The sequence below is a fragment of the Panulirus ornatus genome, chromosome 5 (assembly GCF_036320965.1).
Source record: "Panulirus ornatus isolate Po-2019 chromosome 5, ASM3632096v1, whole genome shotgun sequence".
NCBI classification, from domain to species: domain Eukaryota; kingdom Metazoa; phylum Arthropoda; class Malacostraca; order Decapoda; family Palinuridae; genus Panulirus; species Panulirus ornatus.
In genome coordinates, this window is record NC_092228.1 from 28427649 (window position 1) to 28969461 (window position 541813).

Below are 541813 nucleotides of genomic sequence, written 5' to 3' on the forward strand. Positions count from 1 at the left end.
GTGTGTGATGTCTCCATGGTTGTTTAATTTGTTTATGGATGGGGTTGTTAGGGAGGTAAATGCAAGAGTTTTGGAAAGAGGGGCAAGTATGAAGTCTGTTGGGGATGAGAGAGCTTGGGAAGTGAGTCAGTTGTTGTTCGCTGATGATACAGCGCTGGTGGCTGATTCATGTGTGAAACTGCAGAAGCTGGTGACTGAGTTTGGTAAAGTGTGTGGAAGAAGAAAGTTAAGAGTAAATGTGAATAAGAGCAAGGTTATTAGGTACAGTAGGGTTGAGGGTCAAGTCAATTGGGAGGTAAGTTTGAATGGAGAAAAACTGGAGGAAGTGAAGTGTTTTAGATATCTGGGAGTGGATCTGGCAGCGGATGGAACCATGGAAGCGGAAGTGGATCATAGGGTGGGGGAGGGGGCAAAAATTCTGGGGGCCTTGGAGAATGTGTGGAAGTCGAGAACATTATCTCGGAAAGCAAAAATGGGTATGTTTGAAGGAATAGTGGTTCCAACAATGTTGTATGGTTGCGAGGCGTGGGCTATGGATAGAGTTGTGCGCAGGAGGATGGATGTGCTGGAAATGAGATGTTTGAGGACAATGTGTGGTGTGAGGTGGTTTGATCGAGTGAGTAACGTAAGGGTAAGAGAGATGTGTGGAAATAAAAAGAGCGTGGTTGAGAGAGCAGAAGAGGGTGTTTTGAAGTGGTTTGGGCACATGGAGAGGATGAGTGAGGAAAGATTGACCAAGAGGATATATGTGTCGGAGGTGGAGGGAACAAGGAGAAGAGGGAGACCAAATTGGAGGTGGAAAGATGAAGTGAAAAAGATTTTGTGTGATCGGGGCCTGAACATGCAGGAGGGAGAAAGGAGGGCAAGGAATAGAGTGAATTGGAGCGATGTGGTATACCGGGGTTGACGTGCTGTCAGTGGATTGAATCAAGGCATGTGAAGCGTCTGGGGTAAACCATGGAAAGCTGTGTAGGTATGTATATTTGCGTGTGTGGACGTATGTATATACATGTGTATGGGGGGGGTTGGGCCATTTCTTTCGTCTGTTTCCTTGCGCTACCTCGCAAACGCGGGAGACAGCGACAAAGTATAAAAAAAAAAAAAATATTTAACATATTAACAAAATATTTGTTGATATCTGTATTTAGATTGGCTGAGCCAAATCTTCATCAGATGATAATATTTTGATTCTCTCTCTCTCTCTCTCTCTCTCTCTCTCTCTCTCTCTCTCTCTCTCTCTCTCTCTCTCTCTCTCTCTCTCTCTCTCTCTCTCTCTCTCTCTCTCTCTCAGAGGTTAACTCATGTCATAACGACAACTGCAGATTAGTTATCAGTAAATAAATTATGCCAATTTAACTCTGAAACAAATACAATCAGCCATGATTACTGTGTGAGTGTGTGTTCGTGTGTGTGTGTTTGTGTTCGTGTGTGTGTGTGTGTGTGTTTGTGTGTGTGTTTGTGTGTGCGTTTCCCAAACTGGCAGGCAGCATCCCCCTGGAAAAAGTTTGTGCAGCCATTATTTGTGCTGTCAATATCGTATACTGATTTCATGCTTACAAACGTAAAAGATATAGGATATATAACAATAATACTTTTCAGAACAGTATATAACTGCAAAGAACTAAAGTCTGAAGTTAGTTATCGTTCGTCTGACAGGTGTGTGCGACCAGCTGATCAGATGTAAACATCCTCTGCGGCGCCAAGTTCGAGCCACACAAAAGATTTGTTTCTATTATCAAGTTTATTTTCTCATAGTCAAGTCAATATTCTATTTCCTGCACATGTAGAGATGAGGTGAGGAAAATGGTGGTATTTTCCTTCATTTTGGATCATTGTTGTGTAGTGGAAATGTGGAAAACATCAGGAAAGAGACGGTGAGGCTTGGGGGGGGGGCTGGTAGTATGGTGTATACACTCCGTGTGGCCAACAATTCCTGGAGTCCTATAATACAAATCTTTGCTCAATGGTTTCTTGATCATATATAGCAGTGTAGCAGCTTACTTATAAACAATTAAGTAGGAAATATTATAAAAAAAAAGTATCTTAATCAGTCTTGTGTTACGCCAATGTACGAGAGTTGATCATGTGTAGCTTCTGGTGTTGAAATTATACATATAATGTCACCTTGATCCACTAATTATAAATATCATTGAATTTATAGACCTGACAGACGATCCATTACCCAATAAAGAAGTTGAGATTTAGTAAATCAAAGTAATTGCTGCTCAGAGCATTTGCTGTTGAGAACAAGAACAAAACTGAAGGAAACAAAAGGTAAAGTAAATGTGTGTTTACAACTCATTGATTCAAGTGATGTCTGTTGTTGTTGTTGTTGTTGTTGTTATCTTCTTTAGCATGTATATTTTGAACTTGATTGCATTACTGAACACTATCTTTTCCCTGAACTTCACAGGCCTCTCCATGATTGGATTATTTAACGTAATAGGATGAAAAAAATAAAGGATCCCAGTCATACTTTCCCCAGTCTTTACCAGTTAACCTCACAAGATATGATGATAAGGATTTTAGAACATTTCGCAGCAAATAGGATCTTATGGCAATAAAGTAAACCTTTACTGAAGTCTCCTGCTTTTAGAAATATAAACACATAGCAAGAGGTTACATGAAAATCCTTGCTTGGTGTAACTCATAAAACCAAGCTCATGTGAGATCTTTTGATGCAGATTTTGATTAGGCCCGTGAGTTAGACAGGTTAGGTTTTTAAGATTAGGAGGTAAGTTATGTCCTAGGTTTAGTTCGAGTAGCTCCTGAATTACATTAGGTTCCTGAACTAAGTCTTTGGTTTAGTTTGTAGGATAGGTTAGGGTTTTGAAGTTAAGCGTAAGCTTTGGATTAGGCACTGGTTTTGATTAAGAGCATACGTTGAATTAGAACTTAGCCCCTATTTAGACTTAGGTTTTAAGGTTAAGTCATTAGGTTATATGAGATCGAAGGTTAATGTGATAGTTTATATCTAGTTAAGTGGGTTGTGTTGTTTGTTATTTTCTTGAATAAGGTTTAAGGTTAGGTCACCAAACACAACCCAGGATCTTAACCCAAAATGCAACCTGAATGCTTATAACAGGATTTTGGTGTGAAGTCAGCTGTACTGGTTTAAGAGCTTAGAAAAATATGGGACAGATACCTGTTCTGGAGACTATTTCTTTGTTTATTCTGTGACCATAAACAAAACAATAATGGTGAGGGCTGATGATTAATGGAAATATGGGGTTAGAAGATGTAAAATTAGATGAAATGTATTTTGAAATAATGGTGGTATGGAGAAAATGAAGTGACTTTCAAGACATTACAATGACTTCCTCATCAAAAAATTGCTGTTTTCCCTCTTGCCTATCACAATTTGAAGTGAACTCCACAAAGTAGGAATGTCTTTGATGGTTAGGGAAAATTTAGTGTTGATTATAAGGATTTTGATACAAATATGAGAACCAGCTGAACTTGACCAAGCCTCTCCTATTGTATCTGAGGGAAGGCATAGTTTTGCTTAGAGTAAATGAACATTTGTTATCTTATTTAGATGAGGAGAGGACTATGACAACAAGCAAAAACTTACTTAAGGAAATTCTATTAAGAGTAGCAATTTACGATTCTGTTTCTTTTTTCTTTTTATCATGATGATACCAAAATGATTTTATGGTAGACACACTTTTTCTCACATGTAGGATAATTTTATTTATTTATTTATTTTGCTTTGGCGCTGTCTCCCTCGTTAGCGAGGTAGCGCAAGGAAACAGACGAAAGAATGGCCCAAACCCACCCACATACATATGTATATACATACACGTCCACACATGCAAATATACATACCTGTACATTTCAATGTATACTTATATATACACACACAGACATATACATATATGCACATATACATAATTCATACTGTCTGCCTTTATTCATTCCCATTGCCACCTCGCCACACATGAAATAACAACCCCCTACCCCCTCATGTGTGCGAGGTAGCGCAAGGAAAAGACAACAAAGGCCCCATTCGTTCACACTCAGTCTCTAGCTGTCATGTAATAATGCACTGAAACCACAGCTCCCTTTCCACATCCAGGCCCCACAAAACTTTCCATGGTTTACCCCAGATGCTTCACATGCCCTTGTTCAATCCATTGACAGGACGTCGACTCCGGTATACCACATCGTTCCAATTCACTCTATTCCTTGCACGCCTTTCACCCTCCTGCATGTTCAGGCCCCGATCACTCAAAATCTTTTTCACTCCATCTTTTCACTTCCAATTTGGTCTCCCACTTCTCCTCGTTCCCTCCACCTCTGACACATATATTCTCTTTGTAAATCTTTCCTCATTCATTCTCTCCATGTGACCAAATCATTTCAAAACACCCTCTTCTGCTCTCTCAACCACACTCTTTTTATTACCACACATCTCTCTTACCCTATTATTACTTACTCGATCAAACCACCTCACACCACATATTGTCCTCAAACATCTCATTTCCAGCACATCCACCCTCTTGCGCACAACTCTATCCATAGCCAACACCTTGCAACCATACAACATTGTTGGAACCACTATTCCTTTAAACATACCCATTTTTGCTTTCCGAGATAATGTTCTCGACTTCCACACATTCTTCAAGGCTCCCAGAATTTTCGCCCCTTCCCCCACCCTGTGATTCACTTCTGCTTCCATGGTTCTATCCGCTGCCAAATCCACTCCCAGATATCTAAAACACTTCACTTCCTCCAGTTTTTCTCCATTCAAACTTACCTCCTAATTGACTTAATCCTCAACCCTACTGTACCTAAGAACCTTGCTCTTATTCACATTTACTCTCAACTTTCCTCCTTCACACACTTTACCAATAATAATTTTTATTTATTTATTTTATTTATTTGCTTTGTCACTGTCTCCTGCATTAGCGAGGTAGCGCAAGGAAACAGACCAAAGAATGGCCCAACCCACCCACATGCACATGTATATACATACACGTCCACACGCAAATATACATACCTATACATCTCAACGTATACATATATATATACACACAGACATATACATATATACACATGTACATAATTCATACTGTCTGCCTTTATTCATTCCCATCGCCACCTCGCAACATATGAAATAACAACCCCCTCTACCCTCATGTGTGCGAGGTAGTGCAAGGAAAAGACAACAAAGCCCCCTTTCGTTCACACTCAGTCTCTAGTTGTCATGTAATAATGCACTGAAACCACAGCTCCCTTTCCACATCCAGGCCCCACAGAACTTTCCATGGTTTACCCCAGACGCTTCACATGCCCTGGTTCAATCCACTGACAGCACATTGACCCCAGTATACCACATCGTTCCAATTCACTCTATTCCTTACATGCCATTCACCCTCCTGCATGTTCAGGCCCTGATCACTCAAAATCTTTTTCACTCCATCTTTCCACGTCCAATTTGGTCTCCCACTTCTCCTTGTTCCCTCCACCTCTGACACATATATTCTCTTTGTCAATCTTTCCTCATTCATTCTCTCCATGTGACCAAATCATTTCAAAACACCCTCTTCTGCTCTCTCAACCACACTCTTTTTATTACCACACATCTCTCTTACCCTATTATTACTTACTCGATCAAACCACCTCACACCACATATTGTTCTCAAACATCTCATTTCCAGCACATCCACCCTCTTGCGCACAACTCTATCCATAGCCAACACCTCGCAACCATACAACATTGTTGGAACCACTATTCCTTTAAACATACCCATTTTTGCTTTCCGAGATAATGTTCTCGACTTCCACACATTCTTCAAGGCTCCCAGAATTTTCGCCCCTTCCCCCACCCTGTGATTCACTTCTGCTTCCATGGTTCCATTCGCTGCCAAATCCACTCCCAGATATCTAAAACACTTCACTTCCTCCAGTTTTTCTCCATTCAAACTTACCTCCTAATTGACTTAATCCTCAACCCTACTGTACCTAAGAACCTTGCTCTTATTCACATTTACTCTCAACTTTCCTCCTTCACACACTTTACCAATAATAATTTTTATTGATTTATTTTATTTATTTGCTTTGTCACTGTCTCCTGCATTAGCGAGGTAGCGTAAGGAAACAGACCAAAGAATGGCCCAACCCACCCACATGCACATGTATATACATACACGTCCACACGCAAATATACATACCTATACATCTCAACGTATACATATATATATACACACACAGACATATACATATATACACATGTACATAATTCATACTGTCTGCCTTTATTCATTCCCATCGCCACCTCGCAACATATGAAATAACAACCCCCTCTACTCTCATGTGTGCGAGGTAGTGCAAGGAAAAGACAACAAAGCCCCATTTCGTTCACACTCAGTCTCTAGTTGTCATGTAATAATGCACTGAAACCACAGCTCCCTTTCCACATCCAGGCCCCACAGAACTTTTCATGGTTTACCCCAGACGCTTCACATGCCCTGGTTCAATCCACTGACAGCACATTGACCCCAGTATACCACATCGTTCCAATTCACTCTATTCCTTACATGCCATTCACCCTCCTGCATGTTCAGGCCCTGATCACTCAAAATCTTTTTCACTCCATCTTTCCACGTCCAATTTGGTCTCCCACTTCTCCTTGTTCCCTCCACCTCTGACACATATATTCTCTTTGTCAATCTTTCCTCATTCATTCTCTCCATGTGACCAAATCATTTCAAAACACCCTCTTCTGCTCTCTCAACCACACTCTTTTTATTACCACACATCTCTCTTACCCTATTATTACTTACTCGATCAAACCACCTCACACCACATATTGTTCTCAAACATCTCATTTCCAGCACATCCACCCTCTTGCGCACAACTCTATCCATAGCCAACACCTCGCAACCATACAACATTGTTGGAACCACTATTCCTTTAAACATACCCATTTTTGCTTTCCGAGATAATGTTCTCGACTTCCACACGTTCTTCAAGGCTCCCAGAATTTTCGCCCCTTCCCCCACCCTGTGATTCACTTCTGCTTCCATGGTTCCATCCGCTGCCAAATCCACTCCCAGATATCTAAAACACTTCACTTCCTCCAGTTTTTCTCCATTCAAACTTACCTCCTAATTGACTTAATCCTCAACCCTACTGTACCTAAGAACCTTGCTCTTATTCACATTTACTCTCAACTTTCCTCCTTCACACACTTTACCAATAATAATTTTTATTTATTTATTTTATTTATTTGCTTTGTCACTGTCTCCCGCATTAGCGAGGTACCGCAAGGAAACAGACCAAAGAATGGCCCAACCCACCCACATACACATGTATATACATACACGTCCACACGCAAATATACATACCTATACATCTCAACGTATACATATATATATACACACACAGACATATACATATATACACATGTACATAATTCATACTGTCTGCCTTTATTCATTCCCATCGCCACCTCGCAACATATGAAATAACAACCCCCTCTACCCTCATGTGTGCGAGGTAGTGCAAGGAAAAGACAACAAAGCCCCCTTTCGTTCACACTCAGTCTCTAGTTGTCATGTAATAATGCACTGAAACCACAGCTCCCTTTCCACATCCAGGCCCCACAGAACTTTCCATGGTTTACTCCAGACGCTTCACATGCCCTGGTTCAATCCACTGACAGCACATTGACCCCAGTATACCACATCGTTCCAATTCACTCTATTCCTTGCATGCCATTCACCCTCCTGCATGTTCAGGCCCTGATCACTCAAAATCTTTTTCACTCCATCTTTCCACGTCCAATTTGGTCTCCCACTTCTCCTCGTTCCCTCCACCTCTGACACATATATTCTCTTTGTCAATCTTTCCTCATTCATTCTCTCCATGTGACCAAATCATTTCAAAACACCCTCTTCTGCTCTCTCAACCACACTCTTTTTATTACCACACATCTCTCTTACCCTATTATTACTTACTCGATCAAACCACCTCACACCACATATTGTTCTCAAACATCTCATTTCCAGCACATCCACCCTCTTGCGCACAACTCTATCCATAGCCAACACCTCGCAACCATACAACATTGTTGGAACCACTATTCCTTTAAACATACCCATTTTTGCTTTCCGAGATAATGTTCTCGACTTCCACACATTCTTCAAGGCTCCCAGAATTTTCGCCCCTTCCCCCACCCTGTGATTCACTTCTGCTTCCATGGTTCCATCCGCTGCCAAATCCACTCCCAGATATCTAAAACACTTCACTTCCTCCAGTTTTTCTCCATTCAAACTTACCTCCTAATTGACTTAATCCTCAACCCTACTGTACCTAAGAACCTTGCTCTTATTCACATTTACTCTCAACTTTCCTCCTTCACACACTTTACCAATAATAATTTTTATTTATTTATTTTATTTATTTGCTTTGTCACTGTCTCCCGCATTAGCGAGGTACCGCAAGGAAACAGACCAAAGAATGGCCCAACCCACCCACATACACATGTATATACATACACGTCCACACACAAATATGCATACCTATACATCTCAACGTATACATATATATATACACACACAGACATATACATATATACTCATGTACATAATTCATACTGTCTGCCTTTATTCATTCCCATCGCCACCTCGCAACATATGAAATAACAACCCCCTCTACCCTCATGTGTGCGAGGTAGTGCAAGGAAAAGACAACAAAGCCCCCTTTCGTTCACACTCAGTCTCTAGTTGTCATGTAATAATGCACTGAAACCACAGCTCCCTTTCCACATCCAGGCCCCACAGAACTTTCCATGGTTTACCCCAGACGCTTCACATGCCCTGGTTCAATCCATTGACAGCACATTGACCCCAGTATACCAAATCGTTCCAATTCACTCTATTCCTTGCATGCCATTCACCCTCCTGCATGTTCAGGCCCCGATCACTCAAAATCTTTTTCACTCCATCTTTCCACGTCCAATTTGGTCTCCCGCTTCTCCTCGTTCCCTCCACCTCTGACACATATATTCTCTTTGTCAATCTTTCCACATTTATTCTCTCCATGTGACCAAACCATTTCAAAACACCCTTTTCTGCTCTCTCAACCACACTCTTTTTATTACCACACATCTCTCTTACCCTATTATTACTTACTCGATCAAACCACCTCACACCACATATTGTCCTCAAACATCTAATTTTCAGCACATCCACCCTCCTGCGCACAACTCTATCCATGGCCCATGCCTTACAACCATACAACATTGTTGGAACCACTATTCCTTCAAACATATGATAAAAATTCCTGACAGTGATCATGTGAAATATTGATGGATGATAATTCAAAGTGGTGTGCAATCCACAACGCAAGTATATGCATAGCCTGAGTGAGGTCAGAGAGCCTTGCTCCCTCAAGGAACAACTGTTTTTCCTTGTTTAATGTCACAGTACTTTTGTATAGATAATTTGTACTTATTTCTTTCTTTTAACTTTGCTATTTCCTTCACATATAATACACGTATAATACACCGAAACCAGAGTCCCTTGTCCCTAGCCAAGCCTCACAGACATTTCTGTGGTTTCTCCTGACCACCTCATATTCTCTGGTTCAGCCCACTAACAGCATGTTACCTCTAACTCCTATATACCATAGCGCTGCTATGCTTTATCCCTGACATACTTCACACCATCTTTTATGTTCAGGCTTTGATTAAGTAAGCCTCTTTCACTCCATCCTTCTATCTCCAATTCAGTCTTCCCCTTCTCCTTGTCCCTTTGACTTCTGCTGTATATACCCTCTTAGCCAGCCTCTCTTCATCTATCCTCGCCTTATGAACACACCAAATCAGCACACTCTCTTCAGCTTTCTCAACCATGCTCTTTTTGCTATTGCATATCTCTTACCCTATCATTTCTTACTTAATCAACCCTCCTCACACCACATAGTTTCTTCAAGCAGTTTATTTCCAGTGCATCTACATTCTTCCGTACTTTTTATTCTGCGGCCCATTCTTTGCATCCCCACTGAAAATTACTAAAATCACGTATTGTTTTGCAAAATTTACCTTGAATGTATTTACGCAGTGTGTGGACTGTATACTTAGAAGTATGTATGAATGTGGAAAACACTCTCGCCCCTTTTTTTACTTGTAACCATGCTTCACCAAAAGATGAAAATAAAAAATCTGGCTACTTTTAAGGATGTGAGTCTCTGTTTTTGTTCTTGAGGCTGTGAAGGGAGAGGTAAACTACCACAACTGAAATGATTCATGCATAATGTAATCAGTAATCTATTGAATACTTTATTTTAAACATATTTTCCATCAAGAGAATGTAAGAACAAATCTAGAATTTTAAAGATGGATAAAAAGCAAGTTATTTTTTTTTTTTTTTATTATACTTTGTCGCTGTCTCCCGCGTTTGCGAGGTAGCGCAAGGAAACAGACGAAAGAAATGGCCCAACCCCCCCCATACACATGTATATACATACGTCCACACACGCAAATATACATACCTACACAGCTTTCCATGGTTTACCCCAGACGCTTGACATGCCTTGATTCAATCCACTGACAGCACGTCAACCCTGGTATACCACATCGCTCCAATTCACTCTATTCCTTGCCCTCCTTTCACCCTCCTGCATGTTCAGGCCCCGATCACACAAAATCTTTTTCACTCCATCTTTCCACCTCCAATTTGGTCTCCCTCTTCTCCTCGTTCCCTCCACCTCCGACACATATATCCTCTTGGTCAATCTTTCCTCACTCATTCTCTCCATGTGCCCAAACCACTTCAAAACACCCTCTTCTGCTCTCTCAACCACGCTCTTTTTATTTCCACACATCTCTCTTACCCTTACGTTACTCACTCGATCAAACCACCTCACACCACACATTGTCCTCAAACATCTCATTTCCAGCACATCCATCCTCCTGCGCACAACTCTATCCATAGCCCACGCCTCGCAACCATACAACATTGTTGGAACCACTATTCCTTCAAACATACCCATTTTTGCTTTCCGAGATAATGTTCTCGACTTCCACACATTCTTCAAGGCCCCCAGAATTTTCACCCCCTCCCCCACCCTATGATCCACTTCCGCTTCCATGGTTCCATCCGCTGCCAGATCCACTCCCAGATATCTAAAACACTTCACTTCCTCCAGTTTTTCTCCATTCAAACTCACCTCCCAATTGACTTGACCCTCAACCCTACTGTACCTAATAACCTTGCTCTTATTCACATTTACTCTTAACTTTCTTCTTCCACACACTTTACCAAACTCAGTCACCAGCTTCTGCAGTTTCTCACATGAATCAGCCACCAGCGCTGTATCATCAGCGAACAACAACTGACTCACTTCCCAAGCTCTCTCATCCCCAACAGACTTCATACTTGCCCCTCTTTCCAAAACTCTTGCATTTACCTCCCTAACAACCCCATCCATAAACAAATTAAACAACCATGGAGACATCACACACCCCTGCCGCAAACCTACATTCACTGAGAACCAATCACTTTCCTCTCTTCCTACACGTACACATGCCTTACATCCTCGATAAAAACTTTTCACTGCTTCTAACAACTTGCCTCCCACACCATATATTCTTAATACCTTCCACAGAGCATCTCTATCAACTCTATCATATGCCTTCTCCAGATCCATAAATGCTACATACAAATCCATTTGCTTTTCTAAGTATTTCTCACATACATTCTTCAAAGCAAACACCTGATCCACACATCCTCTACCACTTCTGAAACCACACTGCTCTTCCCCAATCTGATGCTCTGTACATGCCTTCACCCTCTCAATCAATACCCTCCCATATAATTTACCAGGAATACTCAACAAACTTATACCTCTGTAATTTGAGCACTCACTCTTATCCCCTTTGCCTTTGTACAATGGCACTATGCACGCATTCCGCCAATCCTCAGGCACCTCACCATGAATCATACATACATTAAATAACCTTACCAACCAGTCAACAATACAGTCACCCCCTTTTTTAATAAATTCCACTGCAGTACCATCCAAACCTACTGCCTTGCCGGCTTTCATCTTCCGCAAAGCTTTCACTACCTCTTCTCTGTTTACCAAATCATTTTCCCTAACCCTCTCACTTTGCACACCACCTCGACCAAAACACCCTATATCTGCCACTCTATCACCAAACACATTCAACAAACTTTCAAAATACTCACTCCATCTCCTTCTCACATCACCACTACTTGTTATCACCTCCCCATTTGCGCCCTTCACTGAAGTTCCCATTTGCTCCCTTGTCTTACGCACTTTATTTACCTCCTTCCAGAACATCTTTTTATTCTCCCTAAAATTTAATGATACTCTCTCACCCCAACTCTCATTTGCCCTTTTTTTCACCTCTTGCACCTTTCTCTTGACCTCCTGTCTCTTTCTTTTATACATCTCCCACTCAATTGCATTTTTTCCCTGCAAAAATCGTCCAAATGCCTCTCTCTTCTCTTTCACTAATACTCTTACTTCTTCATCCCACCACTCACTACCCTTTCTAATCAACCCACCTCCCACTCTTCTCATGCCACAAGCATCTTTTGCGCAATCCATCACTGATTCCCTAAATACATCCCATTCCTCCCCCACTCCCTTTACTTCCATTGTTCTCACCTTTTTCCATTCTGTACTCAGTCTCTCCTGGTACTTCCTCACACAAGTCTCCTTCCTAAGCTCACTTACTCTCACCACCCTCTTCACCCCAACATTCACTCTTCTTTTCTGAAAACCCATACAAATCTTCACCTTAGCCTCCACAAGATAATGATCAGACATCCCTCCAGTTGCACCTCTCAGCACATTAACATCCAAAAGTCTCTCTTTCGCACGCCTGTCAATTAACACGTAATCTAATAACGCTCTCTGGCCATCTCTCCTACTTACATAAGTATACTTATGTATATCTCGCTTTTTAAACCAGGTATTCCCAATCAACAAATCACCAGTCATTTTTAGCACACAAATCCAGAAGCTCTTTGCCATTTCCATTCAGAGCACTGAATATCCCATGCACACCTATTATATCCTCAACTGCCACATTACTCACCTTCGCATTCAAATCACCCATCACTAATACCCGGTCTTGTGCATCAAATCTGCTGACACTCACTCAGCTGCTCCAAAAACACTTCACTTTCATGATCATTCTTCTCCTGACCAGGTGTATAGGCACCAATGATTACCCATTTCTTGCCATCCACTTTCAGTTTTACCCAGTTCAACCTAGCACTTACTTCCTTACACTCTATCACACACTCCCTCAACTCCTGCTTCAGGAGTATTGCTACTCCTTCCTTTGCTCTTGTTCTCTTACCAACTCCTGGTTATACTCCTTAGACAATTCCAAACCATTCTTTCCCTTTACTCTTGAATTTTGTTTCACTCAAAGCCAGAACATCCAGGTTTCTTTCCTCAAACATACAACCTATCTCTCCTTTCCTCTCATCTTGTTTACATCCACGCACATTCAAACACCCCAGCCTGAGCCTTCAAGGAGTGTGAGCACTCCCGCTTGTCTCCTTCTGTTTCCTCTTTTAGAAATTGAAATACAAGAATGGGAGGGTTTCCAGCCCCCTGCTGCCGCCTCCTTTAGTTGCCTTCTACAACACGAGGGGAATACCTCTACATGTGTATAGGTCCATTTCCTGATTAAAGGGTTTGCACACTGAATGGATTGACTTCCTTCTAGGCTCTTCATTTTGAAAATTGGTAACGCTTTGTTCTTTTCACTTTTTGCCCATTATTGCCTCTTAAGATTTCTACTGGGTATTCTTACATTTGTTAGGCTTGTTTTTTTTATATATTTTTTTCTATCTCTTTCTACCTTCATTACTCCATTCCCAGGCTTGTGGAGTTGAATAGGTACATATACCCTCTGAACTCACACACAGATCCTAAGCCTGTAGCCAGTGTGTTTAATTTAACAATGGACCTCTACTCCTATAAACATACCTTTTACATTTTCACTTTATGTACTAAGTTCATTCATCAAGTAAGACCAAAATACACAGACATGAAATAACACCATTGAATCCAGTTCCTTATCATTCAAGTAGCATCTTTATGTGAAATGCCCCTAGCCCTAATCAGTTGGGTTTTGAATTTCAGAATGAAAATTTGGAGGAATCCCAGTAATTGCAACAGCTCTTGTTTAGAATAAGTCTACAAATTCACAAATAGATTGGCAGAGGGAACTTACATTATTACTGGAAAAAACTGGAGGGAGAGCTATGAGCCAGGACTCCAAAAAACATGATGGGATGGATCGTCCATCACAGGTTAGTAAGAGTGCCAATCATATCTCACACAGATCTTCGTTCCCTCTTAGAACATAAAGTGGGTTTCTGCACGTGGTGCACAGGGAAGTTCTATCTAATATTTTCCACAGGTCACAGCCAAATCCAAGGGCACTGAAGGAACTATGTTTGTGTTGCCCAGATCTGCAGAACCGATACCTGAACCATCTGTGCATTTAAGGGAAGTGCAGAATTATGCTCAAGAATCAGGTGATATAATGTACCCCACTATAAGAGGGGATATAGCATGGGAACAGCACATACTGGTGAGCTCAGTGTGCCAGTTTAACAATTTCTGTTTCTGAAAGTATTTTGCTATTGCTCCAGCATCAGTAAAGATTATTGATATCTACAGAGGTATAAGCTTGTTGATTGAACTTGGCATGTTGCATGGGAGAGTTGTGACTGAGAGGGTGAAGGCATGTAGAGAGCATCAGAACAGCTTGTGGAGCTGTGTGCCAAAAAGGGGATAGTGATTGAGAATACCTGGTTCAAAAAGAGGGATGGAAACAAGTATACGTATGTGAGTAGGAGAGATGATCAGCAGGCATTATTGGATAGTGCCTGAGGATTAGAGGAATGCGAGATGTAGGTGCATTCAGAGGGTACAAGATGAATGGGGAAAGAGTCAGTGACAAATTATAGGAGGTAAATGGTTGGTTCATGGTGAAAAAGGGAGTTGATTGGGGAGAAGCTTCATGTAACTTAAGAGGAAGTTGAACAAGGTATTATGGAGAAGCAAGACAATGCGTAACATAGGAAGAGGGAAAAGGAGGATGATAGATGTAGAAATGAAGATGTTGCTTTGAGATGTATGTGAAGGAATACTTGAAAGATGATTAGTAGTTTATGATCTGGAAGGCTGATGGTGAAGAGATGCTTGGAAGGGTATTGATATTTGGGGTGGGAAGGATTTAAAACATATTGAAGTTTTATGAGGAGTGGTTTAGTTAAGGGAAGGCAGGAAGAGCAAAATGAATAGGTGGCTATTGCAATTGAGTTTATTAGGAAGGGGTGTGTTGTTGTTCATGGTTGTTAAGATTTTGGTTTATGGATGGGGTGTAAGTGAGCTGAATTGGGAATGATATTGTACCTGGATAAAGGCAAGGTGAAGTCTGTTGGAACTGAGAGGCTTAAGGATGTGAGCATATGATATGTTCATGGATGTATTAATGAGAGAGTGGCTGTACATGATGATTGAAGACAGCAGTTGGTGGTGATTGATAGGGTTTGATTGAGGAATGAATGGAAATTTAGAGAAATGGATAAGTAGATTTAGTTGTGGCATAGGGGTAGGGAAGTCAATTAGGTAAGTAGAAGTTTGATGGAGTGAAAAACTGGGGGAAGTAAGTTTTAGAAATCTGGGAAGTGATCATCAGCGGTGGTAACCATGAAGGTGAAGGAAAATAGGGTAGGGGATGAGCTGAAGATTCTGTGGAGAGTTGAAATCGTGTGGAAGTGGAACACTTTTCGGAAAGCGAATAATGGGGTATGTTTGAAGTGAGATTTGGATTAACGAGTGTGGTTGCGAGGCGTGGGCTATGGATAGAGATGTGCGCAGGAGGATGGATGTGCTGGAAATGAGATGTTTGAGGACAATGTGTGGTGTGAGGTGGTTTGATCGAGTAAGTAACGTAAGGGTAAGAGAGATGTGTGGAAATAAAAAGAGCGTGGTTGAGAGAGCAGAAGAGGGTGTTTTGAAATGGTTTGGGCACATGGAGAGAATGAGTGAGGAGAGATTGACCAAGAGGATATATGTGTCGGAGGTGGAGGGAACGAGGAGAAGAGGGAGACCAAATTGGAGGTGGAAAGATGGAGTGAAAAAGATTTTGTGTGATCGGGGCCTGAACATGCAGGAGGGTGAAAGGAGGGCAAGAAATAGAGTGAATTGGAGTCATGTGGTATACAGGGGTTGACGTGCTGTCAGTGGATTGAAGCAAGGCATGTGAAGCGTCTGGGGTAAACCATGGAAAGCTGTGTAGGTATGTATATTTGCGTGTGTGGACGTGTGTATGTACATGTGTATGGGGGGGGGGTTGGGCCATTTCTTTCGTCTGTTTCCTTGCGCTACCTCGCAAACGCGGGAGACAGCGACAAAGTATAAAAAAAAAAAAAAAAAAAAAAAAAACATTAATAATTGATAGGAGTGTAAAAGGTAGGTTTGTGGATGTAGGTGTGCAGAGGGAGAGAGAGAGAGGCAGCTGCTGGGATGTCTGGTTACTATCTTGTGGAGGTGAAGGTGAGGATTTATACAGGTTTTCGAAAAAGAAGAAACTGTCAGAAAAGAGTAAGTGAGCTTGGAAAAGAGACTTGTGCAAAGAAATACTCAGAGAGATTGAGTGTAAAACAGAAAAAGGTGAGAGTGAATGAAGCAAGGGGAGTGGGTGAGGACTGGGAGGTATTTAGAGAAGCAGTGATGGCATATGCAAGAGATGCATGTAACATACGAAAGGTGGGTTGTGGGCAGATTAGAAAGGGTAGTGAGTGGTGGGATGAAGAACTAAAGTTGCTAGAGAAAGAGAGAAGAGAGATGTTGAGGTGACACTTACAGGAGGGAGTACAAATGATTGGGAGATGTACAAGAGAAAATATTAGGAGGTCAAGAGGATGGTGCAAGGGTTGAAAAGAGGGCAGTTGAAAGTTGGGGTGAGCAAGCTTCAGTAAACTTAAGAGAGAAGATGTTTTGGAACAAGGTAAATTACATGTGAGAAGCAAGAGAACAAATGCGAACATCAGTGAAGAGGGCAAAAGGGGAAATGATAAGAGATAGTGGAGAAATGAGAAGATGGAGTTTTGTGAAGGACTGTTAGATGTGTTTCATGACGATGGCAGACGTAGGGTGCTTGGGTTTGGAAGGTATGCATATTGAGTCAAGGAGAGTGGTTTAGTTAAGAGAGAAAAGGCAGTGGAAGCCATGCATAGAATGAAATAAGGATGGTATTGCATTTGATTTTATTTAGAAAGGGGGTGACTGTGTTGTTGATTGGTTGGTAAGGATTTTGAGTGTACATATGGATCGTCGTGATGTGCCTGAGCATTGGCGGAATGCATGTATTGTACCACTGTATAAAGACAAAGGTGATAAATGTGAATGCTCAAACTACAGAGGCATAAGTTTGTTGAGCATACCTGATAAGTTGTATGGAATGGTATTAATTGAGAGAGTGAAAGCATGTACAGAGCATCAGATTGAAGAGGAACAGTGTGGTAGAGGATGAGTTGATAAGGTGTTTGCATTGAAGAATTTGTATGGGAAATATTTAGAGAAATGGATAGATTTAGTATGTGGCACTTATGGAGTAGGAGAAAGCATATGATAAGGTTAATAAAAATGTCTTGTGGAGTGTCTTAAGAACATACAGTGTGGGAGGTAAGCTTGTAGAAGCAGAGCGAAGTTTTCATCAAGGGTATAATGTATGTGTATGAGTAGGAAAAGAGGCAGGTAAATGATTCCAAATGAAGGTTGGTCTGTGGCAGAGGTATGTATCGTCACGTAGTTGTTCACTTTGTTTATGGATGGGATGTTGGGGTAGGTAAATATGAGAGTCTTGGATAGAGGGGGTGGGTATGCAGTCTGTTAGGGGATAAGATGGCCTGGGAAGTGAGTCAGTTGTTGTTTGCTGATTATACAACGCTGGTGGCTAAATTGAGTGTGAGACTTTAGAAATTGGTGTCTGTGTTTGAAAGGGTGTGTGACAGAAGGAATTTGAGAGTAAATGTGAATAAAAGCAAGGTTATTAGTTTTAGCAGAGTTGAGGAACAGGTTGTTAAGGTGTGAGTTTGCATGGAGAAAAATTAGAGGAAGTAAAGTGTTTTAGATGTCTGGGAGGGGATAGGCAACAAATGGGAGCATAAGTGAACAAGGATGGGTGAGGGGGTAAAGGTTGTGTAAGTACTGAAGAATGTGTGGAAAGAGAAAACATTATCTGGGTGGGCAAAAATGCATATGTTTGAAAGTATAGTAATTCTAGTGTTATTATTTGGATGCGAGATATGGGTTATAGATAAGACTGCCAGGAGGAGATTGAGTGTGTTGGATACAAAATGTTTAAGGACAATATGTGATGTAATGGAGTTTGATAGAATAAATAATGAAAGGATAGGATAGTTTGATAGAATAAATAATGAAAGGATAAGAGAGAGGTGTAACAAAAAGAGTGTGATTGAGAGAGCAGAATAGAGTGTGCTGAAATGTTTTGGACATATAGAGAGTAAGTAGGAGAGATGGCCAGAGAGCGTTATTGGATTACGTGTTAATTGACAGGCGTGCGAAAGAGAGACTTTTGGATGTTAATGTGCTGAGAGGTGCAACTAGAGGGATGTCTGATCATTATCTTGTGGAGACTAAGGTGAAGATTTGTATGGGTTTTCAGAAAAGAAGAGTGAATGTTGGGGTGAAGAGGATGGTGAGAGTAAGTGAGCTTGGGAAGGAGACCTGTGTGAGGAAGTACCAGGAGAGACTGAGTACAGAATGGAAAAAGGTGAGAACAATGGAAGTAAGGGGAGTGGGGGAGGAATGGGATGTATTTAGGGAATCAGTGATGGATTGCGCAAAAGATGCTTGTGGCATGAGAAGAGTGGGAGGTGGGTTGATTAGAAAGGGTAGTGAGTGGTGGGATGAAGAAGTAAGAGTATTAGTGAAAGAGAAGAGAGAGGCATTTGGACGATTTTTGCAGGGAAAAAATGCAATTGAGTGGGAGATGTATAAAAGAAAGAGACAGGAGGTCAAGAGAAAGGTGCAAGAGGTGAAAAAAAGGGCAAATGAGAGTTGGGGTGAGAGAGTATCATTAAATTTTAGGGAGAATAAAAAGTTGTTCTGGAAGGAGGTAAATAAAGTGCGTAAGACAAGGGAGCAAATGGGAACTTCAGTGAAGGGCGCAAATGGGAAGGTGATAACAAGTAGTGGTGATGTGAGAAGGAGATGGAGTGAGTATTTTGAAGGTTTGTTGAATGTGTTTGATGATAGAGTGGCAGATATAGGGTGTTTTGGTCGAGGTGGTGTGCAAAGTGAGAGGGTTAGGGAAAATGATTTGGTAAACAGAGAAGAGGTAGTGAAAGCTTTGTGGAAGATGAAAGCCGGCAAGGCAGCAGGTTTGGATGGTATTGCAGTGGAATTTATTAAAAAAGGGGGTGACTGTATTGTTGACTGGTTGGTAAGGTTATTTAATGTATGTATGACTCATGGTGAGGTGCCTGAGGATTGGCGGAATGCGTGCATAGTGCCATTGTACAAAGGCAAAGGGGATAAGAGTGAGTGCTCAAATTACAGAGGTATAAGTTTGTTGAGTATTCCTGGTAAATTATATGGGAGGGTATTGATTGAGAGGATGAAGGCATGTACAGAGCATCAGATTGGGGAAGAGCAGTGTGGTTTCAGAAGTGGTAGAGGATGTGTGGATCAGGTGTTTGCTTTGAAGAATGTATGTGAGAAATACTTAGAAAAGCAAATGGATTTGTATGTAGCATTTATGGATCTGGAGAAGGCATATGATAGAGTTGATAGAGATGCTCTGTGGAAGGTATTAAGAATATATGGTGTGGGAGGAAAGTTGTTAGAAGCAGTGAAAAGTTTTTATCGAGGATGTAAGGCATGTGTACGTGTAGGAAGAGAGGAAAGTGATTGGTTCTCAGTGAATGTAGGTTTGCGGCAGGGGTGTGTGATGTCTCCATGGTTGTTTAATTTGTTTATGGATGGGGTTGTTAGGGAGGTAAATGCAAGAGTTTTGGAAAGAGGGGCAAGTATGAAGTCTGTTGGGGATGAGAGAGCTTGGGAAGTGAGTCAGTTGTTGTTCGCTGATGATACAGCGCTGTTGCCTGATTCATGTGAGAAACTGCAGAAGCTGGTGACTGAGTTTGGTAAAGTGTGTGGAAGAAGAAAGTTAAGAGTAAATGTGAATAAGAGCAAGGTTATTAGGTACAGTAGGGTTGAGGGTCAAGTCAATTGGGAGGTGAGTTTGAATGGAGAAAAACTGGAGGAAGTGAAGTGTTTTAGATATCTGGGAGTGGATCTGGCAGCGGATGGAACCATGGAAGCGGAAGTGGATCATAGGGTGGGGGAGGGGGTGAAAATTCTGGGGGCCTTGAAGAATGTGTGGAAGTCGAGAACATTATCTTGGAAAGCAAAAATGGGTATGTTTGAAGGAATAGTGGTTCCAACAATGTTGTATGGTTGCGAGGCGTGGGCTATGGATAGAGTTGTGCGCAGGAGGATGGATGTGCTGGAAATGAGATGTTTGAGGACAATGTGTGGTGTGAGGTGGTTTGATCGAGTGAGTAATGTAAGGGTAAGAGAGATGTGTGGAAATAAAAAGAGCGTGGTTGAGAGAGCAGAAGAGGGTGTTTTGAAGTGGTTTGGGCACATGGAGAGAATGAGTGAGGAAAGATTGACCAAGAGGATATATGTGTCGGAGGTGGAGGGAACGAGGAGAAGAGGGAGACCAAATTGGAGGTGGAAAGATGGAGTGAAAAAGATTTTGTGTGATCGGGGCCTGAACATGCAGGAGGGTGAAAGGAGGGCAAGGAATAGAGTTAATTGGAGCGATGTGGTATACCGGGGTTGACGTGCTGTCAGTGGATTGAATCAAGGCATGTGAAGCGTCTGGGGTAAACCATGGAAAGCTGTGTAGGTATGTATATTTGCGTGTGTGGACGTATGTATATACATGTGTATGGGGGGGGGTTGGGCCATTTCTTTCATCTGTTTCCTTGCGCTACCTCGCAAACGCGGGAGACAGTGACAAAGTATAATAAATAAAAAATATATAGAGAGAATGATTGAGGAAAGCTTGACGAGGAGGATATATGTTTCAGAAATAGAGAGAACAAGAACGGGAGACCAGATTAGAAATGGAAGGATGGAATGAATATGATTTTGAACTATTGAGGTGTGAAACATGCAGGTGGATGAAAGGTGTACAGGGGATAGAGTGAATTGGAATGATGTGGTATACAGGGGTCGACATGCTGTCATTGTACTGAACCAGGGTATGCAAGGTGTCCATGGTAAACCATGGAAAGGTTTGTGGTGTCTGGATGTGGATAGGAAGCTGTGGTTTTGGCACATTGTACATGACAGCTGGAGAAGGGATATAAGCTGATGTGGCCTTTCTTTGTCTGTTCTTGATGCTACCTTGCTAACATCGGAAGTGGTGATTAAGTAGGTAAGAAAGAATGATGTGTTATCAGTGGACTGAACCAGGGCATGTGAAGCATCTGGGATAAACTATGGGAAGGTCTGTGGGGCCTGGATGTGGATAGGGAGCTGTGGTTTTGGTGCATCACACATGACCATTGCATAATGGATGTGATGGATGCAGCTTTTCTTCATCTGTTCCTTGTGCGTCCTCACTAACGTGGGGAAACAGCAATCAAGTATGAAAATTGAATATATTTCATAATTGATTGGTGTTTCCTGCACTAGCAAGGTAGCACCAGGAACAGTTAAGGAAAGGCTGTATTCTAACACAATCATACTTTAGCTGTCATATACTGCAACCAAAGCCCCCTACCTACATCCAGGCCCCACAGAACTTTCCGTGGTTTTCCCTGACCACTTCATATGCCTTGGTTCAGTCCATTGACAGCACATCAATTCCTGTACATCACATGGTTCCAATTCACCCAATCCTGTACATGCCTTTCACCCTCCTGAATATTTAGGCTTCAGTCACTCAAAATCTTTTTCACTCCATCTTTCCATCTCCATTTGGTCTTCTCCTTGTCTCCTCCATTTCTGACACATATATACCCTCTTTGTCAACCTTTCCTTACTCATTCTTGCCATATTTCCAAGCTATTTCAGCACTCCCTCTTCAGCTCACTCAGCCACATGCTTTTTAATACCACACATCTCTCTTATCCTTTTATTACTTACTTGATCAAACCACCTGACACCACATGTTGTCCTCTAACATTTAATTTCCAACACTTCCACCAGTGTCTGCACATCCTTATCGAAAGCTCATGCCTTGCATCCATATAACATTTTTGAGACTAATATACCTTCAGACATTCCCGTTTTTGTCCTCCCTGACAATGACCTCTCCATACATTCACTATTCTATTCTATTATACTTTGTCGCTGTCTCCCGCGTTAGCGAGGTAGCGCAAGGAAACAGACAAAAGAATGGCCCAAACCACCCACATACACATGTATATACATACATGTCCACACACACACATATTCATACCTATACATCTCAACATATACATATATATACACACACATACGTATACATATATACACATGTACATAAGTCATACTGTCTGCCCTTATTCATTCCTGTCGCCACCCCGCCACACATGAAATGATAACCCCCCCCCACATGTGCGTGAGGTAGCACTAGGAAAAGACAGCAAAGGCCAATTCGTTCACACTCAGTCTCTAGCTGTCATGCATAATGCACTGAATCACAGATCCCTTTCCACATCCAGGCCCCACAGAACCTTCCATGGTTTACCCCAGACGCTTCACATGCCCTGGTTCAATCCATTGACAGCACGTCGACCCCAGTATACCACATCGTTCCAATTCACTCTATTCCTTGCACGCCTTTCACCCTCCTGCATGTTCAGGCCTCGATCACTCAAAATCTTTTTCATTCCATCTTTCCACCTCCAATTTGGTCTCCCACTTCTCCTCGTTCCCTCCACCTCTGAGACATATATCCTCTTGGTCAATCTTTCCTCACTCATTCTCTCCATGTGACCAAACCATTTCAAAACACCCTCTTCCGCTCTCTCAACCACACTCTTTTTATTACCACACATCTCTCTTACCCTTTTATTACTTACTCGATCAAACCACCTCACACCACATATTGTCCTCAAACATCTCATTTCCAACACATCCACCCTCCTCCACACAACTCTAACTATAGCCCACGCCTCGCAACCATATAACATTGTCGGAACCACTATTCCTTCAAACATACCCATTTTTGCTTTCCGAGGTAATGTTCTCACCTTCCACACATTTTTCAACGCTCCCAGAACTTTGGCCCCCTCACCCACCCTATGACTCACTTCCGCTTCCATGGTTCCATCCGCTGCCAAATCCACTCCCAGATATCTAAAACACTTCACTTCCTTCAGTTTTTCTCCATTCAAACGTACCTCCCAATTGACTTGTCCCTCAACCCTACTGTACCTAATAACCTTGCTCTTATTCTTATTTACTCTCAGCTTTCTTCTTTCACACACTTTGCTTAACTCAGTCACCAGTTTCTGTAGTTTCTCACCCAAATCATCCACCAGCACTGTATCATCAGCGAACAACAACTGACTCACTTCCCAAGCTCTCTCATCCACAACAGACTTCATACTTGCCCCTCTTTCCAAAACTCTTGCATTCACCTCCCTTACAACCCATCCATAAACAAATTAAACAACCATGGAGACATCACACACCCCTGCGCAAACTGACATTCACTGAGAACCAATCACTTTCTTCTCTTCCTACTCATACACATGCCTTACGTTCTCGATAAAAACTTTTCACTGCTTCTAACAACTTTCCTCCCACACCATATATTCTTAATGCCTTCCACAGAGCATCTCTATCAACTCTATCATATGCCTTCTCCAGATCCATAAATGCTACATACAAATCCATTTGTTTTTCTAAGTATTTCTCACATACATTCTTCAAAGCAAACACCTGATCCACACATCCTCTACCACTTCTGAAACCACACTGCTCTTACCCAATCTGATGCTCTGTATATGCCTTCACCCTCTCAATCAATACCCTCCTGTATAATTTCCCAGGAATACTCAACAAACTTATGTCTCTGTAATTTGAGCACTCACTTTTATCCCCTTTGACTTTGTACAATGGCACTATGCAAGCATTCTGCCAAGTCTCAGGCTCCTCACCATGAGTCATACATACATTAAATAACCTTACCAACCAGTCAACAACACAGTCACCCCCTTTTTTAATAAATTCCACTGCAATACATCCAAACCTGCTGCCTTACTGGCTTTCATCTTACGCAAAGCTTTTACTGCCTCTTCTATGTTTACCAAATCATTCTCCCTAACCCTCTCACTTTGCACACCACCTTGACCAAATACCCTATATCTGCCACTCTATCATCAAACACATTCAACAAACCTTCAAAATACTCACGCCATCTCCTTCTCACCTCACCACTACTTTTTATCACCTCCCCATTAGCCCCCTTCACTGATGTTCCCATTTGCTCCCTTTTCTTACACACTTTATTTACCTCCTTCCAAAATATCTTTTTTCTTTCTTTCTTTCATACTATTCGCCATTTCACGCATTAGCGAGGTTGCGTTAAGAACAGAGGACTGGACCTTTGAGGGAATATCCTCACCTGGCCCCCTTCTCTGTCCCTTCTTTTGGAAAATTAAAAAAAACGAGAGGGGAGGATTTCCAGCCCCCCCCCGCTCCCTTCCCTTTTAGTCGCCCTCTACGACACGCAGGGAATACGTGGGAAGTATTCTTTCTCCCCTATCCCCAGGGATAAAATATCTTTATTCTCCCTAAAATTTAATGATACTCTCTCACCTCAACTCTCATTTGCCCTCTTCTTCACCTCTTGCACCTTTCTCTTGACCTCTTGCCTCTTTCTTTTATACATCTCCCAGTCATTTGCATTATTTCCCTGCAAAAATCGTCCAAATTCCTGTCTCTTCTCTTTCACTAGTAATCTTACTTCTTCATCCCATCACTTACTACCCTTTCTAATCTGCCCACCTTCCACACTTCTCATGCCACAGGCATCTTTTGCGCAAGCCATCACAATTTCCTTAAATACATCCCATTCCTCCCCCACTCCCCTTATGTCCTTTGTTCTCACCTTTTTCCATTCTGTACTCAGTCTCTCTTGGTACTTCTTCACACAAGTCTCCTTCCCAAGCTCACTTACTCTCACCACTCTCTTCACCCCAACATTCTCTCTTCTTTTCTGAAAATCTCTACAAATCTTCATCTTCGCCTCCACAAGATAATGATCTGACATCCCTCCAATTGCACCTCTCAGCACATTAACATCCAGAAGTCTCTCTTTTGCGCGCCTATCAATTAACACGTAATCCAATAATCCAATAATGTTCTCTGGCCATCTCTCCTACTTACATATGTATACTTATGTATATCTCTCTTTTTAAACCAGGTATTCCCAATCACCAGTCCTTTTTCAGCACACAAATCTACAAGCTCTTCACCATTTCCATTTACAACACTGAACACCCATGTACACCAATTATTTCCTCAACTGCCACATTACTCACCTTTGCATTCAAATCACCCATCACTATAACCCTGTCTCGTGCATCACATCACTCACTCAGCTGCTTCCAAAACACTTGCCTCTCATGATCTTGACCTCTCCATACATTCACACATTTTTTAATTCTTCCAGAACCTTCGCCCCCTCACCCTCCCTATGACTCATGTCTACTTCCATGGTCCCATTTGCTGCCATGTCCACTTCCAGATATCTAAAACACTTCGCTTCCTCCATGTTTTTCCCATTCAGATTCACACCCCAGCTAGCCTGTACCTCTACCCAACTATGCTTTACTCACATTTAATCTCAGCTTCCTCCTTTCACCCACTCTTCCAACCTTTGCCAGCAACTTCTGCAGTTTCTCAGTCAAATTTGCCACCAGTGCTGTGTCAGCAACAAACAACTACCTCACTTCTCAGGCCCACTTCATCCACTATAAACTGCACATAAGTCCCTCTCTCCCAGACTCTTGCATTTGCCTCCCTCACCACCCCATCCATACACAGATTTAATAGCCATGGTGACTTCACACCCCCCCTGCCACAGACCACCTTTACTTGGAGCCACTCACTCTTTTCTCTTCCTACTTATAAACATAACTTACTTCCTTGATAAAAACTTTTTACTACTTCTAGCAGCTTTTCTCCTACACCATATATTCTTAAGACCTTACGCAAGGTATTTCTATCAGCACTGTCATATGCTTTTTCCAGATCCATAAATGCTAGATCCACTCATCCTCTACTACTTCTGAAACCATGTTGTTCCTCCTCAATCTGATGCTATATATCATGCTTTCTCCTTATCAGTCACTACTCTCCTGTGCAATATATCAAATATACTCATTGAACTTATACCTCTGTAGTTTGAACACTCACCTTTGTCCTCCTTGCCACTATACAGTAGAACTATATGTACTAGTACTCAGGCACCTAACCATGATCCATACATAGACTGTAAATCTTCATCAAGCAATCAACAACACAGTTACCCCTTTTCTTCAGAAATTCAAGTGTAATACCATCCACTACAACCTCCTGGCCGCATTACATCCTACACAAGGCTTTCACCCCCTCTTCTCTCTTCATGACTCCCACTTTGCATACCACCACAGCCCAAGCACCCTACATCTGCCACAGTCATCAGACACATTCAACAATCTTTCAAAATACTCACACTATCTCCTCCTCACTTCATCACAACCTGTGACCACTTTCTCATTTACCCTCTTGTTTTTTGCCGCTATTAACCTCCTACCAAAACATCTTATTCTCTTTGAAGTTTACTGATACTCGCTCACCCCAACTCTCATTTGCCCTCTTTTTCAATCCATGTACTTTTCTCTTGACCTCATGGTGCTTTCTGTCATACATCTCCCAATCATTTGCACTCCATCCCTGTAAGTACTGCTCTTATATCTCTCTTTTCTTTCTTAATAACAACGTTAGTTCTTCATCCCACCACTTAGTACCCCTTTGTAAACTGCCCACCCGCCACCTTACACATTTCATATGCATCACTTGCTTGGTCCAGCACTGCTTCCCCAAATACCCCCCATTTTCTCACCCACTTTACTAACTTTGTTTTCTCACCTCTTGCCATTCTGCTCTCTATCTCTTCGGGCATTTTTTAACACAAGTTCCTCATCCAAGCTCATGCACTCTTACTACTCATCTTACCCTCTTTTGCAGAAAGTTCCACAGATTTTCACCCAAGCCTCTAGAAGGTAATGATCAGATATCCCACAGCTGCCCCTCTCAGCACATTCACATCCAAAAGTCTGTTTTTTTGCGCGCTTATCAATCACTATATTATCCAGTAATGCATGCAGACCATCCATCCCACTTACATACATATACTTTTGATTGTCCCTCTTTTTAAACCATGTATTCCTACTCACTAGTCCTTTATTGCTACACAGCTCCATAAGCTTTTGACCATTTTCATCTACATTACTGAATACCCCATTCCCCCCCCCAGATATATCTTCAACTGCCACATTAGTCACCATCGCATTCAAATCACCCATCACTAATACCTGGTCTCATGCATCAAAATTGATGATACACTCACTCAGCTTTACCCAAAATATGAGCCTTTTATGATCTTTCTTCTCATGGCCAGGTGCATAATCACTAATGATCACCCATCTGTTGCCATCCATTTTCATTTTTACCCGCATCAGCCCGGAGCTCACTTCATTACACTCTTTCTGATACCCCCACAACTCTTGCTTCAGCAGTAGTGCTACCCCTTCCATAGCTATTGCCATCAAAACATCCCCTGACTTTATTCCTAAGATATTTCCAAACCAATCTTCACCTTTACCCTTAAGCTTTGTTTCACTCAGAGCCAGAGCATCAGAGTTCCTTTCCCATAATATTCCACATATATCTCTCCTTTTTTCTCACCTTGGTTGCATCCACACGCATTCAGACACCCCAGCCTGAGCTTTCAAGGATGATGAGCACTCCCCGCTTGGTACCTTCTGTTCCATCTTTCAGAAATGAAATATAGAAGTTGGGTTTCCAACCTACTGCTCCCACCCTGTGTAGTTGCCTACTACAACACACAATGAATATGGAAGTAGAGTTCTCTGACACCCATTCTCTCTGGGAACTCCCATCAAGGGGATGGTCATGATGTGCTGTCTTTACATACCTCTCTCGCATACACTGTTCCATGCATTCATCCACCAAATCTCTCTCCAGGGGTAAGCTTTTAGAAATGGATACATATATAAAAGAATGGAAGTGCCTGGATGTAGTCTTTCTTCATCTGTTTTTGGCACTGTGTTGCTCATGCAGGAGGCAGTGATCAAGGATGATAGAAAGAAGGAAAATTATATATAACCCTGGGGATGGGGAGAAAGCATACTTCCCATGTATTCCCTGTGTGTCGTAGAAGGCAACTAAAGGGGGCCGGAGTGGGGGGCTGGAAACCCTCCCCTCTTTGTATTTTACTTTTTAAAAGGGGAAATAGAAGAAGGAGTCAAGTGGGGAGTGCTCATCCTCCTTGAAGGCTTAGATTGGGATGTCTGAATGTGTGTAAATGTAACCAAGCTGAGAAGAAAGGAGAGATAGGTAGAAACTTGGATATTCTGGCTCTGAGTGAAACAAAGCTCAAGGTTAAGAGGAAGAATGGTTTGAAAAAGTCTTGGGAGTAAACTCAGGTGTTGGTGTGAGGACAAGAGCTGAGGAAGGAGTAGCACTACTGAAACAGGAGTTGTGGGAGTGTGTGATAAAGTGTAAGAAAGCAAATTCTATATTGCATTGGGTAAAACTGAAAGTGGTTGAGAGTGATAGGTGATTATTGGTGCTTATGCATCGTTTTCAGGAGAAGAAAGATCTTGAGGGGCAAGTGTTTTTGGAGCAGCTGAGTGAGTGTGTCAGCAGCATTGTTGCACGAGACTGGGTATTAGTGATGGGTGATTGAAAGGTGAAGGTGAGTAATGTGGCAGTTGAGGGTATAATTCATGCACATGGGGTACTCATTGTTGTGAATGGAAATGGTGAAGAGCTTGTGCATATGTGTGCTTAAAAAAGACTGGTGATTAAGAATACTTGGTTCATAAACAGAGATATACATAAGTATATATATATGAGTAGGAGAGATGGTCAAAGGGCATGATTAGATTACATGTAATTGATAGGCATTTGAAAGAGAGACATGGATGTTAATGTGCTGAGAGGGGATGTCTGATCACTATCATGTGGTGGTAAAAGTGAAGATTTGTAGAGGTTTTCAAAAAAGAGAGAGAATGTTGAGGGGAAGTGAGTGGTGAGAGTAAGTGAGCCTGGAAAGGAGACTTGTGTAAGGAAGTGCCAGGAGAGATTCACTGTAGAATGGCAAAAGGTGAGAGCAAATGACATGAGGGGAGTGGGCGAGGAATGGGAGGTATTTCAGGAAGCAGTAATGGCATGTGCAAAAGATGCAAGTGGCATGAGAAGGGTGGGAGGTGGGCAGACTAGAAAGGGTAGTGAGTGGTGGGATGATGCAGTAAGGTTGTTAATGAAAGAGAAAAGAGAGGTATTTGAATGATACTTACAAGGAAGGAGTGCAGATGACTGGGAGATGTATAAAAGAAAGCAGCAGGAGGTCAAGAGAAAGGTGCAAGAATTTAAAAAGAGGGCAAATGAGAGTTGAGATGAGAGAGTATCATTAAACTTTAGGGAGAATAAAAAGATGTATCGGGAGGAGGTAAGTAATGTGTGTAAGATAAGAGAATAAATGGGAATATCAGTGAAGGGGGCATGGGGGGGGGATATAATAACTGTAAGTGATGAAGTGAAAAGGAGATGGAGTTACCATTTTGAAGGTTTGTTGAATGTGTTTGATGATAAAGTGGCAGATGTAGGGTGTTTTGGTCAGGGTGGAGTGCAGAGTGAGAGGGGTCAGGGAGAATGGTTTGGTTAAGTGAGAAGTGGTTGTGAAAACTTTGTGGAAGATGAAATCCTACAAGGTGGCAGGTTTGGATGGTATTGTAGTGGAATTTATTAAAAAAGGGGGTGACTGTGTTGTTGAATGGTTGGTAAGGATATTCATTGTATGTAAGGATCATGGTGAAGTGCCTGAGGATTGGCGGAATGCATGCATAGTACCATTGTACAGTACAAAGGCTAAGAAGACAAAGGTGAATGTTCAGACTACAGAGGCATAAGATTTTTGAGTATTCTTGGGAAATTATATGGGAGGGTATTGATTGAGAAGGTGAGGGCATGTACATAGCATCAGATTGGGGAAGAGCAGTGTGGTTTCAGAAGTGGTAGAAGATGTGTGGATCAGGTGTTTGCTTTGAAAAATGTGTGTGAGAAATACTTAGAAAAACAGGTGGAATTGTATGTAGCATTTATGGATCTGGAGAAGGCATATGATAAAGATGCTTAGTGAAAGGTGTGGAGGGTAAGTTGCTAGAAGCAGTGAAAAGTTTTTACCAAGGATGTAAGGTATGTGTATGAGTAGGAAGAGTGGAGAGTGATTGGTTCCCAATAAATGTCGGTCTGCGGCAGGGGTGTGTGATTTCCCCTTGGTTGTTTGATTTGTTTATGGGTGGGGTGGTTAGGGAGGTAAGTGCAAGAGTTTTGGAAATAGGGGCTAGTATGCAGTCTGTTGGGACGAGAGGGCTTAGGGAGTGAATCAGTTGTTGTTCACCAATGATATAGCTCTAGTGGCTAATTTGAGTGAGCAACTGCAGAAGTTGGCGACTAAGTTTGGAAAAGTGTGTGAAAGGAGGAAGTTGAGAGTAAATGTGAATAAGAGCAAGGTTATTAGGTTCAGGAGGGTGGAAGGACAAGTTAATTGGGATGTAAGTTTGAATGGAGAAAAACTGGAGGAAGTGAAGAGTTTTAGATATCTGGGAGTGGACTTAGCAGTGAATGGAACCATGGAAGTGGAAGTGAGTCACAGGGTAGGGAGGGAGTGAAGGTTCTGGGAGCTATGAAGAATGTTTGGAAGGAGAGAACATTATCTTGGACAGCAAAAATGGGTATGTTTGAAGGATTAATTCCAACAATATTATATTTTTGTGAGGCATGGGCTATAGATAGGGTTGTACAGAGGAGGGTGGATGTGTTAGAAATGAAATGTTTGAAGACAGTATATGATTTGAGGTGGTTTGATTGAGTTAAGTAATGAAAGGTTAAGAGATATGTGAAGAAATAAAAAGTGTGTGATTGAGAAAGCAGAAGAGGGTGTGTTGAAATAGTTTGGAAATATAGAGAAAATGAGTGAGGAGAGATTGACAAAGAGGATAAATGTGTCAGAGGTGGAGGGAACAAGGAGAAGCAGGAGACCAAGTTGGAGGTGGAAGGATGGCAGGAAAAAGATTTTGAGTGATTGGGGCCTGATCATACAGGTGGATGGGAGGCATACAAGGAATAGAGTGAGTTGGAACGATGTGCTGTCAATGGACTGAACCGGGACCTGTGAGACTTCTCAGGTAAACCATGGAAAGGTCTGGGGAACCTGGATAGGGATAGGGAGCTGTGATTTCAGTGCATTACACAAAGCTAGAGACTGAGTTTGAACAAATTTGGCTTTTTTGTCTGTTTTCCTGGAGCTACTTCGCTGAAGCAGGGGTAGCGATGCTGTTTCCTGTAGCGTGGTGTGGTGGCAGAAATGGTTGAAGTTGAGCAATTATGAATATCTACATACGTATATATATTCCCCTACGTCAGCGAGGTAGCACCAGAAAACAAAGAAAGGCCATGTCTGCTGCAAGCCATACAGTCTTTATGTTATGAATAACAGATGAGGCATAGTTGGAAAGCTTTGTGGCTTTCTTTGTATTTTTGCAGAAAGGTGTGTGATGAGGTAGTGAATGTAGGAGCATGGAAGTACTATTTTGCTGAATTTCTGAAATGAGCATTTTTAGAAGGAATGATCCATTCTTTTTTATCACTAACAGAGAGGTTTAAGAAGTCTGAGGCAAAGGGAATGCAAATGATAGGAAATCCAGCAGCATGGAGATACGCATCATTGTAATTTTGCAGTTCTGGTTTGAAATAAACAAACCCAAGATCAGGTGTCTTCACCAAGAAAGTCTAAGCCACAAAAAATTTGTCATTTATGTCATGGTAAACGTGGTTTGAATAATTGTAAGTTTCGAAAGCTTTTGCAAAGGAAGGCCTGGGAATGGTGTGCAAGGCATTGCTGTATTTAAACAGTGTGACTGGTTCAAATCATCATTAACAAAACCCTTGGAAACGGGTTATGTCTTATTTCCAAAGATGCTAGATAATGTATTCAAAGTGACTACATCAAGAGATCCAGTCAACTATTCAAACTTGTTTGAGGGACGGCAGCTGAACATCCTAAAATGAAAATTAAGAGGTACATGATAAAGTTATGCACAAGGGCCTTTGATTCATGAGCAAGTCCATGCAAATAGCTCCTCTTTATCATAGTTAAGTTTATAGAGGCAAGGATGTAAGTAAGTGGGTAAGGACATACAGTAAACTTTTGATTTGACAGACTAACAGGGGGAGGGGATGTCCATTAATGCCAAAAGTCTGTTGAATTGAATGTAACCTATGGGCCATTCATTAATACAATATACAGTTCACAAGCTTTCTTTTAACTGCTCTGTCATTTAATGCCATTGTGAATTGTAAGGATTGCAAAATTGTTTAATAATAAAGTCACAATTCTCTGTATACAACCTGACCGCACAATAGCTTGAGGCAGACTGAGGCCGAAACAAAGTGAGTATACCCCATGCTACCGAAAACAAGTGTGATATGAAATGTGCATGGCATGGTGTTTTGAGATTTTTTAATTATTTCATTTCTTTAGATTATTATTAATTAATGTATTATTATTTGCCCAGTCCATTGAATACAAAATCCATTATATTGGGGTTCGTTAAATTGAGGGTTTACTGTATGTTCTTTTGGATTCAGTAAATCACAAAACTTTTGCTCTAAAGCCTTTCTGGATCAGTTTAGCTTGGAAAACCCTAGAACAATCTTTTAGTAGCTATAGAGATTACCATCTTAGAGGACAGGAAGACTGTGTTATGTGCCATTTATATCTGATCTGTCTGGATTATTGAGTAACAGGATCACTGCTGAGATGGGATTACAATCATTAGGAAGATGGTTAGCTAGAGATTCTGAGCTACCTCGTTGCTCTGAAGGAAAAGAGGTCTTTCGCCAAAGAAATACTTTAAGCCAGTTTTGGAAGAGGAAATGGTCAAACTTTTAGTCCTGAGGGGCATGGTATATTCCAAAAATATCTAGAAAAAACCTACATTGTAATTATATAGTTGAGTATGGAGGAATCTCACTAGATAAGAGGAGGCACTTTACTAGATATAAGTAAATTCTAAGTGCCAGACATGGTAAGTTAATAGGTAGATGTACTTAAGTGGTTCAGTCAGCATGATATTGATATATTTTAGCAGGGAACATGGAAGCAGAGTTCTGCAAAGTCAAAGTGATTCCACAAGAACAAATCCTTTCAGGTTTTTGTAGTGTTTGCCTGCAAATACTATTTGAAGCCCAGTAGTGAATTGGATGGCTTTATATTTCTTTGTGAATTTAGAATTTCAGTTATGTGACTATAGTTCTTTATTGAATAGCTTGTTATTGTGGTAGTAGATTTTATCCAGGACCCTTACAGTGATTGTGACAAAAAGTTTTTCTGCTGATATTTTTCTGAAATCTATGGAGATAAGGCTTTGGTACTGAATTTGCCAACCAAGTGTTTTGATCATCAAAAAAGATGGGTTATACCAGATGGGTAAGTAATAGCAGCAGGGTGTTAGACTTTACTCCAGTTAATGACAGCCTGAGAACAAAAATCTGAATCACAATCAAGATTGTCTTCCAATCGTGTGTGTTCTTTAGGTTGATTGGTGTGTTGGAGTTACTAGACTTCCTCTTTGTGTGGTTATGCTGTAGGTGAAATGCCACCTTTGATGAGGTTATATCATTAGTGGAACTTATATCATTGAAGAGCTTCATACTTCAGAGAAGTCCATCATTTCCCTGCTTCTAGATGTAGTGCAGCCTTAAAGTTACAGAGTCCCATAAAAGGGGCTCTGGGGTCATGCCTGTTTATCTGTTAACATAATTTTATATCTGATGCCCACTTTTAACCAAACAGGGGGATGACCATCAAGGGGAGTGGCCATGGCAAAAGAGTCTCCATTTATTCCTGCCCTTACATACTCTCTCGCATACACCATTACTTGCGTTCTTCTATCATGTCTCTCTCTGTAGTACTCTTCCAATTTATTTACCCATGTAACAGGTGCTCTTCCTCTCAAAGCATCTCTATCATCCTTATCAAGCCTTCTCCAGATCCATAAATGCCACGTACAAATCCATCTTTTTTTCTAAATATTTCTCAGACACATTGTTTAAAGCAAACACCTGATCTACACATCTTCTACTGGTTCTGAAACCACGCGGCTTCTTTCCAATCTGATGCTCTATACACGCCTTCACCCTCTTAATCAATACCCTCCCAGACAACTCATCAGTTATACTCAACAACCTTATACCTCTGTAATGTGAACACTCACCTTTATTCCCATTGCCTTTATACAGCTGCACTTTACATGCATCTGCCAATCCCTAAGCATTTCAGCATGATCCATACTTGCATTGAATATCCTTACTAACCAGTCAACAACACAGTCAGCCCCTTTCTTGATAAATTTAAGAGCAATAATATCCACTCCAGCCGCATTGCTGCATTTCATATTCCGCAAGGTTTTCACCACCTCTCCCTTATTCACTAAGCCACCCTCCATGAGTCTATCATTTTGCATACCACCCCGACCCAAGCACCTTACACTGCCTTTTTTCATCAAACACATTCAACAATCATTCAAAATGCTCACTCCATCGCCTCCTTACTTCATCACTTACTGTTATCACTTTCCCTTTTTCCCCTTCATCGATGTTCTCATTTGTTCTATTGTTTTTTTGCACATCATTTACCTCCTTCCTAAACGTCTTTGATCCTCCCTAAAATTCACTGATACTCTCTCACCTCAACTCGCATTCACCGACTTTTTTAACCCCTTCCTCTTAACTTCCTTCTGCTTTCTCTTATACATAACCTAATTACTTGCACTCCTTCCCTGTAAGTATGGCCCAGATGCCTTTCTTTTCTCTCTTACTAGCCACTTTATTTCTTCTTCCCTCCACTCACTATCCTTTCTAATGTGCCCACCTCCCACCTTTCCCTTTTTCCCCTTCACCGATGTTCTCATTTGTTCTATTGTTTTTTTGCACATCATTTACCTCCTTCCTAAACGTCTTTGATCCTCCCTAAAATTCACTGATACTCTCTCACCTCAACTCGCATTCACCGACTTTTTTAACCCCTTCCTCTTAACTTCCTTCTGCTTTCTCTTATACATAACCTAATTACTTGCACTCCTTCCCTGTAAGTATGGCCCAGATGCCTTTCTTTTCTCTCTTACTAGCCACTTTCTTTCTTCTTCCCTCCACTCACTATCCTTTCTAATGTGCCCACCTCCCACCTTTTGCATAGCACATGCCATCACTGCTTCCATGATCACCACATTCCATTCCTCACCCACTCTCCTCTTCATTTATTCTCACCTTTTGCCATTCAACTTTCAGTCTCTTATGGTATTTCTTAACACAAGTCTCCTTTGCAAGGTCACATACTCTTACCACTTTCTTCTCCCTGACATTGTCTCTTCTTTTTCGAAAACTATAAATCTTCACCCTTGCCTCCACAAGACATTGATCCCACCAGCTGCCCTTCTCTTCTCATTTACATCCAAGAGTCTCTCTTTTACATACCTGGCAATTGATATATTTGTTTCTTTTTATTATACTTAATCGCTGATTCCCATTTCAAGTGAGGTAGCGCCAGGAAACAGATGAAAGTGGCCCATCCACTCATATACACATATATATACATAAATGCCCATACGTGCACATATACATACATATACATTTCAACATACACACACACACACACACATACACATGTATACATATGTACGTATTCATACTTGCTTGCCTCCATCCATTTCCGGCACTACCCCGCTCCACAGGAAACAGCATTGCTATCCTCTTCTTCAGCGAGGTAGTGCCAGGGAAACAGACAAAAAAAGGCCACATTTGTTCACACTCAGTCTCTACCTGTCATGTATAACGCACTGAAACCACAGCTCCCTATCCACATCCAGGCCCCACAGACCTTTCCATGGTTTACCCCAGACATTTCACATGCCTGGTTCAGTCCATTGACAGCGCATCAACCCCAGTATACCACATCATTCCAATGCACTCTATTTTTTGTACACCTCTCACCCTCCTGTATGTCCAGGCCCCGATTGCTGAAAATCTTTTTCACTCCATCCTGTCACCTCTAATTTGGTTTCCCCACTTCTCCTTGTTCCCTCCACCTCTGACACATATATCCTCTTTGCCAATCTTTCCTCAATCATTCTCTTCATATGTCCAAACCATTTCAACACACCCATTTTGCTCACTCATCCACCCTCTTTTTATTTCCACATATCCCTCTTACTGTTTAATTACTTACTCGATCACACCACCTCACACCACATATTGTCCTCAGACGTTTCATTTCCAACCCATCCACCCTCCTCCGTACAACCTTATCTATAGCCCATGCCTCACAACTATATGATATTATTGGAACTACTATTCCTTCAAGCATACCCATTTTTGCTCTCTGAGATAATGTTCTCTTTCCACACATTCTTCATCACTCCGTAAACCTTCACTCCCTCTCCACCCTGTGACTCACTTCCACTTCGCTTCCATAGTTCTATTCACTGCTAAGTCCACTTCCAGTTGTCTAAAACACTTCACTTCCTCCAATTTTTCTCCGTTCAAACTTATATCCTAATTAACTTGTCCCTTAACCCCACTGAATCTGATAACCTTACTCTTATTCACATTTACTCTCAACTTTCTCCTTTTATGCAATTTTCCAAACTCAGTCACCAACTTCTGCAGTTTCTCACTCAAATCAGCCACCAGCACTGTATCATTGGTGAACAACAACTGACTTGCTTCCCAGGCCCTCTCATCCCCAACAGACTGCATACTTGCCCCTCTCTCCAAAACTTTTGCATTTACCTCCCTACCACCCCCATCCATAAACAAATTGAATAACCAAGTGGACATCACACACCCCTGCCACAGACCGACATTTACTGGGAACCAATCACTCTACTCTTCCTACTCATACACATGCCTTACATCCTTGATAAAACTTTTCACTGCTTCTAGCATCTAACCACCCACAACACATACTCTTAAAACCTTCCACAAAGCATCTCTATCACCCTATCATATGCCTTCTCCAGATCCATAAATACTACACACAAAAGCATCCGTTTTTCTAAGTGTTTCTTACACACATTCTTCAAAGCAAACACCTGATTCACATATCCTGTACCACTTCTGAAACCACACTGCTCTTCCCCAATCTGATGCTCTGTACATACCTTCACCCTCTCAATCAATACCCTTTCATACAATTTTCCTGGAATACTCAGCAAACTTATGCCTCTGTAATTTGAACACACAGTCATCCCCTTTGCCTTTTTGCATTGGCATTATGCTTGTATTCTGCCAATCCTCAGGCACTTTACCATGATCCATATATACAGTGAATATCCTTACCAACCAGTCAACAACACAGTCACCCCCTTTCTTAATAAATTCCACTGCAGTACTATCCAAACCCACCGCCTTGCCGGCTTTCATTTTCCGCAAAGCTTTCACCCTCTCTTCTCTCTTAACCAGACTGTTTTTCTTAACCCTCTCACTTCATAGACCACCCCAACCAAGACACCCTTCATCTGCCACTGTATCATCAAACACATTCAACAAACCTTCAAAATACTCCATCCCCTTCTCATTTCATCACTACCTGTTATCAATTCCCCCTCTCCATCTTCACCAATGTTCCCCTTTGTTCTCTTGTCTCACACACGTTATTTACCTCCTTCCAAAACATCTCTTGATTCTCCCTAAAGTATAATGATACTTTCTCTCACCAACTCTCATTTGCCCTCTTTTTCAAACCGTGCACCTTTCTCTTAACCTCCTGCCACTTTCTTTTATACATCTCCCAGTCATTTGCACACATTCCTTGTAAGTATTGTCTAAATGCCTATCTTTTCTCTTTTATATACAACCTTACTTCTTCATCCCATCACTCATTATCCTTTCTAATCTGCCCACCTCCCACCTTTCTCATGCCACATGCATCTTTTGCACATGCCACCACTGCTTCCCTAAATACATCCTGTTCCTCACCCACTCCCCTCACGTCATTTGCTCTCACCTTTTGTCATTTTACACTCAATCTCTCCTGGTACTTCCTTACAGAAGTCTCCTTTCCAAGCTCACTTACTCTCACCACTCACTTCCCCTCAACATTTTCTCTTATTTTTTGAAAACCTCCATAAATCTTCACCTTCACCTCCATAAGATAGTGATCAGACATCCCTTCAGCTGCCTCTCTCAGCACATTAACATCCAAAAGTCTCTCTTTTACACACCTGTCAATTAAAATGTGATGCAATAATGCCCTTTGGCCATCTCTCCTACTCACATATGTATACTTATGAATATTTCTCTTTTTAATCAGGTATTTCGAGTCACTAATCTTTTTTCAGCGCACAAATCCACAAGTTCTTCACCATATCCATTCACAACATTGAATACCCCATGTACACCAAGTATACCCTCAACTGTCACGCTACTCACCTTTGCATTTAAATCACCCATCACCAGTACCCGTCTCATGCACCAGTGCTACTGACACACTCACTCATCTGCTTCCAATACACTTGCTTTTCATGATCATTCTTCTCATGATCAGATGCATAAGTACCAAAAATCACCCATCTCTCTCCATCCACTTTCAGTTTTACCCACATCAATCTATAATTTACTTTCTTGCACTCCATCACACACTCCCACAGCTCCTGCTTCAGGAGTAGTGCTACTCCTTCCTTATCTCTTGTCATCTCACCAACCCCTGACTTTACTCCCAAGACTTTTCCAAACCATTCTTTCCCTTCACCCTTAAGTCTCGCTTCACATAGAGCCAGAATGTTCAGGTTTCTTTTCTCAAACATACTACCTATCTCTCCTTTCTTCTCATTTGGTTACATCCACACACATTCATACACCCCAGTCTGAGCCTTCAAGGAGGATGTGTACTCCCCACTTGAATCTTTCTTTTGTTTTGTCTTTTATGAAGGTTATATAAAAAAAGAAAAGCAGAATGTTCAGCATGATAGATATGTAACTGAATTGAAGTGCAGGAAAGAATAGTAGAGAAAGAGTTCTTAGTATTGTTCCTGTCTGTGGTATGTGCCTATGACCCATGTTGGTTAAGGGAGAAAGATTACTGGACTCCCTTTTAATCTGGTTGTCATATGAAGCAACTGATAGGAGCATGATTGGGGTGCTGGAAATCATTCCTTCCTTATGTTATCACGTTCAGAACAAGAATGGAAGAAACCTTCATTTCTTTGTAACATCGCCTTACTGAGGTGAGACAGGCAGTTAGTTATAGCAGAAAGAACATTCTGAAGTTTTAGAAAGTCTTTCAGGTGTGTAGGTCATCCTGAGGATGAGATGGCAAAAGTGAAAGAAACCTCAAAGATGGAAGAACTAGATGACAGCACTGCCAAGGTCAGAGAGCTTTGAACTTCAGTGTTGCATAATGGAAAAGTCTTTGGATCAGGTAAAGGCATTTCAACTGCACCATTTTTGTAACATGGCAGAGGATGTATAGAGCACAATTCATATCATAGAGAAATGGGTTTAGAAGGTAAAATTTGCTGTGGAAATTTTATTAGCTATTCAAGATTAGCTTCTATTACATCCATGATGGTTCTCAAACTGGAGCTGTCAATAGCAGTATAGTATTGGAAGTTAAAGTATCCAGTATGCTATGCCAAGGACTGTAGTTAGGGCCACAAGAATCAGTATTTTGGGCTGACGGCATGATAATACTGCAGTACATCAGAACCAGACTAAAAAGTTTCCGGAACTTGTAGCTAGAAGAGCTGTAATTATTCATGACTGTTTACCATGGCTCTGTAGATTTATTAATGTGAAAACCAATCTAGCAGATAAGATGTCGAGGGTTAAATTATGACAAAATGATTTCTAATAAGGAATAGAAGTGGGCCTGAAATTTTTCTTAATCAATGGAAAGAATTGGTTTGTCTGCTGGTGAAAGGTCAGAGTTGGAAAATGAGGGTTGTTAAATGAGGATCTCGGCGACATGCTTTGGTGTCAGATGATCTAAATGGCTGACTGTATGAATTGGTTGTTTGAGAGGTACACATGCTGGTTTGGTCTTAGGGAAGTCTTGATATTAATATTTACGTTGTAGTTGTCTCATCAGCAGTTTACATAATGTGAAAGCACAAATGAAATCTAAGAGTCAGAATTTTTTCTTTACCAAGTGCCTCTAAAATATTTGTCTGACAAGATAAAACTGAACTTTTAGCATCTCACCTAAAAGAAAAATATCTGCTCAAGAAGGATGCTTGTATAACTTATTTTCACATTAATGAATTGAAGAACATTTTTTGAGATATGTGAACACCTTTTGAGATATGTTAATGAAAACTTCAGCTCTCTAGGTGTTACTCTTATGGGAAAAGTCTAGGAGAGACAGATAAGAACTTTATCTATGGTATCAAGATCTGCATCTTGTTACAGAGTCTTGTGAAGATACGTCATATCTCTTTGTCTCAGATAATCCAAATGATTTCGAGGCATTTGCTCTGAATTACTTTTTGTTGCAGTTCCAAGGACTTTTAGGACTGCATGTGGGGTATTCTGGAGATAATGTGTATGGAAGACATTGGAAACATGTTCAATATGTGATGGACTAGCTTCGGAAATTGATTGAGATCATTTCGCTCTCTTGTTTTTGTGTCAGAAACAGTTTGAGCTCAGATGGAACATTCAGATAAGGGATTTGCTATTATGGATGAAAATACATTATGAAGAGTTGTCTCCTTAGGTGTGCCAATATATCATTCCCTGAGAAAGTTGGCCTGGAAAGGTTAGTTGAAATAATTACTGGGTTGGGTTTTGTTTTTAGACCTGTACATAAGTTTTGTTGTTTTAGAAATCTGATTAATTGAAGATGGAAGGTTTCAGTGACTAGTCTTTAAGCTTAAATAAACCTTCTGGCCGTGCAATTTGCTTTGCTTCATTAACCTCTGAGCATGTCAGAGTATATCATTGTGTTACCCCAGGACCTCTTCTTCAGGGGTCCCTGCAGCTTTAAAGCTGATTTAAAGTCTATAGCAGGGAAAGGATGGACTCTTTAATGTATTATGATAAAACAATCTTCATTGAAGGTGACTTTTCCATCACAGCATAACTGCAAGCAAACAGAGTCCATTATTACTTAGAAAGTATGTATGATTGTACATGCAATTTATGTTTCCTTTAAGCTATACCAAAACACAGTTAAGATATGACTTCCTGTATGGCAACCAAGACCATACAAAATTAGAATAAGATTTTCCAGAATTCTCTACACTCTCAGACCTTTCAGATCATCATCCATTGGTGTAAAGTTATGTCTCCTAAGTTTCATAAGGCAGTCTATATTATCCCTGTTATTGGCACAGTTTGCCTGCCACCGTACATTGTCCATGGCTGTTACACTTAACTGTGCCACCCAGTTGCAGGACAGAGTGCTACTGGGGGTCAGTTATTGTAAAGGTGTCATTACCACTTCCCTATTCCTTAGTATCATTGGTGCTTCTTAGGGATCTGTCTCATCTACTGCGTTATTTATGTTTGTCAGTTACGCCTTTTCTTTAGTAGGTAACCAGTTGCCCTCATATGTTGTTAAGACTGTATTTCTCCACTTCTGTCAAATCTGCTCCATCTTCTCCTGCTTGATCTACCTTTTGTCTCATCACAAATGCCTCAATAAATCCAGGTTTCAACTGGATTTCTCAGCATAGGTGTTTGAACCAAGTTATGGATAATGCCTCTAATGCCAAATTTTCTTCTAAGTACCATTTTAAAGCCCCTCACAAGTTTCTCATATTCTTTCGTGGTTCCATAATTCTGCCATTCAACACAGAAAACACTCTCAGTATCACATAACATCAAATTTCTCTCAGAAATCCAATAATATACAAATATCTGGATTTCCTTCTCGAAATTGGGAGCACAGGTCAGATGCTGAGAATTTTGCTTTGTACATTTGCTTTGATAATAGAAAGAATTATTTCATTCTTGTGTGGGTCTCTTCCCTCACACATAGGAAAGTTCTATCTTTCTATACATGCTAAAGTCCATAGCGGTCTAACTCATCAACTTTCCCATTTTGAATTTGAGTTATAAGCTGGACCACACAATTACTTTATGGACACTGGTAACTTAAGGATAAGCCATTTATTCATCTGTCTCTTTCCCTGTAACTTTAAACTGTGCTTTGACATGTCTTTCCTCACAGCCATGACCTAACCCATTATAAGGCCATTGTGTTTGCACGCTGTCATGTGATTTTTTTTTTTACAATCAAAACTCTGACCCTGGAGAGGACTTTGGTTTGTGAGGAACAGAAAAAAAAATTGAACGTTCTGTTCTTGTTCTTAGTGTTACAGTTATGTAAAATCTATGTCCTATAATGGGTGATGTACATAGGTAATAAGTGCCAGTTTCTTATCAATATATTCTTGTTATAGTTCATACAACAGCAATATGATGACATGAAGCAGTTTTGTTTGCTTACAGAAACATTTTTATGTAAAGTGTTTGTAGTTAGGATGTTTGTAGTGTATAGATAGATTTAATAATATTAGTATCTGAACCTTAATTGTGTCAGGAAGTGGTGGAAGAAAATCAAAATGTAGTCATTATGCCATTGGTTTCCTGCGCCTCCAAAGGCCTTTCCTCATTCACTACTACTGTTTCTGAGGTCTTTTAGACCTGCTCTATATTGTATTCTGGAAATGGAGAATATATCTGCTAAAATGAATGACTTCCAAATGGTTGGAAAAATGGGTTTCTGTTGTATGGGTAATACATAGGACATGTAAGGGTCTAGCTCTCCAGTCATTATTCTGGCCACATATGTCATCTTAGAAACAACAATTAGGTATTTGATTATTCTTATAAGTTATGAGACATATTGGAAATTCCTTTTAATAAAGTGCGAAAAAAGAAAAAAAAAACAATCGTTAAACATTCGTCTATAGTCAAAAAAATTTACTTGAAAAATGATTTAGTTCTAAAAAAAAATAAATTCTGAGATTTGTGGGGAAAAAAAGAAAAAAAAAGTGTCAAGGTTAAAAGTGATTTAGGGTTGGAAGTTTGTAAGGTTTGTTGACATGAGCCAGACTAATATAGAAAAAAATGTCTTTATAACGACCAATATCACTATTTCTACTTTTAATCACGTACGGTTAAATAAAAAAATTGAATATTTCCCCAATATCTTGATTTTTCATGAAAGTTTTAATAATTAAATGTGAGATATGTAAGATGAGTTTGAGTAGCCCGCCAGACTTGAGCAAGATGTATGCCCTTCCTGCCATGAGACGCCGTAATGAATATCGATTAATTTTTAGATCATTTAAATAGAGCGAACGCTAAGACCTCTACCCCATCCTGATCCGGAGATAACCTAGATACGGGCAATAATAATTTGTGTCTTGTTGAGAGTATATGGGTGGGAGGTGAGTGTGGCCGAGGTTGGCTTAGCTCGTCATGGTGGTCAGTGTGGACCAATGGGAGGCTGGGGCGGCCGTGACAAGTTGTTGTCTCAGATGTTGTGCCACTAACACTCGCCTTCACACCTTCCGCACACAAAATGAATGCTCTGAGAACTGGGTGATCCCGTGGAAGTGTTCGCATTTGGTTCAGGTGTGACGTTGCGTGATGGTGCACCTCACTGGATGAGACGTCAGTGATGAGACTGACCCCAGAGCAGCAGTGCCAAGTGGAACGTTTGCTTTCCAGAATCTCTCGGGCCCAAGTTCCAGATTAGATCGGGCCCACGGTCAAGACTCGGGTCGTTGTGTAGTCAGACGATGTGATACGGGTCCAGTGTGGTTAGGTCAGTGTGTGTAGCGAGGTGACCTGCCCTAGTGAGGGTAAGACTCGGGTCTGGTCAGGCGGGAGAGCAGTGTGTGTGTGTGTGTGTGTGCAGGGCAAACGTTGCTCAAGGTTCATGTAGTTACTACCTGCGCCTCACCACTCCTCAACCCCTGGAGCTACGTGGGCCTGACGACTCCTAACCCCTGCAGCTGACCACCAGTGGATGTGTCAGGTGAGTGTCAGGCCACACCACTGCCCCCGCCTCCCCCCCCTAGTGTAGTGATGATGACTTGATCCCTGTGGCTGACCACCAGTGGATGTGTCAGGCCACACTACTGCCCCCCCCCCCCCTAGTGTAAGGATGGGTACCTGACCTCTGTTGCTGAGCTTCAGTGGATGTGTCGGGTGAGTGGAAGGCTTGTCGTGCCTCAGGACTGTTATCCTCGGTGTAGTGAAGAGGTGCCCAGTGGAGTGATCCAGGGATCTGTAACGTGTCTTGGTCTGTGTGATTTACTTACCTGAAGGTATGAACTCTCTCTTGGATATGTTCGCAGAGGACTCAAAAGTCACGAGGGAAGTAAAAAGCGAGGAGGAAAGCTTCAGCTAACATGGCATCTTAAACAGGTTCTAAAGTTGGTCGGATACAGCAACCAGACAGGCTGTCGGGGCTAAGAGGGCTGCAGCTTCCAATAGCTTGGTCGACCTGTGACCCAGTCTAGCAGCCAGGGCGGAGCCTGAACCGTGGGAGTAAAGACCCCAAAAGACTCCACTTGGAGGTATCACCGAGGTATAAAATTCAGCTCAAGCAAAAGTTAAGAAATGTGGATGGGACGAAGTGAAAGAAGGCCACAGTACGATTATAATCAAGATTAAAACAAACTACAGGATTGTGAGTGTGAGAAGGATGAAAGGAGTCGACTTCGTCCCTAACCTGTTGCCGAGTCCACTATTATAATTTTAAAAGACAAAATGTCTTTGGTGAATATCAGAATAGCTTTTGAGTATACGGATAAGGAAATACTTAGTGAGCTGTTCTTACTTTGCATAGATCTTAAGATTATGCTTCTCAGTTTTGTTCATTTCGCCTTAAGAAGCACACCGAGGAGTACCGAAGTAGGGCAACTAAGTTGGTACCAGAAGCAAGAGAGCTAAGTTACAGACGTACAGATTTTTTGAATGTGGAAGATAGAAGGATAAGGGATGGCATAATTACAAGCTTTTAAGATAAATGTACGACTTGGACAGTGAACATTTCTTTGAGAGATGTAGAGATAGAGTAGCTAGAGGACATACCATGAAATTAAGCAAGAAACAGTGGAAAAAAAAGTGTAGAAGACGTTCTAACTATTCGAATAATGGATGAATGGAGTAGAATGATTAGGGACATGGTTAATGAAGATATTTAAAAAGTTGTCTGATATTAGAGAATGTTCAATAGATGAGGCCCCACGAGTGTGAAATTCTACCCCAAACATTGAAGATAGGTAATTGTCAGTGAATGAAAGGCTTGTTATGCCCCAATACTGTCCTCACTCGAGTAGTGATAGGGTAATGAGTGCCAAAGCTGAGCACCAGTGAATGTGTCAGGTGAATGAAAGGATTGTCATGTGTCACTACTAATGTGGAGCTGACTTGGAACATCAGTGGATGTGTCAGGTAAATGGAATGCTCATTATACCTGAATACTGCCTTCTTTAGTGTAATATTGTAGGCCTAACCCCTATTAGTTGAGCCCCAGTGGAAATTTTGGGTGAGCGAAATGTTTTTATGCCTCAAAAATCTTCTCTGCAGTGTACTGATGGGAACCTGACCCCTGAAGCTGAGGACCAGTGAACGAGTCAAGCGAATGAAAGGTTTATCATGCCCCATTACTGCTCTCTCTAGTGTGGCGACTCATGTAACTGAGAACCATCGGATGTATCGGATGAGTGGATAGTTTGCCATGCCCTAGGACAACCCTCTTTAGTGATGCTTGTTGTTGCCCCTTTTTTTGTGGTAATGTGACTATTTGGTTAATGCAATTGGGATTTTCTTCCATAAATGCTTAAGTTTTTTGCTAAATTAAGAAGGTTTAGTAATGGAGGAATGTCCCATTTGCTCCGTCCATACTTCTTTCGAGCGATATTTTGCAAAACAGATGGAAGTGTATTCACTGGATTCTTGTACAGTGGAAACATTGTTGTTGAAGATACTAGCATAAGAGATCTAGGCAAGGAAATACTTGTTCATGAATCAGAAGTGGTTACATTCATTTCAGAGGAAGTAAACTCACAACATTTCATTTAAGATTGATTTTCTTTTTACTAGAGACAGCCATTTTTTTATTCTTTTTTCATATTTGTTGTTTTTCCACATCAGCAAGATAGCATCAGGAGCAGAGAAGCTGCATTTGGTCGTATCTATTCTGTAGCTGTCTCGTGTAATGCACTGAAACCCAGCACTCTATCCACAACCAGACTTCATAAATCTTTCTGTAGTTTTCCCTGGTTGCTTCATATTCCCCGGGTCAGTCTCTTGACAGCACATTGTCCCCGCATATGCCATTACTCCAGTTCACTCAAGCCCTATCATAACTTTCACCCTCCAGCATGTTCATGTCCCAACCTCTCAAAATCTTTTTTACTCTTTCCATCTCCAATTTGGTCTCTCCTTTCTTTTCCCCTTCATAAATCTATTCAACCATTCCTCATTCGTATTCTTTGTATATCATAACCATTTCAGCATGTCCTCTTCGGCTCTCACAACCACTCTGTTTATTATTACACTTCTCTCTAAACCTTATAACCTTATATTACTTATTCCATCAAACTGTTTTATACCACATTGTTCTTTAACATTTCATATCCAACACATCCACCCTTCTCCAAATTTGAACTCTCACCTGTGTCCCCTTTGCCTTTATACTTACAATGGCTCTCTACATATGTTATTTTGCCAATCCTTATGCACCAAACCATGATCTATTGAGAATTGTAAGTAGCCAGTCGACAACACAATGATCCTCTTTCTTAAGATTCAGCCATAGTGCCATCTATTCCAGCTATCTTGCCTCATTTAACATTACACATGGCTTTCACTACTTCTCGCTTCACCAAACCACTTTTCATGACTTTTTCTCTTCATATGCGTCCTTGACCCGAATATCCTACATTTGCCACTCTTGCCATGAAAATATAGCCACCATGATGATATAGCCAACTGATGATATAGTCACGAGGGTAATATGATCACAGTAGAGAAACTGACAGTATTGTCAGTTGTGTTGGGCATAGTTGCTGCATCTCCTCGTTGCCTCATCACCTCCTGTTAATACTCCCCTATTTGCTGCCTTTACCTATGATACCAATTTTTTTCTTGTTAATCTCTCACTATTAACCTTGTTCCATTGTTTTTTTTTGCGTATCACACTATTAACCTCCATCCATTTGTTTTCTTGTTTATCTCACACTATTAACCTCCATCCAAAACACCCTGTTCTCAGAAGTTTATTTATACTTGTTCACCCCAATAGTCATGTATGATGAAAACATTGTAGATGGATTTGTAATTCTTTTAAGTCAGGCCCGCCACTCTGTTTCATTATGGGATTGGCTAAAACTGGTAACATATTCTTTACACCATAGAAATGATTTGCTTACTTGTGTCATTTGTCTCATTTTTGGCTAGATGTTTATTTTACAAAAATAGAATAAGTATTAGAGGTTTCGGCTGATAAGATTAGGGAAATTATGAGGGTAAATAACAAAACAGAAGTTGAAACACATGTAGATATCAATAGGCTGTGCTTTTATAAATCAGCAACCCATGAAAACCCCCCAAAAATTTTTCATAGCAGCTGAGATTTATCTTAATTTTCAGTGTTATAGGAAGTATCGGACCAATTGGCATAAAATATAAACACTTGACAGCTGACAGTGCCACTGCCTAGTTTCCCTTGAAGTGGTCCTCGATAGCTGAACACATGATGTTGATGTTTCTGATATCAATCTTGGCTGCCCGCTTGTGGGTAGGGAGCTAGAGAATGGCTTTGAATAAAAAAGGCTGTATGTTCTGTTCCTGGTACTACCTGGCTCACATGGGAATAATCAAACAAATTGAAAAAAAATCCACTTTTTTCCTGATCTTTGTAACTCTTCTCCCTCATATTTGGAAAAAAAATTCATTCCTTGGATATCTGGACCAGTTTGATTGGTTGGAAATGTATTAGGTGGCACCACAGATATATATCGTAGGAATGAGTTTCCTGTAGCTAAACGTGGCATGTAAATCAGTTCCAAACTCTGCCAAATAAACAGCTATACTGAAAGAGAAAAATGACCTTTGGTGAAACTATATGATGTCGGTGGACAAAAAGGAGAGCTTTCTTGTAAAGCAGTTTCTCACTACATAGTTGTCCTTCCTTTCTCTCTTCTTGATTAGATCATAGCCTTAAAACTGTAGGAGCCTCAGAGAAGGGGTCATGGGATTTTCAATAAATGGGACAAGTAAGGAACATTGTCAAAGGAATTTTAGATAGGAACCGTTGGAAAGAATCTGTTCAAGACGATTTGGAACATAAAGTGGTATAATGAAAATAGATAGAGGTGTAGGATATTATACACGTGGAAAGAATATGCCGAAGGATATTATTGTAGCTAGAGTAATGCTACATTGGAAAAGTGCTGGGATCTGAATGAACAAGTTTTGAGGAGGGTGATAAAAGATGTAAGAGGTGTTGTGCGAAGGAAAAAGATATAGTATATTTGGTCATTATCTACAGGAATGTAATGTACTGTCTCGGTTTAGAATAATGGGACATACTATGGTAAGCAAAGCCACTTAGGTATCTGTAAATTGATATAGGTGTTGTATATATGTAATTACCAATTTGTACTATAGGGGAGGGAGTTTTACCCTAGTGGGACCCCATCTCTTGAACATTCTCTCCTGTCGTACAACTTGACTTTTTGTATTGTCACAATATTTTTAGTTGCTTGATGACATTGATAACATTTTAGAGAGGCTGGAATACCGAAAAATACTGATGTAGTATAAACAAACTCTATAAAAAGCCTTTGATAAGTGTGCAATATGGGAAGGTGGATACTGAGCTTCTTGACTGACAGATCACAACACAAAGGTATAAAACTTCTGCCTTTATTGTTTCTCATTTTCATATCTGACATTGATGGAAATACAAGCCATGATTCCTTATCATCCTCTGTTGATGACATTAGAATAGGTATGAAAATTGCCTCTTAAAAAGATGGTGAGAAATTACATGTATAAATAAGCCAAGTCTTCAGGTAGATCTCTGAAAGTATCTTGGTTTTGAATGATGAAGAGTTCCAGCTACATTATACAAAGCATACAGAAAACCATCATACCTCCAAAGAACAAAGTGGAAGACCTTGGAACGCTTTTAATGGTCTTACTAGCATTGAGCACAGCTGAGCAACAGCTACTTCTTCCAAAAAGAGGGCATTGGATTTTACAGACCTTCAAGGCAGAGCAGGAAAAGTCAGTGATTATACTTCAAAGCACCAGTAAAACAGTGCTGCAGCTGTGTGTGAGCTTCCTTTCAGGACAGGCAAAATTGCAAGATAAGAAGTTTGCAGAGATCGTTAACAGTCTTCATAGATTCTGTCAAAGGCTTGAACTAATGGGAATACAGAGTGCAGATTGTAGAGTTTTATACTTTACTTTTTGAAAATGCTGGAAGCCAGAATTCCCAGTTTACACAATTAAAAAAAAAGTTCCTTATTGGCTCAACAGGTTTGGAAGACTCATCAAAATTTCTGCAAAAACCAAACAGTAAGAGACAACCCTTCAAGTATCTGGGGCACAAGACTCTCACCCTTTTGCCATGAATTTTGACTAAATTTGCGATATACATAATACACAGCATTCCTTCTCACTGCGAAATATGAGTTTAGTCCACACGTCAAAACAACTTGTCTCTTTCAATCATTTTGCAGGCCCCCCATCCAGAAAATGGTGCCAGGGTCTTGTAAGGTGCTGCTTTCATATGATGGCTGATTGAAGCCTTATGTAAAAACAATAACTCATTCATCTGACAACCGCCACCCATATAGTGTTCCCCCTGTGACTTCTATGTTTTGCTTGTTTTCAGCAGTAGTTAGGTATTTTATTGACATTGTATTGTCAACCTGTGTTGGGTTATGTTTTGTACTAAAATGTGTTTTGATGGCATAGCGAGACTGGGCTGCTTAGCATCACCCTAAGATCTTGTGCTTTAATTTCTGTTCATACCTTCAAGTTGTTAGAAGCAGTGAAAAGTTTTTATCAAGGATGTAAGGCATGTGTACGTGTAGGAAGAGAGGAAAGTGATTGGTTCTCAGTGAATGTAGGTTTGCAGCAGGGGTGTGTGATGTCTCCATGGTTGTATAATTTGTTTATGGATGGGGTTGTTAGGGAGGTGAATGCAAGAGTTTTGGAAAGGGGCAAGTATGCAGTCTGTTGTGGATGAAAGAGCTTGGGAAGTGAGTCAGTTGTTGTTCACTGATGATACAGTGCTGGTTGCTGATTCATATGAGAAACTGCAGAAGGTGGTGACTGAGTTTGGTAAAGTGTGTGAAAGAAGAAAGCTGCAAGTAAATGTGAATAAGAGTAAGGTTATTAGGTACAGTAGGGTTGAGGGACAAGTCAGTTGGGAGGTAAGTTTGAATGGAGAAAAACTGGAGGAAGTGAAGTGTTTTAGATATCCGGGGATGGATTTGGCAGCAGATGGAACCATGGAAGCGGAAGTGAATCATAGGCTGGGGGAGGGGGCGAAAGTTCTGGGAGTGTTGAAGAATGTTTGGAAGTTGAGAACATTATCTCGGAAAGCAAAAATGGGTATGTTTGAAGGAATAGTAGTTCCAACAGTGTTATATGGTTGTGAGGCTTGGGCTATGGATAGAGTTGTGCGGAGGAGGGTGGATGTGCTGGAAATGAGATGTTTGAGGACAATACGTGGTGCGAGGTGGTTTGATCGAGTAAGTAATATTAGGGTAAGAGAGAAGTGTGGTAATAAAAAGAGTATGGTTGAGAGAGCGGAAGAGGGTGTTTTGAAATGGTTTGGTCACATGGAGAGAATGAGTGAGGAAAGATTGACCAAGAGGATATATGTGTCAGAGGTGGAGGGAACGAGGAGAAGTGGGAGACCAAATTGGAGGTGGAAAGATGGAGTGAAAAAGATTTTGAGTGATCGGGGCCTGAACATGCAGGAGGGAGAAAGACATGCAAGGAATAGAGTGAATTGGAGCGATGTGGTATACCGGGGTCGACGTGCTGTCAATGGATTGAACCAGGGCATGTGAAGCGTCTGGGGTAAACCATGAAAATTTCTGTGGGGCCTGGATGTGAAAGGGAGCTGTGGTTTCGGTGCATTATTACATGACAGCTAGAGACTGAGTGTGAACGAATGTGGCCTTTGTTGTCTTTTCCTGGCGCTACCTCCCGCACATGAGGGGGGAGGGGGTTGCTATTTCATGTGTGGTGGGTTGGCGATGGGAATGAATAAAGGCAGACTATGAATTATGTACATGTGTATATATGTATATGTCTGTGTGTATATATATATGTTGAGATGTATAGGTATGTACATTTGCATGTATGGACATGTATGTATATACATGTGTATGTGGGTGGGTTGGGTCATTCATTCATCTGTTTCCTTGCGCTACCTCACTAACGTGGGAGACAGTGACAAAAGCAAAATAAATGAATTAAATATAAGTGCAAAGTGAGAGGGTTAGGGAAAATGATTTGGTAAACAGAGAAGAGGTAGTAAAAGCTTTGCGAAAGATGAAAGCCGGCAAGGCAGCAGGTTTGGATGGTATTGCAGTGGAATTTATTAAAAAAGGGGGTGACTGTATTGTTGACTGGTTGGTAAGGTTATTTAATGTATGTATGACTCATGGTGAGGTGCCTGAGGATTGGCGGAATGCGTGCATAGTGCCATTGTACAAAGACAAAGGGGATAAGAGTGAGTGCTCAAATTACAGAGGTATTAGTTTGTTGAGTATTCCTGGTAAATTATATGGGAGGGTATTGATTGAGAGGGTTAAGGCATGTACAGAGCATCAGATTGGGGAAGAGCAGTGTGGTTTCAGAAGTGGTAGAGGATGTGTGGATCAGGTGTTTGCTTTGAAGAATTTTTTTTTTTTTTTATACCTCGTTGCTGTCTCCCGCGTTTGCGAGGTAGCGCAAGGAAACAGACGAAAGAAATGGCCCAACCCCCCCATACACATGTACATACACACGTCCACACACGCAAATATACATACCTACACAGCTTTCCATGGTTTACCCCGGACGCTTCACATGCCTTGATTCAATCCACTGACAGCACGTCAACCCCTGTATACCACATCGCTCCAATTCACTCTATTCCTTGCCCTCCTTTCACCCTCCTGCATGTTCAGGCCCCGATCACACAAAATCCTTTTCACTCCATCTTTCCACCTCCAATTTGGTCTCCCTCTTCTCCTTGTTCCCTCCACCTCCGACACATATATCCTCTTGGTCAATCTTTCCTCACTCATTCTCTCCATGTGCCCAAACCATTTCAAAACACCCTCTTCTGCTCTCTCAACCACGCTCTTTTTATTTCCACACATCTCTCTTACCCTTACGTTTGAAGAATGTATGTGAGAAATACTTAGAAAAGCAAATGGATATGTATGTAGCATTTATGGATCTGGAGAAGGCATATGATAGAGTTGATAGAGATGCTCTGTGGAAGGTATTAAGAATATATGGTGTGGGAGGCAAGTTGTTAGAAGCAGTGAAAAGTTTTTATTGAGGATGTAAGGCATGTGTACGTGTAGGAAGAGAGGAAAGTGATTGGTTTTCAGTGAATGTAGGTTTGCGGCAGGGGTGTGTGATGTCTCCATGGTTGTTTAATTTGTTTATGGATGGGGTTGTTAGGGAGGTGAATGCAAGAGTTTTGGAAAGAGGGGCAAGTATGAAGTCTGTTGGGGATGAGAGAGCTTGGGAAGTGAGTCAGTTGTTGTTCGCTGATGATACAGCGCTGGTGGCTGATTCATGTGAGAAACTGCAGAAGCTGGTGACTGAGTTTGGTAAAGTGTGTGAAAGAAGAAAGTTAAGAGTAAATGTGAATAAGAGCAAGGTTATTAGGTACAGTAGGGTTGAGGGTCAAGTCAATTGGGAGGTGAGTTTGAATGGAGCAAAACTGGAGGAAGTAAAGTGTTTTAGATATCTGGGAGTGGATCTGGCAGCGGATGGAACCATGGAAGCGGAAGTGGATCATAGGGTGGGGGAGGGGGCGAAAATTCTGGGAGCCTTGAAGAATGTGTGGAAGTCGAGAACATTATCTCGGAAAGCAAAAATGTGTATGTTTGAAGGAATAGTGGTTCCAACTATGTTGTATGGTTGCGAGGCGTGGGCTATGGATAGAGTGGTGCGCAGGAGGATGGATGTGCTGGAAATGAGATGTTTGAGGACAATGTGTGGTGTGAGGTGGTTTGATCGAGTAAGTAACATAAGGGTAAGAGAGATGTGTGGAAATAAAAAGAGCGTGGTTGAGAGAGCAGAAGAGGGTGTTTTGAAATGGTTTGGGCACATGGAGAGAATGAGTGAGGAAAGATTGCCCAAGAGGATATATGTGTCGGAGGTGGAGGGAACGAGGAGAAGAGGGAGACCAAATTGGAGGTGGAAAGATGGAGTGAAAAAGATTTTGTGTGATCGGGGCCTGAACATGCAGGAGGGTGAAAGGAGGGCAAGGAATAGAGTGAATTGGAGCGATGTGGTATACCGGGGTTGACGTGCTGTCAGTGGATTGAATCAGGGCATGTGAAGCGTCTGGGGTAAACCATGGAAAGCTGTGTAGGTATGTATATTTGCGTGTGTGGACGTATGTATATACATGTGTATGGGGGTGGGTTGGGCCATTTCTTTCGTCTGTTTCCTTGCACTACCTCGCAAATGCGGGAGACAGCAACAAAGCAAAAAAAAAAAAAAAATAGATAAATAATCTTTTATCATTTTGAGTTTGTATTATAATGCATAAATAGAAATTACTGTACAGTGATAAAAAATCCTTTGATGAGTGCTTATGAGTTGGAATTGTTACTGTGTAGTGTCCCTTTATACAAGGCTATTTTTCTTTCCCATTTCACTTTGTTTATCATTATGAGTGTAAGGAGCAAGAAATGTTTGTTCCTTCCTGTACATATTAATCATATATTTATTGTTTTCGTTCTTATTCTTCCCCCACCAACCCTATTATCTTATGGTATTAAGAAATATTGATGCTAGATTTGGAAATTTTATGAGTTTGCCTAAATAAAAAAAAAAGTGGTAAAAAAGACTAATTATCGTTTTCATATTTCACTGATATGTTGAATATTTTTGGGAATATAGCTGGAAATTCACCACATGTAAAGATCAGAAATACCATGCAGTACATATTGTCTTTCTGCATATGTTTTTCTGTCTATTGTGTTTCTGTCTGTATGGACATACATTTTAAGGCAATATTTCAGGATTATTTGTACACCATAGGTAACCTCAGTGAAGGTAAGACAATTTTTTTTTCTTTTTTTTGGGGGGAGGGAACCTGCCAAGTGTATTGATGCATATAGATTATAGATTTGGCAGCGGATGGAACCATGGAAGCGGAAGTGAATCGTAGGGTGGGGGCGAAAATTCTGGGAGCATTGAAGAATGTGTGGAAGTCGAGAACATTATCTCGGAAAGCAAAAATGCGGTATGTTATATGGTTGCGAGGTGTGGGCTATAGATAGAGTTGTGTGGAGGAGGGTGGATGTGCTGGAAATGAGATGTTTGAGGACAGTATATGGTGTGAGGTGGTTTGATCGAATAAGTAATAATAGAGCAAGAGAGATGTATGGCAATAAAAAGAGTGTGGTTGAGAGAGCAGAAGAGGGTGTTTTGAAATGGTTTAGTCACAAATTTTGGAGGGGAAAAGAGTGGGGGGAAAGATTTGACCAAGAAAGGGTAAAAATCCCCCCAGAGAAAAAGGAGGGAAAAGGGTGAAGTGGGGAAAACCCCCAAAAGGGGGGTGGGAAAAAATTTTGGGGTGAAAAAGATTTTTTTAAATGATTTGGGGCCCCCAACCCTGCAGGAGGGGGAAAAGGGGTGCAAGGGAAAAAAAGTGGGGAAATTTGGGAAAAATGTGGGGATACCCCCGGGGGCCCCCCCCCTCTTTTTTTCCCAAAGGGGGTTTTTAACCAAAGGGCCCAAAAGGGAAGCGTTCCCGGGGTTTAAACCCCTGGAAAAAAAATTCCCCGTGGGGCCCCCCGGATTTTGGAAAAAGGGAAACGTTTTTTCATGCATTAAATTAAAAATACAGCTTGAGATGAAATGTGGGAAAAAGAATGTGGGGCCCCCTTTTTTGTCCCCTTTTTTTCCCCCCGCTTAAAACCCCCGCACAAAATGCGGGGGGGGGGGTTGTTTTTTTTTTTTTTGTGGGGGCGGGTGGCCCAAAAGGGGAAAAAGAAAGGAAAAAGGGAAAACCAAATAAAAAAAATTAAAGTTTTCATGTGGGAAAAAAATTTGGGGGTAAAGTCCCGTGTGGGGGTATTAAAAAATTATACGGAGATTTAAAAAAGGGATTATTTTTTGCCCGGGGGGTGGCCCTGTTTAAATAAAATGGGGGTTTAAAAGTGGGGGTTGGGTTTTTGGGCCCCTTCCCCTTTCCCTCTTTTTTTCCCCCGGGGCCCCAAACCTTTGCAAAAGCGGGAAAACACCAAAAAAGCAAAAAAAAAAAAAAAAAAAAAAAAAAAAAAAAAAAAAAAAAAAAAAAAAAAAAAAAAAAAAAAATTTGATAAAAATCTTTTATTTTTTTAGTTTTTAAAAATTTTAAAAACAAAAAAAAATTATTTTTTTTCCCGGAAAAAAAAATCCTTTTAAAGGGGGTGCCCTTTTTTTTGGAAGGGGGAAAAAATTGTTAAACTGTTAAAAGGCCCTTTATACAAAAGGGTAAAATTTTTTTTCCCCAAAAATTTCCCTTTTTTTTTTTTTATCCCCTTAATGAAAAATTTTTAAGGAGCAAGAAATGTTTTTTCCCCCTTTCCTTGGGGGAAAAATTTTCCCCCAAATTTTTTTTGTTTTTCGGGTTCTTATTTCTTTCCCCCAAAAAAACCCAACCCATTATTTATTTTGTTAAAAAATTTTTTTAAACTTTTTTGGAAATTTTATGGAAAAATTTTTTAAATTAAAAAAAAAAAGTGGGGGGAAAAAAGACTTTAAAATTATGGGTTTTTAAATTTCAATGATTAAAAGTTTGGGGGGTTAAATTTTTGGGGGAAAAATGGTTTTTTTTCCAAATTTAAAGAAAAATTAAAATGGAAAACCCTATTTGGGGCTTTTTGTTTTTTTTTTTAAAAATTGGGGTTTCCCTTCCCTTTGGAAAGGGGGCATAAAACCAATTTTAAAAAAAATTTTTTTTTTAGGAATTTGCCCCCATTTTTGGTTTAAAATTTTTTGGTGGAAGGTAAGAAAATTTTTTTTTTCTTTTTTTTTGGGGGGGAGGGAACCCTTTGGGCCCGGGGGTTTGGAAAATTTTTTTTTTATAGAATTTTTTTTAGGGGTTTTAAAAGGGATTGGGAAATGGAAGGGAAGTGAAAAAGAGGGTGGGGGCGGGAAAATTTTGGGAGGGTTTTTAAGAATGGGTGGGAAGGGGGGAGAAAAATTAAAAAATGGGGAAAGGCAAAAATTTGGGATGAATGGTTGGGGGTTGGGGCAAAAAGAAGGGGGGTTTTTGGAAGGGAAAAGGGTTTTTTGGGGGTTTCTGGAAAAGAGATTTTTGGGGACAAAATGGGGGGGGTGTTGAAAAAAGGGGGTTTTAAAAAACGGAAAAAAAAAGTAATTTTTTAATTAAACAAAAAAAAAAAAGGGGGAATTTTTTGGAAATAAAAAGGGGTTTTTTGGTTTTGGAAAGGGGGGGAGGGGAAAAAAAAAAGGAGGGTGGTTTTTTGGGAAATGGTTTTTTGGGGAATTTGGAAAAAAAAATTTTTTTGTTGGGAAAGAAAAATTTTTAAAAGGGGGAAAAATTGGGGTCAAAAATGGGGGAAAAAAGGGAAAAGGGGGGAAAGGGGGGGAAAAATTTTGGAAGGTTTTTGGGGGGAAAGGGTGGAGGGGGGAAAAAAGATTTTGGGAAAAATGAAAAAAAGGGCCTGGGGAAAAAGGGCCCGGAAAGGGGGGAAAAAGGGCCCAAGGAATAAAGTGAATTGGAGGAATTTTGGGTTTTTAAAAAAAAAGGGTTTACGTTTTTTTTGTTATTTGGATTTTGGGGTTTTTAGGGGTTAAAAAAGGGGGGGGGGTAAACCCCCTGGGAAAGGTTTGGGGGAGTAATTTGGGGGGGGGGAATGTATGGGTTTTTTTTTTGGTTTTGGGGGTTTTTTGGGGTTTGGGCCAAATTTTTTTTTTTTTTTCCTTTGCCCCTACCCCCCCAAAGCGGGAGCCAAAAAGAAAAAAAAAAAAAAAAAAAAAAAAAAAAAACAAAAAAAACAAAAAAAAATGGGGCCCCCAATTGGGGGAAGTTTGTAAAAAGGAAGAAAAAATTATTTAAAAAAGGAAAGAAAAAACTTTTATAAAACATCAGAATTTTTTCCCTAGAAAACAAGGGGGGGTGGGGCCCCCTTTTGAAGTGGGTTTTGAAAAAATTTTGGGATTAGGCAACTGCCCATGAAGAATTTGTGGTTGGGGAAGGGACTTTTTTCCCCAAAAAAGAAAAGATTTTTATTGTAGCCCTTTTTTGGGGCCAAAGGAAGGAAAAGGGATAAAAAAAATAGGGGGGTTTAAAAATAGAAAAGCCCCCTTTTTTTGGGGGGTCCCTTTTTGAATTTATTTGGGGTAGGAAGAAAAAACTAAAAGAGAAAATTAGAAGTTTTTTTTTTCAATGGTGTAAGGCCAAAAATGCAGAAATAGGTTTGAGAAAGGGGATTTAAAAGGTTCTATTGGTTTTGGGGGTAGGGAAAGTGTGAAAAATCCAAAACCCTTTGGTTTTTTTTAATTTTTGGTTTGTGGATGGGAAAAGGTGAGGGAGGTTTTTTTTGCCCAAAAAGGGTTTTTTTGGGGAGAAGGGGGGAAAAATAAAGCCCCGTCCCCCGGGAGGGGAAAGAGAGGGTTTTCCCCCGGGAAAATGAAATCAGTTGTTTTTATGAAAAAAAACTGCAGAAGTTTTTTTTTACTGAAATTTGGGGAAAAAATTTTTTGGGAAAAAAGGAAAATTTAATTTTTGAGTAAAGGTGAATAAAAAAACAAAAGGTTTTTTAGGGGTTTTGTAGGGGTTTTTTTAAAGGGGGGGGTTTTTTGTTTTTGGGGTTTTGGGGGTTTTTTTAATGGGGAAAAACTTTTTAAAAAACAAGTGTTTTTTTTGATACCTTTTTTAATTTTTAAAAAGGAAAAAGGAAAAGGGAAACCAATTGGGGGAAACAGGAAAAAGACCCCCCCCTTAGGGAAAGGGTGGGGGGGCCAAAAAAGGTTTTTTTTGGGGGAAAAGCCCCGAAGAAAAAGGGGGGGGAAAGGGAAAATGTTTTTTTCTGGGAGAAATACAAGTGGGGGGAAAGTTTTTTACCCAAAAAAGTAAATCCCATCCCTATTTTAAAGGGATTCCCGAGCAAGAGCTTAATTTTATATGGGCCCCGTGGGGAAGAAAGTGGGGGGCAAAATTTTTCCAAAAAAAAATTTTTTAAAGGGCCCAAAAAATTTTTTTTGAGGGGGGGGTTTTTTATGGGGTAAAACAAAAAGAAAAAAGGGGAAGAGATGTGTTGGGAAAAAGAGGGGTGGTTTTTTTTTGAGAAACAAAAAAATTTGGTTTTTTCTGAAAAAAGGGTTTTTTGACATGTTGGGAAAAAGAATGAGTAAGGAAAAGGGCGACCCCAAAAAATATATATGGTTTGGGGCAAAGTGGGGGGGGGAAAAAAGGAGAAAAAGGAAGAAACAAATTGGGGGGATTTGGGAATTTAAAAAAAAATTTTTTTAAAATAAAGGGGGGCCCGAACAAAAGCATGTTTGGAAAAGAAAAAGGGAAAAGCCCCCCGAGATTTTAAAGGGGAATTTTTTATGATTTTTTTGTAAAAATGGGGTTTTTAATTTTTCCTTTTTCAAAATTTTAAAATGAAAACCCCGCCAAAGGGAAAAACCCTTTTTAAAAGGGCCCTTTTTGGGGGGCCCAACCTTTTTTGGGTAGGGATCTGTTTGGTTTTTCCAAATTTCATTACAAAAAGCAGCTGCCCGAAAAAGAAAAAGGAAGCCAAAAAAGAAAAACGATTTTTTTTGTCTTTTTTCCCCGAAAAGCCCCGTCTTTTCTATTTTCAGGAAAATTTAAAAACCCTTTTTTATTAAAAAAAAAAAGTGGGGAAAAAGAATAAAAGACCCCAAAAATGGTTTTTTTCTTTTTTTTTTTGTATATATATGTAATGTATGTATGGGGGCCAGGTGAGGATGTTCCCTCAAAGGCCCATTCCTCTGTTCTTAACGCTACCTCGCTGACGTGGGAAATGGCGAATAGTACGAAAGAAAAAGAAAGTATGTATATACATGTGTATGTGGGTGGTTTAGGCCATTCTTTCGTCTGTTTCCTTGCGCTAGCTCGCTAAGGCAGGAGACAGCGACAAAGTATAATAGATATAAATATGAAATCCTGGGAGCCTTGAAGAATGTGTGGAGGTCGAGAACATTGTCTCGGAAAGCAAAAATGGGTGTGTTTGAAGGAATGGTGGTTCCAACAATGTTGTATGGTTGCGAGGCCTGGGCTATGGATAGAGTTGTGCGCAGGAGGGTGGATGTGCTGGAGGTGAGATGTTTGAGGACAATGTGTGGTGTAGGGTGGTTTGATCGAGTAAGTAATGTAAGGGTAAGAGAGATGTGTGGAAATAAAAAGAGCGTGGTTGAGAGAGCAGAAGAGGGTGTTTTGAAATGGTTTGGGCACATGGAGAGAATGAGTGAGGAAAGATTGACCAAGAGGATATATGTGTCAGAGGTGGAGGGAATGAGGAGAAGTGGGAGACCATATTGGAGATGGAAAGATGGAGTGAAAAAGATTTTGAGTGATCGGGGCCTGAACATGCAAGAGGGTGAAAGGCGGGCAAGGAATAGAGTGAATTGGATCGATGTGGTATACCGGGGTTGACGTGCTGACAGTGGATTGAATCAGGGCATGTGAAGATTTTGAGTGATCGGGGCCTGAACATGCAAGAGGGTGAAAGGCGGGCAAGGAATAGAGTGAATTGGATCGATGTGGTATACCGGGGTTGACGTGCTGTCTGTGGATTGAATCAGGGCATGTGAAGCGTCTGGGGTAAACCATGGAAAGTTGTGTGGGGCCTGGATATGGAAAGGGAGCTGTGGTTTCGGGCATTATTGCATGACAGCTAGAGACTGAGTGTGAACGAATGAGGCCTTTGTTGTCTTTTCCTAGCGCTACCCCGCACACATGAGGGGGGAGGGGGATGGTATTCCATGTGTGGCGAGGTGGCGATGGGAATGAATAAAGGCAGACAGTGTGAATTGTGTGCATGGGTATATATGTATGTGTATATATATGTGTACATTGAGATGTATAGGTATGTATATTTGTGTGTGTGGACGTGTGTGTATGTACATGTGTATGGGGGTGGGTTGGGCCATTTCTTTCGTCTGTTTCCTTGCGCTACCTTGCAAACGCGGGAGACAGCGACAAAGCAAAATAGATAAGTATATAAAATATGAATATAACGTAATAAGTGATAGAGACATTAGGCAGTACAAGCACCTCTTCTCTGATATTTCAAACTAACATATTTGGAAAATGGTTATTACAAGAAAAGTTGCTTTGTAGATATTTGCAAGAAAAATAAGCTTCATCTTAGATGTGGGAAAATCTTTGACTTTAAGCTCAGAAGTCACTTTCCTGAAATTAACTGTTTTTCCTGAACAAGTTTGCCTTGTTTTCAGTATTCAAGGCTACAGCTTTTTGTGCAGTTACTGCTGCCTTGTCATGTCAGAGACTGTCATCTCATTGTTAGCCAGAACATCTGGGAAAATTAAATTTTGGAGGGTTTTTCTGTAATATAACAAAGTTAAACGAGAAACATTCCACCTCTTTGAAGTCTTTGGCAATTAGTTATTTTGTTGCCAATAAATGCTTTTGTTTGTGAGTAGAACCTTAAGAAGAATGAGTTTGAGAGGGTGTTTTACTGCTTTGCTGTAAGTGCTTTCTAGAATAAGAAATGTGTGATTTAAGATATTGTGTTAGAAATAGGGATCTCTTTTGACAAAGAGCCCAGGGTCTTATTTGCACGTTGTTGATTGCAATGCGTTATGTGATGTAATCTGCCACCCTGGCTTTGGTTGTATTGTCGTAGAGGTGCGTGAATTTTTATAATGAATTTTTTGTTATGAATCGGTATCACCTCAAAAATTCTTGGGTAACTTTACTGTTTTTGCTGTTTTGACTTATCACTATGTATGGTTAGTTATCAATACATTTTGAGATTAAGCATAGCCAAACAAGCTTTGAGGACAGGCATTAGCTCATAGAAAAAGATGTTTCTAATAATTAATTCTTTGTTTTTCTTTGTCTTTACAGAGAATGGATATTCCTGAAGGAGCGGTTGTACAGCAATACAAGAAAAGGGTGAATTTTTATGTATTGTTCATGTAGTCAGATAATTTAAAGACATTTATGGTTTTACAAAATAGGCTTTACAGAAAAAAGAATTTCTTGAAATTTCTTGTTAAAAACCTCTCTCAGTATGATATCTTGAATAAAGAGTGTGTTTTTGTGGTTTATTACTTATTTTGGAGGATATCATGTCAGCATGCAGTCAAGTTTAAGTGCTTTTATTTACCTACATATGTGTAAGGTGCATGGTACAAGTCTGAAAATGACAGCTACATAGTGAATTACAAAAATTTAATGGGGAAAAAATTTCATTTAAATTTTACATATATATTATTATTTTATTATTATTATTATTAGCTATTATGTTTTGATTTTTTCATAACTGATTGCTGTTTCATGCTTTAGCGAGATAGTGCCAGGAACAGATGAACAAAGGGCACATCCTCTCACATACATCCACTAGCTGTCATCCACTCCCAATTGACTTGACCCTCAACCCTTCTGTACCTAATAACCTTTGCTCTTATTCACATTTACTCTCAACTTTCTTCTTTCACACACTTTACCGAACTCAGTCACCAGCTTCTGCAGTTTCTCACACAAATCAGCCACCAGTGCTGTATCATCAGCGAACAACAACTGACTCACTTCCCAAGCTCTCTCATCCACAACAGACTGCATACTTGCCCCTCTTTCCAAAACTCTTGCATTCACCTCCCTAACAACCCCATCCATAAACAAATTAAACAACCATGGAGACATCACACACCCCTGCCACAAACCTACATTCACTGAGAACCAATCACTTTCCTCTCTTCCTACACGTACACATACCTTACATCCTCGATAAAATTTTTTTACTGCTTCTAACAACTTGCCTCCCACACCATATATTCTTAATACCTTCCACAGAGCATCTCTATCATATGCCTTCTTCAGATCCATAAATGCTACATACGAATCCATTTGCTTTTCTTAGTATTTCTCACATACATTCTTCAAAGCAAACACCTGATCCACACATCCTCTACCACTTCTGAAACCACACTGCTCTTCCCCAATCTGATGCTCTGTACATGCCTTCACCCTCTCAATCAATACCCTCCCATATAATTTACCAGGAATACTCAACAAACTAATACCTCTGTAATTTGAGCACTCACTTTTATCCCCTTTGCCTTTGTACAATGGCACTATGCATGCATTCTGCCAATCCTCAGGCACCTCACCATGAGTCATACATACATTAAATAACCTTACCAACCAGTCAACAATACATTCACCCCCTTTTTTAATAAATTCCACTGCAATACCATCCAAACCCACTGCCTTGCTGGCTTTCATCTTCTGCAAAGCTGTTTCTACCTCTTTTCTTTTTACCAAATCATCCTCCCTAACCCTCTCACTTTGCACACCACTTCGACCAAAGCACCCTATATCTGCCACTCTATCATCAAACACATTTAACAAACCTTCAAGATACTCATTCCATCTCCTCACATCACCACTACTTGTTATCACCTCCCCATTAGCCCCCTTCACTGAAGTTCCCATTGATTCCCTTGTCTTACACACATTATTTACCTCCTTCCTAAACATGTTTTTATTCTCCCAAAAATTTAATGATACTCTCTCACCCCAACTCTCATTTGCCCTCTTTTTCACCTCTTGCACCTTTCTCTTGACCTCCCACCTCTTTCTCTTATACATCTCCCACTCATTTGCATTATTTCCCTGCAAAAATCGTGTGAATTAAATGTCTTATATTCATTTTTACAATTTTATTGAAATAAATGAGATGTTTCAGGCACACAAATACTGGTCATCAGCAAAATTGCTTAGAAATGATATATCATCGTATATAATAAGTAGTATGGTTGGTAGGGGTCAGACTCGGTCTGTCAGTTGTTAGGGTGGGATTGCCTCAGATCTCTACACCTGGGAGTTGTTAGGGTGGGATTGCCTCAGATCTCTGCACCTGGGGGAGTCATATAGAGTTGAGAGTGTGGTCACTTTTGGTGTAGTTGAAAATTAATGTTAGGCCCCTGCGTGGTATGCATTTTGATGAATTATGAAGTGATTGTATCCCTAGAAGGTATGGTTATCAACCTGCATTTGGAAATAACATTCTAGGGTCATAGAAGAATATGTGAAATATTACCTTTGAAATCCAGAGGTGCAATTTGCACAAGAAAGACAGAACACCTAAAACATCTGGGGCCCAAAGTCTTCACCACCTTGCCACTCCCATCAGAAACAGCATGGGTTGCACGATGAAGTTCTAGAGTGTACTGGACAAGTGCCTGTATAGTGTACCAGACCAGCCAGGCTGTGGAGGTTATGTGGGTCTGAGGGCTAAAGGTCCCAACAGCTTGGTTAACCAAAGACTCAGTGCAGCAGCTTGGGCCCAGCCCAGGCTGTGGGAGTGAAGACCCCCCAAAGACTTCATCAGGTTTTCACCAGGTATTATGTACATAGCTTCTGTTGTCTAGTCTTTTAGAGTCTTGGGCAATGTTTCAGTATTGTTGTGTTTTCAATAAGATGCCGGTAAGTGAGATATATAGTATGTTGTGGCCATGAACAAAAGTTAAGCAAAAATGCAGTTAAAAAGGATTTTAGGCAGTGCTGGTTTAGTCTTAGGGTTTTGGGTGGTTGAAATAAATTAACCAAAGGTTTAAGAGGCTATTTGATGGTTAGAGAGTTCAGGGGAGGGGGCCCTCACAAGTGTAGAACTTACTCCCAACGCTGTACAAATAGATAACTGATAATTGATAACAAGTTCCATTGACCCATTAAAAACAAAAGGATTGCATATACACAGATGATTACTTGGAGATGAGTAAGGTACTAAAACACTGTACAAATCAATGTCCATAGAGCCAAAAGTCACCTTAAAGATAAACAACCCAGCCATCTTCTTCCTAAACAGCAGTCTCCATATTACACATTACTGATGTCACTACCACATCACAGGACTTCAAGAGGACCATTAAGAACATTCTCATATATTCTGCCCCAATACCAAAAAAGGAAAAAAAAATGCGGAGATGCTGCTTGATTGAGCACTGAACTGTGTCAGTACGAAAAGTCTGGGCTCTTGCTTCATCCTTGTAAGTTTGAAACTGGCTCACATTGCTCCATTCCACAAAGGAGGAAGCAAAGCAGTTTCCAAAAGAAATATTAACCAGGAGCACTGACGTCACATATTATCAAAGATGTAAGTCATGAGTCATAAATTAACTGACAGTGAAATTAAATAATGTATGTGACCAAGGTTTTCGTTGTAGGAAGATCATGGTTCTTATGTGCTTCATTGCTACAACAGAGTTATAAAGGAATTGGAGAATGAACAGAATGGTGGGGTGATCGTAGTTTTTGCAAAGCTGTTGATAAATATGACCACTCGGTCATGGCACACAAAATGCATCAGATTTTTTTTCTTTTTAAGGCTTCAGTCATAGACAAAAGTCCATGTCCACATCAAGGCTGGGCTTTACCTGAAATAAGAGAGAATTTTGAAACAGAAAAAGATGAGGTGAAGTATTTACAATGGGAGTAACCAGAAAAATTGGGAGACGGATGTACAGCTTGTGGATAACAGATCAAAACATGTTCATCAGGCTATAGAAGTATTTTGAATATTTACAAGGTGTACCAGATCAGCTTGGCTGTTTATCTGTTTAAGTGAGCTTGCGGGCAGTGGCTTTGAACAACCTGCTCAACCAGCCTGAGCTGTTGTAGTAGAACTCCAAAGCCTGTGTAAGTAAATCCCAGATATTTCCAGAGCCTCCACAGTAAAAAAGCTGTTTCCCAAGGGTTTGTACTGGCACCCCTTCGATTCCTCATTTTTTTGTTTGTTAGTGACGTAGATATGAATCATAGTTTTATTTCATCCTTTGCAGATGATACTATGTAATTAGTATGAAATTATCATCAGCAGGAGACTCCAAAATCTACAAGCAGACTACCAAAAACAACATACTCTTCAATGGAGAAAGTTCCAGCTCCTCCAGTATGGGGAGCATTAAGAAAAAAAAAAAGAACAGCACAGAATTCCAGACAAATACAGACACCACCACATTATGACTGAACAATGTAATAAACATTTGGGTAATAGTGAGTGAGGACCTTAATTTCAGTAATGAAATAAGGCGACAGTTGTCTCTTCCAGACTGTGGTGGGTTAGATCTTGTGGACGTTCAAGACAAAGGAGGAGAAACCAAAGATTAAGCTTTTTCTGGCACTGATGCTCCTAGAGTAGAGAACTGCTGTGTGCTAACATCTCCTTTTAGGGCAAGTGAATTTACATCACTTGAAATTATCACTTATATATCTCTGATGCCTATTCCCAACTGGAACTCCCTCGTGGGGATGGCCACGGCAATCAATTCTCCATAACTAGTGAACTCCAGTGCTGCTTCTTAGCCTTAGTGCCTCACCTTTAACATGCCTCTGGCAGAAGACCATGTTTGCAAAGGCTCCTACCTAATGTTCCTATTGACTACATCAACCTAATGCTCCTTCTTAATGTTCTTACTCACTTCCTGATGCTTCAACCCAGGGCTCCTGCTTAAATGTCCCTACCTACAAGTACTATCTCTTGCTTCTACCATTTTGCAAAAGGCAGGGCTAGCACATAGTGCTCACTGCTGGAAAATCTAGGTACGTTGGATGAATTTAAGAATGCCCAGGGTTAGTGCACCAGGCCAACCAAGCTTTGGTGGTTCTGTGGCCTTCAGTAACCCAGGTCTGCAGCTTAGACTCAGAGCAAGGTATGAGGGTGTGAGACCTCCAAAGTTACTTCTCTCTCTCTCTCTCTCTCTCTCTCTCTCTCTCTCTCTCTCTCTCTCTCTCTCTCTCTCTCTCCCCCCCAGTCATGGACAAAAATCCACTTCAAATACAGAGAGAATTATGAAATGGAAAAAGAAAAGACAAGGGAAAGAATTTACAAATTTTGGAAAAAGTGAAAAAAGCTGTTTTTTGAAATGTGCCTGGGAAAGACATGAAAGATGGAGAGTTATAAAGCTTCAGCATGTAGAGAAAGAATTAGGTATCAAAACAGCCAACCCATACATGTCTGATAGCCACACAATAATCATGTGATGCAGCAGTTTGCAAAGTTTTGAGTGGTATAGCTAGTGGTGTAGGCACACAAGCAGCCAGCTCTTGGGAGCAAAAACTAAAGTAATACCTATAGAAGAAGGAAAGTGAACCAACATTGCAGCATAGGGCTAGGGAGTCGAATTTGGAAGTTAGCTTGTGACAGTTTATAAGTCAGACTGCTTTCAACTCAACTCAGTCAAGTAAGGATGCAGAGCTAGAACCACCCCAAATGTTAGAGCAGTACTCCATGTAAGGACGTATCAGTCCCTTGTATAAATGGGGTAACTGTATAGAAGAGAAGTTTTGACATCTAAACAGGACATCCAGCTTCTAAGAGGCAGACTTTGCTATTCCTGTACTATGGGGTTTCCAAGAAAGAGTGGCTCTTACAGTAATATTAAGTATGTTCATTGAGTCAAGAGGTGGATATACAGAACCATCAAAGGAGAGACGAGAGTTGTGAGGATTTTTCGATAGAGAGATGGGTAGAAACTGGTTGTTGGGGGGCATTAAACTTAACAAGATTTTGTGTACCCCAAGTCTGAGTTTATTGAGGAAGCTGTGTCAAGATGAGATGCAGATCGAGTGAGAGAAGAGGGAGCAGAATTGAAGGATGTGGAGAAATGCAGTGTTGAGTTGTCAGTGTATGAGTGCATTTGGTTATTTGTGAAGAGGATATCGTTGAAAAAAGGATAAAAAGTGTAGGGGACAGGACAGAACTTTGAGGGACATTGCTGCTTATGGAGAAAAGGGAAGAGGCTGATTTATCCACAACCACTGAGATGAATCAGCCAGAGAGGAAGCTAGATATGGTGGAGCAAAGTTTAGGAGGGGAGCTTAGAGATGAGACCCTGATGCCACACCCTGTCAAAAGCCTTAGATATATCGAGGGCAACTATACATGAGCCCAAAATCTTTCAGGGATAATGACCAGACATTACTATGGTAGGAAAGAATATCACCAGTGGATCTCACCTTACAGAAGCCATACTAGTGATCAGAGAGAAAACTGTGATTTTTCGAGGTTCTTAAAAGATATGGGAGTTGAGGACGGATTTAAAGACTGGAAATGGTAGATGTCAAAGCAATAGGACGATAGTCAGAGGTGTCAGAATGGTCACCCTTCATTGGGGTGGGATGTATCTAAGCATGCTTCCAAGGAGAAAAAAAGTTTTGGTTTTTAAACAAACGGAACAGACGAGCAAGCACAGGTGCAAGTTCAGAGGCACACTCTATCAGTATATGGGGAGGGATACCATGAGGACCATAAGCCTTACTTGTGGTCTTGAGAAAGAAGCTCTTTTTGAAGTCAGAAAAGAGATTATGGGAAGGAGCACAGGATTATTAAGAGAAGCATTAGGGGGTAAAGGAATGTTAGCTATCCAAGTTGGAGTTAGAGGAGAAACAGGGACCAAAGAGAGTTGCTTTTTCTGTGGAATGGACAGCTTTAATACTATTAGAGTAAAGTGTAGGGAAGGTAGAGCAACAGTGGTTAGATATGCCCTTAGCTAAAGGGCTAAAGACCAGAAAGATATATCAGTGGATGATGAGAGGTTATTTCACTTCCTATGAATAAAGGAATGCTTTGCCTCAGGTAATGTACTTGCAACAATTACAGGCAGTAATAAGAGCTGAATAGGAACTAGAGGAAGGAGAGTTTTCCAAGCCTGATACCTGAAGAGGATATATTAAGATATATAAGCAAATGATGTTGAGGTCTTTCTTGATTTCCGCATTAGACTCGCCCATAGTGAGCCTCTTGCAAAACTCCATCATCATTTTGAGGCATAAAACATTTCATTTTCTCTTTGTGAAAGATATAGATGGTTTTGAGGAGTTGTCAGGCAATTGCTGATGATGCTTGAAAGGGACCATTGTCCACTGGTAATCCAGGGCGAACAAAATATGCAAATGCTCATTACCAATTTACAACACAGCACCAGAAAACATGTGGGAGATGGTGATGAGTACACTAATCGCTGCGAGGTGATGTGTACAAGATTTGGAATATTTTTTATTTCCTATTTCTTTATTTTTAGGGTGATAGAGGGTTGCCAACCAAAATTGAAGAAAACACATTGTTTTGAACATTTTGTTGGCTCAAATTATGGATAACAGAGGTTGTAACCAGTTGGTACTAATGACCATTGTGAGGTTTTGTACTGCTAGTCAGCCAGTTTCCTGACTGATGAAGTACATCCCCATCTATACCATGTGACTTAACTTTAGTAAGTAACCTTTGTTATCGAATGCTTTTTGAAAGTCTTGAGTAGATGACATCAACTACTTTACTTTCATCTTACTTGGTTATTTCATATAAAGAAATTGAGCAGATTTGTTTAATGATTAATTCTGTCAAATACCTTGCTGAAGACCGTTTAATATAAAGTGGTCGTCCTCTAATTGTTTTGCAATCTAATTAGGATTGATGGTTTCCATTAGTTTACTCACTACACACATTACTTGCCTGGCTGCTGTTTATTACCTTTTTTGAATATTGTTGTTACTTTGGTAAGTTTCTATTTCTCAGGAACATTTCCTGTTGTGGGCAACTTATTGAAAAGAGTAGCTAAAAGCTTAAATATCTCATTTTGGCATCTTTCAGTGCCCTCGGATAACACTTATCTGGGCCTGCTGTTTTATTTCTTCTCATTCCACTCGGTGCTGATTGTACAACTTTTTCTTTTACTTCAGTCTGTTTCAGAAGGTTTTCCCTTATATCAGTGAAGCTAGGTTTGCGACGTGAGTTGTATCTTCTGTTGTAAATACAGATGCTAGATAATAATTAGAATCTTTGTTATGGCTTTGTTGTTTTGAATCATTACCTTTTTCTGTAAATTTGTGGCTCAGTTGATTGGGTAATTACTCTTGTAGTTCTAACATAACTATAAGACTCTTCAGGTATCTTCTGCTATTTTCAGTAATACACACTTCTTACTGACACATACGACTTTTTGTTTCTCAGTGCAGATTTATATAGTTTAATGTCTTGGTTGTTTGAGTCTCAGAGTTTCTTATGTGTTACTTTCTAAGACAGCAAGCATTTCCTTATATCATTGATCCACCACTTTAGCTTTGTTTTGAAACACGATGTTATATGCTTTGGCACTTTAAAAGGATTATTGAATCTTTATTGTGTCTTTATCATAATCATTAACAAAATCATCACAAGTTTATCATTCAAGACCATGTTTTTTTTTTTTCTAGCATTATAAGCCATACTGAAATTTGCCACAAAAGTGATTTGCCAGTGATCACTTGTACCAAACATTTCTCCCCAGTTCATCATTATGGACAAGATCCTCATTTGTAGCTAAGAGTAAAGCTGATATGTTCTTATTGAGTGTAGGTTTCTCAGGTAATCATGTTAAGGCACTCTCAAGCTAATTCAGGTAAAGCCCAAGCCCCATGCTACTGGTGATGGATTCTCCCCACTTGGATACTGGTATCTGAAAATCTCTCATTAATCATATTTGAGTCTTGGTCATTACATATCTGCCAATTGATCATAAAGTCTCATCCACCTCTGTTGGCTGTGTAGGAGATCTCTAATGTTACTGATATTTTCTTTTGAAGTCTATTTTTTACTCCACCAAAAATAGGGTTTATTTTATTAGTTGGTAAAACAATTTTGTATGAGATGAAGATTAGGTTTCACAAAGAGCAAGACACCCTCTTGGATAAACAGAGTTTACCCAGGATATGTTGATCAGCTGTCTGCTTTAAAGAATGTGTGTGAGAAACAGAAAGATTTGTAAGTGGCATTTATGGATCTGAAAAGAGTGCATAAGAGGGTTGATAGAGTTGCCCTGTGGAAGGTCTAAAGGATATATGTTGTGGGAGGAAAGCTTTTAGAAACTGTGTGAAGTGTTTATCAAAGGTGTAAAGCATATGTACGAGTGGGTTGCTCCAAATGAAGGTTGGCCTGCGGCAGTAGTGTGTGATGTCTCCATGGCTGTTTGACCTTTTTATGGATCGGGTGATAAGGGAGTTAAATGCGAGAGGCTTGGTGAGGGGGATGAGTTTGCAGTCAAGAGAACAAGGGCTTGAGAAGTGTCATTTATTGTTTGGTGGTGGTACATCACTGGTGGCAGATTTGGGTGCATTACACATGACAGCAAGAGAATTGATGTGAGCAAATGTGGCCTTTCTTGTCTGTTCCTGGCACTAGCTCACTAATGTGAGGAAGAGCGATCAAGTATGAAAAAATTATATATGTTGAAAGAGAGTTTTAAGGTACCTAGTTTTGAAGAAAATTGAGTCTACATTCTCAGTTATCCTTTTGAAGTCCAGTGGTATTGTGATGGAGTTTGTTACTAGTAGCATGGGGGATGGGTGTATAGAAAAAAGTTTTATGGCTTATACATCTATATTGTGATTTTCTGCTCGCTAAAATCTGTACTTCAAATTGGAACTCTATTCCTCATATTACTTTTTTTGTTTTTGTATATCAGTCGTTTCCGTGCTATCGTCCATGTGGGTGCCCTCCCCTGTTCATAGTTGGCCAGTTAAACTTGTTGTCCTTGAATTGTTTGGCATATGAATGAAAGCACCTTTTTTTGTCGCCAACAGCTCATGAATGTGTTTCTGTAGTCTCGTGATATTTTGGGATTGTTGGTCTGTGTGTTTCAATTTTTTGTCTGGTTTACTTTCCTTTGCTGAATTCTATAGGAATGCAACACACTTCTGTTTCCTATAGAGGGGACCTCTACCTTTGTTTGTCTGGACCTCGTACCCCTTTTTCTCACCAATATGTGTCTGCCAAAACCCTAGTCATGCCCAAGTGCTCTTGGATAGTCCTGATACCTCCATGGGAAATTCCAGCTTCATTGATAATTTCATTGACTATGATATGAACCTGATCAGGTTCTCAGACATTAGATGCCTCATGTGATATCTAAGGCTGTCCTAATGTAATTATCCACAAGACTCACATAACCATTCTTAAACTTTTTGATTTATTTTTTCTGTGTCACATGAAGGGACCACCGCCGAACGTGATCAGCACACACTGTTGTGTCTCGTACTGATACCATTTAGGGTACAAAGTCAGTGAGTCTCCAGTGCTCAAGTTTGTAACTATCCATTATTTTCTCAGATGCTGAAATTCAGGATGTCACTTTGAAACAATAGATGATTAACCTTGTCTGTTATTCAAAGGTTCACCATGTTATTTTAGAAATATAACTCTGCCATATTGTGTTATCCCCATGCCATATTATGTTAAACCTGGTTTGAAATTTTTTTGAGCTGTCCCTTGTGACACATATCACCAAAGAAGTGAATTCAGCAATTTCAATTTCATCATTAAGCTATATGCAGTGCATTTGTGAATCAGTACTAGGTGGCAGAACACTAGAGGAATGTATGAAACAAGAAATATAAGACTGCTGGATCACTCTAAAAGATACCGCACACACATTCTAGATATGAAAAAGGAAAAGGTCCAGTGGACTAGAAAAAGAAAGACACATCCTAAACAGGGGGTGGAACTCAACAAAAAAAAAAAAAAAAAGCAGTCCTGTTGAAAGAATAAGACATACCATAAAATCAAAGTTTATTAGAGAAAAACCCAGGATGTTACTGTATGTGCACAATATACAAATCAAGGACTTTGAACATTATCATTTGGGCCACAATGGTAAAGGGCATGTGGAAAGAGATGATAGAGGAAACCTTATTAAGATGGGGAGATAAAGTTGTGGAAATTACACAGCTTAACAGTATCTTTTGAGAACACTTACTGGGAATGGAATCCTTAGCCAGAATATGGAACATTGATATAGATGTTGGATATCTTTGACTGTGAATAGATAAGGAGGGTTAGAAAAGAAGTAGGTATGGTTTGAAATTTTTTTTTGTAGCAGCAGGAGTGCATACGGATATACTGTGGGGGAAGAAACATGTGGCATAACAACGAAACAGCTTCTGAAAAATGAAAGAAGATGAAGAATGAATTTTACATGGTAGGGACTGTGGGGTAAAGAAACTTTGAAGATATATTGAGGATGAAGCATTGAAATTTTCGAGATTGTTCCATAAATCTTACACATGCAATTTGCTCTTAAGATAGGAGCTCTTGGGATTTGGATTGTTGATAGAGTGCAGCATCTCACACCCCTAATTTATAACCTTTGAATGTGTCATGGTGTATTTTGTTATATTGCTTACTGTGATTTTAAATTTTCTGCATTTTTGTGTTTGTAACTGTTGTTCAGCTTGATTTTTGTGTAATTTTATATGTTGGATGAGCTTGTAAACTTTCTGTTGTGAATCTAAACCAACTCCAGAAATGTTTGCTGGAATATAACTAAGCCTATAACTGAAAGATACATCATATGACCTCGTGAGTTACTGTTCGTAGTAGTGTGACAATTTTTTTTTCCTGCACATCACCAAAACACCTTCACAAATTTCATACTCTTTATTTCAAGTGACAAGAAAAGTTACTCAGCTCCTGTTGAGAGATTTGCGTTTTTTATGGAATTCATGGCTGAGCCCTTGTGATATCTGATTTTTTATGATTTGTAAATTAACTTTTAAATTTGTTAATGTTGATTTGTTTGAATCATATGAGTTACTTCCTCATGTACTGTAACACCTTTGTAACTTTTTTTGCAAATGATTATAATTTTATACTTATCAATGAAAATTGAAGGAATGCGCTGTAACTTTTATTGGGTTTGATCATCAACTCTGAAAATTGAATCTTACTTTTTACTTCAGATTTTGTATTAATTCTCAGTACAGTGAACTTCAGCTCTGTTACGATCGCAAGGAGAACACGATTTCTTCACAAACATAATTTGCAGCTTGCTGGGCAGGGTCACAACCATTAGGTTGTGTGTGGTCTTGCACCCTCGTTGAGATGTGGTTGCCACAGGTAATTGAATTATTACAAGTTTAGCTTTTCCCACCAGGATATGCACATCTGCACTCAATATTCCAAGGTGACTTTCAACACGGCACTATTTTGTGATTGATCAGATATATTTGTCACGCAGTATCTGATTTTTTGTAATTGAGACAGTAAATACTGCAGAACTTGACAACCACATGCCAATAAAGATACTGTTTTAGATGCTACTTTTCTTTAAGATCTCTGCAGTAGTTATACACTTCATATAGAAATTTAAGTTATATTGATTGACAGAAGTTTTAAATTTATGCCTTGTACACTTTCTTTTTTTTCAGCCTGAGGATCCCCCCTTTCTGACTGTAGGAACTGAGGTATCGGCCAAATACAAGGGTGCCTTTTGCGAGGCCAAGGTCCATAAGGTTGTTAAAGTTGTCAAGGTTAAGGTAAGAAAAGTTATCCTTTTGGACTGCTAAGAGTGTGTTGAATGTGAAATGTTAGTGTAAACAGATAGGCTAGCACACTTTTGTATAGCTACAGTTTCCACAGTCATGAGAAGTCATGATATTTCACAGTTTGTTTTGTGGGTCAAGAAGAATGTGGGAATTTTGAAAAATGACCTTTTGGTCTTAGAAATATCCTAAAATTTGAAATTTTTTTGAAAATACATTAAACCCGTTATCTGAAATGCTCTGGATATTGGCCTTTTCAGATACAAAAATTTGCGGTTATTTAAGGTTTCAATATATTAGATTATCCAGAAATTGTAATACAGCCATCCCTTGCACCATACAACCTGTTGTCCTGGCTGGTGACTGTGACTGGCATCTTGAGCAATGAAGAAAGGGGCTTCCAAGGCAGGAAGGTAGGTAGGCTGGAGGAATGTAGCCTCCTCCATCAGCCCTTCACGTTTGTCCTCTGCAGTGCACAGGATTTTTTTTTTCCAGGAATTTTATTATCTCATCTTCCTGCCTTAGTCCTCTCAACGTTAGGGCTTCCAGAGCACTTGAGAAATCAGCCATGTCCACATGATGGGACCACAGGTCAAAAAGTGCAGTGATGTGTGTGTGTTTTTCAAATTTGAGTCGGGGTTAGATAAAGTGCAGCTGTTCAATATCTGCAAAGTAGCATTTGCATCTTGAGCTTGTAGGATCTGATGTTGAATTTATGTGTGTAATGTTTGAGAGATAGGTGATGTTCAGAAGTTAGTGGAGAAAATTTAACTCATATGTGCCTGGAGAGTGTAGGTTCCGATGTGTATATGGGGAAAGGAAGTATGTTATGACTAGGGTAGGAGGGTGATTATTTTGTCCTTATTGAACAAATACAGTGAATATGATTTGTCAGTGTTGTACTTTTAGAGGATTGAATCATTGTGTATTGGTTGGTAAAGTGAGAGACAGGGGTTAGCTTTTCATTTCTGCTTGCTGGTTGTTTCTTAAAGGATTTTAGTGGCAAAGGTCTAGAGCTGCTGCAAAGAAATAAGAGACTGAGCTTGTTGAAGTGGGATTGTACTGAAAGATTATTTTTTTTAGTTGAGCACTGTGTTTGTTAAGCAGTTGATTGTTCTGGTTGTATGGTATGTATTTTTTGTTTTTGTGTCTAGGTTGGATAACATTACAGGTGAAGTGTGGTATTTGTATAGGTTATATTTTTTCCTAGTCTGTTAATGTTGGCAGTCAGTATTCTGAAGGTATATAGGTTGTTTATAGCCTTTATGTTAATGCTTTGTGGAGAGTTAATGTCCCTGTTTGTTACTTGTGGTGCCTAGCATGGTTGACATTTTCATAATTGGAAGTGGTTAGTCTGTTAGGGTTATGGGAGGATGCATGTTGCATTTTTTCTGTTAAGGGTTGATTTCTTGAGGAATGTAGACATTCTACTTTGAGTGAGCCATTGTTCTAGTTTTGTGATGTAGTGTTGCATTTTTATTGCTGCTTGTGTGGTGTTACAGTCTTGTGAAGTAATTGTAAGGTTGTTTGAATATGAGAGGATTTTCTGACTGGTTTACAGAGGATGAGGTGAGGGTGTGTAGGAAAAGATTGAAGATGGTTAGAGATGGGCCAGCTCACTAGGAACTCCACTGGAGTACTTATGGATTATGAAGGTAAACCCGTTTTGACAGACATTGGCTTAGTGACCTGTCATTAAGATGGATAACTACTTTTTGTAAGTTTTTTTTATGTTGGTGTTAGTTACATTGTGTGTAAGGATATGCTGGGGATTATGTTAAATGCTATGCTGGTGTCTTTTGCAACTAGTTTCTTGCAGGTGGGTGGTTGTAGTTGGCTGGAGCCATCGTGGATGTTTTGCTTGAGGTTTTGTACGTGATATCTAGATAGGAGTACCAACAGTGAAATTTTATCCTAGACAGGGCTTGTGCGTGTTTGTCTTCCCACCTGAATAGCTTGAAGTTCCAAGATGATACTATATTCTACCAGATACTATATTCTACCACCTGTCTGATTTGATATTTCACATTGTTGCTTTCTCTGGCGAAGCATCTATGGTAATCCTCTATTTTTGGTTGGTTAGGTATTCTTGATTACTGTTTTTCAAGCTTCTTTATGAAGGTTTCTGTTCAGACTCCTGATAGATTCTGGAATTCATTGGATCGGCTTATTCCTTATTTTTTTTTTCCTTGTTTCATTATGTCATATTTTACTTTGTGAATCGATTTTCCATTGTTTTATTATCCTTTGAGTCATATGCAGGCTGTTTGTTATTTCTTTTGTTTTATTTTAAACCTTTTTTTTAATGTGACCACAGTTATTTGATATTTTTGCATCAGTTGTTAGCAAGTTGGCATATTTATTTATTTTACTTTTGATGTTAGATACTTTTACTCCTTAATCATTGCTTTTATATTTTGTTTGTGTAGTTTGTTTTTATTCATCGGAACTGAATAGAGGTCAACAAGGCGCTGCACAAAGTTAGCTTTCAAGATTTACATTATCACAACAAGCCCTAAGATGTTGAGGGAATAAACAGCCATGTCCACATTAAGGCCCCACAGACCAGTTGTAGTTTTTCCTGGCTCTCTTGCATGCCTTAATTCCATCCATTGGCAGTAGGTCACCTCCTGTACACCAGACTGCTGCAGATTACTCCATCCTGTGCATTCCTTTCAACCTCCTGCATGTTCAGGCCCCGGCCACTCAAAATATTTTTCATTCCATCCTTCCATCTCCGGTTTGGTCTACCCCTTCTCCTTTTCCTCTCCTTTTTCTGTCACTCCATCATTCCATCTACATTTTGGTCTACCCTTTCTCCTTTTCCCCTCTACTTCTGAGATGTATGTTCTCTTTGTCAACCTCTCCTCACTCACTCTGTCCACATGTCTAGACCATTTCAGTAACACTCTTCAGCTCTCTGTCACATCGCATCTCTGTTCCCCTTTTACTTAATCAGTCATGCCACCTCATACCATACATTTTCCTTAAACATTTCATTTCTAACACATCCTCCTTCTCTGCACATTTTCATCTATAGATCATGCCTCACATCCAGACAGCAATGTTAGGACTCCTGCACCTTCAACCCTACCCATTTTCACTCTCCCAGATAATATTTTCTCTTTCCAATCTTTCCTTGGTGCTCTCAGAATACCTTAGCCTGAGCTTCTGGTTAGAGATGTCATTTCCCTCTGCAGTTGGCCCTAGGAAAGGAAAAGTATATGTTTTCTCTGGAGAGTATTGTCTTTGCTCAAGGTGTGAAAAGTACTTTTATATTTTGGAAGAGGTCTTGCTTTATTGTTACAGAGGAAGCAGACTCTTGTAGTTCACTTACTGGGAAATGTTCAGTTTTCATTTTTGGTATCTCAAGCACTGCATTAGACTTGCCGTATGCCAGTAGCCTGTTAAGGGTGAGGCACTAAAGGCTAAGAAGTGGCACTTGAGTTCACCAGTTATGGAAACTATTGCCTTGGCCACCCCCTTGAGAGAGTTTCTGTTGGGAACAGGTGTCAGAAACAGAGATAGATTGAAAAATTAAGGGAGAGGCTATGTTAAATGTTTTAAAAAGAAAGAGACAACAGAAGCAGCAGTATATATTGTATCATACTTTGTTGCTGTTTCCTGTGTTTGTGAGGTAGTGCAAGAAACAGACGAAAGAATGGCCCAACCCACCCACATATACATTTATATACATACACGTCCATACATGCACATATACACACCTATACATGTCAATGTATACATATATATACACACACAGACATATACATATATACACATGTACATAATTCATACTGTCTGCCTTTATTCATTCCTGTCGCCATCCCGCCACACATGAAATGACAACCCCCACCCCCTGCATGTGCGTGAGATAGCGCTAGGAAAAGACAACAAAGGCCACATTCGTTCACACTCAAGTCTCTAGCTGTCATGTATAATGCACCGAAACCACAGCTCCCTTTCCACATCCAGGCCCCACAAAACTTTCCATGGTTTACCCCAGACGCTTCACATGCCCTGGTTCAATCCATTGACAGCACATCGACCCCGGTATACCACGTCGTTCCAATTCACTCTATTCCTTGCACGCCTTTCACCCTCTTGCATGTTCAGGCCCCAATCACTCAAAATCTTTTTCACTCCATCTTTCCACCTCCAATTTGGTCTCCCACTTCTCCTTGTTCCCTCCACCTCTGACACATATATTCTCTTTGTCAATCTTTCCTCATTCATTCTCTCCATGTGACCAAATCATTTCAAAACACCCTCTTCTGCTCTCTCAACTACACTTTCTTTATTACCACACATCTCTCTTACCCTTTCATTACTTACTTGATCAAACCACCTCGCACCACATATTGTCCTCAAACATCTCATTTCCAGCACATCCACCCTCCTTCGCACAACTCTATCTATAGCCCATGCCTCCTAGCCATATAACATTGTTGGAACCACTATTCCTTCAAACATACCCAATTTTGCTTTCCAAGATATTGTTCTCACCTTCCTCACATTTTTCAACGCTCCCAGAACTTTCGCTCCCTCCCCCAGTATACCTGGTTAAAGAAAGGTACAGGATCTATATCTGCTTAACTGAATTTTTGGGGAAATAGTAGGGTGTTAGAAAGATCCATGATATACAGACTTACTTAAAAAAGATTCTTTAACTAAATTTCAGACACAACCCCTCTATATGGTTTTCTAAGTTTATATCCAAAACAATCCAATAATTTATTAGGGAGTTTTGGGAGGATGACAGGAACCTCTTCAAAAATCATTGTTCAACTTTTTTCTGCTCTAGTTTGAGAGTTGATCAAGATCCTCCTTTGGGTGAATTCGCATTTCTTTTAGATACTGACTGAATCCTGTTTGGTTGAAAATATAAGTTCTGAACTTCTGGAAAGATACTGCTTCCTACAAGGGAGGCTAGTGAGTATCTATGTATCTATATGTATATCTGATGCCTCTTTCCTTTGGGAACTCCTTGGAGAGGATGACCACAGCAAAAGAGGCTCCATAACTGGTGAACTACAGTGCTGCTTCGTAGCCTTTAGTACTTCACCCTTAACAGGCCAGTGGCAAAGAGCACCTCAAGTGCAGTGTTTTCAAAGGCTCCTACCTAATGCTCCTACTGACTACATCTACTTAATGTGCATACCAGATGTTTCACTGTACTGCTTCTACTTAATGCTTCCTTGTTTCCTTCTCCACATCATTGTCTTTTTCCTCCCTAAGTATACTTTGGGGTTTTTCTTGGGAATGAAATTTATGCTTTTGTCTGGATACATTGCAACTTTGGATTAATGATATAGATGTTTGGCAATAGGGGAGGCTGTGGTGTTAGTGGCTTTTACAATTGTTGGGTAAACCACAGAAGATTTTTAGGATATTGCCATGTAATTATTACACAGTGTATGGCATGCTCTCATTTCTCTTGCTCACTAGTGGGCCTACCCAGTAGGAATAATTAGGTTTCTATAAGTTCACTGTTCATTTTTAGGTTAGAAACGAAGTTTGTATAAATTATTGATTTTTTCATAGTACAAACTGAATGAATCTGCAAAGGATTTTGCATTGAATATCCAGTAGTATGAGAAATTATGCTTTAATGGAATTTTGAGTGACAGTTTGATAATGGAGATTTTTGGATGTAAGTCCTGGATCTGTTGTTCATATCACATCTCCCTTTTGTTTAAGTACATGTATTCATAAATATCTTTTAATGGAGATTCTTACTTGCAGGTGACGTTTAAACTAGGTTTGGGATCCACAGTGGTATCTGATGATCTGGTGAAAGGTGTTCTTAAAATTGGAGCGCAAGTCAAAGCCAACCATCCAGATAAAAATCAATACGTGGATGCCATTGTTAACAAAATTCAGGATTGTAGTCAGTACACAGTTGGTAAGTTTTATGGCTCTTACATATTTCAATATATATGTTTGTAGATTCAAGCATTTTAGTTTCAAAACTAAAGAAAAAATGAACTCTTTAGTGTCTCCTTTTTGCATTTATGTGTGGCACTGAAATTAGTAATTAATTCGGCAAGATGCAGTATATGACCTCAGAGTTTATGCTCCTCTTTCCATGAGACAGACAAAACTGGTACTTCCAGTAAAAAATTTTAAGGATGTCAACCAAATTATCTTCACGGAGACAGAAATAACACAGTTCTCAGTTCTGTGAATTTTAGTTAATTGCTCGTTAATTCAAATACAGGGTTAAGGACTGGAGGCTCTTAAAACAGATCCGACAATTTTCTTTGAGTTTCATTAACCAATAAGATACACCTAGAAAGATTTTAACAAGTGAATGATAATGATGAACAGCTTTTGGAGTTGTGTGCTGATTGTGCTGAAAAAGGACCAGTGATTGGGAATATCTGGTTGGAAAAGAGATATATACGTAAGTATACGTATGTAAGTAGGAGAGATGGCCAGAGAGCATTATTGGATTATGTGTTAATTGATAGGCACGTGAAAGAGAGACTTTTGGATGTTAATGAGCTGAGAGGTGCAACTGGAGGGATTTCTGATCATTATCTTGTGGAGGCGAAGGTGAAGATTTGTAGAGGTTTTCAGAAAAGAAGAGAGAATGTTGGGGTGAAGAGAGTGGTGAGAGTAAGTGAACTTGGGAAGGAGACTTGTGTGAGGAGAGACTGAGTACAGAATGGAAAAAAGTGAGAACAAAGGAGTAAGGGGAGTGGGTAAGGAATTGGAGTTATTTAGGGAAGCAGTGTGTAAGAGATGCATGTGATGTGCATAAGTTGGGAGGTTGTCTGATTAGAAAGGATAGAGAGTGATGGGATGAAGTAAAGTTGCTTGTGAAAGAGGAAAGAGAAACATTTGGGTGATACTTACAGGGAAGGAGTGCAAATAATCGGGAGTTGTGTAATAGAGAGCAGCAGGAGGTCAAGAGGAGGGTGCAATGGTTAAAAAAATTGCAGTTGGCATGAGAGAGTATCAGTAAACTTTGGGGAGAATAAGATGTTTTGGATGGAGGTTAGTTGTTTGCGAAAAACGAGAACTACAGGAACATTGAGGAACAGGGAAAAAGAGGAAGTGGTAATAGGTTGTGATGAAGAGAGGAGATGGAGTGAGTATTTTGAAGGACTGATGAATTCATTTGATGATAGGATGGCAGATGAAGAGTGTTTGGCTCGAGGTGATATGCAAAATGAGAGAATCATGGAGAGTGGTTTGTTGAAAAGAGATGTGGTGGTGAAAACCTTATGTAAAATGAATTGCAGCAAGGGTCCTAGAGTGGAAGGTATTGCAATGGAATTTCGTAAGAAAGAAGGTGACTTGTGTTGTTGATTGGTTGGTAAGGATTTTAATTTTCTGTGTGTGTATGGATCACGGTAATGTGCCTGAGGACTGACAGAATGGATGTATAATGCTGCTGTATAAAGGCGAGAGGGATAAAGGTAAATGTTCACAATATAGAGGTTTAGATTTATGTTGAGTGTACCTAGCAAATTATATAGGAGGTAGTGATGTAGAGGGTGGAGGCATATACAGATCATCTGATCTGGGAGTAGTGTGGTTTCAGAAGTGGTAGAGGATTCTGGATCTGATGTTTGCATTAAATAAAGTGTGTGAGAAATACTTGGAAAATAGATGAAATTGTTTGCGGTATTTCTAGTTTTGGAGAAAACATATGATAGGATTGATAGAGATTCCTTGTGGAAGGTCTTAAGAATATATGGTGTGAGGAAAGCTGCTAAAAGCAGTGAGAAGTTTTATCAGGGATGTAAGGCATGTGTATGAGTAGGAAGAGAGTAGAGTGATTGGTTCCAAGTGAAGGTTAGTCACTAGGAGAGGCGTGTGATGTCACCACGATGGTTTAATTTGGTTATGGATGGGGTGGTGAGGGAGGTAAATGTGATAGTCTTGGAGAGAGGGTTGAGTATGCAGTCTGTAAGGGATGAGGGGGGTATGGAAAGCGAGTCTCTTTGCTGTTTATACAGCAGTGTTGGCAGATTTGAGTGAGAAGCTGCAGAAGTTGGTAACTGAGTTTAGGAGAGTGTATGGAAGAAGGGAGTTGAGAGCAAATGTGAGTAAGAGCAATGAAATTAGGTTTAGCAGAGTTGAGGGACAGGATAGTTGGGGTATAAGTTTGAATAGAGAAAATTTGGAGGAAGTAAAGTGTTTTAGATATCTTGGAGTGGATATGGCGGTGAATGAAAGAATTTTATCTGGTAGGGCAAAAACATCCCTAGGGATAGGGGAGAAAGAATACTTCCCACGCATTCCTCATGTGTCATAGAAGATGACTAAAAGGGACGGGAGTGGGGTGCTGGAAACCCTCCCCTCCTTGTATTTTAACTTTCTAAAAGGGGAAACAGAAGAAAGAGTCATGTGGGGAGTGCTCATCCTCCTCAAAGGCTCCAATTGGGGTGTCTAAATGTGTGTGGATGAGAGAGCTTGGGAAGTGAGTCAGTTGTTGTTCACTGATGATACAGTGCTGATGGCTGATTCGTGTGAGAAACTGCAGAAGCTGGTGACAGATTTTAGTAGTGTGTGAAAGAAGAAAGCTGAGAGTAAATGTGAATAAGAGCAAGGTCATTAGGTACAGTAGGGGTGAGGGTCAAGTCAATTGGGAGGGAAGTTTGAATGGAGAAAAACTGGAGGAAGTAAAGTGTTTTAGATATCTGGGAGTGGATTTGGCAGTGGATGGAACCATGGAAGTGGAAGTGAATCATAGGGTGGGGGAGGGGGTGAAAGTTTTGGGAGCGTTGAAGAATGTGTGGAAGTCGAGAACATTATCTTGGAAAGCAAAAATGGGTATGTTTGAAGGAATAGTGGTTCCAACAATGTTGTATGGTTGCGAGGCGTGGGCTATGGATAGAGATGTGCGCAGGAGGATGGATGTGCTGGAAATGAGATGTTTGAGGAAAATGTGTGGTTTGAGGTGGTTTGATCAAGTAAGTAATGTAAGGGTAAGAGAGATGTGTGGAAATAAAAAGAGCGTGGTTGAGAGAGCAGAAGAGGGTGTTTTGAAGTGGTTTGGGCACATGGAGAGAAATGAGTGAGGAAAGATTGACCAAGAGGATATATGTGTCGGAGGTGGAGGGAACGAGGAGAAGAGGGAGACCAAATTGGAGGTGGAAAGATGGAGTGAAAAAGATTTTGTGTGATCGGGGCCTGAACATGCAGGAGGGTGAAAGGCGTGCAAGGAATAGAGTGAAATGGAACGATGTGGTATATCGGGGTTGACATGCTGTCAATGGATTGTACCAGAGCATGTGAAGCGTCTGGGGTAAACCATGGAAAGCTGTGTAGGTATGTATATTTGCGTGTGTGGACGTGTGTATGTACATGTGTATATATGTATATGTTGAGATGTATAGGTATGTATATTTGCGTGTGTGGACGTGTGTATGTACATGTGTATATATGTATATGTTGAGATGTATAGGTATGTGTATTTGCGTGTGTGGACGTGTGTATGTACATGTGTATATATGTATATGTTGAGATGTATAGGTATGTGTATTTGCGTGTGTGGACGTGTGTATGTACATGTGTATATATGTATATGTTGAGATGTATAGGTATGTGTATTTGCGTGTGTGGACGTGTGTATGTACATGTGTATATATGTATATGTTGAGATGTATAGGTATGTGTATTTGCGTGTGTGGACGTGTGTATGTACATGTGTATATATGTATATGTTGAGATGTATAGGTATGTATATTTGCGTGTGTGGACGTGTGTATGTACATGTGTATATATGTATATGTTGAGATGTATAGGTATGTGTATTTGCGTGTGTGGACGTGTGTATGTACATGTGTATGGGGGGGGGGGTTGGGCCATTCTTTTGTCTGTTTCCTTGCGCTACCTTGCGAACTCGAGAGACAGCGACAAAGTATAAAAAAAAAAAAAATATATATATATAAATTGAGGATTGGCGGAATGCTTGCATAGTGCCATTGTACAAAGGCAAAGGGGATAAAGGTAAGTGCTCAAATGACAGAGGTATAAGTTTGTTGAGTATTCCTGGGAAATTATATGGGAGGGTATTGATTGGGAGAGTGAAGGCATGTACAGAGCATCAGACTGGGGAAGAGCAGCATGGTTTCAGAAGTGGTAGAGGATGTGTGGATCAGGTGTTTGCTCTGAAGAATGTATGTTAGAAATACTTAGAAAAGCAAATGGTTTTGTATGTAGCATTTATGGACCTGGTGAAGGCATATGATAGAGTTCATAGAGATGCTCTGTGGAAGGTATTAAGAATGTATAGTGTGGGAGGCAAGTTGTTAGAAGCAGTGAAAAGTTTTTATCGAGGATGTAAGGCATGTGTACGTGTAGGAAGAGAGGAAAGTGATTGGTTCTCAGTGAATGTAGGTTTGTGGCAGGGGTGGATGATGTCTCCATGGTTGTTTAATTTGTTTATGGATGGGGTTGTTAGGGAGGTGAATGCAAGAGTTTTGGAAAGAGGGGCAAGTATGCAGTCTGTTGTGGATGAGAGAGCTTGGGAAGTGAGTCAGTTGTTGTTCACTGATGATACAGTGCTGATGGCTGATTCGTGTGAGAAACTGCAGAAGCTGGTGACAGATTTTAGTAGTGTGTGAAAGAAGAAAGCTGAGAGTAAATGTGAATAAGAGCAAGGTCATTAGGTACAGTAGGGTTGAGGGACAAGTCAATTGGGAGGGAAGTTTGAATGGAGAAAAACTGGAGGAAGTAAAGTGTTTTAGATATCTGGGAGTGGATTTGGCAGTGGATGGAACCATGGAAGTGGAAGTGAATCATAGGGTGGGGGAGGGGGTGAAAGTTTTGGGAGCGTTGAAGAATGTGTGGAAGTCGAGAACATTATCTTGGAAAGCAAAAATGGGTATGTTTGAAGAAATAGTGGTTCCAACAGTGTTATATGGTTGCGAGGCATGGGCTATAGATAGAGTTGTGCGGAGGAGGGTGGATGTGCTGGAAATGAGATGTTTGAGGACAATATGTGGTGTGAGGTGGTTTGATCAAGTAAGTAATGTAAGGGTAAGAGAGATGTATGGTAATAAAAAGAGTGTGGCTGAGAGAGCGGAAGAGGGTGTTTTGAAATGGTTTGGTCACATGGAGAGAAAGAGTGAGGAAAGATTGACCAAGAGGATATATGTGTCAGAGGTGGAGGGAACAAGGAGAAGTGGGAGACCAAATTGGAGGTGGAAAGATGGTGTGAAAAAGATTTTGAGTGATCGGGGCCTGAACATGCAGGAGGGTGAAAGGCGTGCAAGGAATAGAGTGAATTTGATCGATGTGGTATACCGGGGTCAACGTGCTGTCACTGGATTGAACCAGGGCATGTGAAGCGTCTGGGGTAAACCATGGAAAGTTTTGTGGGGCCTGGATGTGGAAAGGGAGCTGCGGTTTCGGTGCATTGTCACATGACAGCTAGACTGATTGTGAACGAATGTGGCCTTTCTTGTCTTTTCCTAGCGCTACTTTGTGCACATACGGGGGAAGGGGGTTGTTATTTCATCTGTGGTGGGGTGGTGATGGGAATGAATAAAGGCAGACAGTATGAATTATGTACATGTGTATATATGTATATGTCTGTGTGTGTATATATTTATGTATACATTGAGATGTATAGGTATGTGTATTTGCGTGTGTGGACGTGTATGTATATACATGTGTATGTGGGTGGGTTGGGCCATTCTTTCGTCTGTTTCCTTGCGCTACCTTGCGAACTCGAGAGACAGCGACAAAGCAAAATGATAATAATAAAAAAGTACTTTTGATAAAAGTGTAAGAAGTAAGAGTTAGTTTGTATAGCATTGATGAAGAAAAGATATGTGAACATGTAATGAATTAAAATTAAGTGTTAGTAAGTGTTTTTTGTGGTTGACCAAAAATTATGACCAAAGCTGATATTTGGATTTTGTTCCAAACCATTGAATGACCTTGCATTTCATGTCAGAAATGATGCTGTGATTGCATTTTTGAACAAGGTTGCCATTGTATCATGAGTAAAGAGCTTGAGAATTGCATATGATTGTTAAAGAAACTTTTCCACTGATATAGATTCATGGTGATATTTTCATTGATAGGTAATAGATATCCAATATTTACAGTTTTTGATGATGGTGACATCACAACGCTACGTCGAACATCTCTTTGTTTGAAAAGTGGTCGTCACTTTGCGGAGAGTGAAACTCTGGATCAACTACCTCTAACACACCCAGAACACTTTGGTACACCAGTTGGGGGAGCCAGACGAGGACGTCGATCTAGACAACACCCGTAAGTTACGAAAGTGCTTTAAACACGATAAGTTTTATTACAAATGTTAGTTGAGAATGGAGTTGATAAAGTTATCAAATAGGTTGCTGCAGAATTATTTTAGAGCTGAAAATGAACAAGTGAAGTACATTTCCATGTTTGTTATGCTGTGATTCATGTCATGAGATTGATGTAGAATGATATTTTTGCAGAAAACTAACAAATTCAATTACATTTCCTTGTTTATTATGCTGTGATCCATGCTCTATTGTATTTGAATGTTACTGCTGCTACATATCAATGCTTATACTGTACCTTCTAGTCCATTCTTTGTTATCCACTTCTTGTCCATTTTTGTTGTCCTTTTGTGGACCTTCTCTTTTAGCTCTTTGTGCTTCCATAGGTTTTTTTTTAAAGTGTGCGCCACTTCCGTTGTTCATTACTGATTTTTGTTTAATCAGTCCTGCTTCGTCTCTGCATATCTCTCTCTGTCTCTCTCTCTCTCTCTCTCTCTCTCTCTCTCTCTCTCTCTCTCTCTCTCTCTCTCTCTCTCTCTCTCGGATGCTTCTTTAATTTAGGAAGTCTCACTATGTTTGTATGGAACATTTTTTCCTTTTACAACTTTTTTCATTTTAAAACACTGTCATGTCGACTGTTTCTTCCATTCACTATTCTTACCCTGTTCCTGTACGCCATACCTCCAGTCCTTCTGAGGATCTACTTTGCTTGACAGCCCCTTTGTATTTCTCTGTTTTCTCATTTATTTTTTCTTTTTCTTTAATGCACTGACATCACAGCCCCTTATTCACAACCATGTCCCACAGACCTTCCTTTGGTTTCCCCAGTCCAGTCCACTAACAGCACGTTGCTACCCTAAATACCACATCACTTTAGTTCACTGTATCTTGAGTATACCTTTCACCTTCCTATTTATTCAGGCTCGAAGCTCTCAATATCTCATTCAATTCATCCTTTCATCTCCAATTTAGTTTTGCCCCTTCTTCATCCCTCTTCTTGTGACTCATATATCCTCTTTGTCAAACTCTTTTCACTCATTTGTGCAATATATCCAAACCATTTCAGCATACCTTCATATCTATATACCTCTTTTATCTTTTCATACTGGACATCCTTTCCAGCATTAGCAAGATATTACCAGGAACAGACAAATATAGGCCAGAATCACTCACATCCATTCTCTGGCTGTCACGTGTAATGCACTGAAGTCACAGCTTCCTATCCACATCCAGGCCCACAGCATTTCCCATAGTTTAACTGTCTAATTATCTGTCTATATATCTCTGATGCCCATTCCCTTTAGGAACTCCCTCTAGGGGGTGGCCACAGCAAAAGAGTCTCCATTACTTGTGACTCCAGTGCATCTACTCCAGTGCATCGTCTTTGCCTTTTAGTGCCTTACCGTTAACAGGCCACTGGCAGAGGACGTCTGTAGTGCAGTGTAGTCAGAAGCTCATATCTAAAGTTCCTTTTGACTACTTCTGCCTAATGTTCCAACTTAATATTCCAACCTAATGCTGACAGCTAAGTGTTCCTACCTATGACTTCCACCTCATGCTCTAGTCTGATGTCCCAATCTACTACTACTGTCTGTTGCCCTACCATTTTGCCAAAAGGCATGGCAAACACAGAGCACTCACTGCGGGAAACCTTGAGTTATGAAGTATGAGTTGTGTGAGTTAAGTGTTGTCAAGTGCCATGTGTTACAAGGAGAGATTGTATGTTTGTGGATGATATTTCAGCTGTACACTTGTGGGTGAGACAGAAAGAAAAGACGGCTACCTGGGTCAGAGGAGTGCAACTTTGACAACCACTGAAGTGCTGGCATACTATGCAGCTATGGCTAACCCTCCTGATATCCAGGCAGATATTACTGGTAATATACCTCCCTGGTCGATGGCTGCCTACAGCATGCCTTTATATCTGTTTATCCATCTAGCTATATCTCTGATGCCTGTTCCCTTCAGGAACTCCCTCAGAGGGATGGCCATGGCAATAGAGTGCCTCACCCTTAACAGACCACTGGCAGAGGACAAGTCTAGAGCTGTGTTTGCAGGGGCTCCTTCCTAATGCTCCTACTGACTACTTCCACCTAATGCTCCTGCCAAATGTTCCTATATACTACTTCTGCCTAATGTTTCTACCTATTGCTCTTGCCTAAATGTTCCCCTGGAAAATCTAGACTCTTGAAGGATGAGCTGTTAAGTGTTATGTGTGAAAAGGAGAGATTGTATGTTTGTGGACAGAAAGAAAGTAGTCCATGTGAGAATGTCAGTCGTCCATGTGTAGGTAAGGCAGAAAGAAATGACAACTACCTGGGTTAGATGAGTGCAACTTGACAACCACTGAAGTGCTGGCTCACTAAGCCAGCATTGCAGTGCTTGAGTAGTATTTCTACTTCCTTATCTCTTGCCCTCACACCATCCTCTGACTTTACCTCTTAGACATTTCCAAACCACTTTCCCCCTTTACCCTTGAGCTTTGTTTAGTCAGATCCAGAAGATCCAGGTTTCTTTCTTTAAATATACTGCTGATTTTTTCATCTCATCATGATTACAGTCACGCACATTGAGATACCTCAATCTAATCCTTCGAATGTGATGAGTACTCCTTGTTATGATCCTTCTGTTCCATCTTTTACAAATTGAAATACTAGGAGGCTGGTACCAGCCCCTCCTCCCACCCCTCTTAGACACCTTTTACACATAAACTCAGGGAATTTGGAGGCAGAATATTTTTTTACTTTCCGACCCTAGGGAAATGGCCCTTGAATTATTTAATAGATTTTATGTATGTGTTTTAAGGTTGAATCATCATCCTGATTTTACCTTACTGAGTTAGGAAATGCTGGGGAAAAAAAATTGATGTAGCTAGAGAGTGAAGGAGAGCAAATGAGGCTATTTTATTTGTTCCTGGTGCTACTTTGCTGAGCCGAGAAATTGCAAACAATTGTGAAAAAATCCTATCTACTCCCACCTAGGTGAGTTATCCATTTATTGACCAGCTTTGGGGGTTGGATGAACTCCTGGGTTAGGTGCAGGATGACTGTCACACCTAGGATTCTAATTTATGGAGGCCCAACCCAAGATAGATATGATTATTCATATTGAAGTGTGAAGGGATTTTACTCTTGTAGGGTCACATCCCTTGAACATTTTTGACTTATCATACAACTTCATAGAATTTATGTATGGTGTTTTCCTTTCATCTACCACTCTTATACTAAGGAAGTACTAATTTACACCTTTTGTAACATGTTCCTGTATGGCTCATAATGGTTATTAATGCTGTACTGAGCACCTCAGAGGCCATGCAGGGTGATGTAAAAGGTGCACACAAACAACAGCTTTTTTCTGCAGATCTACTCTTGTGTATGATGTACAGAATTTATATACTCTATTTCCAGGTGCTTGTGGCCTGGCAGAAGAATATAAACTTAAGTGAATGAGTAAATGAGAATGGAAGTTATCTTAAGGATGTTCTTGCTGAGAGGGGTTTATTCCTTGCAAACACCATTTTTAGCACAAGATGATTCCCAGATGATGGAAGAGAAGAGCTAAAGGCTTGGATTGATTATGTGGCAGTGAATTAAAGATTGAGAAAGGCTGGGCTAGATGCTAAAGTTGAAAGGGAATTCTTTGGAGAGACTGACCATTTCATAGTTCTTGTGAGGATGAGCATCAGAGGGAAGTGGAGGTATGGTGTAAACAAGAATGGAGAGGTAAAAGTGTTAGCGAGCAAGAAGATGAATCAGAAAATATGCAGGGAGGAGTATGAAAGGAAGATAACTGAAAGCTTGGATGGAAGTTCAACAAATGTAGGGATACAGTGAATGAATTGTTTTGAAATGTTTAGAGAAATACTGTTAAAGGTTGCGGAATTAGTAGTTGGATACAAGGGTGTGAGATACAGGAATAAAAAGGACAGTGCATGGTGGAAAGAAGAGATTAGATATGCTGTGGAGGAGAAGAAGAAGGGATATGTTGGATTGCTTGAAAGGAATGTACCAGTGGAAGTTCAATGAGGGATCAGGATAGAATATAGAATACAGAAGTGGAATGTGAAGAAGGTAGTAGAGGAAAGCAAGGAGAGAATAGATGAAGATTTTGGAAGAATGTTTTTTAGATAATAAGAAACTGTACTGGAAGGAGGTGAAAAAGGAAAGAGGTGGATGTAAGGGTGGAAATGTTAATGTGAGAAGTAAGGAAGGGGAGTTGCTGAATGTAAAGGAGGAAGTGAAAGGAAGATGGAAAGAGTATTTTGAAAAACTAATGAATTTGGGAGAAGGGGAGGCAGCAGTTGTTACATGCTTGGGTATGGAGGAGGGAAGGAAGAGTATACAAGTGAAGGGGCCTAGAGCAAAAAGGGAGGAAAGAAGGGCAATAAAGAGGCTGAGGGTAGAAAGACACCAGTAGTGGGTGGGATTACGGCTGAAATGCTGTAGTATGGAGGAGAAAGTGTGATAGAGTGGATGCATCTTATATGTAATTTAGCACGGAAACAGAAGGTTGTGCCTGAGGATTGGGTGAAAGCTGTCATCATTCCTTTATTCAAGGGGTAAGGTGCTAGGGATGTATGTAGCAATTATAGGGGAATAATGCTGTTAAGTGTACCAGGAAAACTGTATACAAGAATGTTGATTAATAGAGTGATGGAAGTGACTGAACGCAGAATAAGTGAAGAGCAAGGGGGTTTTACGAAAGGTAAGGGTTGTGTGGATCAGATTTTTGTCTTAAAGATTCAAAAGGTAAGAAGTTTTATGGGATGCGTTAAGGATATATGGGGTAGGGGGACAACTTTTGGATGGTGAGAAATCCTTCTATGGAGGAGCAAATGTGTCTAAAAGTGGATGGAGAGTTGAGCGAAAGTTTTGGGATACATGTAGGTGTGAGGCAGGGCTGTGTGATGTCACAGTGGCTTTTTGATATTTTTATTATTATTATTATTATTATTATTTTTTTTATACTTTGTCACTGTTTCCCGCTTTAGCAAGTTAGCGCAAGGAAACAGACGAAAGAATGGCCCAACCCATCCCCATACACATGTATGTACATACACGTCCACACATGCACATATACATACCTATACATCTCAACATATACATATATATACACACACAGACATATATACACATGTACATAATTCATACTTGCTGTCTTTATTCATTCCTGTCGCCACCCCGCCACACATGAAATGACAACCCCCTCCCCCTGCATGTGTGCGAAGTAGCGTTAGGAAAAGACAACAAAGGCCACATTCGTTCACACTCAGTCTCTAGCTGTCATGTCTAATGCACCGAAACCACAGCTCCCTTTCCACATCCAGGCCCCACAGAACTTTCCATGGTTTATCCCAGACGCTTCACATGCCCTGGTTCAATCCATTGACAGCACGTCGACCCCAGTATACCACATCGTTCCAGTTCACTCTATTTCTTGCACGCCTTTCACCCTCCTGCATGTTCAGGCCCCGATCACTGAAAATCTTTTTCATTCCATCTTTCCACCTCCAATTTGGTCTCCCACGTCTCATTCCCTCTACCTCTGACACATATATCCTCTTGGTCAATCTTTCCTCACTTTCCACAATCTTTCTTCACCATTTCAAAACACCCTCTTCTGCTCTCTCAACCACACTTTTTATTATCACACATCTCTCTTACCCTTTCATTACTTGCTTAATCAAACCACCTTACACCACATATTGTCCTCAAACATCTCATTTCCAGAACATCCATCCTCCTCTACACAACTCTATCTATAGCCCATGCCTCGCAACCATATAACACTGTTGGAACCACTATTCCTTCAAACATACCCATTTTTGCTTTCCAAGATAAAGTTCTCAACTTCCACACATTCTTCAACGCTCCTAGAACTTTCGCCCCCTTCCCCAACTTATGATTCACTTCCGCTTCCATGGCTCTATCCGCTGCCAAATCCACTCTCAGTATCTAAAGCACTTCACTTCCTCCAGTTTTTCTCCATTCAAACTTACCTCCCAATTGACTTGTCCCTTAACCCTAATAACCTTGCTCTTATTCATATTTACTCTCAGCTTTCTTCTTTCACACACTTTACCAAACTCAGTCACCAGCTTCTGCAGTGTCTCACCTGAATCAGCCACCAGGGCTGTATCATCAGCGAACAACAACTGACTCGCTTCCCGAGCTCTCTCATCCACAACAGACTGCATACTTGCCCCTCTTTCCAAAACTCTTGCATTCACCTTCCTAACAACCCCATCCATAAACAAATTAAACAACCATGGAGACATCACACACCCCTGCCACAAACCAACATTTACTAAGAACCAGTGATACTCTCTCACCCCAACTCTCATTTGCCCTCTTTTTCACCTCTTGCACCTTTCTCTTGACCTCCTGCCTCTTTCTTTTATACATCTCCCACTCATTTGCATTATTTCCCTGCAAAAATTGCCCAAATGCCTCTCTCTTCTCTTTCACTACTAATCTTACTTCTTCATCCCACTACTCGCTACCCTTTCTAATCTGCCCACCTTCCACGCTTCTCATACCACAAGCATCTTTTGCGCAAGCCATCACTGCTTCCCTAAATACATCCCATTTCTCCCCCACTCCCCTTATGTCCTATCTCACCTTTTTCCATTCTGTAGTCAGTCTCTCCTGGTACTTCCTCACACAAGTCTCCTTCCCAAGCTCACTTACTCTCACCACTCTCTTCACCCCAACATACTCTCTTCTTTTCTGAAAACCTCTACAATTCTTCACCTTCACCTCCACAAGATAATGATCAGACATCCCTCCAGTTGCACCTCTCAGCACATTAACATCCAAAAGTCTTTCTTTCGCGCGCCTATCAATTAATACCTAATCCAATAATGCTCTCTGGCCATCTCTCCTACTTACAACGTATACTTATGAATATCTCTCTTTTTAAACCAGGTATTCCCAATCACCAGTCCTTTTTCAGCACATAAATCTACAAGCTCTTCACCATTTCCATTTACAACACTGAACACCCCATGTACACCAATTATTCCCTCAACTGCCACATTACTCACCTTTGCATTCAAATCTCCCATCACTTTAACCCGGTCTCATGCATCAAGACTACTAACACACTCACTCAGCTGCTCTCAAATCACTTGCCTCTCATGATCTTTCTTCTCATGCCCAGGTGCATATGCACCGAACCTAATAACCTTGCTCTTATTCACATATACTATCAGCTTTCTTCTTTCACACACTTTATCAAGCTCAGTCACCAGTGATAAAGGTGATGAAAGCAAAGCTGGGGAAAAGGGGTGCAGAGATGGAGTGTGGTGGAGAGATATGGTGGCTAGCAGCAAGCTTGTTTGTGGATGATGCTGTGTTGTTTGCTGAGAGTGTGTATGTGTTGCAGAAGGTTGTAAGTGTGTTTTATGATGTTTATAAGTATGGGTGATTGAAGGTAAATACAAGTAAAAGTAAAGTAATGGTGTTTTAAAGGAAACAGAGTGAAAGTATAGATTTTGTAACACCATATAGAGTGAAAGAAGAAAGCATACAAAATTGTGTCTTGGTTATGGTTGGAGAAAGACTGGAAGAGGTGAGACAAATTAAATATTCAAGAGATGCCTTGGGTAAGTTTAGTAATATGGAAGGAGAGATAAGGGAGAGAACAGTACAGAGTAGAAGAGTCATTGGGTCCCTTCGTTGAATAATTAAGGGTAGAGGTGTAAGTATGGAAGTGAAGAGAAGATTAAGGAACAGCATAATCCTCGTAACCTTGACCTGTGCAGCCATAACATGGACATTGAATGAGTCACGTAGGTCAAGAATCCAGGCTGTGGGAATGAGCTATTTGAGAAGAGCATGTGGTGTGACTAGATGGAATGAAAAAATGAATAAAGGGGTGTATTGACAGATGTGGTATGACAGGGAATGCAAAGGAAATGAGTTGTGGAGTGGTAGATTGGGTGAAACGTTAAACTTGGAGGTGGTTGGGGCTTGTGGAAAGAATGCAAGACTGGAAATTTACAGGGAGAGTGTATGATAGCACATCAAAAGGGGTTAGTGTTAGAGGAAGACCACATGTGACATGGGCAGATAGGGTAGAGGAATACTGGAACGATGTATACAAGGGAGGCATGTAAGGACATGGATAAATGTAGACTCTTTTGCTGTGAGCATCTCTTGATGGGAACAGGCATCAGAGATACAGATAGAGCAGATAGAAAAATACATCAGTTGTATTCCTATAACTGATGGAGAGAGCTTGGAATATAACACCAGGTACTGAGTCTAAGCTATTCTTAACAGCCATATTTATATGTGTGGTTTACGCATTTTGTATTTAATCCATTGTGTGGATGTATTGTATGTTTATGGGATAGGATGAGTAAAGTGACAAAAAAAGGTCACCAGTATGTTGTATTTTCTTACATAGTTTTCTTGACACATGAAACTTTGTCCATTTTGTACTTAGTAATCAACTTGCTATTTTCTAGTTTGTGCTGTTAGTATTATTTCTTATGTGATACTACTTTTAGTGAACAAATATTTATTTTTTAGGGAAGGTGATGAGTCTGGTGACGATGACGATGATGTACATAAGCGGCATCGTTCTCGTCGAGAAGAGTGGGAATCTGACATTGGAAAGGTTGTGTGTGTTGAACTTGGGGACAAGAAAAAACAGAAGGATAATTGGTTCCCGGGACTAGTTGTTGCCCCTACATCACAAGACTCTGTCAAGATTGAAACTAAAAAAGATTATCTTGTTAGATCTTTTCAGGATGGCAGATAGTAAGTAATGTCAAAGTTTTTGGTTCGTAATGAAACTGTACCCTCTAACATTCAGGGCAGAATGTTTACCAACTTTCTATGCACAGCTTGATAAGCGGATGCACGCAACTATCAGCAAGGCTGAGTATCAGATTGTCTGGTAACTATTTTAAGCTTTCTTTTTTGTCATTTACCTTTCACTCTGCTTTGATCAAGTGCATATTGCACAACATCTTGATACCATAGTTTATCTTCCTGTTTCTGGAGCTCATCGTGCTGAAGAAGGCCAATCACATGCACCAGGTAGGAATATAGGTCAAGGAGTTCGGTGTTTTATTTATATTTGTGTGAGGTGTGCAAGATAATTGAGGTGTAAATGTTTAATGTCTTCTGTATGGTAGTTACATCCGATTCATAAGAATCTTGTAATATAGTAGTTACATCCGAGCAATATGAATCTTGTAATATGGTAGTTACATCCGAGCCATAAGAATCTTGTAATATGCCATATTGATGCTTGTAATGCTGTAGTGCTGAGTAATGTCCACACTGTAGATGGGAAGGTGTAACTTGCATATTTCTGGGGAATATAGTTTCAGATGGCTATGTGTCTGGTGGAGTAGTGCTTAAGACTGGGTTGGGAGGGCAGTTGATTATTGCTTATCAGTTCATTTTATCGTGAATATGTGAGTACAGTGTGAATACAGCTGAACTCTTGAACTCATCCAGTGATGTAGTAGAAGCTTTCATTTTCAAGGTTGAAAACTCAAACCTGATTATTTCATTGATATATAGACCATCAAATACAAGACCTCAAGAATTTATGGAACAAATAAGAAACTTAGAATCGTATCTTGACCTCAGAAACCCAATTCCCAAATATACTTGTCTTAGGAGACTTCACCCTGCCCCACACTTAATGGCGACAGACAGGAAATAACATCATAGCCGAAAATGCTGACTCTGGAAGCAGTTCAGATATTCATCTGGAAAAGGAGATTTATTCAAACAATGTAAAAAGTTCTCTAGCCATCTAGTAACAAAACCAATCAGAAGAAATAACTTACTGGACTTATTCTTTGCAGAGAATGTGGACCTTAGATGTTTTATTACCATCTCAAACATCCTATACTCTGATCACAACCTGTTTGAAGGAAAACAAGCTTTGATTCCAAACCACTAAATTGGAACATATAATAGTGGACATGTTTTCAGTTGTTTCAATGTTAATAGTATACAGATAAACTGGCACAAAAGTACACACCAAGGTTGGGCCTTAATTGAAATATAGAGAGGTTAATGGAAGGGAAAAGAAGAGACAAGAGAAAGTATTTGTAAATTCTATAGGAAGAGAAAAATGTCATAGTTAATGGGAAAGTTATGAGAGGGTAGAGAGTTCCAAAGCTTCGATGTGTTGGGAAAAAAGTAGTCATCAAAATGACCCACCCTTGAGTTGCCAATAGCCACACAGTAATCATGTGATGCAGGTACTTCTGAGATGTGCGAGTAGCCAGCTCTTGGGAGCAAAAGGCAAAGTAATACCTGTAGAAGAGGGGAAAGTCAACCTACATAGCAGTGTAGGGCAAGTAGGCCAAATTTTTGAAGGTATCCTCGGAGAGTCAGACCACTTTTGACTCAGCTCTTTTATCTAAGGATTTAGAGTTAGAACCATCCCAGAAGTGAGAGCAGTACACCGTACAAGGATGGATCAGTCTGCTGTATAAACAGAGCAAATGTGTGGAAGAAAAGAAATTTTGACATCTGTACAGGACTATCAGTATCTAAGAGGTAGACTTAGCTATTTCTGTACTGTTGGGTTTCCAGATAAAGTGGATGTTACCATGAATCAAGTATGTTCATTGAGTTCGTTGTGGAATTACAGAACCATTAAAGGAGATAGGAAAGTTGTAAGGAATTTTCATTGGAGGGATGGGCAGAAACTGGGTCTTGGAAGACATTCATACTAACCAGATTTTTTCTACCCTATTGATATATCCTGTCCAAGTCTGAGTTTATCGAGGAAGTTCTGTGTAGACAAGATGTAGATAGAGAGAGAGGAGAAGGAGCAGAATTTAAGATTTGAAAGAATCAGTGTTATCAGCATATGAGTGCACTTGGCTATTTGTTGAAGAAAGGAAATCGTGGATGAATAGGAGAAAAAGTGTAGGGGTCATTGATGAATAGGAGAAAAAGTGTAGGGGTCATTGATGAATAGGAGAAAAAGTGTAGGGAATAGGACGGAATTTTCAGCAACATTGCTATTGATTATTATATGGGAGGGTATTGATTGAGAGGGTGAAGGCATGTACAGAGCATCAGATTGGGGAAGAGCAGTGTGGTTTCAGAAGTGGTAGAGGATGTGTGGATCAGGTGTTTGCTTTGAAGAATGTATGTGAGAAATACTTAGAAAAGCAAATGGATTTGTATGTAGCATTTATGGATCTGGAGAAGGCATATGATAGAGTTGATAGAGATGCTCTGTGGAAGGTATTAAGAATATATGGTGTGGGAGGAAAGTTGTTAGAAGCAGTGAAAAGTTTTTATCGAGGATGTAAGGCATGTGTACGTGTAGGAAGAGAGGAAAGTGATTGGTTCTCAGTGAATGTAGGTTTGCGGCAGGGGTGTGTGATGTCTCCATGGTTGTTTAATTTGTTTATGGATGGGGTTGTTAGGGAGGTAAATGCAAGAGTTTTGGAAAGAGGGGCAAGTATGAAGTCTGTTGGGGATGAGAGAGCTTGGGAAGTGAGTCAGTTGTTGTTCGCTGATGATACAGCGCTGGTGGCTGATTCATGTGAGAAACTCCAGAAGCTGGTGACTGAGTTTGGTAAAGTGTGTGGCAGAAGAAAGTTAAGAGTAAATGTGAATAAGAGCAAGGTTATTAGGTACAGTAGGGTTGAGGGTCAAGTCAATTGGGAGGTGAGTTTGAATGGAGAAAAACTGGAGGAAGTGAAGTGTTTTAGATATCTGGGAGTGGATCTGGCAGCGGATGGAACCATGGAAGCGGAAGTGGATCATAGGGTGGGGGAGGGGGCGAAAATTCTGGGGGCCTTGAAGAATGTGTGGAAGTCGAGAACATTATCTCGGAAAGCAAAAATGGGTATGTTTGAAGGAATAGTGGTTCCAACAATGTTGTATGGTTGCGAGGCGTGGGCTATGGATAGAGTTGTGCGCAGGAGGATGGATGTGCTGGAAATGAGATGTTTGAGGACAATGTGTGGTGTGAGGTGGTTTGATCGAGTGAGTAACGTAAGGGTAAGAGAGATGTGTGGAAATAAAAAGAGCGTGGTTGAGAGAGCAGAAGAGGGTGTTTTGAAGTGGTTTGGGCACATGGAGAGAATGAGTGAGGAAAGATTGACCAAGAGGATATATGTGTCGGAGGTGGAGTGAACAGGAGAAGAGGGAGACCAAATTGAAGGTGGAAAGATGGAGTGAAAAAGATTTTGTGTGATCGGGGCCTGAACATGCAGGAGGGTGAAAGGAGGGCAAGGAATAGAGTGAATTGGATCGATGTGGTATACCGGGGTTGACGTGCTGTCAGTGGATTGAATCAAGGCATGTGAAGCGTCTGGGGTAAACCATGGAAAGCTGTGTAGGTATGTATATTTGCGTGTATGGACGTATGTATATACATCATGTGTATGGGGGGGGTTGGGCCATTTCTTTCGTCTGTTTCCTTGCGCTACCTCGCAAACGCGGGAGACAGCGACAAAGTATAAGAAAAAAAGAAGAAGAAGATTGCTATTGATGGAGAAAGTTAGGGAGGCTGACCCATCAACAACCACAGAGATAGATCAGCTAGAGAGGGAGGTAGATATGAAGGAGCAAAGTGAGAGGGGGAAGCCAAAAGAGGGAAGATTAGAGATGAGACCCCAGTATCACACCCAGTAAAAAGCTTTGGACATGTCAAGGGCAACTATGCATGACTACAAAATCTTTCAGGGATGAAGATCAGACATTAGTAAGATAGAAAAGATTATCTTTAGTGGATCTCATTTTGCTGAAGCCATACTAATGATCAGAGAGAAGGCTGTGATTTTTGAGGTGTTGTAGGATACGGGAGCTCATGAGGGATTCAAAGACTTTGGAAATGGTAGATGTCAAAGCAATAGGACGATAGTTAGAACAGTCACCCTCCTTATGGATGGGATGCATCAGTGCATGCTTCCAAGGAGAAGGAAAAGTTTTAATTTTTAAACAAACGGAATAAGTGAGCAAGCACAGGTGCGAGTTCAGAGGCACACTCTTTCAGTACACGGAGATGGATGCCATCGGACCATAATCCGTGCTTGTGTCCAGTGAGAGAGGTGCTTTTCGGATGGTCCAAAAAGAGATTTCAGATAGGGGCATAGGATTAGTAAGAGTCATCATAGGATCAGTTAGAGTCATCCAAGGTAGAGTTAGAGGAGAAATGAGAACCAGAGTTGCTTTATCAGGGGTAGAGACAGCTATAGTACCGTCAGAACAGAAAGTGAAGGGAAGGTAGAGCAACAGAAGTTTTTAGAAACGTGAGGTGCCTGAGGATTGGCGGAATGCGTGCATAGTGCCATTGTACAAAGGCAAAGGGGATAAGAGTGAGTGCTCAAATTACAGAGGTATAAGTTTGTGGAGTATTCCTGGTAAATTATATGGGAGGGTATTGATTGAGAGGGTGAAGGCATGTACAGAGCATCAGATTGGGGAAGAGCAGTGTGGTTTCAGAAGTGGTAGAGGATGTGTGGATCAGGTGTTTGCTTTGAAGAATGTATGTGAGAAATACTTAGAAAAGCAAATGGATTTGTATGTAGCATTTATGGATCTGGAGAAGGCATATGATAGAGTTGATAGAGATGCTCTGTGGAAGGTATTAAGAATATATGGTGTGGGAGGAAAGTTGTTAGAAGCAGTGAAAAGTTTTTATTGAGGATGTAAGGCATGTGTACGTGTAGGAAGAGAGGAAAGTGATTGGTTCTCAGTGAATGTAGGTTTGCGGCAGGGGTGTGTGATGTCTCCATGGTTGTTTAATTTGTTTATGGATGGGGTTGTTAGGGAGGTAAATGCAAGAGTTTTGGAAAGAGGGGCAAGTATGAAGTCTGTTGGGGGTGAGAGAGCTTGGGAAGTGAGTCAGTTGTTGTTCGCTGACGACACAGCGCTGGTGGCTGATTCATGTGTGAAACTGCAGAAGCTGGTGACTGAGTTTTGTAAAGTGTGTGGAAGAAGAAAGTTAAGAGTAAATGTGAATAAGAGCAAGGTTATTAGGTACAGTAGGGTTGAGGGTCAATTCAATTGGGAGGTGAGTTTGAATGGAGAAAAACTGGAGGAAGTGAAGTGTTTTAGATATCTGGGAGTGGATCTGGCAGCAGATGGAACCATGGAAGCGGAAGTGGACCATAGGGTGGGGGAGGGGGCGAAAATTCTGGGGGCCTTGAAGAATGTGTGGAAGTCGAGAACATTATCTCGGAAAGCAAAAATGGGTATGTTTGAAGGAATAGTGGTTCCAACAATGTTGTATGGTTGCGAGGCGTGGGCTATGGATAGAGTTGTGCGCAGGAGGATGGATGTGCTGGAAATGAGATGTTTGAGGACAATGTGTGGTGTGAGGTGGTTTGATCGAGTGAGTAACGTAAGGGTAAGAGAGATGTGTGGAAATAAAAAGAGCGTGGTTGAGAGAGCAGAAGAGGGTGTTTTGAAGTGGTTTGGGCACATGGAGAGAATGAGTGAGGAAAGATTGACCAAGAGGATATATGTGTCGGAGGTGGAGGGAACAAGGAGAAGAGGGAGACCAAATTGAAGGTGGAAAGATGGAGTGAAAAAGATTTTGTGTGATTGGGGCCTGAACATGCAGGAGGGTGAAAGGAGGGCAAGGAACAGAGTGAATTGGATCGATGTGGTATACCGGGGCTGACGTGCTGTCAGTGGATTGAATCAAGGCATGTGAAGCGTCTGGGGTAAACCATGGAAAGCTGTGTAGGTATGTATATTTGCGTGTGTGGACGTATGTATATACATGTGTATGGGGGGGGTTGGGCCATTTCTTTCGTCTGTTTCCTTGCGCTACCTCGCAAACATGGGAGACAGCGACAAAGTATAAAAAAAAAAAAAAAATTAGCTAAAGACCAGAGAGACCTATCAGTGGATGATGAGGAGAGTATTGCGCTTCCTTTGAATAAAGGAATGTTTTGCCTCATGGATAACGTACTTGCAGTGATTATGGGCAGTGATAAAAGGTGATTGGGAGTCAGAGGAATGAGAGTTTTCCAAGCATGATATGCCTTATCCCTTGCCTGAATGGCTTCAGAACAGGAATGGTTGAACAAGGGATTGGATGAAGAGATCGTCATGGAGGAAGTGTATATGAAAGTGTGTGTTAAGGAGAGTTATGAAGACTTTTAAGATAATAGAAGTAAGAGCAAGGGAACGCTGGGCAGGGACATTAGGTAGAAATATCAGTAGGAACATTAGGAAACACTGTGTTTGAGCTGCTTTCTGCCTGTGGCCTGTTAAGTGTGAGGCTCTAAGAGCTAAGAAATGGTACTGGAGGTCACCAGTTATGGAGACTTTTTTGCCATGGCCACCCCCTGAATTTAGTTCCTGGAGGTTGATAGATAGATAGAGCATTGGGGCAAAGTACAAGGGTTGGAATGGTCTTTTTTTTTTATGTACTTCACCAAGGCATGCTTCTAAGAAGAATGGAAACTTTGGATTTATTAACTTCCTTTTTTTCATGTTTCATGAGGTTTTTCTTTAAGCCACTAGCCTTGTTATCCTGGATATGCTTTTATATATTGATAAGGCTCTGCATGTGGGTAAGAAGTGAAGAAATGTAGGTTTCAGCGGATGAAGAGCTGTTTCTCTACTATAGGCAGTGCCCTTTGGATATATTATTCTTCCTTGTATTCTTTCATAGCCAAACTCATATGATGTATGATGATATAAGAGGTAGATTTTTATAGGTACACCCAATTTTTTGGATTAGAATGTTGTTTTAACCCTCTAGCAAGAAAGTGCCATATCAAATGCACATAGACCTCCCCCTTCTTGAAAAGAGAAATGTTTTCATTTTTTTATACTTTCTACTTTCGCTTTGAATACATGTCCTTCACTTTATGTATTTATTTTGCTTTGTCGCTGTCTCCTGCATTAGCGAGGTAGCGCAGGGAAACAGATGAAAGAATGGCCCAACCCACCCACATACATATGTATATACATACATGTCCACACACGCAAATATACATACCTATACTTCTCAATGTATACATATATATATACACACAAACATATACATATATACACTTGTACATAATTCATACTATCTGCCTTTATTCATTCCCATAGCCACCCCGCCACACATGAAATAACAAACCCCTCCCCCCAAATGTGTGCAAGGTAGCGCTAGGAAAAGACAACAAAGGCCACTTTCGTTCACACTCAGTCTCTAGCTGTCATGTAATAATGCACCGAAACCACAGCTCCCTTTCCACATCCAGGCCCCACAGAACTTTCCTTGGTTTACCGCAGATGCTTCACATGCCCTGGTTCAGTCCATTGACAGCATGTTGACCCCGGTATACCACATTGTTCCAATTCACTCTATTCCTTGCACGCCTTTTCACCCTCCAGTATGTTCAGGCCCCGATCACTCAAAATCTTTCTCACTCCATCTTTCCACCTCCAATTTGGTCTCCCACTTCTTGTTCCCTCCACCTCTGACACATATATCCTCTTTGTCAATCTTTCCTCACTCATTCTCTCCATGACCAAAGCATTTCAAAACAGCCTCTTCCGCTCTCTCAACCACACTCTTTTTATTACCACACATCTCTCTTATCCTATTATTACTAACTCGATCGAACCACCTTACACCACATATTGTCCTCAAACAACTCATTTCCAGTACATCTACCCTCCTCCGCACAACTCTATTCATAGCCCACGCCTCGCAACCATATAACATTGTTGGAACCACTGTTCCTTCAAACATACCCATTTTTGCTTTTCGAGATAATGTTCTCGACTTCCACACATTCTTCAATGCTCCCAGAACTTTTCCCCCCTCCCCCACCATATGATTCACTTCTGCTTCCATGGTACCCTCCGCTGCCAAATCCACTCCCAGATATCTAAAACACTTCACTTCTTCCAGTTTTTCTCCATTCAAACTTACCTCCCAATTGACTTGTCCCTCGACCCTACTGTACCTAATAACCTTGTTCTTATTCACATTTACTCTAAGCTTTCTTTTTTCACCCACTTTACCAAATTCAGTCACCACCTTCTGCAGTTTCTCACACGAATCAGCCACCAGCGCTGTGTCATCAGCAAACAACAACTGACCCACTTCCCAAGCTCTCTCATCCACAACAGACTGCATACTTGCCCCTCTTTCCAAATCTCTTGCATTCACCTCCCTAACAACCCCATCCATTAACAAATTAAACAACCATGGAGACATCACACACCCCTGCTGCAAACATACATTCACTGAGAACCAATCACTTTCCTCTCTTCCTACACGTACGCATGCCTTACATCCTAAATAAAAACTTTTCACTGCTTCCAACAACTTGCCTTCCACACCATATATTCTTAACACCTTCCACAGAGCATCTCTGTCAACTCTTATCATATGCCTTCTCCAGATCCATAAATGCTGCATACAAATCCATTTCCTTTTCTAAGTATTTCTCACACACATTCTTCAAAGCAAACACCTGATCCACACATCCTCTACCACTTCTGAAACCACACTGCTCTTCCCCAATCTGATGCTCTGTATATGCCTTCACCCTCTCAATCAATACCCTCCCATATAATTTCCCAGGAATACTCAACATACTTTTTTTTTTTTTTTTTTCTGTCTCCCACGTTTGCTAGGTAGCACAAGGAAACAGACGAAAGAAATGGCCCAACCCACCCCCATACACATGTATATACATACGTCCACACACGCAAATATACATACCTACACAGCTTTTTCATGGTTTACCCCAGACGCTTCACATGCCCTGATTCAATCCACTGACAGCACGTCAACCCCGGTATACCACATCGATCCAATTCACTCTATTCCTTGCCCGCCTTTCATCCTCCTGCATGTTCAGGCTCCGATCACACAAAATCTTTTTCACTCCATCTTTCCACCTCCAATTTGGTCTCCCATTTCTCCTCGTTCCCTCCACCTCCGACACATATATTCTCTTGGTCAATCTTTCCTCACTCATTCTCTCCATGTGCCCAAACCATTTCAAAACACCCTCCTCTGCTCTCTCAACCACGCTCTTTTTATTTCCACACATCTTTCTTACCCTTACGTTACTTACTTGATCAAACCACCTCACACCACACATTGTCCTCAAACATCTCATTTCCAGCACATCCATCCTCCTGCGCACAACTCAATCCATAGCCCACGCCTCGCAACCATACAACATCGTTGGAACCACTATTCCTTCAAACATACCCATTTTTGCTTTCCGAGATAATGTTCTCGACTTCAACAAACTTTTTTTTTTTTTTTTTTTTTTGCTTTGTCGCTGTCTCCCGCGTTTGCGAGGTAGCACAAGGAAACAGACGAAAGAAATGGCCCAACCCACCCCCATACACATGCCTTGATTCAATCCACTGACAGCACGTCAACCCCGGTATACCACATCGCTCCAATTCACTCTATTCTTTGCCCTCCTTTCACCCTCCTGCATGTTCAGGCCCCGATCACACAAAATCTTTTTCACTCCATCTTTCCACCTCCAATTTGGTCTCCCTCTTCTCCTCGTTCCCTCCACCTCCGACACATATATCCTCTTGGTCAATCTTTCCTCACTCATTCTCTCCATGTGACCAAACCATTTCAAAACACCCTCTTCTGCTCTCTCAACCACGCTCTTTTTATTTCCACACCTCTCTCTTACCCTTACGTTACTTACTCAATCAAACCACCTCACACCACACATTGTCCTCAAACATCTCATTTCCAGCACATCCATCCTCCTGCGCACAACTCTATCCATAGTCCACGCCTCGCAACCATACAACATTGTTGGAACCACTATTCCTTCAAACATGCCCATTTTTGCTTTCCGAGATAATGTTCTCGACTTCCACACATTCTTCAAGGCTCCCAGAATTTTCGCCCCCTCCCCCACCCTATGATCCACTTCCGCTTCCATGGTTCCATCCGCTGCCAGATCCACTCCCAGATATCTAAAACACTTCACTTCCTCCAGTTTTTCTCCATTCAAACTCACCTCCCAATTGAATTGACCCTCAACCCTACTGTACCTAATAACCTTGCTCTTATTCACATTTACTCTTAACTTTCTTCTTCCACACACTTTACCAAACTCAGTCACCAGCTTCTGCAGTTTCTTACATGACTCAGCCACCAGCGCTGTATCATCAGCGAACAACAACTGACTCACTTCCCAAGCTCTCTCATCCCCAACAGACTTCATACTTGCCCCTCTTTCCAAAACTCTTGCATTCACCTCTCTAACAACCCCATCCATAAACAAATTAAACAACCATGGAGACATCACACACCCCTGCCGCAAACCTACATTCACTGAGAACCAATCACTTTCCTCTCTTCCTACACGTACACATGCCTTACATCCTCGATAAAAACTTTTCACTGCTTCTAACAACTTGCCTCCCACACCATATATTCTTAATACCTTCCACAGAGCATCTCTATCAACTCTATCATATGCCTTCTCCAGATCCATAAATGCTACATACAAATCCATTTGCTTTTCTAAGTATTTCTCACATACATTCTTCAAAGCAAACACCTGATCCACACATCCTCTACCACTTCTGAAACCACACTGCTCTTCCCCAATCTGATGCTCTGTACATGCCTTCACCCTCTCAATCAATACCCTCCCATATGATTTGCCAGGAATACTCAACAAACTTATACCTCTGTAATTTGAGCACTCACTCTTATCCCCTTTGCCTTTGTACAATGGCACTATGCACGCATTCCGCCAATCCTCAGGCACCTCACCATGAGTCATACATACATTAAATAACCTTACCAACAAGTCAACAATACAGTCACCCCCTTTTTTAATAAATTCCACTGCAATACCATCCAAACCTGCTGCCTTGCCGGCTTTCATCGTCCGCAAAGCTTTTACTACCTCTTCGTTGTTTACCAACTCATTTTCCCTAACCCTCGCACTTTGCACACCACCTCGACCAAAACACCCTATATCTGCCACTCTATCATCAAACACATTCAACGAACCTTCAAAATACTCACTCCATCTCCTTCTCACATCACCACTACTTGTTATCACCTCCCCTTTTGTGCCCTTCACTGAAGTTCCCATTTGCTCCCTTGTCTTACGCACTTTATTTACCTCCTTCCAGAACATCTTTTTATTCTCCCTAAAATTTAATGATACTCTCTCACCCCAACTCTCATTTGCCCTTTTTTTCACCTCTTGCACCTTTCTCTTGACCTCCTGTCTCTTTCTTTTATACGTCTCCCACTCAACAAACTTATACCTCTTTAATTTGAACACTCTCCTTTATCCCCTTTGCCTTTGTACAATGGCACTATGCAAGCATTCCGCCAATCCTCAGGCACCTCACCATGAGTCATACATACATTAAATAACCTTACCAACCAGTCAACAATACAGTCACCCCCTTTTTTAATAAATTCCACTGCAATACCATCCAAACCCTGCTGCCATGCTGGCTTTCATCTTCCGCAAAGCTTTTACTACCTTTTCCCTGTTTACGAAAGCATTCTCCCTAACCCTCTTACTTTGCACACCACCTCAACCAAAACACCCTATATCTGCCACTCAAATCATCAAACTTATTCAACAAACCTTCAAAATACTCACTCCATCTCCTTCTCACATCACCACTACTTATTATCACCTCCGCATTAACCCCCTTCACTGAAGTTGCCATTGATTCCCTTGCCTTATGCACTTTATTTACCTCCTTCCAAAACATCTTTTTTTTTTTTTATTATTTTGCTTTGTCACTGTCTCACGCGTTTGTGAGGTAGCGCAAGGAAACAGACGAAAGAAATGGCCCAACCCACCCCGACACACATGTATATGCATACACGTCCACACACACAAATATACATACCTATACATCTCAATGTACACATATATATACACACAGACATATACATATATACCCATGCACACAATTCACACTGTCTGCCTTTATTCATTCCCATCGCCACCTCGCCACACATGGAATACCATCCCCCTCCCCCCTCATGTGTGCGAGGTAGCGCTAGGAAAAGACAACAAAGGCCCCATTCGTTCAGACTCAGTCTCTAGCTGTCAAGCTCCCTTTCCACATCCAGGCCCCAGACAACTTTCCATGGTTTACCCCAGACGCTTCACATGCCCTGATTCAATCCACTGACAGCACGTCAACCCTGGTATACCACATCGATCCAATTCACTCTATTCCTTGCCCGCCTTTCACCCTCCTGCATGTTCAGGCCCCGATCACACAAAATCTTTTTCACTCCCATCTTTCCACCTCCAATTTGGTCTCCTACTTCTCCTCGTTCCCTCCAACTCCGACACATATATCCTCTTGGTCAATCTTTCCTCACTCATTCTCTCCATGTGCCCAAACCATTTCAAAACACCCTCTTCTGCTCTCTCAACCACGCTCTTTTTATTTCCACACATCTCTCTTACCCTTACGTTACTTACTCGATCAAACCTCCTCACACCACACATTGTCCTCAAACATCTCATTTCCAGCACATCCATCCTCCTGCGCACAACTCTATCCATAGCCCACGCCTCGCAACCATACAACATTTTTGGAACCACTATTCCTTCAAACATACCCATTTTTGCTTTCCGAGATAATGTTCTCGACTTCCACACATTCTTTAAGGCTCCCAGGATTTTCGCCCCCTCCCCCACCCTATGATCCACTTCCGCTTCCATGGTTCCATCCGCTGCCAGGTCCACTCCCAGATATCTAAAACACTTTACTTCCTCCAGTTTTGCTCCATTCAAACTTACCTCCCAATTGACTTGACCCTCAACCCTACTGTACCTAATTACCTTGCTCTTATTCACATTTACTCTTAACTTTCTTCTTTCACACACTTTACCAAACTCAGTCACCAGCTTCTGCAGTTTCTCACATGAATCAGCCACCAGCGCTGTATCATCAGTGAACAACAACTGACTCACTTCCCAAGCTCTCTCATCCCCAACAGACTTCATACTTGCCCCTCTTTCCAAAACTCTTGCATTCACCTCCCTAACAACCCCATCCATAAACAAACTTATACCTCTTATACTTATACCTCTGTAATTTGAGCACTCACTCTTATCCCCCTTGCCTTTGTACAATGGCACTATGCACGCATTCCGCCAATCCTCAGTCACCTCACCATGAGTCATACATACATTAAATAACCTTACCAACAAGTCAATAATACAGTCACCCTCTTTTTTGATAAATTCCACTGCAATACCATCCAAACCTGCTGCCTTGCCGGCTTTCATCTTCCGCAAAGCTTTTACTACCTCTTCTCTGTTTACCAAATCATTTTCCCTAACCCCCTCACTTTGCACACCACCTCGACCAAAACACCCTATATCTGCCACTCGATCATCAAACACATTCAACAAACCTTCAAAATACTCACTCCATCTCCTTCTCACATCACCACTACTTGTTATCACCTCCCCATTTGCGCCCTTCACTGAAGTTCCCATTTGCTCCCTTGTCTTACACACTTTATTTACCTCCTTCCAGAACATCTTTTTATTCTCCCTAAAATTTAATGATACTCTCTCACCCCAACTCTCATTTGCCCTCTTTTTCACCTCTTGCACCTTTCTCTTGACCTCCTGTCTCTTTCTTTTATACATCTCCCACTCAATTGCATTTTTTCCCTGCAAAAATCATTTTACATTTTTCTTTACTTAATTATTTGTTTATTGATAATTATTATGATTTCCAACAGTTACACAGTTCCGAAGAAGGAAGCATCTCCCTTCAATCGTGAAGTTGGCAGTAAGGTTTCCCAGAGTGCTCTCAAGATAGCAGTAGAAAAGGCTCTTCTCTTCATGACAAATGATGAACTTCCACCTCATTGGGATCGTGACCTGCTCTTTGGCATGGATGTGTCTGATGACGATTCAGAGAGAGATGGGTCAGATTCTGATGTAAGTATCATGTTGATTTTTATTGCAAATGAAAGTAGTACTTCTAAAGAATGCATGCATGTGAACAAATTTATATATTTTTTCCACATTTGTTTGCTGTTTCCTACATTAGTGCCAGGAATAGATGAAGATGTGGCCTCCTTTGCTCATATGCACTCTTTAATTGCCATGTGTAATACAGAAAAACCACAGACCTATATCCGCAACCTGGGACCACAGACCTTTCTCTGGTTTTTCCTGACTACTTCATATACCCTTGTCCATTCTACTAACAGCACATTGCCTCTTGTTTACCACATCACTCAAGTCTATTATGTTCCATATATACCTTACACCCTCCTGCTTGTTCATGCCTTAAGCATTCACATCCTTTTTCACACCATTCTACTGTATCCAGTTTGACCTCTTCCCTCTCCTTGTCCTCTATATTTCTGACATGTACACCCTCTTTTTAAGCCTCAGTTCACCCACTTTTTTCATATGTCTAAACCATTTCAGCACGCTCACTCCAGCTCTCACAACCGTACTTGAGCAATACGTACACTGACAGACCTGACTGTCACCCCATTTTTTCAGAAATTCAGTTGCAATTCCACACTTCAGCTGCCTTTGCCACACTCCATCTTACATAAAGCATTCACCTCTTCTCTTTTCACCAAACCATGTGCCAAGAGCCTCATTTTGATTGCCATCACACACATTTAACAGTTATTCAACATACTCACTGCATCTCCTCTGATTGCCATAACACACATTTAACAGTTATTCAACATACTCACTGCATCTCCTCTTCAGTTTTTTACCTGTTACCACTTCCCCATCTACTCCCTTCACTGAGACTTCCATTTCCTCTTTCGTTCTCATTATGCTGTTCACTCTCTTTCAAACATATCTTGCTTTTCCTGAAGTTTGCTGATACTCTCTCCCCCAAACTTATTTGCTCTCTTTTTCAGCCCATTCACCTTCCTCATGGACTTCCTGCTTCTTGTACATCACCTAATTACTCACACTCCTGTGCACCATTTTGCTTTTCAGTAACAACTTTTTTTCTCAGTCCATCACGCATTGCTCTTTAGTCACACACCAATATCCCACCATCTACATGGTACATGTTTCTCTTGCACATGTCAACACTGCTTCTGTAAATGTCTCCGATTCCCTCCAGACCTCCCTCCCCCTCTACGTTTGTTTACTCACATCTTTTTGCTATTCTTTACACCCAGTCTCTTTTGGTACCTCATCGCACAAGCATGGAATAAATCCTTCTAAGCACACATATCCACATGATAACTTCCATTCTCATTTACTCCAGGCAATTCCCATTCACCAACTATTTCATCACATCCCACTTTCACATTCATGTCACTTAATATGACCACATTTCTCTAATTTTAGAACTGTTGATGTATTCATTCAAATTTCTCCAGAAAAGCTTCATTTCATCCTTACCTTGTACAGTCTTCATATTCACAGGTGCATATACACATACCCATGCATACTTCACAATCCCAATCTTTCCTTTCACTCACACTGTTCTTGATCCATTCCATCCATGCTCTTTAACACCCTCCCTCACTCGTAGTGATAGCAGAATTACACATCCTTCTTTTCCTCTTCCCAAATAATTTTCATTCATTTCTGTCCATGCCACACCTCCTTCCATGCCCTCCCAAAACATGCATTCATCATTTCCGCTTTCACTCCACAAACCCTGCCAGAGGATATGGGTTTCCCCAGTCCCTAGCACATCCATGCTAAAACTTGAAAACTTTTAAAACTTCACAAACTTCCTCCTTTTACTCTCACCAGTCATCCCATTCACATTCAGCACCATCACCCTCAATCACTTGTAACTTTTAATCCTAGGCATAACTGTAGACTCCAGTCCCGATTCTTATCCTTTTGTGCCTTAACCTTGACAGATCACTGGCAGAGGGCAACTCTAGCACAGTGTTCCAGAGGCAGCGAGGCTCCAAAATTGTCAAAAGAAAAAAAAAGTGAAAGCACACCTCAGGTGTGTGTCTAAATTTAAAAGTATTTTCCTGATGTAGTTGGGCAACGCCTCCCCTTTTAGTTCCACCCCTAAGTTGTGTAATAACAAGGTCACCATAAGAAGGTGGGTTGAGACTTGGATACTCCAGTAAAGCTAGAGTATCCTTTTGGTACTGAAACTTAATTACTTTTCCTAATGTTTAAGCTTCTTTTTCACTTTTCACATTAACAGCACCTCCTACTTTATTGGTTATGATACTGCCAATGTGCAAAGTTCCTTCTTTCTCTAAGTACTTCTCACACAAATTCTTTGAAGCATACACCTTGTTCTCCCATTTCTTTACCTCTCCTGAACTGAAGTGACACTGCTCCCCCCCAGTTAGATGTTCTAAGCATACCTCCATCCATTCTGTCTCCACTCACCCATTTAGGTGAATAGTGTCTATTTTTTCTAATACAGTGATTATTATTCTGCAGAGTTCAGATGATGAACCAAGAGAAGAAAAGGATCACTTTGTTGCACAGCTATATAAGTTTATGGAGGAATGTGGGGCACCAATCAATATTGGACCAACCGTAGGCAATAAGGATCTCGACCTCTATAAATTATTTAAGGTAATATGCTGTTCAGTAGTATGCTTTAAGGCAGTATACCTATGATTGATAAAGGGGTTTTCACTTGCAGAAAAGGAAGAAGGGCATATCTAGTTGATGAAAGTTAAGGTGACTGAAGAGAATTAGTGGAAACCATGACAAGAAATTTGGGTATGAATTTTTATAGTAATCTTTTCTGTATATTGTATGTATGTGGGCATTATTTTTTTTTGTATGACTTTAATAATCTTCTTGTTATGTTATGGAATGGCAAAGTTTTCTTCTTTGTAAATAATTCTTATCCACGCTCAAACTGTAGCATCCATTGACTGGGTGTTTTAAGGTTTAAGAGCAGTGATACTGTCATCCCCTTCAAGGTGTAGGTTTTGCTGTACAATAGTTATGGAAGAAGTGTCTCATTTAGCAAAGTACCTGAAGAGACTTCCCTATTTAATGCAGAGCTATATGGTATTAATGCTTCACTAAAATTAATTGAGCGGTTTTGTTAGCGGTAATGAAATAGCAGATGCAATTTATACACTAGTTTATTTACATTTATAGTACTTGATTGCCAATTTCTGCTTTAGCAAGGTAGTGCCAGGAAAGAAACGAAGAAAGACACACCGAATCATATACACACATTTATTTATTTATTATACTTAATTGCCGTCTCCCATGTTAGCGAGGTACTGCAAGGAAACAGACGAAGAATGGCCCAACCCACTCACATACACATGTATATATGTAAATGCCCACACACGCACATATACATACATATACATTTCACATTATCTCGGAAAGCAAAAATGGGTATGTTTGAAGGAATAGTGGTTCCAACAATGTTATATGGTTGGGAGGCATGGGCTGTAGATAGAGTTGTGCGGAGGAGGGTGGATGTGCTGGAAATGAGATGTTTTAGGACAATATGTATGTTCTGGAAGGAGGTAAATAAAGTGCGTAAGACAAGGGAGCAAATGGGAACTTCAGTGAAGGGCGCAAATGGGGAGGTGATAACAAGTAGTGGTGATGTGAGAAGGAGATGGAGTGAGTATTTTGAAGGTTTCTTGAATGTGTTTGATGATAGAGTGGCAGATATAGGGTGTTTTGGTCGAGGTGGTGTGCAAAGTGAGAGGGTTAGGGAAAATGATTTGGTAAACAGAGAAGAGGTAGTAAAAGCTTTGCGGAAGATGAAAGCCGGCAAGGCAGCAGGTTTGGATGGTATTGCAGTGGAATTTATTAAAAAAGGGGGTGACTGTATTGTTGACTTGTTGGTAAGGTTATTTAATGTATGTATGACTCATGGTGAGGTGCCTGAGGATTGGCGGAATGCGTGCATAGTGCCATTGTACAAAGGCAAAGGGGATAAGAGTGAGTGCTCAAATTACAGAGGTATAAGTTTGTTGAGTATTCCTGGTAAATTATATGGGAGGGTATTGATTGAGAGGGTGAAGGCATGTACAGAGCATCAGATTGGGGAAGAGCAGTGTGGTTTCAGAAGTGGTAGAGGATGTGTGGATCAGGTGTTTGCTTTGAAGAATGTATGTGAGAAATACTTAGAAAAGCAAATGGATTTGTATGTAGCATTTATGGATCTGGAGAAGGCATATGATAGAGTTGATAGAGATGCTCTGTGGAAGGTATTAAGAATATATGGTGTGGGAGGAAAGTTGTTAGAAGCAGTGAAAAGTTTTTATCGAGGATGTAAGGCATGTGTACGTGTAGGAAGAGAGGAAAGTGATTGGTTCTCAGTGAATGTAGGTTTGCGGCAGGGGTGTGTGATGTCTCCATGGTTGTTTAATTTGTTTATGGATGGGGTTGTTAGGGAGGTAAATGCAAGAGTTTTGGAAAGAGGGGCAAGTATGAAGTCTGTTGGGGATGAGAGAGCTTGGGAAGTGAGTCAGTTGTTGTTCGCTGATGATACAGCGCTGGTGGCTGATTCATGTGAGAAACTGCAGAAGCTGGTGACTGAGTTTGGTAAAGTGTGTGGAAGAAGAAAGTTAAGAGTAAATGTGAATAAGAGCAAGGTTATTAGGTACAGTAGGGTTGAGGGTCAAGTCAATTGGGAGGTGAGTTTGAATGGAGAAAAACTGGAGGAAGTGAAGTGTTTTAGATATCTGGGAGTGGATCTGGCAGCGGATGGAACCATGGAAGCGGAAGTGGATCATAGGGTGGGGAGGGGGCGAAAATTCTGGGGGCCTTGAAGAATGTGTGGAAGTCGAGAACATTATCTCGGAAAGCAAAAATGGGTATGTTTGAAGGAATAGTGGTTCCAACAATGTTGTATGGTTGCAAGGCGTGGGCTATGGATAGAGTTGTGCGCAGGAGGATGGATGTGCTGGAAATGAGATGTTTGAGGACAATGTGTGGTGTGAGGTGGTTTGATCGAGTGAGTAACGTAAGGGTAAGAGAGATGTGTGGAAATAAAAAGAGCGTGGTTGAGAGAGCAGAAGAGGGTGTTTTGAAGTGGTTTGGGCACATGGAGAGGATGAGTGAGGAAAGATTGACCAAGAGGATATATGTGTCGGAGGTGGAGGGAGCAAGGAGAAGAGGGAGACCAAATCGGAGGTGGAAAGATGGAGTGAAAAAGATTTTGTGTGATCGGGGCCTGAACATGCAGGAGGGTGAAAGGAGGGCAAGGAATAGAGTGAATTGGAGCAATGTGGTATACCGGGGTTGACGTGCTGTCAGTGGATTGAATCAAGGCATGTGAAGCGTCTGGGGTAAACCATGGAAAGCTGTGTAGGTATGCATATTTGCGTGTGTGGATGTATGTATATACATGTGTATGGGGGGGGATTGGGCCATTTCTTTCGTCTGTTTCCTTGCGCTACCTCGCAAACACGGGAGACAGCGACAAAGTATAAAAAAAAAAAAAAAAAAAAATGTATGTGAGGTGGTTTGATCGAGTAAGCAATAATAGGATGAGAGAGATGTGTGGTAATAAAAAGAGTGTGGTTGAGAGAGCAGAAGAGCGTGTTTTGAAATGGTTTGGTCACATGTAGAGAATGAGTGAGGAAAGATTGACAAAGAGGATATATGTGTCAGAGGTGGAGGGAACAAGAAGTTGGAGACCAAATTGGAGGTGGAAAATGGAGTGAAAAAGATTTTGCGTGATCGGGGCCTGAACATGCGGAAGGGTGAAAGGCGTGCAAGGAATAGAGTGAATTGGAATGATGTGATATACCGGAGTCAACGTGCTGTCAATGGATTGAACCAGGGCATGTGATGTGTCTGGGGTAAACCATGGAAAGTTGTGTGGGGCCTGGATGTGGAAAGGGAGCTGTGGTTTCGGTGCATTGTACATGACAGGTAGAGACTGAGTGTGAACGAATATGGTCTTTGTTGTCTTTTCCTAGCGTTACCTCGCACACATGAGGGGGGAGGGGGTTGTTATGTGTGGCAGGGGTGGCGATGGGAATGAATAAAGGCAGACTAATTATGTACTTGTGTATATATGTATATGTCTTTGTGTGTATATTTATGTATAGGTATGTATAGGTATGTATATTTGCATGTGTGGATGTGTAGGTATATACGTGTGTATGTGGGTGGGTTGGGCCATTCTTTTGTCTGTTTCCTTGCGCTACCTCGCTAACGCGGGAGACAGCGACAAAGTAAAATGAAATAACATTTCACCGTATACATATACATATATACACATGTACATATTCATACTTGCTGCCTTTATCCATTCTCACTGCCACCCCACCACACAAGAAATAGCATCCCCCTCCAGCGAGGTAGTGCTAGGAACAAACAAAAAAGGCCACATTCATTCGTACTTAGTCTCTAGCTGTCATGTGCAATGGGATAGAGGAGAAAGAATACTTCCCATGTATTCCTTGCATGTCGTAGAAGGCAACTAAAGGGGGCGGGAGTGGGGGGCTGGAAATCCTCCCCTCGTATTTAACTTTCTAAAAGGGGAAACAGAAGATATACACACACATCTCAATAATTGTCAGGGCAGAAAAGATGATTATATTAGATGTTAATGGCAAGCTACAGGGGGCTTATAAGTCCCCTTTTAGTCACCTTTTATGACATGCAGGGAAGATGTGGGAAGTATTATCTCTCCCCTATCCCCAGGGATAATATATATTGTTTTATTTCAAAAATTTTGTTATAGTTAATCTTTAGAAGCTATTTATTTATTATTTATTTTGCTTTGTCGCTGTCACCCGTGTTAGCGAGGTAGCGCAAGGAAACAGATGAAAGATTGGCCCAACCCACCCACATACACATGTATATACATACACGTCCACACATGCAAATATACATACCTATACATCTCAATGTACACATATATGTACACACACAGACATATACATATATACACATGCACATAATTCATGTCTTGGGAGTAAAGTCAGGGGTTAGTGAGAGGACAAGAGCAAGGGAAGGAGTAGCAGTACTCCTGAAACAGGAGTTGTGGGAGTATGTGATAGAATGTAAGAAAATAAATTCTCGATTAATATGGGTAAAACTTAAAGTTGATGGAGAGAGATGGGTGATTATTGGTGCATATGCACCTGGGCATGAGAAGAAAGATCATGAGAGGCAAGTGTTTTGGGAGCAGCTGAATGAGTGTGTTAGTGGTTTTGATGCACGAGACTGGGTTATAGAGATGGGTGATTTGAATGCAAAGGTAGGTAATGTGGCAGTTGAGGGAATAATTGGTATACATGGGGTGTTCAGTGTTGTAAATGGAAATGGTGAAGAGCTTGTAGATTTATGTGCTGAAAAAGGACTGGTGATTGGGAATACCTGGTTTAAAAAGCGAGATGTACATAAGTATACGTATGTAAGTAGGAGAGATGGCCAGAGAGCGTTATTGGATTACGTGTTAATTGACAGGCGGCGCGAAAGAGAGACTTTTGGATGTTAATGTGCTGAGAGGTGCAACTGGAGGGATGTCTGATCATTATCTTGTGGAGGCTAAGGTGAAGATTTGTATGGGTTCTCAGAAAAGAAGAGTGAATGTTGGGGTGAAGAGGGTGGTGAGAGTAAGTGAGCTTGGGAAGGAGACTTGTGTGAGGAAGTACCAGGAGAGACTGAGTACAGAATGGAAAAAGGTGAGAACAATGGAGGTAAGGGGAGTGGGGGAGGAATGGGATGTATTTAGGGAATCAGTGATGGATTGCACAGAAGATGCTTGTGGCATGAGAAGAGTGGGTGGTGGGTTGATTAGAAAGAGTAGTGAGTGGTGGGATGAAGAAGTAAGATTATTAGTGAAAGAGAAGAGAGAGGCATTTGGACGATTTTTGCAGGGAAAAAATGCAAATGAGTGGGAGATGTATAAAAGAAAGAGACAGGAAGTCAAGAGAAAGGTGCAAGAGGTGAAAAAGAGGGCAAATGAGAGTTGGGGTGAGAGAGTATCATTAATTTTAGGGAGAATAAAGAGATGTTCTGGAAGGAGGTAAATAAAGTGCGTAAGACAAGGGAGCAAATGGGAACTTCAGTGAAGGGTGCAAATGGGGAGGTGATAACAAGTAGTGGTGATGTGAGAAGGAGATGGAGTGAGTATTTTGAAGGTTTGTTGAATGTGTTTGATGATAGAGTGGCAGATATAGGGTGTTTTGGTCGAAGTGGTGTGCAAAGTGAGAGGGTTAGGGAAAATGATTTGGTAAACAGAGAAGAGGTAGTAAAAGCTTTGCGGAAGATGAAAGCCGGCAAGGCAGCAGGTTTGGATGGTATTGCAGTAGAATTTATTAAAAAAGGGGGTGACTGTATTATTGACTGGTTGGTAAGGTTATTTAATGTATGTATGACTCATGGTGAGGTGCCTGAGGATTGGCGGAATGCGTGCATAGTGCCATTGTACAAAGGCAAAGGGGATAAGAGTGAGTGCTCAAATTACAGAGGTATAAGTTTGTTGAGTATTCCTGGTAAATTATATGGGAGGGTATTGATTGAGAGGGTGAAGGCATGTACAGAGCATCAGATTGGGGAAGAGCAGTGTGGTTTCAGAAGTGGTATAAGATGTGTGGATCAGGTGTTTGCTTTGAAGAATGTATGTGAGAAATACTTAGAAAAGCAAATGGATTTGTATGTAGCATTTATGGATCTGGAGAAGGCATATGATAGAGTTGATAGAGATGCTCTTTGGAACGTACTAAGAATATATGGTGTGGGAGGCAAGTTGTTAGAAGCAGTGAAAAGTTTTTATCGAGGATGTAAGGCATGTGTACGTGTAGGAAGAGAGGAAAGTGATTGGTTCTCAGTGAATGTAGGTTTGCGGCAGGGGTGTGTGATGTCTCCATGGTTGTTTAATTTGTTTATGGATGGGGTTGTTAGGGAGGTAAATGCAAGAGTTTTGGAAAGAGGGGCAAGTATGCAGTCTGTTGTGGATGAGAGAGCTTGGGAAGTGAGTCAGTTGTTGTTTGCTGATGATACAGCACTGGTGGCTGATTCATGTGAGAAACTGCAGAAGCTGGTGACTGAGTTTGGTAAAGTGTGTGAAAGAAGAAAGTTAAGAGTAAATGTGAATAAGAGCAAGGTTATTAGGTACAGTAGGGTTGAGGGTCAAGTCAATTTCGAGGTAAGTTTGAATAGAGAAAAACTGGAGGAAGTAAAGTGTTTTAGATATGTGGGAGTGGATCTGGCAGCGGATGGAACCATGAAAGCGGAAGTGGATCATAGGGTGGGGGAGGGGGCGAAAATCCTGGGAGCCTTGAAGAATGTGTGGAAGTCGAGAACATTATCTCGGAAAGCAAAAATGGGTATGTTTGAAGGAATAGTGGTTCCAACAATGTTGTATGGTTGCGAGGCGTGGGCTATGGATAAAGTTGTGCGCAGGAGGGTGGATGTGCTGGAAATGAGATGTTTGAGGACAATGTGTGGTGTGAGGTGGTTTGATCGAGTAAGTAACGTAAGGGTAAGAGAAATGTGGAAATAAAAAGAGCGTGGTTGAGAGAGCAGAAGAGGGTGTTTTGAAATGGTTTGGGCACATGGAGAGAATGAGTGAGGAAAGATTGACCAAGAGGATATATGTGTCGGAGGTGGAGGGAACGAGGAGAAGTGGGAGACCAAATTGGAGGTGGAAAGATGGAGTGAAAAAGATTTTGTGTGATCGGGGCCTGAACATGCAGGAGGGTGAAAGGAGGGTAAGGAATAGAGTGAATTGGATTGATGTGGTATACCGGGGTTGACATGCTGTCAGTGGATTGAATCAGGGCATGTGAAGCGTCTGTGGTAAACCATGGAAAGCTGTGTAGGTATGCATATTTGCGTGTGTGGACGTATGTATATACATGTGTATGAGGGTGGGTTGGGCCATTTCTTTCTTCTGTTTCCTTGCGCTACCTCGCAAACGCGGGAGACAGCAAAAAAAAAAAAAAAACAATTCATACTGACTGCCTTTATTTGTTCCCATCGCCACCTCGCCACACATGGAATAACAACCCCCTCCCCCCTCATGTGTGCAAGGTAGCGCTAGGAAAAGACACCAAAGGCCCCATTTGTTCACACTCAGTCTCTAGCTGTCATGTAATAATGCACCGAAACCATAGCTCCCTTTCCACATCCAGGCCCCACAGAACTTTCCATGGTTTACCCCAGACGCTTCACATGCCCTGGTTCAATCCATTGACAGCACGTCGACCCCGGTATACCACATCGTTCCAATTCACTCCATTCCTTGCATTTCCTTTCACCCTCCTGCATGTTCAGGCCCCAATCACTCAAAATCTTTTTCACTCCAGCTTTCCACCTCCAATTTGGTCTCCCACTTCTCCTCGTTCCCTCCACCTCTGACACATATAACCTCTTGGTCAATCTTTCCTCACTCATTCTCTCCATGTGACCAAACCATTTCAAAACACCCTCTTCTGCTCTCTCAACCACACTCTTTTTATTTCCACACATCTCTCTTACCCTTACATTACTTACTCGATCAAACCACCTCACACCACATATTGTCCTCAAACATCTCATTTCCAGCACATCCACCCTCCTGCGCACAACTCTATCCATAGCCCACGCCTCGCAACCATACAACATTGTTGGGACCACTATTCCTTCAAACATAGCCATTTTTGCTTTTGGAGATAATGTTCTCGACTTCCAAACATTCTTCAAGGCTCCCAGAACTTTCGCCCCCTCCCCCACCCTATGATTCACCTCTGCTTCCATGGTTCCATCCGCTGCCAGATCCACTCCCAGATATCTAAAACACTTTACTTCCTCCAGTTTTTCTCCATTCAAACTTACCTCCCAATTGACTTGACCCTCAACCCTACTGTACCTAATAACCTTGCTCTTATTCACATTTACTCTTATCTTTCTTCTTTCACACACTTTACCAAACTCAGTCACCAGCTTCTGCAGTTTCATACATGAATCAGCCACCAGCGCTGTATCATCAGCGAACAACAACTGACTCACTTCCCAAGCTCTCTCATCCACAACAGACTGCATACTTGCCCCTCTTTCCAAAACTCTTGCATTCACCTCCCTAACAACCCCATCCATAAACAAATTAAACAACCATGGAGACATCACACACCCCTGCTGCAAACCTACATTCACTGAGAACCAATCACTTTCCTCTCTTCCTACACGTACACATGCCTTACATCCTCAATAAAAACTTTTCACTGCTTCTAACAACTTGCCTCCCACACCATATATTCTTAAAACTTTCCACAGAGCATCTCTATCAACTCTATCATATGCCTTCTCCAGATCCATAAATGCTACATACAAATCCATTTGTTTTTCTAAGTATTTCTCACATGCATTCTTCAAAGCAAACACCTGATCCACACATCTTCTACCACTTCTGAAACCACACTGCTCTTCCCCAATCTGATGCTCTGTACATGCCTTCACCCTCTCAATCAATACTCTCCCATATAATTTCCCAGGAATACTCAACAAACTTATACCTCTGTAATTTGAGCACTCACTTTTATCCCCTTTGCGTTTGTACAATGGCACTATGCACGCATTCCGCCAATCCTCAGGCACCTCACCATGAATCATACATACATTAAATAACCTTACCAACCAGTCAACAATACAGTCACCCCCTTTTTTAATAAATTCCACTGCAATACAATCCAAACCTGCTGCCTTGCCGGCTTTCATCTTCCATAAAGCTTTAACTACCTCTTCTCTATTTACCAAATAATTTTCCCTAACCCTCTCACTTTGCACACCACTTCGACCAAAACACCCTATATCTGCTACTCTATCATCAAACACATTCAACAAACCTTCAAAATACTCACTCCATCTCCTTCTCACATCACCACTACTTGTTATCACCTCCCCATTAGCCCCCTTCACTGAAGTTCCCATTTGCTCCCTTGTCTTACGCACTTTATTTACCTCCTTCCAAAACATCTTTTTATTCTCCCTGAAATTTAATGATACTCTCTCACCCCAACTCTCATTTGCCCTCTTTTTCACCTCTTGCACCTTTCTCTTGACCTCCTGCCTCTTTCTTTTATACCTCTCCCACTCAATTGCATTTTTTCCCTGCAAAAATCGTCCAAATGCCTCTCTTTCTCTTTCACTAATAATCTTACTTCTTCATCCCACCACTCGCTACCTTTTCTAATCAACCCACCTCCCACACTTCTCATGCCACAAGCATCTTTTGCACAATCCATCACTGCTTCCCTAAATACATCCCATTCCTCCCCCACTCCCTTACCTCCTTTCTTCTCACCTTTTTCCATTCTGTACTCAGTCTCTCCTGGTACTTCCTCACACAAGTCTCCTTCCCAAGCTCACTTACTCTCACCACTCTCTTCACCCCAACATTCTCTCTTCTTTTCTGAAAACCCCCACAAATCTTCACCTTCGCCTCCACAAGATAATGATCAGACATCCCTCCAGTTGCAACTCTCAGCACATTAACATCCAAAAGTCTCTTTCGTGCGTCTTATCAATTAACACGTAATCCAATAACGCTCTCTGGCCATCTCTCCTACTTACATACGTATACTTATCTTTAGAAGTAAGTTATGGAATTTTTTTTTAGAGTGCATGAATATCCATTGCACAGAATAAACAGTGGATATAAAGACTGCTGCAGTGAAAGGATTAAATGCTGCAGTCACTCCTTGTGAGCTTCTTATTTCTTTTAGTATTGAATTGATTTTATTAAAATCATTGGGGCAAGTGAACAGGTTAGAAACTACATAAAGGTCTGTGGGGTCTGATTGTTGCTTAGGGGACTTTGGTTTCGTTTCATTCTTCATGATAGCTAGAGAATGGATGTGAGTGTACGAGGTTGTTTCTTCTTTAGATCTTGGCGCTACTTTGCTGACAGGAAATGGCAAACATATTTGAAAAAATCTTTTTGGTAAGAGAGATGTAGCAGTAAACATGTATGATTAAGAGAGCTAACGTATGGTGTACTGAAATCGCTTGGACATGTAGAAAGGATAAGTGAAGAAAGGTTGACTATGAAGATCTATTTTTTCAAAGGTGAGGGAACAGTGAAGAGGAGGAAATAAATGGATGTAGTGAAAGAAGTTTTGTGGTATTGGGATCTGATCACTCAGTAGGTTGAAATATATGTGAGAGATAAAATGAATTACATCAGTTTGGTATATGGGAGGCAGTGTTCTGATAGGCTATGTCTGATGCATTATACATGATGGCTATGGAGTGGATGCATATAAGTGAGACCATTGTTTATCTTTTTCTGATGTCACTTCATGAAGATGAAGTATTTGTGAATAAAACACTTCAGTTTATTTAACATGATGATATGTAAAAAGATTTAAGTAGTGAGGTGGTGGTGTTTGATAATTTATAACACACAGTAACAGGATCTTTGTAACTTATTGGAACTATCTACAGTAGAAATCATTTTCTCTTCACAGGTAGTACAAAAACTTGGAGGATATAACCGTGTGATGAACCAAAACCAGTGGAAAGTAGTATCCAATAAGATGCAGTTACAAAGTCTTGGCTCTCAGGGTCCTAATCACATCAAGGCAGCATATAAAAGGTCAGACAATTGTTTTGAAATCACTTCAAAAACTATATCATCCGCTTCTCATGTTGGTGTTAGAGATACTAACCTGTGTTACAATTTGTGTCTTGTCCCCCCCTGCTCTCAGAGCAAGGTGGCGCCATGATATTCCTAAGACTTATGCAGCTGATCATTTCCTTATCATTAAGTTTTGGAAGACTTGTATTGATGCTTGAAACTATAATGATATCACACACCCTCTCTATGGAGATGTCATGTCAAGAAGGCTTATATAAGATCAGCATCTTGATATAGTTTGTGAAGCTGTGACACTTACAGGGTGGTGGAGTGATGAAAAATTAGTCATCTTATTTCTGAAGGACTCATCCTCCTCTCCATCCTCTTGCACACATCCCTTACACTCTTGATGTAAACTTCTTGTAGCTTTCCTCTTACACTGAATATTCATAAGACATACCTCAAGAGATCTCTGTTAACAGTCATATGCTTTTTCCAGATTCGTAAATGCCACATAAAAATCACCCTGTTTCTCCAGGTACATTGGGTCATGTTGTAGCATAAGATAGGTTCCCAAAAAAATTCATGTGGTGGTGGATCTTGCTATATCGTGACATCCATTTCCATGTTAATAAAGTATGAAGGACTGTAGACCAAAGGAAAAAAAGATAAAAAAAGATACAGAATGTACTCAAAATGTTTTGTAAATAATGGAACTAATGTATCAAATAACACTCAAATTGTTATTTAAGCTGTGAAAATAACACACTGCACATACAGAAAATGATAAAAAAGTAATTGCAATTTTGTCACACTGGCATTTCTTTTGGGCTTTAGGATAGGCATGGTCAGGTTTTGCCATATAGTCTGTCTGAATATGTGATGATTATTAGTTTATGCCTTAGACAAGAACCTACTGAAGAGATTTATACAGAAAAAGTACATGTAGAGTATAAATGAAATAATATACCATATTATTCACTGAATAGGATGAATGTTTTTTATTGGAATATGATCACTTGTCTTGCAACTATCTATTTATATATTTATCTATGTCTCTAATGCCTGTTCCCTCTGGGCACTCCCTTGAAGTTGATAGCCTCGGCAAAAGAATCTCCACTTATCGTTGTCCTTACATATCTCTCTCACATATACCATGCCATACATTTCCCCCTCATTTTTCCTTCCACTAGTATTCTTTCAGTCTTGTTTCCCCATTTCACAGGTGGTCCTCCATTTGCACCATTTAGTAAGATGGAACATTAGGTAGACCCATTTGGTAATAGTAGTAGTTGGGAGTAGAAAATAAACATATTAAGCAAAAGTAAGCGGTGAGAACATCAGGCAGGAGCATGTGAAAACACTGCGCTAGAGTTGTCCTCTGCTAGTGGTTTGTTGAAGGTAAGGCATTAAAGGCTTCGTAGCAGCACTGGAGTTCACCAGTTATAGAGAGACTTTTGCTGTGGCCACCCCCTCAAGGGAGTTCCCAAAGGGAAGGGGCTTCAGATAGATAGATAGACTAATATTAGCCAGACTGTATCGCTGTGGTAATAGCTATGATGTTTTTTCTTTTTCTTTTTTCAAAATGAAGTGTGTTGATAAAACGGGAATCATAATGAGGAAAGCTAAACATAACAGAGAAGACTTAAGAAATCATGCTGGCTGGCTGTTAGTGTAACATACAGTTGTGATCCCACACTACACATGTTAGTGTGACATGCAGTTGTGATCCCACACTACACATGTTAGTGTGACATACAGTTGTGATCCCACACTACGCATGTTAGTGTGACATACAGTTGTGATCCCACACTACACATGTTAGTGTGACATACAGTTGTGATCCCACACTACACATGTTAGTGTGACATACAGTTGTGATCCCACACTACACATGATATTTCTCAAAATTATTACATTCGGTTCTGTGAATAAGATACTTTTGTATGAATCATAATTCGAAAAACTCAGGGTGATATATGTAAGTGAATGTATTATCTAATTTCATATAGAGCTGTACAAAACTGTTGAAAGGTAATGTTTTCTTTGTGACAAGCATATATCTAGCAGTTGAACATGGCTGTGTAGCAGAATTTGCTGAATTACTTAATATTTATTTTTGTAAATATACAGTTAGGCATGAGCCAAACATATCCCTGTATATGTTTTCTACATTCTAGTAACAATTTTCAATGTTTTAAGCAGAAGAATTCTTTAATCTTCAGAATCTTAAATTTTTAGGTTAGGGAGAAAATTTTTTCATGGATATTAAAGGGTGAAATGGAAAGACATCCAACATCTTCCCATGTCTGTGCCCTGAGATGCATTGCAGTCTTCAAAATGAATGGCTGAGAAAAAACTTTCTTGATAGATTGCATATTTTCCCTTTCTTCTTTGATTTACTTCATAAAGGCAGACAATTGCTGAAGCAGTAGACCTACACAAAAATTTGGTCAGTATCTTGAATAGGCTCACTTGTCATAGGAGTGCTTGCTGGATGCTTAGGTTTATCAGTGACTGGTTCAAATGGGTAGAAGTGTAGAAATTTGCAAGTGGCAAACAATGCATCCTTTCTCTGTGAATGCTTGCAAAGAACTGAGGCACTGGGCATCAAGGCATGTGAAGCATTGACGCTGTCTGGTGCATGACCAACGAAGGTCACTTTATGCTACATCCTGTGTTATGATGAGAATAAGGGGTAAATTAGGTGTCTGCATTATATAGAAATCGGTATATGGAGCCACATTTTAATGTGACCCCTGCTATATTTTTCACACACATTCTCTAAGGTAAACAACTAATCCTCATGTCCTTTACCACTTCTGAACCACATTGTTCTTTTAGAATGCCTTCACCCTCTCAGTTACCTCTTCCCCATACAACTTACCAGTTACACTCAATAGACTTTCACCTCTGTAGTTTGAACACTCACACTTGCTCCCACTTGCCCATGTATGTTGGCACTATACAAGCATTCTGCCAATCCTTAGGGACCTAACCATGATCCATCCATACACTGAAAATTCTATCTAATGAGGCAACAACACAGTCGCCCCCTTTCTTAAGAAATTCAAGTGCAGTATCATCCACTCCAGCAGCCTTGCCGCATATTATCTATGCAAGTTTTTCTCCACCTCTTCTCTCTTCCCCAAACCACTTTTATATTTTTCATGACTCAATCAGTGATGAATGTTTATCACTACATTTACTTTTGTAGTGATATGTGATGGTACCACTGAAATGCATAACATTTCAATAATGAACAGATAATTCAAGTCATTAAAATAGATCAAGAGGAGGACTGATTTGAGAACTGAACCCTGTGGCATGTCATTAGTAGATGTTACTGTTTTTGCCTGCTTAATTTTGCAATATGAACAAAAAGTCACCTTTGCCAGTGCTGTTTCATCGTCAGTTGACGAAACATGATAGTCTTGTCAAAGAACTTTTCAGTTGAAAGGAATCCATCCCATCTCTGCTACTAGTTTAGCCCTTCCGTGGAGCTGCTAGATGACCAGGGACAAGTGTGCTGGGTAACTCTAGGACCCTTTTGGAAAGGAGTAACTCCACTAGCGACCTCCTATTTCAAGAAGGCTCCTCTGACATGCATCCATTTTTCCCTTCCATTTGGACACTTTATTTTACATTGAAGCAATCTTCCCTTATTGCTCTCTGGAGATTCAGTTTCTTTACTGATTTCCCTCATGGCACAGTGTCAGATATTTTCTGTTAGTCTGTCCAGATACTGTGCAGATAATTCGCCTAGCCCTTTCCTATGTTTGAAATGAAGATAACATTCGCATAGAAGCCTAAGAAGTTTGTTACACATGACCTCCCTTCCCAACCATGCGTTCTTTCACTTTAGTGTAATTCATTTTCCCTCTTCCATAGGTATTACTTTGGATTTTGCTCCTGAGAACTGGATGCTTGTGTGCCCCCACCACTAGCTAGACCACGCAAAACTCGGCAAGCTGCTGCGTCACATGAATACTGTGTGGCCATTGGCAACTCAAGGGTGGGCTGTTTTGATACCTGTTTCTTGCCCTACACCTTGAAACTTTGGATCTCTCTACCCTCTCATATCTTTCCTAATAACTATAACATGGCACATTTTGAAAGACAGGTTTTTCATTCCTCCATAATTTGTAAATACTTTCTCTTGTTTCTTCTTTCCATTTATTAACCTCTCCATATTTCCATTAAGGCCTGGCCTTGGTGTGTACTTTTGTCTGTGGCTGGAGCCTTCAATGTAAAAAAAAAAAAAGTTTGTAATTATCCATTTGTACTCTATGGGTAGGGAGTTTTACACTTGTGGGGCCTTTCTCTTGAACATTCTCTGTTGTCATATATCTTTTTAAATATCTATGTGGTGTGTGTGTGTGTGTGTGTGTGTGTGTGTGTGTGTGTGTGTGTGTCTGTCTGTCTGTCTGTCTGTCTGTCTGTCTGTCTGTTTTTGGGTGACTCAGATGTCCATCCTCAAGCATTTCCAAATTACACTTATGATTACCACATATTTTCTTTACATTTTCTTAGATGCCACCGCTGAAGACAGGCTATGGTATTTTTACCCCAGGGCTTTCTGTATATGAAATGGAAGTATTGCCAGTTGGTTTTTCAGATGCTCCACAAATTTGACTCTTTTAGATAAAATTTTTCAGAGGGATGTGTATGAATTAGCCAAGAAATGAATAAGCAAGGTTTTACTGTGTATGCTAGTCTGTGGATATGAATAAGCAAGGTTTCACGGTATATGCTGGTCTGGGATTATGTTCTTCTAATGTATACTATTTGTACTAAATTATTTCTGTAAATATTCAGGTACTTGCAGAGTTTTGAGGAGTTCTATCGAAAACTAGGATGCACCATGGTTAGTAATCCTCGCGGGTCTCGCACCAGACATCGTTCTGGACGAAGCTTAATCAGAGATTGTGACCGAACTCCTCGGACATCCAAGAAGAAAGAAAATGATAGTTGTGATTCAACAGAGGATGAAACAGAGAAAAAAGAAGAGGAGGAGGATACAAAAAAGCCAGAGAGAAGAAAAGGTGAGAAGGATGATACTAAAAAGGTTGAGGAGAAGAAGGAAACAGAAAAGAAGGAACCAGATAAAAAGGAAGTTGATAAGAAAGAGGTTGAAAAGAAAAAAGAAGAAGTAAAAGGTGGAAAGTAAGTATTGCACGTAAAAATTATATCTACATTTTTTCATTTTTTGCTGAGTGCTTTGAATTTTGGGTAATAGCAAAAGGATTTGTAACCATATTTGTATTAGTCTTTTTCAACTTCCACCATTCATATTTTAAGTGTTAAAGTGGTTGCAGATTTGATATTTACGAGGTGGGGCACTCCTTTATCCTAAGCTATTTGGATAAGATCTTCCTTCATTGATTTATCTTTCTCTTCTCTGACCAGATACATATTGTGATATGCCTTTCCATTTCATCTCCATGCTGATGAAGTCACATTTCTTTCTCCTGCTGTGAAGGCCACTTTTTTTAGCCTATTTTTTTTAATTTTTATAATAATGTACGTGTAGGAAGAGAGGAAAGTGATTGGTTCTCAGTGAATGTAGGTTTGCGGCACGGGTGTGTGATGTCTCCATGGTTGTTTAATTTGTTTATGGATGGGGTTGTTAGGGAGGTGAATGCAAGAGTTTTGGAAAGAGGGGCAAGTATGCAGTCTGTTGTGGATGAGAGAGCTTGGGAAGTGAGTCAGTTGTTGTTTGCTGATGATACAGCGCTGGTGGCTGATTCATGTAAGAAACTGCAGAAGCTGGTGACTGAGTTTGGTAAAGTGTGTGAAAGAAGAAAGTTAAGAGTAAATGTGAATAAGAGCAAGGCTATTAGGTACAGTAGGGTTGAGGGTCAAGTCAATTGGGAGGTAAGTTTGAATGGAGAAAAACTGGAGGAAGTAAAGTGTTTTAGATATGTGGGAGTGGATCTGGCAGCGGATGGAACCATGGAAGCGGAAGTGAATCATAGGGTGGGGGAGGGGGCGAAAATCCTGGGAGCCTTGAAGAATGTGTGGAAGTCGAGAACATTATCTCGGAAAGCAAAAATGGGTATGTTTGAAGGAATAGTGGTTCCAACGATGTTGTATGGTTGTGAGGCGTGGGCTATGGATAGAGTTGTGTGCAGGAGGGTGGATGTGCTGGAAATGAGATGTTTGAGGACAATGTGTGGTGTGAGGTGGTTTGATCGAGTAAGTAATGTAAGGGTAAGAGAGATGTGTGGAAATAAAAAGAGCGTGGTTGAGAGAGCAGAAGAGGGTGTTTTGAAATGGTTTGGGCACATGGAGAGAATGAGTGAGGAAAGATTGACCAAGAGGATATATGTGTCGGAGGTGGAGGGAACGAGGAGAAGTGGGAGACCAAATTGGAGGTGGAAAGATGGAGTGAAAAAGATTTTGTGTGATCGGGGCCTGAACATGCAGGAGGGTGAAAGGAGGGCAAGGAATAGAGTGAATTGGATCGATGTGGTATACCAGGGTTGACGTGCTGTCAGTGGATTGAATCAGGGCATGTGAAGCGTCTGGGGTGGGCCATGGAAAGCTGTGTGGGGCCTGGATGTGGAAAGGGAGCTGTGGTTTCGGGCATTATTGCATGACGCATGACAGCTAGAGACTGAGTGTGAACGAATGAGGCCTTTGTTGTCTTTTCCTAGCGCTACCTCGCACACATGAGGGGGGAGGGGGATGGTATTCCATGTGTGGCGAGGTGGCGATGGGAATGAATAAAGGCAGACAGTGTGAATTGTGTGCATGGGTATATATGTATGTGTCTGTGTGTGTATATATATGTGTACATTGAGATGTATAGGTATGTATATTTGCGTGTATGGATGTGTGTGTATATACATGTGTATGGGGGTGGGTTGGGCCATTTCTTTCGTTTGTTTCCTTGCGCTACCTCGCAAACGCGGGAGACAGCGACAAAGCAAAATGAATAAATAAATAATTTTTTTTTTTTTTTTTTTTTTATACTTTGTCGCTGTCTCCCGCGTATTGCGAGGTAGCGCAAGGAAACAGACGAAAGAAATGGCCCAACCCCCCCCATACACATGTATATACACACGTCCACACACACAAATATACATACCTACACAGCTTTCCATGGTTTACCCCGGACGCTTCACATGCCTTGATTCAATCCACTGACAGCACGTCAACCCCTGTATACCACATCGCTCCAATTCACTCTATTCCTTGCCCTCCTTTCACCCTCCTGCATGTTCAGGCCCCGATCACACAAAATCTTTTTCACTCCATCTTTCCACCTCCAATTTGGTCTCCCTCTTCTCCTCGTTCCCTCCACCTCCGACACATATATCCTCTTGGTCAATCTTTCCTCACTCATTCTCTCCATGTGCCCAAACCATTTTAAAACACTCTCTTCTGCTCTCTCAACCACGCTCTTTTTATTTCCACACATCTCTCTTACCCTTACGTTACTTACTCGATCAAACCACCTCACACCACACATTGTCCTCAAACATCTCATTTCCAGCACATCCATCCTCCTGCGCACAACTCTATCCATAGCCCACGCCTCGCAACCATACAACATTGTTGGAACTACTATTCCTTCAAACATACCCATTTTTGCTTTCCAGGGATAATGTTCTCGACTTCCACACATTTTTCAAGGCTCCCAAAATTTTCGCCCCCTCCCCCACCCTATGATCCACTTCCGCTTCCATGGTTCCATCCGCTGACAGATCCACTCCCAGATATCTAAAACACTTCACTTCCTCCAGTTTTTCTCCATTCAAACTCACCTCCCAATTGACTTGACCCTCAGCCCTACTGTACCTAATAACCTTGCTCTTATTCACATTTACTCTTAACTTTCTTCTTCCACACACTTTACCAAACTCCGTCACCAGCTTCTGCAGTTTCTCACATGAATCCGCCACCAGCGCTGTATCATCAGCGAACAACAACTGACTCACTTCCCAAGCTCTCTCATCCCCAACAGACTTCATACTTGCCCCTCTTTCCAAGACTCTTGCATTTACCTCCCTAACAACCCCATCCATAAACAAATTAAACAACCATGGAGACATCACACACCCCTGCCGCAAACCTACATTCACTGAGAACCAATCACTTTCCTCTCTTCCTACACGTACACATGCCTTACATCCTAGATAAAAACTTTTCACTGCTTCTAACAACTTGCCTCCCACACCATATATTCTTAATACCTTCCACAGAGCATCTCTATCAACTCTATCATATGCCTTCTCCAGATCCATAAATGCTACATACAAATCCATTTGCTTTTCTAAGTATTTCTCACATACATTCTTCAAAGCAAACACCTGATCCACACATCCTCTACCACTTCTGAAACCACACTGCTCTTCCCCAATCTGATGCTCTGTACATGCCTTCACCCTCTCAATCAATACCCTCCCATATAATTTACCAGGAATACTCAACAAACTTATACCTCTGTAATTTGAGCACTCACTCTTATCCCCTTTGCCTTTGTACAATGGCACTATGCACGCATTCCGCCAATCCTCAGGCACCTCACCATGAGTCATACATACATTAAATAACCTTACCAACCAGTCAACAATACAGTCACCCCCTTTTTTAATAAATTCCACTGCAATACCATCCAAACCTGCTGCCTTGCCGGCTTTCATCTTCCGCAAAGCTTTTACTACCTCTTCTCTGTTTACCAAATCATTTTCCCTAACCCTCTCACTTTGCACACCACCTCGACCCAAACACCCTATATCTGCCACTCTGTCATCAGACACATTCAACAAACCTTCAAAATACTCATTCCATCTCCTTCTCACATCACCACTACTTGTTATCACCTCCCCATTTACGCCCTTCACTGAAGTTCCCATTTGCTCCCTTGTCTTACGTACCCTATTTACCTCCTTCCAGAACATCTTTTTATTCTCCCTAAAATTTACTGATAGTCTCTCACCCCAACTCTCATTTGCCCTTTTTTTCACCTCTTGCACCTTTCTCTTGACCTCCTGTCTCTTTCTTTTATACTTCTCCCACTCAATTGCATTTTTTCCCTGCAAAAATCGTCCAAATGCCTCTCTCTTCTCTTTCACTAATACTCTTACTTCTTCATCCCACCACTCACTACCCTTTCTAAACAGCCCACCTCCCACTCTTCTCATGCCACAAGCATCTTTTGCGCAATCCATCACTGATTCCCTAAATACATCCCATTCCTCCCCCACTCCCCTTACTTCCATTGTTCTCACCTTTTTCCATTCTGTACACAGTCTCTCCTGATACTTCTTCACACAGGTCTCCTTCCCAAGCTCACTTACTCTCACCACCTTCTTCACCCCAACATTAACTCTAATAAATAATAAATAAATATAATAATTCCAAATTGGAATAGGTAGGCAGCCACCGACCAGTGCATTAATAATCTTTACTACCTGCCTGGGTATCAGGAGGGTTAGGACAGCTGTGTAGTAAGCCATCACTTCAGTGATTGTCAAATTGCACTCCTGTGACCCAGGTAGCTGTCTGTTCTTTTGACCTCACCCATACATGGACTCATGATATTCTGTCCTCAAGCATACAGTCCCTCTTTGTCACACATAACACTTGGCAGCTCATTTCTTTTTAACTGTAGATTTTCTTGTGAGTGTTATGCACTAGCCCTGCCCTTTGGCATTATGGTAGGAGCAATAGATAGGAGTAGTAAGTAGGAACATTATATAGGCATATTAGATAGTAACCTTAGATAGAAGTAGAGGTAGGAACATTAGGTGGGAGCATTAGTTAGAAGTAGTGGGCTGGAACATTAGATAGACACAATAGGTAGAAGTAGTTGGTAGGAACTTTAGATAGGAGTCTTTAAAAGCACAGTGCTAGTGGCCAGTGGCCTGGAAAGGGTGAGGCACTAATGGCAAAGAAATGGCTTTGGAGTTTGTCTGTTATGGAGACTTTGTCCATGGCTTCCTCCTTGAGTTAGTTCCCTAATGGAATGTATGTCAGAGATAGAGATAGATAGGTAGAATTCCAAATTGGAGAGTTCCATTGTTCCCTTACTATATGATTATTCTCTTACTGATTATATAGTATATCTCCTCCTATAATGTCTTGTTACACCTTCCAAAAAGTTCTCTCTTTTGGTGCAGTCAAAATGTACGATGCCGATGGCATCCCTTCTTGGGTTTTAAAAAGTGCATATCAAAAGTTGCACCTGTATTTGCAAGTCTGTTACTTTTTCCTAACCCTTCAATAGCAGTGTTGGGTGCAGCTTCTGTCTGCATATGTGCAATATGAAAAAAGGAAAGAATATTGTAAAATACCGGATTGGCATTTAGAAGTAAACAGCATATCTTACCCAACCATCATGCCAAGGTGGCATTCAGAAGTAGATGGTATATCTTACCCAACCATCGTGCCTAGGATTACCTTTTATGGAGTTCCCTTAGCACTCAGGAAGCTGTCCACATCCACCAGGCAGGACCTTAGGTCATGAATTGTGATGATTTGTTTCTGTTGTTGTGGGATGAGTGCTGGGTATTTAAGAAGTACTTTCAGTCTGGAAGATACCTGAATACCTTTGTGATGGCCAAGTACACTGCTGAGTGAGGGCAAAGTTTGGTGTAGTTGGTAAATGTAACAGCTCTTAAGTAGAGAATATAAAAGGGGCCTTCTCCTTATTTTGTCCTGTCTGTCAGTAGACATGCTGAGGAAGTTGCCAGGTGCATGACGACTAACCACATACACAGTTGCCAACATTTCATCCATTTCCTTGGCAGGATAGAAATTGCTGGAGGTTGGAGTGATATATGATTGGGAAAACATCATATTGCTGAATGGAATGGTTGTGCCGCCAGTATAGGAAGGATATATATATGTATTTTTTTTAAGGCTCCAGCCAATGACAAAAGTCCATATCAAGGCTGGGTCTCAATTGAAATAAAGAGAATTATGAAAGGAAAAAAGAAAAAGACAAGGGAAAGTATTTATGAATTTTGGAGGAAGTGAAAAACCTTTAGAAATGTGCTAGGTCATAGATATTGTCTTTGAGTTGCTGATGGCCACCACACAGTAATGATGTGATGCAGCAGCTTGCCGAGTATTGCGTGGTCTACCAAGTGGTGGGGCACACAAGCAGCCAGTTCTCAGGAGCAAAGACCAAAGTAATACTTACAAAAGTGGAAAGTGAACCAACATTATGATGTTGTGTAAGAGAGTCAAGTTTGGAAGTTAGCCTGGGACAGTTTATAAATCAGACTTCTTTCGACTCAACTCTGTCTAATAAGGATGCAGAGCTAGAACCATCCCTGATATGAAAGCAGTAGTCCATATAAGAACGAATCACTCCTTTGTATAAAATGAGAAACTGTTCTGAAGAAAGAAGTTTCAACATTTAAACAGGACCCCCAGTTTCTTAGAGGGAGAGACTTGTTCCTGTAAAGTGGGGTTTCCCAAAAAAGGGAAGAAGGAGCAGAATTGAAGGATCTGGAAGAATGCAATTCAGAGTCTTTAGCATATGAGTGCTTTTGATTATATGTGGAGGAGGGATCATTGAAAAAAAGGAGAAAAAGTGTAGGGGACAGGACAGAACCTTGAGGTACCCAGCTGTTGATGGAATAAAGGGGGTTGGCTGATCCATCAGTTACCACAGAGATAGATTGACTACAGAGGAAGCTACTAGATATGAAGAAGCAAAGTGAGGGAGGGAAACCAAAAGAGGGAAGCTTAGAGATGAAATCCCGATACCACACCCAGTAAATGCTTTAGATATGTCAAAGGCAACTATTCATGACTCCCCAAAATGTCTCAGGGATGATGACCATACATGAGTAAGATAGGAAAGAATAACACTAATGGATCTCGTGTTATGGGAGCCATTCTGGTGATCAGAGAGAAGATTGTAATTTTTGAAGTGTTATGGATATGGGAGTTGAGGAGAGATTCAGACTTTGAAAATTGTAGATATCACAGTGATAGAACAGTAGTTAGAGGGGTCAGAAAGGTCTCCCTACTTTAAATGGAATGTTTCAAAGCATGCATCTAAGAAGGAAAAATTTTGGTTTTTAAACAGAAACGGAATAGACAAGCAAGAACATATGGAAGTTCAGAGGCATACTGTTTCAGTCAGGACCATAAACCTTGCATGTGTCCAGTGAGAGAAGCGCCTTTCGGGCAATCCGGAAAGAGCCTCAGGGGATGAAGGAATGTTTAAGTCATCCAAGGTGAAGTTAGAGGAGAAACGGGAACCAGAAAGTTGCTTTGACTACAGCAGACACAGTTGTAGTAGTCAGAATGGAAAAGTGAAGGAAAGGTAGAGCAACAGAAGTTGTTAGAGATACCCATAGCTAAAGACCAGAAAGACATATCAGTGGATGACTAGGAGAGGTTATCGCTCTTCCTTTGAATAAAGGAACACTTTGCCACAGGGATAACATGCTTGCAGTGATTATTATTTTATTTTTATTTTGCTTTGTCGCTGTCTCCCGCGTTTGCGAGGTAGCGCAAGGAAACAGACAAAAGAAATGGCCCAACCCACCCCCATACACAATGTATATACATACACGTCCACACACGCAAATATACATACCTATGCATCTCAATGTACACATATGTATACACACACAGACACATACATATATACCCATGCACACAATTCACACTGTCTGCCTTTATTCATTCCCATCGCCACCTCGCCACACAGAATACCATCCCCCTCCCCCCTCATGTGTGCGAGGTAGCACTAGGAAAAGACAACAAAGGCCCCATTCGTTCACACTCAGTCTCTAGCTGTCATACAATAATGCCCGAAACCACAGCTCCCTTTCTACATCCAGGCCCCACACAACTTTCCATGATTTACCCCAGACGCTTCACATTACCTGATTCAATCCACTGACAGCACGTCAACCCCGGTATACCACATCGATCCAATTCACTCTATTCCTTGCCCTCCTTTCACCCTCCTGCATGTTCAGGCCTCGATCACACAAAATCTTTTTCACTCCATCTTTCCACCTCCAATTTGGTCTCCCACTTCTCCTCGTTCCCTCCACCTCCGACACATATATCCTCTTGGTCAATCTTTCCTCACTCATTCTCTCCATGTGCCCAAACCATTTCAAAACACCCTCTTCTGCTCTCTCAACCACGCTCTTTTTATTTCCATACATCTCTCTTACCCTTACATTACTTACTCGATCAAACCACCTCACACCACACATTGTCCTCAAACATCTCATTTCCAGCACATCCACCCTCCTGTGCACAACTCTATCCATAGCCCACGCCTCGCAACCATACAGCATTGTTGGAACTACTGTTCCTTCAAACATACCCATTTTTGCTTTCCGAGATAATGTTCTCGACTTCCACACATTCTTCAAGGCTCTCAGGATTTTCGCCCCCTCCTCCACCCTATGATTCACTTCCGCTTCCATGGTTCCATCTGCTGCCAGATCCACTCCCAGATATCGAAAACACTTTACTTCCTCCAGTTTTTCTCCATTCAAACTTACCTCGAAATTGACTTGACCCTCAACCCTACTGTACCTAATAACCTTGCTCTTATTCACATTTACTCTTAACTTTCTTCTTTCACACACTTTACGTAACTCAGTCACCAGCTTCTGCAGTTTCTCACACGAATCAGCCACCAGCGCTGTATCATCAGCGAACAACAACTGACTCACTTCCCAAGCTCTCTCATCCTCAATGGACTTCATACTTGCCCCTCTTTCCAAAACTCTTGCATTCACCTCCCTAACAACCGCATCCATAAACAAATTAAACAACCATGGAGGCATCATACACCCCTGCCGCAAACCTACATTCACTGAGAACCAATCACTTTCCTCTCTTCCTACACGAACACATGCCTTACATCCTCGATAAAAACTTTTCACTGCTTCTGACAGTGATTATGGGCAGTGATAAAAGCTGAAAGGGAGCCTGAGGGAGGAGAGTTTTTCCAAGCCCAGTATGCCTGATCCCTTGCTTGAATGGCCTCAGAAGAGGAACGGTCGAAACATGGATTGGATGAAGAGGTCATTTTGGAGAAAGAGGTTATAAATGCTTCCATTCCTGTGACAATAACATGCTATGCATTTGGTGGAGACAAAAGCATTATTGCATAAGAGACTATTTAAGTCAAGAAAAGTCAGAAAAGAAGTTATGTAAATTATTCGAATCAGCTTTATCGAGTTGTCAATATTTACGCTTAGAAGGAGCTGCTGGAGAGGGAGGTACTGTTAGAATAGATACATTTATGAGAGTGTGATCAGGTGAAACAATTGGTGGTGATTTTGTACTTAGAGCATGATGAACTAGAGGTGAAAAGCAGATACAGAATATTAGGAATGTAGTCATAGTGTTCAGGAATATTGGTAGGGTAGGAGCAAATTTGCTCACACTCACTAAGAATGGAAAACATAAGGGCTTCAATCCCTCCTCCATCCATATGGGAGGAATTCAACCAATCTCTATGGTGAACATTGAAATCCCTGAAGTTGAGGATCGTGGCTTTCGGGTGAAAGGATATTATAGTCTCATGTTAGGAGTTTAGATAGTTGAAGAAAGATATGAAATTTGTAGAATTAGGGTAGACATAGGAGAAACAGAGGAAAAGTGAAGTAGTTAGGAGACAGACCTTGAGCCACACAACATCAGGGTTTGGAGACTCAAGGTCCTTGAGGCATGCAACAGGTTTGTTGATGTTGGAATAAGCACAAACACTACCTTTGAACCAGAATCATGAATGGAGATTATAGTTGGATGTGCTGGAAATGAGATGTTTGAGGATAATATGTGGTGTGAGGTGGTTTGATCGAGTAAGTAATGTAAGGGCAAGAGAAATGTGTGGAAATAAAAAGAGTATGGTTGAGAGAGCAAAAGAGGGTGTTTTGAAATGGTTTGGGCACATGGAGAGAATGAGTGAGGAAAGATTGAGCAAGAGGATATATGTGTTGGAGGTGGAGGGAACGAGGAGAAGTGGGAGACCAAATTGGAGGTGGAAAGATGGAGTGAAAAAGATTTTGTGTGATCGGGGCCTGAACATGCAGGAGGATGAAAGGCGGGCAAGGAATAGAGTGAATTGGATCGATGTGGCATAATGGGTTCGATGTGCTGTCAGTGGATTGAATCAGGGCATGTAAAGCATCTGTGGTAAACCATGGAAAGCTATGTGGGGCCTGTATGTGGAAAGGGAGCTGTGGTTTTGGGCATTATTGCATGACAGCTAGAGACTGAGTGTGAATGAATGTGGCCTTTGTTGTCTTTTCCTAGCGATACCTCGCACACATGAGGGGGGAGGGGGATGTTATTTTCCATGTGTGGTGAGGTGGTGATGGGAATGAATAAAGGCAGACAGTGTGAATTGTGTGCATGGGTATATATGTATGTGTCTGTGTGTGTATATATATGTGTACATTGAGATGTATGGGTATGTATATTTGCGTGTGTGGATGTGTATGTATATACATGTGTATGGGGATGGGTTGGGCCATTTCTTTCGTCTGTTTCCTTGCGCTACCTCACAAACACGGGAGACAGCAACAAAGCAAAATAAATATAAAATTAAATATATATATGGATCTCAGTGAATGTCAGTTTGCAGCAGGGGTGTGTGATGTCTCCATGGGTGTTTAATTTGTTTATGGATGGTGTTGTTAGGGAGGTGAATGCAAGAGTTTTGGAGAGAGGGGCAAGTCTGCAGTCTGTTGTGGATGAGAGAGCTTGGGAAGTGAGTCAGTTGTTGTTTGCTGATGATACAGCGGTGGTGGCTGATTCGGATGAGAACCTACAGAAGCTGGTAACTGAGTTTGGTAAAGTGTGTGAAAGAAGAAAGCTGAGAGTGATTGTGAATAAGAGCAAGGTTATTAGGTACAGTAGGGTTGAGGGACAATTCAGTTGGGAGGTAAGTTTGAATAGAGAAAAACTGGAGGAAGTAAAGTGTTTTAGATATCTGGGAGTGGATTTGGCAGCGGATGGAACCATGGAAGCGGAAGTGAGTCACATGGTGGGGGAGGGGGCGAAAGTTCTGCAAGCATTGAAAAATGTGTGGAAGGCGAGAACATTATCTCGGAAAGCAAAAATGGGTATATTTGAAGGAATAGTGGTTCCAACAATGTTATGTGGTTGCAAGGTGTGGGCTATAGATAGAGTTGTGCGGAGGAGGGTGGATGTGTTGGAAATGAGATGTTTGAGGACAGTATGTGGTGTGAGGTGGTTTGATCGAGTAAGTAATGAAAGGGCAAGAGAGATGTGTGGTAATAAATAGAATGTGGTTGAGAGAGCAGAAGAGGGTGTTTTGAAATGGTTTGGTCACTTGGAGAGAATGAGTGAATAAAGATTGACAAGGAGGATATATGTGTCAGAGGTGGAGGGAACGAGAAGTAGGAGACCAAATTGGAGGTGGAAAGTTGGAGTGAAAAAGATTTTGAGTGATCGGGGCCTGAATATGAAGGAGGGTGAAAGGCATGCAAGGAATATAGTGAATTGGAACGATGTGGTATACCGGGGGTCGAAGTGCTGTCAGTGGATTGAACCAGGGCATGTGAAGTGTCTGGGGTAAACCATGGAAAGTTTTGTGGGGCCTAGATGTGGAAAGGGAGCTGTGGTTTCGGTGCATTTTACATGACAGCCAGAGACTGAGTGTGAACGAATGTGGCCTTTGTTGTCCTTTCCTAGTGGTACCTCGCACGCATGCGGGGGAGGGGGTTGCCATTTCATGTGTGGCTGGGTGGCGACGGAAATGAATAAAAGCAGCAAGTATGAATTATGTATATGTGTGTATATGTATATGTCTGTGTGTGTATATATATGTATACATTGAAATGTATAGGTATGTATATGTGCGTGTGTGGATGTGTATGTATATACATGTGTATGTGCTTGGGTTGGGCCATTCTTTCGTCTGTTTCCTTGCGCTACCTCGCTACCGCGGGAGACAGCGACAAAGTATAATCAATCAATCATGAAGAGAAAACTAGTGAAAACAGCTTTAGACATCTGTGTCATTGAGAGAAGTAAGATATTAGGAGAGGTACTAGACAGATGGTGTTCAACAGAGGAGATGTTACTAGAAAGACCACAAATGTTGGTATAGTGAACAGAAAAGAGGAAGGTTGAAGAGAGAGTGAAAAGTTGTGGGAGGGGCTGGTACTACTACTTCCAGAGCCCTCCCTCTCGTTGGCAGTAGAGTCAGGCAGAAACTCAGATAGTCTTAGCACCCCATGATGCCAGGGACTAGGGGCCATAGCTTTGTTGGACTCTGTCTTGATAATTCTTATAGAATTTTGAGTGGAATGGAGTTGGCAAGAGTACTTATGTGAAAAAAAAGCAAGGTTTGAATAGGTGTATGGTGCATGTAAGGAGATGGCAGGACTAGTCCAGTAGTCCCATGGGAGTAAGTAGTTATACCACTGAAGAAAGCCATTCTTCTGTTCAAGGTGTGAAGACAAGGAAGGGAGAGAATGGTGGTGGTGAGGCAAGGTGTAGCTCTGCCTCCACCTCTGTATTTATCATGAGTGGAATCAAAAGCCTCTGTCTCATGTATTCCTCAAGCATCACTTCCATCTAGCCTGCCACCTCAGTTTACCATGATGTTGTTGCTCTTTCCCAGTTCATCAGGAATCATTTTGGCTACTAAAATCATTACCTGTCTTCAATTGTGCCTACCACTAAGACTTGGACACATGAGTGGCTTTTAGCCTCTGTTTAACCATAGTTTCTCGGTGGAGGCCAGCCACATAAGGCTTGAGTATTATGATACCACCACCACCTTCCAGTGAGCAGTGAAGCTACAGAACTCTGTTCCTTCATGTGTTGTACTTATAGGCTTATTACAGTTGAGAATCTGGTGTAAAAGCATCTGAGGAGTTATGATAGATTTATACATTCTTTTTCTTACCCTATTTTCCTTTAAAAAAAAAGATGGCTATTGTTAGGGTTATGTTCTCCCCATGCCATGTCAGTCTTAAAGAGAATACAAAAGAGAAGAGGAAGAAGAAACAGTAGTAGTATATGCTACTTAGGCAAAATCTCATCATAGGTACTGGTAGGTTGGAAGTTACTATGTTTCAAGCAATTGCACTCATGAGAAACATAAACTGAGGACTTAATTGCAAATAACAAGTAATGAAGGCCATCATGGACTTTTTTGTGGTAGTCCTACACAGACATGATTGCTAGCCGGACGTTTCACATGCCCTTGATCAGTCCATTGACAGCACATTGTTCCAGTTACTTTATTCCTTGCACACCTTTCACCCTCCTGCATGTTCAGGCCTCGATCACACAAAATCTTTTTCGCGCCATCCCTCCATCTCCAATTTGGTCTCCCAATTCTCCTCGTTCCCTCCACTTCTGACACATGTATCCTCTTTGTCAACCTTCCTCACTCACTCCCCTTTTGTTCAGACTATTTTGTCACATTCTCATGTGCTCTCTTAACCACACTGTGTTTATTACCCCACCTTTCTCTTACCCTTTCATTACTTACTGTATCAAACCACCTCACACCACATGGTGTCCTTGTATACTTCATTTCCAACACATCCACTCTCCTCGTCACAATGCTATCAGTAGCCCATGCCTCACTGTCTTATTTTTGGAACTACTATTCCTTCAAACATACCCATTTTTGCTCCAAGATATCTTTCTCTCCACACATTCTTCATAACTCCCAGAACCTTTGCCCCTTCCCCCACACATCTTCTTCCATGGTTCAATTCGCTGCTGAGTCCACTCCATATGTCCAAATCATTTCATAACACCCTCTTGTGCTTTCTTAACCACACACTTTTTATTACCATACATCTCTCTTACCCTTTCATTACTTATAATATCAAACCATGGCACACCTCATATTGTTGTCAAGCATTTCATTTCCAACACATCCACTCTCCTTCGCACAGCCTTATCTATAGCCCATGCCTCACACCATATGATATTGTTAGGACTAATGTAAATGATAATGATACTAATGATAATAAGTGATAATGATAATTGATTTTTTATATTCAAATGATATCAATAAATCCTTTTCATCTCTTTATTTTGTGAGCTGTCTCATAATCACTGCAGTCATATATGATTAGCTTATATCTGTTCTTCTAAATGATCTTTTTGTATTAGTGTTTCTAAATGCCCTGTTAATAGTTTTTAAATGTATTTTAAATGTATGTCATTATAACTGTTGAGCAAATGATTGCATTATGGTTCCATTTTAGAAAATAAACAAAAGATTAATTGATTTTGATTAATTGTTGATATTTTAGGAATGCTAAGCAAGATTTGCACAAGTCTCCTGAGCGAGAACCAGCGGTAACAAGAGAAAGATCCCGGGAGCCAACCATGACAAGGGAACGTTCTCGAGAGCCTTCCTCAATGAGAGAGCGATCCCGTGAACCAACAACATCAAGAGAAAGGTCCAGGGAACCATCAGTAAATAAGGATAGAAATCGAGAAAGAGCTAGTGCGAAAGATGTGTCTGGAGAGAGTGTAACACCAAAAGAAAGGTTAAGGGAACCAAGGACTCCCAGGTCTGAGGGAAAGACTAGAGCCGCTGCAGCTAAAACTGAAGCTGTTGAAGTGAAGACCCGATCTTGTGCCAAAGAGGAAAAAACAGATGGGTTAGAAGTAAAAACGAGATCAAGTACAAGGGAGGAGAAGAAAGATGAAAAAAAAGATAAAAAAGAAGATGTAGAAGAGGGAGGTGCTGAAGAGGAAGAGGTGGAAATGGTAAGAAATGAAAACGAAGTTAGCAGTTTTCCATGGTAGGCACTATAGTGTAGGAGCAACACCTCATTCACTCCTCAAGTGATTAGTTTGGACGTGGTATTAGTAATGGTTGTCATGATGTTATCTGGTGTAGAAAGGCTAATAAATACTTGTTCCCTTTAGTATTGTGAATAAGCTATGTTGTTCTGAAATGATGCCACCCAGCTTAATGGAAGAAAACATGAAGAGTATCAATTTCATATTATGTAAGGGAGTTGAAGGAATTATGAACAATAAGTTAAATGCAGTATTCGTGCTTGGCATAGAGAATTTGCTGGTATTCTTTTTTAGGATTTAAAAAATTGCATAATGAATTTTGTTTACATTTGAAAAGTTTTGTGCATACATGAATAAGTGTTCACCACCTGTTTTTTTAAACATTATTCGTAATTGGTCTTTAATGCTTAAGTTTCTTATCTCTTAAGGTAGATCCTAGTTCCCTTTAGGAGTTAGGGAAAGGAGCGTTCATTGTCTGAAAGGGCAAAAGTTTGTGTATTTGAGGGTGTAGTTGTCCCACTGGTGTTGCATAGTTGCAGTTAGAGAATCCTGAATGTTAGAGAATGGAAGAGTGTGGATATGGTGATAATGAAATTTCTGATGACATTGTGTAGAGTGAGGAGGGTTGGTCATTTAATGAATGATAGTAATTACCTTTTTGTAATTTCCTGTTTGTACTGTATGGAAAGAGAATTTTATGCTCAGGGGGCTCTATCTTATGAAAATTTTTTGTCATAGATCTGAGACTTATATATGATGTCTGCATTAACCATGTCATTTTCATTTTATTCCATTCATCACTTACTCATGTACTATATAAGTACCCATTTACACCTTTATTAACAAGTTTCTTTCTTAATTTCATTTTATGTCATCTGGTTACTCTGTTTCTACATCTTTCCAAGTACTGTTCACTGTGTAGGAGAATGTGTGGTAAACTGAGTATGGTTGGGAGATCTGATCTGAGTATGCTAAGATGGATATGGAGATAATAGGCATAGAGGATATATTTGTCAGAAGTTGAGGGAGCATGGTGGACTGAGAGACCAAGGAGGAGATGAGATGATGGAGCAAAAGATGTTTTGAGTCATTGGGGCCTGAACATTTAGAATGGTAAGACGTATATTGAATTGGAGCATTGTGGTATACAGTGTGATGTTCTGTCTTTAATTTGATCTAGGACATATGAAGTGATCAAAGGAAACCTCTGAACAGTTAGTGAATAGTGGCTTTAATTTTGATGCTTTATTCTTGACTGCTTGACAGTGGGTGTGAGCAACTTTGGTAATATTGTGTCTGTTCTTGGCACTTGAGTATCTACAAAGCCTCTAATTACATGTACTGCTCTAGTAAGGAAATGTCAGGAACTGAAGAACAGAGGTCTCACATGCACCAATCCACTTAAGGTTTGTCATATATAATGTTCAGAAACCAGAGTCAACTATTCACAGACAAGCCCCACATGATACTCCCTGGTGACCTAGATTGTTCCTATTCCCTGGTGCTGCATATTGATAGCAATTAATGACTGTTTCACGTACCACTTTGCTCCAGTGTTTACAAAATGCCTCTCCCTCTCCTAAATGATCAGACCCCACTACCCAAAAGCCTCTTTCACTCTATTTTTCCATCTTCTTGGTCTGACCCTCTCCTTGCTCCCTGCACTTCCAATACAATATATCTTCTCAAACTCATCATCAGTAAATTCCAGAGTGAATATATGTAATACCTTAAGGAACGTCGACTAGAATGATGATAGTTTAACTCGGTCATATTAGGGCTGAGTAATGATGAATGTAAGAATAAACATTGGTAGGTATTTTAATTTCTAAAGGTGGAAACAGAAGAAGGAGTTATGTGGGGAGTGCCCATCCTCCTCGAAGGCTCAGGCTTGGGTGTCTGAATGTGTGTGGATGTTACCGAGATGAGAAGAAAGGAGAGAGAGAGTATGTTTGAGGAAAAGGGGAAGAATGGTTTGGAAAAGTTTAGGGAGTAAAGTTGGGGGTTGGTGAGAGGACAAGAGCTAAGGAAGGAGTAGCACTACTCCTGAAGTAGGAGTTGTGGGAGTGCATGAAAGAGTGTAAGAAAGTTAATTCTAGATTGATGTGGGTAAAACTGAACATAGATGGAGAGAGTTAGGTGATTATTGGTGCTTATGCACCTGGTCATGATAAGAAAGATCATGAGAGGCAAGTGTTTTGGGAGCAGCTGAGAGAGTGTGTGAGCAGCTTTGATGCACGAGACCAGGTTATAGCGATGGGTGATTTAAATGTGAAGGTGAGTATAATTGGTGTACATGGGGTATTCGGTGTTGTAAATGGAAATGGTGAAGAACTTGTTGATTTGTGTGCTGAAAAAAGACTGGTGATTGGGAGTTTAAAAAGAGAGATGTACATAGATATACGTGTGTGAGAAGGAGAGATGGTCAGAGGGCATTATTGGATTATGTATTGATTGATAGGAGTGTGAAAGAGAGACTTTTGGATGTTAATGTGCTGAGAGGGGCAGCTGGAGGGATGTCTGATCACTATCTTGTAAAGGTGAAGGTGAAGATTTGTAGAGGTTTTCAAAAAAGAAGAGAGAATATTGGGAAGAAGAGAGTCGTGAGAGTAAGTGAGCTTGGAAAGGAGACTTGTGTGAGGAAGTGTCTGGAGAGATTGAGTGTAGAATTGCAAAAGGTGAGTGAAAATGATGTGAGGGGAGTAGGTGAGGAACGGGATGTATTTAGGGAAGGAGTGATGGCTTGTGCAAAAGATACATGTGGCATGAGAAAGGTGGGAGACGGGCAGATTAGAAAGGGTAGTGATTGGTGGGATGAAGAAGTAGGGTTGTATTTGAAAGAGAAGAGAGGTGTTTGGACGATATTTGCAGGGAAGTAGTGCAAATGACAGGGTTGTGTATAAAAGAAAGTGGCAAGTATCAAGAGAAAGGTGCAAGAGGTGAAAAAGAGGACAAATGAGAGTTTGGGTGAGAGAGTATCAATAAATTTTGAGTAGAATGAAAAGATGTTTTGGAAGGAGGTAAATAACTTGTGTAAGACAAGAGAACAAGTGAAAACATCAGTGAAGTGGGGAAGTTATAACAGGTAGTGATGGAGTAAGAAGGAGATGAAGTGAGTATTTTGAAGGTTTGTCAAATGTGTTTGATGTTAGAGTGTTAGATATAGCGTGTTTTGGTCTGGGTAATGTGCGAAGTGAGAGTGTCAGGGAAAATGTTTTGGTGAAAAGAGAAGAGGTAGTGAAAACTTTGCATAAGTTGAAAACCAGCAAGGCGGTTTGGATGGTATTGCCATGGAATTTATTAGAAAAGGGGTTGACTGTGTTGTTGACTGGTTGGTAAGGATATTCAGTGTATGTGTGGACCATGTTGAAGTGCCTGAGGATTGGCGGAATGCATGCATAGTGCCATGTACAAAGGGGATAAAGGGAAGTGTTCATACTACAGCGGCATAAGTTTGTTGACTATTCCTGGGAAATTATATGGGAGGGTATTGATTGAGAGGGAACATCAGATTAGGGAAGAGCAATGTGGTTTCAGAAGTGTTAGACGATGTGTGGATCAGGTGTTTGCTTTGAAGAATGTATGTGAGAAATACTTAGAAGAACAGATGGATTTGTGTGTAGCATTTATAGATCTGGAGAAGGCATATAATAGAGTTGATAAAGATGCTTTGTGGAAGGTCTTTAGAGTATATGGTGTGGGAGGTAAGTTGCTAACGGCAGTGAAAAGTTTTTACCAAGGATGTAGGGCATGTGTACGAGTAGGAAGAGAGGAGAGAGTGATTAGTTCCCAGTGAATGTCAGTTTGTGACAGGCGTGTGTGATGACCCCTTGGTTGTTTAATTTGTTTATGGATGTTGCAAACGGAAGAGTTTTGGAGAGAGGGGTAAGTATGCAGTATGTTTGGGATGGGAGGGATTGTTATTGTTGTTGTATGCTGATGATACGCTCTGGTGTCCGATTCAAGGGAAAAACTGCAGAAGTTGGTGACTGAGTTTGGAAAAGTGTGTGAAAGGAGAAAGTTGAGAGTGAATGTGAATAAGAGCAAGGTTATTAGTATTTTTGATTAGGTTCAGTAGGGTTGAGAGACAAGTTGATTGGGAGGTAAGTTTGAATGGAAAAAAACTGGAGGAAGTAAAGTGTTTTAGATATCTGGGAGTGGACTTAGCAGCGAATGGAACCAGGGAAGTGGAAGTGAGTCACGGGGTGCGAGAGGGGCCGAAGGTTTTGGGAACAATGAATAATGTTTGGAAGGCAAGAACGTTAGAGAGCAAAAATGGGTATGTTTTAAGGAATAGTAGTTCTGACAATATTGTATGGTTGCAAGGCAAGTCCTATAGATAGGGTTGTACAGAGGAAGGTGGATGTGTTGGAAATGAAATGTTTGAGGACAGTATGTGGTGTGAGGTGGTTTGATCGAGTAAGAAATGAAAGGGTAAGAGAGATGTGAGATAATAAAAAGAAGTGTGGTTGAGAGAGCAGAAGAGGATGTGTTGAAATGGTTTGGACATATGGAGAGAATGAGTGAGAAAAGGTTGGCAAAGAGGATGTATGTGTCAGAGGTGGAGGGAACAAGGAGAAATGGGAGACCAAATTGGAGGTGGAAGGATGGAGTGAGAAAGATTTTGAGCAATTGGGGCCTGAACATACAGGAGGGTGAGAGGCGTGCAAGGAATAAAGTGAATTGGAATGATGTGGCATACCAGGGTCGACATGCTGTCAACGGACTGAACCATGACATGTGAAATGTCGGGTAAACCATGGAAAGGTCTGTGGGGCCTGGATGTAGATAGGGAGCTGTGGTTTCAGTGCATTACACATGACAGCTAGAGACTGAGTATGAATGAATGTGACCTTTTTTGTGTTTTTCTGGCACTGCTATGCTGAAACAGGGTAGTGATGCTGTTTCCTGTGTGATGGGCTAGCGACAGGAATGCATGAAGGCAAGCATGAATACGTTTATGTGTTTATGTCTGTGTAAGTGTATGTATATGTTTATACATGTATATATGTTGATATGTATATTTAGTGAAGAGGTAACAATAGTGTTGTGGAAGATGAAAGCCATCAAGGCAGCAGGTTTGGATGGTATTGCAGTAGAATTTATTAAAAAAGGGGGTGACTGCTGTTGACTGGTTGGTAAGAATATTCAGTGTATGTATGGTTCATGGTGAAGTGCCTGAGGATTGGCGGAATGCATTCATAGTGCCATTGTATAAAGGCAAAGGGGATTAAGGGGAGAGTTTAAATTACAGAGGTATAAGTTTGTTAAGTATTCCTGGGAAATTATATGGGAGGGTATTGATTGAGAGAGTAAAGGCATGTACAGAGCATCAGATTAGGGAAGAGCAGTGTGGCTTCAGAAGTGGTAGAGGATGTGTGGATCACTTGTTTGCTTTGAAGAATGTATGTGAGAGATACTTAAAAAAGCAGATGGATTTGTATGTAGCATTTATGGATCTGGAGAAGGCATATGACAGGGTTGATGGAGATGCTTTGTGGAAGGTACTAAGAGTATATGGTGTGGGAGTTAAGTTGCTAGAAGCAGTGAAAAGTTTTTATTGAGGATGTAAGGCATGTGTACGAGTAGGAAGAGAGGAGAGAGTGATTAGTTCCCAGTGAATGTCGGTTTGCAGTAGGGGTGCGTGATGGTTGTTTAATTTGTTTATGGATGGGGTTGTTAGGGAGGTGAATGCAAGACTTTCCGAGAGAGGGGCAAGTATGCAGTCTGTTGTGGATGAGAGGGCTTGAGAAGTGAGTCAGTTGTTGTTCACTGATGATACAGCGCTGGTGGCTGATTCGGGTGAGAAACTGCAGAAGTTGGTGACTGAATTTGGTAAAGTGTGTGAAAGAAGAAAGCTGAGAGTAAATGTGAATAAGAGCAAGGTTATTAGGTTCAGGAGGGTTGAGGGACAAGTTAATTGGGAGGTAAGTTTGAATGGAGAAAAACTTGAGGAAGTGAAGTGTTTTAGATATCTGGGAGTGGATTTAGCAGCAGATGGAACCATGGAAGCGGAAGTGCGTCACAATGTGGGGGAGGGGCGAAGGTTCTGGGAGTATTGAAGAACGTGTGGAAGGAGAGAACATTATCTTGGAGAGCAAAAATGGGTATGTTTGAAGGAATAGTGGTTCCAACAATGTTATATGGTTGTGAGGTGTGGGCTATACATAGGGTTGTGTGGAGGAGAGTGGATGTGTTGGAAATGAAATGTTTGAGGACAATGTAAGTAATGAAAGGGTAAGAGAGATGTGTGGTAATAGAAAGAGTGTGGTTGAGAGAGCAGAAGAGGGTGTATTGAAATGGTTTGGTCACATGGAGAGAATGAGTGAGGAAAGATTGACAAAGAGGATAAATGTGTCAGAGGTGGAGGAGAAGTAGGAGACCAAATTGGAAGTGGAATGATGGAGTGAAAAAGATTTTGAGCATTTGGGGCCTGAACATACAGGAAGATGAAAGGCATGCAAGGAATAGAGTGAATTGGAGTGATGTGGTATAACGGGGTTGACATGCTGTCAGTGGATTGAACCAGGGCATGTGAAGCGTCTGGGGTAAATCATGGAAAGTCTTGTGGGGCCTTGATGTGGAAAGGGAGCTGTGGTTTTGATGCATTACACATGACAGCTAGAGACTGAGTGTGAACGAATGTGGCCTTTGTTGTCTTTACCTGGTGCTACCTCGCATAGGGGGAAGGGGGTGCCATTTCATTTATGGCGGGGTGGCAGTGGGAATAGATGAAGGCAGCAAGTGTGGATGTGTTCTTGTGTTTATATGTATATATCTGTGTATGTTTAGGTATGTATGCTTTGAAATGTATAGGTACTAACGTGTGTATGTGGGCGTTTATGTATATATGTGGGTATTTGGGTGGGTTGAGCCATTTTTTTGTCTGTTTCTTGTGCTACCTCACTAATGTGGGAGACAGCAACTGACTGTAATAGGAAAAAATAAATGTATATGTATGTATATGAGTGTGGATGGGTCTTTATGTACATATATGTGTATATGAGTGGATAGGTCATTCTTCATCAGATTTCTGGTGCTACCTCGCTAATGCGGGAAATGGTGATCAGGTATAATGATAATAATGATGATAATAGATACTGGTAGGTTTTCTGCATATGCTAAACTTAAACATGTTTCTATCCCTATGTATCATTCCATCTAAATATGGTAACAAATGATTATGTTCCACATCCACATCCTCTTCAGCTCTCTTGTACTTACACCTCTTACTACCACAACTTTCTCTTACCATATAATTTTCAGTTCAAACAACCCATCTCATACTCTTATTGTCCTCAAACATTTAATCTCCATCACAGTCAGCCCTCCTGTGGCTCCATTCACTGTTGTACCCACTCCCTGGTATCTGGACTATTCACTTCCTTCAGGTTTTCTTCATTCAAACCCTCATTTCTTATAACCCCTCTATTTACTGGTAAATTTGATAATGATACTTTTATTCAGTTATTCTCAACTTTTTTCTTGCACTCACTCTTTCAAACTCAGTCACCAGGTTCTGCAGTTTGTCCCTTGAATACATGGAAATGCTGTTCTGAAAAAATAAAGATTTCAGGAGTACAATACAAAAATGCCTCTGATTTCTCAGTGTATGCTGCTCATTCTTAATATTTGTTTTCTCTTTTTAGGCTCAGACTCGATCATCATCTAAGCATCGTGAAGAAAGCCGTGAAAAAGAGGAATCCACAAAGAAGACTGGGACCCCAACAAGAAAAGCCAAAGGGGAACGATCTGCCTCTACTACTACCGCTATTACTACTGCTGCTGCTGTTATTGCTTCTTCAGCAGCTGTTTCTAATACTGTTGCTGTTTCTTCTTTGTCTCCAACACCCACGTCTACTCCTACTGTTACACCAACCCCTGACAATGAAGATAATGTTGATGAAGATGATGATTGTACATCTAATACATCTACTCCTATCTCTGCATCCACCTCCAGTGCCACCACTTCTGTAACTGCTAGTCCTGCCAATGATAAAAAGACAAAAAAAAACAAAGTTGTGAAAGCAGGCCTTGGACAAACATCAGTCCCAGTACCAGCAGAAGACTCCCCTGGTGCTAAGAAACGGGGTCGCAAGAAGAAAGTAGAAGGTGAACTGGAACCTCCTGTGTAAGTATAAGCTGTATTTGAACTATCATAAGATTGTAACTGGAGATGGATCTGTGCATGATTCTAGAGATAAGACTGTAAAGATTCCCTGAACTACTATAAATAACTATTATTGGGTTATAGATTTATTAGTATTCGCCACCCATAGAAGAAGTATGTGAATGGCTTTTCATTCTCACCACATTCTGGAACCCAATATAAGGTCTGTGATATATTTTCAAAGCCATGAGTTTCGATGATTTCACCCTTTCTTAATCAAAGTTGACAAAGTCATAAACCTTCATGATGAGAGCAGAAAATGTGTACAGTATTTTTCCAATCCTTGGGGATAGAGTAGAGAAAGTACAACCTTTGCATTCTCTGTATATTGTAGAATGTGACTTAAAGTGTGAGAGCTAGGGGCTGGAAATCCTCCCCTCTGTGCATTTTAGTTTCTGTAAGTGAAAATAGATGGAAAGAAAACAAATGAAAGTTCATCCTCCTCCAAGACTCAGGCTGGAGTGTTTGAATGTTTTTGAATGGAAGCAGGATGAGAAGAAGGGAGAGAGACAGGTATTATATTTGGGAAGAGGAACCTGGCTGAGTCAAGGCAGAATTGTGGGAAGCCCCAGACTGATTTGGGTGAAAAAGAAAGTGGATGATGTGAGGTGGGTGATTGTGCATATACACCTGTAGCAAGAGAATATTGAAAGAGTTTTGGGGGAGCTGAGTCAGTGTCAGTATTTTTGATATAAGTTGTACAAAGGCAAAGGGGATGAAGGTGAATGTTCAAATTACAGAGGTATAAGTTTTTTGAGTATTCCTGGGAATTTGTATGGGAGGGGAGTGATTGAAAGGGTGAAGGCATGTACAGAGTATCAGATTGGGGAGGAGTAAGGTGGTTTCAGAAGTGGTAGAGGATGTATGGATCACCTGTTTGCTTTGAAGAATGTATGTGAGAAATACTTAGAAAAACTAATGGAGCTGTATGTAGCATTTATGGATCTGGAGAAGGCATATGATAGAATTGATAGAGATGCTCTGTAGAAGGTATTAAGAATATATGGTGTGGTAGGCAAGTTGCTAGAAGCAGTTAAAAGTTTTTAACGCGGATGTTGTTAGGCATGTATACGAGTAGGAAGAGAGGAAAGTGATTGGTTCCCAGTGAATGTCGGTTTGCGGCAGGGGTGTGATGTCTCCATGGTTGTTTAATTTGTTAATGGATGGGGTTGTTAGGGAGGTGAATGCAAGAGATAGGGGCAAGTATGCAGTCTGCTGTGGATGAGAGGGCTTGCTAAGTGAGTCAGTTTTTTTTCGCTGATGATACAGCGCTGGTGGCTGATTCAGGTGAGAAAGTGCATAAGTTGGTGACTGAATTTGGTAAAGTGTGGGAAAGAAGAAAGCTGAGAGTAAATGTGAATAAGATCAAGGTTATTAGGTACAGTAGGGTTGAGGGACAAGTCAATTGGGAGGTAAGTTTGAATGGAGGAAAATGGAGGAAGTGAAATGTTTTAGATATCTGGGAGTAGATTTGGCAGTGGATGGAACCATGGAAGTGGAAGTGAGTCATAGGGTGGGGGAGGGGGCGAAGGTTCTTGGAGTGTTGGGAGTGTTGAAGAATGTGTGGAAGGCGAGAACATTATCTTGGAAAGCAAAAATGGGTTTGTTTGAAGGAATAGTGGTTCCAACAATGTTATATGGTTGTGAGGCGTGGGCTATAGATAGGGGTGTGTGGAGGATGATGGATATGCTGGAAGTGAAGTGAGATGTTTAAGGACAATATGAGGTGTGAGGTGTTTTGATCGAGTAAGTAAGGAAAGGGTAAGAGAGATGTGTGGTAATAAAAAGAGTGTGGTTGAGAAAGCAGAAGAGGGTGTATTGAAATGGTTTGGTCATATGGAGAGAATGAGTGAGGAAAGATTGACAAAGAGGATATACGTGTCAGTGGTGGAGGGAATGAAGAGAAGTGGGAGACCAAATTGGAGGTGGAAGGATGGAGTGAAAAAAATTTCAAGCGATTGGGGCCTGAACATGCAGGAGGGTGAAAGGCGTTCTAGGAATAGAGTGAATTGGAACAATGTGGGATACCGGGGTCGACGTGCTGTCAATGGATTGAACCAGGGCATGTGAAGCGTCTGGAATAAGCCATGGAAAGTTTTGTGGGGCCTGGATGTGGTAAGGGAGCTGTAGTTTCAGTGCATTATACATGACAGCTAGAGACTGAGTGTGAATGAATGTGGCCTTTGTTGTCTTTTCCTAGTGCTACTTTGTGCGCATGTGGGGGAAGGGGTTGTCATTTCATGTGTGGCGGGGTGGCGATGGGAATGAATAAAGGCAGCAAGTATGAATTATGTACATGTGTATATATGTAAATATGTATATGTCTTTGTATGTATGTGTTTGATGATAGAGTGGCAGATATAGGGTGTTTTGGTCGAGGTGGTGTGCAAAGTGAGAGGGTTAGGGAAAATGATTTGGTAAACAGAGAAGAGGTAGTAAAAGCTTTGCGGAAGATGAAAGCCGGCAAGGCAGCAGGTTTGGATGGTATTGCAGTGGAATTTATTAAAAAAGGGGGTGACTGTATTATTGACTGGTTGGTAAGGTTATTTAATGTATGTATGACTCATGGTGAGGTGCCTGAGGATTGGCGGAATGCATGCATAGTGCCATTGTACAAAGGGAAAGGGGATAAGAGTGAGTGCTCAAATTTCAGAGGTATAAGTTTGTTGAGTATTCCTGGTAAATTATATGGGAGGGTATTGATTGAGAGGGTGAAGGCATGTACAGAGCATCAGATTGGGGAAGAGCAGTGTGGTTTCAGAAGTGGTAGAGGATGTGTGGATCAGGTGTTTGCTTTGAAGAATGTATGTGAGAAATACTTAGAAAAGCAAATGGATTTGTATGTAGCATTTATGGATCTGGAGAAGGCATATGATAGAGTTGATAGAGATGCTCTGTGGAAGGTATTAAGAATATATGGTGTGGGAGGCAAGTTGTTAGAAGCAGTGAAAAGTTTTTATTTAGGATGTAAGGCATGTGTACGTGTAGGAATAGAGGAAAGTGATTGGTTCTCAGTGAATGTAGGTTTGCGGCAGGGGTGTGTGATGTCTCCATGGTTGTTTAATTTGTTTATGGATGGGGTTGTTAGGGAGGTAAATGCAAGAGTTTTGGAAAGAGGGGCAAGTATGAAGTCTGTTGTGGATGAGAGAGCTTGGGAAGTGAGTCAGTTGTTGTTTGCTGATGATACAGCGCTGGTGGCTGATTCATGTGAGAAACTGCAGAAGCTGGTGACTGAGTTTGGTAAAGTGTGTGAAAGAAGAAAGTTAAGAATAAATGTGAATAAGAGCAAGGTTATTAGGTACAGTAGGGTTGAGGGTCAAGTCAATTGGGAGGTAAGTTTGAATGGAGCAAAACTGGAGGAAGTAAAGTGTTTTAGATATGTGGGAGTGGATCTGGCAGCAGATGGAACCATGGAAGCGGAAGTGGATCATAGGGTGGGGGAGGGGGCGAAAATCCTGGGAGCCTTGAAGAATGTGTGGAAGTCGAGAACATTATCTCGGAAAGCAAAAATGGGTATGTTTGAAGGAATAGTGGTTCCAACAATGTTGTATGGTTGCGAGCGTGGGCTATGGATAGAGTTGTGCGCAGGAGGGTGGATGTGCTGGAAATGAGATGTTTGAGGACAATGTGTGGTGTGAGGTGGTTTGATCGAGTAAGTAACGTAAGGGTAAGAGAGATGTGTAGAAATAAAAAGAGCGTGGTTGAGAGAGCAGAAGAGGGTGTTTTGAAATGGTTTGGGCACATGGAGAGAATGAGTGAGGAAAGATTGACCAAGAGGATATATGTGTCGGAGGTGGAGGGAACGAGGAGAAGTGGGAGACCAAATTGGAGGTGGAAAGATGGGAGTGAAAAAGATTTTGTGTGATCGGGGCCTGAACATGCAGGAGGGTGAAAGGACGGCAAGGAATAGAGTGAATTGGATTGATGTGGTATACCGGGGTTGACGTGCTGTCAGTGGATTGAATCAGGGCATGTGAAGCGTCTGGGGTAAACCATGGAAAGCTGTGTAGGTATGTATATTTGCGTGTGTGGACGTATGTATATACATGTGTATGAGGGTGGGTTGGGCCATTTCTTTCGTCTGTTTCCCTGCGCTACCTCGCAAACGCGGGAGACAGCGACAAAGCAAAAAAAAAAATGTATATATATGTATACGTTGAAATGTATAGGTATGTATATTTGCGTGTGTGGACGTGTAAGTATATACAAGTGTATGTGGGTGTGTTGGGCCATTCTTTCATCTGTTTCTTTGCACTACCTCGCTAACGTGGGAGACAGCGACAAAGTATGATAAATATAAATGAATATCATGAATATCATGGGTGATTATTGGTGCATATGCACCTGGGCATGAGAAGAAAGAACATGAGAGGCAAGTGTTTTGGGAGCAGCTGAATGAGTGTGTTAGTGGTTTTGATGCACGAGACCGGGTTATAGTGATGGGTGATTTGAATGCAAAGGTGATTAATGTGGCAGTTGAGGGAATAATTGGTATACATGGGGTGTTCAGTGTTGTAAATGGAAATGGTGAAGAGCTTGTAGATTTATGTGCTGAAAAAGGACTGATGATTGGGAATACCTGGTTTAAATAGCGAGATATACGTAAGTATACTTATGTAAGTAGGAGAGATGGCCAGAGAGCGTTATTGGATTACGTGTTAATTGACAGGCGCGCGAAAGAGAGACTTTTGGATGTTAATGTGCTGAGAGGTGCAACTGGAGGGATGTCTGATCATTATCTTGTGGAGGCTAAGGTGAAGATTTGTATGGGTTTTCAGAAAAAAAGAGTGAATGTTGGGGTGAAGAGGGTGGTGAGAGTAAGTGAACTTGGGAAGGAGACTTGTGTGAGGAAGTACCAGGAGAGACTGAGTACAGAATGGAAAAAGGTGAGAACAATGGAAGTAAGGGGAGTGGGGGAGGAATGGGATGTATTTAGGGAATCAGTGATGGATTGCGCAAAAGATGCTTGTGGCATGAGAAGAGTGGGAGGTGGGTTGATTAGAAAGGGTAGTGAGTGGTGGGATGAAGAAGTAAGAGTATTAGTGAAAGAGAAGAGAGAGGCATTTGGACGATTTTTGCAGGGAAAAAATGCAGTTGAGTGGGAGACGTATAAAAGAAAGAGACAGGAGGTCAAGAGAAAGGTGCAAGAGGTGAAAAAAGGGCAAATGAGAGTTGGGGTGAGAGAGTATCATTAAATTTTAGGGAGAATAAAAAGATGTTCTGGAAGGAGGTAAATAAAGTGCGTAAGACAAGGGAGCAAATGGGAACTAGTGAAGGGGGCTAATGGGGAGGTGATAACAAGTAGTGGTGATGTGAGAAGGAGATGGAGTGAGTATTTTGAAGGTTTGTTGAATGTGTTTGATGATAGAGTGGCAGATATAGGGTGTTTTGGTCGAGGTGGTGTGCAAAGTGAGAGGGGGTAGGGAAAATGATTTGGTAAACAGAGAAGAGGTAGTAAAAGCTTTGCGGAAGATGAAAGCCGGCAAGGCAGCAGGTTTGGATGGTATTGCAGTGGAATTTATTAAAAAAGGGGGTGACTGTATTGTTGACTGGTTGGTAAGGTTATTTAATGTATGTATGACTCACGGTGAGGTGCCTGAGGATTGGCGGAATAGGTGCATAGTGCCATTGTACAAAGGCAAAGGGGATAAGAGTGATTGCTCAAGTTTGAATGGAGCAAAACTGGAGGAAGTAAAGTGTTTTAGATATCTGGGAGTGGATCTGGCAGCGGATGGAACCATGGAAGCGTAAGTGGATCATAGGGTGGGGGAGGGGGCGAAAATTCTGGGAGCCTTGAAGAATGTGTGGAAGTCGAGAACATTATCTCGGAAAGCAAAAATGGGTATGTTTGAAGGAATAGCGGTTCCAACAATGTTGTATGGTTGCGAGGCATGGGCTATGGATAGAGTTGTGCGCAGGAGGATGGATGTGCTGGAAATGAGATGTTTGAGGACAATGTGTGGTGTGAGGTGGTTTGATCGAGTAAGTAACATAAGGGTGAGAGAGATGTGTGGAAATAAAAAGAGCGTGGTTGAGAGAGCAGAAGAGGGTGTTTTGAAATGGTTTGGGCACATAGAGAGAATGAGTGAGGAAAGATTGACCAAGAGGATATATGTGTCGGAGGTGGAGGGAACGAGGAGAAGAGGGAGACCAAATTGGAGGTGGAAAGATGGAGTGAAAAAGATTTTGTGTGATCGGGGCCTGAACATGCAGGAGGGTGAAAGGAGGGCAAGGAATAGAGTGAATTGGAGCGATGTGGTATACCGGGGTTGACGTGCTGTCAGTGGATTGAATCGGGGCATGTGAAGCGTCTGGGGTAAACCATGGAAAGCTGTGTAGGTATGTATATTTGCGTGTGTGGACGTATGTATATACATGTGTATGGGGGGGGGGGTTGGGCCATTTCTTTCGTCTGTTTCCTTGCACTACCTCGCAAACGCGGGAGACAGCGACAAAGCAAAAGAAAAAAAAAAAAAAAAACATGCATATGAGTGGATGGACCATTCTTCATCTGTTTCCTGGTGCTACCTTGCTGATGCAGGAAACAGCAATTAAGTATAATAAAGTAATAGATAATAGTATATGTATGTATGTAGCAGTTTTTGATTAATGAGGGGACATATTGCAAGAGGTTGGTGGTAAATATTTCATGTAGAGTATTCCATCTTACAGCTTATTTTATGACCTAAGTACTTACACTTTTTATTTTGGATGATTAATGTACTAATTCCCAACCAGGGGGAAGGCACTTATACCTGCGCATGTTCCTGTGAATGTTGGCGATAAGCTTCGGGTTCTGTATGGACCTAGTGCAAAAGAATCCAAGGTTACATACGAAGCAAAGGTAAAGACTATTTTAAGGTTATCCTTTTTTCATAACTTTGTATATTTCTCTTGTACTGTTTGTTAATTTTGCCATTATCTTGTTTTCCTTAGATTCTTCTTAATCAGGTTTGACTGAAAGCTTTACTAGTGTTCATTTGAGTGAAAGATTTTGAGACAAGAAGAATGGGTTGAAAGTGCTTGATAATGATAAGGGAAGGAGCACTAGAATTAGATATCCATATGAAACAGTGGTTTCCCGAGGAGGGCTCTCAGAACAGATTGAGATAATTTAGATTCATGCGTAGAATCCAACACTGGGGTGAAATGAAAGTTTATCTTTCCTTTTAAGAATGCATTTTCGCAGTTCTGTAACAGGGAATCAAAGTAACAGATAGTTAATGTGAAATAGGATCATGGAGTATGAGACAGTCATTCTTAACATATCAACATAAGCACATATTATTAGCTAGGAAGCATGAAATGTTTATTCACAATTTTGATTAGAGCAGTTGTTGCTGTTACATGCAAGCCTGACCTAAACTCACCCATAGCTTACAGTCTCCATCATTTATTCCTCTTTCATACATTACTGTAAGTAATACATTTGTATGACCCATAATTGTTTCAGTCTGTTGTCACCGTAAAAGTTAATGATATGCGGAAAATAAGATAAATAGGAAAGTTGATAAAGGGATAATAGATGTAAATGGAGGAAGGATTGAGTGAGTATTTTTGAACTAATGTTGAATGTATTTAATGATGGGGTGACAGATGTTGGGTGTTTTAGTCGGTGGTATGCAAAATAAGAGAGTTATGGAGGGTGATTTTGTGAAGAGAGAAGAGGTGGTGAAACTTTATGTAAGATGAAATGTTGGGACTAATATACTTTAAAAGATGCCAATGTTTGCCCTTTCAGATATAATTTTTTGGTGGTCCCACAAGCTTTGCTCCCTTACCCACCCTATAACTCACTTCTTCCGTGGTTCCGTTCTCTGCCATGCACGTTCCTAGGCATCAAAACACTTCACTTCCCACAAGTTTCCTCCATTCATACTTGGACCCCAACTAACCTGACCCTCAACCCTGGTAAACCTAATTACCTTGCTTTTATTCACATTTAATCTCTATTTCCTACTTTCACATATTCTTCCAACTCAGTCATCAACTTTTGCAGTATCTCACTTTAATCTGCCCCCAGTGCTGTATCATCAGCAAACAATAACTGACTCATTTTCTAGACCCTTTATTCCCCACAGACTTCATGCTCACCTCTCTCCCCAAGACCCTTACATTTACCTCCCTCATCAACACACTCCTAGCCAGTGTTGGGCATCAGTAACTGAATAGTTAACTTTGACAGAGATAATCTGATTACCTCAATTTCTAAGTCTGATGTCAATAATCAAACAATTTTTAATACCTAGTTATCATAAGTCAATGATAATCTGATAACGATAGCATTTTAATAAGATTTTAAAAAACAAGGAAAAAGCTTCAAAACCCATAGAAAATGCTTTTTGCTTAATAATTTTGAAAGTTTTTATTAAGAATATAATGTTTTGAAACCTTTGTAACCAAACCAATACAGTGAACTTAATTTTGATTTACCAGATAATGATTAAGGCAGGAACTGAAAGGTGACTTTGAAATTTAAGTACATTTATTAAATTTTTTTTTTTTTTTTGCTGTCTCCCGTGTTTGCGAGGTAGCGCAAGGAAACAGACGAAAGAAATGGCCCAAACACAAACATACCCATTTTTGCTTTCCGAGATAATGTTCTCGGCTTCCACACATTCTTCAAGGCTCCCAGGATTTTTGCCCCCTCCCCCACCCTATGATTCACTTCCGCTTCCATAGTGCTGTCAGTAGACTGAATCAGGGCATATGAAATGTTTGGGGTAAACCTTGGAAAAGTCTGTGGGGCCTGAATGTGAATAGGGAGCTATGGTTTCGATGCATTACACATGGCAGCTAGAGACTGAGTGTGAATGAATGTGGCCTTTTTTTTGTCTTTTTCTGGCTCTGCCTTGCTGACATGGGGTGGCGATGCTGTTTCCTGTGGTGCGCGGTGGCGCCAGAAATGGATGAAGGCAAGCAAGTATAAATATGTACATGTGTGTATATGTATATGTTGATATGTATATGTATGTATATGTACATGGATATGCATGTATGTATATATGTGTGTATGTGAGTGGATGGATCTTTCTTCATCTCTTTCCTGATGCTGCCTCGCTGACATGGGAAACGGCAATCGAGTACAATAATGATAATCATTAAACTGTTAAGCATACTGTACAGTATTTATATACAAAGTCAGAATTAGCAATTAATCAACTCAAAATGTAAAAAAAGATTTATTTTTGTTATAATTGTACTTAATCGCTGTTTCCCGCTTCAGTGAGGTAGCACCAGGAAATAGACGAAGAATGGTCCATCAACTCACACACACACACACATATATATATATTTATTATATTATATTTTATTATACTTAACTGCCGTCTCTCACGTTAGCGAGTTAGCGCAAGGAAACAGACAAGGAATGGCCCAACCCACCCACATACACATGTATATACATAAACGCCCACACACACATTATTATTTTTTTTTTTATACTTTGTCACTGTCTCCCGCGTTAGTGAGGTAGCACAAGGAAACAGATGAAAGAATGGCCCAACCCACCCACATACACATGTATATACATAAATGCCCACACATGCACATATACATACATATACATTTCAATGTATACATAAATATACATATACAGACGTATACATATATACACATGTACATATCCACACTTGCTGCCTTCATCCATTCCCATTGCCACCCTGCCACACACAAAATAGCCAGGGAAAAAAAAAAGAAAAAAGAAAAAAAAAAAAGCCACATTCGTTCACAGTCTCTAGCTGTCATGTGTAATGCACAGAAACCACAGCTCCCTTTCCATGTCCAGGCCCCACAGACCTTTCAATGGCTTACCCCAGACACTTCACATGCCCTGGTTCAGTCCATTGACAGCATGTCAGAAGCAGTTACTAATTACTGACAACTTAGAATTATATAATAATTGCATTATGACAAAGAGTCTTTTTAGAGTCTATGAGTCCCACACTCACACTGTGTGCTGGTTGCCTGAAGCTTCAGGAAGATCAACTTCTCAAAGTTAAACCCTGCTGACAGCCTTGACCTCTTAGGCCTTGGGATGTCCTTGCTGAGACAGAAAAGCTGTTCCATTGTGGCACAGGACAGAATGGGTGTGTTTCCATGGACCATGGTCCCTTGTAGTTTTGACTCTTGTAAGTTAACTTGTAGAGACCAGACCAAAGAGAGAAGTTAGAGAACTGAACGCTGTCAAGTTGATGATGATACTAAACAGTGTTACCAGCTGCTGCCGATACGGCCGAATCCACAGTGTGTGACAGGATTGCTAGGTCTGTCCTTTTGTAAATCTGGTTTTCCTATTTATTTTGAGAAAAAAAGAACAGCCTATATCTGCCCTTTTTATAGTATTTTATTTCTTTCTTTCTTTCAAACTATTCGCCATTTCCTGCATTAGCAAGGTAGTGTTAAGAATAGAGGACTGGGCCTCTGAGGGAATATCCTCACCTGGCCCCCTTCTCTGTTCCTTCTTTTGAAAAATTAAAAAAAGAAACGAGGGGAGGATTTCCAGCTCCACGCTCCTTCCCCTTTTAGATGCCTTCTACGACACGCAGGGAATACGTGGGAAGTATTCTTTCTCCCCGTCCCCAGGGATAAGTATTTTATTTAGCTTTTTTTTTTTTTTTTTATCCCTGGGGATAGAGGGGAAAGAATACTTCCCAAGTATTCCCTGCGTGTCATAGAAGGCGACTAAAAGGGAAGGGGGGGGGTTAGAAATCCTCCCCTCTTTTTTTTTTTTTAATTTTCCAAAAGAAGGAACAAACAAAGGGGCCAGGTGAGGATATTCCCTCAAAGGTCCAGTCCTCTGTTCTTGACGCTACCTCGCTAACGCGGGAAATGGCAAATAGTATGAAACAAAAAAGAAAATTTAGCTTTTTACATGATAATTACAAAGTTCATGAATCTTAATAGAATTCTTTCCCTGCCAGATAATTGGCATCTGTCAGCCAACAAGATCCATGGACATGTCTGCTTCTGCTTGTAACCTTGCACTGTACCTGTATGGTACAGGAACAGTTTAGGGGAGGGAGGGGAAGGGGGACTGGAGGAGTTAGAACTGGGGTCTGGGAGGGAGTCAGTAATGGCATGTTTGGTGGCTGGGCTATTACTAACATAATGTGTAAGGGAAAGACTAATCTGTTTTTGATATTTGTTGGAAATGAGATATTTGAGGACAATATGTGGTGTGAGGTGGTTTAATTGAGTAGGTAATGAAAGGGCAAGAGAGATGGTGTGGTAATAAAAAGAGTGTGGTTGAGAGAGCAGAAGAGGGTGTGTTGAAATGGTTTAGTCACATGGAGAGAATGAGTGAGGAAAGATTGACAAAGAACATATATGTGTTGGAGGTGGAGGGAACGAGAAGTGGGAGACCAAATTGGAAGTGGAAGGATGGAGTGAAAATGATTTTGAGTGTTGGGCCTGAACATACAGGAGGGTAAAAGGCGAGCAAGGAGTAGAGTAAATTGGAACGATGTGGTATACCAGGGTGGATGTGCTGTCAATGGATTGAACCAGGGCATGTGAAGTGTCTTGGGTAAACCATGGGAAGTTTTGTGGGGCCTGGATGTGGAAAGGGAGCTGTGGTTTTGGTGCATTACACATGACATAGAGACTGAGTGTGAACGAATGAGGCCTTTGTTGTCTTTTCCTACCGCTACCTCACGTGCAAGGGAGGGGGGTTGTCATTTCATGTGACGGGGTGGCGACGAGAGTAGATGAAGGCAGCAAGTATGAGTATGTACATGCATATATATGTATATGTCTGTGTATCTTTATGTATGTATACGTTGAATTGTATAGGTATGTATAAATGCGTGTGTGGGCAGTATGTTTATACGTGGTTATGTGGGTGGGTTGGGCTGTTCTTTCATCTGTTTCCTTGCGCTACCTTGCTAACGCGGGAGATAGCAACAAAATATATTGATAATGATAATAATGATAATGATAATATAATTTTTATCACTATACAAAAAGAATTGATTATTGCCTGGTTATGTTGGACATTATTATTATTATTATTATTATACTTTGTCGCTGTCTCCCGCGTTTGCGAGGTAGCGCAAGGAAACAGACGAAAGGAATGGCCCAACCCCCCCCCATACACATGTATATACATACGTCCACACACGCAAAATATACATACCTACACAGCTTTCCATGGTTTACCCCAGACGCTTCACATGCCTTGATTCAATCCACTGACAGCACGTCAACCCCGGTATAACACATCGCTCCAATTCACTCTATTCCTTGCCCACCTTTCACCCTCGTGCATATTCAGGCCCTGATCACACAAAATCTTTTTCACTCCATCTTTCCACCTCCAATTTGGTCTCCCTCTTCTCCTCGTTCCCTCCACCTCCGACACATATATCCTCTTGGTCAATCTTTCCTCACTCATTCTCTCCATGTGCCCAAACCACTTCAAAACACCCTCTTCTGCTCTCTCAACCACGCTCTTTTTATTTCCACACATCTCTCTTACCCTTACGTTACTCACTCGATCAAACCACCTCACACTACACATTGTCCTCAAACATCTCATTTCCAGCACATCCATCCTCCTGTGCACAACTCTATCCATAGCCCACGCCTCGCAACCATACAACATTGTTGGACATATGAAACAAATATACAGAAGAAGGAGTCACGCGGAGAGTGCTCATCCTCATCGAAGGCTCAGATTGGGGTGTCTAGATGTGTGTGGATGTAACCAAGATGAGAAAAAAGGAGATAGGTAGTATGTTTGATGAAAGGAAACTGGATATTTTGGCTCTGAGTGAAGTAAAGCTCAAGGGTAAAAGGGAAGAGTTGTTTGGTAATGTCTTGGGAGTAAAGTCAGAGGTTAGTGAGAAGACAAGAGCAAGGGAAGGAGTAGCACTACTCCTGAAACAGGAGTGGTGGGAGTATGTGATAGAGTGTAAGAAAGTAAACTCTAGATTGGTATGGGTAAAACTGAAAGTTGATGGAGAGAGATGGGTGATTATTGTTGCATATGCACCTGGGCATGAGAAGAAAGATCATGAGAGGCAAGTGTTTTGGGAGCAGCTGAGTGAGTGTGTTAGTAGTTTTAATGCACGAGACCGGGCTATAGTGATGGGTGATTTGAATGCAAAGGTGAGTAATGTGGCAGTTGAGGGAATAATTGGTGTACATGGGGTGTTCAGTGTTGTAAATGGAAATGGTGAAGAGCTTGTAGATTTATGTGCTGAAAAAGGACTGGTGATTGGGAATACCTGGTTTAAAAAGAGAGATATACATAAGTATACGTATGTAGTAGGAGAAATGGCCAGAGAGCATTATTGGATTGCGTGTTAATTGATAGGCATGCTAAAGAGAGACTTTTGGATGTTACTGTGCTGAGAGGTGCACCTGGAGGGATGTCTGATCATTATCTTGTAGAGGCAAAGGTGAAGATTTGTAGAGGTTTTCAGAAAAGAAGAGAGAATGTTGGGGTGAAGAGAGTGGTGAGAGTAAGTGAGCTTGGGAAGGATACTTGTGTGAGGAAGTACCGGGAAAGACTGAGTACAGAAAGGAAAAATTTGAGAACAAAGGACTTAAGGGGAGTGGGAGAGGAATGGGATGTAGTTAGGGAAGCAATGATGACTTGTGCAAAAGATGCTTGTGGCATGAGCAGTGTGGGAGATGGGCAGATTAGAAAGGGTAGTGAGTGGTGGGATGAAGAAGTAAGATTATTAGTGAAAGAGAGGAGAGGGGCATTTGGACAATTTTAGCAGAGAAATAATACAAATGAGTGGGAGATGTATAAAAGAAAGAGAGTGGTGAGAGTAAGTGAGCTTGGGAAGGATACTTGTGTGAGGAAGTACCAGGAAAGACTGAGTACAGAAAGGAAAAATTTGAGAACAAAGGACTTAAGGGGAGTGGGAGAGGAATGGGATGTAGTTAGGGAAGCAATGATGACTTGTGCAAAAGATGCTTGTGGCATGAGCAGTGTGGGAGATGGGCAGATTAGAAAGGGTAGTGAGTGGTGGGATGAAGAAGTAAGATTATTAGTGAAAGAGGAGAGGGGCATTTGGACAATTTTTGCAGAGAAATAATACAAATGAGTGGGAGATGTATAAAAGAAAGAGGCAAGAGGTCAAGAGAAAGGTGCAAGAGGTGAAAAAGAGAGCAAATGAGAGTTGGGGTGAGAGAGTATCATTGAATTTTAGGGAGAATAAAAAGATGTTCTGGAAGGAGGTAAATAAAGTGCATAAGACAAGGGAACAAATGGGAACATCAGTGAAGGGGGCTAATGGGGAGGTGATAACAAGTAGTGGTGATGTGAGATGGAGTGAGTATTTTGAAGGTTTGGTGAATGTGTTTGATGATAGAGTGGCAGATATAGGGTGTTTTGGTCGAGGTAGTGTGCAAAGTGAGAGGGTTAGGGAGAATGATTTGGTAAACAGAGAAGAGGTAGTAAAAGCTTTACGGAAGATGAAAGCTGGCAAGGCAGCAGGTTTGGGTGATATTGCAATGGAATTTATTAAAAGAGGGGGTGACTGTATTGTTGACTGGTTGGTAAGGTTATTTAATGTATGTATGTCTCATGGTGAGGTGCCTGAGGATTGGCGGAATGCTTGCATAATGCCATTGTACAAAGGCAAAGGGGATAAAGGTGAGTGCTCAAATTACAGAGGTATTAGTTTGTTGAGTATTCCTGGTAAATTATATGGGAAGGTATTGATTGGGAGGGTGAAGGCATGTACAGAGCATCAGATTGGGGAAGAGCAGTGTGGTTTCAGAAGTGGTAGAGGATGTGTGGATCAGGTGTTTGCTTTGAAGAATGTATGTGAGAAATACTTAGAAAAGCAAATGGATTTGTATGTAGCATTTGTGGATCTGGAGAAGGTATATGATAGAGTTGATAGAGATGCTCTGTGGAAGGTATTAAGAATATATGGTGTGGGTGGCAAGTTGTTAGAAGCAGTGAAAAGTTTTTATCGAGGATGTAAGGCATGTGTACATGTAGGAAGAGAGGAAAGTGATTGGTTGTCAGTGAATGTTGGTTTGTGGCAGGGGTGTGTGATTTCTCCGTCGTTGATTAATTTGTTTATGGATGGAATTGTCAGGGAGGTGAATGCAAGAGTTTTGGAAAGAGGGGCAAGTATTCAGTCTGTTGTGGATGAGAGAGCTTGGAAAGTGAGTCAGTTGTTGTTCGCTGATGATACAGCACTGGTGGCTGATTCGAGTGAGAACCTACAGAAGCTGGTGACTGAGTTTGGTAAAGTGTGTGAAAGAAGAAAGTTGAGAGTAGATGTGAATAAGAGCAAGGTTATTATGTACAGTAGGTTTGAGGGTCAAGCCAATTGGGAGGTAAGTTTGAATGGAGAAAAACTAGAGGAAGTGAAGTGTTTTCGATATCTGGGAGTGGATTTGGCAGCGGATGGACCCATGGAAGCAGAAGTGAATCATAGGGTGGGGGAGGGTGTGAAAGTTCTGGGAGCGTTGAGGAATATATGGAAGTTGAGAACGTTATCTTGGAAAGCAAAAATGGGTATGTTTGAAGGAATAGTGGTTCCAACAATGTTATATGGTTGCGAGGATGGGTTATAGATAGAGTTGTGCGGAGGAGAGTGGATGTGCTGGAAATGAAATGTTTGAGGACAATATGTGGTGTGAGGTGGTTTGATCGAGTAAGTAATGAAAGGGTAAGAGATATGTGTGGTGATAGATAGAGTGTGGTTGAGAGAGCAGAAGAGGGTGTTTTGAAATGGTTTGGTCACATGGAGAGAATGAGTGAGGAAAGATTTACCAAGAGGATATATGTGTCAGAGGTGGAGGGAACGAGGAGAAGTTGGAGACCAAATTGGAGGTGGAAAGATGGAGTAAAAAAGATTTTGAGTGATCGGGGCCTGAACATGCAGGAGGGTGAAAGGTGTGCAAGGAACAGAGTGAATTGGAACGATGTGGTATACTGGGGTCGACGTGCTGTCAATGGATTGAACCAGGGCATGTGAAGCATCTGGGGTAAACCGTGGAAAGTTTTGTGGGTCGTGGATGTGGAAAGGGAGCTGAGGTTTCGGTGCATTATACAAGACAGCTAGAGACTGATTGTGAACGAATGTGGCCTTTGTTGTCTTTTCCTAGCGCTACCTCCATAGAAAGAGGCAGGAGGTCAAGAGAAAGGTGCATGAGGTGAAAAAGAGGGCAAATGAGAGTTGGGGTGAGAGAGTATCATTAAGTTTTAGGGAGAATAAAAAGATGTTCTGGAAGAAGGTAAATAAAGTGCGTGAGACAAGGGAGCAAATGGGAACTTCAGTGAAGGGGGCTAATGGGGAGGTGATAACAAGTGGTGGTGATGTGAGGAGATGGAGTGAGTATTTTGAAGGTTTGTTGAATGCGTTTGATGATAGAGTGGCAGATATAGTGTGTTTTGGTCGAGGTGGTGTGCAAAGTGAGAGGTTTAGGGAAAATGATTTGGTAAACAGAGGTAGTAAAAGCTTAGTGGAAGATGAAAGCCGGCAAGGCAGCAGGTTTGGATGGTATTGCAGTGGAATTTATTAAAAAAGGGGGTGACTGTATTGTTGACTGGTTGGTAAGGTTATTTAATGTATGTATGATTCATGGTGAGGTGCCTGAGGATTGGCGGAATGCTTGCATAGTGCCATTGTACAAAGGCAAAGGGGATAAGAGTGAGTGCTCAAATTACAGAGGTATAAGTTTGTTGAGTGTTCCTGGTAAATTATATGGGAGGGTATTGATTGAGAGGGTGAAGGCATGTACAGAGCATCAGATTGGGGAAGAGCAGTGTGGTTTCAGAAGTGGTAGAGGATGTGTGTATCAGGTGTTTGCTTTGAAGAATGAATGTGAGAAATACTTAGAAAAACAAATGGATTTGTATGTAGCATTTGTGGATCTGGAGAAGGCATATGATAAAGTTGATAGAGATGCTCTGTGGAAGGTTTTAAGAATATATGGTGTGGGAGGCAAGTTGTTAGAAGCAGTGAAAAGTTTTTATCGAGGATGTAAGGCATGTGTACGTGTAGGAAGAGAGGAAAGTGATTGGTTCTCAGTAAATGTAGGTTTTTGGCAGGGGTGTGTGATGTCTCCATCGTTGTTTAATTTGTTTATGGATGGGGTTGTTAGGGAGGTGAATGCAAGAGTTTTAGAAAGAGGGGCAAGTATGAAGTCCGTTGTGGATGAGAGAGCTTGGGAAGTGAGTCAGTTGTTGTTCGCTGATGATACAGCGCTGGTGGCTGATTCATGTAAGAAACTGCAGAAGCTGGTGACTGAGTTTGGTGGAGTGTGTGAAAGAAGAAAGTTAAGAGTATATGTGAATGGGAGCAAGGTTATTAGGTACAGTAGGGTTGAGGGTCAAGTCAATTGGGAGCTAAGTTTGAATGGAGAAAAACTGGAGGAAGTAAAGTGTTTTAGATATGTGGGAGTGGATCTGTCAGCGGATGGAACCATGGAAGCGGAAGTGAATCATAGGGTGGGGGAGGGGGCGAAAATCCTGGGAGCCTTGAAGAATGTTTGGAAGTCGAGAACATTATCTTGGAAAGCAAAAATGGGTATGTTTGAAGGAATAGTGGTTCCAACAATGTTGTATGGTTGCGAGGCGTGGGCTATGGATAGAGTTGTGCGCAGGAGGGTGGATGTGCTGGAAATGAGATATTTGAGAACAACATGTGGTGTGAGGTGGTTTGATCGAGTAAGTAATGTAAGGGTAAGAGAGATGTGTGGAAATAAAAAGAGTGTGGTTGAGAGAGCAGAAGAGGGTGTTTTGAAATGGTTTGGTCGCATGGAGAGAATGAGTGAGAAAAGATTGACCAAGAGGATATATGTGTCGGAGGTGGAGGGAACGAGGAGAAGTGGGAGACCAAATTGGAGGTGGAAAGATGGAGTGAAAAAGATTTTGAGTGATCGGGGCCTGAACATGCAGGAGGGTGAAAGGCGTGCAAGGAATAGAGTAAATTGGAATGATGTGGTATACCGGGGTCGACGTGCTGTCAATGGATTGAACCAGGGCATGTGAAGCGTCTAGGGTAAACCATGGAAAGTTGTGTGGGGCCTGGATGTGGCAAGGGAGCTGTGGTTTCGATGCATTATTACATGACAGCTAGAGACTGGGTGTGAACGAATGGGGCCTTTGGTGTCTTTTCCTGGCGCTACCTCGCACACATGAGGGGGGAGGGGGTTGTTATTCCATGTGTGGCGGGGTGGCGATGGGAACAAATAAAGGCATGTACATGTGTATATATGTATATGTCTGTGTGTATATATATATGTGTACATTGAGATGTATAGGTATGTATATTTGCATGTGTGGACGTGTATGTATATACATGTGTATGTGGGCGGGTAGGGCCATTCTTTCGTCTGTTTCCTTGCGCTACCTCGCTACGCGGGAGACAGCGACAAAGCAAAATATTATTTTTTTTTATTATACTTTGTCACTGTCTCCCGCGTTTGCGAGGTAGCGCAAGGAAACAGACGAAAGAAATGGCCCAACCCCCCCCCCCCATACACATGTATATACATACGTCCACACACGCAAATATACATACCTACACAGCTTTCCATGGTTTACCCCAGACGCTTCACATGCCTTGATTCAATCCACTGATAGCACGTCAACCCCGGTATACCACATTGCTCCAATTCACTCTATTCCTTGCCCTCCTTTCACCCTCCTGCATGTTCAGGCCCCGATCACACAAAATCTTTTTCACTCCATCTTTCCACCTCCAATTTGGTCTCCCTCTTCTCCTCGTTCCCTCCACCTCCGACACATATATCCTCTTGGTCAATCTTTCCTCCCTCATCCTCTCCATGTGCCCAAACCACTTCAAAACACCCTCTTCTGCTCTCTCAACCACGCTCTTTTTATTTCCACACATCTCTCTTACCCTTACGTTACTCACTCGATCAAACCACCTCACACCACACATTGTCCTCAAACATCTCATTTCCAGCACATCCATCCTCCTGCGCACAACTCTATCCATAGCCCACGCCTCGCAACCATACAACATTGTTGGAACCACTATTCCTTCAAACATACCCATTTTTGCTTTCGAGATAATGTTCTCGACTTCCACACATTCTTCAAGGCCCCCAGAATTTTCGCCCCCTCCCCCACCCTATGATCCACTTCCGCTTCCATGGTTCCATCCGCTGCCAGATCCACTCCCAGATATCTAAAACACTTCACTTCCTCCAGTTTTTCTCCATTCAAACTCACCTCCCAATTGACTTGACCCTCAACCCTACTGTACCTAATAACCTTGCTCTTATTCACATTTACTCTTAACTTTCTTCTTCCACACACTTTACCAAACTCAGTCACCAGCTTCTGCAGTTTCTCACATGAATCAGCCACCAGCGCTGTATCAACAACTGACTCACTTCCCAAGCTCTCTCATCGCCAACAGACTTCATACTTGCCCCTCTTTCCAAAACTCTTGCATTTACCTCCCTAAGAACCCCATCCATAAACAAATTAAACAACCATGGAGACATCACACACCCCTGCCGCTAACCTTCATTCACTGAGAACCAATCACTTTCCTCTCTTCCTACACGTACACATGCCTTACATCCTCGATAAAAACTTTTCACTGCTTCTAACAACTTTCCTCCCACACCATATATTCTTAATACCTTCCACAGAGCATCTCTATCAACTCTATCATATGCCTTCTTCAGATCCATAAATGCTACATACAAATCCATTTGCTTTTCTAAGTATTTCTCAATAATAATAATAATAATAATAATAATAAATAATACATCATCTGCATATTTAGTGACACTACATTTGCTCATAGCATATGCAGTAAGTGCTGTAAAGTGTGTGACATGATTTTTTATAACTGATTTTCCCATAAACATAGCTTATTGTAGAATCCTTTGATGTGATCAACAAGATATGTAACTAGCTCATATTTTTCTTTAAACTTGATGTTTATTTCATTGAGGTGAGCTGTTAAATCCACTAAAATGGCTTCTTAAAAAAAGGCAGTTAATGCTAGATAATTCTTGTATTGGCCTTCCTTGCATATCCATGAACATTCTTACCTCATCAAGAAAGTCATAAAATCTTAGTACTTTCCTTCTGCTTATCCATTGTGCTTTGCAGTGATTGAAAGATTCTGTAAATTGCCTGTGAAGAAGAGCATGTGCTGTACAACATTAAGTTGACACTATAAATAACAAGTGGCATCATGTGATTCACTTCGATTCATTTGATGCACAACTTTTCTTGGTGAATAAAGGAGTGCAAAACAACACTGGTAGAGTTCCATCATTCTGTCTTTTGTTCAGCTGGAAGTCTCATAGCATCCCCTTTAGGTCACTAGTATTTTGACCTTGGTGGGAAAGGCATCTATCTGAGATGGATGTAGTTTTTCTTAAGAGGTTAATGGTGTCTGTTTCATTAAAGGTCCCACGTGTCACAAACTGAGAACATGGATGCCTTGTCATGAGTGTCAGATGTGTAGGTTAGGTGTTTAAACGGTGTCTCCCAAGTGGGGGGAGTGCAGTGGATGGAAGATCACATTGTAAATGATGGAGGCAGTTTGCTGCGGGTGATTTGTTGGCATAACCTTCACCCATAGCTCCTCACCCTCTGGTACATTAACTGTCAGCTGGGCTGAACGTAGCTCTTTGTGGAAAGAGTGCCACAGTTTCATGCATGAAGGTGGCAGGAGAAAAATTCGGCCTTCATGGTACATGTTTCAGGAGTAATCTGTCAGGCCTTTATTGTTGCTATGATGCAGTGATGGTTAGTTCCTCCAGTTTGTTGGGCATGGAGGTGACATTTGATAGGAGAAGGGTTGGAGGGTTGTATCACTTTCTAGAACTTTAAAATTGTTTAAGGGTTTAATTCTAGCTTTAGCTGGTTTACTTCACCTTTTCTTGGTAATTAATGTTTCATTTACTTTTGTTTTTTTAACATTGGAGGCTCCAATCATGGATAAAAGTCAATATCAAGGCCAGGCCTTAATTGAAATATAAAGAGGCAGTTTCCTGTGTGGTAGGGTGGTGATGGGAATGGATGAAGGCAGCAAGTATGAATATGTACACAGACATATTTTTTTTTTTTTTTTTTTTTTTTTTTTATACTTTGTCGCTGTCTCCCGCGTTTGCGAGGTAGCGCAAGGAAACAGATGAAAGAAATGGCCCAACCCCCCCCCCCCTACACATGTACATACACACGTCCACACATGCAAATATACATACCTACACAGCTTTCCATGGTTTACCCCGGACGCTTCACATGCCCTGATTCAATCCACTGACAGCACGTCAACCCCTGTATACCACATCGCTCCAATTCACTCTATTCCTTGCCCTCCTTTCACCCTCCTGCATGTTCAGGCCCCGATCACACAAAATCCTTTTCACTCCATCTTTCCACCTCCAATTTGGTCTCCCTCTTCTCCTCGTTCCCTCCACCTCCGACACATATATCCTCTTGGTCAATCTTTCCTCACTCATTCTCTCCATGTGCCCAAACCATTTCAAAACACCCTCTTCTGCTCTCTCAACCACGCTCTTTTTATTTCCACACATCTCTCTTACCCTTACGTTACTTACTCGATCAAACCACCTCACACCACACATTGTCCTCAAACATCTCATTTCCAGCACATCCACCCTTCTGCGCACAACTCTATCCATAGCCCACGCCTCGCAACCATACAACATTGTTGGAACCACTATTCCTTCAAACATACCCATTTTTGCTTTCCGAGATAATGTTCTCGACTTCCAAACATTCTTCAAGGCTCCCAGGATTTTTGCCCCCTCCCCCACCCTATGATTCACTTCCGCTTCCATGGTTCCATCCGCTGCCAGATCCACTCCCACATATCTAAAACACTTTACTTCCTCCAGTTTTTCTCCATTCATATTTACATGTATGAATATGTCTGTGTATGTATATGTATGTATACGTTGAAATGTTTACGTATGTATATGTACTTGTATGGGTTTCTATGTATATGCATGTGTATGTGGGTGGTTGGGCCGTTCTTTGTCTGTTTCTTTGCGCTACCTTGCTGTTGTGGGAAACAGCGGCTAAGTCTAATGGATATATGAATATAAGTTTTCACCGTCACTGGTTTCAGGATAACCATTACCCATTTTTTTTATGGTAGAGCTTAGTGCTGGCGTATATCAGGGTCATGGTGTTTACACTGGATGACTGCAGGCCAAACCCTGTAACCATAGACACCATTGGAGATATTGTCAGTAAGTCACTGTTCTCTGGTTAAGGTAGCTAATATATCTCTTACTATGGAATTCATTGGAATTTGACAAGCTTGTGTGAAGACAGAGGTCTGGTCAGTCATAATCCTGTTGGGGAGTTCAGGTCGTCAGTTTACACTTGGATGCTTTAGAGCACCACAAACACACGTCCATCCCCATTAAGGGTTGTAGAGTGTGTGTGTATACTAACTTCTAAGTGTTTGTTGATGTAATAAGTAAATGTTTTTTCAGATGACTTGTGATAGTAATCATATAGCACATATACTCTCAGTTTAAGTTCTGGATAATGTTTTGCCATTAGAATAGTATGCTGCAGACCTGTTTACAGTACATGTCTTCACCCATAATTATCTTCTGAAATTAACTCTTAATTTCAGGTTTTAGAGGTTGAGGAGGAGGGAAATGCGCCAATGTACTATGTTCACTATCTTGGCTGGAATACGAGGTATGATGAATGGATTAGAAGACCGCGCATTGCAGAAAACGTCACTTGGTCACAAAATAGAGCAAGGAAAGGCAGGGCTGCTGCTACTAAAGAACTGAAAGAAAAGAAGGAGAAAGAAAAAGACTCAAAAAAAGAGGACAAAGAACCGGTAAGAATATGCTTAACCGTTCACCTTGGTATTTGCAAAGGTGCTTTTTTTTATCACAACTTTTCTTTCCTTTATTGTATGTAGTAGAATGAAGATATTGAAATATTTTGAAATTCTTGAGGATTGGAAATTATGAAATATGCAAAAGGCATATTTGAAAGCTGCTGCTTCGGTTATGTCAAGAATAACAGGAATAGAAATTAACCTTTGCATCATTAGTGGAAGGGAGATGACAACTGTAGTTAAAACTTAAGGCCCGAGAAAGATGGGAAGGAAGTTTCTGGAAAATCATTTGATGACAGTGGTAACATAATGTGGCCATGTTGAATATTTGGTGGAGGATGGCATCATTCAAGACTGATTTTGATGGAAAGTATAATAGGGTAGGGTAACATGTGTAAGAAATAAATGGAGGCAGTGAATTAGTCGCACATGTTTATAGTTATTTAAGTAGATATTGTAAAAAGATTAGTGGAAACCAAATATGGAAGCATAGTGCATATGAATAATAAGTTTGACATCAGAGGTAGCAGGTGGACTCCCATCAAATGGAAGCCAGAAAAGCAAACTCATAGACTGTCCACTCCAGTGTGCCTATTTGCCAAAGTTTCTTCATCAGACTTTATGTCTTCTATCACTTGATGTCATTTTGAATTGTTAAGATTGCAAAATTGTGTAGTAAATTCACAATTCTGTGTGTACAAACTGGCTGCACGGTAACTTGAGACAGACTGAGGTCAAAACAAAGCAAGTATACTCCACACTCCCAAAAACAAGTGGGACATGAAATGTACATGGTGCGGCGTTTGAGTTTTATATTTTTCTTTAGGATTATTATTAATTAATGTATTATTATTTGCTCGGTCCATTGAATCTGAAATTCATTAAATTGGGGCTTGTTAGATTGAAGGTGTACTGTATGTTTTTCTTTCATTATTTCATCCTAACAAAGCATTGTAAAATTTATTGTATTCCTTGAAAGTTATGTAGAGAAGTGAATTTCAAGCTCTTATTGTGTGGACAACCAGTCTGCTCATAAAGAGCCCAGTGCATAGCTGTAATTGTGCTGGTTGCTGAAATATTTGTTTCTCATTGCAAAATGTTAATTATCTCTGTATTTGTACTCGTAACCAATAAGCAGCTTAGTAACCACTTTTTTCGTTGGTCTGTGATTTGAATTAAATTTTATTAATTTCTTTTTAGGCTCAAGGTACTGCTTCACTAAAGACGAGCATTGGTAAACGTGGACGACCACCTGGGAGTATGCGTGAGAGGCGTGAGAGTGAACGCAGTGAAAAAAGCGACCCTGGGTGCTCAAGCACTGGATCAGGACCAAGCACGAGAGCTGCAAGAGAGAGGGTAAATTTGCAGCCAGATAGTCCATCATCTATTGAGCAGAGAAGCATTAAACAGTCCCTTGCAGGTAAGAAAACTGGTAAAAGTCATTGTTCGTTTGTTCTTTTTGCTGCCTCATTAGGGCAGGAAAGGCATTTGTGATTAGGAGATACTTCTACCTTACCTTACTGTACATTCCAGAAGTCCCTTCTGTGGAGCTCATAGTGCTTAGGGAGCCATGGGTCATAAAATGTAATGATGCATGTATGTTGCTGTGGGTGAGTATGGAGCAGTTGAGAAGTGTTCAGTTATTCTGTGTGGAAGTTTCATATTGTGCATTATGGGTTTTTTGATAGGGTGAAACTGTTTGTATTGTTGTAGAGATGATTGATGTCCAGAACACAAACAGTAAAATGCAACTGTACAGGTCTGGGGAGTGTTCTGTCAAATAGGTATGTCTGATAAGGTTGAGTTTAAGATTTGGTTTGTTGGGCAGATGTTTAGTGTTGTTAAGTCATTTTACCATGTATTAAGTTTTGTCATTCTTGTGTTTATAAAGAGAAAGGGTTGTTTTGGTATAGGCTGTTGAAATGTGAACTGTCACTTTTTTTTTAATAAAACTGAGGGGTTGATGTTGGTTATGGAGTGCTTTAGGGTCTAGTTCTGTTGCAGAGAACTCAATGCTAAGCATATTGAGGTAGGATTGTATTGGAAATATTTTTGTGCCATAATGCAGGTGCTGAATTTTGTAGATACTAGACAGCCTGTGATTGCTTGATTGCTCTCTCTTTTTTGTGGTTGGAAGTTTTGTTGTATTTGCTTTTGACAGGATGAATGACCAGGCAGGACACTTGAAATTTAGGGTGGGATGCATGAAATGCTTTTACTGTAAAGAATACTAAGGGATTATTTTTTCATCCAAATCTGGTACTAGTAAGTGTTCTGAGGGTCTTAAGGATGTTTTTAGATTTTGTGGTGTTAGGAGGGAATGCTCTGTTGTATGTGATACTTAGTGTTTGGAGTTTTGTTTGGTGAATGTGGTTGACCATTCATATTGACAGCAAGGTGTAGATTGGATTTAATTCTGTTAGGGGTTGAGAGGGTAATAGTAGACTTGTATGGTGATGCAGGCATACTGTTTTGGGGGAGCCAGTGTTTTAACTCTGTGACATATGTTGTATGATTCTTAATGCTTTGGTAGTGTTAGGGTGCTGTGATGCAGTTGTGAGGTCATTTGCACGTAAAAGGTTTTCATACTGTGGTTTGCAGTTGATGGAAAGTCACGTAGTTAGAGATTTAGGAGGGTTGGAGAAAAACCTGCTCCTTTGCGAACTCTGTTGTAGAGCTTAAAGATTTTGGAGGTGAAGCCTTTATGAGTGATTCAGACTAAATGGCTGATGCTGAATTTGGCTAAAACTTAGCTTCATGAACAAGTAACTAGTGGCCTCATTTGCACACATCTGCTCTCTGTATTTTATGTATAATACACAGAAACCAGAGCCTACAATTCACAGCCAAGCCCTATAGGCTAGTGACTGGTTCATATGCCCTGATTCATCACATTGTCAGCATATCTACACGTGTACACATTGTTAAATGTAGGAGAATTAGTGGTTGGATATAGAATTTGTGAGATATAAGACTAAAAGGGGAAATGTGTAGTGGATAAATGAGGTTACAAATGCTGTGAAAGAGAAGAAAAGTTTAAGGAAAATATGAATTTTTGTAGTAAGAAGGTAAAAATGGAGAGGTAGTGTGGAAGAGGAATTGTTGAATGAAAAGGGGGAAGTGAAAGGGAGATGGAAAGAGTATTTTTAAGAACTGATGAATTGAGGCAGCAGTTGTTACATGCATAGGTGTGGAGGATGGAAGGAAAAGGATACAAGTTTGGGGACTAAAGCAAGAAGGGAGGTAAAAAGTTTGATTATGAAGTTGAAGGTATGGGGAGAGTGTGATAGAGTGGATGCATTTAATATGTAATTTCTCATGGAAGCAGAAGGTTGTGTGAGGATTGGAAGAAAGCTATTTTGTTCCTGTAACCAAAGGAAATTGTGCTAAGGATATGTTTTTTATTATACTTGATTGCTGTCTCCCGCATTAGTGAGGTAGCATAAGGAAAGAGACGAAAGAATGGCCCAACCCACCCCCATACACAAGTCTATACATAAACGTCCACACATGCACATATACATATCTACACATATACATACACACATAAATATACTTATATATACACATACATTTCAACATATATACTTGCATATATGTACACATAAACATATATACACATTTGCTTTGTTTATTTTGCTTTGTCGCTGTCTCCTGCGTTTGCGAGGTAGCGCAAGGAAACAGACGAAAGAAATGGCCCAACCCACCCCCATACACAATGTATATACATACACGTCCACACAAGCAAATATACATACCTATACATCTCAATGTACACATATATATACACACACAGACACATACATATATACCCATGCACACAATTCACACTGTCTGCCTTTATTCATTCCCATCGCCACCTCGCCACACATGGAATACCATCCCCCACCCCCTCATGTGTGCGAGGTAGCGCTAGTAAAAGACAACAAAGGCCCCATTCGTTCACACTCAGTCTCTAGCTGTCATGCAGTAATGCCCGAAACCACAGCTCCCTTTCCACATCCAGGCCCCACACAACTTTCCATGGTTTACCCCAGACGCTTCACATGCCCTTATTCAATCCACTGACAGCACGTCAACCCTGGTATACCACATCAATCCAATTCACTCTATTCCTTGCCCTCCTTTCACCCTCCTGCATGTTCAGGCCCCGATCACACAAAATCTTTTTCACTCCATTTTTCCACCTCCAATTTGGTCTCCCACTTCTCGTTCCCTCCACCTCCGACACATATATCCTCTTGGTCAATCTTTCCTCACTCATTATCTCCATGTGCCCAAACCATTTCAAAACACCCTCTTCTGCTCTCTCAACCACGCTCTTTTTATGTCCACACATCTCTCTTACCCTTACATTACTTACTCGATCAAACCACCTCACACCACACATTGTCCTCAAACATCTCATTTCCAGCACATCCACCCTCCTGCGCACAACTCTATCCATAGCCCACGCCTCGCAACCATACAACTTTGTTGGAACCACTATTCCTTCAAACATAGCCATTTTTGCTTTCCGAGATAATGTTCTCGACTTCCACACATTCTTCAAGGCTCCCAGGATTTTCGCCCCCTCCCCCACCCTATGATTCACTTCCACTTCCATGGTTCCATCCGCTGCCAGATCCACTCCCAGATATCTAAAACACCTTACTTCCTCCAGTTTTTCTCCATTCAAACTTACCTCCCAATTGACTTGACCCTCAACCCTACTGTACCTAATAACCTTGCTCTTATTCACATTTACTCTTAACTTTCTTCTTTCACACACTTTACCAAACTCAGTCACCAGCTTCTGCAGTTTCTCACATGAATCAGCCACCAGCGCTGTATCATCAGCGAACAACAACTGACTCACTTCCCAAGCTCTCTCATCCACAACAGACATCATACTTGCCCCTCTTTCCAAAACTCTTGCATTCACCTCCCTAACAACCCCATCCATAAACAAATTAAACAACCATGGAGACATCACACACCCCTGCCGCAAACCTACATTCACTGAGAACCAATCACTTTCCTCTCTTCCTACACGTACACATGCCTTACATCCTCAATAAAAACTTTTCACTGCTTCTAACAACTTGCCTCCCACACCATATATTCTTAATACCTTCCACAGAGCATCTCTATCAACTCTATCATATGCCTTCTCCAGATCCATAAATGCTACATACAAATCCATTTGCTTTTCTAAGTATTTCTCACATACATTCTTCAAAGCAAACACTTGATCCACACATCCTCTACCACTTCTGAAACCACACTGCTCTTCCCCAATCTGATGCTCTGTACATGCCTTAACCCTCTCAATCAATACCCTCCCATATAATTTACCAGGAACACTCAACAAACTTATACCTCTGTAATTTGAGCACTCACTCTTATCCCCTTTGCCTTTGTACAATGGCACTATGCACGCATTCCGCCAATCCTCAGGCACCTCACCATGAGTCATACATACATTAAATAACCTTACCAACCAGTCAACAATACAGTCACCCCCTTTTTTAATAAATTCCACTGCAATACAATCCAAACCTGCTGCCTTGCCGGCTTTCATCTTCCGCAAAGCTTTTACTACCTCTTCTCTGTTTACCAAATCATTTTCCCTAACCCTCTCACTTTGCACAACACCTCGACCAAAACACCCTATATCTGTCACTCTTATCATCAAACACATTCAACAAACCTTCAAAATACTCACTCCATCTCCTTCTCACATCACCACTACTTGTTATCACCTCCCCATTTGCGCCCTTCACTGAAGTTCCCATTTGCTCCCTTGTCTTACGCACTTTATTTACCTCCTTCCAGAACATCTTTTTATTCTCCCTAAAATTTAATGATACTCTCTCACCCAACTCTCATTTGCCCTCTTTTTCACCTCTTGCACCTTTCTCTTGACCTCCTGTCTCTTTCTTTTATACATCTCCCACTCAATTGCATTTTTTCCCTGCAAAAATCGGCCAAATGCCTCTCTCTTCTCTTTCACTAATAATCTTACTTCTTCATCCCACCACTCACTACCCTTTCTAATCAACCCACCTCCCACTCTTCTCATGCCACAAGCATCTTTTGCGCAATCCATCACTGATTCCCTAAATACATCCCATTCCTCCCCCACTCCCCTTACTTCCATTGTTCTCACCTTTTTCCATTCCGTACTCAGTCTCTCCTGGTACTTCCTCACACAAGTCTCCTTCCCAAGCTCACTTACTCTCACCACCCTCTTCACCCCAACATTCACTCTTCTTTTCTGAGAACCCATACAAATCTTCACCTTAGCCTCCACAAGATAATGATCAGACATCCCTCCAGTTGCACCTCTCAGCACATTAACATCCAAAAGTCTCTCTTTTGCATGCCTGTCAATTAACACGTAATCCAATAACGCTCTCTGGCCATCTCTCCTACTTACATACGTATACTTATGTATATCTCGCTTTTTAAACCAGGTATTCCCAATCACCAGTCCTTTTTCAGCACATAAATCTACAAGCTCTTCACCATTTCCATTTACAACACTGAACACCCCATGTATACCAATTATTCCCTCAACTGCCACATTACTCACCTTTGCATTCAAATCACCCATCACTATAACCTATTCTCGTGCATCAAAACCACTAACAAACTCATTCAGCTGCTCCCAAAAACTTGCCTCTCATGATCTTTCTTCTCATGCCCAGGTGCATATGCACCAATAATCACCCATCTCTCTCTATCAACTTTCAGTTTTACCCATATTAATCGAGAATTTACTTTCTTACATTCTATCACATACTCCCACAACTCCTGTTTCAGGAGTACTGCTACTCCTTCCCTTGCTCTTGTCCTCTCACTAACCCCTGACTTTACTCCCAAGACATTCCCAAACCACTCTTCCCCTTTGCCCTTGAGCTTCATTTCACTCAGAGCCAAAACATCCAGGTTCCTTTCCTCAAACATACTACCTGTCTCTCCTTTTTTCACATCTTGGTTACATCCATATACATTTAGACACTCCAGTCTGAGCCTTCGAGGAGGATGAGCACTCCCCGCGTGACTCCTTCTTCTGTTTCCCATTTTAGAAAGTTAAAAATACAAGGAGGGGAGGATTTCTGGCCCCCCACTCCCGTCCCCTCTAGTCGCCTTCTACGACTAATTATATTTATGATTATATTTGCTGGCCTTCATCCATTATCAAGGCCACCCTGCCTCACAGGAAGCAGCTTTGCCATCCCCTGCATCAGTGAGGTAGTGTCAAGAAACAGACAAAAAGGGCCATATTCACTCACACCCATTCTCTAGCTATCATGTGTAATGTACTGAAACCATAGCTCCCTATCCACATCTAGGCCCCACAGACCTTTCCACGGTTTACCCCAGACATTTCACATACAAATCCGTTTGCTTTTCTAAGTATTTCTCACATACATTCTTTAAAGCAAACACCTGATCCACACATCCTCTGCCACTGGGGATAGGGGAGAAAGAATACTTCCCACGTATTCCCAGCATGTTGTAGAATGCGACTAAAAGGGAAGGGAGCAGGGGACTGGAAATCCTCCCCCCTTTTTCTTTTTTTAATATTCCAAAAGAAGGAACAGAGAAGGGGGCCAGGTGAGGATATTCCCTCAAAAGTCCAGTCCTCTGTTCTTAGCGCTACCTCGCTAATGCAGGAAATGGCGAATAGTATGAAAGAAAGAAAGAAAGAATATATCAACATATATACTTGCATATATGTACACATAAACATACATACACATATGCATAATTATATTTGCTAGCCTTCATCCATTATCAAGGCCACCCAGCCAAACAGGAAACAGCTTTGCCATCCCCAGCATCAGTGAGGTAGTGTCAAGAAACAGACAAAAAGGGCCACATTTGCTCACACCCATTCTCTAGCTATCATGTGTAATGTACTGAAACCATAGCTCCCTATCCACATCTAGGCCCCACACATGGTTTACCCCAGACATTTCACATGCCCTGGTTCAGTTCATTGACAGCATGTTGGCCCCAGTGTACCACATTGTTCCAATTCACTGTGTTCCATGCATGCCTTTTACTCTCCTACATGTTCATTTCCTGATCGCTCAAAATCTTTTTCACTCCGTCCTTCCACCTCCAGTTTGGTCTACTGCTTCTCCTTGTTCCCTCCACCTCTGACACATATATCCTCTTTATCACCCTTTCCTCAGTCATTCTCTCAATATGTTCAAACCATTTCAAAACACCTTCTCTCTCAGCCACACTCTTTTTATTGCCACACCTCTCTCTTACCCTTTCATTACTTACTAGATCAAACCACCTCACATTACATATTTTCCTCAAACATTTCATTTCCAGCACATCCACCCTCCTCTGTACAACTCTATGTATAGCCCATGCTTTGCAACCATGTAATATTGTTGGAACTGCTATTCCTTCAAACATACCCATTTTTGCTCTCCAAGATAACATTCTTTCCACACATTCTTCATTGATCTCAGAACCTTCATCCTTCCCCAACCTTGTGACTCACCTCCACTTTCATGGTTCCATTTACTTCCATGTCCTCTCCCACATATGTAAAACACTTCACTTCCTCCAATTTTTCTCCATTCAAACTTACATCCTAAGTAATTCGTCCCTCAACCCTGCTGAACCACATAACCTTTCTTTTATTCACATTCACTCTCAACTTTCTCCTTTCTTATATTTTTCCAAACTCAGTACCATCTGCATTGTCATCCTCAGGGCTTTCTCATGAGCTCTTTTTGCTTTTTTAGGTGCCGAGAGCTTGGTAAGTATTTCCTTAACCGAAGGCTATTCTGGTTTTGATCTCCCCATCTATTCTCTTAATATGGGACTCTGGCATCACAGTAGGGATGATGGTGACTCCCAAGACCCTCCCACACAGAATCTTGAAACTTACTTTCTGCTGAATGATAATTGTATTGGGGCTGTCTTTTGCTTTTTCCCATCCTCAGTACTTTACATATGCTTGAGTTGAGTATCATAACCATGTTTCAGGCCATCTTTGGGGTCTATTTAGGTCCTTTCATAAGTTGATTCAATCCTTCTCACTTTTCACTTCTCTCATAACCTTTGCATCATTTGGAAACATTCAAGTAGGATTCCATACCTTCAGGCAAGTCATTAACAGAGATCATGAAGGGAAGTTTTCCCATAACTGAAATGTATGGCACTCCATTAGTCACCTCAACCCTTTTGGAAAGAGCTTCTCTAATGTGTGTTCATTGTTCCCCTCCATTGAGATAATCTTTTATCTGTCGAAGGAGCCTTTGCCTTTATACCTATCTGGTGATCTAGCTTTTCAATCAACCTCCCATGTAGTCATTGTCAAATGCTTTCTAGCAGTCCAGACCCAGGCAGCCCACCCGGCCCTTCATTTCGTCCAGAACTAAACTCAATCTCTCATAGAACTCTTAAGAGGTCAGTTATACATGACCTCCTTTCTCGAGAACCATGCTGTCTTTCACTTCAGAAGTTTCTCCCCTGTAGAAAGCCATTCCATCTGCTGCCATACACATTCTGTAGTTATCTGTCCTGGGTTTGTCTGGAACTGACTTCATTAGCATAGTAAGTTTTCTTTTAAATGTGTCCATAGTTGTTTGCTTCTTTCCAGTTCTCTTAGCAGCACCCTGGATAGTCGTCTCATCTTTCTTGCAGGGAACTCTTGTATTTTTATGTAATATTTTTTTATTTTCTGTTTTTATTCTATATCTTTTTACCTTATCTCAGGGTTGAGAGGCTTTCAAGTTCATGATAATGTCACAGCAAATGAGCTGTTGATGTATTTTTTCATACCTGTTCGCTATCACCACATTAGCATGGTAGTGTCAGGAAAAACGAAGGAATGACATCTTTTGCTCACATCCACATACACGCTGTCATGTATAATATGCTGAAACCAGAGCCCCTCCTTCCACCACCATACCCCACAGACCTTTCTGACATTCCCCTTGACCACTTCATATGCCCTAGTTCATCCTCTTGACATCGCTTCATCCTGTGTATACCACATTGCTCCAGTTCACTGTATCCCTTGCAGGCTTTGAATCCCACTGCATGTTTAGGCTGTGAACCTTCAAAGCATCTTACCCTCCATCTTTCCACTTCATCTTTGGTTCCCCCATTTTCTTGTTCTTTTCACTACTTTCTTTTATATCCTCATAGTTATCCTCTCCTCAGTCAATCTTTTTCATGTGCCCAAGCCATTTTATCACACCGTGTTAAGCCTTATCATATATACTTTCCTTAGTGCCACACGTTTCACTAATCCTTTCCTTTCTTATTTGATCATCTTTCCTCACACTTCATTTTTTTTTTTTTTTTTTTTTTTTTGCTTTGTCGCTGTCTCCCGCGTTTGCGAGGTAGCGCAAGGAAACAGACGAAAGAAATGGCCCAACCCACCCCAATACACATGTATATACATACACGTCCACACACGCAAATATACATACCTACACAGCTTTCCATGGTTTACCCCAGACGCTTCACATGCCCTGATTCAATCCACTGACAGCACGTCAACCCCGGTATACCACATCGATCCAATTCACTCTATTCCTTGCCCTCCTTTCACCCTCCTGCATGTTCAGGCCCCGATCACACAAAATCTTTTTTCACTCCATCTTTCCACCTCCAATTTGGTCTCCCACTTCTCCTCTTTCCCTCCACCTCCGACACATATATCCTCTTGGTCAATCTTTCCTCACTCATTCTCTCCATGTGCCCAAACCATTTCAAAACACCCTCTTCTGCTCTCTCAACCACGCTCTTTTTATTTCCACACATCTCTCTTACCCTTACGTTACTTACTCGATCAAACCACCTCACATCACACATTGTCCTCAAACATCTCATTTCCAGCACATCCATCCTCCTGCGCGCAACTCTATCCATAGCCCATGCCTCGCAACCATACAACATTGTTGGAACCACTATTCCTTCAAACATACCCATTTCTGCTTTCCGAGATAATGTTCTCGACTTCCACACATTCTTCAAGGCTCCCAGGATTTTCCTCCCGTCCCCCACCCTATGATCCACTTCCGCTTCCATGGTTCCATCCACTGCCAGATCCACTCCCACATATCTAAAACACTTTACTTCCTCCAGTTTTTCTCCATTCAAACTTAGCTCCCAATTGACTTGACCCTCAACCCTACTGTACCTAATAACCTTGCCCTTATTCACATTTACTCTTAACTTTCTTCTTTCACACACTTTACCAAACTCAGTCACCAGCTTCTGCAGTTTCTCACATGAATCAGCCACCAGCGCTGTATCATCAGCGAACAACAACTGACTCACTTCCCAAGCTCTCTCATCCACAAGACTTCATACTTGCCCCTTTCCAAAACTCTTGCATTCACCTCCCTAACAACCCCATCCATAAACAAATTAAACAACCGATGGAGACATCACACACCCCTGCCGCAAACCTACATTCACTGAGAACCAATCACTTTCCTCTCTTCCTACACGTACACATGCCTTACATCCTCGATAAAAACTTTTCACTGCTTCTAACAACTTGCCTCCCACACCATATATTCTTAATACCTTCCACAGAGCATCTCTATCAACTCTATCATATGCCTTCTCCAGATCCATAAATGCCACATACAAATCCATTTGCTTCTCTAAGTATTTCTCACATACATTCTTCAAAGCAAACACCTGATCCACACATCCTCTACCACTTCTGAAACCACTCTGCTCTTCCCCAATCTGATGCTCTGTACATGCCCTCACCCTCTCAATCAATACCCTCCCATATAATTTACCAGGAATACTCAACAAACTTATACCTCTGAAATTTGAGCACTCACTCTTATCCCCTTTGCCTTTGTACAATGGCACTATGCACGCATTCCGCCAATCCTCATGCACCTCACCATGAGTGATACGTACATTAAATAACCTTACCAACCAGTCAATAATACAGTCACCCCCTTTTTTAATAAATTCCACTGCAATACAATCCAAACCTGCTGCCTTGCTGGCTTTCATCTTCCGCAAAGCTTTTACTACCTCTTCTCTGTTTACCAAATCATTTTCCCTAACCCTCTCACTTTGCACACCACCTCGACCAAAACACCCTATATCTGCTACTCTATCATCAAACACATTCAACAAACCTTCAAAATACTCACTCCATCTCCTTCTCACATCACCACTACTTGTTATCACCTCCCCATTTGCACCCTTCACTGAAGTTCCCATTTGCTCCCTTGTCTTATGCAGTTTATTTACCTCCTTCCAGATCATCTTTTTATTATTTTTATTTTTTTATTATACTTTGTCGCTGTCTCCCACGTTTGCGAGGTAGCGCAAGGAAACAGACGAAAGAAATGGCCCAACCCCTCCCCATACACATGTATATACATACGTCCACACACGCAAATATACATACCTACACAGCTTTCCATGGTTTACCCCAGACGCTTCACATGCCTTGATTCAATCCACTGACAACACGTCAAACCCGGTATACCACATCGCTCCAATTCACTCTATTCCTTGCCCTCCTTTCACCCTCCTGCATGTTCAGGCCCCGATCACACAAAATCTTTTTCACTCCATCTTTCCACCTCCAATTTGGTCTCCCTCTTCTCCTCGTTCCCTCCACCTCCGACACATATATCCTCTTGGTCAATCTTTCCTCACTCATTCTCTCCATGTGCCCAAACCACTTCAAAACACCCTCTTCTGCTCTCTCAACCACGCTCTTTTTATTTCCACACATCTCTCTTACCCTTACGTTACTCACTAGATCAAACCACCTCACACCACACATTGTCCTCAAACATCTCATTTCCAGCACATCCATCCTCCTGCGCACAACTCTATCCATAGCCCACGCCTCACAACCATACAACATTGTTGGAACCACTATTCCTTCAAACATACCCATTTTTGCTTTCCGAGATAATGTTCTCGACTTCCACACATTCTTCAAGGCCCCCAGAATTTTCGCCCCCTCCCCCACCCTATGATCCACTTCCGCTTCCATGGTTCCATCCGCTGCCAGATCCACTCCCAGATATCTAAAACACTTCACTTCCTCCAGTTTTTCTCCATTCAAACTCACCTCCCAATTGACTTGACCCTCAACCCTACTGTACCTAATAACCTTGCTCTTATTCACATTTACTCTTAACTTTCTTCTTCCACACACTTTACCAAACTCAGTCACCAGCTTCTGGAGTTTCTCACATGAATCAGCCACCAGCGCTGTATCATCAGCGAACAACAACTGACTCACTTCCCAAGCTCTCTCATCCCCAACAGACTTCATACTTGCCCCTCTTTCCAAAACTCTTGCATTTACCTCCCTAACAACCCCATCCATAAACAAATTAAACAACCATGGAGACATCACACACCCCTGCCGCAAACCTACATTCACTGAGAACCAATCACTTTCCTCTCTTCCTACACGTACACATGCCTTACATCCTCGATAAAAACTTTTCACTGCTTCTAACAACTTTCCTCCCACACCATATATTCTTAATACCTTCCACAGAGCATCTCTATCAACTCTATCATATGCCTTCTCCAGATCCATAAATGCTACATACAAATCCATTTGCTTTTCTAAGTATTTCTCACATACATTCTTCAAAGCAAACACCTGATCCACACATCCTCTACCACTTCTGAAACCACACTGCTCTTCCCCAATCTGATGCTCTGTACATGCCTTCACCCTCTCAATCAATACCCTCCCATATAATTTACCAGGAATACTCAACAAACTTATACCTCTGTAATTTGAGCACTCACTCTTATCCCCTTTGCCTTTGTACAATGGCACTATGCACGCATTCCGCCAATCCTCAGGCACCTCACCATGAGTCATACATACATTAAATAACCTTACCAACCAGTCAATAATACAGTCACCCCCTTTTTTAATAAATTCCACTGCAATACAATCCAAACCTGCTGCCTTGCTGGCTTTCATCTTCCGCAAAGCTTTTACTACCTCTTCTCTGTTTACCAAATCATTTTCCCTAACCCTCTCACTTTGCACACCACCTCGACCAAAACACCCTATATCTGCCACTCTATCATCAAACACATTCAACAAACCTTCAAAATACTCACTCCATCTCCTTCTCACATCACCACTACTTGTTATCACCTCCCCATTTGCACCCTTCACTGAAGTTCCCATTTGCTCCCTTGTCTTATGCAGTTTATTTACCTCCTTCCAGATCATCTTTTTATTATTTTTATTTTTTTATTATACTTTGTCGCTGTCTCCCACGTTTGCGAGGTAGCGCAAGGAAACAGACGAAAGAAATGGCCCAACCCCTCCCCATACACATGTATATACATACGTCCACACACGCAAATATACATACCTACACAGCTTTCCATGGTTTACCCCAGACGCTTCACATGCCTTGATTCAATCCACTGACAACACGTCAAACCCGGTATACCACATCGCTCCAATTCACTCTATTCCTTGCCCTCCTTTCACCCTCCTGCATGTTCAGGCCCCGATCACACAAAATCTTTTTCACTCCATCTTTCCACCTCCAATTTGGTCTCCCTCTTCTCCTCGTTCCCTCCACCTCCGACACATATATCCTCTTGGTCAATCTTTCCTCACTCATTCTCTCCATGTGCCCAAACCACTTCAAAACAGCCTCTTCTGCTCTCTCAACCACGCTATTTTTATTTCCACACATCTCTCTTACCCTTACGTTACTCACTAGATCAAACCACCTCACACCACACATTGTCCTCAAACATCTCATTTCCAGCACATCCATCCTCCTGCGCACAACTCTATCCATAGCCCACGCCTCACAACCATACAACATTGTTGGAACCACTATTCCTTCAAACATACCCATTTTTGCTTTCCGAGGTAATGTTCTCGACTTCCACACATTCTTCAAGGCCCCCAGAATTTTCGCCCCCTCCCCCACCCTATGATCCACTTCCGCTTCCATGGTTCCATCCGCTGCCAGATCCACTCCCAGATATCTAAAACACTTCACTTCCTCCAGTTTTTCTCCATTCAAACTCACCTCCCAATTGACTTGACCCTCAACCCTACTGTACCTAATAACCTTGCTCTTATTCACATTTACTCTTAACTTTCTTCTTCCACACACTTTACCAAACTCAGTCACCAGAGTTTCTCACATGAATCAGCCACCAGCGCTGTATCATCAGCGAACAACAACTGACTCACTTCCCAAGCTCTCTCATCCCCAACAGACTTCATACTTGCCCCTCTTTCCAAAACTCTTGCATTTACCTCCCTAACAACCCCATCCATAAACAAATTAAACAACCATGGAGACATCACACACCCCTGCCGCAAACCTACATTCACTGAGAACCAATCACTTTCCTCTCTTCCTACACGTACACATGCCTTACATCCTCGATAAAAACTTTTCACTGCTTCTAACAACTTTCCTCCCACACCATATATTCTTAATACCTTCCACAGAGCATCTCTATCAACTCTATCATATGCCTTCTCCAGATCCATAAATGCTACATACAAATCCATTTGCTTTTCTAAGTATTTCTCACATACATTCTTCAAAGCAAACACCTGATCCACACATCCTCTACCACTTCTGAAACCACACTGCTCTTCCCCAATCTGATGCTCTGTACATGCCTTCACCCTCTCAATCAATACCCTCCCATATAATTTACCAGGAATACTCAACAAACTTATACCTCTGTAATTTGAGCACTCACTCTTATCCCCTTTGCCTTTGTACAATGGCACTATGCACGCATTCCGCCAATCCTCAGGCACCTCACCATGAGTCATACATACATTAAATAACCTTACCAACCAGTCAACAATACAGTCACCCCCTTTTTTGATAAATTCCACTGCAATACCATCCAAACCTGCTGCCTTGCCGGCTTTCATCTTCCGCAAAGCTTTCACTACCTCTTCTCTGTTTACCAAATCATTTTCCCTAATCCTCTCACTTTGCACACCACCTCGACCAAAACACCCTATATCTGCCACTCTTTTTATTCTCCCTAAGATTTAATGATACTCTCTCACCCCAACTCTCATTTGCCCTCTTTTTCACCTCGTGCACCTTTCTCTTGACCTCCTGTCTCTTTCTTTTATACATCTCCCACTCACTTGCATTTTTTCCCTGCAAAAATTGTCCAAATGCCTCTCTCTTCTCTTTCACTAATAATCTTACTTCTTCATCCCACCACTCACTCCCCTTTCTAATCAACCCGCCTCCCACTCTTCTCATGCCACAAGCATCTTTTGTGCAATCCATCACTGATTCCCTAAATACATCCCATTCCTCCCCCACTCCCCTTACTTCCATTGTTCTCACCTTTTTCCATTCTGTACTCAGTCTCTCCTGGTACTTCCTCACACAAGTCTCCTTCCCAAGCTCACTTACTCTCACCACCCTTTTCACCCCAACATTCACTCTTTTCTGAAAACCCATACAAATCTTCACCTTAGCCTCCACAAGATAATGATCAGACATCCCTCCAGTTGCACCTCTCAGCACTTCATATTGTCCCTAAACATTTTTATTTCCAGCTTAGCTACTATCTTTGCGTTTTTTGCCAGAGGCTCATTACATGCATCCATACCACACTGACTGGACTACTTTACCATTAAACATACCTATTTTTGCCCTTAGATTTAAGATAGTGGCTGCATTTTCCACACATTTCTCAGTGTGCCCAGGACCTTTGCTTTCCTCACCTACCTTGTGGCTCACTTCAGTTGCACTGGTTCCATCCACTGTTATATCCACTCCCCAATATCTAAAACGCTCCACTGATTCCAGGTTCTCTGCATTCAATTAACCTGTTCCTCTTCATTGCTAAACCTAAAATCCTCTCTTTTATTCACACTAACTTTCATTTTCCTCCATTCATACACTCCCAAACTCAGACACCAGTTTTTAGAGTTTCTAACTCAAATCTGCCTCCAACGCTGTGTCATCAGTAAATAACAACTGATTCATCCTCAGGCCCTCCTACCCCTAAGAGACTGCATACCTGTTCCTCTTTTCAAGGCCCTTGCTTTCATCACCTTCGTCTCCCCGTCTACAAACAAATTAAGTAGCCTTGGTGACATCACATGTCATGATGTATACCCAGTCTCGCAAGGAACTACTTATCCTCCTCTTCCTACTTGCACATGTGTTTTGCTGTCTTGATAAAACCCTTTACTACTTTTAGTAGTGTCGCACCTACACCATATATTCACGACACTTCTGTTTCCCAAAGTATTTCATGCACGTATTCTTGGAAGCAAGCATGAGATTCACATATCCTCTAACATTCCTGAATCCATATTGTTCTTTCCCAGTCTGAAGCTCTTTGCGTGCCACTGCCCTCTCAGTCACCACTCTCTCATACAGCTTACCAGCTATACTCATCAAACTTGTATCTCTGAAAAATGAACATTCACTTTATGTCCCCCATTGCCTGTATACAGTGGCACTATACAGGCATTCCTCCAATCCTCACATGCCTCTCTATGAGCCTTACTCTACACTGTTTGTTAGCACTTGAATTGAGTAGGTCCTTGTGTATACTTAGTAGCATTATTGTGACATATGTTTACTTTTTCAGGTACAACAGAAAGTGATAGTGAAGATTTTGAATCGGACGGAGAAACAGGATCAGAAAAATCTCGCACTCGAGCGAGTTCAGATCGACGTACCTCTACTGTGTCAGCATCTTCTTCAGTGTCTTCCACACCTACCTCTGAACCCACCACATCAGCTAATCCTGTCTTGGAAAAGACCTCTAAGGAACCTCAAATAAAAGCACAAGTAGAAGTGAAGGAAGAAAAGGAGGAACAGGAGCCATGTGGAAAGGATATTGATTTAAATGCCATTATGTCAGAAATGAAGGGACTTGATAAACCCATTAAAAAAGAGGAAGACCGTAGTTTGAAGGAGGCTACCCCAAGATTGATATCACCAGTGATTCCAGCCACATTTGCAGCACCTGAAAAGAAAACAGAGTTGCCTGTAAAGCAGTGCACAGAAAGTCTTCCAAGGAAAATTAATGATTCTCCAGTCAAACCAGTTGTTCAAGATCCCATGAAGCTTTTATCACCAAAATTGGAATCTCTAGAGGATGATGTATATGAATTTAAAGAACCAGAACCGTTTGATTTTGGGGAAATGCGTGCAAGGAAAGATGTTAGGATAAAGTCAAGTGTGGGTGCAGCAGTTGAAGAAGCTGAAGCAGAAGCTAAGGGTAAGAAGAAGGGTAGACCTAGAAAGGATGTCAAGGAGGAAGAAATTGAGAAAACAGAGTCTGATAATGAAAGTTCACCAAGTCCCCAGAAGCGTGTGATCCTTCCACGGGAAGTCAGAGAATCACCAGTTAAACGGCCGAGCCCAGAAACTAAAGAGAGTATTCCAGTTTTGATTGAGGGAAATGTGACACCTGAAAAAAAAGATTGCATTTCTGTGACAAAAATGATATCGCCACCTCAGAAAGTACTCTTGAAAAGAGATACACCAACAAAGATCGAACTACCTGGTACATCCATACCAGAAGTAAAGATGGTTAAGCCAGACTTTCCAAAATGTCCCTCACCAAAACAAAGTCAAGTAGAAACGCCTAAATCACAGTCACCTTTAAAAGACTCAGTAAGGTTGCTTACAATTCCAGTTAAAGCAAAGTCGATTACTAATTTGGAAAGACCTATAGCATCTCTTACCAAGCCTGTTGGCCCCCATTCACACCTTCTTGCTCAGGCTGTCATGCCAGTTATTGAATCAAAAGCCTTGGCGAAGCCTGTACCAAAACCAGCATTCGATATAAAATCTGAGAAGTTAACTATGTCTGTTAAAAGTGATGAAAAAATAGAAGCCAAAGTTATACCATTTTCACAGCGACAGCAGCATATATTTCCACATCTTCTAAATCGATCGGAGCCCTGTGAAAAAGTAAAAGATATTCAGCCAAGAATTGTGGCGCCATGCATGCAGTCCCCTCCAAGAGAGACATTACCAAATTGTGAATCAGGAACTTTGAGCCAGAGTGGATCTGATGCTGAGAGAATCAAGAGAGAAAGTTCTGTAGAGGAGAGCATTGAGGCTGTTATTAAGAGAGCATGCCAAGACCAGGAAGAGAAAGTTGAAGAAAACCGAAGTGAGAGCAAGATGGGTAATGATAAGAAAAGAAGATCAGGCAGAGCGAAGAAAGTTCTCAGTTGTGAATTTGTTCCTGACACTTCTGAGGAGTCTGACTCAGACAGCAGACTATCAAGACCTGATGTGGAGAAAAGGATTAGACAAGAAGGGTTGTGTGGTGATGGAGAGAAAATTGTGCATACCAGTAGAGGACAGAAACCAGTACCAGACATGGAGAGAAAAAATGGGAGGAGAGTTGATGAGGATATGGAAGATGAAGATGACAATGAGGGAATAGATGATGATGATGATGAGGAGGAGGAGGAGGAAGAGGAGGAAGAGGAAGAAGAGGAGGAGGAGGAAGAAGAGGATGAAGATGAAGAAGGAGAGGAGGAAGAAGAGGAAGAGGAGGAGGAGGAGCTTGAACCATTAATACAAACTACTGCTAAAGGAAAACTAACCAGAAGGCAAGACTTAGATGTTGAAGAGGAAGAAGACAAGCATGAGGAGGATGGTATTAGACATCTAAGAAAGAAGCCCAGAGCTTCTGCTTCTGCCACTCCAAAGCGAATGGAGGAAGAAGTGGAAACTGGGCTAGGGGATCTATTGTGTGAGGAAACTATTCCACCTGGTAGTCCTATGACACATGATACTGTTGTCACTGATTCAGAGCCACAGCACCAACCTGATTTGAAGAATGAAATGCCTTTTGCAAGTGTTCCTACAGGTAGCAGCTTTGGCAAAAGAGGGCCGGTTCCAGTTACACAGACAGTAGCATCTTCACATCATCCATCAGCTCCACAATCTCCACAGCTTCATCTGTCTCAGCAACAGCTTCCAGCCCAACACCAACCATTGCAGCAGCCTTTAAAGCAACAGCAGCAGCAAGTATCTCTTCAGCCAAAGCATCAGCAGCTCCTTATTCCTCAAGTACAACAGTCATGTCAGCAGAAACTTCAGCAACAGCAGCAACATCATCAGCTTCAACAACAACAGAAATCACAACAGTCACAAGCACAGCAGCAGCAGCCTCATTTACCGAAGCAGCCACAGCAGCAGGCAGTTCAGCAGCAGTCTCCACAACTTAACCTTCAGCAGGGTCAACAACACAACCTTCCACAGGTTCAACAGCAGCCGCACTCCCAGGTACAACAGCAGAATCCACTCGGACAAAAGCCGCATCCATCAGTGCAACTGCAGCAAAATGCGCAGGGGCAGCAGCAACAAAACCCTCAGGTACAGCAGGCACCGCAGCAGAATCTACTGAGTCAGCAGCAAAAACATGGACAAATGCCGCAGCAACAAAACTCTCCCCAAATTCCTCAGGTTCAGCAACAACACAGTCCTCAGGTTTCTCCGCAGCAGCAGCTTCCACCAATGCAACAGCACCAGCAGGTTCAGCAGCAGCACCAGCAGCACCAACAACATCAGCAACAACAACAACACCAACAACACCAACAACACCAACAACAACAACAACAGCACCAGCAGCAGCAGCAACAACAACAACAACAACAACAGCCACAGCAACACCATCATCATCATCATCATCAAATAAAGGTTCCGCAGCAGCACCACCAAGTTCAGCACTTGCAGCTTCACCAGGCACAGATAAAGGTACAGCAGCAGCAGCCGCCACAACACCACCAGGTGCAGCAGCATCACCATCACCCAGTCCAGCAGCAACACCATCAAGTGCAGCAGCAGCACCAGCACCATCACCACCAGATTCAGCAACCACAACATCACCAGCATCCGTCGCAATACTCACACTCACAACACAGCCAGCATCCACCACAGCGTCAGCACCTAGAGCAGCTGCAACAGCAACACCTTCATCAAGAGCAAACTCAACACCAGGATCAACAGTACCAACAGATTTCAAGATCTGTCGCAAGTATTGGTAATGCAATATTAAAACCAGGTCTAGCTGTAGTAGCTGCAGCAGCTGCATCAGCTGTATCATCTAGTGTCAGGAACTGTAGTGGCATTAATGGAGCAGTTGGTGCCTCGACAGGGCCATCCACGTCTGGCAATTGCAGTTCCCTGGCAGGAAGCGGGAGTGCTCCATCATCTGCTCAGACAACAGTCATGGACAATACCCCCCCCACCACGCCAGAGAGTATTATCTCAAATATATCAGATTCACCAAGAGGGTAAGAGTTTATGAACGAGAAGTTTTGTTTTTGTGAGTGTTATGAAATGAGGAATGAGTGTGAAATGTAACTTCTGAGAGAAGTTGATAAAAATGGTAGAGGATCTAAAATGGGACGGGGTAAGGATGAGGCAGTTTTTAAGAATGTGTTATTGTAGGCTGCTTTGGAAGTTTTTGGTACTTTGTTTATAGGTTGTGAAAAGAGGCATATTGTAAGGCTTAAGAAAGTTGCTAAAAGAGAAAAAGGGAATTATTAAGAAGCTGAGTTTACGGGAAATTAGCTCTAAAGGGAGATCAAAGTACTTAGAATGAAAAGTTTTGAATCTGAAAGTTAAAATGTTGTTGTTGTTGATATAAATGAATAAAAGGAAGGCAAATGAGAAACTTTGGAGATAAGTTAGGGAGGATTTCAAGGAAATTAACCTACTGATCTAGATGGAGGTAAGTTTTTTTATTTGACATTCACTATCTCCCGCGTTTGTGAGGTAGCGCAAGGAAACAGATGAAAGACTTGCCCAACCCACCCACATACAGAGATACATACATAAACGCTCACACGCACATATACATTCCTATACATTTCAATGTATACGTACATATACATACACAGACATATATGTATATACACATGTACTCACTCATACTTGCTGCCCCCATCCATTCCTGTTGCAACCCCACCACACATGAAATGGCACCCCCCTGACCCCACGCGTATGCGAGGTAGCGCCTGGAAAAGACTGCAAAGGCCACATTCGTTCACACTCAGTCTCCAGCTGTCATATGTAATGTGATTTGAATGCAAATGTGAGTCATGTGGTAGTTGAGGGTGTAATTAGTGTACCTGATGTGTTCAGTGTTGTAAATGGGAATGGTGAAGAGCTTTTAGATTTGTGTGCTGAAAAAGGACTGGTGATTGGGAATACCTGGTTTAAAAAGAGGGATATACATAAGTATACGTATGTAAGTAGGAGAGATGGCCAAAGAGCGTCGTTGGATTACTTGTTAATTGATAGGTGCGTGAAAGAGAGACTTATCGATGTTAATGTGCTGAGAGGGGCAAGTGGAGGGATGTCTGATCATTATCTTGTGGAGGCGAGTGAAGATTTGTGGATGTTTACAGAAAACAAGAGAGAATGTTGGGGTGAAGAGAGTGGTGAGAGTAAGTGAGCTTGGAAAGGAGACTTTTGTGAGGAAGTACCAGGAGAGATTGAGTACAGAATGGGAAAAGGTGAGAGCAAATGATGTAAGGGGAGTGGGAGAGGAAAGGGAGGTATTTAGGGAAGCAGTGGTGGCTTGCACAAAAGATGCTTGTGGCATGAGAAAGGTAAGAGATGGGCAGATTAGAAAGGGTAGTGAGTGGTGGGATGAAGAAGTAAGATTGTTAGTGAAAGAGAAGAGAGAGGCATTTGGACGATTTTTGCAGGGAAGTAGTGTGGATGATTAGGTGATGTATAAAAGAAAGAGACAGGAGGTCAAGAGAAAGATGCAAGAGGTGAAAAGGAGGGGAAATGAGTTGGGGTGATAGAGTATTATTAAATTTTAGTGAAAATAAAAAGATGTTTTGTGCAGGACAAGAGAACAAATGGGAACATCGGTGAAGGGGGCTAATGGGAAGGTAATAACAAGTGGTGGTGATGTGAGAAGGAGATGGAGTGAGTATTTTGAAGATTTGTTGAATATGTTTGATGATAGAGTGGCAGAAATAGGGTGTTTTGGTCGAGATGGTGTGCGAAGTGAGAGGATCAGGGAGAATGGTTTAGTAAACAGAGAAGAGGTAGTGAAAGCTTTGTGGAAGATGAAAGCCGGCAAGGCAGCGGGTTTGGATGGTATTGCAGTAGAGTTTATTAGAAAAGTTGGTGAATGTATTGTTGACTGGTTGGTAAGGATATTCAGTGTATGTATGGTTCGTGGTGAAGTGCCTGAGGATTGGCGGAATGCATGCATAGAGTCATTGTACAAAGGCAAAGGGGGATAAAAGAGGAGTGCTCAAATTACAGAGGTATAAGTTTGTTGAGTATTCCTAGGAAATCATATGGGAGGGTATTGATTGAGAGGGTGAAGGCATGTACAGAGCATCAGATTGGGGAAGAGCAGTGTGGTTTCAGAAGTGGTAGAGGATGTGTGGATCAGGTGTTTGCTTTGAAGAATATATGTCAGAAATACTTAGAAAAATCAGGTGAATTTGTATGTAGCATTTATGGATCTGGAGAAGGCATATGATGTTCTGTGGAAAGTATTAAGAGTATATGGTATGGGAGGTAAGTTGCTTGAAGCAGTGAAAGGTTTTAATCGAGGATGTAAGGCATGTGTTTGAGTAGGATGAGAGGAAAGTGATTGATTCCCAGTGAATTTGGTTTGCGGCAGGGGTGCGTGATGTCTCCATGGTTGTTTAATTTGTTTATGGATGGGGTTGTTAGGGAAGTGAATGCAAGAGTTTTGGAAAGCGGAGCAAGTATGCAGTCTGTTGTGGATGAGAGTGCTTGGAAAGTGAGTCAGTAGTTGTTTGCTGATGATACAGCACTGGTGGCTGATTCATGTGAGAAACTGCAGATGTTGGTGACTGAGTTTGGTAAAGTGTGTGAAAGAAGGAAGCTGAGAGTAAATGTGAATAAGAGGAAGGTTATTAGGTTCAGTAGGGTTGAAGGACAAGTTTATTGGGAGGTAAGTTTGAATGGAGAAAAACTGGAGGAAGTGAAGTGTTTTAGGTATGTGGGAGTGGATTTGGCAGCGGATGGAACCATGGAAGCGGGAGTGAGTCACAGGGTGGGTGAGGGGACAAAGGTACTGGGAGCGTTGAAGAATGTGTGGAAGGCGAGAACACCATCTCAGAGAGCAAAAATGGGTATGTTTGAAGGAAGAGAGGTTCCAACAATGTTATATGGTTGCAAGGCATAGGCTATAGATAGGGTTGTGCAGAGGAGGGTGGATGTGTTGGAAATGAAATGTTTGAGGACAATATGTGGTGTGAGGTGGTTTGATCGAGTACGTAATGAAAGGGTAAGAGAGATGTTTGGTAATAAAAAGAGTGTGGTTGAGAGAGCAGAAGAAGGTGTATTGAAATGGTTTGGCCACAGGAGAGAATGAGAGGAAAGATTGACAAAGAGGATATATATGTCAGAGGTGGAGGGAACGAGGAGGTGGAAGGATGGAGTGAAAAAGATTATGAACGAGTGTTTAGCTGATACTCTATGGGGAGGAGAGTGTGTAGCTGGTACACAATGGGGAGGAGAGTGTGTAGCCGGTACACAATGGGGAGGAGAGTGTGTAGCTGGTACACTTCTAGGAGGCAAGTGCGTAGTGTGTAACTGGTACACTATAGGGCACAGGATGTGTAGCTGGTACACTGTGGGGAGGAGAATGTGTAGCTGGTACACTAGGGGTGATCCCGTAAGACAAGTAGGGAGGACATTGAGATCTTGTTTACTTGAACCTGATTCAAGATCATTCTTACATCTTACAAAGCACTGCATTGGTTGTGGATAGTGTGAATATTATTATTATTACTATTATTATTATTATTATTATTATTATTATTATTATTATTATTATTGTACTTTGTTTTGGAAGGAGGTAAATAAAGTGCGTAAGACAAGGAAGCAAATGGGAACTTCAGTGAAGGGGGCTAATGGGGAGGTGATAACAAGTGGTGATGTGAGAAGGAGATGGAGTGAATATTTTGAAGGTTTGTTGAATGTGTTTGATGATAGAGTGGCAGATATAGGGTCTTTTGGTGGAGGTGGTGTGCAAAGTGAGAGGGTTAGGGAAAATGATTTGGTAAACAGAGAAGAGGTAATAAAAGCTTTGCAGAAGATGAAAGCCGGCAAGGCAGCAGGTTTGGATGGTATTGCAGTAGAATTTATTAAAAAGGGGGGTGACTGTATTGTTGACTGGTTGGTGAGGTTATTTGATGTATGTATGTATGTCTCATGGTGAGGTGCCTGAGGATTGGCGGAATGCGTGCATAGTGCCATTGTACAAAGGCAAAGGGGATAAAAGTGAGTGCTCCAATTACGGAGGTATAAGTTTGTTGAGTATTCCTGGTAAATTATATGGGAGGGCATTGATTGAGAGGGTGAAGGCATGTACAGAGCATCAGATTGGGGAAGAGCAGTGTTGTTTCAGAAATGGTAGAGGATGTGTGGATCAGGTGTTTGCTTTGAAGAATGTATGTGAGAAATACTTAGAGAAGCAAATGGATTTGTATGTAGCATTTATGGATTTGGAGAAGGCATATGATAGAGTTGATAGAGATGCTCTGTGGAAGGTATTAAGAATATATGGTGTGGGAGGCAAGTTGTTAGAAGTGAAAAGTTTTTATTGAGGATGTAAGGCATGTGTACGTGTAGGAAGAGAGGAAAGTGATTGGTTCTCAGTGAATGTAGGCTTGCGGCAGAGGTGTGTGATGTCTCCATGGTTGTTTAATTTGTTCATGGATGGGGTTGTTAGGGAGGTGAATGCAAGAGTTTTGGAAAGAGGGGCAAGTATGCAGTCTGTTGTGGATGAGAGAGCTTGGGAAGTGAGTCAGTTGTTGTTCACTGATGATACAGCGCTGGTGGCTGATTCATGTGAGAAACTGCAGAAGCTGGTAACTGAGTTTAGTAAAGTGTGTGAAAGAAGAAAGCTGAGAGTAAATGTGAATAAAAGCAATGTTATTAGGTACAGTAGGGTTGAGGGACAAGTCAATTGGGAGGTAAGTTTGAATGGAGAAAAACTGGAGGAAGTGAAGAGTTTTAGATATCTAGGAGTGGATTTGGAAGCGGATGGAACCATGGAAGCTGAAGTGAACCATAGGGTGGGGGAGGGGGCAAAAGTTCTGGAAGTCAAGAACATTATCTTGGAAAGCAAAAATGGGTATATTTGTAGGAATAGTGGTTCCAACATTGTTATATGGTTGCAAGGCGTGGGCTATGGATAGAGTTGTGCGGAGGAGGGTGGATGTGCTGGAAATGAGATGTTTGAGGACAATATGTGGTGTGAGATGGTTTGATCGAGTAAGTAATAATTGGGTAAGAGAGATGTGTGGTAATAAATAGAGTGTGATTGAGAGAGCAGAAGAGGGTGTTTTGAAATGGTTTGGTCACATGGAGAGAATGAGTGGTAAAGATTGATCAAGAGGATATATGTGTCAGAGGTGGAGGGAACGAGGAGAAGTGGGAGACCTAATTGGAGGTGGAAAGATGGAGTGAAAAAGATTTTGAGTGATCAGGGCCTGAACATGCAGGAGGGTGAAAGGCGTGCAAGGAATAGATTGAATTGGAACGATGTGGTATACCGGGGTTGACGTGCTGTCAATGGATTGAACCAGGGCATATGAAGCATCTGGGGTAAACCATGGAAATTTCTGTGGGGCCTGGATGTGAAAAGGGAGCTGTGGTTTCGGGCATTATTACATGACAGCTAGAGACTGAGTGTGAACGAATGTGGCTTTTGTTGTCTTTTCCTAGCGCTACCTTGCGCTCATTTGGGGGGAGGGAGGGGTTGTTTCATGTGTGGCGAGGTGGTGATGGGATTGAATAAAGGTAGACTATGAATTATGTACATGTGTATATATGTATATTTCTGTGTGTGTATATATATGTATACATTGAGATGTATAGGTATGTATATTTGCGTTCAACACGTGTATGTATATACATGTGTATGTGGGTGGGTTCTGCCATTTCTTTCGTCTGTTTCCTTGCGCTACCTCGTTAACGCGGAAGACAGCGACAAAGCAAAACAAATAAATAATTGTACTTTGTTTCCGTCTCCCACGTTAGCAAGGTAGTGCAATGAAACAGACAAAAGAATGGCCCAACCCACCCACATACACGTGTATATGCATACACATCCACATATGCACTTATACACACCTATACATATATGTACATGCACAGACATAGGCATATATATATTTATATATGCAAGAGTCTTGGAAAGAGGGGCAAGTATGAAGTCTGTTGGGGATGAGAGAGCTTGGGAAGTGAGTCAGTTGTTGTTCGCTGATGATACAGCGCTGGTGGCGGATTCATGTGAGAAACTGCAGAAGCTGGTGACGGAGTTTGATAAAGTGTGTGGAAGAAGAAAGTTAAGAGTAAATGTGAATAAGAGCAAGGTTATTAGGTACAGTAGGGTTGAGGGTCAAGTCAATTGGGAGGTGAGTTTGAATGGTGAAAAACTGGAGGAAGTGAAGTGTTTTAGATATCTGGGAGTGGATCTGTCAGCGGATGGAACCATGGAAGCGGAAGTGGATCATAGGGTGGGGGAGGGGGCGAAAATTTTGGGAGCCTTGAAAAATGTGTGGAAGTCGAGAACATTATCCCGGAAAGCAAAAATGGGTATGTTTGAAGGAATAGTAGTTCCAACAATGTTGTATGGTTGCGAGGCGTGGGCTATGGATAGAGTTGTGCGCAGGAGGATGGATGTGCTGGAAATGAGATGTTTGAGGATAATGTGTGGTGTGAGGTGGTTTGATCGAGTAAGTAACGTAAGGGTAAGAGAGATGTGTGGAAATAAAAAGAGCGTGGTTGAGAGAGCAGAAGAGGGTGTTTTAAAATGGTTTGGGCACATGGAGAGAATGAGTGAGGAAAGATTGACCAAGAGGATATATGTGTCGGAGGTGGAGGGAACGAGGAGAAGAGGGAGACCAAATTGGAGGTGGAAAGATGGAGTGAAAAAGATTTTGTGTGATCGGGGCCTGAACATGCAGGAGGGTGAAAGGAGGGCAAGGAATAGAGTGAATTGGAGCGATATGGTATACAGGGGTTGACGTGCTGTCAGTGGATTGAATCAGGGCATGTGAAGCGTCCGGGGTAAACCATGGAAAGCTTTGTAGGTATGTATATTTGTGTGTGTGGACGTGTGTATGTACATGTGTATGGGGGGGGTTGGGCCATTTCTTTCGTCTGTTTCCTTGCGCTACCTCGCAAACGCGGGAGACAGCGACAAAGTATAAAAAAAAAAAAAAAATATATATATATATATATATTCTTTCTTTCAAACCATTCGCCATTTCCCGCGTTAGCGAGGTAGCGCCAAGAACAGAGGACTGGGCCTTTTTTGGAATATCCTCACCTGGCCCCCTCTGTTCCTTCCCTTGGAAAATCAAAAAAAAAAAAAAAAAAAAAAAAAAAAAAAAAAAAAAAAAAACGAGAGGGGAGGATTTCCAGCCCCCCGCTCCCTCCCCTTTTAGTCGCCTTCTACGACACGCAGGGAATACGTGGGAAGTATTCTTAATCCCCTATCCCCAGGGATAATATATATATATATATATATATATATATATATATATATATATATATATATATATATATATATATATATATATATATATCTTTTATACATCTCCCACTCAGTTGCATTTTTCCCTGCAAAAATCGTCCAAATGCCTCTCTCTTCTCTTTCACTAATACTCTTACTTCTTCATCCCACCACTCACTACCCTTTCTAATCAACCCACCTCCCACTCTTCTCATGCCACAAGCATCTTTTGCGCAATCCATCACTGATTCCCTAAATACATCCCATTCCTCCCCCACTCCCCTTGCTTCCATTCTTCTCACCTTTTTCCATTCTGTACTCAGTCTCTCCTGGTACTTCCTCACACAGGTCTCCTTCTCAAGCTCACTTACTCTCACCACCCTCTTCACCCCAACATTCACTCTTCTTTTCTGAAAACCCATACAAATCTTCACCTTAGCCTCCACAAGATAATGATCAGACATCCCTCCAATTGCACCTCTCAGCACATTAACATCCAAAAGTCTCTCTTTCGCACGCCTGTCAATTAACACGTAATCCAATAACGCTCTCTGGCCATCTCTCCTACTTACATAAGTATACTTATGTATATCTCGCTTTTTAAACCAGGTATTCCCAATCATCAGTCCTTTTTCAGCACATAAATCTACAAGCTCTTCACCATTTCCATTTACAACACTGAACACCCCATGTATACCAATTATTCCCTCAACTGCCACATTACTCACCTTTGCATTCAAATCACCCATCACTATAACCCGGTCTCGTGCATCAAAACCACTAACACACTCATTCAGCTGCTCCCAAAACACTTGCCTCTCTTGATCTTTCTTCTCATGCCCAGATGCATATGCACCAATAATCACCCACCTCTCTCCATCAACTTTCAGTTTTACCCATATTAATCGAGAATTTACTTTCTTACACTCTATCACATACTCCCACAACTCCTGTTTCAGGAGTATTGCTACTCCTTCCCTTGCTCTTGTCCTCTCACTAACCCCTGACTTTACTCCCCAGACATTCCCAAACCACTCTTCCCCTTTACCCTTGAGCTTCGTTTCACTCAGAGCCAAAACATCCAGGTTCCTTTCCTCAAACATACTACCTATCTCTCCTTTTTTCACATCTTGGTTACATCCGCACACATTTAGGCACCCCACTCTGAGCCTTCGAGGAGGATGAGCACTCCCCGCAGCAGGTTTGGATGGTATTGCAGTGGAATTTATTAAAAAAGGGGGTGACTGTATTGTTGACTGGTTGGTAAGGTTATTTAATGTATGTATGACTCATGGTGAGGTGCCTGAGGATTGGCGGAATGCGGGCATAGTGCCATTGTACAAAGGCAAAGGGGATAAGAGTGAGTGCTCAAATTACAGAGGTATAAGTTTGTTGAGTATTCCTGGTAAATTATATGGGAGGGTATTGATTGAGAGGGTGAAGGCATGTACAGAGCATCAGATTGGGGAAGAGCAGTGTGGTTTCAGAAGTGGTAGAGGATGTGTGGATCAGGTGTTTGCTTTGAAGAATGTATGTGAGAAATACTTAGAAAAGCAAATGGATTTGTATGTAGCATTTATGGATCCGGAGAAGGCATATGATAGAGTTGATAGAGATGCTCTGTGGAAGGTATTAAGAATATATGGTGTGGGAGGAAAGTTGTTAGAAGCAGTGAAAAGTTTTTATCGAGGATGTAAGGCATGTGTACGTGTAGGAAGAGAGGAAAGTGATTGGTTCTCAGTGAATGTAGGTTTGCGGCAGGGGTGTGTGATGTCTCCATGCTTGTTTAATTTGTTTATGGATGGGGTTGTTAGGGAGGTAAATGCAAGAGTTTTGGAAAGAGGGGCAAGTATGAAGTCTGTTGGGGATGAGAGAGCTTGGGAAGTGAGTCAGTTGTTGTTTGCTGATGATACAGCGCTGGTGGCTGATTCATGTGAGAAACTGCAGAAGCTGGTGACTGAGTTTGGTAAAGTGTGTGGAAGAAGAAAGTTAAGAGTAAATGTGAATAAGAGCAAGGTTATTAGGTACAGTAGGGTTGAGGGTCAAGTCAATTGGGAGGTGAGTTTGAATGGAGAAAAACTGGAGGAAGTGAAGTGTTTTAGATATCTGGGAGTGGATCTGGCAGCAGATGGAACCATGGAAGCGGAAGTGGATCATAGGGTGGGGGAGGGGGCGAAAATTCTGGGGGCCTTGAAGAATGTGTGGAAGTCGAGAACATTATCTCGGAAAGCAAAAATGGGTATGTTTGAAGGAATAGTGGTTCCAACTAGAGGGGACGGGAGCGGGGGGCCAGAAATCCTCCCCTCCTTGTATTAACTTTCTAAAATGGGAAACAGAAGAAGGAGTCACGCGGGGAGTGCTCATCCTCCTCGAAGGCTCAGAGTGGGGTGCCTAAATGTGTGTGGATGTAACCAAGATGTGAAAAAAGGAGAGATAGGTAGTATGCTTGAGGAAAGGAACCTGGATGTTTTGGCTCTGAGTGAAACGAAGCTCAAGGGTAAAGGGGAAGAGTGGTTTGGGAATGTCTGGGGAGTAAAGTCAGGGGTTAGTGAGAGGACAAGAGCAAGGGAAGGAGTAGCAATACTCCTGAAACAGGAGTTGTGGGAGTATGTGATAGAGTGTAAGAAAGTAAATTCTCGATTAATATGGGTAAAACTGAAAGTTGATGGAGAGAGGTGGGTGATTATTGGTGCTTATGCACCTGGGCATGAGAAGAAAGATCAAGAGAGGCAAGTGTTTTGGGAGCAGCTGAATGAGTGTGTTAGTGGTTTTGATGCACGAGACCGGGTTATAGTGATGGATGATTTGAATGCAAAGGTGAGTAATGTGGCAGTTGAGGGAATAATTGGTATACATGGGGTGTTCAGTGTTGTAAATGGAAATGGTGAAGAGCTTGTAGATTTATGTGCTGAAAAAGGACTGATGATTGGGAATACCTGGTTTAAAAAGCGAGATATACATAAGTATACTTATGTAAGTAGGAGAGATGGCCAGAGAGCGTTATTGGATTACGTGTTAATTGACAGGCATGCGAAAGAGAGACTTTTGGATGTTAATGTGCTGAGAGGTGCAACTGGAGGGATGTCTGATTATTATCTCGTGGAGGCTAAGGTGAAGATTTGTATGGGTTTTCAGAAAAGAAGAGTGAATGTTGGGGTGAAGAGGGTGGTGAGAGTAAGTGAGCTTGAGAAGGAGACCTGTGTGAGGAAGTACCAGGAGAGACTGAGTACAGAATGGAAAAAGGTGAGAACAATGGAAGTAAGGGGAGTGGGGGAGGAATGGGATGTATTTAGGGAATCAGTGATGGATTGCGCAAAAGATGCTTGTGGCATGAGAAGAGTGGGAGGTGGGTTGATTAGAAAGGGTAGTGAGTGGTGGGATGAAGAAGTAAGAGTATTAGTGAAAGAATAGAGAGAGGCATTTGGACGATTTTTGCAGGGAAAAAATGCAAGTGAGTGGGAGATGTATAAAAGAAAGAGACAGGAGGTCAAGAGAAAGGTGCAAGAGGTGAAAAAAAGGGCAAATGAGAGTTGGGGTGAGAGAGTATCATTAAATTTTAGGGAGAATAAAAAGATGTTCTGGAAGGAGGTAAATAAAGTGCGTAAGACAAGGGAGCAAATGGGAACTTCAGTGAAGGGCGCAAATGGGGAGGTGATAACAAGTAGTGGTGATGTGAGAAGGAGATGGAGTGAGTATTTTGAAGGTTTCTTGAATGTGTTTGATGATAGAGTGGCAGATATAGGGTGTTTTGGTCGAGGTGGTGTGCAAAGTGAGAGGGTTAGGGAAAATGATTTGGTAAACAGAGAAGAGGTAGTGAAAGCTTTGCGGAAGATGAAAGCCGGCAAGGCAGCAGGTTTGGATGGTATTGCAGTGGAATTTATTAAAAAAGGGGGTGACTGTATTGTTGACTGGTTGGTAAGGTTATTTAATGTATGTATGACACATGGTGAGGTGCCTGAGGATTGGCGGAATGCGTGCATAGTGCCATTGTACAAAGGCAAAGGGGATAAGAGTGAGTGCTCAAATTACAGAGGTATAAGTTTGTTGAGTATTCCTGGTAAATTATATGGGAGGGTATTGATTGAGAGGGTGAAGGCATGTACAGAGCATCAGATTGGGGAAGAGCAGTGTGGTTTCAGAAGTGGTAGAGGATGTGTGGATCAGGTGTTTGCTTTGAAGAATGTATGTGAGAAATACTTAGAAAAGCAAATGGATTTGTATGTAGCATTTATGGATCTGGAGAAGGCATATGATAGAGTTGATAGAGATGCTCTGTGGAAGGTATTAAGAATATATGGTGTGGGAGGAAAGTTGTTAGAAGCAGTGAAAAGTTTTTATCGAGGATGTAAGGCATGTGTATGTGTAGGAAGGGAGGAAAGTGATTGGTTCTCAGTGAATGTAGGTTTGCGGCAGGGGTGTGTGATGTCTCCATGGTTGTTTAATTTGTTTATGGATGGGGTTGTTAGGGAGGTAAATGCAAGAGTTTTGGAAAGAGGGGCAAGTATGAAGTCTGTTGGGGATGAGAGAGCTTGGGAAGTGAGTCAGTTGTTGTTCGCTGATGATACAGCGCTGGTGGCTGATTCATGTGAGAAACTGCAGAAGCTGGTGACTGAGTTTGGTAAAGTGTGTGGAAGAAGAAAGTTAAGAGTAAATGTGAATAAGAGCAAGGTTATTAGGTACAGTAGGGTTGAGGGTCAAGTCAATTGGGAGGTGAGTTTGAATGGAGAAAAACTGGAGGAAGTGAAGTGTTTTAGATATCTGGGAGTGGATCTGGCAGCGGATGGAACCATGGAAGCGGAAGTGGATCATAGGGTGGGGGAGGGGGCGAAAATTCTGGGGGCCTTGAAGAATGTGTGGAAGTCGAGAACATTATCTCGGAAAGCAAAAATGGGTATGTTTGAAGGAATAGTGGTTCCAACAATGTTGTATGGTTGCGAGGCGTGGGCTATGGATAGAGTTGTGCGCAGGAGGATGGATGTGCTGGAAATGAGATGTTTGAGGACAATGTGTGGTGTGAGGTGGTTTGATCGAGTGAGTAACGTAAGGGTAAGAGAGATGTGTGGAAATAAAAAGAGCGTGGTTGAGAGAGCAGAAGAGGGTGTTTTGAAGTGGTTTGGGCACATGGAGAGGATGAGTGAGGAAAGATTGACCAAGAGGATATATGTGTCGGAGGTGGAGGGAACGAGGAGAAGAGGGAGACCAAATTGGAGGTGGAAAGATGGAGTGAAAAAGATTTTGTGTGATCGGGGCCTGAACATGCAGGAGGGTGAAAGGAGGGCAAGGAATAGAGTGAATTGGAGCGATGTAGTATACCGGGGCTGACGTGCTGTCAGTGGATTGAATCAAGGCATGTGAAGCGTCTGGGGTAAACCATGGAAAGCTGTGTAGGTATGTATATTTGCATGTGTGGACGTATGTATATACATGTGTATGGGGGGGGCATTTCTTTCGTCTGTTTCCTTGCGCTACCTCGCAAACGCGGGAGACAGCGACAAAGTATAAAAAAAAAAAAAAAAAACAATGTTGTATGGTTGCGAGGCGTGGGCTATGGATAGAGTTGTGCGCAGGAGGATGGATGTGCTGGAAATGAGATGTTTGAGGACAATGTGTGGTGTGAGGTGGTTTGATCGAGTGAGTAACGTAAGGGTAAGAGAGATGTGTGGAAATAAAAATAGCGTGGTTGAGAGAGCAGAAGAGGGTGTTTTGAAGTGGTTTGGGCACATAGAGAGAATGAGTGAGGAAAGATTGACCAAGAGGATATATGTGTCGGAGGTGGAGGGAACGAGGAGAAGAGGGAGAACAAATTGGAGGTGGAAAGATGGAGTGAAAAGGATTTTGTGTGATCGGGGCCTGAACATGCAGGAGGGTGAAAGGAGGGCAAGGAATAGAGTGAATTGGAGCGATGTGGTATACAGGGGTTGACGTGCTGTCAGTGGATTGAATCAAGGCATGTGAAGCGTCCGGGGTAAACCATGGAAAGCTGTGTAGGTATGTATATTTGCGTGTGTGGACGTATGTATGTACATGTGTATGGGGGGGGTTGGGCCATTTCTTTCGTCTGTTTCCTTGCGCTACCTCGCAAACGCGGGAGACAGCGACGAGGTATAAAAAAAAAAAAAAATATATATATATATATATTTTTTTTTCTTGCTGTTTCCCGCGTTTGCGAGATAGCGCAAGGAAACAGACGAAAGAAATGGCCCAACTCACCCCCATACACATGTATATACATACGTCCACACACGCAAATATACATACCTACACAGCTTTCCATGGTTTACCCCGGACGCTTCACATGCCTTGATTCAATGCACTGACAGCACGTCAACCCCGGTATACCACATCGCTCCAATTCACTCTATTCCTTGCCCTCCTTTCACCCTCTTGCATGTTCAGGCCCCGATCACACAAAATCTTTTTCACTCCATCTTTCCACCTCCAATTTGGTCTCCCTCTTCTCCTCGTTCCCTCCACCTCCGACACATATATCCTCTTGGTCAATCTTTCCTCACTCATTCTCTCCATGTGACCAAACCATTTCAAAACACCCTCTTCTGCTCTCTCAACCACTCTCTTTTTATTTCCATACATCTCTCTTACCCTTACGTTACTTACTCGATCAAACCACCTTACACCACACATTGTCCTCAAACATCTCATTTCCAGCACATCCATCCTCCTGCGCACAACTCTATCCATAGTCCACGCCTCACAACCATACAACATTGTTGGAACCACTATTCCTTCAAACATACCCATTTTTGCTTTCCGAGATAATGTTCTCGACTTCCACACATTCTTCAAGGCTCCCAGAATTTTCGCCCCCTCCCCCACCCTATGATCCACTTCCGCTTCCACGTTTCCATCCGCTGCCAGATCCACTCCCAGATATCTAAAACACTTCACTTCCTCTAGTTTTTCTCCATTCAAACTCATCTCCCAATTGTCTTGACCCTCAACCCTACTGTACCTAATAACCTTGCTCTTATTCACATTTACTCTTAACTTTCTTCTTTCACACACTTTACCAAACTCAGTCACCAGCTTCTGCAGTTTCTCACATGAATCAGCCACCAGCGCTGTATCATCAGCGAACAACAACTGACTCACTTCCCAAGCTCTCTCATCCTCAACAGACTTCATACTTGCCCCTCTTTCCAAAACTCTTGCATTCACCTCCCTAACAACCCCATCCATAAACAAATTAAACAACCCATCCATAAACAAATTAAACAACCATGGAGACATCACACACCCCTGCCGCAAACCTACATTCACTGAGAACCAATATATATATATATAGTGCCATTGTACAAAGGCAAAGGGGATAAGAGTGAGTGCTCAAATTACAGAGGTATAAGTTTGTTGAGTATTCCTGGTAAATTATATTGGAGGGTATTGATTGAGAGGGTGAAGGCATGTACAGAGCATCAGATTGGGGAAGAGCAGTGCGGTTTCAGAAGTGGTAGAGGATGTGTGGATCAGGTGTTTGCTTTGAAGAATGTATGTGAGAAATACTTAGAAAAGCAAATGGATTTGTATGTAGCATTTATGGATCTGGAGAAGGCATATGATAGAGTTGATAGAGATGCTCTGTGGAAGGTATTAAGAATATATGGTGTGGGAGGCAAGTTGTTAGAAGCAGTGAAAAGTTTTTATCGAGGATGTAAGGCATGTGTACGTGTAGGAAGAGAGGAAAGTGATTGGTTCTCAGTGAATGTAGGTTTGCGGCAGGGGTGTGTGATGTCTCCATGGTTGTTTAATTTGTTTATGGATGGGGTTGTTAGGGAGGTAAATGCAAGAGTCCTGGAAAGAGGGGCAAGTATGAAGTCTGTTGGGGATGAGAGAGCTTGGGAAGTGAGTCAGTTGTTGTTCGCTGATGATACAGCGCTGGTGGCTGATTCATGTGAGAAACTGCAGAAGCTGGTGACTGAGTTTGGTAAAGTGTGTGGAAGAAGAAAGTTAAGAGTAAATTTGAATAAGAGCAAGGTTATTAGGTACAGTAGGGTTGAGGGTCAAGTCAATTGGGAGGTGAGTTTGAATGGAGAAAAACTGGAGGAAGTGAAGTGTTTTAGATATCTGGGAGTGGATCTGTCAGCGGATGGAACCATGGAAGCGGAAGTGGATCATAGGGTGGGGGAGGGGGCGAAAATTTTGGGAGCCTTGAAAAATGTGTGGAAGTCGAGAACATTATCTCGGAAAGCAAAAATGGGTATGTTTGAAGGAATAGTGGTTCCAACAATGTTGTATGGTTGCGAGGCGTGGGCTATGGATAGAGTTGTGCGCAGGAGGATGGATGTGCTGGAAATGAGATGTTTGAGGACAATGTGTGGTGTGAGGTGGTTTGATCGAGTAAGTAACGTAAGGGTAAGAGAAATGTGGAAATAAAAAGAGCGTGGTTGAGAGAGCAGAAGAGGGTGTTTTGAAATGGTTTGGGCACATGGAGAGAATGAGTGAGGAAAGATTGACCAAGAGGATATATGTGTCGGAGGTGGAGGGAACGAGGAGAAGAGGGAGACCAAATTGGAGGTGGAAAGATGGAGTGAAAAAGATTTTGTGTGATCGGGGCCTGAACATGCAGGAGGGTGAAAGGAGGGCAAGGAATAGAGTGAATTGGAGCGATGTGGTATACAGGGGTTGACGTGCTGTCAGTGGAGTGAATCAAGGCATGTGAAGCGTCTGGGGTAAACCATGGAAAGCTGTGTAGGTATGTATATTTGCGTGTGTGGACGTGTGTATGTACATGTGTATGGGGGGGGGGGGTTGGGCCATTTCTTTCGTCTGTTTCCTTGCGCTACCTCGCAAACGCGGGAGACAGCGACAAAGTATAAAAAAAAAAAAAAAATATATATATATATATATATATATATATATATATATATATATATATATATATATATATATATATATATATATATATATATATATGTATTAACTTTCTAAAATGGGAAACAGAAGAAGGAGTCACGCGGGGAGTGCTCATCCTCCTCGAAGGCTCAGAGTGGGGTGCCTAAATGTGTGTGGATGTAACCAAGATGTGAAAAAAGGAGAGATAGGTAGTATGTTTGAGGAAAGGAACTTGGATGTTTTGGCTCTGAGTGAAACGAAGCTCAAGGGTAAAGGGGAAGAGTGGTTTGGGAATGTCTGGGGAGTAAAGTCAGGGGTTAATGAGAGGGCAAGAGCAAGGGAAGGAGTAGCAATACTCCTGAAACATGAGTTGTGGGAGTATGTGATAGAATGTAAGAAAGTAAATTCTCGATTAATATGGGTAAAACTGAAAGTTGATGGAGAGAGGTGGGTGATTATTGGTGCATATGCACCTGGGCATGAGAAGAAAGATCATGAGAGGCAAGTGTTTTGGGAGCAGCTGAATGAGTGTGTTAGTGGTTTTGATGCACGAGACCGGGTTATAGTGATGGGTGATTTGAATGCAAAGGTGAGTAATGTGGCAGTTGAGGGAATAATTGGTATACATGGGGTGTTCAGTGTTGTAAATGGAAATGGTGAAGAGCTTGTAGATTTATGTGCTGAAAAAGGACTGATGATTGGGAATACCTGGTTTAAAAAGTGAGATATACATAAGTATACTTATGTAAGTAGGAGAGATGGCCAGAGAGCGTTATTGGATTACGTGTTAATTGACAGGCGTGCGAAAGAGAGACTTTTGGATGTTAATGTGCTGAGAGGTGCAAATGGAGGGATGTCTGATCATTATCTTGTGGAGGCTGAGGTGAAGATTTGTATGGATTTTCAGAAAGGAAGAGTGAATGTTGGGGTGAAGAGGGGGGTGAGAGTAAGTGAGCTTGGGAAGGAGACCTGTGTGAGGAAGTATCAGGAGAGACTGAGTACAGAATGGAAAAAGGTGAGAACAATGGAAGTAAGGGGAGTGGGGGAGGAATGGGATGTATTCAGGGAATCAGTGATGGATTGCGCAAAAGATGCTTGTGGCATGAGAATTGTGGGAGGTGGGTTGATTAGAAAGGGTAGTGCGTGGTGGGATGAAGAAGTAAGAGTATTAGTGAAAGAGAAGAGAGAGGCATTTGGACAATTTTTGCAGGGAAAAAATGCAAGTGAGTGGGAGATGTATAAAAGAAAGAGACAGGAGGTCAAGAGAAAGGTGCAAGAGGTGAAAAAAAGGGCAAATGAGAGTTGGGGTGAGAGAGTATCATTAAATTTTAGGGAGAATAAAAAGATGTTCTGGAAGGAGGTAAATAAAGTGCGTAAGACAAGGGAGCAAATGGGAACTTCAGTGAAGGGTGCAAATGGGGAGGTGATAACAAGTAGTGGTGATGTGAGAAGGAGATGGAGTGAGTATTTTGAAGGTTTGTGCAATGTGTTTGATGATAGAGTGGCAGATATAGGGTGTTTTGGTCGAGGTGGTGTGCAAAGTGGGAGGGTTAGGGAAAATGATTTGGTAAACAGAGAAGAGGTAGTGAAAGCTTTGCGGAAGATGAAAGCCGGCTAGGCAGCAGGTTTGGATGGTATTGGAGTGGAATTTATTAAAAAAGGGGGTGACTGTATTGTTGACTGTTTGGTTAGGTTATTTAATGTATGTATGAATCATGGTGAGGTGCCTGAGGATTGGCGGAATGCGTGCATAGTGCCAGTGTACAAAGGCAAAGGGGATAAGAGTGAGTGCTCAAATTACAGAGGTATAAGTTTGTTGAGTATTCCTGGTAAATTATATGGGAGGGTATTGATTGAGAGGGTGAAGGCATGTACAGAGCATCAGATTGGGGAAGAGCAGTGTGGTTTTAGAAGTGGTAGAGGATGTGTGGATCAGGTGTTTGCTTTGAAGAATGTATGTGAGAAATACTTAGAAAAGCAAATGGATTTGTATGTAGCATTTATGGATCTGGAGAAGGCATATGATAGAGTTGATAGAGATGCTCTGTGGAAGGTATTAAGAATATATGGTGTGAGAGGAAAGTTGTTAGAAGCAGTGAAAAGTTTTTATCGAGGATGTAAGGCATGTGTACGGGTAGGAAGAGAGGAAAGTGATTGGTTCTCAGTGAATGTAGGTTTGTGGCAGGGTTGTGTGATGTCTCCATGGTTGTTTAATTTGTTTATGGATGGGGTTGTAAGGGAGGTAAATGCAAGAGTTTTGGAAAGAGGGGCAAGTATGAAGTCTGTTGGGGATGAGAGAGCTTGGGAAGTGAGTCAGTTGTTGTTCGCTGATGATACAGCGCTGGTGGCTGATTCATGTGAGAAACTGCAGAAGCTGGTGACTGAGTTTGGTAAAGTGTGTGGAAGAAGAAAGTTAAGAGTAAATGTGAATAAGAGCAAGGTTATTAGGTACAGTAGGGTTGAGGGTCAAGTCAATTGGGAGGTGAGTTTGAATGGAGAAAAACTGGAGGAAGTGAAGTGTTTTAGATATCTGGGAGTGGATCTGGCAGCGGATGGAACCATGGAAGCGGAAGTGAGTCATAGGGTGGGGGAGGGGGCGAAAATTTTGGGAGCCTTGAAAAATGTGTGGAAGTCAAGAACATTATCTCGGAAAGCAAAAATGGGTATGTTTGAAGGAATAGTGGTTCCAACAATGTTGTATGGTTGCGAGGCGTGGGCTATGGATAGAGTTGTGCGCAGGAGGATGGATGTGCTGGAAATGAGATGTTTGAGGACAATGTGTGGTGTGAGGTGGTTTGATCGAGTAAGTAACGTAAGGGTAAGAGAGATGTGTGGAAATAAAAAGAGCGTGGTTGAGAGAGCAGAAGAGGGTGTTTTGAAGTGCTTTGGGCACATGGAGAGAATGAGTGAGGAAAGACTGACCAAGAGGATATATGTGTCGGAGGTGGAGGGAACGAGGAGAAGAGGGAGACCAAATTGGAGGTGGAAAGATGGAGTGAAAAAGATTTTGTGTGATCGGGGCCTGAACATGCAGGAGGGTGAAAGGAGGGCAAGGAATAGAGTGAATTGGAGCGATGTGGTATACCAGGGTTGACGTGCTGTCAGTGGATTAAATCAATGCATGTGAAGCGTCTGGGGTAAACCATGGAAAGCTGTGTAGGTATGTATATTTGCGTGTGTGGACGTATGTATATACATGTGTATGGGGGGAGGTTGGGCCATTTCTTTCGTCTGTTTCCTTGCGCTACCTCGCAAATGCGGGAGACAGCGACAAAGTATAATAAAAAAAATATATATATATATATATATATATATATATATATATATATATATATATATATATATGAGAAGGAGATGGAGTGAGTATTTTGAAGGTTTGTTGAATGTGTTTGATGATAGAGTGGCAGATATAGGGTGTTGTGGTCGAGGTGGTGTGCAAAGTGAGAGGGTTAGGGAAAATGATTTGGTAAACAGAGAAGAGGTAGTAAAAGCTTTGCGGAAGATGAAAGCCGGCAAGGCAGCAGGTTTGGATGGTATTGCAGTGGAATTTATTAAAATAGGGGGTGACTGTATTGTTGACTGGTTGGTAAGGTTATTTAATGTATGTATGACTCATGGTGAGGTGCCTGAGGATTGGCAGAATGCGTGCATAGTGCCATTGTACAAAGGCAAAGGGGATAAGAGTGAGTGCTCAAATTACAGAGGTATAAGTTTGTTGAGTATTCCTGGTAAATTATATGGGAGGGTATTGATTGAGAGGGTGAAGGCATGTACAGAGCATCAGATTGGGGAAGAGCAGTGTGGTTTCAGAAGTGGTAGAGGATGTGTGGATCAGGTGTTTGCCTTGAAGAATGTATGTGAGAAATACTTAGAAAAGCAAATGGATTTGTATGTAGCATTTATGGATCTGGAGAAGGCATATGATAGAGTTGATAGAGATGCTCTGTGGAAGGTATTAAGAATATATGGTGTGGGAGGCAAGTTGTTAGAAGCAGTGAAAAGTTTTTATCGAGGATGTAAGGCATGTGTACGTGTAGGAATAGAGGAAAGTGATTGGTTCTCAGTGAATGTAGGTTTGCGGCAGGGGTGTGTGATGTCTCCATGGTTGTTTAATTTGTTTATGGATGGGGTTGTTAGGAAGGTGAATGCAAGAGTTTTGGAAAGAGGTGCAAGTATGAAGTCTGTTGGGGATGAGAGAGCTTGGGAAGTGAGTCAGTTGTTGTTCGCTGATGATACAGCGCTGGTGGCTGATTCATGTGAGAAACTGCAGAAGCTGGTGACTGAGTTTGGTAAAGTGTGTGAAAGAAGAAAGTTAAGAGTAAATGTGAATAAGAGCAAGGTTATTAGGTACAGTAGGGTTGAGGGTCAAGTCAATTGGGAGCTAAGTTTGAATGGAGAAAAACTGGAGGAAGTGAAGTGTTTTAGATATCTGGGAGTGGATCTGGCAGCGGATGGAACCATGGAAGCGGAAGTGGATCATAGGGTGGGGGAGGGGGCGAAAATTCTGGGAGCCTTGAAGAATGTGTGGAAGTCGAGAACATTATCTCGGAAAGCAAAAATGGGTATGTTTGAAGGAATAGTGGTTCCAACAATGTTGTATGGTTGCGAGGCGTGGACTATGGATAGAGTTGTGCGCAGGAGGATGGATGTGCTGGAAATGAGATGTTTGAGGACAGTGTGTGGTGTGAGGTGGTTTGATCGAGTAAGTAACATAAGGGTAAGAGAGATGTGTGGAAATAACAAGATGGTGGTTGAGAGAGCAGAAGAGGGTGTTTTGAAATGGTTTGGGCACATAGAGAGAATGAGTGAGGAAAGATTGACCAAGAGGATATATGTTTCAGAGGTGGAGGGAACAAGGAGAAGAGGGAGACCAAATTGGAGGTGGAAAGATGGAATGAAAAAGATTTTGTGTGATCGGGGCCTGAACATGCAGGAGGGTGAAAGGAGGGCAAGGAATAGAGTGAATTGGAGCGATGTGGTATACCGGGGTTGACGTGCTGTCAGTGGATTGAATCAAGGCATGTGAAGCTTCTGGGGTAAACCATGGAAAGCTGTGTAGGTATGTATATTTGCGTGTGTGGGCGTATGTATATACATGTGTATGGGGGTGGGTTGGGCCATTTCTTTCGTCTGTTTCCTTGCGCTACCTCGCAAACGCGGGAGACAACGACAAAGCAAAAAAAAAAAATATATATATATATATCCCTGGGGATAGGGGAGAAAGAATACTTCCCACGCATTCATGTGTCATAGAAGGCGACTAAAGGGGACGGGAGTGGGGGCAAGAAACCCCCCACTCCTTGTATTTTAACTTTCTAAAAGGGGAAACAGAAGGAGTTACGCGAGGAGTGCTCATCCTCATCGAAGGCACAGACTGGGGTGTCTAAATGTGTGTGGATGTAACCAAGATGAGAAAAAAGGAGAGATAGGTAGCATGTTTGAGGAAAGGAACCGGGATGTTTTGGCTCTGAGTGAAACGAAGCTAAAGGGTAAAGGGGAAGAGTGGTTTGGGAATGTCTTGGGAGTAAAGTCAGGGGTTAGTGAGAGGACAAGAGCAAGGGAAGGAGTAGCACTACTCCTGAATCAGAAGTTGTGGGAGTATGTGATAGAGTGTAAGAAAGTAAATTCTAGATTGATATGGGTAAAACTGAAAGTTGATGGAGAGAGGTGGGTGATTATTGGTGCATATGCACCTGGGCATGAGAGGAAAGATCATGAGAGGCAAGTGTTTTGGGTGCAGCTGAATGAGTGTGTTAGTGGTTTTGATGCACAAGACCGGTTTATAGTGATGGGTGATTTGAATGCAAAGGTGAGTAATGTGGCAGTTGAGGGAATAATTGGTATACATGGAGTGTTCAGTGTTGTAAATGGAAATGGTGAAGAGCTTGAAGATTTATATGCTGAAAAAGAACTGGTGATTTGGAATACCTGGTTTAAAAAGCGAGATATACATAAGTATACGTATGTAAGCAAGAGAGATGGCCAGAGAGCGTTATTGGATTACGTGTTAATTGATAGACGCACGAAAGAGACTTTTGGATGTTAATGTGCTGAGAGGTGCAACTGGAGGGATGGCTGATCATTATCTTGTGGAGGCGAAGGTGAAGATTTGTGGGGGTTTTCAGAAAAGAAGAGAGAATGTTGGGGTGAAGAGAGTGGTGAGAGTAAGTGAGCTTGGGAAGGAGACTTGTGTGAGGAAGTACCAGGAGAGAGTGAATTCAGAATGGAAAAAGGTGAGAACAAAGGAGGTAAGAGGAGTGGGGGAGGAATGGGATGCATTTAGGGAAGCAGTGATGGCTTGCGCAAAAGATGCTTGTGGCATGAGAAGCGTGGGAGGTGGGCTGATTAGAAAAGGTAGTGAGTGGTGGAATGAAGAAGTAAGATTATTAGTGAAAGAGAAGAGAAGCATTTGGACGATTTTTGCAGGGAAAAAATGTAAATGAGTGAGAGAGGTATAAAAGAAAGAGGCAGGAGGTCAAGAGAAAGGTGCAAGAGGTGAAAAAGAGGACAAATGAGAGTTGGGGTGAGAGAGTATCATTAAATTTCAGGGAGAATAAAAAGATGTTTTGGAAGGAGGTAAATAAAGTGCGTAAGACAAGGGAGCAAATGGGAACTAGTGGAGGGGGCTAATGGGGAGGTGATAACAAGTAGTGGTGATGTGAGAAGGAGATGGAGTGAGTATTTTGAAGGTTTGTTGAATGTGTTTGATGATAGAGTGACAGATATAGGGTGTTTTGGTGGAGGTGGTGTGCAAAGTGAGAGGGTTAGGGAAAATGATTTGGTAAACAGAGAAGAGGTAGTTAAAGCTTTACGGAAGATGAAAGCCGGCAAAGCAACAGGTTTGGATGATATTGCAATGGAATTTATTAAAAGAGGGGGTGACTGTATTGTTGACTGGTTGGTAAGGTTATTTAATGTATGTATGATTCATGGTGAGGTGCCTGAGGATTGGCGGAATGCTTGCATAGTGCCATTGTACAAAGGCAAAGGGGATGAGGGTGAGTGCTCAAATTACAGAGGTATAAGTTTGTTGAGTATTCCTGGTAAATTATATGGGAGGGTATTGATTGAGAGGGTGAAGGCATGTACAGAGCATCAGATTGGGGAAGAGCAGTGTTGTTTCAGAAGTGGTAGAGGATGTGTGGATCAGGTGTTTGCTTTGAAGAATGTATGTGAGAAATACTTAGAGAAGCAAATGGATTTGTATGTAGCATTTATGGATCTGGAGAAGGCATATGATAGAGTTGATAGAGATGCTCTTTGGAAGGTTTTAAGAATATAAGGTGTGGGAGGCAAGTTGTTAGAAGCAGTGAAAAGTTTTTATTGAGGATGTAAGGCATGTGTACGTGTAGGAAGAGAGGAAAGTGATTGGTTCTCAGTGAATGTAGGTTTGCGGAAGGGGTGTGTGATGTCTCCATGGTTGTTTGATTTGTTTATGGATGGGGTTGTTAGGGAGGTAAATGCAGGAGTTTTGGAAAGAGGGGCAAGTATGAAGTCTGTTGTGGATGAGAGAGCTTGGGAAGTGAGTCAGTTGTTGTTCGCTGATGATACAGCACTGGTGGCTGATTCATGTAAGAAACTGCAGAAGCTGGTGACTGAGTTTGGTAAAGTGTGTGAAAGAAGAAAGTTAAGAGTAAATGTGAATAAGAGCAAGGTTATTAGGTACAGTAGGGTTGAGGGACAAGTCAATTGGGAGGTAAGTTTGAATGGAGAGAAACTGGAGGAAGTAAAGTGTTTCATATATCTTGGAGTGGATCTGGCAGCTGATGAAACCATGGAAGCGGAAGTGAATCATAGGGTGGGGTAGGGGGCGAAAATTCTGGGAGCCTTGAAGAATGTTTGGAAGTCGAGAACATTATCTTGGAAAGCAAAAATGGGTATGTTTGAAGGAATAGTGGTTCCAACAATGTTGTATGGTTGCGAGGCGTGGGCTATGGATAGAGTTGTGCGCAGGAGGGTGGATGTGCTGGAAATGAGATGTTTGAGGACTATATGTGGTGTGAGGTGGTTTGATCGAGTAAGTAATGTAAGGGTAAGAGAGATGTGTGGAAATAAAAAGAGTGTGGTTGAGAGAGCAGAAGAGGGTGTTTTGAAATGGTTTGGTCACATGGAGAGAATGAGTGAGGAAAGATTGACCAAGAGGATATATGTGTCGGAGGTGGAGGGAATAAGGAGAAGTGGGAGACCAAATTGGAGGTGGAAAGATGGAGTGAAAAAGATTTTGAGTGATCGGGGCCTGAACATGCAGGAGGGTGAAAGGCGTGCAAGGAATAGAGTGAATTGGAACGATGTGGTATACCGGTGTCGACGTGCTGTCAATGGATTGAACGAGGGCATGTGAAGCGTTTGGGGTAAACCATGGAAAGTGTGTGGGGCCTGGATGTGGAAAGGGAGCTGTGGTTTCGATGCATTATTACAGTGTCTTTTCCTAGCGCTACCTCGCACACATGAGGGGGGAGGGGGCTGTTATTCCATGTGTGGCGAGGTGGTGATGGGAACAAATAAAGGCAGACAATATGAACTATGTACATGTGTATATATGTATATGTCTGTGTCTTTATATATATGTATATGTTGAGATGTATAGGTATGTGTATTTGCGTGTGTTGACGTGTATGTATATACAAGTGTATGCTGGCGGGTTGGGCCATTCTTTCGTCTGTTTCCTTGCGCTACCTCGCTAACACGGGAGACAACGACAAAGCAAAATAAATAAAAATAAAATAAGAATATAGGTAGCACTAGGAAAAGACAACAAAGGCCACATTCGTTGACACTCAATCTCTACCTGTCATGTATAATGCACCAAAACCAGAGCTCCCTTTCCACATCCAGGTCCCACAAAACTTTCCATGGTTTACCCCAGATGCTTCACATGCCCTGGTTTAATCCATTGACAGCACGTCAACATCGGTATACCACATTGTTCCAATTCACTGTATTCCTTGCATGCCTTTCACCCTCCTGCATGTTCAGGTCCCAATCGCTCAAAATGTTTTTTACTCCATCCATCCTTCTCCACTTTGGTCTCATGCTTATCCTCGTTCCCTCCACCTGACACATATACATTCTTTGTCAATCTTTCCTCACTCATTCTCTCCGTGTGACCAAACCATTGCAATACTCCCTCTTCTGCTCTTTCAACCACATTGTTTTTATTACCACACTTATCTCTTACCCTTTCATTACTTACTCGATCAAACCGCCTCACACTACATTTTGTCCTAAAACATCTCATTTCCAACACATCCACCCTCCTCCGCACAACCCTATCTATAGCCCTCGCCTCGCAACCGTATATCATTGTTTGGACCACTATTCCTTCAAACATTCCAATTTTTGCTTTCTGAGATAATGTGTTCGCCTTCCACACATTTTTCAATGCTCCCAGAACTTTCGCCCCCTCCCCCACCCTATGATTCACTTTTGCTTCCATGGTTCCATTCGCTGCCAAATCCTCTCAAAGATATCTGAAACACTTCACTTCCTCCAGTTTCTCTCCATTCAAACTCACCTCCCCACTGACTTGTCCCTCAACCTTACTTTACCTAATAACCTGGCTCTTATTCACCTTTACTCTCAGCTTTCTTCTTTCACACACTTTACCAAACTCAGTCACCAGCTTCTGTAGTTTCTTACCAGAATCAGCCACCAGTGCTGTATCATCAGCGAACAACAACTGACTCACTTCCCAAGGCCTCTCAACCACAGCAGACTGCATACTTGCCCCTCTCTCCAAAACTCTTGCATTCACCTCCCCAGCAGCCCCATCCATAAACAAATTAAACAACCATGGAGATATCACACATCCTTGCAGCAAACCGACATTCACTGAGAACCAATCACATTCCTCTCTTCCTACATGTACACATTCCTTACATCCTCGATAAAAACTTTTGACTGCTTCCAGCAACTTACCTCCCACACCATATATTCTTAATACCTTCCACAGAGCATCTCTATCAACTCTATCATGCGCCTTCTCCAGATCCTTAAATGCTACATAGAAATCCATTTGTTTTTCTAAATGTTTCTCACATACATTCTTCAAAGCAAACACCTGATCCACACATCCTCTACCAATTCTGAAACCACACTGCTCCTACCCAATCTGATGCTCTGTATGTGCCTTCACCCTCTCAATCAATACTTTCCCACATAATTTACCAGGAATACTCAACAAACATATACCTCTCTAATTTGAGCACTCACCTTTATCCCCTTTGCCTTTGTTCAGTGGCACTATGCATGCATTCTGCCAATACTCAGGCACTTTACCATGAGCCATACATACATTGAATATCCTCACCAACCTGTCAACAACACAGTCACCCCCTTTTTTAATAATTTCCGCTGCAATACCATCCAAACCCGCCGCTTTGCCAGCTTTCATCTTCCGCAAAGCTTTCACTACTTCTACAGTTCACACTTAATGAGTTGAACTATGAATATAATTTAGTCATTATATGCTTGGAATTATTCCTATCCGTTACTATATCATGTCATACCAAAGTTCTCCATTACCTTATGATTATATTCTTGAAAATTTGGCCCAAATGATGTAAGATATGTCCAAACTGTCCACACAAAGTCCTTGTGCAACGATGGTGGGGTCTTGTGCTGGCCACCCTTCTCCTTACTCTTAGTGAAATAGCAATAGCTCTCAGAATCAGTTATTTCTTCACTTTTCATCTGTTCTTTTATCTCCCTGTGATGTAAGGCATTTGATGATAAGTCTTCTCTGTATTGTTTAGGTCATCCAACAATCTTCCAGGGCATATGGAGTGGTCAAGGGAAAGCATGGTTAGGTCTGCTGGGTTGGCGGTTATTAGGGGGGGTTCTCAGTCTGGGACATTATACTTGACAGCCAAAGAGTGGATGCAAGGGAGTGACTGCCTTTTCTTCATCTCTTCCTGGAACTACCTAACTGATATGGGAAATGGAACACACTTATCAAAATAGAACTTCACATTCACCATGGGTCTGCATGTGTGTATGACCTGCAGGTCAGTGACAATGCACCTATAATGAAGTTTGCAAGGCTACTGAGGATAACAAAACTTTTTACCAGCTTTCTTAATGGTAGAAAAGACCTCTGTAGACTACTGATGTTACAGTAAATCAGCTTGTTGTTTAAGAAAAGAGGCAAGGAAATTTTAAAACATCGAATGACTTTGGCTGCTGTTTGAGGGTTAAAAATTGGAAAAGCTGAAGATACAGATGGAGTCGGAAGTAGGATGAACAGTTAAGGTGAAACTGCTTTAGATTTACAAAGTATGCATGAAAGCACAAAAAAATTGGTCTGGTGCCAGATGACCAGACAAAAGCAGTAACTGTTTCACTGAATAAAGAAAAGGGAAGTTAAAGTGATCATAAGAATTATCGAGAAAAAAGTCTTGGCAGTATAGTTGGCAAGATGTATAGTAGGATTGATTGTGTTGAAAGGATTTATGAATATGATGATGAAGAACGTGGGAGTTAAGAAATGAAAGTGTTTAGACCTGATTTTGGCTGTTAGACAAGCATTCGTAGTTCTAGTGAAAATGGTGTATGTAGCATTTAAGGATTTAGAAAAGGCCTACAGTAAAGTTTGTTTGAAGGTTATGATAGCCCTTACATTGCTGTATGACTATGTCATTGGTCTTGAATGTGGAGGAAAGGGAGTATGGATGTATTGCAAATAAATTGCCAAGGGATGGTATGTGGTGTAAGGCAGCTTGATCACATAAGAAATGACAATGTACATACCTGCAATGTCAATATTTTGCTGTAATGGCAGGAGTATCATGTAGCCAATCAGTAATATACTGAAAACTTTCTTTTTTTGTATTTGTCTGATTAGGTGCTTTTTCTTTTTTGGGCTTTGGGTGGGGCAAGGGGGCCTCAGGTTTCAATGCTTTATACATTACGGCGAGAGAGCAGTTGTGAGCAGATGAGTGCCATTTTTTGTCTTTTTTCTGACTCTTGCATATGAACTCAGGAAGTAGTGAACAGATGCAAATGAATTAAAAGCATTTCTATACAGGAAAAACATTATTTGCCAGATTAGTCAGTTCCAAGTATGGGCTGCTTGGGCACTATGGGCAGGGTTGGGCACAACAGATGGGGGAAAAATATTTCCATCTTATGCTGAAGAAAATACCCAGAAATTTAGTATACGTTCCTCTCTGTTGGTGTATAGGGTGTTTAGTTGATGGGATAGGGCTCTTTCTGGTGACATGGATGCTCGTTATTGATATAATTGTATGATGATTAGTGAATGGTTGTTTTTTAGGTGTGATTTCACTCTATATTACCATACACCTAAACACAATTTACTTTTCATATTTTTCCCGGTATTGCTTTACAGAAGCCCTGTGCATCATTCGCATATTTTTTTACATATCCATATTTTTGATGCATATTATGTTCATTATTTACACACCATTTACACGCATGGAACAATATGTACATGAATGAATGGAACTAACCTTTTTCCATCCTGGATATAATTATTAGTTTAAGGGAAACTGTTTCTTTTATTGTTTAAATAACTATACCTGTTAGCATAGCTGCCTTTCATGATGAAGCAGTTTCCCCCTTTTTGATGATTTATGGGTGACCATGATATTTAAAATTTTTGCAGCAATGTTTTATGGGTGCTCTTGTCATCTGAAGTTCACTGGGAATTCAGATATGGGGTGGAATCATGAAACATCATATGATACACAGAACTTTCCACAGTTATTCCTCGTATGAGGCATAAGTGTAGTGTTTGGTTTAACTCTACAGTAAAGTTCTCCAAGGAGCCATTCCTTCCCGAACCACCTACAGTTTCTTTCTACGTCTGCAGATCATAGCATAAAGTTCCTTTCATATGTAGATGACCAGTTACTTACAGCATCGTGATAAAATGCCAGCAGCAACAAACATACAACACTTATCACAAAGTTAGGATATTGGCTTACCAGAATGGAATACCTGCACTTCCACATAAGTTTTCAGTCAACCTTTTGATTCGAGACTGATTTACAAAGGAATTAAAATTGCAACAGACCAGTGGGTCCTTTCAAGGCAGTTCATGATGGTGGAAGAGATCAGAAACCTATAGATCATTGTGGTAAGAGTATAAAGACGTATTTTAAAGAGAAAGATACTTATTTTTACGTAACAGCAGAGGTGCAAATACTGTTGGTCGTGGATTTGAAGTAAAATACTTATTGGGTCTGTTCTTCAGTAAATCCAACGTGCATCCTCCTGGTCCCTTGAATGGCCCATTGTTCATACTCACAAAACTCCAAGATATTCTGGACTAAACATATGATTAACTTAACATTCACTCCCCACACCACAAGCATCAATGCCAAAGGCAACAAACGAACTAAACACCATCAGAATTGATATCAGATTTGAAAAGAGATAATCGTGTATCATCTATGGACAATTCATCTGCTTCACCCTAAAGTATGCCTAACCTGCTGAGTCATTCACCCTGTCAAGAGCAAATATAACAGCCACAAACAACACAGAACAGAGCACTCAGAACAATCACTGGTTACCTGGTAACCACAAGCACCAACTTCTATGCAGTGAACCATATTTCACCCAGTATGATCCCACCCATTATGATCGGCACTCGGTTCTTCTCAGCAGTGCTAGACCGTTCTTTGTCCAAACCACTCCATAACTGACTACCCACCCCGAAGATGAACCTGTAGATTCCACCTCCCCCTGCAAATACAGAACTGACAACGTATGCACACCAAAATGCCCTGAGAAGCACTAAAGAACCATCTCCCCAACCAAGTCTTAAACACCATCCTACCAAACTTATACCCATTAGAAATTACTTTCTCAGTACATAATTTGAATTATATTTTCTCATGTGTACTCTGGACACCCCCTATCTTCACAACATTACACAGTGATTTATAAGTCCCTTTATGCCCAAGTTGCATCTTCCATTCTGAAGACACTGTGCGCTTACTCCTAATTTGTCTTGCTCATGCAATCACACCCTTGATTTATGGTTATGCCTGGTGGACAACACTGGCATCCTAAGCGTTGTGGGAATCCAGTTTATTGAAGTTAAGATAGGTGAAAAATATGAGTGCTTTAGAGGTTAATGATTTTTGCATTGGAGTTAGAATGAGGAGGATAAACAAAGAATGAAGTCAAACAGAATATTGTTGTGAAGTCATTAGATGTAAAAAGTGCAGACAGTAGATGATTTACCATTATGGCTGACACTTGGTGGCAGGTAATGTTTTAGGGAAGAATTATAATTAGATGAACATGAATAATTGATATAAAAGCAGAAATGACAGATAGATGAAGTGAGAAAATGGCTTAGACTTAAGAGAGATTTCAGGTTAATTTGCTATAGAACTTATTTATCATTGGGTGCATTGGAAACAGTGAGACATTGGTCTTGCGGGAATAATTATCTTAAACATTTAGAGACAAAAAATGGGATCTCAAAGTAGCATGGCAGTATATGTTCTGATTTAACACACTGGACATGGGTTAAGGATATGTATCTGTCTGTTTATCTATATCACTCTCAGTGGGTTGGCCATGGCAAATAAGTCTCCTTAACTGGTTAACTCCAGTGCTGCTTCTTAGCCTTTAGTGCCTCACCCTTAACACGCTATTTGCAGAGGGCAAATCTGGTGCAGTGTTTCCAGAGGCCCTGCCTAATGTTTCTGCCAACTGCTTCTACCTAATGTTTTTGCCTAACATTCCAACCGACTGCTTTTACCTAATGCTCCCACCTAATGTTCCTACCTGCTACTTCTACTAGATTGTAGAACATAATGCTCCTGCATAATGTTCCTCGCTACCACTTCTGTCTATTGCTCCTACTGCCTGTCTGTCTATCAATATCTTTGCCACCTGTTCCCCTCAGGAACTTTCATCGAGGGGGTGGCCACATTGAAGGTGTCTTCCTTTATCCTGGTCCTTACATGCCTCCCTCACATATACCATTCCATGCATTCTTCCACCATTTCTCTGCTTTTAGTACTCTTCCACTCTTTTTTCCCCATTTCACAGGTGGTCTTCCTCTCATACCAACCCCTTTAATCAGACTATCATACACTCTCGTTAAACTTTGTCTTGCACTCTTTTCACGTGCCCAAACCACCTCAAATTATTAATTTTCGCCCACTCTGCCACTCCACAATTCATTCTGTTCATTGTCATACCAGATCTCTCCTACACCCCCTAATTTTCTTCATTCCATTAAGTCATACCACATGTTCCTCTCAAATAGCTCATTGTCCCAGCTTCGATTCTTGACCCTTGTGAATCATTTCATTGCTCCTACAATTTTGTCAAATTGCAGGACCAGGAAAATATAGTTACGAAGAATGAGTTGGTTGATTTAAGTGCTGTCAAGTGTTATTTGTGACAAGGAAAGAATATATGTTTGTGGACAGAATGCCAGCAGTTTACTTTTGGGTGAGGCACAAAAAAGAAACAGCTTGCTGAGTCAAAGGAGTGCACCTTGATAATGTGTTTGAGTGAATTAAATGGATGTATCCACTTGATCCACCCCATGGCATTGGGAAAGGTTTTGATGATAGCTAGATTAATAGTTATGTCTTTTTTTTTTTTGAGATATTCATTTATATTCACAGGGATAATGAAGTGGCCAAATTAGATGACTCAAGTAAGTCTGGTCGAGATTCGTCTGAAGTTGAACTGGAAAGTTTGGGAGAAGCTACCAAGATTGACCAGTTTTCAGAAGGTAAAATATGCATTTTGTTCATACAAGTGTTTTTTTTTATATGATATAAAGAAATATAGTATACTGGTTTGTGTAAATCAAAGGATTTGCATGTTTATGAATTTGCATAGATCAAAAATAGCTATGTAGTTTGTTGTTAATGGGGTGATCATAAGCATCAGTAGTGAATTTGCTTGGGCTTTTAGATGAATGGGAAGAACTATGAAGCATGCAGTACCTGATAACCATCAATAGTTACCTAGGACTGATTCTCCTCATGGAATTGCAAATAGCATGTTACACTAAATTCTGGTAATTAGCAAGCAGGAAGCTAAAGATTTAACGCTATACATATGTATTTTTCAGGCATGGTTCATGATTTGAAAATCTGCTTTGAACATTAGTATTTGCGTTTACTTTTACATTTGTTTACACCTACTCTTACCTCTAGCTCATGAATTCATTCACATGATACTTTACACATCTCTGCTGAACATGAAAAGTAACTAAATGAGAATAATCCAAAAAAAATATTCAGATATATTTCTGTGGCTGGTATCCCTGGGGATAGGGGAGAAAGAATACTTCCCACGTATTCCCTGCGTGTCGTAGAAGGCGACTAAAAGGGGAGGGAGCGGGTGGCTGGAAATCCTCCCCTCTCGTTTTTTTTTTTTGATTTTCCAAAAGAAGGAACAGAGAAGGGGGCCAGGTGAGGATTTTCCCTCTAAGGCCCAGTCCTCTGTTCTTAACGCTACCTCGCAAACGCGGGAAATGGCGAATAGTATGAAAAAAAAAAAAAAAAAATTTCTGTGGCTGGGTTGTGTGGTGTCACCATGGTTGTTTTGTTGGTTTATGGATATGGGGGTGGTGAGAGAGGTTAATGCAGGAGTCTCGGGGGGACGATGAGTGTGTCATCTGTAAGGGATGAGAGGACTTGAGAAACGGGTCACTTGTTTGCTGATGACGCAGCAGTGATGGCAGATTCGAGTCAGAAACTGCAGAGGTTGGTGACTGAGTTTGGAAGAGTGTGTGAAAGGAGGAATATGAGTAAATGTGATTAAAAGTAAGGTTATTAGGTTTAGCAAGTTAGAGGTTAGTTGGGATGTTTAATTGAAGAGAAATTGGAGAAAGTGAACTTTTTTAGATATATAGGGGTGGACTTGGCATCAAATGGAACCATGGAAGTGGAAGTAAGTCATAAGGTGGGTGAGGGGGTGGAGGTTCTGGAAGCATTGAAGAATGTGTGGAGTGGGAGGTCGTTATCTGGGAGGACAAGAATGGGTATGTTGGAGGGTATATGGATGTGAGGCATGGGCTACAGATGAGGATGTGCAGAGAAGTGTGGACGTAATGGAAAATGTTTGAGAGTAGTATGTGGTGTTAGGTGGTTTGGTTGAGTAAGTAATGAGGTGGTAAGAGAGAGGTGAGGTAGTAAAGAATGTAGTTAAAAGAACTGGAAATGAGTCAGGAGAGGTAGACAAAGAGAACATATGTGTTAAAAGTGGAATAAACAAGGAAAACAGGAAGACCAAATTGGGGATGGAAGGATGAGTGATAAAGATTTTGAGTGATTGTGGCTTGAAGGGTGAAAGGCATGCATGGGATTGAGTGATTTAGAATGATGTGTTATACAGGGGTTGATGTGCTGTCAATGGACTGAACCAGGACATGTGAAGCAGCTGGGTAAACCTTGGAAAGGTCTGTGGAGCCTGGTTGTGACAGCTTGAATGGATGTGAGCGAATGTGGCCTTCCATCCTCTGTTCTATGTTGCTACCTCACAGATGTAGGAAACTGTGATCAATTACAAAAAAGAGATTGTAGCAAGGAAACTGTGATCAATTACAAAAAAGAGATTGTAGCAAATACAGTAGATGGCTGGAAGACTTAGAGAAATGAAGAGCAAATGAGTGACACAAGAATTAAGACAAATTACTGATGCTGAAGATAAGGTTATGAGAATGGTCATAATAGGGTTATCTATATATCTTTGATGCCCGTTCCCTCTGGGAACTCCATCAAGGGAATGGCCATTGCAAAAGAGTCTCCCGAACTAGTAAAGCTCGAGTGCCTCTTCTTAGCCTTTAGTGCCTTACCCTTAACAGGTCACTGGCAGAGGGCAACTTCAGTACACAGTTTTCAGTGGCTCTTACTGATTGCTTCCACCTAATGTGTCTACCAAATGTTCCAACTTATTGCTAATACTTGATGCTCCCAACTATTATTCATACCTACTACTTCTACCTAATGTTTCTACCTAATCTTGCCGAATGTTCCTTCCTATTAATTTTATCTATTGCTTGTACTATTTTGCCAAAACGCAAGGCTAGCACATTGCACTCTGCGGGAAAATTTAGATGTGAAAAGTAAGTTCAGTGAGTTAAGTCTTGTCAAGTGTTATGTTTATGAGGCAGAAAGAAAAAACAGATACCTAGGTCAGAGGAGTGCAACTTGACAACCACTGAAGAGCTGGCTCACTACGTACACAAGTGCCACTCACCTTCCCATTGCCCAGATGGGTAGCACCAGTAATGTACCTCCTTGGTTGGTAGCTGCCTACTACCTTTTTTCCAGCTGTACTGAAATATGGAGATGGTGTTTAATGTAAAAACAGATAATTACAGGGTTAACAAGAAGCAGGAATGATTATTTCCTCACAAAGCTAAACGGGCAGCAGGCTTGTCTTTCTCCATTATATGTAACAAGTATATAATTTTTTTATCATACATGCTCACCATCATGAGGAAGTTGGCACCAAGAACAGATGACACAGCCTTAGAGGGAAGATTCCTAACTTGGCTCCTGTTCCTTCTTTTGGAAAGTGATACAGGAAGAGAGGGTTTTCAGACACTTGCACCCACCCCTTTTAGTTGTCTTATGTGACACACAAGGAATACATGTAGCTTATGTGGCTCTGGATAAGGCATATGATAGGGTTGATAAAGATGCTTTGTGGAAGGTCTTAAGAGTGTATGGTAAGGGAGTCAAGCTGGTAGAAGCAGTGAGAAGTTTTTGTCGAGGATATAAGGCATGTGTACAAGTAGGAAAAGAGGAGAGTGATAGGTTCCTAGTGAAGGTTGGTCTGTGGCAGGTGTGTGTGATATACCCATGGTTGTTTAATTTCTTTATGGATGGGGTTGTTAGAGAGGTAAATTGAAGAGTTTTGGAGAGAGGGGCAAATTTGCAGTCTGTTGGGGATGAGAATGCTTGGGAAGTGAGTCAGTTGTTTTTTGCTGTTGATACAGCACTGGTGGCTGATATGAGTGAGAAACTGCAGAAGTTGGTGACTGAGTTTGCAAAACTGTGTGAAAGGAGAAAGTCGAGAGTATATGTGAATAAGAGTAAGATTATTAGGTTCAGTAGGGTTGAGGGACAAGTTAGTTGTTATGTAAGTTTGAATGGTGAAAAATTGGAGGAAGTTAAGTGTTTAAGATGTGTTGGAAATGAAATGCTTAATGACATTATATGGTGTGAGGTGGTTTGATTGAGTAAATAAGGAAAGGGTAAGAGATATGTGTGGTAATAAAAGGAGTGTGGTTGAGAGAGCAGAAGAGGGTGTATTGAAATGGTTTGGACATATGGAGAGAATGAGTGAGGAAAGGTTGACAAAGAGGATATATTTGTCAGAAGTGGAGGGAACAAGGAGAACAGGGGAACCAAATTGTAGGTAGAAGGATGGAGTGAAAAAAGTTTTTGAGTGATTGGGGCCTGAACATGTATGTATCCCAAAACTTTAGCTCAGCTTTCCATCCACTCTTGTACATGCATTTGCTCCTCTGTAGAATGCTTTCACACTATCCAGCAGTTTTTACTCTACCCCATATATCCTTATATTCCACTAGACTTGTCCCATACTTTCCCCAGATCCATAAAATCTGTATACAGTTTCTTACCTTTAGCTAAATACTTTCCACTGTCATTTTTACCTCAAAAATCTGATCCACACATCCTTTGCTTCTACTAAAATCCCCTTGCTCCTCACTTACTCTGCATTCAGTCACTTCCATAACTCTATCAATCAACATATTTGCATAGCTATTCCTGGTATACTTAACGAGCTTATTCCCTTATAATTGCTATGTTCATCCTTAGCATCTTTTCCTTTGAATAAAGGAACAATATTAGCTTTCACCCAATCCTCTGGCACAACTTTCTATTTTTGTACTAAAATTACATATTGGATGCATCCACTCACGCACTTTACCCACCATACTTCAGTGTTTCAGCTGTAATCCCATCCACTCCTGGTGCCATTCTTATCTCCTCTGTTGTAAGTTCTTGCGCTTGTATTGTCTTCCTGCCATCCTCCATACCCAGGCATGTAACAGCTGTTGCCTCACCTTATCCCACATTCATCATTTCTTCAGAATACTCTTTCCATCTTCCTTACACTTGCTCCTTTTGATTCAGTATCTCCCCTTCCTTACTTCTCACATTAGCATTATGGTTCTTACTTCAGCTTACTTCTTTGTCCTTGTTGGAGGATCTTTTATTCAAGGGTTCCTGCATTGGCATGCTTTACACTGTCTGTGCGTGTGTGGAGGTTTATCTCAGTTGCATATCTGTCATCTAATGCTAACTCTAGTAAATATAATTGCTTGCTTGATTTCCACTAACCTTTCCTTTTCTAATGCTTGGATTTTTTTTCAGTACTGCTTCATATGGGAAACATTGGAAATAACTGGTGCAAGGTAGATAAACCCTCTTTCCTCCAAGACTTTTTATATTGAGTGAATTGTTGCTTTTAACAGAGGGTCTGGTCTTGAAATTGATACTTGTAGCATTTTTGATTTCTTTTAACAACATCTGTTCTTTCCATTCTCCTCTTGTAGGTGTATTTGGCAGCCATGCAGTGACATAACACTGCTACATGATTTGGTTATCATGCATGATGTTTGGTTGAGTGAGTAGGAAGGGATTTGTATGATGACCTGCTCTTGGGATGTGTTTCTCCTGGGTTCATTTATTTTGATCTGTACGTGGTGGACTTTATGGAATTTTTGGAAGCGACTTTTCTCAGAACTTTGCTTAGGATGTATTAGATTATTTAGATGATATGAATAGCTTTGTACTTGATAAGAGAAAATACTCCAAGATCTTATTTTTCAGACTCCAATACAATGGTGGACTTTATGGAATTTTTGGAAGCAACTTTTCCAGAACTTTGCTTAGGATGCATTTGATTATTTAGATGATATGAATAGCTGTGTACTGATAAGAGAAAATACTCAAGAGATCTTATTTTTCAGACTCCAATACAATGGATAGTACTCTAGGCAGTGAACCACGTCGTCGTGGTAAGTTAAGTGTACCTATCAAGCGTCAGCATGAAGGGCACTTACCTCAGGTTAGTATGGCTGATGGTGAAGGTTCAGAAACTGAAGAAGGCAGTGCCACCCCAGCTGCACCAAAAAGACGACGCCGAGGGCCAAGAGCTCGGGCCAGCAATGACCCAGATGATGATGATAGTATCAAAAAAGGGAACAACCAAGGAACTTGCGCTGGACGTAGGAGACGAAGGCACTCCTCGTCACGTGGAGGTAAAGTCATGGTTTAGTTCTTGTCCATGCAGAAATGATAAAAGGAAAACATTGTTTAGGTATTGGAAGGCCACAGATATTGGGAGAACAAGGAGATGCAAATATGGAGAACTGTCTTGATATGGAGTTGAATGTAGGTAAAAGGTAGAGTCATTGTCATCAGAAGTTATATAATGATAGGGTTATGGATGAAGCTAAAGATCAGTAGTAGATTGGTTGTATGTAAGCATGGGAGTATGAGACCACAGCACAGAAGTGAAATGTAATGTGGTAAGGCTCTCAAATTTAATCATGTGAGAAGTGAAATGGTGTAGGGAAGGGTTGTTGCATTATATGAGGACTTTCATACAGTTTTTGTAAAGAATGGGGATGGAAATGAATGATCCAGAGAAGTGGATGGATGCTTAGGTTTTACCAAGGTCATCGTCATCTGATGTTTTCTGGTAAAACAGAGGGCGATATCGTGTGATGTTTCAACTTATCTTCTCTGTTCTTGTAATTACCAGGTAATTTTTAGTATCATTTATAACCTACAGAGGTCACTTCTATCACCCAGCAGATGTAAGAAGATTTCTGACCTCAGTACCCCAACAGTCACTAGGGGAGATGCAAGTCCCTTGACTTCTCAGGTCATGGGAAAAAGTGTACGTTGACCCGATGAAAAATACTAAATTTGTTGAATGCCCTAAGAGATGGGTAGAGATGCTTATCATCAAATGTGTAAAAATTTTTAAGAAAGTGAATAAGAATCTTGGATTAGATGTGAGGAAATATGTTACATTGGAGAGGGATCTCAGCAGGAACAAGGAGGGTTTCAAGTATGGGATGCCACGACCTACATCCCCTCCACCCGCACATTCAGCTTTTGTGTTGTCATGTGGGAGAGATCTCATTCCAGCTGTGCCTAACTTTCCTGGATGTAATACTGGGTTGACAAAGGACAGAATGGAGAGAATTAGAATGATGTGGTATACCAGGGCGGATGTGCTGTCAGTAGACTGAACTAGGGCAAGTGAAACATCTAAGGTAAACCAAGGAAAGGTCTGTACGGCCTGGATGTGGATATGGAGCTGTGGTTTTGGTGCATTGCATATGTCAGCTTGAGAGTGGATGAGAGTGAATGTGGCCTTTCTTTGTATATTTCCTGGCGCTACCTCGCTGTCACAGAGGGTGGCATTGCTGTTTCCTGTGGTGCAGGGTGGCACTGGGATTGGAGAAAGGGGAGCAAATATGAATATGTACGTGTGTATATGTTTTTTTTTTTTTTCGCTGTCTCCCGTGTTTGCGAGGTAGCGCAAGGAAACAGACGAAAGAAATGGCCCAACCCACCCCCATACACATGTATATACATACGTCCACACACGCAAATATACATACCTACACAGCTTTCCATGGTTTACCCCAGACGCTTCACATGCCCTGATTCAATCCACTGACAGCACGTCAACCCCGGTATACCACATCGATCCAATTCACTCTATTCCTTGCCCTCCTTTCACCCTCCTGCATGTTCAGGCCCCGATCACACAAAATCTTTTTCACTCCATCTTTCCACCTCCAATTTGGTCTCCCACTTCTCCTCGTTCCCTCCACCTCCGACACATATATCCTCTTGGTCAATCTTTCCTCACTCATTCTCTCCATGTGCCCAAACCATTTCAAAACACCCTCTTCTGCTCTCTCAACCACGCTCTTTTTATTTCCACACATCTCTCTTACCCTTACGTTACTTACTCGATCAAACCACCTCACACCACACATTGTCCTCAAACATCTCATTTCCAGCACATCCATCCTCCTGCGCACAACTCTATCCATAGCCCACGCCTCGCAACCATACAACATTGTTGGAACCACTATTCCTTCAAACATACCCATTTTTGCTTTCCGAGATAATGTTCTCGACTTCCACACATTCTTCAAGGCTCCCAGAATTTTCGCCCCCTCCCCCACCTTATGATCCACTTCCGCTTCCATGGTTCCATCCGCTGCCAGATCCACTCCCAGATATCTAAAACACTTTACTTCCTCCAGTTTTGCTCCATTCAAACTTACCTCCCAATTGACTTGACCCTCAACCCTACTGTACCTAATAACCTTGCTCTTATTCACATTTACTCTTAACTTTCTTCTTTCACACACTTTACCAAACTCATTCACCAGCTTCTGCAGTTTCACACATCAATCAGCCACCAGCGCTGTATCATCAGCGAACAACAACTGACTCACTTCCCAAGCTCTCTCATCCCCAACAGACTTCATACTTGCCCCTCTTTCCAAAACTCTTGCATTCACCTCCCTAACAACCCCATCCATAAACAAATTAAACAACCATGGAGACATCACACACCCCTGCCGCAAACCTACATTCACTGAGAACCAATCACTTTCCTCTCTTCCTACACGTACACATGCCTTACATCCTCGATAAAAACTTTTCACTGCTTCTAACAACTTGCCTCCCACACCATATATTCTTAATACCTTCCACAGAGCATCTCTATCAACTCTATCATATGCCTTCTCCAGATCCATAAATGCTACATACAAATCCATTTGCTTTTCTAAGTATTTCTCACATACATTCTTCAAAGCAAACACCTGATCCACACATCCTCTGCCACTTCTGAAACCACACTGCTCTTCCCCAATCTGATGCTCTGTACATGCCTTCACCCTCTCAATCAATACCCTCCCATATAATTTCCCAGGAATACTCAACAAACTTATACCTCTTTAATTTGAGCACTCACTCTTATCCCCTTTGCCTTTGTACAATGGCACTATGCACGCATTCCGCCAATCCTCAGGCACCTCACCATGAGTCATACAAACATTAAATAACCTTACCAACCAGTCAATAATACAGTCACCCCCTTTTTTGATAAATTCCAGTGCAATACCATCCAAACCTGCTGCCTTGCCGGCTTTCATCTTCCGCAAAGCTTTTACTACCTCTTCTCTGTTTACCAAATCATTTTCCCCAACCCTTGCACTTTGCACACCACCTCGACCAAAACACCCTATATCTGCCACTCTATCATCAAACACATTCAACAAACCTTCAAAATACTCACTCCATCTCCTTCTCACATCACCACTACTTGTTATCACCTCCCCATTTGCGCCCTTCACTGAAGTTCCCATTTGCTCCCTTATCTTATGCACTTTATTTACCTCCTTCCAGAACATCTTTTTATTCTCCCTAAAATTTAATGATACTCTCTCACCCCAACTCTCATTTGCCCTCTTTTTCACCTCTTGTATATGTGTATATGTATGTTTATGTATATATATGTACATGTAAGTGTATATGCACATGTGTTTATATATGTGGATGAGAGTGGAAGGGTCTTTCTTTGTCGTTTCTTGGCTGTCTCCCACGTTAGTGAGGTAGCGCAAGGAAACAGATAAAAGAATGGTCCAACCCACCCACATACACATGTTTATACATACACGCCACACACGCAAATATACATACCTATACATGTCATCATATACATATATATACACACAGACATATACATATATACACATGTACATAATTCATAGTCTCCCTTTATTCATTCCCATCGCCACTCCGCCACACATGATATAACAACCCCCTCCCCCCCTTATGTGTGCGAGGTAGCGTTAGGAAAAGACATCAAAGGCCACATTCGTTCACACTCAGTCTCTAGCTGTCATGTAATAATGCAGTGAAACCACAGCTCCCTTTCCACATCCAGGCCCCACACAACTTTCCATGGTTTACCCCAGACGCCTCACATGCCCTGGTTCAATCCATTAACAGCACATCAACCCCGGTATGCCACATCGTTCCAATTCGCTCTATTCCTTGCACGCCTTTCACCCTCCTGCATGTCCAGGCTCAAAATTTTTTTCAGTCCATCTTTCCACCTCCAATTTGGTCTCCCACTTCTCCTCATTCCCTACACCTCAGACACATATATCCTCTTGGTCAATCTTTCCTCACTCATTCTCTCCATGTGACCAAACCATTTCAAAACACCATCTTTTGCTCCCTCAACCACTCTTTTTATTACCTCACATCTCTCTTACCCTATTATTACTTACTCGATCAAACCACCTCACACCACATATTGTCCTCAAACATCTCATTTCCAGCACATCCACCCTCCTGCGCTCAACTCTATCCATAGCCCACGCCTCGCAACCATATAACATTGTTGAAACCACTATTCCTTCAAACATACCCATTTTTGCTTTCCGAGATAATGTTCTTAACTTCCACACATTCTTCAAGGCGGCTCCCAGAATTTTCGCCCCCTCCCCCACCCTATGATTCACTTCCACTTCCATGGTTCCATCTGCTGCCAAATCCACTCCCAGATATCTAAAACACTTCACTTCCTCCAGTTTTTCTTCATTCAAACTTACCTCCCACTTGACTTGACCCTCAACCCTACTGTACCTAATAACCTTGCTCTTATTCATATTTACTCTCAACTTTCCTCTTTCACACAATTTACCAAACTCAGTCACCAGCTTCTGCAGTTTCTCACATGAATCAGCCACCATCGCTGTATCATCAGCAAACAACAACTGACTCACTTCCCAAGCTCTCTCATCCACAACAGACTGCATACTTGCCCCTCTTTCCAAAACTCTTGCATTCACCTCCCTAACAACCCCATCCATAAACAAATTAAACAACCATGGAGACATCACACAACCCTGCCGCAAACCTACATTCACTGAGAACCAATCACTTTCCTCTCTTCCTACACGTACACATGCCTTACATCCTCGATAAAAACTTTTCACTGCTTCTAACAACTTGCCTCCCATGCCATATATTCTTAGTACCTTCCACAGAGCATCACTTTCAACTCTATCATATGCCTTCTCCAGATCCATAAATGCTACATACAAATCCATTTGCTTTTCTAAGTATTTCTCACATACATTCTTCAAAGCAAACACCTGATCCACACATCCTCTACCACTTCTGAAACCACACTGCTCTTCCCCAATCTGATGCTCTGTACATGCCTTCACCCTCTCAATCAATACCCTCCCATATAATTTCCCAGGAATACTCAACAAACTTATACCTTTGTAACTTGAGCACTCACTCTTATCCCCTTTGCCTATGTACAACGGCACTATGCAAGCATTCCGCCAATCCTCAGGCACCTCACCATGAGTCATACACACATTAGATAACCTTACCAACCAGTCAACAATACAGTCACCCCCTTTTTTATTAAATTCCACTTCAATACCATCCAAACCCGCTGCTTTGCCGGCTTTCATCTTCCGCAAAGCTTTTATTACCTCTTCTCTGTTTACCAAATCATTTTCCCTAAACCTCTCTCTTTGCACACCACCTCGACCAAAACACCCTATATCTGCCACTCTATCATCAAACACATTCAACAAACCTTCAAAATACTCACTCCATCTTCTCACATCACCACTACTTGTTATCACCTCCCCTATACCCCCCTTCACTGATGTTCCCATTTGTTCCCTCTTCTTATGCACTTTATTTACCTCCTTCCAAAACATCTTTTTATTCTCCCTAAAATTTAATGATGCTCTCTCACCCCAACTCTCATTTGTGCTCTTTTTCACCACTTGCACCTTTCTCTTGACCTCCTGCCTCTTTCTTTTATTCATGTCCCACTCATTTGCATTAATTCCCTGCGAAAATTGTCCAAATGCCTCTCTCTTCTCTTTCACTACTACTCTTACTTCTTCATCCCACCATTCACTACCCTTTCTAATCTGCCCACCTCCCATGCTTCTCATGCTACAAGTATCTTTTGCTCAAGCCATCACTGCTTCCTTAAGTACATCCCATTCCTCCCCCACTCCACTTACGTCCTATGTTCTCACCTTTTTCCATTCTGTACTCAGTCTCTCCTGGTACTTCCTCACACAAGTCTCCTTCCCAAGCTCACTTACTCTCACCACTCTTTTCACCCCAACATTCTCTCTTCTTTTCTGAAAACCTCTACAGATCTTCACCTTCGCCTCCACAAGATAATGATCAGACATCCCTCCAGTTGCACCTCTCAGCTCATTAACATCCAGAAGTCTCTCTTTTGTGTGCCTATCAATTAACACATAATCCAATAACGCTTTCTGGCCATCTCTCCTACTTACATATGTATACTTATCTATATCTCTCTTTTTAAACCAGGTATTCCCAATCACCAGTCCTTTTTCAGCACATAAATCTACAAGCTCTTCACCATTTCCATTTACAACACTGAACACCCCATGTACACCAATTATTCCCTCAACTGCCACATTACTCACCTTTGCATTTAAATCACGCATCACTATAACCCGGTCTTGTGCATCAAAACTACTAACACACTCACTCAGCTGCTCCCAAAACACTTGCCTCTCATGATCTTTCTTCTCATGCCCAAGTGCATATGCACCAATAATCACCCCTCTCTCTCCATCCACTTTTAGTTTTACCCATATTAATCTAAAGTTTACTTTCTTACACTCTTTCACATACTCCCACCACTCCTGTCTCAGGAGTAGTGCTACTCCTTCCCTTGCTCTTGTCCTCTTACTAACCCCTGACTTTACTCCCAAGACATTCCCAAACCACTCTTCCCCTTTACCCTTGATCTCCAGGAAACAGATGAAGAAAGACCCATCCACTCTCATACGTATACATGTAAGTGAGCTTGGGAAGGAGACTTGTGTGAGGAAGTACCAGGAGAGACTGAGCACAGAATGGAAAAAAGTGAGAACAAAGGACGTAAGGGGAGTGGGGGAGGAATGGGATGTATTTAGGGAAACAGTGATGGCTTGCGCCAAAGATGCTTGTGGCATGAGAAGCGTGGGAGGTGGGCAGATTAGAAAGGGTAGTGAGTGGTGGGATGAAGAAGTAAGAGTAGTAGTGAAAGAGAAGAGAGAGGCATTTGGACAATTTTTGCAGGGAATTAATGCAAATGAGTGGGACATGTATAAAAGAAAGAGGCAGGAGGTCAAGAGAAAGATGCAAGAGGAGAAAAAGAGGGCAAATGAGAGTTGGGGTGAGAGAGTATCATTAAATTTTAGGGAGAATAAAAAGATGATTTGGTAAACAGAGAAGAGGTATTTAAAGCTTTGCGGAAGATGAAAGCCAGCAAGGCAGCAGGTTTGGATGGTATTGCAGTGGAATTTATTAAAAAAGGGGTTGACTGTATTTTTGACTGGTTGGTAAGGTTATTTAATGTATGTATGACTCATGGTGAGGTGCCTGAGGATTGGCAAAATGCTTGCATAGTGCCATTGTGCAAAGGCAAATGGGATAAAAGTGAGTGCTCAAATTACAGAGGTATAAGTTTGTTGAGTATTCCTGGGAAATTATATGGGAGGGTATTGATTGAGAGGGTGAAGGCATATACAAAGCATCAGATTGGGGAAGAGCAGTGTGGTTTCAGAAGTGGTAGAAGATGTGTGGATCAGGTGTTTGCTTTGAAGAATGTATGTGAGAAATACTTAGAAAAGCTAATGGATTTGTATGTAGCATTTATGGATCTGGAGAAGGCATATGATAGAGTTGATAGAGATACTTTGTGGAAGGTATTAAGAATATATGGTGTGGGAGGCAAGTTATTAGAAGCAGTGAAAAGTTTTTACTGAGGATGTAACGCATGTGTATGTGTAGGAAGAGAGGAAAGTGATTGGTTCTCAGTGAATGTAGGTTTGTGGCAGGGGTGTGTGATGTCTACATAGTTGTTTAATTTGTTTATGGATGGGATTGTTAGGGAGGTGAATGCAAGAGTTTTGGAAATAGGGGCAAGTATGCAGTCTGTTGTGGATGAGAGAGCTTGGGAAGTGAGTCAGTTGTTGTTCGCTGGTGATACAGCGCTGGTGGCTGATTCATGTGAGAAACTGCAGAAGCTGGTGACTGAGTTTGGTAAATTGTGTGAAAGAGGAAAGCTGAGAGTAAATGTGAATAAGAGCAATGTTATTAGGTACAGTAGGGTTGAGGGATAAGTCAAGTGGGAGGTAAGTTTGAATTGAGAAAAACTGGAGGAAGTGAAGTGTTTTAGGTATGTGGGAGTGGATTTGGCAGCGGATGAAATCATGGAAGCAGAAGTGAATCATAGGGTGGGGGAGGGGGCAAAAGTTCTGGGAGCGTTGAAGAATGTGTGGAAGTCAAGAACATTATCTCAGAAAGCAAAAATGGGTATGTTTGAAGGAATAGTGGTTCCAACAATGTTATATGGATGCTAGGCGTGGGCTATAGATAGAGTTGTGCGCAGGAGGGTGGATGTGCTGGAAATGAGATGTTTGAGGACAGTATGTGGTGTGAGGTGGTTTGATCGAGTAAGTAATGATAGGGTAAGAGAGATGTGTGGTAATAAAAGGAGTGTGGTTGAGAGAGGAGAAGAGGGTGTTTTGAAATGGTTTGGTCACATGGAGAGAATGAGTGAGGAAAGATTGACCAAGAGGATATATATGTCAGAGGTGGAGGGAACAAGGAGAAGTGGGAGACCAAATTGGAGGTGGAAAGATGGAGTGAAAAAGATTTTTGAGTGATCGTGGCCTGAACATGCAGGAGGGTGAAAGGCGTGCAAGGAATAGAGTGAATTGGAACAATGTGGTATACCGGGGTCGACTTGCTGTCAGTGGCATGTGAAGCGTCTGGGGTAAACCATGGAAAGTTGTGTGGGGCCTGGATGTGGAAAGGGAGCTGTGGTTTCACTGCATTATTACATGACAGCTAGAGACTGAGTGTGAACGAATGTGGCCTTTGTTGTCTTTTCCTAGCGCTGCCTCGCGATATGAGGGGGAAGGGGGCTGTTATTTTATGTGTGGGGGTGGCGATGGGAATGAATAAAGGCAGACTATGAATTATGTACATGTGTATATATGTATATGTCTGTGTGTGTATATATATGTATACGTTGAGATGTATAGGTATGTATATTTGTGTGTGTGGACGTGTATGTGGGTGGGTTGGGCCATTCTTTCGTCTGTTTCCTTGCGCTACCTCACTAACGTGGGAGACAGCGACAAAGGAAAATAAATAGATAAATACATAATACACACACATACATATATACGCATTTATACTTGCTTGCTTTTATTCATTTCTGGCAGCACCGTGCCCCATGTGAAACAGCATCGCCACTTCCTGTGTCAGCTAGGTGGTACCAGAAAACATATGAAGAAAGGACACATCCACTCACATGCATTCTGTAGCTGTTATGTGTAATGCACTGAAATCACAGCTTTCCATCCACATCCAGGCCCCATTGACCTTTCCATGGTTTGTCCCAGACATTTGACATCCCCTGGTTCAGCCCATTGACAGTATGTTGATCCCAGTATACCACATCGTTCCAATTCACTCTACTCCTTGGACGCCTCTCACCAGGCTCCAATTGCTCAAAATCTTTTTCACTCCATCCTTCCACCTCCAATTTGGTCTCCTGCTTCTCCTTGTTCCCTCCACCTCTTGACACATATATCCTCTTTGTCAACCTTTCCTCACTCATTCTTTTCATGTGTTCAAACTATTTCAATACTCTCTCTTCTGCTCTCTCAACCACAGTCTTTTTTATTACCACACATCTCTCTTACCCTTTTATTACTTATTCGATCAAACCACCTCACACCACATATTGTCCTCAAACATTTCATTTCCAACACATCCACCCTCCTTTGTATAACCCTATCAACAGCCCATGCCTCGCAACATTATAATATTGTTGGAACTACTTTTCCTTCAAACATAACCATTTTTGCTCTCCAAGATCATATTCTCTCTCTCCACATATTCTTCATTGCTTCCAAAACCTTCACCCCTCCCCCACCCTATGACTTACTTCCATGGTTCCATTTTCTGCAAAGTCCTCTCCCAGATATCTAAAACTCTTCACTCCCTCCAATTTTTCTCCTTTTTTATTGCAGCTCTCCAGGTTGATGATGATTCAGAGACAAGTGGGCTGTCAGCTTTGTCTCTTGCCTGCAGTGCTGCTAGACGTTCAAGATATAACTTTTGTCAGGAGCTAGGTAAGTTTTATGAATTCCAGTTGTGAAAATTTCTTCTAGTATGTTGTTGGTAGGCAGCCAACGACCAGGGAGGTATATTGCCAGCATTACATGGATGGCTGTTGGGAGGATTTTTGATGGATGTGTAGTATGCCGACACTTTTGTAGTTGTCAGGTTACACTCCTCTGACCCAGGTAGCTGTCTTTCCTTTCTGCCTCACCTACATGTGGACTACTGGAATTCTGTTCACAAACATATAATCTATCCTTGACACACATTACACTTGACAACACTTAACTCACACAGTTCATTCTTCTTAGCTTTGTAACTCTGGATTTTCTTGTGGTGAGCACTGTGTGCAAGCCCTGTTTTTTGGCAAAATGCTAGGAGCATTTTATATGAGTAGGAGGGAGGAACACTTAGCCATGAGCAATAGGTAGAAGTTGTCAGTATGAACATTAATTAGGAGCCTCTGCAAAATACTGTGCCAGAGTTACCCTCTACCAGTGGCCTGTTAAGGGTGAGGCACTAAAGGCTCAGAAGCAGCACTGAACTTCACTAGTTAAGGAAACTCTATGACGTGGCCACCCCCTTGAGGAAGTTCCTGAAGGGAACAGGCATCATCACTAGTTAAGGAAACTCTATGACGTGGCCACCCCCTCGAGGAAGTTCCTGAAGGGAACAGGCATCATCACTAGTTAAGGAAACTCTATGACGTGGCCACCCCCTCGAGGAAGTTCCTGAAGGGAACAGGCATCATCACTAGTTAAGGAAACTCTATGACGTGGCCACCCCCTCGAGGAAGTTCCTGAAGGGAACAGGCATCATCACTAGTTAAGGAAACTCTATGACGTGGCCACCCCCTCGAGGAAGTTCCTGAAGGGAACAGGCATCATCACTAGTTAAGGAAACTCTATGACGTGGCCACCCCCTTGAGGAAGTTCCTGAAGGGAACAGGCATCATCACTAGTTAAGGAAACTCTATGACGTGGCCACCCCCTTGAGGAAGTTCCTGAAGGGAACAGGCATCATCACTAGTTAAGGAAACTCTATGACGTGGCCACCCCCTTGAGGAAGTTCCTGAAGGGAACAGGCATCATCACTAGTTAAGGAAACTCTATGACGTGGCCACCCCCTTGAGGAAGTTCCTGAAGGGAACAGGCATCATCACTAGTTAAGGAAACTCTGTGACGTGGCCACCCCCTTGAGGAAGTTCCTGAAAGGAACTGGCATCAGAGATATAGATAGAATATTTTTTCTACTGGAATTGTTTGTTTGAAACTGTATGGAGATCGTATGAAATGAATTAGCAGACATATAGTTCCATTGGAGTGACTAGTTGCAGCAGTGGGTACGGTAGTATAGAAATATCTTAGTAGAGATTGATTTGACTCTTAATGAGACCAGCAACAGCATATCAGAGGAAAGTGATTTGATTCTTCATGTCATTAGGCACAGCATAGTAAGGGAAATTGCTTGGCTTTTAATAACAACAGCAGCAGCATAGTAGTCATAACTCAGCTTGTACCTGATGTAAAGCTGTTAATGTTGTGGGAAGTGAAGATTTTTGGATGCAACATTTGGTTAGTTGGTAGAATGAGTCATTAGGCTATATACAGCCATTCTGTGTATTTGTGTGTAAAGTTGAATTGTGATTTTTTTTTCTCTCTTTTTTTCTTAGATCCTGACTTGGATGCTTCAAAGAGAATTGCTGTTTTGCAGTCCAGAATTCAAGAGTTGAAGAGAACCTACATGCAAGTCAAAACTGAGCTTGCCTCAGTCGAACGAAGACGGAAAAAACTTCGTCGGAAAGAACGTGAAAGTAAGACATTTGTAATTCACAATTCACAAGATTGCTAAGACTTCCCATCATGGCTGAATTGGTGAGGAGGGTGGTCAGAAAATACAGTTTTCTTTATTAATTTCAGAATCTTTAATGTGAACTTGAAATTAATCCTTTGAGGTATTTTTAACTTACAAGTTTTGTGTTAGGAACTAAAGTCGTGGCTCCTTATGGTCATACTTACAACTGCATTCTTTCTAAAAGATTATTTATTTCAATTCTCAATATACAATACCAGTTTGTTGAATTTACATCAGAATTTAACCAAAAGCTAGAAATCACATGTAGATTGTATGTATATTTTATTTATGAATTCTTAGATAGCATAGAATGTACAGTATTGGGTGTGTAATTACCTCTGTGATTACTTATTTGTGCTGTATAGATTGGGAATTTTACTCTCGTGAGGCTCTATCTCTTTAACATTCTCAGTTATACAACTTCATAAAATGTTGTATGCTGTTTGCATTAACTGTGTCTTCAGTGATTTTATTCTTTTCATCCACCGCTCTTATACTATAAGAGTACTTCGTCACATTTTTTTGAAAATATTTCTTGTATAATTTCATTTTATTCCCACCGGTTGTTCTATTCCCATATTTCTCGAATAACTATTCACTGTCTACACCATTGATGTGTTTTGAGTACTTAAAGGTTGTGAGCAAGTCACCCCTCACCCTTCTTTCCTCCAAGGTGGGCAGATTTAATTCCTCTAGCCTTTCCTTGTAACTCATCTCAGTTAAGTCTGGTACTGTTTTTGTTTCTTTTTTTCTGGGCCATCTCACTTAGTCCCTTGTGCTAAAGTGGGTATGGTGACCTAATTTGAGAAGCATATTCAAGGATTGACTGTATGTTTGATTGGAGCAGCTTTCTACATGTTTCATTATCCATGAACTTGAATGTCATTCTATATGTGCTGGCTGAAAGTTGGTCTCCTTAGCTGTCCTTCTAAGATGGGACTCGGGTAACATGTTAGGGACAGTGTTAAGTACCAAGTCTCTCTCACACTCATAACTGGAGTTTGTTTATTTCTAGGTGATAATCATATTGAGTCCTTTCACTGTGACACATCCTCATACTTTTCATTGAACTTCATCATCCAATTACTGACCAACTTTGGAGTTTGTCAAGGTTCCCTTAGTAGATGATGTAATCTGTGCCAAGTATTCAGGGTTGAGTGCAGACCTTTTGACAAATAACTTAAATAGATCAAGGATAGTAATGGTACTTGAGCAGAACCCTGTGGCATTCTGCTGTTGGCCTCGACCTTTTTGAAAAGACTTTGATATGTGTATTTTGTTTCTTACCACTTAGGTAATCTTTCCATCAGAGTTTCTCCCTTATGCCCACTTAGTGATCCAACTTCTAAAAGCAGCCTCTTATTTGGTGTGGTATCAAATGGCCTGTGGCAGTCCATCAACAAACAGCTTACCCAGCCTTAACCATTGTCGAAGACAAAGCTCATTCTCTCATAGAAATTTCAGAGGTTTGTAATATGTGACTTCCTAAAAGTCGCACTTGAGTAATTTCCCTTTTGTCGTAAGTTATCGATTTGCTTTATGATTATCTTTTGCAGAATCTTGCAGACCACTGTTATTAGTGAGACCGATCTGATATAGCTATGACATTTGCCCTTATCCTCTCTCTTAGCATTTTATGTCTATTTGAATGAGTATTTATTTCATGTTTTTATATGTCTGGATAGTTTGTTAATTTCATAATGAGAGGGAGCTCTGTAGTCATGGGGTTCCACCTCTTAACTTTGCTTAAATGTCATACAGACTTTTGAATTTTGCCCATCGCTTTTATATTTACTCACTGAAGTCGGTTCTTGTGTTCACCTTCATATTACTGAAATGTTTTTCATATCCATTGTTTTACAGAGTAATGTTTTTGCACATCCTGCCCACCATTTCTGTCTCCCAGTTTTCCGTTTTTGCCTGTATTTTTATAATTCACAGGGATGTCGAAATTAAATATAGTTTATGTTTGCCTATCCTTGGGATAGGGGAGATAGAATTTTACCCAAACTCCTGTGTGTTGTATAAAGCCTTTATGAGGGACAGGAGCAGGGAACTGGAAATTTTTCCCTTTTTTGTTTATCCTTTTCTTAAAGCTGGAATATAAGGTAGAGCTTAGTAAGTATTTTTATTTCAAGGCTCAGTTGTTTGCTTTTGACAGTCTGACGAGGGTAAGAAAAGGAAGTATGGTGTAAAAGAAAAAATTTTTAGATATAATATTTATCTTTGCAGTATGGTAAGGGAGTTCCACTCTTGTATAGCTCTATCTTGTAATTTTTTTTTCATTTTCATACTTTTTACATTTCTGCTTCTTGTGTCAATTCACAGTATCGACACTCATTTTATTCCATTCATCACCTCTTTGTTACAATTGAATCCCTGATCTACATTTTCTTGGATGTATCTCTTGCTGTGACCTTTTACTGCTCTCTCTCTCCTGATTTCAAAGGTTTCCTTAAACATTGTCAATTTCATTCAGAAAATTGAAAGATATTATTATTTTTTATTTTGCTTTGTCGCTGTCTCCCGTGTTAGCGAGGTAGCGCAAGGAAACAGACGAAAAAATGGCCCAACCCACCCACATACACATGTATATACATACACGTCCACACACGCAAATATACAATACCTATACCTCTCAATGTATACATATATATACACACACAGACATATACATATATACACATGAACATAATTCATACTGTCTGCCTTTATTTATTTCCATCGCCACCTCGCCACACATGGAATAACAACCCCCTTCCCCCTCATGTGTGTGAGGTAGCGCTAAGAAAAGACAACAAAGGCCCCATTCGTTCACACTCAGTCTCTAGCTGTCATGTAATAATGCAGTGAAACCACAGCTCCCTTTCCACATCCAGGCCCCACACAACTTTCCATGGTTTACCCCAGACGCTTCACATGCCCTGGTTCAATCAATTGACAGCATGTCGACCCCGGTATACTACATCGTTCCAATTCACTCTATTCCTTGCACGCCTTTCACCCTCCTGCATGTTCAGGCCCCGATCACTTAAAATCTTTTTCACTCCATCTTTCACCTCCAATTTGGTCTCCCACTTCTCCTCGCTCCCTCCACCTCTGACACATATATCCTCTTGGTCAATCTTTCCCACTCATTCTCTCCATGTGACCAAACCATTTCAAAACACCCTCTGCTCTCTCAACCACACTTTTTATTTCCACACATCTCTCTTACCCTTACATTACTTACTCGATCAAACCACCTCACACCACATATTGTCCTCAAACATCTCATTTCCAGCACATCCACCCTCCTGCGAACAACTCTATCCATAGCCCACGCTTCGCAACCAAACAACATTGTTGGAACCACTGTTCCTTCAAAAATACCCATTTTTGCTTTCCGAGATAACGTTCTCGACTTCCAAACATGCTTCAAGGCTCCCAGAATTTTCGCCCCCTCCCCCACCCTATGATTCACTTCCGCTTCCATGGTTCCATCCGCTGCCAGATCCACTCCCAGATATCTAAACCTCTTTACTTCCTTCAGTTCTTCTCCATTCAAACTTACCTCCCAATTCACTTGACCCTCAACCCTACTGTACCTAATAACCTTTGCTCTTATTCACATTTACTCTCAACTTTCTTCTTTCACACACTTTGTCAAACTCAGTCACCAGCTTCTGCAGTTTCTCACATGAATCACCCACCAGTGCTGTATCATCAGCGAACAACAACTGACTCACTTCCCAAGCTCTCTCATCCACAACAGACTGCATACTTGCCCCTCTTTCCAAAACTCTTGCATTCACCTCCCTAACAACCCCATCCATAAACAAATTAAACAACCATGGAGACATCGCACACCCCTGCCACAAACCTACATTCACTGAGAACCAATCACTTTCCTCTCTTCCTACACGTACACATGCCTTACATCCTCGATAAAAACTTTTCACTGCTTCTAACAACTTGCCTCCCACACCATATATTCTTAATACCTTTCACAGAGTATCTCTATTAACTCTATCATATGCCTTCTCCAGATCCATAAATGCTACATACAAATCCATTTGCTTTTCTAAGTATTTCTCACATACATTCCTCTAAGCAAACACCTGATCCACACATCCTCTACCACTTCTGAAATCATACTGCTCTTCCCCAATCTGATGCTCTGTACATGCCTTCACCCTCTCAATCAATACCCTCCCATATAATTTCCCAGGAATACTCAACAAACTTATACCTCTGTAACTTGAGCACTCACTCTTATCCCCTTTGCCTTTGTACAATGGCACTATGCAAGCATTCTGCCAATCCTCAGGCACCTCACCATGAATCATTTTTTTTTTTGCTTTGTCGCTGTCTCCCGCGTTTGCGAGGTAGCGCAAGGAAACAGACGAAAGAAATGGCCCAACCCACCCCCATACACATGCCTTGATTTAATCCACTGACAGCACGTCAACCCCGGTATACCACATCGCTCCAATTCACTCTATTCTTTGCCCTCCTTTCACCCTCCTGCATGTTCAGGCCCCGATCACACAAAATCTTTTTCACTCCATCTTTCCACCTCCAATTTGGTCTCCCTCTTCTCCTCGTTCCCTCCACCTCCGACACATATATCCTCTTGGTCAATCTTTCCTCACTCATTCTCTCCTTGAGACCAAACCATTTCAAAACACTCTCTTCTGTTCTCTCAACCACGCTCTTTTTATTTCCACACATCTCTCTTACCCTTACGTTACTTATTCGATCAAACCACCTCACACCACACATTGTCCTCAAACATCTCATTTCCAGCACATCCATCCTCCTGTGCACAACTCTATCCATAGTCCACGCCTCGCAACCATACAACATTGTTGGAACCACTATTCCTTCAAACATACCCATTTTTGCTTTCCGAGATAATGTTCTCGACTTCCACACATTCTTCAAGGCTCCCAGAATTTTCGCCCCCTCCCCCACCCTATGATCCACTTCCGCTTCCATGGTTCCATCCGCTGCCAGATCCACTCCCAGATATCTAAAACACTTCACTTTCTCCAGTTTTTCTCCATTCAAACTCACCTCCCAATTGAATTGACCCTCAACCCTACTGTACCTAATAACCTTGCTCTTATTCACATTTACTCTTAACTTTCTTCTTTCACACACTTTACCAAACTCAGTCACCAGCTTCTGCAGTTTCTCACATGAATCAGCCACCAGCGCTGTATCATCAGCGAACAACAACTGACTCACTTCCCAAGCTCTCTCATCCCCAACAGACTTCATACTTGCCCCTCTTTCCAAAACTTTTGCATTCACCTCCCTAACAACCCCATCCATAAACAAATTAAACAACCATGGAGACATCACACACCCCTGCCGCAAACCTACATTCACTGAGAACCAATCACTTTCCTCTCTTCCTACACATACACATGCCTTACATCCTCGATAAAAACTTTTCACTGCTTCTAACAACTTGCCTCCCACACCATATATTCGTAATACCTTCCACAGAGCAACAGAGCATCTCTATCAACTCTTATCATATGCCTTCTCCAGATCCATAAATGCTACATACAAATCCATTTGCTTTTCTAAGTATTTCTCACATACATTCTTCAAAGCAAACACCTGATCCATACATCCTCTACCACTTCTGAAACCACACTGCATCCATCCATACATACATACATACATACATACATACATACATACATACATACATACATACATACATTAAATAACCTTACCAACCACTCAACAATACAGTCATCCCCTTTTTTAGTAAATTCCACTGCAATACCATCCAAACCTGCTGCCTTGCCGGCTTTCATCTTCCGCAAAGCTTTTACTACCTCTTCTCCATTTACCAAATCATTTTCCCTAACCCACTCACTTTGCACACCACCTCCACCAAAACACCCTATATCTGCCACTCTATCATCAAACACATTCAACAAACCTTCAAAATACTCACTCCATCTCCTCACATCACCACTACTTGTTATCACCTCCCCATTAGCCCCCTTCACTGAAGTTCCCATTTGCTCCCTTGTCTTACGCACTTTATTTACCTCCTTCCAAAACATCTTTTTATTCTCCCTAAGATTTAGTGATACTCTCTCACCCCAACTCTCATTTGCCCTCTTTTTCACCTCTTGCACCTTTCTCTTGACCTCCTGCCTCTTTCTTTTATACATCTCCCACTCATTTGCATTTTTTCCTTGCAAAAATCGTCCAAATGCCTCTCTCTTCTCTTTCAATAATAAAATTTAAAGATGTTATTATATTTATACTTTTTGCTATCAGTTTGGCAAGTATATAACTCTTGCTGTAACTCATTTTCCTTGCTTGAGTACCTTTTATAATGCTCCTCAATTTGCTTTTTTGTTTGGTCTATATATTTCTTCAAATGGATTGACCATTATTAACAGACTCCAGCTGCATCATCAGCAGGTAAAAAAAAAAGTACATCGTTCTTGGAGAACTTCTAACCCTAAATTAACTAAGTTTACCTTTCCTCTGTGTGGAGCACAGCCTTGTATCTTTAGAAGCCCTTTAAAAGGGTCTTAGAATTACTTTTTCACACTTGTTTGCTATTGTTTCCTGCTTTAGCAAGGAAACACCAGGAACAGATAAAAATAATTTTTTCATACTTATCCGTGAGGTGAGAACAATGGAAGTAAGGGGAGTGGGGGAGGAATGGGATGTATTTAGGGAATCAGTGATGGATTGCGCAAAAGATGCTTGTGGCATGAGAAGAGTGGGAGGTGGGTTGATTAGAAAGGGTAGTGAGTGGTGGGATGAAGAAGTAAGAGTATTAGTGAAAGAGAAGAGAGAGGCATTTGGACGATTTTTGCAGGGAAAAAATGCAATTGAGTGGGAGATGTATAAAAGAAAGAGACAGGAGGTCAAAAGAAAGGTGCAAGAGGTGAAAAAAAAGGGCAAATGAGAGTTGGGGTGAGAGAGTATCATTAAATTTTAGGGAGAATAAAAAGAAGTTCTGGAAGGAGGTAAATAAAGTGCGTAAGACAAGGGAGCAAATGGGAACTTCAGTGAAGGGCGCAAATGGGGAGGTGATAACAAGTAGTGGTGATGTGAGAAGGAGATGGAGTGAGTATTTTGAAGGTTTGTTGAATGTGTTTGATGATAGAGTGGCAGATATAGGGTGTTTTGGTCGAGGTGGTGTGCAAAGTGAGAGGGTTAGGGAAAATGATTTGGTAAACAGAGAAGAGGTAGTGAAAGCTTTGCGGAAGATGAAAGCCGGCAAGGCAGCAGGTTTGGATGGTATTGCAGTGGAATTTATTAAAAAAGGGGGTGACTGTATTGTTGACTGGTTGGTAAGGTTATTTAATGTATGTATGACTCATGGTGAGGTGCCTGAGGATTGGCGGAATGCGTGCATAGTGCCATTGTACAAAGGCAAAGGGGATAAGAGTGAGTGCTCAAATTACAGAGGTATAAGTTTGTTGAATATTCCTGGTAAATTATATGGGAGGGTATTGATTGAGAGGGTGAAGGCATGTACAGAGCATCAGATTGGGGAAGAGCAGTGTGGTTTCAGAAGTGGTAGAGGATGTGTAGATCAGGTGTTTGCTTTGAAGAATGTATGTGAGAAATACTTAGAAAAGCAAAGGGATTTGTATGTAGCATTTATGGATCTGGAGAAGGCATATAATAGAGTTGATAGAGATGCTCTGTGGAAGGTATTAAGAATATATGGTGTGGGAGGCAAGTTGTTAGAAGCAGTGAAAAGTTTTTATCGAGGATGTAAGGCATGTGTATGTGTAGGAAGAGAGGAAAGTGATTGGTTCTCAGTGAATGTAGGTTTGTGGCAGGGGTGTGTGATGTCTCCATGGTTGTTTAATTTGTTTATGGATGGGGTTGTTAGGGAGGTAAATGCAAGAGTTTTGGAAAGAGGGGCAAGTATGAAGTCTGTTGGGGATGAGAGAGCTTGGGAAGTGAGTCAGTTGTTATTCGCTGATGATACAGCGCTGGTGGCTGATTCATGTGAGAAACTGCAGAAGCTGGTGACTTAGTTTGGTAAAGTGTGTGGAAGAAGAAAGTTAAGAGTAAATGTGAATAAGAGCAAGGTTATTAGGTACAGTAGGGTTGAGGGTCAAGTCAATTGGGAGGTGAGTTTGAATGGAGAAAAACTGGAGGAAGTGAAGTGTTTTAGATATCTGGGAGTGGATCTGGCAGCGGATGGAACCATGGAAGCGGAAGTGGATCATAGGGTGGGGGAGGGGGCGAAAATTCTGGGGGCCTTGAAGAATGTGTGGAAGTCGAGAACATTATCTCGGAAAGCAAAAATGGGTATGTTTGAAGGAATAGTGGTTCCAACAATGTTGAATGGTTGCGAGGCGTGGGCTATGGATAGAGTTGTGCGCAGGAGGATGGATGTGCTGGAAATGAGATGTTTGAGGACAATGTGTGGTGTGAGGTGGTTTGATCGAGTGAGTAACGTAAGGGTAAGAGAGATGTGTGGAAATAAAAAGAACGTGGTTGAGAGAGCAGAAGAGGGTGTTTTGAAGTGGTTTGGGCACATGGAGAGAATGAGTGAGGAAAGATTGACCAAGAGGATATATGCGTCGGAGGTGGAGGGAACGAGGAGAAGAGGGAGACCAAATTGGAGGTGGAAAGATGGAGTGAAAAAGATTTTGTGTGATCGGGGCCTGAACATGCAGGAGGGTGAAAGGAGGGCAAGGAATAGAGTGAATTGGAGCGATGTGGTATACCGGGGTTGACGTGCTGTCAGTGGATTGAATCAAGGCATGTGAAGCGTCTGGGGTAAACCATGGAAAGCTGTGTAGGTATGTGTATTTGCGTGTGTGGACGTATGTGTATACGTGTGTATGGGGGGGGGGGGGTTGGGCCAGCGGGAGACAGCGACAAAGTATAATAAATAAATAAAATACTTATCCGCTGTTTCTTGCTTCAACAAGGTAGCACCAGGAACAGATGAAATGGCCTAATTTAATTTGCTCACGCCTGTTATATAACTGTCATGAATAATGCTCTAAGACCAGAACCCCCTACCCCAGTCAAGCCCCCACAGACCGTTCGTCAGTTTACCCTGACTGTTTCATATTCCTTGGTTTGACCCAAAGTGATAGCATGTTGCTTCCTGCATATGACAACACTATGGCTCATTCTGTCCCATGTATGCCTCTCATCCTCTTTATTTTCAGGCTTCACTGGCTCAAAGCCTTTTCACCCCATTCACCCATCTTTTTGGTCTCCCCCTCCACTATGCTCCAGCTGCTTCTGACATTAATATTTTTTTCGTTCAGTCTCTCATTGCTCATTCTATCCTGTGTCCAAACCATTTCGGCACACCATGTTCAGCTCTCTTAATCATAGTCTTTTTATTGCCACACTCCTCTTTTATGAGTTTTTTTTTATCCACCTCATGACACAAACTATCGCAAGGCATTTCATTTCCCATCCTCCTCTGTTCTTTTGCATTCATTGCCCAAGCTTTGGATCCATACAACTTGAGATTCCTGGTTTAACTTCAGTGTAATACATTTAGTAGAAATCCTAGCAAGTAAATATTCCCATATTCACATACTTCAGTGCAACTTTGAGGTTAACCAGCAGATTATTTCTTCCTTAACATTTCTCTTACTTTAAAGTAAGTGTTCTGGCAAGAGACTAGGTACTGTGATGATCCCAACTTCCCTTTTGTACACAGATTTTTGTAGTTAGTACAACCCAATATAGCAGTGGATCCTTCTATATCAAGTTCCTGTGCTGATGATAGAATTCCATTTGCTAGTCTGTATCCTCCTGAAATTGATTTAGTTCATTATAGTTACCAGCCTAGCTCTCAACAGCTATTTGTTTTCCTCATATTTCTTTGTAATTTCTGCACTGGTTACATACACTAATTGAAGCACTACATGTTACTTTTCACAGCTTGAGTATAGTACCTGATGTTTTACATGTGGAAGCTAATTTGTGTAAAAAGGAAGTCAGGTACAATGATTTATCTAACTTGTATAGCTTTAGTGCTTGCACAGAAATTCTTCCTGCACCTGTCCAGAGAATATGTGATTCATCAACTTTTTTTTGTACATGGATCAGGGTTTTCAATTTTGATCTCATAGTTAAAATCTCCCATCGGTAGTACTCTTTTCTAAGCAGGGATTAACTTGTTGATTTACTGTACCTTTATTATTTTCATTGATTAGTTGATCAAATTCATTTGTTGTCTTTGGAGGGATATACACCATAAAACCGTTTTGCCCAGCTGTCACTTTTCCTCTACTGCATCAAATGTACATTTTTTCTTCTTTCTTCTGGTCTCCCCTCAGGTTAAGATGCATCAGAATCCCATTCTTACACTTATAGTTTACCTGGTGGTGACTGTTTCATACTCAGGGTTATACAGTATTCTTAGGCTTATGTACAATAGCCTGACATCCACCAATTATTATCTATCTTTTCCATCAATCTTAGTAAAGGGACTTGATAATCTCCTAGAATATCACCATGTGATTAGTTTTCTCTCTCTCATTATCTATAGTGTACTCACTTCTGCTTTCAGATATATCATGCTTAAGAATATATGTAAAATCTTGGATAAGTGCTGGAAGCATTTAGTAAGTTTTTTTTCTAACATTGAAGGGAAATGTTGATTTGTTTCTCATTTCCATATTTCTCTTAATCCCAGTTATGCTTTTTTTCCTTTGTGTAAGATTGAATCTAAAGCAAACAAGAAATATAGTTTCTTGTAGAAATACTTGACATTTCTCATTAGCCAGACCATTTTTGTCACCCCAAAGCAAACAAGAAATATAGTTTCTTGTTGAAATACTTGGCATTTCTCATTAGCCAGACGGTTGGTGTCACCCACAGGCAACTTTGTTATCTCGTATCCATTGCTCTATTTACTCCCTAACTACTTTAATGGAGTGTTGATTTAAGGGTCCCCTATGCAGTGTACTCTTTCCCCTTACTTGTAGTGCTTTTGAAGCTGTTGTCCTGCTGGCCCTTCTTCAAAAATGGTCAGTCCTCATTTTTTATCCTATTTTCCACAATGTGTATGTTTATAATTGTTTTGTACAATACTGGGAGGGAGCTCTAAGCTCCTGAGGCCCTCCATTTGAATTTTCTGTGTTTGTACGACTTTTTAAACTATGTTTTTTGTCACCTTTCATAGATTCGTCACTTAGCTTTTCCCATTCGTCCACTGCTTCTGTAAAAGTACTTATTTATGTCTTTTCTAGCAAGGTTCTTAGTTTTATGTTATAGCCTGTGGTTGCTCTATCTTTGCATTTCATGAAGAGCCTTTTGCTGTCAGCATTTTGAAATTGGTACAGAAACTAGATGCCTGTGAGTGAGTCTTGCATTTCATGAAGAGCCTTTTGCTGTCAGCATTTTGAAATTGGTACAGAAACTAGATGCCTGTGAGTGAGTCTTGCATTTCATGAAGAGCCTTTTGCTGTCAGCATTTTGAAATTGGTACAGAAACTTGATGCCTGTGAGTGAGTCTCCCTTTACTTTTTTCTCCTCTGTTGTAGGCAAATTTACAGCCTCAAACATCTCTCTATAACTCTCTATCTGTCAATTATGCCCATTCCGTACATGAACTCCATCAAGGGGGTGGCCATAGCAGAAGTCTCCAGTTATCCCAGTCATTACTTACCTCCCTTGCATACACCATTCCATGTATTCATCCAGTACTCTTCCACTCTAATTCCTCTTGTCACTGGTGGTCTTCCTCTCACACTAACCCCTTTAATCTCACTATCATGCATTACCTTTATAAACTCCATCTTGCATTCTTTCCACTTGTCCAGACTACCTCAAAGTATAACATTTCACTCAATATACCCCTACACAAATCATTCCCTTTACATTTGCTGCCATACCAAATCTCTCAAACACCCTTCATTACTCTCTTCAGTCTCTAGTCATACCACTTGCTTATCTCAGACGGCTCATTTCCACAGCTTGGATTCTTGACCTCACTATAATTCAACTCTCTCATTTCAAGTGCCATATTTACTACCTCCTCTAGACCTTCTCTGTTAATTCTTTGTACTTCTTTCACTGTGATGTCCACATTTTAGAAGCATATTCCAGTTTAGGTAAAGTATACAGGGTAAATAGCTTGTTGAACATTTCCTTGTCTAGTAAACTGTTGCTCTGGCAGGAGGTTCAGTATGATGTCTTCCCGAAGTCCTTTACACACAGATTTCTGTAGCTTTTCACCAGCTACACTATATTCTTATAGAGGTCTTTTTGCAGTGTCCCACCCATATTCTTTACATTTATTCTATTCAGGTTTAATTTCATGACCCGTTTATCAGGTTGGCTTTAAGCTTGTTTGAGTCCCTCTGTAAGGTGACACAGTTCTCATAAATTTTTTCGTCTCATGTTTTTTGCGTCGTCCACTAACATACTCAGGTGTGAGACTAGTCCTGGCATATCATCTATATAGATCACAGCAACAGATGGTCATTATTATTCATCATGCAAGATGTGGTGAGCACTAAGCAGTAGCCCTACCTTTCTAGCAAAATCTTGATTTAGGTACTCATACGTATGTGAAATGGCAGTCCCAGGACCAAGTGCTGTAACATGCCTATGTTAACCTGAACCAGTTACAAGAAGGTTCCTTTGAAAATATGTTGTTTATTTTCTTCCTCTTAAGAGAATTTTCCATTCATTGAAGGAGTCTCCAACTTAGGCCTACATGCCTGAAAATCCATGTTTTTCTGCATTCCTTTGTGGTGCACTTTCAGTTTCAAAGAAAGAGTAGATGAAGATTTTAGATGAAAGTTAAGTAAAAAGTTTTGGGATGATATGAAGCTTTACTGGAAGGATATGAAAAAAGAAAGTAGTGTACGTAAGATTGGAAATGGTAATGTGAGAAGTAAGGAAAGGGGAATTGCTGAATCAAAAGGAGGAAGTGAAAGGAAGATGGAAAGAGTATTTTGAAGAACTGATGAATGTGGAAGGGGAGACAGCAGTTGTTACATGCATGGGTATGGAGGAGGGAAGGAAGTGCAGGGCCCTATAAAAAAAGGGAGGTAAGGAGGGCAATAATGAGGCTGAAGGTAGGAAAGGCACCTGGAGTGGATGGGATTTTGGCTGAAATGCTGATGTATGGAGGGGAAAGTGTGCTAGAGTGGATGCATCTTATATGTAATTTAGCATGGAAACAAGGTTGTGCCTGAGGATTGGGTGAAAGTTATCATCGTTCCTTTATTCGAAGGAAAAGGTGCCAAGGATGTATGTAGCAGTTATAGGGGAATGAGTCCGTTAAGTATACTGGGAAAAGTGTATGCAAGAATATTAATTGATAGAGTGATGGAAGTGACTGAATGCAGGATAAGTGAAGAGCAAGGGAGCTTTAGAAAAGGTAGGGGATGTGTGGATCAGATTTTTGTCGTAAAGATGATTAAGGAAAAGTATGTAGTGAAAGGTAAGAAGTTGTATACAGCTTCTATGTGTCTGTAGAAAGTGTATGACAGAGTTGAGTGGAATGCTTTGTGGGATGTATTAAGGATATATGGTATAGGGACACAACTATTGGATGGTGTAAAAGCCTTCTTGTAGGTGTAAGGCAGGGCTGTGTAATGTCACTGTGGCTGTTTAATGTATATATGGATGGAATGATAAGAAAGGTGAAAGCAAAAGTAGGGAAAAGAGGTGTAGAGATGGAGTTGGAAAAAAAAAGGGGATGTAAAGATGTAGTGTAAAAAGAATAAAAAGGCCTGGAGAGATGAAGTGTGGCAGTGAGATATGGTGACTAGTGGCAAGCTTGTTTGTGGATGATATGTGTTGTTTGCTGGGAGTGAAGAGGAGTTGCAGAAGGTTGTAAGTGTGTTTTATGATGTGTAAGTATAGATGATTAAAGGTAATAGTGTTTGAAAGGAAAGGGAGTGAAAGTATAAATTTTGTAAAACCATATAGAGTGAAAGAAGAAAGTGCTCTAAATTGTGCTTTGGATATTGGAGGAGAGAGAGAGACTTGAAGAAGTGAGGGAATTTAAGTATCTGGAACCTGTCTTGGGTAAGTGTGGTGATATGGAAGGAGAGATAAAGGAGAGAGCAGTACAAGGTAGAAGAGTCAGTAGAATAATGACGGGTCAAGGTGTAAGTATGGAAGTGAAGAGAGGATTAAGGGAAGGCAAAGTCCTCCCAACCCTGACCTGTGCAACCAAAACATGGACATGGAATGAGTCATGGAGGTCAAGAATCCAGTCCATGGAAGCATTTGGTGTGACTAAATGGAATGAAGAAAGAAATGAAAGGGCGTATGAGGGGTGTGGTGCAACAAAGAATGCGAAGTGGGTGAATTGTGGAGTGGTAAAATGGGTGAAATATAGTACTTTGAGGTGGTTTGGGCATGTGGAAAGAATGCATGACTAGGAGTTTACAAGGAGAGTGTACGATAGTACAATGAAAGGGGTTGGTGTGAGTGGAAGACCACCTGTGACTGGCAAATAGGGTAGAGGAATACTGAGGGAGAGAAGTAGATAGAAGAATGCTTGGAATGATGTGTGCAAGGGAGGCATATAAGGACAGGGGTAAGTGGAGACTCTTTTGCTATGGCCACCCCTTGATGAGAGTTTCCAGAGGGAACGGGCTTCAGAGATATAGATAGATAGATAGATGAAGTTTCAGTGCCTTCTGACAGTTCAGAAATACACAATCCCCCATCTCTTTTGTCTTACATGGAGTTTGCTTACTTGTAGGAGTTCAAGAGATTTGTCACAAATGACCTTCTTTCCTTTTGCTCTTGTCTTGCTAAAGGTAGTTTTTCCTGTGCTAATGATTATCCATTTGCTTTCTGAATATCTTTTTCCTTGTTTTATTGGTTGCACTCATTATTGATACTGGTCTGTATTTCACTGAAAAGTTCTAATCTCCTTTCACAAAAATAGGCATAACATTTCCTCCTTCTACTTCCTTGGTCCTACACTCTTCCAATTATTTTCTGAGCAGTATCTCGGGTTGACTGTCAAGTATTCATGTTTACTAAAATTATTGTTTTAGTATGATTTAAGGAGAGGCTTCATCAAGACTTTATATGGATCAACATCCTGTAATAGTTTGGTTATTTTATTTGTATCTGTTTCACTGCTTTCAAGGTCCTCTTTCATGGCCCATCTTGTAAGTATTGGAGTTGTAGTGTTACATATTGTTGATGCACTTTTAAAACTGTCTTATTTCTATGCGTATCTTTTCATCATCGCATAATTTTTCCTTATCTTTTCATCAGAGCTTTTCCTTCAGAATCTCTTGGTCTGATGAGTTGCTTTTTAGCAGTCAATTTACCCCTGATGAATTTATTGGAAAGTTTTCAATACATTCCTTTCTTTTCTCTCATTATGTTCAAGCTTCTCTGATTCTCATCTTTTACCTTTCTGTTTTCATTCCTTCCTTTCTCATACGTTTCATATGCTGGTAAATTGATGTGCTGCCAGAATTTCAGACTGTGTCCCTATCCTCTTTTGCATTTCTTTAATGGAAGAAATACAAAAGAAATGGCAATAGGGGAAGAGAAAGATATAAGAGCTGAAGAGGAGGGTGAATGAGAGATTGGGTGAGAGAGTATTAATGAATTTCTTAATGATTATGTAAATGTTCTTGAAGGAGGTAATTGGTGCATGGAAAACAGATAACCAGACAGGAGTGACAGTGAGGATAGGAGAATGAGAAATGGTAACAGGCAAAGAAGAGATTGATGCAAGATGGAGCAAATATTTTGAAGGATTATTAAATATGTTTGATTATAGGGTGGTGGATATGGTGTGTGGGATGAGATGGTGTGTGCATTGAGAGAGACTTGTCTAATGTTATGGTGAAAAGAGGAGGTAGGGAAAGCCTTGCACAAGATGAGTGGCGAAGCTGCTAAGGTCGCTATTGAGTTTCTCTAGGGAGATGACGATGTTCTTGTTTGGACAGTTGTGTTATTAGCATATATATGACACAGTCTGAAGACTTGTAGAATGTATGTTTATTGCAAGGGGAACAAAAGTGAATGATTGAATTACAGAAAGGTGCTGTGACTGTATGGGATAATTGGAAAATTACTAATTCTGTGAGGAGGTTTTACTTGGAAGGTAAGATATGTGTACAAGAAAAGGAAGAGAGTAGGGTGAGTGTCATTTGTTAAGGGTGGATGCGCATCAGGGAGTGTGATGACTGTTTTTTTTAACTTGTTTATTAATTGTGCTGGATGTGCTGGAAATGAGATGTTTGAGGACAATGTGTGGTGTGAGGTGGTTTGATTGAGTAAGTAACGTAAGGGTAAGAGAGATGTGTGGAAATAAAAAGAGCGTGGTTGAGAGAGCAGAAGAGGGTGTTTTGAAATGGTTTGGGCACATGGAGAGAATGAGTGAGGAAAGATTGACCAAGAGGATATATGTGTCGGAGGTGGAGGGAACGAGGAGAAGAGGGAGACCAAATTGGAGGTGGAAAGATGGAGTGAAAAAGATTTTGTGTGATCGGGGCCTGAACATGCAGGAGGGTGAAAGGAGGGCAAGGAATAGAGTGAATTGGAGCGATGTGGTATACCGGGGTTGACGTGCTGTCAGTGGATTGAATCAAGGCATGTGAAACGTCTGGGGTAAACCATGGAAAGCTGTGTAGGTATGTATATTTGCGTGTGTGGACGTATGTATATACATGTGTATGGGGGTGGGTTGGGCCATTTCTTTCGTCTGTTTCCTTGCGCTACCTCGCAAACGCGGGAGACAGCGACAAAGCAAAAAAAAAAAAAAAAAAAAAAATAATTGTGTGGTGTAGGAGGTAGATGAAAGGATCTTGTAATGAAGGGCTTGTCTACATTATCCTTGAGTAGATTGTGTGAAGTTTGGAGTAAATGTAAACGAAAGTAATAGTGAAGTGTAACAGGGATGAAATAGGATGGAGTGCGTGTGTTTGATTCGGGAGAACCTGAAGGAAATAGGGTGCATTAGATACCTCAGTGTAGATGTGATAGTGATAGGACCACAGGGACTGAAGTGCGTTATTGGGTGGGAGAGGAGTCTTTTTTGGGTACATTAAAGAATGTGTCAGGGCAAAGATTGGCATGTTTGATGGTATAGTTATCCCAACAGTGTTGTATGGATGTGAGTCTTGGGCCTGGAATGCAGAAGAAAGGAAGAGAGTGGATGTGTTGGGAATGGAATGCCTAAGGACAGTGCATGAGGCAGATGTATCAGGGAAGGAATGACAATGTAAGAGAAATTAGTGGAAGTAAGGACTTGACACTGATTGAGAGAACTGACCAGGATGTACTGAAATGGTTCAGACAGGTGGAGAGGGTGGGTAAAGAGAGACTTAACCAAGAGGATCTACATGTTAGAAGTGAAGGGAAAAAATGGGAGATGATGAGAGGATGGAATTAAGGAGACTTTGGGGTATCAATGCCGGATGTTTAGGAGAGTGAGCTGTGCATGGAATGAAATGAATTGGATCATTACGTTGCACAGGAGGAAGTGCTGTAATTGGGTTGAATCAGGGCATATTGAACAGTCAAAATAAGCCTTGGAATAAAGTCTGTAGTGCTTGTCTGTGGATGGTTGGGCTTTTGTTTCAGTACATTATGCATAACAGCTAGAATCCGTTAGAAAAAATGTAAATGCCTTCAACATTTTATAGCCCAAGGCACTCATGCTTTAACTCCTTTATAGTTTTCAGAGAACCCTGTATGATAGTGGCTTTGCTTTGAAAGTTAGTTTCCTTTTTTATGTTCTTAAGAATAGTGAACTCTGGGTAGTTTTCATAATTATATCCTCTTTGTCTTTGAGTCCCTTTTTCATTTCTTGGTCCCCTTTTATGTTATTATTATTATTATTATTATTACTAACATTATTATTATTATTACTTTTTTTTTTATACTAATCGCCATTTCCCGCATTAGCGAGGTAGCGTTAAGAACAGAGGATCAGGACTGGGCCTTTGAGGGAATATCCTCACCTGGCCCCCTTCTCTGTTTCTTCTTTTGGAAAAAAAACAAAAAAACAAGAGGGGAGGATTTCCAGCCCCCCGCTCCCTAATATTATTATTATTATTATTATTATTATTATTATTATTTTATTTATTTATTTATTTTGCTTTGTCGCTGTCTCCCGTGCCTGCGAGGTAGTGCAAGGAAACAGACGAAAGAAATGGCCCAACCCACCCCCACACACATGCACACACACACGTCCACACACGCAAACATACACACCCACACATCCCAACGTACACACATATATACACACACAGACACACACATATACACACATACACACAATTCACGCTGTCTGCCCCTACTCACCCCCATCGCCACCCCACCACACATGGAATAACATCCCCCCCCCCTCCCATGTGCACGAGGCTGCGCCAGGAAAAGACAACAAAGGCCCCATTTGCTCACACTCAGTCTCCAGCTGTCATGCAATAATGCCTGAAACCACAGCTCCCTTTCCACATTCAGGTATTGAGAATATATGGTGTGGGAGGCAAGTTGTTAGAAGCAGTAGAAAGTTTTCATCAAGGATGTAAGGCATGTGTATGTGTAGGAAGAGAGGAAAGTGCTTGGTTCTCAGTGAATATAGGTTTGCGGCAGGGGTGTGTGATGTCTCCATGGTTGTTTAATTTGTTTATGGATGGGGATGTTAGGGAGGTGAATGCAAGAGTTTTGGAAAGATGGGCAAGTACGCAGTCTGTTGTGGATGAGAGAGCGTGGGAAGTGAGTCAGTTGTTGTTCATTGATGATACAGCGCTGGTGGCTGATTCATGTGAGAAACTGCAGAAGCTGGTGACTGAGTTTGGTAAAGTGTGTGAAAGAAGAAAGTTAAGAGTAAATATGAATAAGAGCAAGGTTATTAGGTACAGTAGGGTTGAGGGTCAAGTCAATTGGGAGGTACGTTTGAATGGAGAAAAACTGGAGGAGGTGAAGTGTTCTAGATATCTGGGAGTGGATCTGGCAGCGGATGGAACCATGGAATTGGAAGTGAATCATAGGGTGGGGGAGGAGGGGAAAATTCTGGGAGCGTTAAAGACTGTGTGGAAGTCGAGAACATTATCTCGGAAAGCAAAAATGGGTATGTTTGAAGGAATAGTGGTTCCAGCAATGTTGTATGGTTGCGAGGCATGGGCTATGGATAGAGTTGTGTGCAGGAGGGTGGATGTGCTGGAAATGAGATGTTTGAGGACAGTATGTGGTGTGAGGTGGTTTGATCGAGTAAGTAATGTAAGGGTAAGAGAGATGTGTGGTAATAAAAAGAGTGTGGTTGAGAGAGCAGGAGAGGCTGTTTTTGAAATGGTTTGGTCACATGGAGAGAATGAGTGAGGAAAGATTGACCAAGAGGATATATGTGTCAGAGGTGGAGGGAATGAGGAGAAGTGGGAGACCAAATTGGAGGTTAAAAGATTTTGAGTGATCGGGGCCTGAACATGCAGGACGGTGAAAGGTGTGCAAGGAATAGAGTGAATTGGAACGATGTGGTATACCGGGATCGACGTGCTGTCATTGGATTGAACCAGGGCATGTGAAGCGTCTGGGGTAAACCATGGAAAGTTGTGTGGGGCCTGGATGTGGAAAGGGAGCTGTTGTTTCAGTGCATTATTACGTGACAGCTAGAGACTGAGTGTGAACAAATAGGGCCTTTGTTGTCTTCCTAGCGCTACCTCGCACACATGAGGGGGGAGGGGGTTGTTATTTCATGTGTGGCAGGGTGGTGATGGGAATGAATAAAGACAGACAGTATGAATTATGTACATGTGTATATATGTATATGTCTGTGTGTGTATATATATGTATACGTTGAGATGTATAGGTATGTATATTTGCGTGTGTGGACGTGTATGTATATACATGTGTATGTGGGTGGGTTGGGCCGTTCTTTCGTCTGTTTCCTTGCGCTACCTCACTAATGTGGGAGACAGCGACAAAGCAAAATAGATAATAATAGTAATTATCATTATTATTATTATTATTATTATTATTATTATTATTATTATTATTATTATATTATCATTATTGATATTATTATGGATTTGGAAAGGGAGCTATGGTTTCTGTGCATTACACATGACAGCTAGAGACTGAGTGTGAATGAATGTGGCCTTTTTGTCTTTTCCTGGTGCTATCTTGCTGGAAAAAGGAGGAGGGGTGATGCTGTTTCCTGTGTGGCAGGATGTTGACGGGAATGGTTGAAGACAGCAAGTATGAATATGAACATGTGTATATGTGTATTTCATTTCATTTCATACCATTCACCATTTCCCGCGTTAGCGAGGTAGCGTTAAGAACAGAGGACTAGGCCTTTGAGGCACTATCCTCACCTGGCCCCATTCTCTGTTCCTTCTTTTGGAAAATTAAAGGATTTCCAGGCCCCGCTCCCTTCCCTTTTCGTGACCTTCTACGACATGCAGGGAATACATGGGAAGTATTCTTTCTCCCTTATCCCTAGGGATAATATATGTATATATCTGTATATATGTATATATCTGGTGTGGGAGGCAAGTTGTTAGAAGCAGTGAAAAGTTTTTATCGAGGATGTAAGGCATGTGTACGAGTAGGAAGAGAGGAAAGTGATTGGTTCTCAGTGAATGTTTGTTTGTGGCAGGGTTGCATGATGTCTCCACGGTTGCTTAATTTGTTTATGGATGGGGTTGTTAGGGAGGTGAATGCATGAGTTTTGGAAAGAGGGGCAAGTATGCAGTCTGTTGTGGATGAGAGAGCTTGGGAAGTGAGTCAGTTGTTGTTCGCTGATGATACAGCGCTTGTGGCTGATTCGGATGAGAAACTGCTGAAGCTGGTGACTGAGTTTGGTAAAGTGTGTGAAAGAAGAAAGCTGAGAGTAAATGTGAATAAGAGCAAGTTTATTAGGTACAGTAGGGTTGAGGGACAAGTCAGTTGGGAGATATGTTTGAATGGAGAAAAACTGGAGGAAGTGAAGTGTTTTAGATATTTGGGAGTGGATTTGGCAGCGGATGGAACCATGGAAGCGGAAGTGAATCATAGGGTGGGGGAGGGGGCAAAAGTTTTGGGAGTGTTGAAAAATGTGTGGAAGTCGTGAACGTTATCTTGGAAAGCAAAAATGGGTATGTTTGAAGGAATAGTGGTTCCAGCAATGTTGTATGGTTGCGAGGTGTGGGCTATAGATAGAGTTGTGCGGAGGAGGGTGGATGTGCTGGAAATGAGATGTTTGAGGACAATATGTGGTGTGAGGTGGTTTGATCGAGTAAATAATGAAAGGGTAAGAGAGATGTGTGGTAATAAAAAGAGTGTGGTTGAGAGAGCAGAAGAGGTTGTTTTGAAGTGGTTTGGTCACATGGAGAGAATGAGTGAGGTGGTTGAGAGAGCAGAAGAGGTTGTTTTGAAGTGGTTTGGTCACATGGAGAGAATGAGTGAGGAAAGATTTACAAAGAGGACTTAGGTGTTAGAGGTGGAGGGAACGAGGTGAAATGGGAGACCAAATTGGAGGTGGAAAGATGGAGTGAAAACGATTTTGAGTGATTGGGGCCTGAACATGCAGGAGGGTGAAAGGCGTGCAAGGAATGGAGTGAATTGGAACAATGTGGTGTACTGGGGTGTACGTGCTGCTAGGAACCCTCCCCTCCTTGTATTTTAACTTTCTAAAAGGGGAAACAAAGAAGGAGTCACCCGGGGAGTGCTCATCCTCCTCGAAGGCTCAGATTGGGGTGTCTAAATGTGTGTGGATGTAAACAAGATGAGAAAAGAGATAAGTAGTATGTGAATAAGAGCAAGGTTATTAGTTACAGTAGGGTTGTGGGTCAAGTCAATTGGGAGGTAAGTTTGAATGGAGCAAAACTGGAGGAAGTAAAGTGTTTTAGATATCTAGGAGTGGATCTGGCAGCGGATGGAACCATGGAAGCAGAAGTGGATCATAGGGTGGGGGAGGGGGCGAAAATCCTGGGAGCCTTGAAGAATGTGTGGAAGTCGAGAACATTATCTCGGAAAGCAAAAATGGGTATGTTTGAAGGAATAGTGGTTCCAACAATGTTGTATGGTTGCGAGGCGTGGGCTATGGATAGAGTTGTGCGCAGGAGGATGGATGTGCTGGAAATGAGATGTTTGAGGACAATGTGTGGTGTGAGGTGGTTTGATCGAGTAAGTAATGTAAGGGTAAGAGAGATGTGTGGAAATAAAAAGAGCGTGGTTGAGAGAGCAGAAGAGGGTGTTTTGAAGTGGTTTGGGCACATGGAGAGAATAAGTGAGGAAAGATTGACCAAGAAGATATATGTGTCGGAGGTGGAGGGAACGAGGAGGAGTGGGAGACCAAATTGGAGGTGGAAAGATGGAGTGAAAAAGATTTTGTGTGATCGGGGCCAGAACATGCAGGAGGGTGAAAGGAGTGCAAGGAATAGAGTGAATTGGATTGATGTGGTATACCGGGGTTGACGTGCTGTCAGTGGATTGAATCAGGGCCTGTGAAGCGTCTGGGGTAAACCATGGAAAGCTGTGTAGGTATGTATATTTGCGTGTGTGGACGTATGTATATACATGTGTATGGGGTGGGTTGGGCCATTTCTTTCGTCTGTTTCCTTGCGCTACCTCGCAAACGCGGGAGACAGCGACAAAGCAAAAAAAAAAAAAAAAAAAAAGTAGCATGTTTGAGGAAAGGAACCTGGATGTTTTGGCTCTGAGTTAAACGAAGCTCAAGGGTAAAGGGGAAGAGTGGTTTGGGAATGTCTTGGGAGTAAAGTCAGGGGTTAGTGAGAGGACAAGAGCAAGGGAAGGAGTAGCACTGCTCCTGAAACAGAAGTGGTGGGAGGATGTGATAGAGTGTAAGAAAGTAAACTCTAGATTGATATGGGTAAAATTGAAAGTTGATGGAGAGAGATGGGTGATTATTGGTGCACATGCACCTGGGCATGAGAAGAAAGATCATGAGAGGCAAGTGTTTTGGGAGCAGCTGAATGAGTGTGTTAGTGGTTTTGAAGCACAAGACCGGTTTATAATGATTGGTGATATGAATGGAAAGGTGAGTAATGTGGCAGTTGAGAGAATAATTGGTATACATGGGGTGTTCAGTGTTGTAAATGGAAATGGTGAAGAACTTGTAGATTTATGTGCTGAAAAAGGACTGGTGATTGGGAATACCTGGTTTAAAAAGAGAGATATATGTATGTAAGTAGGAGAGATGGCCAGAGAGCGTTATTGGATTACGTGTTAATTGATAGGCGCGCAGAAGAGAGACTTTTGGATGTTAATGTGCTGAGAGGTGCAACTGGAGGGATGTCTGATCATTATCTTGTGGAGGCGAAGGTGAAGATTCAGAAAAGAAGGGAGAATGTTGGGATGAAGAGAGTGGTGAGTAAATGAGTTTGGGAAGGAGACTTGTGTGAGGAAGTACCAGGAGAGACTGAGTACAGAATGGAAAAAGGTGAGAACAAAGGAGGTAAGGGGAGCGGGGGAGGAATGGGATGCATTTTGGGAAGCAGTGATGGCTTGCGCAAAAGATGCTTGTGGCATGAGGAGCGTGTGAGGTGGGCAGATTAGAAAGGGTAGTGAGTGGTGGGATGAAGAAGTAAGATTATTAGTGAAAGAGAAGAGAGAGGCATTTGGACGATTTTTGCAGGGAAATAATGCAAATGAGTGGGAGATGTATAAAAAAAAAGAGACAGGAGGTCAATAGAAAGGTGCAAGAGGTGAAAAAGAGGGCAAATGAGAGTTGGGGTGAGAGAGTATCATTAAATTTTAGGGAGAATAAACTTGTTTTGGGAGGAGGTAAATAAAGCACGTAAGACAAGGGAACTAATGGGAACTTCAGTGAAGGGAGATAATGAGGAGGTGGTAAGAGTGGTGATGTGAGAAAGATATGGGGTGAGTATTTTGAAGGTTTGTTGAATGTGTTTGATGATAGAATGGCAGATATATGGTGTTTTGGTCGAGGTGGTGTGCAAAGTGAGAGGGTTAGGGAGAATGATTTGGTAAACAGAGAAGAGGTAGTAAAAGCTTTGCGGAAGATGAAAGCCGGCAAGGCAGCGGGTTTGGATGGAACTGCAGTGTAATTTATTAAAAAAGGGGGTGACTGTATTGTTGACTGGTTGGTAAGGTTATTTAATGTATGTATGATTCATGGTGAGGTGCCTGAGGATTGGCGGAATGCGTGCATAGTGCCATTGTACAAAGGCAAAGGGGATAAGAGTGAGTGCTCAAATTACAGAGGTATAAGTTTGTTGAGTATTCCTGGTAAATTATATGGGAGGGTATTGATTGAGAGGGTGAAGGCATGTACAGAGCATCAGATTGGGGAAGAGCAGTGTGGTTTCAGAAGCGGTAGAGGATGTGTGGATCAGGTGTCTGCTTTGAAGAATGTATGTGAGAAATACTTAGAAAAGCAAATGGATTTGTATGTAGCATTTATGGATCTGGAGAAGGCATATGATAGAGTTGATAGAGATGCTGTGTGGAAGGTATTAAGAATGTATGGTGTGGGAGGCAAGTTGTTAGAAGCAGTGAAAAGTTTTTATCGAGGATGTAAGGCATGTGTACGTGTAGGAAGAGAGGAAAGTGATTGGTTCTAAGTGGATGTAGGTTTGCAGCAGGGGTGTATGATGTCTCCATGGTTGTTTAATTTGTTTAAGGATGGGGTTGTTATGGAGGTGAATGCAAGAGTTTTGGAAAGAGGGGCAAGTATGCAGTCTGTTGTGGATGAGAGAGCTTGGGAAGTGAGTCAGTTGTTGTTTGCTGATGATACAGCGCTGGTGGCTGATTCATGTGAGAAATTGCAGAAGCTGGTGACTGAGTTTGGTAAAGTGTGTGAAAGAAGAATGTTGGGAGTAAATGTGAATAAGAGCAAGGTTATTAGGTACAGTAAGGTTGAGGGTCAAGTGAATTGGGAGGTAAGTTTGAATGGAGAAAAACTGGAGGAAGTGAAGTGTTTTAGATATGTGGGAGTGGATTTGGCAGCAGATGGAACCATGGAAGTGGAAGTGAATCATAGGGTGGGTGAGAGGGTGAAAGATCTGGGAGCCTTGAAGAATTTGTGGAAGTCGAGAACATTATCTCGGAAAGCAAAAATGGGTATGTTTGAAGGAATAGTGTTTCCAACAATGTTGATCATTTCGAGGCGTGGGCTATGGATAGAGTTGTGCGGAGGAGGGTGGATGTGCTGGAAATGAGATGTTTGAGGACAATATGTGGTGTGAGGTGGTTTGATCGAGTAAGTAATGTAAGGGTAAGAGAGATGTGTGGTAATACAAAGAGTGTGGTTGAGAGAGCAGAAGAGGGTGTTTTGAAATGGTTTGGGCACATGGAGAGAATGAGTGAGGAAAGATTGACCAAGAGGATATATGTGTCAGAGGTGGAGGGAACGAGGAGAAGTGGGAGACCAAATTGGAGGTGGAAAGATGGAGTGAAAAAGATTTTGAGTGATCAGGGCCTGAACATGCAGGAGGGTGAAAGGCGTGCGAGGAATAGAGTGAATTGGATCGATGTGGTATACCGTGGTCAACGTGCTGTCAATGGATTGAACCAGGGCATGTGAAGCGTCTAGGGTAAACCATGGAAAGTTGTGTGGGGCCTGGATGTGGAAAGGGAGCTGTGGTTTTGGTGCATTATTACATGACAGCTAGAGACGGAGTGTGAACGAATGAGGCCTTTGTTGTCTTTTCCTAGCACTACCCCGCACACATGAGGGGGGAGGGGGATGGTATTCCATGTGTGGCGAGGTGGCGATGGGAATGAATAAAGGCAGACAGTGTGAATTGTGTGCATTGGTATATATGTATGTGTCTGTGTGTGTATATATATGTGTACATTGAGATGTATAGGTATGTATATTTGGGTGTGTGGTCGTGTGTGTATATACATGTGTATGGGGGTGGGTTGGGCCATTTCTTTCATTTGTTACCTTGCGCTATCTCACAAACGCGGGAGACGGCGACAAAGCAAAATAAATAAATAAATAAATAATATATATATATTCCCCAATCTGATGCTCTGTACATGCCCTCACCCTCTCAATCAATACCCTCCCATATAATTTACCAGGAATACTCAACAAACTTATACCTCTGTAATTTGAGCACTCACTCTTATCCCCTTTGCCTTTGTACAATGGCACTATGCACGCATTCCGCCAATCCTCAGGCACCTCACTATGAGTCATACATACATTAAATAACCTTACCAACCAGTCAACAATACAGTCACCCCCTTTTTTAATAAATTCCACTGCATTACCATTCAAACCTGCTGCCTTGCCGGCTTTCATCTTCCGCAAAGCTTTTACTATCTCTTCTCTGTTTACCAAATCATTTTCCCTAACCCTCTCACTTTGCACACCACCTCGACCAAAACACCCTATATCTGCCACTCTATCATCAAACACATTCAACAAACCTTCAAAATACTCACTCCATCTCCTTCTCACATCACCACTACTTGTTATCACCTCCCCATTTGCGCCCTTCACTGAAGTTCCCATTTGCTCCCTTGTCTTACGCACTATATATATATATGTATATATGTATATATATGTGTGTGTGTGTGTGGGTGGTTGAGCCATTCTTCGTCTGTTTCCTTGCATTACCTCGCTGATGCAGGAAACAGCGATTAAGTAATAATAATTATTATTATTATTGTCCTTGGGGATAGGGGAGAAAGAAAACTTCCCACGTATTCCCTGCGTGTCGTAGAAGACAACTAAAAGTGGAGGGAGCCGCGGGGCTGGAAATCCTCCATTCCCATTTTGAATTTTCCAAAAGAAGTACAGAAGGGGGCCAAGCGAGGATATTCCCTCTAAGTCTTAGTTCCCTGTTCTTTATGCTACATCGCTAATGTGGGAAATTGCGAATATGTATGATTTGGAGGGGAGCGGCTTAATTGTTGTCATGTCTTAAGAAAGGGAAGGTAACTGGTATAAGAATAAATAGTGCATGAAGGATGAATTTGAACTTCTTAGGTGCTTGTAGATCTTACTCTTAAAAGTAGTAGGTCATAGGAAAGACAATGGTTTGAACAAAGTTTCATATCACTGTTTGAGGTGGAGAGAAAGTGGTCATGATGGTCGATCCTGGTGTGGCTGATTTTTGCACAAAAGCTGTGAGAAGTGGCATCTGGATGATTGCCATGGGTCTGGGTCGTAAGGTTCAGGACGTATGTAGACAGATCTCAAGAGCATTGGTTGTAAGAAGGTTTTTAGAAGAGAAAGGGAAACGTCATCATAGTGGAGAGCTTTTCACTCTGCTGTGGCTAAGAGATAGGCAAAAGAGGAGCCACCCAATCTGGGCATGTAGTACTCCATACTAGAATGAATGAGGTTATTGTAGTTATAGAATTCTTTAGCTTGTAAGAAAAATAATTGTGGCATTTATACAACACCCTGAGGTTTTGGAACACATACTTGATGTTTACTTTGTGGTTTCTAGATTTAAGTGGAGGGTGTTTTCATTTTTGCAGGTTTAGATTGAGTTGATTTGAATCTGATTAATAGGAAGTGAGTGAAATTTAGAGAGATATGGGTAGAAATTAAATTATGGTGCTATTGAATTTACAGAATTTACTGCTTGGTATTGGAGTGAGGAGGGGGATAGAAAATGAGTTTAATTACATAGAGGTAAATCTCGTATACTTACCCATGATGAGATTTTGCCATAATGGCAGGGCTAGTGCAAAGCACTCACTGCATGTCTTGCTTGTTGAAATATACTGTTTCTATCCACAACAACTACTCTTGCGTAATTATGTATCTGTGGTTCATTAGGGATTGAGCCTAGTTTTCTCTTCAGTGTTTCTGTAGTCAGTTCATGCATGTTTCTTTACTTCTGGTATTGCATTAAATAAACTTTCAGGCTTTTTTATTTTTTGCAGGACACTCGTATATTTTCATCTGATATCATTTTGGTAAGTACCCAGGATTTATTCCTGACTTAATAATTCTGTAACTTCCTCGCTAGGATGCTTTCAGATTTGAAATGTAGCTCTTTATACCTTCAGTTTGCTGCCATGCTCATGTTATCCTGCATCTCTATCTTCTTTCTAGATTAGAGTTCATGTTTTTTCAATTTCTTGCAGTAGCTTACATGCTCTAGACCATTTGTTTTGCTTGTGAAGTGTTTCTGTTATATCCATCTGTTTAAATGATGGCCATACAACACAGCAGTATTATTAGCAGTATTATTATGTGCCTCTTGCGTACATATTGAACTTTTTTCACCATTAGCTTTCTATTTTTTATTGATGAAGTTCTCTGTATCACTTATTATTTTGCTTGAAAACACCGTGTTATCAATGTGCTTCATGAATTCGAGTTTTCCACTTAGTCTTGTCTCTGACATTTTCTTTGCTTTCTTTTTTTCCCCAGTGAGGCCCTTATAGGAAAATGCCAATTCGTATTGTATAGTTGAATTATAATAGGTTCTCTTCTGCCCATTTCTAGAAAATATCTAGGTTTTATGATTTTTCTTGGTCATCTGTTCTCATTATCTTCTTGTGTCATATGCAAGAAAGTGACTCTGCTCACCTCTATGTCCCTATCTTGGCAGAACTCATGATTATAAAGGATTTTGAATCTAATACCATTTGTTTCGGTACACCCAGTAGCATGATCCTCTTTCCTCCTTTTTTTTTCTAATATAATTGAGGTGGTTCAGGCAACTGAATGCCCTAATCATGGCTATTTTGTATACCTTACAAATGTGTATGCCTGTGTGCTCCAGATTAAGCGAGATACCCATTTATTGACCAATCTCAAAGGGGGCATCAACAGCTGTGTTGTGGGCCAGCTGAACAGGGTTTGGACCCAGGCAGACCCATGCATGAATCATGGCTATCAGCACTAACTCTCTATCCTTAACAGTGGGAGTCGTCATAAGATGATTTGCGTATCAGGCACCAAGAGTCATCGCATGAGCACTAGTTTACAAAGGTTTATTTTGAATAACCTGCATATATTTCAATATTTGTATCGTTGCTAAGTGTCTTTTAGTCAGTATAGGTGCTTATTACAGAGACTATCACTCTGAAAATAATTCTAAAGGGTAAATATACATTTAGATATATGATAAGATGTGTAGATAAGTGTAACAGAGGTTGAGTATCCCTTATCCAAAATGCCTGGGACCAGAAGTGTTTCAGATTTTGGAATATTTGCATACACATAATATGGGAAAACAGGATGGTTTGGAAACAAACATGTTAGAGCTGAGACTTATCTCAACGTTTCAACCATTCAACGGTCTTCCTCAGGAGATACTGATTCCAGCATTCAGCAATCCAGTCGGAGAACAATAGGCCAAGGCATCCAACCAAGTGACCACCACTTGCTGGGGAACACAGTCCAGCCAAATGGTGGAAGCAGTATCTCCTGAGGAAGACCATTGAACAGTTCAAACGTTGAGGTATGTCTCAGCTCTAACCCGGTTTTTTCCATACCATCCTATTTTCCACTTTTGTCATGATGATGATAGATAATGAGATATCTTGGGGATGGGACCCTACTCTAAACGCAAAATCCATTTATGTTTCCTATACGACTTGTAAACATAGTGTGAAGGTAATGTTTGCAATGTTTTTAATAATTTTGTGCTTGAAACAAAGTTTGTGTAACACTTAACGATCAGAAAGCTAAAGTGTCATAATGTCAGCTACCCATGTGGGCAGTCTTTGTTTGGTGTCACCTTCATACCTGATTCTGAATTTATATGTTACTGATAAGCATATGTTTGAAGGAATAGTGGTTCCAACAATGCTGTATGGTTCCGAGGCATGGGCTATAGATAGAGTTGTACAGAGGAGGGTGGATGTGCTGGAAATGAGATGTTTGAGGACATGTGGTGTGAGGTGGTTTGATTGAGTAAGTAGTAATAGGGTAAGAGAGATGTGTGGTAATAAAAATAGTGTGGTTGAGAGAGCAGAAGAGGGTGTTTTGAAATGGTTTGGTCACATGGAGAGAATGAGTGAAGAAAGATTGACCAAGAGGATATATGTGTTGGAGGTGGAGGGAACGAGAAGTGGGAGACCAAATTGGAGGTGGAAAGATGGAGTGAAAAAGATTTTGAGTGATCGGGACCTGAACATGCAGGAGGGTGAAAGGCGGGCAAGGAATAGAGTGAATTGGAATGATGTGGTATACCGGGGTCAACGTGCTGTCAATGGATTGAACCAGGGCATGTGAAGCGTCTGGGGTAAACCATGGAAAGTTGTGTGGGGCCTGGATGTGGAAAGGGAGCTGTGGTTTTGGTGCATTATTACATGACAGCTAGAGACTGAGTGTGAACGAATGGGGCCTCTCTTGTCTTTTCCTAGCGCTGCCTTGCGCACATGAGGGGGAGGGGGCTGTTATTGCATGTGTGGTGGGGTGGCGATGGGAATGAATAAAGGCAGACAGTATGAATTATGTACATGTGTATATATGTATATGTCTGTGTGTGTATATATATATATGTATACGTTGAGATGTATAGGTATGTATATTTGCGTGTGTGGAGGTGTATGTATATACATATGTACGTGAGTGGGTTGGGCCATTCTTTCGTCTGTTTCCTTGCGCTACCTTGCTAACGCGGGAGACAGCGACAAAGCAAAATGAATAAATGAATATGATAAGCAATCATTTTCTTACACTTATTCACAGCAGAGAATGAGCAAAAAACACAGAGTAATGCATGTAGGTCTGGTGGTGACAGTGGTTTGTAACAAACTGGTGCTAAACAGGTTTGGAATTTTTCGCTTGTAACGTCATGTCGTCACTCGAAAAGTTTTAGATTTGGGGGCATTTCGGATTAGGAATGCTTAACATGTATATAATTGTAGTTCATTTTTATTGTGTGAAAATATATGTGAATATGTGCAAATAGGTAAAAGTAGAGTGGGAGGTGGGTTTATTAGAAAGGGTAGTGAGTGGTGGGATGAAGAAGTAAGAGTATTAGTGAAAGAGAAGAGAGAGGCATTTGGACGATTTTTGCAGGGAAAAAATGCAATTGAGTGGGAGAGACGTATAAAAGAAAGAGACAGGAGGTCAAGAGAAAGGTGCAAGAGGTGAAAAAAAGGGCAAATGAGAGTTGGGGTGAGAGAGTATCATTAAATTTTAGGGAGAATAAAAAGATGTTCTGGAAGGAGGTAAATAAAGTGCATAAGACAAGGGAGCAAATGGGAACTTCAGTGAAGGGCGCAAATGGGGAGGTGATAACAAGTAGTGGTGATGTGAGAAGGAGATGGAGTGAGTATTTTGAAGGTTTGTTGAATGTGTTTGATGATAGAGTGGCAGATATAGGGTGTTTTGGTGGAGGTGGTGTGCAAAGTGAGAGGGTTAGGGAAAATGATTTGGTAAACAGAGAAGAGGTAGTAAAAGCTTTGCGGAAGATGAAAGCCGGCAAGGCAGCAGGTTTGGATGGTATTGCAGTGGAATTTATTAAAAAAGGGGGTGACTGTATTGTTGACTGGTTGGTAAGGTTATTTAATGTATGTATGACTCACGGTGAGGTGCCTGAGGATTGGCGGAATGCGTGCATAGTGCCATTGTACAAAGGCAAAGGGGATAAGAGTGAGTGCTCAAATTACAGAGGTATAAGTTTGTTGAGTATTCCTGGTAAATTATATGGGAGGGTATTGATTGAGAGGGTGAAGGCATGTACAGAGCATCAGATTGGGGAAGAGCAGTGTGGTTTCAGAAGTGGTAGAGGATGTGTGGATCAGGTGTTTGCTTTGAAGAATGTACGTGAGAAATACTTAGAAAAGCAAATGGATTTGTATGTAGCATTTATGGATCTGGAGAAGGCATATGATAGAGTTGATAGAGATGCTCTGTGGAAGGTATTAAGAATATATGGTGTGGGAGGCAAGTTGTTAGAAGCAGTGAAAAGTTTTTATCGAGGATGTAAGGCATGTGTACGTGTAGGAAGAGAGGAAAGTGATTGGTTCTCAGTGAATGTAGGTTTGTGGCAGGGGTGTGTGATGTCTCCATGGTTGTTTAATTTGTTTATGGATGGGGTTGTTAGGGAGGTGAATGCAAAAGTTTTGGAAAGAGGGGCAAGTATGAAGTCTGTTGCGGATGAGAGAGCTTGGGAAGTGAGTCAGTTGTTGTTCGCTGATGATACAGCGCTGGTGGCTGATTCATGTGAGAAACTGCAGAAGCTGGTGACTGAGTTTGGTAAAGTGTGTGAAAGAAGAAAGTTAAGAGTAAATGTGAATAAGAGCAAGGTTATTAGGTACAGTAGGGTTGAGGGTCAAGTCAATTGGGAGGTGAGTTTGAATGGAGAAAAACTGGAGGAAGTGAAGTGTTTTAGATATCTGGGAGTGGATCTGGCAGCGGATGGAACCATGGAAGCGGAAGTGGATCATAGGGTGGGGGAGGGGGCGAAAATTCTGGGAGCCTTGAAGAATGTGTGGAAGTCGAGAACATCTCGGAAAGCAAAAATGGGTATGTTTGAAGGAATAGTGGTTCCAACAATGTTGTATGGTTGTGAGGTGTGGGCTATGGATAGAGTTGTGCGCAGGAGGATGGATGTGCTGGAAATGAGATGTTTGAGGACAATGTGTGGTGTGAGGTGGTTTGATCGAGTAAGTAACGTAAGGGTAAGAGAGATGTGTGGAAATAAAAAGAGCGTGGTTGAGAGAGCAGAAGAGGGTGTTTTGAAATGGTTTGGGCACATGGAGAGAATGAGTGAGGAAAGATTGACCAAGAGGATATATGTGTCGGAGGTGGAGGGAACGAGGAGAAGAGGGAGACCAAATTGGAGGTGGAAAGATGGAGTGAAAAAGATTTTGTGTGATCGGGGCCTGAACATGCAGGAGGGTGAAAGGAGGGCAAGGAATAGAGTGAATTGGAGCGATGTGGTATACCGGGGTTGATGTGCTGTCAGTGGATTGAATCAGGGCATGTGAAGCGTCTGGGGTAAACCATGGAAAGCTGTGTAGGTATGTATATTTGCGTGTGTGGGCGTATGTATATACATGTGTATGGGGGTGGGTTGGGCCATTTCTTTCGTCTGTTTCCTTGCGCTACCTCGCAAACGTGGGAGACAGCGGCAAAAAAAAAAAAAAAAAAAGGTAAAAGTATATGTATGTAAGTAGGAGAGATGGCCAGAGAGCATTATTGGAATACATGTTAATTGACAGGCGCGCGAAAGAGAGACTTTTGGATGTTAATGTGCTGAGAGGTGCAACTGGAGGGATGTCTGATCATTATCTTGTGGAGGCTAAGGTGAAGATTTGTATGGGTTTTCAGAAAAGAAGAGTGAATGTTGGGGTGAAGAGGGTGGTGAGAGTAAGTGAGCTTGGGAAGGAGACTTGTGTGAGGAAGTACCAGGAGAGACTGAGTACAGAATGGAAAAAGGTGAGAACAATGGAAGTAAGGGGAGTGGGGGAGGAATGGGATATATTTAGGGAATCGGTGATGGATTGCGCAAAAGATGCTTGTGGCATGAGAAGAGTGGGAGGTGGGTTGATTAGAAAGGGTAGTGAGTGGTGGGATGAAGAAGTAAGAGTATTAGTGAAAGAGAAGGGAGAGGCATTTGGACGATTTTTGCAGGGAAAAAATGCAATTGAGTGGGAGATGTATAAAAGAAAGAGACAGGAGGTCAAGAGAAAGGTGCAAGAGGTGAAAAAGAGGGCAAATGAGAGTTGGGGTGAGAGAGTATCATTAAATTTTAGGGAGAGTAAAAAGATGTTCTGGAAGGAGGTAAATAAAGTGCGTAAGACAAGGGAGCAAATGGGAACTTCAGTGAAGGGCGCAAATGGGGAGGTGATAACAAGTAGTGGTGATGTGAGAAGATGGAGTGAGTATTTTGAAGGTTTGTTGAATGTGTTTGATGATAGAGTGGCAGATTTAGGGTGTTTTGGTGGAGGTGGTGTGCAAAGTGAGAGGGTTAGGGAAAATGATTTGGTAAACAGAGAAGAGGTAGTAAAAGCTTTGCAGAAGATGAAAGCTGGCAAGGCAGCAGGTTTGGATGGTATTGCAGTGGAATTTATTAAAAAAGGCGGTGACTGTATTATTGACTGGTTGGTAAGGTTATTTAATGTTTGTATGACTCATGGTGAGGTGCCTGAGGATTGGCAGAATGCGTGCATAGTGCCATTGTACAAAGGCAAAGGGGATAAGAGTGAGTGCTCAAATTACAGAGGTATAAGTTTGTTGAGTATTCCTGGTAAATTATATGGGAGGGTATTGATTGAGAGGGTGAAGGCATGTACAGAGCATCAGATTGGGGAAGAGCAGTGTGGTTTCAGAAGTGGTAGAGGATGTGTGGATCAGGTGTTTGCTTTGAAGAATGTATGTGAGAAATACTGAGAAAAGCAAATGGATTTGTATGTAGCATTTATGGATCTGGAGAAGGCATATGATAGAGTTGATAGAGATGCTCTGTGGAAGGTATTAAGAATATATGGTGTGGGAGGCAAGTTGTTAGAAGCAGTGAAAAGTTTTTATCGAGGATGTAAGGCATGTGTACATGTAGGAAGAGAGGAAAGTGATTGGTTCTCAGTGAATGTAGGTTTGCGGCAGGGGTGTGTGATGTCTCCATGGTTGTTTAATTTGTTTATGGATGGGGTTGTTAGGGAGGTGAATGCAAGAGTTTTGGAAAGAGGGGCAAGTATGAAGTCTGTTGCGGATGAGAGAGCTTGGGAAGTGAGTCAGTTGTTGTTTGCTGTTGATACAGCGCTGGTGGCTGATTCATGTGAGAAACTGCAGAAGCTGGTGACTGAGTTTGGTAAAGTGTGTGAAAGAAGAAAGTTAAGAGTAAATGTGAATAAGAGCAAGGTAATTAGGTACAGTTGGGTTGAGGGTCAAGTCAATTGGGAGGTAAGTTTGAATGGAGAAAAACTGGAGGAAGTGAAGTGTTTTAGATATCTGGGAGTGGATCTGGCAGCGGATGGAACCATGGAAGCGGAAGTGGATCATAGTGTGGGGGAGGGGGCGAAAATCTTGGGAGCCTTGAAGAATGTGTGGAAGTCGAGAACATTATCTTGGAAAGCAAAAATGGGTATGTTTGAAGGAATAGTGGTTCCAACAATGTTGTTTGGTTGCGAGGCGTGGACTATGGATAGAGTTGTGCGCAGGAGGATGGATGTGCTGGAAATGAGATGTTTGAGGACAATGTGTGGTGTGAGGTGGTTTGATCGAGTAAGTAACGTAAGGGTAAGAGAGATGTGTGGAAATAAAAAGAGCGTGGTTGAGAGAGCAGAAGGGGGTGTTATGAAATGGTTTGGGCACATGGAGAGAATGAGTGAGGAAAGATTGACCAAGAGGATATATGTGTCGGAGGTGGAGGGAACGAGGAGAAGTGGGAGACCAAATTGGAGGTGGAAAGATGGAGTGAAAAAGATTTTGTGTGATCGGGGCCTGAACATGGAGGAGGGTGAAAGGAGGGCAAGGAATAGAGTGAATTGGATCGATGTGGTATACCGGGGTTGATGTGCTGTCAGTGGATTGAATCAGGGCATGTGAAGCGTCTGGGGTAAACCATGGAAAGCTATGTAGGTATGTATATTTGCGTATGTATATACATGTGTATGGGGGTGGGTTGGGCCATTTCTTTCGTCTGTTTCCTTGCGCTACCTCGCAAACTCGGAAAAAAAAAAAAAAAGGTAAAAGTTGTGATCAGTGAATTTTAATGAATGTGGGTCATGAGGCTTATCCATCCCCTACTTCCCACTGCCTTTTTGGAGTAGTTATGCATTATTTTTCTCATGGCCATATAAGTTATGTTAGATCAGTTATTTTTTTTTCCATATCCTTTACACGTACTTTCGTAAATAGTGATAAGTATTAAATTCTATCCCTGGGGATAGGGAGGAAAGAATACTTCCCACGTATTCCCTGCATGTCGTAGAAGGCGACTAAAATGGGAGGGAGTTGGGAGCTAGAAATCCTTCTCTCTCATTTTTAATTTTCTGAAAGAAGGAACAGAGAAGGGGGCCAAGTGAGGATTTTCTTCAAAGGCTCAGTCCTCTGTTCTTAACGCTACCTCACTAACGTGGGAAATGGCGAATAGTATGAAAAAAAAAAAAATTGCATCAGAGGCTCATCCTCTGCCTCTACCTCTTCACTCCTCCCACCCACCCCTCACCAGGGGGGGGCTTTGCATGTAAACTTTAGCCCTGTGTTACATTCATGTAAGTTAGCTCTTTTTTTTTTTTTTTTTAAGGCATTTGTGTTTTTGGATTGATTTACTTTCCCATTTGCCTGTAATGTTTCAGACACGTTTTTCTTAGATAGTATCTCAAAGTTTGTTCTGTCAAATGCTTGATAGCAAAATCTAGGAAAACAGTGTCCATTCTCTTCCCTTGTGTTATGGTGTCATGTGTTGTGGTAGTGAATTAATGGTTGTGTTTGCATTTTACTTGGTACAAATCAGTGCTGGTTGCCTTTTATAAAACTTTTAGTGATGAGATGTCAGGTAATGGGTTTCTATATCACTGCTTGCATATTTTTATTATATGTGATATCTATCTTTGTGTATCTGTGTTATATATGCTATATTGTGTTTATCTGCATACTGTATTTTTCTATGCCTTATCCCAATATCTGAGATTCCATGATCCTAGTGCTGAGATTTCTCGATGTTGGTTAGTTTCTACTGTTATGTCTCTATCTTTGTTAGTGTCTGTAAGGGCCTGCTTGTCATAATGATTAAACATATCATTTGTATCTTTTTTTTGTGCTGAAAGCTTGATAAATTGGTTGATTAGCTTTTGATAAATGTATGTATTGCAGGTAATTTTCATCCTCATCTCCCTCAGTATGAAAAATCAAGCTTTTTTTTTGTGTGTGTGTGTGTGTGTGTGTGTGTGTGTGTGTGTGTTTTATTCACATATGCCTCTAGAACTTGCATGTGTGGTTCATGCCTCTTAGTACTTACTTCTCATATGCTTTCTGTTCTCCTCTCTGTGACTCTAGCATTTCTAATATGTTCTTTTAGTTGTTCTACCTTACGTCTGCTTATTGCATCCTAAAAGTTTTCTTCTGCTCATTTATTGCTCTCTGTGTTTCAGTGTCTTTCCTTTTATATGATTTTATTTTCTTGTATCTGGTAGTAGTAGAAAACTGATGTATTTGATTTTGCCATTAAGAAAGCTGCTTTACTTTGTAGTTGGCAACATTGCACTTTATTTTATTAGAGTAGAAAGGTAAGATGATTTTGTTGCTTTCATCATCCTTTGATGTATTTTGTTTCTCATTATCCATTTCTACCTTAATGTCAGTAGACAATTGTATGATGTTTTGGCATGTGATGCAGTTTTATAAATCTCATTATCTGCCATCGTTATGGTGTGTGTTTGTAAAAAGTATTTCGTCGGTGGTGGTGTTTCTTGTTGGTTAGTGTATAACCTATATTAGGTTGAGTATCTCACATATGGTCATCTGTTGAATCTCTCACATTTGGTCATCTGTATAATTTAATGTTCTCTTTTATAATCTTAGCATTTTTTGCTGATTTGAATTTAGATTTGCATCCATAATGTCTTTTTTTTTTCATATAGCTTCTTGCATTTGTAGGTAGCATTAGGAACAGACTTAGATCAATTCCACTTGCTGGCATCCACTCTCTAGCTGTCCTTTATAATGCACTGAGACCATAGCTCCTTAGCCACAGCTAAGACTTACAGACTTTTGTGTAGTTTACCCTGACCACATCATATTACCCTGCATATACCACATTACTCCAGTTCAATCTGTCCATTGCACGCCTCTCATCCTCCTGCATGTTCAGCCCCTGATAACTTTAAACGTTTTCCACTCCATCTTTTCACATCATTATCAGTCCCAGTCCATAGTTCCTTGCTTCAACCACTTCCAACATATATTGTCCTTGTCAGTCTCACTTCACTCATCCCCAACATATGTCCTGTTCTTTAAAATTGGGATTAAAGTCACGACCAAATTTTTTTAGTTTAGGTTTACCTGTATTACTCAGTAGCGCCTTAGTTTTTATTATAATTCCATTGAATTTTTCATCTTGGTCTTAGATGGTCTGTATTTCAAACATTGATTATTTAAGGATGGTATGCTTACTGCTGGTAATTAACATCTTTTTTTGTGCTTAACTTCTTTCGATGATTTCCAAACTCTCTGTAGACATGAATTGCCATGCCACCTTGTTTAGTTTTAATCCATATGCTCTAAAGGTCTCATAACCTTTAAAGTCAGCTTCATGCTCTTTTATCTCATTCATCCACATTTTAGTCAGATTGACAGTATTTATATATATTATTATACTTTGTCGCTGTCTCCCGCGTTAGCAAGGTAGTGCAAGGAAACAGATGAAAGAATGGCCCACCCCACCCACATACACATGTACATACATAAACATCCACACACGCACATATACATACCTATACATTTAAACATATACATATATATACTTTCTTTTTTTTCTTTCATACTATTCACCATTTCCCACATTAGCGAGGTAGCGTTGAGAACAGAGGACTGGGCCCTTGAGGGAATATCCTCACCTGGGCCCCTTCTCTGTTCCCTCTTTTGGAAAATTAAAAAAAGAAAAAAAAAAAAAGTGAGAGGGGAGGATTTCCAGCCCCCCGCTCCCTCCCCTTTTAGTCGCCTTCTACGACACGCAGGGAATACGTGGGAAGTATTCTTTCTCCCCTATCCCCATACATACACACTTTTTTTTTTTTTTTTTTTTTTTTTTTTTTTTTTTTTTGCTGTCTCCCGCGTTTGCGAGGTAGCGCAAGGAAACAGACGAAAGAAATGGCCCAACCCACCCCCATACACATGTATATACATACGTCCACACACGCAAATATACATACCTACACAGCTTTCCATGGTTTACCCCAGACGCTTCACATGCCTTGATTCAATCCACTGACAGCACGTCAACCCTGGTATACCACATCGCTCCAATTCACTCTATTCCTTGCCCTCCTTTCACCCTCCTGCATGTTCAGGCCCCGATCACACAAAATCTTTTTCACTCCATCTTTCCACCTCCAATTTGGTCTCCCTCTTCTCCTCGTTCCCTCCACCTCCGACACATATATCCTCTTGGTCAATCTTTCCTCACTCATTCTCTCCATGTGCCCAAACCATTTCAAAACACCCTCCTCTGCTCTCTCAACCACGCTCTTTTTATTTCCACACATCTCTCTTACCCTTACGTTACTTACTCGATCGAACCACCTCACACCACACATTGTCCTCAAACATCTCATTTCCAGCACATCCATCCTCCTGCGCACAACTGTATCCATAGCCCACGCCTCACAACCATACAACATTGTTGGAACCACTATTCCTTCAAACATACCCATTTTTGCTTTCCGAGATAATGTTCTCGACTTCCACACATTCTTCAAGGCTCCCAGAATTTTCGCCCCCTCCCCCACCCTATGATCCACTTCCGCTTCCATGGTTCCATCCGCTGCCAGATCCACTCCCAGATATCTAAAACACTTCACTTCCTCCAGTTTTTCTCCATTCAAACTCACCTCCCAATTGACTTGACCCTCAACCCTACTGTACCTAATAACCTTGCTCTTATTCACATTTACTCTTAACTTTCTTCTTTCACACACTTTACCAAACTAAGTCACCAGCTTCTGCAGTTTCTCACATGAATCAGCCACCAGCGCTGTATCATCAGCGAACAGCAACTGACTCACTTCCCAAGCTCTCTCATCCCCAACAGACTTCATACTTGCCCCTCTTTCCAAAACTCTTGCATTCACCTCCCTAACAACCCCATCCATAAACAAATTAAACAACCATGGAGACATCACACACCCCTGCCACAAACCTACATTCACTGAGAACCAATCACTTTCCTCTCTTCCTACACGTACACATGCCTTACATCCTCGATAAAAACACAGACATATACATATATACACATGTACATAATTTATACTTGCTGCCTTTATTCATTCCCGTCGCCACTCCTCCCCCCGCATGCATGCGAGGTAGCACTAGGAAAAGACAACAAAGGCCACATTTGTGGCTGTCATGTATAATGCACCAAAACCACAGCTCCCTTTCCACATGCAGGCCCCACATATGTATTCTCTTGAGTGTTAGTTATTCTTAATTATGGCATTCTCACTTATTAGGCTTTGAATATTCATATATTTCCTGTGGACTATCTTTTTGTCATCTGAATGTATATGTCTGGTCTTCATTTATTCCACTTTTTTTGGCAATATTTTTTCATGTCTTGACTTGTTAGGTTTCTTGCCAGTTCTTTGAGCACCTGGTTTGTATTCATGTTTCCAGCACTGATCTTGATTTTCTCATTCATTGTTTTACTTTCTGAAGTTGTTATTTTACTTTTTTTTATTGCTCCTGTCATTTTGCTGATTCCATAGCTTATTGTTTCATTTTCCACTGCTTATCAGATTTTATCAACCCTAATGCCTTCTTTTGGCATCCTTTTCTGTGCCCAATCTTTTCCCCCGTATCTACCATTTCCATTCACATTTTTCCATTCTGTGTCATATGATCCTAGTAATTTTCTTTGAGTAAAGACTCTCCCATGAGTGTAATCCTTACCTAACTCTGCTCTTCCAGGGGAGTGTAAAAATCTGCATCAGTTACCTCACTTGCATTCAATAAATCTATCATAGTGCCTACAGACATTTGGGTGAGTGAACACCGAATAAGCTTTTCCGCCACTTTTTTTTGTTGTTGTTGCAACTACCATAGCAAAACAGCGCACAGCAGTGGAATTTACTTTTACATATGTTGAGAAATTTATATCTTCCCCAGAGGTAGTGCTTGTATATCTCTTTTACATCTACATCTTTCTCTTCAATTTCCACCACATTAGGTTTTTTATTTAACCCACTTTCTCGCACCTCTTTCTTTGTATTTACATTTCTTTTGTCCTTTGGTTTCGTTTTTCACTTGTTTTCCTCATTTATAACTACCATACAGGTGCTAGCACTCGGATTGTCTTGCAAATCATTGTAGTCATTTTTATCTCAGTTTGTCTCTTCTCTATCAGTACTATGTACATCACTCAGTCAATTTTTCATTAGTTTTTATTGTTTCAACTGTGGGTATATTCTATATACATGTCTTGCTAATATGAGAGGCAAATGTTTTGGGAGCAGCTACATGAGTGTGTAAACAGTTTTGATGTTAGAAACCAGATATTGTTGGTGGATGATGTAAATGCAAAGGTGAGTGATGTGGCAGTTGAGAGTATGATTATTGGGCATGGGATATTCTGTAAAGTGAATGGAAATGGTAAACAGCTTGTGGAGTGGTATGATGGTGGGGTATCTGATCGCTGTCTTGTGGAGGTGAGGCTGAAGATTTGTATAGGTTTTCAGAAAAGAGATAACAGTGTTGGTAGGAAGAGAGTGATGACAGTAAGTGAGCTTGGTAAAGAGACTTGTGTGAAGAAATACCTCGAGAGATTGGGTGTAGAATAGCAGAAGTTGAGAGTAAATGAAGCAAGGGGAGTAGGTAAGGAATGGTAGGTATTTAGGGAAGCAGCTCTGATATGTGCGAGAGATGCATGTGGCATGCAAAAGATGGGAGGTGGGCAGATTAGAAAGGTTAGTGTGGGTTGGGATGAAGTAAATTTGCGAATGAAAGAGAAAAAGAGGCATTTGGGCGATACAAGGAAGGAGTGCAAATGATTTGGTAATGTATAAGAGAGAGTGGCAGAAAGGTTAATGGGTGGCGTTGTGGTTGAAAAAAGGGCAAATGAAAGTTGGGATGAGGGAATATCAGTAAACTCTAGGGAGACTAAGATAATGTTTTGGAAGGAGGAAAATGATTTGCGAAAAACAAGAGGATTAATGGAGACATTGGTTAAGGGGACAAAAGGGGAAGTGAAGTAAAAACAGGTAGTGATGAAGTGAAGAGGATATTGAGTGAGTATTTTGAAGGACTTTTGAATGTGTTTGATGATAGAGTGGCACATATAAGTTGGTTTGGTCTGGGTGGTGTGCAAAATCAAAATGTCATGGAGAGTAGTTTGGTGAAAAGAAAAGAGGTGGTGAAAGCCCTAGTGAAGAGGAAATGCAGCAAGGCGGCTGGAATGGATGGTATTGTATTTGAATCTATTAAGAAAGGGGGTGATTGTGTTGTTGATTAGTTGGTAAAGATACCCAGTGTATGTATGAATCATGGTGAGGTGCCTGAGGATTGGCGGAATGCATGTATGATGCTATTGTATTAAGGGAAGTGGGATAAAGGTGAATGTTCAAACTACAGAGGTATAAGTTTATCGAGTGTACCTGGTAAGTTGTATGGGTGTATTGATTGAGAGAGTGAAGGCATGTATAGATCATCAGATTAGGGAGGAGCAGTGTGGTTTCAGAAGTGGTAGAGGATGTGTGGATCAGGTGTTTGCTTCTGGGAATATGTGTAAGAAATACTTAGAGAAATGTACAGATTATTATGTGGCATTTATGAACTTGGAGAAAGCCTATGATAGGGGCGATAGAGATGCTTTGTGGAAGTCTTAAGAATATTTGATATGAGACAAAAGCTATGAGAAGTTTTTATCAAGGGTGTAAGGCATGAACCTATTTTATATCATTTTCTTAAATATTCACAATTATTATCATTCAGGTTTCATCCTTCTGGATTGATAACTCGCACTGCTTTCCTGCGGTCTTTGGTACACTCTTTGGATATGCATGCACTACTGTCTACAAAGTTAATTACTTTTACCAAACTATCTTTTTGCATTTATTTGTTTCCAGCGTTCTGCTTATTGTGTTTTCAGTCAATCCTTAACTGTGACAGATCATTAATTTGGTGTGTTTGGTATTCTGTTATGCAACTATTTATTTCTCTTTGATGTGTATCAGATATTTTACTTTTAAATTTTCATCGTCTTTAATACTCACAATCATCCTGGCTGTCAAGCTGTTCATATTTTATTTATATTTACTGGCAATCAGCTGGTGAATAGTTGTAAATGGCAGCTTTGCTCATGTTAGCTGTTAAACACTCAAATTTGACTCTGAATGTTTCTTAATGCACTGATTACTGAGATTGTTTTCTTTTGTTTTTTACACCCTTTTCAGTGCTTTAACTTTTTCTTAGAGTATCTAATAAACCAGACATGTTATTGTATGATGGTCTTTTGTTAAATCAGCATTTCAAGGCACATCCAAGTTGTTCAGATCTTTCACATTAACTGGTTATGTACACTGACTTTTTCAACGAAATTTTGCTCCTGTTTGGCCTCTGAACAGTTCTTTCCATTTCACCGTGTGCTTTTTCAGTAACAAAGTGCATGATGTTAATATTTCTGTCTGTGATGGAGAGCTCACTTAATATGTGCATTGCTAGTGGTGGAAGCGGAGAAAGTGTGTAAGAGTGAATACAGTCGGTTGAACGGGTTTGTCATAAGTAATAGTGTCAGTATCCATGTTGCCACAGGTAAGGATAGGATCTAGCAATGATGGTGTATCAGTCCCTCAGCTTCTCATGTTTTCAGTTACATGTTTAACAGACAATGTTCTTACATATGCCCCAAATGACTTGTTCCTCCATGAATTTCTTTCTTCAATAGAATTTAGATTCTCCCCATCTTTTCCCATAATTAGGTAAATCATAAAGAGAATTGGTTTCTGATAACTGTATACTCACAGAATCTGTGTCTATTGCATACTGCAACTTTGATTATAAAGTGTCCAGTAAATATTTCTTTAAATGATTATTGAATGTTTCGTATATCATATATTTACACTTACTGTATGACAGCAGATAAGACTTGCACCTGCATTAGGTATACAAAAGTCTGTTCAAGTTGCAGTGTGTTCATTCCACAATATATGACCCATATAGTGTATGTACTCTTAAAGCTCTTCAAATTCTATATTATCCAAGGATTATGGACTTCTGTATTTTCTTTGTAAATGAAACCTACCATTATTATAGCATATCATTACTGAAGAGTGCACGGGTCACTGTCACCAGCACCTCTCTGATTGTTCATTATATTTCTTTTGATATTTGTTATGGTTCATTACATGTTTCTGAAGGTTATGTAAGTTATCAACACTACTGGACAGGTCTTTCTTATAGTTACTCTTCCTGTTATGTACTGTTTGAATGGGCCCTCCAGCAGTATTTCGCAAAACTTAATTTTATCCATTTTCAAGACAGCTAATCCCCCTCCCCCCTTGTCATCTTCTCATCTTGTCATTTCCCCCTCTTCGAAAAAATCAGTCATATCTTTTGTCTTTAGTAATTTTGTCCTCACTTTTCTTTTCTTTTGCTTTGTTTTCCTGTATTCATCTCTAGAACTGCAGCTCCTTTCTATTTCCCAACAGTCTATAGACATTAATATACTTTATCATAATTATGAACTTTGTTATATATAGCATTCTTGGCCTCCCTGAGGTAGTAACAGGGCCATTTTGCTGTCTAGCCCTGTGATTCCTATCTTAGGTGCCATAGATATCTTGTAGTGAAGTTATAGAAGTTTTTCTCATAAAGTATTGTAATTAAGTGATGTTTTTCCCGGCTACTTTTTTTTTCTTCAGAAATTTGTTTTTTGAAATCAAAATATGTAGTGGCTCAAATGATAAAGTTTTAAGGAATGTAATAAGGGTTAAGCATATCATGAAATGTGATAAAATTTAGTATATGGTTGCCATGAAATATGGTAAGTGAGTTCAGGAAGTCTTCAGTGTATAAGGTTGAAAACTTGGTCTCGCTGTTTTGATGCCTTCTATTTTTTGCCTCCTGATTGAACTTTTTCTGTCTTGCCCTTCCCTTTTTTTCTGTCTTTGATGAACATTTCATTGGTTTCCTGTTCTCAGCAAGCTTCTTGCCCAGTTGATGTACCTCCTGGCCAAACTTCTTTGATAGGAATTAGCAAATACTTTATGGCTAGGGAATTCCAAACAGCAGTAGTGCTACTGTTAGAACTGGGTTGGGCAGCACTGAACCTGAAGGATGGTGAATTATTGAATTGAAGCTATAGATAAAGATTTTATTCTCTTAGAGGAAAAACAGTTTCGAAAACCTGAAGATTGTTAGGTGGGAGTTTTAAGGAAGTGCAGAGTATCCAAGGATAAATGTATCATGGTGAAGATGTGGCCTGTGAATAAGATAGAAGTCAATGAGATGGACAAAAGCCATCTGTAGGGATTACCTGATAGTTGAACTGCACCAGTACTGAGAGGCATTGCAGCACGAGGTTGACATGTAGTTTGTTTGTTTTTAGGCTGGAAGAAGACCATTGTGCAGCTGAAGAAAAAAAGAGGTAGTAAAGGAAAGATAGAACTCAGAAAACTACTCGAAGCTGTGGACATTCTCAGGATAGAGGAATTTGAAGATACTTGGTAGATACGATCACGAAGCTGTAGACTTCTTTTTTCTTTTAACATTTCCACCTGTAAGAGCCAAGTATACAAATGCTTGAGGAGCTCAGATTCAACTTTGCCATTTTCTCCATCCTCTCATACACACTTACCTTTCATCCAAGGTGGCCATGATTGAAAGAAGCTTTTTGTGCCCTTTTGCCCATTACTTTAAATGAAATTCATCACAGTGCACTCTGAGATCTGTTGCTACCCACCAGTTGGCTAAAATACAGAATTATCGTGCTGCACTTTAAGTTCTCGTGCAGCCCACTTGTTGGCTAAGTCTGACGATTGTGAATCATTTGATTCCTGTCTCATTTAAAATCATCACTTTCATTCATTTACTTATGGTGGATGCTCTTGATTTCTTAAACCTCCCATCTGAGAGTCCATACATTTCCCTGTTTTTTCTCTCTTCAAGGGAGTAAGTTAGCCTCTCTGATTTTATTTTGGTATACAGTCTTAATTTAGTTGCCCCCAATCTATGTTCCACTGCTGCACAAAGGTCTTTCTTAGCTCCAGAATTATTTCTTAATTAGGTCTCTCAAATTCCTTCCATGAGTAATGGGTATTTTACCTGCTTCAAGTGTGTCTCCCTTTTTAGGTTACCCCTGCACTCTTGTTGCCATGGTTTACCTCTGTCATTTTCATCTCTTTAGTCTAGCTTGTAGAATGTATTATATCTGATTCTCTCTCTGCATTGACTTACAGTGTGCTTTAGTTTTATATTGTTACAACAAATATCTGTGATTATTTGTAGAGTTCTGCTCTCAGCCAAGATTTTGTGGCTGAAACTTCAAAAGTTACTGTATTTTGGAGTAAAAATTGGCTTGATCATCTGGTAGCCATTTCAGTTTCCATTTGATAACATACAGTTCATACTTTTTATCACATGACATTGAGCTTCACATTCTTCATTTTGTTTTGCAGAAGCTTTTTTGTCCATACTTTTTCAGAGTTGCTTTCTTTTAAGAAAAAAACATTTTCTCAGATCATGTAATCCTTTTATTGTACATTAAACCACTTATGGGGGGTCCTATAGGTACATATTGCCAACTTTCCTGACTGGTATCATGGGCTTTATTGGCATTTTACCCGAGCTCACACTACCCCAGACGTTCATAGTTTCTTGTTTGTTTAGTTGAGGTCCTACCTTTTGAATTTTTCTCTACCGTCGTACAACCTTTAAACGAATGCTCTCAGCATTCATAGTTTCATCGCTTCGCTCATTCGGTTCAACCACTACTCATAAAGTAAGATTACTATTTTACTTCTTTTGAAACAAGTTTCTTTGATTTCATATAATGTCCTTTGGTTGTTCTGTCATTGTATCATTCACAGGTATGTTCATTGTTGACATCGTCAGATTGGTTTAAAAACATGAAGGTCATCATCTTGTCTCTCATACTCTTCTCTTTTTCATGGAGGACAAATTTATGGCCTTTAACATATCACTGAAGCTTAGCTCTCATAATCTTAACATCATCATTGTTGCCTTCCTCTGGACCTGTATGTGTGTGTGTGTGTGTGTGTATTGCTGTAAAGCAATCGTATATTCATATGATGCATGAATGTGTATGTGTTTGTGTTTTGATATTGGTAAAACTTCAAAAATTTGGATGAAAATTTCATACCTGTGTTTCTCACTCATTCTTCTGAGTTGGCTTGTGTTATGCACTCCCCTTCAGTTCAAAACATTCAACATACAGTCAATAGAATGGTATGGTAAAAGGTTATTATATAATTTTTGTAAACAGTTCTCTTTAACAGGATTATATCTAATATGAAGATTAACAATTATCTACATATTCAGAAAATTGTATAAAATAGGTGAAGTGCTTGGAGGTCTCGTAGTCTCAGAAGTATCAGAATGTTAAAAGTTATGACTTATGAAATGATATGGTAGTTTGTGTTATTCATGTATTTTGGTACACAGTTCTCCTTAGAAGATTCTTACTTAATGAGGAAATTAATTACCATGTACATATTGAGAAAAATGTAAGAGAAAAAAGGTAAAGGAAGTCAGGTGTAACAAAACCCGAAAAACTATATGTTGAAAATACTTGATCTATACCAGAATAACACAGTGTATACTATATGTTGAAAATACTGTATCTATACCAGAATAACACAGTGTGTACTATTGAAATTGCCAGACTTGAGTTAAGTTGAGCTTGTAGAACAATGTTTGATATTAGATAAGTAAAGATTCTTAACCAGTCAAAGAAAAGACAAAGGTAGTTCACCCAAGTGCTCTCACCAGATTGGTATCCCAGGCACCAAAACATGTCGTAAAAACCGAAATTGTAGTGAAAAAAGTATTTGGTAGGTAGTCACCAACCAGGGTATTGGGACGGTTAGTGATGGCTGTGTATTGAGCCAGTGGTTGTCAAGTTGCATCCTTTGGACCAAGGTAGCTGTCTTTTTTCTTTTTCTACCTCTCCCACATGTGGACTGCTGGCATTCTGTCCACAAACATACAGTCTCTCTTCATCACACATCGCACTTAACAACAGTTATCTCACTTCTTGTTCTTCATAATCCTAGATTTTCCTGCTATGACCATTATGTGCTAGTCCTGCCTTTTGGCAAAATGGTAGGAGCACTGGGTAGAAGCAGTAGCAAGAAGTAGTAGGTAGGAACATTAGGCAGTAGCTTTAGGTAGAAGTAGTAGCTTTGTACATTAGGTAGACACTGTAGGTATAACAAGTCGGTAGGAACATTAGGTAGGAGCCTTTGTGAACACTGCATCAGACTTGCTCTCTGCCAGTGGCCTGTTAAGGGTGAGGCACTAAGGACTTAAGAAGCAGAACTGGAGTTCGCCAGTTATGAAGACTTTGCCCCACCTCCTTGATGGAGTTCCCGGAGGGAACAGGCATTAGGGATTGTGATAGAATGCTTTTTTTCCTGTGAAATGGTGAACATAATATAAGAATAATAAACCAAGAAGCAAATGATATAGTGCTTAACTTACCGAAGTAGAAATAAAAGAAAATTGTGGTAGAAGTGTATTGGTAAGATAACTTACCTGTACACTCCCATCTCCAGTAACTGTCTTCTGTGGCATTTTTTCAAGTATATAGATGATTCTTGATACGTTCATCTGGTAAATACCTTCTGAAGAGAAGTATGAAAAATGAATATGAAAAATAAACGTACTGTATCAGTTTATATACTATAATGTGAATTTTTTGAAATGAATACCATCGCTTATATTAGGCTCAGAAGGATAACCCATTTTCTCCTGTAATTTTCTGATCATATATATTAGTTACCAAGTCATGCATCATGTAAGAATCTACTGAAGAAAACTGTGAATAAGTAATAACTGAAATACACAATTTAATGTATCATTTTGTCAGTTTTATGTTGAACGTTTTGAAACTAAAGGGTCATTGGAGCTAGATAAGAATTCCATCACCTTAGCACAATGAAACCCTGAAAATAGCTGGAATAGATTAACAAACTGTATGTGACTGAAATTGTCTTGATTCGTATTCAGATGAGTTAGTACAATAATGTTTGATATCGAAGACATTCATAGTCAATCAGAGTGAATTATTTCTCCAATGGTGCTGTCACCAGATTGATTTATTGGCATATATTACTATATACATAGATGAAATCTAGGTCTCCAAAGTTTGAATTTTTCCAAAATTTATGTCTTTGTGGTTCCAGGTCATTCATATTGTGGAAGTTTTACCAGTAATAGCATTGAATATTACCTAGGAAAATATGTCTATATTGTTATTTATGCTTTATGGTTTTGATATGTATGTTCTCTCTTTTACAGAAGAAACCAAGGCAGAGTCTGCATAACAGGATTTGGTTATAACTTGTCTCAACCCGAGTCAGCTGTGATGTATAGTGCTCAGCAGTGTTTGCTGTAAAAGAAGGATGGATCTCAGTAGTTTTGTGTAAGCATTGGTCAATGACATGTTAGCCTCTAAGGTGGTGGTTGGAACATGAAATGAGTTTGGACTTTTTTTTAATAGTATTTCATAAATTTATAAAGAATTTTTCTATTATATGAGTGATATTTATATATTTTAATTTCAGATGACTTGAACAATGAAAATGCTGTTTCTCAACAGAAAAAAATGTATCAGGCTTGATGGAGTGCCTTGGTATTAGTTTGTGGGTTCTCATAGCCAAGCAGATTAATAAGGTTATAAAGAGGGCTTAGCTTATTTATTGTGAATCAAAGCTTTAATGTGAAGAGATTTATGTGGACCATAGGTGATAACCTTGTTCACAGTACAGGGAGGTAGTCGTATCTATGTTCCTGTTCTCAACTGTTGCAGCTGGAGTATAATGTTGAGTGATTTGCCTTGCTCGGTGATGTATCATTGAAAGTTGGATTTTAGATAAATTGTGTACAGCAGATGTATTAAGTGTACATAAGACATACACACCTTTGTGATACTTAAGGTACTTTTTTATTGTTATCTTTTATAGGATATACCAGAACATTGCTAGTTCTTTTTATTATTGTAAAATGAGCTGTAAAAGAATGTGTTTGTAAGAGTTATGTATATTGTGAGTAGCAAGTGACTGGGTGAATGATGAGACTGAAAGGGAGAGCAAAATGGTCTATTTCAAACCACAAAGTATTTATGAAAATTTGTAATATTTTTTATACAGACTTTAAAATTTTTTACTAATCTTCCTTTTTCTCAAATGAACAAAATGTCTCCTGTAAAGTACAACTTGTACATGGGTTCTTGCATGACCAAGTCAGATCTACCTTACCATGTGTTCAACTCATGACCAAGTCGGATCTACCTTACCATGTGTTCAACTCATGACCAAGTCGGATCTACCTTACCATGTGTTCAACTCATGACCAAGTCGGATCTACCTTACCATGTGTTCAACTCATGACCAAGTCGGATCTACCTTACCATGTGTTCAACTCATGACCAAGTCGGATCTACCTTACCATGTGTTCAGCTCATGACCATGTCAGATCTACCTTACCATGTGTTCAACTCATGACCAAGTCGGATCTACCTTACCATGTGTTAAACTCATGTCAGCTGTAATTTGACTTGTTGATAAATATATTATTTCCAGCATACTACTTCCTGTATATAAAAATGTATTTTTATGTATTATCAGAAACAAAAGATGAAAATTTATGTATTTGAAAGATGTCAACCAATCAGAGTACAGCTTTACATGCTCAAAATAAGGCCTGTTGCCCCATAGGCAAGGCCTAGATTCCTAACTCTTTTTATCTTGGCTCGGTCAAACAGAAGCAACTCCATGGTGTTACTTTTAAACTCGGCTCGAGTGACATAACTTTAGGATTACTGTGATTGACACAGATTAAATGACCTAATATTTAGGAATAGGTAGGTCCTATGCTTACTAAACCTTGGTGTTTTCCCTCAGTGATGCCAGTGCTTGAATAACTTTTTAACTATTGTATACTATCAAAGCAGATTTCCTTGCCATAGCTCTGCCTTCTTGTGCTACTGTAAATCACGTGGTGCTTCAATAATTGGCCAATAATGTACCCTTAAGGATCAGTTGCTACTGATCATTATGTGGTAAGACCTGTGTCGTCAGCAGTAGTTGAGTCTGTTCTGTCAGTTAGTCACTAATAGATTGTAAAGCAAAAACTGAAGAGCCTTCCTTACAGCTCTTGTTTATTAGCAGAGTTGAAGATTACTGAAATTTAGAGGTGCTTTCTGAAAAGTATTATCTGTGTGTATGAGATTCATTCACCGGTTACTAATTGAGTGTGAATGTGAAAGTTTTACAATTTTGGGCCCCTTGATTTTTTTATTTCATAATGTGACCTATGACTATCTTTAACAAAGCTCTTGTCTTCAGGGCAGTACTGTGATCAGTGGCAGGAAAGTGATGGGCTGCTTTAGAGTGCGAAATACCTCTTCATTTATTGACAGTGATACTTCCTTACTGAATGAGACTTTTCATGTGCAGTATAACCATGTGCGGAAGAGGTTACTTTTTTCATACTTGATCACTATGTCCTGTGTTAGCAAGGTAGTGATAAATATATTTTTTTTCATACTCTATCATTGTTTCACGTATTAGGGAGGTAGCTCCAGGAACAGACAAAGAACGGCTGCTACCGCTCTCATCCATTCCCTAGGTGTCATGTTTAACCACAGCTCCCTATCTAAAACCAGACCCAGCAGACCTTTCCATGGTTGTTAATAACACCCATGCTTCAAATGCCCTGGTTCAGTCCATTGACAGCACAGTAACCCTTGTATACTACATTGTTCCAGTTCACTCTGTCATAAGCACACCTTTCACCCTCTTGCATGTTCAGGCCTCGATCACTGAAAATCTTTTTGACTTGTTCAGGCCTCGGTCACTGAAAATCTTTTTGACTTCATCCATTCATCTTCAACTTGGTCTCCCTGTTCTCCTTGTTCCCTCCACTTCTGACACACATCCTCTTTAGTGACCTTTCCTCACTCATTCTTTCCATATTCCCAAACCATTTCAGCACCTTCTTTAGCTCTCTCAACTACATTTTATATTATCACAGTTCTTTCTTACCTATTCATTACTTTATTATCACAATTCTTTCTCACCTGTTCATTACTTACTTGTTATTACCACAGCTTCTTCTTACCCTATCATAACTTAGTCAAAGCCTGTACTCCACATCTTGTTCTTAAACATTTCATATCAACCCATTCACCCTCCTCAACACACCCTTATCTACAATTCATATCTATAATTCATACCTTGCATCCATATAATATTGTTGAGAGTACTATACCTTCAAACAATACTGATTTTGCCCTTCCAGAAAATTATCTCCACACAGTCTTCATTGCTCCCAGGAACCTTCACTCCCTTACCCACCCTGTGACTAATTTTCATGGTCCCATTCGCTGCCATATCCACTCCCAGACATCTAAAACACTTCACTTCCTCTAAGTTGTCTTCATTCAAACTCACATCCCAACTGACCTGTCCCTCAACCCTGGTGAACCTAATAACCTGGCTTTTATTCACACGTATACTCAGCTTCCTCCTTTCACATACTTTTCCAGTCTAAGTCACCAACTTCTGCAGTTTCCCACTTGAATCTGCCACCAAACAATTGTCTCTTCCTAGGTCCTCTCATCCCCTACTAGTCGACTAGTCTGCATATTCACCTCTCCCTTTAAGGCTCTTTTATTTACCTCCCTCACCACCCCATCCATAAACAAATTAAACAACCATGATGACATCACACACCCCTTGTGCAGATCAACCTCCACTTGAAACCATTCACTCTCTTGTGTTTCTAACGGTAAACATACACCCTTGATAAAACTTCTCAATGCTTCTAACAGCTTTCTTTCCATACTGTGTATTCTTAAGACTTTTTATAAGGCATCTTTATGGACCCTATCATATGCTTTTGCCAAAACCATGAATGCCACTGACAAATCCGTCTGTGTCTCTAAATATTTCTCACACACGTTCTTTAAAGCGAACACTTGATCCACACATCCTCTACCACTTATGAAACCACACTGCTCATTCCTGATCTGATGCTCTACATGCCATCACCCTCTCAGTCAGTACCCTCTCATACAATGTAGACAGTACACTCAACAAATTTTAACCTCTTTAGTTTGAACACTCACCTTTATTCCCCTTGCCTTTATACAGTGGCATTGTACATGCCAATCTTCAGGCACCTCATCATGATCTATCCATACACACATCGGAAATCCTTACTTACCAATCAACAACACAGTCACCACCCCCTTCCTTAATACATTCAGCTGCAGCACCTTCCACTTCACTAACTTGCCACATTTTGTCTTACATAGGGCTTTCACCACCTCTTCTGTCTTCACCATACCACTCTCCATTACTCTTACTGTGCATACCACCACAACCCAAACATCCTGCACTTGCCACCTGTCATGAAATGCATTCAACAGTCCTTCAAAATACTCTCTCCATCTCCTCACTTTATCACCACCTGATACCACATCACCTTTTGCCCCCTTTCACTGATATTTCTGTTTATCTTGTTTTTTTTCCTTTTATTAAGCAGCTTCCAGAACATCTTATTCTCCCTCAAGTCTACTGATACTTGCTCACCCCAACTCAAATTTGCCCTCTTTTTCACCCCATGCACCTTTCTCTTGACCTCCTGCCACTTTTTCTTCTACATCCCCAATCATCTGCACCCCTTCCCTGTAAGGACCACACAAACACCTCGTTTTTCTTTTACTAGCAAGTTTACTTCATCATGTCACTACTCACTGCCCTTTCAAATCTGCCCATCTCTCACCTTTCGCATGCCACATGCAACTCTTGCACTTGCTGCATCCCTATTTGAATACATTCCATTCCTCACCTACTCCCTTTGCTTCATTTACTCTTGCCTTTTGCTGTTATACACTTACTGTCTCATGGTATATCTTCACGTAATTTTTTATCCAAGCTTAATTTCACCACCCTTTTCTCATTGATATTGTTTCCTATTTTCCAAAAACCTATATTAATGTTCACTGTTGCTTCCACAGGATAGTGATCAGACATCCCACCAGCTTCCCCCTTCAGCACATTTACATCCAGAAGTTTCTCTTTTATTTCATATCAGTTGATATGTAATCCAGTAATTCCTTGACCGTCTCTCCTACTAACATACATATAATTTTTTATGACCCTCTTTTTAAACTAGGTATTCCCAATATCCAGTTATTTTTCAGCACAGAACTCCACAAGCTGCTCGCCATTTCCATTTACTTTACTGAACACCTCATACCCTCTAGTTATACCTTGCCCTGCCACATTACTCACATTTGGATGTAAAACACCCATCACTAATACTCAGTCTCTTACATCAAAACTACTGACACACTCATTCATTTGCTCGTAAAACACTTGCTTCTCATTATCTTTATTCTCATGGCAAAGTTCTTAAGCATTAATAATCACCTGTATCTTGCCATCCACTTTCAGTTCTACCCACATCATTGAAGCACTCACTTCCTAACATTCTTTCACAAATTCACACACTCCCACAACTGCTTCAGCAGAAGTGCTGTCCATTCCTTAGCTCGTGTTCTCTCACCAACCTAATTTTACTTGTAAGACATTTCAAACTTTTCTTCCCCTTTACCCTTGAGCTTTGTTTCAGAATATCCAGGTCTCTTTTCTCAAACACTTATCTCTCCTTCTCATCTTGGTTACATCCACAAATTTTGAGAAACCTCAGCATGAACCTTCAGGGAGGATGAGCATTCTCTGTCTGGCTCTTTTTTCTGTTCCATCTTTTCGAAACTGAATTACAAAGAGGGAAAGGTTTTCAGCATCCCGCTCCTGTCCTGAAGTAAGGGAGAAAGAACTCTACCTCCATATTCCCTGCTGTTGTAGAAGACAACTAAAGGGGGGTGGAAGTGGAGGGCTGGTAACCCTACCATTTCAATTGCTAACAGAGAAAACAGAAGGAGCCAAGTGGGGAGTGCTCATCTCCTCAAAGGCTCAGACTAGGGTGTCTTAATATGTGTGGATTTCACCAAGATGAGAAGAAAAGAGAGATACATAGCAAGCTTGAGGAAAGAAATCTGGATGTCCTGGATCTTAAGTGAAACAGAACCCAAGCGTAAATGGGAAAAATGGTTTGGAAATGTCTTAGGAGTAAAGTCAGGGGGTTTGTGAGGAGACAAGAGCTAAGGAAGGAGTGGCATTACTCCTGAAGCAGGAGTTGCAGGAGTGTGTGGTAGAGGATAGGGAAACAAATTCAGGATTGATGTGGGTAAAACTGAAAGTGGATGGCAAGAGATGGGTGATTATTGGTACTTCTGCACCTGGCCATGAGAAGAAAGATTATTAGAGGCAAGTGTTTTGGGGGCACGTGAGTGAGTGTGTCAGTAGGTCTGGTGTATAACTGGGTTTTAGTGATGGGTGATTTAAATGTGAAGGTGAGGGTATAATTGGTGTACTTGGGGTATTCAATGTTATGATTGGAGATGTTGAAGAGCTTGTGGAGTTGTGTGCTGAAAAATGACTGGCGATTGGGAATCCCTAATTTAAAAAAGAGATACACAAGTATATGTATGTGAGTAAGAGAGATGATCAACGGGCATTATTAGATAATGTATGAATTAACAGGCATGTAAAAGAGAGACTTTTGGATGTAAAGGTGATGAGAGGGGCAGGTGGTGGGATGTTTGATCACGATCTTATGGAAGCAAAGGATGAATAGTTGTAGAGGCTTTTGAAAAGAAGGAAACAATGTCAGGGAGAAAAGAGTGGTAAGAGGAAAGGATCTTGGAAGGGAGATTGAGTGTAGAATGGCAAAATGTTAGAGCAAATGAACTGAAGGGAGTGGGTGAGGAGTAGGAGGTATTTAGGGAAGCAGTGATGGCATGTGTGAGAGATGCATGGGGCATATGGAAGGTGGGAGATGGGCAGATTAGAAAGGTAGAGAGTAGTGGGATAGGGAAGTGAAGTTGCTAGTGATAGAGAAAAGAGAGGCATTAGGGCAGCACATACAAGAAGAGAGTGCAAATGATTTGGAGATGTATGAGAAAAAACAGAAGGTCAAGAGGAAGGTGCAGGAGTTGAAAATGAGGGCAACTGAGAGTTGAGATGAGAGAGAGTATCATTAAACTAATGAAAATAATAATATGTTTTGAAAGAAGGTAAATATTGTACCAAAGACAAGAGAACAAAGGGGAACATTGGTGGAGGGGGGCAAAGGGCAAAGTGTGAACAGGTAGTGATGAAGTGAAAAGCAGATGGAGTGAGTATTTTGAAGAACTGTTAATATGTTTGATGATAGAGTGGCAGATGGAGGGTGTTTTGGTAGTGGTGGTGTGTGAAGTGAGAGACTGAGAGAGAGTGGTTTGGTGAAGAGAGAAGACGTGGTGAAAGCCTTGTGGAAGATGAAATCTGGCAAGGCAGCAGGTTTGGACAGTATTGCAGTTGAATTTAATAAGAAAGGGGGTGTCTGTGTTGTTGATTGGTTGGTAATGATTTTCAGTGTATGTATGGATCATGGTGAAGTGCCTGAGGATTGGCAGAATGCATTCATAGTGCCATTGTACAAAGGCAAAGGGGATAAGAGTGAGTGCTCATATTACAGAGACATAAGTTTTGTTAAGTATTCCTGGGAAATTATATGGGAGGGTATTGATTGAGAGGGTGAAGGCATGTACAGAGTATCAGATTGGGGAAGAGCAGTGTGGTTTCAGAAGTGGTAGAGGATGTGTGGATCAGGTGTTAGCTTTGAAGAATGTATGAGAGAAACAGATGGATTGGAATGTAGCATTTATGGATCTGGAGAAAGCATATGATAGAGATGCTTTGTGGAAGGTATTAAGAATATATGGTGTGGGAGATGAGCTACTAGAAGCAGTGAGAAATTTTCTTAAGGGTGTAAGGCATGTGTTCAGGTATAAAGAGAGGAGAGTGAATGGTTCCAAGTGAAGGTTAGTCTGCAGCAGAGGTGTGTGATGTTACCATGGTTATGTAATTTGTTTATGGATGGGGTGGTAAGGGAGGTAAAGGCAAGAGTCTTGGAAAGAGTGGCATGTATTCAGTCTGTTGGTGATGAGAGGGCCTGGAAATTGTAGTTGTTGTCGCTAATGACACAGTGCTGGTGGCTGATTCGAGTGAAGAACTGCAGAAATTGATAACTTATTCTGAGGGACTGTGTGAAAGAAGTAGAGAGTAAATGTGAATAAAAGCAAGGTTATTAAGTTCAGCAGGGTTAAGGGATGAGTTAGTTGGTGTTTAAGTTTGAATGGAGAGAAATTGGAGGAAGTAAAGTGATTTAGATATCTGGGAGTGGATTTGGCAGCGAATGGAATTTTAGAAACAGAAGTGTCGTAGGGTAGGGGATGAAAGTTTTAGTAGTGCTGAAGACTGTTTGGAAAGAGAAAGCATGATATGGGAGGGCAGAAATGGGTATGTCTGAAAGAATAGTAGTTCCAACAATATTATATGTTTGTGAGGCATGGGCTATAGATAGGGTTATACGAAGGAGGTTGGATGTGTAGGAAATGAAATGTTTGAGGACAGTATTTGGTGTGAGGTGGTATGATCGAGTAAGTTATGAAAGGGTAAGAGAGGTGTGGAAATATAAAGAGTGTGGTTGAGAGAATGGGCGAGGAAAGGTTGACAAGGAGGATGTATGTGTCAGAAGTGGAGGGAGCAAGAGAAGCAGGAGACCAAATTGGAGGTGGAAGGATGGAGTGAAAAAGATTTCTAGCAGTCCAGGGCCTGAACATACAGGAGGGTGCAAGGCATGCAAGGAAAGAGGAAATTGAAATTATGTGGTATACTGGGGTCAATGTGCTGTCAGTGGATTGAACCAGGGCATGTGAAATGTCTAGGGTAAACCATGGAAAAGTCTATGGAGCCTGGATGTGGAAAAGGAGCTGTAGTTTCAGTGCATTACACATGACAGTTAGAGACTGAGTGTAAACGAATGTGGCCTTTTTTTTCTGTTTTCATGGCACTACCTCCCTGAAGCTGGGGGTAGCATTGCTGTTTCCTGTGGGGTGGGGTAGCACTAGAAATGGATAAAGGCAAGCAAGTATGAATATGTACATGTGTATATATGTATGTGTATGAATATGTGTATTTGATATTTGTGCATGTATGGTCATGTGTGTATATATGTGTGTATATGAGCAGATGGGACATTCTTCGTCTGTTTCCTGGTGCTACCTCGCTGATGTGGAAAACAGCGATCAAGTATAATAATGATAATGACAATAATATCGCTGGACCTCTTTCTCTTAAGGGTTCCTATAGATTCAAGATTGTCCTATTTCAAGAAGCAGGGAAGTAATGGACTCCTTTGGATTAAGAAGTTCCATGATGGGACAGTACTGTGCTCTCTTTTGTTAACAAACAATTATAAAGCCTTGCTGGTGGTGACTCGTCACTAATGACATACCTTTTCTTCGTGTGTTCTAGGCAGTACCTCACTAATGCAGGAAGCTGTGGATAAGTACTATATATATATGTACTTTTTTTTCATACATATTTGTCTTTTCCCCATGTTAGCGAGGTAGCATTCAAGAATAGATGACGGAGCCTTAGAAGGATGACTTCTCACTTGGCCTCCTCTGTCCCGTCTTTTGGAGAAGAGAAACTGGAGAGATGTATTTCCTGCCCCCTTCTTCTACCCCTTTTAGTTGCCTTCTATGGCATGCAGGGAATACATGGGAAGTGTTCATTCTCCCTTATCCCCACTAATGCAGGAAATGGCGAATATGTATGAAACCACAGCTCCCTTTCCATATCCAGGCCCCGCAAAAATTTCCATGGTTTACCACAGATGCTTCACATGTCCTGGTTTAATCCATTGACAGTACATCGACCCTGGTATACCACATCGTTCCAGTTCACTCTATTCCTTGCGCGCCTTTCACCCTCCTGTATGTTCAGGCCCCAATTGCTCAAAATCTTTTTCACTCCATCTTTCCACCTCTAATTTGGTCTCCCACTTCTCCTTCTTCCCTCCACCTCTGACACATATGTCCTCTTTGTCAATCTTTCCTTACTCATTCTCTCCACGTATCCACACCATCTCAGCACAACCTCTTCTGCTCACTCAACCACACTTTTTAAAACCACGCATCTCTCTTGCCCTTTCATTACTTACTCAGTCAAACCACCTCACACCACATATTGTCCTCAAACATTTCATTTCCAACACATCCACCCTCCTCCGCCCAACCCTATCTATAGCCCATGCCTCTCGACCATATAACATTGTTGGAACCACTATTCCTTCAAACATACCCATTTCCACTCTCCGAGATAATGCTCTCGCCCTCCACACACTCTTCAACACTCCCAGAACCTTTGCTTTATCCCCCACCATGTGACTCGCTGTCAAGTCCACTCCCAGATATCTAAAATACCTCACTTCCTCCATTCTTTCTCCATTCAAACTTACCTCCCTATTAACTTGTACCTCAACCCTACTGAACCTAATAACCTTGCTCCTATTCACATTTACTCTCAACGTTCTTCTTTCACAAACATTACCAATCTTGGCCACCAAAAAACACCCCACCCTGAGCCATCATTGAGGATGAACACACCACACTTGTTGCCTTCTATTCTGTCTTTTAAAAATTCAGTTATAACATTTTTAGACAAAGCACTGCAACAAAACTATTACAAGTAAGATATATAAAGGGGGACACCCTGTTCAAAAGTCAGATGATGTGGTATGATGTGGGAGTCTACACCATGGTTAAGGACTCTCACATTACATGGACCTCCCAGTTTATGCATATTTATGCCAGTTTCAAATTATCACATATAGCCCATTTACAGATTTTTCTAATAAAATGGGTTTAAGTTTGGAATAACACAATCATTATTGGGATAGCAGTGTAGTGGTGTGGCACTGCCAGTTCTGTGTGAATAGCGTGTTCTTGCTATATTCGATGAGAGTGACCCAACTGCAGAATGAAGTTTAAAGATAGCCTGAAATTTCCTTGCTGACATTAGGTGCCATAAAGAAATCTACCATGAGAAGACACTGAAGGCTAAACAGTCAACACCAGATTATTTTTGAAGGAAAATGACATGCATAAAGAGGACTAGCCATCAACATCTAGTGATGCAATAGCTGAACTCGCTCGAATATCACTACCATAACTATGTCATCTGACTCAGATGACTCCCTCCCCCAGTAACTCTTTCACTCGTCTCCTTTCTCTCCATCATCACTACCAAGCAATTCAGGAACAGCAGTGATTGTGAGTGTTGGAATTAAGAATGTTAGTTACTGTTTTCATTAATAGAATTCATTGTACAAAGTGTATATTATAGTATTTTATATTTCCTGGTATGTGTATACTCTAATTTTTCACTGGTATGATATTATTCTGTACTGTCGTCTTACTAATAATGAAACCCCCTCATCTCCATTACATGCATAATTTGATTTACGTGACATTTTCAAGAATGAAACTATTGTGTAAATCGAAAGGTACCTATATGTCATATCACTTGACATTTTAATTGTGCATCCCCAAAATATATCTCAGTTGTAATATTTTTGTTGCAGAACTTATGAGATATAATATACAGAAGATGATAAATTGCCATTCCTTGCTAATATGGGTTTTTCATTTTTGATGGCCGTTTCCCATTTTGATGAGGAAGAGCTACAGACAGATGAATTCGCCCCCTCCCCCACCCTATGATTCACTTCTGCTTCCATGGTTCCATCTGCTGCCAAATCCACTCCCAGATATCTAAAATACTTCACTTCCTCCAGTTTTTCTCCATTCAAACTTACCTCCCAATTGACTTGTCCCTCAACCCTAGTGTACCGAATAACCTTGCTCTTATTCACATTTACTCTCAGCTTTCTTCTTTCACACACTTTACCAAACTCAGTCACCAGCTTCTGCAGTTTCTCACACGAATCAGCCACCAGCACTGTATCATCAGCGAACAACTGACTCACTTCCCAAGCTCCATCATTCACAACAGACTGCATACTTGCCCCTCTTTCCAAAACTCTTGCATTCATTTCCCTAACAACCTCATCCATAAACAAATTAAACAACCATGGCGACATCACACACCCCTGCCGCAAACCTACATTCACTGAGAACCAATCACTTTCCTCTCTTCCTACGCGTACACATGCCTTACATCCTCGATAAAAACTTTTCACTGCTTCTAACAACTTGCCTCCCACACCATATATTCTTAATACCTTCCACAGAGCATCTCTATCAACTCTTATCATATGCCTTGTCCAGATCTATAAATGCTACATACAAATCCATTTGCTTTTCTAAGTATTTCTCACATACATTCTTCAAAGCAAACACCTGATCCACACATCCTCTACCACATCTGAAACCACACTGCTCTTCCTCAATCTGATGCTCTGTACATGCCTTCACCCTCTCAATCAATACCCTCCAATATAATTTACCAGGAATACTCAACAAACTTATATCTCTGTAATTTGAGCACTCACTCTTATCCCCTTTGCCTTTGTACAATGGCACTATGCAAGCATTCCGCCAATCCTCAGGCACCTCACCATAATACATACATTAAATAACCTTACCAACCAGTCAACAATACAGTCACCCCCTTTTTTAATAAATTCCACTGCAATACCATCCAAACCCGCCACCTTGCCGGCTTCCATCTTCCGCAAAGCTTTTACTACCTCTTCTCTGTTTACCAAATCATTCTCCCTAACCCTCCCACTTTGCACACCACCTCGACCAAAACACCCTATATCTGCCTCTCTATCATCAAACATATTCAACAAACCTTCAAAATACTCGCTCTATCTCCTTTTCACATCACCACTACTTGTTACCACCTCCCCATTAGCCCCCTTCACCAAAGTTCCCATTTGTTCCCTTGCCTTACACACTTTATTTACCTCCTTCCAAAACATCTTTTTATTCTTCCTAAAATTTAATGATACTCTCTCACCCTAACTCTCATTTGCCCTCTTTTTCACCTCTTGCACCTTTCTCTTGACCTCCTGCCTCATTCTTTTATACATCTCCCACTCATTTACATTTTTTCCCTACAAAAATCGTCCAAATGCCTCTCTCTTCTCTTTCACTAATAATCTTACTTCTTCATCCCACCACTTACTACCCTTTCTAATCTGCCCACCTCCCATGCTTCTCATGCCACAAGCATCTTTTGTGCAAGCCATCACTGCTTCCCTAAATACATCCCATTCCTCTCCCACTCCCCTTACATCCTTTGTTCTCACTTTTTCCATTCTGTACTCAGTCTCTCCTGGTACTTCCTCACACGTCTCCTTCCCAAGCTCACTTACTCTCACCACTCTTTTCACCCCAACATTCTCTCTTCTTTTCTGAAAACCTTTACAAATCTTCACCTTCGCCTCCACAAGATAATGATCCGACATCCCTCCAGTTGCACCTCTCAGCATATTAACATCCAAAAGTCTCTCCTCCGCACGCCTATCAATGAACACGTAATCCAATAACGCTGTCTGGCCATCTCTCCTATTTACATACGTATACTTATGTATATCTCTCTTTTTAAACCAGGTATTCTTTATCACCAGTCCTTTTTCAGCATATAAATCTACAAGCTCTTCACCGTTTCCATTTACAACACTGAACACCCCATGTATACCAATTATTCCCTCAACTGCCACATTACTCACCTTTGCATTCAAATCACCCATCACTATAACCCGGTCTCATGCATCAAAACTACTAACACACTCATTCAGCTGCTCCCAAAACACTTGCCGCTCATGATCTTTCTTCTCATGCCCAGGTGCATATGCACCAATAATTACCCATCTCTCTCCACCAACTTTCAGTTTTACCCATATCAGTGTAGAGTTTATTTTCTTACACTCTTATCACATACTCCCACCACTCCTGTTTCAGGAGTAGTGCTACTCCTTCCCTTGCTCTTGTCCTCTCACTAACCCCTGACTTTACTCCCAAGACATTCTCAAACCACTCTTCCCCTTTACCCTTGAGCTTTGTTCACTCAGAGCCAAAACATCCAGGTTCCTTTCCTCAAACATACTACCTATCTCTCCTTTTTTCTCATCTTGGTTACATCCACACACATTTAGACACCCCAGTCTGAGCCTTCGAGGAGGATGAGCACTCCCTGCGTGACTCCTTCTTCTGTTTCCCATTTTAGAAAGTTAAAATACAAGGAGGGGAGGGTTTCCAGCCCCCACTCCTGTCCCCTTTAGTCGCCTTCTACGACACGTGAGGAATGCGTGGGAAGTATTCTTTCTCCCCTATCCCCTGTATATATATATATATATATATATTATCCCTGGGGATAGGGGATTAAGAATACTTCCCACTTATTCCCTGCGTGTCGTAGAAGGCGACTAAAAGGGGAGGGAGCGGGGGGGCTGGAAATCCTCCCCTCTCATTTTTTTTTTATAAATTTTCCAAAAGAGGGAACAGAGGGGGCCAGGTGAGGATATTCCAAAAAAGGCCCAGTCCTCTGTTCTTAGCGCTACCTTGCTAACGTGGGAAATGGCGAATAGTTTAAGAAAAAAAATATATATATATATATATATATATATATATATATATATATTTTTCTTTCTTTCAAACTATTAGCCATTTCCCGCATTAGCGAGGTAGCGTTAAGAACAGAGGACTGGGCCTTTGAGGGAATACCCTCACCTGGCCCAATTCTCTGTTCCTTCTTTTGGAAAATTAAAAAAAAACCGAGAGGGGAGGATTTCCAGCCCCCCGCTCCCTCCCCTTTTAGTCGCCTTCTACGACACGCAGGGAATACGTGGGAAGTACTCTTAATCCCCTATCCCCAGGGGGGAGCGGGGGGCTGGAAATCCTCCCCTCTCGTTTTTTTTTTTTTTTTTTTTTTTTTTAATTTTCCAAAAGAAGGAACAGAGAAGAGGGCCAGGTGAGGATATTCCCTCAAAGGCCCAGTCCTCTGTTCTTAACGCTACCTCGCTATCGTGGGAAATAGCGAATAGTATGAAAAAAAAAAAATATATATATATATATATATATATAGGGGAGAAAGAATACTTCCCACATATTCCCTGTGTGTAGTAGAAGGCAACTAAAAGGGAAGGGAGCGGGGGGCTGGAAATCCTCTCCTCTCGTTTTTCATTTTCCAAAAGAAGGAACAGAGAAGGGGGCTAAGTGAGGATGTTCCCTCAAAGGCTCAGTTCTCTGTTCTTAACACTTCCTCGCGAATAGTATGAAAAAAATATGTATATATATTATTTTTTTTTTTTATTTTGCTTTGTCGCTGTCTCCCGTGTTTGCGAGGTAGCGCAAGGAAACAGATGAAAGAAATGGCACAACCCACCCCCATACACAATGTACACACACACACGCCCACACACACAAATATACATACCTATACATCTCAATGTACACATATATATACACACACAGACACTTACATATATACCCATGCACATAATTCACACTGTCTGCCCCTATTCATTCCCATCGCCACCTCGCCACACATGGAATACCATCCCCCTCACCCCCACATGTGTGCAAGGTAGCACTAGGAAAAGACAACAAAGGCCCCATTCGTTCACACTCAGTCTCCAGCTGTCACGCAATAATGCCTGAAACCACAGCTCCCTTTCCACATCCAGGCCCCACACAACTTTCCATGGTTTACCCCAGATGCTTCACATGCCCTGATTCAATCCATTGACAGCACGTCAACCCCAGTATACCACATCGATCCAGTTCACTCTATCCCTTGCCCGCCTTTCACCCTCCTGCATGTCCAGGCTCAAAATCTTTTTCTGTCCATCTTTCCACCTCCAATTTGGTCTCCCACTTCTCCTCGTTCCCTCCACCTCCGACACATATATCCTCTTGGTCAATCTTTCCTCACTCATTCTCTCCATGTGCCCAAGCCATTTCAAAACACCCTCTTCTGCTCTCTCAACCACGCTCTTTTTATTTCCACACATCTCTCTTACCCTTACATTACTTACTCGATCAAACCACCTCACACCTCACATTGTCCTCAAACATCTCATTTCCAGCACATCCACCCTCCTGCACACAACTCTATCCATTGCCCACGCCTCGCAACCATACAACATTGTTGGAACCACTATTCCTTCAAACATACCCATTTTTGCTTTCCGAGATAATATTCTCGACTTCCACACATTCTTCAAGGCTCCCAGGATTTTCGCCCCCTCCCCCACCCTATGATTCACTTCCGCTTCCATGGTTCCATCCGCTGCCAGATCCACTCCCAGATATCTAAAACACTTTACTTCCTCCAGTTTTTCTCCATTCAAACTTACCTCCCAATTGACTTGACCCTCAACCCTACTGTACCTAATAACCTTGCTCTTATTCACATTTACTCTTAACTTTCTTCTTTCACACACTTTACCAAACTCAGTCACCAGCTTCTGCAGTTTCTCACATGAATCAGCCACCAGCGCTGTATCATCAGCGAACAACAACTGACTCACTTCCCAAGCTCTCTCATCCACAACAGACTTCATACTTGCCCCTCTTTCCAAAACTCTTGCATTCACCTCCCTAACAACCCCATCCATAAACAAATTAAACAACCATGGAGACATCACACACCCCTGCCGCAAACCTACATTCACTGAGAACCAATCACTTTCCTTTCTTCCTACATGTACACATGCCTTACATCCTCGATAAAAACTTTTCACTGCTTCTAACAACTTGCCTCCCACACCATATATTCTTAATACCTTCCACAGAGCATCTCTATCAACTCTTATCATATTCCTTCTCCAGATCCATAAATGCTACATACAAATCCATTTGCTTTTCTAAGTATTTCTCACATACATTCTTCAAAGCAAACACCTGATCCACACATCCTCTACCACTTCTGAAACCACACTGCTCTTCCCCAATCTGATGCTCTGTACATGCCTTCACCCTCTCAATCAATACCCTCCCATATAATTTACCAGGAATACTCAACAAACTTATACCTCTGTAATTTGAACACTCACTCTTATCCCCTTTGCCTTTGTACGATGGCACTATGCACGCATTCCGCCAATCCTCAGGCACCTCACCATGAGTCATACATACATTAAATAACCTTACCAACCAGTCAACAATACAGTCACCCCCTTTTTTAATAAATTCCATTGCAACACCATCCAAACCTGCTGCCTTGGCGGTTTTCATCTTCCGCAAAGCTTTTACTACCTCTTCTCTGTTTACCAAATCATTCTCCCTAACCCTCTCACTTTGCACACCACCTCGACCAAAACACCCTATATCTGCCACTCTATCATCAAACACATTCAACAAACCTTCAAAATACTTACTCCATCTCCTTCTCACATCACCACTACTTGTTATCACCTCCCCATTTGCGCCCTTCACTGAAGTAAGATTATTAGTGAAAGAGAAGAGAGGCATTTGGACGGTTTTTGCAGGGAAAAAATGCAATTGAGTGGGAGATGTATAAAAGAAAGAGACAGGAGGTCAAGAGAAAGGTGCAAGAGGTGAAAAAGAGGGCAAATGAGAGTTGGGGTGAGAGAGTATCATTAAATTTTAGGGAGAATAGAAAGATGTTCTGGAAGGAGGTAAATAAAGTGCGTAAGACAAGGGAGCAAATGGTATATATATATATATATATATATATATATATATGGAGCGGGGGGCTGGAAATCCTCCCCTCTCTCTTTTTTTTTTTTTTTTTTTCCAAAAGAAGGAACAGCGAAGGGGGCCAGGTGAGGATATTCCCTCAAAGGCCCAGTCCTCTGTTCTTAACGCTACCTTGCTAATGCGGGAAATGGCGAATAGTATGAAAGAAAGAATATATATATATATATATATATATATATATATATATATATATATATATATATATATATATATATATATTCCTATGAGTCCACGGGGAAAATGAAACATGATAAGTTCCCAAGTGCACTTTTGTGTAATAATCACATTATCAGGGGAGACACAAGAGAGAAATATAACAGTCAGTTGATAAACATCGAAGAGATGAAGCTAGGACGCCATTTGGTAAACATGTGATTGTCCAAAACATACAACGAGCATTCATAAACTTATCATTTTACAAATTTTATCAACAATAAAGTTATCTAATTTGTATAGACCATCACTAATATTAAGATTATAATTCTTTGTGTATTTGATGATAGAAGATTCAATGATATTTCTCTTGGTAATAGAGTTAATAACTGAGATGGCGTTACTCCAGTCAATGCCATGATCATAGTTTTTTACGCGATGAAACGGCGTTTGATTCTTGTCCCATTCTTATACTATATTTATGTTGCTTAAGTCTAACAGAAAGATCCTTACCAGTCTGACTAACATGAAATTTATCACAGTTTCCACAAGGCACTTTATAGATGTATCCAAGAGAATTTTCTGGTGAATTCCTGATTAAGATATTCTTTCTAGTATTATTGTTGCTAAAGGCAACATTTACATTAAAGGATTTAAGCAACATGGGAAGCAAAGTGAAATTATTATTAAAAGGGAGAACTAAAATTCTCTTGGATGCATGTGTAAAGTGCTTTGTGGAAATTGTGTTAAATTTTATGTTGGTCAGACTGGTAAGGATCTTTCTGTTAGACTTAAGCAACATAAATATAGTATGAGAATGGGACAAGAATCAAATACCTTGTTTAATCACGTTAAAAACTATGATCATTGTATTGACTGGAGTAACGCCATCTCATTTATTAACTCTAATTCTATTACCAAGAGAAATATCATTGAATCTTCTATCATCAAATACACAAAGAATTATAATCTTAATATTTGTGATGGTCTATAAAAATTAGATAACTTTATTGTTGATAAAATTTGTAAAATGATAAGTTTATGAATGCTCGTTGTATGTTTTGGACAATCACATGTTTACCAAATGGCATCCTAGCTTCGTCTCTTCGATGTATATCAAGTGACTGTTATATTTCTCTCTTGTGTCTCCCCTGATGATGTGATTATTGTATGAAAGTGCACTTGGGAACTTAACGTGTTTCATTTTCCCGTGGACTCATAGGAATATCTTGATCACACGCAAAATTGTGATCCTTTCCAATAAATATATATATATATATATATATATATATATATATATATATATATATATATATATATATATATATTGGTCGACGTGCTGTCAGTGTGTTGAGCCGGGGCATGTGAAGCGTCTGGGGTAAACCATGCAAGGTGTGTGGGGCCTGGATGTGGAAAGGGAGCTGTGGTTTCGGTGCATTATTACATGACAGCTGGAGACTGAGTGTGAACGAATGGGGCCGTTGGTGTTTTTCCTAGCGCTACCTTGCACACATGAGGGGGTAGGGGGTTGTTATTCCATGTGTGGCGAGGTGGCGATGGGAACAAGTAAAGGCAGTGTGAATTGTGTACATGTGTATGTGTGTGTGTCTGTGTGTGTATATATATGTGTACATTGAGATGTATAGATGTGTATATTGTGCATGGGTGGACATGTATGTATGTACATGTGTATGTGGGCGGGTTGGGCCATTCTTTCATCTGTTTCCTTGCGCTACCTCGCTAACGCGGGAGACAGCGACAAAGCAAAATAAATAAATAAATATACATACATCCCTGGGGATAGGGGAGAAAGAATACTTCCCACGTATTCCCTGCGTGTCATAGAAGGCGACTAAAAGGGGAGGGAGCGGGTGGCTGGAAATCCTCCCCTCTCGTTTTTTTCAATTTTCCAAATGAAGGAACAGAGAAGGGGGCCAGGTGAGGATGTTCCCTCAAAGGCCCATTCCTCTGTTCTTAACGCTACCTCGCTGACGTGGGAAATGGCGAATAGTACGAAAGAAAAAGAAATGTGTATATATATATATATATATATATATATATATATATATATATATATATATATATATATATATATATATATTATCCCTGGGGATAGGGATTAAGAATACTTCCCACGTATTCCCTGCGTGTCGTAGAAGGCGACTAAAAGGGGAGGGAGCAGGGGGCTGGAAATCCTCCCCTCTCGGTTTTTTTTTTGATTTTCCAAAAGAAGGAACAGAGGGGGCCAGGTGAGGATATTCCAAAAAAGGCCCAGTCCTCTGTTCTTAACGCTACCTCGCTAACGTGGGAAATGGCGAATAGTTTAAAAGAAAAGAAAGAAAATATATATATATATATATATATATATATATATATATATATATATATATATATATATATATATATATATATTATCCCTGGGGATAGGGGGGAAAGAGTACTTCCCACGTATTCCCTGCATGTCGTAGAAGGCAACTAAAAGGGGAGGGAGCGGGGGGCTGGAAATCCTCCCCTCTCTTTTTTTTCCCCCAAAAGAAGGAACAGAGAACGAGGCCAGGTGAGGATATTCCCTCAGAGGCCCAGTCTTCTGTCCTTAACGCTACCTTGGTAACGCGGGAAATGGCGAATAGTATGAAAGAAAGAGAATATATATATATATATATATATATATATATATATATATATATATATATATATATATATATATATATATATATATATATATATATATATATATATATATATATATATGAATTAAAAAAAAGAGAGGGGAGGATTTCCAGCCACCTGCTCCCTCCCCTTTTAGATGCCTTGTACGACACGCAGGGAATACGTGGGAAGTATTCTTTCTCCTCTTCATTCAGTTACTTTTTTCATTTATCCCATATATTCATAATACCTTCCACAAGGTTTGTCTGTTAACCTACCAATATGTTTTTTCCTTATCCATATTTGCCACACCCAGTTCACTCCATAGCTATTTTTTATACAAATTCTACAAAGCAAACACTTGGTCTACGTATCCTCAACCCCTCCATCACACAGCTCCTCCCCAGCCTGATGTTTTGTGTATGCTACCACACTCTCATGTACCTTACTACATATACTCCTCAGACTTGTACATTGTAATTTGAGCATTCACTTTTGCTTCCCTTTGCCATTATGAAAGGGCACTATACTGATATCTTGCAGTCCTCAAGAAATTCAAACACTGAATAGTCTTACTAACTAAGTAGTAGCACTTGATCCCCCATTTCCAGAGAATCAACTGAAATCCCATCCACTCTTGCGGCTTTACCACACTTCATCATTTGCAAGACTCTCTTGCTCCTCATGCCACCTACGTAACACATCACATTAAAAGACCATCACCGAACATATTCAGCTGTCCTTCAGATTAACTCCTTATTTGTTATCACATCTTTACCTGTTACCACTTCCACTTATGCCTCATTCACTGCAACTCCCATTTGTTCTCATATTCTTCTTGTGCTGATTATATTCTTCCAAAAAATCTTTTCTTCCTTGAAATTTGATTTTCTCGACCCATCTCATCTGCTGTCTGTTCCAACTTGCGTACCTTCCTTTTGACCTCCTCTCACTTCCTTTGGTATACCCTCCAATCATTTGCACTACTTCTACATAGGCACCTTCCTTACACTTCCCTTTTCATTTTCATTATCAATGAAACTTTGTCATCCCACCTTTCATTACAATTTTTTTCTGAAAAGCCCAAAAAAGATTCATATATAATATGAAATTGGCATCTTTGAGGTGTCTATTGAGTAGTGATTTGGCATTTTGTGTGCATGTTTTCCTACTGCACGGTGCTATAATTTATGTTGATGTTATGTTCCTCTTATGTGGAACTACGTAAAGATGATCATTTTTGCTAATGGCTGTATAGATTCCATTAAGTACCTCGAAATCCATGTCAACCCAAAATTTTTTTAATTATCGTGAGTGGTGTCTATGTGAATGTGATTTTTATAGTGGTTGTTCTGTCTCTCAGGTAGAGGTTAATCTAATCAGAGGAAAATATAAAGCACAATAGTAGTTCTGTAACACAACTACAACAACCAACTCTGGCGAACAATAAAATAAGACCCACACCAGCCGAGTCCCCACATGAAGCTTTTCTGAATGAACCTATAGCATTCCTTCTTGTAGAAAACAAACATTCTTATGAAACTGCTTAAAATTCAGCCACAAACCAACTGCACTTCTGACAGAAAAGACAGGAAAACCTATGCAGAATTAATCCTGAAACATCTGCTGACCCACTCTCCACTTCCGTTGACACTTGTATTGCAATTGAGACCATAAAGAAGTTTCTTGCAACAGATTATGACCACGTCAGACAGCCATATAATCTTATTGGCCAAATTGTGATTCAAGGCCTTGCAGATGGTCGACCATTCTTCGATAAACAGAAAATACGAACATCTGGAGCTTGCTAAGGTATTTATCATCTTGTCTCAATACCACCTTACTTCCTCTCCTCCTTTCCTATGTAACTATCATCAGTATCAGAACTTGAAAAACTGATCCACTGCAGAATTAATCACGCATGCCATCTTAAGGGGTTCATCGTCTAGGTGAGAATGGAATCTGGATATGTTTACTTGCTTTACTTCAAAGTTTTAGGCCAACACATTAGCCATGTACTGCACACAACCCATGCTTGATGGCTTCAGCCACAAGTCCTCCTGCACAAATCATTTGACCCCAAAATTCTTCACAAGGATTTAAACTGTACAATCTCGGGCTGTACAGTGGAATTCCTTGAAGGAGTATTTCTTTTCCTAAACTTTTTATTTTCTTCGTATGTGACCTTCCAACACCATCTCCAGGCCTTAGTATGAAAGTCGTGTCATGTGCAGAAGACCTTGCAATCTTATCACTGGACCCTGACAATTACCCAAGCATCAGCAAACGTGCAGTATTTCATTACTTAGCTTTAACACTGACTCACCCCAGATGGAGTGCCCAACACCACCAACCCTTTAACTCGTAATTGTCATGAATCTGAACTCTTCCTTCACCCTGAATGATCAACTTCCACTTAAGATGCCAACCGTACTGAATACATGACATTTACCCCAACACCACAAACATCAACAGAATAGAAACAAACTTAATGCTCTTATTACACGTAGTGGTACCAGATTTGGACAAAAAGAATCCTTTGATGTCTCCTTTATGAATAATTTATCCACTTCATCCTCAACTATGCCTCATCTACTTGGTCCATCACTCTCTTTGGAGTCAATATAATAAAGCTGTAAACCACTTAAAAACAGAGCCTTCATAACACTCTGGCTGCACAACAACTACAAATACAGCATTTACCCAATAAAATTCTCCCAATATAATTCCATTCCAGTAAGCTCGACATTCAGTTCTTAGCAGCAGTACATGTTCTGCCTGTCTAAAAACAAATCTTAATGAACCTTCAAGCGTGAAGAAGAAGTGAAAGAGTTACCTCTGCCATACTTTTCAGCAACCTGTAGGGACAGCTCCTCACCCTCACTGAACACAACTGGTTAAATGTACCCACTGAAATGACCTGACAAACTCTAAACTATCGTGCTCCCAACTCTGTCTTAAGCACTACCTCACTAGACATGCATCTATCAAAAACGACAGTCCTTGAATATATGGGTTGTACTTCTCTATGCATTGAACACCTCATGTTTGCATTATATGTTTAAGAAAAGAGCCCTGGTATTACCCAGGACCTCTTTGTAAAGGCTGCACTACTTCCAGTTCCCAGGAAATGTGGATTTCTTTGCAGAGAAGTTCTTTGACAAGAATGTACACTTACGGTGTCACCTCGAGTACAGTCCAGTTATATATATATATATATATATATATATATGGATCTATTATTTGTGCACTCTGGTTCATGTGCCTCACTGCATACCTACCTATCTTCGTTTTTTATCCATGCCTCAGTTAATGTGCCTTTATGTTTTGTCATGTCTTTCACTGTAGCACATTGTTGTATGCAAGTCTTTATATTCATATTGGTGGATGCAAATGTTATTTGGTGTGCCTGCTCAGGTGTTCATGTGCATGCACACCCATGTGTGTATGGACATGCATGCACGTATTCGCAAGTGTATGTATGTTCCGTTTTCCTTGTGCATGTCTGTGCTTGTGGGTTTTTGCACGTATTTACATACATATTTCTACAAACTGTGTTTTATTACAAAGTAAGGAAGATTGTGAGTGGCAGCGGTTGAATTGTGCGTTCTTTTCGTAATTTTCAAACGTGGCTTAGCAGAACAGACTTCAATCTAGCTATGGCAAGTGGTATGAGAAGAAGAGCATACAAAGTGTGTTCACTGTAATAGAAAAGGTGGCCAATCATGTTACTTGTGTAAGGCTGGAATAGAAGCAGCAGGTCACTTAAAGCTGACAGCGCTTGTTTACTTAACTGTACAGCCCATAGTTGTTACACCAGAATCATGAAATACATGTTTTATGTTCAGTTCATATTTTGACTTTCAACTTTGATCCTTTTGTGAGATAAGTATAACACCATTGCAAAATGGAACAGTTGTGAACATATGGAATTTCTTCACTATGTATCCATTCTTCTGTTGAAGGATAATGATTTCATGGGTCTCTCTAGTCATGCGTCTCGCCTGACCCATTTCCTCTTTTTTTTCTAACAAAAGCAAAGATCTTCCCTTTATGATGGTATCCTCCATATTTGACGAGAGAACTGTATCATCTCAGGAGGATTACATCATCCTGTATTAAAAAGTAATTAGTCAAATGCATGCAGCTTTTTAGTTCAAATGTATAGGTTAAAGATGCAGTTCTCATACTTCTCTATTATATGTTTCTGAATAAAAAGACAAAATGGAAAAACACTAATAAGGTAGAGAACAACATATAACAAAAACATGGCTGAATGATGGAGTTGGAAGAAAGGCAAACTTAACATGAAACATTGAACAAATACAACCAAATAAAGACAGGTAGCAAAAACATGTTATGTTGAGAGTTTTATGTTACAAGTGAAAGGCTCATCACCCAGTCAGTTGGACCACTGATTACAAAAACTGGCAACATGATTGAAAACAACAAAGCCATGGGAAAAAATAAAAAATTCATATGTAATTACAGATGAAGATACAACTCATGCTGAATCCATTGCTAAAAGGGGAAATCTTCTGCAACGTATAGAAATAACAGATAAAGATATACCGTCAGCACTAAATGGTACAAGAGTAAATAAAACAGCAGGACACTGAAGGAGGTGAACTGAGATAATTAACCTACTGGCTGCTCTTTTCAAAAAGTCACTTGTTAAGGGAAATGTTCCATAGGACTGGAACATTTGCCATGCAACACCAATATCTAAAAAAAAAAAAAAAAAAAAAAAAAAAAAGTAAATCTGCCTGGGAATTCTTGTCCAATAAGCTCAATGTCTGTAGTTGGTTAATTAATGGAAACCATCATTCGGAATAAAATTCTAAACCATTTAGAGGACCACCACTTGGTAAACGATTCTCTGTATGGTTTTTGATGAAATGGCTCATATGCTAAATCTGCTTGATTTCACTCATGAAATTATCAAAGTGTACGATGAAAGTAAACTAGTTTGTGCCATCTATGTAGGTTTTCAAAAAGCATTCGATAAAGTTCCACATCAGAGGTTACTAACAAAGGTTAAGTCACATAGTTAGATGGGTTGTACTTCAGTGTTTAGGTAATTGGCTGACTAGCCATTAACAAAAAGTAATAGTTAATGGTCAAACTTCAGAATGCTAAAATGTGACAAGTGGTGTGCCCCAAGGATTGGTCTTGGGACTAGTTCACTTTCTCATTAATATTAATGATACTGATAATAGTTTTTACTGTTAGATCTCAAAATTCATGGATGAAACTGAGAAATGAAGCGAAGATTCAAGGCCTATGTGGCACTGTGGCAGGACATGTGACCCTGTCCAGCAGGTCCATCTAGTTCTTATCAACCAGCCTGATCGGGGAGCTGGCGTTGTATCATGCCAGCGTCAGTGATGTGTGTCAGACAGTGTCAGTGACGCAGGGACCTAGAGCAATATCTTGTAACAGAGATCAGAGCGCACAGTATACAGTGAAATGTGGGATGTGAGGCCAGCTACTACCCCTCACTTGGCTTATCAAAACCACGACCAGATGTATTCCTGGAAACTACAAGCATAAAGCCTTCTCGCGTGTAACACCAGTCGTCACAGGGCCTGTATTACTGTTGTCATCATGGGTGAGGGACTCGTGTTTGGACATGCATACTGTATAGTTCTTTTGTCCCGACAACTCTGTTTTCACCTGTAAAGACAGCTGTAGCCCCTGTGCCAGGGAACTTTGCGTGTGACGAGGACAGTGAAGTGATAGTGAACCATGCTTTTATGTGTCATTACTGCTATACTGACTTTGTTTTCTGCACACATTATCTGCCCCTATCTGGACAGAACTGGTCTCATACACCCCTCTAATCCTGACACTGTCTTCACCCCTGAACACTACGTGTAAAAGGACTATATTGCTCAGTGTGGCGACCACCATCGCCACTACTTGCTCACATCAGCAAACAGCCATTCGACCACCTGAGCATGGTTTTCAACGTGCCCAATGCCCACTGGTAAATTTTGCCATTCACTGGGCTCTGAAAGCAAAAATGTACTACTCGTAGACAAGTTTAAAAGGTGTGAACTGGAGCCCGTACGGGAGCTAGGGCTCCCTCTCACCCCCAGCCTGGGAAGATAGTGGGGTGACCTTCCTTTTCACCAGGTTCTCTGGCTGCACTTCCGTGTGGGTCAATGGATGACTCTCCCATATGGTGATGGATACAGAGGTGGACTCCCCTCCCATCCCTGCCCCAACCAGCCTTCACTATCTCACTTTTCCACGAGACCTGCCTCTGAGCACCAGGATGACTTGGTTCTTCCATCACTTTCACTATCTCACTTTTCCCCGAGACCTGCCTCTGAGCACCAAGATGACTTGGTTCTTCCATCACTGCTCCTCGATTCAAGATCCAACATTATGCCTTCACCATGATCTCACAGCTGTAATAGTCACCACACGAATGGACGAGATGGTACGCCTGCTCACTCAAGTGGGCTTTCCTGCACCTCGGGGAGGTGAGGCTAAAGTTCACCAACATCACCCCCAGAAACTTGTTGTGCCAAGGTAATGGTTCACCACATACCCTGGGAGACCCCTATTAACGATCTCCATCCCCTTCTCCCACAAGTACTCAACATGGAGCACCGCATCAATCCAGTCTCCAAATGTCCATCCATCGAACTCATTGGCTGGTGGGTGGGCCCCCTCCTGGGTGGCTCCCCTCCCCTGGAAAGTGAACGTGGGACCTTTTCACAACTGTCCTCCAGACCAATCTATCATAACCCCAAAACTCTGCGGTCATTGCCAATGGTGGAAACACTGCACCTGGGAGTGCATGAGGAAGATCACTTGTTTCTGTGCAGGTGATCACAACACAATGGAATACAAATAAAAAATTCAGAACAAAATTCTGGTTGTTCCATGGTGTGTCAAAACCGCTGCCAACCAAACCTCAATCCCATCCACCACAACTTTCCCATTGATCTCTCTCCCTACCACCCCTCCTTTCACCCTCTCCACCCATCCATTCTCTCCTCCCTCCCTCTCCCCACCAATCTTGGAACAAGGTTGTTGCTGGCCCTGCCAAGCAGTCACCACCACCACCACCTGCTCACCTGGACCCCAGCTGTCACTCACCAGTGCCACCATCTTTTGTTCACCTGAATCCTTACTGTCCCTCTCCATCACTACCACCATCTGCCCAGTGGGACCCTTGACATTCCTCGCCACCACCTCCAGCTCCTGCGCAGGTACACCAAATTGGTTCTATGGAAATGGTCACTCTACGTCTGGATTGCCACTCCAAGCAAATCACCCATCGCTCTGCTCAACTTGCCATGTTTGTGGAGACAGTTGTAACTGTGCAGAGGTGACTACAACTTATTCAGGACACCTGAACCAACAGGGGCACACTTTACAAGCTCTGGTGACCCACTTCCTTCTGAGATGGGGGATCCATCCCTTGTTCTCCTACTCCTCCCTCTCACAGTGATGAAGGCTGCTCCCTCATTTTCTTACAATGGAATATCCAGGGACTTGACCTTGATGGAGGAACTTGCCCAGTTTTGTGCTCTCCCATCAAGTAGACGTCGCTCTACTCCAGGAAACCATCACTGACGATGATACTCCACTCTGCCCCCCTGGCTATACTGTCTTCACCCTGCCTCGACATCATGGACAGGCCCATGCCCTCCTCACTTGTGTGTAACACCATTTCATCTATTCGTCCTCCTTTACCTGACTCGCATGGACCCCCATCTGCGTTAGTTTCTGTCTCCCTAACTCTTGGTGACCGGATCCTTCATGTTGTCAGTGTTCTTTTCAAGATTGACTCACTAGACCCCCAGGTTCTTCATGACCTCCATGATGGGGTTACCACTTTCATTCTTGGCAACTTTAATGCCCACCAGCTCACTCTTACTCCAGATTATACTACTCCATGTACTCTTAATGGATCACATCTCTTAACAGTTTCTTGCTGGGGAGGATGATGTTTGTTCTCTTTGTCCTGACTGTTCTTTATGCCTCGCCAAAAGTTTTCTTGATGTTGGCCATTACTGAAAGGTCATACCTCCTTTCATCCTACTGTCAACACTGAGCCTGCTCTGTATAGTGACCGCCTTGCTGTTACTTCCCATCTTATGGTCTCCTCAGCTCCTTATCAGTCCCCATGCCTTCATCTTACGTGAAATGCTGTTCCTTCCTTTGTTCAACACTTTTCTATCTGGGTGGATTCCTATGTTGTCCCTCAGTCCCTTGACTTTTACAGTGCTGACTTTGTTGATTCTGTGCATGACTTTGTCAATCGTGCTGCCCCTCCATGCCTGCACCATCACCCCAGAAGTACCACCAACTACTGGTATTGTATCCCTGCCATGAGATATCTCCAGCAGGTAACCTGAGATCTCCACTATGCCATATGGAAGTCCTTGTCTCCAGAGGCCTGGAAAGACCTCAAAAACTGGTGCACCTTTATAACTTAGGAGCATTGCCAGATTCATGAGGTGGACTGGCTCTGCTTCATGGAGTCTCTTTTGTTCCATACATCACCCTCCTATGTCTGGAATCAGATTAACGTATACAAGGTACTTTACATAGGCCTACTCCCCACCCTGACCCCTCCTCCCTTGCCTGATCTTTAATGGAGGACTGGGCAAGAGCTTCCTCCTGAGGCACTTCCAGATCCCCTACAGGAGGCAGTGCAGGCTAACATCGATGCTGCCCTTACCGTGCCCTCACTCATCATCCCATCACACAGTTCAAGCTTGACAGTGCTTGCATCTGGAAAAGACACCTCTCCTGGAGATGTTCAGACAACCTACTCTGACCTTAATCCCTGTCTTAATATTCCTAACAGCCATTTACTTGCTGTTTACAATATGTTGTGACTTTGGGGCTCTCCCTTTTAACTGGAAAAAGGCCACTATTACTCCCATCCCTAAACCATGAGATCCTGGGAAATATCGACCCATTAGCCTTACCTCCTGTGTTTGCAAGATGATGGAGAGAATAATACTTCATCGCCTTCGTCACATCATAGGCGGCTTCCACAACTCCATCATTGGTTTCATACAACATCGTAGCACAGCACACTCCATTGCTTGCCTTTACTGCAATCAGGTTGCCCACATCATCTTCCTTGATATTAAGGGAGCCTTTGATACGGCTCAGCTTGTCCTCATTTTAGTTGAATTGGCACGTTTAGGGGTTTTTAAAGGGTGACTTCTTCAATGGATCGCCTCTTACCTCACTGGACGTCAGGCCCAGGTTTGTGTTAAAGACTCTATATCTCCTGTTCAAGAAATGAACCTCGGCAACCCTCAAGGTAGAGTCCTGAGTTGCACCTTGTTTAACACATTCATGCATTCCACTGCATCTCTTCCATGACCAACAGGAGTTGTCCACTCAGGACATGCCACCGATGTCCTCCTCCAAGCCCCTGACTACCTCAGCATGCAGGAAGCCCTTGATTTGGTCTCCAGAGAGTGATTCACTTGGTTTTCCTCTTTCAACTGCAAAACCAAAGCCATGTGGCATGGTAGTGTTGTAGCTCCCCACTTGTTCTATTCAGGAATGCCCTTGGACTGGGTTATGAAACAAAATACCTGGGTGAGTATGTAACTCACACGTGTTGTCAGATCTCTGAAGTCCACCATCTTCAAGACATGCTTTTTGCATCTCGTTTCCCCTCTCCACCTTGGGGCCACCATCCCTGTACTTCTCACCATGTACAAGTCCTTGGTCCGCTCCTGTGTTGACTACACTGACCCTGCCCATGTCAACATCAGTCTGACTGCTGTCAACCATCTCAAAATTATCCAGAGGAAGGCTGGTCGTATCATCCTCAGCGCCCCATAGAGGACACACTTACTTCCCTATATACCGAACTTAGTCTTTCCTCCTTACAGGATCGTGTCCAGGAGATTTACTTGAAAACTGCCATTTCCATTCTACGGGATCTATGAGGCAACTACGTTCGGGCCAACTTGACTCCTGCTCTCCAAGGCTGACCTCCTTCTAGAAGACAGCGGGAAGGGTCACTCATCCAAGCCCTTCAAGAACACAACTTACTGCCTGATATTATTGTCAACCCTGCAGTCGGTTCATCTCCCTCTCCATGACTGGACTTTCAACCTTAAGTGATTTGCCCTCAGTGGACTGTTCCTGAAATCTCACATGAACCCTGTTGTTCTCCACACACCACCTCTCCAGGATCACCCAATGGTCTCCAGGTAGAGACATCCTCTACACTGATGGCTTTGTTGACCCTGCTATGGGCAGGGCTGTGGCTGGTGTCTACGTCTTCGATAACCCTGAGCCTATCTAACTCTCTCTCAGAGTTCCTGATGGGGCGTCCTCCTCCACTCAGGCCAAGCTCATAGCCCTCCTTGCTGCTCTTCTTGCTGAGGAAAATACTGGTGGTGTCCAGCCCCTGCTTGTCTGCTGTGACTCCAGGTCTGCTCTCGATAGGATTGCACTTGGATCAGGGGAGAATAAGGACCTCATCCTCCAAATATGAGGGTTAACATCAACACTTCAGGATGCAGGCCATCCTGTGACATTCTTATGGATACCTAGTCATGTCAGTATCTCAGGGAATGAGGCAGCAGATGGCCTTGCCAAGACTGGCTGTAACAAGGCCACACCTGGCAACAATGTTCTTTAAACACTTCTACAACTTAAGACCCAAATTCACTGCAAATGGAGAGAAGCTTAGGAAGTAGCCATCCCCCAGGACTCCCCGCCCACCTGGTGCGATATCCTCCATAAACTTCCTGACCTCTTGTTTGTCTGTGGGAAAGGGTCATGAAAAAGGACGTGATTGCTGCCAATATCATCATGGGTATGACTTTGCTAGGAGACTAATATTCCCACCTCCTCCGAGCAATGTGCTTATGCAAAAGACCCTTGACCACTACCTTTTAAGATGTCCCCACACACAACGCTTCCATGATGCCTGCTGGACCACTACTCCACGACCCCCTGAAGGAGACACAATGATCTTCCCCATACTGGCCAGATATTATGTAAACATTGTCGATAATGTGTTAAAAGAATGTCATTCCTTCCTTCCTTAGGCTTTATTAATTAATGCCCCACTGTTAAATTTTTATGTTATATGTACTCTATCAAGGAATAAAGTAATGAAATTTTTTAATTCTAATAAAGCAAAGACAGAAACTGAATGCCTGTAGCTCTACACAAACAGACAAATTGATGGACTGGGCCAGCAGATGGGAAGTTAATTTTAATACTGTTAAGTACAAAGTTTTACATAATAGTAAAAATGGAAAGGTAGGCCACAATACGAATTCTGTTGAATGAGGAAAAGGACATGGTTATAATAATCTCCGGTGATGTATAACCAAGCAAGTAGTGCACAGAAGCAATAAAAAGGTTTAAGAAAATACTTGGATACAAAGGAAGGACTTTCAAATTTAAGTCTTGGGGTAACTATCCTCACTTTTTACAGTGCTCTGGTGCATTTCCATCTTAAATATTGTGTTCAGTTTTGGTCATCCTACTTGAGAAAAGATGTAGACAGAATGGAGAGAGTACAGAGGTGAGTTGCCAGGATTATTCCCAGCCTCAGAAACAAATCCTCTGAGAGCCAACTAAATGAATTAAATTTCTATTTTTTTTATACATATTTATCATTTCCTGCATTAGCGAGGTAGTGTTAAGAACAGAGGACTGAGCCATGGAGGGAATATCCTCACATGGCCCCCTTCTCTGTTCCATCTTTTGGAAAATTAAAATTAAAATCTATTCATCTTAGAAAAGGTTGAGAGATAATCTAATAAAGGTATTCAAAATGTAATGAGCTGCTTAAGGATAGATTCATCTAATTTCTGTCGTAGTAATGGAAATAAACTCGTGGATGAATGTTTTACTTCAAATGAGGCAAAGTACTTTTTCTTAAACAGGATTGTTATCATGTGGAATGACTCACCTACTACAGTAGTTGAGAGCAGTACTCAAGCATAGACTTGATAAATATTTTGCGTCAAATCTACAACTGACACTATTTGCACCTCCTTAGCTACACAGTAAGTTTACAAGTCTTCTTTAAAAACTTTGTTTGTCTTTCTACTCCCATGACTTTAATCCATAAGCTTACCTGTTGTCTTCCATTATCACAAACAGCCTTGTTAGGACCCAGTAGTCTGTTGCTGTTTGAATTCCGCTGTATAATAAACCACAAAGGAAACATAAGATTAACCATTGTAAATGTAAGAAAACTTCAGGGAATATCTGTCTTAAAACATTGCTTTACAGATGCACTGCCATTTGGTATAATATATTAAGAAACTTTTTCAAAAGATGTAAAGAAGTACTTTTATAGTAGAAGTGGTAGATGAACAGGATAGAATGACTGAGCAGTGCTTGTGCACGAAATAAGGATAGCCTGTGAGAAAATTCTGAGAAGAAATGAACTTCCAATCCTCACCTCACCTTTAACTGGGAGTTGTCAGAAGTGTCAGACACACCTTAGGCAGTAGACCAGACCAACACAAGGGTATTTCATATAACTTCCAGAGTATTAATCCTGCACTGAATATAAGTAATATGTATAAGTTTGTTGAGTATTCCTTGGAAATTATATGGGAGGGTATTGATTGAGAGGGTGAAGGCATGTACAGAGCATCAGATTGAGGAAGAGCAGTGTGGTTTCAGAAGTGGTAAAGGATGTGTGGATCAGGTGTTTGCTTTGAAGAATGTATGTGAGAAATACTTAGAAAAGCAAATGGATTTGTATGTAGCATTTATGGATCTGGAGAAGGCATATGATAAGAGTTGATGAGATGCTCTGTGGAAGGTATTAACAGTATATGGTGTGGGAGGTAAGTTACTAGAAGCAGTGAAAAGTTTTTATCGAGGATGTAAAGCATGTGTACGAGTAGGAAGAGAGGAAAGTGAGTGGTTCCCAGTGAATGTTGGTTTGTGGCAGGGGTGTGTGATGTCTCCATGGTTGTTTAATTGGTTTATGGATAGGGTTGTTAGGGAGGTAAATGCAAGAGTTTTGGAGTCTGTTGTGGATGAGAGGGTTTGCGAAGTGAGTCAGTTGTTGTTTGCTGATGATACAGCGCTGGTGGCTGATTCGGGTGAGAAACTGCAGAAGCTGGTGAATGACTTTGGTAAAGTGTGTGAAAGAAGAGAGCTGAGAGTAAATGTGAATAAGAGCAAGGTTATTAGGTTCAGTAGGGTTGGGGAACAAGTAAACTGGGAGGTAAGTTTGAATGGAGAAAAACTTGAGGAAGTGAACTATTTTAGATATCTGGGAGTGGATTTGGCAGCGGATGGAACCATAGAAGTGGAAGTGAGTCACAGGGTGGGGGAGGGGGCAAAGGTTCTGGGAGCGTTGAAGAATGTGTGGAAGGCGAGAATGTTATCTCGGAAAGGAAAAATGGGTATGTTTGTAGGAATAGTGGTTCCAACAATGTTATATGGTTGTGAGGCTTGGGCTATGGATAGAGTTGTGCGCAGGAGGGTGGATGTGCTGGAAATGAGATGTTTGAGGACAATATGTGGTGTCAGATGGTTTGATCAAGTAAGTAATAATACGGTAAGAGAGATGTGTGGCAATAAGACAAGTGTGGTTGAGAGAGCAGAAGAGGGTGTATTGAAATGGTTTGGTCACATGGAGAGAATGAGCGAGGAAAGATTGACCAAGAGGATATATGTGTCAGAGGTGGAGGGAATGAGGAGAAGTGGGAGACTAAACTGGAGGTGGAAAGATGGAGTGAAAAAGATTTTGAGCAATCAGGGCTTGAACTTACAGGAGAGTGTAAGGCGTGCAAGGAATAGAGTGAACTGGAACGATGTGGTATACCGGGGTCGACGTGCTGTCAATGGATTGAACCAGGGCATGTGAAGCGTCTGGGGTAAACCATAGAAAGTTTTGTGGGGCCTGGATGCGGAAAGAGAGCTGTGGTTATGGTGCATTATACATGACAGCTAGAGACTGTGGGTGAGCGAATGTGGCCTTTGTTGTCTTTTCCTAGCGCTACCTCACGCGCATGCAGGGGATGGGGTTGTCATTTTATGTGTTGTGGGGTGACGAAGGGAATGAATTAAGGCAGACAGTATGAATAATGTACATGTGTATATGTGTATATGTCTGTGTGTGGACGTGTATGTATATATGTGACTATGTGGGTGGGTTGGGCCATTCTTTTGTCTGTTTCCTTGTGCTACCTCGCTAACGTGGGAGACAGCGACAAAGCAAAATAAACATAAATATATATAAAGATGAGAAGGAAATAATTTTTGACATGTAAGGGTTAATTTTCAGTTTATTGTGAGGAGAGGGCACTACAAAAAACATTAGATAGGCCAACAAAAAAGAACAACTAAAAAGGTTGTTAATTAATTTGATGCATATAACCTTGTATAGACACAACAACAAGCGGAAGTAATACATCAGACCTATCTCAAATGTTGTGGGCATATTTGTGGATACATGTTATTAATAAGAATCACAAATCATATTGGAGAAATACCCACTCCTTATGATTTGGAAATTTGAGTGAAGGAATGATGTAACAGACACCAAAAGAAGAATTAAATGAATATCCATTATGAAAAAAATCAATTTTCAAAGACAACTGATAATTGTAAACAACATTGTATGAGAAGATTTAGATAGTTCGTAGACTGGAAAAGGAAGGATGGAATCATAAGATCTTGAATGTTCAGGGAATAAACATACTGGAGGGTGAAAGGCATGCATAGGATAGAGTGAATTGGAGCTATGTGGTATAGTAGTCATAATTTAGGTCCAAGAAAGTTCACATAGTATCGAATGGTGCTATATTGTGACATCTATGTAAATTAGGGGGAGTTTAGAAAATATACATCAAGGAAATGATGTACCAAAATACACTCAAAACTTTATCCAGCAGGGGGCTGGAAATCCCCTCTCGTTTTTAATTTTCCAAAAGAAGGAACAGAAAAGGGGGCCAAGTGAGGATATTCCCTCAAAGGCTCAGTCCTCTGTTCTTAATGCTACCTTGCTAATGCGGGAAATAGCGAATAGTATGAAAAAAATAGATAATTATTAGATGCGTTAATATGTAGATAATTATTAGTTCATGCATTAGGTAAGAATCTACTGAAGAGAAGTATATGGGAAAAAATACTGTAACATTAAATAAAATACAAAAACTATTTCATCCCCCAAAAATGTTTGTATATTTTAACAAACATGATTCCTTGCCTCACCTTGAACCGCAAGCATTCTACAGTACTACCCATATTTCCATTATTTTTCTTGATTTGTGAAATTTGTGGTGCATGATTCAGTCATGAACCAACTGAATAGAAATGTGTAGATGTATATAAAGAATACAGTATCATTCACCAGGTAATATGTATATACATTTTGAGCCATGCAACAATCATTCTGCACTCCTCTCCCTCAACTGGAAATGTTCAAAATTGTACGCAGTTGATCACAAATGCCACGCTGCAACAGGCCACCTACACCCTCCTGAGCTACTCTACATCATCTCCAGGAGTTTATTCCTTATGCAGGAAACCATCGCAACTAAGGACTTGGTGAACTCGCCGATTCTTTTTATTCTGTTGTATTGCTTTAGTAATATAGGAAGCTAATCTATGCAGTTGACTAGGTGAGGCAAGAAGTCGTATTCCTCAGGAATTGGTATGGCAGGCGAGGAGCCTTGCTCCCCAGGTTCTGGTGGAGGAGGCAAGGGATTTTGTTCCTCAGGTACTAATAGGGAGACGAAGGAGCCTTGCTCCTCAGGGTCAGGAGGGGAAGCAAGGATCCTTATTCTTCGAGTGGGGAAGTGAAGCTTTGTTCCTCAGGTACAGGAGGGGAAGGTAAAAAGCCCTGTTTCTCAGATACTGGTGGGAAAGCCAGTAGCATTTTTTGTCAGATATTAGTGGGGAAGTGAGAAGCTATGTACAGTGGCAGTGTCAAAATCAGTGTTCAAATGTAAAGAGAAAGACTCTTAAAGGTTGTAGAATCAGTATTTAAATACAAGGGTGTGAGGTACAGGAATAAAAATGGAAAGCTATAGGAAACACATGAGATTAGAAATGCTGTAGAAGAGAAGAAGAAGGCATATGGTAGACTGTGCAAAGGAAATGTACCAGTGGATATTCAACAAAGGAGTGAAGAATACAAAATATGTAAGCAGAATGTTAAGAAGCTGATAGAGGAAAGCAAAGAAAGTAGAAGAGTTGGAAGAAAGTTGAGTGAAAAGTTTAAGGATAACGAATTGCACTGGAAGGAGGTGGGAAAGGAATCAGCCACCAATGCTGTATCATCAGCAAACAACAACTGACATACTTCCCAAGCCCTCTCATCCACAACAGACTACATACTTGCTCCTCTCTCCAAAACTCTTGCATTTACCTCCCTAGCAACCCCATCCATGAACAAATTAAACAACCATGGAGACATTACGCACCCTTGCCGCAAATATATATATATATATATATATATATCTTTCTTTCTTTTAAACTATTCGCCATTTCCCGCGTTAGCGAGGTAGCGTTAAGAACAGAGGACTGGGCCTTTTTTGGAATATCCTCACCTGGCCCCCTCTGTTCCTTCTTTTGGAAAATGAAAAAAAAAACGAGAGGGGAGGATTTCCAGCCCCCCCGCTCCCTCCCCTTTTAGTCGCCTTCTACGACACGCAGGGAATACGTGGGAAGTATTCTTAATCCCCTATCCCCAGGGATAATATATATATATATATATATATATATATATATATATATATATATATATATATATATATTGTACTTTGTCGCTGGCTCCCACGTTAGCGAGGTAACGCAAGGAAACAGATGAAAGAATGGCCCAACACACCCACATACACGCCCACACACGCACATATACATACCTATACATTTCAACGTATACATACATATACGTACACAGACATATACATAAATACACATGTACATATTCATACTTGCTGCCTTCATCCATTCTCGTCGCCACCCTGCCACATATGATATGGCACCCCCTCCCTCCGCGCGCGGGGAGTTAGTGCTAGGAAAAGATAACAAAGGCCACATTCAGTCTCTAGCTGTCATGTGTAATGCACCAAAACCACAGCTCCCTTTCCACATCTAGACCCCACAAAACTTTCCATAGTTTAACCCAGACGCTTCACATGCCTTGGATCAATCCACTGACGGCATGTCGACCCCGGTATACCACATCGTTCCAATTCACTCTATTCCTTGCATGCCTTTCACCCTCCTGTATGTTCAGGCCCCAATCACTCAAAACCTTTTTCACTCGATCTTTCCACCTCCAATTTGGTCTCCCACTTCTCCTCCTTCTCTCCATCTCTGACACATATATCCTCTTGGTCAATCTTTCCTCACTCAATGTGACCAAACCATTTCAAACCACCTTGTTCTGCTCTCTCAACCACACTCATTTTATTACCACACATCTCTGTTACCTTTTCATTACTTACTCGATCAAACCACTTCACACCACATATTGTCCTCAAACATCTCATTTCCAACACATCCACCCGCCTTCGCACAACCCTATCTATAACCCACACCTCACAACCAAATAAAATTGTTGGAATCACTATTCCTTCAAACATACCCATTTTTGCTCTCCGAGATAACGTTCTCGCCTTCTACACATTCAATGCTCCCAGAACCTTCGCCCCCTCCCTCACCCTGTGACTCACTTCCGCTTCCATGGTTCCATCCGCTGCTAAATCCACTCCCACATATCTAAAACACTTCACTTCCTCCAGTTTTTCTCAATTCAAACTTACCTCCCAATTAACTTGTCCCTCAACCCTAATGTACCTAATAACCTTGCCCTTATTCACATTTCCTCTCAGATTTCTTCTTTCACACACTTTACCAAACTCAGTCAACAACCACTGCTGTTTCTCGCTGTATCATCAGCGAACAACAAGTGACTCACTTCCCTAGCTCTCTTATCCACAACAGACTGCATACTTGCCCCATTCTCCAAAACTCTTGCATTCACCTCCCTAACAACCCCATCCATAAACAAATTAAACAACCATGGAGACATCACATACCCCTGCCGCAAACTGATATTCACTGGGAACCAATTACTTTCCTCTCTTCCCACTCGTACACATGCCTTATATCCTCGATAAAAACATTTCACTGCTTCTAGCAACTTACCTTCCACACCATATACTCTTAATACCTTCCACAGAGCATCTCTATCAACTCTATCATATGCCTTCTCCAGATCCATAAATCCATTTGGTTTTTCTAAGTATTCCTCACATACATTCTTCAAAGCAAACACCTGATCCACACATCCTCTACCACTTCTGAAATCACACTGCTCTTCACCAATCTAATGCTCTGTACATGCCTTCACACTCTCAATCAATACCCTCCCATATAACTTCCCAGGAATACTCAACAAACTTATACCTCTGTAATTTGAACACTCACCTTTATTCACTTTGCCTTTGTATATAAATATATATATGTATTTATCATTATTTTGCTTTGTCGCTGTCTCCCGCGTTTGCGAGGTAGCGCAAGGAAACAGACGAAAGAAATGGCCCAACCCACCCCCATATACATGTATATACATACACGTCCCCACAAGCAAATATACATACCCATACATCTCGATGTACACACACAGACATATACATATATACACATGCACACAATTCACACTGTCTGCCTTTATTCATTCCCATCGCCACCTCGCCACACACACACACACACACACACATATATATATATATATATATATATATATATATATATATATATATATATATATATATTTCTTTTTCTTTCATACTATTCGCCATTTCCTGCATTAGCGAGGTAGCGTTGAGAACAGAGGACTGGGCCCTTGAGGGAATATCCTCACCTGGGCCCCTTCTCTGTTCCCTCTTTTGGAAAATTAAAAAAAAAAGTGAGAGGGGAGGATTTCCAGCCCCCCGCTCCCTCCCCTTTTAGTCGCCTTCTACGACACGCAGGGAATACGTGGGAAGTATTCTTTCTCCCCTATCCCCAGGGATAATAATATTTTTTTTTTTTTTTTTTTTTTTTATACTTTGTCGCTGTCTCCTGCGTTTGCGAGGTAGCGCAAGGAAACAGACGAAAGAAATGGCCCAACCCCCCCCCCATACACATGTATATACATACATCCACACACGCAAATATACATACCTACACAGCTTTCCATGGTTTACCCCAGACGCTTCACATGCCTTGATTCAATCCACTGACAGCACGTCAACCCCGGTATACCACATCGCTCCAATTCACTCTATTCCTTGCCCTCCTTTCACCCTCCTGCATGTTCAGGCCCCGATCACACAAAATCTTTTTCACTCCATCTTTCCACCTCCAATTTGGTCTCCCTCTTCTCCTCGTTCCCTCCACCTCCGACACATATATCCTCTTGGTCAATCTTTCCTCACTCATTCTCTCCATGTGCCCAAACCACTTCAAAACACCCTCTTCTGCTCTCTCAACCACGCTCTTTTTATTTCCACACATCTCTCTTACCCTTACGTTACTCACTCGATCAAACCACCTCACACCACACATTGTCCTCAAACATCTCATTTCCAGCACATCCATCCTCCTGCGCACAACTCTATCCATAGCCCACGCCTCGCAACCATACAACATTGTTGGAACCACTATTCCTTCAAACATACCCATTTTTGCTTTCCGAGATAATGTTCTCGACTTCCACACATTCTTCAAGGCCCCCAGAATTTTCGCCCCCTCCCCCACCCTATGATCCACTTCCGCTTCCATGGTTCCATCCGCTGCCAGATCCACTCCCAGATATCTATAACACTTCACTTCCTCCAGTTTTTCTCCATTCAAACTCACCTCCCAATTGACTTGACCCTCAACCCTACTGTACCTAATAACCTTGCTCTTATTCACATTTACTCTTAACTTTCTTCTTCCACACACTTTACCAAACTCAGTCACCAGCTTCTGCAGTTTCTCACATGAATCAGCCACCAGCGCTGTATCATCAGCGAACAACAACTGACTCACTTCCCAAGCTCTCTCATCCCCAACAGACTTCATACTTGCCCCTCTTTCCAAAACTCTTGCATTTACCTCCCTAACAACCCCATCCATAAACAAATTAAACAACCATGGAGACATCACACACCCCTGCCGCAAACCTACATTCACTGAGAACCAATCACTTTCCTCTCTTCCTACACGTACACATGCCTTACATCCTCGATAAAAACTTTTCACTGCTTCTAACAACTTGCCTCCCACACCATATATTCTTAATACCTTCCACAGAGCATCTCTATCAACTCTATCATATGCCTTCTCCAGATCCATAAATGCTACATACAAATCCATTTGCTTTTCTAAGTATTTCTCACATACATTCTTCAAAGCAAACACCTGATCCACACATCCTCTACCACTTCTGAAACCACACTGCTCTTCCCCAATCTGATGCTCTGTACATGCCTTCACCCTCTCAATCAATACCCTCCCATATAATTTACCAGGAATACTCAACAAACTTATACCTCTGTAATTTGAGCACTCACTCTTATCCCCTTTGCCTTTGTACAATGGCACTATGCACGCATTCCGCCAATCCTCAGGCACCTCACCATGAGTCATACATACATTAAATAACCTTACCAACCAGTCAACAATACAGTCACCCCCTTTTTTAATAAATTCCACTGCAATACCATATATATATATATATATATATATATATATATATATATATCATATACACTAAACACATTACTAGTGGGTGGGTCATCAACTTAACTATTGGGTGAACATTTTGGGGTGCCACATTGAAATAACCAAAGATTCACACAATGACCAACATGTTCAATTAAATGTCACCTAAAAAGAGGATGACTCAAAACCATTCTGCAATAAGGTACTCATCTTGAGAAGGAAATCAATTACTCTAATACCAGGGACTCTACACATGCTAGATGATACATCACTCATCCCACAACCGTAGAGGATACTTTTATGCATGCTCCATAATACATCAACCATCCTTTTTTATGGTATCCTTTACTTAATAGGTAATACATTACAGTAACAATCCCAGCATAAATACTGAATTCTTCCAGGCAGACACAAAAATCATCCTGAATAGAGACTGGTTAAGCAGCTGAATCAGCAGGTAGGAATAAGATGAAACTCCTTCAACTGGATAGTTTATCTTTGGTGGACAAAGTGAAAGAAAGCCTCAATATGATTAAAATCTAGCAAGAAATAAGCTTCAAGGTTCTGTGTGTGAATAGGAATTGGGAATCATCATCATCCATAACCAGTTGCCAGGTTATGGTGCCAGGAGTGGATGAAGGCAAGTATGAATATGTATATGAGTAAATGTTTTGGAAAGCAAGCAAGTATGAATATGTACATGTATACATGTTTTAGAAGGTAAAAAATGTGCGTAAGACAAGAAAACAAATGGATACATTGGCAAAGGGGGCAAGTGGGGAAGCAATAACAGGTATTGATGAAGTAAGAAGATGGAGTGAGTATTATGAAGGTTTGTTGAATGTGTTTGATGATAGAGTGGCAGATATAGGGTGTTTTTGTTTTGGTTGGGGTGGAGTGTGAAGTGAGAGGGTCAGGGAGAATGGTTTGGTTAAGAGAGAAGAGATAGTGAAAGCTTTGCAAAAGATGAAATCCGGCAAGGTGGCAGGTTTGGATGGTATTGTAGTAGAATTCATTAAAAAAGGGGGTGACTGTGTTGTTGATTGGTTGGTAAGGATATTCAATGTATGTATGGATCATGGCGAAGTGCCTGAGGATTGGCAGAATGCATGCATAGTGCCACTGTATAAAGGCAAAAGGGAAAAAGGTAGAGTTTAACTACACAGGCATAAGTTTGTTAAGTATTCCTGGGAAATTGTATGGGAGGGTACTGATTGAGAGGGTGAAGGCACGTACAGATTATCAGATTGGGGAAGAGCAGTGTGGTTTCAGAAGTGGTAGAGGATGTGTGGATCAGGTGTTTGCTTTGAAAAATGTATGAGAAATATGCAGTATTTATGGATCTGGAGAAGGAATATGATAGGGTTGATATGAGATGCTTTGTGGAATGTCTTAGGAGTATATGGTGTGGGAAGTAAGTTGCTTGAAGCAGTGAAGAGCTTTTACCAAGGATGTAAGGCATGTGTATGAGTAGGAAGAGAGGAGAGTGATTGGTTCCTAGTGAATGTTGGTCTGGGGCAGGGGTGTGTGATGTCCCCATGGTCATATAATCTGTTTATGGCTGGGGTGGTTAGGAAGGTAAATACAAGAGTTTTGGAAAGAGGGGGAAGTATGCAGTCTGTTAGGGATGAAAGGGCCCGTGAAGTGAGTCAGTTGTTGTTTGCTGATAATACAGCTCTAGTGGTTGATTCAAATGAGAAACTGCAGAAGATGGTGACTGAGTTTGGAAGTGTGTGAAAGGAGAAAGTTGACAGTAAATGTGAATAAGAGCAAGGTTGAAGGGACAGGTTAACTGGGAAGTAAGTTTGAAAGGAGAAAAAATTGGAAGTGAAGTATTTTAAATATCTGGGAGTGGACTTAGCGAATGGAACCATGGAAGAGGAAAAGAGTCACTGGGTGGGCAAGGGGGTTAAGGTTCTGGGAGCAATGAAGAATGTGTGGAAGGAGAGAACATTATCTTGAAGAGCAAAATTGGGTATATATATATATATATATATATATATATATATATATATATATATATATATATGTGCGCGAGGTAGTGCTAGGAAGACAATGAAGGCCCCATTCATTCACACTCAGTCTCTAGCTGTCATGTAATAATGCACCGAAACCACAGCTCCCTTTCCACATCCACGCCCCACACAACTTTCCATGGTTTACCCCAGACGCTTCACATGCCCTGGTTCAATCCATTGACAGCACGTCGACCCCAGTATACCACATTGTTCCAGTTCACTCTATTCCTTGCACGCCTTTCACCCTCCTGCATGTTCAGGCCCCGATCACTCAAAATCTTTTTTACTCCATCTTTCCACCTCCAATTTGGTCTCCCACTTCTTCTTATTCCCTCCACCTCTGACACATATATCCTCTTGGTCAATCTTTCCTCACTCATTCTCTCCATGTGACCAAACCATTTCAAAACACCCTCCTCTGCTCTCTCAACCACACTCTTTTTATTACCACACATGTCCCTTACCCTATTATTACTTACTCGATCAAATCACCTCCCACCACATCCTGTCCTCAAACATCTCATTTCCAGCACATCCACCCTCCTCTGCACAACTCTATCTATAGCCCAAGCCTTGCAACCATATAACATTGTTGGAACCACTATTCCTTCAAACATACCCATTTTTGCTTTCCGAGATAATGTTCTCGACTTCCACACATTCTTCAACGCTCCCAGAGGGGGCGAAAATTCTGGGAGCCTTGAAGAATGTTTGGAAGTCGAGAACATTATCTCAGAAAGCAAAAATGGGTATGTTTGAAGGAATAGTGGTTCCAACAATGTTGTATGGTGGCGAGGCGTGGGTTATGGATAGAGTTGTGTGCAGGAGGGTGGATGTGCTGGAAATGAGATGTTTGAGGACAATATGTGGTGTGAGGTGCTTTGATCGAGTAAGTAATGTAAGGGTAAGAGAGATGTGTGGAAATAAAAAGAGTGTGGTTGAGAGAGCAGAAGAGGGTGTTTTGAAATGGTTTGTTCACATGGAGAGAATGAGTGAGGAAAGATTGACCAAGGGGATATATGTGTCAGAGGTGGAGGGAACAAGGAGAAGTGGGAGACCAAATTGGAGGTGGAAAGATGGAGTGAAAAAGATTTTGAGTGAACGGGGTCTGAACATGCAGGAGGGTGAAAGGCGTGCAAGGGATAGAGTGAATTGGAACGATGTGGTTTACCGGGGTCGACGTGCTGTCAATGGATTGAACCAGGGCATGTGAAGCATCTGGGGTAAACCATGGAAAGTTCTGTGGGGCCTGGATGTGGAAAGGGAGCTGTGGTTTTGGTGCATTATTACATGACAGCTAGAGACTGAGTGTGAACGAATGGGGCCTTTGTTGTCTTTTCCTAGTGCTACCTCGCACACCTGAGGGGGGAGGGGGTTGTTATTCCATGTGTGGCAAGGTGGCAATGGGAATAAATAAAGGCAGACAGTATGAATTATGCACATGTATATATATGTATATGTCTGTGTGTGTATATATATGTGTACATTGAGATGTATAGGTATGTATATTTGTGTGTGTGTGGACGTGTATGTATATACATGTGTATGTGGGTGGGTTGGGCCATTCTTTCGTCTGTTTCCTTGCGCTACCTCGCTAACGCGGGAGACAGCGACAAAGCAAATTAAAAGAATATAAATAAATATCAGTTTCAAGCTTTCTTTTATCTTGCCCTCACATATAGTTCTTTGAAAGCTATGAATTTAGTCTTTAATATTTATCTGTATCTCTAATGCCAATTCTCAAGGAAGTGGCCATGGCAAAAGAGTTTCCTCACGTGTTGAACTCCAGTCCCACTTCCTAACCTTTAGTGCCTCACCCTTAATGGGCCACTGACAGGGCAACTCTAGCACAGCGTTGTCAAGAGGTTCCTATCTAATGTTCCTTCTATCTACTTCTACTGACATTACAACCTACTACTACTACTACCTAATGTTTCCAGTTAATAATCCTGACTGTTTATGCTACTTAACATTTCTACCTAAAGCTCCTGTCTAATGGTCCTACCTACTACTACCAACAATTACTCCACTAATTTGCCAAAAAACAGAGCTAGCACAAAGCTCTATTCGCAGGAGAATCTAGAGTTGCGAAGAATATGTTGTGTGAGTTAAGTGTTGCCAACTGTTATATGCGAGAGGGAGAAAAAGTGTTTGTGGACAGAATACCAGTAGTAGATGGACAGACAAATGTATATACACCATGGATTGGCTTCGAACCCTGGGTAGGGCATCTGGCTACCTTGGCCACACACACAAGACCTCTAGTGTTTTTACGCATGTCCCAACCTCATCTCGGTGGGGATAGCATTGACTTTAATCTCACATGACTTCGATGGTATGTCAAATATGTTGATGGACAGATAAATGTATATACACCATGGGTCGGCTTCAAACCATGGGTAGGGTATCTGTCTACCTTGGTCACACAAAGGTTAAAAGACACACACTAGACTTCTAGTGTTTTTATGTGTGTCCGAACCTCATCTCTGTGGAAAGAACATTGACTTTCATCTCAGGTGGCTCCAATGGTGTGACAAATATTTCAATGAACAGACAAATGTATATACACCATGTGTTGGCTTCAAACTCTGGGTAGGGCATCGGGCTATCTCAGCCACTTGTAGGTTACAAAACACACACACTAGAGACTGGGACACACATAAAAACGCTAGAAGTCTAGTGTGTGTGTCTTTTAACTTCCGTGAGGCCAAGGTAATCAGATGCCCTAACCAGTGTTTGAAACCGACCCATGGCGTTCATACATTTGTCTGTCCATTGACATATTTCACTAGAAGTCTAGGGTGTATGTCTTTTAAAGTCCATGTGGCTGAGGTACCCAGACACCCTACCCAGGGTTTGAAGTTGACAATCAATGCTATCCCTACCAAGATGAGGTTTTTGACACATGTAAAAACACTAGAAGTCTAGGGTGTATGTCTTTTAAAGTCCATGTGGCTGAGGTACCCAGACACCCTACCCAGGGTTTGAAGTTGACAATCAATGCTATCCCTACCACAATGAGGTTGGGACATGCAAAAACATTAGAAGTCTAGTGTATGTGTCTTTCAAACTCCAAGTGGCCAAAGTAGCCAGAAGCTCTACCTAGGGTTTGAAGCCAACAGTCAATGCTATCCCTACCACAATGAGGTTGGGACATGCAAAAACATTAGAAGTCTAGTGTATGTGTCTTTCAAACTCCAAGTGGCCAAAGTAGCCAGAAGCTCTACCTAGGGTTTGAAGCCAACAGTCAATGCTATCCCTACCAAGATGAGGTTTTTGACACATGTAAAAACACTAGAAGTCTAGGGTGTATGTCTTTTAAAGTCCATGTGGCTGAGGTACCCAGACACCCTACCCAGGGTTTGAAGTTGACAATCAATGCTATCCCTACCACAATGAGGTTGGGACATGCAAAAACAATAGAAGGCTAGTGTATGTGTCTTTCAAACTCCAAGTGGCCAAAGTAGCCAGAAGCTCTACCTAGGGTTTGAAGCCAACAGTCAATGCTATCCCTACCAAGATGAGGTTTTTGACACATGTAAAAACACTAGAAGTCTAGGGTGTATGTCTTTTAAAGTCCATGTGGCTGAGGTACCCAGACACCCTACCCAGGGTTTGAAGTTGACAATCAATGCTATCCCTACCACAATGAGGTTGGGACATGCAAAAACATTAGAAGTCTAGTGTATGTGTCTTTCAAACTCCAAGTGGCCAAAGTAGCCAGAAGCTCTACCTAGGGTTTGAAGCCAACAGTCAATGCTATCCCTACCACAATGAGGTTGGGACATGCAAAAACATTAGAAGTCTAGTGTATGTGTCTTTCAAACTCCAAGTGGCCAAAGTAGCCAGAAGCTCTACCTAGGGTTTGAAGCCAACAGTCAATGCTATCCCTACCACAATGAGGTTGGGACATGCAAAAACATTAGAAGTCTAGTGTATGTGTCTTTCAAACTCCAAGTGGCCAAAGTAGCCAGAAGCTCTACCTAGGGTTTGAAGCCAACAGTCAATGCTATCCCTACCACAATGAGGTTGGGACATGCAAAAACATTAGAAGTCTAGTGTATGTGTCTTTCAAACTCCAAGTGGCCAAAGTAGCCAGAAGCTCTACCTAGGGTTTGAAGCCAACAGTCAATGCTATCCCTACCACAATGAGGTTGGGACATGCAAAAACATTAGAAGTCTAGTGTATGTGTCTTTCAAACTCCAAGTGGCCAAAGTAGCCAGAAGCTCTACCTAGGGTTTGAAGCCAACAGTCAATGCTATCCCTACCACAATGAGGTTGGGACATGCAAAAACATTAGAAGTCTAGTGTATGTGTCTTTCAAACTCCAAGTGGCCAAAGTAGCCAGAAGCTCTACCTAGGGTTTGAAGCCAACAGTCAATGCTATCCCTACCAAGATGAGGTTTTTGACACATGTAAAAACACTAGAAGTCTAGGGTGTATGTCTTTTAAAGTCCATGTGGCTGAGGTACCCAGACACCCTACCCAGGGTTTGAAGTTGACAATCAATGCTATCCCTACCACAATGAGGTTGGGACATGCAAAAACATTAGAAGTCTAGTGTATGTGTCTTTCAAACTCCAAGTGGCCAAAGTAGCCAGAAGCTCTACCTAGGGTTTGAAGCCAACAGTCAATGCTATCCCTACCACAATGAGGTTGGGACATGCAAAAACATTAGAAGTCTAGTGTATGTGTCTTTCAAACTCCAAGTGGCCAAAGTAGCCAGAAGCTCTACCTAGGGTTTGAAGCCAACAGTCAATGCTATCCCTACCACAATGAGGTTGGGACATGCAAAAACATTAGAAGTCTAGTGTATGTGTCTTTCAAACTCCAAGTGGCCAAAGTAGCCAGAAGCTCTACCTAGGGTTTGAAGCCAACAGTCAATGCTATCCCTACCACAATGAGGTTGGGACATGCAAAAACATTAGAAGTCTAGTGTATGTGTCTTTCAAACTCCAAGTGGCCAAAGTAGCCAGAAGCTCTACCTAGGGTTTGAAGCCAACAGTCAATGCTATCCCTACCACAATGAGGTTGGGACATGCAAAAACATTAGAAGTCTAGTGTATGTGTCTTTCAAACTCCAAGTGGCCAAAGTAGCCAGAAGCTCTACCTAGGGTTTGAAGCCAACAGTCAATGCTATCCCTACCAAGATGAGGTTTTTGACACATGTAAAAACACTAGAAGTCTAGGGTGTATGTCTTTTAAAGTCCATGTGGCTGAGGTACCCAGACACCCTACCCAGGGTTTGAAGTTGACAATCAATGCTATCCCTACCACAATGAGGTTGGGACATGCAAAAACATTAGAAGTCTAGTGTATGTGTCTTTCAAACTCCAAGTGGCCAAAGTAGCCAGAAGCTCTACCTAGGGTTTGAAGCCAACAGTCAATGCTATCCCTACCACAATGAGGTTGGGACATGCAAAAACATTAGAAGTCTAGTGTATGTGTCTTTCAAACTCCAAGTGGCCAAAGTAGCCAGAAGCTCTACCTAGGGTTTGAAGCCAACAGTCAATGCTATCCCTACCAAGATGAGGTTTTTGACACATGTAAAAACACTAGAAGTCTAGGGTGTATGTCTTTTAAAGTCCATGTGGCTGAGGTACCCAGACACCCTACCCAGGGTTTGAAGTTGACAATCAATGCTATCCCTACCACAATGAGGTTGGGACATGCAAAAACATTAGAAGTCTAGTGTATGTGTCTTTCAAACTCCAAGTGGCCAAAGTAGCCAGAAGCTCTACCTAGGGTTTGAAGCCAACAGTCAATGCTATCCCTACCACAATGAGGTTGGGACATGCAAAAACATTAGAAGTCTAGTGTATGTGTCTTTCAAACTCCAAGTGGCCAAAGTAGCCAGAAGCTCTACCTAGGGTTTGAAGCCAACAGTCAATGCTATCCCTACCAAGATGAGGTTTTTGACACATGTAAAAACACTAGAAGTCTAGGGTGTATGTCTTTTAAAGTCCATGTGGCTGAGGTACCCAGACACCCTACCCAGGGTTTGAAGTTGACAATCAATGCTATCCCTACCACAATGAGGTTGGGACATGCAAAAACATTAGAAGTCTAGTGTATGTGTCTTTCAAACTCCAAGTGGCCAAAGTAGCCAGAAGCTCTACCTAGGGTTTGAAGCCAACAGTCAATGCTATCCCTACCACAATGAGGTTGGGACATGCAAAAACATTAGAAGTCTAGTGTATGTGTCTTTCAAACTCCAAGTGGCCAAAGTAGCCAGAAGCTCTACCTAGGGTTTGAAGCCAACAGTCAATGCTATCCCTACCACAATGAGGTTGGGACATGCAAAAACATTAGAAGTCTAGTGTATGTGTCTTTCAAACTCCAAGTGGCCAAAGTAGCCAGAAGCTCTACCTAGGGTTTGAAGCCAACAGTCAATGCTATCCCTACCAAGATGAGGTTTTTGACACATGTAAAAACACTAGAAGTCTAGGGTGTATGTCTTTTAAAGTCCATGTGGCTGAGGTACCCAGACACCCTACCCAGGGTTTGAAGTTGACAATCAATGCTATCCCTACCAAGATGAGGTTTTTGACACATGTAAAAACACTAGAAGTCTAGGGTGTATGTCTTTTAAAGTCCATGTGGCTGAGGTACCCAGACACCCTACCCAGGGTTTGAAGTTGACAATCAATGCTATCCCTACCACAATGAGGTTGGGACATGCAAAAACATTAGAAGTCTAGTGTATGTGTCTTTCAAACTCCAAGTGGCCAAAGTAGCCAGAAGCTCTACCTAGGGTTTGAAGCCAACAGTCAATGCTATCCCTACCAAGATGAGGTTTTTGACACATGTAAAAACACTAGAAGTCTAGGGTGTATGTCTTTTAAAGTCCATGTGGCTGAGGTACCCAGACACCCTACCCAGGGTTTGAAGTTGACAATCAATGCTATCCCTACCAAGATGAGGTTTTTGACACATGTAAAAACACTAGAAGTCTAGGGTGTATGTCTTTTAAAGTCCATGTGGCTGAGGTACCCAGACACCCTACCCAGGGTTTGAAGTTGACAATCAATGCTATCCCTACCACAATGAGGTTGGGACATGCAAAAACATTAGAAGTCTAGTGTATGTGTCTTTCAAACTCCAAGTGGCCAAAGTAGCCAGAAGCTCTACCTAGGGTTTGAAGCCAACAGTCAATGCTATCCCTACCAAGATGAGGTTTTTGACACATGTAAAAACACTAGAAGTCTAGGGTGACCTAAAGGTTGTGGCATTTTTACTCGGATGCAATTGGGTTACATGAAGTTCTGTTGTTTCTCTGTAAGTGGGACAACCAAGACAAGAAAAATCATTATGTAAATTGTGGCCAAAACGAATATCACTGACTGCATCGAAAAAGAATGTCAACAATCCTCCTCTTGTTGATCCAGAGAAAATTCATCTGCCTCCTTTGCACATAAAACTCAGGTTGATGAAGAACTTTGTCGAAGGTATGGATAAAACTGGCCATGGATTCACATATTTGAGGAATAAATTCTCCAGATTCAGTGATGCAAAAATCAAGAAGGGTATTTTTGTAGGATCACAGATCAGGGAACTGCTTCGAGATGAAAAGTTCGACGAAGAGCTAAATGAAGTTGAAAAACTGCATGGCTGTCATTCACAAGAGTTTGCAGGGAGTTTTGGGGGAATCACGTATCAGAAAACTACTGTAATATTGTAAAAGGTCTAGACTTCGTATAAAGCTCTAGGGTGTACTTAAAATTTTTTCTGAATAAACCTGGGGCATCAGTGATGAGCACAGCAAAAGATTTCAACAAGACATTTTGGCCATGGAAAAGTGGTACCAAGGAAAGTGAAGCCCCTCTGTGTTGGCAGATTACTGCAGGAGACTAAGGAGGAATGTTACAGAGGCCAAATATAGCCAAAAATCATACACTTCTACATTTTAGAGGTAAGTTTTCTAAATGTAATACCAGCCATACTTATGAATGAGTAATAAACACTTATTGAAAAATTTAATTGCTCTGTCTTTTAAGAAGCATGCTTGATAGAAAAAATCTAAAAACAGATTCAAATTCAGCATGAAAAGTACTATAATGTCCATCTATTTTAGTTCGTTGGACAAAACAAGTTAAAATTTTGCTGACCAGTGTTATCTTTCATTTTTCTCTTCTGCTTCTTTGGCTATCACATTCAATATTTTTTCAACCTCCCGTGATAATTCAAATGCTCCACTCCCACGACTTTACTCTGAAGATGTAGAGAGAGAGTTCTATTTCACAGGGAGAGCATGTAGCAATCACTATGAATCTTGTTTGGTTAATAGCACTGCTTTTGTCTGATGCCACGCACATTGTAAAATTGTCAACCCTAGGTACATCTAAAACAATATTCAGCCACTTACTAAGGATTTCTTTACGTTTATTTGCTCATCGCATGTACATCAATTTCATTTGGCATTATTCAACCTATCCATCTTTCTTGCTGTACTCTCATAAATTTTTGTGCGATGTATTTTTTCTGTATTCCGAGTATCACTGCTCATTCAATCCCTGTTTCTTCTTTGCTGGGATATTTTAACACTGAGTATGTTGATTTTGATACCCACCAAATAACTAAAACACGATTTTGCCATTAAGCATGGCTAGCACTCAGCACTCACCATATGCCATATCTCTTCAATAAAAGTGTTTCTCTCCAGTGCCATAAACATGGCACAGCTGTCAATCTTGCGTTCAGAACTTGCAATGTTCTTACACATTTACTCAGCTTCTGTTGAAGGGTTTGTGGTTATTCCACACAGATTTCATACCTCACATGGCAGAATGTTAAAACAATTTAAATTTTTTCTCACTAGGCTCACACAAATGTTTCATATCTCTATGGCACATTTCAAGGAATACTTACAAAATGAATTGCTCTTCTTCCTTTTGATATTTCTAGTTCATGCTTTTTTTTCCAATGTGTTGCCATGTAGGGAACACCTCTCTAATCTGTAAGGGTGAAGTTCTTTTCACCTCTCATCGTAGTTCTTATGTTCTATCCTTTTCACCTCTCATCGTAGTTCTTATGTTCTACCCTTTTCACCTCTCATCGTAGTTCTTATGTTCTATCCCCTTGATATCATTTTGTGAAGTAATTCTGGATTCTTTCCAATTTAACGATTTCAGCTTGCTTCGATGGTGACCAACAGTATTCAAAATGAAAACTGTAAACATTTTCAGCTTCAATTTTCTATCTCCTGCTGCAAAAGCTCTCATCATCACTGCACTCATTACTTGACTCACCAGTGATTTTTTTTTCCCCACCAAATAGTTCCTGCTTTTCATGTGATCACAATCAGGTCTTTTAAGTGTCTTCCTTACAAATTTTCTTTCTCGATGGCCCCTTGTAAGGTGTTACCACTTAGTAGTCTTTCTCCAACTCTGGCATTAAAATATCTCTTCCCTAAGTTCCATTAGGCTCTCTTCAGCCTATTGATATATTATTACGAGGTCCTTGTGCATCTGTTCTGTCTTCCCCTACGCTATCATCTTAATCTGATGGTGACTGCAGCAAACCATTCTATACTTACTTCTGCCTTTATGTTTAGTAGGATATCTTTATAAAGAGTTTACAGGCTTAACACCAATCCTTGAAGCACCCCTCTTAAAACATCTTCATGAGATATTGTTCCATTTACTACTTTGAATTCCCTGTTTGCTAGAAACTTCTTGATCCATCCTCCTAGTTTACCTTTTATAAAAAAGAGAGAGAGAGAGAGCACAATTAATCTATCTATATTAAGAGATACTTCTGACAATCTTATTTTTCCCATGCGAATACTTCCACCTGCAACTAAGGCTGACTGGTAAATTCAGATCATCTTCAGTACAAGTCCCTAAGAAGATTAAGCACACTTTACTTTTAATACAAGAGCAGGAAACTTCATAATAAAAATAACAACATCTACATCTTTATTTATTCCAACCTTTGCTATATTCCAAATAAACAAACTTGTGGCCAAAATACCTACAATTTAGAAAAAAGAAAAAATCTTTACCTTACATAATGTAAACTAAGAAGAAAGAACAGCTGTTTGACAGAAAAAAAAGGGGGGGAAAGATAATTCTCTTTTAAGAACTGGTGGAAGAATGCAGGAACTATAAAAAAAAAAGAAAGGATGACATAATGAAAATAATCTTAGCTTCTCAATTACGGTAAAAGATTAAGCCAGAAAGAGTCAGTTCTAAGTGCTGCACTTAACAGTACACTTAGAGCTGGTGATTTATTTCAAACTACAAAATTAACTAACATCTTACTTTGTAGGCTGCCACCCCATTCTGAGAAACTGCAATACACATACTAACTTAAGTGTCCAAAAGGAGGATTAAGTGTCTGCCTCATATGATTTGAAGTGTAAATGGAAAAAAATGTGCAATACTTGAAGGTTGGCCTATGAAATAGGTTAAAATTAAGCATTACATTAAAATTACTTCAATCTGAAATACTACCCCTTACAATTATTCATGGGAAAAAAGAGGGGAAAAATCAACTAGACATGAGAAACTTATTTATCATGAAGATTCTCCTTTCATCCTTACTTTATGAAATGCAGAATCACCAAAAAACTATGAAAGATTACATAAAAAGGGGGAGGGGCTACCAATAATTAGAATTGGACCTGCAAGAATATATATATATATATATATATATATATATATATATATATATATATATATATATATATATATATATATATATATATATTTTTTTTTTTTTCATACTATTCGCCATTTCCCGCATTAGCGAGGTAGCGTTAAGAACAGAGGACTGGGCCTTTGAGGGAATATCCTCATATGGCCCCCTTCTCTGTTCTTTCTTTTGGAAAATTTAAAAAAAAAATGAGAGGGGAGGATTTCCAGCCCCCCACTCCCATATATATATATATATATATATATATATATATATATATATATATATATATATATATATATATATATACACACAATTTCCCACATTTGTGGGGTGGCATCCTTACAGCAAGAAGGATATTTTCCAGGACCATACAGACCAGCTCTATGCACACCCAAGTGAACTATAAATCTGCCTGAATGCTGAACTCGATCCATGTCTCACGTGTAGCACAAGTGCAGAGCATTTCTTCTGTATCACAGTACCTGTTATTGTGTTATTGGTAGCCTCACCATCATCCTATTTCTTTCCAATAACATTTTTTTTTTAGTATATTTACATGGATATCAAAATCTCAAGACTGGTACATGGTACAAAGATCTATTTTGTACTCTTAAACAACACAGTAATTTAAACTAAATTAAACAATACATTATATAAATAATACCTATGTGTATAATAAACTAAGTTGTAGATGGTCAGATGCTGAACACGAAATTATCCTCTATGTAGCCTACAGAATCTCTAAATCATATGCGTGTCCAAACCCTCAGTAGGTGTAGTATCTGGGGAAAAATGAGAGAAATTAGACATCGAACTATACTTTTTAATAATTGGAGATCAAGAGTCAGAGGTCTGAGATAATTGTGGGAGTGCATCAAGACTGTGTGATATCCATGTGTTAAATTACTATAATTATGGATGAGACTTGTCATGAGGTCATAAGAGGGTGATAACAGTGAGATTCTTAATCATGGGAAGCAGAATTGGAGTTTCCACAGGTGTTGTAAACATGATGCTATGTTGTTAGCAAAGTACGAGGAGGAGTTTACAAAGAACTATAAGACATTAATGTTTAGGGTATAAAAGCTGCTAGCATGAAGGGGCACTCATCCCAAAATTGATGTATGGTCTGGACCAAAATGTACATATTTCAGGAATAATAAAAAAAAGTAAGAAAAACTGATACCTTGCACAATATAGTAAGAATTAGGAGGATAAAAAGGTCAAATAAATATGTGAGAAGATTATGTGGTGTGCAAATATGAAAGGCTTTAACGACATGTAGAACACACAGATGATACGTTGGTGAAAAGGATACGCTACAGTATGGTAGAAGGCACAAAGAGGAAATGCAAACCATGAAAGAGATGATGAGATGTAGAAAGAACTCGCTAGGGCTGAGGATATTCCAGATAAAGATGTTTGGAGAAATATTCATGATCAGATGCAATGGAAGCATTTTGTGTAAGTAGCGAAAACAGAGACTTTGGTTTTGAGTGATGACTCATTCCAGCATAAACAGAAAAATCAAGTATTGTATTTCTGAAAGTCCTTGTGTCATGCTTGAGGATACGTCAAAGTAATGATTCATCCCATTAACAGACATGGACAGATTGATAGATACATACATACATATTCAGAAAGCATACATAAATTTGATGGACAGATAAATATCTACATAAATATATGCTTATATATGTATCTCATGGGGATAGATAAGATCTGGTTAAGGTTAATGCCTACAAGGCACAGTTTCTACCCATTTCTCTAACAAAAATTCCTCATAACTTTCCTCTCTCCTATTATGGCACCATAATTCCACCTCCTGACTTAATGAAAAGCAGGAGACCAAATTGGAGGTGGAAGGATGGAGTGAAAAAGATTTTGAGCAATTGGGGCCTGAACATACAGGAGGGTGAGGCATGCAAGGAATAGAGTGAATTAGAATGATGTGGTATACAAGGATCGACGTACTGTCTATGGACTCAACCAGGGCATGTAAAACGTCTGGGGTAAACCATGGAAAGGTCTGTGGGGCCTGGATGTGGATAGGGAGCTGTGGTTTCGGTGCATTATTACATGACAGCTAGAGACTGAGTGTGAACGAATGTGGCCTTTGTTGTCTGTTTTCCTAGTGCTACCTCAATGAAGCAGGGGGTAGCAATGCTGTTTCCTGCAGGGCAGGGTAACACCAGGAATGGATGAAGGCAAGCAAGTATGAATATGTATATGCATATGCACATATTCATTCTATGTGTGTGTATGTATATGTATGTACATGATTATATGTATTTGTATATATACAGGCATTTATGTATATATGTGTGCATATGAGTGGATGGATCATTCTTCATCTGTTTCCTGGCGCTACCTTGCTGATGTGGGAAACAGCAATTATGTATAATACATAAATAAAATAAATACATATCTATCTCTGGGGATAGGGAAGAGAGAATGCTTCCCACGTATTCCCTGCGTGTCATAGAGGGCGATTAAAAGGGGTGTGAGCAGGGGGCTGGAAATCCTCTCCTCCCAGAGAAGGGGGCTAAGTAAGAACAATCCCTCTAAGGCTCAATCCTCTGTTTTTAATGCTACCTTGCTGACGCAGGAAATGGCAATCAAGTATGAAAAAATACTGTATAATGAATTCTAAATAAAAACAGAAAACAACAAACTTAATTCCAACACTTACTGCTGTTCCTGAATTGCTAATTGGTGCTGGTGAAAAGGGAGGAGGTGTCACTGGGGAAGGTCATTGGGGTCCGATGAGGAGTTAAAGGGGAAGGAGGTCATCTGGGTCCGATGATGAGGAGGTGGGAGGAGGAGTCACTGGGGAAGGAGGTCATCTGGATCCAATGACATAGTTGTGGAAGGTGGTGGTTGGGCGAGTTCAGTCATTAAATCACTACATGCTGATGGACAGTAATCCTTACAAGAGTCCTTTTCAAAAAGAAATCTAGTGTTGTCTATTTAGGTTTCTTTGTCTTCCCAAAGTGGATTTCTCTACAACACCTGACATCAGCTAGGACATTTCAGGCCACCTGTGAACTCCATTCTGGCTCATCCCCATCAAGTACAGTAAGAGCACACATTTCTCACATGGTGCTGGCAACACCACACCATAACACTGTCAACCTAATGATGATCACATTACTCCACACTTAAGCCCACGAGTTAAAAAAGATGTAAATGGACAGTGCACATTACTTTAAAGATGGCACAAATCAAACACACTTAAGCTGAGAGGTTTCTGTATTACCTAATCAATGAACTATCCATACTTCAATGCTGTCCTCAAATATCTAATTCTAAACACATTCACCCTCCTCTGTGCATTATCATCTACAGCCTATTCCTCACCTCCATACAACATCAATGGTAATACTGTACCTTCAAACACATCCATTTTCACCCTCCCAAATAAGTGACCTCTCTTTCCACCCATTCCTCAGTGCTCCTAGAGCCCTTTCACCCACTCTATGACTTATCCATGCTTCCATGGTTCCATTCACTGCCATGTTCACTCCCAGATATCTAAACATCCAACTTCCACTAAATTTTCTCCCAAATGAATTATTGCACTGCTTTCCATGCACCATACATGACAGCCAGAAAGTGTACATGAGCCGGTAAGGCCACTGTTCATCTGTTCCTGACAATACTTTGCCATGGCAAAAACTGGCATGCTTTGCGTGTATTACATTTGACCATGTATTAACAGTATATGTCTAACTTATACTAACCACAGCAGACTGTAAAATGTACACATGACACTTCTTAGCATATATGGTTGGTAACTTTGTAAAAACTAACCTTCTGTCTTCTGCTGGGGATGGTGATCGACGGTATGTATCCCGTGGTGAAGGTGACCTCCGTGGTGGAGTTCGACTGCGATATGATGTTTGTGGGGAAGGAGATCTGCGACGGTATGATGTTTCTGGTGAGGGGGATCTATGATATGGGAGTTCTCTTGTTGGGTATTTATCCTCAGATGTACTACCTCGCCGATTGTTGGGAGAATAATCATCCTGTCCACTGTCGTACCCATTTCTTTCCCTGTATCGTTGATCTCTGCTACCACGATCACGATCTCGACTTCTATCTCTCTCTCGACTTTTATCTCTCTCTCGACTTCTATCTCGGTCTCGCCCCCCATCACGGTCTCTATGGTCATAGTATCTACTGCCATGGTAGGAATCAGAGCCACGTTCATGACGTGAGCTTGATCTGTATCTACGATCATCATGTGGTGAATCTCTGAAAGCAGTATAAAATAAGTTTTTAGTCTTAATATTTAGGAAACAAACTGAACTACAATAATGTCTTCAAATATGCAGATGATTTAAAATCAAATAGATATTACTGTTTTGCATTCCTCAAACAAACTCTAACTACCATCTATCTGGACTTCCAATAACTAACTATCTATCTATATCTCTGACAGCAACAGAGTCTCCACAACTATTGACCTCTAGCACTACTTCTTATCCTTCAATGCTTCATCCTTAACAGGCCACCGGCAGAGGACAACTCTAGTGCAGTGTTTGCAGAGGCTCCTGCCTAATAGTCCTACTGATTAGTACCTAATGCTCCTGCCTACTAATTCTACTTAATGTTTTTACCTAATGCTACAGCTTAAATGTTCCAACGTACTACTTCTATCTACTAATCCTACCATTTTGCCAAAAGGCAGGGCTAGCACACAGCGCTCTCTGCAGGAAAGTCAAGATTACAAAGAATGAGCTGTGTGAGTTAATGTTGTCAAGTATTACAATGTGTAACAAAGAAAGATTGTATGTTTGTGGGCAGAATGCCAGTAGTCCATGTGTGGGTGAGGCAGAAAGAAAAGACAGCTACCTGGGTCAGAGGAGCACATATTGACAACCACTGAAGTGCTGGCTCACTACACAACTGTCACTACCACTCCTGGTACCCAGGTTAAGTGGTACTGGTAAGTTACCTCCCTGATCGTTGGCTGCCTACCAATTTCTATCAAATAGACGAAAAATTTACTAGTAGACTTTATAATTACATAATGGTGTATAAATACATTTTGACCTTGGCAAAAAAAAATTTATGTGCATGCACTTTGACAATTACACTCAATACTATCAATACTAGACTGGCATTCATAAAAACACAATAAACTCTATATAATGTCCTCTCAACCCATACAAGTCAAACTTATAAACTTAATGACAACTCTATATAGCGTGGACTGCTGACACTCTGTCCACAAACATACAATCTCTCCTTGTCACACTTGACAACACTTAACTCAAAACAAGTCATTCTTCGTAACTCTAGATTCTCCTGAGGTGAGCGCTATGTGCTAGCCCTGCCTTTTGGCAAAATGTTAGAAGTAATGGACAGAAGTAGTAGGAAGTAATATTAGGAAGAAACATTAGGTAGAAGTAACAGGTAGGAACAACAGGCAGGAGTATTGAGTACAATTAGTAGACCGGAACATTTGGCAGGAATATTAACTAGTTGGTTAGAACATTAAATAAGAGTCTCTGAATACACTGCACTTGAGTTGCCCTCTCCCGGGGCCTTTTAAGGGTGCGGCATTAAAAGCTAAGAAGTGGCATGGTGTTTCACCATTCTTATTATTTTATTTATCGTAATTTGTTGTTGTCTCCTGCATTAGCGAGGTAGCGCAAGGAAACGGACGAAAGAATGGCCCAACCGACCCACATACACAAGTATATACATACACGTCCACACATGCAAATATACATACCTATACATCTCAATGTATACATATATATACACACACAGACATATACATACATACTCATGTACATAATTCATACTTTCTGACCTTATTCATTCCTGTCGCCACCCCGCCACACATGAAATGACACTGCATGTGCGTGAATTAGCACTAGGAAAAGAAAACAAAGGCCACATCCGTTCACACTCAGTCTCTAGCTGTCATGTATAATGCATCGAAACCACAGTTCCCTTTCCACATCCAGGCCCCACAGAACTTTCCATGGTTTATCCCAAACGCTTCACATGCCCTGGTTCAATTCATTGACAGCACATCGACCCCGGTATACCACATCGTTCCAATTCACTCTATTCCTTGCACGCCTTTCACCCTCCTGCATGTTCAGGCCCCGATCACACAAAATCTTTTTCACTCCATCTTTCCACCTCCAATTTGGTCTCCCACTTCTCCTCGTTCCCTCCACCTCTGACACATACATGCTCTTTGTCAATCTTTCCTCACTCATTCTCTCCATGGGACCAAACCACTTCAAAACACCCTCTTCTGCTCTCTCAATAACACTCTTTTTATTACCACACATCTCTCTTACCCTTTCATTACTAAATCAAACCATCTCATTTCCAGCACATCCACCCTCCTGTGCACAACTCTATCTATAGCCCACGTCTCGCAACCATATAACATTGTTGGAACCACTATTCCTTCAAACATACCCATTTTTGCTTTCCAAGATAATGTTCTCCACTTCCACACATTCTTCAATGCTCCCAGAACTATCGCCCACTCCCCCACCCTATGATTCACTTCCGCTTCCATGGTTCCATCCGTTGCCAAATCCACTCCCAGATATCTAAAACACTTCACTTCCTCCAGTTTTTCTCCATTCAAACTTAACTCCCAATTGACTTGTCCCTCAACCCTACTGTACCTAATAACCTTGCTCTTATTCACATTTACTCTCAGCTTTCTTCTTTCACACACTTTACCAAACTCAGTCACCAGCTTCTGCAGTTTCTCACATGAATCAGCCACCAGCGCTGTATCATCAGCAAACAACAACTAACTCACTTCCCAAGCTCTCTCATCCACAACAGACTGCAAACTTGCCCCTCTTTCCAAAACTCTTGCATTCACCTCCCTAACAACCCCATCCATAAACAAATTAAACAACCATGGAGACATCACGCACCCCTGCCACAAACCAACATTCACTGAGAACCAATCACTTTCCTCTCTTCCTACATGTATACATGCCTTACGTCCTCGATAAAAACTTTTCACTGCTTCTAACAACTTGCCTCCCACACCATACATTCTTAATACCTGCCACAGAGCATCTCTATCAACACTATCATATGCCTTCTCCAGATCCATAAATGCTACATACAAATCCATTTGCTTTTCTAAGTATTTCTCACATACATTCTTCAAAGCAAACACCTGATTCGCACATCCTCTACCACTTCTGAAGCCACATTGCTCTTACCAAATCTGATGCTCTGTACATGCCTTCACCCTCTCAATCAATACCCTCCCATATAATTTCCCAAGAATACTTAACGAACTTATACCTCTGTAATTTGAGCCCTCACCTTTCTTCCCTTTGCCTTTGTACAATGGCACTATGCAAGCATTCCGCCAATCCTCAGGCACCTCACCACGAGACATACATACATTAAATAACCTTACCAACCAGTCAACAATACAATCACCCCCTTTTTTAATAAATTCCACTGCAATACCATCCAAACCCGCTGCCTTGCCGGCTTTCATCTTCTGCAAAGCTTTAACTACCTCTTCTCTGTTTACTAAGTCATTCTCCCTAACCCTCTCACTTTGCACACCATCTCGACCAAAACACCCTATATCTGCCACTCTATCATCAAACACCTTCAAAATACTCACTCCATCTCCTCACATCACCACTACTTGTTATCACCTCCCCATTAGCCCCCTTCACTGATGCTAGACTTAAGAACAGTAGCAATACCACATCCTTGCTTCTGTATATAAAGTTTCTGTTTATAAATTCAAGCTTCCCATTTGCTTTCTTGGTAGCTTCATTGCAATGCTAGGAGAATCTGAAGCTGATAAGAGACAGTGCCTCTAGATCTCTCAATCTAGGGGTGTCCTTTATTTTAAGGCCCGTCAGTTCATTATCAAATTTTTGGTTTTGGTGTCCTACTTGTAATAGCTGACATTTATTGAAGTTAATGGCACTTGCCATTTACGAGACCATTCAGCAATTTCATCTCAATCCTCTTGTAGTCTTAGCCTACCTTATTCAGTTAATAGGGCACTGCTGATCTCAGTGTCATCTGCATATTTGGCCATGGCAATAGTGTCCTTAACTAGAGAACTCCAGTGCCATTTATTTGCTTTTAGTACCTCACTCTTAACAGACATTGGCAGAGTGCAACTCTATCACGGTGTCCGCAGAGGCTTCAACCTAATGTTCCTAATGACTACTTCTACTTAATGCTTCTCCCCAATGTCCCTACTTACTATCACTATCTAATGCTCCTGCCTAATTATTCCTTCCTCCTACTTATATATATATTCCTCCTACCATTTCACTTGTTGTTCGCTGATGATACAGCGCTGGTGGCTGATTCATGAGAGAAACTGCAGAAGCTGGTGACGTGAGTTTGGTAAAGTGTGTGAAAGAAGAAAGCTGAGAGTAAATGTGAATAAGAGCAAGGTTATTAGGTACAGTAGGGTTGTAGGACAAGTCAACTGGGAGGTAAGTTTGAATGGAGAAAAGCTTGAGAAATGGAGAAAAACTTGAGGAAGTGAAGTGTTTTAGATGTCTGGGAGTGGATTTGGCAGTGGATGGAACCATGGAAGTGGAAGTGAATCATAGGGTGGGGGAGGGGGCAAAAGTTCTGGGAGCGTTGAAGAATGTGTGGAAGTCGAGAACAGTATCTCGGAAAGCAAAAATGGGTATGTTTGAAGGAATAGTGGTTCCAACAATGTAATACGGTTGCGAGGTGTGGGCTATGGATAGAGTTGTGCATAGCAGGGTGGATGTGCTGGAAATGAGATGTTTGAGGACAATATGTGGAGTGAGGTGCTTTGATCGAGTAAGTAATAGTAGGGTAAGAGAGATGTGTGGAAATAAAAAGTGTGTGGTTGAGAGAGCAGAAGAGGGTGTTTTGAAATGGTCTGGTCACATGGAGAGAATGAGTGAGGAAAGATTGACCAAGAGGATATATGTCTTAGAGGTAGAGGGAACGAGGAGAAGTGGGAGACCAAATTGGAGGTGGAAAGATGGAGTGAAAAAGATTTTGAGTGATCGGGCCCTGAGCATGGAGGAGAGTGAAAGACGTGCAAGGAATAGAGTGAATTGGAACGATGTGGTATACCAGGGTCTACGTGCTGTCAATGGATTAAACCAGGGCATGTGAAGCGTCTGGGGTAAACCATGGAAAGTTCTGTGGGGCCTGGATGTGGAAAGGGAGCTGTGGTTTCGTTGCATTATTACATGACAGCTAGAGACTGAGTGTGAACAAATGGGGCCTTTGTTGTCTTTTCCTAGTGCTACCTCGCACACATGAGGGGGAGGGGGTTGTTATTCCATGTGTGGCGAGGTGGCGAAGGGAATAAATAAAGGCAGGCAGTATGAATTATGTACATGTGTATATATGTATATATCTGTGTGTGTATATATATGTGTACATGGAGATGTATAGGTATGTACATTTGTGTGTGTGGACATGTATGTATATACATGTGTATGTGGGTGGGTTGGGCCATTCTTTCGTCTGTTTCCTTGTGCTACCTCGGTAATGCGGGAGACAGCGACAAAGCAAAATAAAAAAAATATATATACATATTTCTTTCTTTTCTCTCATACTATTCGCCATTTCCCGCATTAGCAAGTTAGCGTTAAGAACAGAGGACTGGGCCTTAGAGGGAATATCCTCACCTGGCCCCCTTCTCTGTTCCTTCTTTTGAAAATTAAAAAAAAAAAAAAACGAGAGGGGAGGATTTCCAGCCACCCGCTTCCTCCCCTTTTAGTCGCCTTCTACGACACGCAGGGAATACGTGGGAAGTATTATTTCTCCCCATCCCCAGGGATAATATATATATATATATATATATATATATATATATATATATATATATAAATATATATATATATATATATATATATATATATATATATATATATATATATATGGTTTCACAACTGGCAGAGGATGTGTGGATCAGGTGTTTGCTTTGAAGAATGTATGTGAGAAATACTTAGAAAAGCAAATGGATTTGTATGTAGCATTTATGGATCTGGAGAAGGCATATGATAGAGTTGATAGAGATGCTCTGTGGAAGGTATTAAGAATATATGGTGTGGGAGGCAAGTTCTTAGAAGCAGTGAAAAGTTTTTATCGAGGATGTAAGGCATGTGTACATGTAGGAAGAGAGGAAAGTGATTGGTTCTCAGTGAATGTAGGTTTGCGGCAGCGGAGTGTGATGTCTCCCTGGTTTTAATTTGTTTATGGATGGGGTTGTTAGGGAGGTGAATGCAAGAGTTTTGGAAAGAGGGGCAAGTATGAAGTCTGTTGGGGATGAGAGAGCTTGGGAAGTGAGTCAGTTGTTCGCTGATGATACAGCGCTGGTGGCTGATTCATGTGAGAAACTGCAGAAGCTGGTGACTGAGTTTGGTAAAGTGTGTGAAAGAAGAAAGTTAAGAGTAAATGTGAATAAAAGCAAAGTAATTAGGTACAGTAGGGTTGAGGGTCAAGTCAATTGGGAGGTAAGTTTGAATGGAGAAAAACTGGAGGAAGTAAAGTGTTTTAGATATCTGGGAGTGGATCTGGCAGCGGATGGAACCATGGAAGTGGAAGTGGATCATAGGGTGGGGGAGGGGGCAAAAATCCTGGGAGCCTTGAAGAATGTGTGGAAGTTGAGAACATTATCTCGGAAACCAAAAATGGGTATGTTTGAAGGAATAGTAGTTCCAACAATGTTGTATGGTTGCGAGGCGTGGGCTATGGATAGAGTTGTGCGCAGGAGGATGGATGTGCTGGAAATGAGATGTTTGAGGACAATGTGTGGTGTGAGGTGGTTTGATCGAGTAAGTAACGTAAGGGTAAGAGAGATGTGTGGAAATAAAAAGAGCGTGGTTGAGAGAGCAGAAGAGGGTGTTTTGAAATGGTTTGGGCACATGGAGAGAATGAGTGAGGAAAGATTGACCAAGAGGATATATGTGTCGGAGGTGGAGGGAACGAGGAGAAGTGGGAGACCAAATTGGAGATGGAAAGATGGAGTGAAAGAGATTTTGTATGATCGGGGCCTGAACATGCAGGAGGGTGAAAGGGGGGCAAGGAATAGAGTGAATTGGATCGATGTGGTATACCGGGGTTGACGTGCTGTCAGTGGATTGAATCAGGGCATGTGAAGCGTCTGGGGTAAACCATGGAAAGCTGAGTAGGTATGTATATTTGCGTGTGTGGACGTATGTATATACATGTGTATGGGGGTGGGTTGGGCCATTTCTTTTGACTGTTTCTCTGTTTCCTTGCATTACCTCGCAAACGCGGGAGACAGCGAAAAACAAAAAAAAAAAAAAAAAAAAAAAAGAAATATATATATATATATATATATATATATATATATATATATATATATATATATATATATATATATATATATATCTTTTTTTTTTGCTTTGTCGCTGTCTCCCGCGTTTGCGAGGTAGCGCAAGGAAACAGACGAAAGAAATGGCCCAACCCACCCCCATACACATGTATATACATACGTCCACACACGCAAATATACATACCTACACAGCTTTCCATGGTTTACCCCAGACGCTTCACATGCCTTGATTCAATCCACTGACAGCACGTCAACCCCGGTATACCACATCGCTCCAATTCACTCTATTCCTTGCCCTCCTTTAACCCTCCTGCATGTTCAGGCCCCGATCACACAAAATCTTTTTCACTCCATCTTTCCACCTCCAATTTGGTCTCCCTCTTCTCCTCGTTCCCTCCACCTCCGACACATATATCCTCTTGGTCAATCTTTCCTCACTCATTCTCTCCATGTGACCAAACCATTTCAAAACACCCTCTTCTGCTCTCTCAACCACGCTCTTTTTATTTCCACACATCTCTCTTACCCTTACGTTACTTACTCGATCAAACCACCTCACACCACACATTGTCCTCAAACATCTCATTTCCAGCACATCCATCCTCCTGCGCACAACTCTATCCATAGTCCACGCCTCGCAACCATACAACATTGTTGGAACCACTATTCCTTCAAACATACCCATTTTTGGTTTCCGAGATAATGTTCTCGACTTCCACACATTCTTCAAGGCTCCCAGAATTTTTGCCCCCTCCCCCACCCTATGATCCACTTCCGCTTCCATGTTTCCATCCGCTGCCAGATCCACTCCCAGATATCTAAAACACTTCACTTCCTCCAGTTTTTCTCCATTCAAACTCACCTCCCAATTGACTTGACCCTCAACCCTACTGTACCTAATAACCTTGCTCTTATTCACATTTACTCTTAAATTTCTTCTTTCACACACTTTACCAAACTCAGTCACCAGCTTCTGCAGTTTCTCACATGAATCAGCCACCAGCGCTGTATCATCAGCGAACAACACCTGACTCACTTCCCAAGCTCTCTCATCCCCAACAGACTTCATCCTTGCCCCTCTTTCCAAAACTCTTGCATTTACCTCCCTAACAACCCCAACCATAAACAAATTAAACAACCATGGAGACATCACACACCCCTGCCGCAAACCTACATTCACTGAGAACCAATCACTTTCCTCTCTTCCTACACGTACACATGCCTTACATCCTCGATAAAAACTTTTCACTGCTTCTAACAACTTGCCTCCCACACCATATATTCTTAATAACTTCCACAGAGCATCTCTATCAACTCTATCATATGCCTTCTCCAGATCCATAAATGCTACATACAAATCCATTTGCTTTTCTAAGTATTTCTCACATACATTCTTCAAAGCAAACACCTGATCCACACATCCTCTACCACTTCTGAAACCACACTGCTCTTCCCCAATCTGATGCTCTGTACATGCCTTCACCCTCTCAATCAATACCCTCCCATACAATTTGCCAGGAATACTCAACAAACTTATACCTCTGTAATTTGAGCACTCACTCTTATCCCCTTTGCCTTTGTACAATGGCACTATGCACGCATTCCGCCAATCCTCAGGCACCTCACCATGAGTCATATATACATTAAATAACCTTACCAACCAGTCAACAATACAGTCACCCCCTTTTTTAATAAATTCCACTGCAATACCATCCAAACCTGCTGCCTTGCCGGCTTTCATCTTCCGCAAAGCTTTTACTACCTCTTCTCTGTTTACCAAATCATTTTCCCTAACCCTCGCACTTTGCACACCACCTCGACCAAAACACCCTATATCTGCCACTCTATCATCAAACACATTCAACAAAAAAAAAAAAATATATATATATATATATATATATATATATATATATATATATCTTTCTTTTCTTTCAAACTATTCGCCATTTCCCACATTAGCGAGGTAGCGTTAAGAACACAGGACTGGGCCTTCGAGGGAATAATACCCTCACCTGGCCCAATTCTCTGTTCCTTCTTTTGTAAAAAAAAAAAAGAAAAAAGAAAAAAAAAGAAAAAAAAAAATATATATATATATATATATTATTTATTTTATTTTTTTTATTATACTTTGTCGCTGTCTCCCGCATTTGCGAGGTAGCGCAAGGAAACAGACGAAAGAAATGGCCCACCCCCCCCCCCATACACATGTATATACATACGTCCACACACGCAGATATACATACCTACACAGCTTTCCATGGTTTACCCCAGACGCTTCACATGCCTTGATTCAATCCACTGACAGCACGTCAACCCCGGTATACCACATCGCTCCAATTCACTCTATTCCTTGCCCTCCTTTCACCCTCCTGCATGTTCAGACCCCAATCACACAAAATCTTTTTCACTCCATCTTTCCACCTCCAATTTGGTCTCCCTCTTCTCCTCGTTCCCTCCACCTCCGACACATATATCCTCTTGGTCAATCTTTCCTCACTCATTCTCTCCATGTGCCCAAACCACTTCAAAACAACCTCTTCTGCTCTCTCAACCACGCTCTTTTTATTTCCACACATCTCTCTTACCCTTACGTTACTCACTCGATCAAACCACCTCATACCACACATTGTCCTCAAACATCTCATTTCCAGCACATTCACCCTCCTGCGCACAACTCCATCCATAGCCCACGCCTCGCAACCATACAACATTGTTGGAACCACTATTCCTTCAAACATACCCATTTTTGGTTTCCGAGATAATGTTCTCGACTTCCACACATTCTTCAACTCTCCCAGGATTTTCGCCCCCTCCCCCACCCTATGATCCACTTCCGCTTCCATGGTTCCATCCGCTGCCAGATCCACTCCCAGATATCTAAAACACTTTACTTCCTCCAGTTTTTCTCCAAGATGTGAAATAAGGAGAGATAGGTAGTATGTTTGAGGAAAGGAACCTGGATGTTTTGGCTCCAAGTGAAACGAAGCTCAAGGGTAAAGGGGAAGAGTGGTTTGGGAATGTCTTGGGAGTAAAGTCAGGGGTTAGTGAGAGGACAAGAGCAAGGGAAGGAGTAGCAGTACTCCTGAAACAGGAGTTGTGGGAGGATGTGATAGAATGTAAGAAAGTAAATTCTCGATTAATATGGGTAAAACTGAAAGTTGATGGAGAGAGATGGGGGATTACTGGTGCATATGCACCTGGGCATGAGAAGAAAGATCATGAGAGGCAAGTGTTTTGGAAGCAGCTGAATGAGTGTTAGTGGTTTTGATGCATGAGACCAGGTTATAGTGATGGGTGATTTGAATGCAAAGGTGAGTAATGTGGCAGTTGAGGGAATAATTGGTGTACATGGGGTGTTCAGTGTTGTAAATGGAAATGGTGAAGAGCTTGTAGATTTATGTGCTGAAAAAGGACTGGTGATTGGGAATACCTGGTTTAAAAAGCGAGATATACATAAGTATACGTATGTAAGTAGGAGAGATGGCCAGAGAGCGTTATTGGATTACGTGTTAATTGACAGGCCCACGAAAGAGAGACTTTTGGATGTTAATGTGCTGAGAGGTGCAACTGGAGGGATGTCTCATCATTATCTTGTGGAGGCTAAGGTGAAGATTTGTATGGGTTTTCAGAAAAGAGGGGTGAATGTTGGGGTGAAGAGGGTGGTGAGAGTAAGTGAGCTTGGGAAGGAGACTTGTGTGAGGAAGTACCAGGAGAGACTGAGTACAGAATGGAAAAAGGTGAGAACAATGGAAGTAAGGGGAGTGGGGAAGGAATGGGATGTATTTAGGGAATCAGTGATGGATTGTGCAAAAGATGCTTGTGGCATGAGAAGAGTGTGAAGGGGTTTAAAAAGCGAGATATACATAAGTATACGTATGTAAGTAGGAGAGATGGCCAGAGAGCGTTATTGGATTACGTGTTAATTGACAGGCCCACGAAAGAGAGACTTTTGGATGTTAATGTGCTGAGAGGTGCAACTGGAGGGATGTCTCATCATTATCTTGTGGAGGCTAAGGTGAAGATTTGTATGGGTTTTCAGAAAAGAGGGGTGAATGTTGGGGTGAAGAGGGTGGTGAGAGTAAGTGAGCTTGGGAAGGAGACTTGTGTGAGGAAGTACCAGGAGAGACTGAGTACAGAATGGAAAAAGGTGAGAACAATGGAAGTAAGGGGAGTGGGGAAGGAATGGGATGTATTTAGGGAATCAGTGATGGATTGTGCAAAAGATGCTTGTGGCATGAGAAGAGTGTGAGGTGGGTTGATTAGAAAGGGTAGTGAGTGGTGGGATGAAGAAGTAAGATTATTAGTGAAAGAGAAGAGAGAGGCATTTGGACGATTTTTGCAGGGAAAAAATGCAATTGAGTGGGAGATGTATAAAAGAAAGAGACAATAGGTCAAGAGAAAGGTGCAAGAGGTGAAAAAGAGGGCAAATGAGAGTTGGGGTGTGAGAGTATCATTAAAATTTAGGGAGAATAAAAAGATGTTCTGGAAGGAGGTAAATAAAGTGCGTAAGACAAGGGAGCAAATGGAAACTTCAGTGATGGGTGCAAATGGGGAGGTGATAACAAGTAGTGATGATGTGAGGAGATGGAGTGAGTATTTTGAAGGTTTGTTGAATGTGTTTGATGATAGAGTGGCAGATATAGGGTGTTTTGGTCGAGGTGGTGTGCAAAGTGAGAGGGTTGGGGAAAATGATTTGGTAAACAGAGAAGAGGTAGTAAAAGCTTTGCGGAAGATGAAAGCCGGCAAGGCAGCAGGTTTGGATGGTATTGCAGTGGAATTTATTAAAAAAGGGGGTGACTGTATTATTGACTGGTTGGTAAGGTTATTTAATGTATGTATGACTCATGGTGAGGTGCCTGAGGATTGGCGGAATGCGTGCATAGTGCCATTGTACAAAGGCAAAGGGGATAAGTGTGAGTGCTCAAATTTCAGAGGTATAAGTTTGTTGAGTATTCCTGGTAAATTATATGGGAGGGTATTGATTGAGAGGGTCAAGGCATGTACAGAGCATCAGATTGGGGAAGAGCAGTGTGGTTTCAGAAGTGGTAGAGAATGTGTGGATCAGGTGTTTGCTTTAAAGAATGTATGTGAGAAATACTTAGAAAAGCAAATGGATTTGTATGTAGCATTTATGGATCTGGAGAAGGCATATGATAGAGTTGATAGAGATGCTCTGTGGAAGGTATTAAGAATATATGGTGTGGGAGGCAAGTTGTTAGAAGCAGTGAAAAGTTTTTATCAAGGATGTAAGGCATGTGTACGTGTAGGAAGAGAGGAGAGTGATTGGTTCCCAGTGAATGTAGGTTCGCGGCAGGGGTGTGTGATGTCTCCATGGTTGTTTAATTTGTTTATGGATGGGGTTGTTAGGGAGGTGCATGCAAGAGTTTTGGAAAGAGGGGCAAGTATGAAGTCTGTTGTGGATGAGAGAGCTTGGTAAGTGAGTCAGTTGTTGTTCGCTGATGATATAGCGCTGGTGGCTGATTCATGTGAGAAACTGCAGAAGCTGGTGACTGAGTTTGGTAAAGTGTGTGAAAGAAGAAATTTAAGAGTAAATGTGAATAAGAGCAAGGTTATTAGGTACAGTAGAGTTGAGGGTCAAGTCAATTGGGAGGTAAGTTTGAATGGAGAAAAACTGGAGGAAGTAAAGTGTTTTATATATATATATATATATATATATATATATATATATATATATATATATATATATATATATATATATATAAAACACTATTGACGTTTGTGTAAATAAATCATATATTTTCCCTTTTCCATAGCCAGAGGTTGAACCATTATGTGACATTCATTTTCTCATTTCATTTCAAGCTAGAAGTTTCAGTTTTCTAAATTATTTCTTACTTTTTTCATATGTATATATATGTATATGTGTGTGTATGTGTGTGTGTATATGTGCGTGTGTATGTGTATGTATATATATATATATGTATATATGTGTATATTATCCCTGGGGATAGGGGTGAAAGAATACTTCCCACGCATTCCTCGCGTGTCGTAGAAGGCGACTAGAGGGGACGGGAGCATGGGGCCAGAAATCCTCCCCTCCTTGTATTTTTAATCTTTCTAAAATGATTTTTTAACTTTATAAAATGGGAAACTGAAGAAGGAGTCACGCGGGGAGTGCTCATCCTCCTCGAAGGCTCAGACTGGGGTGTCTAAATGTGTGTGGATGTAACCAAGATGTGAAAAAAGGAGAGATAGGTAGTTTGTTTGAGGAAAGGAACCTGGATGTTTTGGTTCTGAGTGAAACGAAGCTCAAGGGTAAAGGGGAAGAGTGGTTTGGGAATGTCTTGGGAGTAAAGTCAGGGGTTAGTGAGAGGACAAGAGCAAGGGAAGGAGTAGCAGTACTCCTGAAACAGGAGTTGTGGAAGGATGTGATAGAATGTAAGAAAGTAAATTCTCGATTAATATGGGTAAAACTGAAAGTTGATGGAGAGAGATGGGTGATTACTGGTGCATATGCACCTGGGCATGAGAAGAAAGATCATGAGAGGCAAGTGTTTTGGAAGCAGCTGAATGAGTGTGATAGTGGTTTTGATGCACGAGACCGGGTTATAGTGATGGGTGATTTGAATGCAAAGGTGAGTAATGTGGCAGTTGAGGGAATAATTGGTATACATGGGGTGTTCAGTGTTGTAAATGGAAATGGTGAAGAGCTTGTAGATTTATGTGCTGAAAAAGGACTGGTGATTGGGAATACCTGGTTTAAAAAGCGAGATATACATAAGTATACGTATGTAGTAGGAGAGATGGCCAGAGAGCGTTATTTGGATTACGTGTTAATTGACAGGCGCGCGAAAGAGAGACTTTTGGATGTTAATGTGCTGAGAGGTGCAACTGGAGGGATGTCTGATCATTATCTTGTGGAGGCTAAGGTGAAGATTTGTATGGGTTTTCAGAAAAGAAGAGTGAATGTTGGGGTGAAGAGGGTGGTGAGAGTGAGCTTGCGAAGGAGACTTGTGTGAGGAAGTACCAGGACAGACTGAGTACAGAATGGAAAAAGGTGAGAAAAATGGAAGTAAGGGGAGTGGGGGAGGAATGGGAGGTATTTAGGGAATCAGTGATGGATTGCGCAAAAGATGCTTGTGGCATGAGAAGAGTGGGAGGTGGGTTGATTAGAAAGGGTAGTGAGTGGTGGGATGAAGAAGTAAGATTATTAGTGAAAGAGAAGAGAGAGGCATTTGGACGATTTTTGCAGGGAAAAAATGCAATTGAGTGGGAGATGTATAAAAGAAAGAGACAGGAGGTCAAGAGAAAGGTGCAAGAGGTGAAAAAGAGGGCAAATGAGAGTTGGGGTGAGAGAGTATCATTAAATTTTAGGGAGAATAAAAAGATGTTCTGGAAGGAGGTAAATAAAGTGTGTAAGACAAGGGAGCAAATGGGAACTTCAGTGAAGGGCACAAATGGGGAGGTGATAACAAGTAGTGGTGATGTGAGAAGGAGATGGAGTGAGTATTTTGAAGGTTTGATGAATGTGTTTGATGATAAGAGTGGGAGATATAGGGTGTTTTGGTCGAGGTGGTGTGCAAAGTGAGAGGGTTAGGGAAAATGATTTGGTAAACACAGAAGAGGTAGTAAAAGCTTTGCGGAAGATGAAAGCCGGCAAGGCAGCAGGTTTGGATGGTATTGCAGTGGAATTTATTAAAAAAGGGGGTGACTGTATTATTGACTGGTTGGTAAGGTTATTTAATGTATGTATGACTCATGGTGAGGTACCTGAGGATTGGCGGAATGCGCACATAGTGCCATTGTACAAAGGTAAAGGGGATAAGAGTGAGTGCTCAAATTACAGAGGTATAAGTTTGTTGAGTATTCCTGGTAAATTATATGGGAGGGTATTGATTGAGAGGGTGAAGGCATGTACAGAGCATCAGATTGGGGAAGAGCAGTGTGGTTTCAGAAGTGGTAGAGGATGTGTGGATCAGGTGTTTGCTTTGAAGAATGTATGTGAGAAATACTTAGAAAAGCAAATGGATTTGTATGTAGCATTTATGGATCTGGAGAAGGCATATGATAGAGTTGATAGAGATGCTCTGTGGAAGGTATTAAGAATATATGGTGTGGGAGGCAAGTTGTTAGAAGCAGTGAAAAGTTTTTATCGAGGATGTAAGGCATGTGTACGTGTAGGAAGAGAGGAAAGTGACTGGTTCTCAGTGAATGTAGGTTTGCGGCAGGGGTGTGTGATGTCTCCATGGTTGTTTAATTTGTTTATGGATGGGGTTGTTAGGGAGGTGAATGCAAGAGTTTTGGAAAGAGGGGCAAGTATGAAGTCTGTTGGGGATGAGAGAGCTTGGGAAGTGAGTCAGTTGTTGTTCGCTGATGACACAGCGCTGGTGGCTGATTCATGTGAGAAACTGCAGAAGCTGGTGATTGAGTTTGGTAAAGTGTGTGAAAGAAGAAAGTTAAGAGTAAATGTGAATAAGAGCAAGGTTATTAGGTACAGTAGGGTTGAGGGTCAAGTCAATTGGGAGGTAAGTTTGAATGGAGAAAAACTGGAGGAAGTAAAGTGTTTTAGATATCTGGGAGTGGATCTGGCAGCGGATGGAACCATGGAAGCAGAAGTGGATCATAGGGAGGGGGCGAAAATTCTGGGAGCCTTGAAGAATGTGTGGAAGTCGAGAACATTATCTCAGAAAGCAAAAATGGGTATGTTTGAAGGAATAGTGGTTCCAACAATGTTGTATGGTTGCGAGGCGTGGGCTATGGATAGAGTTGTGCGCAGGAGGATGGATATGCTGGAAATGAGATGTTTGAGGACAATGTGTGGTGTGAGGTGGTTTGATCGAGTAAGTAACGTAAGGGTAAGAGAGATGTGTGGAAATAAAAAGAGCGTGGTTGAGATAGCAGAAGAGGTTGTTTTGAAATGGTTTGGGCACATGGAGAGAATGAGTGAGGAAAGATTGACCAAGAGGATATATGTGTCGGAGGTGGAGGGAACGAGGAGAAGTGGGAGACCAAATTGGAGGTGGAAAGATGGAGTGAAAAAGATTTTGTGTGATCGGGGCCTGAACATGCAGGAGGGTGAAAGGAGGGCAAGGAATAGAGTGAATTGGATCGATGTGGTATACCGGGGTTGACGTGCTGTCAGTGGATTGAATCAGGCCATGTGAAGCGTCTGGGGTAAACCATGGAAAGCTGTGTAGGTATGTATATTTGCGTGTGTGGACGTATGTATATACATGTGTATGAGGGTGGGTTGGGCCATTTCTTTCGTCTGTTTTCTTGCGCTACCTCGCAAACGCGGGAGACAGCGACAAAGCAAAAAATATATATATATATATATATATATATATATATATATATATATATATATATATATATATATATATATTCCCTGGGGATAGGGGAGAAAGAATACTTCCCACGTATTCCCTGCATGTCGTAGAAGGCGACTAAAAGGGGAGGGAGCGGGGGGGCTGGAAATCCTCCCCTCACGTTTTTTTTTAATTTACCAAGAGAAGGAACAGAGAATTGGGCCAAGTGAGGGTATTCCCTCAAAGGCCCAGTCCTCTGTTCTTAACGCTACCTCGCTAATGCGGGAAATGGCGAATAGTTTGAAAGAAAAGAAAGAAGAAATATATATATATATATATATATATATATATACATTTTTTTTTTATACTATTCGCCATTTCCCGCATTAGCAAGGTAGCGTTAAGAACAGAGGACTGGGCCTTTGTGGGAATATCCTCACCTGGCCCCCTTCTCTGTTCCCTCTTTTGAAAAAAAAAAAAAAAAAAAAAAAAAAAGAGAGGGGAGGATTTCCGGCCACGCGCTCCCTTCCCTTTTAGTCGCCTTCTACGACACGCAGGGAATACGTGGGAAGTATTCTTTCTCCCCTCTCCCCAGTGATATATGTGTCGGAGGTGGAGGGAACGAGGTGAAGAGGGAGACCAAATTGGAGGTGGAAAGATGGAGTGAAAAAGATTTTGTGTGATCGGGGCCTGAACATGCAGGAGGGTGAAATGAGGGCAAGGAATAGAGTGAATTGGAGCGATGTGGTATACCGGGGTTGACGTGCTGTCAGTGGATTGAATCAAGGCATGTGAAGCATCTGGGGTAAACCATGGAAAGCTGTGCAGGTATGTATATTTGCGTGTGTGGACGTATGTATATACATGTGTATGGGGGGGGGGTTGGGCCATTTCTTTCGTCTGTTTCCTTGCGCTACCTCGCAAACGTGGGAGACAGTGACAAAGTATAAAAAAAAAAAAAAAAAAAATATATATATATATATATATATATATATATATATATATATTTTTTTTTTCCAAAAGAAGGAACAGAGAAGAGGTCCAGGTGAGGATATTCCCTCAAAGGCCCAGTCCTCTGTTCTTAACGCTACCTCGCTATCGCGGGAAATAGCGAATAGTATGAAAAAAATATATATATCCCTGGGGATAGGGGATTAAGAATACTTCCCACCTATTCCCTGCGTGTCGTAGAAGGCGACTAAAAGGGGAGGGAGCGGGGGGCTGGAAATCCTCCCCTCTCGTTTTTTTTTTTCATTTTCCAAAAGAAGGAACAGAGGGGGCCAGGTGAGGATATTCCAAAAAAGGCCCAGTCCTCTGTTCTTAACGCTTAACGCTACGGGAAATGGCGAATAGTTTAAAAGAAAGAAGAAAAAAAAAATATATATATATATATATATATATATATATATATATATATATTATCCCTGGGGATAGGGGAGAAAGAATACTTCCCACGTATTCCCTGCGTGACGTAGAAGGCGACTAAAAGGGGAGGGAGCGGGGGGCTGGAAATCCTCCCCTCTCGTTTTTTTTTTGATTTTCCAAAAGAGGGAACAGAGAACGAGGCCAGGTGAGGATATTCCCTCAGAGGCCCAGTCCTCTGTTCTTAACGCTACCTTGCTAACGCGGGAAATGGCGAATAGTATGAAAAAAAAAAAAAAAAAAAAAAAAAAAAAAATATATATATATATATATATATATATATATATATATATATATATATATATATATATATATATATTAACACAAAACTCTGTCTGAGAGATAGAATTCATAAAAGGCAGAAAAAAAATTGCAGAAACTTTTTCAAGTAAACTTTTCAAGATGATATTAATGAAGGATGATCAATTCAACAACAAGAAAGTTAAATATCTCTAACTTGCATTTGAGATGGCAAGACTTTGAAAAGGGGGGGGGGGGGTGGCTTTACTACCTTCTTTCTTTATCCGTGGCATGGCTCTCATCATCATCAAAGACTTGTTAGTATATACTTCAAAATCTCCTAGGAGAGTACAGAACATAATTTGCTTACCTTCTCGATGATCGTGAGTAGTCATCTCTATCTCTGTCAGATCGACCATCCCTGCCCCTGTCCCGTCCTCTGCCACCTCGATTCCTAAAATCATCATTATCCCTGCGAAATGACTGAAAGGCAAAAAATTCTTAAGTAGGTAAAAACTTACAGGAAACTGGTCATAATTATTCTTTTAAGACATAAATCAATTTACAAATATATCTAGAGCCACGGCCACTCACTGAGGGAGTTCCAGTTGGGAATAAGCATCAGAGATACAGATAAATAGAGAGACATATATCTCTTTCTTTTCAGAAGTGATACAAGAAGTGTGCATCAGATGTTTGCTTTACAGAATGTGAGTCAAAAATACTTAGAAAAACAGAAATACTTGTATGACTCATTTATGGATCTGGAGAAGGTATATGATACAACTGAGAGATACTTTGTGGAAGGTCTTAAAAATATATGGTGCGGCAAAAAAGCTGCTAGAAACAGTGAGAAATTTTGATCAAAGGTGTAAGGCTTGTATACAAGCAGGAAGAGAGGATAGCAAATGGTTTCAAGTGAAGGTTGGACTACGGTGGGGATATGTGATATCACCATGGTTATTCAACTTGTTTGTCGAGGGAGCAGTGACGTAGGTAAATGCTAGTCTTGGATAGATGGGCAAGTATGCAGTCATGAGAAGATGAGAGGGCCTGGGAAATAAGTCAGTTGCTGTTTGCTGATGATACAGCACTAGTGGCTGATTCGAGTGAGAAACTACATAAGTTGGTGACTGAGTTTGAAAAAGCGTGTGAAAGAAGAAAGTTTAGGGTGAATCTGAATGAAGCAAGATTACTCAGCTTAGCAGGGTTGAGGAAAAGGTTAGTAGGGGTGTGAGTCTGAAGAGAGAAACTCTGGAGGAAGTGAAGTTTTTAGATATCTGGGAGTGGACATGGCAGTGAATGGAACCATGGAAGTGGAAGTGAGTCCCAGGGTGGGGGAGGGGGTGAAGGTTCTGTGAGCACTGAAGAATGTTTGGAAAGAGAGAATGTTATCTGGGAGGGCAAAAACGGGTATGTTTGAATGGACAATTGCCCCAACAATATCATGAGCAAGTGTGGCATGGGCTACAGATAAGGCTGTGCAGGGGAGGGTGGATGTGTTGGAAATGAAATAATTAAGAACAATGTGTGGGGTGAGGTGGTTTGACTGAGTAAGTAAAAAAAGGGTAAGAGTGATGTGTGGTAATAAAACAAAGTTGGCCGAGAGAACAGATGGTGTGCTGAAATGGTTTGAACATATGGAAAGAATGAGAGAGGAGAGGTTGACAAGGAGAATATATGTGTCAGAGGTGAAGGGAACAAGGAGAACAGGAAGACCAAATTGGAGATGGAAGGATTGAGTAAAACAATTTTTGATCATTTGGGGCCTGAGCATGCAGGTGTGCACAGGATAGAGTGAATTGGAACGATGTGGTATACTGGGGTTGACATGGTGTCTATGGGCAGAACCAGGTTATGTGAAGTGTTCAGTGTAAAACATGGAAAGGTCTGTGAGGCGTGGTTATGGACAAGGAGGTGTGGCTTTGATGTGGGGCCTGGTTATGGACAGGGAGCTGTGGTTTTGGAGTACTACACATGACAGCTTGAGAATGGATGTGGCCTTTCTTTGTCTGTTCCTGGTGCTAGCTCGCTAATGTGGGAAACATTGATAAAGTATGAAAATAACAAATTCAAAGGTTAGCAATCATTTATTTCACTAACAGTGTTGTAACATCAAGCATGATATCTGTAAAATAATCTTTAATGTGAGATAAATATTGCCTTTTCTGCCTTTTTTGCCTATTTTGGCAGTGTGTTTTGCCTGTTGTCTGTGCTTTTTTAAAGATACCATGTGCCTTCACATCCAGGCTGTACTCATGACATGTGAGCACATCCATCTGAACCTAAGTAATGATGGCAATACATATTTTGGTATCATTGGTACCACAAGAACCCATGTCTCGCAACCATATAACATTGCTGGAACTACTATTCCTTCAAACATACCCATTTTAGCTCTCCAAGATAACGATCTCTCCTTCCACACATTCCTTATCACTCCCAGAACCTTCGACCCCTCTCCCATCCTGTGACTCACTTCTGCTTCCATGGTTCTATCCACTGCTAAGTCCATTCCCAGATATCTAAAACACCACTTCCTCTAATTTTTCTCCATTCAAACTTACATCCCAATTAATTTGTCCCTCAACCCTACTGAACTCTGCTCTTATTCACATTTCTTCTCAACTTTCTCTTTTCACATACTTTTCCAAACTCAGTCACCAACCTCTGCAGTTTCTCACTCGAATCAGCTACCAGAGCTGTATCATCAGCGAACAACAACTGACCCATCTCCCAGGCCCTCTCATCCCCAACAGACTGCATACTCACCCCTATCTCCAAAACTCTTGCATTTACCTCCTTAACCACCCCATCCATAAACAAATTAAACAACCAAGGGGACATCACACACCCCTGTTGCAGACCGACATTCCCTAAAAACCAATCACTCTCCTCTCTTCCTACTCATACACATGCCTTACAAACATAAGTCCATTAAAAAAAAATGGCATAAATGGACTATTATATGCATTACTCAAATATTAGCGTACATCAAATGTGTAAATCAAGGGGTCCCTGGAACTCAATGAATAATGTAGTAAATGAAAGAGTTTTTTGAAGAACTGTAGAAAAGTACTGGGAATACATCAGAAAAGTTCTGCAGGCAAATGATGTGATGATCAGTTGACAGTATGAGAAAAGTAGGAAGGGAAAATAATTTAAACAGAAACCCTATGACTCACTTCCACTTCTATGGTTCCATTCACCATCATGTCCACTCCTTGATATCTAACATATAACACTCCTATCTGTCTGTCCATATATCTGATGCCTGCTCCCTTTGGGATCTCCCTCGAGGGGTGGCCACAGAAAAAGTCTGCAAAACTGTTGAATTCCGGTGCTGCTTCTTAGCCTTTAGTGCCTCACCCTTAATAGGCCACTCGGAGAGGGCAACTCTAGTGTAGCGTTTACAGAGGCTCCTAAATAATGTTCCTACAAACTACTTTTACCTAACATGTCTACCTAATATTCCTGCCTAATGTCCCTACCTACTACGTTTACCTAATGCTCACTACACATTTTGCTAAAAGGCAAGGGGCAGTGCAAAGTACAGGAAAATCTAGAGTTGCAAAGAATGAGCTGTGTGAGTTAAGTGTTGTTAAGTGTTTGTGTAACAGAGACTGTACGTTTGAAGACAGAATACCAGCACTCCACATGTGGCTGAGGCAGAGAAAAGACAGCTACCTGGATCAAAGAAGTGCAACTTGCCAACCACTGAAGTGCTGCCTCACTATGCAGCCATCTTTCCTTTCTGCCTTAACCATACACGGACTACTGGCTTTCTGTCCACAAAGATACAATCTCTCCTTGTTACACATAATATTTGACACTACTAAACTCACACAGCTCATTCTTTGTAACTCTAGATTTTCCTGTGGTGAGCACTATGTGCTAGCCCTGCCTTCTGGCAAAATGGTAGGGGCTGTAGATAGCAGTAATATGAAAGAACATTTAGACTGGAGCATAAGATAGAAGTAGTAGACAGTAGCATTAGGTAGACACATTAAGTAGTAATAGTCAGTAGGATCATGAGGTAGGAGCCTCTGCAAACACTGCGCCAGAGATGCCCTCTGCCAGTGTCCAGTTAAGGGTGATGCACTAAAGGCTGAGAAGCAACAATGGAGTCCACTAGTTATGGAGACTATATGCCGTGGCTACCCCCTAGAGGGAGTTTCAGTTGAAACAGGCATCAGAGACATAGATAGATATATAGATAGATAGACTAAGCTTCCCAATGTTCAGGACGTTAGTACCATTAACAAACGACCCTGGTTGGTGACTGCATACCAATTACTACCTACTTCTAAAACACTTCAATTCCTCCAATTTTTCTCCATTCAACCTCTCATCCCAAAAGACCTGTCCCTCAACCCTGCAGTCTAAATCTCTGACGCCTGTTCTAATTGGAACTCCCTTGAAGGGCTAGCCACGGCAATAGTCTCCTTAACCCTGCAAAATCTAATAATCCTACTTTCACTTACATTCAATCTCAAATTTCTCCTTTCACACATTTTTCCAAACTCAGTCACCAACTTCAGCAGTTTCTCACTTGAATCTGCCACCAATGCTGTATCATCAGCAAACAACAACTTACTCACTTTCATGGCCCTCTCATCCCCCACTGACAGCATGCTTGCCCCTCTGTCCAAGACTATCATATTTACCTCCCTCACCACCCCATCCATAAACAAACTGAACACTCATGCTGACATCATGCACCACTGCTGCAACCAAACTTCAATTGGAACCATTCACTCTCATCTCTTCTACTCGTACACAAGCCTTGCACCCGTGATAAAAACTTCTCACTGCTTCTTGCATCTTTTCTCCCACACTGTATATTCTGAAGACCTTCCAACAAAGCACCTCTATTAACCCTATCATATACTTTCTCCAGATCAACAAATGCCACATGCAAATCCATCATGATCATCAGCAGAGTTTGGAAGGAAATCACTATTTGAATGAGCAAGGTTTGATGGATGTTTTGCCCTTAATTTGTCCATGGATTTCAGCATTCTGATGCTGACACAAAAGTATCAAGAAACCGTGGAAATGGCAAAAATAGTCAGGTTTGATGAGGTTTGGAGGGTGATGTGGAGGAGTTGCTAGAATCACATAAGGAAGAGCTCTCTTGAAATGAAGATCTTCAGTTGAAGAAGGAACACCAAGAACATAACCCCCTAATCTCCACAATTTACATTGTTTCATTTACATAATTTTCATTTACCCAACCATTTTCAAGAACAAAATCATTGCACACATCAAGAGGTGCCTGTACCATTCTTATCCCAATGGCTGTTTCATACAATTTTCGTACATCCCCACCACCTCTTAAGTCTCTGAACTGATAACATATATCACTAACTATCTCACTTTCCAGACCATACAAGGGCCCTTTCTTGTTACTGAGGATTACATGTTGTACTGAAAACTCCCATATCTGAAGGATACAGGTGAACTCTTCCCCATCTTCCGTTAACATGAACAATGTACAGAATTAGCTCTACATACTTACTGCTCTCCTTTCATCCCATTCCTTCCTCCTTTCTTCATATCTTATTTCCTTCTTTTTCTCCACCCATTTCTGAAATTCTTCATAATCTGGCAAATCTTCCCTCTTCTTTCCCTGTGTGCAGGTTGCTCCCCATACATCATAGTGCAAATTTCCTGGAAAGAAAACATGGGTCAAACAGATAAAATCACTAGAATGAGATTTTACTCAATACAAAATCTAATAGCAGAACAATATACTCTACAATTCTTTATCAAATCAAACAGAAAAATCTGCAAGACATTTTTCACCTTGCAATTAAAGCCAAAATCTGGATCAAACTAAAAATATGTTTAATGTTTTTGTGGGGAGTTTTCCTATGTCTAATCATTAAACACCTAGTGAGAGAAGAAAACCAACCATCTTTTCTTCATGTATAAGAAAATATAAGATTTTTTTGGGGGGTCTTTGCATTAAAATTCACTTTTAAATATAGGTATGACTATGTAGCCTAACTCTCTTTTCAAACACAAAGAGATTAAATTTGGAGTCCTGGACTGCATATGCAGGTATTCATTCCTACAATACAGCATAACTCATCATTCCAACTCCACTGGAACCTATCTGAATTTCGATGGGCAAGATATTCAGTTAGCTAAACCTAACTTTTAAACAATTTTAAAAAACATGAAAAATCTGAAATAGATCATGTATAATTTGAAAGTTGTACTCACCCTTTATTTTCTGTTTTTTGTGCACCTGGATATGACAGCCATATGGTAGGGTAGATTAATTACTTGTCACTTGGCAGTAGGTGAAGGTGAACATAAGATTAGGGTGCTGGGATTCACTGATCAGTTTTCATCACTTACATTTAACTTTGTAAGGCCATGTTGCAGCTTAAAATTTCTTTTATCATCAACCACGCCGAATGGATGACTCATTGATCTTCTCTTCATAAAAAACAGCCTTTTCACTTATCAACTGACTGGTTAAACACATACCTTCCCTCTCTCTCCCTGAACCACTCTCCCCTTTTAGCTAGAGAATCATCTCCATTTCCACCTGAACATAAAAGACAGCAAACTTCCTTTTCTTTTGAGAAGACTCACTGTCCTGTTCACGTTCAGATACCAACACAAGGTGCTAGAGCATTTAAATAATGGGAAAATATGGGTCTACATGTGGCCCTGCTGACTCACTGGATACTATAGCCTTGTGGTGGCTATAAGTCTACTGAAAAAATGTGAACATGTTGCATTCACTTCGACTAAACTTGGTCTTGCCTAAAATTTCCTTTGCAAAAATGGGAAATTTTCCCTTGCTAAACAATTTCAGATAAATGGAGCTATTCTACATTATGTATAAAAAAAAGAAAAGAAAATCCAAACAAAGTCAGACCAATCTCATCAACCACATCCTAAATTGTGGCAAACTGACTCATCATGATTTGCCCACAGCATCCAACATAACTTCATCAAAATTATCTTTAGTCTGCTTCTTATCCAGAAAACCTTCAAAAGCTTTGGAAATTTTCTTGCTACTTTTTTAAATCTTTCTATATAAGTCATGACAACTTCTGAATTCTCTACTAGTCATATAGTAAGACTTATTCTCGAAAAACAGCCATGCTTACTTTGAAACTATTATCTTATAAACTGATATTTAGAACGCTCATATGTACATTCATAAAAATTACTGTAAAATATCTGAAGGTATAATAAAGAAAAATTCTAAGCCTGGAAAAACATTTAACATGAGTCGTCATGCTCCATCTACTTTTACATCGCAGCAATCAAAATCCTAAAAAAAAGAGTCCAAACTAGCTGAAAACATTCCACATATAACACAAGGGTTAAATAATATAAGGTATGTGAATATCACACACACAGTTTGCCGATTATTACTTACTACAGGATGACCCTATGTAAAACAAATGGTTATGATGCCAAGAACAACTATATCATGTTCAATCAAGAAAAGGTGCAATTGGATTACAAGCAATCTTTGGAGGTGAGAGCCAAGTCATTAATGAATGGAATTGTGAAAATGCTCCTGACGTTTATATCTTAACAGCTACATAAGTGTACTTATGCCAATCTCGTGACCCTCACCTATGTCAGAGGGGAACACTGACAAGATAAACTTGTACAGAAGACTAGTTTTTCAGCATCATGTTAGAAGGAGAGTGAAGGGTTCCTGGTGATGGACAGTCTGCATCAACAGAGTGTGATGTCACAATAGCTCTATAATCTATTTACAGATTGGATAGCAAGGAAGGTATATGTGAAAGTTCTGGAGAAAGGGGCAGCTTCAACAGAGTGCTGGGATAGGGGAACCTGGGAGGCAAATCAGTAAAAGGATATAACTATGGTGGCAAACTTCAATGAGAAACTGCAAAAGTTGGTAACTGAGTTAGGGGAATGCATGAGAGGAGGAAGTTAAGAGTTACTGTCAAGTTTAGCTGGGAAACAAAGATGTTGGTTTAAGTGCAATTTTTCATGGAGATGATCATGAAGAAGAGGAAGGTTCTACATAAAAACTGCAAAAGTTGGTGTCTGAGTTAGGGGAATGCATGAGAGGAGGAAGTTAAGAGTTACTGTTAAGTTTAGCTGGGAAACAAAGATGTTGGTTTAAGTGCAATTTTTCATGGAGATGATCATGAAGACGTGGAAGGTTCTACATAAAAACTGCAAAAGTTGGTGTCTGAGTTAGGGGAATGAGTGAGAGGAGGAAGTTAAGAGTTACTGTTAAGTGTAGCTGGGAAACATAAATGTTGGTTTAAGTGCAATTTTTCATGGAGATGATCATGAAGAGGTGGAAGGTTCTACATACCTAAGGAAGAACTCAACATGGTAGCATATGGAACTATGGGAGCTGAAGTGAACCAGTGAGTGTGTGAGGAGGTAAAGATTCCACATGCACTGAGTTGTGTGCGATAAGAGTGGTCATTGTCTTTGACAGCAACAATGCTGTATAGGTGCATCTTCTCTCTCTTTTTATCTTTTTTACCTTAAGGGCACAGAATGGAAGAAGGATTTGCTGAAATGCATAGTCAATGTGAAGTATGAGGAGTACTAATCATGTAAGGAATGGCATGGTAGAGAGAGAGAGAGAGAGAGAGAGAGAGAGAGAGAGAGAGAGAGAGAGAGAGAGAGAGAGAGAGAGAGAGAGAGAGAGAGAGAGAGAGAGAGAGAGAGAGAGAGAGAAAATCAACCAAGAAGCTAGAACAAGTATTATTCAATGTACTACCAGCAGAAACAGAAAACATACATGGATCAACTACAGAAACTATTAAAAGAATACTTGAAAAGTGGTAGAAATCAGCAACAGATAAAAAGAAAACAGATAATAACTGTAATGAAGGCAGCAACTGAGACTAACAGTGATGTTTATAAAGTAAGTGCTGTGAGAACTTGCCACTTGTTCTGCTGTCTTGGCAAAATCTTAATCTCATCATAGTTACTGTAAAATACAGTCATGCTCTTTTATTCATATTCAAAATCCAAGTCCCACAGAAAACATGCACGGAATCTAATATTCTATCCAACTTCTCCATGATTGACATATTACAAAATATTCTATCCAACTTCTCCATGACTGACCTATTACAACAGCATCATAGACATTAAACAAATTTCAAAACTTCCAACAGGTTTGACTGCACCCTCAAGCACACTATCGCATTCTCATCTGTTATAATGACCCATCCAAAAGTATGTTAAATATGGTGTTAATACACAGCTCCCACATATTAACACATCTTTTTCATAACGCTATGCATTTCCTCTAGACACTACATCCAATATCAAAACTCTTCATTCATCTGTCTTTCATGTACATCTTTCAATATGTTCTTTACCATTTTCTTTATTGTATGTTTTTCTACAGTTATTCATACAGCATAATTTCTTTTCCATTTCTCAAAATCTTTCTGCAATACATACCCATGTGTAAATAACTGATCTCCACATCCTAAATCCACTTTGTTCATCATCTATAATGTCTTCAGTATCTACTGATACAGTAGGCTTAGAGGTAAGGAAAGAGTGAAAGAGGGGGGAACACTCATAAAATATAAAGAAAGAAACAAATGAAAATGAAATAAAAATGTGGAACAGCAATAAATCTTACAGAATGGAAAAGCAAGGGATAAAAGTAGAAGGATGACCCATTTGGGGAAGAGTTGAGATGGAAATGTGAAGCGGATCTAGAAAAAGTGTCTGCAAGTATGGAAAAGTGATCAGGACAAAGGCAGTGATTATTTCTATGTATAAAGGAAAGGAAAGGAAAGTAAAAATGGTTATAATCAGCAGAAAAGCATACCTTCTTTGCAAAGTTTGCAAAGGTGAATGGTAGGAAAGACAGTAATCATGTTAAAAGATTAGTGTTGTTATAGGACAAGGTAGGTTTATGTGGGGAAAAAGGTGTGTTGGCCAGAATTTTGCATTGAAGTAGTAAAAAAAAGTTCTGCAAATGTATACAGCTATTTATGGATTTAGAAAAGGCACAAGTGAATCGTAAAACTCTCAGAGTAGATGACTCTGAATGGTGTACATGGAAGACAACGATGTTCCAAGTTTTTACAATGGGCATACAGGTTGAGCGGCACTAATCCAAAAATCCAAAACTTCTGGAGCAGCAACATGATATTACATGAGGAAAATTCCACACAACCTCACTTGCCCATGCTGGGCTCTGTTGGTGCCAGTTTGTGACAAATCATCATCACTTCCAGACCAACGTGCATTTACTCACTGTGTTCTTTGCTTATTCTCTGTGGTGAATAAGTATAAGAAAATGATTGATTATCAGAAGCATATAAATTCTGAGTCCAGGAATGAAGGTGATGTCAAACAACCAGAGATTGCCCACATGGGCAGTTGATGTTGCAACACCTTAGCTTTCTGATGGTTCAGTGTTACATGTTATTTCATGTGCAAAATTATCAAAAGTATTCTATACATTACCTTCAGGATATGTGTATAAGTTGTATTTGAAACATAAATGGATTTTGTTTTCAGAGTTGGGTCCCATCCCTAAAATAACTCATTTTCTATTATCCATCATGACAAATGTGGAAAACAGGATGGTATGGAAACAAGTGAGTTAGAGCTGAGACATACCTCAACGTTTCGACCATTCAATGGCCTTCCTCAGGAGATACTGATACTGATTCCAGCATTCGGCAAGACTGTGTTCCCAGCAAGTCATGGTAACCCAGTCGGACACCTTGGCGTGCTGCTCTCTGATTGGATCACTTGTCTTGCACCTCCACCCATTCACAGCAATCTCCTCTGCCTGACATGACCAGATGAAACCAGACCTTGTGTTAACATTGTTCTTCCTCTAAGTAAGCTCTCATACTATCAATAAATGGTTTGTCACTTCCCTGTAGTTGCCTTGGAGTCAACAGTTTAGTGATAGTGTGAGAGCTTACCAAGAGGAAGGGATTAAGAACAACGTTAACACAAGGTCTGGGTTCATCTGTTGGTCGCATCAGGCAGCAGATATTGCTGTGAACAGATGGAGGCAGCAGGACAAGTAATCCAATCAGAGAGCAACATGCCAAGGTGTCTGACCTGGTGACCATCACTTGCTGGGGAACACAGTCCTGCCAAAAGCTGGAATCGGTATCTCCTGAGGAAGACCAATGAATGGTTGAAACACTGAGGTATGTCTCAGCTCTAACCCGTTTGTTTCCATACCATCCTGTTTTCCACATACCTCATTATGTATATAGAAATATGTTCCAAAATAAAAAAAAATCCTAAATCCAAAACACTCCTAGTCCCAGGCATTTTGAATAAGGGATACTCAACCTGTAGTGCATGGATGAGATTAAGTAGTGGTGATAGTTTAAAATAAATGTGGATGTTTTGTCATCATGGTTATTCTATATTTTTTATGGATAGGTCATATGAGATTAAGGTGGAGTGACGTGTGATACTTAATGATAAAGGAGTAGAATGAAAGTTTCCAAGAGTTGCTGTATGTAGATGATGAAGTGTTGTCGGTTGCATAGAATGGTGGACTATTTCACTGTACTTACTAACCTACCCATCACAAGATTTAGCCATAATGGTAGGGATAAGAGGAGGATGCTGGAAGGCAATGAACATAAAAGCAAGATGATGTTTTCTTTGGGGGATGGGAGAACAAGAGTTCTCACCCCACACAAATACTTGACTGATCACCATTTCCCACGTAGAAGAGTTCTCATCCCACACAAATACTTGACTGATCACAATTTCCCACATTAGCAGGGTAGCACCAGGAACTGACAAAGAAAAACAACATCTGTTCACATCCATTTTGTAGCTGACATGTGTAATGTATTGAAACCAAAGCTCCCTAACTACAACCTGCCCCATAGACCTTTCCATGGTTTACCCCAGATGCTTCACACTCCCTGGCTCAGTCCAAGGACAGCATGTTAACTGTTGTATTCCACATCATTCTAATTCACTCTATCTCATGCATGCCTTTTACCCTCCTGCATGTTCAGGCCCTGATCACTTAAAATCTTTCACTCCATCCTTTCATCTTCAATTTGGTCTACTCGTTCTCCTTGTTTACTTCAATTCTGACACATATTCTTTGTCAACTTCTCCTTACTCATTCTCTTCATATGTAAAACCATTTCAGCAAACACTCTTCTGCCCTCTCAAACACACTCTTTCTATTACCACACATCTCTCTTAACCTTTCCTTACCAGATCAATCCATCCCACACCACATATTGTCCTCAAACAGTCATATCAGTGTGTATGATGAAAAACTGAAAACTGAAGATGCATTTCAGTATTAAGGGGTTATGATCCATACAGATGTTAATGGAAGTGCTGATGCGAAATGAAGGGTTCTGTAAGGAAGAAACGTTAGCTGACGCGAAATGAAGGGTTCTGTAAGGAAGAAACGTTAGTTACCACAGAAAAGAAGAAAAGATGTGGCAGCTGTGGATAACTTTAGATATTTTGGAATAAATTTCCATAAAAATGGTAGCAGGAAAGACAAAGTTTGACAGTACAGTGAAGCAAGGGAAAAAATATGGGACATCCAATGAAAGTTCTGGTGAACGGAAAAACTTGACATATACTGTTTGCAAAAAGCTTACATAAAAAAAATTTTCCAACTAGTATAAAGATATCATTATTATGATTAATCATTATATAACCCCAGGACTCCTTCTGCTGCTTCAAAGCTGCACTACAAGCATCAGGAAGAAAATGATGAACTCATTTAGAGTGAGAAGTTCTATAATGATACTGGGCTCTCATGATACAACCACACCTAAAGCGACTTATCACTTGCAATGTATCCATGAATAGAAGTCCAAGAATGTTACTTATGGTTGGGTAAGAAATACACACAGTATTTGATCACAGTTTCATGCATTAGCATGGAAGTGCCAGGAAAGAGATGAAGAAAGGCACATCTAATCACATACACATATTTATAAATATATGCACACATATGACATACACATAAGTAAACATTTACACATTTAAACTTCCTCGCCATCATCTATTCCCAACACCATCCAACCCCACAGGTAAGAGCACAAATGCATGACAGAAAAAAAATGATATCTGCTCGCATCCATACACAAGCAGTCATGAGCAATGCACCAAAACCACAGCTCCCTATCCACGTCCAAGCCCCACAGACCTTTCCATGGTTTACCCTGGTCATTTTACATGCTCTAGTTAAGTCCATTGACAGCATGTTGACTCCAGTATACCACAGCGTTCCAGTTCCCTTTATTCTGTGCATGCCTTTCACCCTCCTGCATGTCTAGACCTAGATTGCTCAAAATCGTTTTCACTGCATCCTTCCTTCTCCAATCTGGTCTTCCTGCTCTCCTTGTTCCCTCCACATCTCACACATCCCCAGCTCTCCTTGTTCCCTCCACTTCTGACATATATATATAACCAGCTCTCCTTGTTCCCTCCACTTCTGACATATATCCTCTTCTTGATGTTTCCTCACTCATTCTCTCCATTTGTCCAAACCATTTCAATACACCCTCTTCAGCTCTCTCAACCACAATTTTTATTACCACACATATCTCTTACCCTTTCATTACTTACTCATTCAAACCACCTCACACCACAAACTGTCCTCAAACATTTCATTTCCAACACATCCACCCTCCTCCACACAACCCTATCTACAGCCCATACATCGCAACCACATAATAATGTTTGCACTACCATTTCTTCAAACATACCTATTTTTGCCCAACAAGATAACACTCTCTCTTTCTACACATTGTTCAGTGCTTCCACAACGTTCGCACCCTCCCCCACCATATGACTCAGTAAAGATGGATAACATAAATATCTCACCTACGTTAGTTTCGCTGATCTTTTATCCCTGCATGCTTCACTGTACAACCAGCCTGTTGGAGGTAGTGGCCCGAAGGCCTACATACAAACCACAACCTGACTGGTCTAATATACACTGCAGGTATCTTATCTAGGGCCTTCTAAAATTTCTTTTCTTTGCAGCCCAGTGTTACAGATGCTTATAAGCACTGCACTAAAGAAGTCTTTAGCCCCAAATGTGGAAATTATTTTCACATATTTGGCTTACAACAGGTTCTGATTTCAGCAGAAACATTTTAGAGTCTTCCAAGACTATCATGCCCTTGGTGAACTTTTCAAGCGTAAATTGAGAAACATCCCTTCCAGGAATTTCCAAGTGCAAGTTATTTCTCTCTTGCTTGCACTCCAAGGAGTACTGCTTTAGTCAGTCTATGTAATTCACAGCCTTAATAGCATCAATACTGGCCATGGAATATTTCCGTCTTAACTATACTGCCTTTGATATTCACAAATGAACATGTTCATTATGTGAATAACACCCAAAGCTGGTGCTAACAATGGTGGGAATCATGCAATTTCCAAGTGCCTATGGAACTTTAGACAGTTATCTATGCCTCAATCATGCCAATATATGTAAATACCACCAATTGTTGGGTGATGAAATCAAGCATATTCTGTTAAAGGAGTTATATGACAATGTCTTCAAATTATGGATGAAGCGATTATGTCACTTAATCCGACATCTTTGATACTAAAAAAGAAAATGGTGCTGAAGGGTCCCCTGGTATGCATGAAGGCTGTAATACAGGAATGAGCAGAAGTGGACATAGGACTGTTAGGAACCTCAGTAAGAGAGTCAACTGCAGTCCCTTAGAGGATTAATTTTCATGATCTACACGCAAATCAGTATTTTCAATTTCAATCAGCTCTATCCTCGAAACTGCAATGGAAGTATCTTAATGCTGATACTATAATAAAAAAGATATCACATAATAGGAGGAATATAAAAAAAATTGGGGCCCTTTAAGAGTAGGGCCCATGGTTGATGCCTGGTTTGGTTTGCTTTCCTCTGGGGCCACTACTGAACTGTCACCATGCACCATCCAACTTTGTCAGTGTTACATGTGATTTGGTGGCTGATGATTTTTCAATACAGCTGTTTGCTTTTGACAGACCAAATAGTGGTACTTCTGCTAATGCAACAACCTGTGACCAAAGCAGTGAACTCAATGCTTTTTCATTTAAAGCCCTTATCAAAAATGATAAGAAGTGAAAGTAACATAGAATACTATCATAAAGGCTAGGAGAGAAGCATTCTAACCTTCACATTTGAATCTATGAAAAATGAGTGCACAAAACCCATTTTCTTATGCTTTTGACACAAAAAGAGAAGGAAACAAGTGAACAATGGGCTAAAAATCCACATAGTGATACTCCAATTTTCTGCACAGTAATGGTAGGGGTTTGCCTTACGACAATTTTAGTTAACATTTTTCTGATGATACTTTTCCTTCAAGGTATGTTCATTAGTAGAGGTATGCCCACAGAGGTGCAAGCAGCAAAATATTGTTGCTGTGTTGTTATGTTCCTTTATGCCTGATTTCCTGCTTCAAGGCATACCATACTCTGATGATATTCTAGATACACTCTACATGTCTGGATAAGTACAATAAAACCTCTCTTAACCATAATGAGCGAGGAAATGTTCAAAACGTATTATTCTAGGAAAGTAAAAAAAGGTTAACACACCTCACCACAGTGATCATTGTACTTCCAGTGTTTTGTGGCAATGGTGATTGTTTATCATCCCCCATCTGCTTTTTTGTATGGAGTTGTGTGTTGGATGGCACAACTGTATTTTGTACACCATGAATTACTATTGTGGACAGTGGCCCCTTTCAAGTGTCATCAGAAACTGCTTGAAAACTCCTCAAAGCATGCAAAAGAGTAATGTTTAAAACCTCAAGCAGAAAATGGAGTTATGCAAGGGGCTGGCTGCGGATGAATCCAAGGCAACACTTATGAAGAACTTCAACATCATTTGCATGCAAATATCATGACATCCTCTTTGTAAAATATTTACAAATATATGAAATATTTTTTTTAAAAAATACAATTTTTTGATTAATACATGAAAATTCCACAAATACCCAAAAATTTTGTTATCCAGAACAGCCGATTCTGCAAAGCATTTTGGATAACAGAGGTTTTGCTGAAGATATAAATACACATGCATTTTTTTTCCGAGCTGCATGAGGCCAGTTTTTGCTAGTACTCATCTATCATAACACAATTATTTCTATGACTGACCATCAGTAGTAATATAGAACAAAAGCTTGTTCATTTTTTCACCGTCTTCATACAATTTGTATTACTCTATTATTGACTCTTCTGCATAACATAAAATATATGAATCTTAACTTGGTTTGTTCTACGATCACACACAGACCAGGTGCATGGAAACAAGATACTGTTGATGGGTTTATGACATTCCTTGTGCCTGATCCTCTGTTTTGAGGAGCATTGATGACATTCTACAATCTGACTGAGATGTCCGTATTTAGATGCTGTGCTTTCCTTTCCTCTTTTCTTTTTATGTGTGTCCCAGTTGTATGTAGGAAGTATCAATTTACCAAGCTATTATATTTTCCATCACTTACCCCTGTCATAATTTTCTATAACTTAGATTGTTCATTTTTGTACTGATATCATCTGCATTATCAATTCAACTTTGTGGGTATTTCAACTTACATGATTCTTGGTCCTTCATTTTATTTTCACCTCTCTAAGCATTTCAACAGAAACGATGATCAGTCATGTAATTCATTCTTATCATTAAGCATTCACTTACTTACCAATATAGACCTCACAGTATTACCTTACAGGAATACATCTTATGCCTCATTCATCAGCTGCTCTGATGTAATTAAGTGTGTATCACAAAGGGAGTACATATCTACCTACCTACGAGTACCTACATTGAGAATTTGCCATCAGGGCAAATTATAAAATATAGCTCATTCCACAAGAATGTAGAATCAATAAGTACAGTACAGTGTAGAAAACAAATAAATGATGAATGTGGAGTCAGTACAAGTGTCACACATTAAGCATGTTTGAAACAACTGTCTCATATCTTGGCCTTTAGCTGATGAAGCAACCCAAACTTCAACATACTTATGGATATCATAGGTACTCTTACAACATTTTTCTGAACTGTAATATGAAAATCATTCAGTAGTAAAAAAAATATTCTTTTACTGAACTTGAAAACCCTGAATTTTTAGGGTGGGGATAGAAAACCATTTCTGAATCTTAAGACAGTTGAAAGATAATTCAAAAACACAAGATTTTCCTCTTGTCGTGAATGTCCAAAATATTCAGCATGCCAACTTCTAGGAGGCAGTCCTTGCTTCTCAGCTGTGTTTGATGACATTAAGGCTGTCGTACATTACAGTGGTTGACAAAATTTAACTTTTTCTCATCAAGGATGCAGTGTGACTTTTTAAACCTATTTCTGATGCAGAAGATTCTATCCAAAAGGACAAGCTAAAAACACTGAGTTTTAACCTTCTATGGTGATCTTCACAAGCTAAAAGTGCTGAGCTTTGGACCTCCTATGGTGCTCTGACTCAGGTTTGTCCCTATATAACAACCAGCAGAAATCCGCAAGCGTTACTTCATTCCAGAAACCCTGGTTCCGATGCTCCATCATGCTAATGTACTGATGGAAGTACTCTCCTCATTCATCAGACACTCCTCCAAGGTTCTCTGCAAAACGTCAAGATGAGAATGGAGGAAATGCTCCTTGAGCAATATTCTACATCCCATTGCAGCATAGGATTTCAGAAGTCTCTTCAAAATCCGGAGATCTTATGTTTCCCAAGAAATTTTCACATAGCCAACCAAAAGAGTTCCAGACCTCCAGCTCCAAGTCATCAAGTTGTGTGCTGAAATTGCGGTCTTTCTGAAGTTCCTTTATCTGTGGAATAACGAAGATGCATTTTTACAAATTGGCCTCGGTGATCTTTGGAAATTATTCCACCACATACTCAAATCCTTCTAGGTTTCTCTTGGCTAGTTTTTTCATAAATTGCTTCATAAGATCAAGATTTAAGTAGAGCAGGGGAAGAAGAACATTTTGTGGGTCATCCAGAGGCTCATCCTTGACAAACAAAATTCCTGGTTCATAGGATCTTCGTTGAGGCTACTCTAACTCCATATGATACCTGGAAGTTACTCAACTATCCCAAAGGCATAAAAGGCAGCAGTATTTAACAAATCCTGACTGCATTCCCATCAGCATGCTGATCACCTTCAAGTCCCCACATATGAAATTTTCAGTTGTAATCTTTATATTTCATAGCACCTAGGAGTGCATGCATGTTCTCATAACACACTTTCATGTGCACTGAATGCCCTTCAGGAACAAAGGTTTTCTTGTTCCTATTGTGAGCAGCGCCAATTCAGACTTCTCCTAGATGAGTCGATGAACAAGCACCACTGAGAGAGATCATGCTCTTGGGATAAGCAGCGGAATAATGCAACAATGTTGTTGCAAAAACGGAGATGCTTATCCATGGAAAAATGAGAAGTAAGACTTTGACTCCTTTTGCATTTGACTCCAAGTTGCATTCCTCACGTGTCGTAGAAGGCAACTAAAGGGGACGGTAGCAGTGGGGGTAGAAACCCTCCCCTCCTTGTATTTTAACTTTCTAAAAAGGGAAACAGAAGGAGTCACACGGGGAGTGCTCATCCTCCTCAAAGGCTCAGATTGGGGTGTCTAAATGTCTGCAGATGTAACCAAGATGAGAAAAAAGGAGAGATAGGTAGTATGTTTGAGGAAAGGAACCTGGATGTTTTGGCTCTGAGTGAAACAAAGCTCAAGGGTAAAGGGGAAGAGTGGTTTGGGAATGTCTTGGGAGTAAAGTTAGGGGTTAGTGAGAGGACAAGAGCAAGGGAAGGAGCAGCACTACTCCTGAAACAGAAGTGGTGGGAGTATGTGATAGAGTGTAAGAAAGTAAACTCTACATTGATATGGGTAAAACTGAAAGTTGATGGAGAGAGACGGGTGATTATTGGTGCATATGCACCTGGGCATGAGAAGAAAGATCACGAGAGGCAAGTGTTTTGGAAGCAGCTGAATGAGTGTGTTAGTGGTTTTGATACATGAGACTGGGTTATAGTGATGGGTGATTTGAATGCAAAAGTGAGTAATGTAGCAGTTGAGGGAATAATTGGTATACATGGGGTGTTCAGTGATGTAAATGGAAATGGTGAAGAGCTTGAAGATTTATGTGCTGAAAAAGGACTGGTGATTGGGAATTCCTGGTTTAAAAAGAGAGATATACATAGGTATACGTATGTAAGTAGGAGAGATGGCCAGAGAGCGTTATTGGATTACATGTTAATTGATAGGCGTGCGAAAGAGAGACTTTTGGATGTTAATATGCTGAGAGGTGCAACTGGAGGGATGTCTGATCATTATCTTGTGGAGGCAAAGGTGAAGATTTGCAGAGGTGTTCAGAAAAGAAGAGAGAATGTTGGTGTGAAGAGAGTGGTGAGAGTAAGTGAGCTTGGGAAGGAGACTTGTGTGAGGAAGTACCAGGAGAGACTGAGTACAGAATGGAAAAAAGGTGAGAACAAAGGAGTTAAGGGCAGTGGGGGATGGAATGGGATGTATTTAGGGAAGCAGTGATGGCTTGCGCAAAAGATGCTTGTGGCATGAGAAGCGTGGGAGGTGGGCAGATTACAAAGGGTACTGAGTGGTGGGATGAAGAAGTATTAGTATTAGTATTAGTGAAAGAGAAGAGAGAGGCATTTGGAAGATTTTTGCAGGGAAATAATGCAAATGACTGGGAGATGTATAAAAGAAAGAGGCAGGAGGTCAAGAGAAAGGTGCAAGAGGTGAAAAAGAGGGCAAATGAGAGTTGGGGTGAGAGAGTATCATTAAATCTTAGGGAGAATAAAAAGATGTTTTAGAAGGAGGTAAATAAAGTGCGTAAGACAAGGGAACAAATGGAAACTTCAGTGAAGGGGGCTAATGGGGAGGTGATAACAAGTAGTGGTGATGTGAGAGGGAGATGGAGTGAGTATTTTGAAGGTTTGTTGAATGTGTTTGATGATAGAGTGGCAGATATAGGGTGTTTTGGTCGAGGTGGTGTGCAAAGTGAGAGAGTTAGGAAAAATGATTTGGTAAACAGAGAGGAGGTAGTAAAAGCTTTGCGGAAGATGAAAGCCGGCAATGCAGCAGGTTTGGATGGTATTGCAGTGGAATTCATTAAAAAAGGGGATGACTGTATTGTTGACTGGTTGGTAAGGTTACTTAATGTATGTATGATTCATGGTGAGGTGCCTGAGGATTGGCGGAATGTTTGCATAGTGCCACTGTACAAAGGCAAAGCGGACAAAAGTGAGTGCTCGAATTACAGAGGTATAAGTTTGTTGAGTATTCCTGGTAAATTATATGGGAGGGTATTGATTGAGAGGGTGAAGGCATGTATAGAGCATCAGATTGGGGAAGAGCAGTGTGGTTTCAGAAGTGGTAGAGGATGTGTGGATCAGGTGCTTGCTTTGAAGAATGTATGTGAGAAATACTTAGAAAGGCAAATGGATTTGTATGTAGCATTTATGGATCTGGAGAAGGCATATGATAGAGTTGATAGAGATGCTCTGTGGAGGGTATTAAGAATATATGGTGTGGGAGGCAAGTTGTTAGAAGCAGTGAAAAGTTTTTATCGAGGATGTAAGGCATGTGTATGTGTAGGAAGAGAGGAAAGTGACTGGTTCTCAGTGAATATAGGTTTGCGGCAGGGGTGTGTGATGTCTCCATGGTTGTTTAATTTCTTTATGGATGGGGTTGTTAGGGAGGTGAATGCAAGAGTTTTGGAAAGAGGGGCAAGTATGCAGTCTGTTGTGGATGAGAGCGCTTGGGAAGTGAGTCAGTTGTTGTTCACTGATGATACAGCGCTGGTGGCTGATTCATGTGAGAAACTGCACAAGCTGGTGACTGAGTTTGGTAAAGTGTGTGAAAGAAAAAAGTTGAGAGTAAATGTGAATAAGAGCAAGGTTATTAGGTACAGTAGGATTGAGGGTCAAGTCAATTGGAAGGTAAGTTTGAATGGAGAAAAACTGGGGGAACTTAAGTGTTTTAGATATCTGGGAGTGGATCTGGCAGCGGATAGAACCATGTGAGCGGAAGTGAATCATAGGGTGGGGGAGGGGGCGAAAATTCTGGGAGCCTTGAAGACTATGTGGGAGTCGAGAGCATTATCTCGGAAAGCAAAAATGGGTATGTTTGAAGGAATAGTGGTTCCAACAATGTTGTAAGGTTGCGAGGCGTGGGCTATGGATAGAGTTGTGCGCAGGAGGGTGGATGTGCTGGAAGAGATGTTTGAGGACAATATGTGGTGTGAGGTGGTTTGACCGAGTAAGTAATAACAGGGCAAGAGAGATGTGTGGTAATAAAAAGAATCTGGTTGAGAGAGCAGAAGAGGATGTTTTGAAATGGTTTGGTCACATGGAGAGAATGAGTGAGGAAAGATTGACCAAGAGGATATATGTGTCAGAGGTGGAGGGAACGAGGAGAAGTGGGAGACCAAATTGGAGGTGGAAAGATGAAGTGAAAAAGATTTTGAGTGAAGGGGGCCTGAACATGCAGGAGGGTGAAAGGCGTGCAAGGAATAGAGGGAATTGGAACGATGTGGTATACCGGGGTCGACGTGCTGTCAATGGATTGAAGCAGGTAAAGCGTCTGGGGTACACCAGGGAAAGTTGTGTGGGGCCTGGATGTGGAAAGGGAGCTGTGGTTTCGATGCATTATTACATGACAGCTAGAGACTGAGTGTGAACAAATGGGGCCTTTATTGTCTTTACCTAGCGCTACCTCGCACACATGAGGGGGGAGGGGGTTGTTATTTCATGTGTGGCATGGTGGCGATGGGAATAAATAAAGGCAGACAGTATGAATTATGTACATGTGTATATATGTATATGTCTGTGTGTGTGTACATATATGTATACGTTGAGATTTATAGGTCTGTATATTTGCGTGTGTGGACGTGTATGTATATACATGTGTATGTAGGGGGTTTGGGACATTCTTTCGTCTGTTTCCTTGTGCTACCTCGCTAATGCGGGAGACAGCGACAAAGCAAAATAATAATAATAAAAATAATATATATATATATTTTTTTCTCCCGTGTTTGCAAGGTAGCGAAAGGGAACAGACGAAAGAAATGGCCCAACCCACCCCCATACAAATGTATATACATACATGTCCACACACGCAAACATACATACCTACACAGCTTTCCATGGTTTACCCCAGACGCTTCACATGCCCTGATTCAATCCACTGACAGCACATCAACCCCGGTATACCACATCGATCCAATTCACTCTATTCCTAGCCCTCCTTTCACCCTCCTGCATGTTCAGGCCCCGATCACACAAAATCTTTTTCACTCCATCTTTCCCTCCAATTTGGTCTCCCACTTCTCCTCGTTCCCTCCACCTCCGACACATATATCCTCTTGGTAAATCTTTCCTCACTCATTCTCTCCATGTGACCAAAGCACTTCAAAACACCCTCTTCTGCTCTCTCAACCACGCTCTTTTTATTTCCACACATCTCTCTTACCCTTACGTTACTTACTCGATCAAACCACCTCACACCACACATTGTCCTCAAACATCTCATTTCCAGCACATCCACCCTCCTGCGCACAACTCTATCCATAGCCCACGCCTCGCAACCATACAACATTGTTGGAACCACTATTCCTTCAAACATACCCATTTTTGCTTTCCGAGATAATGTTCTCGACTTCCACACAGTCTTCAAGGCTCCCAGGATTTTCGCCCCCTCCCATACCCTATGATCCATTTCCGCTTCCATGGTTCCATCCGCTGCCAGATCCACTCCCAGATATCTAAAACACTTTACTTCCTCCAGTTTTTCTCCATTCAAACTTACCTCCCAATTGACTTGACCCTCAACCCTACTGTACCTAATAACCTTGCTCTTATTCACATTTACTCTTAACTTTCTTCTTTCACACACTTTACCAAACTCAGTCACCAGCTTCTGCAGTTTCTCACATGAATCAGCCACCAGCGCTGTATCATCAGTGAACAACAACTGACTCACTTCCCAAGCTCTCTCATCCACAACAGACTTCATACTTGCCCCTCTTTCCAAAACTCTTGCATTCACCTCCCTAATAACCCCACCCATAAACAAATTAAACTACCATGGAGACATCACACACCCCTGCCGCAAACCTACATTCACTGAAAACCAATCACTTTCCTCTCTTCCCACACGTACACATGCCTTACATCCTCGATAAAAACTTTTCACTGCTTCTAAGAACTTGCCTCCCACACCATATATTCTTAATACCTTCCACAGAGCATCTCTATCAACTCTATCATATGCCTTCTCCAGATCCATAAATGCTACATACAAATCCATTTGCTTTTCTAAGTATTTCTCAAGTACATTCTTCAAAGCAAACACCTGATCCACACATCCTCTACCACTTCTGAAACCACACTGCTCTTCCCCAATCTGATGCTCTGTACATGCCTTCACCCTCTCAATCAATACCCTCCCATATAATTTACCAGGAATACTCAACAAACTTATACCTCTGTAATTTGAGCACTCACTCTTATCCCCTTTGCCTTTGTACAATGGCACTATGCACGCATTCCAACAATCCTCAGGCACCTCACCATCAGTCATACATACATTAAATAACCTTACCAACTACTCAACAATACAGTCACCCCCTTTTTTAATAAATTCCACTGCAATACCATCCAAACCTGCTGCCTTGTCGGCTTTCATCTTCCGCAAAGCTTTTACTACCTCTTCTCTGTTTACCAAATCATTTTCCCTAACCCTCTCACTTTGCACACCACCTCGACCAAAACACCCTATATCAGCCACTCTATCATCAAACACATTCAACAAACCTTCAAAATACTCACTCCATCTCCTTCTCACATCACCACTACTTGTTATCACCTCCCCATTTGCGCCCTTCACTGAAGTTCCCATTTGCTCCCTTGTCTTATGCACTTTATTTACCTCCTTCCAGAACATCTTTTTATTCTCCCTAAAATTTAATGATACTCTCTCACCCCAACTCTCATTTGCCCTCTTTTTCACCTCTTTCACCTTTCTCTTGACCTCCTGTCTCTTTCTTTTATACATCTCCCACTCAATTGCATTTTTTCCCTGCAAAAATCGTCCAAATGCCTCTCTCTTCTCTTTCACTAATAATCTTACTTCTTCATCCCACCACTCACTACCCTTTCTAATCAACCCACCTCCCATTCTTCTCATGCCACAAGCATCTTTTGCGCAATCCATCACTGATTCCCTAAATACATCCCATTCCTCCCCCAACTCCCCTTACTTCCATTGTTCTCACCTTTTTCCATTCTGTACTCAGTCTCTCCTGGTACTTCCTCACACAAGTCTCCTTCCCAAGCTCACTCTCACCACCCTCTTCACCCCAACATTCACTCTTCTTTTCTGAAAACCCATACAAATCTTCACCTTCGCCTCCACAAGATAATGATCAGACATCCCTCCAGTTGCACCTCTCAGCACATTAACATCCAAAAGTCTCTCTTTCGCGCGCCTGTCAATTAACACGTAATCCAATAACGCTCTCTGGCCATCTCTCCTACTTACATATGTATACTTATGTATATCTCACTTTTTAAACCAGGTATTCCCAATCACCAGTCCTTTTTCAGCACATAAATCTACAAGCTCTTCACCATTTTGTATTTACAACACTGAACACCCCATGTATACCAATTATTCCCTCAACTGCCACATTACTCACCTTTGCATTCAAATCACCCATCACTATAACCCGGTCTCGTGCATCAAAACCACTCACACACTCATTTATATATATTATATATATATTATATTTATTTTATTTTGCTTTATCGCTGTCTCCCGCGTTTGCGAGGTAGCGCAAGGAAACAGACGAAAGAAATGGCCAAACCCATCCCCATACACATGTATATACATACACGTCCACACACGCAAATATACATACCCATACATCTCAATGTACACATATATATACACACACAGACACATACATATATACACATGCACACAATTCACACTGTCTGCCTTTATTCATTCCCATCGCCACCTCGCCACACATGGAATAAAATCCCCCTCCCCCCTCATGTGTGCGAGGTAGCACAAGGAAAAAACAACAAAGGTCCCATTCGTTCACACTCAGTCTCTAGCTGTCATGCAATAATGCCTGAAACCACAGCTCCCTTTCCACATCCAGGCCCCACACAACTTTCCATGGTTTACCCCAGACGCTTCAAATGCCCTGATTCAATCCATTGACAGCACGTCGACCCCGGTATACCATATCGTTCCAATTCACTCTATTCCTTGCCCTCCTTTCACCCTCCTGCATGTTCAGGCCCCGATCACTCAAAATCTTTTTCACTCCATCTTTCCACCTCCAATTTGGTCTCCCTCTTCTCCTCGTTCCCTACACCTCCGACACATATATCCTCTTGGTCAATCTTTCCTCACTCATTCTCTCCATGTGCCCAAACCATTTCAAAACACCCTCTTCTGCTCTCTCAACCACGCTCTTTTTATTTCCACACATCTCTCTTACCCTTACATTACTTACTCGATCAAACCACCTCACACCACACATTGTCCTCAAACATCTCATTTCCAGCACATCCACCCTCCTGCGCACAACTCTATCCATAGCCCACCCCTCGCAACCATACAACATTGTTGGAACCACTATTCCTTCAAACATACCCATTTTTGCTTTCCAAGATAATGTTCTCGACTTCCACACATTCTTCAAGGCTCCCAGGATTTTCGCCCCCTCCCCCACCCTATGATTCACTTCTGCTTCCATGGTTCTATCTGCTGCCAGATCCACTCCCAGATATCTAAAACACCTCACTTCCTCCAGTTTTTCTCCATTCAAACTTACCTCCCAATTGACTTGACCCTCAACCCTACTGTACCTAATAACCTTGCTCTTATTCACATTTACTCTTAACTTTCTTCTTTTTATTTTTATCTTTTTATTTTCCCTAAAATTTAATGATACTCTCTCACCCCAACTCATTTCCCCTCTTTTTCACCTCTTGCACCTTTCTCTTGACCTCCTGCCTCTTTCTTTAATAAATCTCCCATTCATTTGCATTATTTCCCTGAAAAAATCGTCCAAATGCCTCTCTCTTCTCTTTCACTAACAATCTTACTTCTTCATCCCACCACTCACTACCCGTTCTAACCTGCCCATCTCCCACCTTTCTCATGCCACAAGCATCTTTTGTGCAAGCCATTACTGCTTCCCTAAATACCTCCCTTTCCTCTCTCACTCCCCTTACATCATTTGCTCTCATCTTTTTCCATTCTGTACTCAATCTCTCCTGGTACTTCCTCACAAAAGTCTCCTTTCCAAGCTCACTTACTCTCATCACTCTCTTCACCCCAACATTCTCTCTTCTTTTCTGTAAACATCCACAAATCTTCACTCACCTCCACAAGATAATAATCAGACATCCCTCCACTTGCCCCTCTCAGCACATCAACATCCATAAGTCTCTCTTTCACGCGCCTATCAATTAACACGTAATCCAATGACGCTCTTTGGCCATCTCTCCTACTTACCTACGTATACTTATGTATATCCCTCTTTTTGAACCACTTTACTTCCTCCAGTTTTTCTTCATTCAAACTTACCTCCCAATTGACTTGACCCTCAACCCTACTGTACCTACTAACCTTGCTCTTATTCACATTTACTCTTAACTTTCTTCTTTCACACACTTTACCAAACTCAGTCACCAGCTTCTGCAGTTTCTCACATGAATCAGCCACCAGCGCTATATCATCAGTGAACAACAACTGACTCACTTCCCAAGCTCTCTCATCCCAACAGACTTCATACTTGCCCCTCTTTCCAAAACTCTTGCATTCACCTCCCTAACAACCCCATCCATAAAGAAATTAAACAACCATGGAGACATCACACACCCCTGCCGCAAACCTACATTCACTGAGAACCAGTCACTTTCCTCTCTTCCTACACGTACACATGCCTTACATCCTCGATAAAAACTTTTCACCGCTTCTAACAACTTGCCTCCCACACCATATATTCTTAATACCTTCCACAGAGCATCTCTATCAACTCTATCATATGCCTTCTCCAGAACCATAAATGCTACATACAAATCCATTATTTTTTCTAAGTATTTCTCACATACATTCTTCAAAGCAAACACCTGATCCACACATCCTCTACCACTTCTGAAACCACACTGCTCTTCCCCCAATCTGATGCTCTGTACATGCCTTCACCCTCTCAATCAATACCTTCCCATATAATTTAACAGGAATACTCAACAAACTTATACCTCTGAAATTTGAGCACTCACTCTTATCCCCTTTGCCTTTGTACAATGGCACTATGCACGCATTCCGCCAATCCTCAGGCACCTCACCATCAGTCATACATACATTAAATAACCTTACCAACCAGTCAACAATACAGTCACCCCCTTTTTTAATAAATTCCGTTGCAATACCATCCAAACCTGCTGCCTTGCCGGCTTTCATCTTCCACAAAGCTTTTACTACCTCTTCTCTGTTTACCAAATCATTTTCCCTAACCCTCTCACTTTGCACACCACCTCGACCAAAACACCTTATATCTGCCACTCTATCATCAAACACATTCAACAAACCTTCAAAATACTCACTCCATCTCCTTCTCACATCACCACTACTTGTTATCACCTCCCCATTAGCCCCCTTCACTAGGGTTCCCATTTGCTCCCTTGTCTTACGCACTTTATTTACCTCCTTCCAGAACGTCTTTTTATTCTCCCTAAAATTTAATGATACTCTCTCACCCCAACTCTCATTTGCCCTCTTTTTCACCTCTTGCACCTTTCTCTTGACCTCCTGTCTCTTTCTTTTATACATCTCCCAGTCATTTGCATTTTTTCCCTGCAAAAATTGTCCAAATGCCTCTCTCTTCTCTTTCACTAATAATCTTACTTCTTCATCCCACCACTCACTACCCTTTCTAATCAACCCACCTCCCACGCTTCTCATGCCACAAGCATCTTTTGCGGAAGCCAACACTGCTTCCCTAAATACATCCCATTCCTCCCCCACTGCCCTTACCTCCTTTGTTCTCACCTTTTTCCATTCTGTACTCAGTTTCTCCTGGTACTTCCTTACACAAGTCTCCTTCCCAAGCTCACTTACTCTCACCACCCTCTTTACCCTAGCATTCTCTCTTCTTTTCTGAAAACCCATACAAATCTTCACCTTCGCCTCCACAAGATAATGATCAGACATCCCTCCAGTTGCACCTCTCAGCACATTAACATCCAAAAGTCTCTCTTTCGCGCGCCTGTCAATTAACACGTAATCCAATAATGCTCTCTGGCCATCTCTCCTACTTACATACGTATACTTATGTATATCTCGCTTTTTAAACAAGGTATTCCTAATCACCAGTCCTTTTTCAGCACATAAATCTTCAAGCTCTTCACCATTTCCATTTACAACACTGAACACCCCATGTATACCAATTATTCCCTCAACTGCCACATTACTCACCTTTGCATTCAAATCACCCATCACTATAACCCGGTCTTGTGCATCAAACCCACTAACACACTCATTCAGCTGCTCCCAAAACACTTGCTTCTCATGATCTTTCTTCTCATGCCCAGGTGCATATGCACCAATAATCACCCATCTCTCTCCATCAACTTTCAGTTTTACCCATATTAATCAAGAATTTACTTTCTTACATTCTATCACCCATTTTTTAGAAAGTTAAAAATACAAGGAGGGGAGGATTTCTGGCCCCCCACTCCCGTCCCCTCTAGTCGCCTTCTACGACACGTGAGGAATGCGTGGGAAGTATTCTTTCACCCCTATCCCCAGGGATAAGTGTGTGAAAGTTTGGTAAAGTGTGTGAAAGAAGAAAGTTAAGAGTAAATGTAAATAAGAGCAAGGTTATTAGGTACAGTAGGGTTGAGGGTCAAGTCAATTGGGAGGTAAGTTTGAATGGAGAAAAACTGGAGGAAGTAAAGTGTTTTAGATATCTGGGAGTGGATCTGGCAGCGGATGGAACCATGGAAGCGGAAGTGAATCATAGGGTGGGGGAGGGGGCGAAAAATCCTGGGAGCCTTGAAGACTGTGTGGAAGTCGAGAACATTATCTCGGAAAGCAAAAATGGGTATGTTTGAAGGAATAGTGGTTCCAACAATGTTGTATGGTTGCGAGGCGTGGGCTATGGATAGAGTTGTGCGCAGGAGGGTGGATGTGCTGGAAATGAGATGTTTGAGGACAATGTGTGGTGTGAGGTGGTTTGATCGAGTAAGTAATGTATGGGTGAGAGAGATGTGTGGAAATAAAAAGAGCGTGGTTGAAAGAGCAGAAGAGGGTGTTTTGAAATGGTTTGGGCACATGGAGAGAATGAGTGAGGAAAGATTGACCAAGAGGATATATGTGTCGGAGGTGGAGGGAACGAGGAGAAGTGGGAGACCAAATTGGAGGTGGAAAGATGGAGTGAAAAAGATTTTGAGTGATTGGGGCCTGAACATGCAAGAGGGTGAAAGGCGGGCAAGGAATAGAGTGAATTGGATTGATGTGGTATACCAGGGTTGATGTGCTGTCAGTGGATTGAATCAGGGCATGTGAAGCGTCTGGGGTAAACCATGGAAAGCTTGGTGGGGCCTGGATGTGGAAAGGGAGCTGTGGTTTCGGGCATTATTGCATGACAGCTAGAGACTGAGTGTGAACGAATGAGGCCTTTGTTGTCTTTTCCTAGCGCTACCCCACACACATGAGGGGGGAGGGGGATGGTATTCCATGTGTGGCGAGGTGGCGATGGGAATGAATAAAGGCAGACAGGGTGAATTGTGTGCATGGGTATATATGTATGTGTCTGTGTGTGTATATATATGTGTACATTGAGATGTATAGGTATGTATATTTGCGTGTGTGGATGTGTGTGTATATACATGTGTATGTGGGGGTTTGGGACATTTCTTTCGTCTGTTTCCTTGTGCTACCTCGCAAAGCGGGAGACAGCGACAAAGCAAAATAATAATAATAAAATAATATATATATATATTTTTTTCTCCCGTGTTTGCAAGGTAGCGAAAGGGAACAGACGAAAGAAATGGCCCAACCCCCCCCCATACAAATGTATATACATACATGTCCACACACGCAAACATACATACCTACACAGCTTTCCATGGTTTACCCCAGACGCTTCACATGCCCTGATTCAATCCACTGACAGCACATCAACCCCGGTATACCACATCGATCCAATTCACTCTATTCCTAGCCCTCCTTTCACCTCCTGCATGTTCAGGCCCCGATCACACAAAATCTTTTTCACTCCATCTTTCCCTCCAATTTGGTCTCCCACTTCTCCTCGTTCCCTCCACCTCCGACACATATATCCTCTTGGTAAATCTTTCCTCACTCATTCTCTCCATGTGACCAAAGCACTTCAAAACACCCTCTTCTGCTCTCTCAACCACGCTCTTTTTATTTCCACACATCTCTCTTACCCTTACGTTACTTACTCGATCAAACCACCTCACACCACACATTGTCCTCAAACATCTCATTTCCAGCACATCCACCCTCCTGCGCACAACTCTATCCATAGCCCACGCCTTGCAACCATACAACATTGTTGGAACCACTATTCCTTCAAACATACCCATTTTTGCTTTCCGAGATAATGTTCTCGACTTCCACACAGTCTTCAAGGCTCCCAGGATTTTCGCCCCCTCCCATACCCTATGATCCATTTCCGCTTCCATGGTTCCATCCGCTGCCAGATCCACTCCCAGATATCTAAAACACTTTACTTCCTCCAGTTTTTTCTCCATTCAAACTTACCTCCCAATTGACTTGACCCTCAACCCTACTGTACCTAATAACCTTGCTCTTATTCACATTTACTCTTAACTTTCTTCTTTCACACACTTTACCAAACTCAGTCACCAGCTTCTGCAGTTTCTCACATGAATCAGCCACTAGCGCTGTATCATCAGTGAACAACAACTGACTCACTTCCCAAGCTCTCTCATCCACAACAGACTTCATACTTGCCCCTCTTTCCAAAACTCTTGCATTCACCTCCCTAATAACCCCACCCATAAACAAATTAAACTACCATGGAGACATCACACACCCCTGCCGCAAACCTACATTCACTGAAAACCAATCACTTTCCTCTCTTCCCACACGTACACATGCCTTACATCCTCGATAAAAACTTTTCACTGCTTCTAAGAACTTGCCTCCCACACCATATATTCTTAATACCTTCCACAGAGCATCTCTATCAACTCTATCATATGCCTTCTCCAGATCCATAAATGCTACATACAAATCCATTTGCTTTTCTAAGTATTTCTCAAGTACATTCTTCAAAGCAAACACCTGATCCACACATCCTCTACCACTTCTGAAACCACACTGCTCTTCCCCAATCTGATGCTCTGTACATGCCTTCACCCTCTCAATCAATACCCTCCCATATAATTTACCAGGAATACTCAACAAACTTATACCTCTGTAATTTGAGCACTCACTCTTATCCCCTTTGCCTTTGTACAATGGCACTATGCACGCATTCCAACAATCCTCAGGCACCTCACCATCAGTCATACATACATTAAATAACCTTACCAACTACTCAACAATACAGTCACCCCCTTTTTTAATAAATTCCACTGCAATACCATCCAAACCTGCTGCCTTGTCGGCTTTCATCTTCCGCAAAGCTTTTACTACCTCTTCTCTGTTTACCAAATCATTTTCCCTAACCCTCTCACTTTGCACACCACCTCGACCAAAACACCCTATATCAGCCACTCTATCATCAAACACATTCAACAAACCTTCAAAATACTCACTCCATCTCCTTCTCACATCACCACTACTTGTTATCACCTCCCCATTTGCGCCCTTCACTGAAGTTCCCATTTGCTCCCTTGTCTTATGCACTTTATTTACCTCCTTCCAGAACATCTTTTTATTCTCCCTAAAATTTAATGATACTCTCTCACCCCAACTCTCATTTGCCCTCTTTTTCACCTCTTTCACCTTTCTCTTGACCTCCTGTCTCTTTCTTTTATACATCTCCCACTCAATTGCATTTTTTCCCTGCAAAAATCGTCCAAATGCCTCTCTCTTCTCTTTCACTAATAATCTTACTTCTTCATCCCACCACTCACTACCCTTTCTAATCAACCCACGTCCCATTCTTCTCATGCCACAAGCATCTTTTGCGCAATCCATCACTGATTCCCTAAATACATCCCATTCCTCCCCCAACTCCCCTTACTTCCATTGTTCTCACCTTTTTCCATTCTGTACTCAGTCTCTCCTGGTACTTCCTCACACAAGTCTCCTTCCCAAGCTCACTCTCACCACCCTCTTCACCCCAACATTCACTCTTCTTTTCTGAAAACCCATACAAATCTTCACCTTCGCCTCCACAAGATAATGATCAGACATCCCTCCAGTTGCACCTCTCAGCACATTAACATCCAAAAGTCTCTCTTTCGCGCGCCTGTCAATTAACACGTAATCCAATAACGCTCTCTGGCCATCTCTCCTACTTACATATGTATACTTATGTATATCTCACTTTTTAAACCAGGTATTCCCAATCACCAGTCCTTTTTCAGCACATAAATCTACAAGCTCTTCACCATTTTGTATTTACAACACTGAACACCCCATGTATACCAATTATTCCCTCAACTGCCACATTACTCACCTTTGCATTCAAATCACCCATCACTATAACCCGGTCTCGTGCATCAAAACCACTCACACACTCATTTATATATATTATATATATATTATATTTATTTTATTTTGCTTTATCGCTGTCTCCCGCGTTTGCGAGGTAGCGCAAGGAAACAGACGAAAGAAATGGCCAAACCCATCCCCATACACATGTATATACATACACGTCCACACACGCAAATATACATACCCATACATCTCAATGTACACATATATATACACACACAGACACATACATATATACACATGCACACAATTCACACTGTCTGCCTTTATTCATTCCCATCGCCACCTCGCCACACATGGAATAAAATCCCCCTCCCCCCTCATGTGTGCGAGGTAGCACAAGGAAAAAAACAACAAAGGTCCCATTCGTTCACACTCAGTCTCTAGCTGTCATGCAATAATGCCTGAAACCACAGCTCCCTTTCCACATCCAGGCCCCACACAACTTTCCATGGTTTACCCCAGACGCTTCAAATGCCCTGATTCAATCCATTGACAGCACGTCGACCCCGGTATACCATATCGTTCCAATTCACTCTATTCCTTGCCCTCCTTTCACCCTCCTGCATGTTCAGGCCCCGATCACTCAAAATCTTTTTCACTCCATCTTTCCACCTCCAATTTGGTCTCCCTCTTCTCCTCGTTCCCTACACCTCCGACACATATATCCTCTTGGTCAATCTTTCCTCACTCATTCTCTCCATGTGCCCAAACCATTTCAAAACACCCTCTTCTGCTCTCTCAACCACGCTCTTTTTATTTCCACACATCTCTCTTACCCTTACATTACTTACTCGATCAAACCACCTCACACCACACATTGTCCTCAAACATCTCATTTCCAGCACATCCACCCTCCTGCGCACAACTCTATCCATAGCCCACCCCTCGCAACCATACAACATTGTTGGAACCACTATTCCTTCAAACATATCCGTTTTTGCTTTCCGAAATAATGTTCTCGACTTCCACACATTCTTCAAGGCTCCCAGGATTTTCGCCCCCCTCCCCCACCCTATGATTCACTTCTGCTTCCATGGTTCTATCTGCTGCCAGATCCACTCCCAGATATCTAAAACACCTCACTTCCTCCAGTTTTTCTCCATTCAAACTTACCTCCCAATTGACTTGACCCTCAACCCTACTGTACCTAATAACCTTGCTCTTATTCACATTTACTCTTAACTTTCTTCTTTTTATTTTTATCTTTTTATTTTCCCTAAAATTTAATGATACTCTCTCACCCCAACTCATTTCCCCTCTTTTTCACCTCTTGCACCTTTCTCTTGACCTCCTGCCTCTTTCTTTAATAAATCTCCCATTCATTTGCATTATTTCCCTGAAAAAATCGTCCAAATGCCTCTCTCTTCTCTTTCACTAACAATCTTACTTCTTCATCCCACCACTCACTACCCGTTCTAACCTGCCCATCTCCCACCTTTCTCATGCCACAAGCATCTTTTGTGCAAGCCATTACTGCTTCCCTAAATACCTCCCTTTCCTCTCTCACTCCCCTTACATCATTTGCTCTCATCTTTTTCCATTCTGTACTCAATCTCTCCTGGTACTTCCTCACAAAAGTCTCCTTTCCAAGCTCACTTACTCTCATCACTCTCTTCACCCCAACATTCTCTCTTCTTTTCTGTAAACATCCACAAATCTTCACTCACCTCCACAAGATAATAATCAGACATCCCTCCACTTGCCCCTCTCAGCACATCAACATCCATAAGTCTCTCTTTCACGCGCCTATCAATTAACACGTAATCCAATGACGCTCTTTGGCCATCTCTCCTACTTACCTACGTATACTTATGTATATCCCTCTTTTTGAACCACTTTACTTCCTCCAGTTTTTCTTCATTCAAACTTACCTCCCAATTGACTTGACCCTCAACCCTACTGTACCTACTAACCTTGCTCTTATTCACATTTACTCTTAACTTTCTTCTTTCACACACTTTACCAAACTCAGTCACCAGCTTCTGCAGTTTCTCACATGAATCAGCCACCAGCGCTATATCATCAGTGAACAACAACTGACTCACTTCCCAAGCTCTCTCATCCCAACAGACTTCATACTTGCCCCTCTTTCCAAAACTCTTGCATTCACCTCCCTAACAACCCCATCCATAAAGAAATTAAACAACCATGGAGACATCACACACCCCTGCCGCAAACCTACATTCACTGAGAACCAGTCACTTTCCTCTCTTCCTACACGTACACATGCCTTACATCCTCGATAAAAACTTTTCACCGCTTCTAACAACTTGCCTCCCACACCATATATTCTTAATACCTTCCACAGAGCATCTCTATCAACTCTATCATATGCCTTCTCCAGAACCATAAATGCTACATACAAATCCATTATTTTTTCTAAGTATTTCTCACATACATTCTTCAAAGCAAACACCTGATCCACACATCCTCTACCACTTCTGAAACCACACTGCTCTTCCCCCAATCTGATGCTCTGTACATGCCTTCACCCTCTCAATCAATACCTTCCCATATAATTTAACAGGAATACTCAACAAACTTATACCTCTGAAATTTGAGCACTCACTCTTATCCCCTTTGCCTTTGTACAATGGCACTATGCACGCATTCCGCCAATCCTCAGGCACCTCACCATCAGTCATACATACATTAAATAACCTTACCAACCAGTCAACAATACAGTCACCCCCTTTTTTAATAAATTCCGTTGCAATACCATCCAAACCTGCTGCCTTGCCGGCTTTCATCTTCCACAAAGCTTTTACTACCTCTTCTCTGTTTACCAAATCATTTTCCCTAACCCTCTCACTTTGCACACCACCTCGACCAAAACACCTTATATCTGCCACTCTATCATCAAACACATTCAACAAACCTTCAAAATACTCACTCCATCTCCTTCTCACATCACCACTACTTGTTATCACCTCCCCATTAGCCCCCTTCACTAGGGTTCCCATTTGCTCCCTTGTCTTACGCACTTTATTTACCTCCTTCCAGAACGTCTTTTTATTCTCCCTAAAATTTAATGATACTCTCTCACCCCAACTCTCATTTGCCCTCTTTTTCACCTCTTGCACCTTTCTCTTGACCTCCTGTCTCTTTCTTTTATACATCTCCCAGTCATTTGCATTTTTTCCCTGCAAAAATTGTCCAAATGCCTCTCTCTTCTCTTTCACTAATAATCTTACTTCTTCATCCCACCACTCACTACCCTTTCTAATCAACCCACCTCCCACGCTTCTCATGCCACAAGCATCTTTTGCGGAAGCCAACACTGCTTCCCTAAATACATCCCATTCCTCCCCCACTGCCCTTACCTCCTTTGTTCTGACCTTTTTCCATTCTGTACTCAGTTTCTCCTGGTACTTCCTCACACAAGTCTCCTTCCCAAGCTCACTTACTCTCACCACCCTCTTTACCCTAGCATTCTCTCTTCTTTTCTGAAAACCCATACAAATCTTCACCTTCGCCTCCACAAGATAATGATCAGACATCCCTCCAGTTGCACCTCTCAGCACATTAACATCCAAAAGTCTCTCTTTCGCGCGCCTGTCAATTAACACGTAATCCAATAATGCTCTCTGGCCATCTCTCCTACTTACATACGTATACTTATGTATATCTCGCTTTTTAAACAAGGTATTCCTAATCACCAGTCCTTTTTCAGCACATAAATCTTCAAGCTCTTCACCATTTCCATTTACAACACTGAACACCCCATGTATACCAATTATTCCCTCAACTGCCACATTACTCACCTTTGCATTCAAATCACCCATCACTATAACCCGGTCTTGTGCATCAAACCCACTAACACACTCATTCAGCTGCTCCCAAAACACTTGCTTCTCATGATCTTTCTTCTCATGCCCAGGTGCATATGCACCAATAATCACCCATCTCTCTCCATCAACTTTCAGTTTTACCCATATTAATCAAGAATTTACTTTCTTACATTCTATCACCCATTTTTTAGAAAGTTAAAAATACAAGGAGGGGAGGATTTCTGGCCCCCCACTCCCGTCCCCTCTAGTCGCCTTCTACGACACGTGAGGAATGCGTGGGAAGTATTCTTTCACCCCTATCCCCAGGGATAAGTGTGTGAAAGTTTGGTAAAGTGTGTGAAAGAAGAAAGTTAAGAGTAAATGTAAATAAGAGCAAGGTTATTAGGTACAGTAGGGTTGAGGGTCAAGTCAATTGGGAGGTAAGTTTGAATGGAGAAAAACTGGAGGAAGTAAAGTGTTTTAGATATCTGGGAGTGGATCTGGCAGCGGATGGAACCATGGAAGCGGAAGTGAATCATAGGGTGGGGGAGGGGGCAAAAATCCTGGGAGCCTTGAAGACTGTGTGGAAGTCGAGAACATTATCTCGGAAAGCAAAAATGGGTATGTTTGAAGGAATAGTGGTTCCAACAATGTTGTATGGTTGCGAGGCGTGGGCTATGGATAGAGTTGTGCGCAGGAGGGTGGATGTGCTGGAAATGAGATGTTTGAGGACAATGTGTGGTGTGAGGTGGTTTGATCGAGTAAGTAATGTATGGGTGAGAGAGATGTGTGGAAATAAAAAGAGCGTGGTTGAAAGAGCAGAAGAGGGTGTTTTGAAATGGTTTGGGCACATGGAGAGAATGAGTGAGGAAAGATTGACCAAGAGGATATATGTGTTGGAGGTGGAGGGAACGAGGAGAAGTGGGAGACCAAATTGGAGGTGGAAAGATGGAGTGAAAAAGATTTTGAGTGATTGGGGCCTGAACATGCAAGAGGGTGAAAGGCGGGCAAGGAATAGAGTGAATTGGATTGATGTGGTATACCAGGGTTGATGTGCTGTCAGTGGATTGAATCAGGGCATGTGAAGCGTCTGGGGTAAACCATGGAAAGCTTGGTGGGGCCTGGATGTGGAAAGGGAGCTGTGGTTTCGGGCATTATTGCATGACAGCTAGAGACTGAGTGTGAACGAATGAGGCCTTTGTTGTCTTTTCCTAGCGCTACCCCACACACATGAGGGGGGAGGGGGATGGTATTCCATGTGTGGCGAGGTGGCGATGGGAATGAATAAAGGCAGACAGGGTGAATTGTGTGCATGGGTATATATGTATGTGTCTGTGTGTGTATATATATGTGTACATTGAGATGTATAGGTATGTATATTTGCGTGTGTGGATGTGTGTGTATATACATGTGTATGGGGGTGGGTTGGGCCATTTCTTTCGTCTGTTTCCTTGCGCTACCTCGCAAACGCGGGAGACAGCGACAAAGCAAAATAATAATAATATAATAATAACATTCTATCACATACTCCTACAACTCCTGTTTCAGGAGTAGTGCTACTCCTTCCCTTGCTCTTGTCCTCTCACTAACCCCTGACTTTACTCCCAAGACATTCCTAAACCACTCTTCCCCACATATATATATTTGGGAGGAGCAGTGTTGTTTCAGAAGTGGCAGAGGATGTGTGGATCAGGCATTTGCTTTGAAGAATAAGTGAAAGATATTTAGAAAAACTGAGGGACTTGTATGTGGCATTTATAGATCTGGTGAAGGGATATGATAGGGATGATGAGACGCTTTATAGAAGGTCTTCAGAGTATATGGTGTGTAAGGTAAGCTGCTACAAGCAGTGAAAAGTTTTAATCAAGGATGTACGGCATGTGTACGAGTAGGAAGAGAGGAGAGTGACTGGCTCCCAGTCAAGGTCAGTCTGTAACAGGGGTGTGTGATGTCTCCATGGTTGTTTGATCTGTTTATAGATGGGGTGGTTAGAGAGTTAGATGCAACAGTTTTGGAGAGAGGGGCAAGTATGCAGTCTACTGGGGATGAGAGGGCCTGAGAAGTGAGTCAGTTGTTGTTCATTGATGATACAGCACTAGTGGCTGATTCAAGTGATTAACTGCAGAAGTTGGTCACTGAGTTTCGAAAAGTGTGTGAAAGGAGAAAGTAAAGAGTATATGTGAATAACAGCAAGGTTATTAGGTTCGGCAGGGTTGACAGGCAAGGTAAATGGGATGTAAGTTTGAATGGAGAAAACTGGAGGAAGGAAAATGTTTTAGATATCTGGGAGTGGACTTAGCAGCAAATGGAACCATGGAAGCAGAAGTAAGTCATGGGTGGGGGATGGGGCAAAGGATCTGGGAGCAATGAGAAATACGTGGAAAGAGAGAACGTTATCTTGGAGCAAAAATGGGTATGTTTGACGGAATGCTAGTTTCAACAATATAATATGGTTGCGAGGGTTGTACTGAGGTGGGTAGAAGTATTGGAAATTAAATGTTTGAGGACTATAGGTGGTGTGAGGTAGATTGATCGAGTAAGTAATGAAAGGGTAAGAGAGGTGTGTGGTAATAAAAATAGTAAGGTGGAGAGAGCAGAAGAGGGTGTGTTGAAATGGTTTGGACATATGGAGAGAAAGAGTGAGGAAAGGTTGACAAAGAGGATATATGTGTTAGGGTGGAGGGAACAAGGAGAAGCAGGAGACCAAATTGGAGGTGGAAGGATGGAATGAGAAAGACTTTGAATGATTGGGGTCTGAACATACAGTAGGGTGAGAGGTGTGCAAAGAATAGAGTGAATTGGAATGATGTAGTATACTGGGGTTGATGAGCTGTCAATGGACTGAACCAGGGCATGTAAAACATCTGGAGAAAACCATGGAAAGGCCTGTGGAAGCTGGATGTGGATAAGGAGGTGTGGTTTCAGTGAATTAAACATGACAGCTAGAGACTGAGTGTGAAAGAATGTGGCCTTTTTTGTTTTCCTGGCATTACCTCGCTGAAGCAGGGGGGTAGCAATGCTGCACCCTTGTGGGGCAGGGACGTGCCATGAAAGGATTAAAGGCAAGCAAGTATGAATATGTACATGTGTACAGATGTATAAGTCTGTGTGCATGTGTGTACGTATATGTATATACACATATGTGTATATATACATACATGTGTAGTCATTTATGTATATATATGTGTACATCAGTGGATGGGTTGTTCATCTGTTTCCTGGTGCCACCTCACTGACACAGGAAATAGCTATCAAGTATAATAAAATAGAATAGAAAATATATTCATTATTATTATAATACTTGGTTGCTGTTTCCCACATTAGCACCATTGTGACCTCTTGCATAGGACCACTGTACAAAGGCAAAGGGGATAAAAGTGAGTGCTCAAATTACAGAGGCATAAGTCTGTTGAGTATTCCTGGGAAATTATATGGGAGGGTATTGATTGAGAGGGTGAAGGCATGTACAGAGCATCAGATTGGGAAAGAGCAGTGTGGTTTCAGAAGTGGTAGAGGATGTGTGGATCAGGTGTTTGCTTTGAAGAATGTACGTGAGAAATACTTAAAAAACAAATGGATTTGTATGTAGCATTTATGGATCTGGAGAAGGCATATGATAGAGTTGATAGAGATGCTCTGTGGAAGGTATTAAGAGTATATGGTGTGGGAGGGAAGTTGCTAAAAGCAGTGAAAAGTTTTTATCGAGGATGCACGGCATATGTACGTACAAGTAGGAAGAGAGGAAAGTGATTGGTTCCCAATGAATGTCGGTATGCAGCAGGGGTGCGTGATGTCTCCATGGTTGTTTAATTTGTTTGTGGATGGGGTTGTTAGGGAGGTGAATGCAAGAGTTTTGGAGAGAGGGGCAAGTATGCAGTCTGTTGTGGATGAGAGAGCTTGGGAAGTGAGTCACTTGTTGTTCACTGATGATACAGTGCTGGTGGCTGGGTTTGGTAAAGTGTGTGAAAGTACGGAGAGTAAATGTAAATAAGAGCAAGGTTATTAGGTACAGTAGGGTTGAGGGACAAGTCAACTGGGAGGTTAATTTGAATGGAGAAAAACTGGAGAAAGTGAAGTGTTTTAGATATCTGGGAGTGAGTTCAGCAGCAGATGGAAACATGGAAGTGGAAGTGAGTCACTGGGTGGGGGAGGGGGCGAAAGTTCTGGAAGCATTGAAGAATGTGTGGAAGGCGAGAACATTATCTCGGAAAGCAAAAATGGGTATGTTTGAAGGAATAGTGGTTCCAACAATGTTATATGGATGCGAGGGGTGGGCTACAGACAGGGTTGTACGGAGGAGGGTGGATGTGTTGGAAATGAGATGTAAGAGGACAATATGTGGTGAGAGGTGGTTTGATCGAGTAAGTAATGAAAGGGTAAGAGAGGTGTGGTAACAAAAAGACTGTGGTTGAGAGAGCAGAAGAGGGAGTATTGAAATGGTTTGGTCACATGGAGAGAATGAGTGGGGAAAGATTGACAAAGAGGATATATGTGTCAGAGGTGGAGGAAACGAGAAGTGGAAGACCAAATTGGAGGTGGAAGCATGGAATGAAAAAGATTTTGAGCAATCGGGACCTGAACATGCAGAAGGGTGAAAAGCGTGCAAGGAATAGAGTGAATTGGAACGATGTGGTATACCAGGGTCGACGTGCTGTCAATGGATTCAATCAGGGCATGTGAAGCGTCTGGGGTAAACAATGGATTTGTGGGGCCTGGTTGTGTAAAGGGAGCTGTGGTTTCAGTGCATTACACAAAGACAGCTAGAGACTGAGTGTGAACGAATGTGGCCTTTGTTGCCTTTTCCTAGTGCTACCTAGAGCGCGTGTGGGGGAAGGGGAGTGTCATTTCATGTGTGGCGGGGTGGCAACAGGAATGAATGAAGGCGGCAAGTATGAATTATGTATATGTGCATATGTATACATCTGTGGTAGAGGATGTGTGGATCAGGTGTTTGCTTTGAAGAATGTATGTGAGAAATACTTAGAAAAGCAAATGGATTTGTATGTAGCATTTATGGATCTGGAGAAGGCATATGATAGAGTTGATAGAGATGCTCTGTGGAAGGTATTAAGAATATATGGTGTGGGAGGCAAGTTGTTAGAAGCAGTGAAAAGTTTTTATCGAGGATGTAAGGCATGTGTACGTGTAGGAAGAGAGGAAAGTGATTGGTTCTCAGTGAATGTAGGTTTGCGGCAGGGGTGTGTGATGTCTCCATGGTTATTTAATTTGTTTATGGATGGGGTTGTTAGGGAGGTGAATGCAAGAGTTTTGGAAAGAGGGGCAAGTATGAAGTCTGTTGGGGATGAGAGAGCTTGGGAAGTGAGTCAGTTGTTGTTCGCTGATGATACAGCGCGGGTGGCTGATTCATGTGAGAAACTGCAGAAGCTGGTGACTGAGTTTGGTAAAGTGTGTGGAAGAAGAAAGTTAAGAGTAAATGTGAATAAGAGCAAGGTTATTAGGTACAGTAGGGTTGAGGGTCAAGTCAATTGGGAGGCGAGTTTGAATAGAGAAAAACTGGAGGAAGTGAAGTGTTTTAGATATCTGGGAGTGGATCTGGCAGCGGATGGAACCATGGAAGCGGAAGTGGATCATAGGGTGGGGGAGGGGGCGAAAATTCTGGGGGCCTTGAAGAATGTGTGGAAGTCGAGAACATTATCTCGGAAAGCAAAAATGGGTATGTTTAAAGGAATAGTGGTTCCAACAATGTTGTATGGTTGCGAGGCGTGGGCTATGGATAGAGTTGTGCGCAGGAGGATGGATGTGCTGGAAATGAGATGTTTGAGGACAATGTGTGGTGTGAGGTGGTTTGATCGAGTGAGTAACGTAAGGGTAAGAGAGATGTGTGGAAATAAAAAGAGCGTGGTTGAGAGAGCAGAAGAGGGTGTTTTGAAGTGGTTTGGGCACATGGAGAGAATGAGTGAGGAAAGATTGACCAAGAGGATATATGTGTCGGAGGTGGAGGGAACGAGGAGAAGAGGGAGACCAAATTGGAGGTGGAAAGATGGAGTGAAAAAGATTTTGTGTGATCGGGGCCTGAACATGCAGGAGGGTGAAAGGAGGGCAAGGAATAGAGTGAATTGGAGCGATGTGGTATACCGGGGTTGACGTGCTGTCAGTGGATTGAATCAAGGCATGTGTAGCGTCTGGGGTAAACCATGGAAAGCTGTGTAGGTATGTATATTTGCGTGCGTGGACGTATGTATATACATGTGTATGGGGGGGAGGTTGGGCCATTTCTTTCGTCTGTTTCCTTGCGCTACCTCGCACACGCGGGAGACAGCGACAAAGTATAACAAAAAAAACAAACAATATATATATATATATATATATATATATATATATATATATATCCCTGGGGATAGGGGAGAAAGAATACTTCTCACGTATTCCCTGCGTGTCGTAGAAGGCGACTAAAAGGGAAGGGAGCGGGGGGGCTGGAAATCCTCCCCTTTCGTTCTTAATTTTCCAAAAGAAGGATCAGAGAAGGGGGCCAAGTGAGGATATTCCCTCAAAGGCTCAGTCCTCTGTTCTTAACGCTACCTCGCGAACGCGGGAAATGGCGAATAGTATGAAAAAAAAATTAATATATATATATATATATATATATATATATATATATATATATATATATATATATATATATATATATATATATATAATAAATAAATAAATATATATATATATATATATATATATATATATATATATATATATATATATATATATATATATATATATATATATATATACATATTTTTTGCTTTGTTGCTGTCTCCCGCGTTTGCGAGGTAGTGCAAGGAAACATACGAAAGAAGGGGCCCAACCCACCCCCATACACATGTATATACACACAAGTCCACACACGCAAATATACATACATATACATCTCAATGTACACATATATATACACACACAGACACATACATATATACCCATGCACACAATTCACACTGTCTGCCTTTATTCATTCCCATCGCCACCTTGCCACACATGGAATACCATCCCCCTCCCCCCTCATGTGTGCGGGGTAGCGCTAGGAAAAGACAACAAAGGCCACATTCGCTCACACTCAGTCTCTAGCTGTCATGCAATAATGCCCGAAACCACAGCTCCCTTTCCACATCCAGGCCCCACACAGCTTTCCATGTTTTACACCAGACGCTTCACATGCCCTGATTCAATCCACTGACAGCACGTCAACCCTGGTATACCACATCGATCCAATTCACTCTATTCCTTGTGTGCCTTTCACCCTCCTGCATGTTCAGGCCCCGATCACTCAAAATCTTTTTCACTCCATCTTTCCACCTCCAATTTGGTCTCCCACTTCTCGTTCCCTCCACCTCCGACACATATATCCTCTCGGTCAATCTTTCTTCACTCATTCTCTCCATGTGCCCAAACCATTTCAAAACACCCTCTTCAGCTCTCTCAACCACGCTCTTTTTATTTCCACACATCTCTCTTACCCTTACATTACTTACTCGATCAAACCACCTCACACCACACATTGTCCTCAAACATCTCATTTCCAGCACATCCACCCTCCTGCGCACAACTCTATCCATAGCCCACGCCTCGCAACCTTACAACATTGTTATAACCACTATTCCTTCAAACATACCCATTTTTGCTTTCCGAGATAATGTTCTCGACTTCCACACATTCTTCAAGGCTCCCAGGATTTTCGCCCCCTCCCCCACCCTATGATTCACTTCCGCTTCCATGGTTCCATCCGCTGCCAGATCCACTACCAGATATCTAAAACACTTTACTTCCTCCAGTTTTTCTCCATTCAAACTTACCTCCCAATTGACTTGACCCTCAACCCTACTGTACCTAATAACCTTGCTCTTATTCACATTTACTCTTAACTTTCTTCTTTAACACACTTTACCAAACTCAGTCACCAGCTTCTGCAGTTTCTCACATGAATCAGCCACCAGCGCTGTATCATCAGCGAACAACAACTGACTTCCCAAGCTCTCTCATCCACAACAGACTTCATACTTGCCCCTCTTTCCAAAACTCTTGCATTCACCTCCCTAACAGCCCCATCCATAAACAAATTAAACAACCATGGAGACATCACATACCCCTGCCGCAAACCTACATTCACTGAGAACCAATCACTTTCCTCTCTTCCTACCCGTACACATGCCTTACATCCTCGATAAAAACTTTTCACTGCTTCTAACAACTTGCCACCCACACCATATGTTCTTAATACCTTCCACAGAGCATCTCTATCAACTCTATCATATGCCTTCTCCAGATCCATAAATGCTACATACAAATCCATTTGCTTTTCTAAGTATTTCTCACATACTTTCTTCAAAGCAAACACCTGATCCACACATCCTCTACCACTTCTGAAACCACACTGCTCTTCCCCAATCTGATGCTCTGTACATGCCTTCACCCCCTCAATCAATACCCCCCCATATAATTTACCAGGAATACTCAACAAACTTATACCTCTGTAATTTGAGCACTCACTCTTATCCCCTTTGCCTTTGTACAATGGCACTATGCACGCATTCCACCAATCCTCAGGCACCGCACCATCAGTCATACATACATTAAATAACCTTACCAACCACTCAACAATACAGTCACCCCCTTTTTTAATAAATTCCACTGCAATACCATCCAAACCTGCTGCCTTGCCGGCTTTCATCTTCCGCAAAGCTTTTACTACCTCTTCTCTGTTTACCAAATCATTTTCCCTAACCCTCTCACTTTGCACACCACCTCGACCAAGACACCCTATATCTGCCACTCTATCATCAAACACATTCAACAAACCTTCAAAATACTCACTCCATCTCCTTCTCACATCACCACTACTTGTTATCACCTCCCCATTTGCGCCCTTCACTGAAGTTCCCATTTGCTCCCTTGTTTTACGCACTTTATTTATCTCCTTCCAGAACATCTTTTTATTCTCCCTAAAATTTAATGATACTCTCTCACCCCAACTCTCATTTGCCCTCTTTTTCACCTCTTGCACCTTTCTCTTGACCTCCTGTCTCTTTCTTTTATACATCTCCCACTCAATTTCATTTTTTCCCTGCAAAAATCGTCCAAACGCCTCTCTCTTCTCTTTCACTAATAATCTTACTTCTTCATCCCACCACTCACAACCCTTTCTAATCAACCCATCTCCCACTCTTCTCATACCACAAGCATCTTTGGTGCAATCCATCACTGATTCCCTAAATACATCCCATTCCTCCCCCACTCCCCTTACTTCCGTTGTTCTCACCTTTTTCCATTCTGTATTCAGTCTCTCCTGGTACTTCCTCACACAAGTCTCCTTCCCAAGCTCACTTACTCTCACCACTCTCTTCACCCCAACATTCACTCTTCTTTTCTGAAAACCCATACAAATCTTCACCTTAGCCTCCACAAGATAATGGTCAGACATCCCTCCAGTTGCACCTCTCAGCACATTTACATCCAAAAGTCTCTCTTTCGCGCGCCTGTCAATTAACACGTAATCCAATAACGCTCTCTGGCCATCTCTCCTACTTACATACGTATATTTATGTATATCTCGCTTTTTAAACCAGGTATTCCCAATCACCAGTCCTTTTTCAGCACATAAATCTACAAGCTCTTCACCATTTCCATTTGCAACACTGAACACCCCATGTATACCAATTATTCCCTCAACTGCCACATTACTCACCTTTGCATTCAAATCACCCATCACTATAACCCGGTCTTGTGCATCAAAACCACTAACACACTCATTCAGCTGCTCCCAAAACACTTGCCTCTCATGATCTTTCTTCTCATGCCCAGGTGCATATGCACCAATAATCACCCATCTCTCTCCATCAACTTTCAGTTTTACCCATATTAATCGAGAATTTACTTTCTTACATTCTATCACATACTCCCACAACTCCTGTTTCAGGAGTACTGCTACTCCTTCCCTTGCTCTTGTCCTCTCACTAACCCCTGACTTTACTCCCAAGACATTCCCAAACCACTCTTCCCCTTTACCCTTGAGCTTCGTTTCACTCAGAGCCAAAACATCCAGGTTCCTTTCCTCAAACATACTACCTATCTCTCCTTTTTTCACATCTTGGTTACATCCACACACATTTAGACACCCCAACCTGAGTGTACGAGGAGGATGAGCACTCCCCACGTGACTCCTTCTGTTTCCCATTTTTTAGAGAGTTAAAAAAAATACAAGGAGGGGAGGATTTCTGGCCCCCCGCTCCCGTCCACTCTAGTCGCCTTCTACGACATGTGAGGAATGCGTGGGAAGTATTCTTTCACCCCTATCCCCAGGGATAATATATATATATATACAAACACACACACATACACACATATACACACATTTTTTTTTTTTTTTTGCTTTGTCGCTGTCTCCCGCGTTTGCGAGGTAGCGCAAGGAAACAGACGAAAGAAATGGCCCAACCCACCCCCATACACATGTATATACATACGTCCACACACGCAAATATACATACCTACACAGCTTTCCATGGTTTACCCCAGACGCTTCACATGCCCTGATTCAATCCACTGACAGCACATCAACCCCGGTATACCACATCGCTCCAATTCACTCTATTCCTTGCCCGCCTTTCACCCTCCTGCATGTTCAGGCCCCGATCACACAAAATCTTTTTCACTCCATCTTTCCACCTCCAATTTGGTCTCCCTCTTCTCCTCGTTCCCTCCACCTCCGACACATATATCCTCTTGGTCAATCTTTCCTCACTCATTCTCTCCATGTGCCCAAACCACTTCAAAACACCCTCTTCTGCTCTCTCAACCACGCTCTTTTTATTTCCACACATCTCTCTTACCCTTACGTTACTTACTCGATCAAACCACCTCACACCACACATTGTCCTCAAACATCTCATTTCCAGCACATCCATCCTCCTGCACAGAACTCTATCCATAGCCCACGCCTCGCAACCATACAACATTGTTGGAACCACTATTCCTTCAAACATACCCATTTTTGCTTTCCAAGATAATGTTCTCGACTTCCACACATTCTTCAAGGCTCCCAGAATTTTCGCCCCCTCCCCCACCCTATGATCCACTTCCGCTTCCATGGTTCCATCCGCTGCCAGATCCACTCCCAGATATCTAAAACACTTCACTTCCTCCAGTTTTTCTCCATTCAAACTCACCTCCCAATTGACTTGACCCTCAACCCTACTGTACCTAATAACCTTGCTCTTATTCACATTTACTCTTAACTTTCTTCTTTCACACACTTTACCAAACTCAGTCACCAGCTTCTGCAGTTTCTCACATGAATCAGCCACCAGCGCTGTATCATCAGCGAACAACAACTGACTCACTTCCCAAGCTCTCTCATCCCCAACAGACTTATACTTGCCCCTCTTTCCAAAACTCTTGCATTCACCTCCCTAACAACCCCATCCATAAACAAATTAAACAACCATGGAGACATCACACACCCCTGACGCAAACCTACATTCACTGAGAACCAATCACTTTCTTCTCTTCCTACACGTACACATGCCTTACATCCTCGATAAAAACTTTTCACTGCTTCTAACAACTTGCCTCCCACACCGTATATTCTTAATACCTTCCACAGAGCATCTCTATCAACACATATACACACACATATATATATACATATGAAAAATGTAAGAAATAATTTAGAAAACTGAAACTTCTATCTTGAAATGAAATTAAAAAAAAAAAAAAAAAAAAAAAAAAAATGAATGTCACATTATGGTTCAACCTCTGGCTATGGAAAAGGGAAATGTATAATTTATTTACACAAACGTCAATAGTAGTTTTCATCAATTTAACCACTGTATCATACTGCCTGGTCCACTTCTCTTATCATGAAACTGGAATATTGGCTTATGATGTTTCTCAATTGTCTTCATTACACAAAGTACAGCCATATCTTGGAGATATATATATATTTCTTTTCTTTCAAACTATTTGCCATTTCCCGCATTAGCGAGGTAGCATTAAGAACAGAGGACTGGGCCTTTGAGGGAATACCCTCACCTGGCCCAATTCTCTGTTCCTTCTTTTGGAAAAAAAAAAAAAAAAAAAAAAAAATATATATATATATATATATTAGCACGGTAGTGCAAGGAAACAGATGAAAGAATGGCCCAACCCACCCACATACACATGTATACATATACACGTCCACACACACACATATACATACCTATACATTTCAACACATACATATATATACACATACATAAGACATATACATATATACACATATACATACTTCATACTTGCTGCCTTTATTCATTCCCGTCGCCATCCTGCCACACTTGAAATGCTACCCCCTCCCCACACACACGTGCGAGGTAGCGCTGGGAAAGGACAACAAAGGCCACATTCATTCACACTCAGTCTCAAGCTGTCATGTATAATGCACCGAAACCACAGCTCCCTTTCCACATCCAGGCCCCACAAAAATTTCCATGGTTTACCCCCAGACACTTCACATGGGTATACATGCATATATACCCATGTACATATTCATACTCGTTTGCCTTCATCCATTCCCAGCACCACCCCACCCCACAGGAAACACCATTGGCACCCCGTGTCAACAAGGTAGCACCAGAAAAACTGACAAAACAGGCCACATTCGTTCACACAGTCTCTAGCTGTCATGTGTAAAGCACCAAGACCACTACTCCCTATGCACTTCCAGGCCCCACAAACATTTCAATGGTTTATCCCAGATGTTTCACGTGCCCTGGTTCAGTTCACTGACAGCACGTCGATCCCAGTATACCACATTGTCTCAATTCACTCAATTCCTTGCACGCCTCTCACCTTCCTGCGTGTTCAAGCCCCGATCGCTCAAAATCTATATCACTCTATTCTTCCACCTCCAATTTGGTCTCCCGCATCTACTTGTTCGCTCTACTTCTGACAAATATATCCTCTTTGTCAACCTTTCCTCACTCATTCTCTTCATATGTCCTAACCATTTCAACACATCCTCTTCTGCTCTCTCAACCACACACTTTCTATTACCACATATCTCTCTTACCCTTCCATTAACTTAATCAAACCACCTCATGCCACATACTGTCCTCGAACATTTCCTTTCTAACACATCCACCCTCCTCTGTACAGCCCTATCTGTAGCCCACGCCTTGCAACCATATCATATTGTTAAAACTACTATTCCTTCAAACATAATCATTTTTGCTCTCCAAAACAACGTTTTCTCTTTCCACACATTCTTCATCACTCCCAGAACCTCTGGCCCCTCCAATACCCTATGACTCACTTCCATGGTTCTATTTGCTGCTAAGTCCCCAGAACCTTTGGCCCCTCCAATACCCTATGACTCGCTTCCACCTACATGGTTCCATCTGCTGCTAAGTCCATTCCCAGATATCCAAAACACTTCACTTCCTCCAGTTTTTCTCCATTCAAACTAACATCCCAACTAACTTGTCCCTTTCCCCTGCTGAACCTAATAACCTTGCTCTTATTCACATTTACTCTCAACTTTCTCCTTCCACAAACTTTTCCAAACTCAGTCACCAACTCCTGCAGTTTCTCACTTGAATCATCTACCAGCGCCGTATCATCAGCAAACAACAACAGACACTTCTCAGGCCCTCTCATCCACAACAGATTACACACTTGCCCCTCTCTCCAAAACTCTTGCATTTACCTCCCTAACCACCCCATACATAAACAAATTAAACAACAATGGGGCCATCACACATCCCTGCCACAGACAGACCTTCACTGGGAACCAATTACTCTTTCTTCCTACTTGTACACATGCCTTGGTATAAACTTGATATAAACTTTTCACTGCTTGTAGCAACTTACCTTCCACACCATATACTCTTAAGACCTTCTGCAAATCATCTCTATCAACCCTGTCATATGCCTTTCTCCAGATCCATGAATGCTACATACGAATCCATCTGTTTCTCTAAGTACCTCTCACATACATTCTTCAAAGCAAACACCTGATCCATACATCCTTTACCACTTCTGAAACCACACAACTCTTCCCCAATCTGATGCTCTGTATATGCCTTCACCCTCTCAATCAATACCCTCCCATACAATTTTCTAGGAATACTCTACAAACTTATGCCGCTGTAGTTTGAACACTCAAACTTATCCTCTTTGTATTTGTACAATGACACTATACATGCACTCCGCCAATTCTCAGGCACTTCACCTTGAGCCATACATACCCTGAATATCCTTACTAACCAATCAACAAAACAGTCGTCCCCTTTCTTCATAAATTCCGCTACAATACCATCTAAATCTGCTGCCTTTCTGCATTTCATCTTCCACAAGGCTTTCACCACCACTCTCTTCACCAAACCACTCTCCCTGACTCTCTCACTTCACACACTACCCTAACCAAAATGCTCTATCATCAAACTCACCCAACAAACTTTCAAAATACTCACTCTATCTCCTTCTCACTTCATCACTACCTGTTATTACTTACCCCCCTTTCCCCTTCACCAAAGGTCCCATTTGTTCTCTTTTCTTACACACATTATTTACCTCCTTCTAAATCATCTTTTCATTCTCCCTAAATTTTAATGATACTCTCTAACCCCAACTCTCATTTGCCCTCTTTCTCAACTCTTGCACCTTCCTCTTGACCTCCTGCCATTTTCTCTTATATATCTCCCAGTTATCTGCACTCATTCCTCTTAAGTATCATTCAAATGCCTCTCTTTTCTCATTCACAAATAACTTTACTTCTTCATCCCACAACTCACTACCCTTTCTAATCTGCCCACCTCCCACTTTTCTCATGCCACATATACCTCTTGCACATACCATCACTGCTTCCCTAAATACATCCCACTCCTCACTCACTCCCTTCAAGTCATTTCCTCTCACCTTTTACCATTCTTCACTCAATCTCTCCTGGTACTGCCTCACACAAGTCTCATTTCCAAGCTCACTTACTCTCACCACTCTCTTCTCCCCAACATTCTCTCTTCTTTTTAGAAAACCTCAACAAAGCTTCACCTTAGCCTCCACAAGACTGAGATCAGACATCCCACCAGCTGCCCCTCTCCGCAAGTTAACATCCAAAAGTCTCTCTTTTACACATCTGTCATTTAGCACATAATCTAATAATGGCCTTTGACCACCTCTCCTACTCACATACAAATACTTGTGTATGTCTCTCTTCTTAAACCAGGCATTCCCAACCACCAGTCTTTTTTCAGCACACAAATCCACAAGCTCTTCATTCCATTCACAACGCTGAGTAACCCATGTACATCATTTATACCATTAACTTCCACATTATTCACCTTCACATTTAAATCAGTCATCACTAATACCTGGTCTCAAGCACCATACTGACAGTCACTCAGCTCCTCCCATGCACTTACCTCTCAAGATCTTTCTTCTCATCACATGATCTAGTGCATAAGCACCCATCTCTGTCCATTCACTTTCAATTTTACCCACATCAATCTAGAATTTACTTCCTTACACTCTATCACATACTCCCACAACTCCTGCTTTTGGAGCATTGCTACTCCTTCCCTAGCTCTTGTCCTCTCCCAACCCGACTTTACTCCCAAGACTTTTCCAATCCATTCTTCACCTTTACCCTTGGGCTTTATTTCACTCAAGAGTCAGAACATCCAGGTTTCTTTCCTCAAACATACTACAGGTACACCACCGAATTTCCAGCAAGTGATGGTTCGGCACCTTCTTTAGTCTGAACAAAATTATGTGAGGGAACTTGAAATTATCGTGGCTACCAGACTATTTTACTGGGAGGCCACAGATGGCATTGTGTGTAGGGCGTGCTTATTTACATTCTTTACACTGCAATTGTTGGTGGTGATACTGCAATTCTGTGAGATTCTTAGCTTATTTTGCTTAAATCTAAACTTAACTATGGCTTCTAAGACATATGAGTGTCAGTCATGGTGTCAAATGTAAACACCAGTCCATATCGATCCAAGATAAAGTAGAACTGTTGAAAAAAATGGACCGTGGTGTTTCGGTGCGTAAGCTGTGTGACATCTACAGTATTGGTTCATCAATTGTTTATGATATAAAGAAACAAAGGGAGAAAATATTGAAATTCTATGCAGACAGCAATTCCAAGAAGCAAACAACAATTAGAAAAACTATGAATGATGGTAAGAGTACCAAGCAAGTTCGAGTGATGATGGAATGATTTCTTATTAATTTACATTTAATATTAGCTTAATTCAAATTTCTAGCAGTCCTTGATATACTTTAGACACATGGGAGATGTATAATTAGTGGCTTAGAGGTGTGTTGATGAATCATTATTACGTGACTACATTTGGTCCGGCAAAATGGTTAATCCGGCAAGACTTGGAACCGAGAGTGCCGGAAAATCGATGGTGTACCTGTACCTATCTCTCCTTTCTTCTCATCTTGGTTACATTCAAACATCCCAATCTGAGCCTTTAAGGAGGTTAAGCACTCCTCACTTGACTCTTCTGTTTCCTCTTTTAGAAATTGAAATACAAGAAGGGTAGAGTTTCCAGCCCCCTTTAGTCACCTCCTACGACATACTGCATGTCTGTTACTACTACTGTGGTACCCGAGTGCTGTGATGTGACTGAGATCATCTGCATATGAAAGGACCTACACATTAAGGTTTGCTCACGGTAATTCAAGGTTGTGCAGGAAGAGATTGAAGAAAGACCTTCTTGGAAAATTCCACAGTAGACTTTGTGTGTTTTACAGGGAAAGCCATTAAGTGTGACTCCAGCATGGTAGCCAGGTATGAAATCAGCCAACCACTTTTTATCACCGTTGTGGAGGGTAGTGTTAAGAATCTTTTGCATGAATGTCTATTTGCATGAATGTCTATTTCCTCTAGCACTTTGCAGGAAGGGGTTGTGCTTAGTTGAATCAATCTAGGATATGTTGCAATAAGTCAGTGTGTATCATGGTGGTAGAGCATTTGGGTGTGAAGTCAAGCTAGGTGGGTGAGATGTTTTGTTTGATCCTATTGTGGATTAGTTTTTCTGAGTTTAGACACTGAGGACAGAAGTGTATAGGGCACTAGGAGGAGGGGAAGCTGGAGTGATCTGAAGTGTTTTAAGTCTGGCATTATGTTTATAAGTCTCCAGATTTTAAGGGATTGTGTTGTGTAGCCATGATTAGTTGAAGATATCTACAAGTAATTGGACTGCAAGTGGGCCAAAGTATTTCATGTTGCTGATATGCTGTCAAGGTCTGCAGGAGAGTTCTTTAAGGTTTCAATTGCACTGCTTGTATGAATGGGAGTGAAGGAAGGCTGGGCAGTTGTTCCTGAATGGATTCTGTGTAGATTTTTATGATTACCGTCCATAAACAGATTAACTAACAGTGACATCGCACATCCTTGAAACACACCCATCTTCAATTGGAACCACTTGCTTTCCCCTCTTCTCCTTGCACCCAACTCACTCTCCTGGTAAAATCTCTGCACTGCATTTAGTAGCTTTCCTTGCACACCATCTATTTCTAACATTCAACAGGTCTCTATCACCCCTATAATACATTTTCTCCCAGTCTATTAATCCCACATAAGCATTTCTTACAAAAATTTTCAAAGCAAACACCTGGTCCAAACATCCTGTACCTCTCCTGAATCATACGGCTCTTCCCCAATCAGATGCTTTGTGCATTTTCGCATATACCTCTATATCTCTGATACCCATTCCTCTGGCAACTCCCACTGAGGGGGTGGCGACAACAAGTCTCCCCTTATCCATATCCTTACATGCTTCCCTTGCATACACTATTCCATGCATTCTTCTGCCACTATTTTCCCTCTAATACTTTTCCACTCTATTTCCCCAGGTCACAAGTGGTCTTACATCAACTCCTTAAATCATATCATCATACATCCTCCTTTAAACTCCTCATTTTGCAGTCTTACCACATGCCCAAATCACCTCAAAGTATTGCGTTTCACCCACTCTACCACTCCACAATTCCTTCCCTTCCATACCACATCATCTATGTTATACCCTATCATTTCTTTCTTCTTTCCATTATTCATACCACATGCCCCCGCAAATAGCTCACTTCCACAGCTTGGATTCTTGAACTCTGTGATTCACTGTGTCCATGTTTTGCCTGTATTGGTCAGGGTCAGGAGAACTATGCTGTCCCTTAATCCTTCTCTCACTGAATTTACACCTTTACCCTTCATTATTCTATTACGGGACCCAATGACTCTTCTACCCTGTACTGCTCTCTCCCTTATCTCTCCTCCCATATCATCAAACTTGCCCAAGATAGCTCCCAAATGCTTAATTCTCTCAAACCTCTTCCAGTGTTTGTCCACCTATATCTCAATGTGGTTTAAAACACTTTCTTCCTTCACTTTACAAGATTCTAGCTCCACATATTTCCATTCAAACACCACTTAAAACTTTAATCTTACTCACATTTACCTTCACCTGCCTAATCCAGCAATACATCATAGAAAACACATACAATATTCTGCAACTCCTCTTCACTCTCAGCAAACAACACATCATCATCCACAAAAAAGCTTGTTACAAGCCACCATACCTAGCTACCACACTCCATATCTCTACAACCCCTTTCCCTAGTTTTGCTTTCATCTCTCATCACTCCACCCACATATAAGCTAAGAAGCCACAGCATTTGATTCCCTACAACCATAATTCACTTTATGAATCAAGACTGCAAAAACATTTCCTCAGCTCCCACCAAAATGCATGCCTCTCTTTTTCACCCTTCTCGCTATCAGGAGTTTAAACAATGACAATATCATTCTTTTTTTTTTCTTTCATACTATTCGCCATTTCCCGCATCAGCGAGGTCATTCATCATGTACTTAACTTTTATTCTCACTCTCATAAATCTTGAACTCAATTCCTAACATTCTTTAACACAATCCCACAGGTCTCTTTCATTACATAAAATATAATATCAAGTTATAGCAGCCACTTCCACAAAATATGAAATTACACCAAAATCAGGCACAAGACATATTATAAAGATCATGAGATATATTACAGAGATCATGAGATATATATGGCTCTGAAAAATGTTGTGATAGGTCTATAAAGTTCAAGATACTGCACATGTATTATACATTTTCTCATTCTCATAACAAAAAAATCTCTAGAAACCCCCTCAGGCATAATTATAACATTATACATATGAAAAACAGAGTTTCAAACACCTTCCATACACTCAATGAAAACAAAAATATTTTCACATCTCCATGAATACTTTATTTCAAATACAAATTCCAAATATGTGCATCTCCTAACCAACACAAAGCTAGTTCCTTATGGACCCAAATGAATGTCCACATATTCCTTACGTTACTAAGTATCCATTCTTCGAAACTATTACCATCAATCAAGAAAGGTTGAGATGAAAAAAAATCCATTAAGGAAATGCTTATCAGCCACAAATAATATCAAATTTTATGAGAAATATTAAAAAAAATTCTCCCATGTTAATATCATAAGGCAGATTTAGTATTTCTGACTTAAGATGTTTTCATTTGTAGCACATAGTTTTATATAATCATATCAATGCAGTGTTGTAAATGGAAATGGTGAAGAGCTTGTAGATTTATGTGCTGAAAAAGGACTGATGATTGGGAATACCTGGTTTAAAAAGCGAGATATACATAAGTATACTTATGTAAGTAGGAGAGATGGCCAGAGAGCATTATTGGATTACGTGTTAATTGACAGGCGTGCGAAAGAGAGACTTTTGGATGTCAATGTGCTGAGAGGTGCAACTGGAGGGATGTCTGATCATTATCTTGTGGAGGCTAAGGTGAAGATTAGTATGGGTTTTCAGAAAAGAAGAGTAAATGTTGGGGTGAAGAAGGTGGTGAGAGTAAGTGAGCTTGGGAAGGAGACCTGTGTGAAGAAGTATCAGGAGAGACTGTGTACAGAATGGAAAAAGGTGAGAACAATGGAAGTAAGGGGAGTGGGGGAGGAATGGGATGTATTTAGGGAATCAGTGATGGATTGCGCAAAAGATGCTTGTGGCATGAGAAGAGTGGGAGGTGGGCTGTTTAGAAAGGGTAGTGAGTGGTGGGATGAAGAAGTAAGAGTATTAGTGAAAGAGAAGAGAGAGGCATTTGGACGATTTTTGCAGGGAAAAAATGCAATTGAGTGGGAGAAGTATAAAAGAAAGAGACAGGAGGTCAAGAGAAAGGTGCAAGAGGTGAAAAAAAAGGGCAAATGAGAGTTGGGGTGAGAGACTATCAGTAAATTTTAGGGAGAATAAAAAGATGTTGTGGAAGGAGGTAAATAGGGTGCGTAAGACAAGGGAGCAAATGGGAACTTCAGTGAAGGGCGTAAATGGGGAGGTGATAACAAGTAGTGGTGATGTGAGAAGGAGATGGAATGAGTATTTTGAAGGTTTGTTGAATGTGTCTGATGACAGAGTGGCAGATATAGGGTGTTTGGGTCGAGGTGGTGTGCAAAGTGAGAGGGTTAGGGAAAATGATTTGGTAAACAGAGAAGAGGTAGTAAAAGCTTTGCGGAAGATGAAAGCCGGCAAGGCAGCAGGTTTGGATGGTATTGCTGTGGAATTTATTAAAAAAGGGGGTGACTGTATTGTTGACTGGTTGGTAAGGTTATTTAATGTATGTATGACTCATGGTGAGGTGCCTGAGGATTGGCGGAATGCGTGCATAGTGCCATTGTACAAAGGCAAAGGGGATAAGAGTGAGTGCTCAAATTACAGAGGTATAAGTTTGTTGAGTATTCCTGGTAAATTATATGGGAGGGTATTGATTGAGAGGGTGAAGGCATGTACAGAGCATCAGATTGGGGAAGAGCAGTGTGGTTTCAGAAGTGGTAGAGGATGTGTGGATCAGGTGTTTGCTTTGAAGAATGTATGTGAGAAATACTTAGAAAAGCAAATGGATTTGTATGTAGCATTTATGGATCTGGAGAAGGCATATGATAGAGTTGATAGAGATGCTCTGTGGAAGGTATTAAGAATATATGGTGTGGGAGGCAAGTTGTTAGAAGCAGTGAAAAGTTTTTATCGAGGATGTAAGGCATGTGTACGTGTAGGAAGAGAGGAAAGTGATTGGTTCTCAGTGAATGTAGGTTTGCGGCAGGGGTGTGTGATGTCTCCATGGTTGTTTAATTTGTTTATGGATGGGGTTGTTAGGGAGGTAAATGCAAGAGTCTTGGAAAGAGGGGCAAGTATGAAGTCTGTTGGGGATGAGAGAGCTTGGGAAGTGAGTCAGTTGTTGTTCGCTGATGATACAGCGCTGGTGGCGGATTCATGTGAGAAACTGCAGAAGCTGGTGACGGAGTTTGGTAAAGTGTGTGGAAGAAGAAAGTTAAGAGTAAATGTGAATAAGAGCAAGGTTATTAGGTACAGTAGGGTTGAGGGTCAAGTCAATTGGGAGGTGAGTTTGAATGGTGAAAAACTGGAGGAAGTGAAGTGTTTTAGATATCTGGGAGTGGATCTGTCAGCGGATGGAACCATGGAAGCGGAAGTGGATCATAGGGTGGGGGAGGGGGCGAAAATTTTGGGAGCCTTGAAAAATGTGTGGAAGTCGAGAACATTATCCCGGAAAGCAAAAATGGGTATGTTTGAAGGAATAGTAGTTCCAACAATGTTGTATGGTTGCGAGGCGTGGGCTATGGATAGAGTTGTGCGCAGGAGGATGGATGTGCTGGAAATGAGATGTTTGAGGACAATGTGTGGTGTGAGGTGGTTTGATCGAGTAAGTAACGTAAGGGTAAGAGAGATGTGTGGAAATAAAAAGAGCGTGGTTGAGAGAGCAGAAGAGGGTGTTTTAAAATGGTTTGGGCACATGGAGAGAATGAGTGAGGAAAGATTGACCAAGAGGATATATGTGTCGGAGGTGGAGGGAACGAGGAGAAGAGGGAGACCAAATTGGAGGTGGAAAGATGGAGTGAAAAAGATTTTGTGTGATCGGGGCCTGAACATGCAGGAGGGTGAAAGGAGGGCAAGGAATAGAGTGAATTGGAGCGATGTGGTATACAGGGGTTGACGTGCTGTCAGTGGATTGAATCAAGGCATGTGAAGCGTCCGGGGTAAACCATGGAAAGCTGTGTAGGTATGTATATTTGTGTGTGTGGACGTGTGTATGTACATGTGTATGGGGGGGGTTGGGCCATTTCTTTCGTCTGTTTCCTTGCGCTACCTCGCAAACGCGGGAGACAGCGACAAAGTAAAAAAAAAAAAAAAAAAAAAAAAAAAAAAAATATCAATGCAATTCAACTTATATTCAGCAAGAGATATAAAGAAGTAAAAGCCACTTCAATGCATTATTTACATATAGTTTAGGGTTAGGCATGTACAGAGCATCAGATTGGGGAAGAGCAGTGTGGTTTCAGAAGTGGGAGAGGATGTGTAGATCAGGTGTTTGCTTTGAAAAATGTATGTGAGAAATACTTAGAAAAGTAAATGGATTTGTATGTAGCATTTATGGATCTGGAGAAGGCATATGATAGAGTTGATAGAGATGCTCTGTGGAAGGTATTAAGAATATATGGTGTGGGAGGAAAGTTGTTAGAAGCAGTGAAAAGTTTTTATCGAGGATGTAAGGCATGTGTACGTGTAGGAAGAGAGGAAAGTGATTGGTTCTCAGTGAATGTAGGTTTGCGGCAGGGGTGTGTGATGTCTCCATGGTTGTTTAATTTGTTTATGGATGGGGTTGTTAGGGAGGTAGATGCAAGAGTTTTGGAAAGAGGGGCAAGTATGAAGTCAGTTGGGGATGAGAGAGCTTGGGAAGTGAGTCAGTTGTTGTTCGCTGATGATACAGCGCTGGTGGCTGATTCATGTGAGAAACTGCAGAAGCTGGTGACTGAGTCTGGTAAAGTGTGTGGAAGAAGAAAGTTAAGAGTAAATGTGAATAAGAGCAAGGTTATTAGGTACAGTAGGGTTGAGGGTCAAGTCAGTTGGGAGGTGAGTTGGAATGGAGAAAAACTCGAGGAAGTGAAATGTTTTAGATATCTGGGAGTGGATCTGGCAGCGGATGGAACCATGGAAGCAGAAGTGGATCATAGGGTGGGGGAGGGGGCAAAAATTCTGGGGGCCTTGAAGAATGTGTGGAAGTCGAGAACATTATCTCGGAAAGCAAAAATGGGTATGTTTGAAGGAATAGTGGTTCCAACAATGTTGTATGGTTGCGAGGCGTGGGCTATGGATAGAGTTGTGCGCGGGAGGATGGATGTGCTGGAAATGACATGTTTGAGGACATTGTGTGGTGTGAGGTGGTTTGATCGAGTGAGTAACGTAAGGGTAAGAGAGATGTGTGGAAATAAAAAGAGCGTGGTTGAGAGAGCAGAAGAGGGTGTTTTGAAGTGGTTTGGGCACATGGAGAGAATGAGTGAGGAAAGATTGACCAAGAGGATATATGTGTCGGAGGTGGAGGGAACGAGGAGAAGAGGGAGACCAAATTGGAGGTGGAAAGATGGAGTGAAAAAGATTTTGTGTGATCGGGGCCTGAACATGCAGGAGGGTGAAAGGCGGGCAAGGAATAGAGTGAATTGGAGCGATGTGGTATACCGGGGTTGACGTGCTGTCAGTGGACTGAATCAAGGCATGTGAAGCATCTGGGGTAAACCATGGAAAGCTGTGTAGGTATGTATATTTGCGTGTGTGGACGTATGTATATACATGTGTATGGGGGGGGGGGGGGGGGTTGGGCCATTTCTTTCGTCTGTTTCCTTGCGCTACCTCGCAAACGCGGGAGACAGCGACAAAGTATAATAAAAAATAATATATAAGTTTAGGGTTACCTTCCTGACCTGCCTGATGGTACTCAGGTTACGAGAAGTCCTCTGTACCACATTGAAGAATTAACAGTACCAAGATATATCAATATTAGCATTTTCCACAAAGCAGTTCCTCACTGTAAAGGAAATGTCCCAAAAAGACTTATCTGTTCAAGCTCTTACAAGTATCATTATGCTTTTGCTGTGTTTTTAAATTTGATCCTCTACATTCACTTTATAAAATTTCCAGAATAACATGGTGAGTCAAGCAGAACCTTGTCTAATGTTATGATTTAAGTTATTTCCTTCACAACAACCATGAGCAATAGCTACTTCTGGTGCATTTCTTATAAAGTACAGTTTCATCTCTACCTCAGAGAAAGGTGTGAACAAGGATTTTTTTCTGCCATAAATGTTATATATATTTTTCATAAACATACTTACTTCATCTCTTTCATTCAAATTAAAAGCTATAATGGCAGAGAATTCTATATTTTGACTATGCCCATGTCTTTGCCAGCTTGCAAGGCTGGTGCTATGGGAAAGAGCACTAAAAATATCTAATACATAAGTATTGCAAATCTGATGTTTGTAAAATATGGTATAAAAAGATTTCTACATTCTGATTTTGTTAAGTCCATGCCTATAGGAGCCTGAAGGGGGGGTCTGGGGGTCAAGATACTAAAAATCTCTCTGACATTAGACAGCATGTCTGCAACCATCAACAGGACATCTTAATTTATAAAGCTGGGTGGAATTCATGAGAGGAATAAAAGAATGTATGCAACCAGCTACTACAGATCATACTAGAAGAGGAGTTCTCATACGTGAGAAAATATATCTTAAATGGAATAAAAGGAACACCAGCAAATGAAGGATGAATGGAGAAGACAATACAAGCTTCCAATATCATAAAATTCCAGAGTAACATTTCAAGCGACTGGAATATTTGTATGGTACATGGATCATGCTATGATATAGAGAATACGGTAAAAGGATATTTTCTACAGAGAATTCTGAAGACCAGGTGAGGAAGAACAAACATGAGAGAATGTAAGTGAAGACAGGAGTGAATGGGTATGAAAAGTCAAGAGAGGAATAATATAAAAAGTTTATCTACATCAGCCGGGAAAGCATCCAATCTGGTCAAGGCAGTATTCTGTTAATCAAGTACCTACATCTTTACAATAAAACTTTTAAGAAAAACCTATCATTGTGAAAGTTATTGAACAAATTTATAAACTTTACTGTTAGACAAGTGTACTAAACACTAAGAAAACATGATGCAAACTATGAGATGTACTGTAATATACAGACCAAAAATGGATCTGAGGTTTCCATCTGAATGCAGAATGGTGTGTGCATCTAAGCCTCTCTAAAAATAATGAAAAGTAGCCAAAAGCACATCACATCACTAATATGTCTGAAAGTACTATATAAAGCATGGCAAACAAGAAGATGCTTGTGTTCACTAGAAAAGAAATTTTTGGATATTACAGCTAAGGTGCCATCGCCATACAGCACTTACAGTATCTTTAATACCCAAATTATTCACAAAGTCTGAATAATACATAAGTATCACTGACACACAAAAATCTTCAAACTTTTGTGTAAATCATTCAAAAAATGATAAAATCCTAACAAACCAGCTACACTTAAATAAGTAAACATTTATCTCATGTTTGTCCAAAAATGATGAATATGGTAAAATCTTGTTAAACTGCAAATACATTACTTAGAATGATTATGTTCATATATGTACAGTAACTTTACTACACAAGATTAGTAGCCCCCAAATCATGAGTCTGTCACTCATCACTACTATCATACATGACTTTTGATATTTTCAATTTTCAATTTCTTTTACTGTATGTTTTCGCCTTATCAACAGTTATACTAAGATTTCTTGTGACTCATCTAATCACTACTATCATAGATGACTTATATTTCTAATTTTCAATTTCTTTTACTGTATGTTTTTGCCTTATCAACAGTTATACTAAGATTTCTTCTCAACTCTCAATGAAGATGAAATGTGCATGGTTAGCCATTAACTCTCCTACCACCCCTCTCTATCTGTTACTCCTTCATACAGAGCAGGACTAATCAATACTTTTCCTGCTAACTTCTGTTTCTTTTACTTCTAATTTCCCTGTAGTTCATCTGTTTCTAGCAAAGCTTTTTTGAGTTCTGGATACTAGCTCCCACATCAGCCAGTACTAGTCACCAACAACCTCTCTCACCAACTCCCCATCTTCTCACTTACCAGGCCACAGATTCCAACTCTCTCCACCGCTTCTTGCATTTCAAACTGTTATTCATTTATCCTTGCACAGACATAAATAATAAATACATGACCAAGTCAGTAGCTACCCAAATATTTACTCAGTGTGAGTTTACAAAAAGTAGAGCAAGCTTACCATGTAGCCGGCTATAGAGGTAAGGAAAAATTATCCTTCTACTTGAAGCACCTAAAGGTCTGTACCCACCTTCTTGAAAATGGTGAGTTTAGATCTTTGTGAAGAATACATTCTAGGCAGGGAACCCAATACTATTCACAGTACTGTTATGTAAGCTTAGACCTTTGTGAAGCGTACATTCCAGGCTGGGAACCCCAATACTAGTCAAAGTACTGTTAAAGTTTATGTGTTGGTACTGAATTAGGTTCTACTGTTAATACTGTAGTTCGATTTCAATTGCTGTGTTGCCATTATTTTCTTGTCTTTATTTCTCTTATCACAAACATTTGAAGATAATCAGGTTGCAACATATATATATGAGGAAAGTACTATAACTAACCAAACTCGAGCACCTATGATGCGATTTTGCCAGAGGCAGGGCCAATAGAATGTGGTGCTCACAAGCTACCTTCCTTGATTCACGATGTTGTTTGTCTTCTAAAGCCCCACACTGTCAACAATTGTCAATTTTAGATTGCTTAGGTAGGATATTTCCTTCTGCTGTCTATCCAATTTCCTTTTACAGGTGAGTACTGTACTGTTTCTTCTAATACATCTTACAACAGTTAAGCTTATATTTATATCATCTGAGCACATCATACTTTAAATATAAAGTGTTCTAACTGCTTCATGTACTTTACATCCAGATTGACCTAAGCCACCTTACATACACACTGATTGGCAATGAGGTATCCAAACATTTATGTCCATTCCATCTGGACATCTACATGAAAGGGATCTATGTCGCTACAGCTTCGGTGCACGGGAAAGAGTTTCAAGTACAAATTACAGTGATAAAAGTATGCATCGAATATGTTGATCAGAAAGTAGGGGTATTGCAAAACACATGCTTTCAGCACAAGGATACCATTAAAAAAAACTTTCACCACAAGGATACCCTTAAACATATTGGGAGTGAGATATGTATAAAAACTTTGTGCATTTCATTTGGATGGTCTAGGACTCAGAATGAGAAAATGAAGGCAAAAAATAGAAGTTCAAAAATCAAAAAGAGATAATGAACTTTCAACAAAAGTTTGAAGAAAATGCGGCATAACTGAAATACAAAATGAGTGTGATGGTTGCACCTACAGTTTTGATAAACAAAAGCAGCTGTAGAGAAATATGCAAAAGTATATATGGTGTGTGGGAAGTGTAACAGCAAACTGAAAAAAATAATCTCAAGTAAAAGCAGCAATTTCCAAACTTCACAAAAAGTCATGTAAGAAAGAAACAATAAAATCAGGGATTCAAAAAAGAGCTGGTATATAATATAATGAAAACAAACTAGACTCTTTATGGTAAACTGAGTTTGAAAAGAATAACAATCTACTCTACAAAATGGTGAAACAAAAGCAGAAAGGAGGTATACCTGAAAAGTGATAGTAATCTACCAAAAAATGGTACGAAGGGATGGGAATGATGACATAAGATCAGGCTACTGGTTGACAAGGACTAAGATTATGTACATGTCAAACGAGCAAGTAGGGAAGAAGGGCAATACCAAAAATGCAGGGAGAGAAGCAATGCAAATGAAAAATAGTATAGCAATGGAGGGGAAGAGCTGAGATGAAACAGCAACTGAATGGACAAGTAGTGTATGGTGATAACGAAACAGTGATCAGGCAATATGATTCACATTTAGTGACCATTATCATATAAGTGCCTGAATTTAACGATGAGTCACCATATAAAAATAAAACGTAGTAATACTATAAAAATTGCAGAACACACCTGTGATAGTTAGATTTACAGTAAATTAATGACTAGTGCCCTTCTGGATATAAGGGATGAGGATGATTAAAAAAAAAAGGAGAAAATGTTTGAACAAGATTACTGCATTTACAAGGGGTGTACAGGAATCGTCACTGAAAAAGGAAAGGAGAACATATAGTGCACAGAGGAATAAGAAAATGCATGTGTGAACAAGATGAGCAACATGCATAGGGATCAGTCTACAAGGGAAATACCTCCACTTGGTGGAAAAAGAAAATCAAAAGTTTTAATCATTCAGGCTGGGAGTGAGAAAGCCTCTCACTCCCAACATTTAGAGCCAAGTAATGCAAAGGAGGAAGGACAAAGTTGTTCTGACAGCTCTGTGGAATCAAAATCTAGTCTGTGTTAAAGTTCACAGCATGAAGACATAGTAGATCCAACTGTAATAGATGGATGTGAAACTCCAGGATTCCTCTGTACAGAAAGGTAAAAAATGAGAGCAGTTTCAACAAAATCTTTGTAGTATAACAAATTTGGTAAAATATATAGAATGAAAATATCATGGAATGTAATGAAAAGCCCAGTATATACTAAGTGTCTATTAAGATGGTGTAGAAGTAAAGATCATGGAAAATGAGAAGCTATTAAAAAGCTATGAAAGAATACTCATAAGTAAGAAGGGAAGATGGAGATCAAAATTGTTGTGGGATGATGCTTTGAGTTAACCAATATAGGCTGTGCACATGAGGAAGCTGAAGGAATGACACCTGACTGTATGAAATGACAGGGTGCATGGGAACAAACCTCATCTAATTATATGATAATCCATTTAAACATAATTACAGAACTTTATAACCTCTTTCATGGGGCTCTTGCAACTTTAAGGCATTTCCAGTAGCCTGAAAATGATGGATTCCCTTGAAATAAAAAGTTCTTTGACATGGTTGTACTTCTCTTCGTCTACTGATGATGAAACAACTTTGCCAAAGGTTACTTTTCACTTGTGGTGTAACAACAAACAGGGGAAGTCCAGTAAAACTGATACAGTGATAGTAAATATGACATAACTGACAGAGCATGTATGAAGAAACTAAGAAGTTGTATGAACTTAGTTCATCCAAACTAAACAGGAACAATTAACAATAGATAGGTAAAGAGACAACCCTTAAGAATACTATAAGTACTTCTGTATTAAGAAAATTTACCAACATAATCTATGATTTCACATCAAACATTACAAAACTGAAGAGCTATACACTGTACATGTCAATCTGCACTGAACTGGTTATGATGATATTCAGCATAATGCAAAAATTAAAAACTTAGAAGACCTCAGTTATTGACAAATTCAAAAAACAATGTTGATTAAAAGCTTATCACTCCATTACACCAGGTTGCAGAATTTTTAACTAACAGCTTTTATGCCCTCATGTACACCTCTAGGGCACTATACACATTCAAAAGGTGCTTCCTCAAGTATTGTTTTACCATACAGCATGCTCTAACGTAATGACTAACTTTACAGTGCTGGCATTACATGACAGCGAGAGACTGAGTGTGATTGAATGTGGCCTTTTTTGTCTTTTCCTGGCACTAACTTACTTAAGCAGTGGGTAGAGATGCTGTTTCCTGTGGGATGGGGTCGGGTAGTGCCAGGAATGGATGAAGGCAAGCAGGTATGAATACGTACATGCGATTATATGTATAAGTCTGTGTATGTGTATGCATCTGTGAGTGTGTGTATGGGCACAGCAATCAAGTATAAAAACAAAAACAAAAATATATACATATAATATATATACATTATCTTTTTTTTTTTTTTTTGCTTTGTTGCTGTCTACCGCGTTTGCGAGGTAGCGCAAGGAAACAGACGAAAGAAATGGCCCAACCCACCCCCATACACATGTATATACATACGTCCACACACGCAAATATACATACCTACACAGCTTTCCATGGTTTACCCCAGACGCTTCACATGCCCTGATTCAATCCACTGACAGCACGTCAACACCGGTATGCCACATCCATCCAATTCACTCTATTCCTTGCACACCTTTCACCCTCCTGCATGTTCAGGCCCCGATCACACAAAATCTTTTTCACTCCATCTTTCCACCTCCAATTTGGTCTCCCACTTTTCCTCGTTCCCTCTACCTCCGACACATATATCCTCTTGGTTAATCTTTCCTCACTCATTCTCTCCATGTGCCCAAACCATTTCAAAACACCCTCTTCTGCTCTCTCAAACACGCTCTTTTCATTTCCACACATCTCTCTTACCCTTACGTTACTTACTTGATCAAACCACCTCACACCACACATTGTCCTCAAACATCTCATTTCAGCACATCCATCCTCCTGCACACAACTCTATCCATAGCCCACGCCTTGCAACCATACAACATTGTTGGAACCACTATTCCTTCAAACATACCCATTTTTGCTTTCCGAGATAATGTTCTCGACTTCCACACATTCTTCAAGGCTCCCAGGATTTTCGCCCCCTCCCCCACCTTATGATCCACTTCCGCTTCCATGGTTCCATCCGCTGCCAGATCCACTTCCAGATATCTAAAACACTTTACTTCCTCCAGTTTTTCTCCATTCAAACTTACCTCCCAATTGACTTGACCCTCAACCCTACTGTACCTAATTACCTTGCTCTTATTCACATTTACTCTTAACTTTCTTCTTTCACACACTTTACCAAACTCAGTCACCAGCTTCTGCAGTTTCTCACATGAATCAGCCACCAGCGCTGTATCATCAGCGAACAACAACTGACTCACTTCCCAAGCTCTCTCATCCACAACAGACTTCATACTTGCCCCTCTTTCCAAAACTCTTGCATTCACCTCCCTTACAACCCATCCATAAACAAATTAAACAACCATGGAGACATCACACACCCCTGCCGCAAACCTACCTTCACTGAGAACCGATCACTTTCCTCTCTTCCTACACGTACACATGCCTTACATCCTCGATAAAAACTTTTCACTGCTTCTAACAACTTGCCTCCCACACCATATATTCTTAATACCTTCCACAGAGCATCTCTATCAACTCTATCATATGCCTTCTCCAGATCCATAAATGCTACATACAAATCCATTTGCTTTTCTAAGTATTTCTCACGTACATTCTTCAAAGCAAACACCTGATCCACACATCCTCTACCACTTCTGAAACCACACTGCTCTTCCCCAATCTGATGCTCTGTACATGCCTTCACCCTCTCAATCAATACCCTCCCATATAATTTACCAGGAATACTCAACAAACTTATACCTCTGTAATTTGAGCACTCACTCTTATCCCCTTTGCCTTTGTACAATGGCATTATGCACGCATTCCGCCAATCCTCAGGCACCTCACCATGAGTCATAAATACATTAAATAACCTTACCAACCAGTCAATAATACAGTCACCCCCTTTTTTAATAAATTCCACTGCAATACCATCCAAACCTGCTGCCTTGCCAGCTTTCATCTTCCGCAAAGCTTTTACTACCTCTTCTCTGTTTACCAAATCATTTTCCCTAAACCTCTCACTTTGCACACCACCTCGACCAAAACACCCTATATCTGCCACTCTATCATCAAACACATTCAACAAACCTTCAAAATACTCACTCTATCTCCTTCTCACATCACCACTACTTGTTATCACCTCCCCATTTGCGCCCTTCACTGAAGTTCCCATTTGCTCCCTTGTCTTACGCACTTTATTTACCTCCTTCCAGAACATCTTTTTATTCTCCCTAAAATTTAATGATACTCTCTCACCCCAACTCTCATTTGCCCTCTTTTTCACCTCTTGCACCTTTCTCTTGACCCCCTGTCTCTTTCTTTTATACATCTCCCACTCACTTGCATTTTTTCCCTGCAAAAATTGTCCAAATGCCTCTCTCTTCTTTTTCACTAATAATCTTACTTCATCCCACCACTCACTACCCTTTCTAATCAACCCACCTCCCACTCTTCTCATACCACAAGCATCTTTTGTGCAATCCATCACTGATTCCCTAAATACATCCCATTCCTCCCCCACTCCCCTTACTTCCATTGTTCTCACCTTTTTCCATTCTGTACTCAGTCTCTCCTGGTACTTCCTCACACAAGTCTCCTTCCCAAGCTCACTTACTCTCACCACCCTCTTCACCCCAACATTCACTCTTCTTTTCTGAAAACCCATACAAATCTTCACCTTAGCCTCCACAAGATAATGATCAGACATCCCTCCAGTTGAACCTCTCAGCACATTAACATCCAAAAGTCTCTCTTTCGCGCGCCTGTCAATTAACACATAATCCAATAACGCTCTCTGGCCATCTCTCCTACTTACATATGTATACTTATGTATATCTCACTTTTTAAACAGGTATTCCCAATCACCAGTCCTTTTTCAGCACATAAATCTACAAGCTCTTCACCATTTCCATTTACAACACTGAACACCCCATGTATACCAATTATTCCCTCAACTGCCACATTACTCACCTTTGCATTCAAATCACCCATCACTATAACCCGGTCTCGTGCATCAAAACCACTAACACACTCATTCAGCTGCTCCCAAAACACTTGCCTCTCATGATCTTTCTTCTCATGCCCAGGTGCATATGCACCAATAATCACCCATCTCTCTCCATCAACTTTCAGTTTTACCCACATTAATCGAGAATTTACTTTCTTACATTCTATCACATACTCCCACAACTCCTGTTTCAGGACATTATATATATATGTATATATATTTTTTTTTCAAACTATTCGCCATTTCCCACGTTAGCGAGGTAGCGTTATGAACAAAGAACTGGGCCTTTGAGGGAATATCCTCACCTAGCTGTCATGTGTAATGAACTGAAACCACAGCTCCCTATCCACATCCAGGAGCCACAGAGCTTTCCATGGTTTGCTCTAAACAATTTACATGCCCTGGTTGAGTCTATTGACAAGATACTTTACATAGCTGTACTAGAAAAACGTGGTTTCTTGGAGATTTCAATCCCAAATCTTATCTTTTTAAAAAAATCTCAAGACTGTGCAACATAATGCTTGTTACGATACTGGTGTACACGTATTTTTCTATGAATATTAGGAAATACTAACATTCAATTAACCAAGACAAATAAGACAAATACCTTCCTAATACAAAGAATACAAATCTGTGTAATCTGTATAATAAAGCCTAATTCCAAAAGTTGATCTGCAGACCATGCACTGCACAGAAACACTACATAGAAGTAATAAGTAGGAACATTAGGTAGTAGTAGTATTAAGCTGAAACATCAGATTAACTAGCAGTAGTAATCATAGGAACATTAAGTAGAAGCCTCCGAATACATCATGTTAAGAGTGGCCCTCTTACCAGTGGCCTACCAATGTTCAGGCCCTAAAAGCTAAGAATTGGCACTGGAGTTCACCAGTTATGGAGACTCTTTTGCCATGCAATCCCCCCCCATACAAGTGTGTGTATGGGCGTTTATATATATTTCTTTTTTCATACTATCTGCCATTTCCCGTGTTAGCAAGGTAGCGTTAAGAACAGAGGACTGAGCCTTTGAGGGAATATCCTCATTTGGACCCCTACTCTGTTCCTCTACTGGAAAATTAAAAAAAAAACAAGAGGGAAGGATTTCCAGCCCCCCACTCTCTCCCCTTTTAGTCACCTTCTATGACATGCATGGAAAACGTGGGAAGCATTCTTTCCCCCCTAGCCCCAGGGATAATTTTAAGTGATCGGGGCCTGAACATAAAAGAGGGTGAAAGGTGTGCAAGGAATAAAGTTAATTGGAACGATGTGGTATACCGGGGTCAACAAGCTGTCAATGGATTGAACCAGGGCATGTGAAGCATCTGGGGTAAACCATGGAAAGTTTTATGGGGCCTGGATGTGGAAAGGGAGCTGTGGTTTCGGTGCATTACATATGACAGCTAGAGTGTGGACGAATGTGGCCTTTGTTGTCCTTTACTAGCACTACCTCGCACACGTGCGGGGGTTGGCAACGGGAATGAATAAAGGCAGAAATTATGAATTATGTACATGTGTATATATGTCTGTGTATGTATGTATATGTATACATTGAAATGTATAGGTATGTATATATGCATGTGTGGACTTGTATGTATATACATGTGTATGTGGGCAGGTTGGACCATTCTTTCATCTATTTCCTTGTGCTACCTCGCTAACATGAAAGACAGCGACAAAGTATAATGAATAAATAAACATATATGTATTTCATTTATTTTCTTTATTATACTTAGATGCTGTCTCCCATGTCAGTGAGGTAGCACAAGGAAGCAAACGAAAGAATGGCCCAACCCATCCACGCACACATGTATATACGTGTATATCAGTGGATGGGCCATTCTCTGTCTGTTTCCTGGCACTACCTTAAACATTGAATGTAGCATCAAACAAACACAGCCTTCTATGCTAGTATTGTCTGATGGTAATAGATAAAATGGAACCATCAATAACATACCAACAGTTACTCCAAAATGGAATTTTTTTATAGGTGAGACACCACGGGCAGCAGAGGCCCTAATCAAGGCCATCCCATTAACACAATACATATATGTATACCCTTGCCTGATCCAGGTACCCATTTTACCGACCAACCCCTAGGGGTGGATGAACAGCTGGACTGACTGTTGACCAACTGCCATAACCATGATTTGAACCTATGTGCTCAATCCTGGGCCTCTCTCTCAAAATTCAACCAACTTCCCTCTCTGTTGTCTGAAACTGCAGTAACCTCCAAGCTAAAAATGCTGGCTTGTCCAAGGAATTCAATATCAGTAAAAACAAACTCACTGCTCAACACATATATATTATAGGTTGTAGGTACAGAGTGATATTCTGTGCAGAGATACCACTGTAGTATGGTACTCCCTTAAAAAAAAAAAAATTTCTCTGCCTTCCTATCATCGTTCTCCTCCAGTAGACTGACGCAGTAGTATGCCACCATCTCGCAACTCAACTGACTCAGAAGGCAAATCAAATCCAAAGTGATATGTTCACAAACAAATCACACTTACTCTTTGATTTTCAAGTCTCTCATGATTAAGTTCACAAGTCATCCTGGATTGGTTAAAGTGCTTTTACTCAATACAGTAGTTACTTCAGGAGGGAAAATGGCTGCATATGAGTACAATAAACCCCATGAACATTTTTGGAGGGGCAATGTACCAGCCAGCTATAAAATGGAGTACTCAGTCTACACAGCTTTTAGCACTGAAAGGATAACCTTTCTCAACAAGTGAAACAAAGTTACTGTTGCCCCTGCAGTAAACACGCAAAATATATTTCCTATTATGGATGAATGTGATCTAAACATACAGGAGGGTCACATGTATGCACCACCGTACTTTCTAATATAATTATGTTTCCTACTAATAGTGGACTTTGTGTTTGCCATCTGTAATAATACTAAGAAAACAGTAAGAAACTACTGTAAAGTCATGAAGCAATCTTAAACTCCAGAGGAATTAATACATTTGCCTCGTGTCAGTTTATGTCTACTTGTAAATGATTGATGAACCATCCTAAGTGTCTTGCACAACTTCAGAATAAGAATATGCCCAACAACATAATCCACAAATCTTGAAAAAATGTGATGTGGTGCAATCATCATGCATTTCTCAGTTACTCAATTTTAAGTATAGTTACTCAATTCATCTTTACCATCAGACCAGTGTATTCCTTATCTAAGACTTATAATCACTGGTTAAAAAAACACTTCCTAAGAGAATTGGAGCCATAATATCTGGTAACCGTGAAACTATTTTGCAGATTAGAAAGGATACAGCTGGTAAGAAGCATAAACACACTGAGCAGCTGGATAGTGCTTGCTGCATTATTAAAACATTTTGATGTCTCATCTGGTTCCTTTTTAAATGTGTACTTTGATATCCAAGAGGTGTATATGAAGCTTTAAAATGGGATTAACTTGACAGCTTATAGCAATCTAACACAGAAAATATTCAAGTAAAACCAAGTAAAACTAAGATTCACAATACATCTAATAAAAAAAGGTTCATTATTTTCTCTCTATACATAATACCACCACATAAATTTCTCTCTAACAGTAGCTTACATAACATTATTTCCCTTCTCAAAATTCACATTCATAAACATCAAACATTCCTGGTTTTATTACAAAGTAATACATTAGCAAGGACTGAATTATTCTATAATTGCAATAAAAGGGAAAAACATGAAATAATTCACTAATGTGCAGTACAGCCACGTTACATTTTAAATAGAAAAACTAAAATTTCAAGTACTAAACTGAATAGTAATAAAGATCTCATACAAGTCCACACTTATCCTACTGTGTTTTACATAAGTGGCCAAACACTTAAGCAAACTGTTCAAACTGTACATACAACAAAAGCAGAATAATGAAAATATACATAAACATATAATAAGCCTCCTCCAGAGCAGCTGGGATAAAATAAAGACTCTGAAACACTTTTAGCTATTTCAATTCAAAATATATGAACAGAAAAAAACTCTTCTTCTTTTCAAATTAAAAAACTCTTCTTCCTCTTTAATCAAAAATTATCCTTTGTAAATCCAAGGAGTGGATGAATTAAGCCACAAAGTCGAGAGGTCGATTAAAGCCACCCTTTCGGTTCATGTACTGGCGATATTTTCTTTTCATTATCACGTGAACAGCACCTGCGTTGTTTCCCTCCACTTTTTTCCCTAAAAACCAAAAAGATCAAATTACTCTGAAGGTTGCTTTAAAAGTGTGTATATATAAAGCATGTGTGTGTGGGTGTTTGCGTGTGTAATTACCTATCTGCATACACCTACATGTAAAATAAGTATAGGGAGTTCTAAACCATAAAAGACCCACTTTTGAACATTCTCATACAAACCTTTAAACTTTTGTATACTATCAGCATTCCAAGGTTTATAATTCTGCATATTCCATTCATCCACAACTCTGATGCTATAAAACTATTTCTTTACACTTTTTCTACGAAGATTCTCGCATAATTTCTTGATATGACTGCTGGTTGCACTTTACATCATTTGCAGAACTGTTCATTGTCCACATTGTCAAACTGGTTTAGAAAACTGAAGGCTGTAATTAAATCTCTGCTTATACGTTCTATTTTCCATGGTAGTCAAATCTACAGCCTTAACTTACTCCTTTAGCTTAGTTCTTTTAATTCCTGGAAACTTCCCTGTTGTCTTCTTCTGGACCTTGTGCACTGGTTCTTTTAGTTTCTTGAAAGGTGACCAAACTTGAGATGGATATTCTAATCCAGATCTAAAAGCTTGTTAAACACCCTACCATCGTACTTAATTCTAGTTCTAATATCTATCTGTACACTGATGTGGTCTTCTGATGACAGGTTAGCATATCTTTATCAAGACCTTCTTTCACAACCTCCCATCTTCAACAGTGCATTTGGTTGGGCTGAACTTAATAAACCAAGAATGAGACCAACTCTGAAAATTGTCTCAGTTCCTTTCTAATTGACCCAGTCCTTATTATTCCTTATTCTTCTCATGACTTAAGTATAACCTACAAAATTATATTCAAGTATGTCTTGGGCTTGGAACACCTTTAGTAACCATATTCCGGTGGAAAAAGGGTTCTCAGACATCACTGTCCTCGGTTTTCTTTGAAACAATAATTTTTGCGCCAGTGGAGTATACCCCTTCAGTCGGCATTTAATCTAAGGACACATAATCCACCCATGCACATGCATGTAATTACCAACTTGTACACAGGGCTGGAGTTCCACACTTGTGGGACCCCATCTCTTGAACTTACAATACCATCACACAACTTGTTGAACTTCTCAATTCTGTTTATATTCACACATGCATCCCCTACATTATTCCACTCATCCACTTCTTTGATAGAAAAAATTTCTATAATTATTCTTGTGTATTTCCTTTGTATGACCTTTGGTTGCTCTCCTTTACATTTATCAAAGAAATGTTGATTGGTTTAGAAAACTGAAGGTGATGACCAAATCTCTGCTTATTCTTCTCTTTCTGATGGTGAGCAAAAGTTTCTACCCTTTCTGCATTACTCAGCTCATTCATTTCAGGCAACATCTTCATTTGCCCTCCTCTGTACCTCCTCCACTCTATGATGCTTAAGTGACCAAACTTCAGAATCATCCTAATTTAAGTCTCACACATGTCATCAATATCTCACTAATCATCGTGCCCACGTCCTTAGATGTAAATCTATGTATCTACAGTCAGTTTATATACCTCACTATTCTCCTACATTGGTGTTCTAGCAACAGACTAGGTTCAGTGCAGACCCCCAAGTCCCTCTCACAGATATTTAGATATCTTGCTGTCTGTTAGATTATTCATAATGAGGTCTCTCATAGTGTCCAATCTCAATTACTTTGCATCTGCTTCAGCTGAGCTTCATCAACCATGTATCAATCCAATTCTGAAGCATAGTTAAATCTCTTTGTAAGCTGAAGCAATCCTAATCATTTCATACTTCACTCATGACCTTAAATCGTTTGCAAGCATATTAAGGTACGATTCAAATCCTTCTGGCAAGACAATTACATACATCAAGGACAGCAGTCAGCCAAAGATGATCCCTGTAGCATGCAGAGGGTATCGCCAACCCACTTAGAGAAGACACTCCTGACATGCCTCCTATGCTCCAATCCAGTAAGACACTTAAAATAATTTTAAGCCATTAAAGGAATTCCCTCTTATGCCTGAAAATAATTTTAAGCCATTAAAGGAATTCCCTCTTATGCCTGCCTGAAAATCCTGAAAATCCAATTTCTTTATCAAACTCTTCTGTGGGACACTGCCAAATGCTTTCTGGTAGTCGAAGAATTCATATTTCACCCATCTATCTCATCTAAATCAGAGTTCACTAAGTCATGAATGTCTGATACACTGGTTATGCATGACCTTATTATTTAGAATCTAAGTTCTCTCTCTCTATTCATTTGCTTTTCTGTTCTTTTCCAATGTTTTACAATCCTTTAGCAAATACTGATAACTCATCAAGACCACATGCCTTAAATGGGTTTGCTTATGTACTTAATAACAATTTCAAAGCTTTTCTGTCTTCCTTCCTATCCTAGTTTGATGGCGTTTGGTGTATAAAGTCCTCCACTATATGCACTTTGCATTTTTATCATCTAGTTCCCCACTTATTTTCTCATTTTCTCCTCTTAGGGCTAAATCTGCCACTCTAACAATCAGCAAGCTCCACTTTGGACAAAGAACATGGAACAGTTACACAAGTTCCTGGACAGTCTGAAAGCATGTGAAATTACCCCAAAGGAGGTTGGCAAGGATGGTGGATTCACAAGTAAGCATTCAGGGGATATTCGATGGACTGAAAACTATTGTTGTGGAGGGTGGGTAAAGAGAACAAACATCAGTGGAGCTTCCTCAAAACTGGTCTTGGTTCCGTTGCTACTCTTAGTTCATGTACAAAACTTGCTAAAAGAACTAGACTGAAACCTGAATATGCTCGATGATGATGCTAAGGTCATGAAAGAAGTATGGACTGACTAGGGCTGCACCAATTCAAAAGTAAACATGCTCCAGAGTTTGTCTAACACATGGCTGAAGAAATTCACCCATAGTAAGTCCAAAGTAATGAAGATGGGACAGAATGAAAGTCTTGATATCAATACAATCTAGCAGGAAACAAGCTACAGGTTACTGTGTGAGACTTGTAGACTCATAAGTCAACATTATATGCAACCTCTCAAACAACATCAGCTTAAAAAACTTGCTGACAAATATCAAAATAAATGTACAAACAAAATACATAACAAGCTATCTATAACATGTCAAGACTTCAATTAGAATAAACTTCTTGAATTTTGAAAGGTTGCTTAAAAAATGAAGATTGAAGAAAGGTCCATAAGTATAAAAAATAGCACCTTAAATAAGAGCTGCATTATGGAGAGAGGCCAAGGTCCTGTAATTTGCATACCATGATCAAGACAAGAATAACAAATGACTTGATCACAACCTTACAGTTTCAAAACCAGTTTGATAACATCAACCACGAACAGCTCTTATTGAGATGGAAAGACTGAATAACCTAAGATTAAAAGCAAAAAATTTGGACAAGAAACTTGTCAGAAAAGAAGTAAAAATACACTATGAAAGTAAAAGAAACTTATCAAAATATATGTAAATTTACACTACGATAGCAAGAGAGTTGTGGATGAATACACATTAGTTTAAGGATGTAGGATATGAGAAAAAGATCAAGATATGGGATTATTGACTACATTCATAAGAGATACTGGTCTGCAGTTTCCTGATTGTTCTCATAGACAGGAACCACAGCTTCACTTCTAAATGTGCTTTATGACAATATTTCAGGGGACCTATCGAGTATTTCTACTTACTCCTTTAGCACAGAGGCTTCATCAGTATCATAAGCTTCATGCATAAGATAATTCAACAGATTACTTGGTTATTTTTTCAACCACTTCAAAACTTTACAATTCCCCCCTCCAATCTCAACTCAGTGGAGTTTGGGCTACAATGAATGATAATGAGGAGGCTGTGCGTACTTGATGCATCTCCATAAACTGAGAATGGAATTATAACAACATATACATAGCTCTTATCTCTATATATCTAGTTTTGTCTTTACTGCTACAAAATGTTGTAGGATTTTCCCAGTCTTTAAATCCTCTTACATTTACTAAGAGTCATTCTGCTTTCAAGTGCAATACTTTAAAATGTAACACTACTAAATTCATCTAATTGCTCTGTGGCAGCAAAGTGGATAGCGTGCTCTCATCCATAAGAACCTCCCAATTTTTGCCTTATGACAGCATTCTTCATTTGACCCAACATCTCTGATAAATAACCCACGAGATTTTCTATGGTTCATAAAGCTCTTAGTCACCATAAATACTGAAAGTAATCAATACTGTCATTCCCTTAAATTTCAACAATACCCACCTATTCTCTTAGTTTCTTTTATCACAGATACTACATTCAATATATGTGTAGCTCTCCATTCTGTACTTCCTCCATGATGTTCTCTTCTAGGATATGGACTCTTCCAGTCCAAAATTCATGAACAAATTATGTCTACTTACCTCCAACTTCATTATATTTTTGACATAGCCAACTTGTCAGCTAAACTGATCAACAGTAATTCATCCACCTCAACATCTTTGATTTTTTTATAAAATCTGGTCATCTTCATGCACTGATCCTGAATACTCCTAACCCTAGCAAATGTAACAATGAACACTTCCAACCATTCATCTTGCAGAGTTTTTTGTCTCTAAGAGTCCAAACTGCATCTCTATAGCTTACTTTACTATGTCCCTCTGTTTCAATATACCCTTGTCTCGGTTCTTCTGCACCAGCCAGTACTCTTCTATTTCTCTTCCTCAGGCCAGAATCAATTCCTGTTCTCTATCCTCTATTATCAATTCTATGATCTTTATGCTTGGGTGTATATTTTTTAATTTATTTTACTGATTTGGTCTTATAATCATAAACTTCAACTACAAGATTCTCAGTTCCTTAATTTCCTCATCCAATTGCTGAAACTTTTCATGATCTTTGATTACATCCCTTAGTTTCCTGATTTCTTGATCCACTTGTTTGACTTTTCATTGTATTTCTACAGTACTAATACTAAATTCTTACACCTTATTAGCCACAGTTGATTCATCCTTTTAATTCTTCTCTTAAAATTCTTACCCCTTATTAGCCACAGCTGATTCATCCTTTTAATTCTTCTCTAATCTTTTCTCTGTCAGCTGGAAAAGCCTTAAAATTCCCTTCATCCAGCTTTCTTCAAACTGTTCTGGTGACAACTATGAGGTCAAACTTAATCTTTTATTAGATTCTAGCCTTACTTGACTTGACTCAATTTTCCAGTTTTTCTCAACAATTTACAACCTTCAAAATTTTTTTCGAACACTGTTCACTCCATGAATCTCAACAGTGCTTACAACCAAGCCTATGTACGAACAATAAAATCTAATATAAAAACACATTTACGGTTGCCAGTTAGCTCCACCTTATTAGCAATTATTGATTTATTTTCATTCAGAGTATTTTACTAAAATACTCAAACTATTTCCTTTTCATAATAAAATATTACTTCTAAATAACAATTCACTGTTTTCTGTAATGTCTCTAACACTGGGAACAGATGAAGAACAGCCTCTTTTGATCATGTTCACTCAGGTTCTCATGTATAATGCCCCAAAACATAACCCTCCATCCACAGCCGAGCACCAGAGAACTATCAATGGTTTCCCCTGACCACTTCATAAACCTTAGGTCATCCCAGAGACAGCTCGTTCCCCTGTATACTACATTGCTCCAATGTGATATACATGATGTAATTCACCTTATCTTTAGTTTATGATTGATACAGAATGACTCCAAAACACTAATGCAGACTGTGATACTTAGCATCTCCACAGAGCTTATCTGTGTAAATCACATCCCTTCCTCACATCCCTGCTCTCTTTACATCTTAATATATCAATATACAAGATTGACTACTGTACTTGCTGGGGGCCCTGCAGAATCTCTCTCTCTCTCTCTCTCTCTCTCTCTCTCTCTCTCTCTCTCTCTCTCTCTCTCTCTCTCTCTCTCTCTCTCTCTCTCTGTGTGCATATCTGTGTGTGTGTGTGTGTGTGTGTGTGTGTCTGTGTGTCTGTTTGTAGGTTTAACTGACAAATAAATCTGCTATGATGGCATCCTGAACTTAGCATTGCAAAGATGAGTGCTGTTACAGGACAAAAATGGAAACTATTCAATATGTTTAGTCTTTATACTCTGAAAGGATGACCAATTCAATCCATCTCTGGCTATTAAATATACAAGCTATTCAAATGTCTTAATATTTAAGTAATGAAATATGCAGGTGTTTCAAAAAATTTATCCAAACCTATACTATCTGTATTTTTATAATCAAAAGAGCATATCATTTTACCCAACTTTCTGAAAAATGGAAACTAAGATCTACCCAATTCTGGTTAATTTCACTAATGATCCAATCCAATACACAACAAGGGCCAGTCTTAAAGTTTTGCAAACATGATAATTCTTCATGGTAAGGCTTTTCTATGTATCACGTGGGCAAATTGCCGGACAGAAGTAGAAACTGATTTTATAAGAGGAACTATCAGTTGTTTTACAATGAGAACCTGAGGTTTGTGTCTGAGAAAATGTTGATTACTTCAAACCCAGAGAATCAAAGCGTCATCAGACACAGGTGTCTGTGCACTCAATGTCCAGCAACTTGGGCTGCCCACATTCAGTGATGACACTCATTCATGCATTACAGTAGCAACATGGGTTATAGAGATCCAGTATATAGCCCTGAGAGAGCTGCAGATAATCCCTGGAGCTTTCATATGCCACTGAGGAGGGGTCCATGGACTAATTGAAGACCTGATTGTGATGGATCAAAGCTTTACTGACACACAGATGAAACGTGTAAGACATTCAGATTTCTGAGTGTTATGAAAACCACATATAAGCACTATAGGTGTTTACGATTTTGGCAAGATAGCCTCTAGAAACTAAGATTCACTAAGTCAACAATACGAGGTTGTTTCAAGTCACAAGTGTCTAGAAGTTGTGAAGTCAATCCATCCAATTTTCCTTCCCTTCTAAATAAAAATCTCATTCTTGACACAAGGTAAATCTAGGATTTCAAGGCTCAAAAAAAATTTAATTACCACAAAGGTTTGGCACCAGAATAATTACCTATGTCCTTTGTAAAGTTGGGATGAAAATTAAGACTCAATTACACCAAACGAACAACTTAAATTCCTTTAAATGATTGAGAAGTGCTAGTTTTCAAGATTTAAATTTCAACTCGGTCTTTCTATTCATCTACATTTGTGATGCCTGTTCCAAATGGAACTCCCTCAAGATGGTTGCCACAGCAATAGTCTCCATAACAGGTGGACCACAGCACTGCTTCTTAGCTTTTAGCGCCTCACCCTCAACAGGTCACTGGCAGAGGGCAACTCTAGTGCAGTGTTATTGCACTAATCTATAAACAACCAAATGCAATACCATAAGAATATATCAAACAAATAATAAGGAATACAGCCAAAATAGCCTTGCAAAGAATTTTTCATCTTCTACACATAAAGTGTATGTGGCTAGAAAACTGCATAGAAGCCAAGAATATCCCTGGAAACAGCAAAAAGTTGTAGAAAAGAGAATTATTTAGACTGAAAAGTATTCTATTGGAAGACATAGTTCTCTGATTCTATGGAATCAAAAAAGCTAAGCAAGATACATGACAACACAGTTTCAGGGCCAGAGATCAAGCCTTTCCCAGCTGTCTTATTTACTCTCATAATTACACAGGCAATGATTACACAGGCAATGAAAAACAACCAAAATTAAGTACACAGACTTTGCAAAAGCCTAAGAAATTTTGCCCACTGACTATATGCAACATGAAACAACAATGGCATGATGTCTTGATAAAATAAAACTGTGCCATGCTATAAATAAGAAGTTGTGAGGAATATCAACCAAAGACGTGTTCCTACTTTATGACAATACACCAGTGCACAAGACCTGCATTCCACAAGTTGCTATTTGTACTTGAAGTTTATAGCAACTCCCCCTCCCTCCATACAGCTTGCATGAAGTTTATAGCAACTCCCCTTCCCTCCATACAGCTTGCACCTGGTTCCCTATGATCATTATCTATTTGGCTACATAGGACGATGAATTCATAAAGAATACAAAAGCCTTATTTCACAAGGAATGTAAATTCTACTGGACTGGCATCACAAGCTTTATAGCACAAATGGGGCATGTCCACTGAGATCACTAAGACATAAATTAGGAACAGCTCTGTCTGCTTGTCATTCTATATTTTATACTTGTTTGCAAAACTCTCTGACTGCCCCTTGTAAGAACAAGCTTTCACCTCTACCTTAAAAAAACAATATTCATAAAATCCTAAATTTGCAAGGACACATCAATATGTAAAATTCTAATTTCTATTATCTTTTCTAGTACCTTATGACTAAATAATAAAATTATGACATACTGTACAAACAATCTACCTACCTAAAGGAATACCAAACACAGTGCTTTCATGAAAAAAAATCCAATGTCATGATAACTTCTACATTTTCTTAATCTATACATAATAATATTACAGCTACAAACCACTGATAGCATCTTATCATATGGATAAATGCTTACACTGAATCATTTTCAATATACAGACAGAGATACTTGCTCTAAAACTATCCAAAGCACACATAAAAAAAATCAAATGTGTAAAAAATAATCTTAATATCAACCAAGTTAGATCAGTTATGCCAATATAACCCTAAAATAGATTTTTGGATTTCAGTGAAGCAGAACTCATTAAAATGACATCAGCAAAGTACAGCAAGAAGCACTTCCACATCATGTATGTGGAAATGTGCGAGGAGGAAAAAAATGCTTTCTGCAGTTTTCATTCACTCAAATAAAGGAAACTTATTGAATGTTCAGTACACATAAATGCACAGAAAACAAAAAACGAAATGGGAAATAGGTCCAACAACATTATCCGTTTCTGCTGAAAGTGGAATATCACCTTAAATGAACACAGGAAGGGCATACTTAACTAAAATCAGTATTTTAAGTACAAAATCAAACATGCATGTCACAAATGCTCTATTTGTTCATATTATGAGAGAAGAAGCATTCAAAGACATATATATATATATATATATATATATATATATATATATATATATATATATATATATATATATATATATATATATATATACATACATACATATAATCAAAGAAATGTAATACAGCACCAATATGAAGCTTATCAACAAATTCTTTAATGTATTCTCAAGTCAATATCATGGGTTCAAAGTGCCATAAACAACACGAATTCAATTTTGCATGAATCCTATTTCGGTAAGTTTTTTACTCTGTAAATGTATGAAGTTCTCAAAAGTACACTGGTGAGTATACAGACTACTTCTACTTATCAAGAATCTTTCAAAGGTTAAAATGGCTTTAGGATGTTGCTCTTAACCCTGTAGTACAGTATGGTTAAAAAAATATATTCCGAATCATATATTGTTTTCTGAATTTTGTACTGGATAACACTATGATACTGGCTTCCTGTCCAAGTCCACTAAACGGTATACACGAGAAATTCTATTCAATGTTATTGTTAAAACTAAAATTATAAATATCATTAATCTTTAAATTGACAGTAGACACATCATCCCAACTAAAAAACTTCGACAGAAATTACCAAACACTCGTCATAAACATATCATTAACCCAGGCACTACTTGGAGTCTTTATCCCATAAAGCTGGTAAACCTAGATGCCAACTACGATTCACACTGTCCAAGCCAAAGGTGAGTGGCATGGTGGGGATCTCCCCATCCACTCAAATCACTCTCACACACACACACGCACACACACACACACACACACACACACGCACACACACACACATGTAGAGCAGAGGACATGCCAATCCCAGGACTAACAAGATGGGATGGGGATGAGACCACAAGGATTATATATAATTATCTAACAAGACATAAACAGAATACTGAAGTATCTTAAGGAATTTACTGAAATATTTTCACTGATATCCCTGGGGATAGGGGAGAAAGAATACTGCCCACGTATTCCCTGCGTGTCGTAGAAGGCGACTAAAAGGGAAGGGAGCTGGGGGCTGGAAATCCTTCCCTCTCGTTTTTTTTTTTTTAATTTTCCAAAAGAAGGAACAGAGAAGGGGGTCAGGTGAGGATATTCCCTCAAAGGCCCAGTCCTCTGTCCTTAACGCTACCTCGCTAACGCGGGAAATGGCGAATAGTTTGAAAAAAAAATTTCACTGATGTAAGGAATGTGGATCCAAGTCTTGCCCTATGTAATCAAGGTGTGTGAAGCTCTTGACAGGACGATAAAAATTATCTTCAAATTTTGATTAAAGAGGGAATGGTAACAAGGGGCTGCAAAAGAACACATGTTCAACATATTTCTAAGAGAGAAGATAGCAAAAATATAGATCCAAAAGCAAAGTCTGTAAAACACTGGGCAAGTGGTTGATTAATTGCAAAGGAGAAAGAACGTACATCAGAAACAGCATATGTTCAACAAAGGAGAGGTAACGCATTATGAATATTGAAGATTTCCATAAGAATGACTACTACCATGAAACAAAATGAACCGCATTCTTAGACTGCCAAATGTTATTAACTCCCATCTTGCAGAGACTGGTTACAAAATACAATGAATAAACACAAAATAAAATATTGATATCTTTCAGTGTACTGAACATACTCGAATGAAAGAGAACAAATATCAATATCAGATGTGCCTTTTGAAACTGAGTCATGTAACTTGTACATTACCATATAGCGAGTGCTATCGAGAATGCTGCCATTCCTGATCTATGCAAATGACTTGCCAGGAGAACTTGAATCCTAAATATTAAAGTCTGTAAATAATGTTAAAACATCTGTAAAATGTAGAAACATGTATTCCCATGCCTACCTTACCCTTCTTAACTCTGCAAGCCTTCTACCTTATAAGGCATAAACTCTGAACTTTCATCAACCTATCTTCATAAGTCAAGAGGATGTGGCCAAAACAAAAAGTTTTTCCAAGCATGTGATACAAATTTACAACACTAACAAAAGAATGTGAAGATGTGCATCTTACAGCCCTTATCATTTTCAATCCTCTCTCTATACTAAATTATTTCCTAACAAAAAAGTCCTTTCTATCTTTATGTGATTCCTGTACTTAGGACTATAAACAATAAGTGTAATGATGATGTGGGCATCTATGTGCAAAGAGTGTAGGGCAACTGAGTTATAAATGCTGTGGCTTCTTTATGGTACCTGCATCAAGCAGGAAGGGGCTTGGGATAGGTTGAAATACTGTTTGTGGTGTTGCGATGAGAGATGTCCAGATGGGATTATGTCTCTCTGGGGACTGAGGTTTCTGATGGATATGTGTCTGGTGGGTTGGAGTTTAAGACCAAGTTGGAAGGTTGGCTGTTCAATGCTTACTAGGTTAATTCCATGTGTTTCATTATCTTTTCTTCCACTGTTTCGCCAGGAACAGACGAAGAATGGCTGCATCTAATCACGTTCATTCTCCAACCGTGATAAGTACTGCAGTGAAACCACAGCTCCCTATCCACAACTAGGCCACACAGACCTCTCCATGGTTTACCCTGGACACTTCATATGCCTTGGTTCAGTCTTTTGATAACACACTAAATTTTTCCAATTCATTCTATCCACTGCAGGCCTTTCACCCTCCAACATGTTCAAGTCACAATCTCCAATTTAGTCTCCCTGTTTTCCTTGTTCCCTCCACCTCTGACACATATATCCACTCTGTCAACCTTTCCTAACTCATTCTCTCCATATGTCCAAACCATTTCAGCACACTGTCTCTAAACCATACTCTTTTTATTACCACACATCTCTCTTACCCTTTCATTACTTAAATCAAACCATCTCACACCACATACTGCCTTCAATCATTTCATTTCCAACACAGCCTTTATCTACAGCCCATGCCTTGCATTCACAGAATATTGCTGGATTTACCATACCTTCAAATATAACCATTTTTGCCCTCCCAGATAACATTTTCTTTCCACACATTCTTTAGTGCTCCCAGAACCTTCATCCCCTCACCCACCCTATGACTCACTTCTGGTTCCATTTGCTGCCATATCCATCCACAGGTGCCCTATGACTCACTTCCAGTTCCATTCACTGCCATATCTATCCAGAGGTATCAAAAACACTTCACTTTCAGCATGTTTTCACCATTCAAACTCACACCCAAACTAACCAGTCCCTCAATCCTGCTAAACCTAACAACCATGCTTTTATTCACCTTTCCTCTCAACTTATTCCTTTTGCACACTCTTCTAAACTTAGTCACAAACTTCTACAATTTCTAACTTAAATCTGCCACAGATGCTGTACCATCATCAAACAACAACCAACTCACTCCCAGGCCTTCTCATTTACCTCCCTCATCACCCCATCCATAAACAAACTGAAAAACCATGGTGAATTACACACCCCTGCCACAGACCAACATTCACTTGGAACCATTCACTCTCCTCTCTTACTTCTCATAAAGATGCCTTCCACCCTTGATGAATACTTCTTATTACTTCTAACAGCTTTCCTCCCACAACAAACATTTTTCAGACCTTCCACAAGGGAACTGTATCAGCCCCATCAAATGTTTTCTCCAGATCCATAAATGCCACATACAAATCCAGTTGTTTCTTTAAGTATCTCTCAAATACATTCTTTAAAACGAACACCTGATCTACACATCCTTGACCACTTCTGAAATCATAATGCTCATCCCTAACCAGATGCTCTGTACATGCCTTCACCCTCTCAATCAATACCCTCCCCTGTTATCAGGCACTCACCAAACTTAGACTTCTGTAGTTTAAACACACACCCTGTTCACAAATGTTTCCTCAATATCCATAAATGCCATAAACAAATCCAATGGTTTTGCTAAGTATTTCTCAAATACATTCTTTAAAGCAAAACTTGATCCACACATCCTCTAGTACTTTTGAAATCACAATACTTCCCAATCTGATACTCTGTAAATGCTGTCACCCTCTCAATCAACACCCGTCCCTCCCATACACGTTATCAGGTGCATTCAACATACACATCTGTAGTTTGAGCATTCACCTTTATCCTCCTTGCCTTTATACAGTGACACTATAAATGCATTCTGCCAATCCTTAAGCACCTCACAATCATTCATACATATATTGATAATCCTTACCAACCAATCAATACCACAGTCAACCCCTTTCTTAATAAATTCGACTGTAATACCATCCACTCCAGCCACCATGCCACATTTCATACAGCTGTCATCACTTCTCTCTTCACTAAACCATCATTGTTATGCTTGTTCATAAGTGTTACATTTCAAAACCATAATCATAATATTCAAAATGTCTTACCTATCCTGGCCCTAGACAGCGACCAATAACATATAATATCTTTACCTACCTGTCTGAATCACCTACAAAGCTGAGATAATACTGGTACCTAAATAAGATCTCTTCCATCACCCAGCACGAATGAGAGTTTTCTGCTCTCCTCAGTAGCCCCACAATCTATGCATGTCCCTTTACCTCCAATTCTCAATTCTCCCTTCTATATGGTATACTGGGGTTGACATGCTATCAGTGACCTGAACCAGGGCATGTGAAATGTCTGAGGTAAAGCACACACATAATATACATACATATGTACATATATATATATATATATATATATATATATATATATATATATATATATTTTTTTTTTTTTGCTTTGTCGCTGTCTCCCGCGTTTGCGAGGTAGCGCAAGGAAACAGACGAAAGAAATGGCCCAACCCACCCCCCACACATGCCTTGATTCAATCCACTGACAGCACGTCAACCCCGGTATACCACCTCGCTCCAATTCACTCTATTCCTTGCCCTCCTTTCACCCTCCTGCATGTTCAGACCCCGATCACACAAAATCTTTTTCACTCCATCTTTCCACCTCCAATTTGGTCTCCCTCTTCTCCTTGTTCCCTCCACCTCCGACACATATATCCTCTTGGTCAATCTTTCCTCACTCATTCTCTCCATGTGCCCAAACCACTTCAAAACACCCTCTTCTGCTCTCTCAACCACGCTCTTTTTATTTCCACACATCTCTCTCACCCTTACGTTACTCACTCGATCAAACCACCTCACACCACACATTGTCCTCAAACATCTCATTTCCAGCACATCCATCCTCCTGCGCACAACTCTATCCATAGCCCACGCCTCGCAACCATACAACATTGTTGGAACCACTATTCCTTCAAACATACCCATTTTTGCTTTCCGAGATAATGTTCTCGACTTCCACACATTCTTCAAGGCCCCCAGAATTTTCGCCCCCTCCCCCACCCTATGATCCACTTCCGCTTCCATGGTTCCATCCGCTGCCAGATCCACTCCCAGATATCTAAAACACTTCACTTCCTCCAGTTTTTCTCCATTCAAACTCACCTCCCAATTGACTTGACCCTCAACCCTACTGTACCTAATAACCTTGCTCTTATTCACATTTACTCTTAACTTTCTTCTTCCACACACTTTACCAAACTCAGTCACCAGCTTCTGCAGTTTCTCACATGAATCAGCCACCAGCGCTGTATCATCAGCGAACAACAACTGACTCACTTCCCAAGCTCTCTCATCCCCAACAGACTTCATACTTGCCCCTCTTTCCAAAACTCTTGCATTTACCTCCCTAACAACCCCATCCATAAACAAATTAAACAACCTTGGAGACATCACACACCCCTGCCGCAAACCTACATTCACTGAGAACCAATCACTTTCCTCTCTTCCTACCCGTACACATGCCTTACATCCTCGATAAAAACTTTTCACTGCTTCTAACAACTTTCCTCCCACACCATATATTCTTAATACCTTCCACAGAGCATCTCTATCAACTCTATCATATGCCTTCTCCAGATCCATAAATGCTACATACAAATCCATTTGCTTTTCTAAGTATTTCTCACATACATTCTTCAAAGCAAACACCTGATCCACACATCCTCTACCACTTCTGAAACCACACATATATATATATTATCCCTGGGGATAGGGGATTAAGAATACTTCCCACGTATTCCCTGCGTGTCGTAGAAGGCGACTAAAAGGGGAGGGAGCGGGGGGGCTGGAAATCCTCCCCTCTCGTTTTTTTTTTTTTTAATTTTCCAAAAGAAGGAACAGAGGGGGCCAGGTGAGGATATTCCAAAAAAGGCCCAGTCCTCTGTTCTTAACGCTACCTCGCTAACGCGGGAAATGGCGAATAGTTTGAAAAAAAAAAAAAAAATATATATATATATATATATATATATATATATATATATATATATATATATATATATATATATATATATATATGTTTGAAGGAATAGTTGTTCCAACAATGTTGTATGGTTGCGAGGCGTGCGCTATGGATAGAGTTGTGCGCAGGAGGATGGATGTGCTGGAAATGAGATGTTTGAGGACAATGTGTGGTGTGAGGTGGTTTGATCGAGTGAGTAACGTAAGGGTAAGAGAGATGTGTGGAAATAAAAAGAGCGTGGTTGAGAGAGCAGAAGAGGGTGTTTTGAAGTGGTTTGGGCACATGGAGAGGATGAGTGAGGAAAGATTGACCAAGAGGATATATGTGTCGGAGGTGGAGGGAACGAGGAGAAGAGGGAGACCAAATTGGAGGTGGAAAGATGGAGTGAAAAAGATTTTGTGTGATCGGGGCCTGAACATGCAGGAGGGTGAAAGGAGGGCAAGGAATAGAGTGAATTGGATCGAGGTGGTATACCGGGGTTGACGTGCTGTCAGTGGATTGAATCAAGGCATGTGAAGCGTCTGGGGTAAACCATGGAAAGCTGTGCAGGTATGTATATTTGCATGTGTGGACGTATGTATATACATGTGTATGGGGGTGGGTTGGGCCATTTCTTTCGTCTGTTTCCTTGCGCTACCTCGCAAACGCGGGAGACAGCGACAAAGTATAAAAAAAAAAAAATATATATATATATATATATATATATATATATATATATATATATATATATATATATTACATACTTTTTTTTTTTTTTTTTCCAAAAGAAGGAACAGAGAATTGGGCCAGGTGAGGGTAGTCCCTCAAAGGCCCAGTCCTCTGTTCTTAACGCTACCTCGCTAATGCGGGAAATGGCGAATAGTTTGAAAGAAAAGAAAATTACATACGTACACAAACATACACGAACACACACAAACATAATATATATATTTCATTTGTTTACTATACTTAGTCACTGTCTCCCGCGTTAGCAAGGTAGCACAAGGAAACAGACAAAAGAATGGCCCAACCCACCCACAAACACATGTATATGCATTAATGCCCACACATGCATATTTCATCCTTTTTTTCAAACTATTCGCCATTTCCCACGTTAGTGAGATAGCGTCAAGAATAGAGGACTGGGCCTTTGAGGGAATATCCTCACCTAGCCCCATTCTCTGTTCCTTCTTTTAGAAAATTAAAAAAAAAAAAAAACGAGAGGGGAGGATTTCCAGTCCCCTGCTCCCTCCCCTTTTAGTCGCCTTCTATGACATGCAGGGAATACGTGGGAAGTATCCTTTCTCCCCTATCCCCAGGGATAACATACGCATATATACATACCTATACATTTCAACGTATACATACAAATACATACAGACATATACATATATACACATGTACATACTCATACTTGCTGCCTTCATCCATTCCTGTCGCCACACATGAAATGGCACCCCCCTCCCCCCCGCACGCATACGAGGTAGCACTAAGAAAAGACAATGAAGGCAACATTCGTTCGCACTCAGTCTCTAGCTGTCATGTGTAATGCATTGAGAGCACAGCTCCCTTTCCACTTCCAGGCCCCACAAAACTTTCCACAACCCAGTGTATATTTACTGAAATATATAACATTCAAAGTGCCTCATCTTTTCTCGGCCCTCTAACGGTGGCCAACATCATATGCTTCAACTTTTCAGGCCTGTTTGGATTACCAACTCTATAGCCAAATGAGCACCCTACAGAGGTCTCTCTCATCACCCAGCAGGAATGGGGAAATGTCTGCATTCCACAGTAAACCTACAACAACATGGCAGATGCATGTCTCTTGACCTTTCATGCTGTGGTGAAAAGCAAAACACTGGCAAATAGAAACTACCAAGACTGGTTGACCTAAGCGACGAGGAGGAACACTTATTATCAGATGAATCAAAAATATGAAGCAAGAGATGAAGACAAAAGTAATTCAAAAAGTGATCTCAGGAGGAGCGAGGTTGGTGATGGTTAGCATGGGACGACACCATCCATGCCTCCACAACCCTTGCTCTTTGCCTTTAAGGTGTCACAGAAAACTGGTTTCATACCATCTGCTACTAAATTTCAAGGATACATTGCAATCTCAAGGAGATGGAAATCTTTAGTGTGACAGATGATGGTCAACAGCCAAAATTTTTTCAAGCAGTTTGATTTTTAAGAATAATTTAAGGAGTCATTTCAATTAATTATCCCTGGGGATAGGGGAGCAAGAATACTTCCCACGTATTCCCTGCGTGTCGTAGAAGGCGACTAAAAGGGGAGGGAGCGGGGGGCTGGAAATCCTCCCCTCTCGTTTTTTTTTTTATTTTCCAAAAGAAGGAACAGAGAATTGGGCCAGGTGAGGGTAGTCCCTCAGAGGCTCGGTCCTCTGTTCTTGGCGCTACCTCGCTAATGCGGGAAATGGCGAATAGTTTGAAAGAAAGAAAAGATTTCAATTAATATGCATACTGAAACACATTTACATATATTCAAGTTATTCACCACCATAACTATGCTTGTATAAAAAACAGTAATGAGTGTGAAACAAAACTATGGAAAACAAAATAAATGGAGGTCAGAAAGGATATCCAAAAGTGCAAGCAGTCTCCACCCACTCACACAACACTCCACTAGGCCAACAGAAGGATAACCATGCTATTCAAATATTTATCATACTTTGTCGCTGTCTCCCGTGTTAGTGAGGCAGGACAAGGAAACATAAAAGAATGGCCCAACCCGCCTACATACACATGTATATACATACACGTCCACACATGCACATATGCTTACCTATACATTTCAACGAATACATTATATATTATTTATTTATTTTATTTTGCTTTGTCGCTGTCTCCCACGTTTGCGAGGTAGCGCAAGGAAACAGACGAAAGAAATGGCCCAACCCACCGCCATACACATGTATATACATACACGTCCACACATGAAAATATACATACCTATACATCTGAATGTACACATATATATACACACACAGACATACATATATACACATGTAAAAAATTCATCGTCTGCCTTTATTTATTCCCATCGCCACCTCGCCACACATGGAATAACAACCCCCTCCCCCCTCATGTATGGGAGGTAGCGCCAGGAAAAGACAACAAAGGCCTCATTCGTTCACACTCAGTCTCTAGCTGTCATGAAATAATGCCCGAAACCACACCTCCCTTTCCACATCCAGGCCACACAGAACTTTCCATGGTTTACCCCAGACGCTTCACATGCCCTGATTCAATCCACTGACAGCATGTCGACCCCGGTATACCACATCAATCCAATTCACTCTATTCTTTGCCCGCCTTTCACCCTCCTGTATGTTCAGGCCCCGATCACTCAAAATCTTTTTCACTCTATCTTTCCACCTCCAATTTGGTCTCCCACTTCTCCTCGTTCCCTCCACCTCCGACACATATATACTCTTGGTCAATCTTTCCTCACTCATTCTCTCCATGTGCCCAAACCATTTTAAAACACCCTCTTCTGCTCTCTCAACCACGCTCTTTTTATTTCCACACATCTCTCTTACCCTTACATTACTTACTCGATCAAACCACCTTACACCACATATTGTCCTCAAACACCTCATTTCCAGCACATCCACCCTCCTGCACACAACTCTATCCATAGCCCACCCCTCGCAACCATACAACATTGTTGGAACCACTATTCCTTCAAACATACCCATTTTTGCTTTCTGAGATAATGTTCTTGACTTCCACACATTCTTCAAGGCTCCCAGGATTTTTGCCCCCTTCCCAACCCTATGATTCACTTCCACTTCCATGGTTCCATCCGCTGCCAGATCCACTCCCAGATATCTAAAACACTTTACTTCCTCCGGTTTTTCTCCATTCAAACTTACCTCCCAATTGACTTGACCTTCAACCCTACTGTACCTAATAACCTTGCTCTTATTCACAATTACTCTTAACTTTCTTCTTTCCAACACTTTACCAAACTCAGTCACCAGCTTCTGCAGTTTCTCACATGAATCAGCCACCAGTGCTGTATCATCAGCGAACAACAACTGACACTTCCCAAGCTCTCTCATCTCCAACAGACTGCATACTTGCCCCTCTTTCCAAAACTCTTGCATTCACCTCCCTAACAACCCCATCCATAAACAAATTAAACAACCATGGAGACATCACACACCCCTGCCGCAAACCTACATTCACTGAGAACCAATCACTTTCCTCTCTTCCTACACGTACACATGCCTTACATCCTCGATAAAAACCTTTCGCTGCTTCTAAAAACTTGCCTCCCACACCATATATTCTAAGTACCTTCCACAGAGCATCTCTATCAACTCTATCATATATATATATATATATATATATATATATATATATATATATATATATATATTTTTGCTTTGTCGCTGTCTCCCGCGTTTGCGAGGTAGCGCAAGGAGACAGACGAAAGAAATGGCCCAACCCACCCCCATACACATGTATATACACACACGTCCACACACGCAAATATACATACCTATACATCTCAATGTACACATATATACACGCACAGACACAAACATATATACCCATGCACACAATTCACACTGTCTGCCTTTATTCCTTCCCATCGCCACCTCACCACAAATGGAATACCATCCCCCTCCCCCCTCATGTGTGCGGGGTAGCGCTACGAAAAGACAACAAAGGCCTCATTCGTTCACACTCAGTCTCTAGCTGTCATGCAATAATGCCCGAAACCACACCTCCCTTTCCACATCCAGGCCCCACACAGCTTTCCATGGTTTACCCCAGACGCTTCACATGCCCTGATTCAATCCACTGACAACACGTCAACCCCGGTATACCACATCGATCCAATTCACTCTGTTCCTTGCCCGCTTTTCACCCTCCTGCATGTTCAGGCCCCGATCACTCAAAATCTTTTTCACTCCATCTCTCCACCTCCAATTTGGTCTCCCACTTCTCCTCGTTCCCTCCACCTCTGACACATATATCCTCTTGGTCAATCTTTCCTCACTCACTCTCTCCATGTGTCCAAACCATTTCAAAACACCCTCTTCTGCTCTCTCAACCACGCTCTTTTTATTTCCACACATCTCTCTTACCCTTACATTACTTACTCGATCAAACCACCTCACACCACACATTGTCCTCAACTCATTTCCAGCACATCCACCCACCTGCGCACAACTCTATCCATAGCCCACGCCTCGCAACCATATAACATTGTTGGAACCACTATTCCTTCAAACATACCCATTTTTGCTTTCCGAGATAATGTTCTTGACTTCCACACATTCTTCAAGGCTCCCAGGATTTTCGCCCCCTCCCCCACCCTATGATTCACTTCCGCTTCCATGGTTCCATCCGCTGCCAGATCCACTCCCAGATATCTAAAACACTTTACTTCCTCCAGTTTTTCTCCACTCAAACTTACCTCCCAATTGACTTGACCCTCAACCCTACTGTACCTAATAACCTTGCTCTTATTCACATTTACTCTTAACTTTCTTCTTTCACACACTTTACCAAACTCAGTCACCAGCTTCTGAGTTTCTCACATGAATCAGCCACCAGCGCTGTATCATCAGCGAACAACAACTGACTCACTTCCCAAGCTCTCTCATCCACAACAGACTTCATTCTTGCCCCTCTTTCCAAAACTCTTGCATTCACATCCCTAACAACCCCATCCATAAACAAATTAAACAACCATGGAGACATCACATACCCCTGCCGCAAACCTACATTCACTGAGAACCAATCACTTTCCTCTCTTCCTACACGTACACATGCCTTACATCCTCGATAAAAACGTTTCACTGCTTCTAACAACTTGCCTCCCACACCATATATTCTTAATACCTTCCACAGAGCATCTCTAACAACTCTATCATATGCCTTCTCCAGATCCATAAATGCTACATACAAATCCATTTACTTTTCTAAGTATTTCTCACATACATTTTTCAAAGCAAACACCTGATCCACACATCCTCTACCACTTCTGAAACCACACTGCTCTTCCCCAATCTGATGCTCTGTACATGCCTTCACCCTCTCAATCAATACCCTCCCATATAATTTAACAGGAATACTCAACAAACTTATACCTCTGTAATTTGAGCACTCACTCATCCCCTTTGCCTTTGTACAATGGTACTATGCACGCATTCCGCCAATCCTCAGGCACCTCACCATGAGTCATACATACATTAAATAACCTTACCAACCAGTCAACAATACAGTCGCCCCCTTTTTTAATAAATTCCACTGCAATACCATCCAAACCTGCTGCCTTGCCGGCTTTCATCTTCTGCAAAGCTTTTACTACCTCTTCTCTGTTTACCAAATCATTTTCCCTAACCCTCTCACTTTGCACACCACCTCGACCAAAACACCCTATATCTGCCACTCTATCATCAAACACATTCAACAAACCTTCAAAATACTCACTCCATCTCCTTCTCACATCACCACTACTTGTTATCACCTCCCCATTAGCGCCCTTCACTGAAGTTCCCATTTGCTCCCTTGTTTTACGCACTTTCTTTACATCCTTCCAGAACATCTTTTTATTCTCCCTAAAATTTAATGATACTCTCTCACCCCAACTCTCATTTGCCCTCTTTTTCACCTCTTGCACCTTTCTCTTGACCTCCTGTCTCTTTCTTTTATACATCTCCCACTCAACTGCATTTTTTCCCTGCAAAAATCGTCCAAATGCCTCTCTCTTCTCTTTCACTAATAATCTTACTTCTTCATCCCACCACTCACTACCCTTTCTAATCAACCCACCTCCCACGCTTCTCATGCCACAAGCATCTTTTGCGCAATCCATCACTGATTCCCTAAATACATCCCATTCCTCCCCCACTCCCCTTACTTCCATTGTTCTCACCTTTTTCCATTCTGTACTCAGTCTCTCCTGGTACTTACTCACACAAGTCTCCTTCCCAAGCTCACTTACTCTCACCACCCTCTTTACCCCAACATTTACTCTTCTTTTCTGAAAACCCATACAAATCTTCACCTTAGCCTCCACAAGATAATGATCATACATCCCTCCAGTTGCACCTCTCAGCACATTTACATCCAAAAGTCTCTCTTTCGCGCGTCTGTCAATTAACACATAATCCAATAATGCTCTCTGGCCATCTCTCCTACTTACATACGTATACTTATGTATATCTCGCTTTTTAAACCAGGTATTCCCAATCACCAGTCCTTTTTCAGCACATAAATCTACAAGCTCTTCACCATTTCCATTTACAACACTGAACACCTCATGTATACCAATCATTCCCTCAACTGCCACATTACTCACCTTTGCATTCAAATCACCCATCACTATAACCCGGTCACGTGCATCAAAACCACTAACACACTCATTCAGCTGCTCCCAAAACACTTCCCACTCATGGTCTTTCTTCTCATGCCCAGGTGCATATGCACCAATAATCACCCATCTCTCTCCATCAACTCTCAGTTTTACCCATATTAATCGAGAATTTACTTTCTTACATTCTATCACATACCCCACAACTCCTGTTTCAGGAGTACTGCTACTCCTTCCCTTGCTCTTGTCCTCTCACTAACCCCTGACTTTACTCCCAAGACATTCCCAAACCACTCTTCCCCTTTACTGCTTCAATCCACTGACAGCATATCGACCCCAGTATACCACATCATTCCCATTCACTCTATTCTTTGCACACCTTTCACCCTCCTGTATGTTCAGGCCCCGACCACTCAAAATCTTTTTCACTCCATCCTTCCACCTCCAATTTGGTCTCCCACTTCTCCTCATTCCCTCCACCTCTGACACGTATATTCTCTTTGTCAATCTTTCCTCATTCATTCTCTCCATGTGACCAAACCATTTTAATACACCCTCTTCTGCTCTCTCAACTACACTCTTTTTATTACCACACATCTCTCTTACCATTTCATTACTTACTCGATCAAACCACCTTACACCACATACTGTCCTCAAACATTTCATTTCCAACACATCCACCCTCCTCTGCACAACCCTATCTATAGCCCATGCCTCGCAATCATATAACATTGTTGGAACCACTATTCCTTCAAACATACCCATTTTTGCTCTCCGAGATAATGTTGTCGCCTTACACACATTCTTCAACGCTCCCAGAACCTTTGCCCCCTTCCCACCCTGTGACTCACATCTGCTTCCATGGTTCCATCTGCTGCTAAATCCACTCCCAGATATCTAAAACAATTCACTTCCTCCAGTTTTTCTGCATTCAGACTTACCTCCCAATTAACTTGTCCCTCAACCCTACTGTACCTCATAACCTTGCACTTATTCATATTTACCCTAAACTTCCTTCTTTCAGACACTTTACCAAACTCAGTCACCAACTTCTGCAGTTTCTCACCCAAAGCAGCCACCAGTGCTGTATCATCAGCGAAACACAACTGACTTACTTCCCATAACCATACTATACAGAACTTTTTTCCATTTACTTTTTCACACATAGGTTGTAGTCAGTGGAATAAACCCTTGTTTTTTTTTTTTTTATTATACTTTGTCGCTGTCTCCCGCATTTGCGAGGTAGCGCAAGGAAACAGACGAAAGAAATGGCCCAACCCCCCCATACACATGTATATACATACGTCCACACACGCAAATATACATACCTACACAGCTTTCCATGGTTTACCCTAGACGCTTCACATGCCTTGATTCAATCCACTGACAGCACGTCAACCCCGGTATACCACATTGCTCCAATTCACCCTATTCCTTGCCCTCCTTTCACCCTCCTGCATGTTCAGGCCCCGATCACACAAAATCTTTTTCACTCAATCTTTCCACCTCCAATTTGGTCTCCCTCTTCTCCTCGTTCCCTCCACCTCCGACACATATATCCTCTTGGTCAATCTTTCCTCACTCATTCTCTCCATGTGCCCAAACTACTTCAAAACACCCTCTTCTGCTCTCTCAACCACGCTCTTTTTATTTCCACACATCTCTCTTACCCTTACGTTACTCACTCCATCAAACCACCTCACACCACACACTGTCCTCAAACATCTCATTTCCAGCACATCTATCCTCCTGCGCACAACTCTATCCATAGCCCACGCCTCGCAACCATACAACATTGTTGGAACCACTATTCCTTCAAACATACCCATTTTTGCTTTCCGAGATAATGTTCTCGACTTCCACACATTCTTCAAGGCCCCCAGAATTTTCGCCCCCTCCCCCACCCTACGATCCACTTCCGCTTCCATGGTTCCATCTGCTGCTAAATCCACTCCCAGATATCTAAAACAATTCACTTCCTCCAGTTTTTCTGCACTCAGACTTACCTCCCAATTAACTTGTCCCTCAACCCTACTGTACCTCATAACCTTGCACTTATTCATATTTACCCTAAACTTCCTTCTTTCAGACACTTTACCAAACTCAGTCACCAGCTTCTGCAGTTTCTCACATGAATCAGCCACCAGCGCTTTATCATCAGCGAACAACAACTGACTCACTTCCCAAGCTCTCTCATCCCCAACAGACTTCATACTTGCCCCTCTTTCCAAAACTCTTGCATTTACCTCCCTAACAACCCCATCCATAAACAAATTAAACAACCTTGGAGACATCACACACCCCTGCCGCAAACCTACATTCACTGAGAACCAATCACTTTCCTCTCTTCCTACACGTACACATGCCTTACATCCTCGATAAAAACTTTTCACTGCTTCTAACAACTTTCCTCCCACACCATATATTCTTAATACCTTCCACAGAGCATCTCTATCAACTCTATCATATGCCTTCTCCAGATCCATAAATGCTACATACAAATCCATTTGCTTTTCTAAGTATTTCTCACATACATTCTTCAAAGCAAACACCTGATCCACACATCCTCTACCACTTCTGAAACCACACTGCTCTTCCCCAATCTGATGCTCTGTACATGCCTTCACCCTCTCAATCAATACCCTCCCATATAATTTACCAGGAATACTCAACAAACTTATACCTCTGTAATTTGAGCACTCACTCTTATCCCCTTTGCCTTTGTACAATGGCACTATGCACGCATTCCGCCAATCCTCAGGCACCTCACCATGAGTCATACATACATTTCACACAAGATCTTAATTAATAATCAGACTGACGGACGATCCTGTGAGCTATGCTTCAATAGAGTCCAGTTTCCTATCATTTAAAAGACCATAACTCTGCCATAGAGATCATAATTACAAGGAATTCTTATTTGTGCAAGGTTTTGCAATTTAGTATTGTAGCAAGATACTCAACATAGTGCAATCATGTAAACCTTAAAACTTATTGCACACAATATCAAAAATGTTCAGTCATGTATTGTAAATAGGGAACTTTCATGACTCTAAGGAGAAAAACTTTTTCGTTTGATGTTACATCATGCATAAATATATGTCTTAGTGACTAATTTCAGCATGTGACACACTCCATCAAAGTAAAAGATATAGCCAGAAAAACATTTTATATGATATCTGGTTATGCAAAATATATAGGTAACACAGACCTAATTATAGCATATGACATCTTTCCAACTTCTAATGCATAAATACTGGAAATCTTATCTGAAGTGACATCAGTAACTTAAGAAGTTATGGCTAAAGACCATTTTTCATATAGCTGTATCTTGTTTTCATGACAGTCCAAGCAAAAAGACATAAAACACAACCTGTTTTAAAATTCATCCATGATGTTAATGAAATTCTATGACAATTACTTGTCAAATAGAGTTATGCTCCTGGAAAACCTGTAGCTATGCAAAATGTAACCACTTAAGCAAAGGATATACATCATATAAGCGATGTTACATTCTCAAACAAAACTTTTCTGTATCTAACTCATCAATATGGAATATACATGAAACAATTTAATGGAAAAAACCTACTACATACCTTCATTTACTAATTTAGAAATGATTTTGAGAAGAAAACTTACAAGAAAATGTGGTAATGAGGGCTTGAAATCAAGGTGTACTGGGCTAGGATGAATGAATCTTACTGGGAGGAAGAGGAATCAGCACTAAGGATGTCTACATCACTCCTTCAATCATTTGAGTACGCTACAGTTTCAAATGGAGGTTACCAGGTTTTTCTGGGCCCTTTGAAAAGCTTTACAAAAAAAAAAAAAAAAAAAAAAAAAAAAAATCCTGTCTTACAACTACACAAGACAACTTCCCAACTTGGTTTCCTACTTTTTTCTAATGCCAGGAACAAATGAAGAGAAGCCCCAACTGCTCACATCCATTCTCAGGCTGATTCTCAGGCAACCACCTGATCTACGCATCCTCTACCACTTCTGAAACCACTCTGCTCCTCCCCGATCTGATGCTCTGTGTAGGCCTTCACCCTTTCATACAATAGCCTCCCATACAACTCACCAGGTAAACTCAACAAACTTACACCTCTGTAGTTTGAACACTCACCTTTATGCCCCTTACCTTTTTACTATGGCACTATACAGCATTCCAGCAATCCTCAGGCACCTAACCATGATTCATACATAAACTGAAAATCCTACCTATACCCTGTTCACTCATATCTGATAGCTGGAGCCTAGAAATATTTGAATTAAGAGTGCTGAGTGGTTAATGCAACACTCAGGAGTGTGGTAAATCTACAGTCCTTATTCTAAAACATATATATATATATATATATTTTTAAATTGCTTGTGACACAAGCAGCCAGTTTAAATATGGAATAATTTCCAAAGCTAAATAGGTAAAAATTAGTGTAAAAAGTTTACTGTTATCAAAGAAAATGAAAGTTGATTGAAAAGATTTATTAAACAGTGAACAAAGTTTGAAGTAAATGAGAGCATGTAGGTGTTTTCAATCAACAAGGTTATGTGTTTTCTCTCAACGCAATGGTGCTAACTGTATGGACATGTATTGTAATATTGGTTAACTGCCAGTTTTCATTATTTTGCAGGTAATCATTTATTCATTTACTTATTTATTTATCTATTTTGCTTTGTCGCTGTCTCCCGCGTTAGCGAGGTAGCGCAAGGAAACAGACGAAAGAATGGCCCAACCTACCCACATACACATGTATACACATACACGTCCACACACGCAAATATACATACCTATACATCTCAATGTACACACATATATATACACACATAAACATATACATATATACACATGTACATAATTCATAGTCGCCTTTATTCATTCCCATCGCCACCTCGCCACACATGGAATAACAACCCCCTCTCCCCCCTCATGTGTGCGAGGTAGCACTAGGAAAATACAACAAAGGCCACATTCGTTCACACTCAGTCTCTAGCTGTCATGTAATAATGCACCGAAACCACAGCTCCCTTTCCAAATCCAGGCCCCACACAACTGGATGCTTCACATGCCCTGATTCAATCCACTGACAGCACGTAGACCCTGGTATACCACATCGTTCCAATTTACTCTATTACTTGCCCGCCTTTCACCCTCCTGCATGTTCAGGCCCCGATCACTCATAATCTTTTTCACTCCATCTTTCCACCTCCAATTTGGTCTCCCACTTCTCCTTGTTCCCTCCACCTCCGACACATATATCCTCTTGGTCAATCTTTCCTCACTCATTCTCTCCATGTGACCAAACCATTTCAAAACACCCTCTTCTGCTCTCTCAACCACACTCTTTTTATTTCCACACATCTCTCTTACCCTTACATTGCTTACTCGATCAAACCACCTCACACCACATATTGTCCTCAAATATCTCATTTTCAGCACATCCACCCTCCTGCGCACAACTCTATCCATAGCCCACCCCTTGCAACCATACAACATTGTTGGAACCACTATTCCTTCAAACATACCCATTTTTGCTTTCCGAGATAATGTTCTCGACTTCCACACATTCTTCAAGGCTTCCAAAATTTTCGCTCCCTCCCCCACCCTATGATTCACTTCCGCTTCCATGGTTCCATCCGCTGCCAGATCCACTCCCAGATATCTAAAACACTTTACTTCCTCCAGTTTTTCTCCATTCAAACTTACCTCACAACTGACTTGACCCTACTGTACCTAATTACCTTGCTCTTATTCACATTTACTCTTAACTTTCCTCTTTCACACACTTTACCAAACTCAGTCACTAGCTTATGCAGTTTCTCACATGAATCAGCCACCAGCGCTGTATCATCAGCGAACAACAACTGACTCACTTCCCAAGCTCTCTCATCCCCAACAGACTGCATACTTGCCCTTCTTTCCAAAACTCTTGCATTAACCTCGCTAACAACCCCATCCATAAACAAATTAAACAACCATGGAGACATCACACACCCCTGCCACAAACCTACATTCACTGAGAACCAATCACTTTCCTCTCTTCCTACACATACACATGCCTTACATCCTCGATAAAAACTTTTCACTGCTTCTAACAACTTGCCTCCCACCCCATATATTCTTAGTACCTTCCACAGAGCATCTCTATCAACTCTATCATATGCCTTCTCCAGATCCATAAATGCTACATACAAATCCATTTACTTTTCTAAGTATTTCTCACATACATTCTTCAAAGCAAACACCTGATCCACATATCCTCTACCACTTCTAAAACCACACTGCTCTTCCCCAATCTGATGCTCTGTACATGCCTTCACCCTCTCAATCAATACCCTCCCATATAATTTACCAGGAATACTCAACAAACTTATACCTCTGTAATTTGAGCACTCACTCTCATCGCCTTTGCCTTTGTACAATGGCACTATGCAAGCATTCCACCAATCCTCAGGCACCTCACCATGAATAATACATACATTAAATAATCTTACCAACCAGTCAACAATACAGTCACCCCCTTTTTTAATAAATTCCACTGCAATACCATCCAAACCTGCTCCCTTGCCGGCTTTCATCTTCCGCAAAGCTTTTACTAACTCCTCTCTGTTTACCAAATCATTTTCCCTAACCCTCTCACTTTGCACACCACCTCGACCAAAACACCCTATATCTGCCACTCTATCATCAAACACATTCAACAAACCTTCAAAATACTCACTCCATCTCCTCACATCACCACTACTTGTTATCACCTCCCCATCAGCGCCCTTCACTGAAGTTCCCATTTGCTCCCTTGTTTTACGCACTTTATTTCCCTCCTTCCATAACATCTTTTTATTCTCCCTAAAATTTAATGATACTCTCTCACCCCAACTCTCATTTGCCCTCTTTTTCACCTCTTGCACCTTTCTCTTGACCTCCTGCCTCTTTCTTTTATAAATCTCCCACTTATTTGCATTCTTTCCCTGCAAAAATCATCCAAATGCCTCTCTCTTCTCTTTCAATAGTAATCTTACTTATTCATCCTACCACTCACTACCCTTTCTAATCAACCCACCTCCCACGCTTCTCATGCCACAAGCATCTTTTGCAAGATTACCTTACTTTTTGTAAATCATTTGGTTCTGGCTTTATCTTACATGACTCAAAGAAAAAATACGCAAGTTCGACACTAGGAGTTCAGAGGGATTGCACTGGCACCAGCACATTACTTGTGCTTTCAGATCGTCATTTTAATATTTTCATATTTATTCCCCATGATGAGTTTTGTACTGGTCACTATATTTCGGGAGGTACAAGATCAATTACATGTTATTCCTGAAATTTTATACAATCTCTAATTTCATTTCATTTCTGGCTGAGAAATCTTTGAAAATGAAGAAATGGTGGGAAACTAAAGTGATGTGTGCCAAAGTCTGCCAATATTGCAACTTATTACCCATTACTAAAAGGTGTGTCATTGTTTATTTCACACCTTCTTACTCTAATGTGATGATTATCTGAAAACCTTTCATTATAGTAAGATGTAAAAGACTTGACAGGTGTCATAAACATGTAGGGTATGGCATTAACAGAGAAGGTGGATGAGCCAAAGAAGAGTTATAACAACTGTCAGATTTTCAAGTCTTAACCAGCAGTAATTACATATGATAATCATAAAATATCAAGAAATATCTTTTCCTGGTGCTACCTCCCTGGAGGGGTGAATGCTATTTCATGTGTGGCTGGGTGGCGACGGGAATGGATGAAGGCAGCAAGTATGAATATGTACATGTGTATATATGTATATGTCAGTGTATGTACATGTATATGTATGTATATGCATGTGTATGGGCATTTACGGACATACAAGTGTATGTGGGAGGGTTGGGCCATTCCTCATCTGTTTCCTTGCACTACCTCACTGACACAGGAGACAACGATTAAGTATAATAAATAAATAAATATCTTAATATCCGGATTAATGCAGTTCCTTCATCTGTCTAACTATAAGTAAATGAATATTCCAGCAGCCTGACTGATGCCAGGTTACCACCCGCTGGCCTGAGATGCTCCCACGGCAGCCAGTCAATGTTTTCTGGTAACTAAAGTGACTCCCTTCTCCACACACACCCTCCACCTGTTTGTATACATCAACAGCAGCTAAGCTTTGTGTCAACACAGCTCTCAGATCTGAGTGAACAGGTTATAACTAATCAATAATATAGTCACCCTTTCTTAATAAATTCAACTGCAATACAATCCACTCCAGCCACATTTCATCTTATACAAAGCTTTCATCACCTCTCCTCTCTTCACCAAACCATTTTTCAATACTCTCTCCTTTCGCAAACCACCCCAAAATCAAACACACTACGCCTGCTACTTTATCATCAAGCACATTCAACAGTTATTCAAAATATTCACCATCACATCCTCACTTCATCACTACCTGTTACCACTTCCCTTTTTGCTTCCTTCAACAATGTTCCTATTTGTTCTCTTCTTTATCACACATCATTAATCTTCTTTCAAAATATCTTATTCTCCTATAGTTTACTGCTATTCCCTCACCCTAACTCTCATTTGCCCTCTTTTTCAACTCCTGCACCTTCCTCGCAACCTTCTGCTGCTTTCTCTTATACATCCCACAACCATATGTACTCTTTACCTGTAATAACTGCCCAAGTGCCTCTCTCTAATCTTTCACAAGCAACTTTCACTTTTTCATCCCACCATTTACTACCCTTTCTTATCTGCCCACCTCCCACCTTTCACATGCTACATGCATCTCTCTCAAATGCCAACACTGCTTCCCTATATACCTTCCATTCCTCACCCACTCCCCTTACTCACCTTTTGCCACTCTACACTTAAGCTCTCCTAGAATTTCTTCATGTCTCTTTTTTATGCTTCCTTGCTCTTACCACTCCCTCCTCACCAATATTGTTTTATCTTTTCCAAAAACCTCTACAGATCTTGTCTCTCACCTCAACAAGATAGCAATCAGACATCCCACCAGCTGCCCCTCTCAGCACATTTACATCCAAATGTCTCTCTTTCACATGCCTACTAATGTATATATAATCTGATAATGCATGGTGATTATCTTTCCTACGCGCATACGTATACCTGTGTATGTCCTTTTTAAACCAGGCCTTTTTCAACACAACTCCAGAAGCTGTTCACCATTTTCATTCATAACACTGGATATCCCAAGCCCTCCTATCATACCTTCAACTGCCACATTACTTACCTTCACTTTTGAATCAACCATCACTAACATCTACTCTCTTTTACATCAACATTGGTAACACACTGACTCAGCTGCTCTCAAATCACTCTCCTCTCATGATCTTTCTTCTCATGACCATGATTATTCATGCATAAGCATGAATAATCATCCACCTCTTGTCATCCACTTTCATTTTCACCCAAATCAGTCTAAATCCACTTCCTAACACTCTTTCATACACTCCTACAACTCCTGCTCCAGGAGTAGTGCTACTCCTTCCTAAGCTCTTGTTTCACCAACACCTGACATCACTCTTATAACATTTCCAACCACTGTTCCCATTTACCCTTGGGCTTTGTTTCACTCAGTGCCAGTATACCCAGGTTCCTTTCCTAACACGTAGTATTTATCTCTCCTTTCTTCTCATCTTGATTACATCCACACACATTCAGACAACTCAAACTGAGCCTTTCAGGAAGATGAGCACTCCCTGCTTGGCTCCTTCTTCTTGCTGTCTTTTAAAATACTAAAATACAAGAAGTGGAGGGTTTTCAGCCTCCTGCTCCCTGCCCCCTTTAGCTGCCCTCTAACATGCAAGGAATATGGAGGTAGAATTCTTTCTCTGCTACCCCTTTAGGGTTCCCTACTATATGTAAAACCAACTTAAAAAAAATCCAATCTATACAAGACAAAGCTCTCAGAAACTTTTTTTTTTTTTTTTTTTTATACTTTGTCGCTGTCTCCCGCGTTTGCGAGGTAGCGCAAGGAAACAGACGAAAGAAATGGCCCAACCCCCCCCCCCATACACATGTACATACACACGTCCACACACGCAAATATACATACCTACACAGCTTTCCATGGTTTACCCCAGACGCTTCACATGCCTTGATTCAATCCACTGACAGCACGTCAACCCCTGTATACCACATCGCTCCAATTCACTCTATTCCTTGCCCTCCTTTCACCCTCCTGCATGTTCAGGCCCCGATCACACAAAATCTTTTTCACTCCATCTTTCCACCTCCAATTTGGTCTCCCTCTTCTCCTCGTTCCCTCCACCTCCGACACATATATCCTCTTGGTCAATCTTTCCTCACTCATTCTCTCCATGTGCCCAAACCATTTCAAAACACCCTCTTCTGCTCTCTCAACCACGCTCTTTTTATTTCCACACATCTCTCTTACCCTTACGTTACTTACTCGATCAAACCACCTCACACCACACATTTTCCTCAAACATCTCATTTCCAGCACATCCATCCTCCTGCGCACATCTCTATCCATAGCCCACGCCTCGCAACCATACAACATTGTTGGTACCACTATTCCTTCAAACATACCCATTTTTGCTTTCCGAGATAATGTTCTCGACTTCCACACATTTTTCAAGGCTCCCAAAATTTTCGCCCCCTCCCCCACCCTATGATCCACTTCCGCTTCCATGGTTCCATCCGCTGACAGATCCACTCCCAGATATCTAAAACACTTCACTTCCTCCAGTTTTTCTCCATTCAAACTCACCTCCCAATTGACTTGACCCTCACCCCTACTGTACCTAATAACCTTGCTCTTATTCACATTTACTCTTAACTTTCTTCTTCCACACACTTTACCAAACTCAGTCACCAGCTTCTGCAGTTTCTCACATGAATCAGCCACCAGCGCTGTATCATCAGCGAACAACAACTTATCATGCACTAAAAGCATGAAACTGGATCACCTACAAATACCATAATCCTACCACTAAATTCACATTTAAAAATGAGAGGTACATAATCTACAGCAGCAATGCATAATCCAACAGCCACCCAATCATAAAACAACCACCTTAACAAATGAGAAACATACCCAAGCTTTACACTTCAATCACCTATGCAATCAAATCCCTGTCCATCAACCAATAACAGTACAACCGAACACATTCATACACACACACCCAGCCATGAACTAAACAAGATACTTTCCTACAATACTTTCAAAACACACTTCAGAAGTCACCATTCTAAATCTATAACACCATAAAAAACACATATCATACTATCATGATGCAAATCTGGCCATCACCCATCATAACAAGCAAACAGAGCAGCTACCACAAAAGATATCTTCCTGCTTACAAAGTTACCTTCCCAATGAAGCCATACATTTTATCCCCTACTGCTCATCATAACCTAAGCACGGACAAAACCTCAAATAATAATTTCAGATAGGGCCTTTGGGAATGTGGCAGAATATACAAATGCCATGGGATTCCCATAGTGATCCTGGGGTTACAACTCATCAAGACTAGTAATAAATATAATACTGAAGAAAGATACCAGCACTAATCACAAATAATATTTTTTGCCATTTCCCACTTTAGTAAGGCAGCGCCAGGTATAAACAAACAATGGCTCCACTTGCTCACTTCTGTTCTCTATCTGTCATGCACAATACACTCAAACCACACCCTAATAATAAATGACAAGAAAAAGATCAATCTTAATATCAATATTAAAATTCATATGAAGCGTGAGTGACTGGGAGAAGCACAAGAAACCCAAAAGGGTCAAGAAGACACTGGTGCTAAAAGAAGGCGAATATGAACTGGGGTGAGGGTATCAGCAAACTCCTGTGAGAATAAGAAAAAAATTTTGAACGAAGGTGAACAGTGCAAGGAGATAAAGAGAACAAATGAGAGCAGCAGTTGAAGGAGCAGAGGGGAAAGTGATAACTGGCTAAGAAGAGGTAAATAAATCAAAAGACTTCTGAATAAGTTAGAATGAAGGACATTCAACAGTTATTCAAAATACTGACTCCACTAAATTTGATGATAGGGTGGCAAGTGTTGAGTGTCTGGGACATGAAGGTACGGGAAGCAAGAGTATCATGTCAAATGGTTTGGTGAAAGAAGATACAGTGAACCCCTTGCTTAGAAGACAAGTGGCAAAATGGTTGGAGAGGATGGAACAGCAGAACTTTCCAAGAAATGCAGTGAATGTTGTTGACTGGTTAGTCAGGATATTCAATGAACTGTACATATGGGTCATGGTGGTGTGCCCGAGGACTGGCCCTATTTTGTCACTGCAAAAAGGCTTGAGAGACAAAAGTGATACGGTATAATGGCAAGAGGGTCAAAAGTGACCAAATATAAAGGCAAGAGGGACAAAAGTGAATGTTTGAATTACAGTGGTATGAGTCTGTTGAGTATACATGGTAAGTTAAAAGGGATAGTGGTGTGATCAAGAGGGTGGCAGCATACATGCTACATTAAACAGGGAAGTAACAAAGTGGCTCTTGGTGAGATAGAGGTGAATCAGGTTTATGCTTTGAAGAATATGCAAAAAATACACGAGAAAGAGAAAAATTTGTATGTGGCATTTCTGAATCTAGAGAAAACATAGGATAGGTATAACAGAGATGCACAGTGGAAGGTGTTAAGAATATAAGGAGGAGCAGGAGAATTACCAGAAGCTCTGAAGAGTTTCGAACAGAGTAAGCCAACTGTGGCATGACGAGAGTGTACGTGGTTCCTAGCATTGATGGGTCTGCTGCAAGGGTGCGTATGATGTCACCATGACAGTTTAGTTTCTTTTAAGTCTGGAGTGATGAGGAAAGTAAATGCGAGGGTGTTGACGAATGGGGCAGTCTTGCAGTTAGTAGGGGCTGGGCATGCCTATGAGGTGGGTCAGCTACTGTCTACTGATGACAAAACTTGAGTGAGAAACTACAAAGTGCATATCTAAGTTTGGAAGAGTGTATGAAAGAAAAAGTTTGTGAGTGAATGTAAAGAAAAGTTAAAAAGTTTAGCAGGGGAAAGAGATATGGGGGTTGGAGTGTGCAACTGAATGGACAGAACTTGAAGGAAATGGTTTGTTTTAGATAACTGGGACTGGACTAGGCAGTAAATATTACCCAGTAAGATAAAGATAGCCATAAGGTATTTATGAGGCTAATGCCAAGTGCATTGAGGAATACGTAAAAAGAGGGATCACTATCTGTAAGGGCAAAGATGGGGTTGTGTGATGGAACATAAGTCCTGAGTGTTGTACGGATGCAAGGCATTGGTTACAGATAAAAAATTATGGAAGACAAAGGTTTCATCTTTAACTTCATTAATACAAGGAGCACAAGAAAAAAAAGAGCATCAGGAAGCATTGAGCACTTTGTTTCCTTAGTAAAACAGCCAATAGAAAAGGGAGAATGGCTCCTCACTGTCATATCATTCCCGTAATGAATAAACCAGGCTGAATGACTACACCACTTAGGATCTTGCTAAATAAAACATGAACCTATTGAATTCTCAAAAAAGATTTTTCACATTATCTCTACATTATAAATAGGGTTTGTTGAGATGGTTTGGACATATGGAGAGAAAGAGTGAGGAAAGGTTGACAAAGAGGATATATATGTCAAAGGTGAAGGAACAAGGAGAAGCAGGAGACCAAATTGGAGGTGGAAGGATGGAGTGAAAAAGATTTTATGCAATCAAGGCCTGAAAAAGCAGGAGGGCGAGAGGTGTGCAACGAAGAGTGAATTGGAACAATGCAGTATACTGGGGTCGACGAGCTGTCAATGAACTGAACCACGGAATGAGTAAACCATAGAAAGGTCTGCGGGGCCTGGATAGGGAGTTGTGGTTTCGGTGCATTACACATGACAGGTAGAGACTGTGAATGAATGTGGTCTTTTTTCTCTGTTTTCCTAGCACTACGTCGTCAAAGCAGGGGATGGTGATGCTGTTTCCTGTGGGGTGTGGTGGCACCAGGAATGAATGAAGGCAAGAAAGTATTAATATGCACATGGTTATATATGTATATGACTGTGTATGTGTATGCATATGTATATGTTGATATGTCCATGAATGAACATCTATTTATTTATTTATTTATTTTGCTTTGTCGCTGTCTCCCATGTTAGCGAGGTAGCGCAAGGAAACAGACAAAAGAATGGCCCAACCCGCCCACATACACATGTATATACATACACGTCCACAAACGCAAATATACATACCTATACATCTCAATGTACACATATACATATACACACACAGACATATACATATATACACAATTCATACTGTCTGCCTTTATTTGTTCCCATCGCACCCTTGCCACACATGGAATAACAACCCCCTCCCCCCTCATGTGTGCGAGGTAGCACTAGGAAAAGACACCAAAGGCCCCATTCGTTCACACTCAGTCTCTAGCTGTCATGTAATAATGCACCGAAACCACAGCTCCCTTTCCACATCCAGGCCCCACACAACTTTCCATGGTTTACCCCAGACGCTTCACATGCCCTGGTTCAATCCATTGACAAAATGGAATGAACATGTATGTATATATATATTTTTTTTTTTCAAACTATTCACCATTTCTCGCATTAGCAAGGTAGCATTAAGAACAGAGGACTGGGCCTCTGAGGGAATAGCCATACCTGGCCCCCTTCTCTGTTCCTTCTTTTGGAAAAAAAAAAAAAAGGCCCAACCCACCCCCATACACATGTATATACATACACGTCCACACACACAAATATACATACCTATACATCTCAATGTACACATATATATACACACACAGACACATACATATATACCCATGCACACAATTCACACAGTCTGCCTTTATTCATTCCCATCGCCACCTCGCCACACATGGAATACCATCCCCCTCCCCCCTCATGTGTGCGAGGTAGCGCTAGGAAAAGACAAACAAAGGCCACATTCGTTCACACTCAGCCTCTAGCTGTCATGAAATAATGCCCGAAACCATAGCTCCCTTTCCACATCCAGGCCCCACACAACTTTCCATGGTTTACCCCAGACGCTTCACATGCCCTGATTCAATCCACTGACAGCACGTCAACCCCGGTATACCACGTCGATCCAATTCACTCTATTCCTTGCACGCCTTTCACCCTCCTGCATGTTCAGGCCCCGATCACTCAAAATCTTTTTCGCTCCATCTTTCCACCTCCAATTTGGTCTCCCACTTCTCCTCGTTCCCTCCACCTCCGACACATATATCCTCTTGGTCAATCTTTCCTCACTCATTCTCTCCATGTGCCCAAACCATTTCAAAACACTCTCTTCTGCTCTCTCAGCCCACGCCTCGCGACCATACAACATTGTTGAAACCACTATTCCTTCAAACATACCCATTTTTGCTTTCCAAGATAATGTTCTCGACTTCCACACATTCTTCAAGGCTCCCAAGATTTTCGCCCTCTCCCCCACCCTATGATTCACTTCTGCTTCCATGGTTCCATCCGCTGCCAGATCCACTCCCAGATACCTAAAACACTTTACTTCCTCCAGTTTTTCTCCATTCAAACTTACCTCCCAATTGACTTGACCCTTAACCCTACTGTACCTAATAACCTTGCTCTTATTCACATTTACTCATAACTTTCTTCTTTCACACACTTTATCAAACTCAGTCACCAGCTTAAGCAGTTTCTCACATGAATCAGCCACCAGCGCTGTATCATCAGCGAACAACAACTGACTCACTTCCCAAGCTCTCTCATTCACAACAGACTTCATACTTGCCCCTCTTTCCAAAACTCTTGCATTCACCTCCCTAACAACCCCATCCATAAACAAATTAAACAACCAAGGAGACATCACATATATATATATATATATATATATATATATATATATATATATATATATATATATATATATATATATATATATATAAGGTATAAGTTTGTAGAGTATTCCTGGCAAATTATATGGGAGGGTATTGATTGAGAGGGTGAAGGCATGTACAGAGCATCAGATTGGGGAAGAGCAGTGTGGTTTCAGAAGTGGTAGAGGATGTGTGGATCAGGTGTTTGCTTTGAAAAATGTATGCGAGAAATACTTAGAAAAGCAAATGGATTTGTATGTAGCATTTATGGATCTGGAGAAGGCATATGATAGAGTTGATAGAGATGCTCTGTGGAAGATATTAAGAATATATGGTGTGGGAGGCAAGTTGTTAGAAGCAGTGAAAAGTTTTTATCGAGGATGTAAGGCATGTGTACGTGTAGGAAGAGAGGAAAGTGATTGGTTCTCAGTGAATGTAGGTTTGCGGCAGGGGTGTGTGATGTCTCCATGGTTGTTTAATTTGTTTATGGATGGGGTTGTTAGGGAGGTGAATGCAAGAGTTTTGGAAAGAGGGGCAAGGATGAAGTCTGTTGGGGATGAGAGAGCTTGGGAAGTGAGTCAGTTGTTGTTCGCTGATGATACAGCGCTGGTGGCTGATTCATGTGAGAAACTGCAGAAGCTGGCGAATGAGTTTGGTAAAGTGTGTGAAAGAAGAAAGTTAAGAGTAAATGTGAATAAGAGCAAGGTTATTAGGTACAGTAGGGTTGAGGGTCAAGTCAATTGGGAGGTGAGTTTGAATGGAGAAAAACTGGAGGAAGTGAAGTGTTTTAGATATCTGGGAGTGGATCTGGCAGCAGATGGAAACATGGAAGCGGAAGTGGATCATAGGGTGGGGGAGGGGGCGAAAATTCTGGGAGCCTTGAAGAATGTGTGGAAGTCGAGAACATTATCTCGGAAAGCAAAAATGGGTATGTTTGAAGGAATAGTGGTTCCAACAATGTTGTATGGTTGCGAGGCGTGGACTATGGATAGAGTTGTGCGCAGGAGGATGGATGTGCTGGAAATGAGATGTTTGAGGACAATGTGTGGTGTGAGGTGGTTTGATCGAGTAAGTAACGTAAGGGTAAGAGAGATGTGTGGAAATAAAAAGAGCGTGGTTGAGAGAGCAGAAGAGGGTGTTTTGAAATGGTTTGGTCACATGGAGAGAATGAGTGAGGAAAGATTGACCAAGAGGATATATGTGTCGGAGGTGGAGGGAACGAGGAGAAGAGGGAGACCAAATTGGAGGTGGAAAGATGGAGTGAAAAAGATTTTGTGTGATCGGGGCCTGAACATGCAGGAGGGTGAAAGGAGGGCAAGGAATAGAGTGAATTGGATCGATGTGGTATACCGGGGTTGACGTGCTGTCAGTGGATTGAATCAAGGCATGTGAAGCGTCTGGGGTAAACCATGGAAAGCTGTGTAGGTATGTATATTTGCGTGTGTGGACGTATGTATATACATGTGTATGGGGGTGGGTTGGGCCATTTCTTTCGTCTGCTTCCTTGCACTACCTCGCAAACGCGGGAGACAGCGACAAAAAAAAAAAAAAAAAAAAAAAAAAAAAAAATATATATATATATATAGGGGAGAAAGAATACTTCCCACGTATTCCCTGCGTGTCGTAGAAGGCGACTAAAAGGGAAGGGAGCAGGGGGCTGGAAATCCTCCCCTCTGGGTTTTTTTTAATTTTCCAAAAGAAGGAACAGAGAAGGGGGCCAGGTGAGGATATTCCCTCAAAGGCCCAGTCCTCTGTTCTTAACGCTACCTCGCTATTGCGGGAAATGGCGAATAGTATGAATAAAAAAAAAAAATATAAATATATAAATATATATATATATATATATATTGTTGACTGGTTGGTAAGGTTATTTAATGTATGTATGACTCATGGTGAGGTGCCTGAGGATTGGCGGAATGCGTGCATAGTGCCATTGTACAAAGGCAAAGGGGATAAGAGTGAGTGCTCAAATTACAGAGGTATAAGTTTGTTGAGTATTCCTGGTAAATTATATGGGAGGGTATTGATTGAGAGGGTGAAGGCATGTACAGAGCATCAGATTGGGGAAGAGCAGTGTGGTTTCAGAAGCGGTAGAGGATGTGTGGATCAGGTGTTTGCTTTGAAGAATGTATGTGAGAAATACTTAGAAAAGCAAATGGATTTGTATGTAGCATGTATGGATCTGGAGAAGGCATATGATAGAGTTGATAGAGATGCTCTGTGGAAGGTATTAAGAATATATGGTGTGGGAGGAAAGTTGTTAGAAGCAGTGAAAAGTTTTTATCGAGGATGTAAGGCATGTGTACGTGTAGGAAGAGAGGAAAGTGATTGGTTCTCAGTGAATGTAGGTTTGCGGCAGGGGTGTGTGATGTCTCCATGGTTGTTTAATTTGTTTATGGATGGGGTTGTTAGGGAGGTAAATGCAAGAGTTTTGGAAAGAGGGGCAAGTATGAAGTCTGTTGGGGATGAGAGAGCTTGGGAAGTGAGTCAGTTGTTGTTCGCTGATGATACAGCGCTGGTGGCTGATTCATGTGAGAAACTGCAGAAGCTGGTGACTGAGTTTGGTAAAGTGTGTGGAAGAAGAAAGTTTAGAGTAAATGTGAATAAGAGCAAGGTTATTAGGTACAGTAGGGTTGAGGGTCAAGTCAATTGGGAGGTGAGTTTGAATGGAGAAAAACTGGAGGAAGTGAAGTTTTTTAGATATCTGGGAGTGGATCTAGCAGTGGATGGAACCATGGAAGCGGAAGTGGATCATAGGGTGGGGGAGGGGGCGAAAATTCTGGGAGCCTTGAAGAATGTGTGGAAGTCGAGAACATTATCTCGGAAAGCAAAAATGGGTATGTTTGAAGGAATAGTGGTTCCAACAATGTTGTATGGTTGCGAGGCGTGGGCTATGGATAGAGTTGTGCGCAGGAGGGTGGATGTGCTGGAAATGAGATGTTTGAGGACAATGTGTGGTGTGAGGTGGTTTGATCGAGTAAGTAACCCAGGGATCCCCAGGGATCTACTTTCAAAAATACTTATTTATATATCCTTATTAATAGGAGAGAAAGAATGCTTCCCACGCATTCCTCACGTATCGTAGAAGGCAACTAGAGGGGACGAGAGCGGGGGGGCTGGAAACCCTCCCCTCCTTGTATTTTAACTTTCTAAAAAGGGAAACAGAAGAAGGAGTTACGCGGGGAGTGCTCATCCTCCTTGAAGGCTCCAATTGGGGTGTCTAAATGTGTGTGGATGTAACCAAGATAAGAAAAATGGGGAGATAGGTAGTATGTTTGAGCAAAGGAACCAGGATGTTTTGGCTCTGAGTGAAACGAAGCTCAAGGGTAAAGGGGAAGAGTGGTTTGGCAATGTCTTGCGAGTAAAGGCAAGGGTTAGCGAGAGGACAAGAGCAAGGGAAGGAGTAGCACTACTCCTGAAACAGGAGTGGTAGGAGTATGTGATACAGTGAAAGAAAGTAAACTAGATTTATATGGGTAAAACTGAAAGTGGATGGAGAGAGATGGGTGATTATTGAAACATATGCACCTGGACATGAGAAGAAAGATCATGAAAGGCAAGTGTTTTGGGAGCAGCTGAGTGAGTGCATTAGTAGTTTTGATGCACGAGACCGGGTTATAGTGATGGATGATTTGAATGCAAAGGTGAGTAATGAGGCAGTTGAGGGAATAATTGGTGTACATGGGGTGTTCAGTGTTGTAAATGGAAATGGTGAAGAGCTTGTAGATTTATGTGCTGAAAAAGGACTGGTGACGGGAATATCTGGTTTAAAAAGAGAGATATACATAAGTATACGTAAATAAGTAGGAGAGATGGCCAGAGAGCATTATTGGATTACGTGTTAATTGATAGGCGCGCGAAAGAGAGCCTTTTGGATGTTGATGTGCTGAGAGGTGCAGCTGGAGGGATGTCTGATCATTATCTTGTGCAGGCAAAGGTGAAGATTTGTAGAGGTTTTCAGAAAAGAAGAGAGAACATTGGGGTGAAAAGAGTGGTAAGAGTAAGTGAGCTTGGGAAGGAGACTGGGTGAAGAAGTACCAGGAGAGACTGAGTACAGAATGGAAAAAGGTGAGAACAAAGGACGTAAGGGGAGTGGGGGAGGAATGGGATGTATTTAGGGAATCAGTGATGGATTGCGCAAGAGATGCTTGTGGCATGAGAAGTGTGGGAGGTGGGCAGATTAGAAAGGGTAGTGAGTGGTGGGATGAAGAAGCAAGAGTATAAGTGAAAGAGAAGAGAGAGGCTTTTGGACGATTTTTGCAGGGAAATAATGCAAATGAGTGGCAGATGTATAAAAAAAAAGGTGCAAGAGGTGAAAAAATTTTAAGGAGAATAAAAAGATGTTTTGGAAGGAGGTAAATAAAGTGCGTAAAACAAGAGAGCAAATGGGAACTTCAGTGAAGGGGGCTAATGGGGAGGTGACAACAAGTAGTGGTGATGTTAGAAGGAGATGGAGTGAGTATTTTGAAGGTTTGTTGAATGTGTTTGATGATAGAGTGGCAGATATAGGGTGTTTTGGTCGAGGTGGTGTGCAAAGTGAGAGGGTTTAGGAAAATGATTTGGTAAACAGAGAAGAGGTTGTAAAAACTTTGCTGAAGATGAAAGCTGGCAAGGCAGCAGGTTTGGATGATATTGCAGAGGAATATATTAAAAAAAGGGGATGACTGTATTGTTGAGTGGTTGGTAAAGTTATTTAATGTATGTATGACTCATGGTGAGGTGCCTGAGGATTGGCAAAATGCTTGCATAGTGCCATTGTACAAAGGCAAAGGGGATAAAAGTGAGTGTTCAAATTACAGAGGTATAAGTTTGTTGAGTATTCCTGGGAAATTATATGGGAGGGTATTGATTGAGAGGGTGAAGGCATGTTCAGAGCATCAGATTGGGGAAGAGCAGTGTGATTTTAGAAGTGGTAGAGGATGTGTGGATCAGGTTTTTGCTTTGAAGAATGTATGTGAGAAATACTTAGAAAAGCAAATGGATTTGTATGTAGCATTTATGGATCTGAAGAAAGCATATGATAGAGATGCTCTGTGGAAGGTATTAAGAATATATGGTGTGAGAGGCAAGTTGTTAGAAGCAGTGAAAAGTTTTTATCGAGGATGTAAGGCATGTGTACATGTAGGAAGAGAGAAAAGGGATTGGTTCTCAGTGAATGTAGGTTTGCGGCAGGGGTGTGTGATGTCTCCTTGGTTGTTTAATTTGTTTATGGATGGGGTTGTTAGGGAGGTGAATGCAAGAGTTTTGGAAAGAGGGGCAAGTATGCAGTCTGTTGTGGATGAGAGAGCTTGGGAAGTGAGTCAGTTGTTGTTCGCTGATGATACAACGCTGTTGGCTGATTCATATGAGAAACTGCAGAAGCTGGTGACTGAGTTTGGTAAAGTGTATGAAAGAAGAAAGCTGAGAGTAATTGTGAATAAGAGCAAGGTTATTAGGTACAGTAGGGTTGAGGTACAAGTCAACTGGGAGGTAAGTTTGAATGGAGAAAAACTGGAGGAAGTGAAGTGTTTTAGATATCTGGGAGTGGATTTGGCAGCGGATGGAAACATGGGAGCGGAAGTGAGTCATAGGGTGGGGGAGGGGGCAAAAGTTCTGGGAACGTTGAAGAATGTGTGGAAGTCAAGAACATTATCTCGGAGAGCAAAAATGGGTATGTTTGAAGGAATAGTGGTTCCAATAATGTTACATGGATGTGAGGCGTGGGCTATGGATAAAGTTGTGCGGAGGAGGGTGGATATGTTGGAAATGAGATGTTTGAGGACAATATGTGGTGTGAGGTGGTTCAATCGAGTAAGTAATAACAGGGTAAGAGAGATGTCTGGTAATAAAAGGAGTGTGGTTGAGAGAGCAGAAGAAGGTGTTTTGAAATGGTTTGGTCACATGGAGATAATGAGTGAGGAAAGATTGACCAAGAGGATATATGTGTCAGAGGTGGAGGGAACGAGGAGAAGTGGGAGACCAAATTCTCCGGAGGTGGAAAGATGGAGTGAAAAAGATTCTGAGTTATCGGGACCTGAGCATGCAGGAGGGTGAAAGGCGTGCAAGGAATAGAGTGAATTGGAACGATGTGGTATACCAGGGTTGACGTGCTGTCAATGGATTGAACGAGGGCATGTGAAGTGTCTGGGGTAAACCATGGAGAGTTCTGTGGGGCCTGGATGTGGAAAGGGAGCTGTGGTTTTGGTGCATTATTACATGACATCTAGAGACTGAGTGTGAACGAATGTGGCCTTTGTTGTCTTTTCCTAGCGCTACCTCGCGCACATGAGGGGGGAGGGGGTTGTTATTTCACGTGTGGCGGGGTGGCAATGGGAATGAATTAAGGCAGACAGTATGAATTAAGTACATGTGTATATATGTATATGTCTGTGTGTGTATATATATGTATATGTTGAGATGTACAGATATGTATATTTATGTGTGTGGACGTGTATGTATATACATGTGTATGTGGGTGGGTTGGGCCATTCTTTCATCTGTTTCCTTGCGATACCTCACTAACGCGGGAGACATCGACAAAGCAAAATAAATAAATAAATGAAAGGATGGGTCTTTTTATGTCTGTTCCCTAATGCTACCTCAATGACATGGGAAACAGCGATCAACTATAATCAAATAAACAAGTAAATATCTACATCACATTTACTGGCTGATGAGGTTGAACTGCAAGAAAACTGGAGTAAGGAACATGAAGACTGGCCTTAATTATGTCTGTAAGGCCGGTGGTTTCTATACGGTACACACTTCAATATGCAGGGAGCTTTAAATTCTTTCCTAAAGTTTTGTGACCGATGTAAGCAAGTTACCTTGAAGATGAAATCAGTGACATAAAACTTCCCATAGTCAAGACAAATTAGTTTCCATTCCCATGTCACCCCTACCCACCTTTGGTTGTGTGGAAGGATGAAAATCCCATCAACTCTCGCATCTGTTTCTCCTCTGCCGTCAGTTCATGCATTGGTGTTTCTAAAAACAGCATTAGAAAATTCAAAATATGCATTAATCTGAATAATATCAACATAAGAGTGATCAATGTATTATCAAACCACTAAGTAATAGACATAAATATATAGCTGATGGTAAGCATGTATACCTCAAATCTAATCCTCTTAGAATTATTAAGTCCATAAAGAGCACTAACCATCATGTCTTCCTGAGGGCCCTGACATATACACAGGAGATCTTCGATGAGAACGAGGAGACCTGGATCTGGAACGTGACCTGGAGCGAGATCTGCGATCTCGTCTATCACGATCACGATCACGATCTCTGTCACGTCTTGATGAGTCTCTCTCACGGGAATGAGACCTAATTTAGAAAGTTCATTATAAATAAACGTGCCCATACCAACACTGTTATCTGTACAGAAGACACACTGTAACTCACCATTTATCCAATGATATTTGAGTACAAGTCCACTTATGACTCTAGTAAAAACATATCAGTAATAATCATACTTTGATTCAAATTCCCGTATAGGTTATATGCGGATAAATAGTTCTTGTATATTCAACTACCTCTCATTTAAATATAGTGAAATAACAGGAATCTAGCATCAGAATTCTAAATTGGAAAGTGAATTTACAAAGGGTGTATACAAGAGTGTGAACATTATGTTGTTGAGCCTAGAAATTTTGAATCGAGTTCCGGAACCCAAATGCCCTACAAGTAAAGGTTCATGTGAAAATCATATGTATATTTACAGTGGACGCTCACTTAACCGTTCTAATGGGGTGGTCCATTAGCAGGATAAACCAGAATCATCAATTAGACAAGGGTACCTCTACAACCACCTTCATCACAAAGTAGTTTACAATCCAGCAATATCTTCATTAATATGCTATTTGCGGTATCATATATACATACAATATCCTGAAGTAGCCTTCTTCTGCTATATGATTAACATGTAATTATCACAGTTAAGAAGTGTATTCTTTCACTGTAGTCTTGACGAACAAATACACAGCATAAAACTGACAGAAAACAAAACAATTTGGAGGTGTACAAACAAAGGCTTCATTATGACATAATACAGACACTTAAAAAATGTTGGGTTTAGACTATATCAATAACTCAACAAAAGATGTGTTCACTTGAATAACAGCAGTTAAGGGCACTCAGTAAATTTCCTTCACTTGCTCCCCTTTCTCAACGACTGATACACCAAAACTATTATGCAAGTGGGAAAAAAATTTGGTGGATGCTCATCTCTGTCTTTATCATTAAAGTGCCTTCATATGATGTGAAGTTACCAATAAAATAAAAAAAATTAGATTAGCAAATAAGTCACTTCTCAGAAGCACTTATCATAATTCCAAAGCACTACTGGGAAGCAATCTCTACAGCAGCTGGGTGACTGTCTACTTTATCATTCCAGCCTCACCATCAGGCCATTATTCACTGGGCACATGCAAGTCTCCCATCACCACACCTGCAAAACACCACCACCACTTATGTACTTTGAGTACTTAAACTGAGCATAACTGTACAGTATTATAATTCTTGTACAAATTACATCAAATAATCATTATTCACAATAGCATGCGTATTTTTGCACAACATTTCTCTCGTAACATACTCACTATAAGATTAAAACTGATCATGGTGAGGTTTCCTAGTGGCTGGTGGGGGAGGAGCAGCTGCATTTTTTTTCCTGAAAAAATCAGTAATTCTGACCTGTTTGCTTCCACAGAGTGCAATGTAATATTCTTTACATACATGTTGTAACTGACTGTACCTGCTTGCTGCCAAAGAATGTTGTGTAGTATTCTTTAAATACATGCTGTATCTGACTGTGGTCTTACTGCTCACGCTTGATCCTAATCTGTGAAATGCTCCTTGTATCAAATATTATAGGATGTTCATCGTTTCTTTCACTGCTTCCTTCTTCATTTGGCCCTCTTTGTTCTTCCTTATCGGAATAATTGTGGTGGATATCCTGGATATGAAGCACTACAAACTCATATGTCAGTTCATATCAAAGTTCCATAAGATCTACACCTAATTTCTCCTTATTTGAAGGGATTTTGTTCGTGATGTTTATGAGGTGTACATTATTTAGTTCTTGGTCATTACACCTCTCACACTGTTCACCAATAAATGGCATATTTTTTCCATAAAGCCATAAAGACAAGAGTCTTTCACAACATGCCATGCAAACAATCATGTGCACTTGATCTAGACTTCTTTACAAAAGTTTTAGTTCTTGTTCAAATTGGCAAGAGGCAAAACCACTTAAGGTCATCAAGGTCACTGGAGCCTGTGGGCTATGGTGGAAGTAGCTGCCTAGGAGTTGCTGCGCACAGTTCTCGTAAATCCAAATGAGGGCAGTAATGATGGCCCGTTACAACCCCGACACATGCCACTCATGTGAACATGTGGATGGCCAGCTTTTTAAAAAACATGGGATGATTGGAAAGGTGAAGGTTAAATGGATAAAGTTACAATTAGTAATGAACAGTTCAACCATCTGGTCATTAAATAATTGATTAAGACGATCTGGTGAGCGTCCACTGTACATAGGTATGCTGGAAAGTTAGGTACATCGTGGCATGCACAGAGCATCATACAGGGGAGGAGCAATAAGCTTTCATGAGCGGTAGAAAAATGTGGGAAACAGGCATGTCTGCTTTGACAAATAAGAGTTCTGATGTCTGCTTTGAGAATTATGTATGAGAAATCCTTAAGAAAAGAGAAGTGGTTTTAACTTTGGGATTTAACAATCAGTAGAAAGCATATGTTGGGTTGAAAGAGGTACCATGAATATATGGTGTGGGAGATAAGCTAGTAGAAGCAATGAGAAAATGTATTGAGAGAGTAATGGGTGTGCAAAAGTAGGAAGTAATGAGCACAAGTGGGTCCAGGCGAAGTGGAAATGTTTTGGGTGTGCAATGTCACCATTGATGATTAATCATTTTTTGGATAGGGTAGTGAGTGATGTAAATGTAAGGGTCTTGGGAGATGTCTGGGTCTACAGTATGTGGAGGGGTTGGAGTGAGGATACCCTACAAGGTGTGAGGCAGTTGCCATCTGTGGACAACTCAGTGCTGATGGCAGAATTGACCGAGACAGTGCATTATCTAATGTCAGATTGGAAGAATGCATGAAACGAGAAGACCGAGTCACTGTGATTGAAGAAATGTTATGAAGTTGGGAGACAAACTGATTTGAGTGTAGGTTTGAATGAAAAGAACCTGGTGGAAGCGGTATTTTAGACACCTGAAAGTAGACTTTGCAGCAGACGGAACTATAAAAATCCTAAGATGGGTACGAGTAAAGGTCATGGGTGGACTGAAAAGTATGGTCCCTGTCTTAATGGCAAAGATGGGTATCATCTGTCAGCATAGCACTCCCAAGTGTTGTATAGGCATGAGTCATTGATCCTAAACTGAAAAGACGAGGGTTGATGTGCTGGAAATTAAATGCTTGAGGACAGTGTGTGTTGATCATGTAAGGAATGACAGTGAAAGAAAGAGATGAAACAGTAAGCCGAGTAAGACAGAGAGTGCTTAAGTACCTACCTCCAAGTACCTATGATGAGCTTTTGCCATGATGGCAGGGCTAGCGCATGGCACTCACCAAACTGCTTGCTTGCTGAAGTATTGTTTCTCTCGACCTTCACCCTATTACTGATTTCATATCTTGCCTGTTGGATGATGCTGTTATTTTTGGCAGCTACGCCTCTGGCATAATTGTCTAGTCTAGGCTCATCTGGTACTGTCTTCATCCAACAATTTATACTTCTTTGGAATGTTACTGTCGTCACTCCAAGGTCATTTCTTATTTTTTCTTGTACGGTATACAATAATCATCCTAATTTCTTCGTTGGGGATTCACAAATTTCTGTATGGCATCTTTTTGGTATGGTTCAGTGTATTAGATCTAATCCACAGACTCTGTATCTACCTAGCTGAGTTGCTTTCAGTTTACAGGTGTTGCTTTTATTCTTTCCACTTGCTGCCAGGAATATTGTCATGCATCTTTCTCGATGGCTTTCTAGCCTACACAATTCATGTAAAGTCTTTCAATCTGTCAAGGCATTCATACACTCTAAATGCCTAACTGGCAACCATACGATTCTATTTCTCATATATACATTAAACATTTACATCAGTAGTTTTCTGTCACTGGTATCACAAGTTCTTAGTATCATACCACTCTTTATTTGGTTTGATAGCACAACCTATCAAACCGTTCTGCAAATTAAGTTCTATGTAGTTACTGAAATACTATTCACTGTCACATGACTCACTTATCTGAATTTCTCTTCACTGAACTCCATTTATTTCTCTTATACCTACTTGAATATAGTATTCAAATCTTTGCATTTTTTCAACTGTTTTACTCACCTTTGTCATTTATAACATTTTACGTATAAACTTGTTAACATTCTTATCCATGTCAGATGTTATCACAAATAGTAATGAGGTTAATACTATTCCCTATGAGACATCCAAATGGACTTCAAACATGTTTCCATTTGCAACTATTGTACTCTGAGTATTCTGTTGGTCAGAAATTCTCTTTCAATATCATACTTTGCAACTTTCTTTTGAACATATGGAGGGGTTGAGTGAAGAAAGACTAAGAGGATATACAGGTCAGAAGTAGGGATAACACGAAGGAGGAGAGACCAAAAATGGGGATGGGAGGCTAGCGAAAGCGGGCTGGTTATCAGGGCCTAAGCATGCAGGTGGGTGACAGGAACACAAAAGATACAGTGAATTGGAGCAACGTGGTAAACAATGCTGAACCAAGGCATATGAAATGGCCGTTAGAAACCACAGAAAGGTCTGTGGGCTTGGTTCTGGTTTTGGAGCATTATACATTATAGCTAGGCTGGATGTGAGCAAATGAGACCGTTCTTCATCTATAAATGGCCCTACCTCATATATACAACACAACACATATGAAAAGAAAAAAGATAAAAGTACTCCTCCAGGAAAAGTCCCATTCAGCAAGACAGTATTACACTCTGTAACACAATTTCTTTCCTGGTTAGTAAGAGTTATTTCCTAATTGCTTATGTGTAAGAAGTGGAGAAATAGGCTATTACTCCCTTCAAACTTTGCTGTTGTGACCAGAACAGTGATATTTTGAAATTTACCAAATTCCAATTGGACACCAGGCAAATCTGCACATTTTATTCATATAAAATCAGAAAAACAACAAATCAAAATTAAAATATATTTACACCAATGTTAAACAAAAAGATCACAGGAGATTTAGAAGTGAGTAGTTTTTTGAGATTTACGATTGTACTGTAAACCACTTTCACAAATCAGACACCAAATACAATCTCCCATCATGTTCTTGTTGTATGTTCCATGGAAGCAGCATTCAAAGTCCAGTATATCCTGGTGGAAGCGCTTGCTCCAAATACGCTCCCATGTTCTTGAATTGATTGAGATGAGCGTCAAGGATATGGATGTTGAGAGACATCCTGCAGCCCATTTTGCAGTAGTTCTTCACCATAGTCTCAGCCACCTCCACATAGTTTTTGGCCTTGTGATTACCCAGGAAACCCTAAACCACTGCAACAAAACTGTGTCCAGCTGCTTTCTCTTTCTAGTGAGCTCCTTGGGAATTCCGTGCACTCCAGGATCTTCTTTATTCTTTATCTAAGGTGCAACGAAGACACCAGCTTTGACCTTTGCCTCAAACAACTTAGGGAAGGAGTCTTGAAGGTACTTGAAGGCTGCAGAAGGCTGCAGACTCATTATCTAGAACTGTAACAAATTGTTTCAAATCGCCTAATTTCAAGTGCAGTGGTGACATCAACACTTTCTGGGGATCAACAAATAACTCCCACTTGATGTTCTTCATCCCCAAAGAGAAATCAGTCCACTGTGGCCAGTCCCGCCTGCGGTAGTGTGCCGCAGTGTTCCTGTTGTCCTAAAGGCAAAGACAGCATGGAAACTTGGTAAAACCACCTAGGGGACCTATCAGGAATGCCACCATTTTGAAGTCTCCGATGACCTCCCAGCTGTAGTCCTCATACTTCAAAGCATCTAGCAAGGTCCTGACACTATTGTATTCTTCTCTGAGGTGCATCAAGTGAGCCATGGGAAGAGGTGGGCACTTATTCCCATTATGGAGCAGCACAGCTTTGAGGCTTCTGGATGAACTGTCAATAAAGAGGTGCCATTCGTTCAAGTTACACGTCATTCCGATTGCCTCAAACAGACTGGTTACACTGAGGCATAAGCAAAGCCCATCTTGATGGGTGAAAGAAATTGGAAAAACCTAGGTAACGCTTCCTCTGATCTGCGATTTGCACACTTTCATCCAACAAATTCCAATGCTTGAGCCTACATGTCAAAAGCTTGGCAATGGCCTTTGTAAGACCAAGATCTCTGATCAAGTCATTGAGGTCTTTTTGATTGAGGTAGTATGGGTTTCTCTCCTAATCTGCAACTCTGAAATTTTAATCTGGATCTATATCTTCCTCTTGCTCCAACTTGCTGGTCTATTCTGATGACAGATACTCTCTCCCCAGAGGAGTGGGTATCGGGAGCTCAAGGCCAAGTGGCACCAGGGTAATGGATGATGGAAGGATCCAGATATATGATAGAAGGTGCAGTCTTGCCAGTCCGACATTTGTACAGGTCCACCGTGCAGAAGTAGCAATTGCTTGAGTGGTCAGTGGGTTCCCGCCAAATTCTTGGGATAGCAAACTTCATGGCTATCTTTCCCCCTCTGTACCATCCTGCAAAAGATTAATATAAAATAGTGATTATGAAAAAATTATGTTTGTTTATAAATTCATTTCACCCATGACTAATGTTATTTTTTCAATAACATGGAAAATTAAAAAAAAATCTAAATTTCAAAAATTTCATAAAAATTCTGCCATCCAAACAAGCAACAACTGTATATCTTACCTTCCAGAGCATTTTGCAGAGCTCACAAGAGAAATGAGGTACCTAGAACTAGTCTTGATCCCAACAAACATGCCAAAATATACCTTGTAGACCTCGCACATCTCAGTTGATGCTGCCACAGAGTACCTTTTCACTCGTTTTGATAAATTGGCTGCAGACATAGCAAAATGCATCTACCAGATGCTTGCAGCCTCTAGATGCCATCTCAGAAAAATGTATGTATATGTAGCCACTTAGGCAGCTAGATCTATACTTAACTGGTGGGCTTAAGGCCCTAAGATTCACACTACTATCTATATTACTGGAAACTTCTAGAAAGTTCTATATCAGCTACTCAGAAATGAATCTATCTGGAATGGTCTGAAAAATAAGTAAATTTCAAAACATCACTGTCCTAATCACAAGAGCAAAGTTTCAAGGGAATAAACCATATTCCATACCTTTTAGACATAATTAGAAAATAACACATTACCCAGGAAAAAAAAAAGTAAAAATTTGTCAGTGTTATCAGGATAAAATGAAGTAGAGACTCGCTAAGAACTTCTCACTCCAAGGTAATCCACCATCTCACTCCCGCTGACTGAAGCATAACCTCCAAGCTGCAGGAGCCCCATAAAAGAGGTCCTGGGGGTAGTATAGTTTATACTTTTTCATGCTTGTTTGCATTTCCCATGCAACAAGGTCACCCTAAGAGCAGATGAAGAATGACCTTATTTGGTCATGCCAATGTGCCAAATCCAGAGCTTTTCAAGGTTTCACCTGAATGATGTATATGCCCTGGTTAAACCTACTGACAGCACGTTGCTTTCTGTAATTCAAATCATCCCAATCTGCTTTATCCTGTGCATTCCTCACACCCTCCTATATGTTCAGGCCCAAATCACTCAAAGCATCTTTCACTCCAACCTTCCAACTGAAAACTGATCTCTCCTTTCTCCTTGTCCCCTCAGCTTCTGACACATATAACCTTTTCATCGGTCTCTCTTGTCATCCTCTCTCAAAGCGTTCAAATAATTTCAGCACAACCTCTTCAGTTCTTTCAGCCATGCTCTTCTTATTATCAACCACACCCACTGCTTACCCTATCACTTCTTTCTCCAACAACAGTTTTCAAGCATTTCATTTCCAACACTTCCACCCTCTTCCATGTTTTTTCGTAACTAAAGCCCATGCCTCAAATCCATACAACACTGCTGGGACTACTAAACTACATACATGCTAGGATAGTTAAATTCATAATATTTAGCAGCATTTTCATAAGCAGTCTGATATATTTACGAAGGATGGACTACCTGAATGAACCGAGAGCTGCATGTTTTGGCTGACATCTTAGTGAGTCTTCACTTGCATTTTTGTAAAAGAAAATGCTGCCTGTGTGGAGCAGACCCATTTCTAAAACAAGTCTCAGTCTCATCAAATCGTCTAATACACAGTACAGGCAACAAAATTTGCAGAGTTTGAGACAACCACACTATAAGGAAATTATATGACTGGTGTTTCTGAAAGTTTTTCTCTCCAAATATGTAATTCCAGGGTACTCTCTACTTAACAGTAATGGGGGAACAAAGCAGGAATTGGTGTCTTTCTCTCTGCTAAAGCTCACCTTAATCCTAAAATGAAAAATGTAGCTGCTGATATTAACTTCATTTTTGTTGAAGATATGCTTCCCAAGGAAATAAGTCAAACTAATTTACAGAAACCAGAGGTAGACAAAAGACTTTACTATCAGGTAGCAGAAATCTGTAATGACCACAATTTTATCATAGTAAAAGATTTTAACTTACCATAATCAAAGTGTGGGGAATCCCTTTCCAGTGGCTCTGAGCCATACTTTACCTAAACTTTCTCAATAGTGCCCTAACCCAATTAGTAGAGAAACCTGCTCATGACAAGAACACAGACTTAGTTCTAGCTACAAACAAGGATCTAACACAAATTCTGTAAAGGCTAGAGAAAAGTTTGGTATGAGAGATCACCAAAAAATTACTTTTGAGGTGATACTGTTGCTTGTATACTGGTCCTCAAAGGAACTCCTTTAGTGCGATTATCAGGTGGAGGGTCAGCTTATAAAATCTATAGTCACATCCATGAGTTAAATTCTCATTTTCTAGTTTGGTGTCTTGCAAGTAAATGATTTTTTAGGGACAAATTGTTCAATGAAAATAAGATCTTCAAAATGGGACTATTCCTCTAAAGTTCCACAGTGGAACACTATCCATGAGGAGTCAATCTTTAAAAACTTATAAGACTCCATATTCTAGTGAGTTCCTTAAGGTTTTTGTTCTGCCTGTTGACTTTATTGGTTTAAGGCTTTGGGATGGGTCTCTAATAGCATTATCTTAGAATCCATTCTCACTACTTAACTAACAACCAACTAGGCTTGAGTTGGAACTTTTATGCCACCTCAATGTATGGCTCTTAAAATACACACTCAAGCATTCCTTCAGGTGCATGCCTGAAGGATTCTCCCCAGAAGGAGAACACTAACGGAATCCCCACGAAACAACTGAATAATGCTCCCTCCGAGGGGAAGCATATGAATGATGTCCCCTGCTAGGGCATCAAAAGAAGTATTTGATTCAATGCCACCATGAGAACAAGAAGGGTTAGGAGTGTCAGTAGGCAAAGCTGTTTGTCTTGCTCCTTAACTTATAAAGCAAAAGCTTGCAGTTGCTGAGCTGATAATGTTTCAAAAGAGACAAAGCTCTTTAAAGTACCAACAAAAGATCTCTTTGGGAAAGTTTTATTTACTTCCCGTCTGCATATCTTATTTTTGGGAGCATAAGTATGTTAAAACTTGTTGAGCTTTTTTATATTCACTGCAATTCATGTCACTGGATCTGTCCTTACCACCATAATTACAGTAACCTTTCTCTTGAACAGTATGTCTTGTTCCTATCCTAATATCGTACTTCTGTCCGAGACCCAGCTGTCTAATGATGTTCCCTCTAGCCCCTTTTTCCTATCCATCTATAATCCCCATTCAAGATTCTGGTTCAAAGGTAGAGTCTGTGCATATTCCAACTCCAATACACCTGTTTCATGCCTTGAGGATGCCGAGTCCCCAAACTTTGATGTTATGTGGCTCAAGGTCTGTCTCTCAACTACCAGACTTTTCCTCTGTTCTGCCTATTGCTCTCCCGTTCCTAAAAAATTTATATTTTTCTTCAACTATATAATCTTCTACCATGAGACTGGCACTGTCTCATCCACAAGCAGAGATCCTCTACTTAGAAGATTTGAACTTTCACTACAGGAAATGACAGGACTCCTCCCATATAGATGGTGGAGAGGCTGAAGCCCTCACATTCTCCATTCTCAATGATCTTGAGCAAATCATCTCCCATCCTACCCATATTCCTGACCGCTGTAACCAAGCTCCTAATATTCTGGATCTGTTTTTCACTTCTAATCCAACCTGCTGTATCTACACAATCTTGCCCTCACTTGGTTCATCTGATCACACTCTCATAAATGTATCTATCTAAACAGCACCTACCCCTACAACAGCCCCAAGGTGACCACGGTACACCAGTCAACTGTATGTAAAAACTTACAATATATGTGTGGAGTGTGTGTGTGTGTGTGTGTGTGTGTGTGTGTGTGTGTGTGTGTGTGTGTGTGTGTGTGTGGGGGGGGGGGGGGGGGGGGGGGGGGGGATATGAGAAAGTATAATGAGTGAAGGGATGGGAAAGTTATGGTTGCTCAGAGGTGTATGTGCATTACATTGCAGAGAAGGACAACTGAGTGGAAGAAGTACATATGCAGGTGGCAAAAGGTCAAGAGAAGAGTGCAGGGGTTAAATAAGAGGGCATATGCGAGCTGGTGTGAGTGAGTATTGGCAAACTTCAGGGAGAATAGAAAAATGCTTTGGAAGGAGGCTAATAATGAGAAAAGAGTGAACAAATGGGGGCATCAGTGAAAAGGGCAAATGGGGAAGTGAAAACAGATAGGGATGAGGTGAAGAAATGGGGTGAATAATTTTGAAAGACTCTTTAATGCACTTAAAGATGGAGATATGCAGTGATGAAAATGTTAGGTGATTTGGTGAAAAGAGAATATGTGGCAAAAGCCTTGCATAAGATGATAAGAGATGGGTGACCATCAGTGCTGGTGCACTTGGCCATGAGAAGAAAGATCATGAAAGGCAAGTGTTTTGGGAACAGCTGAATGAGTGTGTCAACAGTTTTTATACAAGAGGCTGGGTAGTAGTGATGGGTGATTTAAACGCAAAGGCGAGTGAGTGAGTAATATAGTAATTGAAGGAATAACTGGGCCGTATGAGGTATTCAGAATTATGAAGTGAAATGGTGAACGGCAAGCGAAGTCATGTGCAGAAAAGGATTGAATAGCTAGAGGAGTCATACAGAAAACGACTGGTTATTCAGAATACCTGGCTGAAAAAGAGGGGCATATACAAGTATATGTCTGCCAATACAAAAGATGATTAGTGACCATTACTGGATTATGTATTAATTGATAGACATCCAAAGTGAAACTTCTGGGTGTAACGGTGCTGAGAAGGGCACGTTGTGGGATGTCTGATCCCTACTTTGTGGAGGATTGTGTCAAGATCTGTAGAGGTTCTGGAAAAGGGGAAAAATTATGGGTAAGAGTGGTGAGAATTAGTAAGCTTGGAAAAGAGGCCTGTGAGAAGAAATATCTGGAGAGCCTGAGTGTTGAATGGAAAAAAGGTGAATGTAAACAAAGCTAAGGGAGTGGATGAGAAATGTTAGTTATTTAGGGAAGCAAAGCTGGCATGTGTAAGGTGGTAGGAGGGCAGATTAGATACAAGAGGGATGTGAGTGGTAGGATGACAAAATTGCTGGTGAAAGAAAAAGAGAGGCATATGGCTGATACAGGGAAGGAGTGCAACTGGGAGATATGCACAAGAAAGCAGCAGGAGGTAAAGTGGAAGGCGCAGGGGATTAAAAAGGAGGGTCAATGAGAATTGGGGTGAGTATCAGTAAACAAGAGGTGCAAGAGGTGAAACGCAAAGGTGAAAAAGAGAGCAAATGAGAGTTGGGGTGAGAGAGTATCATTAAATTTTAGGGAGAATAAAAAGATGTTCTGGAAGGAGGTAAATAAAGTGCGTAAGACAAGGGAGCAAATGGGAACTTCAGTGAAGGGCGCAAATGGGGAGGTGACAACAAGTAGTGGTGATGTGAGAAGGAGATGGAGTGAGTATTTTGAAGGTTTGCTGAATGTGTTTGATGACAGAGTGGCAGATATAAGGTGTTTTGATCGAGGTGGTGTGCAAAGTGAGAGGGTTAGGGAAAATGATTTGGTAAACAGAGAAGAGGTAGTAAAAGCTTTGCAGAAGATGAAAGCCGGCAAGGCAGCAGGTTTGGAAGGTATTGCACTGGAAATTTATTAAAAAAGGGGGTGACTGTATTATTGACTGGTTGGTAAGGTCATTTAATGTATGTATGACTCATGGTGAGGTGCCTGAGGATTGGCGGAATGCGTGCATAGTGCCATTGTACAAAGGCAAAGGGGATAAGAGTGAGTGCTCAAATTACAGAGGTATAAGTTTGTTGAGTATTCCTGGTAAATTATATGGGAGGGTATTGATTGAGAGGGTGAAGGCATGTACAGAGCATCACATTGGGGAAGAGCAGTGTGGTTTCAGAAGTGGTAGAGGATGTGTGGATCAGGTGTTTGCTTTGAAGAATGTATGTGAGAAATACTTAGAAAAGCAAATGGATTTGTATGTAGCAATTATGGATCTGGAGAAGGCATATGATAGAGTTGATAAAGTTGATAGAGATGCTCTGTGGATGGTATTAAGAATATATGGTGTGGGAGGCAAGTTGTTAGAAGCAGTGAAAAGTTTGTAAAGGATGTAAGGCATGTGTACGTGTAGGAAGAGAGGAAAGTGATTGGTTCTCAGTGAATGTAGGTTTGTGGCAGGGGTGTGTGATGTCTCCATAATTGTTTAATTTGTTTATGGATGGGGTTGTTAGGGAGGTGAATGCAAGAGTTTTGGAAAGAGGGGCAAGTTTGAAGTCTGTTGGGGATGAGAGAGCTTGGGAAGTGAGTCAGTTGTTGTTCGCTGATGATACAGCGCTGGTGGCTGATTCATGTGAGAAACTGCAGAAGCTGGTGACTGAGTTTGGTAAAGTGTGTGAAAGAAGAAAGTTAAGAGTAAATGTGAATAAGAGCAAGGTAATTAGGTACAGTAGGTTTGAGGGTCAAGTCAATTGGGAGGTAAGTTTGAATGGAGAAAAACTGGAGGAAGTAAAGTGTTTTAGATATCTGGGAGTGGATCTGGCAGCGGATGGAACCATGGAAGCGGAAGTGGATCATAGGGTGGGGGAGGGGGCAAAAATCCTGGGAGCCTTGAAGAATGTGTGGAAGTCGAGAACATTATCTCGGAAAGCAAAAATGGGTATGTTTGAAAGAATAGTGGTTCCAACAATGTTGTATGGTTGCAAGGCGTGGGCTATGGATAGAGTTGTGCGCAGGAGGATGGATGTGCTGGAAATGAGATGTTTGAGGACAATGTGTGGTGTGAGGTGGTTTGATCGAGTAAGTAACGCAAGGGTAAGAGAGATGTGTGGAAATAAAAAGAGTGAGGTTGAGAGAGCAGAAGAGGGTGTTTTGAAATGGTTTGGGCCCATGGAGAGAATGAGTGAGGAAAGATTGACCAAGAGGATATATGTGTCGGAGGTGGAGGGAACGAGGAGAAGTGGGAGACCAAATTGGAGGTGGAAAGATGGAGTGAAAAAGATTTTGTGTGATCGGGGCCTGAACATGCAGGAGGGTGAAAGGAGGGCAAGGAATAGAGTGAATTGGATCGATGTGGTATACCGGGGTTGACGTGCTGTCAGTGGATTGAATCAGGGCATGTTAAGCATCTGGGGTAAACCATGGAAAGCTGTGTAGGTATGTATATTTGCGTGTGTGGACGTATGTATATACATGTGTATGGGGGTGGGTTGGGCCATTTCTTTCGTCTGTTTCCTTGCGCTACCTCGCAAACGCGGGAGACAGCGACAGCAAGAAAAAAAAAAATCAGTAAACTTCAGGGAGAACAAGATTTTTGGAAGGAGGTTAAGAGTGTAAAAAACAAAAGAACAAACGGGATCAATGAAGGGGGTAATTGGGCAGTGGAAACAGGTTGTAATGAAGTGATGAGAAGAGACTGAGTATTTTGAAAGAGTCAAATGTGTTTGATGACATAGTGGTAGATGTAGGGTATTTGGATTAGGGTAGTATGTGAAGTGAGTGAGTCGAGGAGAGTGATCTGGTGATGTAAGATGGAATATGGCAAGGTGGCTGGAGTGGATAGAACTGCAGTTGAATTCATCTTGAAAGGGGGTAACTGTGTTGTTGATGGGTAAGTTACAATTTTCAATGTTCGTATGGATCATGGAGAATGGCTGGAGGAGTGTCAACATGCACATATAGTACCACTGTATAAAGGCAAGGGGAACAGAAGTGAGTGTTCAAACCACTGAGGTACAAGTTTTTTCAGAGTACCTGTTGTGCAGGAGAGCAGAGACTGATAGGGTTAGGGCAAGTACATGTTGCAGATAGAGGGAACAAGGAAAAGAAGTAACTAAAGAGGAGGCAGAAGGATGAAATGAAAAGTGCAATGGGAAGTCAGGGCCTGAACACTGCAAAAGGGTGTGAGGCATCCATGGGATGGAGTAAACTGAAGCAATGAGACATACATGGAACAACATGCTGTTAATGAGCTGAACCAAGTCATATAAACCATTCTGGGAAAACACAAAAAAGTCTGCAGGGCCTGGTTATGGATTGGGGACTCTGATATTGGAACATTATATATGACAGCCAAGAGGATGTGATAGAATGAGCCTGTTCTTCAACTATCCCTGACCTATCTCACAAAGAGTGAACAACCATGAAATAAACTGTGAAGCTGTATTTGGTCCTATATTTTTCTTTAATGCATCTGTCTGCATTGTAAATGAGTATCTTATAATACTGAATGCATTAAGTATGTACTTTAAACCACCATCATCATAAATATAGCAAATTTATTAAGATGCGTCATTGCTTACAATGATTATACATTCATTGAAGTTTTTGGTCTTGCCTTGTTTTCCACATGCATATTAATGTAATCATTCTCAAAAATTATACATACAAAACTTTATGTCTTATACCAAGTTAATTGTTACAGTTAATTTTTTGAAATCAGTACTATAGCTAGCATGTTTTGTTTACAATGATTTTCAATTTGTGACGCTGTTTCTTGTTCATGCACACTCTTTTACGAGCAAATATTCATAAATGACTGCTCTATGTTATACATAATAAATATTACTTTTATCAGTATCACCATTAGAGAGCAAAGGGGTTGATGTGTGTAGTAATTTTTTACAAAAATTATTAATCTTATCCCCATAAACAATGGAGAAAGAATACTACCCATGCATCTCCTGTATGTCAAAGGAGACAACTGAGAGGGGCTGGAAATCCTCCTCTCTTGTATTATACTTTCCAAATGAAGGAACTTAAGAAAAAAAGCTGACTGACTACATTCCCTCTAAAGCTAAGTGATCATTTTTCAAAAAAGGCTCAACTGCCAGTTCCTTATACTACTTTGTCAAAACCACGAAACAGCAAACATATATGAATCATAAATCTGTAATGTTGCTTTGGTCCTTTCTTTTTTATATGCATTCGTATGTAAATGAATTATCTATAATACTTTATGGTTACAAACACCACAAAGCAAACATCTGATACCAACATCATTATGAAGCAAATTTGGTGATCAGTTGAAAATATTCATTACCGGTGCAAGGTGATGTGCAAGACCTCCTGAACACGAAACACTAGGAGTGGCTACATTTTCTTTACTTAATGATCACCACAGAAAAGGAAAAGCAAGTGCCAATAAAGGCCATCTTGGGTGAAAGGAATAGAATAAAGAGAAAAAGACTAAAAGTTAAGCAGGTGTTTATAGTCCTGACTCAGAAAATTTGAGGAAGATCTGTTCTAGGGAAGAAGGAGGTATCATAACGGGTGATCCTTGACTAAGCGGTCTCCACACTAAAGCTTCAGGAAGCAGCAGCCTGATAAATGCCTTAAGTCAAAGCTTTAGGGGTGGGGACATGTACACAGCTCATGAGAACAGTTGCCAAAATAATACCAGTACAACTAAGAGAGGTGAGCAACATCATGGTGTACAAATATTAGTGGTTACAAGGATGTCTTGCAAGGAAGTGACGAGAAGGATGATTTTTCATTCCACTCCAGCCAACACAGGTGGAGGGAAGAAAATAATCACAGTATCTATACAACACCCCAGTCTTTGGAAAGCAAACTCTGATACTGATGATATGGGGTTTTCAGTTTACAGAGGTATGTTTACATATTACAAAGTTAAAAGTTGAACTGTGATGTTTTGAAACTCAACAGGGGCACACATATGACTCTTGGAGAAAGCAAAGGGAAAACCTGCACTTTTGCACTATTACATTTAGATATGCAATTGCTTCCCCATTCTGAAATATTGCACCGGTTCAATGTGAGAGGACATTCAGTACTGAAAAAGGACATGTACAGGAGGAAGGATGAGAGGGAAAGCAAGGTGAAGTTTGCAAACCACAGCAATGGAAAGGACATAGAAGAAACTATGCATCTGGGAATAGAGCGAGGCAGTAAACCAAAGAAAAGGAGTTCAGAACGCAAAGATTTATGCCACACCCTACCAGATGCTTTAGAGATGTTAAGGGCTATCACAAACGTTTCTATGTAATACCCAAAAGAGGAGGAGGAGGAGGAGTAGAGGCGAGACATTGAACGATTCACCAGTAGGCATAGCACTGTGAAATTCATATTGGTGGTCAGAAAGAATTAGGAAAGACACACACTGAGATATCTACGCACCAGTGTTAAATCTCCTACCATCAATCTTCTTTAATCATTCCTTTCCGTCTAACGTTCCTTCTCTATGTTCCAGACACTTCATTTCGGCCACTAATGAGCTGTTTCCATGTGTCCCAGCCCTAATGAACTAGACTCACTGCATGCATCAGGCTGCATGAACCATATGAGCAATGACTTATATTTCCCTCTTTCCTCTAACAATGAAGTGTGAAATTCTCTTTCATTTTCTTTTTTTCTTGCTTCTTACAACCTTCCCACCTTTAAGAGTTGGGTCTATCAACACTTGGGGCACTCAGATCAATTCTTCCAGTATTCCTTCTTTTTGCTCTTGCCTATGAACATACCTTTCTTCCAAGATGGTCAAGACTCGGGTATGCTTTTGCTCATGCCATATCAGCAACTGCCAAAAATAAATCACAGGCTCTCTTCACTGTTTACAGATCACATTTAACACTTAACCCCGACAAGCCAGGACTCATAACTTGATCATAACATGATGACCTCTATTGCAGATGTGAAGGTCATCATAACACTAATGTTCACAGGCACATTTTGAACCACTCTGATATTATCGGTGTGGCTACCAGGGTGTTGCCTTTGTGTCATTCCCTAAACATGAGATACATAAACCTTAGCATGGAAATTTCACTCCAAATATGCCATACTTTGAAAGACATGATGCTAGAGTAACTAAAGTTTTAGTGGGAATGAAAATACAAAAGAACTCTCATTTCTTGAGATGTGTTTTGAAGGAAGCCTAGTTCAATATGCAATGAAACTAGAATGTGCTTTTGAGTATTAAATGGTACCAAAAAAAGTCACCATGATGGCATAATACTACTGTGAGTGAACTCCATCTTCTTGACACTTGTTTAGTTAATGCTATATTTAAAAAAAAAATAGTTTTATTAGCGTACTGGAAAACTGACCCTTCTCAGCACACCTATATGTGGAAAACATGACCAGGAATAGGATCAAGACCACTATTAATATCCCAAACTTTGCAGAATATAAAAAAAAAAGATCAATCAGACTGTTAGTGGAGAATCAAGCTTGTGATTTTGCTGCCAAGAAAAAATGTTTGTGATTTTTTTCAGGCCATTTCAAAAACCTGTAAGAGATGAACTACTAGTGCTGTTCATAAGAAAACTTTCATTCAAACAATACCTCCATCTTAGCACATGGAATAAATACAGCTGTTCCCTGTGAATGAGACAGGAATGGTGATTGATACAGAAGGGTACATGGGCAGCAACGCAGACATTCCCAAAAATTACCAGCTATGCAGTATGTGTGGGGCAATAGTAAAAGTGTTCATTGAAAAGTACCTAAAAAATGGCCCTATTCTATATAACAGCTGGTACACAAGTCCAGCCTTGCACCAATACCTGATGGACAATAATACTGGCAATTGCTGGACAGTGAAGCTAAACAAAAAACACACAGTACCTACATTCATCCAGAGAGGAAAATATAATGAATAAGATGTTCAAAGCAGGGGACATGCTCCCTCTCTGTTAACATGAAAAGTATGAGATCACCATGCTCACAACATTCAAAAGGGACAAATGAAGGCAAGGGAGAAATTAAACCTTGAGTGATTATAAGATAATGAAGCTATATGCTGTGTTAGTTTCTACAAAGAATATATGCCCAGAAGATAAGTCAAATATGCAAACTTTCAATTACTTGACATGACTCTTTCAAACACACGATAGGTAATTCATGAAAACTATTTAGAGAACATTAAAGAGAATTCAAGGACAATGCACCTGAACAAATACTGGAAAAGTATATTAATTTCACTTTTCTGTACACAGAGGCTGACACTGTAGATGGTCCTTACCAGCTCACTACAAAGATTTTGTTATTAGGCGTTTTCTTCAGCATCTCCCATCAAGTGGGAAAAGGAAAGTGGCTAAAAGGCATTGTCAGTGTGCATATTGACTGAAAGAGGGAATAAAATGCATGCTGCAATGAATATGGTAACGCTCTTTATACCAGTACTTGCTTCCAAGACTACAACTCTCTGCAGCAATTATTCAAGCATGCAATGAATATGGTAACGCTCTTTACACCAGCACTTGCTTCCAAGACTACAACTCTCTGTTGCAATTATTTAAAGATATGTCACCAGCATCCTAAAAGAATATGTGAATATAGTGAATCTGCATTACTAAGTTTACCACCCAACCATTCCTCCTCTTCATCCACCTGGGATCTCAGAATAATACTTAAGTGTCATAGCACATCCATATAAGGTATATTAGCTCACTTTTTTCCATATTTCATCTGGTTTTATGTCCATTTCTTCCATATCATAAAGGGACATCGAAAACTTGAGGACTGGGGTGAAAAGGGAGCATGTTTCTGAATCATTATATGGTTTTCTGCTATTCCCATCTCAGCAAGGTAACATCAGCAAACTAAAAAACAGTAGCCACATTTGTGCACATCCACCCTAGGAGTTACATATACTGTCCCAAAACCAGCACCTGTCTGCATACTGTACATGAAATACTTATTATACAAGTCTTTCTACACATTTTCAAAGGCTAAAAATATTCTCTTGATTCTCAGATCAAAATACTGGAGCAGCCCGACACAGGTAAGTCATTTGCTTGGATGGCCTCGGAACATGGGGTGAAAGAGTAAACAAAAAACTAAAACCAAAATAGTACATATCACCAACTGTTTCTATAGTTTAAAAAAATGATTAAATAAAGGATTTAAAAAATGGAGAAAACCCAAAATCTTTACGCTTTAGATCAAGAGCAAATGTGAGCTCCAATACTGACCCCATGAGATCTGAAAGAAGCCTTAATGATCTAATAAACTCTGAGGAAGTAGGGAGACCACTCCTGGTCTGAGAGGATGTCAGGAGACCACTCCTGGTCTGATTAACTCAACCCCAGTAGCAAATGGCCACAGAGATTTAAAGGCAACAAATCCTACATAACATAGCACTAAGCAGGAAACAAGTGCAGACACTGAGGCAACCAACAATTCCAAGCCTGCCCTGCAGGAGGCAGCCTGGCTTGAAAACTGAACTCAACTGTAAGTTCTTCACTTTTGACAAAACTAGCTAACTGTGGAGAAGGATGCTTAGAACAAAATTTCTAAAGTAAGAAATCGCACCTAGGTTCAAGACAGCAAAGGGCTGACTAACCTTAGTTCTGAATGTGAACATGGCAGATTTCAAACTTCAGCCAATACTGGCGTACCACTTGCAACAACCCAGAGTGAGTCAACCTGGTTGAAGGGGTTTCTGTAAGATTATCTGCTATTCTGCTTTACTCAGTTTTCATGATGGATGAGAACCTGTGGTGCTATTTAGATGGTTTTCAGTTCCTCAACCCACTTCAGCAGGGTAACGAAGATAATTTCTCTCTCTGTTTGCTCCTTTCTGTTTAATCCCAATTTGGTGAATTCAAAAATTCTAGTGTTTACTCATTCTTGTTTCTCTTGCTTAAAATGAGGCTTATGTACATCAAGAGGCTGAGGTGTGGGGTATTACCGGTAGCATATACTGGTGCACCAGAATCATAGATGTCATCATATGTACTGTGGTACTTTGGTGCCCTACTGGTACACTTTGGCAGTTTCCATGGGCGAGAAAGTTACTGAAAATCCCAAGAGATAAAATATCAGTTTTATGAAGCTAAAGACATATTTATGTGTACTTAAGTTAAAATCAAATATCAACTATCAAATCTGAAGAAGTTCTTATGTTCAATTAATATAAACTTGATAAAAAAGTATAAATTTCCAAAATCAAGGTGATCACATGACTACCAATGGTAACATATGGCCTAGAAAATGGCCACTATGGTAACTATCAATACCTAATGGGAATGATAACCCATGGTACGTCACGATATTTCTCAAAAAACTGCAGTACTATTTTCCATGGTGCCTAACTTTATTTAAAGGTATGAATAAGGCTGCCTGTACCATGTGATGAGCTTGATCATTGGTGTTCAAGCATTATTTTTAATGATGACTGGCACTTTTCTAAGTGGTAAAACCTATACCTTTCCTCAAAATGGTATTCATCTTCGATACGTAACGTGAGACAGATGAAGAAAAAATAAAATCAGTCATAATTTACTCTACTATTGTCATTTATCACCATAATCATCACTATCGTTCTATCATTAACATTAAAATCATCACTACTTTCATACAATCCTAAGACCCCCATTTTAGGGCTCCTGCATCTCAGAGGTAGCACGCTAAACAGGAGCTGGGTAAGGTGCACTCCTTCAGGGTGAGAAGGTACTTTTTGACACTGTACTTTCCATATGCTGATGTTGATACAAACTAGTTTATGGTGACTTCTCTCTCACAGCATTACCACTTGAAAGTGGAGTCCACTAAAACCAATTACTCTATCCACTGTGCAATGCCTAAGTACAAATAATTCTTATTTGAACTATGGGCCCAGTTCACATTCTGAATAAATCCACTTAAATATTAAAGTATAACATGCAATAATTTCAAAATCTCAAGATTATATAATGAAAGAAACCATCAACAAAAATAATACAGATGTACCTGTGCCTGTGGTATCTTTCCCGATCCCGTTCCCGGTCACGTTCCCTCTCTCTTCCCATTTTATCTCTGAAAAAAGGCATGAAATAATGAGGTCTACAATTATTAAAAAAAAAAGATCAAATACTATTCATTATATTTTATTTATATTTATTTTGCTTTGTCGCTGTCTCCCGCGTTAGCGAGGCAGCGCAAGGAAACAGACGAAAGAATAGTCCAACCCACCCACATACACATGTATATACATACACGTCCACACACGCAAATATAAATACCTATACATTATTATTATCATTTATTATTATTTTGCTTTGTCGCTGTCTCCCGCGTTTGCAAGGTAGCGCAAGGAAACAGACGAAAGAATGGCCCAACCCGCCCACATACACATGTATATACATACACATCCACACACGCAAATATACATACCTATACATCTCAATGTACACATATATATACACACACAGACATATACATATATACACATGTACATAATTCATACTGTCTGCCTTTATTTGTTCCCATCGCCACCTCGCCACACATGGAATAACATCCCCCTCACCCCTCATGTGTGCGAGGTAGCACTAGGAAAAGACACCAAAGGCCCCATTCGTTCACACTCAGTCTCTAGCTGTCATGTAATAATGCACCGAAACAACAGCTCCCTTTCCACATCCAGGCCCCACACATTTTCCATGGTTTACCCCAGACGCTTCACATGCCCTGGTTCAATCCACTGACAGCACGTCAACCCCAGTATACCACATCGTTCCAATTCACTCTATTCCTTGCACGCCTTTCACCCTCCTGCATGTTCAGGCCCCGATCACTCAAAATCTTTTTCACTCCATCTTTCCACCTCCAATTTGGTCTCCCACTTCTCCTCGTTCCCTCCACCCCTGACACATATATCCTCTTGGTCAATATTTCCTCACTCATTCTCTCCATGTGACCAAACCATTTCAAAACACCCTCTTCTGCTCTCTCAACCACGCTCTTTTTATTTCCACACATCGCTCTTACCCTTACATTACTTACTCAATTAAACCACCTCACACCACATATTGTCCTCAAACATCTCATTTCCAGCACATCCACACTCCTGCGCACAACTCTATCCATAGCCCACGCCTCGCAACCATACAACATTGTTGGAACCACTATTCCTTCAAACATACCCATTTTTGCTTTCCGAGATAATGTTCTCAACTTCCAAACATTCTTCAAGGCTCCCAGAATTTTCGCCCCCTCCCCCACCCTATGATTCACTTCCACTTCCATGGTTCCATCCGCTGCCAGATCCACTCCCAGATATCTAAAACACTTTACTTCCTCCAGTTTTTCTCCATTCAAACTTACCTCCCAATTGACTTGACCCTCAACCCTACTGTACCTAATAACCTTGCTCTTATTCACATTTACTCTTAACTTTCTTCTTTCACACACTTTACCAAACTCAGTCACCAGCTTCTGCAGTTTCTCACATGAATCAGCCACCAGCGCTATATCATCAGTGAACAACAACTGATTCACTTCCCAAGCTCTCTCATCCACAACAGACTGCATACTTGCCCCTCTTTCCAAAATTCTTGCATTCACCTCCCTAACAACCCCATCCATAAACAAATTAAACAACCATGGAGACATCACACACCCCTGCCGCAAACCTACATTCACTAAGAACCAATCACTTTCCTCTCTTCCAACACGTACACATGCCTTACATCCTCGATAAAAACTTTTCACTGCTTCTAACAACTTGCCTCCCACACCATATATTCTTAAAACCTTCCACAGAGCATCTCTATCAACTCTATCATATGCCTTCTCCAGATCCATAAATGCTACATACAAATCCATTTGTTTTTCTAAGTATTTCTCACATACATTCTTCAAAGCAAACACCTGATCCACACATACTCTACCACTTCTGAAACAACACTGCTCTTCCCTAATCTGATGCTCTGTACATGCCTTCACCCTCTCAATCAATACCCTCCCATATAATTTACCAGGAATACTCAACAAACTTATACCTCTGTAATTTGAGCACTCACTCTTATCCCCTTTGCCTTTGTACAATGGCACTATGCAAGCATTCCGCCAATCCTCAGGCACCTCACCATGAATCATACATACATTAAATAACCTTACTAACCAGTCAACAATACAGTCACCCCCTTTTTTTAATAAATTCCACTGCAATACCATCCAAACCTGCTGCCTTGCCAGCTTTCATCTTCCGTAAAGCTTTTACTACCTCTTCTCTATTTACCAAATCATTTTCCCTAACGCTCTCACTTTGCACACCACCTCGACCAAAACACCCTATATCTGCCACTCTATCATCAAACACATTCAACAAACCTTCAAAATACTCACTCCATCTCCTTCTCACATCACCACTACTTGTTATCACCTCCCCATTAGCCCCCTTCACTGAAGTTCCCATTTGCTCCCTTGTCTTACGCACTTTACTTACCTCCTTCCAAAACATCTTTTTATTCTCCCTGAAATTTAATGATACTCTCTCACCCCAACTCTCATTTGCCCTCTTTTTCACCTCTTGCACCTTTCTCTTGACCTCCTGCCTCTTTCTTTTATACATCTCCCAATCATTTGCATTTTTTCCCTGCAAAAATCGTCCAAATGCCTCTCTCTTCTCTTTCACTTATACTCTTACTTCTTCATTCCACCACTCACTACCTTTTCTAATCAACCCACCTCCCACGCTTCTCATGCCACAAGCATCTTTTGCGCAAGCCATCACTGCTTCCCTAAATACATCCCATTCCTCCCCCACTCCCCTTACCTCCTTTGTTCTCACCTTTTTCCATTCTGTACTCAGTCTCCCCTGGTACTTCCTCACACAAGTCTCCTTCCCAAGCTCACTTACTCTCACCACTCTCTTCACCCCAACATTCTCTCTTCTTTTCTGAAAACCCCCACAAATCTTCGCCTCCACAAGATAATGATCAGACATCCCTCCAGTTGCACCTCTCAGCACATTAACATCCAAAAGTCTCTCTTTTGTGCGTCTATCAATTAACACGTAATCCAATAACACTCTCTGGCCATCTCTCCTACTTACATATGTATATCTCGCTTTTTAAACCAGGTATTCCCAATCACCAGTCCTTTTTCAGCACATAAATCTACAAGCTCTTCACCATTTCCATTTACAATACTGAACACTCCATGTATACCAATCATTCCCTCAACTGCCACATTACTCACCTTTGCATTCAAATCATCCATCACTATAACCCGGTCTTGTGCATCAAAACCACTAACACACTCATTCAGCTGCTCCCAAAACACTTGCCTCTCATGATCTTTCTTCTCATGCCCAGGTGCATATGCACCAATAATCACCCATCTCTCTCCATCAACTTTCAGTTTTACCCATATCAATCTAGAATTTACTTTCTTACACTCTATCATATACTCCCACCACTCCTGATTCAGGAGTAGTGCTACTCCTTCCCTTGCTCTTGTCCTCTCACTAACTTTACTCCCAAGACATTCCCAAACCACTCTTCCCCTTTACCCTTTAGCTTCGTTTCACTCAGAGCCAAAACATCCAGGTTCCTTTCCTTAAACATACTACCTATCTCTCCTTTTTTCTCATCTTGGTTACATCCATACACATTCAGACACCCCAATCTGAGCCTTCGAGGAGGATGAGCACTCCTCGCGTGACTCCTTCCTCTGTTTCCCCTTTTAGAAAGTTAAAATACAAGGAGGGGAGGGTTTCTGGGCCCCCCCTGCTCCCATCCCCTTTAGTCGCCTTCTACGACACGTGAGGAGTGCGTGGGAAGAATTCTTTCTTCCCTATCCCCAGGGATAGGGGAGAAAAAATACGTATAAATATATATACACACACAGACATATACATATATACACATGTACACAATTCATACTGTCTGCCTTTATTCATACCCATCACCACCTTGCCACACATGAAAAAACAACCCCCTCCCCTCGCATGTGCACGAGGTAGTGCAAGGAAAAGACAACAAAGGCCACATTTGTTCACACTCAGTCTGTAGCTGTCACGTAATAATGCACCGAAACCATAGCTCCCTTTCCACATCCAGGCCCCACAGAACTTTCCATGGTTTACCACAGATGCTTCACATGCCCTTGTTCAATCCACTGACAGCAGGTCGACCCCAGTATACCACATCGTTCCAATTCACTCTATTCCTTGCATGCCTTTAACCCTCCTGCATGTTCAGGCCCCGATCACTCAAAATCTTTTTCACTCCATCTTTCCACCTCCAATTTGGTCTCCCACTTCTCCTCGTTCCCTCCACCTCTGACACATATATCCTCTTAGTCAATCTTTCCTCACTCTTTCTCTCCATGTGACCAAACCATTTCAAAACACCCTCTTCTGCTCTCTCAACCACACTCTTTTTATTACCATACATCTCTCTTACCCTTTCATTACTTACTCGATCAAAACACCTCACCACATATTGTCCTCAAACATCTCATTTCCAGCACATCCACCCTCCTCCGCACAACTCTATCTAAAGCCCACGCCTCGCAACCATATAACATTGTTCGAACCATTATTCCTTCAAACACACCCATCTCTGCTTTCCGAGATAAAATTCTCGACTTCCACACATTCTTCAATGCTCCCAGAACTTTTGCCCCCTCCCCCACCCTATGACTCACTTGCGCTTCAATCCGCTGCCAAATCCACTCCCAGATATCTAAAACACTTCATTTCCTCCAGTTTTTCTCCATTCAAACTTACCTCCCAATTGACCTGACCCTCAACCCTACTGTGCCTAATAACCTTGCTCTTTTTCACATTTACTCTCAACTTTCTTCTTTCACACAATTTACCAAACTCAGTCACCAGCTTTTGCAGTTTCTCATCCGAATAAGCCACCAGAACTGTATCATCAGCGAACAACAGCTGACTCACTTCCCAAGCTCTCTCATCCACAACAGACTGCACACTTGCCCCTCTTTCCAAAACTCTAGCATTCACCTCCCTAACAACCCCATCCATAAACAAATTAAACGACCATGGAGACATCACACACCCCTGCCGCAAACCTACATTCACTGAGAACCAATCACTTTCCTCTCTTCCTACACGTACACATGCCTTACATCCTCGATAAAAACTTTTCACTGCTTCTAACAACTTGCCTCCCACACCATATATTCTTAATACCTTCCACAGAGCATCTCTATCAACTCTATCATATGCCTTCTCCAGATCCATAAATGCTACATACAAATCCATTTGCTTTTCTAAGTACTTCTCACATACATTCTTCAAAGCAAACACCTGGGCCACACATCCTCTACCACTTCTAAAACCACACTGCTCTTCCCCAATCTGATGCTCTGTACATGCCTTCACCCTCTCAATCAATACCCTCCCATATAATTTACCAGGAATATTCACTCAACAAACTTATACCTCTGTAATTTGAGCACTCACTCTTATCCCCTTTGCCTTTGTACAATGGCACAATGCAAGCATTCCGCCAATCCTCAGGCACCTCACCATGAATCATACATACATTAAATAACCTTACCAACCAGTCAACAATACAGTCACCCCCTTTTTTAACAAATTCCACTGCAATACCATCCAAACCCGCTGCCTTGCCGGCTTTCATCTTCTGCAGAGCTTTTATTATCTCTTCTCTGTTTACCAAATCATTCTCCCTAACCCTCTCACTTTGCACAACACCTTGACCAAAACACCCTATATCTGCCACTCTATCATCAAACACATTCAACAAACCTTCAAAATACTCACTCCATCTCCTCACATTACCACTACTTGTTATCACCTGCCCATTAGCCCCCTTCACTGATGTTCCCATTTGTTTCCCTGTCTTACGCACTTTATTTACCTCCTTCCAAAACATCTTTTTATTCTCCCTAAAATTCAATGATACTCTCTCACCCCAACTCTCATTTGCCCTCTTTTTCACTTCTAGCACCTTTCTCTTGACCTTCTGCCTCTTTCTTTTATACATCTCCCACTCATTTGCATTACTTCCCTGCAAAAATCATCCAAATGCCTCTCTCTTCTCTTTCACTAATACTATTACTTCTTCATCCCACCACTCACTACCCTTTCTAATCTGCCCATCTCCCATGCTTCTCATGCCACAAGCATCTTTTGCACAAGCCATCACTGCTTCCCTAAATACATCCCATTCCTTCCCCACTCCCCTTACATCCTTTGTTCTCACCTTTTTCCATTCTGTACTCAGTCTCTCCTGATACTTCCTCACACAAGTCTCCTTCCCAAGCTCACTTACTCTCACCACTCTTTTCACCCCAACATTCTTCTTTTCTGAATACCTCTACAAATCTTCACCTTCACCTCCACAAGATAATAATCAGACATCCTTCCAGTTGCACCTCTTAGCACACTAACATCCAAAAGTCTCTCTTCCGCGTGCCTATCAATTAACATGTGATCCAATAACGCTCTCTGGCCATCTCTCCTACTTACATATGTATACTCATGTATATCTCTCTTTTCAATACTATTCATATATATATTATATATATATATATATATATATATATATATATATATATATATATATATACATATATATATATATAAGGTACAGTAGGGGTGAGGGTCAAGTCAATTGGGAGGTGAGTTTGAATGGAGAAAAACTGGTGGAAGTGAAGTGTTTCAGATATCTGGGAGTGGATCTGGCAGCGGATGGAACCATGGAAGCGGAAGTGGATCATAGGGTGGGGGAGGGGGCGAAAATCCTGGGGGCCTTGAAGAATGTGTGGAAGTCGAGAACATTATCTCGGAAAGCAAAAATGGGTATGTTTGAAGGAATAGTGGTTCCAACAATGTTGTATGGTTGCGAGGCGTGGGCTATGGATAGAGTTGTGCGCAGGAGGATGGATGTGCTGGAAATGAGATGTTTGAGGACAATGTGTGGTGTGAGGTGGTTTGATCGAGTAACGTAAGGGTAAGAGAGATGTGTGGAAATAAAAAGAGCGTGGTTGAGAGAGCAGAAGAGGGTGTTTTAAAGTGGTTTGGGCACATGGAGAGATGAGTGAGGAAAGATTGACCAAGAGGATATATGTGTCGGAGGTGGAGGGAACAAGGAGAAGAGGGAGACCAAATTGGAGGTGGAAAGATGGAGTGAAAAAGATTTTGTGTGATCGGGGCCTGAACATGCAGGAGGGTGAAAGGAGGGCAAGGAATAGAGTGAATTGGAGCGATGTGGTATACCGGGGTTGACATGCTGTCAGTGGATTGAATCAAGGCATGTGAAGCGTCTGGGGTAAACCATGGAAAGCTGTGTAGGTATGTATATTTGCGTGTGTGGACGTATGTATATACATGTGTATGGGGGGGGGGGGGTTGGGCCATTTCTTTCGTCTGTTTCCTTGCGCTACCTCGCAAACGCGGGAGACAGCGACAAAGTATAATAAAAAATATAATATAAAACAATATATATATATATATATATATATATATATATATATATATATATATATATATATATATATATATATAATTATATAATTAAGAATATAAGGGGTGGGAGGCAAGTTGTTAGAAGCAGTGAAAAGTTTTTATCGAGGATGTAAGGCATGTGTACGTGTAGGAAGAGAGGAAAGTGATTGGTTCTCAGTGAATGTAGGTTTGCGGCAGGGGTGTGTGATGTCTCCATGGTTGTTTAATTTGTTTATGGATGGGGTTCTTAGGGAGGTAAATGCATGAGTTTTGGAAAGAGGGGCAAGTATGAAGTCTGTTGGCGATGAGAGAGCTTGGGAAGTGAGTCAGTTGTTGTTCGCTGATGATACAGTGCTGGTGGCTGATTCATGTGAGAAACTGCAGAAGCTGGTGACTGAGTTTGGTAAAGTGTGTGGAAGAAGAAAGTTAAGAGTAAATGTGAATAAGAGCAAGGTTATTAGGTACAGTAGGGTTGAGGGTCAAGTCAATTGGGAGGTGAGTTTGAATGGAGAAAAACTGGAGGAAGTGAAGTGTTTTAGATATCTGGGAGTGGATCTGTCAGCGGATGGAACCATGGAAGCGGAAGTGGATCATAGGGTGGGGAGGGGGCGAAAATTCTGGGGGCCTTGAAGAATGTGTGGAAGTCGAGAACATTATCTCGGAAAGCAAAAATGGGTCTGTTTGAAGGAATAGTGGTTCCAACAATGTTGTATGGTTGCGAGGCGTGGGCTATGGATAGAGTTGTGCGCAGGAGGATGGATGTGCTGGAAATGAGATGTTTGAAGACAATGTGTGGTGTGAGGTGGTTTGATCGAGTGAGTAACGTAAGGGTAAGAGAGATGTGTGGAAATAAAAAGAGCGTGGTTGAGAGAGCAGAAGAGGGTGTTTTGAAATGGTTCGGGCACATGGAGAGAATGAGTGAGGAAAGATTGACCAAGAGAATATATGTGTCAGAGGTGGAGGGAACGAGGAGAAGAGGGAGACCAAATTGGAGGTGGAAAGATGGAGTGAAAAAGATTTTGTGTGATCGGGGCCTGAACATGCAGGAGGGTGAAAGGAGGGCAAGGAATAGAGTGAATTGGAGCGATGTGGTATACCGGGGTTGACGTGCTGTCAGTGGATTGAATCAAGGCATGTGAAGCGTCTGGGGTAAACCATGGAAAGCTGTGTAGGTATGTATATTTGCGTGTGTGGACGTATGTATATACATGTGTATGGGGGTGGGTTGGGCCATTTCCTTCGTCTGTTTCCTTGCGCTACCTCGCAAACGCGGGAGACGGCGACAAAGCAAAAAAAAAAAAAAAAAATATCTTTTTCTATCATACTATTCGCCATTTCCCGCATTAGCGAGGTAGCGTTAAGAACAGAGGACTGGGCCTTTGAGGGAATATCCTCACATGGCCCCCTTCTCTGTTCCTTCTTTTGGAAAATTAAAAAAAAATGAGAGGGGAGGATTTCCAGCCCCCCGCTCCCTTCCCTTTTAGTCGCCTTCTACGACACGCAGGGAATACGTGGGAAGTATTCTTTCTCCCCTATCCCCAGGGATATATATATATATATATATATATATATATATATATATATATATATATATATATATATATATATATATATATATTTTTTTTCAAACTATTCGCCATTTCCCGCGTTAGCGAGGTAGCGTTAAGAACAGAGGACTGGGCCTTTTTTGGAATATCCTCACCTGGCCCCCTCTGTTCCTTCCTTTGGAAAATTAAAAAAAAAAAAAAAACGAGAGGGGAGGATTTCCAGCCCCCCGCTCCCTCCCCTTTTAGTCGCCTTCTACGACACGCAGGGAATACGTGGGAAGTATTCTTAATCCCCTATCCCCAGGGATAATATATATATATATATATATATATATATATATATATATATATATATATATATATATATATATATATATGTATATATATATATATATATATCTTTTTTTTTGCTTCGTCACGCTATATATATATATATATATATATATATATATATATATATATATATATACATATATATATATATATATATATATATATATATATATATATATATATATATATATATATATATATATAATTTTCCCACACATATTAGCCATTTCCCATGTTAGTGAGGTAGCGTCAAGACCAAAGTCCGAGCCTTAAAGGGAAAACCCTCACTTGGCCCCCTTCTCTGTTCCTTCTTTTGGAAAAGTAAAAACTGGAGGGAAGGATTTCCAGCCCTTGCTCCCACCCCTTTTAGTCACCTTCTATGACACACAGAACACTTCTCAGGTATCCCCTGCGCATCATAGAAAGTGACTAAAGGGAGCAGGAGAGGGAGGCTGAAAACCCTCCCCTCCTTGTATTTCAATTTCTGAAAGGGTTAACATAAGAAGGATTCATGCAGAGAGGGCTCATACTCCTCAAAGGCTCAGATTGAGTGTGGATGTAACCGAGATGAGAAGAGATAGGTCGTATGTTTGAGGAAAGAAACCTGGATGTTCTGACTCTGAGTGAAATGAAGCTCAAGGGTAAAGGGGAAGAATGCTTTGGAAAAGTCTTGGGAGGAAAGTCAGGGGATGGTGAGCAGACAAGAGATAAGGGAGGGGTAGCACTACCCTGAAGCAAGAGTTGTGGGACAGTAAATTCTAAACTGATGTGGGTAAATCTGAAAGTGGAAGGAGAGAGATGGGTGATTACTGGTGCTTATGCATCTGGTCAAGAGAAGGAAGATCATGAGAGGCAAGTGTTTTGGAAGCAGATGAGTGAGTGTGTCAGCAACTTTGGTGCATGAGACCAGGTATTAGTAATGGGGGATTTAAATGTGAAGGTGAGTAATGTGGCAGTTGAGGGTATAATTGATGTACATGGGGTATTCAGTGTTGTGAATGGAAATGGTGAAGAGCTTGTGGATTTGTGTGCTGAAAAAGGACTGGTGACTGAACATACCTGGTTTAAAGAAAGAGAGACATATATAAGTATACGTATGTAAGTAAGAGAGATGGTCAAAGGGCACTATAAGATTACTTGTTAATTGACTGGCATGTAAAAGAGTGACTTTTGGATGTTAATGTGCTGAGAGGGGCAGCTGGAGGAATGTCTGATCACTATCTTGTGGAGGAGAGGGTAAAGATTTGTAGAGGATTTCAAAAAAGAAGAGAGAATGTTGGGGAAAAGAGACTGGTGAGAGTACGTGAGCTTCAAAAGGACACTTGTGTGAGGAAGAACCAGGAGAAACTCAGGGTAGAAAGGCAAAAGGTGAGAGCAAATGATGTGAGAGGAGTGGGATGTATTTAAGAAAGCAGTGATGGTAAGTGCAAAAGATGTATGTGGCATGAGAAAGGTGGGTGGTGGGCAGATTAGAAAAGGTAGTGAGTGAGTGATTAGATAAAGCAGTAAAGTTGTTAAAGAAAGAGAAAATAGAGGGGTTTGGACAATACTTGCAAGCAAGGAAAGTGCAAGGATTGAAATAGAGGGAGGGAGTATCATTAAACTTTAGGGAGAATAAAAAGATGTTTTGGAAGGAGGTAAATAACATGCAAAAGACAAGGGAACAAATGGGGACATCGGCAAAGGGGGCAAGGGGGAAGAGATAACAGGTAATGATGAAGTGAGGAGATGGAGTGAGTATTTTGAAGGTTTGTTAATTGTTTGATAATAGTGGCAGATGCAAGATGTCTTGGTTGGGGTGGTGTGCAAAGAGAGAGGGTCAAGGAGAATGCTTTGGTTAAGAGAGATATGGTGAAAGCCTTGCGAAAGATGAGATCCGGGCAAATCGATGGGTTTGGATGCTATTGCAGTTGAATTTATTAAGAAAGGGGATACTATGTTGCTCATTGGTTAGTGAGGATATTCACTGTATGTTTGGATCATGGCAAAGTGCCTAAGGATTGGGGGAATGCATGCATAGTGCCACTGTACAAAGGCAAAGGTGGAAAGGTGAGTGTTCAAACTTCAGAGGCATAAGTTTGTAGAGTGTTCCTGGAAAATTGTGTGAGAGGGTATCGATTGAGAGGGTGAAGGCATATACAGAGCATCAGATTGGGGAGGAGCAGAGTGGTTTCAGAAGTGTGGATCAGGTGTTTGCTTTGAAGAATGCCTGGAAAATATTTAGAAAAACAGATGGATTTCTATCATATTATACTTAAATCGCTGTTTCCCGTGTCAGCAAGGTAGCGCAAGGAAACAGATGAAGAATGGCCCAACCACTCATATACACACATATATATATACATAAATGCCCATATACATATATACACATGTACACATTCACAATTGCTGCCTTTTTCCATTCCCGTCGCTACACCACTACACAGGAAACAGCACCCCCACATTTGTTCACATTGTCTCTAGTTGTCATGTGTAATGCACTGAAACCACAGCTCCTCTTCCACATCCAGGCCTAACAGACCTTTCTATGCTTTACCCCAGATGCTTCACATGCCCTAGTGCAATCCATTGCCAGCACGTCGACCTGGTATACTACATCATTCCAGTTCACTCTATTCCTAGCACGCCTTTCACCCTCTTGTATGTTCAGGCCCTGATCGCGCACAAAATCTTTTTGACTCCATCCTTCCACCTACAATTAGGTCTCCCACTTCTCTTTGTTCCCTCCACCTCTGACACATTTATCCTCTTTGTCAATTTTTCTTCAGTCATTCTCTCCATGTGTCCAAACCATTTCAATACACCCTTTTCTCCTCTCTCAACCACACTCTTTTTATTACCAAACATATCTCTTACCCTTTCATTACTTACTTGATCAAACCACCTCACACCACATACTGTCCTCAAACATTTCATTTCAACCCTCCTCTGCACAACCCTATCCATAACCCACGCCTCACAACCATATAAAATGTTGGAACCACTATTCCTTCAAACATAACCATTTTTGCTCTCTGAGATAATGTTCTCGCCTTCCACACATTCTTCAACACTCCCAGAACGTTTGCCCCCTCCCCACCCTGTAACTCACTTCCACTTCCATGATTCCATCTGCTGCTAAGTCCACTCCCCAATAGCTAAAACACTTCCTCCAATTTTTCTACATTTCTAAGCAGCATTTATGGATCTGGAGAAGGCATATAATAGGGATGATAGAGATGCTTTGTGGAAGGTCTCAAAAGTATATGGTGTGGGAGGTATGCTGTTAGACAGTCATAAGTTTTTATAAAGGATGTAAGGCATGTGTACGAGTAGGAAGAGAGGAGAGTAATTGGTGCTCAGTGAATGTCGGGTCAGCAGCAGGGGTGTGTGATGTCTCCGTGGTTGTTTAATTTGTTTATGGATGGGGTGGTTAGGGAGGTAGATGCAAGAGTTTTGGAGAGAGGGGCAAGTATGCAGTCAGTTGGGGATGAGCGGGTCTGGGAAGTGGGTTAGTTGTTCACCGATGATACAGCACTGGTGGCTGATTCAAGTGAGAAACTGCAGAAGTTGGTGACTGAGTTTGGAAATGTGAGAAAGAAGAAAGTTGAGAGCATATGTGAATAACAGCAAGGTTATTAGGTTCAGCAGGGCTGAGGAAAAAGTTAACTGGGATGTAAGTTTGAATGCAGAAAAACTGGAAGTAAAGTGTTCTAGATATATGGGAGTGGACTCAGCAGCAAATAGAACCATGAAAGCAGAAGTGAGTGACACGGTGGGGGAGTGGGCAAAGGTTCTGAGAGCAATGAAGAATGTATGGAAAGAAAGAACGTTATCTCAGAGAGCGAGCAAGTCAGTATGTTTGAAGGAATAGTAGTTCCAACAATATCATATGGTTGCGAGGCATGGACTATAGATAAGGCTGTATAGAGGAGGGTGGATGTGTTGGAGATGACACGTTTGAGGACAATATGACTTGAAATGGTTTGGAAATATGGAGAGAATGAGCAAGGAAAGGTTGACAAAGATTATATATGTGTCAGAGTTGGAGGGAACAAGAAGTGGGAGACCAAATTGGAGGTGGAAGGATGGAGTGAAAAAGATTTTGAGTGATAGGGGCCTGAACAAATTAAACAACCATGGAGACATCACACACCCCTGCCACAAACCGACATTCACAGGAAAACAATAACTTTCCTCTCTTCCTACTCGTAAACATGCCTTACATCCTAGGTAAAAGATTTTCACTGCTTCTAGCAACTTACTTCACACAACATAAACTCTTAAAACCTTCCATAAAGCATCTCTATCAACCATATCATATACCTTCTCCAGATCCACAAATGCTACACACAAATCCATCTTTTATTCTAAGTATTTCTCACATACATTCTTCAAAGCAAACACCTGATCCACACATCCTCTAACATTTATGAAACCACAGTGCTCTTCCCCAATCTGATGCTCTGTACATGCCTTCACCCTCTCAATCAATACCCTCCCATACAATTTCCCAGGAATACTCAACAAACTTATGCCTCTGTAATCTGAACACTCACCTTTATCCCCTTTGCCTTTACAATGGCACTATGCATGCATTCCACCAATCCTCAGGCACTTCACCATGAACCATACATACAGTCAATATCCTTACCAACCAATCAACAATACAGTCACCTTTTTTTTTAATAAATTCCTCTGCAATACCATCCAAACCCACCACCTTGCTGGCTTTCATCTTTCGTAAAGCTTTCACTACCTCTTCTCTGTTTACCAAATCATTCTCCCTAACCCTCTCACTTTACACACAACCTCAACCAAAACACCCTTTATCTGTCACTTTCTCATCAAACACATTCAACAAACCTTCTAAATACCCACCCCATCTCCTCACTTCATTATTACTTCTCATTATCTCCCCATTTGCCCCTTCACCGATGTTCCCATTTGTTCTCTTGTCTTACACACTTTATTTACCTCCTTCCAAAACATCTTTTTATTCTCCTAAAAATTTAATGATACTCTCTCATTTGCCCCCTTTTCACCTCTTGCACCTTTCTCTTGACCTCCTGCCATCTTTCTTTTACACATCTCATTTGAACTAATTCCCAGCAAAAATCATCCAAATGCCTCTCTCTTCTCTATCACTAACAATCTTACTTCTTCATCCCACCACTCACCACCCTTTCTAACCTGCCCACCCCCTATCTTTCTCATGCCACATGAATCTTTTGTGCAAGCCATCTCTGCTTCCCTAAATATACCCCATCCCTCCACACTCCCCTTACAACATTTGCTCTCACCTTTTGCCATTCTGCACTCAATCTCCCCTGATACTTCCTCACACACGTATTTTTTTCATGCATATTCGCAATTTCCCACAATAGCAAGGTAGCGTTAAGAACACCGGACTGAACCTAACGGGAAAATCCTCACTTGGCCCCCTTCTCGCCTCCTCCTTTTGAAAAATTAAAAACTGGAGGGCAGGATTTCCAGGCCCTGCTCCAAATATTAATTATTATCTTTTTTATCATACTTTGTTGCTGTCTCCTTTGTTAGCGAGGTAGTGCAAAGAAAAAGACAAAAGAATGGCCCAACCCGCCCACATAAACATGTATATACATCCACACATGCACACATACATACCCATACATTTCAACATATACATATATATACATACGCAGACATATACATATATACACATGTACATAATTCATTCTTGCTGCCTTTATTCATTCCCAATGCCACCCTGCCACACATGAAATGACAACCCCTTTCCCCCACATACTCGCAAGGTAGCGCTAGGAAAAGACAACAAAGGCCACATTCGTTCACACTCAGTCTCTAGCTGTCATGTATAATGCACCGAAACCAAAGCTCCCTTTCCACATCCAGGCCCCACAAAACTTTCCATGGTCTACCCCAGATGCTTCAAATGCCCTGGTTCAATCCATTGACAGCACGTCAACCCCAATATACCACATAATTCCAATTCACTCTATTCCCTGCACACCTTTCACCCTCCTGCATGTTCAGGCCACGATCGCTCAAAATCTTTTTCACTCCATCTTTCCACCTCCAATTTGGTCTCCCACTCCTCCTCATTCCCTCCACCTCTGACACATATATCCTCTTTGTCAATCTTTCCTCATTCATTCTCTCCATGTGACCAAACCATTTCAAAACATCCTTTTCTGCTCTCTCAACCACACTCTTTTTATTACCACACATCTCTCTTACCCTATTATTACTTATTTGATCAAACCACCTCACACCACATACTGTCCCCAAACATCTCATTTCCAACACATCCACCCTCCACCGCACAACTCTATCTATAGCCCACGCCTCACAACCACATAACATTGTTGGAACTACTATTCCTTCAAACATACCCAATTTGCTTTCCAATATAATATTCTCGCCTTCCACACATTTTTCAACACTCAAAGAACTTTCGCCCCCTCCCCCACCCTATGATTCACTTCTGCTTCCATGGTTCCATTCTCTGCCAAACCCACTCTCAGATATCTAAAACACTTCACTTCCTCCAGTTTTCCTCCATTCAAACTTACCTCCCAATTGACTTGTCCCTTAACCCTACTGTACCTAATAACCTTGCTCTTATTCACATTTACTCTCAGCTTTCTTCTTTCACGCACCTTTCCAAACTCAGTCACCAGCTTCTGCAGTTTCTCACCCGAATCAGCCACCAGCACAGTATCATCAGCGAACAACAACTGGCTCGCTTCCCAAGCTCTCTCACCCACTACAGACTGCATACTTGCCCCTCTTTCCAAAACTCTTGCATTCACCTCCCTAAAAACCCATCCATAAACAAATTAAACAACCATAAAGACATCATGCACCCCTGCCACAAACCTACATTCACTGAGAACCAATCACTTTCCTCTCTTCCTACACGTACACATGCCTTACATCCTCGATAAAAACTTTTCACTGCTTCTAACAACTTGCCTCCCACACCATATATTCTTAATACCTTCCACAGAGCATCTCTATCAACTCTTATCATATGCCTTCTCCAGATCCATAAATGCTACATACAAATCCATTTGCTTTTCTAAGTATTTCTCACATACATTCTTCAAAGCAAACACCTGATCCACAAATCCTTTACCACTTCTGAAACCACACTGCTCTTCCCCATCTGATGCTCTGTACATGCATTCACCCTCTCACTCAATACCCTCCCATACGACAAAGTTGATAGAGATGCTCTGTGTAAGGTATTAAGAGTATATGGTAAGAGGTAAGTTGCAAGAAGCAGTAAAAAGTTTTTATTGAGGATGTAAGGCATGTGTACAAGTAGGAAGAGAGGAAAGTGATTGGTTCCCAATGAATGTTGGTGCGTGATGTCTCCATGGTTGTTTAATTTGTTTATGGATGGGGTTGTTAGGGAGGTGAATACAAGAATTTTGGAGAGAGGGGCAAGTATGCAGTTTGTTGTGGATGAGAGGGCTTGGGAAGCGAGTCAGTTGTGCTGATGATACAGAGCTGGAGCCTGATTCGGGTGACAAACTGCAAAAGTTGGTGACTGAGTTTGGTAAAGTGTGTGAAAGAAGAAAGCTGAGAGTAAATGTAAATAATAGCAAGGCTATTAGGTTCAGTAGGGCTGAGGAAAAAGTAAACTGGGAAATAAGTTTGAATGGAGAAAAACTGGAGGAAGTGAGGTGTTTTATATATCTGGGAGAGGATTTGGCAGCGGATGGAACCATTGAAGCGGAAGTGAGTCACAGGGTGAAGGAGGGGACAAAGGTTCTGAAAGCGTTGAAGAATGTGTGGGAGGCGAGAATGTTATCCTAAAGAGCAAATATGGGTATATTTGAAAGAATAGTGGTTCCAACAATGTTATATGGTTGTGAGGTATGGGCTATAGATAAGGTTGTGTGGAGAACGGTGGATGTGTTGAAAATGAGATGTCTGAGGACAATATGTGGTAAGTGGTGGTTTGATTGGGTAAGTAATGAAAGGGTAAGAGAGATGTGTGGTAATAAAAAGAGTGTGGTTGAGAGAACAGAAGAGGGTGTATTGAAATGGTTTGGTCACATGGAGAGAATGAGTGAGGAAAGAATGTGTCAGAGGTGGAGGGAACGAGGAGAAGTGGGAGACTAAATTGGAGGTGGAAGGACAGAGTGAAAAAGATTTTGAGCAATCAGGACCTAAACATACAGGAGGGTGAAAGGTGTGCAAGGAATCAAGTGAATTGGAACAATGTGGTATACCAGGGTCAACGTGCTGTCAATGGATTGATCCAGGGCATGTGAAGTGTCTGGGGTAAACCATGAAAAGTTTTGTGGGGCCTGGATGTGGAAAGGGAGCTGTGGTTTCGGTGCATTACACATGACAACTAGAGACTGAGTGTGAACGAATGTGGCCTTTGTTGTCTTTTCCTAGCGCTACCTTGCGAGTATGTGGGGAAAGGGGTTGTCATTTCATGTGTGGCAGGGTGGGCATTGGGAATGAATAAAGGCAGCAAGAATGAATTATGTACATGTGTATATATGTATATGTCTGCGTATGTATATATATGTATATGTTAAAATGTATGGGTATGTATGTGTGCATGTGTGGATGTATATACATGTTTATGTGGGCGGGTTGGGCCATTCTTTTGTCTTTTTCTTTGCACTACCTCGCTAACAAAGGAGACAGCAACAAAGTATGATAAAAAAGATAATAATTAATATTTGGAGCAGGCCTGGAAATCCTGCCTCCAGTTTTTAATTTTTCAAAAGGAGGCGAGGGAGAAGGGGGCCAAGTGAGGTTTTTCCCGTTAGGTTCAGTCCGGTGTTCTTAACGCTACCTTGCTATTGTGGGAAATTGCGAATATGCATGAAAAAAAAATACGTGTTTTTGAGGAAGTATCAGGGGAGATTGAGTGCAGAATGGCAAAAGGTGAGAGCAAATGTTGTAAGGGGAGGTGTGGAGGGATGGGGTATATTTAGGGAAGCAGAGATGGCTTGCACAAAAGATTCATGTGGCATGAGAAAGATAGGGGGTGGGCAGGTTAGAAAGGGTGGTGAGTGGTGGGATGAAGAAGTAAGATTGTTAGTGATAGAGAAGAGAGAGGCATTTGGATGATTTTTGCTGGGAATTAGTTCAAATGAGATGTGTAAAGAAAGATGGCAGGAGGTCAAGAGAAAGGTGCAAGAGGTGAAAAGGGGGCAAATGAGAGAGTATCATTAAATTTTTAGGAGAATAAAAAGATGTTTTGGAAGGAGGTAAATAAAGTGTGTAAGACAAGAGAACAAATGGGAACATGGGTTTGAAGGGGCAAATGGGGAGATAATGAGAAGAAATTTAATGAAGTGAGGAGATGGGGTGGGTATTTAGAAGGTTTGTGTTGAATGTGTTTGATGAGAAAGTGACAGATAAAGGGTGTTTTGGTTGAGGTTGTGTGTAAAGTGAGAGGGTTAGGGAGAATGATTTGGTAACAGAGAAGAGGTAGTGAAAAGCTTTACGAAAGATGAAAGCCAGCAAGGTGGTGGGTTTGGATGGTATTGCAGAGGAATTTATTAAAAAAAAAGGTGACTGTATTGTTGATTGGTTGGTAAGGATATTGACTGTATGTATGGTTCATGGTGAAGTGCTGAGGATTGGTGGAATGCATGCATAGTGCCATTGTAAAGGCAAGGGGATAAAGGTGAGTGTTCAGATTACAGAGGCATAAGTTTGTTGAGTATTCCTGGGAAATTGTATGGGAGGGTATTGATTGAGAGGGTGAAGGCATGTACAGAGCATCAGATTGGGGAAGAGCACTGTGGTTTCATAAATGTTAGAGGATGTGTGGATCAGGTGTTTGCTTTGAAGAATGTATGTGAGAATACTTAGAATAAAAGATGGATTTTGTTGTAGCATTTGTGGATCTGGAGAAGGTATATGATATGGTTGATAGAGATGCTTTATGGAAGGTTTTAAGAGTTTATGTTGTGTGAAGTAAGTTGCTAGAAGCAGTGAAAATCTTTTACCTAGGATGTAAGGCATGTTTACGAGTAGGAAGAGAGGAAAGTTATTGTTTTCTGTGAATGTCGGTTTGTGGCAGGGGTGTGTGATGTCTCCATGGTTGTTTAATTTGTTTCAGGCCCTATCACTCAAAATCTTTTTCACTCCATCCTTCCACCTCCAATTTGGTCTCCCACTTCTTGTTCCTCCAACTCTGACACATATATAATCTTTGTCAACCTTTCCTTGCTCATTCTCTCCATATTTCCAAACCATTTCAAGTCATATTGTCCTCAAACGTGTATCTCCAACACATCCACCCTCTCTATACAGCCTTATCTATAGTCCATGCCTCGCAACCATATGATATTGTTGGAACTACTATTCCTTCAAACATACTGACTTGCTCGCTCTTGAGATAAAGTTCTTTCTTTCCATACATTTTCATTGCTTCAGAACCTTTGCCACTCCCCCACCGTGTCACTCACTTCTGCTTTCATGGTTCTATTTGCTGCTGAGTCCACTCCCATATATCTGAACACTTTACTTCCCGTTTTTTTGCATTCAAACTTACATCCCCGTTAACTTTTTCCTCAGCCCCGCTGAACCTATAACCTTGCTGTTATTTTACATATGCTCTCAAACTTTCTTCTTTCTCACATTTCCAAACTCAGTCACCAACTTTTTCAGTTTCTCACTTGATCAGCCACCAGTGTGTTCATCGGTGAACAACTAACCCACTTCCAGACCCGCTATCCCAACTGGGTGCATACTTGCCCTCTCTCCCAAAACTCTTGCATTTTACCTCCTAACCACCCCATCCAAAAAACAAATTAAACAACCACGGAGGACATCACACACCCCTGCTGCTGAACCGACATTCACTGAGCACCAATTACTCTCCTCTCTTCCTACTCGTACAATGCCTTACATCCTTTATAAAAAACTTATGACTGTCTAACAGCATACCTCCCACCCATTTTACTTTTGAGACCTTCACAAAGCATCTCTATCATCCTATTATATGCCTTTCCAGATCATAAATGCTGCTTAGAAAAAGTTAGAAAAATTGGAGGAAGTGTTTTAGCTATTGGGGAGTGGACTTAGCAGCAGATGGAATATGGAAGTGGAAGTGAGTTACAGGGTGGGGAGGGGCAAACGTTCTGGGAGTGTTGGAATGTGTGGAAGGCGTGAGAACATTATCTCAGAGAGCAAAAATGGTTATGTTTGAAAGGAATAGTGGTTCCAACATTTTATATGGTTGTGAGGCTGTGGGTTTGGATAGGGTTGTGCAGAGGAGGGTTTAAATGGGAAAAGTTTGAGGACAGTATGTGGTGTGAGGTGGTTTGATCAAGTAAGTAATGAAAGGGTAAGAGATATGTTTGGTAATAAAAAGAGTGTGGTTGAGAGAGGGGGAAAAGGGTGTATTGAAATGGTTTGGACAATGGAGAGATATGACTGAAGAAAATTGACAAAGAGGATAATGTGTCAGAGGTGGAGGGAACAAAGAGAAGTGGGAGACTAATTGTAGGTGGAAGGATGGAGTCAAAAAGATTTTGTGCGCGATCAGGGCCTGAACATCCCAAGAGGGTGAAAGGCGTGTAGGATAAGAGTGAACTGGAATGATGTAGTATACCAGGTCGAGTGCTGGCAATGGATTGCCACTAGGGCATGTGAAGCATCTGGGGTAAAGCATAGAAAGGTCTGTTAGGCCTGGATGTGGAAGAGGAGCTGTGGTTTCAGTGCATTACACATGACAACTAGAGACAATGTGAAAAAATGTGGGGGTGCTGTTTCCTGTTTTAGTGGTGTAGCGACGGGAATGGAAAAAGGAAAAGCAATTGTGAATGTGTACATGTGTATATTATGTATATGGGCATTATGTATATATATATGTGTGTATATGAGTGGTTGGGCCATTCTTCATCTGTTTCCTTGCGCTACCTTGCTGAACACGGGAAACAGCGATTTAAGTATAATTGATAGAATCCATCTGTTTTTCTAAATATTTTCCAGGCATTCTTCAAAGCAAAACCTGATCCACACTTCTGAAACCACTTGCTCCTCCCCAATCTGATGCTCTGTATATGCCTTCACCCTCTCAATCGATACCCTCTCACACAATTTTCAGGAACACTCTACAAATTATGCTCTGAAGTTTGAACACTCACCTTTCCACCTTTGCCTTTGTACAGTGGCACTATGCATGCATTCCCCCAATCCTTAGGCACTTTGCCATGATCCAAACATACAGTGAATATCTCACTAACCAAGAGCAACATAGTATCCCCTTTTTAATAAATTCAACTGCAAGCATCCAAACCATCGATTTGCCCGGATCTCATCTTTCGCAAGGCTTTCACCATATCTCTCTTAACCAAAGCATTCTCCTTGACCCTCTCTCTTTGCCACACACCCCAACCAAGACATCTTGCATCTGCCACTATTATCAAACAATTAACAAACCTTCAAAATTCTCACTCCATCTCCTCACTTCATCATTACTGTTATCTCTTCCCCCTTGCCCCCTTTGCCGAGTCCCCTTTGTTCCTTGTCTTTTGCATGTTATTTACCTCCTTCCAAAACATCTTTTTATTCTCCCTAAAGTTTAATGATACTTCCCTCCTCTATTTCAATCCTTGCACTTTCCTTGCTTGCAAGTATTGTCCAAACCCTCTATTTTCTCTTTCTTTAACAACTTTACTGCTTTATACTAATCACTCACTACCTTTTCTAATCTGCCCCCACCCACCTTTCTCATGCCCCCCAATACATCTTTTGCACTTACCATCACTGCTTTCTTAATACATCCCACTCCTCTCATCATTTGCTCTCACCTTTTGCCTTTCTACCCTGAGTTTCTCCTGGTTCTTCCTCACACAAGTGTCCTTTTGAAGCTCACGTACTCTCACCAGTCTCTTTTCCCCAACATTTCCTCTTCTTTTTGAAATCCTCTACAAATCTTTACCCTCTCCTCCACAAGATGTGATCAGACATTCCTCCAGCTGCCCCTCTCGCACATTAAATCCAAAAGTCACTCTTTTACATGCCAGTCAATTAACAAGTAATCTTATAGTGCCTTTGACCATCTTCTTACTTACATACGTTATACTATATATGTCTCTCTTTCTTTAAACAGGTATGTTCAGTCACCAGTCCTTTTTCAGCACAATCCACAAGCTCTCCCATTTCCATTTCACAACACTGAATACCCATGTAATCAATTATACCTCAACTGCCACATTACTCACCTTCACATTTAAATCCCCATTACTAATACCTGGTCTCATGCACAAAGTTGCTGGCACACTCATCATCTGCTTCCAAAACACTTGCCTCTCATGATCTTTCCTTCTCTTGACCAGATGCATAGCACCAGTAATCACCCATCTCTTCCTTCCACTTTCAGATTTACCACATCAGTTTAGAATTTACTGTCCACAACTCTTGCTTCAGGGTAGTGCTACCCCTCCCTTTCTTGTCTGTCACCATTCCCCTGACTTTCCTCCCAAGACTTTTCCAAAGCATTCTTCCCTTTACCTTGAGCTTCATTTCACTCAGAGTCAGAACATCAGTGTTCTTTCCTCAAACATACGAACCTATCTCTTCTCATCTCGGTTACATCCACACTCAATCTGAGCCTTGAGGAGTATGAGCCCTCTCTGCATGAATCCTTCTTATGTTAACCTTTCGAAATTGAAATACAAGAGGGGGAGGGTTTTCAGCCTCCCTCTCCTGCTCCTTTTGTCACTTTCTATGATGCGCAGGGGATACCTGAGAAGTGTTCTGTGTGTATAGAAGGTGATAAAAGGGGGGTGGAGCAAGGGCTGGAAATCCTTCCTCCAGTTTTTACTTTTCCCAAAAGAAGGAACAGAGAGGGGGCCCAAGTGAGGGTTTTCTTTAAGGCTCGGATTTTGGGTCTTGACGCTACCCCTAACATGGGAAATGGCTAATTGTGGGGGAAAAATTTTATTATATATATTATTTATATAAAATATATATATATATTTATTTTTATATATAAATATATGTATATATTTTAAAATATATATATTATATATATATATATATATATATATAGCGTGACGAAGCAAAAAAAAGTTTATATATATATATATATATACATTTAATATATATATAATATATATATATATATATATTAATATATTATAATATTATATTTATATTATATATTATCCCTGGGGATAGGGGATTAAGAATTTAATTCCACGATTCCTGGCGTGTGTAGAAGGCGGACTAAAAGGGGATGGACGGTGGGTGGAAATCCTCCCCCTCTCGTTTTTTTTTTTTTTTTTTAATTTGCCAAAAGAAGGAACTAGGGGGCCGGGTTTGAGGATATTCCAAAAAAGGCCAGTCCTGTTCTTAACGCTACCTCGCAACGCGGAAATGGCGAATAGTTTGAAAAAAAAATTAATTATATATATATATTATTATATATATAATTAATATATATATATTATAATATTTATAATTATATATCCCTGGGGATAGGGGAGAAAGGAATCTTCCCACGTATTCCTTGCGTTGTCGTAGAAGGCGACTAAAAAGGAAAGGGAGCGGGGGGCTGGAAATCCTCCCCTCTTCATTTTTTTTTAATTTTTCCAAAAAGATTGGAACAGAGAAGGGGCCTTTGTGGGATATTCCCTAAAGGCCCGGGCGCTCTGTTCTTAACGCTACCTCGCTTAATGCGGGACAATTGGCGAATAGTATGATAAAAAAAAAGATATTTTTTTTTTTTTTTTGCTTTGTCGCCGTCTCCCGCGTTGCGAGGTTGCGAAAGGAAACAGACGAAGGAAATGGCCCCAACCCCCCCATAAACATGTTATACATACGTCCACACACGCAAATTTCATACCTACACAGCTTCCATGGTTTACCCCAGACGCCTTCACATGCCTTGATTCAATCCCATGACAGCACGTAAACCCCCGGTATACCACATCGCTCAATTCCTCTATTCCTTGCCTCCTTTCACCCTCCTGCTATGTTCAGGCCCGATCACACAAAATCTTTTTCACTCCATCTTTCCACCTCCAATTTGGTCTCCCTCTTCTCCTCTTTCCCTCCCCCTTGGACACATTTATTCTCTTGGTCAATCTTTCCTAAATCATTCTCTCCATGGGGCCCGAACCATTTCAAAAAAAACCCTTTTTGGGCCTCTCAACCACGCTCTTTTTATTTCCCACATCTCTCTTACCTTCCCGTTATCATTTGATCAAACCACCTCACACCACACATTGTTTTTCAAACATCTCATTTCCGCACATCCACCCTTTCCTGCGCACAACTCTATCCTAGCCCACGCCTCGAAAACCATACACATTGTTGGAAACCACTTATTCCTTCAAAAAGACCCATTTTTTCTTTCCGAGATAATGTTCTCGACTTTTCCCCACATTCTTCAAGGCCCCAGAATTTTCGCCCCCCTCCCCCCCCCTATGATCCCCCTTCCGCCTTCCATGGTTCCATCCGTGACAGATCCACTCCCAGATATCTAAAACACTTCACTTCCTCCAGTTTTTTCTCCATTAAATCACCTCCCAATTGACTTGACCCCCAACCCTACTGTACCTAAAACCTTGCTCTTTTTTCACATTTTCTCTTAACTTTCTTCTTCCACACACTTTACCAAACTCAGTCACCAGCTTCTGCGTTTCTCAAAATGAATCCCGCCACCCGGGACTGTATCTCAGCGAACAACAATCTGACTCCTTCCCAAGCTCTTCATCGCCAACAGACTTCTTACTTGCCCCCCTTTCAAAACTTATGCATTACCTCCCCCAAGAACCCCATCCATAACAAATTAAACAACCATGGAAGACATCAACAAACCCTGACGCAAACCTACATTCACTGAGAAACCAATCCTTCATCTCTTCTACACGTAACATGCCTTACATCCTCGATAAAAACTTTTCACGTTCTAACAACTTTGCCTCCCACCCCTATATTCTTAATTATATTAATTTTATATATATATATATAATATTATTATTATTATATATATAATATTAAAATTATATAATTGTTTTTTATTATATTTTTTTATTATACTTTGTTTGCGTCTCCCGCGTTGCGAGTAGCGCAAGGAAAAAAGACGAAGAAAATGGCCCAACCCCCCCCCCCCCCCCCCCCTGTATATACTACGTCCACACACCCCAAATATACTTACCTACACGTTTCCATGGTTTACCCCAGACGCTTACATGCCTTGATTCAATCCACTGACAGCGTGCCCAACCCCCGGGTTTATACCAATCGCTCCAATTCACTCTATTCCTTGCCTCCTTTCACCCCCCCTGCATGTTCGGGGCCCCGATCACACAAAATTTTTTTCACTCCATCTTTCCACCTCCAATTTGGTCTCCCTTTTTCTCCTTGTTCCCTCCCCCTCCGACACATAACCCTCTTGGTCAATCTTTTCCTCTCAATCCTTCCATGTGCCCAAACCACTTTAAAAAACCCCCTTTCTTTGCTCTCTCAACCACGCTTTTTTTAAATTTCCACACATCTCTCTTACCCTTACGTTACCGATCAAACCACCTCACACCCCACATTGTCCTCAAACACCCTTCATTTCCAGCACACCCATCCTCCTGCAGCACAACTTATCCATACCCCACGCCTCGCAACATACAACATTGTTGGAACCACTATTCCTTCAAACTACCCATTTTTGCTTTCCGAGTTTAATGTTTGACTTCCCACATTTTCAAGGCCCCAGGTTTTTCGCCCCCTCCCCCCCCCTATGATCCACTTCGCTTCCATGGTTCCATCCGCTGCCAGTTTCCACTCCCAGATATCTGAAACACTTCACTTCCCCCAAAGTTTTTCCCCATTCAAAATCCCCTCCCAATTGACTTTGACCCTCACCCTACTCTACCTATATATATATATATATGCTATTATATTTCTATATATATTATTATAATATATATATTTTATATATATATAATATTTATATTATAGTATTGAAAGAGAGATTACATGAGTATACTATGTAATTTGGAGGATGGCCAGAGAGCGTTATTGGATCACATGTTAATTGAAAAGGCACGCGGAAGAGAGACTTTTGGATGTTAGTGAATGCTAAGAGGTGAAACTGGAAGGATGTCTGTTTTTATCTTGTGGAGGTGAGGTGTAGATTTGTAGAGGTATTCAAAAGAAAGAAGAATGTTGGGGTGAAAAGAGTGGTGAGATTTAAGTGAGCTTGGGAAGGAGATTGTTTTGGGGGAAGTATCAGGAGAGATGTGTACAGAATGGAAAAGGTGAGAACAAAGGATTTTAAGGGGAGTGGGGAAGGAAGGGGGATGTATTTAGGGAAAGCAGTGATGGCTTGTGCAAAATGCTTGTGGCATGAAAAGGGCAGGGGAGATGGGCAGATTAGAAAGGGTATTTTAAGTGAGTGGGTGGGATGAAAAAGTAATAGTATTAGTGAAAGAGAAGAGAGAGGCATTTGGATGATTTTTGCAGGGAAGTAATGCAAATGAGTGGGGGGAGTATAAAAGAAAGGGGAGAAGGTCAAGGGGAAAGGGGTGTAGAAGTGAAAAAGAGGGCAAATGAGAGTTGGGGGTGAAGTTTCATTAAATTTTAGGGGAAAAAAAAGGATGTTTTGGAAAGGATGGTAAATAAAGTGCGTAAGACAGGGAACACAATGGGGAAACTATAAAAAGTGAAGGGGGCTATTGGGCAGGTGAAAACAATTTGGGGTAATGTGAGGGATGGGTGAGTATTTTGAAGGTTGTTGAATGTGTTTGTTGATAGAGTGGCGGGATATGGGGTGTTTTGGTCAAGGTGTTGTGCAAAGTGAGAGGGTTGGGAGAATGATTTGGTAAACAGAGAAAGAGGGTAATAAAAGCTCTGCAGAAGATGAAAGCCGGCAAGGCCGGGGTTTGGGTGGTATTGCAGTGGAATTTGTTTTAAAAAAAGGGGGGTTTCTGTATGTTGACTGGTTGGTAAGGTTATTTAATGTTTTTTATGTTTTTCATGGTGAGGTGCCTGAGGATTGGCGGAATGCTTGCTTGTGCCCTTGTAAAAGGCAAAAGGGGGTAAAAGTGAGTGCTCAAAATTACAGAGGTTTTAAGTTTGTTGAGTGAATATTCCTGGTAAAATTTTTATGGGAGGGTATTGATTGAGAGGGGGAAGGATGTACAGAGCATCAAAATTGGGGAAGAGCAGTGTGGTTTTAGAAGGGGGTAGAGGATGTGTGGCCAGGTGTTTGCTTTGAAGAATTTTATGTGAGAAGTACTTAGAAAAAACAATGGATTGTATGTAGCATTTAAAGGATCTGGGAGGCTATGATAGAGTTGATAGAGATGCTTGTGGAAAGGGTTTTAAAAATATTATGGTTGGGAGGCAAGTTGTTAGAAGCAGTGAAAAGTTTTTATCGAGGATGTAAGGCTTTTGTCGTGTAGGAAGAGAGGAAAGGTGATTGGTTCTCAGTGAATGTATGGGTTTTCGGCAGGGTGTGTGATGGGGCCCATTTGGTGTTTTAATTTGTTTATGGATGGGTTTTTTGGGGGTGAATGCTAGAGTTTTGGATAAGGGGGCAAGTGTGCAGTCTGTTGTGGATGAGAGAGCTTGGGAAGTGAGTCAGCTGTTGTTCGCTGATGATCAGTTTGGTGGCTTATTCGGATGTGAGAAAAATGCAAAAGCTGGTGACTGAGTTTGGTAAAATTTTGTGAAAAAAGAAAGTTGAGAGTAAAAGTGAAAAGAGCAAGGTTATTTTGGACGTAGGGTTTAGGGTCAGTCAATTGGGAGGTAAGTTTGAATGGAGGAAAAACTGGAGGAAATGAAGTGTTTTAGATTTTCTGGATGGATTTGCAGCGGGGATTGAAGGCGGCAAGTGAGGCATTGGGTGGGGGAGGGGGCAAAAGTTGGGAGCATTGAAGAATGTGTGGAAGTGAGAAATTTTATCTCGGAAAGCAGAGATGGGGGTTTTGTTTGAAGGAATATGGTCTCGAAAATGTTTTGGGTGCGAGGCGTGGGCTTTAGATAGAGTTGTGGGGGAGGAGGGTGGATGTGTGGAAGTGAGATGTTTGAGGGCAATATGTGGTGGGTGTTTTGAAACGGTAAAATAACTAAAGGGTAAGAGAGATGTATGGTAAAAAAAGAGTGGGGTTGGGGAGCAGAAAGAGGGTGTTTTGAAATGGTTTGGTCACATGGAGAGAAAGAGTGAGGAAAGATTGACCAAGAGGATATATGTGTAGAGGTTTGGGGGGAACGAGGAGAAAATGGGAGACCAATTTTGGGGGTGGAAAGATGGAATTTAAAAAGATTTTTTAGTGATCGGGGCCCTGAACATGCAGGGGGTTAAAGGCATGCAAGAAAAAGAGTGAATTGGAACGATTTTTGGTATAACTGGGGTGACCTGTGTCAGTGGATTGAACCAGGGGATGTGAAGATCTGTGGTAAACCATGGAAAGTCTGTGGGGCTGGATTGTGGAAGGGAGCTATGTTTCGGTGCATTATTAGTGCAGCTACAGACTGAGTGTGAACAATGTGGCCCTTTGTTGTTTTTTCCTTGCACTACCTCGTGCACATGCGAGGGGAGGGGTTGTTTTTTCATGTGTGGCAAGGTGTGATGGTATGAATAAAGGCAGACAGTATGAATTTGTACATGTGTATATATGTTAATGTCTGTGTTTGTATATATATTTTTACGTATTTTTTTCCCCTATCCCTGGGGATAGGGAAGAAAAAAATTTCTTCCCCGCACTCCTACGTGTCGTGGGAGGCGACTAAGGGGATGGGGCAGGGGGGGCCCAGAAACCCTCCCTCCTTGTTTTTAACTTTCTAAAAGGGGAAAGAGGAAGGAGTCACGCGGAGTGCTCACCCTCCTCGAAGGTCAGATTGGGGTTCTTGAATGTGTATGGATGTAACCAAGATGAGAAAAAAGGAGAGATAGGTAGTATGTTTAAGGAAAGGAACCTGGATGTTTTGGCTCTGAGTGAAAGGGGAAAGCAAAGGGGTTTAAAGGGGAAGAGGGTTTTGGGGGGGAAAATGTTTGGGGTAAAGTTAGTGAGAGGACAAGAGAAAGGGGAAAGGGGAGTAGAACTATTTCCTGAATCGGGAGTTGGTGGGAGTATTGATGAGTGTAAGAAAGTAAATTCTAGATTGATATGGGTAAAAATGAAAGTTGATGGAGAGTATGGTGTGATTATTGGTGCATATGGCCACCTGGGCTGAGAAGAAAGATCATGAGAGGGCAAGTGTTTTGGGAGCGATGAATGAGTGTGTTAGGGGTTTTTTGATGCACAAAAACGGGTTATAGTGAGGGGTTGATTTGAATGCAAAGGTGAGAATGTGGCAGTTGAGGGAATGATTGGTTACATGAGTGTTCGTGTTGTAAATGGAAAGGGTTTTGAAGAGCTTGTAGATTTATGTGTGAAAAAAGGATTTGGTGTTTGGGAATACCTGGTTTTAAAAGCGAGATATTTCATATGTAAGTAGGAGAGATGGCAGAGAGTGTTATTGGATTATGTTAATTGATAGACGACAAAGAGAGACTTTTGGATTTTAATGTGCTGAGAGGTCAAATGGAGGGATGTCTGTTTTTATCTTGTGGGGGCGAAGATTTGTGGGGGTTTTCGAAAAGAGAGAGAATGTTGGGGTGAAGGAGTTTGGGGAGAGTAAGTGAGGCTGGGAAGGAGTCTTGTTGTGAGGATTTGTACCAGGGGAGACTGAGTACAGAATGGAAAAAGGTGAGAACAAAGGAAGTAAGGGGTAAATGGGGGGGGAAGGGGGTGTATTTAGGGAAGCAAGTGATGGCTTGCGCAAAAGATGCTTTGGCTTTAGAAGCGTGGGAGGTGGGTTGATTAGGGAAAAAGGGGTGAGTGGTGGAATGGGGAAGTAAGAGTATAAGTGAAAGAGAATGAGAGAGGCATTTGGACGATTTTTTGCAGGGAAAAATGCAATGATTGGGAGGGTGTATAAAAGAAAAAGGCAGGAGGTCAAGAGAAAGGTGCAAGAGGTGAAAAAAAGAGGGAAATGAGAGTTGGGGTGAGAGAGTATCATTAAATTTCAGGGAGAATAAAAGATGTTTTGGAAGGAGGTAAGTAAGTGGTAGACAAGGGAAACAAATGGGAACTTCAGTGAAGGGGGCTAATGGGGAGGTGATAACAAGAGTGGTGATGTGAAGAAGGAGATGGTAAGGGGAGTATTTTAAGGGTTTTGTTGAATGTGTTTGTGGGTTAGTTGTGGAGATTATAGGGTGTTTTGGGTCGAGGTGGTGTGCAAAGTGAGAGCGTTTAGGGGAAAATGATTTGGTAATTTGAGAAGAGGTAGTAAAAGCTTTAGGAGATAAAGTGCAAGGCAGGGAGGTTTGGATGGTATTGCAGTGGAATTTATTAAAAAAAGGGGGGGTTTAGTATTTTTGGATGGTTAGTAGGTTATTTAATGATGTATGATTCATGGTGAGGTGCCTGGGATTGGCGGGAATTTCTTGCATAGTGCCATTGTTCAAAGGCAAAGGGGAAAAAGAGTGGTGCCTCAAATTACAGTGGTATAAGTTTGTTGAGTATTCTTGTAAATTATAAGGGGGGGGTATTGATTGAGAGGGTGAAGGCATTGACAGGCTCAGATTGGAAAGGCATTTTGTTTCAGAAGTGGTAGAGTATGTGTGGTCAGGTGGTTTTGCTTTGAAGAATGTATGTGAGAAATATAGAAAAACAAATGATTTGTATGTAGCTTTTATGGGATCTGAGAAGGATATGTAGAAGGATAGAGATGCTTTTGTGGAAGGTTTAAGAATTAGGGTGGGGGAGGCAAGTTGTTAAAAGCAGTGAAAAGTTTTTATCGAGGATGTAAGGCATGTGTACGTGTTGGAAAGAGGGAAAGTGATTGGTTCTTAGTAAATTTGTGGTTTTGCGGCAGGGTGGGGGGGGGGGGATGTCTCCATGGTTTTTTTATTTGTTTATGGAAGGGGGTTGTTAGGAGGTGAATGCAAGAATTTTGGAAAGGGGGAAAGTTTTGCAGTCTTTTTTTGTGGATGAGAGAGTTGGGAAGGGGAATCAGTTGTTTTTTCATGATGATATAGCGCTGGTGGCTGATTCATGGGGAAAACTGCAGAAGCTGGTGACTGGTTTGGAAAAAGTTGTGAAAGAAGAAAGTTAAGAGTAATGTGAAAAAGAGCAAGGTTATTGGGTTTAACAGTAGGTTGGGGGTTTTTAAGTCATTGGGAGGTAAGTTTAAAAGGAGAAAAATGGAGGAGTAAAGTGTTTTGATATCTGGGAGTGGATCTGGCAGCGGATGGAACCGGGAAAGGGAAAAGTGAATCATAGGGTGGGGGAGGGGGCGAAAAATTCGGGGACCCTTAAAAGAATGTTTGGAATTTTTGAAAATTTTTTATCTGGGGAAAGCAAAAAATGGGTATTTTTTAAGGAAAATAGTGGTTCAACATTTTGAAATGGTTGCGAGGCGGTGGGCTATGGATAGTTTGTGCGCAGGGAGGGGGTGGTTTTTTTTGTGCTGGAAATAAAGAGGGTTTGAGGACAATTGTGGTGTGAGGTGGTTTTTTTGAGAAATTTATGAAAAGGGTAAGACGATGGGGGAAATAAAATGAGCGTGGTTGAGAGAGCAAGAGGGTGTTTTGAAATGGTTTGGTTTACATGGAGGGGAATGGGGTGAGGAAAAAATTGCCCAAAAGGTTATGTGTCAGGGGTGAGGGGAACGGGAGGGAAATGGGGACCAAATTGGAGGTGGAAAGATGGAGTGAAAAAGATTTTGAGTGATCGGGGCTGAACATGAGGAGGGTGTAAAAGGGGTGCAAGGTTAGAGTGAATTGGAACGATGTGTATATGGGGTTGAGTGCCCGTCGTGGGGTTGAAAACCCGGGCATGTAAGGTTTTGGGGTAAACCATGGAAAATGTGTGGGGGGCCCGGATGTGGAAAGGGAGCTGTTGTTCGGTGGGATTATTAAAATTGGGCAGCTTAGAGCTGAGGTGATGAAAAGGGCTTTTGGGGTCTTTCCCAGTGCTACCTGCCCATGGGGGTTGAGGGGGATGGTTCCATGTTGTGGCGAGGTGGCGATGGGAACAAATAAAGCAGACAGTATGAAATTTGTACATGTGTTATATGTATTGTCTGTGTGTGTATATATATGTGTACATTGGGTTTTATAGGTATGTATTTTTGCGTGTGTGGATGTGTATGTATTTTACATGTGTTGTGGGCGGGTTTGGGGCCCTTCTTTCGTCTGTTTCCCTTTCGCTACCTTGGAAACGCGGGAGACAGCGACAAAGCCCAAAAAAATAAAAAATGATAATAATAATGTATTGGTATTTATATTTGCGTTGTGTGGACGTTTGTAATACTTTTTGATGTGGGGGGGTTGGAATATTCTTTCGTTGTTTCCTTTTCGCTGGCCCCCCGCTAACGGGGGGACAGCGACAAAGCAAATTTAATTTTAAATAAAAATTAATGAAAAGTTTTTGATCTTTTTTTTTTTTAATTGTAGACTCCCTTATTTCATGCCTTTTTTCCCGAAAATAAATGGGGGAAAAGGGAAGGGGAACGTGACCGGGCCCGGGATCGGGGAAAGATACCACAGGCACAGGTACATCTGTATTTTTTTTGTTGATGGTTTTTTTTTTATATAATTTGGATTTTGAAAATTATTGCATGTTTACTTTAATATTAAGTGGTTTATTCAGAAAGTAACTGGGCCCATAGTTTTTTAAAATTAAAAATTATTTTACTTAGGCATTGCACAGTGGATAGAGTAATTGGTTTTAGTGGACTCACTTTTTAAGTGGTTTTGCTGTGAGGAGAAGTCACCATAATAGTTTGTTT

At 41.1% G+C, this 541813-nt stretch overlaps 2 protein-coding genes across 17 annotated transcripts; one reads left to right on the top strand and one right to left on the bottom strand.

The window, feature by feature from the left end:
• Positions 1 to 1679: 1679 nt before the first annotated feature.
• LOC139748644 (uncharacterized) lies at positions 1680 to 323450 on the top strand. 14 transcript variants are annotated; one of them, XM_071661882.1, is made up of 24 exons: positions 1945 to 2274; positions 14140 to 14309; positions 61700 to 61747; positions 73565 to 73721; positions 74033 to 74140; positions 79892 to 80051; positions 86221 to 86389; positions 94923 to 95153; positions 109090 to 109291; positions 111761 to 111898; positions 122716 to 122843; positions 127644 to 127991; positions 142082 to 142544; positions 150230 to 150711; positions 157489 to 157594; positions 173340 to 173555; positions 174759 to 174978; positions 191178 to 194853; positions 226559 to 226668; positions 231895 to 232185; positions 242086 to 242187; positions 243849 to 243989; positions 273191 to 273342; positions 293031 to 294317. In XM_071661882.1, the coding sequence occupies exons 4-23, from the start codon at positions 73707 to 73709 to the stop codon at positions 273310 to 273312; spliced, it is 7428 nt and encodes a 2475-aa protein (XP_071517983.1). In that variant the 5' UTR covers positions 1945 to 2274; positions 14140 to 14309; positions 61700 to 61747; positions 73565 to 73706; the 3' UTR covers positions 273313 to 273342; positions 293031 to 294317. The 14 variants fall into 14 exon arrangements, 12 of the variants coding, with proteins under 12 accessions (XP_071517977.1, XP_071517987.1, XP_071517988.1 ...); XR_011712788.1 differs by lacking the exons at positions 1945 to 2274; positions 73565 to 73721; positions 273191 to 273342 and adding exons at positions 1680 to 1794; positions 323076 to 323450 and having other exon boundaries at positions 293031 to 293154; XR_011712787.1 differs by lacking the exons at positions 1945 to 2274; positions 73565 to 73721; positions 273191 to 273342 and adding an exon at positions 1680 to 1794 and having other exon boundaries at positions 293031 to 293154; positions 293297 to 294317.
• A 22359-nt stretch (positions 323451 to 345809) lies between these two features.
• LOC139748645 (uncharacterized) lies at positions 345810 to 508809 on the bottom strand. Of its 3 annotated transcripts, XM_071661890.1 has the most exons (8): positions 508700 to 508781; positions 507660 to 507765; positions 487531 to 487697; positions 487275 to 487355; positions 374330 to 374481; positions 369179 to 369291; positions 350353 to 350796; positions 345810 to 347321 (listed from the first exon to the last, which is right to left on the bottom strand). In XM_071661890.1, the coding sequence occupies exons 3-8, from the start codon at positions 487556 to 487558 to the stop codon at positions 347306 to 347308; spliced, it is 834 nt and encodes a 277-aa protein (XP_071517991.1). In that variant the 5' UTR covers positions 487559 to 487697; positions 507660 to 507765; positions 508700 to 508781; the 3' UTR covers positions 345810 to 347305. The 3 variants fall into 3 exon arrangements, with proteins under 3 accessions (XP_071517991.1, XP_071517990.1, XP_071517992.1); XM_071661889.1 differs by lacking the exon at positions 507660 to 507765 and having other exon boundaries at positions 508700 to 508809; XM_071661891.1 differs by lacking the exons at positions 507660 to 507765; positions 508700 to 508781 and adding an exon at positions 507312 to 507642.
• Between the last annotated feature and the right edge of the window lie 33004 nt (positions 508810 to 541813).

Excerpts from the sequence above, each read along its gene's own strand:
- LOC139748644 (XM_071661876.1), top strand. The coding sequence starts at position 14,262 with ATGAGCCAGGACTCCAAAAAACATGATGGGATGGATCGTCCATCACAG. Across the intron at positions 150,712-157,488 it reads GGTGAACTGGAACCTCCTGT|GGGGAAGGCACTTATACCTG; the intron begins GTAAGTATAAGC and ends ATTCCCAACCAG. Across the intron at positions 226,669-231,894 it reads GATTGACCAGTTTTCAGAAG|ACTCCAATACAATGGATAGT; the intron begins GTAAAATATGCA and ends CTTATTTTTCAG.
- LOC139748645 (XM_071661889.1), bottom strand. The coding sequence starts at position 508,779 with ATGCCTTTTTTCAGAGATAAAATGGGAAGAGAGAGGGAACGTGACCGG. Across the intron at positions 374,482-487,274 it reads ATCCTTCCACACAACCAAAG|GAAATTTGCACTATGATGTA; the intron begins GTGGGTAGGGGT and ends TTTTCTTTCCAG. Across the intron at positions 350,797-369,178 it reads TACTCACGATCATCGAGAAG|AGATTCACCACATGATGATC; the intron begins GTAAGCAAATTA and ends TACTGCTTTCAG.